We start from the raw sequence: 576,716 nt of genomic DNA on the forward strand, positions 1-576,716 counted from the left end.
CAACATCTTGTTCTGTCACTCCTTTTAAGTTAACTGCTAACATGAAATTGTTAATATGTTCTTCAGCTTGTGTTCCGTTATCTGGATTAAATTTAGGCAACCATTTTTCGGGAGCATCAGGTAGATCATGTAATGGTCCGGGCATATTGACTGCACCTGGCGTAGTCCATGGATCTGCCATTATGCTGGCGATAATAGTTGTTACTACTATTGGTATTCCAGATGACTGAGGAGAAGAAGTTGTTGGAGAGAGAGTAGCTTGAGATGCTGTAGTACTTATTCCCTGATGAACAACAATGTGTAACAGAGGAGTGGATAGTTGACTTCGCAGAGGAGGAGTTGAGATGGAAGATATGGAAGAAAGATCTTCACTATCAGATACTTCAGTAATCTTCTTAGCCTTTTTCCTTTTCGGTAAAGGGAACTCAGTAGGTTCAATACCGAGTTTTTCGCTCTGAAGTCTGGTAAGTGGATGGGATAAGTTTAACTGTGAGGTCACACTGCTTTGTGATACTTCAGATTTCTGAGGTGAAATCGAGAAGCTCTGAAGTTTATGGATAAGAGACTGAACTTCAGGGGATTCAAGACTTAAATGTTCTGAAATATGATGGGTATGAGCAGTGGTGGTTGATTCCTCTTTTTCTCGATTGTGTGCCGGAGAACCAGCATGTGATTGAGAAGGGGAAGAGGATTTGGAGGGAGAATTACTCTTAGAATGGTTTGCAGATTTGGACCTACTTGCCATTCACAGTCGAAGGCCCTCCTTCTAGCGCCAAAAATGTTGATGCCCCGAAATTCGTTGCAACAACATCGGGGAAACCACCCGGTCCGGAACTTAGTGCAGCTCCTTTTCCGTTTGGAATAGTGGCTCCGACTGGGGATAATGGGACCAGTTTCCCAAAGATTATAAGTAAACGGGATGGATGAATGATTTACGATATAAGGTGATAATAAATAAATAACTAAACTACAAAAGAAATATAATAACTATAAGCTAATCCCGGGACTTATCGATTCATTTGAATACAGCGTTTGATAATTTAGGCTTACTGGCAGGCATATAGATGACACTAACAATAAGCATAAATGTTTAAATCATTTAAGATTGCTCTGCATAAGTAGTTATGCAGAGCGATAATAGCGAATTACTGCACTCAGTCATTTATATCATTGTTACGCGCATGATTAAAAGAGATAACAAATCACAAAACATTCAATAGTGATATGAAATGCAGACTTGCTGTTATATTGCATACATGTAATCAACAATAGCAAAAGTAATAACACAGCAATTCATATAATAGAAAAGAGAACAGATACAGATAATAGTACCATGCAAGCTGTTTGATCAATCCAATATATTAATCGCTATGTCGCGGTTCTTCCTTCAGACCAGAAAGCATTCCAAGCAAACGACAATAGTGCACAATTTACTTAAAACAGCCTTCCAAGTAAAATTAAGAACCAGTGGTCGAGTTTCAAAAAGAATATAGACTGAAGCACAATAGTGCAAACTTCAGCCTTTAAGTCTTTTACAAAATTTTACGACCCTTTCCAAAACAATGAAAGGGTCTATAAATACTATGCTAATCTAAAATATCTAAATATCTAAAACTGAAAAACAACTAAATCGGCATTAACAAATATCATTTTGCATTTTGGTGATTCGGCAGTCGGCGGCGATGCTTCAGTCAGAGGTCTCTTTGCCTTTACTCCTTCGCTGACATATCGCCAGCATTGGCTCTACTTCTGGTGGAGTATTGAGGCGTGAAGTCAGCTGTGCATCATATGTGGCATCTCGAATATCGGCAATCAGGTATCGGAGAGCATCTGTTAGACAATTAAGAGCCGACCTTTGAGAATGTGGTTTAATCAGGAAAAGCCAGTATGCATCGGCGGTCAAGGTATTTACTCCAGTAATTAACCGCCCTTGTTTCTCCAGATCAGGGTAATTCCTGTGCTCCAGCATGTTTGCCGTTGTTATGTTTCCAGGTGTGCATTGTGAAATCATGTTTGCCAGATACAATGTATCATTGACTAGATTGATCATGTTACTGGCAATCATTTTGCATCTGGAGGCTGCTCTTTCTGCTTTCATCATCTGTGTGTTCCATTCCATGAAGAGTATGTCCTTGTATGTTACACAGATTCGGGAGAAATTTGCGGCTTGCCCTTCTGGAGTGTCTTGCCATTCAATATACTCTGTTATATCGTCTTTAGCCTAATCCAACTTACTTCTGGCTTTCTCGATTTGTTCACACACTGCTGTAGATGTTTCACACAGTGATTCAGCTTCAACAAGTTGTTGGCATAAGATCCTGATTTGAGATATCAGTGCGCTGTTTATTCGAGTTGCCTCTGCTCTGAAATCATTGATACTCTTGGCGCTCTTAATACCTTCAAGCTGAGCTGATAGCTGAATTATTTGCTCGTCTTTAGCTTGTATCATCAGCTCATTCGATGCCTTCAACTGGGATAATGCCTCTGACAATTCTTTTGCTTTCTGAATGTCACTTTGGTCTATCCTCAGTTGTTCAATTTGCTGGGTTAACAAATGATTCTCTTGTTGTTGGGCCAGCAATTGTTCCTCTGCCTGCGTTGCCTTATTCCTTGCCTCTATCGCTTCTGCTTGTAATGCGTATATCTCATGCTCTTTAGTCTTCAAAAGAAGACTTACTTCGGATGCTTTGTCAATAGTTGCCGCTGAATAAGCTCCCGCAAATTGCGATAGCTTTGTCAGATCTTCAGAGGGATCCAATTCTCCCTTCCAGACCACATTGCCCATGATTGTTTGCTCAGGCAAAATAGAAGGTTGATCAAGCCTTCGCCTTTTCCTCGAGCGCCTTACAACGGCTCTATGCTTTGGGCTGTAGAAAATGTCTAGAGGAGGAATTTCCTCCACCTGAAGATCAATTTGATCGGATGGATCTTGAGTGATTACCTCTACATTCTGTACCATGGGTGAGCCGCTGGTTCCTTCTAGAACCGGAGAAGAAGCAGTATTGGGAGTCTTAGAGGCGTCTGAGTCTTTGGAGGCTTCCTTACCACTTATAATGGAATCGAATTGGTTCCATTCTTTAATTAATTCAGGATCAGTAGAGATTTGCTCACTTTGTTCTGTGTGAGCTTTACTTTGTTCTTTCTCCCGTTCAATCCTCTGCTGTTCCTCCAATGCCTTCCGCTGTTGCTCCTCTTGTACTCTTTGTTGTTGTTCCTCCAATTCCCTTTTCTGCCTATCTTCCAGTTCTTTCTTTGCTTTCTCTTCTTCTTCTCTTTTCCTCTGTTCTTCTAACTCCTTTTGCTTTCTTTGCTCTTGTTCAATTTGTGCTTTTTGCTGCCTTTCTATCTGCTCTCTTCTTTGCTTCTCTGCTTGCAGCTTGTTTTGCCTTTCCTCCTGTTGTCTATCATATTCTTTAGTTGTAACAGGAGATAGGTGTATTTGCTGCTGACCAGACTCGCTTGAGGAAGATGTTGGGGTTGTGGATAATAAATCTAGAGGCAAAGTTTGCAACCTTTGCTTTCTAAGTTTATTAAATTTAGTTAACTCCACATCTTCATATCTCAGTGAAGCGAGTTGTCTGACTTGGCTTATTGAATCGGCACTCATGAACAGGTCGTCAAACTGGTCTTGTTGATGAACAACCTTTGACAGCTTGGCCTGTTCCAAGGCAATGAAAGCAGTCTTTTTTGGATCATAAAGTCTGTTTGGAATAGAAGCCAGGGATATCAATTGGAGTTTTGCTGCTTCCTTTTCTGCATGTTTGTAATTCAGCAGCGTATAAACTCCAATTCTTAAAGGAAAAGAGGGCCATCCTCTCTTCTTCTCCTCCTTGAGAGTTTGTGTGACACTCTCAGACATAATCTGGTAGGAGATTTCCCGGGCTAACAGTTTATCTGGGACGTACAGGGGGAGGACATGTGGCCTAGCCTTGCTTCCAAAAACTCTAATATAGGTAAAATGCTCTTCGCCGAACCAATGGGCTACGGCTGGGAGATCAAAAGAAGCTTCATAGGAAATTCTAGGGATAGGTCTGTCAAAAATAGAATAGTGAACGGGAACCATAAAACCATTGCAAATTTGATACAGATGGTCTTTGTGGGAGGGTTTCCACAATTTCCGATGGTACAAGTGAATGGGTGTTGGGTCATGGGTTGTCCATCTCCAACCAAGGACAGGAAACTCAGAATTAAAACAAAGGGTATCCATAATGTAAGCAGAGTAATAGAAGGGTGGGATTTTTCTCTCAGTGACTCTGGTTTTGGCCCTAAACTCACGAATAGCTATGACCAATTTATCAGACAAAATAGTGGCCCAATCCATGATTATACTATTGACGGCCGCTTCCATTAAAGGAACCATATCAATATGAATATTTGCAGAGTCATGAAATCCCCACAATCTACACATCATAATCCCGGCGTAGCAATAAGGTGAAGCCAAAGAAGCATTGGAGTACTTACCCGACATATCATGCTTGTGTTTAGCTGGATTCTGCCTCCAATCTCGGAGAGGTTCGGATGGCGATTCATTCTCCTTCGCGAATTTTTCCAAAAAGGCTCTATTATAGACTAGCTCGGGTTGAGGCAAATGATACATCCGTCTCAAGTCATCAGGCTTGAAGGAACCGAAAATCCTTCCATCCTTAGTATGGAAGGTTCTATCAGTGAGAGTAATTTCTTCAATTGCCCAACGTACCACATCAGTATAAGGCAAGACTTGTTCTCTGGCTGCTATTCTGTGCAGAAAGGAGTCAGCCAAATCTTTAAGAGTTGCCTCAGACTTTCTTAGTTCATCCACACTAGCCTCCGTTACTGTCTTTTCTGGTTGTTCTGCTTCTAGCAAATTGTATGTACCTTGCCATGTAGTACCAGGAAGACCAGTGCATGTAGTATCTGAGATTAAGCCTTTCTTTGAAACCATAGCAGCTTGGCCTGAGACAGGTGTCGGAGTAGAACCTGCCACCTTTTTGAACTTCTTTCCCATCATATTCAGACTTCTCTCGGTTGAATTCTACACAAATGCAAGAGAAATCATAATCAAAGAAATAACAATGACGATCCATAACGGGATAGATATATAACTTGAAGCGTGGTGAGATTAATTCTAAAAGTGGCTGCGGATCTAATGATTTGAGAGGGCACCGCAGATGCAATGATGGTGATTTTACAGCCTGCAGCTCCATAAATGACCATTACTTAAGTTATTAAACCGAATGACCCCTTAAAGCGTGCAATAGATTTCTTCAAAGGTCTAATCGTAATTGCTCGTTAATTCGAAGGGGCAAAGCTTTAAATACGCATGCATTACCTTATCCCTTTACTTAACGGCATTTTGAAATTTGTGCTTTTGTCAAATCGGATTTAAATATAACTTTAATGCTTTGAAATAATCACCTTTTTTTTTAGGAGTTCTGGTCATCATTAAGCGTCATCGCATCGCATCGGGAGTGTGAGTGACATTATCATTTGGGAGAGATCTTGGCGAATGCCGATTGCGACATTGTATCATATTAGCGTGCGAACATAATCCCTAAATGCATATCAATTGATTTACCGACTACCGATAGCGATATCACATCGCATCGGGAAAAAGATCTGAACGTCTTATGAAGATGTATAGGATTCTGCCGACTACCGATAGCGATATTGCATCGGGTCGAGGCTTAAAAGACTTTTCATAAGAGGCAGCGCCGATTTTTGATCACCGATATCGTGTCGCATCGGGGAAAAGATGTGTGCTTTTTCTGTGTGTGCATTGGCTATCGCCGATGGCCGATAGCGATATCGCATCGGAAAGAACCAAGGTAGCAAACGGTCTTGCGATTGCTTTTTCGGACTTAACCAAAAATTGCTTATTATTTGTTCAAAAAGGCTTTTGTTAACAAATTCATTTGATTATCATACCTTTTTCGAACAAATTCATTAATGCCAATTAAAATTTTTAAAAGGGACCCATTTCATATGTTAATTGTTTGTGATAAAAATGTTATGAAATGGGGGGTTGTTGTAGGGCACAACAGTACCAAGCAACCTTCAAATTATTGTTTTCCTCCCTTGGCCACCATTATATACCTCCATCCAGCATTTAATAGACTTCAACTCTCTTGCACATTAACCTACATCTTGCAACCTCCCTTTTTTCCCCTTGGCCTACCCTAACAGGCCTCTTTCTAGGTTGCACATGGCCTTTTCTAGGTCTGACTATCCTAAGTAGGCCTCATCCTACCTTCTATTCCACATGTGTTTCTACATCAGCCCCTCAAATTCCCTCTAGTGCTTGTGGTTAGCCCTAAACTTAGTCAGTAGCTCCACAAGCAGCCTCCTTCCTTATTGTGGCTTGTCTAAATGTTATGCTCTTGACCTGCGAGAAGATACTAGAATACCAAATATGCGAAGAAATATAACCCAGAACACAGAACAATGAGAAATAACATAATGTATTTTATTATTCATAAAGGAAATCAATATTCACTTGCCTCTTCGAGGGGGCAACCTCCAATAGAGCAGGGCTCGATTACAAAATAAGACATGATGCTCCTCAATGGGGAGTCTCTATCCTTTATATAGGATTCATACATGTAATACCATGGGTCAGTACCATGGTTCTTATTAATACCATCTATCTAATACCATGGCCCATTTGCAACTAACTGTGGTCCCTTCTTTAAATGCGGGTCAACCACTTACAATTATTAATATGGGCTTTATTGACTCTTTAACTAACTATAACTATGACTCGACCCTATCACATAAATAAGAGGGTTAGGGTTGGACCCTAACATGCCCTCCCCCATAAACACAGCCTTGTCCTCAAGGCTGAAGCTGTGGACACTGCTGAAGAACAGTAGCTGGTTCCTAGGTCACATCTTCTGGAGAGGTGTCTTTCCACTTGATGATGACTTCCTTGATCGTGCGGCCGCGCAGGTGCCGTTCTTGCGTGTCAAGAACCTGTTCAGGTTCGAGCCATATTGAACTTTCTTCATCCAGTTTCAGTAGACTGGTTTGAATTCTGCAATTATTCCCAACCACTTTCTTGAGGCATGAGACATGGAAGACGGGATGGATTTTTACAGTGGTTGGCAAGGCTAGCTTGTAGGCTACTTCTTCGATGTGCTAAAGTATTTGATACAGTCCGTAGAATTTTGGAGATAATTTCTGACAACCCTTGTCTTTGAGTGATGTTTGCTTATATAGTTGCAACCTCAAGAATACCTAATCCCCTTCTTGAAATGTGTGCTCTGAACGATGTTGGTCTTCCTGTTGCTTCATGCAATTTTGAGCTTGATGGAGATTATCTTTGAGGTGGGAAAGCATGGTTGCACGGTTCTGTAGGAGTTGATCCACTGCTTGTACCTTAGAGCATCCCGGGATATAAGAAGTAGGTGAAGGGGGGAGTTGACCATAAACTGCTTCATATGGAGTCATCTTGGTGGTGGCATGATAGTTAGTATTATACCACCATTCGGCTAGAGGTAACCACTGTACCCATAGATGTTGCTTTTCTGAGGTGAAACACTTGAGGTAGGTCTCCAGACATTTGTTGACTGCTTCAGTTTGACCATCAGTTTGGGGATGATAGGAAGTACTGAGTTGTAGTTGGGTACCTTGTAGCCTGAAGAGTTCCTGCCAAAAGTTACTGGTGAAGATCGAGTCACGATCAAACACAATGGAAGTGGGCATGCCATGCAATTTGAAGATATGGTCCATGAAATATTGAGCCACCAAAGTAGGTGTAAAAGGATGGGGTAGGGTGCAAAAATGAGCATACTTAGAAAGTTTGTTCACAACCACCATGATGACTGACTTGTTGCCTGACTTCGGAAGACCAGTAATGAAATCCATAGAAACCTCCGTCCAGATTGAGGCAGGGATGGGCCGTGGCTGTAAAGTGCTTGGAGATTTGACTGTTTCTCCTTTGTGGCACTGACACACATCACATTCAGCTACAAAAGTAAGAATGCCCTTTTTCAATCCTGTCCAAAAGAATGAACGTCGAGTGCAAGCATAAGTCTTCTAAAAGCCTGAATGTCCTGTAGTGGGAGATGAGTGAAACTATGCCAAAATGCGACTTTTGAGGGTGGATGTTGGTGATATCACTACTTTGTCCTTGTAGCGAAGAATCTCATCCTGCCAAGAGTATCCCGCTGGAGAATTTGGATCTACCAGCAATTTATTAATGAGTTGGGAGAGCGAAGGATGTGAAAACCATTCCTTGCGAGCCTCTTCAATCCACTCTGGAATGGGAAGAGAGATTGCTAGCAGGGTGTTTTCCTCCTCAAATTGGCGTGATAAAGCATTCACTACGACATTTTTGCACCCTTTCTTGTAAATGATCTCATAATCGTTGTTACACAGTAATTTGTCACTGTCTCCCTGTCAGTCACCCTACTGTGTCAAGAATTCACAATAATCAAGTTCATGCCTTCTGAACTGGCCAAAAACCCATTTTTCCAAAGTTTTCCTCATCAGCGCGTCTGTTTCTAAAATATCCGCGATGACTGGCGGCTCGTAGTGTATTCAGTGCGCTGCCAGCGCGGAAGAACATCACTTTTCCGCGCTGGTCGCATTTCATGAGCCAGCGCACCTCTCCTTTGTATTGGGTCGCGCTGACATGACTTTCCTAGTTATTGAGGCGCGGCGTCAGCGCGTCAGTTACCTTATAATCCGCGCTGATCCTGTTTGGGCGAATTTGTTCCAACAGCCAGCCTTCCAGATAACTCCAGGCTTGGTTGTTGGCTTTGTGAGTATCGACTCCCTTCTATGGCATGTCTGTTCGACCCTTTGCAACCACTTCCCTTGAGGATAAGCTCATCCTTCCACCCTTTTAGGAGGCTCCTTCTCCTATATAAACTTCCACCATTACCATGAGCAGCTAGTTTGGAATAGCTTGGATTGTATAGAGCTTATAGTGCTCAGATTGCTGCTACTATAGGTATTTGGTGTGCTAGGTGTGGAAGTGATTGATTGCTTAGGGAAGGTTGTTTTGTGTTGCTTGTGTGAGAGATAGAGAGTTGCTTGTCTTGGGAGAATCATTTCCAAAGGTGAATGCTTGAGACACTTGCTGACCGGCCCCTCCTGAGAAGGCTACCGACGTCAGAACATTTGGTTGTACTCTTCTCTGTTTGATTAATAATAGATGACTGCTATTATTGTTCCATTCTCATTTGTCTATGCAATGGTTAAATGTGAATTACATCTTTTCTGACTGATGTATGGTTGTTTTTATTAGATTTCACGCTTGTGTTTGTTTCCTCTTCGTGTGTGCAGGTGTCTATTCGCGGAGATCGCGAAGGATCGTGACCAGCCAAAGCGAAGGAGCGAAGGCGGCATCTCTTCGTCAAACGACAGTGCTGGAATCCAAGTAGGTGCTCTTTACCTCTTGTTTAATTGCAATTAGGAACATGCGTAGTAGCATTGACTGATTGTTGCTAGACCCTTGCTGGGCTAGTAGGGATCGCCTCTATCCATAGAGGGGATTTACCTCTCCAACAATCGTATCCCAACATTTTGGCTAGCCATTTATTTTGTTGTGGCGAGGATAGGCGTTGATCCAAAAAATATTTAAGGCTTTGATGGTCTGTGTGGATTTGGAAATGTCGCCCCAATAAGTATGGTCGCTAGGTATCCACTACATGTAAGATGGTCATCATCTCCTTCTCATAGGTAGATTGTCCCAAATTTGTCCCACTTAGTTGTTGGCTAGTGAAGGCCAAGGGTCAACCTTCCTGCATTAAGACAGCCCCAATACCCGTACCTGAAGCATCACATTCAATCACAAAATATTTGGTGAAGTTGGGTAGTGCCAATACAGGAGTGGAACACATGGCATGTTTGAGAGCTATAAATGCCTGTTGCGCTTCATCATTCCAAAGGAATGAATTTTTCTTGAGAAGGTGAGTGAGGGGTCTAGCAATGTGTCCATAATTGCGGACAAATTTGCGATAGTAGCCAGTGAGATCCAAAAATCCTCTCAAACTCTTCAAGGTCTTTGGTTGGGGCCAATCCTTCATTGCCTAGATCTTTTTGGGATCCACCCTGACACCTTCACGCCCCACAATGTGGCCCAAATACTCGACTTCTTTCATGCCAAAAGAGCACTTGGACAATTTGACAAATAATTTATGCTTCCAGAGCAGTTGCAAGAGCAGGTCTACATGCTGAAGATGTTTTTCCCAGGTGAGGTTGTAGATGAGGATGTCATCAAAGAAAACAAGGACAAATTTTATGAGATATGGTTTGAGGAGGTGATTCATGAGGCTGTGAAAAGTGGATGGGACATTATAGAGACCAAATCGCATGACCAGGAATTCATAATGGCCTTCATGAGTTCGGAAAGCAGTCTTTGGAATGTCTACTTCTTTCATGCGAATTTGGTGATAGCCCGAGCGAAGGTCTCACTTAGTGAAGAATTAAGCCCCATTTAGTTCATCCAACAAACCATCAACAACCGGGATGGGAAGTTTATTTTTGACCGTCAACTTGTTGAGGGCTCTGAAGTCTGGACACATACGCCATTCCCAATCTTTCTTGAGCACCATGACCACAGGTGATGAATAAGGACTAATGCTAGGGCGAATGACACCGGCTTCTAGAAGCTCCTTGATGATTTTTTCAATTTCATTCTTTTGGGCGAAAGGATATCTATATGAGCGCACATTTGGTGGTTGTGCCCCTGGGACCAAAGTAATGTTATGATCATGTTCCCCTCTTGAGGGTGGAAGCTCATGAGGCTTGTCAAAGACCTGCAGATGGTTGTTTAAGACCTGTTGCATCTCAGGATGAATATGAAGAGAAGTGGGCTCGAAGGCCTGGATGGCATTAAATTGGGCTATAACTCCATGGTGGCCCTTTTTTAACAACTTTTCCATCCTATGCGAGCTGATGATAGAAGGAGCACCTGCCTAGAGTCCGCAAAGGGTATGCATGTGGTCATTCTACTTAAAGCTCATATATAACTCCTGGAAATCCATTGTGATTGGGCCGAGTGTGCGGAGCCATTCAGCACCCAAGACAATGTCACACCCAACCATGTTGACGAAAAACATGTGAGTCTTTAGGTGATAATCCCCCATCTGAAGTTTGACATTTTCACAGTGGTCGTCACATTTCATTGTCCCCCCATCAGCAATCTGGACCTGGAAATTAGAGACTACTCTGACAAAACAATGCACTGCTTTGGCGACCCTTTGATGGATAAAGTTATGCGTACTGCCACTATCAATCAAGACTACTACAGGGCGATGTTTAATAAAACCTCTGATTTTTAGAGTTTGGGAAGGAGAAATGCCTGCCAAAGCATGGAGCGAGATAATTGGTTCTTCTGGTGTAGCTGGGAGCTCATTGTCCTGCTGGTTGTCCTCATCTTCCTCCTCTGGTCCCTCAAATGGTGGAGCTTCCTCAGATGAACTGTGATCAATAGCATCAATTTGAAAGAATTTGGGTTCCTTGCATTTATGCCCCAGGGAGTATTTTTCATCACAGTAGTAACACAATCCTTGCTTTCTTCTTTCTGCCATTTCCGCTGGTGACACCTTTTGAACCTTAAGTGTTTGGGTAGTGCTCGGAGCCTGGGTGGGGCGTCCCTTGGCTATGAAATTTGGATGAGTCGACTGGGCCGCTAACACGCATTCTACTTCACGAGCTATCGTGCAAGCTGCCAGCCATGTGATTGGGTGGTGCATCTGGACGTGGGCTTGTATGGCGTCTTTGAGACCATTGATAAAACATTCCAAGTAGAATTCATCTGCTAGACCTCCTATGTGGAAGGCTAATGCTTCAAAGGCTTTAATATATTCTTGCACTGTGCATGTCCGAAAGGAGTTTTACTCCTTGCTTAGGAATACTGCGGTAGCCGATTCCCGGAAATCTTAATTCTGCCCAATGTCCTGCGAGAATCACTCCAAGGTATAGGTGCCACAAGCCTCCCTACACAAATAGTCAGATCTGTCGATGAAACCCTCAACTGTAGAGTATGAGTAGGAATGTGGCAGTGATCGAACCCCTACAGCTAAATCTGAATGGCGGATCTGATTGTTGCGGCTGCGATAGAACCCAACCTGCTAGATCTGATCTGGCAAAGAAGATGATGTGCGATCTATAGAGAGACAAGGGAACTATGGTCTCAAGGAGTGTCAGGTGCTACAGATCGCAATATACATAAGGGTCTAATAGCAGTACTCGGCCCAATCTTTCAGGTCACTAACTAAGGAGGATCAACCGTACCCTTAGTCGTACTACCCGACTACCCTATCGTACACACGAGTAATCTCCCCGAGTGTTGTTCTCAGTGTACTGTAGCAGCAAGACAGCCAACGGTTTATCTATGGCGAGGTTTCAGGTGAGCCTAGGGGGTTTCCGATATACGCAAAGGGTACTGGGAAGACAGTCAATGCGCGGTTCTGTCTAATGCACTACTACTCGAAGGGGTACCCACAGGGGTTACAGGGGAGTCCAACAAGCGTCACCACCTCTTGTATTTCCTAGGTGCATGCCTCCCCAAATCCACAGGTTTATGCGCTCAATGACAGATCTCGTGGTTTAAAGACGTCGGAACATGTCTCTAGCCAAAAAAAAGCTGCTAAAAATGGAGATCCCACCGGCCCTGGAAAGTGCTATGATACCACTTTTTATGCTCTTGACCTACAAGAAGATACTAGAATACGAAATATGCGAAGAAATATAACCCAGAACATAGAACAAAGAGAAATAACATAATGTATTTTATTATTCAGAAAGGAAAGCAATTTTCACTTGCCTCTTCGAGGGGGCAACCTCCAATAGAGCAGGGCTCGATTACAAAATAAGACACGACGCTCCTCAATGGGGAGTCTCTATCCTTTATATAGGATTCATACATGCAATACCATGGGTCAGTACCATGGTTCTTATTAATACCATCTATCTAATACCATGGCCTAACTGTGGTCCCTTCTTTAAATGCGGGTCAACCACTTACAATTACTAATATGGGCTTTATTGACTCTTTAACTAACTATAACTATGACTCGACCCTATTACATAAATAAGGGGGTTAGGGTTGGACCCTAACACTAAACCATTTTCAGACTCCAGATCTAGGCCTAAGCAGACCTTGGATCACCCTTTTCTAGTTGTGGGTAGTCTCTTATTTCTGCGACCAACCTTCCTACCACAGACCAACCCTTAAATTCTTTGGTCTAGCTTATTGAACTTCAACAAACCATCAACCCTCTTCCTTTCAGCTTCGACTAGGGAAAACCAACCCTTCCTTTCCATAGATCAGACTTCCTAACTTGGCCTCCTAAAACTTCATCCTTCAAGCTATTACTCAACCTCCTTCTAGCTGACTATAGATTTCATTTTAAGGTCTCTCACTACACGAATGAAATCACATCTCACTTGTGATACTAAGCGTCTCCATGGTCTTATATTTATAATTTTCCGTAGGTCACTTAAGGAACCCCCTGGTCCATTAAGGTGTTGCCCACTCAACCTCTTAAAAATAAATTACAATATAAAATGCATTATCTTAGGTTCCAAACCCACTCCTTTGGGTCAAAACCCCAAACTTTGGGTATCTTTCCCACAAGCTCCCTTTTGGTCGGTTTTCTCCACTCATAAACAAAACTTCAAGCTACCCAAATTTCAACACTTCCTCTTAGTGAGGAAGCTATTTCCACCGCTATGTGGAAGTGGCCCTACCTTTGAATCTTATCTGCAACCATGTCCTTATGGAAGACTTGGACCTTTGAAGATACCATCATACTTGAAATCTCCAGCTCCATGACTTTTCCTTGTAGGACCATGACTGTGCTCGCATGTGCCATGTATTATTTTTACATGACCATGACTTTCCGTGCATGGTCCATGATTGTCCTCACATGTATCATGACTATCCTTATGTGCACCATGACTGTCCTCGCATGGTTTATGACTTTGCTTTCACCACCATGATTATTCTCGCATGGTCCATGATTTTCCTTGCATGTCCTCGAATACTCCACTCTCTATCTTGAACCCTAAATGTTAGAATTCCATGGGGTGATTGACTCTCCTTCGCAATCTCCCTTTGAAGCCAAACTCCCTTTGAGCCTACATAACCTCCCCTTGTTTCACCCTGCTTTCCCTCATGGAAAGTGTTGCAATTGAACTTGTTTCCTTTCAATGTGAGTCCTGAGATACAGTTGAACATTGGGCCTAGTCCACTCTAGACCACTACAACTCAACTCTGCAAGTGTCCTCATCCTCCTCGATCAAACACCTCATATACACATGGCTCCACTGTTCGATGTGCAACTCTGCAACTTAGTGAAGACACTATCTCACAACCAACCTTCCATCCACACGAAGCTACCTTGTCCATGCCAAAGAACTCCTTGCTAAGGCACCTGAGCTATCTCAACATACTTTGACAAGTCAAGAGAAGTCCATCAATGTTGTCAGGAACCTGCCACACAACATATTGTCATGCACCAAGTTCTCCACCGATCAACTAGAACTCCCATCCTACTCATCACCAAACCAGTCAAGACTACATCTCCATGTTCTCAACTGAACCTTCTGCTCCATGTCTAGTGAATTGTGAGTTTACAACACTGCTGCTTCCTACAACAATCTCACAATTCCCTCCTAGAGCTGACCCCTGTGAGCACTCTGATCTAGTTTCCCTTCAATTTAGCTCTAATACCATGTTGCAATTTCCATGCACCCTAGGTTTGGTTTATGACTTATCTAAGCACATAAACACACTAGTTATTCCCAGCTAAAAATAACTTTGCATAGAGGAATATAACAATAATCAGATCAATAACAATATACAATACTTTTATCCCAAAACACATTCCTTATTTTTCCATTTATAAGAAAACCATAGGACTCCCATACCAGTGATCGTGGCTATTTATAAACCCTAATACAATGAAAACATGGATAGTTAATTCTTTGACTGATACAACCAGGGATAAGCCTAGTCGATGAGGCTCTCATTTTCACAACAAATACAATCAACCACCTTTTGCTTGCAAAAATACAATTAGCAAGATACTCACTCACATGGGTTGGTTCCTTTAGCCCACAGACTTAAGTACCACTTGTTGTCCTTGTTGTATTCTCCTTCCTTTTCTATTACAAACTTCTTTGTCCACAAGGTTAGCACATTTAGAACATTGGCCACATACTCTCAACCCTAATCTTCTTTAACAACCCTCGGTCTACATATTCTACCCTCTAGTAGGCCCTACCAGCACTATGTAGGCCTCAGTCTACCCTCTTTGGCACCTAGCAGACTTCAACTTACCGTTGTCCTTCCTTGACCACCATTACAGACCTCTGTCAAAAATTTTACTAACTTCAACCCTCCTGGGCTTCAACGTATAGCCTATGTCACCCCTTTCGTCCCCTCGACCTATTGTAACATGCCACTTTCTAGGCTGCAGGTCGCCTTTTCTAGGCTCGGTTGTCCTGAGTAGGCCTCAACCCACATTTTTTTCCACATGTGCTACTACAACAACCACTCAGATGCCTTATAGTGCATTTGACCAACCCTAAACTCAATAACCAGCTCCAAGGGTAGCCTCCTTCCTTACTGCAACTTGTCTAAACTATTTTCAAACTCCAGATCTAGGCCTAACCAAACCATGGATCTATTTTTTCTAGATAAGAGTAGTCTCTTATTGCTACGACTAACCTTCCCACCACAGACCAACCCTTAAAGTCCTCGGTCTAGCTTCATGAATGTTAACAGACCAATGACCCTCTTCCTTGTAACTTTGACTAGGGCAAACTAACCCTTCCTTTCCTGTAGTGTCCTATTTTTCCTAGTATAGTTTTGTTACTTCTATCAAGGATGATTTTTGACAAGTTATGTTGTAACAACCCTAGTCAAAATTCCATGTAATAAAGGAAAATTAATAACCAAGGTCATGGGACATGTATTCCAAGTTGAGTGTTGGGCAAAACATCCTAGTGTGGGTGTTCATTTGGTTTATTATAGCTAAGGAAATTAGAAAAGGCAATGACAAAGGCTTTGGAAAGGCATGAGGCATTATTTAGAATTTTATTTATGAAAATAATGGAAATTAGGGGAAAAGGAAGGTGAAAGGTCACAAGTTTCATGTGAGGAGGAAAATGAAGAAAATAGAGGCCTCATTAATAAAAAGGCTTATGAGGATTGTTACACAGTAATTTGTCACCATCCCTGTTACTCCTCTTGTCGTACCTTGGAGGACCCATCCCGGGAGTTATAAGAAGTGACAAAGTCTAAAAACACTTGCATTATGTTCCCCTGAGTATATACTCCATGTTCCCTGAAGACATCTTCTGCAGATTATCCCTGAAAAGTGATCTTTTTCCATTGGCGCAAGTTCACAGTATTCTACCCGCGCCAATGGTGGAGATCCTCAAAAGAGGGCGCGACCATTGGCGCCCTATCTTAGAGCAATAGTCGCGCCAACCAAATTTAGTCGTGCTTTTTGCCTTAATGCACGTCCGACTGTTGTTTCCTTCATTACATGGAGCTTTTCTAAGGATAAAAAATCAGTCTTTTGTCGAGCTTTATCCATCTTTATGGCTTTTGCTAGTCCGCGAAAGGTGTCCCGGTTCATCGCATCCTCCTCCCTTCTTCATCTATATAAGCTTGTCATTATGCATTGGACAAGCTAGAGTGTTGGCTGGTGTGAGAGAGTGTTAGTAGTGATGATTATTGGTCATGAAGTGTTATATGTTGAGTTCTTGAGTTCCTGGAGTGATGCTAGTGAGTGCTAGAGAGGTTATGTTGCCGGAGAGGAGATGCATTGTAAGACACATATAGTTGCTTGCCCAGCCAGGAGAAGGGTCGACGTCAGAACAATGGTTGTAACTTTTCCTGTTTATTATTAATTGATGAGTGACTGCTATTATAGTTCCAATCTCATTGTCTATTATGGTGATGTGTTGATTTATTTCCTTTCTGACTGAAATATAGTTGTGCCTTGGTAGCTGTTATGTTGGTATTTGTCTCTTCCTTTGCATGTGCAGGTGTTCGTTTATGATCTGCGGGAGCGAGGGAGCGGGGATATCGACTCTGCTTCAATCATAGCGTTGGATTCCAGGTTGGTCTCCTTGATTCACCTTTGATGCATAACTAGGAACTTGCGTAGCAGCATGGTTTGATTGTGGCTAGTTCTGTCATAGGCTAGTGGGATCGCCTCTGTCCGCAGAGGGGATTTACCTCACCAACAAATTGGCGACTCCACTGGGGATGAACTATTTGATTTTTGTCTTGCATGTTAATTTTCTTCTGCTTGCTTGAGTGAATGAGCTTCCTGAGTCAGTTTTGAGTTTATTCTTTACTGTTTGACCCATCTGAGCACTGTCAACCCGACCTGAGGTCGTACCATTCATTTTTCTAGTTGGCAAGCTTAATTGGCGCGGTTATTTCTCTGACAGTCGCGCCAGTTGGCGCATGTTGCTCAAAAGCAACTCGCGCCAATCCTGTGGTAGCGCAAGTTGCAGGCTGACAGTCGCGCCAGCTCTGTAAATTTTGCCTGTGTGTGGGTGGAAAGCTCTTTCAGTCTCTTTATATATCTCTCTCAGCCTCTGGAACTGTGTTGAACCTCTGCTTGACTGGTCTTAGCCTGTATCTCTCAGCTGTTTGCTCATTTCTATTGATTTTCGTCTCAGTCCTAGGATATCTAGTGACTTTGCATGTCTAGCCTTCTGTGGGAAGTTTCGATCTCTTGATTATCCAGTCAGCTTGTTGGTTGTGTTCAGCACCTATCCAGTGCTTTGTTAAAGCTTGATCTTCTATACTCTGAATACTTCACTTCTAGCCTCTTTGAAGTTCACTAGTCTTTGTGTTTTTCCTTGCTTGCATGGTTCATTTTAGTGTTTCAGAATTGGTTCTATTTCATTAACTGAACTTGGATTGTGCATATCTCTTAGAATTTGTTTACATGCATCATGCCATCTTAAAGGAAAGAAAAACAAAAAATCTCTTGCATTATAGTAGTTAGCATTTATTGTTATTTGTTGCTATTAAAAAGAAAAAGACAAAATTTCTTTTCTTGTTATTAGCTGCATTAGGATCTTTGTTGAAGTGATCATTTCGTTTGTGAAAAAGATCTCAACCCTCCTGTAGATAGAATTCATTGAATCAAATGATTTAATTTTGGCATATAGTTTGCATGTAAGAAGTTTTTGAGATATCACATACGGTAGGACCAAAAAACTGAAACATAATCAAAGATAAACTTTAAAATGAACTCAATGAACATAACAACGCATTGGAACATAACGCAAACACTCTAGAGGTCTAGGTTAGAGACGTGTTCCGGCGTCTTTAAACCTGGTAGTTTATCGTCGAGTGGTTGGGTGATTCCTCCACGGTGAAACGATAGGTGCCAATACGGACTGTGCTCCCACGTACCGTCGAGTATATATTGGGAGACCCCTATAGGAATAAAGCCTTTATCCATAGGAAGTCGTGTTAGCCACCCTACGATTCGCAATGCAGTGAACACAACATTCACGAAGATCGACCACCCGTACCCTAAAAAGTATTCTGTGGTTTTGCGAAAAGTTTGGCACACCCTCTACCTAGCATTCCAGAGCAGTCACTTTTGATCCTTTTCGGACTCCCTAAACGAAAAGGTGCCTGTGAGCGTCTTGTCACTTCGTGCTCATTAAATATTCGAAGGAGACTAGAGTCATCTTTTATCCTTTTCTCGACTCTTAAAAAATGAAAAGGTTAAGTTCAGTGTCTTAAAATTTATTGACCACGATAACATCTACCCAATTAGCTTTCGTTTGTGTTAGTCCGAAGTAGGAGTTATCTCGGTAAACTTCTCAAGTTTCATCCTGGCAAAATTACCAGTTTCGTCTTTTACCGAAACACAGGTGGTAAGTCTTCCTGTGGTTCTAAGTATACAACCACTTAGTTCTCGCGCCCCGGGTGACGAGACTTATCAGTTTCATTGGAACCCTACGTGGGAACCTTTTGAGGGCGGTATCCCTTTTTGGGACCATCCTTCTCCTCGTGGGTCAGTCCCACCGGTTTCATCCGACATGGATGATTTGTCTCCTACAATGACCGATGAGTCCGTTGCAACGAGCGGTGACATTCCCACCTCAACGGACCCTATACATGTTAGTAGTACACCTACTACTACAAATTTACCACTGGGCTATAAAGCTTTGAGAGATGCTACGCCTTCTGGAACTCCGTTCACAGGTCCCATTTGGTCATCACACACTTTTCCTACTACGGAGCCTTTTACTCCACCAAGTCGCAGTCTATCTATTACCTCCGTCACAACCGCTCCAACGGTATGTGCAGCCCCCTTGACTTCTATTTCTAGTCGTCCCTCAGCTTCTTTGTTTGGAGTCTTTGACCCCATGACAAATGTCCCAATGCAAGAGCCATATGATCCATATTTGTCATCTCAACCGGTTGTTGAGGTATCGGTCCCATTGTCGATTAATTGGACCTCCACCTCTTTCCATGGTGGTCAAGTTTTATCTGCGCAATCTCCAATACAACCCCCTCAAGATCAACCAGGGCAATCCGTTCATGGAAACCCTTTCGTTACTGTTGCTCCTTTTTCCTCTTCTTATATGCAACCTTCTGGTAACTCAGGTCAGTCGTCTTTTCAACGAGTCCAACCTGGTATCCAGCAAGGCTATCCCGTTGGACAAAGTGGTCAACAAACTATTAACCCAAACCAATCCAATGTCTAGTATAGTCCAATGTCTGGACAAGTTACTCAACCACTCGGTCAACCTACTGTCCAGTATTCACAACCCTCTGGGCAGGTTGGTCAGCCTCAAACACAGTTAGGCCAACCAACTGCCCAGTCTCCTCAACCATCTAGTCTGCTAGGACAACCTTCAACTGCGCAACAACAGTTCCAGCAGGTAGGCCAACCTCAGTATCAGCAGGTACAACCTTCTGGACAGATCGGCCAACCTCACCATCAACAAGGTTTTCCTTCTGGCCAGATAGCCCACCCTATAGGACAGTCTATTGGCGCTGCTCAATCCGGTCCGTGGCCCCAAATGGGACCCCAATACCCATCTGGTCTTCAAATGCAGGCCGGGTCTCAATCACAAACTTTTTATCCAACCCAGCCCGGTCCTTCAACTCAATTCGGAGCCCCACCACTGTATGGCTACCAACAACCTCAAGGGCAATTTTCGTTTGCCCCGTACCAGAACTACCAGCAACCGCAAGCAAATCCCTCGCAACCTTATCAACAGCAATACGGCACACCTGCAGCATCATTTGGTAATCCTTATGCTGGGGGGCACTATACAAATCCCTATGGCCAATCCACTATAGGGGTAAATCCTTCCGGACAAACTCTATGGGGGCAACCACCACCTGGCTGGAATCCTGGTGCTCCACCCTACCAACAGCCCCAGATGCCTTTCAATCCTCAATTACCATTCTTAGCGACTTTGGAATTACCAGATGTATCCAAATTAACCAATGATCCTATTCTTCATAATCCTTATTGGCCTCCAGTTCCAACTAAAATACCTGGTGACTGTCCAAAATTCGATGGTAAAGCCAATGAAGACCCGCAAGCCCATGTTATGACCTATCATTTGTGGTGTTCATCTAATTCATGGCTTGACGATTCGATTCGGCTTCGCCTTTTTCAAAGGACTCTCACTGGCTCTGCCGCTAAGTGGTATATCGAACTTCATCGCGGATCTTTTCAAGATTTCAATTCCTTGGCTATGGCATTTCTCACTCACTTCCAGTTACCCGTTCGATACGAAACGGGTACTCACCTCCTCACTTCCTTAAGACAAACGACGGCTACGCATATCTCTGATCATATCCATGAATGGAGACGGCATAGACGTATGATCAAATTTTGGATTCCCGACCAGCTTCTTACCGATTGGTTTACGACTTCATTCGTGCCTCCGATAGCTCGGGATATCGCCATGGGGGCGTGTGTCACCGAAGAGCAAGCTATTGCTCGGGCTCAGTACCTTGACTTGGTTTATTCTCAGTCAGGTACATTATATGATTATCTGCCTGATGTCCCAAGACAAGGACCATCTAAAGCCCCGCCAACACCCACTGTTGACGGTATCATTGGTTCGGTTAATTCATCCTCAAAGAAAAGTTCGACGAACCCTGCGAAGCAAAAAACATCTGCTTCGAATGGACAACCTTCCCAGGCATCGCCAGGTTCGAATGTTACTTCTGAGGTTAATGTCGTCCAATCTAATACGGCAAGCAAGGCTTCGAAAGAGAAGAAAAGAGGGAAAGCGAAAAATAAGACGGAGCAACCTAAGCAGGAAACCCCGAAACCTCAACCTGAGGACGGCGCTAAACGCAAACCCAAATATCCTTGTCTTATTTGCGATGAAAATCACTTTACCAAGGATTGCCCGAGGCGGTCCGAAGTTAGTCGTTTATTAAAAGGCACCTCTGGGACTCCTGCGGTGCTCAAAGAGCCCTTTCCCACCCAACACACTCAAAAAACTCAAATGGTGGCTGACCCTACTCAGCCTCCCTCTTCCTTTGGTTCTCAAGTGTTTATGGCTGGTACAATTCCTATTAATATCAGTACTCGAACGAAAGATTATTCGTCATCTGCCGGGAAGGAGCCTGAGGTTCCCCCAAGTGCTCCCCCGTTCAGTTCAGGTCCGCTCCACATTGAGAGACCTACCACTGAAATGCCTCTTCGACCCCCTCCAAAAGGAGTACTCCGGAAATCCTCGTATAATCCGAATGCTCGTGCTGCACAGCACTACAACATCGTTGAGGACTTAGCACAGACTCCGTCGGCTATGTCTGCTTTAGAGGTTCTCCAGAGTTGCCCTTCGCAGAGGAAGTCCATGCTATCTACCATTGGGGGCATAGACCCGGTCGATTCGGATTTAATAACCTTTGACTTAGAACGCCACACTCTAAGACTACCTCCCCAAATCGCCTTCCTCATACAAGTAATTATTGATTCCAAGACGATTCATCGTACAGTTATTGATGAAGGTGCCTCAACTTGCATCATGTCCGTTGCCTGTTGGAAAGCGATTGGATCTCCGACGTTGAGCCAATCTCCCACCACCTTGGAAGCTTTTGATGGAAGAGCGTCCCGTCCTTACGGTATACTCCAATGTTTACCAATCTCTTTGGAAGGGAAGACGGTCGAGATGGAAGTTGAAGTTGCTGATGCTACTCTAACCTACAACCTCCTTCTCGGACGTAGCTGGATATACGCAATGCAAGCTGTTGCTTCATCTTTCTTCCGAATCATCCGTTTTCCTCATCAAGGGAAGATCGTTACCGTTGACCAGCTCTCCTTTTTTGCTTCTTCTTCCGAAGGCACCATCCCGTTCGTGGACCATACTTCCAAATTACCTAAGACTCTGGGAGCTGGACTTTTCAAAGATCCTGATCTTATGGGTGTTTTTCCACTCCCTCCTATAAATGTCGCCTCTGTCAATATGATCGCTACTGGCTCTGATCCGTGGCTCGTACCCCCTACAGACCAAGTAGATTCCTGGGGCGACCAGATGCCATTGAGTCCCGCCGAGTTTAATTATGTTGAAATCATTGCTGCCTCGGCTCCCTCCTCTACGCTTACTCCATCCTTAGGACTTCTAGATAAGGCTTCTTCGGATTCTCTAGGAGAAATATTCCTCTCCGACGAAGCTATTATTGAGACTATGTCTCTAGAGGAACCTCCCTGGTATAGTTCTCACCATCGTTCCTCATTTCTCCCTGCCTCGCAGCATTTCCTGACATGCCTCGAACGGTTTGCTCCTTGTCTACCATCACAAATCCTTCAAACGCCTATTCAAATTGATCAGGTTTTTTCTGAAGGAAATATGGCAAACATTACACGAACCCAACCCCTCGACATCTCTGTTAAACCCGGGATAGTCGAGCATCTTCATATCGGAGTCACTTGTACTCCAGAGGAGATTCAACTTTATTCCGAACTCTTTCGCGAATTTCGTGATGTTTTCGCATGGTCCTATGAAGAAATGCCTGGCATTGATTCTAGCATAGTGATGCATGAAATAATCACGTACCCAGATGCTAAGCCTGTTCGTCAACGTCTACGCCCTGTACATCCTAGGAAGGCTGCGGCGATTAAGGCCGAAGTAGAAAAGCTTCTTAACGCCGGTTTTATTTACCCTATTCCTCTTACAGATTGGGTTTCTAACATTGTCCCTGTAACTAAAAAACAAGGTACAATCCGGGTTTGTGTTGATTACCGTGATATAAACAAAGCCTGTCCTAAAGATAATTTTCCCACACCATTCATTGATCAGATCATTGACGAGTGTGCCGGCAGTGAAATGTATTCTTTTATGGACGGTTTCTCCGGTTATAACCAGATCAATATTGCTCCTGTTGATCAACACAAAACGGCCTTTATTTGCCCATGGGGGACTTTTGCCTATAAGAAGCTCCCTTTCGGTCTTAAAAATGCCGGTGCTACCTTCCAGCGCGCAATGTCTTATGCATTTCATGACATTCGGCATATTGTGCAACCTTATCTGGATGATCTTCCTGCTCATTCAGCTAAACGTGAGGACCACCCTAAACACCTTCACGAAATCTTTCTTCGCTGTCGGTACTACCGCATCCGGCTAAATCCCCACAAATGTGTCTTCTGCGTTGAATCTGGCAAACTTCTCGGTTTTATCGTTTCCAGAGAAGGCATCCGTTTGGATCCCCTTAAAGTCGAAGTTATCAGAAGTGGAACCACCTTCTGCTCCTCCGCGGAAGCTCCGGTCTCCTTGTCGATTATGCAAAGGGGACCATTTTCTTTCTGATTGTCCTGGCATTCCCAGGATCCTAGATATATGGTCCCGTGACCCGACTCGCCCCTTACTGTCGCAAATCGACGATACCTTACTAGCTGGTAACAGAAAAGGGAAGGTTCGTTTCCCTTGTCGACTTTGTGAAGGTAATCATCTCCTTCGCCTTTGTCCACTTATGGATGAAGCTTCCCGTCTTTTGGCAAGTCTGTCGGATCCCATACCCCAACTACCCGCTGGATATCAGCGTCTTTTTACACCTGCAGAGCATCTCTCCATTAACCAAGTAATCAAACATGATTCCTCTTTAGTCCAGCTTTCTCTTCCTGAACCTACCTGTGCTCCGCCTGCTCCAGACCAGTCCCTGGTCGGAACGAGTGATTTATATTCATCATCTACGCACCACTTGATCATCAAAGATGAACCCCCTGAGTCCAAACCAACCGAAAGTCCACAGTCCCAGCTTACAAGTGACCCGGTCTTTCAAAAGGTCCAGCTTACAAGTGACCCGGTTTTGCCTACAGAAGTTCCATCTTTAGCTGCTCTCACATCTGAATCCAAACCAGACAAAAGTCAAAAGGTCTGGCTTACAAGTGACCCGGTTTTGCTTTCAGAACTTCCACCCCTAGATGATCCTACATCTGAATCCAAACCAGACAACAGTCAAACGGTCCGGATTACAAGTGACCCGGTTTCGCCTTCAGAAGTTACCTCCTCAGATGATGTTATCACTGCCAAGAATGAAGAACCCACCGTCCAAATTCTATTCATTGACATAGACGTTAATGATCAAGTGAGCGTCCCTCTCATTTCTTCACACCAGGAAGAAAGTCCACTAGAATCATATCCGGCTGTCTATCCAATCCCACCTCCGAGCAACCTAGTTATTTCCTTTAATTGGGATCAACTAGTCAATCCTCGGTTACCAGCCTCCATACCATTTCGAATTATAGTTCAAGTCTATCGCATGGTTATGGCTGGTACAATTATTGATGAAGGATCTCCTGTGAGTATCCTTTCTTCAACAGCTTGGGAAGCACTTGGTTCCCCACTGCTTCTGCCTGAGATGAGAAACCTCATAGGTTTCCATCGAGAAATCACTCGACCTTTAGGAATTCTTCCCAATGTACCTATCACGTTAGAAGGGAAGACTATCCAAATGGGTCTCATGGTAGTCCAAGGTCCGTTAGATTACAATTTACTCCTTGGACGAGACTATATTTATCGCATACGTGCTATTGTGTCCTCACTCTTCAGAGTGATGTGTTTTCCGCATGAAGGAAGAACGATCAAAGTCGTAGACCAACTTTCATTCCCTGGTTCACACTTCACATATAGTCATCTGCCTTTCCTAAATGCTCTTATTTCCACAGGAAATGCCCCAGCACCCACTCCGTCATTCTGATGACGGCAGCTCACCCGGGCGCGTGACTGAAGCCCGGGGGGCATGCATCCTCCTCCAAAATCGAGTCTTTCCAAGTGAACCTTCATTCCATCCACTCCGTGAATGCCATGAAGCTTGGGGGGCATGTACCTCGATTTGTATGATCATGCTGGGGGCATCATGCTGGAGGCATGCAATTTGTATGATCATGCTGGGGGCATCATGCTGGAGGCATGCAACAAAAATTTTTTAACAAGCAAAGTTCTCCATGGTTCAAGCTTGTGTAAAAATGAACCCATTTACATCCCGTGATTGCCTTTTATCCGCTAAAATTCTGCTAGATGAGCCTTGGTTGTTTCATTCCATCGCCACCATCTTTTTGGCCGATCATATGCTTTCACTTGGTTGTTTCTCCTTTCCTGAGGAACCGCAGCGATGAGTGGTCTTATTAGCCAGCCTCTTAACCTTTATGTGTTTCAAGTGAGTTCCACCATTACCGGAACCAGTTGCTATCCCTTATACCACTCGTTCCTTCAGGACGAGTCGCCTTTACGCTCTTTTCTGACTCGTAAAATATGAAAAGATTGCCGAGTATTTTTCCCTTTTTGACTCGTTAAAGAAAATAAAAATGGAGGTCCGCTTTCAGCTCTTTTCTGACCATTTAAAGAGGAAAAGATTGCCGAGTCGCTCCTCTTGACTCATTAAATGGTGATAAGGGGCGGTCGTTTTAAGTTCTTTTTGTCGACCGTTAAAACATAAAAAGATTACCGGGTTTTTGTCGTTTCAAACTCGTTAGTGGTTACGAAACGACGTGGTTTTGACCGCTTTTTTACTTTTTCAGGTCGAAGTCACTAATCATGAAAAGTACTCCTCGATCGTAATGATCGGGCGGTTCTTTCGGGTATTATTTTATACTTTTTCGGGCCCGAGAGACACAACTTTACGAAAAAGGACATCCCTGGAGTTTCCTTTTCTGCTATCTTTTCAAACTCTCTAAACATGAAAAGACGTCGAGTTCTTCCTTTGTCAGACTCGTTAAAACTTAATGACATCGGATTTTATCACAATACAAGCATATGCTATCCCCATCAAGCTTGTTAAAAATAACTGGAGTACTCGCCAGAAATGGCGGGGGGAAAAGAAAATTTTGAACCATAATTATTTTGAATTATTGATCGGAGAGTCCACAGTTTTTGCATTTTTGTACCAACGTTTCGAATCCCAAATGGGATCCATCTTCAGGATAAGAGAATGATGATGACCGAAGAGCAGCTGAGAAATAATAATAAATAGTGATGAGGATGAAACATTAGGAATAACCAACTGTCGGCTGAAATAATAATTTTTATTATATTTAATTTTTATTTTTAATTAATTTAATATTAATTTTTAAAAATTAATTTGTTTTAATATATAATATTAATGTGCTTTTTAAATTTTATTTTGTTTTTGATATAATATAATTAATTCTAACATGAAATTAATATTAACCTAAAATGAAAATGATTATTACCTAAGGAAAATTAAAACTAAAATGGAATTAATTTTGAAACCGGGGAAAAATTAATTCTAAATAATTTAATTAAATTATTAATATTATTAAATTATTAATAATATTAATTATATTAATTACATTATTATTATATTAATTAATATGAAATTTGATATTAACCTAGGGAATATTTAAATTATTAATCTTAATTATTAATTAATTAATTAATTAATTACTAATTAATTAATTACATTAATTATATTATTAATATATTATTAATATTAATAGTATATATTATTAATATATAATTAATATTAATTAATTATTATTAATTATATTATTACTAATAAATTAATTAATATTAATAAAATTAATTATTATTAATAAAATTAATTATTAATTATATTATTATTAATATATTAATTAATATTAATAAAATTAATTATATTAATTATATTAATTATTATTATTAATTAATTATTTAATTATAATATTATTTCTCAATATATTAATTATATTATTATTAATTATATTATTAATATTAATTTGATTTAATATATAATATTAATTTTAATATGAGATTAATATTATTATAATTTTACCTAGGGAACTATTAACCCTAAAGAGAAATTGATATTAACCCAGGGAAATTTAAAACTAAAATGGAATTAATTTTGAAACAGGGAAAAATTAATTCTAAATAATTTAATTAAATTATTAATATTATTAAATTATTAATATTAATTATATTATTATTATATTAATTAATATGAAATTTGATATTAACCTAGGGAATATTTAAATTATTAATTAATTAATTAATTAATTACTAATTAATTAATTACATTAATTATATTATTAATATTAATAGTATATATTATTAATATATAATTAATATTAATTAATTCTTATTAATTATATTATTACTAATAAATTAATTAATATTAATAAAATTAATTATTATTAATAAAATTAATTATTAATTATATTATTATTAATATATTAATTAATATTAATAAAATTAATTATATTAATATATTAATTAATATTAATAAAATTAATTATATTAATTATATTAATTATTATTATTAATTAATTATTTAATTATATTATTATTTCTCAATATATTAATTATATTATTATTAATTATATTATTAATATTAATTTGATTTAATATATAATATTAATTTTAATATGAGATTAATATTATTATAATTTTACCTAGGGAAATAATAACCCTAAAGAGAAATTGATATTAACCTAGGGAAAATTAATACTAGAAGGAAATTAATTTAATAACTAGGGTTAATATATTCTAGAAATTAATTTAATAACTAGGGTTAATATATTCTAGAAATTAACCGAAATTCTATACCTAGATCTAAAAGAAAACAAAGACTGAAGACACAAGAAAGGAGGGGGATAACTTACCTGCTGAGGTCCTTACCAGGGGGTGCGCTTGCGATTTTTATTTCCTTGATCAAGGGAAGCCAGCTGCCGCTAATCTCCAAGCCATTATCTCTGTTTAGATTATGAGGATGTTTGATAATTTCAAGCGCTTCTCTGATCTTTCGTCTCTGATGTTGCTCCTCCCTAGCGATAATTGATGCGCTTTCCAGACAGATATGATGTTTAGTTTTTAAGGAGTGCTCAGCCAGGGCTGAAGTACGAGATCTTTCGTTCTTAATATCCGCGCCATGTTCCTTGAGTCTCGTCTGGAGGGAGCGACCTGTTTCACCAATGTAGCATTTTCCACAGGAACACTCTATTTTATAAACTCCTTTAAGCTGCTGCTTGTCGATATCATCTTTAACGGACTTCAAACTTTGTCTGATAGTACCTGGGGCTGAGAAATGAGTGATAATGTTTTTCTTTTTTAGAATTTTGGCGATTTTGTCCGTAATCCCATGGATATATGGTAGAAAAACAATACCACAATTAGGCTGGTCTTGAGCCTTAGGCTCATGAGACAACAACTTTCTTTCAGCTTTCTCTATGGCCTTTTTAATTTCCTGCTCCTTGTAGCCTATACTTTTAAAAGTTAAGATTAGATGCTTCTTCTCTTCTTCCAGGTGTTCTGAGTCGGAAATTCGAAGGGCTCTGATGGCCAGCGTGTTTAGAACACCAACCTTCTGCGCAGGGTGATGGTGGGAATCGGCATGGAACATGGCACTTGAACATGGCACTTTTTGTTTTCGTGTCCGGGGTGGGGATATTTCATCTCATATCTTTCACTTGCTTCCATGGATTTGGGTACCCTATTTGACCTCTCATTCACTCATTGCCTCGTCATAATGACCTTTGATACATTGATGTCAAATACTGCCAATTCCGTTAATGTGCCGCCGATATGTTCAAGAGAAGTTGACCTCTGAAAAAACAACCTCTTTCTGATAGTTCGCACAATCTTGATTCACAACTTCATCTCTCTGTCTCGTGTCGATGATGTGGGAAACATTATGGCCCACCTTCGATCAAGGTCACTCCCTGTCGACTTCAGCTCATTATCCAGGGAATTGATCTAGAGACTCCTTTCTGGTGCCCTGGAGCCTGCATGCCTCAATGGCAGGTTCTTCGTGTTCGACGTGAGGTTTTCATCATTGGCCTCCGATCGAATGATTCTATGGGTGTTCGACTTCAGATCATTGATTCACACGCCGTAGATTGTACCTATAGTACCTTGAGGGCCATTGCCATTATTGGTGGTACCTCTCGCGTCTGTTAACAGTTTCCATTATTGACTGGTAATCAGGCGATGTTCATGCATGTTCGACTTCAGCTCATATATTCACATGCTTGGACTTGTACTCTTGTTCGGGTCGAGATGGAGCGCAAGACCCTGGATTGTGTCTGTTGTAATCCAGGCGTGATTCTTGATACTTGACTCATTCTCTGGATGGCTGCGACCATACCTGAGTCAATTCATTGATCCTAACCAGATGGCTGCGTCCATGCTATGGATCTAGATTATTTATGTACTCTCTTATGGATGGCTACGACCATACCATGTACATCATGTAATTGAACTATCAGTCATGTCTCTTAATACAGCTCCTCGGCGGCAGTAACTATATGTGCTCTTGTGTGCTCTTATGTGTGTTCTTGTAAAGCATTTCACCCCTCTCCACCTCTCGGACTTCATGCTTTAGGGGGCATCTGTTACACAGTAATTTGTCACCATCCCTGTTACTCCTCTTGTCGTACCTTGGAGGACCCATCCCGGGAGTTATAAGAAGTGACAAAGTCTAAAAACACTTGCATTATGTTCCCCTGAGTATATACTCCATGTTCCCTGAAGACATCTTCTGCAGATTATCCCTGAAAAGTGATCTTTTTCCATTGGCGCAAGTTCACAGTATTCTACCCGCGCCAATGGTGGAGATCCTCAAAAGAGGGCGCGACCATTGGCGCCCTATCTTAGAGCAACAGTCGCGCCAACCAAATTTAGTCGTGCTTTTTGCCTTAATGCACGTCCGACTGTTGTTTCCTTCATTACATGGAGCTTTTCTAAGGATAAAAAATCAGTCTTTTGTCGAGCTTTATCCATCTTTATGGCTTTTGCTAATCCGCGAAAGGTGTCCCGGTTCATCGCATCCTCCTCCCTTCTTCATCTATATAAGCTTGTCATTATGCATTGGACAAGCTAGTGTTGGCTGGTGTGAGAGAGTGTTAGTAGTGATGATTATTGGTCATGGAGTGTTATATGTTGAGTTCTTGAGTTCCTGGAGTGATGCTAGTGAGTGCTAGAGAGGTTATGCTGCCGGAGAGGAGATGCATTGTAAGACACATATAGTTGCTTGCCCAGCCAGGAGAAGGGTCGACGTCAGAACAATGGTTGTAACTTTTCCTGTTTATTATTAATTGATGAGCGACTGCTATTATAGTTCCAATCTCATTGTCTATTATGGTGATGTGTTGATTTATTTCCTTTCTGACTGAAATATAGTTGTGCCTTGGTAGCTGTTATGTTGGTATTTGTCTCTTCCTTTGCATGTGCAGGTGTTCATTTATGATCTGCGGGAGCGAGGGAGCGGGGATATCGACTCTGCTTCAATCATAGCGTTGGATTCCAGGTTGGTCTCCTTGATTCACCTTTGATGCATAACTAGGAACTTGCGTAGCAGCGTGGTTTGATTGTGGCTAGTTCTGTCATAGGCTAGTGGGATCGCCTCTGTCCGCAGAGGGGATTTACCTCACCAACAAGGATTAATGGGTACCTTTTGTCATTTTAGTTTTGGAGCTCTCTCTCTCTCTCGCACTCTTGGACACAGAGTATTCTTGGAGCACTCTAGCATTAGATTAAGGAAAGCAAAGGAAGGACAAATAAGGAAACGGGAAGCAAAGATCAAGCAAGGAAGCACAACATCTAGTAGCTACAATGCGATTATTTGCAGATATTGATATTCATGTGTGATTTCCTTGCTAGTTTTGGCATGCATGGTACATGCATGTGTTTCTTTGGTTCTCTTGTTGTCATTGGCATGGGCTTTGCCATGTGTGATAGTGTTCTTCAACCTTGCCTTCCATTTCTAAATAACCATGGTGTGATGGGTTCTCTTGTATTTGGTTGAGTTAGATTGTCAGACGGTTTCGAAACTAAGTGAGGTGGTCTTTGAAAGAAAGAACACAAGGCCTAGGAATCCCTAGACTGGAGAAGGTGGGATTGTGGTAAAGTCATATTTTGTGTGCCTCGGTGGGCCTAGGAATCCTCGACCATTGAATGGCGGGATATACGGTAAAGCCTAGATGTGTGTGCCCTCGATCAGGCCTAGGAATCCTTGACCGATGAATGGCAGGATATATGGTAAAGCCTAGAGGGTGGAGTCTTGATTAGGCCTAGGAATCCTCGACTGTTGTATGGTGGGATATACCGTAAATCCTAAAGACTAGGAGACAAGCAAATTCTTCATAGTGTAGGTGATCCAGTGGGGATTGTTGGAAATCCTAAGGAAACATGGTTTGATTTGGTTTTGAGTCCCACATTCATGCTTGGAATATGGAATGGGGGTGATTTGCTGAAAGAAAGGTTTCGTTCAGCCAATTTATGATCGGGTGGTTCGTGGAAGTCCCAAACCTGGTTGCCTTTTGCATTCATTAATAATATCTCTTCTCCTTGGTATTTCATGTTTAAATGCATTGGCGTATATGTGATTCTTATGCATATTATGTCCTTGTTATTTATGTTGGTTATATGTTGGTTATGAGTATCTTTTATGACAAACTTGATGTATGGATCTCACCATGTTTTGATTTGCAAATGAATATACAATGAATATATGATCTAATATATGATAATGCAGCTATTGTGATATGGAAATAAGGCTTCTCTACGAATCTCAGATAAGTATGACACCCCTATGCTTAGATATGTTGTTATGACCTGTAGATAACATATTTGTGACATGTTTAATGAAATGTCTGTCATGGCTAGTAGGGGTTAGATCAAGTACATGTACCAATGATTGCATTTATTACCTTATTCCGTTGTTATTTATCATTTCTGAAAGTTTCATGAAGTTTATGGTAGTGGCCTGAGTCCTGGCCCAGAAAAAGTGGCACAAAATCTGGGGTCATTAGCTCAAAACTAGCTGAAAAAGTCCATAGTCACTGCCATTCCTTCTTGTGGGAGTGATTGGAAGGCCTCAGTCACATCCATGGCTTGTCATTGGACCGTATGGGGGTCTATATTAGTGAAATTTCAGGTTATCTCAGGGGTTGGTCACTTGGAAGGGCTAGTTGGCTCCTAAAGGTGTTATAGCATGTGTGGAAGGTCATAATGGTTTTATTTTGTCGGTTCCGCTTCCTTAACTATACATGGGGATTTGAATCACATCATAGTAGCCTCTCATCACATGTTTACCCCAGTGGACCAATTAACTTGGGTAAATGTGGGAGGAGGGTGTTACGGAGTGGTATCAAAGCACAGTTCACCCCTTGGACAGGATGGGTGGTGTGTGTTGGACACGCATAAATATCGGTTGCGTATGTGTTCTTCATGCTTGTGGCCTATGTACTTGTTGTGTATGCATGGTGGTGGTCATGGTTGCAGTGGTGTCTCCATGTGAAAATGGATGGTGTGTTGTTGGATGTGTTCAGCATGAGTGTATGTCGGTTATTCATTGGTTGTGCATGTCAGTGCTTATATGTTGTTATGCATACATTAACATGGTCATAGTTGTCATGCATGAAGTCATGGTATGTGGTTGGTATGATCAGGGATTGATAACTGGCTAATGGTTGAAATAATGTTTATATGTTGTTATGATTATGATTATACATGTATCGTGCTAATCCAGTTGATATTCCAGATGAGATATCCTCCCCTGAACTATACTGAGGTATGGTGATTATGTTATCAAAGCACAGTTCACCTCTTGGACAGGATGGGTGGTATATGTTGGACACACATAAATATCGGTTGTGTATGTGTTCTTCATGCTTGTGGCCTATGTACTTGTTGTGTATGCGTGGTGGTGGTCATGGTTGCAGTGGTGTCGCCATGTGAAAATGGATGGTGTGTTGTTGGATGTGTTCAGCGTGAGTGTATTTCAGTTATTCATTTGTTATGCATGTCAGTGCTTATATGTTGTTATGCATACATTGACATGGTTATAATTGTCATGCATGAAGTCATGGTTCAGGCATTGATAACTGGCTAATGGTTGAAATGATGTTTATATGTTGTTATGATTATGATTATACATGTATCGTGCTAATCCAATTGATATTCTAGATGAGATATCCTCCCCTGAACTATACTGAGATATGGTGATTATGTTATCAAAGCACAGTTCACCCCTTGGACAGGATGGGTGGTGTGCGTTGGACACGCATAAATATTGGTTGCGTATGTGTTCTTCATGCTTGTGGCCTATGTACTTGTTCTGTATGCATGGTGGTGCTCATGGTTGCAATGGTGCCGCCATGTGAAAATGGATGGTGTGTTGTTGGATGTGTTCAACATGAGTGTATGTCAGTTATTCATTAGTTATGCATGTCAATGCTTATATGTTGTTATGCATACATTAACATGGTTATAGTTGTCATGCATGAAGTCATGGTATGTGGTTGGTATGATCAGGCATTGATAACTGGCTAATGGTTGAAATGATGTTTATATGTTGTTATGATTATGATTATACATGTATTGTGCTAATCCAGTTGATATTCTAGATGAGATATCCTCCCCTGAACTATACTGAGGTATGGTGATTATGTTATGTTTTGGTTTTAGTTGACATGGTGCAATCGCAGGAAAGAGATTAAAGATGATTAGCAATATGGCATACTTTAGTTAACGAGACTCTCCCTATGGATTAGATGATCAGTGTGGTGTTGGGCACTCTTCTAACTTAGTAAACACATTGAGAAGCTTGAAGGTAGAGATAAGGAGTTGCAAGGCAGATAATGACAGGATCATTCAGGCATAGGAGAAACAAGCAGAATTCAATGCAGTAATCCTTCATAGTTTTTTTCAGAATTGTAGAGACAGGGATCACTTAAGATCGGCCATGGGAAGGAGGACATAACTAATGGGGCATATAATAGTAGGTCTAATGGTGCGCACAGGTTGAATAGGGATGACACAATAAGAGATGGCAGACTCTTGGATACTCGTGATAGGAGAGGTGATGGACACAGGTTTTATTCTAGTTTAGGTTCTGACATGCACTATAATTGTCATCATTATCATCCTTATAGGAGGAGTGTAGGGGATATTTTCTATATGAGTTCAATAAATCAAAGCCACCTACCTTTGATGGAGATTTGAAGAATCCAATGAATGCAAAAGCATGGATACTTGGATGAATAAATTCTTTGAGTTGCATGAGTACACAAAGAATATGAATGTCATAATAGTTATCTTCAGCCTCAAAGGGAAAGCAAACATCTCGTGGGAATATGTGAAGCGGGTTAGAGACATCAATACAAAAGACTTGAGTTGGCATGAATTCAATAAACTTTTTAGGAAGAAGTACTTGTCAGAGAGGTACTACAACAACAAAGCCAAGTAATTCTTTGAGCTAAAGATGGGGTCGATGAAAAATGAGGAGTACATGACTAAGTTCTTGGAGTTATTGATGTATGTACCATATCTTAAGGATGAGAAGGCAAAAGTTCAGAGATTTATTAATGGATTTCCATTAGCATTTAGAGATCAGATTGAGTATGATGAGCCTCGGTCGCTTGAGGAAGTTATTGGGAAATTGAAGCATTGTTATGAGCAGTCAAAGCGTAAGATAGAATTGCAGCAAGGTTGGAAAGGGAAAAACAAAGCTAAAGGTAAATGGTGGCTAAAAAGGAGAAGGCCTTAGGATGCAGGTGAAAAAGAAAATGTTGCACCTTACAAGAAGTTTAATGGGTCACAGCATGGAGAGCAGCAAAATAAAGGTGATGGTACATGATGGTTGCAACATTGGACATGTGGTAAGGAGCATTAGGGTGGTAGGCCTTAGATTTACAGTGCACAGGAAGTGAAGACAGTTGGGGATGTTGGGCAGAGCATTCCACATATTTATGCAGTGTTGGATAACAAGCAGGCATATCACTAGGCAATTGTTATCAGGATGGACAGTAATATTTGTGATCAAGTTGTTTCCATTTTGTTGACACTAGATCTAATTATAGTTATGTTAGTCCTGACCTGGTGGATAAGTGTGGTTTGAAACAAGATATGCATACAAAATCCCGGTTAGTGTAGTTGACTATAGGTACACAGAAGAGAGTGTATCACTAGGGAAGACCTTGTGCATTCAAGTTGAATGGTATGCCTACCTCAGCACATTTGAATGTATTATCGTTGGGATCATATAACATGCTTTTGGGTATGGACTGGTTGTATCTTCATAGGACCAAAGTGGATTTTTATGACAAGGCCATTGAGTGTTTGGATGACAATGGAGAAAAAAGAATCTTGCAAGGTAAGAAGAAGACAACATCAGCTAGAATGGTGATAGTTATGCAAGCAAAGCACAGTCGCAGAAATGGGTGTGTGTTATTTGTAGTGCATATTTCTAGTGATAAAAGTAAGGATGTTGAGGATGCATAAGTATTGAGTAGGTACCCAATCTTGCAGCAGTTTCAGGATGTTTTTCTAACAAAAGTTTTAGAATTTTCGCCTCGCAGAGAAGTGGACTTTTCCATTCAGTTGGTACCAGGGGCAGCACCAACATCGAAGGCACCACACAAGATGAGCACATCATAGTTAGTAGTTGAAGTTACAATTGAAAAAAATGCTTGGCAAGGGATAGGTTAAGCCAAGTGTATCACCTTGGGGTGCACCAATGTTGTTTGTGAAGAAAAAGGATGGTACTCTCAGGCTATGCATTGATTATAGGAAGTTGAACAAGGTGACCATCAAGAACATGCATTTGTTGCCGAGGATTGATGACTTGCTTGATCAGTTGAAGGGAGCAGCAATGTTCTCAAAGATCGATCTAAGATCTGTATATCATCAGGTACACATCAAGGAAGAGGACATTTACAAGACAACTTTCAGGACCAAGTACGGGCATTATGAGTTTGTTGTAGTTCCATTTAGTTTGATTGATGCTCCAGCTACCTTTATGTGCTTAATGAATAATGTATTGCATCCTTATCTGGACAATTTTGTTATTGTATTCATTGATTACATCTTGATATATTCTAAAAATGAGGAAGAGCATGTCGAACACTTAGCAGTAGTATTGAGATTACTAAGAGGGCATTAGTTGTATGCGAAGCTTAGAAAATGTAGTTTCTTTCAGACAAAGGTACATTACTTGGGACAGTTGTTTCCAAGGAAAGTATAAAAATGGATCCAGAGAAGATAAGGGCTATCATGGAATAGGAATCTCCTAGAAATGTGGATGAGGTAGGATCATTTATGGGGATAGCGGGTTATTATAGGAGGTTCATTAGGAACCTCTCTTGCATTACATATCCTATAACGTCACCGCAAAAGCAAGTTAAAAATTTGAATAGACAGAGGAATGTGCAACAAGGTTTGAGCAGTTGAAGCCATTGTTGACAAATGCTCTAGTCTTAAAGATTGTGGATCCAAACAAAGAGTTTGTGACATGTACAAATGCTTGCAATAGAGGACTTGGTGGAGTCCTTATGTAGGAAGGACAAGTAGTATGCTATGAGTCATGGAAACTGAATGAGCATGAACATAATTATCCGATGCATGATCTTGAGTTGGCAATGATCATCCATGCACTGAAGATGTGGAGGCACCATCTTCTTGGCAGGAGGTTTGTATTGATGAGCAATCACAATGGATTGAGATATTTGTTTGACCAACCGAATCTGAATTCCAGACAAGCTAGATGGTTGGTCGTGACCAGTGAGTTCGATTTCGAGATACAGTACATCAAGGGTAAGGAGAAGATGGTTGGAGATACTCTTAGCAGGAGGATATAGGTAAATCATGTAGCAGTTATGATTTCTTATGGGACAGACTTACAGGATCGGATCTTACAAGCAGGACAACATGATGACAGGTACATGGAGCTTATGCACAAGTTACAACAGGGTACATGTGGTCAAGATGTGGACTATCATCTTACCACATATGGTTTGGTCAGATTTAGGGACATGATATATGTGCTGAATGACAGTGAGCTCAAGAAGACTATCTTGCGAGAGTTTCATGCAAAATTGTATTCAGGTCACCCAAGATACCAAAAGACATTGACAACAATGAAGAAGTTTTATCATTGGCCGAATCTAAAGAAGGAAGTGGCAAAGTTTGTGGCTAGATGCTTAGACTGTCAGCAGGTGAAAGCAGAGTATAAGCACCCAGGTGGACTACTACAGCCGATTCTGATTCCAGAGTGGAAGTGGGAGGTCATTTCCATGGACTTCATCACAGGTTTGTTGAGGACATCTAGACAACATGATTCCATCATGGTTGTGGTGGACAGGTTGAATAAGGTAGCGCACTTCATTCCAGTGAAGTCTACTTATTCAGCTAGTGATGTGGCACAAGTATTCATCATAGATGTAGTGAGGTTGCATCGTGTTCAAAGGAATATTGTGTCAGACATGGATACTAAGTCCACTTCCAAGTTTTTGAAGGAGTTGTTTACAGGTTTGGGGACAACATTGGCCTTCAACACAACTTATCATCCTCAAACAAAGAGGGTCAACAGGATATTGGAGAACATGTTGAGGATGTATGTGATGCATCAATAGAGGAGATACGAGGATTACCATTCGTTGTTTGAGTTTTCTTATAATAATGGGTATCATGAGTCACTGAGGATGAGTCCCATTGAGGCACTATATGGGCAGAGTTGTAATACTCCCATCAGTTGGAGTGATCTAGCGAAAATGGTGTTGATTGGACCAGATATCTTGGCAGAGATGGAACAGGAAATGCAGGTAATCAAGAAGAATCTAAAGGCAATGTAGGTTTTAACCTTGTACAAAAATTACCTGCATACGAATTCTAAAAAACAGAAAATAAGCAATGGCGAGAGCATAAAACATAAAACAGATATACACAGAGATTTTCCCCTAGATCCCAAAACCGAGACTACCAGATTGATTTTTTTCATTATATTCCTTTCAATGTTACAATAAATATATATACATGTTGAAGCATCCATAAACCCTGATTTGTTAACCCTGGATTAGAACATAATCATAGTTCCCTTAAATGGATCTACAAAATACCATGGGCAGAAAAATCATCATGCCCAAAACCATGTGCGAAAACCACACACAAAACCATAGGTAGGTTTTCCCACCTAATATAGGGTCCAAAAAACATTTCCCCGGGGCGCTGCCCTGGACCCCGTAGAGGGAGGCTACCACCCCCCTCAAACCCCCCGATAGGGGGGTGCTGCCCCCACTTTGACCGCACCCCCCCCCTCATGGCAGCTAGTCGTGGAAATAATATAACACACACCCAACATTCTCCCACTTATTTTTTTCTTTCCATGAGGGGGCACATGAGAGCTTAGTCATTGGTCCAACCCTACAATTCCCATCGTTTCTCTACACCAAGAAAACTTCTTAGTGCTCACAAACTTTGTCAATGCATCCGAAACATTCTTCAAAAGCATCCACTTTTACCAACAACACCTTTTTGTCCTCAACCATATCCCTCACAAAGTGATAATGAATAATGTGCTTTGTCTTTGAATGATAAGCAGGGTTCTTTGCTAAGAAAATTGCACTTTGTCTATCACAATCTATCCTTATAACTCGTTGTACCAATCCCATACTTGAACATAATCTCGACAACCAAACTGCTTCCTTTCTTGCATGAGTGGTTGTCATGTATTATGCCTCTATAGTTGAAATTACCACTACAGACTGTCTCTTGCTCATCCAACTGACTACACCTCCAAACAAGTTAAATACATACCCACTTGTAGATCTTCTTGATCCAGATCTCCAGCCCAATCTGCATCAACAAATCCATGAATGTGCAAAACATTATACAATCCTGGTTGGTAGCAAAAACCATAATCACTAGTGCCACGCAAATACCTGTAAACCCACTTCACTGTTGTCCAATGCTCCTTCCCTGGTTTTGACATAAACCTGCTCAATACTCCCACTGCATGTGCAATGTCTGTTTAGTACAAACCATTGCATACATTAGGCTACCGATTGCACTTGCATATGGAACACGGGACATGTCCTCTTCCTCTTCTTGTATCTTGGGACACTGTTTAGCAGATAACTTTACACCGACAAGAATAGGAACCTTCACTGGTTTACTATCCTGCATAGTAAACCTCTGTAATATTGCCTTGACATACTTCCTCTGGTTTAACCAGAGCTTCCTTTTTGCCCGATCTCGTTTAATTTCCGTGCACAAAATATAGTTTGTAGAACCAAGATCTTTCATGTCGAATTTGGAGGAAAATTGGGTCTTCAATTCCTAGATAATTTCTTTGTTATTTCCAATCAACAACATATCATCCACATACAAGACCAAATAAATAACACGATCACCAATTAATTTAAAATACACACAGTGATTTGCTTTGCTTCTAGTGAAGTCAAGTCCCTGTATATATGTATCAAATTTCTAATACCACATCCTTGGTGACTGTTTTAACCCATACAAATACTTTTTTAGCCTGCATACCAATTCTTTCTTACCCTTCACCGCAAAGCCTTTGGGTTGCTTCATGTAGATCTCTTCTTCCAGATCCCCATGAAGTATTGTTGTCTTCACATCCATCTGTTCTACCTCAAAATCAAAAGTAACATCAACAAATAAAAGTAATCTAATAGAAGCTACCTTGGCAACAGGAGAAAAAATATCACCAAAATCAATTCATGACACCCGGGAATAAGTTTTTTCTACCAATCGAGCTTTGTCTTTCTCCATCTTGCCTTCTGCATTCATCTTCTTCTTAAACACCCATTTGCTTCCAATGGATTTCCTTCTAGCTAGCAACTCCACTAGATCCCAAGCGTCATTTTTGTCCAAAGATGTCATTTCATCAACCATAGCCTCTTTCTAGAGTTTTCCATCCTCTAAATCTACTGCCTCCCTAATAGTTTTGGGATCATCACCAGTAATAGATAAATCAAATTTTGAACAAAAAGCAAATGGATTATGCCTTTCTAGCTGCCTTCTTTTTCGAACTGATCTTCTCATAGCTAGAGTTTGTGTCTCTTCATCTTCTGGTTCCTCTTTTGTTGTAGAGTCTTATTCTTCATCCTTTAGCTCAAACTCTATCTTCTAAGGTTCCTTTGGTAGGACTTCATGTTTAATAGCATCTTTTACCTCTCTAAACACCACATTGCGAATGTACACTTGTTTCGGGATTCCAAAGCTTATAACCTTTTAAACCATCCTCTTATGGATTCTTATCCTCCAACGCTGATCAAGGTGATCTATTGACCAGGTAACATGAAGTCTCCATTGCCTTTGCCCAGAATTCCTGTCCAAACCCAACACCATTGAGCATGCTTATAGCCTTTTCCATCAATGTCCTGTTCATTCTTTATGCAACTCCATTTTGTTGAGGTGTTTTATGGAGTAGTCTTCTATCATGTTATACCACACTTCTTACAGAACTCTTCATATTCCTTCTTGCAAAATTGTCCATCGTTATTTGTCCTCGGCACCTTTTTCTTCTTCTATGTAAACCTGTCAAATACTTTAGATTTATGTTAAATAATGAATCCATACAGGTGAGGATAATTTTTAGATAGAGGAGGAATGACCTGTTATAGAGTTTTGTGAACCCAACGTTTCGGACTACCAAGTGAGTCCATCATCAGGGGATGCGTCAATAGATATTCTCCAGATCTTAATGATGTATCCAAGAGCTATATATAGGTTATATATATATATATATATATATCTGTAGGTTATTAAAGAAAAGATATAATATAATAGGTCGGCCATTATCTTACTAGTTTTTAATTTATTTAATTAATTTAATTTACTATTATTATTATTATTATTATTTTATTTATTTATTTATTCCTGAGGAAATATATCCATGTATTTCTTGAGGTGTCATCTATAAATGATACATAGTACACAGACTTACCTAGTGATGGAACTTACACAGGTCCAAACACATCATTGTGCACCAACTCTAATATCTGTTTCGCCCTCTTAGCACCAGAGGGGGAACTCACCCGATTATGCTTCCCATATCCACAATTTTCACAGAAATCAAAATCCAGAGAGAAATGAGACATATCTTCTACCATACCATTACCATGAAGTATTTGAAGGCCCTTCTCTCCAATATGTCCAAGCCTTTGATGTCATAAAATCGTCTTTTCTCCAGAGACCACTAGATTTTCTGCTCCACTTTCAAGAACCACAAAACGGTTGCACCCATCAATAACAGTGTTACCCTGAAGCCTGTACAGAGCTCCAATCCAAACTCCCTACATCAATACCAATGCTCCCTGAACCATCTTGCGGGTATCTTTCTCGAACATTGTCTTTACACCTTCATCATCCAGCTTGCTTACGGAAATCAAATTTCTGGCCAATGCAGGAATATGCAGAACACCTAGAAGTGTTCTAATCCTTCCACCTTGCAACTTCAACTTGACTTTTCCGCGACAGACGATTCTAGCCCTCCTATCATCTCCTAAGAAGACATCACCACCATCATACTTATCATACTCACAGAACCAATTCTTGTGGGGAGTGAAGTGAAAGGATGCACCTGAGTCAATCAACCATGCCTCATGATCTACATGTGTACTTGAAGAATAATCCAAGTATACATCCCCACCTTCATCTGAGGTGTGTTGGGTTGTGTTATATTCTTTCCGCGACTAGCCCACGTAGTTAACAGGGGGGTTAGAAGGGGGGCAGAGCCCCCCCTTCATTGCGATGATTGCATAGCGGGGGGAGTCACAGTGGGTTTGAGGGGTTTGATGCCTTGTCTGTACAAGGACGGCCCCAGAACAGAAACAAAAATAAGTCATCGAGTGGGAGATCTAATTCTCTAGGAAAACCTGTAAAGGTGGTGTGCTGGAAATGCGAAAAGGAAGGGCACTCCAAAAGGGACTGTAATCTAAAGCTCCTGATAAAGGAAAGGGATCTGATGATGCTCCTTCTGCAGAGGCGAAAACAACCTCAGATGAAGGTGGGGATGTGTACTTGGCTTCTTCAAGTACACATGTAGATCATGAGGCATGGTTGATTAACTCAGGTGCATCCTTTCACTTCACTCCCCATAGAGAGTGGTTTTGCGAGTATGAGAAATATGATGGTGGTGATGTCTTCTTAGGGGATGATAGGAAGGCTAGAATCGTTGGTCGCGGAAAAGTAAACTTGAAGTTGCAAGGTGGAAGGGTTAGAACACTTCCGAGTGTTCTGCATATTCTTGCATTGGCCAGAAATTTGATTTCTGTAAGCAAGTTGGATGATGCAGGTGTAAAAACAATGTTTGAGAAGGATACTTGTAAGATGGTTCAGGGAGCACTGGTATTGATGCGGGGAGTTTGGATTGGAACTCTGTACAAGTTGCAAGGTAGCACGGTTGTTGATGGGTGCAACAGTTCTGTGGTTCCTGAAAGTGGAGCAGAAAATCTAGTGGTCTCTGGAGAGAAGACCATGTTGTGGCATCAAAGGCTTGGACATATTGGAGAGAAGGGCCTTCGAATACTTCATGGTAAAGGTATGGTAGAAGGTATGAGTAATAGCTCTCTGGATTTTGATTTATGTGAAAATTGTGTATATGGGAAGCAGAATCAGGTGAGTTTCCCCTCTGGTGGTAAGAGGGCGAAACATATATTAGAGCTTATGCATAGTGATGTGTTTGGACCTGTGAAGGTTCCATCACTGGGTAAGTTTGTGTACTATGTATCATTTATAGATGACTTCTCAAGGAATACATGGATATATTTCCTTAAGAAGAAATATAAAGTCTTTGACAGGTTTAAAGAATTCAAGGCTCTGGTGGAAAACCAGGCAGAGAAGAAGATAAAGGTGCTGAGCACAGATAACAATGGAGAGTTTTGCAGTAAGGAATTTGAAGAATTCTATAAGAAGTGTGGTATAGCACGACATAAGACTACTCCATATACACCTCAGCAAAATCGAGTTATAGAAAGAATGAACAAGACATTGATGGAAAGGGCAAGAAGCATGCTCAGTGGTGCCAAGTTAGGACAAGAATTCTGGGCAGAGGCGGTGGAGACAACATGTTACCTAGTCAACAGATCACCTTCATCAGTGTTGGAGGATAAAACTCCACAAGAGGTATGGACTAGTATGAAACTCTCTCTTTCACATCTAAGGGTATTTGGATGTGATGCATATGCACATGGTCCATAGGAGAAATGAACCAAGTTGGATAGTAAATCTGAAAAGTGCATCTTTATTGGGTATAAGGATGGTTTAAAGGGTTATAAACTTTGGAACCCAGTAACAAAGAAGGTTGTGTACAGCCGAGATGTGGTGTTCAGAGAGGTGAAAGATGTTATTAAACATGAAGTCCAACCAAAGGAACCTGAGAAGATAGAGTTTGAGCTAAAGGAGGAAGAATCAGACTCTACAATAGAGGAGGAATCAGAAGATGAAGAGCCACAAACTCCAGGTGTGAGAAGATCAGTTCGAGAAAGAAGGAAGCCAGAAATGTATAGTCCATCTTCTTTATGTTCATATTTTGCTTTATCTGTTATTGATGATGATCCTAGAACTGTGAAGGAAGCAGTAAATTCAGATGATGAAAAACTCTGGAAAGAGTCCATGGTTGATGAAATGGCATCTTTGCACAAAATTGAGGCTTGGGATCTGGTGGAGTTGACGGCTGGAAGGAAACCCATTGGCAGCAAATGGGTGTTTAAGAAGAAGACAAATGCAAAAGGAAAGGTGGAGAAATACAAAGCTCGGTTGGTAGCAAAAGGTTATTCCCAAGTGCCGGGAATTGATTTTGGTGATATTTTTTCTCCTGTTGCCAAGGTAACTTCTATTAGATTACTTTTATCTGTTGTTGTTGCTTTTGATTTTGAGGTAAAACAGATGGATGTGAAGACAACATTTCTTCACAGGGATCTGGAAGAGGAAATCTACATGAAGCAACCTAAAGGCTTTGCGGTGAAGGGTAAGAAAGAACTAGTATGCAAGTTAAATAAGTCTCTGTATGGGTTAAAATAGTCACCAAGGATGTGGTATCAGAAATTTGATACATTTATACGGGGACTTGGCTTCACCAAAAGCAAAGTAGATCACTGTGTGTATTGTAAATTAATTGGTGACCATGTTATTTATTTGGTCTTGTATGTGGATGATATGTTGCTGGTTGGAAATGATAAAGAAATTATCCAGGATTTGAAGACCCAATTGTCCTCCAAATTCGACATAAAATATCTTGGTGCTGCAAACTATATTTTGGGAATGGAAATTAAAAGAGATCGGGCAAAGAGGAAGCTCTAGTTAAACCAGAGGAAGTATGTCAAGACAATATAGCAGAGATTTAATATGCAGGATAGTAAACCGGTGAAGGTTCCTATTCCTGTAGGTGTAAAGTTATCTACTGAACAGTGTCCCAAGACACAAGAAGAGGAAGAGGACATGTCCCGTGTTCCATATGCAAGTGCAGTCAGTAGCCTGATGTATGCAATGGTCTATACTAGACCAGACATTTCACATGCAGTGGGAGTATTAAGCAAGTTTATGTCAAAACCAGGAAAGGAGCATTGGATAGCAGTGAAGCGGGTTTTCAGGTATTTGTGTGGCACTAGTGATTATGGTTTGTGCTACCAAGGAAGACCAGGATTGGATAGAGTGTTTGATATTCGTGGCTTTGTTGATGCGGACTGGGCTAGAGATCTGGATCAGAGAAGATCTACAAGTGAGTATGTGTTTAACCTATTTGGAGGTGTAGTCAGTTGGATGAGTAAGAAACAATCTGTAGTGGCACTATCAACTACAGAGGCAGAATACATGGCAGCCACTCATGTAAGCAAGGAAGCATTTTGGTTGCAGAGATTGTGTTCAAGTATGGGGTTAGTACAGGGAGCTATAAGGATAGACTGTGACAGCCAAAGTGCAATTTTCTTGGAAAAGAATCCTGCATATCATTCAAAGACAAAGCACATTGATGTTCAGTATCACTTTGTGAGGGATATGATAGAAGACAGAAAGGTTTTGCTGGTAAAGGTGGACACTTTGAAGAATACTACAGATGCATTGACAAAATTTATGAGCTCTTAGAAGTTCTCTTGGTGTAGAGAAACAATGGGCATTGCAGGGCTGGATAAATGACTAAGCTATCTTGTGGCCCCCTATGGAAAGAAAACAACAAGTGGGAGAATGTTGGGTTGTGTTATATTCTTTCCACGACTAGCCCACGTAGTTAACCGGGGGGGGTCCACCCCACCTTTGTTGCGCCGATTGCGTAGCGGGGGGAGTCATAGGGGGTTTGAGGGGTGTAGGTAATCCCACTCTATGGGGTCTAGGGTAGTGCCCCGGAATATTTTGGTTTTGGACCCTATGTTAGGTTGGGCGGATCTACCTATGGTTTTGTGCATGATTTTCGCACATGTTTTTGGACGCGATGGTTTTCGTTCCATGGTTTTGGACGCGATGGTTTTCAGTCCATGGTATTGGATACTTTGGCATGTATAAATATGTATTGTAACATTGAAAGGAACATAATGAAAAATCAAGCTGGTAGTCCCAGTTTTTTGGATCCAGGGGAAAATCTCTGTGTATATGTGTTTTATGTGTTATGCTCTCGCATTGTTTATTTTATGTGTTTTAGAATTCGTATGCAAGTAATTTTTGTACGGGGTTAAAACCTACAAGAAGGACCATCATCAAATCTCTTTCCTTTCTCAGGAGCTTTAGATCTACAATCCTTTTTGAACTTCCCTTCCTTTCCACATTTCCAGCACACCTGTACAGGTTTTCCTGGAGATTTAGATCTCCCACTCGAGGATTTATCTTTGTTTTTGTTCTGGGACCTTCCTTGTACAGACAATGCATCACCATTTTGGCCCTCCGTATTTTTCTCTCTCATCTCCTCCGACAGCAAGGATGAGAATATTTCATCAAACTGCAAGGCAATCACATTGCTACCTATTGCAACAACTAGACTATCCCACGAATTTGGTAGAGAAAACAACAAATTGATGCACTTATCTTCATCTGAAACTTTTATATCAATAGATAACAACTGGCTTACCATAGTATTAGAGGCATTCAGATGCTCTGTCACCAAGTCTCTATCCTTCATCCTCAAGTTATACATTTTTTTTCTATAGGAACAATTTATTCACCAAAGATATAGATTGGTATAAAGCCCATAACTTGTCCCACAAAGACTTCACCTAAGATTCCCCTAATACATTCAACAATATTGAATCTGAGATACACAATCGTATTGTGCTCTTTGCCTTCCGATCCAACTTCGCCCAGTCTTCAGTTGACATTGTCGTTGGTTTAGTACATAGATCTATCACAATCCACTGATCTTTATCCACCAGCAGATCCTCCATCTTGAGTTTCCACAACTCAAAACTCTGACCATTAAATTTCTCAATCTCTATCTTTCCACTTCTCACCATCTTCTTTCACCACAAGAATTGATCCCACAGATCTCCAACTGAACAGGGTCTACCACAGACCTGAGAAAAAACCCATACCATCAAAGGCGTCCCCTTGAAGCCAAAACAACTCTGATACCAAATGTAGGTTTCAACCCCACACAAAAATTACCTGCACACGAATTCTAAAAAATAGAAAATAAACAATGGCGAGAGCGTAAAACATAAAACAGATATACACAAAGATTTTCCCCTGGATCCCAAAACCAGGACTACCAGATTGATTTTTCATTATATTCCTTTCAATGTTACAATACATATATATACATGTTGAAGCATTCATAAACCCTAATCCATTAACCCTGGATTAGAACATAATCGTAGTTCCCTTGATCAGATCTACAAAATAGCATAGGCAGAAAACCATCATGCCCAAAACCATGTGCAAAAACCACACACAAAACCATAGGTATGTCTGCCCATCTAATATAGGGTCCAAAATAAATTTCCTTGGGGAGATGTCGCCCCCTTAAACCCCCTGGTAGGGGGGGATTACACGCCCAACGCAACGAACAGGGGGGGCGGACCTACCTATGGTTTTGTGCATGATTTTCGCACATGCTTTTGGACGCGATGGTTTTCATTCCATGGTATTGGATACTTCGGCATGTATAAATATGCATTGTAACATTGAAAGGAACATAGTGAAAAATCAAGCTGGTAGTCCCAGTTTTGGGATCCGGGGGAAAATCTCTGTGTATATGTGTTTTATGTGTTGTGCTCTCGCATTGTTTATTTTATGTGTTTTAGAATTCGTATGCAGGTAATTTCTGTACGGGGTTAAAACCTACAAGAAGGACCATCATCAAATCCCTTTCCTTTCTCAGGAGCTTTAGATCTACAATCCTTTTTGAACTTCCCTTCCTTTCCACATTTCCAGCACACCTATACAGGTTTTCCTGGAGATTTAGATCTCCCACTCGAGGATTTATTTTTGTTTTTGTTCTGGGACCTTCCTTGTACAGACAATGCATCACCATTTTGGCCCTCCGTATTTTCTCTCTCATCTCCTCCGACAGCAAGGATGAGAATATTTCATCAAACTTCAAGGCAATCACATTGCTACCTAATGCAATAACTAGATTATCCCACGAATTTGGTAGAGAACACAACAAACCGATGCACTTATCTTCATTTGAAACTTTTATATCAACAGATAACAACTAGCTTACCAAAGTATTAGAGGCATTCAGATGCTCTATCACCAAGTCTCCATCCTTCATCCTCAAGTTATACATTTTTTTTTCTGTAGGAACAAGTTATTCACCAAAGATTTAGATTGGTATAAAGTCCCTAACTTGTCCCACAAAGACTTCACCTAAGATTCCCCTGATACATTCAACAATATTGAATCTGAGATACACAATCATATTGTGCTCTTTGCCTTCTGATCCAACTACGCCCAGTCTTCAGCTAACATTGTCGTTGGTTTAGTACCTAGATCTATCACAATCCACTGATCTTTATCCACCAGCAGATCCTCCATCTTGAGTTTCCACAACTCAAAACTTTGACCATTAAATTTCTCTATCTCTATCTTTCCACTTCTCACCATCTTCTTTCACCACAAGAATTGATCACGTAGATCTCCAACTGAACAGGGTCTACCACAAACCTGAGAAAAAACCCATAGCAGCAAAGGCGTCCCCTTGAAGCCAAAACAACTCTGATACCAAATGTAGAATTTAACCCCGTACAAAAATTACCTGCATATGAATTCTAAAAAATATAAAATAAACAATGGCGAGAGCGTAAAACATAAAATGGATATACACAAAGATTTTCCCCTGGATCCCAAAACCGGGACTACCAGATTGATTTTTTTCATTATATTCCTTTCAATGTTACAATACATATATATACATGTTGAAGCATTCATAAACCCCAATCCATTAACCCTAGATTAGAACATAGCCGTAGTTCCCTTGATCAGATCTACAAAATACCATAGGCAGAAAACCATCATGCCCAAAACAATGTGTGAAAACCACACACAAAACCATAGGTAGGTCTGCCCATCTAATATAGGGTCCAAAATAAATTTCCCTGGGGCGATGCCACCCCCTTAAACCCCTTGATAGGTGGGGATTACGTGCTCGATGCAATGAACAGGGGGGGCTTCCCCCCCCCCCCCACATGTGTGGCTAGTCATGGAAAGAATATAACACGCACCCAACAGGAAACACAGGATAGGAAGAAAAGTTATATATATCAGAACAAGTTGTTTAAAGAGTTTTAGGTTGGGGAACAATTGTATTTGTGCATCATGCCCAAGAAAAGATCCTTGAAGATTGGATCATGTGCCAAGCTGGCACCTTGATTTTGTGGACCTTTCAAGATTCTTAAAAGGATTGGACTAGTAGCCTATCGACTTACACTGCCTTTGACAGTCAAACTCCATGATGTTTTCCATGTGTCATTGCTAAAGAAATATGTTAAACATGTTGATCATGTGATTGGCTGGTTTGTATTACAGGTGGAGCTCGATGGAGAATTCCAGTTGGAACCTCAGTGTATATTGCAGAAAAAATATGCTCATGCTCCGGAACCAAGCAATCAAGAAGGTTAAAGTGCAGTGGGAGCACTTTGCGCTCGATGAAGCTACATGGGAGATGGCGAAGCATATGCAGGTTATGTATCCTTCTCTATTCACTGGTTGAGCGAATGTTTTTGGTATATGTACATATGTATATGGATGTAAATACCACCATGAGTTGTGTTATAAATATCCAATAAGCGGTATGGGTGTCATGTTTTTATGGTTGTGTTGTTGTTATGTTGTCATGTTGGTTTGCTTCTCAGCAAGTTGATTATTGTAAATACTACATCGAGCTAAGTTATAAAGCTCCATGGGTAGTATGTTTTTCTTCTCAGCAGTCTTGTTGGTTGTAGGTGTCATTAAACACTGAGGACGGTGTTCCCTCAAGCGGGGAGGGTTCTGTAACATCCATGGTCAAAATTCCATGTAATAAAGTTAATAAAGTCAAAATAATAACCAAGGTCATGGGACATGTATTCCAAGTTGAGCATTAGGAAAAACATCCTAGTGTGGTTGTTCATTTGGTTTATTACAGCTAAGAAAATTAGCAAAAGCAATGACAAAGGATTTGGAAAGGCATGAGGCATCAATTGGAATTTTCTCTATGAAAATAATGGAAAGTAGGGGAAAAGGAAAGTCAAAGGTCAAAGGTTGCATGTGAGGAGGAAAATGAAAGAAAATAATGGAAAATGAAGAAAATAGAGGCCTCATCAATAAAAAGGCTTATGAGGATTAGTTGGTATCTTTTATTAGTTCAATTTTGGAGCTCTCTCTTTATTCTCTCTCTCACACTCTTGGACACTTAGATCATTCTTGGAGCACTCTAGCATTAGATCAAGGAAAGTAAAGGAAGGATAAAGAAGGCAAAGGAAAGCAAAGATCTAGCAAGGAAGAGCTGCATCTAGCAGTAATAACACGATTATTTGCAGGTATCGATATTCATGTGTGGTTTCCTTACTAGTTTTGGCATGCATGGTACATGCATGTGTGTATTTGGTTCTCTTGCTATCATTAGCATGGGTTTTACCATGTGTGATAGTGTTCTTCAACCTTGCCTTGCCATTTCCGAATAGCCATGGTGCGATGGGTTCTCTTGTATATGGTTGAGCTGGATTATCAGACGGTTTCGAAACTGAGTGAGTGGTCTCTAAAAGAAAGAACACAAGGCCTAGGAATCCTTAGACGGGAGAAGGTGGGATTGCGGTAAAGCCGGATTTTATGTGCCTCGGTGGGCCTAGGAATCCTTGACCGATAAATGGTGAGATATACGATAAATCTAGAGGTGTGTGCCCTTGATCAAGACTAGGAATCCTTGACCGATGAATAGAGGGATATACGGTAAATCCTGGAGGGTAGAGTCTTGATTAGGACTATGAATCCTTAATTGTTGTATGACGGGATATATGATAAAGCCTAGAGACTAGGAGACAAACAAATTCCGCACGATGTAGGGGGAGAAATCCAGTGGCGTCCATGCTTGTTTAGGACCTAGTGACCTAGTGGGGATTGTGGTAAATCTCGAGGAAACCTGGTTTGATTTGGTTTTGAGACCCTCATTCATGCTTGGAATATGGCACAAGGGTGATTAGCCGAAATCAAGATTTGGTTTAGCCAATCTCTGGTCGGGTGGTTCGGGGAAGTCCCAAACCTGGTTGGATTTTGCATTCCTTACGAAGAGCTCTTCTCCTTGGTATTTCATGTGTAATTGTACTGGCGTATATGTGATCCTTATGCATGTTATATCCTTGTTATTTCTATTGGTTATATGTTGGTTATGAGTATGTTTTATGACAACATTGATGTATGGCTCTCATCATGTTTTGATTTTTAAATGAATGTACAATGAATATATGACCTAATAGATGATAATGCAACTATTGTGGTATGGAAACAATGCTTCTTTACGAATATTAGATAAGTATGACACCCAATGCTCGAATTTGTTGTTATGACCTGTAGATTACATATTTGTGACATGTTTAATGAAATGTATGTCATGACTAATAGGGGTCAGATAGAGTACTTGTACCAATGATTGCATTAGTAGCCTTATTCCATTGCTATTTATCATTTCCGAAAGTTTCATGAAGTTTTGGGCAGTGGCCTGAGTCTTGGCCCTGAAAAAGTGGCACACAATTTGAGGTCGCTAGCTTAGAACTATCTGAAAAAGTCCATAACTATTGGTATGCCTTGTTGTAGGAGCGACTAGAAGGCCTCACTCGCATGCATGGCTTTTCATGGGAGCGGTTGGGGGTCCAAATTAGTGAAATGTCAAGTTGTCTTAGGGGTTGGTGTTGAAGACCAAAATTGTTCCTTTTTGAAACCTTCCTTAAACTCCATTCTCTTCCTTTTTTACCATAATAATTCCAATTAAGTGTCATCTTGAAAGATTATTGGAAAAAAACAGGTATTCAATCATATTTTATGCATATTTTCATTGATTCCTTATTATTTGATTTAATATTTGCATAAGCCACCGAAATGCATCAATTCTGCAGCTTACTTGAAGAATCAGTAAAGTTTTGAAACATCAATTGAGGAACGAAATGTATAGACAAGTACCTGACAATCGGCATAACGATATCCACCTATCTCCATGATCCAGCAAGATTATAGGAATGACGTATGATCAGGTCAATGTGGAAGTCAACCCAGCAGAAAAGGAGCCAAAGACGAATCAAGTGAGACGGGAGATTGATGACAAGGATGAAGCTAATATTTTGCCTCATGATTTGCTTCTCCGATATCAAATCATGAAGAATTATTATTTCATGTTATCTTATGTTATTTTTAGAACTCCTGTCGAGTATGATAGGCTTAAAAATCTCCAAACAGTTTAATCAAGGAGGTTATAAAACCTACTTCTTGGCATGACTATGAGACAGATTGGTTATTGTTTGAAAAACTCTTTGAAATTATTAAAGTGAGCTTGTTATTCTAATGTGATGTGCCTTTGAATGCATGTTTAATCTTTGTTGACCATTGCATACCTACACTCATGGGAGGGCCCCTTGGGAGCTGTAAGGTTTCATTTCATTTCTAGTTAATATTTCAGTTTTGTAGCATTAAATTATCATACCCAATTTTTCATAGCATTAAGTTATCGTAATTAATCTTTCAGTTTTGATTTTCAGAGAATTCTTGTGACAGTGAGGATAGAGTTTGCTGAAGATTTATTTCTTACATCTAATTATTTCATTGTGTGAATGATCAGGTGATCAATTTCAAGCTCAAAAATGAAAGTGCTCAAAAAGTCTTGAAAGAAGTGCCAAATAGAAGAGCTCACCGACCTAAATCCAACACAACTTGAATCACTCAAAACCATAATTGTATGCTCCTAATATCTCATTCTGATCGTTTTCCCAAACAAGTAATTTTTTTGTAGGTTAGATGCAGGTACACTGACTAGGCAGGGTGACTAGGCAATTTAACTATGATTTTAGGGCCAATGGTAGGCTGCCAAGTGGCCTCACCACATTGGTCGAATTCTGTTGAGTTCTGGTTGGTTGTTGGTCCTATTTTCGTGGTCCAGTGGATGGAAGCCACGTGGGCCAATGGATGGCTACCATGTGGTCTCCCAACGGTGCATTAAAATTATGTTATGGGTCGAACTTCCATCACAGGAATCGAACACGAGACCGGTTGAGCAACAACAAAATTCCTTACCATCGTGCGAAGGGTGGTTCTTAATAAACTATGGTGCCACATTTTTATTTAACGTGTATCCTGTTTGTATTTGGGGGATAGGGTCGAGGCTAATCCCTAGCCGCCAATAACCCCACGCCCATAGGACCGCAATCAGGGGAGCAAACGATGCGGGCTTAGCCCCATCCCACGGTTCCTGCACCAACAATTGCAACCACCAGGCCATATGTTATACATCGGAGCAAACAGTTGAAGGCGCTAAGGTTTGGTACCAACCCATGGTCACCTTACCACCATATAACCAACAACACAGAGTTAGGAGGGCGCTAGGCAGAGGAGCTTGTGGTAGGGGACCCGCCCCGCATCATATCACTGCCATCGTGACCGTGTGTTAAGGTTTAAGGAGCTCGGTGGAGAATTGCGACAAGCACTAAGGTATGGCCCCAGCCCAGGCCATATGGCCCTTAACATGACCACATCACTAAAGTTTGAGGGCTCTGATTTTTAGGGTAGGTCATTGGCCCGACCCTCGTCCCCGTGGGGCATCACATGACCTCATTTCGAGAATAAAGAGGCTTAACCAGCGGGGGTGGGTGTTAAGGCCCAACCCTATGTGGCCTATGTGGCCGTCATTTTCGGATTAAGGGGTCCGATGCTAAATTAATCATCCAACAAAATGCACTAGTTGGTAGCTAAATTGTCGCTCCGTTAGTGAATTTCAGGGAAAATTTGTAGAACCGATAGACAAAAGGTCGAATTTGTAGGATGGTTAGCAGTGAAATTCATGGGAGAGCATGGAAACTCATATTTTTTTGAGTAATTATCCAAATTGAGCTAAAAAAGAGTGCACTTACAGGTTTTTGAATGTTCTGAATCCATTGGTAACCTCTAATTTCTTATTTGAGCACATCTACAGAGTCGTTTTGCAGGTTTGATACAAAAGGTGTATGGATCAGTCAGGGTTTGGAAGTAGTTCTAGGAGGTATTTGGGCATGGAGAAGACCTTGTAGGGGTATTCTCACTTCCAGAAGGCTACTGCAGCAGCTGTAACCAGCAGGGTTCAACTCAGGTTCAAATTCTCTTAACATGAAGTTTTGTTTATGTGCTTCAATGTGGAATTGAAGTGTTCACATACTCTTTTTAGCTCTTTTTAGTTGAAGTATGTCATCTTTGTAGGAGATGCTTTGAGTTGTTGTTGTTTGTGAGAGTTCTTTGTAGGAGAACATTACCTTGTAGGGGTAATAGCCACATATTTACCTGCAGCAAACTTTTATGTACTTCATTTGATACTAAATATATGAGTGGTCTAATCATGTTGACGGGCCTGGAGATGTAGCCAAGGAGGGGTGAACTCCATCAACAAACCTTTTGTCTTTCTCTTCATTATGCCTGTATGGATTACGTGTTGTTATGTTCATTATGTTAAGATACATGTGAAGGCTAATTCATGACTTGAAGAGATACTGGAAACTTGTTGTTTCAAGACCCATTTTTAATCTTGCAAAGCGTCAACACGGTCCTAATTTGTGTTTTATTTGATTTTGGAAAAGAGGAAGAAATCACCTAATCTAATTTTAGATAAGCTTAGTATCAAAGCACCAGTTGACCAAATTGCAAGAATGGGAAAAAAAAAGAGTCTTCAAGAGCTAGAGGAGCAAAATTTGGCTCTTTAGATGGAGAACATAGAGTTGACAAGGATGTTAGAGATAATTGAAGAGGAGAATAGACACATGCACTTTGTTTTGCAGCAAGTGCTTGATGAGAAAATTACAGAAAGCTCTACTCCTGTACCAGCAAGAGAAACCTACAGAATGAGGCCAGTATTTGGTCATGGTTCAAATAATGGTTTTGGACTATATGTGGAAGATGTTGCATGTGCATTTTGCAAACATATTCAAGAACACCACATGCCAGTGGATAAGAGTGGCTAGCTAGAGTCATCTAGAAGTTTGCCATCATCATAATCATCAAAAGATGAGAAGATGAATGACAAGTTTAAGGAGGTAATTAGCATCTCAATTTCCACTCCTTTTGTTTATATGAATAACAACTATTTTGCAGCATTCGAACAACATGCCAAAGGCATGGGTATGAAGTTTCTTTCCAAGATGGGATATTAAAGGTGGACGCCTCGACATAAACTGCCAAGGTATTACCAATCCAATTATGGTTGAGGAGAGACCGAAGTATATGGGATTGGGATATGGTCGAAGGGAGTTTGGGGAATGTTCCAAACAGCTTGAGGTACATCAACCATCTGAGAATGAGATGTCACCAACCTGTGTCAACCCTCGAAATTGTAGCTCTAGAGACAGATATAACTCTCAAGAGTAATTTCCAATGCATGGAAATTTTGAATACTTGTGGAATCAGAACCCTTGTACATTTTGTGATGCAACTAACCATGGTGTGGTTGTATGTGAGCAACGTATGATAATGGTTAAAAGAATGAATCAAATTTAGGCATCAAGCATAATGAGCTCGATGACTCTCTCTCGCATGAGAGAACTTCTATGTTAGCAAGAAAGAGGAAGTTCTTATGTTCTCATTGCAAGGTGCATGGCCATGACACTGAATGATGTTGGAAGTTGCATCCAAGGCTTCGTTCAAAGAAAGGTAAATAGATTATGCTACATAATGCAAGGGAAACAAGAGGTGGCAAAGAGGACCTGAAACACTCTTAAGTGACCTTCAAGACAAAGAAAATGCAATAAGAGAACCCATGATCCTAGGAGAGGAAAAGTTTGGGTAAACTTATTGTGAAGTTGTTTTGTAAAAAATTGTAATTATTTATTGTCATTACCTGTTTAGGTACTTTTGTAAAGTGAACATTCATTATCACTATGTTCAACAAGTAGATGTTTTTCATTTATGTATGTATTTCCTTGTTATAGTCCACATGTTTGAGGACTTTTGTGAATGTACAAGATTGTTGTTCAAAGTTGTCTACAAGTTGTCATATGTTCACTCATACAAGTATTCGATTTAAAACTTGTGTGAATTGAGTCTTTGTTTTCAAGATTGTATAAATTGACTATGTATTGTAGGTAAGGTTAATCATATCATGGAAAATTTTGCAGCAGTGTACTTTTTATATACAAACTCAGCTTGGAGACATTAAAGCAAATTTATTTTGCTTCTGAATTCCAAGATGGAGTCAAGTTTGTCTTCAACAGTTTAAACTTCAAGATGAAGTGTTTTTGGAGCTGTGCAAAGATGAGAGTAGAGAGAATGTTCAGATTCCACTCATCAATATTTTGTTCCTGCAACAGCGATAAGAATGATGGCTCAATTCTTAACAGGACAGGAGGTCTTCATGAAGATGATAAGTGAAGTGCCTTGATTGGGGATTGAATGGCAACAAATGAAAATTTTGCATTTTGGATTGAGTTTTTGGGTATTTTTGAGTTCCGAGCTCTTTATATTGACTAGGGAAGTAAATTTTTGGAGTCCAAATGTTCCTAGTGGGAAGGTGTGATCAGGTGATTAATTTTAAGCTCAAAAATGAAAATGCCTAGAAAGTATTAAAACCAACACCAAATCTAAGGGCTCGCCGATCTGAATCTAATGCAACTTGAATAACTCAAAAACGATATTTTATTCTCTCGATATGGTGTTCTGATATTTTTCTTAAACATGTAAAAATTTTGCATGTTGGATGCAGGTACGCTGACTGTGCAGACCATACACTGACTAGACAAGGTGACATGGAAGTTTGACTATGATTTTAGGGCCAATGGTCGGCTTCCAAGTGGCCTTACCACATTGGTAAAATTCTGTTGAGCTCTAATTGGTTATTGGTTGTGTTTTTTTGGTCCAATCGATAGAAGCCACGTGGGCCAATGGATGGTTTCCACATGGCCTCCCAACGGTGTGTTATAATTATGTTATGGTCTAAACTTCCCTCATAGGAATCGAACACAAGACCAGTCGAGCAACAACACAACGCCTTACCGTCGTGCCAAGGGTGGTTCTTAATAAACTATGGTGGCATGTTTTTATTTAATGTGTATCCCGTTTGTATTTTGGGGATAGGTTCAGGGCTAATCCCAGGCCCCTGGTTGCCCCACGCTCACAAGACAGCAGGTCGAGGAGCCAAGGGTACGAGCTTAGCCCCGACCCAGACCCATGGTTTCAGCACCAGCAATTGGAACCACCGAACCATATGTTATACCCCAGAGCTAACAATTGAAGGCGCTAAGGTTTGGGACCAACCCATGGTCACCTCACTACCATATAACCAACAGTTCGGAGTTTGGAGGGTGGTAGGCAGAGGATCTTGCGGCAGGGGACCATCCCCGAGTCATATCACCGCCATCGTGACTGCTGTGGAGTAGGAAAATTCTCTCTGCGGACAAAGATAATCCCTCTAGCCCAAGGGAGAGGGTCTAGCCACAAACAAGACAATCTGGCATAAGTTCCCTTAGATTGAGTCTCAGGATAAGATCCTACCTCTTGTATCGCTAATCCTTGTTTGATGAAGTCCTTGTGTCTTTGCTCCAGTGATTAGCTCCTTAATGTTCAATCAAGCACCTTAAACAAATAGACAAGTAACCAAAGCACACATGATAGCATACAATTATTCAACCTACTTAAGAGGCGAAGGAGTCTTAAGCTACTGAATACAATATGCAATTGATATAGGAAACAAAACATCAGTTGTTTTATTATTATGACAAAAAGGAAAGTACAACCTTCGCCTTAGCGTTGCAGGTCTCCTTCGACGTGTCCAAGTTCCATCACCACTGTTAGCATCTCATAATTCACCTCAAGCAACGGAAGTTCAAGGATTCTTCCTCTTTGTTCCAAACCAAACACACTACAAACTTATTCTCCCTTTCCAAAAACAAACTAGAAGGCTAAAGCTATCAATATTTTGCTGGTTATTCAAGCTCCTTCATAAGCCATTCATTAACTAGTTTAGGTTGGAAAAGGAGGAGTTTATATAGCTTTGAGAGAGGGGATATGGATCCTCTTATGATGGGAGATGTCTTATCTCTTTTGGTTTGTTCCATTTTAATAGGGGAAAGGAGCCCAAAAGTCTCTCTCGGTTCTATCTTGCCTAACCATTTACCAGACTTTTGTTCACGAAGCTTCCAGACTTGGAAGCTTCGACTCCATTTTTAAAAACTTTCCAAAAGAGGGTCGACGCGGGTGAAGAATGGATTACTAGTGTTGTTCGACACTAGGCCCAGTGTTAGACTTTGTAAATCGGCGTAGGGAAGAAACTGAGTGCTAGCGCCAATCTTGAAAAGTGAGTTTGAACGAATATTCTTGGGAAATGATGTAAGAGGGAAATATTCTACAGATGAAGAGGGATGTAAAGGCATGCTCTTCATGATGGGAAAGCATATGAGGTTCACTATAGAGGTCCTCCAAGATCGAGGAACGAGGAGTACAGGGACAGTGAAAAATGTTGTGTAACAAATGCCTCCTAAAGCATGAAGGCCAAACAAGAGTGAGGGGTGAAATGCTTTACAAGTAGATGCGTGGAACCATAAACTATCATCAGAAAACCTGTAAGCAATCATAGATACATATACATCACTAAAATCTCTGATAAAAGATACATGAATCATGGTATAGACACAACCATCCAGAAAAAAGATCATGTAAATGGATCCAAGGTATGGGCACAACCATCCAGTAAGAAGGATCATATCTAACCCAAGGTATGGTTGCGGCCACCAAATAATGAGAAGGATCACACAAACTCATGGTATGGTCGCAGCCATCCATCTGAAAGAGACATGTATATAAGCATGATCATGTCACATCACCTCGCAACCTAGACTTTTGTAATCTCAGCCCAGGGTTTTGCGCTCCAACACGACTCGATCAAAGTAAAAATTCTAACATGTGAATAGATGTGTTGAAGTTGAACATGCTAGGAAGTCTCTTGATTACCGGTCAATGGTATGAACCATTAACAAGTGTGAGAGAAACCACCAATAATGAAAATGGTTCTCAAGGTACCAACAACACAATTCACAAAGTGTGAATAAGGAACTGAAGTCAAACACACGTGAAGTCACTCGATCGAAAGCCAATGATGAGAACTTGTCATCGAGTGCGAATAACTTGCCATTAGGGCATGCAAGCTCTAAGGTATTGGAAGGGAGTCTCTCGGTCAACTTCCCGGATAATGAGATGAAGTCGACAGGAAGTGACCTTGTCGAAGGAGGGCCATGATGTATCCCACATCATTGACACGAGACAAGGGGATGCAATGATTATGAATGATACAAAGAATCAGGAATGAGTGTAAATTGCAGAAGGATTAACTCTTGAACATATCGATGACACGACTCCGGAGTTTGGCAGCTCTTTGGATCCATAGGATCGGAGGTCATGATGATGTGACAAAGATCAAATGGAAAGGAAAAAAGTGGATGAACCAAAACCCAGGAAGGTCAACGATGAAGTGAGGATATCCCAACCTGACATGAAGCAGAAAGTGTCATGTTGAAGGGTGACTAACTGCTGACACAACTGGTAAAAATTTTCCATTTTCCCCCACCATTTCTGGCAGGTACCCCAATTATTTTTTATCACAAACTCGAAGGGGATAGCATATGCTTGTAATATAAGTCCATCCATCGGATGAATCCGACCTAGTAAGATTAATGATCCCTAGGAAGGAGAAGCTCATGTCCGTCATGGTAACAAATCTGATGTCGTTTAATTTTTTAATGAGTCTGACAAAGGTGAAACTCGATATCTTTTTCATGTTTAGAGAGTTTGAAAAAGACACGAGAAAGAAAACTCCAAAAGGTTAATTTTTGTAAAGTTGTCTCTCCAGCTCGGAAAGGTAGAAAACAATACGCGAAAGAACCTCTTGGCTATGTCAACCAAGGAGTACCTTTTTTGTAAATAGTTTATCTGAGCCCGAAAAAGGGGTAAACATATATTGGGTAAACGACATTTTGAAACCGTTTTACGAGGTCAAAATTACAAGAGCTCGACAATCTTTTCATGTTTTAAGAGTCGAAAAAGAGCTTAAAGAAGAATCCCCATTTTTATTCTCTTTAACGAGTCAAAAAGGGAAAAACACTCGACAAGCTTTTCAGTTTAATTTTTTACGAGTCGGGAAAGGAGCTTAAACACAACTTCAGTTTTGCATCATCATAGGAAAACCATCACCTGTCGCTGCACAAGAAGCAAACGTATTATCCGTTTCTAAGGTAAAATGGCGAAAAAATTCTTTTAAAACCCTAAAACATAGTTAGAAGTTTATAAAAAGGGGAAAAAGTAAAACATGTTTACTATTTACCTCTTTTACCTCATTTGGAGCAATTTTTACCCACTTGTGCCCTAAATCTTCAGGAGCGAATTTTTGCGGATCCAGGAGGCCGATTGTCGAACCATCTGTTACAAGTAAAAGCCACAACCCTACTCTTTGCATTAATGTTTGTTTTTTTAGCATTTAACCGTCTTTTTAGGGTTTTTGAGGGATTTTTGGGAAAATAAAAATCGCCCTCAATCAGCGTGGGATCCAGGCATGGGACTGCATCGATTGTGGGTTTTTAGCACGGGGACTCGCGTTGTCAACGCACTTGTTTTAAAAATAGTCACGTCGGCGCAGAGAACGAGATTTTTTCAAATTTCGACCAATCCCTTACAAGAATTGATGTTAAGTTAAATGTGGGATGTTTGCAAGCAAATCAAAGAAATGGTGATTGAGTGGAAAGAACGTGAGCATGAAAGAATAGATCAACTGGCCTTGGATGATCCAAATTGTCTTGATGCATTGACGATCTGTGGGCTCCTCAAGTTCTTCCTGACACCGGGCCTACGGGCTCAACCCAAACTACTACAATACCTGATCAGTCTATGGGACATTGGACGGGAGGTATTTGTGATCCATGATCAAGAGCTGGAGTTGGAGACTTCAGACATTTACTTCATTACCGGACTATCCCGCAGAGGGGAACCAATCCAATTGTATGGAGGCAGGCCCATTGGGGCGAGTGTGAACATGCTCCTTGTCGAATATTGCCGAGGAGCTCTAAAATCTACAAGCAGCAAGATCGACATCATGACAAGAAACAATCTTGTATTGAAGGTGATGCTCTTGACCATTAACCGAGTAGCTGGGGCTCAAGCACTACATGAGTCCAACAAATCGCACTTTCAGTATGTTGTGGACTACATGCCGCCCACTGTCTTCAACTAGGCGGAAGCCATGAAAATGAACATGAAGAGACAGTTATCCAAATGCAAAGTAGGGAACCTGAGGAAATTTGGATATGGTTCCATTTTGGTAACTTTCTTTTTGGAATGGATCCCACTGTGGCACTACCATCTGGCGGAGGTGGATCCCCCAGTACCACGAGATCCACAGATGTTCGGTGAAGTGATCTGATGCCCAGATCTGGAGGGGGCCAGTATATAATCTCATTTTCTTTTCATGGCTGAGGCATCAGCTGATCTTTGTGGAGGATTATCCATACAGCGAGATTGACTTCCACGATGGTCCTGACATGCCACTCTAAGAGGGAGAAGACTTTGATGATGGAGGTGAGCAAAAAAAAATTTGTTTTTGTTTTTTGTTTTTATTATTATTGTTTTTTAATATATGTATTTGTGACACCTTGACTTTGTAATTGCAGATGTGGGACCAGAGCGACCAGCGGGATGTCTCTGATTGCTAAACGCATGGCTCGACAATTTCAGGCAGCTCCTTATCAGGAAGGAGTTGACAATGAAGAGGAGATTGCACGGAACCTAGACAACCTGACGAGAGGAATCCCAGAGTATCCTCGGATGGAGGACATTCCTCACCGTTATCAGCGGCATACAGTAGGAGTGTTGGATCGGATTCGTCGATTACTTACTCGTGTAGTATGAGCATAATGCCGAGTAGCCCATAGTTAGGATTTACAGTTTTGAGGCCTGCGAGCCACGGATGTACTTGGAACACATATATTATTTTTTGGATTTTGATGTATTACACTCTTGATACAATGTTTTTCACATATTGCGTAAATGTTTGTCTAACACATAATTAGCCAATGCATCTGTTAATGTATTCATATACCTAGGAATGTGATGATATGTGATATAATCAAAATTTCTTTCCAAGAGATGAATATGAAAATAAATTCTCAATATTTGAGGGTTTCTGACATAATATTTCCCATTGAACTGAAGAACAACAAGTTGCAAATCAAGGTTTACAACCATTTCTCGAATGTCAAGAGCAATAGCTTTTGACAAAAGTTCGAGAACTACGCTATATTCGGCAGTGTTCTTAGTCATTGGAGCCAAACAAATACCTTGAAGATCAATCATCTCACCATGAGGGTCATAGATATCCCATGCCACGGATGATAAATTTCGAGTACTACGGCAAGCACCATCAGCGAAACTGACATAAGGAGTCACAGACATTTGCAAAGCAGGTGAAGACATAATAAGCAGGAAAGCTACTTGAAAACAAACACACCAAACCACACTGCACAAAAATGAATAACACACTTATGTACAAAAGTAACCATGCGATATGACTCATGCATATTACTTTTTGAGGTACAACCCATTGTAGGGCTTGTCCAAGAGGTTACCCTCATAATCAATTAGCTCATAGGCCCCTTTTTGTAATACATGCTTGACAATATAGGGCCCATGCCACATGGGTTCAAATTTTCCTGCCCCCAACTTATCATTAGCTTGCTCATGTAGCAAGACCAAATCACCCTCAGAAAAGCATGAGGAGAGACCGACTGATCAAAATGGGATTTAACTCAATTTTCCTGTGCTTCATTGACTAAAGCAGTGAGACGACAAATTTCATCCAGTCGTTCCAAATATAGGAGATGCTCTTCTTGAGGCGAGGTATCAGGGAGTAATTCGAAAACCAATTTGAGTGAGTGAATTTCACATTCAATTAGTAGGGTAGCTTCCAGATCGTAGACTAGCTGGAAATGTGTGAATCCAGTTGTGTCTTTAGTCGAGGTTCGGTAGGCCCATAGAGCTAAAAAAAGCATGAGATGCCAATTGGATTTGTGCATCCCAATGGTGCGATGAAGCATAATAACTAACACTTTGTTTACCGCTTCAACTTGGCCATTGGTCTGAGGGTAATAAGGGGTTGAGTCGTCATGACACAAGCCCAATGTAGAAGTCAGCTCAGCCATCATATAATCGCGAAAATGGAAGCCATGGTCGGTGACAATGGCTTGAGGCACTCCAAACCTAGAAATAACATGATTGAAGAGAAATTGAGTAGCCATTTTACTGAAAGTTGAATATCTAGACACTGCTTCGGCCCATTTGGTGAAGTAATCCATGACAACGATGATATAACCATGCCCCCCGGCCGAACGGGGGTTACATGTCATAAAATCAATGCCCCATTTGGCAAAGGGACCAACGAGAATAACAGGGTGAAGGTGAGCAGGGGGGCATGCATTTTCCGCTGATAAATATGGCACTCGTGGCATTTACGAACAACCAGAATGCAATCCTTAAAGATAGAGGCCCAGAAATAGCTAGCACGGAGTATCTTTGAGCAGTGGCATAGCCAAAAATATGACCACCACATGCACCAAAATGGTAGTCATTTAAGACGCTTTCAGCCTCATCGAGAGTTAAACATCGGCGAAGAATTGAATCAACACCAACGCGATATAAAGTATCCCCAATGATGCGGTAGGGTTGGGATTGATTCCAAATGCGTCGGTAATCATCCTTGGACAACGCAGACCAGAATTAGAAGTTTGGAGATACACGATGATATCACCGTACTAAGGATCGAGAGTGTTAATCAGAAAGAGAGTCTCATCGGGGAGCTACTCATCAGCACCAGTAGGAAGAGAAGCAGAGGAAAGAGAGCAAATCAACTCAACAAAAATAAGCGATTTCTTGGATTGAGCAGTAGTGAACACCAAATTGAATTCCTGGAGGATGACAATCCACTTGGAATATTTTCCCCCAAGTAACAGACAAGTCAGAATATAAGTCATGGGGTTGCACTCGAAAATCACGGTTGTAGTACAGAGGAGAATATAATGCCGAAAGCATTGAAAAGCCTGAACAGCAACCAAAGCCAATTTCTCGACATGAGCATAACAGGTCTCAGTATCGAGGAGATTGTGGCTAAGGTAATAAATGACATGTTCATGACCTTCGTCGTTGTCTTGCACCAGCACCAAAGCAATAGTGCTAGAAGTTGCAGCTAGATAGAGGAAATAATCGCAATGATAGTTCGAAGGGTGCAATAAAGAAGCATTAACGAGGACAACTTTTAAGTCATCAAAAGATTTTTCGGCAGCCTCATCCCAAATGAATGGAGTTCCTTGCTTAAGCAATCGGGTGAACCCTCAAGCTAGCTCAACATAGTTAGGCACAAAGTGACGAAGGAAATTGACTTTCCCTTGCAGACTCTGTAATTGATGCAACGAAGAGGGAGGGGGTAGATTATAAATAGCCTCGAGTTTGAGAGGATCAAGATGAATTCCATATATCGAAATAATAAATCCGAGAAGTCATCCGAAATCAACGCAGAAGACACACTTATGAGGATTAAGCCGAATGTTGTAGTGTCTACAACGAAGAAAGATTTGTCGAAGATGACCGGGATGGTCATGGCGCTTACGTGAACGAATAGGAAGATCATCCAGATAGGGCTAAACGATTTTCTTAATGTCATGGAAAGCATAATACATCGCTCATTGGAAAGTAGCCCCAACATTCTTAAGGCCAAAAGGGAGCTTTTTATATGCAAAAGTCCCCCACGGACAGATAAAGGCAGTCTTATCTTGATCAATCGATGCAATGTTTATCTGGTTATAACCAGAAACACTGTCCATAAAGAAGAAAATCTCACTCCCAGCACATTCATCGATAATATGGTCTATAAAAGGAGTGGGATAATTGTCCTTCGAACAGGCATGATTAAGGTCACGGTAGTCAACACAGACGTCAATTATGCCTTGTTTCTTAGTCACCGGTACGATATTGGACACCCAATCTGTCAGAGGGATAGGATAAATAAAACCAGCTTTAAGAAGTTTTTCAACTTCCCCCTTAATGGCAACTGCTTTTCTAGGGTGCACAGGACAAAGTCGTTGACGAACGGGCTTCGCGTTAGGATAAGTCGGAATTTCATGCATGACTATACTTGGGTCAATGCCGGGCATTTCTTCATACGACCATGCAAAAACATCTCAAAACTCTTGAAAAAGGCGAGTATAAAGCTTGATCTCATCACGAGAACAAGTTACCCCAATATGAATGTTTTCAGCGATACTAAGTTTAACAGAAATGTCAATAGGCATTGTCTGGGTAATATTACCCATGTTCCCTTCCGACCAAACTTTTTTGGTCATGATAGACGTCTAAAGTGGTTGGGTCGAGAAACGAGAAGAGAACTTCTCAAGACAGGTAGACATGACTTCCTGGCTAGGTAAGAACAAGGAACGATGATGAGTATCATTCCAAGGTGCTTCCTCAAGAGACATAATTTCCATGATACTTTCATCAGTAGGAAACGTCTCGGTTAAGGGATCAGAAGAATCTGAAGAACCAAGCCAAGGGAATTGAGAATACACGTTAAGAGATGTACTTGAAGTAGTGTGATTAATAGATACTGAAGCTGAATCCGAAACAATTTCCACATAATTAATCTTGGGGGGGCTTAATGGCATAACATCACCCCATGAATCAACGAGATCAGGAGAGGGTATGAACCAAGCATCAGACTTAACCAAGATCATGTTGACTTAGGTAACATTCAGAGGTGAGAGAGGAAAAATATCCATTAAGGCCGGATCTTTGAAAAGTCCAGCCCCCACACTCTCATACGGAGTACTGGTATGCTTCACGTAAGGAACATTGCCATCCGAGGAGGAAGAGGCAAAGAAAGACAATTGGTCGACCATGACGATTTTCCCTTGATGAGGAAAATGGAGCACGTGGAAAAGAGAGGAGGCTACAACATGCATAGCATGGGTCCAACTCCGTCCGAGTAGAAGATTATAGTTAAGATTTTCATCAACAATTTCTACTTCGACATTAACTATCTTGCCTTCCAAAGTAATGGAAAGATTAGGAAGGACACCGAATGGTCAAGAATCGCATCCATCAAAGGCTTCCAACGTGTTAGGTGATTGGTTCAGGGTAGGAGAACCGATTGCCTTCCAACAAGAGATAGACATGATGCAGGTGGAAGCACCTTCATCAATGACGGCCCTATGAATTGTCTTCTCATTAATGATCACCTAAATGAGAAAGGTAATCTGATGGGGTAAGCGCGGAACATGGTTTTCCAGATCAAAGAAAATGAGATTGGAATCAGATGGATCAATACCTCCAATAGGTGACAACAATGCTTTTCGCTAAGAGGGACAACTTTTAAGGATCTTAAGAGCAGACATGGCTGATGGCGCTAGAGCCAAATCCTCAACAATGTTGTAATGTTGGGCGGCTCGACTGTTTGGATTATATGAGGACTTTCGCAGCACACCTCGAGAGGGTGGTCAAATAGCGAAATCAGGACTAGGTCGCTCTATGTGGAGAGGACCAGAGGTAGATGGGATAGAGGAAGAAGGGGTACTTTCTTTCTCTTTCCCTGCCGTCGGAGTAGGTGTTTGATAATCTTTAGATCTGGTAGCCACATTTATAGGCGTATTCATCATAAACACTTAGGAAACTGTGGAAGCAGAAGACTGAGGCTGGTCTACCATTTGGGTCTGCTGGGATGGAAAGGGTTCTTTGAGGACATCTGGGGTCCCTTTTAGCAAGCGACTAACCTCATATCGTCAAGGAAAATCTTTAGTGTAATGATCCTCCTCACAGATGAGGCAAGGATAATTGGGCTTTCTTTGAGAAGCATATCCAAAAGAAGATTTAGGAGGGTCCTATTTCGGGGCATCAGCTTTAGCCTTTCCTTTTCCCTTAGAAGTTTTGTTTGTTGCGGTAGACTGGAAAACATGAACTTCAGAGGTTTTACCAGGACCAGATGAATTTCGAGAGGGATCATTGGAACCAGTGTTCGAGACCGATTTCTACTTTGAAGAAGACTTTGCGGGAGTCTGAGACACGGAACCAATTACTCCATCAATAGGTGGTGTATCCAAAGACTTCGATGTTGTCAAATCGGATGATGGTCTTGGAGCATCGGGTAACATCTCATATAATGTGTCAGATTGCGAGTAGATGAGGTCTAAATATTGGGCACGATCGATGGCTTGCTCCTCAGTGGCACACCCACCCATAGCTATGTCCCTAGCAATTGGGCCAACGAATGATTTGATGAACCATTCTGTTAGCAACCGATCAACAATTTCAAACCTGATGAGGCGATGCCAACGTCTCCATTCGTGGATGTGATTGGAGGTATGGGTCACAGTGTTTTGCTTAAGTGACGTAAGCAGATAGGTGCCAGTTTCATAGCGAATGGACAGTTGGAAATGAGTGAGGAAAGCCATAGTGAGAGAGTTGAAGTCACTGTAGGTACTTCGAGGCAATTCGTTGTACCATTTTGTTGCAGCACCTATGAGAGTTCTTTGAAAAAGTCGAAGACAGATGGAATAATCGACATACAAGTTGGAGGAGCACCAGAGATGATATGTCATCACATGGGCTTGTGGATACTCCTTCACTTTTCTCTCAAATTTGGGGCAATCGCTCGGAATTTTGCACGGAACTAGAGGCCAGTATGGCGAATGAAGAATGGGATCATGCGTAAGCCTGGAAACATCTGACAGCTCTAATGTGGCCAAGAACGACAATTACATATTGAAAGGCATATAGGGCCTTTGAGGAGACCCAAATTGCGGAGTCAATCCTTGTTGGTAAGGATTTTTCCCCCATAGTGGCGAATTTTGTCCATATGGAATCTAATTCTGCCCCCACTAAGGGTTACCCTACCCATAAGGAGGATTTGGTCTTGGGTAGGTTTGATACTGCCCTCCCATAGGTTGTTGATAAGCAGCATACGGGTTATAAGGTTGCTGAACCTGCTGACCCTAGACGTAAGGATTTTGAACCTGCTGCTACAGGACTTGACCTTGACCTTGAAAAGGTTGACCTTACTGATATGAATACAACGGTTGATGTTGCCCAGGTTGACCTTGTTGCTGCAAAGGTTGGCTTTGCTGCTGTAAAGGTTGTCCCTACGGCTACAGAGGTTGGCCTTGTGAGGACATAGGTTGGGAGGACCGCTGAACAAACTGCGTCTGCTGCTACAAAGTTTGTTGCGACTATTTTAAAGGTTGCTCTTGCGGTTGTAGCAGTTTCCCTTACGGCTGCAATACTTGCCCCTGTTGCTGCAAAGATTACCCTTGCTGCTGTGAAGGTTGCCCTTACTGCTACGAAGGTTGCCCTTGCTACTGCAAAGGTTGCCCTTGCTGCTACAAAGGTTGCCCTTGCTACTGCAAAAGTTGTCCTTGTTGCTGCAAGGGTATCTGGACAGTTCCTGGGGTAGCACCCTAATGGTATTGATAGTTCCCGAATTGGATCTGGCCATATCCACCAGGCACAATGGATTGACCAAGCTGAACATAGGGCCCAGATTGAGGAATGTAAGGCGGATTTACCATATCTTGTGAACCATATGGAACATAAGCTAGTTGGAATGGGACCTAAGCCATGTATGGCTGCTGGTATTGGACGTTACCCGACCCAGATGGACCAACAGGGTTTGGGATAGCGCCGTAAGAGGGTTGATTCATTCCAAACATGTGAGTTTGTAATCCACTCATACTGGTTGCACCAGACATTATGGGGATATTCGGATCTTGTCCCCCAGGCGGTGGCACAGTCTGTCCACTCACTTGAGGGATAGAAGAATTTACCGAGACCTGACTTGAGACTGTCAGTTGAACCAGAAGAGTCACTTTAAATGATGAAACAACTTGAGATGGAATGGTAGGTTACACCGGAATTGAAGTGACTACAGTCTGTACAATCGATCGAGAAGTCGTGTTCTGAACGAACGGACCTGAGGTAGGCATAGTGCCAGAAGACAAGATGGGGTTCTAATATAACGGTGAGGCACTAAGAGTGCCCAAAACCAATTAAGCTAGAGACATATAACCATGTGGCAATAAGGGCTCACTATACTCTGGGTAGACATTGGATGGGATGCTTCCTGTATAACGAAAACCTTCTAGAGGGAACTCATATCCTTGTTCATCAACTATGAGTGGAGTGTGTGTAGCAGAAACTTCCGAGTGACCCGGAGAGGAGACTGGGATATCTCCTTCTGATTCCATGGGTGGAAACAACTGGTGACGAGCAACTGAAGATGTCCGAGGAGATAACTTCAAAGGAATACCAGGTCAATCGTACGGACTGTACGAATGCTGCGGAAATATCACAACAGGATTGAACAAAGGGTTCGAAGGGTAAACAACCAGTCTTTGCAGACTCTCGGGAGTCTATATAGGATTATCTGAGGATTCCAAGCCAGATTCATAAGGTGACCCAGTATCTGATGGAGGTGGACAAGATGACAAAGGTTGAATACTCAGACAATTCCAAGTTCAACACCTTGATCCTCAAGCAATTGCAAAATTTCAGGGAAAGCTTCTCAAGATGACCTTTCGGATGGAGGAGAGGAAGAGGAGCGAGACGAACCTGATGGTTCAGCCACGATGACTTTGTTTCAAACAAAAGAGAAGAGATATTGATTTCAGGGCTTCTTTAAAATATAATAAGGGTATACTCACAATGTGGTTCAAAATAAAACTATCAGGAATGTGATGTGATCATGGGCAAAAAAAAAATTAAGACGTTGAAACAAATTAATGCCTTTTCATGTTTTAAGAGTCGAGAAAAAGGAAAAGATGACTCTAGTCACTTTCGGTTTGAATGAGCTCGAAAGGACAAGTGCTCGATGATCTTTTAAATTTAAAGATTCAAAAAGACCAAAATGACTGCTCAAGATAATCTAGGCAAAAGAGATTACCAGGTAACCGTGAACTGCAGAATACCTCCCAGTGAACCGAGAAGTACGGGCAGGAAATATCCCCGAATGTTGTGTTCGGTGTATCACGTTTACAAGGCGGCAGACTCAGCTTCCTACGGGTAAAGGATTGTAAACCTAGTGGGGTCTCCCTTTATATACACGATGGTACGGGGAGCACAAGTTTGTACTAGCGCTGTCTAATGCCGACGCGAATGACAGTTCCTAGGTTTAAAGATGCCAAAACACCTCTCTATTCTAGACCTCTAAATGTGAGCATTTAGTTTCAAATGCACCTTAGGTTAATTGAATACATTTTAAAGGTTTATCTTGAAATTAAGTCTCAGCTTTTAGGCCTTATCGATGTCATTTGAAAAACCCCTATATGCAGCTATATGAGACAAAAACATTTCAATTCGATGAATGTTTACACTAATTGAGAGAAGAGAAAACAATCAATGCAACAAACAAGCAACTGAAAATAAGATGACTTTTCACTACTTCGCTTTTGAAAACAAAACAATGAAAAGTATTTCCACTTCATATTCTTCCTATCAGATGCACTTCAACTAGTCCTTTTGACAGTAAAAGAAGTTCATTTCATTGCAAATTCTCATGATGATGTAATTCTAGCTTTCAATGATGCTACTCAATGCAACATATCAATTAAACAAACTAGAATGATGTATTTTCTTCAATGGAATGCTAAAAATGAATCTTTCACATACACATTTCAATGAAAATTTTCAAACAACCAAACATCAATCATATGCAAAGAATGATAAGAAGAACTCATTTCAAACCAAACATGGAAAGATTCAATTGAAACAATACCGAGCAATGTAATCTATCCTCAGAAAAGAGATGTTCAACTAGAGAAGAGTAAATGAAACTTTTTTCACTTGTTCAATTGAAACCAAAGCAAGATAGATGCAAGGACTAAAAAACGAAATGTATGAAGCAACAAACCAACAACTTGATTTGATAAGCATACAAGCAGATGAACGGACAATGACCTAGATGCCCTAGGGACACAAACCATCCAAAAACTCAAAAATTCAAGTAATGCAATCTCAAACCAATCAAGCTAACAAAGCTTTCTAGCCAAGGAGAATAAGGGAAAACAAGCCAAGAAACAAAACTTATGAGGACAAGACACACTGGCAATGATTTAGGAGAAACCCTGATTTTAACCTATAGGAATCGGCGCAACTGTTTAACTGGCAACAAGTGCCATAAAGCGTTGTGGTGCGACTGCTCAAGGGGAACTCACGCTGGTCGGCGCTAATGTAAAAAAATTAACAGTGCCAATCGAGGGATTCAAAGAAAAATAAAATAAAAAATCACAAAGCAAAACCAGACCTGTCACTCTAAATTCAAGAATCAAAGAAGTAGATAAGGCAAAGTACAAAAAATCAAAGAGAAAGAGTGATACGACAAAAGTCAACACAAATCATGAAATGAAAACAATCCAAAGAGAGGGATGGATCCCCAGCGGAGTCACCAATTTGTGGAGTGAGAAAATCCTCTCTACGAATAGAGACAATCCCTCTAGCCCAGGGGAGAGGGTCTAGCCACAAACAAGACAACCTGACATAAGTTCCCTTATATTGATTCTTGGGATAAGATCCTACCTCTTGTATGGCTAATCCTTGTTTGATGAAGTCCTTGTGTCTTTGCTCCAGTGGTCAACACTTTAATGTTTAATCAAGCACCTTAGCCAAATAGATAAGTAACCAAAGCACACATGATAACATACAATATATTCAAACTACTTAAGAGGCTAAGGAGTCTTAAGCTACCAAATACAATATGCAATTGATATAGGAAACAAAATATCAGTTGTTTTATTATTATGACAAAAAGGAAAGTACAACCTTTGCCTTAGCGTTGCAGGTCTCCTTCAACGTGTCCGCATTCCAGCACCACTATTAGCATCGCATAGTTCACCTCAAGCAATGGAAGTTCAGGGCTTCTTCCTCTTTGTTCCCAAACAAACACACTACAAACTTATTCTCCCTTTACAAACACAAGCTAGAAGGCTAAAGCTATCAATATTTTGTTGGTTATTCAAACTCCTTCATTAGTTATTCATTAACTAGTTCTGGTTGGAAAAGGAGGAGTTTATATAGCTTTAAGAGAGGGGATATGGATCCTCTTATGATGGTAGAGGTCTCATCTCTTTTGGTTTGTTCCATTTTAATAGGGGAAAGGAGCTCAAACGGTCTCTCTAAGCTCTATCTTTCCTAACGATTTACCATACTTCCGTTCACGAAGCTTCTAGACCTGGAAGCTTGGACTCCATTTTTAAAAACTTTCCAAAAGAGGGTCGGCGCGGGTCAAGAATGGATTACTAGCACTTTTCGGTGCTAGGCCCAATGTTAGATGTTAGACTCTACAAATCGGCGTAGGGAAGAAACTGAGCTTTAAGGAATATTCTTGGGAAATGATGTAAGAGGGAAATATTCTGCAGATGAAGATGGATGTAAAGGCATGTTCTTCATGATGGGAAAGCATATGAGGTTCACTATAGAGGTCCTCTAGGATCAAGGAATGGGGAGTACAGGGACAGTGACAAAATGCTATGTAACAATGACGCGCTAAGGTTTAAGTAGCTCAATGAAGATTTAGGATGGGCGCTAAAGTATGGCCCCAACCCAAGCCATATGGCCCTTAACGTGACCACAACGCTAAAGTTTTAGGGCTCTGATGGTTAGGGCGAGTCATTGGCCTGGCCCTCGGCTCCGTGGGGCATCACATGACCTCATGCTGAGAATTAAGGGGCTTATCTGGTGGGGGCGGGCATTAAGGCCCAGCCCTCGGCCCTATGTGGCCGTGATTTTAGGATTAAGGGGTATGAGGCTAAATTAATCATCCAACAGAATGCACTAGTGGGTAGCTAAATTGTCGCTCCGTTAGCGAATTTCGGGGCAGATTTGTAGAACCGATAGACAGAATGTCGAATTTGTAGGATGGTTAACAATGAAATTCATGGGAGAGTTTGGAAGCTCATACCTTTTTTAGTTCTTGTCCAAATTGAGCTCAGAAAGAGTGCACTTAGGGTTTTTTGGATGTTATGAATCCATTGGTAACCTCTAATTTCCTATTTGAGCACATATATAGAATTTTTTTGCAGGTTTGAGACAAAAAGGTGTATGGATTAGTCAGGGCTTGGAAGCAGTTCTGGGAGGTATTTGGGAACAGAGAGGATTTTGTAGGTATTCTCACTTCCTAAAGGCTACTGCAGCAGCTATAACCAATAGGGTTCATCTCAGGTTCAACTTCTCTTAACATGAAGTTTTTTTTATGTGCTTCAATGTGGAATTGAAGTGTTCACATACTCTTTTTAGCTCTTTTCAGTTGAAATATGTCTGTTGGCATTATGAGACACGTGTTGTCCTTGATGGCAAACCACACTGATGACAAAACATAGTGCAGAAGGTCAGCAGCAAGGAATTGATGATCAGACTATAAGAAGAAGAGAAAATTCATATACGCAGGTTCATCAAGCCCAAGTCGCATGTACACGCAGGTTGGCTTCAGTAAAAGCGCGTGTATGTGGAAAACTCATTTTTGGTCCGTGGCGGTTATTCCTTGGAAGTTGTGCCTATGGTTTTGGACCTTGGTGTCTCGACGAACGTGTTGATCCCTAGTTTTGAGGATGATGGTATTGGATTTCTATGGTTTTGGCTCTTGGTATTGAACAAGGCCTAAGGCTATATAAGGAGAAGGAAATCATTAGGCAAGGGCATCTGAAAAAGTCTTGAATATCTGATGAAGTATTAGATCCAGTATGCAGGTTATTGGTTGATGAGGTATTGCTTGATCTAAGCTAAGGAGAGATCTCACCGGTTGATGGAGAACTAGATCTAAGGAGAGATCGGGATCAAATGGTTTGAAATGAACTATCTTTATATGGTTGATTATCTGTATTTCTAGATCTACATACTGACGCAATGTTATGTTCTGGGTATAACTGAAATCTGGTACAACTGCAAGTTATGAAAAATTATTTTTAGATCTGTACGTAGGTTGTCTTCGGTAAAACCGCGTGTATACGCGGGTTGCCTTCATTATAGTAGCGTATAACTTTTGGAGCTTGATTTTTGGGTTGCAGCTGGATCTGACTGCTATTGCAGAGTTCTGTAGTCTGCTCTGTGTTCTGGTGACTGGGTTGACAGGGTTTCAGTGGTTCAGTGATTCAAAGATTGATGATGCTAGTATTGGTTGTTTTTATGATTTGTGAATGAATCATGGTCTTCAGATTGTAATGTTGTGCTTCAGGAGTATCCAGTCTGAAAATTGATGAAAAGTGGTACCTGAAGGAAAGAAGATTGTAGGCCAGCACCTACGTACTAGTATCTTAGCTAGTACAAGAGCAAAGGGGGTTGGAGCTCCCTTCCAAGGAAGTTTGGAGAACGAGAGAAGGTTGAAGCCTTCTGCAGGTTGTAGCGTGCGTACTGGTATAACGCTGCACCAGTACAAAATATTGTAAACTGAAGTTCTTATTAAAGAAAGATAGAGACAACTTGCAGCAGGTGGTTTTTCACCCACATTGGGTTTCCACCTTATATCATGGTGTTCATGTGTGTGGCTTTTGTGTGATGATCTGTTCTGCTATACTGCATCTGTTTACTCTTAATATGATGAACAATGTCCTGATGCATTTAACTGAAGATAAACTAACTGAATTATAAGATTTATGGTTATACGCTGGTTTCTTTAGACACAGTAGCGTGTACACGCTGGTTCACTTAACTGAAGTAGCGTATATGTTTCTGAGCATTGAAAAAGTTTTATTGATCTGATAATACTGATTCACCCCCCCCTCTCAGTATTATTTCCAACAATTGGTATCAGAGCAGGTCCTTCAGAGAAACTTGATCACTTGAAGGTAGATCGTTCATCATGAGCAACTACGAGAGAGAAGCATCAATCAGGCCACCGGTTTTTGATGGGACAAACTTCAATTATTGGAAGGTAAGAGTTACTGCCTATCTTCAATCTCTTGGTACAGAAGTTTGGGACATCGTAGAAACAGGCTACGCTTTTCCTTCAGCTACTCCTACAGATGCAGCTGAGAAAAAGAAGTATGAAACAAATGCAAAAGCAGTCAGTACCCTATTAGGATGTATATCCCAAACGGAATTCATGAAGGTAATGCACTACAAATCCGCAAAAGAGATATGGGACAAAATTGTCACGAGTTATGAAGGAGATGAACAGGTAAAGCATGCTAAACTTCAAACTCTCAGGATTCAGTATGAGACTCTCAAGATGTATAATGATGAAAGTGTGGCTAACTATTTTCTTCGGGTAGATGAGATTGTTAATTGTATGAAAAATTTGGGTGAAGAAATAAAAGAGGCTATAGTGGTTGAAAAGGTTCTAAGATCATTGTCCCCCAAGTTTGAATCTAAAGTATCTGCAATAGAAGAAAAGGAAAATCTACGAATTCTTACTATGTCTCAGCTACATGGAATTCTAACTGCTTATGAAATGAGAAAGGGAGGTCCATCAGACAGAAGAGAAGCTGCTTTCAAGGCATAAGGCAAAGAAGATTATTATGAAGCAAGCCACGTCCCAGAAAAAGAGGAAGAAGAATCAAATTTTGTCAGAAATCTTCAAAGGGGTTCTGGAAGGTTCAGAGGTAAGTTACCTTTTAAATGCTTTGCTTGTGGAAGAGTAGGTCATTATGCTGCAAAATGTCCTTATAAGGATAAAGGAAAGGAACCTGCTAGATGGAACAAGAAACAAAGTGCAAATAAGAAAAGCTACTACACTCATGAAGATAGTGATGGTCTATCGAATAGTGATGAAGATGAACGAGGTAATGAATATAAGTTGTTAATGGCATTTGAAGATGATGATTATATGGATGCTATAGATGTGGATAACCTTTATGATGAAATTACTAGACTCAAGAGATGTATAGAAGAAAAGAATATGATCATTGATACTCTACAATTTCAAATTGATGAAAAGGAAAAACATCTTGAAAAACTAGAAGGTGAAATTGTTGGTCTTAGAAAAGAGATTGAGAAAACAAAAGCTATTAATCTTAAATTTGTTAAAGGATCTGAAACCTTGGATGAGATTATCAATGTGCAGCGATCTCCTCTGATCAAGACAGGTCTTGGATATAATGGAGAAACATCTCAAGCCTCTACCTCTAAAAGTTATCTTGATGCAGCAAGGAAAAGCGAGCAAAGCCCAAATAAAAGTAATCAGGTGAATCAGGGACAGTTTACCTCAAGAACAAATAAAGACCATCAAGAAATTTGGGGACAAACTGCCTTAAGGACAAACAGAAGCTACAATCAGCCACAGGTAAAATCTTCCCAATTTGCTCCAAGAATAAATAGAAGCTACAATCGGTTGGATGATAGATCTGATTATCGCAGAAGTTTCTTTAATGGCCAATGCTTTTCTTGCCATAACTTCGGTCACAAAGCAGCTCAATGTGTTGCATACAAGACAATCATGACTAGAGAAGCTCAAAAGCAAGGGAGAATGACTGAAACCATGAAAAGGACTTACAACAACTTTTCGGTTCTTGAAAATGAAGTTGAATGCTCTATTTGTAATAACTTTGGTCATGAAGACTCTGAATGCAGGAGCAGGTTCCGGAAGACAATTCAGAAGGAGCAAAACTCAAATGTCAGAACATGGAGAATAAAGGAACCACAACCAGAAAGATGTGGGATAGCCTTTTATGCAGAAGGTCAAGAAAGTCTATGGTACATTGACAGCAGATGTTCGAAGCATATGACAGGGGACAAAGAAAAGCTTGAGTCATATACCGCATTAGAAAAGGGGAAGAAAGTTTCTTTTGGAAATGATATCTCTGCAGCCATAAAAGGAAAAGGTGTGGCTCCATTGAAAGAGAAGGTCAAAGCTGGAAATGTTTTGTATGTTGATGGATTGAAGCATAATCTTCTGAGTGTCAGTCAGATGTGCGATCAAGGAACAAAGGTAATATTTAGATCAAATGGATGTTGTGTTCGTGATCTTGATACAGGTAAAACAGTGATCAAAGGAAGAAGGACTCCAAATAATCTATACATATTTGAAGAAGGACCACAACAATGCTATTTGAGCAAGGATGATGAACACTGGCTATGGCATCGAAGGTTGGGGCATCTAAGCTTTTCACAAATAAGGAAAGCATGCAAATATCAGGCAGTTCGTGGTCTTCCAGATATCAAAATTCCAGACAACACTATATGCAAATCTTGTCAGTTTGGAAAGCAAACCAGAACTAACTTTCCAGAGAAGGAAGGATCAGCTAGCATGCCTCTTGAGCTAGTACATACAGATACATGTGGTCCATTTAGAAAAAGAACACCTCGGGGAGAAGAATACTTGATATTATTCATTGACGATTTCTCCAGGTTTGTCTGGTTAGGACTTATGAAGCACAGAGATGAAGCATTCGAAAAATTCAAATCCTTCAAAGCCTTGGTTGAAAATGAATCAGGACACAAAATTAAGTGCCTCAGATCTAACAGAGGTGGGGAGTTTACCTCAAACGAATTTTTCGATTTCTGTGAAGAACATGGGATAAGAAGAGAATTCTCTACAGCTAGAACTCCTCAGCAAAATGGGGTGGTGGAAAGAATGAACAGAACAATCCAACAAATGGCTCGTGCTATGCTTGATGAATCAGGTACTCCCGCAACTTTCTGGGGTGAAGCTGCACATGCTGCGGTTATTATTCTTAACAAAACAAATGTCCGAGTAAACAGCACTCAAACACCTCATGAGCTCTGGAGTGGTGAGACTCCTTCGGTGAAGCACTTCAAAATATTTGGGAGCAAATGTTATATTAAGAATACTGATGAGCAACTTGGCAAACTTGAACCAAGAGCAGATGAAGGCATTCTTCTTGGTTATTCTCCATATAGCAAAGCATACAAGTGCTACAATAAAAGACTTGGCAGAATTGTTGACAGCATTGATGTAGTGGTTGATGAGAAGAGATATATTCCTAGGCAAGTTCATCATGAAGACATTGAAGAAGATGAAGGCTACACTCAAAGGCAAAATGATGAAGAAGAAGAACCTCAAGAAGAACCAGAGGAGCAGGCAAGAATAGAAGAGAAGACTCCATCAAGATATGTTCAAAAGAATCATCCAGAATCTCAGATTGTGGGGCAGAAAGAAGCAGGAATACAAACAAGAAGAAGAATTGCAGAAGCTTCAAGCTATTTGGCATTACTCTCTTCCACTGAACCACAAAATGTGAAAGAGGCATGCAAAGATGAATGTTGGGTCAAAGCAATGGATGAAGAACTTGAGCAGATAAAAAAGAACAACACTTGGGAACTGGTTCCTAGACCAAAAGATAAGAATGTCATAGGGACAAAATGGGTCTTCAAGAATAAATTGAATGAAAATGGAGAAGTAATTAGAAACAAGGCCAGACTTGTTTGTAAAGGGTATGCATAGCAAGAAGGGATAGATTTTGAAGAGACCTTTGCTCCTGTAGCAAGACTTGAGGCCATCCGATTGTTCCTTGCTCTCTCTAGCTTTCAAAACTTCAAGGTATTTCAAATGGACGTGAAATCAGCCTTTCTGAATGGAGACTTAGAAGAAGAAGTATATATTGAGCAGCCAGATGGTTTCATTCTTAGGAATGATCCAAACCTTGTATGCAAATTAAAAAAGGCTCTCTATGGTCTCAAACAAGCTCCAAGGGCTTGGTACTATCGATTGGACAAATATCTTCACCAACAAGGCTTTTCAAAAGGATCAGCAGATAGCAATCTCTATATAAAAATTGAAAGTAACAAATTGCTAATACTTGTTGTTTATGTAGATGATATTATCTTTGGCAGCAATGAAGAGACTATGAGTCAAAACTTTGCCTTGGTTATGCAGAAAGAATTCGAAATGTCACTACTTGGAGAATTGACATACTTTCTTGGATTGCAAATCGAACAAAATGAAGGAGGCATCTTCTTGTCTCAAACCAAGTACCTCAAGCAGATCTTGAAGAAGTATGGCATGGAAGATTCAAAGCCAGTATGTACACCCATGGTTACAGGATGCAGCCTCAGTGCAAATGATGAATCAGCAGCAGTTCATCAACCAACTTATAGATCCATGATTGGGAGTTTGCTTTATTTGACAGGTACCCGACCAGACATCATGCATGCAGTCGGAATAGTTGGGAGATTTCAGGCAAATCCAAAGGAGACTCATCTTCAGGCAGTGAAGAGAATCTTCAAATATCTTCAAGGGACACAAAATTATGGATTATGGTATCCTAGAGATACAAATCTCACACTTCATGCTTATACAGATGCAGATTGGGCCGGCAGCGTGGATGACAGGAAGAGCACAAGTGGTGGTGCATTCTTTATGGGCTCCAGATTAGTATCTTGGTTCAGCAAGAAACAGAGTTCAATTGCCTTATCTACAGCTGAAGCAGAATATGTGGCTGCGGCATCTTGTTGCACACAACTTCTTTGGATGATGCAGACCTTGCAGGATTTTCAAATCACTTGCACTTCACCAGTCTCTATCTTATGTGATAACACAAGTGCAATCAGCATTTCAAAGAATCCAGTCATGCACTCAAAGACCAAGCACATACCAATCAAGTACCATTTTCTTCGGGAACAAGTGCTTGAGCAGAAGGTCAAGTTGGAGTATGTTCCTTCTAAGGAACAAGTTGCTGATATTCTCACGAAACCACTGCCCAGGGAAACTTTTGAATATCTCAGACAAAAGCCGGGAGTAGTTGATGCTTCATACTGCTGTTGAAGCTTGTCTGTTCTACAGAAAATTTGGTATACGCAAGTTACGTAAGGGATATCCGCGTATATACGCCCATTTATGCTGGGAAAGTCGCGTGTATGGTATACGCATGTTGCAGAAAGCATATCCGCGTGCATACGCCGTTTTCTGCAGGAGAAGTCGCGTATATGGAGTTCTGAATAGTAAGGGCAGACTCTGGTCGGAGAAGGTCTGAGATGGGTATGCCAGAATTCTTCAGGCACAGGTTCAGGGGGAGCAGAAGGCACAGGTTCAGGGGGAGCAGATTAAAGTTTCATAAAGCATTGTTGGCATTTAGATGCTTTTGGTTCTAGTGTACAACTGTTGTTGGTTTCAGGAGAAGGAGCTCAGAAGGAAATCTTGGATGCTGATCTAAAAGAGGTGTATCAGATGCTGCTTGTGACTTTCATAAGTCTTGGTCTAGATTTGTTGTCTCTATGTCATGTATCTCTTCTGTGATATCTCTTTTATGATGTCAAGGTCATGTAACGGCCTATGTTGGTTTCCCCACTATGCCTGGGATGAATGATGTAATATATTTGGTTGTTTCTGATGTATCCCCTCTTGGTTGGGAGTATGGATGTATGTATTGAGTCTTTTGGTAATAGGAAGGTCCCTTATGGTGTATAAGTCTTGGTTCGTTTGAAGAACATCTTTTGCAGATCTTGCCTACAGTCAGGGGGAGCATGTTCAGCACAGCAAAGCAGAGAGATCAGCATGTACTCAGGGGGAGCACAGCCCTTTGCCCTTGATGACAAAGGGGGAGAATGATTCTAAGGATCTTGGGGTTGCCATCAAGTCCAAAGGGGGAGATTGTTGGCATTATGAGACACGTGTTGTCCTTGATGGCAAACCACACTGATGACAAAACATAGTGCAGAAGGTCAGCAGCAAGGAATTGATGATCAGACTATAAGAATAAGAGAAAATTCATATACGCAGGTTCATCAAGCCCAAGTCGCGTGTACACGCAGGTTGGCTTCAGTAAAAGCGCGTGTATGTGGAAAACTCATTTTTGGTCCGTGGCGGTTATTCCTTGGAAGTTGTGCCTATGGTTTTGGACCTTGGTGTCTCGACGAACGTGTTGATCCCTAGTTTTGAGGATGATGGTATTGGATTTCTATGGTTTTGGCTCTTGGTATTGAACAAGGCCTAAGGCTATATAAGGAGAAGGAAATCATTAGGCAAGGGCATCTGAAAAAGTCTTGAATATCTGATGAAGTATTAGATCCAGTATGCAGGTTATTGGTTGATAAGGTATTGCTTGATCTGAGCTAAGGAGAGATCTCACCGGTTGATGGAGAACTAGATCTAAGGAGAGATCGGGATCAAATGGTTTGAAATGAACTATCTTTATATGGTTGATTATCTGTATTTCTAGATCTACATACTGACGCAATGTTATGTTCTGGGTATAACTGAAATCTGGTACAGCTGCAAGTTATGAAAAATTATTTTTAGATCTGTACGTAGGTTGTCTTCGGTAAAACCGCGTGTATACGCGGGTTGCCTTCATTATAGTAGCGTATATCTTTTGGAGCTTGATTTTTGGGTTGCAGCTGGATCTGACTGCTATTGCAGAGTTTTGTAGTCTGCTCTGTGTTCTGGTGACTGGGTTGACAGGGTTTCAGTGGTTCAGTGATTCAAAGATTGATGATGCTAGTATTGGTTGTTTTTATGATTTGTGAATGAATCATGGTCTTCAGATTGTAATGTTGTGCTTCAGGAGTATCCAGTCTGAAAATTGATGAAAAGTGGTACCTGAAGGAAAGAAGATTGTAGGCCAGCACCTACGTACTAGTATCTTAGCTAGTACAAGAGCAAAGGGGGTTGGAGCTCCCTTCCAAGGAAGTTTGGAGAACGAGAGAAGGTTGAAGCCTTCTGCAGGTTGTAGCCTGCGTACTGGTATAAGGATGCACCAGTACAAAATATTGTAAACTGAAGTTCTTATTAAAGAAAGATAGAGACGACTTGCAGCAGGTGGTTTTTCACCCACATTGGGTTTCCACCTTATATCATGGTGTTCATGTGTGTGGCTTTTGTGTGATGATCTATTCTGCTATACTGCATCTGTTTACTCTTAATATGATGAACAATGTCCTGATGCATTTAACTGAAGATAAACTAACTGAATTATAAGATTTATGGTTATACGCTGGTTTCTTTAGACACAGTAGCGTGTACACGCTGGTTCACTTAACTGAAGTAGCGTATATGTTTCTAAGCATTGAAAAAGTTTTATTGATCTGATAATACTGATTCACCCCCCCCTCTCAGTATTATTTCCAACAATGTCATCTTTGTAGGAGATGCTTTGAGTTGTTGTTGTTTATGAGAGTTCTTTGTAGGAGAACATTACCTTGTAGGGGTAATAGCCACATATTTACCTGCAACAAACTTTTATGTACTTCATTCGATATTGAATATGTAAGTGGTCTAAACATGTTGAGAGGCCTTGAGATGTAGCCCAAGAGGGGTGAACTCCATCAACAAACCTTTTATCTTGATCTTCATTATGTTTGCATGGATTATGTTAAGTTATATATGAAGGATATTTCCTGACTTGAAGAGATATTGGAAACTTGTTGTTTCAAGACCCATTTTTAACATTACAAAGCTTCGACATTGTCCTAATTTTTGTTTTATTTGATTTTGGAAAAGAGGAATAAATCACCTAATCTAATTTCATATCAGTGAGGGATGAAGAAAATAATCAAAAGGGATCTATTGTGCACATGTAAATTTTGAAGAGTAGAATCATTTAATTTTGAATTGCAATTAGAAGTATAATTTCTTTCAAGGCTTTTTCAGTGCGATTTAGATTTGCGAGTATGATATTTTATTTCTGTACTTAGGATTAGTTTCATTGTTGTCGGTGTGAAGAAGATTTAGATTTGTTAATGTGATATTTATTTCCGCATTTAAGATTACTTTTATTTTTGTCGAGTGTGATACTTTTCTTTCATGCAAGAGTGATATATATATATATATATATTTATTTTTTTCAGTTATCCTTATATAAAACATGTGCATAAAAACATCCTAATTCAATTTAGAAATTGCTCACCTAATAAGGAATCCTAGCACAAATGGTGCACATACACTTCATCAGTTTACAAGCCTTGGTCGATAATTTATGAAGTAATCTAACGTCAATTAAATTACCAAACTTTTTGGCGCTATTGTCGGGGAAGTGTATATAGGATTTATTTTTTTAGGAGACTTTTTATTAAAACAAAAATTAAAAATGATAAAAATGTCTTTATGCATAAGGAGAGAGATTCTAGGGGTACGTTTATAAGTAGAGGTAAGAGTTCAATTCTAACATCGCCACTCACCCCACCAAGACCTCATAGTGCCACATCATCCACTGAAACTCATATTTCATCATTTGCACGTAGACTTATACTTCTTGAGGTACATACCTCTGAGATCCAACTGAAAGATTCACCAAATTCTACTACTGAATTCATAGTAGATGAACGTACATCCCCAATAGAAGGAGTAATATTTTTATCTTCAACTGGTGAACCAATTCTAGGACAAGAATTGGAAGTCCCTAGTGAAGAAGAAGAAGAAGAAACTTATTTTATTCCATTGATAGAAGAACCAGAAGAGGAGCTAGAAAATCCAATTGAAGAACCCTATATTAGCTTTGAGGAATCTATAATGGAAGGGGAAGGAGAAGTACATAATGTGAATGATGAACATAAAATTGAAGGTGGAAGAGGTAGAGGAGGAAATAGAGGAGGAGGTGGAGGAAGAGGTGGTAGAGGAGATCCAGAACCTTTTGGGTTTCCCATATTAGATGAAGATACCACAGTTATAGTGAACAATATATCTCCTTCCATCCTCCCTAATTTCCATGGAGTAAGACATGAGGATCCTTAAACATTTATTTCTGAGTTTGAAGTCTTGTGTAGATCTTATGACTACTTGCTTGATTCTCAAAAATTGAAATTGTTTCTAGCCACTCTTAAAGACGGAGCACTTAAATGGTTTATGGGATTAGGAACACATACCATAAGAACATGGGAAGAAATGAAAAATGTGTTCTTAGACAAATACAAATATTATTGTATGCCTCATAACCTTAAAGATGAAGTCTTTAAAATGATGCAAAAAGAGGATGAAAATATTGAAGACTTGGTTGAAAGATTTGCTTATAATGTTAAAAGGGCTAAGATGCATAATCTAGATGAAGAAACTTTGAAATCTCTTTTGCTAAAAGCCATTAGAGATGAGTGGATAGATCTTCTCAATTTAATGGGCAAAGGAGATGTTTCTCAGTTATCATTTAGAGAAATTTGTGAATTATGTACACACATTTCAAGAGCAAAGGATAGAACCGGGAAGAATCCAAGAGACCCTGCTATGTCTAAGATTAATAAATCTGCAACTAGGATAGTAAGTAGAGAAAAAATAGGCAATTTTCTTGACAACTTCAAAACATATATCTTAGGGAGTATTAGTGAACAAATAGATATCCTTAAGATTCAAAACAAGCAAAAAACTTAAAATGTTGCATTATCATTTTTTGTCCGAAATGAAAAAAGAACATGCTCTAAGATATTGTCCTCTTGATAGTGTAGAAATATGTGTTATCTGTGCAAAAAGTCATATCACAAAGGAATGCCCTTCAATCCCTAGACTTAAAGCAGTATTACAAAATGAATCTGAAACAAGTCAAGCAGAGTCACTTTGTTTTACTCGTAAAAGGCCATGGCCACCACAAAAGCCAAACATAGTACAATGTCTTAATCCTCAATACCAATCATTTTCACAACCTCAGAACAATTGGAATACTCCCATGCCTTGGCAAAATTGGCCACCTAAAAATCCATTATGGACACAAGGTTGGTAGTCTCCTTCTAGGAATTCTCAGTATAATCAATTTCAACAACGATTTATTCCATATCAACCTCCATATTATCCCCCTCAATCAAACTCCTTTCCACAATCTCAAATTCAAACTCAGCCTTCTAATCAACCACTTCCATTACCATCCACATCATACCCCCAAAAAACCAATCAACTACCTGCTCAACCACTTCCAAATCCAAATAATAAAAATTCACAACATGTTCACAATATAGAAGGTGAGAATTTCCAAGCTTGCCTGATACTCCATTAGATCTAAATAATGTCAAACTTAGATCTGGTAGAGTTTTGGTAAAGAAGTTACCATCTGTTGTTATTCAAGAATCTAGAGAGGATGAACCCCTTGAGAAAGAAATATCTCTTAATCAAGAAGAAATTCCTCAGAAAGAAAGCACCCTTATACATGATACTTCAATAAACTCGACTCCCATTGCAGAACAACCTTCTGTTTCTGTTCAAAAACCACCTTTTCTTGAAAGGCTACAAATTGACAAAGGAATAGAAAAAAAAATTGTGTTTCCTGAATATGATATGTTAGACGAACTGAAGAATGCTTGCATCAAAATTCCTTTGTTACAAGCTATAAGGGAAATACCAATATTTGCAAAGACAATCAGGGAGTTAAGCATTAAAAAACTAGGAAGAAAAAGAAAAGAAGTTAAAAAAATTCAGTTAGTTGGAAAAATTGCAGATATTATGATGGGAAAACCAACAATTCATAAATATCTAGATCAACGTAGTCCCATTGTAAAAACACACATTAATGGTGGCGAGATTCCAAACACATTGATCAATTTAGGAGCAGTTATCAATATCATGAGTAAGCAAACTATGGATCAATTAAAACTTTCTAATATTCAATACACATCAACATTACTACAGTTAGTAGATAGATCTGTTATCAAACTTGATGGTGTATTAGAAGATGTATATATCTCCTTAGATTCTTGGGAATATCATGTTGATTTTATGATTTTAACTCCCAATAATAATTTAGGAGGATACCCATTAATTCTAGGAAGACCATGTTTAGCTACAGTTGATGCTTTTATAAGTTGTAGATCTGGTGATATGTTTATTTCTAATGGAAGCTCTACTAAGAAATTCACACTATATCCTCCTGCAAAAGAACAATAGAAGTAGAAAGTGAAGTTTGGATAGATGATGATAATGAAGATTTTGATATACAACCAATATTTGCTACTTCGCAAATAGATGAAGAAGATCAAATTTTAAATCTGATGAATAATAATGATTCTTCTTCATATTGTGAACAAGAGCAAAGTTTTCAAGAGCAATTCAATGTTGAATATTTATCATCTCATCAAATGGCTGGGAATATTTTGCAATTATTTAATAGAAATATTTCCAGGAAAAACTTTGAACATTAATGATAATTTGGAAGAATCCCAAAAGAAAGAATTGATAAAGATGTTACAAGAACATTCCTCTGCTTATGCATGGGAATACACTGATATGAAAGGAATTGATCTTAATACTTGTACGCATCATATCTATATTGAAGAAAATTCTAGACCAGTTCAACAACCCCAAAGGAGTATGAATCCAAATCTAAGGGAAATTGTTAAAGAGTTACAAAAACTGTTGAATGTGAATTTCATTTACCCAATATTAGATAGTTAGTGGGTCTCACAATTAGTGATTGTTCCAAAGAAAAATGGAAAATGGAGAGTATGCATCGATTATATGGAATTGAATAAAGCTACCTTGAAAGATCATTTTCCGCTTCCCTTTATAGATCAAGTCCTTGATACATTGGCAAGGAAAAAGTATTTTTCATTCTTGGATGGTTTTAGTGGATATAACCAAATCCAAGTAGCTCCAAAGGATTAAGACAAAACAAATTTTACTTGTCCATGGGGAACTTATGCTTACCGAGTACTTCCTTTTGGATTATGTAATGCACCTGCAACATTCCAAAGGGCAGTTCTAGGTATTTTTTATGATCTAATTCATGATTGTGTGGAAGTTTACATGGATGATTTTACTGTCTACAATAATTCTTTTGAGGAAACTCTTAAAAATTTAGAAAAAGTTCTCATTAGATGTAAAGAAACAAATATCTCATTAAACCATGAAAAATGTTTTATGATGTTCATTGAGGGAATTGTTTTAGGCCACCACGTTTCAGGGGATGGAATTAAAGTGGATGCATCTAAAGTAGAAGTTATTTCCAAATTATCAGTTCCTGCTTGTCAATGAGATGTTATAAGTTTTCTTGGTTTTACTGGTTATGACGGAAGATTTATAAAAAACTTCACAAAGATAGCCTCTCCACTTTTCAAATTACTTACAAAAGACTGTGAGTTCATTTGGAATTTTGATTGCCAAAAAACTGTTGAAACATTGAAAGAAAAGATTTCTGAAGCACCTGTAGAGCCTCTAACTTGCACCTAATTATCTATCATTACCTACAGCTTTTCCTCACTTATCCCTCTCTTTTGCCCTATTTTCCTCATAAACCTATCCAGATCATTACATTTGATGTCTTTAAGCATGATTGGTTAACTTTGCTAATGTTTGACTGTTTGTCTAGATTTTTGACATATGCACAGAGATTCTGCAACTGTCTGGCAATTCCGCAGCCATTCAACAATTCCGCAGCTATCTAGTCATTCCGCAGCCTTTTCATTGATCTCTATGTTCCACGTGTCATTTTGAAAAACGAATCACATGGGCACGTGGGAATGAAGGTGTTAAAGGTTCCTATGCTATTGGTTCGGTCAGCAACGCCACGCACACCTCCGGTCAACGTGGATCAAACTTCGGTCAACAAAGCCAGCTCAAACGGTGCTGCGTGAGCTGATAGGTCACGTCACTCCAGATGGTGATTCCTCCACGCTATGCAGGTTATGGGAGACAGGATCCAACCTTGGATTCAACCTCCATGACGACTGTACCCTCCAGATAACACACGGACCTGTTTACGTGTTGCTGTACCATTTAATTAGCATGACTGTCAGTTAATTTCTAGTTTCATGTTTTACGCAGTAGGCAGTTGTTCATACGCCTATAAAATCCAGCGTCTGCGCACGCTTAAGGATTAGCTTTTAGTTGCTTTGTTTATGTAATTGCTACAATTTTAGTGTGTACAGAAACTCTGTTTTGAAGCTGCTGTTTCAGCACTTTTTACTGTAATTTCTGCATATGAGTTAATAGAAGACTGTGTTGTTTTGATTCCTTCAAGTAGCTGATCTTTCCTTGGGTTTTGTGGATGGAGGGCCCCCATTCATAACAGCCTTTGTACAGTAAATTTACCTTTATGTTCTTGCCATTTCCTTCTTTTGAATTCAGCAATTTTCCTTTTCTTTAATACATGTACAATTTTGATTTACTTCACTGTCATCTCATTTCCAGCATTTACTTTAACTGATCAGGATTGTTTTCTGCAGGTGTTAGCCCGGGATTGTGTGTCTTTGTTGTATTTGCTTTATCTCTAATGGTATTTTCAGTTGTCATATTCATAATTGCTGCCTTTATTCTGTTTTTCTAGCTTGATTTCTAGTTTAGTTTCTCGAGTTGTATGCTAACATATTGATGGTCTCCTTATCATAAGTTGTTCATCTTTAAGAGATCAGAATACTAATAAATCACAGCTTGCTTTGAGTAGTTTTTGACTTATATCACTAACTCTTTCTTCACTTGTTACACATTACAATGTATGTTGGAAGCAGAATGTTGGAGAGAGGCACAGTGGTGTTATAATTTGTCATCTTAGAGCTTGATTACTTTTTAGACTTATATCTAACTACTTCTTAATCGTGTTTCACATAGTACTATATGTTGGAAGCAGAGTGTTAGGAAGAGATGAACATTATAATTGGTCTTTAAAGTGGTTTTTCTTACCTTTTTATTGCAGCAGCATGAGTAGTGACTAGTGCCATTAGAAAGTGGTTTTTATGCTTTGCTTTCAGTTTCATTTCAAGTTATTTCTTTCAAGCTCTTTCTTTGCAAGTTTAGAAGGTAGTTAGAAACCACCAGTTACACACACTCACTCATTTAGAAACCACCAGTTACACACACTCACTCATTTAGAAACCACCATACACACACAAATCACTCATTTGTTTATAAAATCATCACTCCATCTTAGGAAGTTAAATTGACCACAACACCCCCAAACGACAAAAAGATCTAAGAGGTTACTTAAGTATATACTGTACACCTTCACTTCATCAGCTTACGAGCCCCAGGTTGACAATTTATGATAGCAATTTAGACAACACTAAATTGACTAAACAACACCCATCTTCAGAGGACCAAATTAGAGTCTCCTTTTCATATTTTAACCAATGTTTTAGATACAGCTTTAGGAACTATATCGGGACAGGAAGATTTGACTCCTTATGCCATTTATTACACGAGTAAAAATTTGACTCTAACAGCGTTGAATTATAGTGTAAGAGAAAAAGAGTTTTTAGTTGTTGTACATGCAATTAATAAGTTTCGACATTATATCATTGGTTATGAAACTTTTGGTCACACGGATCACTCTGCAATTGGATATTAATGAATAAATCAATTCCTAATGGAAGAGTTACAAGATGGTTTGTTATTACAAGAATTCAATATTACTATTTTGGATATGCCTGGGCAGGAAAATACAGTTGTTGATTTTCTATCTAGAATCCAAAATGATAATAAAGATGTTCCTGTAAAAGATAATTTTCCTGATGAATATCTTTTTGCAGTATCTATTAAATCTCCTTGGTTTGTAGATATTGCTAACTATTTAGCCACAGTAAAGTTACCTTCATATTTATCTCCTCGGGAGAAAATGAAAGTTATTCAAACGTGTGCATCTTATTCAGGGATAAATGGAGAATTGTACAAAACAGGGTCTGATTTAATTATTCGAAGATGTGTTAGAGAAGATGAAGTACCATAAATATTAAAGGCTTGTCACGACGAACCATGTGGAGAACACTTTGCTGATAAAAGGATTGCCTATAAAATCCTTCTGTTAGGATATTATTGGCCTTCTCTTTTTAAAGATGCCAAATAATATGTTAAGAGATGTGATAGTTGTCAGAGAATAGGAAATCCTATTCCTTAAGATGAAATGCCTCTATAACCAAAGGTACTTATTGAACCTTTTGAAAAATGGGCTATGGATTTTCTTAGTCCAATCAATACACCATGAAGGCAAAAAAGGTACATTCTTGTTTGTACAGATAATGTCACAAAATGGGTATAAGCTAAAACACTTCCTTTTGATACTGAAAACATTGTAGTTTCATTTCCTTTTTAGGATATTTTCACTCGTTTTAGTGTCCCAAGGGAAATTTTGACAAATCAAGGTACTCAATTTACATCCAAGTTGGTGCAAAAGATAATGGAGGAATACAAAATCAAACATCAAAAATCCACTCCATATCATCCACAAGCAAATGGACAAGTTGAAGCTACTAATAAAGTACTTGAAGCCATTCTTACCAAAATTGTACATCTGCATAGAAAGGATTGGGCAGAAAAGCTTCCAGAAGCTTTATGGGCATATTGTACAACATGGAGAAACACAATAGGGCATACTCCTTATGAACTTGTTTATGGGAAGCAAGTCATGTTTCCTATTGAGTTCCAAATAAAGACCTCCAAAACAACAGTCAAATTGGGTCTTGATCTATCAGAGGACCAAAAACAAAGAACGAAGCAATTGAATGAACATGATGAGATACAACAAGATGTTATTCACAAAACCAACATAGTTCAATAGCAAAGATCTAAATGGCACGATAATTTTATCAAATAAAGGAAGTTCCAGTCAGGTGATTGGGCATTACTTTTTTATTCTAAATTTAAAGATTTTCAAGGAAAATTTCAAACTCATTGCCTTGTCCTTATGAGATTGAAATTGTCTTTGATAACGGAGCAATCATAATTAAAATCATTGATGAATAAAAAATAACTTTCCTTGTAAATGGTCATAGAATTCGAATATATCATAAACCATTGACAAAGGAAGAGTTCATAAGAAATCTGCAAGATAATCTTGATTTGAAGTTAGTCAGGGAAGATTCTTCTTCCTCTCCAACTTAGCCTTCAACTTTCTTTTTCAAGAAATATATATAAAAAATAAAAATAATAATTGTTGCGCATGGCCCAACTTGGTTTGAGTTTTGGGTAAAAAACCCCGCAAAAGAAGGAGTGGACTGCGTGGAGCTCATGAAGATATATTCATCGCACGGTCTTTTAGGGCTTTGGGGATGGGACAAAACCCTTATTTTGTAACGAGTATCGGGTATTAGTCCTTGTTTTGTGGATCCATGTTATGTGGACCATGGTTTTGTAAAGATGAAATGTATTTAAGGATGTGAAATACCTTAGCGAAGGAAAAAGGTAGAACATAATAGAAGAGATCATTCGACTATTGTATTTTTCTATCTTTTGTAGTTTTGGGGAAGGCTCCGTAACTAAGTGCACGAAGGCCTGGAAGAGTCTGCCGTTGAGTGCGCATACCACCTGTAGTTGGGTGCGTAGGTTGAAGAAGTATATGCACTGAATATTTGTATTAATAGAGAAGAAATTTTTAGCGAAGTGTTGCATCTCTTTATGTGTTTATTGTTATGTATCTGGTTATGCATGATTTTCCCTGAATTATGTGAAGAACAATAAGATATACTGTTATTTGTTAGAGTTTATGGGTTTAATGTGAATATGTTAAAGTAATCATTTGTGTGAAGTTCTTATGCCTGTGAAGTTATAAGATCAATATAAAGTAGAATTAATTACATGGCGCCATTGTGCGGATATCCCTTCAGTTGCAGAAACCTGGTTCTGAAGCCTACCATAACTGCTTTGGGTGAGACTATGATTTTCTTGTAGGTTGGTGTAGAAAGGGCCGGTAGTTGAGGGCTTTGTTGGTGCACAACACACTCTGAAACAGGGTCAAGCCCCCTCAAACCAATGAATGGTTCTGTTACCGGGATGGGGATCTGCTTAAGGGATATGTTTTGGCGTCGATCAAAGAAAGAACTCTAGGAGTGGGTCGAATAGAAAGAAAGAGAATTTGTAGAAAAATAAAATAGAAACTCTAGATTATCAAATGAAGATTGGTTGCAGAAATACATTTACAAAGAGAAATATGAAGTATTCTTTGGTTCGTTCCACATTGAAATGTATGAGTGGGTATCTAAGTTGACTGAGCATAAGACTTGTTTCAAAGGTGACGAACTTAAGGAGTGGAACCTTGATTTGATACAACAGCTCAAGAGAATCGATAACACTATCTCAAGGGTTGTTTATTTCTGGATCGATAGCATTTTATGATTTATCACTAAGTTCGCAGTCAATGATATCGTGTCTTAAAGCGAAGCTGAAGGGAGATTCTTCAAAGGACCATGAGATAAGTTTTTAAATTCTCTGAGGCTCTGGATTAATATGTTATTGTGTGAAAAGTTGATTCTGTGAATGTAGTCAGATTAATGTTTGGGAAAATAAGAAATAAGCCAGAACCAGGAGCTACGCGAAGTGGGAAGCGAAATAGAACAGAGACAAAGAACTATATTGGGACTGCCTATAACCCTCTGTTAGGATCTGAGAACGAAGAAGAAAGAAGTAACCCTACAACCCCGTGTCATTATCCTCCCCATCTTGAAGGCATGTTGAAGTCAGGAGTTGAGAAGAATCAAAGCGTCGTTGGGATCCCCCATCCATCTACCCCCCTCACACCCCATCCCCCTCCCTTCCACCTCCACCTCCACCTAGCCCGTCGAGAAGAAGAAGAATGGATGATGACATTAAGCTACATGTATTTAAAGAACTGGGACCAGAGGACTCTAGCCAATTTTGATTCGTAGTTGATGTAGTATGGACAATGAGACAAATTAATAATGATAATGCAAATAAGGTGCAACTCATCACGTCGCTGCAAGAGAGAGTGCTGATATGGTATATGAAATACTCTGCGAGTAAGCAGAATGCTACGTTTATTGAAATTAAGCAAGCATTGGTGTCATAATATAAGAAGGCAATGTCCAAATGATGATCGCTGAGCCAAGAGAAGATCAACTGCACATCAACATTGTAACAAGAAGCGGAACTGCGACTGGGAATGATAAGGTCGATGGGAAAAAGGAAGCTGAAGCAACACGGGTAAGGTAAACTACTGAAAATTCTCCTACATTTGATATCCTGAAGGAAAATCAAGCATTCATGGACGCGAGGCAAATTTGTATGGATGATGGGGCCTTGACCTCTACCGCGCAACTGACTTAGAAGGATAACCGTGAGATAGTACAGGTTGCGACACAAGAGGTGGATATGAATATCTCAAAGTCTTTTCTACAAACCTGCATGAAGCAGTTGAGGAATCAGAAGGTTGTGGAGGGATTATAGGAACTGATAGACTCTTGTGCTTCTAATGAGCTAATGCAGAGAAAGATGCATGTAGTGAATAATCTGCATAGACACAAAAAGCGAACTGGGAAGGAAATGAGGCTTACAACATATATTTGAGAGTATGACATGGACCAGGTAATCTTGGATCTGAGATCTGATGCAAATATATTGCCAAGAAAAACTTGGGAATCGATGGGTAAGCCGAAGCTACAATGGTCTACTATTCATATGAAGATAGAAAATCAACAGAAGATCTTACCTTTAGGAAGATTGTCTAATGTCACAGTGGACATTGACATAGTGCGCACTACCACTGACTTCTAAGTGATTGAGATAGTGGATGATAGTAATCCTTACCCAGCATTGCTTGGATTGGATTGGGTATTTGCGAACATGGCTATAATTAATCTGAAGAAAAGGAAAATGATATCCGAAAGTAATAATATGAGGGTTATTGTTCCATTGGATCCATCAAAAGGAATGAGATATAATGAACCTGGAAAGGAAGAATATAACACAGATGACGTTGATAATATCTATCAGATCACAACAAAGGAAGAAGAGTCGATCAATCCTACTGCAGATGGAAATTTGACTTGGGAGCAAGATAGTTCCTGCACTTTAGATTCAGAAGAGGAATTGGAGAACTGGCATAACAGATTGCATGAAGTGTCGACAAGGCGATGTGCAAGAATCATAAAGGTAGTGCATTGTATGACAGCCAAGGTATGCGAATTACCTTTATATGATGGTTTGGGTGATGTAAATACTTTCTTTATAGATTATGAAAGACATGTACTAGAATGTCAGAGACTATTGGCTCTGGATCAAGCACTAAGGGCTATTCCTGCTAGATGGTGGGGTACTCATAAGAAGAATATAAGAGATTGGCAAAAATGTAGAAGATTGATGTGGGTAAGATTTGGACAAGTAGAAATAGAGCTCACAGACAAGTATGATGGCCAAAATGATCCTAGAGACCATATACAACTCTGTATGGTAGCTTGGGGAGAAATTTTGTGAGAAGAATGGGTCCATGGCTTCATCCATACCCTGGAAACGATTCCTCATAATTGGTATTTGGAAACTGAACTTCGACATGGAACTGCTAGCTGGGCGGAGATGGTGGATGGATTTGTGATGACATTTAGATTTGAAGATGATTGTCCACATATAGATGCAACCCTGAATATAGTTAAGAAGAAGATTTTTGAAAATGAAGTTCTAGTTATCTGGCAACCTGATTGGGCTACGCAGGTATGCAATGTAATAGAATGCTATAATCTCGCTACAGAAGAGGACGAAGATCCTCGCAACATTGATATCAAATACTCAGAGGGACATCACGAAGTTAATGGACCTGAGATAGAGATGTTAGATATAATGCAACCACTAAAATGAAGAAGGTAAATATAGGGACAAAAGCTGAACCGAAGTATGTGACCATAGGATATTACTGGGACAAAGACACTGTCAGCAAGATATCATATCTCTTACATGAATACTAGGATTTATTTCCCACTAAATTTTTAGACATGAAAGGCATCATAGGGGATTTAGGAGTTATGAGGATTCCTCTGAAGCCTGATGCGAAGCCTGTTAAGCAGAGGCCTTATAGATTGAATCTAAAGTATAAGGAGAAGGTAAAAGAATAATTGGACAAGATGTTAGCAGCGGGGATAATTGAACTTGTCGAAGAGTCTGAATGGGTAAGTCCCATGGTAGTTCAGGAGAAGAAGGCGAAAGGGGAAATCAGAATCTGTGTGGACTTAAGGAAATTGAATGATGCATACCTGCATGACCCTTTCCCTACACCATTTATAGACGAAGTGTTGGATAATGTAGGAGGACAAGAGGCTTACTCTTTTACAGATGGCTTCTCAGGGTATCATCAAATCAGAATTGCACCAGAAGACAGACATAAGACAACGTTTTCCACAAAATGGGACTCCTATCAGTGTAAATTGATGCTTTTTGGGTTTAAGAACGCGCCTGCTATTTTTTCTAGAATTATAATTGCAGATTTTAAGGAGAACATACACAAATTTTTGGAAGTTTACTTCGACAATTGGACAATATTTGGGTTATTAAAGAAGCACGTGGTGAGCTTAAGATTGATGTTGGATACATGTAAGCAGTATCAAATATCGTTGAACCTGAAGAATTGCATCTTTTGTGCACCATTTGGAATATTGTTGGGACATGTGGTTTGTAAATAGGGATTAATGGTGGATCTGGTGAAGATCGCAGTCATTGTGAACCTACCAACATCGAAAGCAGTAAGACAACTACATACTACACTAGGACACACTAGTTACTACAAGAGGTTTATAAAATGATATGCACAGATAATTGCGCTGATGGAGAAGTTGTTGAAGAAGGATGTGACCTTCAAGTGGGATGAAGAATGCTAGATGAGCTTGGATGTGCTAAAAGAAAAGATGATAACTGCATCGATTCTAGTTTTCTCGGATTATAAGAAAGAGTTTCATGCACATGTTGATGCATCTTGCATAGCTTTGGGAGTAGTACTAGTGCAACCGGGAGCAGGGGATATTGATCATCCCATAGCATTTGCAAGTAGGAAGTTGTCTAAGGCAAAAAAGAATTACAACATGACAGAAAGGGAGGGGTTAGCTATGGTGTATGCACTGCAAAAGTTCAGACATTACTTGTTGGGAGCACATTTTAAGATGTTCACAGATCATTCCAAGTTGAAGTACTTGGTGAATAAGAATGTTTTAGGAGGAAATATTTGTCGATGGTTGTTATTATTCCAAGAATATGACTTCGAAGTTATAGTGAAGCTGAGAAGATTGAATGTTGGGCCTAATCAACTATCTAGGATAGAGACAAGAGAAGAACCTACAAGTATTGAAGATAACTTGCCTGATGCATAGTTGTTTGCAATTAAAGTCACAGATGATCACTTCGCAGATATTATTCAATTTTTTCCCACATGAATGGCATCTGTGGAGTAAACTATAAAGCAAAGGAAGGAATTGGTGGTTCGAGTAGTTGATTCCTCGTTGATTGTTAGACACTTGTATAAAATGGGACTAGATGAAGTGTTGCGCAGATACATCCCTGAACATGAAAGACAGATCATTCTAACAGAAGCTCATGGAGGAGTCATAGGTGGGCATTATGTAGGAAAATCCATTGCGTAGAAGATTTTGAGAGCTGAGTTATAATGGCCTACAATGCATAAGGATGCAAAAGACTATTGTCAAGCATTTGATATATGTCAAAGGATAGGAAAGCCATCGAAAAGAGATGAAATGCCATTAGTACCATAGGTGACTTTTGTAGAAATTCCCACTGTAGATCGACAGATTATGCAATGTACTAAGGCAAAATACAAGATCTACTTCTACAACAAACTTTGTGGAAGCTTAATCAAATTGAGCACGCGAGAACACATATAATTGAGAATGAGAAATCAATCATAACACAGAAGAAATAACCCGGGGAAAGCCTCAGCCTAAAACCCCAATCTCTGTATTATCATACAAGTGGAAATCTTGTTCAAGTTACAAAAAGAATCAATTCTCAAGCTATCCTGCTCTCTCTACAATCAAAACAATACAGCTCACAGACTAAATAGACACTGTATATGTCCTCCTCAAGCCCTCCAAGCCTCCTATTTCCTTACGTAGTTTTTCTTGGGGTCCAGTGAAGCCACATGTGTGAATTGGCCTCATCACACTCACAAAGCCTGAAGAAGTAATTGCACAATCCTCAAGGAAAGAATTCCTTCTGCATGCAAGGGATATTCACAATGGAATATTCTAGCAACTGATAGTACATTATCCCTCCATCTGATCTCAACTGGGTCTCTGTCTGAACTGACATGCATGAGTTATTTATGAGAGAATATTCAGTTATCTGAAGTGCAGTAGTTACATGCATGCATGCATTAACTAACTGAACTCACAATTAATTCAACACGCTGTTTGAATTAATCTAACTGGACTTGACTCAGTTAACTCAGCCAACTAATTACAACTCATCCTTATCTCTTTAACTCATGGATAAATTCCTCAATTAATGGAGAAATTGTTGCATGTCCCCACATAGACTTCATGTTTGATTTTCTACAACTAATTAACTCATGGTGAATTAATTAATTATTTTACAAACAGTTGCTAAGATCAAATTCGAATTTTACTTCTCTATTTTAGTTCAGGGACTAGCTAAAATAGGAAGGTATCCCGAAATGTTATTTATAGCAGTACTAAATATAGCACTTCTATATTTAGCATTTCTTGTTGTTATTTTCAACACTCCCTCTCAACAAGAAAGGGATTATCAGTAACCCCAATACTATCTTTGTGGAACTCGAACTTGCATTTTGACAATGCCTTAGTCAAAATATATGCATCCTATTCCTCGGTCGAAACATACCACAACAACATGATCCTATTGACCACACAGTCTCGAAGATGGTGATACCGAATATCAATGTGCTTGGACCAGTCATGAAAACTGGATTCTCATAGAGTTTGATGCAACTCTAGATATCAATGTGCTTGGACCTATTAGCACATGCTTCGTTGCCTTCCAAAACAGCTTTGTAGGCTGAACCATAGCTTGACTCAACGGGTTCACCGCAAAGCATAAGTCGAGTCGTGTGTTCACCAAATACATAAGTGAACCCACCAGCTATCGATAAATAGTAGCAGCTACTACCTCACATGAAGTAGCATCCTCCGTCCTCTAGTTCCCAGCTAGAGGAGTCTGCATGGGCTTTCACTTCTCCATGTGAAAGCGCCTAAGTATCTCATTGTCATATTTTCCTTGAGACACAAAAACTTCACCATATTTCTGCCACACCTCCATGCCTAGAAAGTGGTGCATAAGACCCTTGTATTTCATTTTGAACTCTCTTGCAAGGTCCTCCTTGCAAGACTGTATCAGCTAATCATCACCTATCAAAATCAGATCATCGACATAAAGAACAATGATCAATGGTTTACCTTCTACCATGATGTGGTAAAGGTTCACATCTGCTTCACTCTTGGTGAAGCCCAACCTGGTGAAATAGTTGTTGATCCTGGTGTACCAAGCACAGGGTGCTTGCTTCAGCCCATACAAATCCCTCTTGAGTTGGCACACATGCGACTCACGATCGAAGGTCTCGAAACCCTCTGGCTGCTCAATGTACACCTCCTCCTCAATCTTCCCATTGAGGAATGTTGTCTTCACGTCCATCTGGTGGATCTTCCACCCCATCTGAGCTGATAGTGCCAACATCGATCTAATCAATGAGTACCTTGCTACAGGAGCAAAAGTCTCATCGTAGTTGATCCCCTCGACCTGTGAGAAACCCCGAGCAACAAACCTTGCCTTATGTTTCTCAACACTGCCATCAGCTGCCTGCTTTACCTTGTAAAGCCATCTGGAACTCACCACTGACTTGCCCTGAGGTCTTGGGACAACATCCCACACACTTTTCCAAATGATAGAGTCATACTCCTCTACCATTGCATCAACCCAGACTGGTTGCTGCACTACCTCCTCGAATCAAGAAGGTTCGGTATCTACACACTCTCCAACAAGGGCCATGTACCTAGTGTACCACTCGGGCGACCTCCTCTGTCTGCACTGAGAAGATGGTTGTCCCACATTCTCTCACGCATCCAGCATCAACCTGTCAGCTTCCCTTGAGCGTTTCCACCCATCTCTGGAAGTCTCAGCATGAGTGGATGTCTCCACTCCTGGATCCTCTGCATGCGGCTACTCCACATCAATTTGAGGCTCCTCCTCCTTAGGAACTAAAAGTTCCTCCTCTGCATGCAACTTGAGCTCCCTCTCAAGTGATAATCACATGGCTTTCTTCTCGTCGAACTTCAGATCCCTGCATACCACTGTCCTTTGAGTGGTAGGTAGGTACACTTGATAGTTGTGGGGTGTATCCGTGTACCCCACAAGTATTCCCAACTCAATTGTTGGGTCTAGCTTCTTCCTGGCATCTTTGGTCACATGACAGTAGACTGATGATCCAAAGATTCAGAAGTGACTTACATCAGGTCGCTTCCCAGAAAAGGCCTCCACAAGTGTCTTCATCCCCAGTATACGGTGCGGGCTTCTGTTCTACAAGTATACTGCTGTATTGCATGCCTCAACCCACAAATGCAGTGGTAGGCTTTGGTCATGCAACATCACTCAAGTTGCTCCCACAATCGATCTGTTCTTCCTTTCGGCCACCCCATTCTGTTGTGGGTTATGGGGTGCTGTCAACTCCTGTTTAACTCCTTCTATAGCGCGGAAGTCTTTAAACTGTTAGGAGACATACTCTCCACCATTGTCACTATGCAAGGCTTTTATTTTCTTTCCAGATTCTTTCTCTGCCAAGGCTTTAAACTCACAAAACCTCAAGAAGGTATGATCCTTCTTTTGCATAAAGTAGATCCAGCATCTACGAGAAAAATCATCAATAAAAATAACATAGTACCTTTGTTTAGTGGTGGAGGCTATAGAGAATGGTCCACAAACATCTGAGTAAACTCATTCTAGGATTGCTCTAGCTCTACTGTCTCGATCCGGAAAGGAAGATTTCACATACTTACCCAAGGTACAACCTTTGCATGTATTCGTCTGCTCAAGTTTTCCCTTGGGTAATCCGGTAGAAATCTGCTGCATGATCTTCAGGGCTCCATGGTGCAAGTGGCCCAGTTTTCTATGCCATAGCTCGCCAACATCTTGGCTCTGCACCATCTCAGCTTTGGAACTCAATGCAGCACAGTCGTCTACCTCTAGCTTGTAGAGATTCTTTACTCGAATCCCAATTCGCTTGGTCTGTCCAGTGCCGATATGCCTCAGGAATACCTTTCCTTTACTAAAGACTACATCATAGCCTTTATCTTCTAGCATAGCAACGGACACAAGATTCTTCTTCAAACCTGGTACATACTTTACATCAGTCAGGGGGAGGGGAGCTCCATGCTCCCCATGAAACACAACCGTACCTTCACCTAAAACACGGTACTTTCCATCATCGCCCATCTCGATCCGCATCTGGAGATCCTTCTCCTCTAGGGTATTGAAAAGATTCTTGTCACCTGACATGTGGAATGAAGCTCCACTGTCCACGTACCACACACATCCCACCATGGATGAAACCATGCATGCGATAAGCGAGAAATCCAGATCAAATTGTGAGGCCAGTGCCTCACCATCAGATCCCTTCGAGGAAGCCTTCTTAGATTTCTTCTGTGGACAATTTGTAGCATAATGGCCCACTTCATGACAATAAAACCATCGCACTTTCAATTTGTCAATCTTCTTCCCACCATGGGAAGAACCGGATTTTGGATGGGATGCCTTCCCTTTCCCTTTCCTCGCCTTACTCGCTAAGGCTAGATTTTCCTCATCATCTTGCTTCGATTAGGATCCATCTCTGGTGCTTCTTCTTATTTCCTCCTGCATCAGATCTGACCAAAGTCGTTCCCAATCTGGCAGTTTTTCTCTTCCATTAACCGAGTCTTGGTAGCTATGCTAGCTCTTAGGAAGACCGAGGAGTGCAAGACTCACCATGTCATCATCAGCGGTCGTGATCCCTACACTTCCAAGCTCATCCCTGCAGGTGGTGAGCTTGTTCAGATATGTAGAGATCATGTCGCGCTTTTCACACTTGATCTTACGAAGCTTTTCTTTCAGTGCCAGCTTCCTCTGATCGTTGTTGTTCTGATATAGATCTTTGAATGTTTTCCACATTGAAAACGGTGTCTCCTTCCCATGGAGGCTCAAGACAATGTGGTCTCGAACTCGTGCTCTAGCCACACATTTATTCCATTCCTCCAGTGGAGTAGCATCAGTGGGCTTGGGGACTTCTTGATCAATGAAGTCCTTTAGACCATTATCCTCTAATACTGCTTCCATGCGATCCTTCCAGGCTACATAATTCAAGCTTCCATCAAGGGCATACTCGAGTCTTAAACCACTGAACGCCATTGGTGAAATTGAGATGTGATAAGAACTCGATTTCTATATTCAAGAACTTCAACCTTCGAACTTCTCCTCCTTGTATATTGTTCTTTGCCTTGATCACCTTCGCTCTGATACCATGTAGAAATTCCCATTGTAGATCAACAGATTATGCAATGTACTAAGGCAAAATACAAGATCTACTTCTACAACAAACTTTGCGGAAGCTTAATCAAATTGAGAACGATCAATGAGAACACATATAACTGAGAATGAGAAATCAATCACACATAACACAGAAGAAATGACCCAGGGAAAGCCTTGGCCTAAAACCCCAATCTCTGTATTATCATACAAGTGGAAATCTTGTTCAAGTTACAAAAAGAATCAGCTCTCAAGCTATCCTGCTCTCTCTACAATCAAAACAATACAGCTCACAGACTGAATAGACAATGTATATGTCCTCGTCAAGCCCTCCAAGCCTCCTATTTCCTTGCACAGTTTTTCTTGGGGTCCAGTGAAGCCACATGTGTGAATTGGCCTCATCACACTCACAAAACCTGAAGAAGTAACTGCGCAATCCTCAAGGAAAGAATTCCTTCTGCATGCAAGGGATATTCACAATGGAATATTCTAGTAACTGATAGTACATTATCCCTCCATCTGATCTCAACTAGGTCTCTGTCTGAACTGACATGCATGAGTTATTTATGAGAGAATATTCATTTATCTGAAGTGCAGTAGTTACATGCATGCATGCATTAACTAACTTAACTCACAATTAATTCAACAAACTGTTTGAATTAATCTAACTGGACTTGACTTAGTTAACTGAGCCAACTAATTACAACTCAATATTACAACTCATCCTTATCTCTTTAACTGATGGATAAATTCCTCAATTAATGGAGAAACTGTTGCATGTCCCCACATAGACTTCATGTTTGATTTTCTACAACTAATTAACTCATGGTGAATTAATTAATTATTTTACAAACAGCTGCTAAGATCAAATTCGAATTTTACTTCTCTATTTTAGTTCAAGGACTAACTAAAATAGGAAGGTATCCCAAAATGCTATTTATAGTAGTACTAAATTTAGCATTTCTTGTTGTTATTTTCAACAACTTTGAAGGCTTTTGATAAATGGGCAATTGACTTTGTTGGTCCTATCAGTCCGCCAAGAAAAAGGACTAGTGCAGGGTATATCATTACTGCAACTGATTATTTGACAAGGTGGGCCGAGGGAAAAATCGGTGAATGATTGCAGCGCAGAAACCGCTGTGAAATTCATCTTTGAATATATATTGTCCAGTTTTGGCTGTCTGAAGATCTTGATGAGTGACCAAGGCACACATTTTTTTTAACAAGACCATTTAAGTATTGACTGAGGAATTTTAAGTTTACCATCATAAGAACACTCCCTATCATCCTCAGGCAAATGGGACAGTGGAAGCTTTCAATAAGATTATGGAGAATGCATTGACTAAGGTATGCAATGTGAACAGAGATGATTGGGACGTGAGGATGCTAGCAGTGTTATGGGCATATAGGACCACATGCAAGAAATTAACATGACAGACACGTTTCAGGTTGGTATATGGACAAGAAGTTGTTATGGCTATGGAATACATTATGCCAAGCTTGAGAATTGCAATTGTCACAGATATGGCAGACCCTGACACGATGAAGGAAAGAATGTCGCATATACTAGCTTTAGAAGAAGATAGATTCATAGCAGGATTCCATTAGCAAGTGCAGAAAGCAAGGGAGAAATCCTGGCATGACAGGCATATCAAGAAAAAGATATTTCGAGAAGGGGATCTTGTATTATTATATGAAATTAAGTTTGCGAAGTTCCCAGGAAAATTCAAAACACATTGGTTGGGGCCATATATCGTCAAGAACATTTCAGATGGTGGTGTTGTTCAACTCGCGAAGTTGAATGGTCAGATGATTCCAGGATGAGTGAATGGTAGTAGATTGAAGATATACAGGGACGACTATGTCCTTGGAGCTTCGCACTGAAAAATGAAGGGGAGGAAGTCTTAGTGCCACCTGTAGTTGAAAGTGGGCATGAGACTATAAACTACTCTATAGAAAGGGACTTCACCAAAGGAAGATTACTACGTAATACTCAGGAGTATGACGAAGTTCGAGGGAGTTGCGACGAAGAAGAGGTGACTGCGCAAAAGGGGAAATCTGACGAAGTTAGCTGGAAACATGACCATTGAAAGGAAAAAGGTCACCGCTAAAAGGAAATTATCGTTGAGAGGTGCGGGAGAAAAACATTTATGAAGCACAATTGGCTGTATCTAGTCCATACTTGCATTAAATGAGCAAAATCTAATCAATCACGAGCCTAAGTATTCAAAATTGATATAAAAACCGCATCCCGCGCCACATTTTACACTTTGCTGCCTAGAGAGATCAGAAATTGTGCCTAAGTGTAGAAGAGTTATTGCATGTCTGAGAGGAGTTGGGAAGAGTTGGTTAGGATATTTACAAATAAAGGGCTAGCTGGTATCATGGAGTCATAAGAAAGAAAGATTGCAGGGGAGAATGTACCCATGTCCCCGATGCGCTTAAGGTCACCAAGAAAGGTGCCTATACAACTGTAAGCATAACCACAAGCATGGGCACAACCAGAATCGCAGTCGCATAAGACGAAGGAGACGAGACTAGCTAAGGTCTCTGTAGCAGAATTGAGAACATCACCGTGAAATAAGATGTAGAAGGAAGTGCAGATGAAGAATGCGGAGAATAGAGGAAAAAAGCCCATGCAGAAAGGAAAGAACACGGTGTAGCAGGAGGGACCTCAACGGGTCCACAACAGTGAGGAAGAAGCCGAATTTCAGTAGAAGGAGATAGAGGATGTGGAGATTCCCTCTGTTCTCCTAGCGTACATGCCACCGAGAAAGCTAGGTGCAAATTTGGTTAGGGAACCAAAGGAAGGGAAATTTTCTACCTATACACCATTATTGCCAGAAGAGGTGCCTTTTGAAGAAGGTGTCGGGGAATATTTCCCAGCTCAAATTGGAAGACTGGGATTTCAATGACAGAAGGAAATACTCGTAGTTTGATCCCACTAGGTACCTGAAGAAATTCTACCACCCGAAGAGCGGAGTTACAAGATTGGAACCACAACAATGGGTTGTGGGAGTGCAAGGAGCAGGTTTTTTGAACATACTAAATGTGCCACACTTCGGTCGAAGCCCATTCAGTACAATCTATGTGCGGCAACTCCTCGCATTGGTACATGATGGTTTCATTTTGCTAGGGACGATGATCTTGATGCTCATCATGAGAATAACAGTGCTGCCATATCAAGGGAAGGACCTTGCAGATGAATTCGTGGGTAAAAACAAAGACAAGGAGATGGCCCAGATGATGAAGGAAAAGTTTGGATTAGTGAAGAAATCCCGCGGATATGAGATAAACTCTATCGAGGATCAGGGTGTGCGCTTCGCCGCACATATCTTAGCGGGGAAGATCATGAGGAAGTGCAAGGCCAATGAGGTGCCTACAACAATAGTGTCATTGATTGAGTAGTGTGAGAAAGGAGTCCAGTTCAACTGGGCTTCTTATCTATGTAAAGAGTTTTTTATGGATTGTAGGGAGGCACAGGAAGAAGGCAATACCTTCCACTATGCCTGGCTGCTAATTCTTATTGTGCTTGTTGCATGGAAGGAGCCGGAGGATTCTCAATTTCCAAATGTTGAGGTAGATGTATGTGAAGCAATGAGGTATGCCTCGCTCTAGTTTACAAAGGAGTCGACGCGCACAACAGAAAACAAGATCTTCTTTGTAGTGATGGAAATGGACCTGCATATGGTGGTGAATCAATATCCCAGACTGTCATCAATCTTGTATAAACAGTATTGTCATATCGCAAAGTTCAAGGCAAACTTTCACAGGGCGTATGTGAAAGCGATGAAGGACCCAATGGAGACATGGAATCCATTGCCATACCTGGTAACAGAAGATGATCTCCTCACAATAGTGCAGGAATGACTGGAAGAATGGATGACTCCACCCACTCGAGCGATTGGAATAGGAAAGGGTACCTCACAAGGTACGGGTACGAGAATAAAAGATGTTGATGAAGAAACAGAGGAAATAGGGCGAGGACAGGAAGACGAAGAACACCTCAGCGATGCGGGGTTTTAGAAGACTCGCTCTTTGTGGTGAAAATGCGGCCAAGAAAGAAGGAGAAGGTAGATAAGGGTAAGGGAGTGATGTCGCTTGTCCTCACTAATGGGGACATCGAAGAGATAACAAAGAAGATCTAGGGGATCAACACAGAAACCCGGGATAAGATTGATGATCATTGCAAAGCGATCTTAGCTAAGGTGCAATAGGGAATCATGGAGATGAAGGCGTTGCCATAGGCAGTAAGGCAACCATAGCAGGTAACCCAGCCATTGCAGCTAGAACAAAGACTAGAAACAACTTTCGGAGTTAGGATGTTACACGTTCTAGTTGGGGCACTGATGTTTGAAGCAGAAACAGACAAAGAGCGAGCCAAAACATGGCGTAGTGTTTAGATGAATGTCGCTACACTACCCCTCCAGATGATACATGAATTTCACCAAGGTATCACCACAAAATTGTAGGAACGAGAGCAGTGTATGTCATTGTTAAATCAAAGTCGGAGTCAGAAAAAGCATTGATGAAGAAGGAACTGGAGCAATTGGCCAAGGATAGAGAGGAAGCAAGGCAACAACAAGAACAATTGGAGAAGACCATTGTTGAGACTTGCAGCACAGTTCTGGACGTGCAGATCCATGAGAATGAACCACCAGCAGAAAAGGTCGCTAAGCTCATCCTCACGATCAAGGACTCAAAGGATACACTGGCTAAGTTGAAATTTGAATATGAAGTGCAGATATCAGAGCTGCGAATAAGGTTGCAGCCAGTTACACCACCAGAGGTTTAGGAACAGAGACAAAGGGACCTCAGTGCAGCATTGAAAGGCATATATGATACGGTGGCAGATTGTGGAAAATTGCTCGATGATACGATGGAGATTTGGACCTCACTGCAGGAGGATCCAAATGTCTTGAAGATTGAGGAGGAACTACAAGCCAAGTAGAAGCGGCGCGATGAGATCCTGGCAGTTGTGAAGACCTTACTAGTCTTGCAGAAGCTTGCCAGCATTACTGAAGGGAAGAACCTCCAGGTGCAAATAGATGATCTTCGGAGGAAAGCACAGATCTTGCAGGAGAGGACTCAGTCGTGGCAGGAGGAAGCCCTGCAACTTTCGCAGGCAGTGGATGAGAAGTTGAAGGAATTGAAGAGAAGGGAAGCAGAAATACTGCAAAAGACTGTTGGCCCTACTATAGAAGCTTTGTTGAAGGAGGTGCACCAGGAAGAAAAATTGATGCCAAAAACGGTCGAGTAGTACAATGCAGTGTACAATGGGATCATAGCAAAAATGAAGGGCGCCAAAGCTAAGTGACTGGGGACAAGTCATAGGTGAGTGTTGGGGGCTTGTTGGGCATGGCCAAACTTGGTCCAAGTTTTGGGTAAAAGACCCCGTAGAAGGAGCGGACCACGCGGAGCTGGAGAAGATTTATTCATCGCACAGTCTTTTAGGGCTTTAGTGATGGGACAAAGCCCTTATTTTGTAACAGGTATCAGGTATTATTCCTTGTTTTGTGGATCCATGGTATGTGGACCATGTTTTTTGTAAATATGAAATGTATTTAAGGATGTGTAATACCTTAGCAAAATAAAAAATAAAAATAGAACATAATAGAAGAGATCATTCGACTATTTTATTTTTCTATCTTCTATAGTTTTGGGGAAGGCTCCGCAACTGAGTGCGTGGAGGCCTGGAAGAGTCTGCATTACAGCAAAGCAAATGGAGATCACAGCTAAAGCAACGTGAGCAATCTACAAAAAGAGCAAATTAGTAAGGCAAAATGAAAGGTATGTAAATATTAGTTAAATAATAAAGGAAAAACATTGAGTTATGATATAAATAGATGATTATTTGTAAATGACCGTTGTTGCTGCCATTTCACATAATCATTATCCTTGTCATGACATGACATTGGTTCTTATGATCCAATCTACAATTTCTAATAATCATATCTTGTTATAAGATTTGAATGAGTCATTAAACATTCCCATCGTTCGAATTTACTCCACTTCCCGTATATCATCCCATTTCTCCCATACACTATCCCATTTCCTTCGCATTATATCTCACTTCCTTCGAATTTGTTTCATCCTTCCTTGCCCAAAATATCTCAACTGTTACCCAAATCTCGTCCTTACCAACTCCATAGTTTTGTCAAAAAGGGAAATTGAGGACTGAAACTTCTTCAACATGGGAGTTATTGTGCGTTCTGAGCCGAATGGAACCAATTTTCTTGAAGCCTATCCACAGGTGAAACAACAATTGTAGCAAGTATGATGGTTACATTTCTTTCAGAAGTTTGATGGGCATGAGAAGGAGGTCACAAATTCATTTGCTCGGACCTATGATGGGATAGAAGCAGAAATTGGAGATATCAGGTTGGTCTTGACAGAGTCGTTTATGGCAGAAGCTACAAGATTACCAAGAATCAGGGAAAGTTGGTTTAAAAACTAGAAAATCAAAGAAAAAGACTAGGAAATCTTCCTTAAAAACCCAGGTATGGACATCTCCATTTTTAAGAAAGGAATTCTAGTAACAACTTTAAAAATTAAATGGAGAAATTTATTGTTAATCATTCAAAAGTTTATAACCTGTGAGGGTAGGTTTGGGAATATGTTCTTCTATCATGCTCGGTTGATGATGCATTTTATTGATGGCAACGAAATCAATTTGCCATATTTCCTGCTCTGTAGTTTAAGAAAAATGGTCGCTAACATCCAAAGGAAAATACAGTCTATTGACAATGCTTTGTATCATCACGGGTTAGTAAAAATTTTAATTGAAGCTCATTTGAGGAGTAAAGGGGATAATTGGGAGGATTTTCTGGTTCAAAATCATTTTAAAGAAGCTGAGCAAGATGAACCTAGTTCCAAAATAAGAAGAAGTTGACGGAAATTTCCCTCAAACCCTAAGCTTCAAAACGAAGATTTACCTGCACAAGAATTACCACAAGATGAGCATACACAAAAAGATTCTGATGATGAAACCCCTCTTGCAAATGTTTTAAAGAGTCTTAGAAAGAAGAAATTCATCAGTACAGATGAAGGTCCATCAAAAGAAGGAACAGAGCAAGACAAAATTAGCAAGAAAAAGTGTGCTCTCACTGCTGAAAAACCATCAAGAAGAAGTGCATGACTTATGAAATCGACCATTAAATAGTCTCCAGGTTTTGTTGATTTAGAAGAAGAAGAAGTAGAGAGAATACCATCACCAATTGCAAGTCCAACAAGAAAGACCCCAGAAATCGACCCTGTTCAACAAGAAATCTATGATTATATAGAATCTCTTGAACAGAAAGCCCAAGGAAAAGTTGTTGATTTATCCTCAAATCAAGAAGAAATTCTAAGTGAAGAAGTTCATTTCAGCCCTCCAGAAGAATCTAGAATTGAAAATGCTCTTAAACAGGAAATTTATGAACTAGAAGTGTTAAACAAGTATCTGAAGTAGGAACATGAAGCAATGAAGGTACAAAATGACATTCAAAGGACTCAAAATGATAATATTATCCTACATATTTGCCATTGGTACAAGAAAAACAAGAAGTTAAAGGCTAAAAATAAACTTCTCAAGAGTAAAATCAGGAGTTTGTAGTGCAGGATTTTAATGAAGAAACCAAGGATGGCAACCAGAACCAGAAAAACAAAGAATACTAATTTAGATGTTCTTGCTCAAGCCTCAGAGGTAGCTCAGTGACAGAATGGGTCACAAAATTTTGAAATTTTGTGCATGAGGACATGCAATATCTTCTGTGTGGGGGAATGTTGAAGACCAAAATTGTTCCTTTTTTACACCTTCCTTAAACTCCATTCACTCCATTCTCTTCCTTTTTTACCATAATAATTCCAATTAAGTGTCATCTTGCAAGGTTATTGGAAAAAATAGGTATTTAATCATCTTTTATTCATAGTTTCATTGTTTCCTTATTATTTGATTTAATATTTGCATAAGCTACAAAATTGCATCAATTATGCAGTTAATGATTGATTCTACAACTTACTTGAATAATCTGTAGGTTTTGAAACACCAGTTGAGGAATGAAATGTATGGACAAGTAGTTGACAACCCACATAATGATATCCACCTATCTCCATGATCTAGCAAGATGATAGGAATGTCATATGAGAAGGTCAATGTGGAAGTCAACCCACTGGAAAAGGAGCCAAAGGTGAATCAAGCGAGCAAGGAGATCGATGATAAGGATGAAGCTGATATTTTGCCTCATGATTTGCTTCTCTGATATAAAATCATGAAGAAACACTATTTCATGTTATCTTATGTTATTTTTAGAGCTTCTGTTGAGTAGGATAGGCTTAGAAATCTCCAAACAGTTTAATGAAGGAGGTTATAAAACTTGCCTCTCGGCACGACGATGGGACAGACTGGTTATCGTTTGAAATACTCTTTGCAATTATTAAAGCGAGCTTGTTATTCCATTGTGTTGTAAAATGTGATTAAGTTAATTTCATTATGAAATTCATTTGATTCCTTTGATTTATGAGATTGTGATGTGTGCAGGTCTTGGAACAAGGCCTTACCAACAAACCATCAGATGGGTAAAAGCTCACAATTAGTACCATAAGGAGAAAAACAGAGTTTCAAAACACATTAGATGAGTAGGTATGGAAATTAGGGCTTGGAGTCCTAAAATCCAAGAAAGATAAATACGTGGAGTCTTGTATATTTAGGGCACAAAGTCCCGAATATTTAAAAGATCAAGGTGTGGAATCTTGGATCATCGGAGTAGATCAAGGCGTGGAGTCTTCAATCTACTAAGTCACATAGATGCATGAAATAGGGGTGCGAAATCTCTATTCTCTTGAAGAAAAATACCACTCATGGATGTTGAAAATCGACAGCTCATGAATGAATTTCCTTAAATAAAATCTCATTCTAACAATCCTGTAGTGACTTTATAAAAATAGAAATTCGTGTCTACCACCTCTAGCATGACTTTCAAAAAATAGGAAATCACCTTGCATAAATTGGTAATCAAGTGTAGTTGAAGGAAAATCACTTAACTTATCATTAATCAATCCTAATTGTCAATCTTGACTTAATCATCAATATTATTAGTATTATTAATATTATTATTATCTTTTATGAGACTATAGTATTATTATTAAAAGGGAATTACAAGTCACCTTCATCTCCTCACACCTCTCTCCTTCATGACTCTCATGGCTCTCTCTCTCTCTCTTAATAATACATTACACTCTTTTATGTACTCATCAAAGAATGGCATATTCCTCTTACACTCATTAAAGACATGTCATAAAAGATTCCTCTTATGCTCTCTTTAATGCATATGTTACACTCTCCTTAACTAAGGCATGCATACCTCTCCTTAATGGCATGAGTTACACTCCTCAAAATGGGATATGTTATTTTTCCACAAGGCATGCACATTATTCCTCCTTTATGATAAAAATTGGTTGCTCCTCCTATATATGTGTCTCATGTCTTCTCACTTGGGAGGGCGGTGCATTGTGATGCCAAGAGTGGAGAGACTTGAGGAAGATGGTGAGAGGGAGAGACCTAGAGAGTAGCCAAATGTTATCAAAATGAATATGAAATTCTTAAACTAAATCACTAAGTAGCTCTAGCTAGTGGAGTTGAACATGAGTGGTATTGAGAGGAAGTGAAAATGTTCTTCCTTAGTTTGCCTTGTATATCTCTCTACTGTTGTATTTTGGTACTGCTTGTGAGCTTTTACAACTCGGGGGTTTCAGGGGGATAATTTCTTCCTTGATATGGTTGGGAGGAAAACCAAATAGTTCATAATGATTTGGTAAGGATATTGGAGCTGGAGCATACTCTCATTGGTACTTGAGCATACTCCCATCTTTTTGGAGTTATATAAATACATTGTTAGGTATGTTGATAACATTATATTGTCTCTTTTTTCTAGTTGATTACATGGTTTTTGCTATTTGGTTGTTGGTTGAAACTTAGATGTATATAAAATGTTTCACACTAAATGTTGAAGAAATTCCGCAATAGTTGTAGTTCATTTTATGTAAGTTTTTTTTTGTACAATTTTGTTGCAAACTGATTGACAAAAGGTCTTAATGGTTGAAGCATTCAGGTTGCCATGAGTTTGATGAAAATATCATATTAGCATAAATATTGTTTTTCTTTCTCCTTGTACAGTTGTAAATGAATTTTGCACACTAAGTGTTTGACGAAAGTGATGAATGAGGTAGTAGGAATTTTTTTGTTGTTGTTTTAAAAAAATTGCATCCCTAGGCATTTCTGTTGCGATTCAGCTCAACATCAGGGGGTATTTGTACCATTTGACCATGTAAGCCCCACTTTGATTCCAAAAAACAGGTTTTGAGACTCCAATCCTCTGATCTGGTCGATTTTGCAGATATGTTGTTGCCTGTATGGACTATCGATTGTTTGATTTTGCTGAATTTTTTTTCATCTTGGATTTACCTAGTGATCTATATTGATGACACTAACCTAGTTCATGCACTTTGAAATTGTTGTTTTAAAGTCTCAATGGTTGATACCTTGATAGATTAAATAGCTTTATGGCAACTTATTTATGACCGCTAATTGTTTGTCAAAGTTCTCCAATGGTTGTAGTTTACATCGTTGCGAGCTATTTGCAAAATTTCCAATTGTCTGTAATCATTCGTGTTCCTGAAGCGTTGGTAGAGATGCATTAATGAATATGGTTGATAGTTATACTTGTGTGTTAAGTTCAATTCAAGAAATATTGGCATTAATAACAATGAAAAACGAAGTTATGTAATCTTAGATTCATGTTAGCTAATTGTTGTGAAATAGCCTTAATGGTTGTCAAGTGTTTGACAAAATGCCTCAATGGTTGTACATTGCATGCTTACTAATTGTTTGTCATAATGCTTCAATGGTTGTAGCTAATTACATTTATGAATTATCTGTTAAAATGCCTAAGTGAAATTAGGATTCGTAACCAAGGTGTTTTGGAAATGTCTCAATGAATATGCGTGATAATTCCATTGAGTTACAATTCATGTCGATAAAGTCAATTTTGGGTAAGTGAATTGTTATAGTGCTAGCTTACATATGAATTCTGTTATGAAACCAGCTCACAAAAAGATAGAAAAGATAGATCAACGCCTTAAAATTCAGCCTCTTCGAGGGGGCAACCTCCTTTACATTACACAAATGAATGATTCTTTGATGATTCAAATGACAAAACCTCCTTTCTATATATAGGAGCCTAAGGAGTCACAATATAACCCAGCCGACCTAACAATAATAATATAAAGGCACAAAAATAACAATAGAGGGATTCTATGGGGCATAGTAATAACAATATGGGGACAATAGGGGCACAACAATATTAATAAGGGATAAAACTACAATAGTAATGGGGTAATCACTAGTATTATAGGGACCTATCATGCCCCTCTCATTCAAAAAAGTGTTGTCCTGGATGTTTCTATATAAAATTCTCATCCTCCCATGTGGAATCTTCAGCGGATAAGTTCTTCCACTTGATGAGATACTATGAAATTGATCGATTTCGTAGTTGTCGAGTTCTTGTTTCTGTGACTGCTTCCGGTTCCAATATAAATTTTCCTTCCTCGTCAAGTTCTGGCAATATTGTTTTAACTGGGAGCTTGTCACCTATAACCTTATTTAAACTTGAAACATGGAAAACTGGGTGCACTCAAGAAGCTGCAGGAAGCTCTAATTTGTATGCCATAGTACCAAACTTTTGCAACACCTTGTATGGAGCATAATACTTTAGTGATAATTTATTATCCTTCTTAGCTTGCTTGAGGGACATTTGTTTATATGGTTGTAGCCGTAGGAATACCCAATCACCTACATCAAAACTTCTTTCGCTGCGATGTTGATCTGCCTGTTATTTCATTCTATTCTGCGCCAACACGATGTTATCCTTTAAGAGTTGGAGGACTTGTTGTTGATGCTCAATGTGATGTTCCACTGCTTGAACCTTAGAATTTTCTCTTAACTATGATGTGATGGATGGTGGCTGATATCCATAAAGTGCCATAAATGGGGTCATTTTTGTATCCTCATAATGTGCTGTCAATTCTTCCGTAAAAATTGCCCAAGTGATAATTTATTCTCATCACACTTATGACCTTTTTGGAGCAGCGAAACCGTAGAATCCAAAGCTCTGATACCAAATGTTATGAAACCAACTCACAAAAAGATAGAAAAGATAGATCAATGCCTTAGGATTCAGCCTCTTCGAGGGGGCAACCTCCTTTACATTACACAAATGAATGATTCTTTGATGATTCAAATGACAAAACCTCCTTTCTATATATAGGAGTCTAAGGAGTCACGATATAACCCAGCCGACCTAACCATAATAATATAAAGGCACAAAAATAACAATAGAGGGATTCTATGGGGCATAGTAATAACAATATGGGGACAATAGGGGCGCAACAATATTAATAAGGGATACAACTACAATAGTAATGGGGTAATCACTAGTATTATAGGGACCTAACAAATTCATAATTATTGGATGCCACTCCTATATAAGCTGAATTCTCCTTTCAAATAAAGAATTCATAGGCATGTTATTTAGAATAAAATCAAATTAGTCACTCTTGAACACATTTAATGGCAACAGAAGTAACAATTAGCTTATTGGAAATTGTGGTTTGTAAAGTTTGATATTTATTCATCCCACTAAAGACTCTTTCTTTTAAATGTGATTTTTGAGCTTGAGAAGAAAGTATTATGGTTGTAAGTTTTGGATCTTGATGAACCATGATCCTTGTAGTTTTGATGAGAAGATTAAAATTACCATGGGTTAGTTAGTAGAATTTAGTGTGTAGTGTAAATGATACCAATGAAAAAAAATATGGCCCTGCATTAACTTTTATGTCTTTAAAAAAAAAGCATTTTGGATCTTAGTGTTCAATATTTCTCTATAATATTGATGGTTGGTAAGGTGGGACCTTACATTTCCACAGATCAAACTTCCTAACTCAACCTCCTAGAACTTCGTCCTTCAAACTCTTACTCGACCTCCTTCTACTTGACTGTGGATCTCCTTCTGAGGGCTCTCACCTCACAAATGAAATCACATTTCACTTGTGATGCTAAGCCTATCCATGGGCTTATATTTATAGTTGTCCATAGGTCCCTTAGGGAACCCCTTGGCCCATTAAGGTGTTGCCCACTCAACCTCTTAACAACAAATTAGAATATAAGATTCATTGTCTTGGGTTCCAAGCTCACTCCTTTGGGTCAAAACCCTAAACTTTGGGTATCTTGCCCACAAGCTTCCTTTGTGTGGGTTTTTTTCAACTCGGAAATGCCTTCTGAGCTACCCAAATTTAAACAAATATTGTATCAATAAAAAATATGTGCCTAGATCATGACCTGTACAACATGTGTTTACATAGAGATTCCCTCAAGGCCAACTAGCATATTTTCCATCTTCATTTTCCTTAACTATCTGCCTGCTAACCAGCCTAAAAGACACAGGTCTTTAGAGGTGTACACTCTCCAAAAGACCAGTAAAAGCTTACAAAATTTACATTGCATAGCAAAATTTCGACATTTTCTCTTGACTAGACATCATGATTGTTCTCCTCTAAGAGAGGAATGTCCAAATCCAACATAGTGCTATTACCATTGCTTTCTTCGAACGAGCTAGTAGAAATATGTTAAGATAAGAATGGTCATAGATTCTCTAGTAATTGCCTAAGGGCACCCATCTCATCATCCATTATTTTTTGCTTGAACTGATCCTCCATGATCTTCTCTAAAGAATTCATTGCAACCTTTGAAACCCAATTTAGTTTTGCATAAAACAATGTTTGATTGACCTCTATTATATCTAAACACCGCTCCAAAATTTCCACATCCAACTAGTCACTTAAATCTCCTCGGTCCCAAGTATCCATAGCTAGAATAATATCACTAGGAAGCGTGCAAAGAAAGATAAAGGTTGGTCACAGGATGAGCCTTCTCTTAACACTAGAAAGAAAAAAAACATAGATATGCTCAACCTTAAAGAAGATGAAATCTCCACACAGGGTCAACCCCAGTGATAAACTTCCTTAGAATCCCAAGCATAGAATTTGGACTAGGCAGGCCGAAAAAGGCACCAAGAAGAAAAAAATTATAAAACTGAAGCTTCATTCCATGTCAACAAGATATAATCATCCTTAATTGAAGGCAACTCTAATATGAAAGCAAGGAGGAAATCACCCAAATCAACATAGTAGAATTGATTGTGTTGAGAGGCACTTTACAACCTAGTCTGTGGGAGATGTGTAGGTGTTAGGTGTAATGTAAGAAATATTGTATGTCAACATTTGAGTGTGGGATCTATTAAAACTAACTAAAATAAAAAACACAATTTAGTGTTGGCTTCAATATCAAATGTAAATGTGTAAATAAATATAAACCATACAATCAATCTCTCAATCACTCGATTACTGAATTTATTTTTGCTCGCTTTGTCAATTTATTTTGACTCACTTTAGATTAATTTAGGGTTAGATAATGTGAAATATTGGTGCTTCCTTGATTGATATGATGGTGTTGAGAAGGGTGCTCGAAGCACATGTGGCTTCTCCTCAATTGGGCATGGCAGATGGCAATACCTCCAATTTAATAAGTGTGTCACATTCAAGATTTAATGAGAAGGTTGTTAGCGATGAAAGGGTGAAGGTGCAAATGGTTTATGCGAGGAGGCAAGGACAATACCTTGACCTCCTATTTTAACTTCTCACTATGGTCATTTTATTATGGGAGGTGTTGTTATTGGCTTGTATTTCCTCTAGTTTGCTTTTGGATCACCTGAAGAAGCTTCATTTTATGTCTTCTTTGGTGATTCGTGTGTCACATGGATCTGCCTGCTTTGTACAATTTGGTGTCTAGGTCTTGGAAATTAAATTATTACATTGGTGGGGATATTTGGTATTTCGTTCCTCTTCTGGTATGTATTAAGTGTCACTTAGTATTGGCAAGTTTCAACTTCTTTGTCTTGACTTTGTGCCTTAATTTGTTGAATTTAGGGCATAAATTGAGTTTGTTAGTCCTACATAGCTTTGTGTCAGAGATCTTGGGGAGAAATCAATTTCTTTCTTTCAATGTGTCATTGGGGTTAAATTATTGATTGTTGGGGGTTATTGAAGGGATTTGGGTGAAGCGTAATTGGATCTTGGAGGTGGTTACACCAAAGGCATCTAGATCTTGTCACTTTTTTTCTTTGGTCCAACTGTGTTTGGTCAAGCATGTTCATAAATTATTGTGTTTTGATTTGAGGTTTGAGTCTTGGTATAAGTCCTTTCTATCCAGTTGGTGTTTTATTAAACCTTCGACACTCTCTCATTGTTGGGTAATGAGGTTGATTTGTGCCGAACTTGATAATTTATCGAGTTATGGTCTAATGAAGTGGTCTTTTGGAGATGATTTGGTTATATTCCGATCGGGTTTTCAAGGCCTTTCACATCGGTCTTCGTCTTATTTCGTAGGTAGAGGTCTTATTAGATGTTATCCTCAATGTTTATTTGCAACAACTATCATGCGTCGAAGACAAAGAATGGCTAGTCAGAGAGGTGGTGGTGGAAATATTGGGTTTAAAAGGGCTCACCCTTTTTCCTATGATACAATTGCCATGGTGTTTGATGTAGTCCCTTTGGAGATGCACAAGGAGATTCTGGTGCTGAAAAATGTTGAGGCAGGGGATTGTCCTTACTACTCTGATTCAAAATTAGCGAGGGCATATGCAAAATGGCTTCTTGCTTATGATAGATTCAGGAAGAGGAGACTTCATTTTATGGGTTCTTTGGCTTTGAATTAACAGTTGTTGACTTTGTTGCGTCTTATATTTAATGATAAACAAGTGGAAAACTACAATATTTTATCCTCATTAGAAGACATCAAGCACATGCTGCGTAATTTGAGATACTATTAGATCTTAGACTTTTGTGATTCATATTGATAATAAGATTGTTTTTTGGATTAATCACATTATAGAGATTTGGTTGACGTTTCGAACCAACTAATGTGGTTCATCCTCAAGACAAAGGTGAAAAAATCAATCTTCACAAATGTTTAAATAACAGAGAAGCATCCTTGCCTGAAATTAGCCGTTATGAATTAGCCATTATAAACTAGCCATTAGGGAAAGGTTGTTAACAATTAGTTAATGGGATATTTATTATTTATTACTATTATTTTTTTCATTTTCAATGTTATAATGTATTAAACTAAATTGAAAAAGAATATAATAAAATATGATTATATTTTATTATATTCTTTTTCAATTTAGTTTATTACATTATAACATTGTAAATGAAAAATAATACTAATAATAATAATTAATAAATATCCCATTAACTAATTCTTAACAACCTTTCCCTAACGGCTAGTTTATAACGACTAATTCATAATGGCTAATTCTGGGCAAGGATGCTTCTCTGTTATTTAAACATTTGTGAAGATTGATTTTTTCACCTTTGTCCTGAGGATGAGCCACATTAGTTGGTTCGAAACGTCAACCAAATGTCTATAATGTGATTAATCCGAAAGACAATCTTATAATCTAAGATTCTGTTTGGATAATGTAGATTCTCATTTGGTGAAGGTGGAGATTTTCTTGGTGATTAATTCTACTTATGGAGATCTCACTGACCCTCCAACTGATAATGTTCATACTCTTGCTATGATTTCTTTGGATGATGACCAGTTGGCTACCTTCAGGTATTCTACCTTACATATGTGTTCACTCTATGTTGAGCTTCTAAGGATATTTGGTCGCTCTGTTCTCTTGCAGGCCCAAAATGTTTTTTCCTGGGCATGTATGTTTGTAATCCTTTTTGGCAGGCTTGGTGGGCTATGGTATGTGGTTGCTTTCTTCCTCTGGGTATGTTTGGTCGTATTCCTTTTTGGCAAGCTTGATGGATTGTGGTATGGGGCCGCTTTCTTCCTTTGGGTATGTTTGGTCGCACTATCTGCTGGTAGGTTCGGCGACTGTGGAGATAAGATGTTAATGTATTGTCTCACTGCTGGCTATAAGTTGCTCCCTATATTTTGCCAATAATTGATATTGAAGGAGTTCTTGGTTTATGGTTGCATGATTTTATGATCCAAACTGTTGGTTGTCTACATAATCATCGACTGTAATTGGTCTACTCCATTGCTAAGGTTATTATGTGGAGCAAATTCTAAGTTTTCAACTAATTTTCCCCTGAATCTCACACGATGATTTATCCTCTGTTGTGTACCTTTGATATGGTTTATGATTTATGGTGTCTGGACATATGGTTTCTCTGGTCCAGTGGTAGATATTTATGTTTTTTTTATTGTTGGGTAGCCTTTCTGGAAACTGTTTGATATGGTTGATATAGTAGAACAATGAGGTCATGGGATTTGTAATTATCATTATGTAAATCTTAGTTTTGATGCAATATGAAGTACTTATTTTCACAACTATATATATATATATATATATATATATATATATATATATATATATATATATATATATATATATATATATATATATAATTGTTGATATGGTAGAACAATGTGGTCTTGGGATTTATAATTATCATTATGTAAATCCCAGTTTTGATGCAATAATAAGTACTTATATCTATATATATATATATATATATATATATATATATATATATATAGATATATGGCACTAAATCTGTAAGATCAACATCGATGAAAACAACCTTATAAAAGCTATTTTCTCAATAGAAAGAAGCCCTTTGCTACCACCACAACAGACTGATATACTCTACAAAACACTATATCTTAGTACATTTGATTCATTCATAAAGAGGAGCTAACCTGAATAATCAAAATGATATGTTTGCCCACCCTTCCACCATTTATTTTTGGCATATAATCAATCCATTCATGTCGAGTTTGTTTCTTAGTCTTATGTTGTAGAACATATTGTGAAGGTATATTTTTCTCAGCTTAGCAATCTTTGCGCTAAATTTGGTTCACTTGTATGTATCTTTTGCTGCAGTTTGAATTTTTTTAAAACCATATTGGCAATAAAAGTTATGCCATATGTTGGTCGCAGAGACATGAATGGTTGTGGGGAAGCATAGTATTTATTTCTATTGCAAATGCAAAACAAAAGCAAATAATTTTCAATGGATTTACATTTTGGGGAGGGGCTTAGGATTTGGGGTTTAAGGGGTTGCAGTGAATGGAGCCAACAATAAATTTAGTGAACAATGACATGAGATGGGATTCGTGAGATGCACCGTATACCATAAGACATAGATTGAAACAAAGACTGCTATGATCACTTATGGACATTTATATAATAATAAAATGTCGAAATTTGATAACTAGTTGCCTAAAGAGAAAAGGATTTATCATGTATATTTTCATGTTAAAAAAATAGACTTTCGATATTAATATGGAACTGTCATCTGAATAGTTTATGGTGTATTGATTAGAGCCAACGACAAAAGTAAACTAAGTTTTACATGTGTGTATCTACAATAATTGTAATTGAGCTGCGAGAAACAATGTTTAACTGGTAGAATTTGAAGGTGAAAAAATTATTTTCACTAACAATGTTTTATATATGTGTGTTTTAACGTTTTGAAATTGTTTTTAAAGATATAAATATTTTTACATACAGATCAACATGGTAAAGTAGGTTTTAGGTAGATGTTGTTAACATTGCATAGGGGGTTCAGAATTGATTATTATGACATGTAAGCTGTTTGTTAATTATTTTCCATTTTTATATTAATTAACCTTTTAATATTTTTCATTTTCTATGAATAAAATTTCATAAAATTAATTTGGCAAGCTAAAGTTTAAGCATAACTATTAATAATGATCTAAAAATCATATTAATACAAAATTAAACTAATAATATAAGAAAATATAAATATTTTTTGAATTTAGGCTTCTGTGATCCATATTGAATAATTAAGAAAATACTTTCAGTAGTAATCACATAGGCAAAACTTCTCCTATGTGATTATTACCGAAAATATTTTCTTAATTGATATAAATATTTCTTAAATTATCTTTATATTTTATAAATTTAATTTTAATATTAATACATATAAATTTAATGCTTAAATAAAAAATAAACTTTATGTTATAAAGAAATTGCCAGCCTAGATTCATCTTAATTCGAGATCTACCAAAAGGATCAAATCTCTTGAGATGTAAACATTTTTAGAGTTAAAAAGAGAGTTGATCCCTATCGACATTTGGTAGATCCATGGTTAAGGTATCTAGGTCGTTTACTACTACTAATCACATGTATTCACATAACCATTCATATTAATATTATTTATCCTTTAATAAATCACATCCCTTTCCGATATTTTTTTCAGTCAATGTTTCGAGCCAACAAATGTGGCTCAGGACTTAAATAAGGAATCTAATAAATAGGTAAGAGATGTAATGTCAAGCGACGTTGGGTAAACGTTAGATAGTTAAAAATAAAAATAACAAAAAGATTAATTAAATAATAACAAAAATTAAATAGTTGTATTAGTTAATATAAAATTAATTAATATAAAAACACACATATTATAATAAAATATATATGAATACATAGTATTAATAATTTTAAGGGAAAAAAAGTCAAGAAAGAAGTCAAATGATGTAAAATTGGTAATTGATACAAACAATTTAAAAATAAAATAAAAAATAATTTGAAATGGTGAAAATTATAATTATAATTATAATTATATATATATATATATATATAAGGATAAAATAATACCAATAATATAATAAAATATTTATCACGGTGAAAAAAAGAGTTATCTAGACATCATATTAATCAAGGTTAGAGAGCATTAAATTTATGACAAAAAAAAAGAAAAGGGATAAGAGAGGCCGGGAAATCCAAAAGAGAGAAAAAAGAAGAAAAGAAGATAAGAAACCAAGGAAAAGAAGAGGAAATGCTTCTAGAAGAGGTATAACTATAAGAGAGGGCATGAATCTAGTTCCTATTAATCTTCCAATCACCATCTCTATTGAGATTTCCTACCCGTGTTTCAATCTCAATGGCTTCCCTAGACTTCCTATGATGATAGTGCTCAATTTTGGCCAGGATCTTCTAGTGTTCAATGTAAATGTGGTGTTTGGTTTTCTCAGCTTGCTCCACCAGAGCTGAGGAATGAGACCAACTATGCTTAATGTCAACTATATGTTATTGAACTCCTTGTTTAACAGATTGAGCCATTTGTACAACATAGGGAGCCCCACATGAGCATGGGATTAAGTAGACCTGTTTCATGTCTGAAGGGTTCACTTGATCCTTGGCTAACTTCAGGATACGACAAATGGTGTTAAACGAATTGAAAGCGGTTGAAACCTAATGCTTTCTTAAAACGCGAGTGATCTTGCCTTTAGTTCCTTAGATAAAGGGAAGTTGTACCTTGGATATGGAGTCAACATTGTCCCTTTTTGATCTAGGACCTTGGCTAACTTTTTGGAAAGCCTTGATGCCTTGGTATTTCTTATAGCCATTTTTCACAAAAAAACATCTAAGAGGTGGGATTTTTCCTCATTAATATGGACTTCATCAAAGATCCTTGATACTCGGGTGGGAAAGGTGTTTAAAACACCAAACTTTTGGGTTAGATGATGATGGGATTCAACATGGGGGTATTGCTCGATGTGAGTCTTTTTACAGTAAACCCGGTGAGAAATGGAACTATCAACATTTTTGGAAATGAGAATATCTAGGAAAGGAAGACTCCTTTATCCTCAACTTCCATAGTGAACTTGATAAAGTCAAATTGATTATTTAGATGTTGCTTGAATACTTCCAACTTATCCCGACCATGGGGCCAAATAATAAAAGTATCATCTATAAACTTCTTCCAAAGCTTCAGACGGAATGATTCAGAGGTAAGGGCCTTGGTCTTGAAGTCTTCCATCAAAAGATTTGCTATGACAAGGGATAGGGGGGAGCCCATGGCAACACCACAGGTATGCTCATGTAATTCTTCCTGGAAATTGAAGAAGGTGGAATTCAAGCAAAGCTTGACTAACTTAGTCGTGTAGGAATCAGTAATGCGACTAATGATATTAATGGCTTCATTAATGGGAATCCTCATGAAAAGCAAGATGACATCAAAGCTAACCAAAACATTGGTAGTATCCAACTTAATGTCTTTAATCTCACTGCCAAAGAATAAGAATCTTTAACAAAGGAATTGGTAAGGCTAACCAGAGGCTTCAACTTTTGAGCCAAGTACTTGGCAACAGATAAGTGGGCCCACCTATAGTGTTAACAATGAGTCTAAGAGGCCCCCCATCTCAATGAATCTTTGGTGGGCCATAGATTTTAGGGGTGAGGGGATTACTCTCTATTAGTTTTTTGCTTAATTGATTGAGAGAATTATTGAATTTAATAGCGTGGCAAACCTTTTCATGGAAGACTTCGAGACCAAGGCCCTTGCCTCTGCGCCATTCTGTCTGAAACTTTGGAAGTGGTTTATGGATGATACTTTTATTATTTGGCCCCATGGTCGGGATAAGTTGGAAGTATTCAAGCAACATCTAAATAATCATTTTGACTTTATCAAGTTCATTATGCCAAGTTGAGGATAAAGGGAGTTTTCCTTTCCTAGATGTTCTCATCTCCAAAAATGTTGATGGTTCCATTTCTCACCAGGTTTACTATAAAAAGACTCACACAGAGTAATACCTCCACATTGAGTCCCATCATCATTCGACCCAAAAAGTTTGGTGTTTTAAACACCTCGCCCACTCGAGCATTAAGGATCTTTGATGAACATCTTAATGAGGAAAAATGTCACCTCTTAAATGTTTTTGTGAAAAATGGCTATAAGAAATACCGAGGCATCAAGGCTTTCCAAAAAGCTAGCCAAAGTCCAAGATAAAAAAAGGGATAGTGTTCACTCCATCTCCAAGGTATAATTTCCCTTTATCCAAGGAACTACAAATAAGATCGCTTGCATTTTAAGAAAGCATAAGGTTTCAGCCGCTTTTAAGCCATTTAACACCATAGGTCATATCCTAAAGTCAACCAGCGATCCAGTAGACACTTCAGACATGAAAGGGATCTACTTAATCCCGTGCTCATGTGGGGCTCCTTATGCTGGAGAGATGGGTCGATTTGTTAAACAAAGAGTTTAAGAACATATAGTTGACAGTAAGCATAGTTGGTCCCATTCCTCAGCTCTAGCGAAGCATGTTGAGAAAACCAAACACCACATTTGCATTGAAGACTACAAGATCCTAGCCAAAATTAGGCACTATCATCATAGGAAGTTTAGGGAAGTCGTTGAGATTGAAAAACGAGTGGGCAATCTGAACAAAGATGATGGTTGGAAGATTAGTAGGAACTAGATTCCTACCCTCTCTTATAGTTTTACCTCTTCTCTAAGCATTTCATCTTCTTTTCCTTAGTTTCTTGCCTCCTTTTTTTTTTGGCTTTCCCTATCTCTCTTGTCCCTCTCCTTTTTTTTTCATGGGTTTAATACTCTTTAACCTTAATTAATATGATGTTTGGATTGTTTTTTTGTTTTTATTCATGATAAATATTTTATTATATTATTTCATCCTTATATATATTTGATTTTTTTTCAAATTATTTATTTTTATTTTTTAAATTGTTTGTACCCATTACCAATTTTGGATCATTTGACTTCTTTTTTTGACTTATTTCCTTATTTTAAAGTTATCATTACTATTTATTCATATATATTTTATTATAATATAATAATTTTATATTAATTAATATAATCATTTAATTATGGTTATTATTTAATTAATCTTTTTATTATTTTTATTTTTAAGTATCCAACCTTTATCCAATGTTTCTTAACATTGAGTCTAGTATATATTTATTTTTCAATGTTTGATCAAATTTCTTATGTAAATTTCGATGAGCCGTATTTGTTCCCTCAAAACAAAAAAAAGATTAGAATGTGATGAAACCAAAAAAATACAAAATTAAATTTCTCTTCTCACAAAAGCCTTAATTTACCTAATATCTTCTCTGCCCATGACCATATTTATTATCATTCATATATATTTTAATATAATATAATATTTTAATATTTATTAATTTTATATTAACTAATATAACCATTTAACTGTGGTTATTATTTAATTAATCTTAGCTATCTAACAACTATCCAATGTCTCTTTACATTGCTTCTATTATATATTTATTTTTCAATGTTTGATCAAATTTCTTCTCATGATGAGTTACATTTATTGACTCGAAACAAAATATATTAAAATGTGATAAATCCATAAATACAAAATCAAAATTCTTTTCTCACAAAAATCTTAATTTTGAAAAATCATATCTTATGAAATTTACCTAATATCTTAACTACCCATGACCACATTTATTATCAATATTCACACAACTATTTGTATTAATATTATTTCTCCTTTAACAAATAAATAAAATTTACTAAACATTTTATATAATTGTATCCACATTAATCATTAATTATAAGTATATATAACTTTTTTATAAAGCAAAAAGAGTGATAAAATCTTGCCCATATTGTAGGTAATGTAATTTTATATAACTTGGATTAGGTTTAAAAATTAAAAATACATTCTTTTATACAAAAATATAATTTTAAATTTACAAAATAAAATATTTACAATTTCTTCGATTAACAAAGAAATCAATCCCTTACCTTATCAACTAACCTTTGATACACCAATTTAATATATAATTTTATCTTAATTTTAAAATTAAATTGATTATTATTATTATAAAGTTTGAAATCTATCTGCAATAGTCCCACCCTTGTATACATATCAATATCAAATTGACAAAAATGTTCTGTAGGGATCGTGACTGAACGGTAAATCCTGTCAATCCAAAGGATTCTATTCGCATTACTTCTACCTCTGGTTTCGTCGTCCCCTTTCGTCCCCTTTAAACTGTCTTCGGCTGAGCGTGCATTCCCATTTTCGTTTTCATTATCCTGGGTACCTAGCGGCAGAAGAGCAACTCACTGGTCAGTGCTTTGGTCCCTCATTCTTTCTTTACCTATTGAACGATGTGACAGGGCAAATAATATTAAGGTCCGTTCACTGAATCAGAGTCTGAAATCTTCGGTTAGTTTGTAGTAGGACTTTGCTTAAAGTATTGATCTCTTCTCGTAGAAAAAATATGCATTCTCAGCAATTTTAATGACATTTCATACGAAGCTCGATCGATTACATGGAACTGAATTCGTATCAACAACCTCCATTAACAATCTTAAATATGTAACCAATTTAAGTTGGTGAAGGCTTTTGCTTGCAATTTTAGGATTTACCAGTCCTGAACGATTTCATTTGGAACAATGCGTTTTGTTTGTTGGTTTCTTTGAAATATACTTCTATTAAACTTTACAAGGCATGATAAGAAGAACGAACAGAAATCGGGGCTAAAACAGAAACCCAGAAAGCCAAGAGCCCCACTGCTGAGAAATTTTCCTAGCAAACCAGGGAGACTCAAAACCGCTAGTATCAGACCATATTATTCTTCCTTTTACAAAACCTCAGATTCTTATGCAAGTAAGCAGCTCGAGGCTGAATGAAAAACCCGAACTGGAGCTAGCAATCAAGAGCATGTCACCAACAGATTGTCACTGAGGTGTGCCGGCGCAACACACCCCCATGGCTACATTTGTCAAATCAACAACAAACTGTAGGTATGACACAGGGTGTTACTGCAAAGTTTGGTTATGCGTATGCAAATGCCTAGTTAAATGGTATTTTGTTAATTTAGTTGTCTGTATCTCTAGTTAGATACACCTCCCAGGGCAGATGTCCCAGGCCCAGAGAGTTATGGGATATCACAACAATTGGCTGCATCAACATACATTTTTTCGGGATGATTAAACCTAAATAACTGTGAGCTGGAAATTTGTATTTAAGTTTACTAAAGACCAAAGGAGGTCAAAGAGATCAGTGGAATAATAGTCTGGCAAAAGAGGGGTGCAAAATGTACCTTCAGAATGAAATAAAAGAAAAGAGAGCATGACAGCGGTATGCAATGTAATGGCATAAACATAGGCATACGAGTACGAGTAGGTTATTGTTGCGTCTACAGGCGCCTACGGTCCAGTATGGGAAGGAAATGTCTAGATGTTAGATTTTAACTTGAAAAATAAATATAAACTATATAATCAATCTCAATGGCTGAATTTGTAGGTGGACACCAATAAGTGGGAGTAAAATACTAAAAAGAGATGAAAAGCAATTGCAAGGCCTCAATACTACAGTAAACAAACTTAAGCAAATGCAAAACTTTTAAAACCTTCCATGATTTCTTTTTACTATCAATTTATTTTTGATCATCAATTTAAAATTAGATATAAAATTTTGTCAACAAACCATGCAAACACTTACTGGAATCCATACAAACACTTACTGGAATCCATTGCCAAATTCTAGCTCCTAATTCCATTACCTAAAACATTTGAAACCCAGATTTAAAACATTCTAGATCCATACATGTCTGTAAAACCTTGCATGATTTATTTTTACTATCAATTTATTTTTGATCATCAATTTAAAATTAGTTAAAAAATTTTGTCAATAAACCATGCAAACACTTACTGGAATCCATACAAACACTTACTGGAATCCATTGCCAAATTCTAGCCCCTAATTCCATTACCTAAAACATCTAAACCTGGATTTAAAACATTCTAGATTCATACATGTCTGTTCTTGAATCCGACAATAAGATGGATCTAGGCTGGCAATTGTACAAAATTTGGCGCTTGAATTCCATTACCTAATTGCCATTGCCTTCTTTCTCACAACTTTTGTTCTGAACAAATCCATCGTTATAGAGTTTGAGGAGTAAGGGAGCATATATGCTCTTTCCAGGATAAATGTTTTAAGAAATGTCTTTACTGCAAAATCTATGCAGTCCATTTTGTTAAATTTACCAGCTCGAAGGTCTTGACGGAGTTCGCAGCCGCCGTGGTTTTTTTCTTGCACTCTTTGAGGTAAATTTCATAGTCTCTTTAAATTAATTTTATCGATATTGTTTTCTGTCGATGTCAGTCAGGCTGAAGCTATTGTGCCGGAAATGCAAAATACTGAAATTAGGCGTGTAAATTTCCATGAATTGATTTTCATTTAACCAGACCGGGAAGTTTTGCATTTTTAGAATGAATAATCGAGATTAAAAAACATATTTTAGGGCCACTGCAAAATGGTGGAGAACTTTATCAGTAATTTGAAATTTTGCACTGAATTTTACCAGTTTATTTGCAGTTAATATATTATAAATACCTATGTTGCACGCATAGTTGCGGGGGAGCGCCCCCCCCTCTCCCGAATTGCACTTTGGGCGGGAGCGGCTCGGGAGCGCACTTCCGAAATCGCTATTGGACAGGAGCGATTTTCGGGAGCGCGATCCGGGAAAAAAATTTGCGCTCCCTGCCATTTTCGGGAGCGCTGTAGGGAGCGATCGCTCCGTCACTCCTGGAGCGAAATTTTAAGCCCGGCTCCGGGAGCGTTTCGGGCGGCGTCGGGAGCGATCCGGCGGAAAAAAATTCCGCGGACCCGAAAAAAAAATTAAATTTTAATTTTTTTGTTTTGTTTTGTTTTAAAAGCCCAATGGGCCTAAAAAAATTCATTATCACTTCATTGAGTTGAGTTTCTTGGAGAGCAAGAGCAAAGGAGCAAGGAGAAGCGAGAAGCAAGCGCCGAGGAGCGAGGAGCAAGCCTGCAAAGAGGTAAGTAACTTAGTAATTTAGTTAGTTTAGTTAGTTTAATTTAGTTAGGTAGTAATTTAGTTAATTTAGTTTAAAAATCATGAATTTAAATTAAATTAATTAATCCCAATAAATTAAATTAATTTGCAGATTCAAAACCCTACAAACATCAAACACCATGGACCTGGCTATATTTTTTGGCATTTTCCTCTTCTTGGTCCCTTTTATGGTTATTATGGTGCTGGAGAGTAGGAAACAGAGGGGCCAAACTGAAGAGAGGGATGAAGAAGCTGGAGAAAGTCGAATTGATGAAAATCCCGGTGAGGAGGAGCTGGAGGAGGGTGAACATGACCCTCAAAAAACTAAACAAGACCAAACCCCATTGTGGAAATATGTTAACAGGGCTGAAACAGGGAGAGGGGGTGGAACCACTAAATTTCATTGCCCCCATTACAACAATGATTACACAGGTTCATACACCCGTGCTAGAAGACACCTCTGCGGGAAAAGGCCATGGGATGGAGACAAACAAATAGGAACCAAAACTTGTCCAACGGTGTCAGCAGCGGATAGAGCCAAATACATAAGGGAAGAGGAGGAAGCCTAATACAAATCAAAAAAATCAAGGGGTTTCTTTGAACCAAGCTCACAATCACAAAGAACTCCTTCAACATCCTCCCAAGGCAGTGGATATGGAGGCACAGGGTCATCAGCTTTAAGGCGTAGAACCATATCAGATTTCCTTGATGAGGGGTGTAGGAATGATGTGGATTCAAAGGTTTACAGGTTTCTCTATGCATGTGGGATACCATTCAATGTTCTTCGCTCACCTTATTGGCACGAAATGGTTTCTGCCATAAATGATGCCCCGAAAGGATACAAGAGCCCTGGGTATGACAAGGCAAGAACCGTTGGTCTTGATCATGAAAAAGCAAAAATATCACATTCTTTGAATAGAATGACAAGTTCTTGGACTGACCATGGGGTGTCCATTGTATCTGATGGATGGACAAATGTAAAAGGCAAGCCATTGATAAGTGTTCTTGCTGTGTCTGTTAGTGGTCCCATCTTTCTAACTGCACATGATTACTTAGACAAGTTCAAGACCGCCATAACATTGCAGAAGCATTACTTGAAACAATTGACCATATTGGGCCATACAATGTCATCCAAGTCATCACTGATAATGCTCCTAATTGTAAGGCAGCGGGAGCAATTATTGAGGATAAATACCCCAACATATTTTGGTCTGGATGTTTGGTTCACACATTGAACCCTCTGTTGCATGATGTTGTCAAGAACAAAAATGAACAATACCAATGGATTGGTGATTTGTACAAGAAAGGCAAACAAATGATAAAATTTATTACAAATCATAGCAATATCCATGGCCTTTTCCGCAGTCACTCGAGATTGGAGTTGTTGAAGATTGCGAAGACCAGATTTGCTAGCTATTACCTCACCTTCAGGCGCCTTTTGAAGGTAAGAGAGTCATTGGCTAGCATGGTATCAAATCCACATTGGCAGGTATTAAAGGGAAGGGCTACAAATGCAGCTGACAGGCGAGGTTTTGAACTGGTGGAGGAGGCTGCTCTTGATGGTCAGTTTTGGACAAGTGTGAGGCAAGTATTGGATTTCAACAAGCCCATTTATCACATGATTCGGTTTGCAGATACAGACAAACTAGTGATTGGCGAGGTGTATGAGCAGATGGATACCATGTTGGGGCAAATAAAAGATATTGTTCATAACAGAGATCCCGACTTGTACAAACTGATTCACGATTGTGTGTGTGAACGATGGAATAGACTTAATGTTCCACTACATTGCTTGGCGTATATCCTTACGCCAAAATACTACTCTACATCTTGGTTGGGCCAACCTGCAGCAGGGGGTGGGATTAGGACCAAACCCCATTTAGATGCAGAGGTAACTAGAGGATATTTGGAAGCATTAGAAAAGTTGGTACTTGACAGGGAGGAATGTGCAGCTGTGCGCCTTGAAATAGGCAAATACTTCAGTGGCACTAGTTTGTATGGTAACTTCCATGCAATGGACGACAGAGATAGATTTGATACTCTCACATGGTGGGAAACATATGGCGGCCAGGGACTTTTGCCAAAATTGGCAAAAAAAGTTCTTTCATAGGTTGTAAATACTTCTTCTGCAGAGAGGTGTTGGAGCACCTACAACTACATACATAATGTGAAAAGAAACAGACTCAATGAAAACCGAGCAGAAAGCTTGGTTTATGTGCACTACAACTTGAGGTTGTTGAGTCATTACTGTGATCGGGCTTATGAGGATCCCACATATAAAATTTGGGACAATCACCCAGAGGATGACAATTTGGAGGATGGCATTGTACATATTGAAGAACTGGAAGAGGAACTTGTAAGGGATGAAGATGAAGCAGCTGCAGCAGCCATTCCACCTCCACCTCCACCATCCAGTAGCAGTGCTCGAGGTCCGAGTCTTGTTCCTTTGCTGTCGCCACCTCCATCTACACCCTCACGTGGAGGTTTTAGTTCTGGTCGTCGGTCTGTGCGGGAGACTCCTAGAATACCACCACGACCTGCTTATACTCCTGGAGACTCTCGTGGCAAGGGCCACATGTAGATTTACAGTTTACTTGTCTTTTTTAGTTTCTATTAGACTTTAGTTTTCATAACTGTTGAGTTTTGAGTCCTTGACTCTTGACTCTTGACCCTTTCATATCATAATGATATTTTTTGTAAACAATATATCACTGTGACAATGAAAATTTGAAGTTTGAAGTTGGGCCTTGGCAATTATAACTCATTGGTAATGATTGTGAATTATGAATATGATGCTTCGTGAAAGACTAAAGTTGTTTCATTTCATTTCATTATTCATGTTTCATTTTATAAATATATAACATTTCATATCATGTTAACAGTTAGAAGTTAGGACTTAGAAATATCTAAGATATTACTTCTTGTAATGGGTAAACTTAGCTTACAAGTACAACTTTGGTGATCAATGATGATAAATGTTATTGAATTTTCAATTTTGAAAGCTTGAAGTTGAAACTTTAAGATTGAATTTGATGAATCATGATTCACGAGACTCAATATGTTGCAGTTGTAATATGTATTTTACTAACTTGTGGACATGGTTGATGACGATTATAATTTCTAGATGATTGATGTCATATGGTTCAATGATCAATCTATGATTTTTTATGTTTTTTATGTCTAATTCATCATTCTACATGTTTTTGTTGACATATATGTATCAAAAATTAAAAAATATAAAATATACATATATTTTTAAAAAATCGCTCCCGGATTCGCTCCCAAATCGGGAGCTTCTGAAAATGGTCGCTCCCGCTCCCGTTTTCACTCCCGCTCCCCGCTCCCGCTCCCACTCCCGCTCCCACTCCCAAGCAACATTGGTTGCACGGTTCTCGAACCCAGGGGTGGGGTTCTCCAACCCGTCCCATGTTCCGGGTACTGGAACGGGTACCTCTGAAAAGAACCCTAAAGAACCCGGTTCTTCATGTAAGAACCTGAGACTTCGCAAACACAAATCGGGTTTTTTTCATGCATTGGGTACGGCTAACCCCGAAAATGGGTGCAAGGGCTAACCAGCCTACTATCGGGCCTTTAATGCGCCCTATAGCGGCCATTCACCAACATGAGCATGTTATGGGGACATCAATGGATGTGACGAGCTGACGTGCAAGTATATATGGTTTTCCGTTTAATACACATTAGTACCATGCCCATACACAATAAGACCATGCCCATACATCGTGGTGGATTTGAAATTTCAAATTGAAAATTTGGGCACCGAATTTTTGTAAAACAGGATTTTGAACAGGTTATTTATTTCATTTTCATCCTGGGATTGATCCATGAACTCGGCCTCTCGCGCATCGGTGTCAGAAAGCAGCATGTTGCAAGCTCTTGATACCCTGCAGGGATCTTCTCAAGGGCGGTGACGTTCAGGTCAAGCGAACCTCCGGTCATCCTCAGGGTTTTCTAAACAGTTTGGTTCCTCCCACGGGCAGGTTCATTTTCCACAGGGCTTCCCTTTCTCTAAGAAAATACACAGACCTGCTGAATGGAATTACACGTTGATATAGACTACAATACCAATTCCACCCGTGTAATCCGCCATGATTCTGGGAATCTTGGGTTCTAGTTTATACGTGGGGACCAATTAGAGGAAGCCTTTGCGCTATCAAATGTGATGATAAAATCGCCACAAATATAAAAGGCCATGGTTTTGAAAGCATTGGAGAGGGTCATGTCTTGAAACAGAGATACGATAAATACCTGAAATTCCTCTAAATTTAGCTAGGTTGATTTCCCTTTGCTGAGCAACTTTAGCTTCCTTAATGTGCGGTCCATTTGGAGCGGGGTCAAGCGCTGAGGTAGCCATTTCTGCTTAATTTTGAAGCACTGGGTTTGGCGACCAGTTGCTTGTCTCCATCTTTGTGATAGCGAGTATTAAAGATGAACCATTTTAATGGTTATACTTTCTAGATAAAAATCATTTTTGTTCACTTACGGTTAGGTGAACTATTTTAATGGTTAAATTTTCCAAGGCCTTAACCGTCAACCCGTCCTACGACCCTCGCTGCCTGCGGCTTACCCGATATGCGATCAACCTTACCTCGGCTCCGTGCTTCGGCCCACAGCTCCGCCTGCACTTCACCCTCCGTTTCAGACCTTCCAAGTTAGTTCGCACCACTTGCTCACATAAACACTTGAAGATTGCATTCTGTTTTTCCTCCACCATCTGTCCGCCTGTTTATATGGCGTTCGACCCTTCGGTTGGGGCTTCGACTTACCAAGCCGACCCACCATTTGGTTGAACCGCCCATCTCCAACGTTGGCCCATGGTGTGGGACCGCCCTCCATATAAACTCGCCAACTCTCCACACTTAGCCATTTTCGCAATCAGCCTTCGTGCGGTTGCACCTTGGCTCGTTCGGTCAGCTCGTCGCACCGTGCGGGCGCGCCCTCGTCTCATCAGTTGAACCGCCCAGTTCGTCTCTTGCCCGTCGTGCGCCCATGCCAACTCCCGCTGACTCGTCGGTTAAACGTGCTCGGTTGGGGCGCTCAACTCTCCCCATCGCAACAATGACTCGTGGGCCTTACACTACCCATGCAGTCTAGGACTCATGGGAAGTACCTCTCATCTGGCCAATGAGCAGGGAAATGGGGTTAGGGACCATAGTAGTACTACCGATGGACGCATCGTTATATCTACCGTACTCCCTATGCTAGGATGACCTCCATTGATCTGGGATTAGTATGAGTGGTTTGAAACACTCTCTTTTGATATTGATCTAGGATCAATTAGAACTGGCTTCGGGTTAGTAAAAGTGATATGACTCACTCTCTTGGAACTGATTAGGGATCAGTAAGAGTGGTATGACACACTCTCTTCATATGAAACTGACTTTAGGTCAATAGAGAATGGTATGAGACATTCTCGATCAATTCTTCTTCTTCATGGTTCAGCAGAGCAGAACAAAGCAGTGCAGGGCACTGACGACAGAGATAGTACAGTCTGGCAGATGGATCAGCGGATGGAGTTCTCCCTAGTTGAGAGGGAGTGTTAAAATTGGCAACTAGGGCCAAACTCCATGTGGGTCATCTTATTTATGGCAGCTGATATTTTTCTTGGATCCCTCTCATCGAGAGGTGTAGGATTGATCTAAAGATCATCCGATTCCGATAAGTATTCATGGAGTTATGAATTTATTTGTGTTATAAGACAATTCGTCAAGTTCGGCCAGCAACTAAATAACACCTACATGTGCTCAACGTTTTAGTATAAAAGGAGATGACTTGAGAGTCATTTCACACACACTTCTATCTTGATTTCTCTCCTCTTGTCTTGGGTTTTAGTGGAAGAGAAATCTAGGAGTGGAAGCCCTTAACGTTGGAGGAAAAGACGCTGCCCTAGACGCAGATAGAAGGCAGCCCTAGTGGAAGGCAACCCTAGACGCAGATGGAAGGCAACCCTAACACTATCCTAAGGTAGCCCTAACCTACTCTATCTCAAGGGTAACCTAGCCGCAGTTAAGATAAGGATATACGCTGCCCTAGAAGGTTTGCGTGGAAGCCGCGGGCCTGTAAGTATTGTTTTAATGGTCAAAACAACCCTCTACATGGAGCTGTAGATGTCTCCTCAACCAACGAGGTCACCTACCTTGTAAAGAAAGGGAGGCCGCATAATTCAAGGTGAGTTATGGGCTGATCGTTGGACTACTGTAGGTTATAGGAGGGTGTCCTAACCAGTGATTGAATTTTGTCCATGAACAATAGTACAAAGATGTTGGACACTGCTACATAGGAGCTGCAATGTCACTAACAAATAGGACAATGGGACAACAACATGTTGGGATGACAACTTTGATGGGACAACCCAATGACATAGGACATCAATGACAATTGTGCAGCAGTGGCACAAGTGGGACAACTGCTAACTAGTGCAACAAAACATAGGACAACAAGGTACATAGTGCTGCATAAATGCATGGGATAGCAAGGTACATAGTGTTGTATAGATGCATGGGACAACAAGGTACATAGTGTTGTATAAATGCATGGGACAACAAGGTACATAGTGTTGTATAGATGCATGGGACAACAAGGTACATATTGCTGTATAGATGCATGGGACAACAAGGTGCATAGTGCTGTATAGATGCACAGGACAACAATGTACATAGTGCTGTATAGATACGTGGGACAACTGTGACATGGCAGCAAAGGTACATGGGACAACGGCAAGCATGGACAGCATGGCAAGCATGGTGCTGCAAGCACATGAGACATGCTGCATGACAACATGGTTATGACACATGGGACAATAGTGCAGCATAAGGTGCAACAGTATGATGTGTACAACATGGTCATGAGGTCCAACATTGTGATGATGGGTGCAACATGGTGCAGCACGGTGAGGTGCAACATGATGACGGGATGCAACAAAATGATATGTGAAGGAGTCACCTTGGAGAATCAGTTGAAGTAGCATGTCTTCAACTGATCTCATGTGTCATCTTCTTAGAGATGATCTATGCTCTTATCTAGATAAGTCAAAGTGTTGACTTCTGTTGTAAATGTACTATCTCTCTCTCTCTCTCTCTTTGCTGAACTATTGAAGAACATAAAAGAAGAATTGATCAAGGGTTTCCCCACATTGGGGTTTGTCCCTGGCTAGCGCCACATCTTGTGTCCTCTTGTCTTGGCTTGTCTTCTGCGATTTATGTTTATGTTGTATCTGCAGTTTACTTTAATGCTGATGTGATTGCTAATCTGGAAAAGATATTGAGCTAACTGTGAAAATTGAAATAAATTGCTCTAAGCATAGAACATACCTAAAATTAACACCTCTCCTATTTGCTCCTGCTCGTCCTCCTCAGGCTCGCCGTCAGAAAACACTTCAATATAATGGGCCTTGCCTTTGGAACACTTGTGCCCTTGTGCCCAAGGCTCCTGAGATGTAAAGCATACCTTCCGCCTTTGTAGGTCCCTCGTAGTCTCATCATCCATCTATCCACGCCCTGTCCACACCTTTTGAGGAGGTCTAGTGTCCTTACCTTTCTATGGAAAGGTAGGCTTGTGAGGTACCTTGGTCTGAAGGACTCCATCCAACATGTCTTTAGTCCGGGCAATAACATCATGCAAAGTCACAGGCTTATAAGCCCTCACCCACCCATTCAATGGGTCTGACAACCACTCCACAAATAGGATTGTTACTGCTCAAACTAGCAGGGGGTCCTAAAGGGGCACTTGCTAGGTCAAGAGCAACAATGAAGCTAAAGGCCACTGGCACCACAGCTAAAACTTCCTACTCTTTACGGACTTTCACCGATGGGAGGAGACCCGATATATGGAGAATCCCTTATGAAGGATAGATCAACTAAGATGGATGTGAAGTGATCTTGTTGACCCTTTCCTAGGAGAGACTCAAGAGTGGGACTTGCTTGCCTTTTAAACAAGGTACAAGGTTTTCTAGGATAGGGGAATAGGGATTTGAGGGCTTGGCTTAGGGAATGTGACTTGTAAAGGAGCTTCCTAAACCCTAAAATTGTTGTGGAACTTGGTTTCCCAAGTGGTTTTTGGAGAGTTGACTTTGATAAGATATAGGATCACATGGGACCAAGTGGACCCAAGTTAGGTCAAGAGGATAGGATTTAGCAACCAATGATTTTCTTGACCTAATTAGGGAGGGGGAAGGGATCAAGGAATGAATTTTCAATGGAAGGCAATGCAAAGATCCCAGTGAGGTCACTAGCCAAAGGAAACCTAGGGCAAGAAACGGTCATTGAGCTAGGGCTTGCAATATCTCAAGATCCCACCCTCAGATTCGCCTCAAATTTGGAGGGCCTCTAGAGCAAACTCCATCGCAGTTGTGGACCAAAAATTGAAGTATTTGGATGGCTAGATTGTGAGATGAGTGATGCCCTAGGTGACCTATGTAGGCTAGGCCTAGAAAGAAAGAGAGAAGGTGAAAAAAAATATTCTTTAAAGTGATCCCCAGTGGAAGATTAGTGCCTTGCTCTTCGGGAGAGATGGAGTCATGGATAAATTAGAGTTTGACTTGATTTCAATGTATCAAGGAGGCCTAGAAGACACTTTGCTAGGCTTAGGGCTAGTTTGAAGCAACTTCAAGGTCTTTATACTTCGTTTAGCATAATTTGATGACTTATCAGGAGAAATAGTTATCCCTAGGAACATTCATTCATTCATTGCATGACCCAATCATGATACAACACCATTTAGAAACTCAATTTCCACAACTTCACATAAATTGATTCAGTAAATAAGCCCTAGAATAACAAAATTCCCAGCATCATGATGCAACAAAATTTCATGACAAAAATAACATTTAAAAGGTACTTACATGCAAGAAGAATATACCCAATCATCAAATTTGCCAACAAGAGAAGCTCCAAGACAAGGAAGATTTAACCAAACATCAAAATTCATCCTTTCATCCAAAAAAATATCCTCCTCTCAAAGAATGCAAGATTCTCACAAGAGCTAATAATCAATCCAAGTGATGATACAAGTGAATTCATTTTTATGAGAAATTTTTCGGCGTAAATCACATGAAATTGCATTTGTCGACGCGTTTCGAAACAACAAGTGTGGTTCATCGTCAGGACAAATTGAAAAAAAAAAATTTTAAAATATTCTTTCTAACCCCTAAAATTTATATAATATTTGTAAATAACTAATAATTTAAAATAAATTTATATATTATGAATTATAAGTTAATAAAATATGTCCGTTTAACTTTTAATAAAAATATAACTAACTATATTTTAACATCCCTTAATAGTTAATTACACTATTATTTATATATTTAATAATATTTTAACTAACTATTAATTAATTTAATTTAAAAATTATTTATTTTAAGTTATAGTTATAATTATTCATAACTACTAATTTAAAATAAATTTATTTTATAACTAATTTATTTTAATATATATTTCGAATTATAAGTTAATAAAATATGTCCCTTTAACTTTTTAATAAATATATTTTAACATCTCTTAATAATTTATCACACTATTATTTATATATTTAATAATTTTTAACTAACTATTAATTAATTTAATTTAAATATTATTTATTTTAAGTTTTCGTAGCCCTTTAACCTTTATATAACTAACTATCAAATTTAATATTCATTGGAATTATAAAAATAGAGGTCATGCCCTTAATCCTGTTCAACTAACTGTTTCCTGGTCAAATTTAGCCGTTAGTCCATATAGCCGTTGCTTGGTCAACAAATTTAGCCGTTGGAGGTCCTGCTCAAACTATTTAATAGGCAAAGCTAGATTTGTTTCTTCAACTTGTCCTGACGATGAACCACACTTGTTGGTTCGAAACGCATCGACAAATGAAATTTCATGTGATTTACGCTGAAAAATTTCTCATAAAATTGATATGGATCACAGAAGCCTCAATTCAGCGAGTGAATTCATGTTGACTTTGATAAGATATGGGACCACATGGGACCAAGTGGACCAAGGCTAGGTCAAGAGGATAGGATTTAGCAACCAATGATATGCTTGACCTAATTAGGGAGGGGAAGGGGATCAAGGAATGAATTTTCAATGGAAGGCAATGCAAGGATCTTAGTGAGGTCACTAGCCAAAGGAAACCTAGGTCCTTGAGCTAGGGCTTGCAATATCTTGAGATCCCACTATCAGATTAGCCTCAAATTTGGAGGGCCTTTAGAGCAAACTCCATTGCAGTTGTGGACCAAAAATCAAAGTATTTGGATGGCTAGATTGTGAGGTGAATGATGCCCTAGGTGACCTATGTAGCCTAGGCCTAAAAAGAAAGAGAGAAGGTGAATAAAAATATTCTTTAAAGTGATCACCAGTGGAAGACCAGTGCCTTGCTCTTTGGGAGAGAGGGAGTCATGGATAAACTAGGGTTTGACTTGATTTCAACTTATCAAGGAGGCCTAGAAGACACTTCGCTAGGCTTAGGGCTAGTTTGAAGCAACTTCAAGGTCTTTATACTTCGTTTCGCATAATTTGATGACTTATAAGGAGAAATAGTTATCCCTAAGATCATTCATTCATTCATTGCATGGCCCAATCATGATACAACACCATTTAGAAACTTAATTTCCACAACTTCGCATAAATTGATTCAGTAAATAAGCCCTAGAATAGCGAAATTACCAACATCATGATGCAGCAAAATTTCATAACAAAAATAACATTTAAAAGGTACTTACATGCAAGAAGAATATATCCAATCATCAAATTTGCCAACAAGAGAAGCTCCAAGACAAAGAAGATTTAACCAAACATCAAAATTCATCCATTCATCCAAAAAAATCTCCTCCTCCAAAGAATGCGAGATTCTCACAAGAGCTAATGATCAATCCAAGTGATGATACAAGTGAATTCATGTCTCTCCTATTTATACACTCATTAGGAGTTCGAATTACCTAATTTGAGCCTACATTAGCCCATCAACTAAAATAATGTGTAAATAACTATCTAATGGTGACAACCCCACCATACTAGCTCACAAATAAAATAATAAGCCTGCCAAGAGGTGAAATGATCAATAATGCATGTTGTTGGGCTCTCTCAGAGACCTGATGAAGTCCATAAGTGCCAAAATGATGAGTTGGACTTCCAAAAGTAATGGACAAGGGGTTGGCCCTAATGGCTGTGGTGTTCCCAATGGTTGTGAGGGCACGCAAGTGACCTCATAGGTTTCTAAGTAAGTCGAAGATGCATGTAGGCCATCTGTAAGGGCTTAGATGATGGTGTAAGTGATGCCACATCATCCTACATGTCCTGGATCATCTGCTAAGGGTATGGTGCAAATTTGGGGCCAACTGGGCATGATGGATCAGGTGCATCTTCCTCGTCCAATAAGTGAACCACGAGCAATCTATGAATGGCTGTGGGGATCCATGGAGTGCTTTCTGCTGCTGTGGAGGCCCATGCCTCTCAACGCACACCCTACATGTGCCAATGTAGCCCTCTGGAGGATTAGGACCTCGTATAGCCAAACCCAAGATAGAGACTATTTGCAATCTGACATAAGATCCAATGCATTCCCTAGCCTTCTAGTACAACAAGTCATTAGAGAAATCGAGTAAATGAGCTTACCAATCATGGACCACAGGTGGGGACTTCATAATGGCCTACCTTTCCATAATGGGCTTCAGGATGTGCCAATGTCTCCTAAACTCCAAATGGGGTTAACCAAGAATCCATTTAGGTGGTTTCTACTTCTAAAGGGGATAATATATTCACGGTACATCCTTCAAAAGGCGGTGGCATGTGACAAATAGCTGAATGAAGTAAGGGATGAGAAGGGGTAGCCCTGGGTCACATGTTGGGGTACAAGGGTAGCTAATAAGAGGGAAGCCCACACTTGGGGTTTATAATGTATAAAAGGGAGCAGTTGTGGTACATGATGTGCCCCGACCTTGATTTTTCCACCCTTCTTTATATGCCTTTTGCCTTTTTATGATTTTCTTTGATTAACTACTCGGGGCTCAAGGGGTAAGAGCATGATGCATAAGATATAACAGTGAATAACCCCTTTTAAGGTAGGGCAGTTCATTGCCCACTAGGGGTTGGGACAATCATGGGTTCCTATATGATGAAGGAGGCTCATAGAATCTGTAGGAACCAGGGTGATGGGGTAGAGCTCATATATTGGCTTTTGCCCATGTGCTAAATGTGTTTGTCCCGACCATCTTTTGCAGTTGTGGTACATTTTCCTGTTGAATGTGGCCAAATATGCTTTTATCTTTCTTTTTAGTAGCATCAACCTCCGGGGCATCATTCCAGGCCTGACCCAAGGTCTAGGCAAGGGGAAGGGGTGAGGTATCCCTATGTGGACCCAGTGGAGGAATGTGGAGCCAGGTGAGAGAAAATGATGAATGGAGTAGTAATGAGTGGAAAGGGGGTAATATATGCGGATAAGGGAGCGGGACCACACAACCAAAATCAGGCTTTCCTGTGAAATACCATCCCTAAAGCCAAATGGTCAATAAAAGAGATCCCACGGGACTAGAATCCAAGGTTAATATCCAAAATGGGTCTAGGGGACAAGATTGCAGACCTAGCCTATTCTTTCCGCCGAATCCCTCCATTAATCCATGCCCAGAAGTGTCCATCATACGCAAACTACAATACTCAATTACCAAATGACAAGGCGTACCTTTAGGTTTGGGACAATGTTGCACGAAGCGGAAGCGAAGCGGAAGCGTTTTTTGGAAGCGGGGACGCCGAAGCGTCATTTTCCAAAAATTTAGGAAGCGAAGCGTCCGCAGAAGTGTCTGCTATATATATATATTTTTAATATTTTTTTGCATTTATACTCAAAACAAACATCCCAAATACCAAATTAATTGTAGAAGACATGAAAACATGCATATTTTTGCATAAATCAAGATAGATATAACATCCATTGTACATTAATGATCTAGAATCTAGATTCTTCTCCTCTTGTCTAGCCTTTGCCTCTACCTCGATTGTCTAGGGATATTAGTCAACATTGCCCAATTTTGATCAAACTACCTAATTCAAGACTTAAAATATGGTAGAAAAAGTTTAACATGTTTGATCGATGATTTTGACTTGATTGAAAGGTAATTTTTTGCTAAGGGCGTGCCGCGTGACAAAGGAGTTCAACAATTAACACCACCAACACCAGGGTACATATAGGGCTTGGTGCTCTTGATTAAATGCTAATCGCATAGCTTCATACTTGATATAATCTAATGAAATGCCACAATCCCATTGATCCTGAATACCAGAAAACCGTTAAGTCTGCTGAATTTTGAATAGGATATGAAATTCTATTTTCTCCATATGAAGTCCAATGAGGCTGGAACCACTCTCAAACATCCTGAGTCATTTCATGGTAATGTTAAAAATTTAAGTAAAAGGATGAAAATGAAAAATAAAGGAGAATGTCACTTTTACTTTAAGAATTTAACATTACCATGAGGGAGCATCTGCTATATTTATATTTTTTTTGCCTTCATTCGTCACCCTAACCCAAGGTGGACCCACCCCCAACAAGCAAACTCACCTAAAATTAAAAAAAAAAAATTGAAAAAAAAAAACGATTTTCTAAACGCTTTTCCGGAAGCTTTTCTGGAAGCGTACGGAAGCGTCTGGGAAGCGTACGCTTCCTCCTCCGAAGCGCCACGCTTCCGACGCCCGAAGCGCTGTACGAAGCGCGCTTCGGCGGCTTCCGTACAGCGCTTCCAAATTTCCAGGAAGCGGCTAAAAAAGCCGAAGCGACGCTTTCGAATTCGGAAGCGCCGCTTCCGGCCAAGCTTCCTAGGCGCTTCCGTACGGGACGCGCTTTGGGGCTTGGAACCGCGGGGGGGGGGGGGGGGGCGCTTCGTGCAACACTGGTTTGGGAGGCCCACCTTCAAACATATGATCATGGCAGATGGGCGAGGGACCATATGGCTGGCTTAGGTGGCAGAGAAATGGCACAATGAGCTAGCTGGTGGCTGTAAGGGGTTGTCGGCTGAGGACCATCTTGGAGAATTTTTTTTTCTCCTAGGGATATCACCCACAAAATGGTGGGTAACAAGCATAACTAATCTCGCCTTTGAGATATTTGATATCATCACTACCAACCTTTGAAACTCTGCAATATATACCCCTGCGTCGCCAGTCTGCCTCAACTGCACTAACTCCCTGAAGTGCAACTCTGGGTCCATCATGTCAAATCGCTCTATAAGCCTCCGAGTGAACTTCGTGTAGGACGTAATGGCAGCGTGACCCAGGGTGATCAATCCATGATACCACCATTCCTGTGCGTCTCCATCCAGGTGCAAGGTGGCAAACTTAATCACATCTGTCTTCCTCATGGGGTTTAGCTGGAAATAGGTGTCCAACTTCTGCACCCATGCTCTAGCAGAACTCTTGGTTGACCCATCAAAGCTGGGAAGAGTTATCTTTCCCTCTGTCCTCTCTATGTCCTGGTTCTACTAGTCTCCCCTATACGATGCCCCAACTTTTGTTCTATGCTTCTCCTTTAAGTGGCAAAACTCTTTGAAAGACATGGCCATCTTGATTCTCGGGTCCAACGCATCATTCTCCTCAATCCCCTCTAAGAATGACTTCATTAGAGTTGTGAATGAGTCTGGCTCTCCTTAGGGCCCATCTAAAAATTGGGGCATAGTGGGACGGCTAGATAGGTGGGTACCCTGATGGTTTGTGCGTGCATGTATTTGGCTCCCTTCACTAGTTGAGGATCCACCTTCCCCATGCTTTTCTTGTCTCCCTTGGTTCTGCAAATGCACGCTAGCCAACTGTGCCAACATGTCCATCATAGGCTTCTGCTGCCTGGCCAACTTTGCCAATGTCAACTCCTTCCTTCCCTGTTCAGGCTCTCCCTCATTCTGCATGGGCTCTTTGTCCCAGTTATCACGCCCTCTTGCGTGTTGTAACCTCAGTGTCTGAAAAAGGGTAAGGGACCTAACCTCTACCTTGTCCTCTTCTACCTTGGTCCTTGCCTTTGTGAAATATAACACCATTGAACCAAGGTGGCATCCCCTGTTCCTGCTCCCGTAGCGGGCCAAGAACATGCTCTGATATTACTGTAATATTCCTAAATGGAAAATTAACAATAATACCAAAACAATGTACAAGGAACAACAAGATAAATAAAAATCACAACCACAAATCAATACACGTTAAACACCAACGAAGTATTCTAATCCATTTTTTTAATAAACTGGGAATGGGTACATAGAGTGGGCTTAAATATAGAACCTGGACTTGCTATGCAAAACCCAGAAGAAATATCACTGACCAAGATGAGGAATGGTCCGGAACAAGAAATACGCATTGCCCAGAAATAATCTGTTGCTAACTGCTGGCTGGAACAGTGATTTTAGGGCTCCTCGGAATGCTCTGAAAATGTAACCTCGGACTCCTCTCCCAAAACCCAAAAAAGCCCCGGGAAGAGTTTGGCCCAACTCCAAGCAGTGTGAGAGCCCTCCAAATGGTGCACACATTGCCAAATTCAGATGAAATCGTCCCTCCAAATTGGCTCAATATTGGCTCTGCAAAATGCCACCAAAAATCACTGCACCAAAGGGGAAAATGCTCCTATAGTTTCCAGCTTCACCCAAATCCTGTAGCTGGCCCGAATTCTGCTAGCTTGAACTGCCTCTGTGCCCAGGTAGTGCGCACAACTGGAAAATCTGCTGCAATTGACTCTCTGTGGAAGCCCCATAATGGGCTCCCCAAATTCCCAGCTAGGGAGACACTCAAAGTTCTTCGAAACTGGTGTGGATTACGCCTGAAATCCTTGTGCTCAACAGCACTCCAACTCTTGTGCTAAACAGCTCCAAGAGAGGTGGGATTGAAATGTAATGGTCAAAAGATGGCTGAAAATGCCTCCCTTTTCGCCTTATATACTCCTGGCACATGCGTACCCCTTGGTGGTCCCCACTTTCCACTAATTCACACTTCCTTTCTCTAAGGGGTGCGTCTTGCCTCCTTTTTTGAGCGTGGGCCCCATTTACCCACATCTCCTAAGCTCCCAAAACGCCAAAATTGCCTCCAACACCAAAATTGCAAAAATGTGCTACACTTAGCAGCTTTATGGAATAGGGGATATTACATATGGACATTTATAAAAATAAATTTGTCGAAATTTGATAACTAGTTGCCTCAAGAGACAGGATTTATCATGGATATTTTCATGTTAAAAAAATTAGACTTTCGATATTAATACGGAACTGTCATCTAAACAGTTTATGGTGTATTGATTAGAGTTAGTGACAGTCAAGTAAACTAAGTTTTACAGGTGTGTATCTACAATAATGGTAACTGAGCTGTCAGAAACAATGTTTAACTGGTAGAATTTGACGGTAAAATATTTATTTTCAGTGACAGTGTTTTATATATGTGTCTGTGTTAATGTTCTGAAATTGTTTTTAAAGATATAAATATTTTTACGTACAGATCAACATGGAAAAATAGAGTTTTGGTAGATGCTGTTGACACTGCATAGCAAGGTTCAGAACTGTTTATTATGAGATGTAAGTTGTTTTTTTAATTATTTTCCATTTTTATATTAATTAACCATTTAATATTTTTCATTTTCTATGAATAAGATTAATTTGGATAGCTAAATTTTAAGCACAGAGAATGATATAACTACCGGTAATGATCTGGAAATCATATCAATAAAAATTAAATTGATAATATAAAAAAATATAAATATCTCTTTAATTATCTTTATATTTTATAAATTAATTTTTTATATAAATAAATATAAATTTAATGTTTAAATAAAAAATAAAACCTATGTTTTAAAGAAATTACCAGGCTAGATCCATCTTAATTCCGAATCTACCAAGCTTTGAGAGGGATAAAATCTCTTGAGATATAAATCTCTTGTAGAGTAAAAAGAGATTTGATCTCTCTCGGTGCTTGGTATATCTGGAGTTAATATGGATCTAGGCTGGTTTTACTCAACGGGTGATTTTCCAACTTTATGTTCAAATGAATATTTGAAACTTTTTCTAAATTAAACTTGTGGTTAAAGGAATATTTGAAAATTGCTTCATACTACAGTGTCAAAAAGGGAATTCGGCAATTTTTTCTATTTGACTGGGAAATTTTATCTATATTTCATTTGCAAGGTTTAATGGCCTTCGAAGGGCACAGCAGATTGCAAATTTGATCACAAAACATCTAGTAAGTATGATACAAAATTATCTAACAAAATCATTCTAAACAACAGATTTGTTTTAGAACGAGTAACAAACTCTATGACATGAGCAAAGGATAAATGAAAGTTTGTTTGGATAATAAACAGGAAATAGCGGCTACAGCAGAGGAAATACAACAGAAATATCCGCAGCAGAGGCTACTTTTTTCCAAGTTCTGCTCTTCCACGTCACTCTCCAATATGGCTGCAGTGAGTCACTTTTTTTCAGTTGCCATCACCTTTTTTTCTTATAATAAGTTGTTTCATCTTAAATGCTCCTACTTTGGATTGATTGGCAGCCAGAGGAAACACAGCAACTTAATGGAGCCAAGGAAGAAGATCAAGAGAAGAAGAAGAAGAAAGAGGAAAAGGTACAAAATTGAAAATACCATCTTAATTATCTTAGAATAAGTGCGTGCTTACAATATCACTTATCTTGGATATTGTGATTGATGCAAATTCAATGTTACACGGGGTTACACTCCCCAGTATTATGGGTGCATGCCTGGGATGGTGGGACACCCTACAAAATGTTTTTAGGCATCCCCAACATATGAAACTCAGCCAAACACACAGCAAATGTTTTGCAAGGAACGGGGCGTGTTTTGTACTTGTTCCGGGGGGTGGGGGTGATTGTCTAGATTCTCTTCCCCTGAAAAGAAGGATGCCTAGGTGCTTCCCCTCCCGAAAAATGGAACTTCGGTGCCCCGATATCTTGTTTGAGAAATTCAAAAATGACAACAAAATGAAAGTGTTTGTAACATTTACAAATTTGAAATTACAATGGTGATTGATTAACTCCAATTAGTGTTTAGATGGTATCATTTTGATTTATGCTCCACATCGTCAAATTTTTATTTATGATTTTGGAGATGGGTTCCCTACGCCAGGTGCCCCAATGTCCTTCCTGTGCCCCGCTCCTCCTTAAAATTTAGGGGATATCTCCACATGTCCCACGGGTGTGCTTCCTTGCTCCTGCATCCCCATGTCCTGTAAACTTGGTGGAACATTGTATAAATTTTGAACTTGCCCATAAGAGGGGAATCTGACCTCTGCTCATTGGCAAAGGATGGGACCTTTATTAGAAGACAATAAGCAAATGGAGGCATTCTCTAATGGAGCTTGGGGTCTATGATGACTCCACGAGAATGGAAGTTGTATCTGCTCCATCATAAATTTATTCTGTTTTCACTTTTCCCCTCGTGTCTGTGTCCTTCTGTGAACGTTGTGTGTAAAGATGAAAAGATTGTACTTTTGTACTTTCCAATTTTTGATTATAAGAATGATCACTTTGTTTTTGACTATTTATATGCCTTGTTCCTCAGATTTGCTCATGTCGAGAAATCAAGTTTAGCATAATAGTAGGTTGGTCGTATTTATTGAATGCAGCGTGCAGGTCAATCCTTAAGGGTTCATTTCGTGTGCAAACCCATTATAGGTCTTGTTGCAGACAAGGTACCCTGTTTGGATAAGTTGATCGGGATTTTAATCAAATCTGGAACTTTTTCCCATGGTTATAGATTGAATGAATGTTGGATTGTGCACTGGAAAATTTAAATTTTCTAAAATGAGATTGAACTACTGTTCATTGTTCGTGGTGTTTTTTGCTTCTGTCAGCTCAATTGGTGCAAGATTGTGTTAACATGTGCATTTGTCACAATCTTTGCACCATGTCATGGACCAAATATTGATTTGATACATTAGTACTCTGCTCATGTTTTTAGTTTCAACTTTATGCAGGCCAGGGAAAAGGAGCTAAAAAAACTCAAAGCAGCACAGAAAGCTGAAGCAGCAAAGGCACAGGTTGGGAGATTAATACTTTTATCATTTTTCTATCATGATGATGAACAGCAACGTCCCTTTGTTTTCCTGCAATTTAGGAACTGTACCATTTTTAAATTTTTGCTATTAAGAATTAAACTGTTTAGATATCCCTGGGGCTTATTCTCATATACAAAGATGTCGGTTTCTCTTTTTCACACTGCTGAAGCTTGTATACAGGCTGAAAAGGGATCACAGCCGTCGAAGAAATCTGAGCAAAAAGCAGCAAAGAAGGCTGCAGCAGATGAAAACCAAGAACAGTATCAAGATCCCCCAACTCCTCTTGGTGAGAAGAAAAGGCTTGCTCCAGAAATGGCCAAAGCATACAATCCAAGTGCTGTGGAAGCTGGGTAAGTGCAGATCAATTGTCCATGTGTGTTTGAGGCATGTAGTTAGTGTTTATTGTCTATTGATGCAAATGCTATATTATGCTATTGTTGTAACTTTTTGTTCTTATAGATGGTACGAGTGGTGGGAAAAGTCAGGTTTCTTTGTAGCTGATGCTAACAGCAAAAAGCCTCCATTTGTAATTGTGAGTATTCTTTCATTATCAGATTAAGAGATATACTATTGTTAAGATGACAATTATAAAGTCAATAAAATGACAAATGTGTGTTACTGTGTTAGCCTTATGATTGTGTATTTGCCAATGAGAAGGGTCTGGGCATTCCTTAATTTTTGTAATGTCATGCATGCTTATTCTCTCATATTGCATATAAATTTGAGAAAACATATTGTAAACACCATACCATCACACTTGTTCCTTTTCATCACTAAAAAATCTACTCTTGTAATTATACAACCAAAGCATCTCGAAGGCGACATTTATTCCATTGACAATTTTATAGCCTGATGCTTTTTTCTGAATCAACAACATATTCATATACAGGTATTGCCCCTACCTCCCAGAAGTCCCATTCCAAGCCAGAGTTCTATGAACATTTAGGTAATGAAGGGAATGAGAGTTTTTATATAGAGTATTACATGATAATGATGAAGCTAAAAACATGCTCAAGCTCTATATGTTTAATCCTAAGTCACCTGACACGGGGATTCGGGACACGTAGGATTCGAGATTCGTGGTGTTGGATTCGGACACGCTGACCCCCGGAACAGGACACGTTATATATTATTTGAAAAAATATATATATATATATATATTAAAAATTAGATATTATCATATTTCTTACACAAATTTTAATTAATGATACAAATTTATTGATTTCAAACATAGATCTTCATCTATAGCTATTAGCATGCATAGTACATACAAAATTCAAATACATGTCAATCTATTATCTATTTCTTATGCTTGGCCCTCTTGCCACCACGAGAAATGTCTAATTTTTTAGTCTTGTTGGAAAATCAGGATCTTTGTCATTAATATCAACCTCTAAGCATTAATATCCAGAGGTATCTTTGTCATTACTCATTACCTCTGTATCTGTATAGGGATCTTTGTCATTAATATCACCCTTTAAGCATTAACATAAGATAGAACAAGCATAACATGTCAAGTCAAGATTTTGTTTGAGTGATGCGTACATTTTTAGGAGGGTCATGATACAGGAGTTCGACAACCAATGTCACTAACATCAAGGTACATAGAGGGATTGGTGCTCTTGATTAAATACGAGTTCCATACCCTAATACATGACAAAATTCAATGGAAACATTGCAATCCCCCAATCCTAAAATCCTGAAAAACTGATAAGTCTGCTGGATTTTGAATGAAATCTAAAATTCTACTTTCTCCATATGAAATCCAATGAGGCCGGAACCACTCTCAAACATCCTGAGTCATTTCATGGTAATGTTAAAAATTTGAGTAAAATGATGAAAATGAAACGTTTCCCAAAATTGCGACACGCTTTTGAAAATCGTGACACGACCTCGGATTCGATGTGTCGGAAAAGGACACGACGTTTCATATGATTTGGACACGAATCCGGACCGAATCGTGTCGGATTCACTAGACTCGGGATTCGTAGGGGGTTTAGGACGAATCCGGTGACTTAGGTTTAAACCATTGTTTAAATTTTTTTAATGGCAGCATCTCAGAATGTTGTTTTCATACTCTGGCAAAAAGAATGTAGGAAATATTTGGACCACACTCATGGTGTTAAATTCAACCCTTAAACTAGATTGCAATATGTTAGTTTACATGGGGGACTAACTTAAGAAAGTTGCCTTCTTTATTTAACTTGAGTAGCCTTTTCAGGACCGAAGCTCAGCAGAAGCATAACTGTTCTAGCACATCTTAATAAAGGGTGTGCATTTCTATCTGTGCTAAGGATGGTATGTTCTAACACCTACCAAGCAAGGGATTTCCTGTTCCAGCTACTAGTAACATTAACTTATGTATCTATGGTTCTGAACCTCTGGCATTTGGATTGAGATTGTGAATGCTTATGCTATTACTTGTATGTGTTTGTATAGTTCTATTCAAGATCTAGTGTCTAGGTTTATTGGCAACAATTGCAGAAACGTAGTGGAGGATCTTCTACTGAAACTGTGGCATGAAACCTGCAGTCCAATTAAGAGTTCTATTAGGGGTTGCAAAACAACAAAGATTCAATCACGCTTATTTGTATCAGTTATAAATTTTAAAAATTCATAGAAACACAATAGTCATCTTTAAAACAAGTTAACAAAAATAAAGAAACATATTTATATCACTGTGGTACATATCAAGAATTACATACGATGATGTGCTATATTTGTGGGTTATTAATCTTGACAAACAAGAGGGAATACTCCATCATCTGGCCGGAAATTTTGGAAAAAACACGGGAAAGCCTGGAAAGCAAAAGCTGAAGCCAGTATTGTTGGCTGAAGTTGAAAATTGACCCTAGAAGTATAGATCAGTGTTGCAAACATTGCTGGGGTGGTGTTTCTTTTGTGATGTCCAAGCAGAAATGATACATTTTTTTCAAATAATGGGGGCATTGTGATGTTAAGAAAAAGTTGCTGAGGCTGTGAAAAAATGCCTCGATAAGCCTGAAAATCTATTTTTGGGTCATTTTCTCTAAAGCGGGGATTGAAAACAAAGGAGTCTATCATCGTCTACCATTACCCTTAGGAGGCCAAACAATTGTTTTCATCACCATCAAATAAATTTTTGTGGAGTAGGGATTGATTTCTACCAGCCATTTCATATTTTGAAGGGATTGACTCATTAAATTTATTATGACTCTCTTTCAGGTTAGAAGATTAGTGCTTGAATCTCCAGTTGTGGGTGATATAATTTGAGAGACCCACAGATGTGGATATTGTTTCCTTGGATAACATTGACACCATGTGTGAGTGGAGGGTGGGGAGCCTTGTTATGAAGTAGGCATTTGAGTGGGTTACAGGAGGAACAGCAGCAGGGGGTAGGGGTGAATGACATGGTTTATGTCTATGACAATCTATAGTTGTGGATGATGTAAATTAAGCAACTCACTTATGTGGATATTGTTTCTTTAGATAACATTGGCACCATGTATGAGTGGAGGGTGGGGAGCCTTGTTACATGAGGTGGAGGAGCAGGGGTAGGGTTGAATGACCGACAACCATTTGGGTGGAGGAAGAGATTGAGAGTGAGGAGGCTGATGTGCCACTCTCAGCACCACCTTCTACATAAAGTGAGACACTTACCAATGGTCATCTGTTTATGGCCACAAGACCTTCTAGAAGATGAGCCATTACTATAAATTATAAAAAGGGCAGAGGGAATGAATTATGAGGCACTTGGTGGTTACATGAGAAGGAGCAGGAGCATGGGGTAAGGGAGGAAGATCCACAACCTTTGAGGGATATGAGGAAATTGAGAGTGAGGAGACTAATTTGCCATCCTTAGCACCACTTTTTGCATGGAGTGAGACATCCAGCAGTGGTCATCTATCTGCGACCACAAGACCTCCTACTAGAGGATGAGCCATACTATTACTTGTTAGAAGGCCAAAGGGAATTGATAGCTAGCTGTTAGATTAATCATTGTAGATGACTCATGATGATGAGATATATTTATTATATATTTGATGTAAATTTGTGTTCAATTGAGTTCTGATTGGACGACTCTCAGGATTTAGTATTGACTGTGAATATTTGATGTATCATTTAGTGTCTCATACATCTCTTGGTACATGAGTGTTCTTTCATATTTATGTGGCAGTGCAATAATTTGATGTTAGTTTATATTTAAAAAAATGAAAAAATGAATTTATTTTGTATTTCTTAAATGCTTGTCATAGTTTGCCAATTTTTTTGATAATGTTTCTGATGTGGCGAGGTCAAGACCCTTGACAATTTTTTGTTGATATGGGTGTTTACAATACTGGTATAGAGTGCCTTGGGATTGCTGGATATTTGGCATTAATCTTTGATTTAGCATGAGAATTCACCACATATTCACTAAGAGTTAGTGAAATCACAAATGAACAATTGTTTACCATCTTGTCGTAGCCTAACCAAGAAGCTTTTTTTACTGGTTATTTGTCATCAGCTATAAGTCACATGGTATGCGTTCATGTTCAAATTTGACAATAATGAATTTGTCAAATTGGGTGTAGCTCGAGTGGCTGGGAGGAAAGTTGTTATCCTCTCAGCCCAGGTTCCATCCCTACTTTGTGACATGCTTGCGCTCTTTGTGAGCCAACTGTTGTCCTGGCATTGAGCCTTGAAGAACCAAGTTTTACGGTGGGTACCATCCTTGGAATTATGGGAAATACCTGGTGGGTTTCCTCTGGAAATGCATTATGCAGATATTATATAATTTTTTTATAAAATATAAAGTAGATAACATAAATAATATTCTAAAACCTACCCATATAAAATATTAAAAATATTGCATGTAAGATATCTTGAGTGAAAATTCATGTCACGGAGGGAAATGAAAGAAGATGTGGACCTTTGCTTTTTGTAATTTGATCACTGACCAAGATGGAATGCATTTCGATCTTGAGTGTTTATTCATTCAATCAACCAATGATAGGGGCCTGGATGCATTTCAGCATAGATTACAGAGAATGGAAACACCAAAAATTACAGACAATGCAGACAACTGGGAATATGAATGTAGAGAACAGTATTTTTAAACTTGCTGAATGCAGACAATATAGATTACAGGGATAAATTTAGGTAATAAATTTACTTATTAGAGTTTAGTCCTTCTAATATTTGATGAATATGAGATGCATTTATTGAGCAGATTAAAATTCAGAGAATTTTGAATTTCTTCCCAGAACTCTGTTGAACCATGTGATTAAGTTCTCAGCATGATCTTGTTACTGACTTAGACACTCTTCCATAAGATATAGGGCAATAGGTGCCCAACTCTAGAAACTAGGAATCTTTATGGTAAAAGCTATCCAAGTGAACTCTCTTCTGCAATTTTCCTATCCTTTACTTATAATTTGGTAGTTATTTTGAAATATTTGATAGTGGTTGCTGGAAAGCAAGAGTTATATATATATATATATGCAAGCAATAGTTCCCAATGAGAGGGAGGCAACTCCAAACATAGCATTCTAAGAAAAGAATGCCAAGGAAGTACTTGCTGATATCTTTGATTTGTAACTAGATCTGTAAGATGCACATTGATGAAGTAGAAATGTGTTTGAATAAATTAGAAAGTCCCATATATGTCAATGTGGTCAAGTGTGCAAAACGTTTCATTAATAAATAATGTGCTAGGAGAAATGTGGACAGCAGCGGTGGTTTTCTCCCACATTGGGTTTCCACCTAAAATCCTGGTGTTCATATGTGTTTGATGTGCTTTATGGTCTACATGTTTTATTCTTGATGCTGGTCATGGTTTATTGAATATGCTCACACATTAACTTGCTAATAAAGTAATGGTTCACGTTAACTGTAAATGAAAGCATCAATTAAGTAAAGTTTAATTGGGAACAAAATACTGATTCACCCCCCCCAGTATTTCTAACAAGACCTAATGCGTTTCCTCACCATCAGGTACAATAATTCATTAGTGCATCTAAGTGAACCAAGCTTGTTAGTCGAGGGCACAAATGAGACTTCATATTGGGCCCCCCATCCAAATTTGGGGCTTTTAGCATGTAATAGTGTTACCTCCCTAGTTAGGACTGGTTAATAAACACCCCTTTAGGTGTTCCAACCCCTAAAGGGAAAGGCATGCCCAAGGTTGTAATGATGATGAAGCGAACAAAGTTCCTTCTATAAATTAATTACTCCAAAAGACTTGGAATATCAAGATATCCATTAAGGATATAAATATTATATTAAATATGAATAAGAATGAGAATATGATTTACAAATGAAACCGAGAGGCTTGCTTATATACCAAGCAAGTGTCTCTTCATGAAGAGTCATGTCCTATTAGACATGCCTCTTCAACCTAATTACTAGCTTAACTAACTATTATTTATGATTATTATCTTTTACATTATATTTATATTATTTATATATATTTTATTCGTTACATTGCCTCCTTCCTCAAAAAGCTTTGTCCTCAAAGCTTGTCGATGAAAAAGGCTTGATCTCTTTTTCGGCTTCGAAAGTCTTTCTGTCTCGGAATAGTCATCCTCGTCGATACAAGTTGATATGATCTTCTTAGTGACAAACAAAATTGTCGCACTGAGAAGGGATCAGACCATCCTAGATTAATCTTCTGTATAGTACTCTGATCACTGGAATTTTGTAACGACTTGTTAGCATAAGACTGGATTGATTTTACGTCATTATTTTCTGAAACATCAATTTGTTGTTTCTGGTCTGAATGGTCCCGATACGTAGCATGGTTGAGTTGTCTACTCTCATGATTCGGATGTCAATATGGAACTTTTTTGGTTTGATTTCTCCTTATTGGGCATGTTGCAATTTTTATATTTTTTTTTTTTTCTGGCAAAGATGTTGTTGAGATGGTTATGGAACATTCACTTGGGATGTCCATTGTCTGAACTGCAACATCTATGTGTGTCGTTTCTTCAACTGACTTGTCTTCTTGAGTTGTCATATTCACGGCATCGGTATTCGTTTCCTTATTTTCAACTTGAACGGTTGCGACTAGAGATTCTGATACTTCTACTTGAGTGCCTTGTTCCAACTTATCTTTTAATGCTTTCTTATCCTCCTTAAGTTTCTTAGTTTGATTGAGCAGACTTTGATTATGGTTTCTCAGACGTAAAAGTTCTTTGGTTTTTGATTCATCAACCTTATTTTCAGTGTTTTGAATTTTAAGTTTTTCATCTTTTAGATCTCTGATTTGTTCTAATAAATTTTTATTAAGGTTCTTTAAACGTAAATTTTCCTCTTCTTGTTCTGATAAATGCTGCTTGAGTTCTTTCTTTGAGACTTTAGTCTTCTTCACTTGTGCCAGTAATTTTTCGACGTGGTCCTTGAGACGAGAAATTTCTTCGTCCTTTTCCATTATTTCTTTGTAATGTATATCCACAAGATTTTTATGTTCGCATTCTAACACTTCCTTGCTTTGTTGAATTTTGGCTATTTTGTCATTCTCTTGATCTTTTAGCTGCACTTTCTCGGTACACTGGATAACATCATTCTGTGGAAGTGATGATGGATGTAGAGAATCGAAGAAGGAATCCATTCTCTTTCTCTTCTCAATCTGTCGCTCAAATATTGTAATTAATTGTTCTATATCTCTTGTGATTGATTGTCTTTGTTCCTTACTCATGGATTCCATATTTTCTTATATCTTTTTTTTTCAACAATTTATTTATTTATTTATTTTTTTTCTATTTTTATATGATATATTCTCTCTCCTTTTTTTTTAACTCTCTTTTTATATAATTTCTCTCTTTTTTTTGTATATATTCTTTTAATCTATAAAATATATTTCCACTTCTCTCTTATAAAAATCTAATATATATATATATATATATATTTCAAATATTCTCTTCTTCTTCTTCTTTTTTTGTTCACTCTTTTAATAAATTTTTTATATAATAATAATTTTTTTTAATATATATAATTATAAATTATATATATTATATAATTTTAATTTATATATATTATAAAATTATAATTATATAAAATTTATATATACTTTTTTGAGACCCGCTTTTCCTTTTATATGTAACTATATAAGGCTTATATAGTATCCCTTTTTATAATTATAATAATATTTTTTTCTCAGAAAATTTGGATGAGACATGACTCTTGGTACGGTCACAATCTTTAGATTTGAACGATTAAAATTATTTAGATCACACCTTTTTTCTCCAATGTTATCAAAATATCTTTTACTTTTAAAATACCATGGGCAATTACCATGGGTTGTTTCTAAAACCTCGGTTAATGTTCTCCACGTAAAATGTAAAACTTACCACTGGTTTCTAAAACCACGGGCAATTACCATTGGTTTCTAAAATACCATGGGCAATTACCATGGGTTGTTTCTAAAACCTCGGTTAATGTTCTCCACGTAAAATGTAAAACTTACCACTGGTTTCTAAAACCACGGGCAATTACCATTGGTTTCTAAAACCATGGGCTTCTCCATGTAAAAAGTCTTAAATATACTTGAAAAGCACTTTTTATCAATAATGTAAAACCTTTTTTATATATATATATATATATTTTCACTTTTTATTTTTTATTATTTATTATTTTATTTTTTATTTATATACCCTTCTTTATTCTTTTTTTTTTTTTAAATAGTAGCAAATGGCCAAAGACCTAAAAAAATGGAGAATCTTCCAAGTGTGGCGAAACGCTTCAATTATGACAACAACAAGGTTGATGATAGGTTGATAGCCAAAGGCTTGGTGATCAGCCAAACGTGGCTTTGATACCAAATGAAGCGAACAAAGTTCCTTCAATAAATTAATTACTCCAAAAGACTTGGAATATCAAGATATCCATTAAGGATATAAATATTATATTAAATATGAATAAGAATGAGAATATGATTTACAAATGAAACCGAGAGGCTTGCTTATATACCAAGCAAGTGTCTCTTCTTGAAGAGTCATGTCCTATTAGACATGCCTCTTCAACCTAATTACTAGCTTAACTAACTATTATTTATGATGATTATCTTTTACATTATATTTATATTATTTATATATATTTTATTCGTTACAGATGAGGGATGTCCACATATTTGGGTGTATAGATGTAGGAGGGAGCAATTGTGGTACATGAGTTACCCCGACCTTTGTTTTTCCACCCTTCATTTTCCTTTTGCCTTTTCTTGATTTTTCTTTATTATATTGCTCAGGGGTCTAGGGGATGAGAGCATGCTTTGTATGGTATAAGTAGTGAGTACCCCCTTAAGGTAAGGCAGTTCATCGCCCACCAGGGGTTGGGACATGCATGGGTTCCTTAATGATGTTGGGGGTGCTCATAGGGTAGGGGGCATAGGAACCAGGGTGATGGCGATAATGATAGGCGGTAGAGCTTATGTTTGGCTTTTTCCCACGCGCTAATATATTGTCCCGACCATCTTTTGCATTTTGTGGTATTATTTTCTTTTGTATGTGGCCATGATATGCTTTAATCTTTTTTTAAATGCATCAACCTCCAGGGCAACATTCCAGTCCCAACCCAGACATGTGGACAATGGGAGGGGGAGTAGCAGAGCCTTGTGGACCCAATGGTTATGTGGACCCATAGGGGGAAGATGATGAAATAGGGAATGCAATGTGTGGACAAGAGAGAAAAATGTGAAACGGGAAAACGGGACCGCACTACCAAAATCAGGGCTTCCCAAGTAGTGCCCATCCTGAAGCTATAAGTCAACAGGGGAGATCCCATGGGACTAGGGTTGAGGATTAACCCCCCATTTAAGGTGTGGGAGCAAGACTACAGTCAAAACCGTTCATCCTTCCAAGTCACCCAATAATCCATACCCAATGGTGACAAAGGAAAAACAAGCATAAGCGCCCGATTGCACAATGAAAGACATAGCTTTAGGATTGGATGGACCACCGTCAAACATACGCTCCGAATCAGTGATGCGGGGGAGCGGCCCCCCCCCCTACGAACCCGCTCCCGAAGCGCGCTCCGGGCGGGAGCGGGTCGGGAGCGCGCTCCCGTAAAAAAATTTGCGCTCCCTGGTCTGTGAGGGAGCGCTTTTTAATGCCCGGGAGCGATCGGGGAGCGATCGCTCCCTGATCGCTCCCGGGCATTAAAAAACGCTCCGGGAGCGAATTTTAAATTTCCGGGAGCGATTCGGCGGAAAAAAAATCCGCGGACCCGAAAAAAACAAAAAATTAAACAAATTTTTTTGGATTTATAAGCCCAATGGGCCAAAACAAAATCATTCTAATGAGATTGAGGTTGAGTTTGAGAGCAAAGGAGCAAGGAGCAAGAGCTGAGGAGCAAGGAGCCAGAGCTGAGGAGCGAGGAGCAAGTGCCGAGGAGCGAGGAGCAAGCTTGCAGAGGTAAGTAACTTAATCATTTAGTTAGTTTAGCTGGTTAGGTAGTTAATTTGGTTAGTTTCATTTACCTGTTTGAGTTTAAAGATCATTAATTTAAATTAAATTAATAAATTAAATGAATTAATCCCAATAAACTAAATTAATTTGCAGATTCAAGACTCAAACCCTACAAACATCAAACACGATGGACCTGAGCATTTTTATTGGCATTTTCCTCTTCCTGGTCCCCTTTCTGGTTATTATGGTGGTGGAGAGTAGGAAACGGAGGGGGCCTGAAACTGAAGAGGTGGATGAAGAAGCCGGAGGAAGTCAAATAGGTGAAAACCCCAGTGAGGAGGATGTGGAGGGTGAACATGAGGGTCAAAAAACTAAACAAGACCAAACTCCATTGTGGAAATATGTTCAGAGGCCTGAAACAGGGAGAGGGGGTGGAACCACTAAATTTCATTGCCCCCATTGCAACACTGATTTCACAGGCTCATACACCCGTTTGAGAAGACACCTTTGCGGGAAAAGGGCACGGGATGGAGAGAAACAAATAGGAATCAGAACTTGCGACGCGGTGTCAACAGTTGATAGAGCCAAATACATAAAGGAAGAGGAGGACGCCCAATACAAAGCAAAAAGATCAAGGGGTTTCTTTGAACCAAGCTCACAAAGAACTCCTTCAGCATCCTCCCAAGGCAGTGGATATGGACATGGAGGCTCAGGGTCATCATCTTTACGCCGTAGAACCATATCAGATTTCCTTGATGAGGGGTGTAGGAATGATGTGGATTCAAAAATTTACAGGTTCCTCTATGCAAATGGGATACCATTCAATGTTCTACGCTCACCTTATTGGCACGAAATGGTTTCTGCCATAAATGATGCCCCTAAAGGATACAAGAGCCCTGGGTATGACAAGGCAAGAACAGTTGGCCTTGATCATGAAAAAGCAAAAATATCACATTCTTTGAATAAAATGACAAGTTCTTGGACTGACAATGGGGTGTCCATTGTATCTGATGGATGGACAAATGTAAAAGGCAAGCCATTGATAAGTGTTCTTGCTGTGTCCCGAAGTGGTCCCATTTTTCTAGCTGCACATGATTACTCAGACAAGTTCAAGACCGCTATCAACATTGCAGAAGCATTGCTTGAAACAATTGAGCGTATTGGCCCATACAATGTCATCCAAGTCATCACTGATAATGCTCCTAATTGTAAGGCAGCGGGAGCAATTATTGAGGATAGATACCCGAACATATTTTGGTCTGGATGTTTGGTTCACACATTGAACCTTCTGTTGCATGATATTGTCAAAAACAAAAATGAACAATACCAATGGATTGGGGATTTGTACAAGAGAGGAAAAAAAATGATAAAATTTATTACAAATCATAGCAATACCCATGGCCTTTTCCGCAGTCACTCGAGATTGGAGTTGCTGAAGATTGCGAGGACTAGATTTGGTAGCTATTACCTCACCTTCAGGCGCCTTTTGAAGGTAAGAGAGGGTTTAGCTAGCATGGTATCAAGTCCAAATTGGCAGGTGTTAAAGGAAAGGGCTACAAATGTAGCTGACATTGCAGGTTTTGAAACGGTGGAGGAGGCCGCTCTTGATGGGCAGTTTTGGACAGCTGTGAGACAGGTATTGGATTTCACCAAGCCAATTTATAACATGATTCGGTTTGCAGATACAGACAAACCAGTGATTGGCGAGGTGTATGAGCAAATGGATACCATGTTGGGGGAAATAAAAGACATTGTTAATAACAGAGATCCCGACTTGTACAATCTGATTCACGATTGTGTGTGTGAACGGTGGAAAAAGCTTAACCTTCCACTACATTGCTTGGCGTATATCCTTACGCCAAAATACTACTCAGATTCTTGGTTGGGCAAACCTGCAGCAGGGGGTGGTGTTAGGACCAAACCCCATTTAGATCGAGAGGTAACTAAAGGATATCTGGATGCATTAGAAAAGTTGGTGCCTGACAGGGAGGAATGTGCAGCTGTGCGCCTTGAAATAGGCAGATACTTCACTGGCAGTGGTTTGTATGGTAACTTCCATGCAATGGACGACAAAGATAAATTTGATTCTCTCACATGGTGGGAAACATATGGCGGCGACGGACTTTTGCGAAAATTGGCATTAAAAGTTCTTGCACAGGTTGTAAATTCTTCTTCTGCAGAGAGGTGTTGGAGCACCTACAGTTATATACATAATGTGAAAAGAAACAGGCTCAACGAAAACCGAGCAGAAAGCTTGGTTTATGTGCACTACAATTTGAGGTTGTTGAGCCATTACTGTGATCGGGCTAATGAAGATCCCACATATAAAATTTGGGACAGTCACCCTGAGGACGACAATTTAGAGGATGGCATTGTACATATGGAAGAACTAGAAGATGAGCTTGTACGGGATGAAGCTGAAGCAGCTGCAGCAGCCATGCCACCTCCACCTCCACCATCCAGTAGCAGTTCTCGGGGCCCGAGTCTTGTTCCATTGCTGTCGCCACCTCCATCGACACCCTCGCGTGGAGGCTCTAGTTCTGGTCGTCGGTCTGGGAGGGAGACTCCTAGAAGACCGCCAAGACCTACTTATACTCCTGGAGACTCTCGTGGCAAGGGCCACTTGTAGATTTACAGTTTACTTGTCTTTTTTAGTTTCTATTAGACTTGTCACTTTAGTTTTCATAACTGTTCAGTGTTGAGTTTTGAGTCCTTGACTCTTGACTCTTGACTCTTTCATATCATTATGACATTATGATATTTTTTGTAAACATTATATCACTGTGACAATGAAAATTTGAAGTTTGAAGTTGGGCCTTGGCAATTATAACTCATTGGTAATGATTGTGAATTATGAATATGATGCTTTGTGAAAGACTAAAGTTGTTTCATTTCATCTCATTATTCATGTTTCATTTTATAAATTTTTAACATTTCATATCATGTTAACAGTTAGAAGTTAGGACTTAGAAATATCTTCGATATTACTTCTTGTAATGGTTAAACTTGGCTTACAAGTACAACTTGTTACTTTGGTGATCAATGATGATAAATGTTATTGAATTGAATGTTATTTTAATTTATTATTTTACTAAGGTTGATGACGATTATAATTTCTAGATGATTGATGTGATATGGTTCAATGATCAATTTATGTTTTTTTATGTTTTTTATGTCTATTTCATCATTCTACATGTTTTTGTTGACATATATGTATCAAAAATTAAAAAATATAAAATATATATATATTTTTAAAAAATCGCTCCGGGATTCGCTCCCAAACCGGGAGCTTCTGAAAATGGTCGCTCCCGCTCCCGCTTCCGCTCCCGCTCCCCGCTCCCGCTCCCGCTCCCAAGTAACACTGCTCCGAATAGATGCGCGAGGGGACATATGACTGGCTTAGGGAACAAAGATCAATTGGCACAACATCGGCTACACTGGTGGCTGTTAGGGCATGCTGGCTGAAGACAAATCTAGGAGAAAAATTCTCCTATGGAATCACCCGTTGGTGGTGGGCAACATCTGGCTCTAACTGGGACATGAGCTCTCTGTAGAGTGCACGGACCATGTACTCGAATGGGGAGGTCATGAGTACACTAGCAATCCTTTGGGACCATAGCCCTGTATCCTACACATCACAAATAATTGTTGGAAGCATTTGTCTTGGGCATACTTTTATCGCCCATATTTTCACTAAATAATAAACCACACAGAAAATAAAATCTATTGTAAAGTGCATGTTTAATCTAAATGCTTCTATTCTAGCATGAGAACACGATATGGTGATGTTAGCTATGCAAAAATCAATATATAATGCATCCTACTCTAACATGCGTTTTACATTATGCAAATATAAATGTAATCTTAGATCCAATGCAACCAACATATCATCAAATCAATATAAGATTTCGTACTTCTATGATTTATTATGATATATACTTGAGGGAAACATGTGCTAGGTCACAAGGGTTGGAGGTGGGAAAATAAAGTGACCATGTATAAAAGATCATGGATGAGCAAGGAAAAAAGGGATGCAACTTGCACCATTGGATCCTTTCTTCCAACCAAAAGATGGAGATATCAACAATTAAGCTCATGAACCTCCGATGAATGGCCACCTCAGGCATATCATCCTCATCATGGACCTTTTTAGTTATGTCATGCTTCATGGTTTCCGCAAGGTCATGACAGGAAGGAAAAAGAGGCAGTTGGCACGAAGGATCACGACCAATGAGTTTTTTTTCCTCATGATCATATTCCAAAGGGGGAAAAGGTTCATCATCATTAGTGATTGCGTAAAATGGTGTGAGGAAAGGGTCCACAGATGACTCGAATATATCCCCAAGATCATATGGAAGGTAGGGACAGACAAGGCCCCTATTGATGTCATCATCGGTATCATAGATAGGGTCATGGTCAGAATAACAGTCAGTCAATGCATAAGTAATCTTTAATATCATCTTGTAGGGGAGTGTAATCACCCTCTCTTTCGAGGTTATTGACAGTTGTATCATCAGAAGCAATATCCTGGAAAAAGGGAAGACTAACCTTAACCTCATCTTCTTTATCAGTATCATAGATAGGTTCCTTATCAAAAGGATGACCATCAATCTCCCACTTCCCCTCTTCAATATGTAAGTAGTCAACAATATCATCATCCAAAGGGTTAATGGGAGCATCCTCCTCAATGTTAGGGATAACATTTTCGAAAGAGATTGGGTTATCTTGAACTCTACTCTCCAAGGAATTCTCTTTATCAAAATCCTTAACAAGATCACCCTTATTGTCTTCATTTATGACCGAATCTTGATGATCTAGAAAGAGATCTTCTTCTTCCTCACATTCCTCCCCACATTCGGGGAAAGCTTCCTCAAATGCCATATTCAACCTTTGACACGCTTCCACATTGGTTTCAAAGGTTGGTCCTTTATGCAAGAAGAAACATGAAATTACTGTAGAGGAGGAAATGCTTTTATCCTCACACGACCTAATCCAATCATAATCAAAATGAAGAGATAGGATAAACAAGTAAAACCAGTCATTGGGTTGAGTTATGTTGAGTTTTGAAATATATCTCATGAATGTCATGATATGATTGGCTATTGAAAGTGGATCCCCATCGAATATGGGCACATCCTTTATGTACTTCGATTTGGGGTATTGCGGGTTCATGTTATGTCCAAAGCAAGAAAATGCTCGATTAGCATGTTGTTGGTCTTTATATATTGATGACATGGGAGTCGCCAGGGTAAATAAACTTTGCCTTAAAGAATGCTTGCTTCACCCAACAAACACTAAAATTTTGAAGCTCAATGAAGAACAAGGGCTTTGTTCTTCCAATGGAGTCGCCATAAGAGGATCTATATTGTTGTTGAAATGATCACCCCATCAAATATTTGGCCAAGGAGGAAGACTTGCTTCCTCCCCAACAACAACACAAAAAATATTGTCACTTCACTTAATGTCCCCTGCTCTTTATAGACTTTCACCGATGGGAGGAGTCTTGATATGGAGGAAATCACTTGTAAAGATGGTGTCAATGACAAGGTATGAAGTGATTTCCAAGGCCCGTTCAAGGAGACTCAATTGGGGCATAATGCTACAAAGAAGCTAAAGGCTCTCCAAGAAATACCTAGGAGGGAAGGTATGGACTTGGGGTTTTTGATTTCAATGATGATGAGAATACCTAAGGAAAATACTTCTAAGATGATATAGGACCTCTTAATAAGCTTTGTAAGATGATTAGACACCTTAAATAGACTTTCGCTATCTTTGAGAGACCTAATTAGGGATTATGCTAGACTTAGGTTTTTTAGGACAAACGTGAGAAGAAATTCCTCCAAAGTACTCTCTAGGTCGAGGCAAGATAGAAGAAAAGGTCTAGCAAGATTTATTCCTTTGAATACTGTGTTCATATGACCCTCAAGAAGACCACCTTATCCAAGTAAGAGCCAACTAGGCTTCCTTCCAAGGGCACACCTAGGGCATAAGACGATTAGACGCCTTAACTAGACTTTCACTATCTTTGAGTGACCTAATTAGGGATTATGCTAGAGTTAGGGTTTTAGGAAAAACGTGGGAAGAAATTCCTCCAAAGTACTCTCTAGGTCGAGGCAAGATAGAAGAAAGGGTCTAGCAAGATTTATTCCTTTGAATACTATGTTCATATGACCCTCAAGAAGACCACCTTATCCAAGGAAGAGTCAACTAGGCTTCTTTCCAAGGGTACACCTAGGGCATAAGATTTCCAGAGATTTAACTGTGAGAATTCCACCAAACTTTGAGATCCTCTAGGGGATACACTGGCGTAGGTTTCTATCCAAGCGGATTTTAAAAATCTCTGCTCCAAAGAATTTTGTAGGGTACCCTAGCTAGGCCGTCTAGGAAAAGGGGCCGGAATTTGGAAGAGAAGGAAAAGAGAAGGAAAATGAGGTTGACCATCAATTTTGCTTGGACCAATGCCTAATTCTTGGGCTATGGAGTCTGATGATTAAAGATTTGCCAAATTTGTCTTCAATAAGGTCAAAGAATGGTGCCCTAGCAACTACTATTCAATAATTACATACTCAATATCTATGGTTTTTCATGGAAGAAGGACAAAATCCCATCCACTTAGAACATTCATCTATTGTCATTCAATGAGTAACATGTGTAATTTAGAACAAAACAATATTTGACATTGATTTGCAATAAATTAGAGCACAAGAAATTTAGCTAGTTGCTATAATTCCACATATTTGACATTATTCCAAGAAAATTCCACAACGAAATAGTACTTACAAGATGACAAGAGATATATCCAACCATAGAAAAACAAGTAGCTTCAAGTAAGATGGAAATTTCAGCCTCCAAAGATATCGAATGCATCAATAGAATCTCCAAGTTGCATCCAAGAAAAGTGCGAAATTCATACAAGAGAAGTTCCAAGTGATGATGACGATGATCTCTCACAATGAGGGTCATCTCTATTTATATGATCCTCTACTAATTGGATTTAGCCTAATTAGCCCCTAACAATTATAAAATAATGTGCAAAATAGAAATCTTGGTGACAAGCCCACCAAGTATCTAATAAAGTGATGAATAAGCCATCCATAAGTGAGTCGAAATTATGAAATCATGGTGTAGAAGGGTTGTTGGGGGGCCTCATTGAGTCCTCAAGGTGCCGTGATCAGGGTGAGGGCTCCATGAATGATAAATAAGGGGGTGGCCCCTTGATCTCTATGTAAATCATTACGTGGTGCTCCAAAGTGGCTCTGGGGCACAAGTAGTGGTCTCATAGGTAACCTGATGAAAGATAAGCCTGTAGACTGCTCCAAATGCTCTGAAGATGGCGCATGCCCTTCCATGTCTCAAAGGTGAAACAAACCTCCTCTGGGCCTCAGATCAACTGCCAAATCATGTGATCACTGCTAAGCTGGCTGGGGGCAATGCTGGTCCAAGTGCACCATCTCGTGGAAATTATGGGGCGATGAACAAGTTGTTGAAGGTGCCGAGGTTAACCATGGCATGAGATAATTCTCTGTCACATGATGGAATCCCATGACTCTTAACGCATCACGTACAAGTGTCAATATGATCCTCTGGTGGGCTTGGGCCCCAGTTAAGTTGCCCAACCCCTGATGGAACCACCTGCCAATTATGCATAAGATCCAATGCTTCTCCTCATCATTAGGTACAATAATTCATTAGTGCATCTAAGTGAACCAAGCTTGTTAGTTAAGGGCACAAATGAGACTTCATACTGGGCTTCCCCTCCAAATTTGTGGCTTTGAGCATGTAATAGTGTTACCTCCCTAGGTAGGAGTGGTTGATAAACAACCCTATTAGGTGTTCCCAGCCCCTAAAGGGAAAGGCATGCCCAAGGTACATCCTTCAAGTGATAGGGATCATGTGAATAATGATGAGATGGATCGGGACACAGGGGTCTCAAGGCCAAATGCCATGGGTTCAAGGGCGGTAATGATGAGGGATGTCCACATATTTGGGTGTATAGATGTAGGAGGGAGCAGTCATGGTACATGAGTTACAACGACCTTTGTTTTTCCACCCTTCATTTTCCTTTTGCCTTTTCTTGATTTTTCTTTATTATACTACTCGGGGCTCCAGGGGATGAGAGCATGTTGTGTATGGTATAAGCAATGAGTACGCCCTTAAGGTAAGGCAATTCATCGCCCACGAGGGTTTGGGACATGCATGGGTTCCTTTATGATGTTAGGGGGGCGCTCATAGGAGGGGGGCATAGGAACCAGGGTGATGGCCATAATGATAAGTGGTAGAGCTCATTTTTGTCTTTTGCCCACGCGCTAATATATTGTTTTGACTATCTTTTGCATTTTGTGGTATTATTTACTTTTGTATGTGACCATGATATGCTTTTATCTTTTTCTTTAGATGCATCAACCTCTGGGGCAATGTTCTAGGCCTGACCCAGACATGTGGACAATGGGAGGGGGAGTAGTAGAGCCTTGTGGACCCAGAGGGGAAGATGATGAAATAGGGCATGTGATGTGTGGAGGGGAGTGAAAAATGTGAAACGGGAAAATGGTATTGTGCTACCAAAATCAGGGCTTCCCAAGTAGTGCCCATTCTGACGTTATAAGCCAATAGGGGAGATCCCATGGGACTAGGGTTGAGGATTAACCTCCCATTTAAGGTGAGGGAACAAAACTACAGTCAAAACCCTTCATCCTTCCAAGTCACCCAATAATCCATACCCAATGATGCCCAAGGAAAAATAGGCATAAGCACTTGATTGCACAATGAAAACATACCTTTAGGATTGGATGGCCCACCTTCCAACATACGCTCTCAACAAAAGGGTGAGGGGACATATGACTGGCTTAAGGAGCGGAGTTCAATTGGCACAACATCGGCTACACTGGTGGCCGTTAGGGGCCACCGGTTGAAGATAGATCTAGGAGAAAAATTCTCCTATGGGGTCACCCATTGCTGGATGGTAAGAAACCCAATAATATTTTCTTGAGAAGTTGTCTTTTTAGCAAGGTTTACAAATCAAAAAATTGTTTAAAAATATGAGCCAACTTTACAAGTCAAATCACCAGTGAAACTTGGTCAAACCACTGTTGGTCAATGTTGGTCAAATCGGTCGAAACTCAACTCGGTCAACATTGGTCAAACTATGGCTTGCAGTCAAACTTGAACATAGGGACTATGGTCAACTCGGCCTGTGGTTAAACCCTCGCACATGCAGCTTGCAATCTAACTACCTATGGTCAAACTCTCGCATGTGCGGCATGGTCAAACTGTGACTGTACAGATTAGTCAACGTTGGTCAATTCCTTCACGTGTGCGACCTTCTCAAGAGATGAAGTGATGATGATGAAGAAAGATGAAAGATGAAAGACAAATTTTTCCTTTATCTGAAATTTCTCCACTAGAAAAGATGAATGAGCTTGCTATGTTGATTGGTTTCTCCTCACATGCACGTCTATTTATATAGACCTCTAATGTTGAGTGGAGACCCATTAAAAAGCCCCTCGTCACAAGGAACCCCTTCACTTATTGAGCCTACATTACAACCCAACATTAGGCTAGAATTTTTTATTCCATTAATGGGTGAAAAACCCCATTAAACAAACAAATCAAACCTGCTTTATAAAAAATAGATCCTCCATCTCACAGTAGGCAATCTGAGTATTGCGGGCCAATCTCCTCGATCTAGACACCAAGGTTAATTGGAGAAAGACTACCTCGGGCCATTCACCCCTAGCCAAATCAGCATGGCCCCATGTGTGAATGTATCATTCCCCCAGTCAAATCAACATGACCTCGTGGGAGAATGTTTGCCTAGTGCTGCAAACTGTAGAAACATAAATAAGAGGGAGATGAAATCTAGCCAAGCGAGAGCTGGGAAAATTGATACAAAGACCCTATCAGTTGACAAACAACCAGATAACCAAGAAAAGGAACCAGGGAGATCATTGGAGTGGAACCCTTGTGAAGACACCCCAAAGAGGAAATATGCAAGAGGACCCGATCGTGACCACTGACCTCTAAATTGTTGGGAGTCTTGAAAAGAGAGTTGGCTTCTTGAGTTCTTACCTGAGGATAGTTCAAATTGAGATAGAGAACAAGACCAAGAGTAGGAAAACTTGAAGCCCATAGAAAGCTAAGTGGAAAGGGTAGTGATGTACACTGGAGTCTATTGACACAGACAGAGAGAAAAAGAACCTCTAGGAAACTGTGGCCAGAAAGAGCAAAGAGTAGTAGACTGTATACATTTTGGAATTAGCAATGCCAGGTTATATAAAGGGAACCTACCTTTCTTTGAAAACTTCATGTACTTGACCTTTGCATCCTCTATAATAGACTAGTACCTCAAAGCCTTTCAGATTTGCCGATTCTCCAATGAGTAACCATACTTACACTCTCATTGTAAATGCCTTGGATGTACATGGTGATATGGCGAGGTGTGGCGACAACCCCTTTCAAATCAATTTCTCTGGTTGTGTGCCATGTGGAGGGCGCCATTCCCTCCCACCTTTTCCGTTGTTGACGAACCATTAACTCCATCATACTTGTTGGTCACCTGCCATGGGGGAAAGTCAACTTGAAGTTTGTTGAGGTAAGCAATTATTTCAAACATTTGGAAAGTTGAGCTCATGTAAGAGTTCTGATTTTTGTTAATTATTACAAAGAGGAAAAATTGTGATATGAAGTTTTGAAGAAAAATACATGAGAGAGAAGAATTAAAAAGCCTCCCACATGCCAGTCAAGCTATATTTGCCATATGTAGAGGAGAAGCTGGTTAGATGGGATATCAAAGCTACCATACATAGAAGAGATATTAATAGCAGATCAACACTGCTATATGCTCATATATTCATTGATATGACCCTAGAGGAGCATATATGGGGATAAATGTATATGATATGACCCTAAGGGGTTAATGTGTAAATGTATATGTAATAGGGTCAGCATAACAATGAAAAGGCTGCATGTGCAATGTGTGAATAAGTATATATAGAGATCATAGTCATTATTGAGGACACAGATTGGGAGGTATGAATGTTTTTAGGTATTTCGAGGAAGTTCTCATATTCTTTGAGGAGTTATTGTATAACTTATCTCTCTTATCTCTATTAGAGATGTGCTTCATGCTCACATTGTGTACATGGTGTTTAGTTTTGGTTTTTTTATGTATTTGGATCATAATAGTCATTGATCCCTAACTCGAATCAAAGAAGAGCTGAAATCATGAGATACCCGTTAAACCAAAACCTGAATCAACAAGGAGATGACTAGAACTGCACACGAACAAATGGAGAATAATGCGAAGAATGCATTTTTGAGTAGCAAGCATTCAAGCAATGTGATGATTTTTTTTATGCATTATTTATTAGTATCAAATTTGATTTTTATGTATAGTAGTCATGTATTTTGCCAATAATACAAAGGCATTAGAGCATGGTGCATATTCATGTGTTCACTCTACGAATCAAGTCATTCAAGAAACCAAAAATTGCCTTGTATTAGACTAAGAAAACTGCGTTCTCCTAACATAAGAGTTCCTCTATTGTGATTCAAAGGCAAGGCAAAGATTGCCATTGAAAAACATAGGTAGTATTTTTTTAATGTTTTTCAGTTTTTAATTTTTGGTAGAGATAAATTTGTGCGAAAAAATGTATTTATTTTCTGAAGGATGTTTTATTTTCTTTTATTTAGAATGAAAGCACGAGAAACCCCAGAGTACTTCCCCACATTTCGTGTATGGTAAACCGAGTAAACCATTGGCCTTGATTATGGGGCCTCTCCCCAAGGGAATCGAAGAGAGTCGAACCCGTGATCAACAACAACTAGCAACAATATCAAAGAACTTCATCAGGATCTAAATCACTTGAGCTAACCGTTGGGGATTTTTGAAGGATGCTTTTGTCTGAAGTCTTTTCAATTTAAAGCGGGGGCAAACATACATAAGAGTATGCTTCAAGTTTTATTTATTTATTTTGGCCTTTGTTGGTCACATTTATAAAAATCTAGATTGCATACTTGCCTAGTCTGTGAATTAAGAGAAGTCAGGCATAATTTTTAAATTTGAGACTTGAAAGAAAAAATATTCATCTTAATGAAACAAAGAAAGTTGTGGATGGCAAGAAAATTGACAGAAACCTTGAAATATATATACAAGTCGCCATGTATGTTGGTATGAAACAAGGATGGAAAGGATGATGCCAATGAACAACAAATATGGTTCTGAATGGTTTTCTCTATGAGCGAGGAGGATCAAAGAAGGGTTAGCTTTGCATGGGTTGTGTTGTCGCGTAAGATGTATGTTGATTTTTAATGTACCTTGGACAAGTGGTTTCCCATGGGTTAGTCTCTACCAAGGGAAAAGTGTCCAAAATAATTCTTTTCCTATGTGTGACTTTATAAAGTGAAAAGTGACTTTATACATAAACTACAATGTGGGTACTTTATTTAATGGGTGAGTTAAAAAATAGAAAGTGAGAATTAAATGCACATTTATTCTCATCCCTTGATCAAAATGAATCTGAGCCATTAGATCTTAGGGTTGCCCAAAAATCAATAAGGGAAACAAAAGGGGGAAAGAAAAGAGAGACTGTTTTCATTCTTCCTTAGCAGATTGGAGAGAGGAGGCTTAGAGTTGGAGAAAAGATCTGAAAGAGAAATTTGTTGCAACAAGCTGAAGGAGTGGTTTTTGGGCAAAGTTGGGCACGAAAATTGAGGCATAGAAGACAACAAAAGATATAGTACGAAAAATATTGAATGCTGTGAGCTGCACACTGTTCGAGACAAGTTTTTGAGATTTTTTTTTGAAAAAAATTCGTACTGTACAGTACATTTTGTACGGTTTGTATCTGTACAATACATATTTTCAGCTTCAAGTGGGCATGAAAATTGAGGCAAAGTGGACATGGTTTTCAAGGAGTTTTGGGCTGAAGAGATAAGTTGTATTTCGCTGTTTTGTTTTGTCTGCAAATGTATTTTTCCTGAACTTGAAAGATAAATAAATTTGAAGAGCTCTCTAATAGGCTTTCCCCGAAGAAGATTGAAGGGGTTTTGCCTAGGTCTAAGTTGACCAAAAATCTGTGTATTTTTATGTGTGTTGCTGGTCTGTTTATGTCCATATTTATTTTCAACATGTGTTGACAGTCCCATGTGTTTTAATCTGAAAATTTCATTTCCAGAATTCTATATGTTGAAGGTAAGTTTGTTGTGGGAAAGGGCATTTAACTGCGTGGGAGTGATAAGGTGAATTAACACTGGGTTGGGATTGCAGGAAACATTTTAGTCATCAAATTTCAACATGGTATCAGAGCTACAGTTTGAAAATTGTAGTTTGAACAATAGACAGTAGTTTAGGACAACAAACGGTGGCTTGGACAACAAACTGAATTTTTGGACAGCAAGGTGTGCTGGAAAGTTCATTTCTCCATTTTCTTGGTTTTGTAAATTTTGGACAGCAGTCATGGCCATGTTCTTAAGGATAGAGGACAAATTAGATGGGATATCCAACTATGCCGTTTGGAAGGACAAGATTTAGACAGTGTTTGAGGAGACAACAATTTGGGACTCATGCGACAAGTGGTTGTACCTCCTACTGCTGCAAATGAACTTGCTGAATTCACAAAAAATAGTGCAAAGGCAAAAATGATTTTGATGGATAGTCTGAAGGATCATGTGGTTCCTTAGGTGAGAGGAAACTCATATGCATATCAGATGTGGACAACTCTAACCACTCTCTATCAGAGTACCAATGAGAGCAGGAAGATGGTACTCAAAGAACAATTGAAGAACATTAGGATGACAAAGGCTGAAAGTGTAGTTCATTATCTTGGCAGGGTCAAATAGGTAAGCAATGATTTGACTGCAATTGGTGAGGCAGTTGCACCCACAGAGTTAGTCATGATAGCTGTAGCGGGACTTCCTAAGTCTTGGGAGGCCTTTGGAGATGCTGTTACCTCTAGGGAGAATCTTCCCAATTGGGACAAATTCTGGGATGATTGTGTGCAGCATGAGATACGAAAGACTGACAGTGGTGTGGTGAAGATAGTAGATGAGGAGGATGTATCCTTGACAGTCAGGGGGAAGAACAAAGTGAAGGCCAAGAAAGGGGCCTCATCAGATTGGGCTAAGGGAAAGGAGAAGAAGAAGAAGAAAGATATGGATATGTCTAGAGTCAAATGTTGGACATGTTAGAAGATGGGACAATATGCTGCTACATGTCCTGAGAGGAAGAACAAGGGGAAGAAGGGTACTGCAACTTCAGCAGAGGTGGAGCAGTTTGCTTCACAGTTTGACCAGGACTTTGCATTTATTACTTCTACATCTAGTAGGAGTACATCATCTGATGTGTGGTACATAGACAACGGGGCTTCCCGCCATATGACAAGTGCATGGGAGTTCTTTTCAGAGCTTGCAGAGAGGGCACTTGATATTGAGATTGTACTAGGAGATGACCACATAGTGAGAGCTGTTGGTGTGCAGAATGTGACCTTTGAGAGGGAGTCCTTGCCTCCTTTGAAGGTCATGGATGTTTTGTATGTTCTGGGGATGAAGAAGAACTTGATTTCAGTGTCTGCTATGGAGGAGAAGGGGTTTGATGTCACTTTCTCAGGAGGGCAGGTATTGATGCATCCTAGGGGAGCTTCCATCACTTCAACCAAAGTGATTGGAGTCCGCTCTGGGAAACTATATAGGTTCGGTTTTCAGTCGGCAAGAGCTTTGGTGAGTAGCACATTTGGTAGCACTCACACTAGTACCACCAACAATAGAGACTTGTGTGAGTTATGGCACCGAAGGATGGCGCATATGCATCATGGAACTTTGAGAGTACTGAGGGAGATCATCACTGGAGTTCTTGATTTCAGTGTCGAGCATTATGAGGTCTGCAAAGGGTGTGCTTTGGGAAAGTACACCAAGTTACCATTCCCAGCGAGCGACAACAGATCTACAGGTATACTAGACTTGATTCATACTGATGTTAGTGGTCGTATGTCTCATGTGCCTTTGGGTGGTTATGAGTATTATGTTATATTCATTGATGACTACTCTAGGAGGACTTGGATATATTTCCTGAAGACCAAGGGTGAGGTCTTCAGTCACTTTAAAGAGTTCAAAGCTCTTGTGGAAAAGCAGATAGGTAGGAAGATTCAGGTCTTGAGGTCAGACAATGGTGGTGAGTACACCGATGGTGGGTTTTCAGACCTCTGTGCATAGGAGGGCATTAGGAGAGAGTTCATGGTTCCTTACAACCCCAAACAGAATGGGGTGTTTGAAAGGAAGAACAAGAACTATTGTTGGGGTTGCTAGAGCGATGATTCATGATCAGGGGTTGCCTTTGTTTTTGTGGGATGAGGCTTGCAATAATGCTGTTTATCTTTAGAACAGGAGTCCTCATAGAGTATTAGGGAATATGACTCCAGAGGAGGCTTTCACTGGAGAGAAGCCTCATGTGGGACATCTTCGTATCTTTGGATGTCTCACATATTCTTATATCCCCAAGGAGCAGAGGATGAAGCTGGAACCCATGGCAGAGAAGGGTATCTTTATGGGTTACAACGAGACTTTGAAGGCCTATCGGATCTTCATTCCTTCTAAACGGAGAGTGATGATTAGGAGGGATGTGAAGTTCGAGGAAGAGAGGGCCTATTGGAGATCACGGGAGTATGATGAGAGAGAGTCACAGATTTCTCCTCAGCAGGGAGGTTAGGTACAGGGAGCAGGACCTCAGGGTTCTGGATTAACTGGTACAAGAGGTACTTCAGTGTTAGTGACATCTGGGGCACCAGTGGCGAGTTCACCGAGCACTTATTTAGGGAGCCCATTGGTACAGAGTTTACATGGCACTTCAACTGACACAGGCGCAAGTGCCAATACAGGTTCTTCGAGGACAGGTGTTGGTACAAGCACACCAGGGTTAGTTTGCAAACCTTCAGGTTCACCAAACTGGGGGGCAGAGGATGAGGTTCCCTATGGGGAAGCTTCTTCTGGGAAGAGGAGGCCCAAGTGGCTTCAAGACACCTTGAAGGAAGCGGAGTCCGTTGGTCCTCCGAAGAGGGTGTATAGGGAGAATGTGCCACCTGAGTGGTTTTGCAATTATGTAGCCAAGGCTACCAACATTGTTGACTCTGAGCCTACTAGCTATGAGGAGGCTGCCAACCAGGAGGTATGGAGAGAGGCTATGGTGGAGGCGTATGCCTCTATCATTAAGAACAATGTCTGGCAAGTGGTGCCTAGGCCCGAGGGCAAGTCAGTTGTGACTTCCAGGTGGCTCTACAAGATCAAGCATGCCGCGGATGGCAACATTGAGAAGTTCAAGGCGAGGTTTGTGGCTAGAGGGTTCTCACAAATAGAGGGAGTTGACTATGATAAGACCTTCGCTCCCGTAGCTCAGTACACTTTTGTCCAATCCCTTATTTCTATTTGTTAAAATTGGCAACTAGGGCCAAACTCCATGTGGGTCATCTTATTTATGGCAACTGATATTTTTCTTGCATTCCTCTCATCGAGAGGTGTATGATTGATCTAAATATCATCTGATTCTGACATGTATTCATGGAGATATGAATTTATTTGTGTTACTTGACAATTTGTCAAGGTCAGCCAGCAACCAATTTACCCCAACTCAACCTCAATGTTGCACTATAAATAGAGATGACCTTCAAGTCATTTCACACTCATCTCTTGTGATCTCTCTTTCCACTCGTTTGGGTTTTTGGTCGAAGGAGAGGTCTAGTAGAGAAGTCCTATACGCTGTCCTAGAGGAGGCTCTTCTACGTAGCAAGGAGAGGCTTCAATACGTTGTCAAAGGAAGCTCTAAAAGAGCCCTAACTGCAGACAAAAGGAAGGATTCTATACATCGCTAGCCGCAGTCCTAAAGGGTGGGAGATCTAGCCTTACCCTAGCCGCAGTAAGGAAGAGAAAATGCTGCAGATTTAAGGGTGCCCTAGCCGCAGTCTAAGGAGGCCTAACTAGCAGCAAGGAAGAGGCCCTAATAACAGCATTGAAGGCGCCCTAATCCGCAATCCTGAAGGAGACTAGGATGCAGTCAAGGGAGGACCTATATGCTGCCTACAGAAGCTCTAAACGCTGTCATAAAGAAGCCCTATTCACTGTTAAGAAAGCCCTAAATCCACAGTGATATAGAGGCCTGAAACCGCAGTCAAAAGAAGGGTTAGCTACAGCAAGAGCAAGCCCTTGCCGCAGCAAGGAAAGGCCTAATCTGCAAGGTCATTTGAGGACTGTTTCAAAGGTTTGAGTTGCTGATTGGAAGGCCGAGGCCCTGATCTTGGAGGCCGAGGTTAGGAGGACTTGCTGTCGGGTGGACAGTCCTTACGTTGGGCTTGAATCTGCTCTAAAGGAGCAGCATAGAGGGTGCATCTTATTGGAGGACAGCCATAGCAAGGGAAAGCAATTCTGGGCCAGTTTGATGAGCTGTTAGGGACTGTGATTGGTGCCCTAATCAGTTCCAGAACTGCAACAGTGCAACAAGAAGTCTACAACACTTTTAAGAGATGCTTTGAGCATTCGGTTGATGATGTTTTGAGGACATTTTCTTTAGGAGTTGCTATGTGCTAGGCCACAGGCCATAGCACCATAGCAAGGGCTTCTTAGGGCCTCCCTTTGTGCCTTATCAAAAATTGCAGGAGCTGGCAATCAGAGGAATGTTGCAGCAATGTTATATAGATTGATGATCTACCAAAAGGGATATGCTACAACACTCTTATTGAATATTGCCAGGGCTGCTTGGACTTATTGCTGCTGTCATAAAATCTCAGATTTGTATATTTGTATCTCTCTCTCTGCTGAACTATTGAAGATTATAAGAAGAATTGATCAAGGGTTTCCCCACATTGGGGTTTGTCCCTGGTTGGTGCCACATCTTGTGTCCTCTTGTCTTGGCTTGTCTTCTACTATTTATGTTTATGTTCTATTTGCACTTTACTATCATGTTGATGTGATTGCTAATCTGAATATTTTCATTGGGCTAATATGAAAAATTGAAGTAAATCGCTCTAAGCATAGAACATGCCAAAATTTAACACTATTGCTGCATAAATGGGTTGGCAGATCCATCAGATGGATGTGAAGACTGCATTTCTGAACGGAGTTATAGAGGAGGAGGTGTATGTTGGCAACCATAAGGCTTTGAGGTACTTGGGTGGGAGACCCATGTATGCTAGTTGAGGCAAGTACTCTACGGACTTAAGCAAGCTCCGAGAAGTTGGTATTCGAGGATAGATACTTGTTGCAGATGGGTTTCACGAAGAGTGATGCATATCCGAACCTATACTACATTGTTGTAGGGGATGATCCGCTCATTCTTGTGCTGTATGTTGATGACTTGTTCATTATTGGGGCAAACAGACTGATTAGTTGTTGCAAGGAGGATCTTTGCTATGGAGTTCGAGATTGAGGACATTGAGTTGATGCATTACTTTTTGGGGCTTGAGGTGTGGCAAGAGGAGGGGATATCTTTCTAGGACAGGGGCAATAAGCTGTGAATGTGTTGAGCAGATTTCACATGGCAGATTGTAGACCCATGTCTACACCTATGATCACCAATCGGAAGAAGCTTCATGCTTCAGATTCTAGTTTGGTGGATCCCACATTGTATAGGCAGCTTATTGGGTCCTTGATGTATTTGGTCAATGCTAGGCCATATATATGCTTTGCAGTGAACACACTTAGCCAATTCATGGTTGAGCCCAAGAGGGTGCACTGGGTAGTTGCAAAGCACATTCTTCGCTACGTGCAGGGGACTGTTGATTATGGTTTGGACTATAGGCGGGGAGATGGAGTGAGGTTGGCAGGTTACACAGATTCAAATTGGGCAGGTTGTGCTTTTGACAGGAAAAGCACTTTAGGGTGTTGCTTCAGATTGGGTTCGACAGTTGTGTCGTGGTTCAGTCGAAAGCAAAAGTCAGTTGCTTTGAGCTCTTCTGAGGCTGAGTATATGGTTGCTAGCCAGGCTAGTTGTGAGGCCATTTGGCTTCGCAAGTTGTTGTATGGCCTATTTGATCAAGAGTTGAGACCGACAGTTATTCACTGTGATAATCAAAGTTGCATTAAACTCACAGAGAATCTAGTGTTTCATGATAGGTCAAAACACATTGACATCAGATATCATTTCATCAGGGACTATGTTCAGAAGGGGGCAGTGAAGTTGGAGTATATATCAACAGATGAGCAGGTCGCCGATGTTCTCATGAAGTCCCTGCCAAGAGGCATGCATGTCCTTTTCAGGGACAAGATGGGTGTGGTGAGAAACACTTTCCTTGGTAAGAGGAAGTGTTGATTTTTAATGTACCTTGGACAAGTGGTTTCCCATGGGTTATTCTCTACCTAGGGAAAAGTGCCCAAAATAATTCTTTTCCCAAGTGTGATTTTATAAAGTGAAAGTGACTTTCTAAGTGGTAAAGTCAATGTTAAATTATAAAGTGAAAAGTGACTTTAGACATAAAGTACAATGTGGGTACTTTATTTAATGGGTGAGTTAAAAAATAGAAAGTGAGAATTAAATGCACATTTATTCTCATCCCTTGATCTAAATGAATCTGAGCTGAAGAGATAAGTTGTATTTTGCTGTTTTCAAGGAGTTTTGGGCTGAAGAGATAAGTTGTATTTTGCTGTTTTGTTTTGTCTACAAATGTATTTTTCCTGAACTTGAAAGATAAATAAATTTGAAGAGCTCTCTAACAGGTTTTCCCCGGAGAAGATTGAAGGGGTTTTGCCTAGGTCTAAGTTGACCAAAAATTTGTGTGTATTTTTATGTGTGTTGCTGGTCTGTTTATGTCCATATTTATTTTCAGCATGTGTTGACAGTCCCATGTGTTTTAATTTGAAAATTTCATTTCCAGAATTCTATATGTTGAATGTATGTTTATGGGAAAGGGCATTTAACTGAATGGGAGTGATAAGGTGAAATTAAAACCGGGTTGGGATTGTAGGAAACATTTTAGTCATCAAATTTCAACAATGTACACCTAACTGTGGGGAAAGTTTCCAACCCCATAAGGTATAAACTTTAAGGTGCAATGCTCAAAGCAAGGGTTGTCGCCTATTCCATACTCACTACGTTTAAGCTCTCTCAAAGGGAAGCTAAGGGGGGTAGTCCCTAAAGATGATTAGAAAGGAAAAAGTTGCTGAAAACAACAAGTTATAGGAGACTAAGGGCTAGGAAACTACTTATAAGTAACTTGAATTTAAGGATTATTTAGCATGTAAACTTATTAATGCCCGATGTATATGTTGACAAGATGAATTCTAATTAGATCAATATGGCAATAGCAAAATAAACATATAAAGACCAGTGCCTAAATAACAATGCTCAATAAAGATATAACACTTGCAAAAGATAATATTTCAAGTTACAAGACATGCAAAGCTGCAAGACAAGCGTTAGTATAAATAACCAAGAGTTTGTAAGCAACTAAAAACATGAGCAATAAGATTCGAGATAAAACTTGCGAGAAAATGTAAACTTGTGTTTCAAGTAAAAGATACTCAATAATGATATAACATGAAAATAACAAGTACAAGAATGTAAAGTAAAATTTGCAAGTGAATAAATTATCCCACAGTTCTAGCTACAATAACCAAATGAGAGATGAATGAAATGCAAGATCTATCTATGTGAAATGCAAGGATCTTGGTCAATTTTAATTAAAATGGCTAATCTAAGGTGAAGGCCTTCTCCTCAATTGTCAGAAACTAGTCTTAAACAAGATTGTAGAAATAAGTGTTTGAAAAGGACGCTAAGGCCTAATTAATGATACCTACCCAGGACTTCTAACGACCCAAGTGCCTTCGTTCCTACAAAGGACTCGACCACAAGAGAACAAGGTCACCTGTTTTAATCATTGAGTAAGGGTCGAGCTCTTGCATTGAAAATTGGAGAAGGCTGGCCTGTCTTTTTATTCAACCAAGCTTATGCTTCGAGGTATATTTAAGAATACAAATCTAACCCTAATATGCAATATGAGATATCAATGAAATGCTTCAATGAGATGCAATTATAACCATAGATGCTTCAAAGAAAGAGATACTAATCCACAAGATAATGGTAAACACTTAGAACAAGATTAGCTTAGCTTACACAAATAACCAATGAAGCATAATGATTACTCAATGAAACAAGAGATGACAAGATTAGGGAAAGAATTCAAATGCCTTGATTACAAAAGATAAACAACTTTAAGAGCACAAGATAATCGAAAGATGGCAAATGAGATTGCTAATGCAAATTATTACTTTAGTCTAGAATTCAAATGATTTTACACAAGAATACTCAAGTGCAACTAAATCGAGTAGCAATAGCTCACAATAACAAGATTAAGAGATGTAAGAGATTAGATGCAAGTTAGTAGTTAGATCTAATCTAGGTTAGTGAGTTAGAATGTCCTCCCTTTTAAATAAGAAGGGGGGATACCATGGGATGAATTCCCAACCTCCCTCAAGAAATAATTTCTTTATTATTGAAAGTTACAAAGAGAGACCATTTTGACAAAGAGAAGGGCTCTTTAAACTTTGAAGAGGGCTTACAATTGATGGATCTCTAGACAACAAAAAGGATCCTCTTCAAGTTACAACAAAGAAATAAGGAGCAACAAATAGATCATACAAGAAACTAGCTCCAAATCCTTAACCAAATATGATTTTCTCATGAAGGAAAAGAGCCTCGTTGCCCTCGGCTTAAGGGACAAAGGAACTCAAACAAAATCTTTGATTTTCAATTTCCAAATAGTATGAAATATCCCTGTAAAACAAAGTCCTGGAACTTGTTGATTGCCCTCTCGCAAAATCACATTGTTAACCTCAAGAAAGCTCACACTAGGTAAGAAAAATGCTCTAGGCCTTCAACAAGAATGAACAATAGTCCTAGAAAGCTCACAACCTTAGATGAAAAGAAGGCTTGAAAGCTCATGGCCAACCAAGAATTTAATAAAAAGGACAATTTAATTTTATTTAAATTTTCATTGGGAATTTCTTAAGGTTCGAGGTCCACAACTTCAAAATTTCACTGAAAAACCTCTTCCAAACCGACTTTCGCACTAGTGGAAGGAGGCTCCTTTGGAGCTCATGACCTTGAGGAAAAAGGCCTCCAAATAATTTTTGCGGCCCTGCCAAAATATGCAAGCTATCAAATAATGAAATTCCGTCCAGAATTTGGTGAGAAAGCCCCTTCCAAAATTGATTTTAATTCTCTGCAAAATAGTGAAGGGTTAGTATATTGAAATAATAAAAATAAGCCCTAGATGGCTTGCGGCTTCCTCCTGAAATTGACACCGAAAGCCTGCGGTTTCTCAAGGAAATTTTAAACAAAAAATTTAGCTACCGAATCAAATAAAAACCCCTTGTAAAATGTGAGAGGAAGCCCTCCAAGGCTAGTGGCTTATGGATTTTTTGAAAAAAATTGGGTTTCTAGCTCTCGGTCTTGAAGGAAGGGCTAGAAACCCTAGCGGTTAGTAATAGAGGCCGATTTACAGAGTGGTTTGTGAAGAAAATCTCAAACCCTTATCCTGCCTTCATCTTCAGATCTGCAAAAGAAAAACCATGAAGAAAAATTCCAAAATATGTATGCAAGATGAACAAGATTATATTAGAAGGGTTAGATCTATTCTCAAAATTTGCATATAAATTACAGATGTACAAGGAATAAGCTCATATTAGCCAGATCTATTTGATTAAGCACAATAGAATAAGAGAAATTTGAAAATAATAATTTTATGGGGTAAATGGCAAAGTAACTCCCTCAAATTTCTGAATGATAAGTCTTCAAAAAGTTCCACTATCGGTTCTTAGCTCTTATGCCTCGAGTAGTTGGGTAATTCAAACAACAATGTCCCCAAGTGCCCAAGTCTCAAGTAGTTGGATGATTCAAACAAGAATGTCTCCAAGTACCCAAGTCTGATCAAACAAGATAATTTCTACCCACTGAAATTTTTTGTTAGATCCATAGGGATTGGATGGTACTTGGAGAAGGAAGTCTAGTGGTTCAAACAAGAATCCACCAGGTCTGCCCAATCAAAAGTGTTTCCCCAATCCAAATAACGGTGCAAGATACCATAATAGATTGAAGAATAACACCATAGCTTTGCCCCAAAAACTTTATTTTATTGCTAAAAAAAATTACAAGATCTAGCGGAGCTTCTTAGCCAAGAGCTTGATCGCAATAATCATGTTTTACAATGAGGAGCCTTGAGCTCAATTTATAGACAAAAATGAGAGATCTAGATCTTTCTCCAAGTGAAAACGGCTAGGTGCAGAAAGTTGACTTGACCCCAGAGAAAAACAACTAGTTGAAAGGTTGATCCATGTCAAAATAATCTTGTCCCGTGATATGGAAGAAAAAATTCGAATTCCTTGATGATGGCCTTGATCCTGGTCCAATTTTTTTTTTTTTTTTTTTTTTGGGTTTAATTTGTGGTTCGAATTTTTCTCCTTGAAAAATTCCCATTCACTTAACCAACTTGGACCACAAATTCAATTTTTCTAAAAAAAATCGATTTTTCTAAAAAAAATCAAATTTTCTTGGGAATTAATTGCTGTTTTCTGGCCCAACAATTTTTCCTTGGATTTTTGCTTGCTTGATTTGTGGAGATTCCCTTATTGGAAAGTGCACATTCCTTTTTTTAATATTTTTTACTTGGAGAGAATTTTATTTTTCTTTCATTTGTATTTTCTGATCAATTTCTGGCTAATTATTTTGCCATTTTTTGCCGGAAAATGAAAATAATTATAGTTTGTGGGGATAGACATATTTTCAACCCTCAAAAAGTGTCTAAATAGAAAGTTGAGGTGTATAGGTCCAATTATGATTACTCATACCCCCATCAACTTCTATAAACATTAGATTTTACATTTTACATCAAGATAATTATTAAAATCCAGAGCAATGGGAAATTTTAATAATTAAAGTTAGAGACTTGGACTTAACCAATTTCTGCAAGACTTAAGACATGATCTGGTGTGACCTTTTACATCGACTCTACACACTAGGACTCACTTAAGATTTTACCATTAAGCCCCACTCTAGCTTTGGGGTATATTTGGGAGAAAAACTCAACTAATTATTTGTAGTTGAAAACACAAATAATTAGCCGAGGAAAAAAAAAAAAAAACTCCTTAGAGTGAAACTCTCTAGAAAAAATCATATGCTTAGCTAGATGTGTTACATGTCTTTATAAACATACTAGAATTATTTTTACATAATGGTTCACAGGGTTGCAGAATTTGGATTACAATTGAAGACCAAAAAGCTGAATGATGATGATGAATTCTGGATGTCTGACTGCTCTGACCACAAAAAATGTCTGAAAAACTATATTTTGCTATAGGGTAGCTGACACATGAGTGGTCAACAGGTTGTTTTCCAAGCAATTTGGAAATTTGAGAAGTTCGGCAACTCTAGAATTTCAAGAAATTGAAGAGTTCAAGAACTTAGAAATTTAGAGAATTTGGGATTTTGACCCCAATGAGGGTGATAATACAACTTGATGGAGTACCTATAGGATCTCAAATTTGAGGAGTGAATCTATTTAAGAAGTTCCTTTTTTCGGATATTAATGTTGTATTGTTAAGAGGGGTGTTGGAGTATAACAGCCCAATACTAGGAAGTGCAACGTAATAAAATTATGTTTGTTAAAATCTTATTAGACGTTGTTAACTTAATGCAGTTAGGTCATGGTTATTAATGTTGTATTGTTAAGAGGGGTGTTGGAGTATAACAGTCCAATACTAGGAAGTGCAACGTAATAAAATTATGTTTGTTAAAATCTTATTAGACGTTGTTAACTTAATGCAGTTAGGTCATGGTTATAGTCTAAAGTACCTGTGAACCAAATAAAAGGGAATCAACGTTATTGCATCAATTGATTCTGGTGTCCCCAAAATAAGAGATATATTCCTATATTTTGTCCTTTTGTGCTCAATATTTTAACAAATAGTATGACTCATAACTCAACAACCTTAGCAAATAGAGAAGTAGAAGAGCACACAATTTGACCCAAATATTTTCCCCATTATAGATGTATTGTCAATGTAAACTTGTTTTAAATAGATAATATCATGATAGCATGTATTGTGAAAGACCATGGATTATGGATCATGACATGTGCCAAAAATTTAGACACTAAAAATTGTTGAGTTAAGACTTAGGAATGGGAAGTCCATTATGTCTATTCCTGAATGTCGAGAAAATTGAAGTTCTCAGCCGTGAACTATGGCTTCTTATTCTCAACAATCCAATCTGATATTGGATCAACCTTGGTCAGGTCAATTGCAGCGTTATCATTGCTTCATGTAGTGTTTGTATTGAAAGCTTAACTCTTTAGATAATCAAAAAGGCTTTAAAGTAAATAAATAGAGAATAGGAAAAAAAGGAATTTTAAAACAATTAAGATTAAAATTCTCGTCTTCTCAAGTGATTCTTGCTGAGTTGGAGATTTTAGTTGATGCAGACTAAATCATTCAATTCTTTGGTCCTATCAGTTGCATTTCTTAGACCATGCATGGTCAAATATGTCCTCTTCAAACTTTCAATTGGATGCATCACATTTTTGACTCAAAATATAGATGGCTACTAGAGATTTTCCCTCTAGATTTCAATACAAAAATACGGCGAAAGGGCATCATTCCATCCATGCAAGGCCTCATTTATTATTGCAAGATAGCTGGGAAAAATGAACAAAAAGAGGTTTCTTTCTCGTGTATATTGATGCCAATGAGTTTTTGCCTTGTCGAGTTGGATTCAATGAGTTTAGAAGACACATTGTTAATTTTATGTATGTTCTATGCTTAGAGCAATTTATTTCAATTTTCATAGTTAGCTCAATATCTTTTCTAGATTAGCAATCACATCAGCATTAAAGTAAACTGCAGATAGAACATAAACATAAATCGCAGAAGACAAGCCAAGACAAGAGGACACAAGATGCGGCGCTAGCGATGGACAAACCCCAATGTGGGGAAACCCTTGATTAATTCTTCTTATATGTTCTTCAATAGTTCAGCAGAGAGAGAGAGAGATAGTACGTTTACAACAGAAGTCAACACTTTGACTTATCTAGATAAGGGCATAGATCATCTCTAAGAAGATGATAAATGAGATCAGTTGAAAACATGCTGCTTCAACTGATTCTCCAAGGTGACTCCTTCACTTATCGTTGTGCTGCATTTCTTCATCATGTTGCACCTCACCATGCTGCACCATGCTGCACCCATCATCACTATGCTGCATCTCATCATGCTTCATTAGTCATGATTGTACCCATCACTGTACTGCATTATGTGCCATTGCTGCACCATGTTGTCATACTGACCTATGTGCTGGCTGCATCTTGCTTGCTTGTTGTCCCTAGCATGCTTGTTGTCCTTTGCATGCTAGCTGTCCCTTGCATGCTAGCTGTAACATTACATGCTTGGTGTATTTGCTGCTAAGTACCATACAACTGTCCCAATGTTAGTTAGTTGTCCCTTGCATGCTGCTCTCCTTCGGAGACAGATGCTCTGGCTGTTCCGGCAGTTTCCGGCTTTTTCGGCAGTTCTGGTTGTTCCTGGCAATTTCGGCAGTTTCGGCAATTTCGGTTGTTCCTGGCAGTTCTGACAATTCCCGCTGTTCCCGGCAGTTTCGGCTTTTGCTCTCTGCGTCAGCTTTCCCGCCTGTTCCGGCAGTTCCCGGCAGTTCTGACAATTCCGGCTATTCCTGGCAGTTCCGACAGTTCCAGTAGTTTCGGCTATAGTTCCAGCAATTCCGGCAGTTCCAGCTAGTTCCGGCAGTTCCGGCTATTCCCGGCAGTTCCGGTAGTTTCCGGTAATTCCGACTATTCCTGACAATTCCGACAGTTCCGGCTTTTCCCGACAGTTCCAACTATTCTCGGCAGTTCCGACAATCCCGACAGTTCTGGCTTTTCCCGACAGTTCCGGCTATTCTCGGCAGTTTGTGCAGTTCCGGCTATTCCTGGCAGTTCCGACAGTTTCGGCTTCTGCCTTCTAGATTAGGGCAGCGTTATCCCGTAGGATCTCTCCTCTTGCTAAAACCCAAAGACAAGTAGAGAGGAAGAGATCCCAAGTGCGTTGAAATGACTTGAAGGCCACCTCTATTTATACTATAACATTGAGCACAAGTGGGGTTTATTTGGTTGTTGGCCGACCTTGACGAATTGTCTCATAACACAAATAAATTCATATCTCCATGAATACTTATCGGAATCGGATGATCTTTTGATCAATCTTACACCTCTCGATGAGAGGCATCCAAGAAAAATATCAGCTTCCATTAATAAGATGACCCACATGGAGTTTGGCCCTAGTTGCCAATTTTAACACTCCCCCTCAACTAGGGGAACTCCATCCACTGATCCATATGTCCGACTGTACTATCTCTGCCATCAGTGCCCTGCACTGCTCTGCTTTGCTTTGCTCTGCTCTGCTCTGTTGAACCATGAAGAAGAAGAATTGATCAAGAATGTCTCATACCATTCTCTACTGACTCGAAGTTAGTTTCATCTGAAGAGACTGTGTCACATCACTCTTACTGGCCCGAAGTCAGTTTTATTGATCCCAGATCAATATCACAAGAGAGTGTCTCAAACCACTCATACTGATCCCAGATCAGTTTCATTGATCCCAGATCAATGGAGGTCATCCTAGCATAGGGAGTACGATAGATACATCGATGCGTCCATCGATAGTACTACTATGGTCCCTAACCCCATTTCCCTACTCATTGATCAGATGAGAGGTACTTCCCATGAGTCCCAGACTGCATGGGTAGGATTCCTCGACAGGAGAACTAATCATCCTGTCCATAGGAGAACGAATTATCCTGCCCCACAGTAACCACGGGAGAGCTAATCATCCCTGCCCACAGGAGAACTAATCATCCTATTTCACAGTTGCCACGGGAGAACTAATCATCCCGGCCCACAAGAGAACTAATCATCCTATTCTACAGTTGCCACAGCAGAACTAATCATCCCGGCCCACAGGAGAACTAATCATCCTGTTCCACAGTCGCCACAGGGTATCACAGGGGAAGGTTGAACCTGTCATCTTGTACATAGCGCACCACCAGGGGAGGGTGAGTCGCCCATGTGGTCGTATGTTTCTCCAGTAAGTACCCCAAGCCCCCAGAGCTTCCAGAGCTCAATGCATGCAACATGCAGGACCCTTATAAGAAGGTATCTCAATGACTCCAAGTCATTCGGGAAAGTCACAGATTTGACCTTTCCCCGAGGCTTTGACAAAATCTCTGCGACCTGTACATCAGTCTCAATGCGATGGAGCCTCCTCGCTCATCGACTTACCATATCCTAGATAAGGCAGTATCTGATGTCTATCTGCTGGAGCCATTGAATACGGGATTCCTCAATAATCGAATCCCCCCTTTGGTTGTCACAGAGAATCACAGTGGTATTCATCATGTGTACAAATAGCTCACTTAAGAGCTTTTGCAACCATGCAGCTTCACACGAGATCATACTCGTAGCTATGTATTCGGTCTTGGCGGTGCCTATAGCAACCGAATTCTGCTTCCTTCTCATCCATGATATCGAAGTAGAATCCAAAGAGAACCAACACTAAGAAGTGCTCTAGTGATCCTCCACATTGCCTGCCCAGTTAGCATTTGAATAATCATGCAGTTTCATATTTCTGGCAGTGTATCTCCATCCATGAGAGATTGTGCCCTGAAGATATCTCAGAAGATTCTTGGCACCAATCCTGTGAGGATCAACCAAACATGATCTCACCATGCTAACTGCAAAACATATATCCGGACAGAAGTTCACCAAGAACATCAATGCGAATGAGTTTATGAAACTCAGAGGCATTTCCCAAATCTGGTCCGACATCACTACCATATAACTTTTGAAAGTTAAGATCCTCGAGGTAGTCATAGGCTTGCAGTTTATCATTCCACATCCGGAATCCAACTCCCTCTTACTTCTGCAAATGAGAGGGTCTGCACCTGTCAGAAATAGGTCGTCCTCATAAGGTGCTGGTATGAGAGGTCTATCATCCACAACCTTCAAACAATGGTTTGGATTGGCTTCACTCTTAGTGAATCTCAGCTTCATCTGACAGCTATCAATCCTCTCATACTACGCCCGGGGAGTTTTGCTTCAAGCCATAGAGGGCTTTATTCCACCTGCATACGTGAGATTCCTGATCATCAATCTCAAATCCCTCCGGTTGTTCAAAACTTGTGGACCTACTGCATGAGGGGAATGGTCCCCTTATAAAATTTTCCTTCGGTGCATCTCAGACATGTACCTTCATGTTCTTCTTGAATTCAGGCATCCCTATCACCATCTGACTCACATCGGGTAGGACCCCATAGGTAGACCTCCGGTGTTATAGATGCGATATGTCAATTGACATAATCCCCAATGGACCATCCCGCAACTTGATACAAATTGCCAACCCTGAACCCATGAGAAAAAGCATCTTTGAAAATTTTATTTTTTAACATGTACCTTTCCATCGATGAGTGCCACCCTGTAACCTTTGACTTCCATTGCTAAAATGGACACTAGGTTCTTCTTGCGATCAGGTACATAAAAGAGATTCTGTAAATGAATCGAGTTACCCTCATTCAATTGAGGGGTAACATTCCCTACACCCTTTTCGGGATAGGTGGCATGGACTCCAAGTATAATCCCACGATTGTTTCCGTCTCTACCAAATTCGAGAGAGCACCCTTCTATCCAATGAGGTGCCTTGAAGTACTACGATCAATAAGCCAGATTCCCGAAGAATCTGAAGGAGAGGGCCAATACAAGATAACGCTTCTTTATCTTATCAGAAACAACATTTGATTCTTCATACCTGGGGTTCCTTGCTTTCTCTGAAGAGTCGGCCGTTTCCTTGATGACCTGCATTACCTGTCATTCCTTTGATCATTAAAGATGTCCCTGGAATGATTGTTATCATCAAGTGATGTGTCCCTACCTCAGACACTCCTTCGCATAATGGCTGAACTTATTCCAACCAAGGCATCTGCCTTTCCTTCCACCATTAGATCCGGACTTCCCATTGAAGTGATCTTTAGGTAGGCCATTAGAAACTTCTGTTGCGCCATTCTGATAATATTCTCTGCTTCGACTTCACCCTTGGTGAATTTGAAGAGGGATGAGGAATCCATTGATCCTTTTTTCCTTTCCCAACTGTCTCCAGTGATTGCTATTTCACTCTTGCTTGGGCATTGCCTTCACCTTAGCTCTGATACCATGTTAATTTTAGGTACGTTCTATGCTTAGAGCAATTTATTTCAATTTTCACAGTTAGCTCAATATCTTTTCCAGATTAGCAATCACATCAACATTAAAGTAAATTGCAGATAGAACATAAACATAAATTGCAGAAGACAAGCCAAGACAAGAGGACACAAGATGTGGCGCTAGCCAGGGACAAACCCAATGTGGAGAAACCCTTGATCAATTCTTCTTATATGTTCTTCAATAGCTCAGCAAAGAGAGAGAGAGATAGTACGTTTACAACAGAAGTCAACACTTTGACTTATCTAGATAAGAGCATAGATCATCTCTAAGAAGATGATACATGAGATCAGTTGAAGACATGCTGCTTCAACTGATTCTCCAAGGTGACTCCTTCACCTATCGTTGTGCTGCATTTCGTCATCATGTTGCACCTCACCATGCTGCACCATGCTGCACCCATTATCACTATGCTGCATCTGATCATGCTTCATTAATCATGATTGTACCCATCATTGTACTGCATTATGTGCCATTGCTGTACCATGTTGTCATACTGACCTACGTGCTGGCTGCATCTTGTTTGCTTGTTGTCCCTAGCATGCTTGTTGTCCTTTGCATGCTTGTTGTTGCATGCTAGCTGTCCCTTGCATGTTAGCTGTAACATTTTTGCTGCTAAGTACCATATAGCTGTCCCAATGTTAGTTAGTTGTCCCTTGCATGCTGCTTTCCTTCGGAGACAGATGCTCTGGCTATTCCGGCAGTTTCCGACTGTTTCGGCAGTTTTCGGTAGTTTAGGGTGTTCTCGGCAATTTCGGCAGTTCCGGCAATTTCGGCTGTTCTTGGCAGTTCCGACAATTCTGGCAATTCCAGCTATTCCCCGCAGTTCCAGATTTTTCCCTTTGCGTCGGCTTTCCCGCCTGTTCCGACAGTTCCCAGCAGTTCTGATAGTTCTGGCAATTCCGGCTATTCCAGGCAGTTCCGACTGTTTCGGCAGTTTCGACTATTCTCGGCAGTATCGGCAGTTCCGACAATTCCGGCTATTCCCGGCAGTTCCAACAGTTCCCGGCAGTTCCGGCTATTTCCGGTAGTTCCGGCAGTTCCGGCTTTTCTCGACAGTTCCAGCTATTCCCGACAGTTCCGGCAGTTCCAACAATTTCGGCTATTCCCGGCAGTTCCGGCAATTTCGGCTATTCTCGGCAGTTCCGGCGGTTTTTGGAAATTCCTGCTATTCCGGACAGTTCTGGCAATTCCGGCTTTTCTCGACAGTTCCGGCTATTCCCGACAGTTCTGGCAATTCCGACAGTTACGGCTTTTCTCGACAGTTCCAGCTATTCCCGGCAGTTCCGACTATACCTGGCAGTTCCGGCAGTTCCGACTATTCTTGGCAGTTCCCATAGTTCAGACTATTCCTGGCAGTTCCGGCAGTTCCTGGCAGTTCCGGCTTCTGCCCTTTAGATTAGGGCAGTGCTATCCCTTAGGATCTCTCCTCCTGCTAAAACCCAAAGACAATTAGAGAGGAAGAGATCCCAAGTGTGTTGAAATGACTTGAAAGCCACCTTTATTTATACTAAAACGTTGAGCGCAAGTGGGGTTTATTTGGTTGCTGGCTGACCTTGACAAATTGTCCCATAACACAAATAAATTCATATCTCTATGAATACTTATCGGAATCGGATGATCTTTTGATCAATCCTACACCTCTCGATGAGAGGGATCCAAGAAAAATATCAGCTTCCATTAATAAGATGACCCACCTGGAGTTTGGCCCTAGTTGCCAATTTTAACACAACAAGTAACTTGTGGTACTCTTAATTGCACAGGGCCATTTATTGTTCTTAGATAGTTTGGAAAAATTGAACAAAAGCAATTCAAACATAGTTTTTCCTTATCCATATATATAGATGCTAACGAGTTTTTTTATTGGGGCTTGTCGAGTTAGGCTGACTGAGTTGGAAAGACACATGAGGTACTTGCAATATTTGTGGTTCCAACCCAGTTGTTGGCAATGGGGTTTTGCCAGGTCAAATTGATTTCACCTAGTTTTAGCACCGAGTCAGGTATAACCCACAAGTCTAGGTTATATGACACAAGTCCTGCTATTATGCTTTGGTCGTATGGATTTCTTTACAACAATATGTTAAGTGTGGATACATATATTTTTGAGCGCTGTGGTTGTATTGCATTCAAGTCCAATATTGTTTACATAGTGGATGTTCTTACTCTTGTAGCAAAAACTATATGTTCCTGCACACTGGGCACTGTCGGGACACTGGAAATTGTTAGGAGTACATCCCATGTGTTTTTGGAGGATGACATTCGGTTACTTGAAAAATGGGGATATCATGATGTTTCCAACCCACAATGGACACCCAGGCTTCCCTTTGGTTCCAAACTCCTCACTGCCTATCAAAATAAAATCCATGTAAAAAAATTGCAATATTGGATCTTTGCTGTGTTTATTTGTGATTGGTATTGCAGAATTGAATATATTACTATCCTAAGTGATGTTTTTCTTTATGATATTGTATCCATGGTTGTATACAATATTATGACGATAAAAGACAATATTTAGATGCATTTATGTTAATTTTGCACTGCTCTATGCTATTTCAATTACTTTAGCCCAATTCACTTCTTCGATTAGCAATCTTTTCAACAATAATTAATTCTTCCAATAAACAATAGTAACTGAAGATAGAACAGTAAATGCAATGACAATAGGAGACAACCAACACATCACCAAGAGATACTGATTTTGTCAAAGACTAGGGAAAAACCCTTTGAAATTCTTCTTCTATTAGATTGTTTTCAAATGTTCAGCAGAGAGTACAATGAGCCCAAATCCATAAATAAGGATGAAAGTCAAAGATTGACTTATCCAACAATACAACCAACCAAACTCCAAAACATGAGCCAATAGTCAAATCTGGTCAACTGTCATAATCTGCAATTCTGAAAAGTCAACAGCAGTCAACGTGCTCTAACCAGTCCACAAATCTGCAATCAAAGTCCTCCAATCAAACTCGGTCAAAGATCAAAGAGTGTGGCCTCAATTGCTGGTCAACCAGAGCCCAAAACAGTCCAAAAATATCCAGTCAAACTTGGTCAAAAGAGAGAAACTTCCGTGGTCAAGTCTGCAATTCTGCTGCTGTCAAAGTGCTCCAAATGCCTTGGTTGTTGTGCCCAAAAATGTGTCCAGCCCAAACATAAATCCTCTCAAAAGATCAAACCCAAAATCAGCCCAGAAAGTCAAAGTCAACGCTGGTCAAAGTTGCAGAACAGCTTCAGATTTCGGCCACCTGTAATTTGTCCTTCTTCTAGTCCACACATGTGAAGAGATCCTGTAATTTTGTATGAACCATTGAGGAGAGGAGAGAGATGTGTGGGTGTTGATGATTGTCCAAATGAGGTGGAGGTCACATGTATTTATAGGTGTCGGAGGAGGGCTTAATTAGCCTCTAGGCCGACTTGATCAAAAGTGACATTGTGGGCTTCACTTCAAAAATACACTTTCCCTTATCCGAATCCAGTGCTTCAAAGGTCAATTTTGGTCCTCTTGGAAAGAGGAGTCTAGTCCAATGATCGGAATTTGTCACTGAGCTGCCAAATTAACATTTTATACCAAAAAATTCACTGGGTTTGAAAGACATGTTAGTAACTTTGTGATACTTGTGATTCCAATTCATAGTTGTCGATTTACAGTTGTTGGCAATGAGTTTTGCCAGGTCAAACTGTTTTGACCTTGTTTTAGGACCAAGTTAGGTACAACCTACGGGACTTGGTATTACTAGCCTAGTTCTGCTATTATGCTTGGGTGTTATGAATTTCTTTCCTACAATACATTTAGTCTGGATTGATATATTCTTGATTTCTATGATTGTGTGGCAATCAAGTCCAATGTTGTTTATATAGTGGATATTCTTATGCTTGTAGCAAAAGCTATATGATGAGTTGATCCACAAGGATGCGACCCTTGCATTTCCTGCATATTGGGTACTGTTGAGATATCAGGACATGTTATGTACATCCCATGTGATTTCAGGGGATGAAATGGCAGAATTGCTTGCAAAATGGGAATGTAATGATGTCTCCCAACCCATGGTGCCTAGCCCTCCAACCCTCTCCTAAAATAGATCCATTTGAAAAACTGCAGCAGTGGAATTAGATAAGATCGCTAACCCAAGTCACTCACAGGGAATTGAACTTGGGTGGGGGAGATAACAACTATTTTGCCCACCACCCGTGATAATTCCAATTGACACACACACACATATAAAATTCAAATTCATATTCAATAATGAAAGAATAAATACATTGATCCATGCATAATTGAATTAAATAATGAAATAGTCTGATCCATATTCATCATTCATACTGGTACATACATCATTCATACTCATCATTCATCCATGCACTACGAGATTCAATAATGAAATGCATTGATCCATATTCATCATTCGTCATTCTAGAATCTGCTTTGATTTTAAAATTAAATTCATCTTTCATCATTCTAGATTCTAAATTGGTTTAAAATTTAAATTCATCATTGTAGAATCTAATTAATACTAAGCAAAATAGACTATAGTAGACACTGAAATCTGAACACTAGAATAGTAAATTGATATAACTGAAACTCAATAATATTAAAAAGTGACAAGTCAAAGAATCAGTCTGAGGTTATTGATATCTAGATTCAAGACTCAAAAGTTGGAATTGAAAATAAAAAATGGACAATGAGCGTTGAAGGAGCGTTTGCGGGGGAAGAGAGGCAACGATTAATTGGTAAGTTAGATAGTTCCGTGGGTTAAGCCGAGCAGAGGTAAGCTTGGTAAGTCAAATGAGCTAGGGATTGTGAATTAGTTTAGGTTTTGATATTTGTTATGTATTTTTCTTTTTAGTTTTAATTTTATTTTTTAATTTTTTTTGTTTTATTATTAATTTTTAAAATTTTAAGGGTTATTAGACACATGTCCTTCCTCAAAAGGGGTGCTTCTGGTGTCCCCCTTTTGAAGGGGGGTGCCTAGAAGCACCCCTTTTGGGGAAATGCGTCCCCCACACTGCGGAAATGTTTCCCTTGTGTCTCCTCATGTTTTCCCAAAAGGGGGGCATGGGAAAATATTTCCCCACGTGTCCCTCCGTCGTAGGTGCGTGGGAAGCATGAGTTGCGTGCACCCCACCTTGGGGACGCATCCCTGTTGAACACTGGAATAAAATGCTTCCTTTAAACTCTATTAAAAATGATTTTAGATGCATTCTAAACAAAATTATGGGCGGCATAAATTAGCTGCCATGAGCAAAACCCAACATTACATACACACAAAGGGTTATATCAGAAGTAGAAATGTTTCTCCTTTCTGGGGAAAGCCCATGAACTCTCCATGAAAAGGGAGTCACCAAGATGCTCCCTTTGGAAAATGGGGATGCCTGGCTGCTCCCCCTGAATTTTGAAATTATAAATGTCATTCTATTTCAGATATTTAAATTTAAATTTTATTAGGATTTTGGATGCGGCCCCCTATGTTGGGTACCTCAATCTACCCGGTGAAGTTGACGTAGCAGTCAAATCGCTGCGCAAAGGTGGGTCCCTTGTCCCACAAACAAGGGGGTCTCATACACCAATTTGTTGTCTGGCTTGGCCGTGACCTTAAAATTGGATAATAATAATAATAATAATATTCTAAATTTTTGGGGGTGTTTCCACACATCTCTCAGACATCTTTCCCTATTCCTGTGTGAAATTTGGTGGAACATTGAGAGTAGGTTCTGTTCAGAACCTCTCTGTTTTTATATTTTCACAAATGCTATATATGGTGCAATATTCGATGGCATATTTTGCCAGGGATAGAATTTAAGCTTTTCCCTGAATAAAAAGACAGACAGACAGATAGACACACACATTATGATGTTACACTTCGTTCAGTCTTGATCTATCTATAATTTCTTTCTTTTGATATACAGATGATGTATAGCAGTTTTGAGATGCCACTGTTTTACTTTTGCTTGTTATAAATTTGTTCGTATTAGCAGCATTGTATGTATATTTACATTTTTTGATATACAGGTGATATATAGTCATTTTGAGATGCCACTGATTTTCCTGTTATAAATTTGTTCGTATTAGCAGCGTTGTATATATATATATATATCTTTTGATATACAAGTAATATATAGTCATTTTGAGATGCCACTGATTTGCTTGTTATAAATTTGTTTGCATTAGCAGCATTATGGGCCACAGCATTTTTTTTGTATGTTGTCAACTTGCCATTGTCTTCAAATATGGACTCCTTGATTTCTTTATCAGTAATTACAGCATTACGAAATGATGCTGTAATTTTTGGAAGTCCTATTTCGACTGTTCAATATCTACTGAGCTGTTTCCTTTGGTTGCTTCTCCATGCAAAGTATGAGATTCCTTTGGTGATTAAATTCTTCTCACATGCTGTTTTTATGTTGATACTTTTTTGCCACTTATTTTTCTCATTATTAATCACTGTCCTATAACAATGTAGCTACTATTTCCACTAGCTAATGTCCCTGACCAGCATGGATTCCCCTCTAAGACATACTATGTCTATTTTACTGTACATGTAAAACGTTTGTGATCACCTTGCATAATTTCTAATGAATCAGGTTGAAAATAATATGCATGCGATAATCCAAGCCACAACATCTATGATCACCATAATCACAAGTACTTGAAAATATATAAAAAATAGCAATGCATTGACCATGCTCTAGATCACGGGTCAAAGTGATCATACCGGCCTGAAATTCAGGAAACAATAAAGTTAACATGCATAGAAATTTAGAAATGTACCCTTTGTTTTAAATAACCCCTCCATGATTGCAAACTGTAGCACAAAGTGCCAAATTTGAAGGTTGCAATCTATTCCTGTTATATTGTACCATGTTTTATAATGCAGAATTTTATCATTAATGATGTTTGTGGCAGCAAAAGAGGATGTTGTTACCTCCACATGGTCAAACACCATCATTAAATTCACTATAAATGCTAAGAATTAGTCTGAAAAAACATTTTTGTGGTCACAATCGATTCCCTTGCCTTCTTTAACTTCAAAATCCTAACCGTTCAGTAATAAATGGTCATATATGTACTATCTGATGATGGAAATAATGATGCAACGAGATAGATGATACTTTATTTATAGTAGTTACAAGTTACAACACCTTCCGTTGGCCTTCTGGTGGACATACAATTTAATTAACACTGCAATTGGATTGGTTGACATGTGACCATTTTTATTAGCACTCTCAGTTTGTTCTAGCTAACTTGCATCTAACCTTTCTCATATCCACCATCTAAATGTGGTTCCTTTGCCATATGATCATAATTATGACGAAAACCTTTTTATATTTTTAGATCATAGAATTATGTCAATGGCATAGGAAAGAGGAGAAATATTTTTTTGCTAATCAATTTTCCACATATTTAGTCTTAAAAATGACATTTAGGCTTTACCAGATTTAAAATATTAATAGTTCTTTGTTTCATCATTAAAATTTAGATTTTTGTTTATTTCAGGTTTTGCCTCCACCAAATGTTACAGGAGCGCTACACATTGGGCATGGTCTTACCTCTTCTATTGAGGTAGACCATAGTACTGTAATTCCTTTGTTTTTATATTGGCCTTCTCATAACAATTCCCTCTTTCCACTTTGAATACAATTGTCTTTTTCTTTGCAGTGTTTCGTTGTAACATTTTTCTTTTTGGATGTAGGATGCCATCATCAGGTGGCGTAGAATGAGTGGTTACAATGCTCTTTGGGTGCCTGGAATGGACCATGCTGGAATAGCAACGCAGGTTTGAGTATTTGTGAATTTTTCTAGTAGAACTTTATTTTCTTATGTGCCAATTTATATAAGCAACACAATATTGTTCAATGTTAAGTAGATGTAGTGCATGTTGATTGATGTTTTTGTTGAGATTTCTAGGGCACAAGCTAGAATAAATTTTCTTCAACATGATAACTACTACTAATGATTTAATTAGCATTGATTCCACATAGCATCATCAAGCGGTTATATAGAATAAAATTTCAACCAATAATATGAATGAGCAGTAGAAAGTTACCATGAGACAATGAAACAAAAGACACAGAAATTAGGCTTGAGGCCAGGGCAAAACCCACAAAGGGAAAACCCATAAATCTTTCCTTATAAGAGAGAGATTTCAGAATTCATTAATACATCAGAAATAGCAACATCAGGATAATAGCCAAACCAAGAACAAGATGAAGTGCCAAGCCCTCCATCTGAGTTTCAGTCCCCTCCTCCTGCTTCTAACTTCGCTGGATCAGAGATAGTCAAGACACAAGTTGATGTACAAATGAGGAGAGGAGGTCTCCTTTAAATAGTCTTTAAAGGGGGTCGAATGGGTGCCTCTTAGGGGCCCAACCAACTTGAACAAAAGGAGGCCGACTTGAGTAATTTAGGAGGCATAAATCAAAATTCAAAATTTTCAATTAATTCATGTTGAAAATACCGACCATGGCTACCATATTTCCAACACTCCCTCTTAGCTAGGGATGTACTTTTCATTCTCTCTCTCAAGATCAATCTCCCTAACCAATCCATAGGTCTCTCAGTCCATAGCGTAAGGGAGAGATCACAAGTACAAGTCTCTCTCTCTGTCAAGATCAATCTCCCCGACCAATCCATAGGTCTCTTGGCCCACATCCTAAGGGAGAGATCGTTATTCTCATAATAAGGAAAGATACATAACATCCAACATATCGCAAAAACCAAAACCCTATGGCTTCTAGGTCAGTGCCCTACTGACCGGTGGGATCAGTCAATGAGGCAAAACCAAGCATATGGATAGGTACATCACCTTGACCACAAGCAAGGTCTCTCGGTCCACGAGCTAAGGGAGGAATCCCTATCTCAATCCCCGACTATATAGTCTCAGGGTCCACAACCTAAGGGAGAGAACTCGAGATCAATCTTTTGGACCAATCCATAGGTCTCACAACAACTGCCTAAGGGAGAGATCACAAAATCAGTGGCCCCAACCAAATTGGTCTCAGTGATCATGACCTAAGGGATCATTTTATGCCTCAAAACCAAGCTCCCCGACCAGACTCATTGGCCTCACAGTGAATAGACCTAAGGGAGTGACAATCTTCCCGACCAATCCATAGGTCTCACAGTCGCAACCTAAGGAAGATTCAGGATGCTATATAATCAATGCTCCCTCTCCAAGAGGAATTCTCAACCATTCCAGGCTTCTTATAAAGGAAAAACATCAACAACTTGCTCAATAACATAAAAGAAGCCATGGTGGATTTCAACACTTGGTCAAACATTTCAGTAGACACAATAGGATGAACAACCAGGTATTCATTCAGCTTTAGCTGTGGCTTCTCACAGAAGCAAACATCAACAACCCTCTCATGAACAAACATGTATACCATGATTGATTCTAGCACAAGATCAAATAGATCAGCAAACAACTTTCGAAGCCTGCTTCATAAATCAACTACATTTCCAACATCAATCGTGCTAAATGCAATTGAAACATTCGTGTCATTTAGATCAACATAACACCCAAATAGAGTCAGGAATCAGGTGGTTCAACGAGCCAAACAGAAAGATCCATCAAGTTAGCAACATAGTCTTGCAACTTCTTCAAATTTTCATCATGGAGATGTCCAAGGACTCGTTGTCCGTTATGCCAAATCACAACAAGGATTTCACCAGATTCATGCCTTTACGAGAATAACTCCCTCTTACACTGGACACAAAAATCCTTAGTTCTTGTGAGGAACATATCATCAATACATAGCAAAAAAATTGCAAGCTTATCTTCATCATATTTTGATTGGAATTCTTCAAGACATCTAATCATCTTCATCTTGAAAGTCACAACTGACTTCTTTTCATCATATATCAAAACATGCTTCAATTAGGTTGGTCTTGTATGCTACTTCTGAGTCCAAAGCTCATCCAATCATGAGTATTCTCGTCACATTGTTCTTCCATCCATTTCCAACGATTTCCACACCTTAGCAGTCTTCATTATGTACCCACAATCCTCACTAGGAGGTGGTGGAAGAAAAAATACAACCATGCAAGATATACAAAGACAAGAAACTCATAATGAAACAATAAACAAAAAAGTACTTATCTCTTGAGAATGTGTCAGCTCATTCTTGATCTTAGCCTTCTCAAATTCAATCAACCTCATCCACATCATCAAGGAGTTGACCTCGTCCACATCATTATTAAGGAGTCCACATCATCAAGGAGTCCATATCATCATCATCAAAGGGATGTCCTCGTTCACATCATTATCAAGGAGTCCATATCATCAGTAACAATTTGAATATAAAAGAAATACAAGATAGTTTTCTTTTTGACAACATGTCAGCTCCCTCTTAATCTTTAGCCTCTTTGCATTCGACCTGCAAATCAACCTCATCATCAAGATGTCAAATCCTCTAGGAGCTAGGGTTTTGTTCTTCTTTTAAATGGAAGTGATCAATCCATAAGCCTAAGGCTTTATTCTCCAACCCTTTTTGTCTAGATAGTGTTAACAATTGTATAGCAAGGGTTGTGATTCTAAACCCTAAAATTTCTTCAAGCTTAGTCTAGGGTTTTACAAACTCATTCTTGCATTCTTTTCCCATCTTCATCATTCTCTCTATCAATCCTAGGGTTTGGTCTGCAAACCCTAGGGCTTTCTCAGACCAAACCCTAGGGCTTTCTTATTCAAACCTTCTTGCTAGATTTTCAAAAATTTGCAGTGATCCTTGATCACTTTAAACCCAATATTTTCCTCTTCATAGTGCAATAAACCTTATTATTCTTATCCATATAAGTCCTTCAAATCATAATATATTTAGCCATTTATGACTCTTTCTTTGATATTCAAGTACTCGAAGAGGAATTCAACCTTTCTTTAATTGACAACATGCAACATGAATCACGGATCGTAGCACAACTTAGACTTTCAACACATACAAATCTCTTGATACAAGTCTCATGACATAATAGCCTCTAGATAAAAGTCTTTTACTTCAATAGGAATGTTGCCAATACAGGATCTAAAAACACAATGGATAGATACATACCTTCCATTTGGAGACGGAGCTACTCATCACTGTTTGATTGCTCTAAAGGGGGTTTGAACAAAACTCAAAGGAAGATCATTAGTGAAACTTCAATAATCATTACAATAATCCTGATCATGAGACTTACAATGGAGTATGGCTTCTAAAATATATGATGGGCTTTCCAGGTGATATGGTGTTGGATCATTGGCTTCATTGCTTCCTCATTAATTAGGTTGGCCCTTTTTCAGAGTGATTTGTCCTTCTTTTATGTATAGAAGTCACTTGGTATCATAGACACACCAAGAATCTGAATCCTCCACGAACTTGACACCTTTCATAGGGATAAAGAAATCTCTTTCCATAGAAATATACAATCCTTGGACTTGATTTCTACTCCATGCAACTCACATTGTTTCTTCCACACTTAGGACTTATACTAGGCCTCAGTCATCTTCCAGATGTCATGGATGTAGCTCATCATCATCATGCTTAACAAAAACTTGGATCATCATACTGAATTCGGATCATCACAGAGTTCAGATCATAATCAACTCAGATCACAGAGCTTGGATCATGTTGTCATCATATCAATACAGATATTCTTACTAGCGTTTGTAAGATAGTATCACTGTAACTAGGATGCCACATAGGATTTGATGAGAATTTTGATTGCCTCGATTAGGCTCATATTTCCTTAGGTTCGCAAATTTCCACAGTGCAATGTACCTTAGAGAAGCTCACATACCATGCCATAGAGAGGCTTGCATACCATGCCACATAGAGGCTCGCATTACACCACAAAGATGCTCACATGACAAAGTATAAATGCCATAGAGAGTTGGTGCTTTAGGTTTGCAAACTTCCACAGAAGATAGATGTCATCACACACCAAAGAGGCTCGCATACCGTAGGAGAACTGTGCCACAAAGTCAATCACCTAACAAAAAATAGTGCCACATATAAGTCTCACATGAATTATAGAGATGATAATGCCACAAAACTCACAAAACTCGCATGTTTCCACAGAGAACCACAATTTCATAGCTCAGACTGTACACATCATAATAAACTTCAAACCTTAATTCGTTTTTGATCATTCCATGCATCATGCATAGTGATAAGGTGCCTTAGGATAACACGATTTCCACAACGAATTAATGTCTCAACAGAGGTATGATGCTATACGTAACTTGCATGAACTACCGCAGAACTGGTCCTAAGTTACAGATTTGGCTTTTAACCACAATAGGGTTACCTCATTTTAAATTTTGCAGATTTAAAATTTAATTTCTGAGATCATAAACCATAGAAGACAGTCAATGAACATCAAGACAGGATTTGGTACATGGAAAACATTGCGAACACGACTTTTATCAAGAAGACTTAAGTTGTATGCTACTTGGCTGATCCTTTTGTTAATATGGTACGGTACATAGAATTTTGGTGCCAATTTGTTTTTTCCCTTCTGTTTTAAGGATAACTGCTTGTAAGGCTGAAGTTTAACAAATATCCATTCTCCAACTTCAAATTCTCTCTCTGTTCTGTTTCGGTTAGCTTGCTACTTCATACGATTTCTTGCAATATGTAGATCATCTTTTAGTGCTTGGACGACCTTTGGGTTTCTTCTAACTGATCTTTAACTGCTGGAAGTCTTGTCTCAATAATACAAGATCCTTCCATTTAGGAGGTTTGTAACTGTATAGAGCTTGAAATGGAGTCATTTTTGCTGAAGTATGGTAAATGGAATTGTACCACCATTCGGCGAGATGTAACCATTGAACCCACTTATTTTGTTTGTATGTTGCATAAAAACGTAGGTAGGCTTCTAAGCATTTATTGACAACTTCTGTTTGGCCATCTAATTGAGGATGGTATGTTCAACTCATGTTGAGGTAGGTTCCTATATGTTTGAAAAATTCCTTCCAAACATTACCTTTGAGTTTGATGTCTCCATCGTTAACAATGACCTTGGGAAACCCATGTGATTTGTAGACATTCTTGCAAAATATTTCAACGATTTGTTTTTCTGAGTTTGATTTCCTCATTCCAATGAAGTGTCCATACTTGGTGAATCTATCGACTACTATGAGAATTTTGTTCTTGCCATCGGACACAAGTAACCCTTCGTTAAAGTCCATTGATATTTCCTCACACTTCTGATTTAGAATGTTTAAGGGATGGAGCAATCCGGGGGTCATAATGTTCTCATTTTTATTTATCTGGTATTTATCACATTTTGCTACATATTTTTGAATATCATTGTTTATTCCCTTTACGGAAAATGATTGAGATGCATTATAGTAGGTTTTAAAGAAATCTACATGTCCGAATGACAGTGAGTCATGGGACTCTTTGAGAACTTTGGCTTTAAATTTAGAATTTGGACTTAGATAAATTCTCCCTTTGTACCACATAATATTGTTTTTCCATTCAAATTTTGAATTATGAAGATGGTTATTGATTATAGCACTTGTTTTTGGATCTTTTGCACTTTCACTTTGAATTTCATTAAGCCATCTTGGGACAACAATCGAAATTGCAAGTAATGATGATTCTTCATCTTCCCTGGACAGAGCATCTGCTGCTACGTTGTCTTTCCCTTTCTTATGTAATATATCCATGTCGAAGGCGACAATTTTTTCAATCCACTTTTGTTGTTCTGTGGATAGTGTTTTTTTGCTGGAGGAGGTGCTTAAGACTATTATGGTTTGTTCGTATAAAGAACTTACTTCCCAAGAGATATTGCCAACACTTAGCTAATGCGTGCATAATGGCGAGCATTTCCTTATTGTATGTAGATTTGAGACATTCTCGCTTGTTGAGCTTCTTGCTTTCAAACGCTATTGGATGACCATCTTGCATCAATACTGCTCCTAAGCCAAACCCTGAAGCATCACATTCAATTACAAAAGGCTTTGAAAAATCTGGAGTTGCTGATACAAGTGCATTAGACATAATTTCCTTAAGTCGTCAAAACACTTTTCTGCTTCATCATCCCATCAAACTGAGTTTTTCTTTAGAAGGTTTGTTAGGGGTGCAGTTATATGGACACAATTTTTAATAAACCTTCGATAGTACCCAGTCAAACCCTAAGAATCCTCTTAATTTGGAAATGTTAACTGGTTTGGGCCATTCTTTTATAGCCTTGACCTAATTAGGATCTACTTTTACTCCTTCCTTGGATATTATGTGTCCGAGGTACTCTACCTTTTCTTTTCCAAAGGTGCACTTGGACATCTTTGCATAGAATTGACGTTCTTGTAATGTAGTGAGAACTTGCTCTAGATGTTGTAGATGCTCTTTCCATGTTTTACTATAGATTAGAATGTCATCAAAGAACACCAACACAAACATCCTTAGATACTGATGAAATACCTCATTCATGGTGGTTTAGAAGGTTGTTGGAGCATTAGTTAATTCGAATGGCGTTACTTTAAATTCATAATGACCTTCAAGTGTTCAAAAAATAGTCTTCGCTATGCCCTTTAGCCTTATTATGATCTGGTAGTATCTCGATCTCAAGTCCAATTTTGAAAAATATTGGGCTCCATGAAGTTCATCTAGCATGTCATCTATAATGGGGATCAAAAACTTGTTCTTAATCGTTACCTTGTTCAGTCCTTGATAATCTACAAACAATCTAAAGGATCCATCATTCTTTCAGGGTAGAACCACAGGAGCAGCATAATGGCTTCTACTCTTTTAGATGATTCCACACTTCAAAAGATCTTGGACTAATCTTTCGATTTCAGTTTTTTGATGACGTGGATATCTATACGGCTTGATATTGACAGGGTTTGACTCTATTTTGACTTCGATTATGTGCTCGATTTCTTTTTCAAGTGGCATCTTCATAAGAAGATATTGGAACACCTTTTTGTGTTTTTGAATTTCAGGTGGTAGTTCTTGAACTTTAGGTGTTTCTTGACTAACTAATCTTGAAGCCAACATCTCCATCTGATGACACTGCACTACATACGCGGGTGCTTCCTTCTGGATCAACTTCATCATTTGGTATGATGATACAATTTGATTCGGAGGGGGTTGGAACCCAAATAACTTGTACTTCTCCCCTCCCATCTAAACTTTATAAATTGCTTTTGATGGTTAGTAGAGTAAGTGCCTAGGGTTTGTAGCCATTGAATACCGAGGACCACATCCACTCCTCCTAATGGTACAATGTAGAACGAAGATTCTAGATTATAGTTCTGAATATGTAATTTGACTTTATGGCATTTCCCTACTTTTTCAATTTTCTTTCCGTCAACTACCATCACTTTCATGTTGGGCATGGGATATGCGAAAATGTTGAGCCTTTTTGCCATATTTGAGTCCAAAAAGTTGTGGGTGCTGTTGGTATCAATTAGAACCATTACATTGATCTTTTTGATGTCCTTTTAACTTTAATGTCTAGGGTTGAGATATACCTGTCATGGCTGATAATGACACTTGCGGAATATTCTCATTATCTAATTCTAGAGAAAATTGTGGAGAATCTTCAACTTCTTCTACTTCTGATTCTTCACTATCTGAATCATTGGTTGCTTTACATGTATACAAGTTCTTGGTCTCTTTTCCCTTAGCGCATTTATGTTTAGAACCCCATTTTTCGCCACAACGTTTGCACTTATCTTCTTTCATTCTTTGCATTTCCAAATTAGTTTTTTCTCCGAAACGTAGATGTGGTGGAACACATTTCGTATTATCTGTGTTAGCAATTTGGGAAAATGTTCATCTTGATTATACTCTTTCAACTTTTGGCCATTGTATCTTTTCGAGCTTCTTTTTTGCAGCTTTTGCTTTTTGTCTTGCTTTTTTTTATAGAAGTTATGTCATGAAGCTTAAGCTCAGCTGGAGATGTGGTTTAAGCCCCGTGATGTATGATTGAATGAGACGAGTCTCTGATAATCCAGGTACTCGTGTAGCTAGAGTTTCCCATTCTCTAGTGTATTCGTCCACATCTCCTTTTTGTTGCAGTCTGGTGAATGCTGAGAAGAACTCTTCTTCCTTGACACCTTGGAACCTCTTAAAGAATGCATTGTTGAATTTCTTCCAACTGATAGCAAGTGTCATTTTCTTCCACCACATATACCAGTTTTATGCTTCGCCTTACATTTGCATGGATGCATACCTGATCTTTTCATCATCATTGTCAATACCATAAATCTCGAAATATTCTTCTACTTTATTGAACCATGCAACACTGTATTTCTCATTACTATCAAATTTGGAGAGCTCAAATTTTTCTCCTCACGGATATGTAGCAATTGGTGGGGTGACGAAGGGGTAATTATTCGAGAACTGCATATTTGAGTATTGATTCCAGAGCTGCATATTTTGAAAATTCGTGTTACTATTTTGTTGATTGATCATGGACGATGCTTTTGGAGACTCAGGGACCTGATCTGAGACTGATGAGTTTGATGTATCCGAAGAATTTGGATGTTGAATAGCTTCGTTACTCTGGGGTATTTGATCTAGTGTAATTTTCAACTTGCCACAAATATAGGTCAACGTTGCCATTGCTTGATCATGAGCTATTGATGCTGCATTATGATTTCGATCCACCTTATTTGAAAGGATTGCATGATCATTTTTAAATTCGTTATGATTCTACTCGAGCTGGTTCTCTATTCTCTTCGTTGTATCTTGGATCTCCTTGATTACATTAGAATTTCCGGTAATCTTATTCTCAAGATCTATCAAATTTTTACTAAAATCAACCATCGTCATAAATGCATAAATTGATCGAGTATGTGGTGGTGTATATTTATCCAACTTAACCTTCTTCCTTAGCTTGACCCTATTTTTTTAATAAAACTTTTTTTTTGGGTTAAATAATAAAATTATATAACTATATTATATAACTTTATAATTATATAATACAATTATATAGTTATAACTATATATAACAATGTAACTGTTTGTCTTAAAAAAAGCACGGGAGAAATGTGAGTGTTGCGACGGTTCAGGGGTCAACAAAAAGAAATGGCGAATGATGGAGTTAATAAAAACGATGGATGGTGGACCTGAGCATGGAGTGTCGACTGTCGAGATTGACAGGCAGTCGGAATAACGACTGTTGGATGGTGGTTGAACAAAACGGGAAGCAAATAGAGCGGATAGTGAAACAGTCAACGAGATTGGGGCATGGTGCGAGGTTGTGGGTGTATGACAGTCGTGAAGGGCAGAGTGGTGGAACTGGCCAACGTAGGAGAGACAGACGACATACATAATTGATCAACGAACATACTTATGATGGCTTGTGCAGGGACAAAATCACTGAGGATCTTGGCTCTGATACCAGATGGAGCGAACAACTAATACATTGACATAAATACTTATATATTTTATTAATGATTTGAATGATGTTTTACAAATTTGTGAGGCCCTGGCTTAAATACAACCTAGGAGCCATTACATGAGGGGGCATGATCTTTGATCGTGCCCCTTAATCTAAAAATGAAATTAATTAAGTTAGTACAATAATTTACAATAATTTATACATAACAAAGAATGACAAATTGATGCTTTACCTAAACCATATTACTCATAATAACCACACTTTGAGAGATACACTACTATCCATAGTTGAGTTTTAGAAGTGAGAGAAAATGGATGTTTTGTTTCCTTGATAATTTCTTGGCCTGTCATGACATCCTCTTGAGTTATTGCAAATCATGGTGGTGTTGAGATTGGTAGCTTGGGAGGTACTCCAAGCCTTAGGGTTTGGGGTTTTGGAGGAATTGGCACCACAAATGGACTTGTGGGCTAAGAACTCAAGCATGTGGGTTTTGCACCCAAGCTTGTGGGTGCGAAACCATAAGGAGTTTTGATGATGACCTAACCCTTGGAGATTGTAGAGGACCCTTAATGGAGTCAGGGCCCAGAAAGGACACCAAGAAAAGTTTGGTAATTTGTAAGATATAAAATTATTTGTGTTAGTTTGAGTTGCAGAAAGAAAAGTCAGGTCGGCTGGAGTAAAAATAAGCCCTCAAGGACAGTGGTTGAGCCCAAGAGAAAACATATAAATAGAACACATGTTGAGGATCATTTCCACATCCAACAAGTGCAAATATTCTCTCAAGAAAGACTTCACATACCTTAGATAGTCGAGCAGATCAAGAGTTGAAGAAAGGACGAGTTTTCTGTCTATGTATTGGTTTGGTTTGGCACAGGTAAAGAGGAGGAGCCGAGTATTGGAAGAGGAGTCTGAGCATATTTGTGTGCAAATTCTCTTTGAATTAGTGAGCTGTAGAGGTTTGATCTATTGCAGGTAGCTGCGCCTTGCTGTAGCATTTGAAGAGGGGCTGAGGTCCCTATTTTGGAGGGCCGAAGGCTTAGATTGACAGCTGAGTGAAGGCCGCATTGGTTGAATTGCCAACACAATGATTTGGACGGAGTTTAGGGAGAATATCAGCCTGAGTTAGGGTAGTCTAGAAGCCCTAACCAGAAGGCAAATCACCTCTGTATTTGTGCTCAGATCCAAGGTTGCAAGGGTGCAAAGCTTGTGGCGGAAGTTTGCTAGGATGGAGGGCTGTCCTAGAGGAGATGGAACAACAAGTTCTTGTGTTTTATTGTTGGGAATCTCAAGGTTGTTGGAGGGCAACAAAGAGGTGCCCAAGGAGGCCCTAATTGCAGTACAGGGAAGGACACTTGGACTGTTAGGAGAGGCAAATATGAAGGATGCTTAGGGCTGATCTTTGAAGGACAAAAGGACGTCAAAGGGAGGAGTTTGACTAGCCCAAGTTCATTGTTGAAGAAGGATGTTTGACAGTGATTGGGGGAAACCCTCCTGCCCTAAATTTGTGTTCATTGGAGCAACACAGGAAGACAATAGTGGGAAGAAGTCCCTAAGGAGCTGAGGAGCAACTAGTGGGCAAGAAGTCCTGAAGGGTTGTGACATTGAAGGACTAAGGAGCAACTAGTGAGCAAGAAGGTCCTATGAGTTGGATTCATTGATGGACTAATGAGCAGCTAGAGGGCAGATTGGTGAGCTGTGTTCAATGACCTAAAGGACCAAGATCATTGATAGAGACAATGCTGCAGGTTGGGAGTAGAAGGACCAACATGTGTATTCAGGGTACGACCAAGGCAGCTATGAGGAGCTCTACATTAGCTAGACGGATAGTGTATCTTGTTCAAGGCAGGCTGGTTGTCATAGTTGTTGACAAGAAGCCCTAGTTTGTATTCTTGTATCAGTGGATGTATAAGGGCCATTATCGCTAGTACAAGAGCCCTAGACAGTTGTATTACAATTTGTTAATATAACAAAGTTGGGTTGTTGAAAATTGTAAAAAGTTGTCTATTTTGTGCAATAGTTGATTTATTGCTGTTTATATTCCATTGTGCAAAGTAGTTTGTTGTGGCATTTGAGTTGGTAGTGATAGTGATTATAAGACCCCAACCTAACTTCTCTAGTGTTGTGGAATTTTTTTTTTGGTATCAAAGGTACTTTGAAGGGCTAGTGAATCAGAGAGTGCACAACAAAGTACAACTTAAGAGGGAGTTGGTCACATTGTTGTTGAAGGAATCACAACAATGTCGAAGATGTCAGTGGTTTGTGATTTGAGGACAAGTTGGAAGGGTTGTCCAACTATAGTCCTTGGAAGGAAAGGATCAAGTTGGTTTTGATGGTGAACATGATCTGGGACTTTGCCGAGAAAGAGATCAAGAAGCCGACCGACCCTAAGGAGCTGGAAGTGTATGAAGAGATGGATAAGAGATGGATATGAGGGCCAAGTTAATCATCCTGGATGGTGTCAAAGATCCTTTGATACCTCATTTGTCTGGGAAGAACACTGCCATGAGATGTGGAAAGCTCTTCAGGATTTGTTCTAGAATAAGAATGAGAATTGATAGTTTGTATTAGAGGATAAGTTGAAGGCCACCAAGATGATAGAGGGTAAAGGGGTGACTTTGTATTTGAGAAGATTGTCTCAGGTTTGTGATGAGCTTGCCGCCATCGGGGTAACTATTACAGATTCTGAGATGGTGAGGATTGCTTTGAAAGGGTTTACTCCAGAATGGAAGCCGTTCATCAAAGGGATTGTTGCTAGAGAGAAGCTGCTGGACTGGAATAGGATGTGGGATGACTTTATTCAAGAAGAGTTGTGAGTTGGGATCTTCATATGAAGAAGAAGCCCTCTGATGATGATGTAGCACATGCATCAAGAATGAGGGGCAAGCAGAAGGACTTGAGTAAGATAAAGTGTTTTCACTGTGGCGAGTATGGTCATTTTCCGATGAAGTGTCTGAGGAAGAAGTAGGGAGATGGAGAGAAGAAGAAGGAGAAGGAGGTTGCAGGAAAGTGAGGATTTTGCTTTGATCTCTCATTTGTCTGAGGGGGCCATCGATGAGATTGCATGGTACGTGGACAATGGTGCGTTGAAGCATATGACAGGGTCACAGTATGTATTTGAGACTCTAGCTGAGTGGGACTCGAAGTTACACATGACGGTGGGTGACAAGAGTAAGGAGCAGATTAGAGGTTTTGGTGTTGTGCCTTTCAGGATGGAGTCAGGACAACTAATGCGAGTTCAGGATGTACTGTGGGTACCCAGAGCTTAGGGTCAACATTTTGTCTGTCTCAGTGATCGAGCAAAAGGGGTTTGAGGTTATTTTCCAAGATGGGAAGGTGAGACTCAGGCCCAAAGGCTCTAGCTCTGCAGGTGTTGTGATTGGAGTTAGAGAGCATGGTCTATATAAGCTGACGGGAAAGCCTATAGACCATGAGAAGAAGAAGCAGGACCAGGTGTAGGTTCCGGAGGAGCAGGTGTGGGTTCCAGAGAAGAAGGTCCAGGTTCCAGAGGTTAAGAGGGAGCCGAGTTCTAGAGGGAGTTTGCAGGTTCAGAGGGAGAATGTGCAGCCCAAGAAGAGTGTGTGGTCATTGGGAAACAGGGGTACTTCTACAACTAACAAGAAGGAATTGTGGAATGGCTTGAAAGCATTTCAGGAGAAGAAGAAGCAAGAAGCTTTCAGTGGTAGTGACACTTCCAAGGAGGGTGCAGTTCATGCTTCAGGGTTTGTTAGAGTGGTGAGTGCTAGGAGTTGGGCTAGTGTCACCAATAGTGACAGTGATGACACGTTACTTCCTAGTCTTGGAAGTACCTCCCTCTCTAAGAGGAAGTGTTGAGATTGGTAGCTTGGGAGGTACTCCAAGCCCTAGGGTTTAGGTTTTTGGAGGATTTGACTTCACAAATGGACTTGGCATGTGGGATCAAAACCCAAGAAAGGGTTGGTAATTTGCGAGATACAAAATTATTTGTGTTAGTTTGGGTTGCAACAAGAAAAGTCAGGTCAACTGGAGTAAAAATAAGCCCTCAAGGACATTTGTTGAGCCCAAGGGAAAACATATAAAGAGAAGACATACTGAGGTTCATTTCCTAATCCAACAAGTGCAAATCTTCTCTCAAGAGGGACTTCACATACCTCAGATATGTTGGCATTATGACACAGGACTGGCACAGGCTCGATGACATCAGTGTTGTCCTTGATGGCAACTCTCGCAAATAGCAGATCACAGGTTCAAAATTGAAGAAAATGAGATATCCGCAGTTTCCTGTTCATAAAGATGCGGACTTCGGCAGGGTCCGCAGGTTCGCCGTTCACAAGGTGCGGACATGGTCGCAGGTGTTCCGAACAAAAAGTGCGGACCTAAAGTACACACACTTTCATGCAGAGAAAAACGCGCGCACGTGGGAAATCTTATGGTTGGTCCATGGTATTTAGTCCGACAGTTTTTGAACCTATGGTTTTGGTCCTTGGTTTTTCATCTAAAGTGTTGATCCCTGGTATTGGGTCCCTAGTATTGGATCTCTATGGTTTTGGTCCATGGTTTGAGTAAGGCCTAGATTATAAAAAGGAAAGGAGATCATTTGGCTGGCGTAACAAGTGTGTGTGAATATCTGGAGATGAGCAAGATCTGAAACATTTGTGATCGGTTGGTGAGCTAGACCTGAATCAAGAAGAAACCTGAGCATTACAAGACAGATCTACTGTTGGGTCGAGATCTCTTTGGCGCACGATCAGATCTGTAAATCTGATAATCTGGGGTATAACTGAAGTCAGATAAATTATCTATACCCGCAGGACCGCAGGGGCGACACAGCGCAGGTGCGGAGAACCGCAGGCCAGAGAGGGCGCAGGTGCGGAGATTCGCAGGCCAGAGAGGGCGCAGGTGCGGAGATCCGCATGCTGGGCACGGAGAAGGTGCGGAGATCCGCAGGTTTCACACAGCAGAGTTGCGGATATCCGCAGGTTTCACACAGCAGAGTTGCGGATATCCGCAGGTTTCTTTTGGTGAAGTTGCAGACTTTTCTCTTGAAATATGTTTTAGCTGCTTTTGTCTATTACTGCTGTGTTCAGGGTTCTGAATTGGTGTCTGATTACTGGTACTGTGTTCTGAGAAGTTATTGATTCAGTTTTGTACAAGGGAGTTGATTTCAGATCTATTTGATGTTTGATTGATATTCATGGATCCAGTCTGAAAATTTATGAAACGTGGTCCCTGGAAGAAAAGAGAAGGTTGTAGCCTTCTGTAGGTCAGCACCTACGTACTAGTACCTGAACTAGTACAAGAGCTAAGGGGGTTGTAGCTCCCTTCCAGGAGAGGCTGGAGAACGAGAGAAGGTTGTAGCCTTCTGCAGGTAGAAGCCTGCGTACTGGTATAAGTCTGCACCAGTACAGAAACATTGTAAAAAGAAGTTTCTAATTAAAAGAAGATAGAGACGAATTGCAACAGGTGGTTTTCACCCACATTGGGTTTCCACCTTATATCTTGTGTTCTTGTGTGTGATTGTCTTCTGCTCTGTTTTACTGTTCCTGGTCACTATTTATATGCACAGATTAATGATCATTAAATTATAAGTCTGTATGGTTTTAACGTATATGATCTAGGTGTGAAAGAAAAACAATTGACTTGATAATACTGATTCAGCCCCCCTCTCAGTATTATTTCCAACAAGATAGACGAGCAGATCAGGAGCTGAAGAAAGGACGAGTTTTCAGCCTTTGTATTGGCACATTTAAAGAGGAGAAGTAACCGAGTATTGAAGGAGGATTCTCGGCGTATTTGTGTGCATATTCTCTCTGAATTAGTGAGCCGCAGAGGTATGATCTATTGTAGGTAGTTGAGCTTTGTCGTAGCATTTGAAGAGGGGTCGAGGGCCCTAATTTGGAGGGCCAAAGGCTCAGATTGATAGTTTAGCGAAGGCCGCATTGGATGAAGTGCCAACACAATGATTTGGAGGGAGTTTAGGGAGAATATCAGTGCGGGTTAGGGCATTCCAAAAGCCCTAACCAGAGGGAAGGTTACTTCTGTATTTGTGCTCAGATCCAAGTTTGCAAGGGTGAGTAGTTTGTGGAGGAAGTTTGCTAGGTTGGAGGGTTGTTTTAGAGGAGTTGGAACAACAATTTCTTGTGTTTTATGGTTGGGAATCACAAGGTTGTTGGAGGGCAACAAGGAGGTGCCCAAGGGGGCCCTAAGTGGAGTATAGGGAAGGACACTTGGTCTGTTAGGAGAGGCAGATTTGAAGGATGCTCAGGATTATCTTTGAAGGACAAAAGGAGGTCAAAGGGAGTAGTTTGACTAACCCAAGTTCATTGTTGAAGAAGGGCGTTTGACAGTGATAGGGGGAAACCCTCCTGCTCTAAGTTTGTGTTCATTGGAGCAGGAAGACAATAGCGGGAAGATGTCCCTAAGGAGCTGATGATCAACTAGTGGGTAAGATGTCCCAAAGGGTTGTGACCTTGAAGGACTAAGGAGTAGCTAGTGGGCAAGAAGGCCCTATGAGTTGGATTAATTGATGGACTAATGAGCCGTTAGAGGGCAGATTGGTGAGCCGTGTTCAGTGACCTAAAGGACCAAGGCCATTGATAGAGGCAGTGCTGCATATTGGAGCAGAAGAACCAACACGTGTGTTTACGGTACGACTAGGGCACCTGTGAGGAGCTCTACATCAGTTAAACGATCAGTGTATCTTGTATAGTGCAGGCTGGTTGTCAGAGTTGTTGACAATAAGCCCTAGTTTGTATTCTTGTATCAGTGGATGTATGAGGGCCATCATCCCAAGTACGGGAGCCCTAGATAATGGTATTACAGTTTGCTAATATAACAAAGTTGGGTTGTTGAAATTTGTAAAAAGTTAGTATATTTTGTGCACTAGTTGATTTACTGTTGTTTATATTCTGCTATGCAAAGTAGTTTGTTGTGGCATTTGAGTTGGTAGTGTTAGTGATTCTTAGACCCTAACCTAGATTCTCTAGTGCCGTGAAAAAATAACATGGTATCAGAGGTAATTTGAAGGGTCAGTGAATCAAGTCGTGCACAACAGAGTACAACTTAAGAGGGAGTTGGTCACATTGTTGTTGAAGGACTCAGAACAATGTCCAAGATGGAAGGGTTGTCCAACTATAGTCCTTGGAAGGAAAGGATCAAGTTGGTTCTGATGGTGACCAAGATCTGGGATTTTGCCGAGAAAGAGATCAAGAAGCCGACCAACCCTAAGGAGATGGGTGTGTATGAAGAGATGGATACAAGGGCCAAGTTAATCATCCTAGATGGTGTTAGAGATCCTTTGATACCTCATCTGTCTGGGGAGAACACTACCCATGAGATGTGGAAAGCTCTTTAGGATTTGTTCTAGAATAAGAACAAGAATCGACAGTTGGTATTACAGGATAAGTTGAAGGCCACCAAGATTACAGAGGGTCGTAACTGACAAGATTGTCTTAGGTTCGTGATGAGCTTGCTGCCATAAGGGTAACTATTACAAATTTTAAGATGGTGAGGATTGCTTTGAAGGGGTTTACTCTTGAATGGAAGTCGTCCATCAAAGGGATCGTTGCCAGATGAGAATAGAATGTGGGATGACTTTATTCAGGAAGAGTTGCGAGACATGGATCTTCATCTGAAGAAGGTCTTTGATGATGACGTGGCACTTGCAGCAAGAATGAAGGGCAAGCAGAAGAAGGACTTGAGTAAGATGAAGTGTTTTCACTGTGGCAAGTATGGTCAGCTTTCGACAAAGTGTCTGAGGAAGAAGCAGGGAGATGGAGAGAAGAAGGGGAAGGAGGTTGCATATATCACCATTTATATCGAGATGGATGACCTCACCAGGAGATTGGAGAGGGAGGATTTTGCTTTGATTTCTCATTTCTCTGAGGGTGCCATCAATGAGACTGCATGGTACGTGGATAGTGGCGCGTCGAAGCATATGACAGTGCCACATGATGTATTTGAGACTCTAACTGAGTGGGACTCGAAGTTACACATGACAGTGGTGATAAGAGTTAGAAGGAGATCAGAGGTTTTGGTGTCGTGCCATGCAGGATGGAGTTAGGTGACCTATTGCGAGTTCAGGATGTACTGTGGGTACCAGAGCATAGGTTCAACATTTTATCTGAATCTGTGATCAAGCAGAAGGGGTATGAAGTGATTTTCCAAGATGTGAAGGCGAGACTCAAGCCCAGAGACTCTAGCTTTGCAGGTGTTGTGATTGGAGTTAGAGAGCATGGTCTATATAGGCTGATGGGCAAGCCTATAGATCATGAGAAGAAGAAGCAAGACTAGGTGCAAGTTCCAGAGGAGCAGGTGTGGATTCCAAAGAAGAAGGTCCATGTTCCGGAGGTTAAGAGGGAGCCGAGTTCTAGAGGGAGTTTGCAGGTTCATAGGGAGAATGTATAGCCCGAGAAGAGTGCGTGGTAAGTGGGAAGTAGGGGTACTTCTACGACAAGCAAGAAGGAATTGTTGAATGGCTTGAAAGCATTTAAGAAGAAGTAGCAGTAGGAATTTTAAGTGGCAGTGACACTTTTGAGAAGGGTGCAGTTCATGATTCAGGGTTTGCTAGAGTGGTGAGCGCTAGGAGTTGGCCTAGTGCCGCCAATAGTGACAGTGATGATGAGTTACTTCCTAGTCTTGGAAGTGTTGATTTGGGGTAGCATCAGATGTGCTCTAGCCACAAAATTTGGTGGAGAGGTTGGGGCACATGAGATCTCCAATACCCAGAAAGGGTTTGGGCAGATTCTAAACAGATCAGGAGATATTAAAATAATTAATATTTTTAATGGAGTCCCTAAGTCTAAACTTAGGGAAAATAAAATATTAATGTGTATTAATATGAATCTGTGTTAGAATGGTCCAAAAGACATGGATCAAGCCAGATCTAATCTTAGCCGTTGATTAGGGACTTAATCTCGGCCGTTGAGATGTCAACAAGAAAAGTATAAGAGGAGGCTTGAGGGTCACTTGGAGAATACACTAGAGTGATCAGTCATTCTATTCTCTAGAGCAGGGTTTGCTAAGAGAGATAGAATCAGTGATCGGGAGAGCAGTTGAGGGGCATTGAGTACAGAGAGACAGAGAGGCAGAGATAGTGCCGAGATAGCAGCAGAGCAGCTAGAGAGAGAGACGCAGGAGCAACTAGTGCTCACGCAGGGCCACGCAGAGGCAGCTAAGTGCTGCGCAGAGCACCAGAGGGGCCAGCGTAGTTGACGCAGAGGCTCAGAGAGCTGACGCAGGGCCTCCTGGGGCTGACGTAGGCCAAGATAGGTTGACGCAGTGCCAGCGCTGGGCTAGGAGAGGCTGACGCAGTCCAAATTGGGCAGACGTTGGGGTTTCTGGGGCAGATTGGTGCTAAGTAGCTGCCAGAAGGATTATTCGGGGTTTCAACTAGTAGATTTGTCAGAAATTGAGAGGTATTACTGCTAAGGAAATTCTCTATTGGGTAGGCCAGTTTCGGCACCCAAATTGTACTATGATATTGCTAAATAAGAAAACCCTCAGATAGCTGCATTGGTTTTCCCACCTTGGGTTTTTCCGGGGACATTAGTCCAAAAAATAATGGTGTCGTGTGGTGTGTTTGTTCTTGTTTCTTTTAGTTGCTGATCTGTAATATGTTGAGCATGCACTAGTGTTTATTTTCATTATTTACATTGTAAATAACTTGTCAAGGAAGATAACAAGTAGATAGGAATAAATTAGATAAAGTGCATGGAGGGTTTCTAACTAAGTAAACTTAGAAACTTCAACAGGAAGTACCTCCTTCACTAAGAGGAAGTGTTGAGATTGGTAGCTTGGGAGGTACTGGAAGCCATGGGTTCTAGTTTTTGGAGGAATTGGTACCACAAATGGACTTGTGGGCTAAGAACCCAAGCATGTTGGCTTTGCACCCAAGCTTGTGGGTGTGAAACCACGAGGATTTTTGATGACCTAACCCTTGGAGATTGTAGAGGACCCTTAATGGAGTTAGGGCCCACAAAGAACACCAAGAAAGGGTTGGTAATTTGTGAGATACAAAATTATTTGTGTTAGTTTGGGTCGCAACAAGAAAAGTCAGGTCAACTGGAGTAAAAATAAGCCCTCAAGGACAGTCGTTGAGCTTAAGAGAAAACATATAAATAGAAGACATGTTGAGGATCATTTAGCCATCCAACAAGTGCAAATATTCTCTCTAGAAAGACTTCGCATACCTTAGATAGCTGAGCAGATCAAGAGCTGAAGAAAGGGGTTTTTCACAGGTAAAGAGAAGAAGCAACCAAGTATTGAAGGAGTATGGGCGTATTTGTGTGCAAATTCTCTCTAAATTAGTGAGCTGCAGAGGTATGATCTATTATAGGTAGCTGAGCTCTGCTGTAGCATTTGAAGAGGGGTTGAGGTCCCTATTTTGGAGGGCCGAAGGCTCAGATTGATAGCTGAGTGAAGGCCGCATTGGATGATGTGCCAACACAGTGATTTGGAGGGAGTTTAGAGAGAATAGTAGTGTAAGTTAGGGTAGTCTAAAAGCCCTAACCAGAGGGTAGAAAACCTTTGTATTTGTGCTCAGATCCAAGGTTGCAAGGGTGCAAAGTTTGCTAGGTTGGAGGGTTGTTCTGAAGGACCTAGAACAATAGTTTCTTGGGTTTTATTGTTGGGAATCTCAAGTTTGTTGGAGGGCAGCAAGGAGGTGCCCAAGGATGCCCTAAGTGCAGTACAGGGAAGGACACTTGGACTATTAGGAGAGGCAGATTTGAAGGAGGCTTAGGGCTGATCTTTCAAAGACAAAAGGAGGAGGTCAAAGGGAGCAATTTGACTAGCCCAAGTTCATTGTTGATGAAGGACGTTTGACAATGATAAATGGCAACCCTCCTGCCCTAAGTTTGTGTTAATTGTAGTAGCGCAGGAAGATAATATTGGGAAGAAGTCCCAAAGTGTTGTGACCTTGAAGGACTAAGGAGCTGCTAGTGGGCAAGAAGACCCTATGAGTTGGATTCATTGATGGACTAATGAGCAGCTAGAGGGCAGATTGGTGAGCCGTGTTCAATGACCTAAAGGGCAGGACCATTGATAGAGGTAGTGTTGCAGATTGGGAGCAGAAGGACCAGTAGGTGTCTTCAGGGTATGACCAAGGCAACTATGAGGAGCTCTACATCAACTAGACGATCAATGTATCTTGTTCAGGGAAGTTTGGTTGCCATAGTTCTTGAGAAAAAGCCCTAGTTTGTATTCTTGTATCAGTGGATGTATGAGGGCCATTATCCCTGGTACGGGAGCCCTAGATAGTTGTATTACAGTTTTTTAATATAACAAAGTTGGGTGTTGAAAATTGTAAAAGGTTGTCTATTTTGTGCACTAGTTGATTTATTGCTGTTTTAATTCATTTGTGCAAAGTAGTTTGTTGTGGCATTTGAGTTGGTAGTGTTAGTAATTCTAAGACCCTAACCTAGAATCTCCAACGCCGTGGAAAAACAACAGGGTGTCCATGATATATTAACCAAAACTAGATGGCATTAAAGAAATTTCAATCTTTATTTGATAGTCCCACAACCTTGAACCTAAGAGTTCTTGGGGAAAGTCGACATAGGACTCCAAGAAACACCACCAATACTCATAGAAATAGTGCTTAGGGTAACAACACCAACAATTAAACAACCAGAACATAAATGAAGCAGAGTTCTAAAGAGTAAGATTCACGAATTTAGCATCCAATAAACATTTTCCCTGATTAACAAAAGCAATTTCACACCAACTAAAGCAAAAAATATCTACTGATACAACAATTGATTCCTGGAGACCAACTGAACTTAAGATACAGAAAACAAGCAGAGTGATAAAAACACCAACCATTGATATAAAAACTATAGCGAATTTTGGGCGGGGGTTGACCAAATAGAGCTTCCCACAATCCTTCCACGACGCACAGGGCTGACGCTTCTTTATCCCACCATAATTGGAATGATTAAATTTTTGCATTCAAATTCGTACATCCTCGATAGCTTAAGCATGCGTGAATGAAGCTTATGATGCATTGTGTATATTGTCTTTCCTTGGAAATTGGATTGGCATGTGATAGACATGAGGCATAGTAAATCCATGGTACTTGTCATTGATTAAGCTCGATTAAGGTATGGCTTGAGTGATTAGTTGACCATTAACTTGAAGGTACTCTAGTCTTAATTCGATTGCCTCATTGCCTAACAAATCAGCTAGACGATTAAAACCTTGTAATACTTAATAAAAGGATGTTTTTTGGATTTTTGTAACCTCATGTTGAGCTTGTAATTGTATAAAAACAAGTTTGTCGTCAGTTGGAAGAACTTTATTGTGCATCGACTTGATAATTATGCTAGAGTCCAACCACTGTTAGTGATTGAATTTGTGCTTCCATTGTGTTAGCACATATCTCCGCTCCCCAGAAAAGTGAGAAACTTGATGAACTTGTGGTGGAAATTTTAGTGTAACATTTATAAGAATTTGCCAAATAGTGACACTGCTAATTTTAGATAACAATGGTATGTTCCATGCTTAGCACAATTTACTTCAATGTTCTTTAGCAGCCCAATAACAATATCCAATTATTTCCAATAGCAATCACATAAACCATTAATCACATTGACAGTAAATGTAGATAGAACATAAAAACATATGCAGAAGACAAGCCAAGACAAGAGGACACCAGATACAGCGGATGCCAGGGAAAAGCCCCAATGTGGGGAAAACCCTTTGATCAAGTCTTCTTATTATTTTTCAATAGTTCAGTAGAAAGAGAGAGTACAAAAGTCAAGTAGACTAGCCCAATACAAAGTCAAATTAGCCCTGTCAAATTCTGCAGTCAAACTTCAGCCCTAACCAGAAAGTCAACCTTGGTCAAATCAATAGCAAAACACCTCCTTTGAAGCTCAGTGAATGGCAGTTCAATTCGGTCTCCAGCAAAGGTCAAAGTCAACCCAAAATAATCCTGCAAACTTTGGTCAAACTCGGTCAAACAACAGTTAGCCCAGTGGTCAGACAATCCTGCAGTCAACGCAGGTCAAATAGTCCCAAACTTCTCGATTTTCGTACCAATCAATGCGTCCTCAAGAAAGCGAATTTTTGTCTCCAAAAACGCAATCAAATTCGGCCAAAACGCTGGTCAACAGTGTGAAATTTTCGGTTTTGTTTTGGCCCAGAAAATCAGTTCTCCTAGCCGCACGTGTGAGAGAGAGAGAGCGAGAGAGAGAAGATGCCCAAGCTGTACGAACCAATCTAATGAAGAGAGAGAAGAATGTGTGAGTGAATGATGTCCAAATGAGGTGTGAGGTCTCTTATATTTATACACTTTGTTGTGGGTGAGGAGACACATCTATTGGGCTTCTTGAGCCTACATTAATCTGAGGCCAACCTGAACAATTTGTACATTTGAGAGAAGAAATTCAAAATCACACTTCTACTTGTCCGAATGAGATGATCTTTATATCAATCTTGGACCTCTCGAAAAGAGGAATCCAATGCAATAATCATCTCCATAATATGAGTTTTCCCAAGGTGGAATTTGGTCCTAGTTGCCAATTTTAACAGACACTCACAAATTCTTCTCATCGAGAGATCCATTCAAAGTTTTCTTCGGTTGACCTTGGATGCTAGGCGTAACCCTTGCTCGTACATTCTCAACAGGATTGTATAGTCGAACCCCCTGTTGGTTCTAGAGGACTTTGATAGCAAACTAATGCACTGTTTGTCCCCCTCGCCCTCAGCGATCAAACTTAGGAATCCTTGACATCATTGGCCTCATCTTTCGATTTCTCTCTCCCACTCTCTCTCTTGATAGGTTCTTGAGTTGTCCAAACTCAGTCAGTTTTTTGTACCATCGTACTGTTGATTTGGGGTAGCATTGGATGTGCTCTAGCCACGAAAATTGGTGGAGAGGCTAAGGCACATGAGATCTCAAATACCCAGAAAGGGTTTGGGCAGATTCTAAACAGTTTGGGAGATATTAAAATAATTAATATTTTTAATGGAGCCCTAAGTCTAAACTTAGGGAAAATAAAATATTAATGTGAATTAATATAAAACTGTGTTAGAATGGTCGAAAAGTCACGGATCAAGCTAGATCTAATGTTAGCCGTTGATTAGGGACTTAATCTCGGTCGTTGATTTGTCAACGAGAAAAGTATAAGAGGAGGCTTGAGGGTCACTTGGACAACACACCAAGAGATCAAGATTTCGACTTTCTGGGGCTGAGTTTGATGAGAAAGTTGAGAGAGTGATCAAAGTTGCAATTGAGGGGTAGTGAATATAGAAGCAGAGAGGCAAAGATAGCATCGGGAGGATCAGCGCAGTAGTTGGAGAGAGGGACGCAGAAGCAGCCAAGGGTTCACATAGAGCTAGCCAGGGCTCACGCAAAGGCAGCCAGGAGCTGCGCAGTGCCTCAGAGGGCCAGCGTGGGTGACGCAGAGGGCCAGAGGGCTGATGCAGTGCCTCCAGAGGTTGACGCAGGCCAAGCCAGAGTGACGTTGGGCTAACGCTGGGCTAAAGAGAGGTTGACGCAGTCCCCAGAGGCTGACGTTGGTGTTTCGTGGGGCAGATTGGAGCTGTGGAGCTGCTGGAGTGTTTATCCGGGGTTTCAGCCGGAATATCTGCTTCCGAGTCGAGAGATACTGCTTCCGAGATTTTGCTTTGTTGGGTGAGCTGGATTTGGCACCCAGATTGTATTTGAAACTGCTTAATAAATCAAACCCTTAGATAGTTGCACCGATTTCTCCGGCATTGGGTTTTTCCGGGGACATTAGTCCAAAAACAACAATGTCACTTGTGTGCTTGTTTCTATTTCCTTCAGTTGATGATCTGTAATGTGTTGAGCATGTACTTGTATTTATTTCCAGTATTTACATGGTAAATAACTTGTTAATTAATAAAACAAGTAGGTAGGAATAAATCAGTAAAGTGCATGAAGGGTTTCTAACGTGTCAAACTTAGAAATTCCAACATGGTATCAGAGGGTGGTTGCAGATCATAAGAGAACTGAGGACATCAACCGACCAGAGCAGCAGCAGCAGAAAACATTTGTCCCGAGTGACAGACGCTGTTCCTTGCAGAGTAGCAGCAAGGAAGGGGTGATGCAGTGCCTGCATCATCAAGATTGAGCCAGGAAAAGGCAGCGCAGAGGCTGAGGGAGGCAAAGACTGTCTCACGCAGAGCCACACAGAGGCCAGGAGGGCTGACACAATTGGTTGAGGAAGCTGAATTGTCGGTGCCAGGATTGCGCAGAGCCTAGGAGCTCTAACCTTTAGTTTGCTGGGGTTTAGGAGGTTGTGGCTAAGTTGCAGAGTGGAGCTGGTGGGGTATTGTAGTTAGAACAATACCTAACAGGGCAAGACTAAGGAGGAGGGAGTTGCTGCCGAGGGTTTCTAGCCAAGAAATTCGTTCAGTGGTGCAGCGACACTAAGGATCGGAGTGGGGGCATCTCGACATTGGCAGAAGGGTTTCCAAGAGGGAAATCGAGGCTCAGAGGGAGTCACACCGAGAACTTCCAGGAAGGAAGTAGAGGAGCAGGGAGATGGCGTTGAACGGGGTAAGAGACCAGGACAGATTGGACGGAGTCTCAAACTTTGTAGTCTGGAAGGCCAGAATCCTATCCATTCTAGACAGGAATCGTGTCAAGCACTTCGTCTTGAGGACGATAGCTATCCCAGTTGACCCAACTGATAACGACAAGTATAAGGAGGCAATGGCGAGGGCCAAGAGCATCATCCTCGACGGGGTCAAGGACCATGTAGTACCACATATTGCCGAAAAGGAAACGACAAACGAGATGTGGGAGTCCCTAAAGAAATTGTACCAGCATACTTCTGTGCAGAGAAGGATGTTACTAGAAAATCAGCTGCAATCATACCAGATGCAGAAGGGAGAACAAATTGACCCCTTCCTCGGTCGATTGAAGGAGAGAAGGGATTAGCGTACTTCCATATGGGCAACGCCAGATCCAGAATTGATGGTGAGAACAGCCCTGAACGCAGTCTCAGAAGACTGGGAGGTGTTTGTCCAGAGCATACTGGGCAGGGCGACCCTTCCAGATTGGGAGGAAATGTGGGCTGCTCTTCGCCAAGAAGAGATCAGAAGGCTAAGCAAGGCAGGAAGCAGCGACAAGGGATCAGAATCAAGAAGGAGGAGGAGGATGCTGCCCTAGCATCTGAGGGAAAGCAGGAGAAACAGAAGAAGAAGGACCTCTCCAAGGTCAAATGCTTCCATTGTGGGGAGCTGGGTCATTATGCGACCCAGTGCCTAAGGAAGAAGAGTAAGGGAGAGGCCTCCGAGACCAAGGCAACGCTAGCAAGGGCAAAGAAGGAAGTGGAGACAAACGATGACTGTGCCATGAGTGCACACACACCACTTGAGTGGAAGTGGGGAGACATTGAGCTGTAGTCAGGCGGACTACAGGCGATGAGGGGCAGGGTCCTCGAGGTACCCAACCTTTTGGATTAGCCCTTGCTACGGGAGCCCTAAAGAGGAGTAGCAGTATTGACAATGTCAGTGGAGACGGATGCGGATGCAGTGACAGAGGGAGCTACAATGTAGGATTCCCAAGACAACGCAAGGCTAGCAGGTTGCAACAGTGCGAGAGGCACGAGAGTGTTGCACTAGTGCAGGATGGCACAGAGAGGTGTGCAACAGTGCGAGATGCACAGAGTTGTTGCAGCAGCGCAGAGGTTAGAGAGAGAGCACTTGTTAGTGACAGAGGGGGCTTCAACATCAGGAGTGTTTCTAGCCTGCCGAAGATGTTAGAGTTTGGAGATCAGTTAGTTACTTCTCAGTAATCGGGTTGTAGTGCAACAATTAGTAGTGGTAGTACTATGGGCAACACGATGCAGCATGATGAGAGGGGTTGTAGTGCAGATGCAGTAATGGCAGTGGCAGAGCCATGGGAAGTAGCACAGATGCGGAGGGAGTTGCAGTACAGATGCAATAGTGGTAGTGGCAAGGCCATGGGTAGCAGTACAGGATGCAGTAGTACAAATCATGGGCAGTAGGCCTAGCATCAGCACAGGGACTGATGTCGGATGATCAGGGTGATACTCAATGAGGAGTATTGCTAGAGCACAGTCCTCGCTAAGACGAAGTGTTGATTTGGGATAGCATCGTATGTGCTTTGGCCATGAAAATTGGTGGAGAGGCTAAGGCACATGAGATCTCCAATACCTAGAAAGGGTTTGGGCAGATTCTAAAAAGTTTGGGAGATATTAAAATAATTAATATTTTTAATTGTGTCCCTAAGTCTAAACTTAGGGAAAATAAGATATTAATGTGAATTAATATAAAGTTGTGTTAGAATGGTCCAAAAGTCACAGATCAAGCTAGATCTAATCTTAGCCATTAACTAGGGACTTAAGCTCGGCTGTTGATTTGTCAACGAGAAAAGTATAAGAGGAGGCTTGAGGGTCACTTGGAGAACACACCAAGAGATCAAGATTTCGAGTTTCTGGGGTTGGGTTTGCTGAGAAAGTTGAGAGAGTGATCAGAGTTGCAGCTGAGGGGCAATGAATACAGAAGCAGAGAAGCAGAGATAGCACCGGGAGGATCAGAGTAGTAGCCGGAGAGAGGGACGCAAAAGCAGCGAAGGGTTCACACAAAGGCTGCCAGGATCTGCGCAGTGCCTCAGAGGGCCAGCGTGGTGACGTAGAGGGCCAAAGGGCTGACACAATGCCTCTAGAGGTTGACGCAGGCCAAGCTAGAGTGACGCTGGGCTAATGCTAGGCCAGAGAGAGGCTGACGCTGGGGTTTCGTGGGGCAGATTGGAGCTGTGGAGCTGCCAGAGTGTTTATCCGGGGTTTCAGCCGGAGTATCTGCTTCCAAGTAGAGAGGTACTATTGCTGAGATTTTTCTCAGTTGGGCGAGTCGGATTTGGCACCCAGATTGTATTCTGAAACTGGTTAATAAATCAAACCCTTAGATAGCTGCACCGGTTTTCCCGCATTGGGTTTTTCCGGGGACATTAGTCTAAAAACAACGATGTCACTTGTGTGCTTGTTTCTGTTTCCTTCAGTTGATGATCTGTAATGTGTTGAGCATGTACTTGTATTTATTTCCAGTATTTACATGGTAAATAACTTGTTAATTAACAGAACAAGTAGGTAGGAATAAATCAGTAAAGTGCATGAAGGGTTTCTAACGTGCCGGACTTAGAAATTCCAACACGTACCTTTGTAATAATGTTATACTTATGTAGGTTTTTTTCTTTATATTATTTTCAACATTTCTAGGAGTTGCGTTTGCACTCCCACATTGTATTCACACCGTTTTGTACCCTTCAATCCCAGTGATCTACTTTTATGGTCATTTGTTGGACATCATTATAATTATCTTATCTGATCTTATCTCCATTTGGGTTTGTGCTTGCTAACCTCAGAGGGGTGTTCCAAGACATTCGTGCGTTGCTTTCCTTGTAGATCTGCAAAATAAGCACAAAAATAACACACAAAAAGCTTATTTGGCATGCTACCAAGTTGCCAATGGGGTTATAAAAAATGTTTTGTAAATAGTGGTGAAATTCCCTTCAACATTAGCTTTAAATGGTGAAATAAAATTAAGAACTAGAAGAAAAGAACTTTACATGGCAGATTTGTTACCAAGATAAAGGTTAAGGCCCAAAAACTTTAAATCACTGCAATAGAAAGCATCAAAGCACCAAGAAGCTTTGAAAGCCAATTAAAGGCACAACAATTCTTTATTTCGCATATACCAAGAGGTTGATTGCGCCAAATAGACATACACAACCAATACAATGATGTTTCTTGCACAAGAATGTAGAAATGAGAGAGAGAGAGGTAGAGAGAGAGAGAGAGAGCTGCTACTGAAGAAGATCCTGCTTGAGGCAACAGCGAACCATTCCTTTTATTGACTTCCTCCCATGCAAATTAGTGAGAAAGGGAGGTTGAATTAGCCATGTAAACCATCCATATGCACATCGCCATCCAACTTCAATCAAGTGAAGGTACTCCTTAGTCCAAGTGAATGTGAACTATCTTGATCTGAGAAAGAGTAGAGTGAAGTAGCTAAGCACTTGATTTTGATTGGAGAAGCTCTATGTTTCATGAGATGAAGTATCCTTGAGTGTAGTTTGTGGAGTCAAGCTAAAGGAGAAAGCTAAAGGAGTTTGTTAATGCGCTCTAGTCAAAATGGGAATCTCTCTTGGTTAAGTGGCAAGAAACTAAAGTGAGGATGAGGTGGAATGAACTAAAGATGAAGTGGATAGAGGGAAACCCTGCGCATGGGTGAGTGGGGATAATCCAAGTTAAACAGATGTGAAGTAACGAGAGAGTGCATGCTCTTAGTTAACTAAAAGAAAATGCCTCATTAATTCCTCCATGCATGCATGCGACCCAATTAATTCTTAGAGGGTACTAACTCACTCATACATATATGCATGCGTCCCTAGTGGACTCCAGTTGACTGATGAATGTGCTCTGATGAATCAGGATTTCCCCTAGTTGACTCATGCACTTGCCACATCACTACTAGTATTGACGCATCTGTGTGTCTAGATTCTGCCACTTGTCACAACCAAAAGTTGGTGCATGTCATAAGAGGAGACTACCACATGTTACCATGCTATAAGTAGACTGCTATGAAGAAAGATGCTAAAAATAGTAGTCCCCTTCAAAAATAGGAAAAGAGGAAAATGTTTGGAACAACTAGGGGTACCCTACCAAATATAGCATGCCTAAAATTAGGCAATGCTAAAAAAAGAAAGTTCTTGCATGTCCATGAAACTATACTCATTGGACTTGATTTTCAGCAAGGAGTTGAATATGTGATCAAATTTAACATCCAACCCGCACTAAAAATAGCACTGTCTCGCACTTTGCTTGAAAGTAGCGCATTGGAATAGGCAGCTTGCAAGGATCTCAAATATACCATCTTCTTTGACATGCGAGTCTTTGAACCAGACTTGCTAAAAATAGAAAGTGTCATGCATGTCATCTGGGAGAAACCCATTGGGTTTAGGAGCTCATAAAGACTTCAAACAGACCATCCTCAATTGGCTTGCCAGGCCTTTGAACTATGTCTCCTAAACATAGGAGTGCTGCCAAAAATAGTAACTCTCTTTAGGCTGATGAAAACCTGTGCAATATCTGTGTCTGAGTTAGGATTGCATCGCTGAACCAATCCTACACTTTACCTCCATGGGTACCACCCTTGGCTCAAGTAATGCCATCTTTGAAAATGCCTCCAAATGCTAGGCTGATGAAATGTGCTAGCCCTTGACCCTCCAAATTTGCAAGGGGGCAAACTTGGAGATCAACACACCGCTAACCGGTAGTGAATCTTAGTCATTGAACAATTGATGCTAGATGGTGGCTTAGAAGGTGGGACACTACAAGGTGGACTTCTTGTGAAGGAGGGTATGACGAAAAGTATTAGGATCCATGGGAGGGCTGAAAGTAACTCACATTTTTTCATAGGAATAAAGCTACATTTTTTAACGACGAAGGCGTCTATAGTCTCTTCTAAGCAAGGGGATGGAGGGACAATCATCAGTAAAGGAAAAATTGACATGCTTATACATATGTTTGAACTGTTCATCATATCAATGGTTCATGATATAGAGAATAGGGGGTGGGGAATGAGTGGGTTGGCGAGTGGCGTGAGGATAAAAATTAAGAGTGACCTTTCAAAGAACCTGAGATAGCAGGTCATATTTGGCTTTGATCATACTAAGGGGAGAGAATTGGGAAATGTCTAGGACTAATTGTGAAAGGCATAGTCATCAACAAACTTGATGTCGAAGGGTATGTGCTAGGGTGTGGATTGAGGAGGGTAAAAACAATGTACACATGGTCAACAATAGTGATGAGGGGAGATTAACAATGAGATCTCAAATATGCATAAGAAGACCCTGGTGGGCTGAGACAAAAAAAGTGTACTTGCTGGAATTTGAAAAGCATGAGAAACCGTTGAGAAGCAAGAGGCTGTCGGCTTCTCCAAGCTGCAGTAGAGATGTCTCCTGTAAGCTGTGATGGGACATCCACAGAAGAAGAATTTAACTAAATGTAAGAATTTAACTGTTGTCCTTAAATTATAATGTTTCCCAGGCTTTCACCTGATATTTTACAGTGTCCATTTCAACCAGGATGAATCTAGATACAGAGGCAGGAGGCTGAAATGGCTATTAAGTTATAACTTATAATTCCCATTTTTCAAAGAAGGTTTAGGGAAAACTGGATAAAGTGGAAAAAATGTCTTTTCCAACTGTGTACTAAACTATTGACAACATTGCAGTTTTTCAACCATTTATTCACATTCACTAACAACACTTACCACCATAGTTCTTCCAAAGGGAGCCTCCTACTTGTAGTGCTTGGAAGAGACATGATCCCCAACTGATCCTTTATATGCTTCTTTAAAAATACAATCAACTCAATTAGTGCCATGTACTTCTGCAAAAAGCATTCAAACTTTATCTTGCATGTCACCAACATGCCCCTGAAATCAATTGATAAGGAGCAACTTTTTATAACAAGTTTTTGCCTTAATGCTTTGTTCATCATGATAGGGCCTAGGCACAAGGGCAGCGGTCAATTCATTGGAACTCTGCTGGTTCAGAATGCCTGGACAAGGTAGTGAATATTCCTATCTTTTTAGGGTTTGAAGAGGGGAAAGAGACCAATTGTATCCATGAATATTGTGGCTGAGGAATCATATCAGGGAATAGAAGGATGGGATGGGAAGCTCACGTAGGAGGTTCTAGATAAGTCGATGGAAGAACTTTGGCATGAAAAATTGTATTGAGCCTCCTCCGGTCAAGTTGTCCATCATGATGTGAGTCCAGCTGCTAATTGGCTCGGTAGCTTACCAACCTTGAGTCCCAACCCACCAGCCTAACATCAGGATTAAATTGATTATATTGTCAGTGAACTTTTGTATCAGAAAATTTATACTTTTGAATATAAGTACTAAGAATAAGATGGTATTTAGTAACCAACCGTAGTTGGTTAGCAGCTAAGAATATTAGTTAGATTGTTAGAAAAAAAGTACTAAGAATAAGATGGTAGTTGGTAACAAATCACAGTTGGTTAACAGCTGGGAATAATAGTTAGATTGGTATAAACTAGTTATGAATATTGTATAAAGGTTTAAACCCAATGATGGGGTGCGGAGTTAAAGCCAAGCATCTGGAATTCCACTGTTTGATATCCTGTCAGGTAGACCACTCCTAAAGAAAGGAGATGATTCATCCCATACAGTGTTGATGTTGATAGTTCGGACAGGTGCTTCTGCATAGGCTAGGTGTTAATCATGCAGAAGATGTCCAAAAGCCTCTTTAGGTACTTGCTTATATTGAGCAAGTGACTTTTATGATTTCTTTCGTAAGTTTAACTCAGGAAAAACACATTAATTAATTGATCAATCTTTAATTAATGTTGGCTATTCAACCAAGGTTTTATTGAAAAATTAATTTAATTCATTTTAGTGAATTAGATTTAATCTCTATCGCTTGATCTAAGTGGGTTAGCATTTCATCCTATCCATCCATCATTTTGGACATTGAGGGTTAGGGATTTGGCTTAATTAAAATTATAAGAGAAGCCTAAGGGAGATGTGAAGACATATGGAATGTGTGGGAGAGAGATTTTCTCTAGAGATTGAAGAGAAGAAGTGTGCAGTGAGGTGATTTCAGGAGAAGAAAGAGGAGGCCGAGTTTGTGGAGAGGAGGTCGAGACTTGGAGAGGGCAAAATCTGTGAGGGGTTGAGTTTTTCCAGCCAGGTTTGTGCAAGGAAAGGAGGATGAATGTCTCTAGTGCGCATGGGGCCGTATAGGCTGAGGAGAAGGCGCAAGGGGCCGTATAGGCTGAGGAGAAGGAGGTCGAATTTGCAGGTGGAGGCTGAGTTATTTCCAGGGCCAAAATTTCCAGTGGGCCAAATTCTTCAGGTGGTCGAAAATTTCGGTTCCATTGTGCTGTATTTTCTTTGTATTCTTTGATCGTCATTTTCTTTGTTAAGGAAGCCCTAGTTTTCCTCAGTAATAAAAAATGAAAGATAATTTGTTGTTCTGCTGTGTTTTCTGACTGATTTTCTAGCAGTTTTCAGAAAATTTAAATTGCTGAATTTTATTTCTGGGTATAAAATAAATTGCTGAGAATAATAAAACAGATCTGGCATTGGAAAATTAACATGTAGCATATGTGTTCTCTTTGGCTGTAATGTGCTTGTGGTGTTCTTTGCTGCCATGTGCTGAGCTTTCAATGCTGTTCTTAATTTGGCTAGAAGTTTGAAAAATATTGAATACTAAAATTTGAATGGGAAGGGTGAAATTAATTGGGGTATGAAACGTGACATCAGGGAATAACTGTGTAGGTAAATTGTTCACAGTGGCAGAGAATGGTTGTAAAGTTGATGGTGATTCAACCAAAATCTGATCATTTTTGTGAAATATTTTAGAAACCTCTAATCAAACAATATTTAATTTATGCCATTCTTATTTCTGGCTTTATCATTGTTTTTCCATTTCATTTATGACCACAGGCTTTCTATAACACCTTGTGGTATTTTGTATTCCCATTTCTCCCTCCACCATATGAGCATAGTTCATATGGTGCCCCCTCTTAAGTCTCGGACTTTGCGAAATTGGAGTAAACAATTGAGAAAACCTACAGGACATCCACCTTTCTGTCAAGAAGTGATGAATGATTTCATTGTTGATATGGAGTTCTTTATGAGCATTGTTATGTTTAAATCCATCTTTTACAGCGATTTCAGAGGAAGGGACATGGCTTGTCACATATTCAAGCAGAACATTTAAATCTTTGGGAATTTAATGGGTCACAAGATTGACCTAATGCTGCTCTCTTTTGCTGTCCTATGATAGGTCTTATTTTGTTTGACCAATTGTTGCAACTATTCTGTTGCTGTCCAATTTGCAGGTGGTGGTTGAAAAGAAACTAATGCGTGAAAGAGGATTAACAAGGCATGATCTTGGACGTGAGCAATTTACGGCTGAGGTAAGTAGTGTAACACCAAGAATTTTCCTTGACATCCAGTTGAATGGTGATGATATGTCAAAGATGGTTGAACAGAATAATTCTCATCTGGAAAGAACTAATATGATGTCAATGATCTGGCCATTTGGTACATCCATATCTAACTGACTTTGAATCTTTAATCCTAGGCTGTTTGAGGTGTTTTCAGCTGATTGTTTATTCTGTTTGTAGGTGTGGAAGTGGAAAGATGAATATGGAGGAAAAATTTTGAACCAGGAACGTCGTCTGGGTGCATCACTTGATTGGTCTCGAGAGGTTAGGAATTTCTATTGTATTAGTAATTGTAATGTTGCATGTTGGAAATGAGCATAACAATAGAATGATACATCAGAGATTTTGTATAAAAAGTACACTATATATGCATGTAGATATTCTAAATGAGGCATGAATGCAGTGCTTCACAATGGATGATAAAAGATCAAAAGCAGTAACTGAGGCATTTGTTCGACTGTATAAAGAAGGCCTTATTTACAGGTATGCCCTTAGTCGTCTACTTATTCATTTACGTCTGTGAGAGAGTAGAACATTACATTTACATTGTGGTTGTTGAGTCAAAGATTCATTTCTATCTTTACAACTTTGCTGACTCCAGAAAAGTTACTGTTACGAAGAAATCTCGTATACTCAAAAGTTAAATACTCCAGAAAACTTGGAATATGAAGATCTCCATTGAAGATACAAGAATATATTTTAAAATATATGAATGAGAATGATGTTAGAAATGAGAGTGAGGGCCTGCTTATATACGCTAGGCAGGTGTCCCTTTATGAATGATCGTGTCCTTAGGGACATACCTCTTCATTAACTAATTTATCATTATTTATGATGTGTTGTTATCAACGTTACACAAGGCAGGGACATGGAGTGTCATTTCCCAAAAATCTAGGAAGCAAAGCGTCTCGGAAGCATCTACTATATATATATATATTATATTTTTTTGTATTTATATTCAAAAAAATGTTATATAAAAATTATCCCTGTAATTATTAGTTAAATTAAGGCAAGGAGATTATGCCCATTCACCAAGAGGCACCCGAGGCAATATTCAAGCCATGGGCCTCCCATAATTGTATCATCATCTTATTCATTAATAATATATACATCATTTTCTGTTAAATGCTGGGTTTCTTTGCTGCATGTGCTATCAAAGTGGTCGATTCTCTTTGGAATTCTCCATTCGCCCCTTTTTCATTCCGCCTCCTTCACTCATTCGACCCCCCCTCCCCCGTCTCCAACACAAACGGTCACATCGTGTCACTTAATCCGCTGTGCTCCCCGCACTCGACTTCCACAGTCGTGCTCCACAGCCCTCAACATCCGCTGCCCATCTCCGCGTTTGTGTCCCACACCGCCTAGCCCCCGCACTCAACTTACACTGTCGTGCTCCACCGCCCTCGACATCCGTCGTCCATCTTCGCGTCTGTCTCCCACGCCGCTTTCTCTATCGCTCCTCATCATCTCTACCCACTTCCACCATTGACCTTCTGTGCTTGCCGTTCGTTTTCCGTTTGTCCAACTGTCGTACATAGTCTTGTCTAGCGTAAGCTTTCCGTCAAGCTCACGCATCATTGAACAACGTTTTAACCTCGACAATCACGTCCCTTCAGAGGGCATCAAACCTATTCTAACGCCTATATATTGCCTCGTGGGTATACTTATACATAGAATTATATTTATATAGCTTGTAATATTAATTGTTATGTATATAACTAATTAATATTTAATAACTATATAATATAATTAATATTTGATTATATATATATATATAATCAACTTATTATTATTGTTATTAAATAAAATAAAATAAATAAATATTATTATTAAAAAAAGTTTAGGGCCAAATTAAGAAAAAGAGTTAAGTTGGATAAATATACTCTACATCAGACCTACGCGAAAGCGCCATCAATGTCGATGGCCGATTTCAATAAAAGATTGCTAGACCTTGAGACTAAGGTGACCGGACAGGGCGAAAAAATCGAAGCGCTCTAAGACACAACAAAGATAATAGAGAGTCAGCTCGAGCAGAACAAGAATGAATTTAAAAAGGATCAGGCAGACCTTTCAGTTAAGGTGGATCAAGCGATGGTGATGTTGACTTGTATTTGTGACAATATGAAGATTACGCCTAATCAAATACCCCTAAATAATGAGGCTACTCAATATCTCAATTCTCTAGATTTGTCAAAATCGTTAGATTCACATGAGAAACCTGAGTTTCCAAAGACATCTTCCACTCTTAATCAAGAAAATAGTAATACGAATGTTCAAAATAGGCAGCTCTGGAATCCATACACCAATATGCCGTTTTCAAATCAACACCCTTTCTTCGCTCTGTTGATAGCTAGATATCAACGAACAAAACTTGACCTATCCAAATTTGACGGTAACGAAAAATGCAGCGTTGCTTGTTTCAGTAAAGCAGAAGAATATATCGAGATTTATGGTATTGACAATGATGACGAAAAGGTCAAGCATGCTTCCATGCAAATGGAAGGTGAAGCATATAATTGGTATATGTGGTGGAGAAAGGCGACACTTACTATCAGTGGGAGGAAATTAAAAAATGCGTTCTTTAAAAGGTTCCAAGGTGTCAAGGAAGAAGAGTTTTTCTCACCACTCACCAGATTGCAACAAAAAGGAGATGTGGACGAATACGCTCGAGAATGGGAAACTTTGGCCACATGAGTACCTGGATTATCAGAAACTCGTTTGATTCAATCATACATCACGAGACTTAAACCTTTTATCCAAGCTGAGCTTGAGCTTCATGACAACACTTCTATAGAGGTAGCCAGGCAGAAGGCAAAAGCTGCTGAAAATAAGCACGAAAAAATGCAGTGGCCAAGGTTGAAAGAGTATATTCGAGACAAAGATTTTCCCTAGCCATGTACGCAGATGACACAAAATATGTTCCACAACATCTTCGTGAAGGAGACAAAAATAACTTGGAAATGCAAAGAATGAAAGGGGGCAAGTGCAAATGTTGTGGCGAAATATGGGGCCCTAAACATAGGTGTGCTGAAGTAAATGTTAAGTTTAGGTATGTTCTATGCTTAGAGAAATTTATTTCAATTTTCACAGTTAGCTCAATATCTTTTCCAGATTAGCAATCACATCAGCATTAAAGTAAACTGCAGATACAACATAAACATAAATCGCAGAAGACAAGCCAAGACAAGAGGACACAAGCTGTGGTGCTAGCCAGGGACAAACCCCAATGTGGGGAAACCCTTAATCAATTCTTCTTTTATGTTCTTCAATAGTTTAGTGGAGAGAGAGAGAGAGATTGTACATTTACAACAGAAGTCAACACTTTGACTTATCTAGATAAGAGCATAGATCATCTCTAAGAAGATGATACATGAGATCAGTTGAAGACATGCTGCTTCAATTGATTCTCCAAGGTGACTCCTTCACCTAGCATTGTGCTGCATCCCGTCATCATGCTGTAGCTCATCGTGTTGCACCATGTTGCACCCATCGTCACAATGCTGGACCTCATGACCATGTTGTACACATCATACTGCTGCACCTTATGCTGCACTTTTGTCCCATGTGTCATAACCATGTTGTCATAGAACATGTCTCATGTGCTTGTAGCACCATGCTTGCCACTGCTATCCATGATGTCCATGCTTGCCATGTTGTCCATGCTTCACCATGCTTGCTATTGTCCATGCTTGCCATGCTATCCATGCTTGTTGCTGTCCCATGTATCTATACAACACTATGTACCTTGCTGTCCCATGCATCTATACAACACTATGTACCTTGTTGTCCCATGCATCTATACAACACTATGTACCTTGCTCTCCTATTTACTTTGCTGCACTAGTTAGCAGCTGTCCCACTGTTGCACAATTGTCATAGCTGTCCTATGTCATTGGGCTATCCCATCTAAGTTGCCGTCCCAACATGCTGCTGTCCCACTGTCCTATTTGTTAGTGACATTGCAGCTCCTATGTGGCAGTATCCAACACCTCTGTACTACTGTTCATGGACAGAACTCGATCACTGGTTAGGGCACCCTCCTGTAACCTACAACAGTCGAACGATCAACCCATAACTCACCTTGAACTATGTGGCCTCCCTTTCTTTACAAGGTAGGTGACCTAGTTGTTTGAGGAGACACCTACAACTCCATGTAGAGGGTTGTTTTGACCATCAAAACAATACTTACAGGCCTGTGGCTTTCACACGGACCTTGCTGCCTCTTCAAGTGGTCACAAGGGTGACCTTAACGTCCCTTCTCCTTTGCTGAAGTAGGCCTTGGATTGCTGCCTTCTAGCCCAGCTCCTAGGCCCTCCTAACAGCAACTCAATCCTCCAAAAGACCCATATCTTTGTTGCGGTTAGGACCTATTAGGGTAGCGTATATCCTTATCTTGACTGTGGCTAGGTTACCCTTGAGATAGCGTAGGTTAGGGCTGCCTTAGGATAGTGTTAGGGCTGCCTTCCATCTGTGTTTAGGGCTGCCTTCTATCTGCGTCTAGGGATGCCTCTTTTCCTCCAATGTCTAGGGCTTCCACTCCTAGATTTCTCTTCCACTAAAACCCAAGACAAGTGGAGAGAAATCAAGATAGAAGTGTGTGTGAGAAATGACTCTCAAGTCATCTCCTTTTATACTAAAACGTTGAGCACTTGTGGGGTTTATTTGGTTGCTGGCCAACCTTGACGAATTGTCTTATAACACAAATAAACTCATAACTCCATGAATACTTATTGGAATGGGATGATCTTTAGATCAATCCTACACCTCTTGATGAGAGGGATCCAAGAAAAATATTAGTTGTCATAAATATTAGCCCTCATTGCCAATCTTAACAGTAAAGGAGACCAAGAACCTGTATAAATGTGAAGCAACTAATGATTCAGACAGTGATGAATTAGACGTAGAAGAAATCGAAGATTCCCCACAATTTTATCCAGAACCAGATTATGAGAGCATTTCGCAAGTATCATTATTGGCTATGACAGATATATCACTGTGCCAAACATTAAAATTAAAAGGACATATCAAGAAGAACAATGTAATGGTTTTGATCGATACCGGTAGCACCCACAATTTTTTGGACTCAACCATGGTGAAAAGACTCAACATTTTCACATTTCCCATGCCCAACATAAAAGTTATGGTAGTTGACGATATGAAAATTGAAAAGGTAGGGAAATGCCATAAAGTCAAATTGCAGATTCAAGACTGTAATCTAGAATTTCTGTTCTACACGATAACATTAGGAGGAGTGGATGTGGTCTTAGGTATCCTATTGTCCTCTGAGATGACTCTAGGTCAGTTAGTCATGCCAGAGCATCTAAAATATTTTGTTGGTTTTAAATTTTATGGATGACCAATGATATGAATTATTTAAAACAAGTGCTTAAGCCTTAACAATTACTAAACTAGATGAAAGGGCTGCTATTTGTCTAGCTATAGTTAATTGATTTTAAAATGAATGAATAACAGAATATGTGATGGTATAACTTGCTAAATATTCAAAGAGAATATTTGATTGGCTATAAGCAAAGAATACAGACAAACAACATTTCCTGTAGAACAAAATATATTCAAACGAATGCAGATTTGTGTGACACTTAATTGATATAGGGAAGTTTATAATAACAAATAGTCTTATAAGCTAGTCCCTAGTTACCGCTGATAACTTCACAATGGATTTAAGATTGACTGATACTCAGTATGATCTTACCCAGTTCTCTGCATAAAGAATTGAATATATGAAGCAATACATAATGAAATAAGCACATATGAAAAATTACAAGAAGACAGAACTATAGTAGGCAAATTCATAATCCTTTCATTAGCTTGGCAAATCTCCAGCTCGGTTACAATTCTGTTCTCAATGCTCATACAAGGGTTCAACCCTTAATAACTCGAAGGAGGAGTTATTTATACAAAAAGTTCTACTAGATATTTTCAAAACAAAATTACAAAAATAATACAAAATTGTAGGAATTTGAAAACTGCTAAGTGCTGGCACTATCCTTTAGGAATCTGTTGATGATGTGGTCCCTAAAAAGTGTTGCCCAGCTGTCCTTCAGTTGTTGATGAAAGTTACTCAATAAATTCACACAAGTGATCCCATTGGTCTTCACTTAGTATGGCAAGATTTCCCTGTAATATGCCCCTTTATACCTGCAAAGTTTGATTTATCAGTGGCTATGGTATAAATCTTTTGGCAGTATTCTTCTAGACTGATCATCCTGTCATTTGGGGCCACTAATCCTGGCCGTCCTCTCTTATTCAATAAATTAAATTTAAAATGAAATCTCTGGACTGAAGTCTTTAAGGTTTGACACTTGGTCTCTAATTGTGTCATCAAATTTTTCTTCTGCAACACCACCTTGATTTCCAAGATGGTTTTTGTTCTATCCTGAATTTGAATTTGCTCCAATTCGGCCCTAGTTTTTGAGTTAAGAACTCTGATCATGTCTGCAACTTCACTTGGTTTATCTTTGAGTAGCTGCTTCACTTGATCAATGGCTACCTGACATCTATTTATGAGTTCCTCCTGCTAAAAAATGATCTGAATGGAAGGCCATACTTCAGTCATGGCTTGACTGATATCTGCCCATATGCTTTCCTTGGCTTGGGCCAAGGTCTGAGCCATCAATGATTGACTCTGCAATTCTTCAATTCTTCTGTTCAACCTATGTGTTTTCTGCATTTCCTCAACATACAAACTATCATTCTTTATTTTTTGAGCTTCCAGATTCTGAAATTTCTTATGAAGCCTTTCATTCTCTTGCTTCTGGTGAGTGAGCTCCTATGAGAGTTTGTTCAAATCCTTTGCTGTCGATGAAGATTCCCCTGTGGCTAATGTAGATTCCCCTGCTGTTCTGGACACTGTAATAGGAATAGCAGTGATGGGAGCTATAGCTAACTAAGTAAATTGTTCTTTTTCCTTAAGCAATTTCTCAATCTGCTCCTCCATGGTTTTAATCTGTACATTTTGCTCAATTATCAGTTTGAGCATTTCTTCCTTGTGCTGCTCATTCTTTGCTATCTCCTTGGTCTGGGGGTCCTCTGTAGAAGGCAATTTTAATTGTTTTCTCAATAATGCAATGTCTGTGTTCTTTTTCCTGATAATATCTTCAACAACTTTGACATCACTAGGGTCATATCCAATTTTAATTACTAAGTCCTCCATTGACTTAACCGTGTTGTCTTTAGCTAAAGAAGATATTTTCTCAATCTTCAATTGTGACGACACATTTGATAGAGCAGTTTTAAGCTTTGACAATGCCATAGCAGTGTTGGTCATGGTTGAGAACAACATCTCACCAGACTGCCTATCCATGTCAATTTGATCAATTGGATGTATTTGATTTGCATCAAATGTAAATACAGTCTTCTTATAATTAGAAGAACCTTTAGGAAAAGGGACTTGAGCTTGCAGAAAGACCATTTGCATTCCTCCCTTCTCACTGTCAAATGCTGTCAACAACTTGTGCTGTGATGTGGAAGTCTGCTTCCAAAACTGTGCATAAACATTAGCTTTCAAAGCTTCATTCTTTTGCTGGATTTCAAGAAAGTCAGTGAAAACATTTGACTCCTCTGTTTCACTTGTTCCTGCTGATTGAGTATTTCTAGTAAATTCTATGAAGTAGAAGAAGGAGGAGTAGTAATTACAGGTTTTTCTGTCCCTATAGAAACCTGTGAATCATCCAAATTGATGATGATAGGCTCCTTTTGACCCTGAGTTGTAGTAGTAGTTGTAGTGCCCTTTGATTCAATCCTTGATTTCTTCTGGTAATGGATGAATTCCTTCTCTCCAATTGCTGATGATGATGATCCTTCCCTAGGCCTCTTGTCATGTTTAGTTTGAGAAATAGGAGTCTGAAGAGTAGAAGGAGGTAAAACCTGTTCTTCTGCTTCTTGAAGAGTATTCTCTTCCCATTGTTCCTGATTTCTAAACTTCTCAATCTTTAGCCTAGGTGTATGATTATAAGGAGTGGTTTTGAGTTCCACCCTTAAGTCTGAAATAATGTTAAATGGATCATAGGACTAGGTAAAGCTGGGTTGGAAACCCATCTGTTTCAAAATAGCATCTGCCTCTAAACCAACTGATCTGGTATTACAGATGAATGATCCAACCTGTGCCTTGATCTTAAACTGTGATCTTCTCTTCCCTGAGATGAAATGGAGCTCATCCATGTTCATCATCTGCCTAATATATTCTAGAGAAAAGATTCTCATTGGAACATATTTTGGCAACTTATATGGAGCCAATTCACAACCATATACTCTGATCTCTGTGTAGTTTTGGTAGAGGTACCAGTCTCCTATTCTGACTTGATCACTGAGGTGCAGGATCCTTTTAATTTCTGAGCTGATCCTAGGTTCACTCTGACTGCTGAGGAGCTATGCAATTGGGTGGATGAAATAGTCTATGAAATCAGAGAATCTGAACTCAGTTGAGTTCTTCCTAATCAATGATGTGTAGTGAATAACTGATTGATTCTCTTGCTGATCATCCTGCTCCATGTTCCTTGAGAGCGGGAGCGGGAGCGGGGAGTGGGAGCGAAAACAGGAGCGGGAGCGACCATTTTCAGAAGCTCCTGGTTTGGGAGCGAATCCGGGAGTGATTTTTTAAAAATATATATATTTTTTATATTTTTTTAATTTTTGATACATATATGTCAACAAAAACATGTAGAATGATGAATTAGACATAAAAAACATAAAAAAACATAGATTGATCATTGAACCATATCACATCAATCATCTAGAAATTATAATCGTCATCAACCATGTCCACAAGTTAGTAAAATACATATTACAACTGCAACATATTGAGTCTTATAAGTCATGATTCATCAAATTCACTATTAAAGTTTCAACTTCAAGCTTTCAGAATTGAAAATTCAATAACATTTATCATCATTGATCACCAAAGTTGTACTTGTAAGCTAAGTTTAACCATTACAAGAAGTAATATCGAAGATATTTCTAAGTCCTAACTTCTAACTGTTAACATGATATGAAATGTTAAAAATTTATAAAATGAAACATGAATAATGAGATGAAATGAAACAACTTTAGTCTTTCACAAAGCATCATATTCATGATTCACAATCATTACCAATGAGTTATAATTGCCAAGGCCCAACTTCAAACTTCAAATTTTCATTGTCACAGTGATATAATGTTTACAAAAAATATCATTATGATATGAAAGAGTTAAGAGTCAAGAGTCAAGGACTCAAAACTCAACAGTTATGAAAACTAAAGTCTAATAGAAACTAAAAAAGACAAGTAAACTGTAAATCTACATGTGGCCCTTGCCACGAGAGTCTCCAGGAGTATAAGCAGGTCGTGGTGGTCTTCTAGGAGTCTCCCGCATAGACCGACGACTAGAACTAGAACCTCCACGCGAGGGTGTAGATGGAGGTAGCAACAGCAAAGGAACAAGACTCGAACCTCGAGCACTGCTACTGGATGGTGGAGGTGGAGGTGGAGGTGGCATGGCTGCTGCTTCATTTTCATCCCTTACAAGTTCCTCTTCTAGTTCTTCAATATGTACAATGTCATCCTCCAAATTGTCATCCTCTGGGTGATTGTCCCAAATTTTATATGTGGGATCCTCATTAGCCCGATCACAGTAATGACTCAACAACCTCAAGTTGTAGTGCACATAAACCAAGCTTTCTGCTCGGTTTTCATTGAGTCTGTTTCTTTTCACATTATGTATATAACTGTAGGTGCTCCAACACCTCTCTGCAGAAGAAGAATTTACAACTGGTGAAAGAACTTTTTTTGCCAATTTTGGCAAAAGTCCGTGGCCGCCATATGTTTCCCACCATGTGAGAGAATCAAATTTATCTTTGTCGTCCATTGCATGGAAGTTACCATACAAACCAGTGCCACTGAAGTATCTGCCTATTTCAAGGCGCACAGCTGCACATTCCTCCCTGTCAGGTACCAACTTTTCTAATGCTTCCAAATATCCTTTAGTTACCTCTTGATCTAAATGGGGTTTGGTCCTAACCCCACCCCTTGCTGCAGGTTGGCCCAACCAAGATGTAGAGTAGTATTTTGGCGTAAGGATATACGCCAAGCAATGTAGTGGAAGGTTAAGCCTATTCCACCGTTCACACACACAATCATGAATCAGTTTGTACAAGTTGGGATCTCTATTATGAACAATGTCTTTTATTTCCCCCAACATGGTATCCATTTGCTCGTACACCTCGCCAATCACTGGTTTGTCTGTATCTGCAAACTGAATCATGTGATAAATTGGCTTGGTGAAATCCAATACCTGCCTCACACTTGCCCAAAACTGCCCATCAAGAGCGGCTTCCTCCACCATTTCAAAACCTGCCATGTCAGCTACATTTGTAGCCCTTTCCTTTAACACCTGCCAATGTGGACTTGATACCATGCTAGCTAATGCCTCTCTTACCTTCAAAAGGCGCCTGAAGGTGAGGTAATAACTACCAAATCTAGTCCTCGCAATCTTCAGCAACTCCAATCTCGAGTGACTGCGGAAAAGGCCATGGGTATTGCTATGATTTGTAATAAATTTTATCATTTGTTTTCCTTTCTTGTACAAATTACCAATCCATTGGTATTGTTGTTTTTGACAATATCATGCAACAGAAGGTTCAATGTGTGAACCAAACATCCAGACCAAAATATGTTGGGGCATTTATCCTCAATAATTGCTCCTGCTGCCTTACAATTAGGAGCATTATCAGTGATGACTTGGATGACATTGTATGGGCCAATACGCTCAATTGTTTCAAGTAATGCTTCTGCAATGTTGATGGCGGTCTTGAACTTGTCTGAGTAATCATGTGTAGCTAGAAAGATGGGACCACTAACAGACACAGCAAGAACACTTATCAATGGCTTGCCTTTTACATTTGTCCATCCATCAGATACAATGGACACCCCATGGTCAGTCCAAGAACTTGTCATTTTATTCAAAGAATGTGATATTTTTGCTTTTTCATGATCAAGGCCAACGGTTCTTGCCTTGTCATACCCAGGGCTCTTGTATCCTTTAGGGGCATCATTTATGGCAGAAACCATTTCGTGCCAATAAGGTGAGCGTAGAACATTGAATGGTATCCCACATGCATAGAGAAACCTGTAAACTTTTGAATCCACATCATTCCTACACCCCTCATCAAGGAAATCTGATATGGTTCTACGCCTTAAAGATGATGACCCTGTGCCTCCATGTCCATATCCACTGCCTTGGGAGGATGCTGAAGGAGTTCTTTGTGATTGTGAGCTTGGTTCAAAGAAACCCCTTGATTTTTTTGTTCTGTATTGGGCTTCCTCCTCTTCCCTTATGTATTTGGCTCTATCTGCTGTTGACACCGCTGTACAAGTTTTGATTCCTATTTGTTTCTCTCCATCCCATGGCCTTTTCCCGCAGAGGTGTCTTCTAGCACGGGTGTATGAACCTGTGTAATCAGTGTTGCAATGAAATTTAGTGGTTCCACCCCCTCTCCCTGTTTCAGCCCTGTGAACATATTTCCACAATGGAGTTTGGTCTTGTTTAGTTTTTTGAGGGTCATGTTCACCCTCCTCCAGCTCCTCCTCACTGGGGTTTTCACCCATTTGACTTTCTCCGGCTTCTTCATCCCCCTCTTCAGTTTGGGGCCCCCTCCGTTTCCTACTCTCCAGCACCATAATAACCATAAAAGGGACCAGGAAGAGGAAAATGCCAATAAATATAGCCAGGTCCATGGTGTTTGATGTTTGTAGGGTTTTGATTCTTGAATCTGCAAATTAATTTAATTTATTGGGATTAATTAATTTAATTTAAATACATGATCTTTAAACTCAAACAACTAAATTAAATTAACTAAAATAACTACCTAACCAGCTAAACTAATTAAATTACTAAGTTACTTACCTCTGCAGGCTTGCTCCTCGCTCCTTGGCGTTTGCTCCTCGCTCCTTGGCACTTGCTCCTCGCTCCTCAGCACTTGCTCTTCGCTCCTTTGCTCTTGCTCCAGCTCCAAACTCAAGCTCAATGAAGTTATAATGAATTTTTTTTGGCCCATTGGGCTTATAAAACTAAAAAAATTTTCTAAATTTTTTTATTTTATTTTCGGGTCCGGCGGATTTTTTTTCCGCCGAACCGCTCCCAGCCCGGCTCGAATCGATCTCGGAGCGATTATTAATGTCCGGGAGCGATCAGGGAGCGATTGCTCCCTGATCGCTCCTGGGCATTAAAAATCGCTCCGGGAGCGCCGGAGCGATCGCTCCCTGTGTCGCTCCCTAACAGACCAGGGACCGCAAATTTTTTTAAGGGAGCGCGCTCCCGAAAATCGCTCCCGTCCGGGAGCGATTTTGGGAGTGCACTCCCGAGCCGCTCACGCCCGGAGCGCGATTCGAGAGCGGGTTCGAGGGGGGGGCGCTCCCCCGCAACACCGATCCTGCTTGTGCAAAACAATAGGCAACCTGTCTCCCTGGTGAAAAATAAACATATGAAATAAAATTGAGGAGTATTTAAATACTCCTTCAGTAGTGAGGTTCATCAATTGCTCATGTATAGCTTCAGCCAAAAATTGACTGTAGTTTTTTTTTTCCAAGGAAAAGATCGGTAACTTTTTATTTAAAAAATGAAAAGTTACACAAGCAGATGCATTGAAGCATTTCCGTAAGATGCCCATTGGGCTCAAGTGCTTTCGCACCCCATGCAACATTAACAGATAACTTGCATAAGAAGAAGAAAAAGAGAAAGAGAGAAGAAGGGAGAAAGAGGCAGAAAAACTAGAACCCGGAAGTGAGTAAAGGACTCACCCTTCAAGTTTGTCTCCCCTTTTTCTTTTCGACCTTGCGCCACTCTCCTTGAGTGGGCTCAATCGAAGCTATGACTAACTGTGTTTTTGCTTTCTGTGAGGCTGTTTCCTTGTCTGAGTCTGAAGTGTCTGAGTGGTGATGCCTTTTGATCCCTCCCATATTCAGATCCTCGCTTGTCTTCTCTGCCTGATTTGAGTGAAGCTGTGAAGCCTTGTTGTCTGATGTGGTTCCCTTCTGAGTCTCCATTTCTTGAGAAGCCTCGGCATTCTCTGCGGGGGTCTCTTCCTCCTCTGCTTCTGATTCTTCGTCCTCTGAGTCTGGGGGGGGGGAAATTGCCATCCTTTCCTCTGCTTCTTCTTACTATTTACTTTCTTGGCTTCTGGACATGTGCTTTGCAAGTGTCCTGTCTGCCTACAGAGCCTGCATCTGAAAGCGGTGTTTTCATAGTCTAGTGCTTGCAGCCAATTTTGTTGTTTGTAGATCAGCCTTATGTTGTCCGGCAGCCCTTTACTTAGATCTACTTCCACACAAATACGTGCGAAAGTGTAGACCCTTTCATCAATCCTTTCCAGATCTGTTTTGATATATTTCCCTATGCTGTTCCCAATGCCTTCCAGAACTCGTTCCCTCCAAAAGTGAAGGGGAATGTTGTATAGGCGGACCCAGACCGGCACTTTGGATACGGTCATTTTGTTTGGATCGAAATCTGGGAACCATGGGGTCATGAACAACCCCGATGTTCCCCAAAAGCAAGGCCCAGCACTGATGACTGTATCTCTGACTTCCTTAGAAGCAAATCTTACTATAAAAAATCCCTTGGAGCATAGATGTATATCGCATTCCATGGTTCAACTGGTGAAGGTCCAGTGAAATAGATCCATTGGTTTTGGCCAAAAGCTGTTGAAACGACAGATTAGGGCCTGCGTTTCATAGGACTTAACAAAATCATCAATCCCTGTAGAATCAAAGTTAAGGGCTGGGGTTTGCCCTAGCTGATCTACTATGTATGGCCTGGGTGTATATCCGCCTAGATCTGGAGAGGACCCTGAATCTCTGTTACCCTGAAGAATGTTTTTGTAGGAGGAACCTCCCTTGGGTTGATGCTGAGGTGCTGTCTTTTTCCCCTTGTCTCCTCCTGAGGAGCTTGGCTGTCCCTGAGGCCGAGCCCCTCCTCTCAGCCTAAGGTTTAAAACTATGGTTGTTTCTGGACTAATCTCATAGCTTTCCAAAGTTCTACTGTCCTGGAGGGACCGCCTACCACTGACCAAATGTTGGATCTGAACAGGGTATCCGGTCAATACCCAAATTTGCTGTTTCAGCTGCATGATGGTGCTTTCTGCATGTACCCACATTAAACAGGATTTCCCCTCAGGGGTTTTAATAAAAATCTGAAAACGAGTTGCTTTTACCTGAAGCCTGGGTTTTGGCAGAGTTCCTGATCTGCCTAATCCGGTGTCGCTGCTGATTTCCGTGTGCTCTGGCTGTAAATAATCGTCCAGATCTGACCTCTTGATGGGTCGTTCTTCCATTTGCATGTCGAGGTCTGCATACCTTCTGCTCGATCTATGCACCTTGACACCGATCTGCTGCCTGGGTTCTGTCTGTTCTCGAATATTGTTCAGATCGGATAGATCCGGCCCGGATCTGCAGTGTTTGGCCCAATCCATTGTGAGTGGGGGCAGATCTGCATCATGCAGTCCCCCTTCTTTGGATGCACCGACCAAAACAGTATGAAAAACTACAGATCCCAAACCTGCCGCAACCCAGGTTTCTTCTCTTCTTCCCTTTGTGCCATTGCTCCTTGTGTTCTGGGTCTTTTCATTTTCTTTTGTTTGCCAGAGATCGTATGTTTCAACAGGGTCTTCGTCAGGGAGGCCTTGAGGATCAACGAGAAGATGGCTGTTATTGCAGGAGAAATCATGCGACACGGTGATGTTTGCATGCCAATCGAGAACCTCCGTGGCCTGAGAACAAAGCGTCAATTGCTGTCTCTGCTTTTTTTCCGGCTCTCCCTTGCGGATGCGAGTGAACGGCGAGGGATCGAAACCTTTGCTGGCCATCGGTAGAGGTCCTCCTGTCGACTCGAAGGTGCCAAAATTTCTCCAGAGCAATCTGATTTATTACTCCCTCCAATTGTTTTGCTCAAAAATTGACTGTAGTTATACATGAATGCAGGCTTATTTTCCTTGGAAAAGATAGACAAATAGCCTAGGATAGCTTCATCTACCCATTGGTCTGATTGATAGCCTAATAATTAATAAATGAAGGAAATAATATGTTTGGCTCTTTCAGGGAACATAGATGCTGGGTAAGGAGGATTCTTCTTGGGGAGCTCAGCATCTTCAAGGAGAAAGATATCAAAGATTAGAGCTCTCTGAGGGAAAGTTAGCTTGTGATACAGGTCAATTAGGGCTGCAGTGGAAAAAAAACTAAGGGAGTCACTGTCAGGTATCAGAAGCATTTGGTTTATGGTTTCTGCAGAAATAGTTATCAGAATGTCTCTATTCTGAGTTACAACTGTTCTTTGTAAGGGATTATATTTGGATTGGCACGAGATAACCAGGTCAAGAAAGGAATAAGTCGGGGAAACATGTACAAAGGTAAATTGGATTCCTAGAGGTTTATTTCATCCTCAAAATCAAAGTAGGTTTGCTTCAGCCAATTGTGTAATTCGAACATGTCGAATTCACTTTCAGTGTCTGCAACTTTGAAGTATTGATCGGCTAATGGGATATGATCCAGGTCCAAGGCATCAGAGGCCTTTGGGGTTTTAGGAGTTGCAGAGGAGCTGGCAGAGGATTTATCCTTTTTCTTTGGAGCCATGGGTATAATAGAGCTGTAATGGTGCAGGGCAGAAAAATGCAGAGGTAGCTAAAGGATACTTCTAGTTACAGGCTTGGCTAAACAAAGAATTTGCAGACAAAACAGTGAATAGAAACAATGAAAGAACTGTAGAAGAAGGCAAATGTAATGGGGGATATGAATATTTAACAGGGATTTAGGACGACCATTACATTAGAGGCCGTTGTTGATTGGCTAATCAGAAAATTAATGCATTAACGGGAAGGAAGAGAAGCAACGGGAAGGGCATTTATGGCGGCAACGGATACGCAGGAATGGTTAAGAAATATCGAGCGAGGGCATGTGGCATGGAGTGATTGGAGGAGGATGGCGCGATATTGGGAAGTGCAGGAATGTGGATGGCGAATTTCAAACGGGGGGTAGTGGTAAGTGGTTTGGAGCAAGGGGGTGCGAAGTATTGAGGGAGTGACATGTAGGTGAGGGGACCCGCCGGGTAAAACCGTTTTTCTCACCCCCCTTGTTATCTCTTTTCGTAGCGAGGGGGTGCGAAGAGCTTCCCTGCCGTTGATCTGGGCGGGGAGGCTAATAACCGTTGATCTCTGCCTGAAACTTAACACTTGCCGACAAAAGAGTTTTGTCGTTTACGGGACGGGGTGGTACTTGCGATATCTCGGCCTGGGATGCTTTTTATTTAGCAGTTTTCTGGATGTTGAATACTATTGGATGGGTTACTTTCTATTGGCATTGGAAGCATATAACATTATGGCAGGGTAATGTAGCACAATTTAATGAGTCTTCCACTTATTTAATGGGATGGTCAAGAGATTATCTATGGTTAAATTCTTCACAACCTTTGGCTTAAAACATAAAAAACATATTTATTTACAATAATTAATCACCCTTTTAGGAAGGTAATTAAACAATAATCAAATTTAATCTAACTAAGGGCGCGTTTAAACTAGCTGCCCTTTTAAATTATTTAACTAATGTAAACCTAATCTATATGACTTTAGGCCAATTTTTAAGCATATTAGGCCTTTTATTTGTCCCTATCTAACCTAATTTCTAATTTTCAACCAAGATTAAACTGTTTGGTTGAATTTATTCTGTAGTCTAGAACAAAAATTCAAATTATCTGATCAAGTTTAAACAGTTTGATTCAGATAAGAAGAAAAGGTTGTGGCATAAAAGCAAACTGAACACAGGCCTTTATTATTACAAATGGAATTTATTCACGAAGTGACACTTGAACATGCACACTTATTCAATTTTTTTTGACTTTCTTTTGATGGGGTTCTATTTCATCTCTTTTTATTTTTCTATTTTTTCGTATTTTCATATGTTTCTTTATTTTTTCATTCCCTCTTTTATAAAATAACAACCAACTTATCAAAAATAAACTATGTTACAACATATCCAATGACTACAAACCCTAGGCACTTGCTTTGCCAACCATATAAAGCAATTTATAAAATTTAAATGGAAGGGTAGAAATACAAGTTATATGGGTTCCAACCACCTGAGAACCAAATTGTATCACCATCCCAGATGATGAGAATGATTTAGAAGGGAGCACCAACTTATGTAGTACAGTGTCATCAATTAGAAATGTTAACTTCGAATCTGTCAACGAAGAAGCACCGAAAGTCCAAGAGCTAATTCAAAAGCACGAAAAAGTATTCCAAGACCTTCTGATGAAGATGCCTCCTAAAAGAGAAATCGAGCATACAATAAAAGTCAAAGGAAGATCAAATCCCATCAACATCAAACCGTATTGATATCTACATCATCAAAAAACTGAAATTGAGAGATTAGTCCAAGATCTTTTAAAGTGTGGCATCATCACAAAAAGTAAAAGTCCGTATGCTGCTCCAATTGTATCAGTTCGAAAGAATGATGGATCATTCAGATTATTTGTCGATTATCGAGGACTAAACAAAATAACAATTAAAAACAAGTTTCCAATTCCTTTTATTGATGAAATGTTGGATGAACTACATGGCGCTAAATACTTCTCAAAATTGGACTTAAGGTCTTATGAGTTTAAAGTAATGCCTTTTGGTTTAACCGATGCACCGACAACATTCCAAGCTACTGTGAACGAGCTATTCCGTTCATATCTAAGGAAGTTTGTGTTAATATTCTTTGATGACATTCTAATTTATAGTAAAACGTGGAAGGAGCACCTACAACATTTGGAACAAGTTCTCACTGTATTAGAAAAACATCAGTTCTATGTCAAAAGGTCCAAATGCACTTTTGGGAAGGAAGAAGTAGAATATCTCGGACATATAATATCCAAGGAAGGAGTAAAAGTAGATCCTAATAAGATCAAGGCTATAAGGGAATAGCCCAAACTAGTTAATATCTCCAAGCTAAGAGGATTCTTATGGTTGACAGGGTATTATCGAAGATTTATTAAAAACTATGCCCATATAACTGCACCTCTATCGAACCTTCTTAAGAAGAACTCATTTCGATGGAATGATGAAGTAGACAAGTGTTTTGAACACTTGAAGGAAGTTATGTCTAATGCCCCTGTATTGGCAACTCCAAACTTCTCAAAACCATTTGTAATTGAATGTGATGCTTCAGGTTTTGGCATAGGAGCAGTACTAATGCAGGATGGTCACCCAATTGCGTTTGAAAGCAGGAAGCTAAATAAGCAAGAACATCTCAAGTCTACACACAACAAGGAAATGCTTGCTATTATGCATGCATTAGCCAAATGGAGACAATATCTCTTACGAAGTAAGTTCTTAATACGAACAGATCACAATAGTATTCAACATCTCCTCCAGTAGAAACGCTATCTACGGAAAAACAAAAATGGATAGAAAAAATCGCTACCTTTGACATCGATATATTACACAAGAAAGGGAAAGATAACGAAGTAGCTAATGCTTTGTTGAAGAAAGACGAAGAACCATCGTTATTTGTAGTTTCAGAGGTTGTTCTCAAATGGCTTAATGAGATTGAAAGTGAATATGCAAAAGATCGGGAAACAAGTGCTATAATCAATAGCTTGCCTTAGAATTCAAAATTTAAATGGAAGAACGATATTCTTTGGTACAAAGGAAGAATTTATCTGAATGCAGATTCCAAATTTAAAGCCAAGGTTCTCAAAGAGTCATATGATTCACTGCCAGCCATACGCGTAGGATTCTTTAAAACCTACTATAACGCACGCTAGTCATTCTTTTGGAAGGGAATGAGTAGCCGAAATGCGATAAATGCATTAAATGCCAGAGAAATAAAAATGAAAATATTATGATACCGGACTACTTCATCCCTTAAACTTCCCGAATAAAAAATGGGAGGAAATAACAATGGACTTTATTGAAGGTTTACCTGTGTCTGATGGTAAGGATAAAATTCTTGTAGTATTCGGCAGACTCACCAAGTATGCTTACTTTATTGCAATGAGGAAATCAGACTCGACAAAACAAATCGCTGAGATATTTTGCAAAAATGTTTACAAATTACATGGATTTTCCAAGGTCATTGTTAGTGTTTTTGCACAGAGTGTCTAGGCACCGCGACAACGGCTTAGATTGGGGGTTATCACACTGATCCCCTATCACTCTGTTTGATTTGTCTCCCAATAGCAGACTAAAGGGGGTAGACCCTATGGAAATGGAATGAGGAAAGATTGGTTGAGAACCAACCAATCTGGGAGACACAACTAAGCAACCAATACTTGTTTGGATTACGGTTCAAGTAAACGATGGGAAATTGTTGCTGAATGGCTTGACTGTCCCATATGCAAATGCAAAACTTAAAGCTATATGAAATCTAGGGACTTGGTTAATTTTAGTTAAATGAGGGCCTAAAATTATTTCTAAAATATGTCTTAAATGCTATTTAACTTAAGGCTTGGAAAAATGGTGATCTTAATGTGAAAACAAATACTTATACCAACAATGTGAAATGTAAAATCTGCGCAAAGTAATTATTGAAATGTACAATAGGACTGAAATGTAAAACGTTGAAAATAAAACACTTTAAATTCAGAAATCCATTTCCATGAAGTACTCAATCAAAGATCATTGGATGCATAAGTAAAACTAGATTAGTTCTACTTGCATGAGCATGTAAAAATAAATGAATTTTAGAAATTAAACTAAGTGTTTTAAACTCAGATTACATTAATGAAATATCAGTCTAGTAAACAACTCTTAAATCAAATGTTAATGCTGACAATATATTCTAAAACAGTAGTCTTGTAACCATGCAATATTAAGATTTTTCTATGTATAAAAACATAAACTTTTAAATGACGAACTGGTAACTACAATTCAGAAAATTTCTAAGTTTAATTATTTATGATCTACTAAAGATAGTTTCTATCTCTTCAATGTACAACAGTAAAAAATATAAATTTAATTTGCTGATAAACTCTAGCTAATTGCAAATCTATGCCAGTATTAACCTTGCTTTCAAAATAAAAATAGGAAATGTTAGAGGGTGTGCACCAGTCAGCCCTTGGGGGCTTGAAGCCACTTGGAGGTATGCTGCCCGAATCAATGAAAATCCTCAACTCAAGTTTTTTTTTTTGTGAATTTTTTTTTTTTTGGTTAAAAATTTATTAAATTTTTAAGGAAAATTTATGGAGAAAATTTAGTGATGGAGGAGGGTGAAAAATGGGCTTGAAGGAGAAGAGAAGCAGACCGAGAAGGGATAGGGAGGAGAGGGGACAGAGGTATAAGGAAAGAGGATGCTGTTGTGAGGGAAAGGGAGGTTGTAAGGGGAGGGAGGTTGAGAAGCAAGGGAGCCGAGAAGAGGGAGGTCGAAAATGGAGGGATAAGGGAGGCTGAGAAGCAAGGTTGAGATAGAGAAGAAAGGAGGCCAAGAAGGAACTTGAGATGGCCAACACAAGGCCTCCAGGCCCTAAAAAAATTTTTCCCACGGTCCTGAAATTTCTCTTGAACCTGCAAACAAAATGAAGATGCCCTCCGGGGCTTAGATCTCCAGAATCCTCAAAAATCACTTGCAATCTTCAGAAGCTATTCTTGCACAAACAAAAGATAAAAACCCAAAGCATGTATATAAAAAAATATGAAATACCCAAAACCCCAATGAATTAGAAATTTAATATTTACAAATCTACAATAATATTCTATAGATCTAGCAGATCTGCAGATCAAAGCCCTCTATTAGCCAAATTTAAACAAATTTTGCACAAATTTAGAAATAAATTTGAAATTTTAAAGAGGCACAAGCCTAAGAACAACCTTGCAAATAAAATATTTTATAAGATAACTTCAGAAAAAAAAAACAATGGGCTCTTTAGATTATGTAAACTGAGAGTCAGTTGGTCCAGCTGAGGACTTCCCTAAATGCTCAAATCCTGAATGATAACTTCTGCACACTTAGATCTGCTTGTTAGATTAATAGAGATTCAAAAAATGATCATAAAATTATCAAGAAATAGATATACTTTCTACTTCTATCAAATCAAAATGATATTTAAAAAACCCAGAAATCTGTGCAAGATACTTGTACACAGATTAATTCTCAAAGGTTATTAACCAACAAATGTAAATAAAAACAACAGAGTATTAAGAACAATATTACCACATAAATTTGAACGAAGAACACCACGGTTTGAAATCTCAAATTCTTTGTGTTTTATTAACAAGAAAATGTTACAAGAGCTTTCATAGAGCAAGTACACGATTCAGAAATCAGATCCAAATAATGGAGAGAGGCCTCTAATTTATAGAAAAATTCTCCGACGGTTAGTTGGCTTGATCCCCATCAAAACAATCTCAACCGTTGATGAATATCAAATGATCTTTTAATCATTACCATTGAAATAAAGTTACGTTTTGAGGAAATTCGAATTTCACTTTTAATTAACTCAAAAATGATTATTTTGAGTTAATTGCCGCAAAAAGTTGACTTTGACTTAACTACTATGGCACAAGGGTTCAAAATATCTTGAAATTTTCAATATTCCCTTGGTCGGGGCCTCCAAAAATTAAAAACTTTAAAACTCACGAATTTTAAATGTTGGAGAATTTAAATTTTCCTAGGACCTAAATTAATTAAATTTCTAGCTTTAGCATTTTAATTTATTTTACCCATAAATTTTAATTAATTGACTCATGAGGGCATTATTATTTTTTCTAACTCTCTAGTATTTAGCCATGGTGTCTAACTAAGAGGAACCATGCACTAAATAATTATTACATGAAATATTACATTTCTAACCCATGAAAGGGGAACACCCGTTCGTTATAGACTCTCAACATTTACCTATTTCTACGACACAAAATATGATTTAGTAGACTAAGTGACTTGTAATAAAATAATCTAACCAAATAGTTAGAATTATTCCCAAGTCACTTTTACAGAGACTCGATAAATAACACTAAGACTCATTTAAAATCTTGACGACAAAATCTATCCTAGCTTTTGCGTGAGGTTGGAGGGAAAAACTTTGCTGATCATCCGTGTTTAGAAACACACATGAATCAGTGAGACTAAAAACCTCCTAGGATAGAAATCATCGTCAAAAAAATAAATTTACCTATGTTGTTACATACATTTGTCTTACTAGGATCATTTACATTACAAAATGGGTTTACAAAACTTTGGTGTACATATAGCTGATAATGCTGATTCTGTGGATCATCTGAGACTGTGCTCAAACATGATGGAAATCCATGCGCGAAAACATGTATAGCTATGGGGTAGTTGACATGGAGTGGTCAACAGTGAGCGATAGAGGTGCCAAATTTAAGGGTAATTTTTGGAAGGAATTTTTCAAACATATAGGAACTTACCGCAACATGAGTTCAACTTACCATCCTCAAACAGATGGCCAAATAGAGGCTGTCAATAAACGTTTATAAGCCTACTTACGTTGTTACGCCATAGACAAACAAAATAAGTGGGTTCAGTGGTTACATCTCGTTGGATGGTGGTACAATTCAACTTACAACATACATGTCAACAAAAATGACTCTATTTTAAGCTTTGTACGGTTACGAACCTCCGAAATGGAAAGACTTTGCTCTCATCAAGACGAAAAGCTTCCAGCTGTTAAAAACCAGTTAGAGGAAACCCAAAAACTCGTCCAAACTCTAAAATAAAATCTAAATAATGCAAGGAATCGTATGAAGCAATAAGCTGATCGAAACAGAACCGAGAGAGAATTTGAAGTTGGAGAATGGGTCTTTGTTAAACTCTAGCCTTATAAGCGGTTGTCCTTGAAAAAAGAAAGGAAAAAACAAATTGGCACCAAAGTTTTATGGACTGTACTAGATCAACAAAAAGATCAGCCAAGTAGCATGCATTTTAAGTCTTCTCGATAAAAGTCGTGTTCACAAAGTTTGCCATATATCCTGCCTTAAAAAAACACTTGGTCAACATCAATCAGCGCAAACGATACTTCCGACTTTAGATGATGAAGGAAGGGTTATTCTAGAACTAGAAGGTATCATCTCCATTAGGGAAAAGAAACCGCGATCACGATTAATCAAAGAATATCTGATCAAGTGGAAGGACTTACCAGAAGAAGAAGTTTCTGGGAAGACATAAGTGTTTCGTCAACAACACCCGTCGTTACGTATGCTTTGAGGACAAAGCATCTTTTCACTAAGCATTATTAGTTAAATTAAGGAAAAGGGCATGATTAAAGATCATGCCCATTGACCAAGAAGCACCTGAGGTAGTATTTAAGCCAGGGACCTCCCACAATTGTATCATCATCTTATTCATTAATAATATATACATATCATTTTCTGTTAAATGTTGGGTTCTCTGCTGCAAAAAACATCCCAAATACCAAATTAGTTGTAGAAGACATGAAAACATGCATATTTTTACATAAATCAAGATAGATATGACATCCATGATTCCATTGTACCTCAATGATTAATTATTCGAGCATCAACCGTCTAGATTCTAGCAATTACAAACGGTACATCAAGTTTTTAAGCATATTATAAAATATAAAACATTTATAAGATAAAATCATCAAATATTCAAGTAACTTATCTAGCGAGTGAGCAACTGTCAACATTAGTCATGTCCAAAATTCAAATAATAATGTTTACAAAATAGGCCACTTGGCCACCACCAAGACTCAAGTACACACTGAACTAGGAAGAGTACGACAAAAAAATTCAAATTCACAACAAGCCTACAAGTCTAATCTATGACAAAAATAGTAAATTGTGAATATTTCGTCTAATCTCTCCTCCTTCCTCCATGAACAGTACGTGGCGATGGGCCTCCACGTGGTGGCAATGAAGAAGATGGTGGCTGTGGAAGTTGTGGCACTGAAACTGATGAAGACGAAGCCCTTGCTGTTGGTGTTAAAGCATGAAACCTAGGAACTAAGGAACTAGATGGGGATGGCATCTCAACTCGATCATCATCATCCTGGACAAGAGCGTCCTCTAATTGCTCTAATCGCAACACTCCATCCTCCAAATTGGGTTCCTCTGGATTTCTGTCCCAAACCTTAAGGTCTTTATTAGTCTTTGCATCATCACAATAATGGGACAACAATCACAAGTTGTAGTGAACATAAGCCATGCTCTTTGCGTAGTCTAAATTTAACCTATTCCTGTTAACACCGTGGATGAAAGAATAAAAGCTCCAACACCTCTTTGTAGAAGAAGTGTTTACCACCTGTGATAGCACCCACAATGCCAAACTCTGTATAAGTGGAGTAGTACCTCCATGCATGTTCCACCACTCGAGAAGAAAAGGTCTCTTGATATCTAATTGCATACATGCTTTGAAATGGACTAGTGCTAAGCGTATAGTTGCTCAATTGTTTCCGTACCATGGCAGCCTCCTTCTCATCAGGGACTAATTTATTCAATGCTCTCATATACGCCTCTAGAACCTCTGGATCTAGGTGTGATTTTCTCTTGCTCCCCCCCCATGTGTTGGTGTTGGAGGCCATGATGGATGATAGTATTTAGGGGTCAGAACATATGCTAAGGCATGCAATGGAATGCTTAGCATATCCCATCATTTTTCCACCTCTGAACAAATATAATTGTACAAGGTGATATCTCTAGGCTCAACAATGTCTTTAATCTAACCTAACATTCTATCCATTTGCTCATACACCTCCCCAATTATTGGCTGATCTGTATTTGCAAACTTGATCATGTAATAAATTGGTATGGTGAATTGCAAAACATATTTAATCTGTGACCAAAAGAACATGTCAAGAATAGTGTCCTTGGCTACATTAGCAACATGTCTATCAGTGTTAATTTCCTACCATGATTCAGAGGTCACCATATTAGGTAAAGCTTGCTTCACCTTCCCTAGACGCCTAAAGGTGATGCAATAACTTGCAAATCTTGTTTTTGCAAGTTTAAGCAACTGCAACTTGGAGTAAGTGCCATAAAAGTAGTTTACCCTTGTATGCCCTGTGATAAATTTAACGAGTTGCTTCCCTCTCTTGTAAAGCTCATTAGTCCATCCACATTCTTTATGCTTCACAATATCATGCATCAAAAGGTTCAATGTGTGCACCAAGCACTCAGACCCAAAGATGTGTGGATGGGTATGCTCAATAAGTTTACTTGTTGCCTTACAATTGGCTGCATTATCAATGATCACTTGAACCACATTATTAGGACCAACTTCTTTAATTGATTGCAATAGATCTGCAATGTTTTGGGAAGTTGCACTGACGGAGGAGGAGTCATGACATGTAATAAATACTGGATCACTAGCAGAAACACCAAGAACATTTATCAAATGTTGGTTTCTAATATTTGTCCACCCAACTGATACAATGGATACCCCACAATCCACCCACTTATTTGTAAAACGTGTCAAAGCTCTTTGAACCTTTGCTTTTTCTCTTTCTGGTAACACTATTCTAGCTTTCTCATAGTTGGGGCTCTTGTATCCTTTTGGGGCCTCAATTGCTGTCCTTAACCATATCATGCCAATAGGGAGAGGGAAGAACATTGAATGGTACACCGCAAACACAAAGAAATCGGACTATTTTTCCATCCACATCATCCCTCCCAGCAACATTAAGGAAATCCTGTATTCTTCTACCTCCAGAGGTTGCAGAACTACTATGAGGAGATGAGCTACCAAATCTAGAGGTTGCACTTGATTCAGATTGAGTTTCTTGTTTCTTGTTTTTTTGTTGTGCAACCTCCTTTATTTGGATGTATTTTCTTCTTTATTCAGTTGAAACGTTTGGGCAAATTTGTATCCCCACGACACCCTTTCTCTCATCACTTTCCAACATCCCACAAAGATGCCTCCTCATATGGGTGTATGAACCACTATATGGTTTTCCTCCATGACAACCATGAGGGCACAAAAAGTTGTAGCTTCCACCACCTTTTCCCCCTTCAAGTTTGGTCACATAGTTCCACAAGGGTGTCAATGCAACTTTCTCTTCAGGTTCATCCCCTTCCTCTTCAAACCCTTCCTCCGCATCATACATTGGGTCACTCATATGGGGACCACTATCTTCTTGTTCTTCTTCCCTTCTATTCCTACTTCCCCTTGCCATCATGAAAACCAAAAGTGCAATGATACATAGAAGCCAAAAGAACACCATCTTGGAATATGAATATAGGTGGTGGACAACTTGCAATTTGTTAAAATTAGCAACTAGGGCCAAACTCCATGTGGGTCATCTTATTAGTGGCAGCTGATATTTTTCTTGGATCCCTCTCATCGAGAGGTGTTTGATTGATCTAAAGATCATCCGATTCCAATAAGTATTCATGGAGATATGAATTTATTTGTGTTATGGGACAATTCGTCACGGCCGGCCAGCAACCAAATAAACCCCTCTTGTGCTCAACGTTTTAGTATAAATAGAGGTGCCTTGGAAGTCATTTGGACACATCCTCTTGGAGATCTCTTCCTCTCCACTTGTCTTTGGGTTTTGGTGGGAGGAGAAATCTAAAGAAGATACGCTGCCCTAGAGGATGCCCTAGATCCTAACACTATCATGGAGAAGATTTTAACGTAGTGAAGAAAGGGTTCTACGCAGCTAGTCAAGATGCCTTCTATGTAGCCCTAAAGGAGGAATCGTGGAGGAGCCCTAGCTGCAGGCATACATGCCCTAGCGGTAGTCAAGGAAGGAAGTAAAATATAAGCCCTCAACGCTGTCAAGAAAAGGCTCTCTAGTCTAAGGAGCTTCAACGCAGATCTAAGGAGTACTAGAGGGAGCCCTAGTTGCAGTGAAAAGAAGCCTACACACAGCTGAAGGATAAGCCCTCATACACTGTCCTAAATACCCTAGCCGCAGGTCATGATTTGTTGTCACAAGTAACCCTCAAAACACAGCAAAAGAGAACCTTGATCTGATGTCTGAGTAGCTCCTAAACTACTGTCCATAAAGATCCTAATTCGCTGTCATAATGGAGACTCTAGCCACTGTATTGAGAAGAGTTCTATATGCTGTCTAGTGGAAGGTCATGAAGAGGGAGCAACAGTGAGGAGATCTGAAAGGAAGATGTGTTATGTTGTCAATCTAGAGACCTAATTGGTAGCCCTGATCTAGCTCCTATTTTCCATCATGAAAAAGGTCTTAGACGCAACTCTATTAGACGCAATAGAAGAGGCCCTAATCAATGGCATACAAAGACCTAAGACGCAGCAAAAAGAAGTGGTCTTATGCCGCAACTAAAGGAAGTATTTCATCAGCGTTAAAGTCACATTGCTATAGGTAACAGCGTGACACATTTGAGATCTGTTCTGGGCATACTGTGCAACAATAAGGCTGATTAGTAGACATTGTTCTTCAAGGGTAATAGCTGGGAACTGTATGGTAACCTTGCTTGCTGCTGGGCTAGGCCGCAGGCCATAGCCAACAACATATTGTGTTAAGGGTTGCACAAGGATAAGGACTGAAGGTTGATGTGACTGCTTGTGTGGTCAGCATGTTAGACAACTTGGTTAGATGCAACATGGTATTAGAGAAAGCAGTGAAGTGCAACATAGTAGTCATTGAGTGCAGATCAATGATGAATGCAGCATTGAGTGCAGATCCGTGATGAGAGCAACTCAGTGATTGGAGCGGCACAGTGACAGGAGCAGCAACATGAAGTGCCTAACATGGTCATTAGGTCCAGCACTGTGATGATAAGTGCAACATGGTGCCACACGGTGAGGTGCATCATATGGACAAGATGCAACACAATGATAGGTGAAGGAGTCACCTTGGAGAATCAATTGAAGCAGCATGTCTTCAACTGATCTCATGTAGAGATGATCTATTCTCTTATCTTGAAAGTCGAAGTGTTGACTTCTGTTGTAAATGTACTATATCTCTCTCACTCTCTCTGTTGAACTATTGAAGAACATATAAAAAGAATTGATCAAGGGTTTCCCCACATTGGGGTTTGTTCTTGGCTAGCGCCACATCTTGTGTTCTCTTGTCTTGGCTTGTCTTCTGTGATTTATATTTATGTTCTATCTGCAGTTTACTTTAATGCTGATGTGATTGCTAATCTGGAAAGGATATTGAGCTAACTGTGAAAATTGAAATAAATTGCTATAACATAGAACATGCCTTAAATTAACACAATTAAATGAGCAAGCAAAAAGAATGGGAAAGAACAAGAGAGGGAGGAGAAAAAATACAAAAAACGATGACAGAAAAATGCGGGAGTTTGGGGTTTGCATTTACCTCTTTAGCTCTTGTAGATGGAAGCCCTTCTTTACTCTTCCAAGCTCCTCCTCCTTCACTACTCCCAACTCCTCCTCCTTCACTCCTTGAAGCTCTCCTCAAATCTCTCTTCTCCTCTCATCTCCAAGCTCTCTTATCCTCTTTTCTTCAAGCTCTCCAAAAATAGAAGAGTGAGGAAATGAGAGGAGGAATAGAGTTTTATTCCCTTCATTATTTTCCCTAACCCAAGTTAAAACCAACACTAACCACAATTAAAAAAGAAGAAGAGTTTTGTGGGTTCGTAAGGCGGTCCACAGAAGTGATCGGGATTTGCTCGGAGTCTGCCCCGATCCGCTGCGAATCCATCGAGTGATCCGGTCCCGGAACCATGTCTCAGGCATACGGAAATGCAGATTGGGCTGGATAGTTCCCACAGACCAGGAATCGTTTTTTCTGGCCCGATCCGCGTTTTCGAATTTTTGAGATGCAGTTCCCGGGTGGGATCACCCACGGATTTGTACGGGTCGCGAATCTAGGTTTTGATCGGGGGGGGTTGCGTTTCGTCCAACACTAGTTGTTATTATTTATATTTATATTTTATTCATAACATTTCCTTCCCCCTCAAAAAGCTTTGTCCTCAAAGCTCACTGATGAAAAGACTTGATCTCTTTTTTTGTTTTGAATGTCTTTTCGTCTCGAAACTGTCATCTTCGTTGATGCAAGACGATATGATCCTTTGAGTGATAAATAAAATTGCCGCACTGAGAAGGGATTTGACCATCCTAAATTAATCTTCTGTGAAACATGGCAATTACTTGACAGCTGGGACAATTTGTTATTGCTAGTCTGGATTGTGCCGACATCATTATTCTTCATATCAGGAGTTTGTTGTTTCTGTTTTGAGTGATACAAATACGTAGACTAATTGGGATGTCTACTCTTGTGGTTCTGATGTCGATAAAGAGTACTGATGATTTGATTTTCTCTTATCACGTGTTTGACAATTTCCTGATTTACTCTAGGTGTCAATGTTGAGTTGGTTACAGAAACGTCACTTGGAATTTCTATCATTTGAACTACAACATCTGAATATGTTTTTCCTTCAACTGGTTTATCCTCTTTTTGAGTTGTGGTATTGACTGGATTGGTATTCGTTCCCTTATCTTCAGTTTGGACAGTTACATCTGACGACTTTGATACATCTTTCGTTTTTTCAATGATTGCTTATCATTTGTTAGTTTCTTAATTTGAGTGAGTAATTTCTCGCTACGGTCCTTAAGGCGAGTAATTTCTTCGTTTTTGTCAGTGGTGATTTTGTCAACTTCCCTTTGCATATTTTCAATTTTGTATTGCATTTTTACTTTCTTGAAGAATTACTTTTGAGATTTCTTGCATCTCTTTTGGCATCACTGAATCTGGCTTCAAAGTAACATCCTGTAGCGTTTTTTTCTTTTTCTTTTTGCGGGAGAATGTCAAAAACTTCTTTTTCGTATTTAGGATAAAGGACCCTAGAGTTTCCATCCAGGGTTAGTCCAAAACAATGTCACTATCGCCAAAAAATAAAGTTTTCACGGTGAATTGTGAGATAAAGGTATAATCTCAAATCCTTAGTTGTAGATTGCTTATGTCGTATGATGTGTTGTTATTATTTATATTTACATTATTTATATGTATATTTTATTGATAACAATTACTTATTAAACATAGTCCATGGTGAAGAGCATAAATGCCACCCATTCTTCGTTGCTGTCATTATCAATGACCATGTGTTCCCGTGGTTAAGCTCTTCTTGTCATTCTTCCTTTTCAGTTTGATTCAAATATGTTCAGTTTCTGTTTGATATAGGTCTCATAATCAGCTGTTTCCTTTGTCCCTATCTGGGATATCATGTATGTCTTAACTTGTCAATCCACAAAATGACAAGTTGTGAATACATAATGGTTTTTGCAACATTTACTAACGTGTAGATGAGTGTAATAATCCTACATTAGCAACAATTTGAGACAAGGGCAGTTTTCATATACACACCAAAAGCTTTGCCAATCCATAAGCTGGCTTTGGGGTGGAAGTATTTTGGTTGTTGTGATAGCACCTTCGCTTTCTTTGGTATTAACATCACTTGGAGATGCTTGTGTTCTTTGTTGGTCCTCTTCCTTGTAGTGGTCCTCAGCACTATGCCAGTTAAACCTCACATAACAGCCAAGTAGGAATTTATTATAATATATTTATATAAATATAGATAATAATGATGATAATAAATATTAATTAAATAATGATTAGTATAGAAGAGGACCGTCTTGAAGGACATGACCATTCATGAAAGAGTACCTGCCTAAGTATATAATCTGGAAGAGACAATAATTTTTTTACTTCTTATCTTTTTATACAAAAGTAATCTGTATACAAGCCACATACGAATTCAAATCAACAACCATCGCTCATAAGTTATTACTCATAAACTATTTCCTAAATTTTATTCCATAAACCATTAGATGGACCCTTCCCAATACCCACAAGAAGTGCCGGAGAGCTTTTGGCTCATCTCCAAAACTATACATTCAAGTGATCCCAATGCTCTTTGATATCATGGCAAACCATTTCATTGTCTATTTATATTCATTCATTAATATGTAGTTCCAATTACTAAAACTTAACTTTTGAGGTTATTGAAACCAATTACTTGTCATTAATAAATAAGCAACAGAACTCAAGCATTCCCATGAAAGCAGCAACTTCACAAATCTAGAAGAGGAATCTAACATTCTGGAAGTGTCAAGAAAACAATCCATCTGCTACTATGATGTATCACGATCTTAATGCAACATCAAGTTCACCAAGAGATTCCATATCTTAACCATCTTACACATTCAGTATTTCAAACTGATTTCATTACATAAACACATTCAAGTAATTCAAAACAATGCCATGAGAACACTCAGATAAGAAGTATACAAATCCTTCTTTTATTCATACAATCCTTTGTCTATATCAAGAAGCATTTCCAGCTTGGGATTGAACTTCAGCTCTACCTTTTATTTCAAAACATAGCCAAACAAGATGAATTTAGGATCTTTACCTAAAACCATATCTGTTTGTAACAAGAAACATGCTCTTTATTTTCATGCCAACAAGGCTAAAATATAAAGGAAAGTCCACATTGAGTATGGTAGTGAAGAGCATATATAATGGTTATACAAAGGGGAATCAACAATGGAAGCTTATAAATATATGTCTATTAATTCTAGTTCATAGCAGGCAGTGGAAATTGGATAAATGTTGGCTAAGAGCAGGCTTGTGAGGCAGAGAGTTGATATACTTGTGTGGAATTGTTCTTGTGAGAACAAGCTTTGTATCTTCCCTCATATTTCTGATATATGCAATAGAGATAGCGGGGTTTTGAGCAGTGACTTTCCCCAGATACATCTTGTATTATGTGCCATTGATTTATCTTCTTCTTGTTCATATTGTTTTTCACCGATCTATTGGCTTGTGCTGGTTGAAAGTAGTAGTAGAGTCTTGTCCTGTTCTTTAGTACATTGCATGAGCTTGTGAATCTACAGGAAAATCTACAGTTGCAGAAGGACCTCTGTGAACAATTCCTTTTCCACACCACTTGTCCCTCCTTCAAACAAAGATACCAGTTTGTCAAGCTTAAGGCTCAAGGAATCATATGCCACTTGAAGTCTTTCTATCTTATTCTGCAACATACCTATTTTCTGATGCAAGAGAACAAATTGGGCTTTTTATTCAACATTTCCTATTTCCCTTTGTCTGGTTAATAGGGTTATGATGTACTCCATCGAAGCCATCAGATAATCCAACTGCTGATTAATTTCATCCTTATTTGCACTGACTGAACACTCCATTTGGTTATTCACACCGTAAACTACCCTCTTTGCAGAACTTTTGGGCAAACAAACACGGATTCCTGATGAAACAAAAATGCACTAGCCCTCCTTATAATCTTGCAGGCCTGCCACCACCAGGCCGTCACTTCTTGCAACTTCTTTAATGCAGCCATCATACTCACACATTCTCCGACTCCAACGCTCAACCATAAAATTAATGCCTTTGCAACTTAAATCCTTTGCCATTAAAACCGAGATCCGTGAGTGTGTTTGTTGCACCTCAAAAATGAGGATACTAATTCCTTGGTTCCACCTGGATTTGTTAAATGGGAAATTTGTGCTGATGCAAACATTGATGTCTTGCCCTTGCGTCTCTTCTTGTTTGGGCACTTTGTACATAATGATCATACTTATGGCATGTAAAGTACTTAACTTTTCTCATGTCTTTCTTTTTCTGTCCCTGTGAAGATGCTCCTCTACCCTACTTCTGCTTGGCTTGTCCCTTACCCTTCTTTGCTTGCTCAACAATAGAAAAATTCTCCTCACCTCCACCTCTAAATTTTACACTAGATATTTTATTCTCCCAAATCTCCTTTTGGGTGAAGTTGTCCAACAACTTGGTCCAATCAGGAAGCTTGTCTCTAGTAATGATACTTGTTACAAAGCTAACCCATTACTTGGTACAACCACTTAGGGCTATCTTAATGTTATGAATTAAAAATTCATAAACTAAAAAAAATCTATATATATATTATTTAAATAATAACATAAATAATTAATTAATAAATTATTAAGTAAATTAAGCTAATAACACTTAATATTGAAGAGACATCGGTTCCAAAGGACATGTCTTTTTATTTTGGCATGGCCAGTGAACTCTTATATAAGGAGAACCGACATAGCCATGTATTCATCCAATTCATTCAATTAATAAAATATTATAACTGATTATGTTTAATAGCAATGTCTATGAGCACTGATAGCGTGAGCGACTAGGTTCCTGTAACAGTGGTATCAGAGCCAACCACGCTCCCAGTTCGCTGAAGACTCCACCATCCCTGCACCGCTTCATTACCTCATCACCGTTTTCATCATTAGTTCGTGTTTGAGGTTCACCACCTTCCGTTGACCGTTCCACTACCGAGCCACCTGCATTCCCCCAACCACTGAGACTTCCGTTGACCCCTGTGTCCAACCACGTCCACTTTTTGTTAACCGTCCGCCCTCGTGTTCAACGTTCTGCCCAGTATCGTGGTATCGTGGTATACGGTGCAGACTCCAGAGTATCGTGGTATCCCAACCCTTCTCCGACCGTCTCACCCTCGAATAATTCCATCTCGGCCGCTGACTAGTTCCATCCCTTCCTTGTTGGTCGACTGTCACCTGCCCGTTGCCCCTCGAGACGTAAAGCCGTGCTGTCAGGACAATCCATTTATAAGTCGTCTTACGATTTTGTCAATTGGGTCATACGATTTCATATATATATATATATATATATAATTATATTATATAATTATATATATATAAATCTAAATATATTAATTTAAATAAATAAATTTATATAATTATTTAAAAATAAAATAAAATTAAAAATTGGGTCTACTAGGAAGAAAAAAACAAAATGGGGAGTAACAGTGACGATGTAAAAAAAATCCAAGAAGAACTCAATAAGATAAATAAGCGCCTTGATAATGTCGAGAAGACAATTAGTAAACAAGACAAAATGGTCGAGGATATCACAAAATTAAAAAGCATGATGAGTCAGTTTATGGGAAAGGACAATCCACCCTCAGCCACACAAAGTCCCAAAACTCCGGAAGACGGAAATTCTCCAAATCATGATTTCCTGATACATGAGAAGTCGCGAATACCGCAACTACACTTTGAAGGAAGTCAGTACTATATGAAGTTCCCCGAAAGAGACCACCTTAAAATTAAAAGAGAATTACCAAAATATGATGGTAAGGACCATAAAGGCACCATTGTATGGGTAAACAAGATGGACTGCCATTTTTCGAGCAAATCCACCAATAGGTGAAAAAGAGAAGGTCATGACCACATCCAACTACCTAGAAGCAGAAGCGTATGATTGGTTCCTGTGGTGGTCTACTAAATGTGCAGCTCGCTCGTTCAATTGGCAAAATTTAAAAAATGCCCTGCTAAAAAGGTTTCATGATGAAGAAGAGGATGATGTATACAAGAGATTCATTCACCTCAAACAAAAAGGATCGGTAAGTGAATACAACCACGAATGGGAAGTATTAGCGGTAAGGCAAAGGGGATTCTCAGATGAAGAGCTATTAAAAATGTATCGTGGTGGCCTTAAGGATTACATTTGTGAAGAATTAAAATTATATAAGCCCCAAACCATTGAAGAGGCCAGACATGCAGTCATAATTATTGAACGGAAATATAAACTCCATAAAGCACCATATGCCAGTAATGAAAAATCAAACAGCTACTCCAAGGGGAAGTCAAGTAAACCGTCTTTAGAGAGCATTGGTAAGTACGTTCCACCACCAATGCGCAATGGAGGAAAACAACAATCTAATGTTGAAAGGAAAAGGGATGGCAAGTGCTGCAAATGTAGAGATAAGTATTCACTAGGGCACAAATGCACGACGCAAAAACTTTACAATTGTGAAGCCGAACAAGAAGAATAATCTTCAGAAGATAGCTTTGACGAAGAAAACAATGAAGAAAATGACAACCCTAATCCAGATTCAGAAGAAGATATGCCGCGAATTTCTCTGGCAGCCATCACAAGGATAGCTCAACCACAAACACTAAAGCCTAAAGGCCATATCAAGAAACAAAATGTTATCGTTCTAATAGACTCAGGAAGTACACACAACTTTGTAGATGTCAATGTTGCAAAAAGACTGAACATTTTTGCTTACCCTGTAGCAGATTTAAAAGTTATGGTGGCGAATGGAAAACGAATAGATGGAGTAGGAAAGTGCCATAAAGTCAAAATGCAACTGAGCAAATACGAAATGTAGTCCAACTTTTATACAGTCTCCCTAGGAGGAGTAGGTGTCGTTTTAGGAATACAATGGTTGCAAACACTAGGCACGTATTCGACAAATCACCAGAAGCAGTTCATTAAATTCAAAACAGATGGAAGGAAGTATAAGTTGTTTGGGTTCCAAACTCCACCTACTCAAGTCATCTCTGCTCAACAAATGAAAAAACTTATTCGCAAAGGAGCCCCCGCATTTGTTGCACAATGTTAGCGGTTGGAGTTATTATTGATAGAAGGGATTCACCAACCATCAGAAATTTCATCCCTAATCTAGAAGTATGAGAAGGTTTTTCAAGATCTGCCAATGAAATTACCCCCTGAAAGGAAAATTGAACACATCATTGAAGTCAAACCAGACTCGACACTAGTAAATGTAAAACCATATTGTTACCCCCATCATCATAAAACATAAATAGAACGATTGATACAAGACCTGTTAAAACATGGAATCATTACGAAAAGTAGAAGTCCATACGCTGCACCTGTAGTATTGGTTAGAAAGAAAGATGGACCCTTTTGATTGTGTATAGATTATGGAGGACTAAACCAAATTACTATTAAATATAAGTTTCCGATCCCATTCATTGATGAGATGCTAGATGAGCTCCATGGTGCAGAATATTTTTCAAAATTAGAGTTGAGATCAGGGTACTACCAAATTCAGGGAAGATTAGAGGATGTCGAAAAGACAACATTCAGAACTCACAAGGGGCACTATGAGTTTAAAGTTATGCCATTTGGATTAACAAATGCGCCAATCACCTTCCAAGCCACCATGAATGAACTTTTCCACCCATACTTGCGGAAATTTGTATTAGTTTTTTTTGATGATGTTCTCGTTTACAGTAAGACATGGAAGGAGCACCTCAAGCATCTAGAGGAAGTACTATCTGTGTTAGAAAAGAATCAATTCTACGCTAAGTTATCAAAATGTATGTTTGGGCAAAAGGAAGTTGAATACCTAGGACATGTTATATCCAGGGAGGGAGTCAAAGTGGACCCCAACAAAATCAAAGCAATCAAAGAATGGCCAAAACCCAAGAACGTATCCAAGCTAAGAGGATTTCTAGGTCTAACCAGGTATTACAGAAGATTTATGAAAAACTATGCACACTTGACAATACCCCGACTAACTTGTTAAAAAAGAATGCTTTTCAGTGGATTAACCAAGTAGGTGAATGCTTCGAGAATCTAAAAGAAGTAATGTCAACCACACTGGTACTAGCAACGCCAAACTTCTCCAAACCGTTTGTAGTAGAATGTGATGCTTCAGGATTCAGAATTGGGGCCGTATTAATGCAAGACAACCACCCTATAACATTCGAAAGCAAGAAACTTAACAAACGAGAGAGTTTGAAATCAACTTACCAAAAGGAAATGCTTGCCATCATACATGCCTTAACGAAATGGCGACAATACTTGCTTGGAAGTAAATTCTCAATCCAAACCGACCACAATAGTCTCCAATTCCTACTTCAACAAAAGACATTGTCAATAGAACAACAAAAGTGGATGGAGAAGTTGTCAGCTTTCGACCTAGAAATATTGCACAAGAAAGGGAAGGAAAATGTTGTAGTTGATGCACTCTCACGTAAGGATGATGACAACACAACATGCACTGCCATGGTAGTCGTTCCTGAATGGTTAGACAAAATACGAGCTGAATATGCCAAGGATGAGGATTGTGATTCTATGATTGAAAATATCAATCAATATACCAATTTTGAATGAAAGAATGACATAATATGGTACAAAGGTAGAATTTACCTAACACCAACATCCAAATTTAAGATGAATATTCTAAAAGAATCTCACTGTTCTCCTGCAGCCGGACATGTAGGATTTTTCAAAACTTACTACAATATTCGACAATCATTTTATTGGAAGGGTATGAGCAAGGAAATCCAAAAATATGTTGCGGAATGTGATGTTTGTCAAAGGAATAAGAGTGAAAATATCCCAACCCCTGGTTTACTACACCCACTACACATTCCAAATCAGAAATGGGAGGAGATTTCGATGGACTTCATTGAAGGACTACCTGTATCTGACGGTAAGGACAAGATATTTATCGTAGTCGACAGACTCACTAAATATGCCCATTTTATGGCTATCAAAAAAACTAACACAACTAAGCAAATTGCCGATATGTTTTGTAAAAATGTATACAAACTACATGGGTTTTCCGAGGTCATAGTAAGTGATAGAGACGCAAAGTTTAAAGGCAATTTTTGGAAGGATTTCTGCCACCAAGCAGGAATATCGCTCAACATGAGTTCGACCTATCACCCCTAGACAGATGGTCAAACTGAAGTCGTAAATAAATGCTTGGAAACATATCTTCGTTGCTTCGTCATCGACAAACAAAACAGATGGACCTAGTGACTACACCTGGTGGAATGGTGGTATAATACCAGCTACCATACTTCAACTAAAATGAAGCCTTTAGAGGCCTTATATGGTTATGAGCCTCCCAGGTGGAAGGACTTTGCACTATTCGATTGTAAGGTTCCAACAATTAAAGACCCCACTTAGAAGAAAGCCAAAAAGTCATTAACTTATTAAAAGAAAATCTAACTGTTGCACGTAATAGAATGAAACAGCAAGCCGACCAACGTCGCACTAAAAGAGAGTTCGAGGAGGAGATTAGGTCTTTGTTAGGCTCCAACCTTATAAGAAAAAAAAAACCAAGGGAAAAATAAGCTATCACCTATATATTATGGCCCATATCAAATAATCCAAAAAATAAGTAGCGTGGCTTATGGACTGAAGTTACCAGACAATTGTCGAAACCATAACACCTTCCATGTGTCAAGTCTAAAAAAAGGTCTAGGGCAAAATCAAATAGCTCAAACAGAGATACCAGAGACCGATGAAGAACGAAGAATCGTACTAGAACTTGAAGGTATACTCGCTACCAGAGAGAAGGTATTGCAGTCCAAAACAATTAAGGAATATCTCATCAAATGGAAGAAACTACTGGAGGAAGACTCATCTTGGGAGTCAGAACGTTTTCTTCAACAACACCCAACCTTACCTATGCTTTGAGGACAAAGCATGTTTAAGGGAGAGGCAATGTTATGAATTAAAAATTCATAAACTAAAAAAAATCTATATATATATATATATATATTTAAATAATAACATAAATAAAACATAGATAAATAATTAATAAATTATTAAGTAAATTAAGTTAATAACACTTAATTAATATTGAAGAGACATCGGTTCCAAAGGACATGTCTTTTTATTTTGGCATGGCCAGTCAACTCCTATATAAGGAGAACCGCCATAGCCATGTACTCATCCAATTCATTCAATTAATAAGATATTATAACTGATTAATAGCAATGTCTATGAGCACTGATAGTGTGAGTAACCAGGTTGTTGAAATTTGATGACTAAAAAAAGTTTCCAACAATCCCAACCCAGTTTTAATTTCACTTTATCACTCCCATTTAGTGAAATGCCATTTCCATAAACATACATTCAACATATAGAATTTTGGAAATGAAATTTTCAGATTAAAACACATGGGACTATCCACACATGTTGAAAATAAATATGGACATAACCAAACCAGCAACAAACATAAAAATACACAGATTTTTAGCCAACTTAGATCCAGGAAAAACCCCTTCAATCTTCTCTGGGTAAAACCTGTTAGAGAGATCTTCAAATTTACTTATCTTTCAAGTTCAGGAAAAATACATTTGCAAACAAAACAAAACAACAAAATACAACTTATCTTTTCAGCCCAAAACAACTTGAAAATTGTGCCCACTTTGCTTCGATTTCCGTGCCCACTTGATGCTGAAAATATGTATTGTACGGATACGACTGTACGAACTGTACCGTATGGACTGTACAGACTTTTTATTTTATTTTATTTTTCAAAAACTTCTCTTGAACGGCGTGCAACTCACAACATTCAATGTTGTTCGTTTTGTACCTTCTGTTGCCTTCTAAACCTTTATTTCTATGTCTAGCTTTGCCCATATATTACTCCTTCAGTTTGTTGCAACAAATTTCTCCTTCAGAACTTTTCTCCAACTCTATGCCTCCTTTCTCCAATCTGTTCATGAAGAATGAATGTAGTCTCTCTTCCTCGAACTTCACATCCCTCCTAATCACCACTCTCCGTTTAGAAGGAATGAAGATCCGATAAGCCTTCAAAGTCTCACTGTAACCCATAAAGATACCCTTCTCTGCCATGGGTTCGAGCTTCGTCCTCTGCTCCTTGGGGATATAAGAATATGTGAGACATCCAAAGATACGAAGATGTGCCACATGAAGCTTCTCTCCAGTGAAAGCCTCCTCCGGAGTCATATTCCCCAATACTCAGTGTTGACTCCTGTTTTGAAGATAAACAATAGTATTGCAGGCCTCAGCCCACAAAAACAAAGGCAACCCTTGATCATGAATCATCGCCTAGCAGCCCCAACAATAGCTCTGTTCTTCCTTTCAGACACCTCATTCTCCTGGGGGTTGTAAGGAACCGTGAACTCTCTCCTAATGCCCTCTTGTGCATAGAAGTCAGAAAACCCACCATCGGTGTACTCATCACCATTGTCTGACCTCAAGACCTGAATCTTCCTACCTGCATGCTTTTCCACAAGAGCTTTGAACTCTTTAAAGCGACTGAAGACCTCACCCTTGGTCTTCAGGAAATATATCCAAGTTCTCCTAGAGTAGTCATCAATGAGTATAACATAACACTGATAACCAACCAAAGACACATGAGACATACGACCACTAACATTAGCATGAATCAAGTCTAGTATATCTGTAGATCTTTTGTCGCTTGCTAGGAATGGTAACTTGGTGTACTTGCCCAAAGCACACCCTTTATAGACCTCATAATGCTCGACACTGAAATCAGGAACTCTAGTAGTGATCTCCCTCAGTACTCTCAAAGCTCCATGATGCATATGCGCCATCCTCTGGTGACATAACTCGCACAAGTCTCTACTGCTGGTGGTACTAGTGTGAGTGCTACCCACCAATGCTCCTGCCGACTGAAAACTGAGCCTGTATAGTTTCCTAGACCGGACTCCAATCACTTTGGCCGAAGTGATGGAAGCTCCCCTGGGATGCATCAATACTTGCCCTCCTGAGAAAGTGACGTCAAACCCCTTCTCCTCCATAGCAGACACTGAAATCAAGTTCTTCTTTATCCTTGGAACATACAAAACATCCATGACTTTCAAAGGAGGCAAATACTCCCTCTCAAAGGTCATAGGCCCCACAACAACAACTCTCACAATGCGGTCATCTCCTAGTACAATCTCAATATCAAGTGCCCTCTCTGCAAGCTCTAAAAATAATTCCCATGCACCCATCATATGGCGGGAAAACCCGCTGTCTATGTACCACACATCGGATGATGTACTCCTACTAGATGTAGAAGTAATAAATGCAAAGTCCTGGTCAAACTGTGAAGCAAACTGCTCCACCTCTGTTGAAGCTGCAGTACCCTTCTTCCCCTTGTTCTTCCTCTCAGGACACGTAGCAACATAGTGTCCCATCTTCTGACATGCCCAACATTTGACTTTGGACATATCCGTATCTTTCTTCTTCTTCTTCTCCTTTCCCTTTGTTTTCCTCCCCTGGCTGTCAAGGCTACATCCTCCTCATCTGCTATCTTCACCCCACCACTGCCAGTCTTCCATATCTCATGTTGCACACAATCATCCCAGAATCTGTCCCAATTGGGAAGATTCTCCCTAGAGGTAACAACATCTCCAAAGACCTCCCAAGACTTAGGAAGTCCCATTACAACTATCCTGACTAACTCTGTGGGTGCAACTGTCTCACCAGTAGAAGTCAAATCATCACGTACCTGTTTGACCCTGCCAAGATAATGAACTACACCTTCAGCCTTTGTTATCTTGATGTTATTCGATTGTTCTTTGAGTACCATCTTCCTGCTCTCATTGGTACTTTGATAGAGAGTGGTTAGAGCTGTCCACATCTGATATGCATATGTGTTTCCTCTCACCTGAGGAACCACATGATCCTTCAGATTGTCCATCAAAATCCTTTTTGACTTTGCATTTTTTTATTTTTTTTGTGAATTCAGCGAGTTCATCTGCAGCAGTAGGAGGTACAACCACTTGCCGCACTGTGAAAATTCTATCACTGCAGCAACTGATTTATTTTTCCTACTTATTCCACAATAAGTTATTTATGAAATTATTTCAATAAACACTAAAATAAATACTGTTGCAGATATCACACCGTAATATAGAAACAAACATATGCACAAGCATTAACACATTGACACAGATATGTTGGACAACAGTCCCCGGAAAAACCCAATGTGGGAAAACCGGTGCAGCAAGGGAGGATTTTATTATTCAACAATTTTTCTGTACAACAGGGTGCCAAACTGGCTTACCCACAAAGAAATAATTCTCCAGCGCTTCTCCCAATCCCAGTGTCAGCCCGGCTGACCTTTGCGTGGCTCTCAAACCCTCTGCGTCAACCCCTGCTTGACTGTGTCAGCCCTGGGCCTCTCTGCATCACTCACGTAGGCCCAGCAAGTGACTGCGCAGTCTTCTGCTGCCTCTGCGTCTGCCTGAAAAGCCCTGCGTCTGCCTCTCCTGCCTCAGCACTGATCTCCAGTGGTTGATCCCGCTTCTCTGCTCTGTACTTGCTGCCTCCTGACTGCTCACCATACCACTGGTTTAATTTCTCAGCTAACCCCGCTTCAGAAATTGAACTGATTGGTCTACCTCAGTGTGTTCTCCAAGTGACCCTCAAGCCTCCTCTTATACTTTTCTCGTTGACAAATCAACGGCCGAGATTAAGTTCCTAATCAACAGCTAAGATTAGATTTGGCTTGATCCATGACTTTTGGACCATTCTAACACAATTTTATATTAATACACATTAAAAATATTAATTATTTTAATAATTCCCAAATTGTTTAGAATCTGCCCAAACCCTTTTTGGGTATTGGAGATCTCATGTGCCTTAGCTTCTCCACCAGTTTTTGTGGCTAGAGCACATCCGATGCTACCCTAAATCAACACGCACTATGTCCCAAATCGCTGCCTCCTCAAATACTGTCTGGATTTTGTCCTTCCAAACAACATAGTTGGATATCCCATCCTGTTTGTCCTCTATCCTTAAGAACATGGCCACGACTGCTGTCCAAAATTTACAAAACTAAGAAAATGGAGAAATGAACTTTCCAACACACCGTGCTGTACCAAAAGTTCAGTCTGTGTGAAATTTCACCTTGCTGTGCCAAAATATCAGTTTGCTGTCCAAAAATTCAGTTTGTTGTCCAAACCATTGTTTGCTGTCCCAAACTACTGTCTGCTGTTCACACTGCAATTTTCAACCTGTACCTCTGATACCATGTTGAAATTTGATGACTAAAAAAAGTTTCCAACAATCCCAACCCGGTTTTAATTTCACCTTATCACTCCCATTCAGTTAAATGCCCTTTCCCATAAACATACATTCAACGTATAGAATTCTGGAAATGAAATTTTCAGATTAAAACACATGGGACTATCAACACATGCTGAAAATAAATATGAACATAACCAAACCAACAACACACATAAAAATACACACAAATTTTTGGTCAACTTAGACCCATGCAAAACCCCTTCAATTTTCTCCGGGGAAAACTTGTTAGAGAGCTTTTCAAATTTATTTATCTTTCAAGTTCAAGAAAAAAACATTTGCAGACAATACAAAACAACAAAATACAACTTATCTCTTCAGCCCAAAACTTCTTGAAAACCGTGCCCACTTTGCCTTGATTTCCGTGTCCACTTGAAGATGAAAATATGTACTGTACAGATTTCCATACCATTGTACGGACTGTACAGATTTTTTTCAAAAACTTCTCTTGAACAACATGCAGCTCACAACATTCAATGCTGTTCGTACTGTACGGATTTTTTTTCAAAAACTTCTCTCGAACGACATGCAGCTCACAACATTCAATGCTATTCGTACTGTATCTTCTGCTGTCTTCTAAACCTTGATTTCCATGCCCAACTTTGCTTAGAAATCACTCTTTCAACTTGCTGCAACAAATTTCTCTTTCAAAACTTTTCTTTAGCCTTGAACCTCCTTTCTCCAATCTGCTCATGAAGAATGAATGCAGTCTTTCTTTTCTTTTCCCCCTTTTGTTTCCCTAAATGCCTTTTGGGCAATCCTAAGATCTAATGGCTCAGATTCATTTAGATCAAGGGATGAGAATAAATGTGCATTTAAGTTTCACTTTCTAACTCACCCATTAAATAAAGTACCCACATTGTTCTTTATGTCTAAAGTCACTTTTCACTTTACAATTTAACATTGACTTTACCACTTATAAAGTCATTTTCACTTTATAAAGTCACACTTAGGAAAATAATTATTTTGGACACTTTCCCTAGGTAGAGACTAACCCATGGGAAAGCACTTGTCCAAGGTACATTAAAAATCAACACAGGTTCCTGTAACACTTAACAAGTTGCATCTCATCCACAACTTCCCCAACAACTGATAGTTCATTACAAACCTGCTGAATTCCTGTGCAGGATGAGGCTATAGTTTAGCACCATCTTTTTGTTTTGGTTGTCACTTTGGTGTAACTTTATTAAGGCTGTCAACATTTGATGAGTTGCTTGGTTCCTTGTGATGTGAGAGATTATGTGATCTTTCACAGCATCCAATATGATCTCTCTAGTCTTCACATCTTTCAGATTTTGTTCAGTTGCTTGTTTAGGAGCCGAAGGGACTTGGATCTCTTTATTAACAAATTCCCACAGGCTATTGCCCATCAAAACTAGTGTGATCCTCTACTTCCATGGACTGAAGTTTGCAACTCCTTCCAACTTGTCTTCAAATCTCAGACTTGATGATGCCATCTTTACCATATCGATTTCAGCCACAAAACCTTTGATAAAAAAATCTGCTTTAAAAAAGGCGTCAATGTTTGAAACCTTTGTCTACAGTCCAATGACAAGAGAAGGAATTTATTTCATACCTTAGATCAATTGAAGGAAGTCTGGTCTTGGACAGGTTGTCACTGTACTCAATTTCAAGGTCTGCTTAAAGTATCTTTTACAAGTATCAAAATGCCCACCAATCTGGGCTTTAACCTTTTACAGAACTGATATTGAGGTATGCTACATAGACAACTTCGAGGTCTATTTCAAAGTGATGTCTTAGACTTGCCTTAACAAGTAAATTAATTTGCCACAAAGTGTTCTTCAGACAAGCTTGAAACAACTCAAGGAATGATCTCAAGATTATCTTCAAAATGTAGCTTTAGATTTGCCTCAAAAGAAGGACTGAGTTGGCTTCAGAATTGTCCTAGGTACAGTCCCTTAATAACTCGGTTTGATGCCTTAAACTGTCCTCCAATAAGCTTTCAAGATAGCCTTAAGAATAACCAAAACTATGCCTCAGGAAGTGCGAGAAAGTCACGGAACATAGGCCTTCAGGATTCGGGTCTGTCTTAGGTTTGGTTCAACCTTAGAGATATTCGGACCTACGACAAAAGGGCTGCCTCAGAAAGATTCGGACCAGTGGAACAGAGCGTCATAAAGATTCAGACCAGAGCCTCATAAAGATGTGGACCAGGCAATAAAGCCTCAGAAAGATTTGGACCAAAGCCTCAGAAAGATTCGAACCAGTGCAACAGAGCCTCAGAGAGATACAGAACTCATATTGAGGTATGCTACATAGACAACTTCGAGGTCTATTTCAAAGTGATGTCTTTGACTTGCCTTAACAAGTAAATTAATTTGCCACAAAGTGTTCTTCAGACAAACTTGAAACAACTCAAGGATTGATCTCAAGATTATCTTCAAAATGTAGCTTTAAATTTGCTTCAGAATTGTCCTAGGTACAGTCCCTTAATAACTCGGTTTGATGCCTTAACTGTCCTCCAATAAGCTTTCAAGATAGCCTTAAGCATAACCAAAACTATGCCTTAGGAAGTGCGAGAAAGTCACGGAACATAAGCCTTCAGGATTCGGGTCTGTCTTAGGTTTGGTTCAACCTCAGAGATATTCAGACCTACGACAAAAGGGCTGCCTCAGAAAGATTCGGACCAGTGCAACAGAGCGTCTGAAAGATTCGGACCAGAGCCTCATAAAGATGTGGACCAGAGCCTCATAAAGATGCGGACCAGGCAATAAAGCCTCAGAAAGATTTGGTCCAAAGCCTCAGAAAGATTCGAACCAGTGCAACAGAGCCTCAGAGAGATTCGGACTAGGGCAACAGAGCCTTAGACCAGGCTGAATTTATGCCTTAGTCAAGTATCAAAACAGATCCTTGTTTACTCCTTAAACAGTCTTCAAATGGAAGCACAAAATTCTGCCAGCGGTGCCTCAAACAAGGAATAGAACAGGCTGAAGAAATCTTACCAAATGTAAAGTTGAATCTACTTCAAAATATAACCGATACTCCAAGCTAAAGATATCTCGACCTACTTCAGATATGCTTTTTAGAGTTCAGCCTCAGAAAAGAAGATCTTATGACTAATTCAATGTCTGTTTAGATGCCATGACCATCATATTTGTACATGTTTGGAGGGGGCCCAATATTGGCACCAACCTGTACCAGAAATACAAATTTTCATCAAAAGGCACGACCTTTTGTAGGAGCCGACTTCAGAAACTTTGCGGTTAGGCAGACATGAAAGAGGAGGCTTAGAACGTTCTAAAAATTCAGATTTTTGACTTTCGTAGATTCTCCTTTCAAGGCTTGACTTTGATAATGGATATAGGACAATTTGAATTTCAATTTGACCTCCTTCCAGGGGCAGAAATAAAATATTAAAGACATGAATATAATGGGGCATGATCTGGTGCAAAACACATCCGTTTGGGGCATCAAATTTCAACTTTAAATATCTCTTCAACCAGGAGGATGATCAAGGCGTGCCACCTATTAAACTAAATGGTTTGACAAGGGCTAATAATCTAAAAGGTCCTTCACACAAATCACCAAACAAACGCTGGCCCATTCACCCTTTGACGTCAATGACAAATTCTTCCAACAACTCTTACTCTGGTACCATGTTATTTTTCAAGTTCCAATTTCAGATTTGATGTCTCATGCAGTTATTTTACCCAATGTTGCACGAAGCGGGAGCGAAGCGGAAGCGCGAAGCGCGGAAGCGTCATTTTCCAAAAATCTAGGGAGCGAAGCGTCCGCGGAAGCGTCTGCTATATATATATATATTTTTATATATTTTTTTGCATTTATACTCAAAACAAACATCCCAAATACCAAATTAATTGTAGAAGACATGAAAACATGCATATTTTTGCATAAATCAAGATAGATATGGCATCCATGATTCCATTGTAGTTACTAGTATGTACAACAATCATCTATATTCTAGCTATTACAAACATACATCAAATTTTTAAGCATATTATAAAACATAAAACATTTAAGCATATTATAAAACATAAAACATAGAGCATATTATGATTTATCTAGCAAGTGAGCAACTGTCAACATTTGTCATGTCCAAAATTCAAATAATAATGTTTACAAAATATGTCACTTGGTCACCGCCAAGCCAAAAAGGTTCAAAATTCAAATTCACAAGTCTACAAGTCTAATGAGTAATCTATAGACTATGACAAAAAGAAGTAGATTGTGAATATATCTACTAATCTCTCCTCCTTCCACCACGAATAGAACGTGATGGCGTGCCTCCACGTGGTGGCAATGAAGAAAATGGTCCCTGTGTAAGTCGTGGCACTGGAACTGATGAAGAAGAACCCCCTGCTGTTGGTGTTGAACCATGGAACCTAGGACCAGATGGGGGTGGGGGTGGTGGCATATCAACACGGTCATCATCATCCTAGAATCGCTCAAAAAATTCATGCAAAAAAAAAAAAACACTAGTTAACAAAAAAATTAAAAACATGAATTAGAGAAATGCTTTATAAGGGAAAATTGGAAAATTCATACCACAATGGACATACCTGGATAAGAGCATCCTCTAATTGCTCTAGTTGCAACACTCCATCCTCCAAATTGGGCTCCTCTGGATGCTTGTCCCAAGTCAACAAGTCTTTATTAGACTTTGCATCTTCACAGTAATGGGACAACAATCGCAAGTTGTAATGAACATAAACCAAGCTCTCTGCCCGGTCTAAACTCAACCTGTTCCTTTTAACACTGTGGATGAAAGAATAAGAGCTCCAACACCTCTCTGCAGAAGAAGTGTTTACCACCTGTGATAGCACCCGCAATGCCAAACTCTGTAGAAGTGGAGTAGGCCCTCCATGCATGTTCCACCACTCAAGAGCAGAAAAATGCTCTCGATCTTCAATTGAATGCATGCTCCCAAATGGACCAGTGTTGAGCGTATAGTTGCTCACCTGTCTCCGTACCAATGCAGCCTCCTCATTATCAGGGATTAATCTACTCAATGCAGCCATATATTTTTCGTGAACCTCTTTATCTTGGTGTGGTTTTTTCCTGCTTCCCCCCCCAGGTGCTGGTTTTGAAAGCCATGATGGATGATAGTACCTAGGTGTCAAAACATATGCTAATGCATGCAATGGAACATTTAGCATATCCCATCGCTTTTCCACTTCTTCACGAATATAATTGTACAAGGTGGTATCTCTAGGCTCAACAATGTCTTTAATCTGCCCCAACATGCTATCCATTTGCTCATACACCTCCCCAATTACTGGTCGATCTGAATCTGCAAACTTGATCATGTAATAAATTGGTTTGGTGAATTGCAAAACATATTTAACCTGTGACCAAAAGTAAGTGTCAAGAACAGTGTCCTTGACTACATTAGCAGTAGCACCATCTGTACACTGGTTAATTTCATCCCATGTTTCAGCACACACCAGATTAGTTAAAGCTTGTCTCACCTTCACTAGCCGCCTAAAGGTGAGGTAATAACTAGCAAATCTTGTCTTTGCAATTTTAAGCAATTGCAACTTGGAGTAAGTGCCATAGAAGTAGTTTACCCTTGTATGCCCTGTGATGAATTTAATGAGCTGCTTCCCTTTCCTGTAAACCTCAGCAATCCACCGACATTCTTTGTGTTTCACAATATCATGCATCAAAAGGTTCAATGTGTGAACCAGGCACCCAGACCAAAAGATGTGTGGATGAGTACGCTCAATAATTTTTCCTGCTGCCTTACAATTTGCTGCATTATCTGTGATCACTTGAACCACATTATTCGGACCAACATCTTTGATTGATTTCAATAGGAGATCTGCAATGTTTTGTGCAGTTGCACTGATGGAGGAGGAGTCATGACATGCAATAAATACTGCACCCTTAGAAGAAACACCAAGAACATTTATCAAATGTTGGTTTCTAATATTTGTCCACCCATCTGATACAATGGATACCCCATAATCCACCCACTCATGTGTAAAACGTGTCAAAGCTCTTTGAACCTTAGCTTTTTCTCTTTCTAATAACACTGTTCTAGCTTTCTCATAGTTGGGGGCCTTGTATCCTTTTGGGGCTTCATTGATGGCCTTTACCATGTCATGCCAATAGGGAGAGCGAAGCACATTGAATGGTACACCGCAAGCACAAAGAAAACGGACTACCTTTCCATCCACATCATCCCTCCCAGAAACATTAAGGAAATCCCCTATTGTTTTTCTACCTCCAGAGGTTGCAGAAGTACCATGAGGAGATGGGCAACTACCAAATTTAGAGTTTGCACTTGATTCTGAATGAGTTTTTTGTTTCTTGTTTTTTTGTTGTGCAGCCATCTCTATTTTGATGTATTTTTGTCTTTGTTCACTTGAAATTTTTGGGCAAATGGCTACCCCCACAGAACCCTTTTTTTCATCACTCTCTAGCACCCCACAAAGATGCCTCCTCAGACGGGTATATGAACCCGTATATGGTTTTCCTCCATGACAATCATGAGGGCACATCCATTTGTAAGATCCACCACCCTTTCCCCCTTCAAGTTTGGTCACATAGTTCCACAAGGGATTTGATGTACCTTTCCCATCTTGTGCTTCAGTGTCCTCTTCAAGTTCATCCCCTTCCTCTTCAAACCCTTCCTCCTCATCATACATTGGGTCACTACTATTAGGACCAAGTTCATCCCCTTCCTCTTCCCCTCTATTCCTCACCCTTGCCATCATTAAAACCAAGAGTGGAATGATACATAGAAGCCAAAAGAACACCATCTTGGAATATGGATATAGGTGGTGGACAACCTGTAAATAAAGGAGCAAGTAGAAACAATGGGAAAGAGTAGGAGAGGGAGGAGAAAAATACAATTTTTTTTTCAAAAAAACAAGGGAGTTTGGGGTTTGAACTTACCTCTTTAGCTCTTGTAGATGAAGTCCTCCAAGCTCTTGCTCCAAGCTCCTCCTCCTTCTCCTAGCTCCTCCTTCTTCACTCCTCCAAGCTCTCCTCTCTTCTCCTCTCCTTTCCTCTCTTCTCTTCTCCTCTCCTCTCTTCTCTTCTCCAACTCTCATAAACTCAAAGTGAGAAAATGAGAAGAGAATGGGGGCTTTATTCTTTTCTAAAGTCACCCTAGACTCACCCTAAACTAACCTAACCCACCCCCTCATGCTAGTTAAGTCACATGTTAAAACAAATTTAAAAAAAATAAATTAAAAATCCGCTGGCCGCGGGGTTGCTTCCGGAAGCGCCTGGGTGGCGTGCGGTTCCGGGCCGGAAGCGTGGCGCCACCCCGTGCCCGAACCGCCCTCCGATCCGCGGTTCCGGGCGGCCGCAACCCAAAAAGGCAGGAATCGTTTTTTTTTAACGGATCCGCGCAACCGCCAAATCCGATCCGCGCTTCCAGGGTGGATTCCGGGACGGTTCGCTCCGATCCGCGGTTCCGGGTTTGGATCCGGCGGGGGGGGGGGGGGGGCGATTCCTGCAACCCTGATTTTACCCAATAAATGATTTTTTTTGCAGTACATAAAATCTGAAAACTACAAACAAAAAATTCTTTGGCACTTTAACTTAACAATTTGCAGCGGAATGTAAAAAAGAAAATTACTCAGTAAAATTAGACGAGAACAACAATTATTTAAACCCTCCAATCTCTCTTCATTAAATTTTCTCAGAGAAATTATGGGCTCTCTTACCAAGGAAAATGGCCCTTTGAAAATACACGTAAAATATAGGTAATGGAATCTGGCAAAATTGGCCCCGAGAAATTTGTCCTGCACTTTGCTGACTGTCTTTGACAAGTTTGGCCCTCCGAAGTTGCTTGGCCCCTCCACTAGTGTGGTCAAAACCCTCTCGGCCTCCCCACACTTACAGGACCACTCCACAAACTCAGCCTCTCAAAGCTCGCGGCACACCTCGGCCTCATCCTCAAGTGAATCTCGGCCCTCCTCTTGTGTGCTCCACCTACAAAATTGTGCTCTCTCGAAATCCTAGCTGCACACTTTTCTGATTTTTTAAGTCTGTGAATCTCTCACTCATCAAATCTGCTGCACTATGACTCATGCAAATTCTTCAAAAAATCTATCTTTGAATTTCTCTTGTTGTGTCTGCATCCTTCCCCTTAGGCTGCATTTGTAATTCTCCATAGGCAAAATCCCTAATCTCCAAAGTGATTGAGGGCTAGAATTAAATCCTAGCTTTCTTTGATCAACAATGGAGATTAGATATAAGTCACTTAAATAATTAATTATTTATCCTTAGAAAAAACATTAGCCCGATGCCTACATTAATCAAATAATTAATCAATGCACTAGTCATAACTTCTAATTTATAACTTAGGAAGGAAACCATATTAGTTGCTCTTGTCGAGCAACCACCGAAAGGGGACTTCTTCTCCTGCATGCAAAGACACGAGCCTATGCGGAAGACCTTTTGAAGCTATAAAAATCAACATGTTGTGGGTAAGGCTTGAATCATGGTGGAGGCATCATTAACACCTCACTGTCACCAATTGAGAGCAACCCATCATTGATTAAAAAGGTAGCATCATTCATATGAACATTATTGAGTTCTCTAGAGCTATCCTGCTTTTTATGCTGTTGGGATATATCAATGGTTGTAAATATTGCCCTGTTAGTTCATCCTTGTGCTCAAGTCAGAGTTCTACTGTCCGAAGATCAGCTGATCCAATCAAAAAATTAAAATAAAATATGGCAGTAAAATGAACATGATCTGTATGAGTTTTAAAGTTGGACTCAGTATGGGTACAGTTTCAGGCACCTTGAAGGAAAATGTGGAAATCAAATATTATGGTTACAGTTTCAGGTCCAATCTTAGCTTCTAAACGGAAAAATTTATGGTGTATTCGATGATGATTGTGTAAAAACTTAAAGAGTGCATACTTTATTGTTGATATGATCTCAACCCTCGAAAGATAATGTGAAGCTCTTGAACAGCTTAAACTCTAACAAGAGAGCTTGAACAATACGTTTGTTTTGGTGCATTTCACAAGATAGAAGTGCCCTTCCACTTTTGAAGAAATACATAGCCTGCCAGCCCAGTTCTCGAAAGTAATTTAAATAATTTGCATTAGAGGACACTGTTGCTTGATATTTTGTGGGAACCAAGTATCACTTGTAGCCAATTGGACAGTATTTTTACGAGTTCTTAGTATATACTTGATAATGTTGTGAGGAGTTTGCTATAGTAATATCTAGTAAATGAACTATATAAAAAAGTAAATGATAGAAGTTATAAAATTGGGTAGTTTACTAAATTGAATGACAAACAGTATTTAAGGTTTGTTGAGAACATATTGTTCATCTAGAAAATTGTAACGTGTTGATCTCACTGAAGGGCATGACAGGCCTTTGGTGGATTTGGTTGCACCCGTTAGCAGGTTTAGCCGTTTTTGCTAAGAATTGTACCCATGGAATGCGTTGCTCATGGTACAGAATACATTGATTGTCTACTTTGATGACAGGGTCTGCTACATCAATTACTCATCTTATTTGTTATTCTGCATGTTATCTAGAACATGTTAGTATCTTTTAAATTCCTGATTTTCATGCAAATTTTTTATGATGCCCTCAGGATTCAAGCTGCAATTTTTTTGGCCGTATGGTACATTGTTTGCTGTATATTCCAGATTTGATGGTTAACTTAATGTTCATCTTGAATAACTCACAAACAATATTCAATACATACTGAGGGAATTAGTTCTTATCAATGTTTCCTTTTGTGCTCAAGCTTGTTGATTGTTTTTCTTTATTGCACATCTTCCTTATAGAGGTGGCTTTAGAAATTATGATGTGTTTTGTTAGGTATTCCCTCGTTGATGCACCAATAGCTCAGTCACTAGCTGTTATTTTGGTTCTTCTTTTGTCAGTTGTGATAACTTATACGGTCTGATAGAATTTTCATTTTTCAGGGATCATCGACTTGTGAATTGGGATTGTATTCTAAGAACGGCTATTTCAGATATTGAAGTATGGCGACTTAAAAAGACCTTTTTGTGCTATTGTAATTTTTTCTTTTCGTTTCTCATGTAGTTTCTAGGAATATTTCAAACCATCATGCGAGTTATCTTTACACCATTTTAGCTACTTGACATTCTTTTTTCATGTTGTGCAGGTAGACTATATTGATATCAAAGGGCGAACACTACTAAAAGTGCCTGGGCATAAATCCCCGGTGGAATTTGGTGTTCTAACATCTTTTGCTTATCCTTTAGAGGAGGATTTGGGGGAGATTGTTGTGGCAACAACAAGGCCTGAAACAATGCTAGGGGACACTGCAATTGCAGTTCACCCTGCAGATCAGAGGTATATGCATTTGCACAACAAATTTGCCATTCACCCTTTCAACAGAAGAAAACTTCCTATCATCTGTGATGCAGAGCTTGTTGATCCAAACTTTGGAACTGGTGCTGTTAAGGTAATGAACTATGATTGATTTTCTTACTACTTTGGATGGTCACACCTCGAGGGAAAATTCCTGTCTGTCTTCCTGTGGGATTTTATTTTTATTTTTTTAAGTTTGCCCCGATAGTTGCTTGAGGCATAATTTTGATTTCTCCAATGAAAATTTCTGTGTTAGTTTTTGTTCCGTTTAGATGGGCCAGGGCACGCAATTGAAAGGCCCAATTATAACTTTATATTGCCTTCGATATCTTTTGCAGATTACTCCAGCTCATGATCCAAATGATTTTCTTGTGGGGAGGCGCCACAATTTAGAATTCATTAATATATTTAGCGATGACGGTATGATCAATAGCAATGGGGGGAAGGAATTTGAAGGATTGAAGCGCTTTGATGCTCGTGTTACTGTGATTGAAGCTTTGAAAAGCAAGGTCAGTTTCATAATTCCTTGTCAGAATAAATGTACAGATTGCAAAGTATAAAGCCGCTGTAGCCCTCTCATTTGCAATTTCACTATCGTATGTTAATAATTGACTGCAAACATTGAAAATGATATACAAGTATTACTGCTCTAATTTCTTTAGCATATCAGAAAAATGAGATAAACTAGATACTAGAGGCATCTGTGAAATTATTTATGGACTGCAGGATTTATTTTATTTTATTTTACTTTTATCTGGGTTAATCTTCTTATCTTAGACAGTCACTTTGCATGAAGCTGGCTGTATGGTTTCCCGAGTTCGACTCTTTTCATTCACTCTAAATTCATGCACCATATAACTTTCATGAACCTCACTAATTTTTTTCTCATTTGTTGAGTATGAATGGTTTTTTGTTGATAGGCACTACTGTCCTAATGACTTGGACATTGGAAATGGATTTGCAGATGTTCTTTTGATGAGGATGTTCAGGAATGTGCTTAAAAGTAGAAAATGCATATCTAAAAAAGAAAACCCCTGTTTTGTGTTGTGTATATATACTTCAGGAAATATCCACAATTACTGCCAATGATGGTCAAAGTTCAGAAGGTCTTCCTGAACTTCTTTGTTTCTTGTGTGCTTATGTTCCAATCATGACCTCTAGTTGTTTCAACTCTATCATACTTAGCACTCCAATTGAACTATTTGTTGGACATCAAGGAAATGGATTTGCAGATGTTGTTTTGATGAAGATGTTTAAGAATGTGCTTGAAAATAGAAAATACACGTCTAAAAAAGAAAACACCTGTTTTTACGTGGTGTGTATATACTTCAGGAAAGACCCACATTATTTCCGCCAATGATGGTCAAATTTTAGAATGTCTTATCTTCTTTGTTTCTTGTGTGCTTATGTTCCAATCATGACCTTTAGTTGTTTCAGCTTTTATCCTACTTAGCACTCCAGTTCATTGGACATTAATAAAATCATATTATCTTATCTTTATGCAAAAGGTTTTATAATGAAAGGTGATCTTGTTAATGATTGATTCGTTTTTAAAATAATTTTGTTCCTACATATTTCAAAAGAAAATGTTAGCGGCACTGATACTGTAACGAACAAAGTTCGTATACGCAGCGGAATAATTCAGAAGAACTGAAATATGTAAGTATCCATCGTAGGACAAGTAGTAATTGTATATAAGAATTGTTGAATGTATAAAAGATGTGTGAAATGATTACAATGAGGGCTCGCTTATATACCTAGGTAGGTGCCCTTTCATAAATGGTCATGTCTCTAAGACATGCCTCTTCATTACTAACTAACTAACTATTAGTTAATTAATTATTATTTATTATTATTATATTTATATTTACATTTATTATTTTTATATGAATTATATTGATAACATTGTCATTTTCTTCAAAAAGCTTTGTCCTCAAAGCTTACAAATGAAAAGCCTTGATCTCTTTTTTCAGGTCGTCGCGGAACTGTGATCTTCGTTGTTGCAAGATGATACGATCCTTGTAGCGATAAATAAAATTGTTGAATCGAAAATGGACCTGACCATCCTAGATTAATCCTTAGTGAAATCTTCGAGTCACTGGAAATTTGCAATGAATTGTTACCATCGGACTGGATTTTGCAAACTAAAGTATTCTTTGGAACATAAATATGTTGTTTTCGTTCTGCGTGATACTGGTATGTAGATTGATTGGAAAGTCTGCTCTTGTGATTCAGATGTCAATAAGGAGTTCTTCTGGTTGGACTTTCCCTTTTCATGTTAGTGGTAGTTCCCTGATTTCCTTCAGGTGTTGTTGTTGTTGAGTTGGCAGCATCATTTGGAATGTCCATCATTTGCATTGCAACTTTTGAATATGTTTTAACTTATTTTGGTTTCTCATCCTCTTGAATTGTGATATTAACTGGATCGGTATTTATTCCTTTATCTTCAACTTGGACCGAAATGACTGGAGACTTCAATGCTTCTTCTTGAAGTTGTTCAAACTTGTCATTTAGTGACTTTTTGTCACTTTTTAGTTTCTTTATTTGCGTAAGAAGGGATTGGTTATGATTCTTTAAGTGTAGAAGCTCTTTGTTTTCTGAATCATTGACTTTATCTTTGGTATCCTTCTCTTTATCTTTTATACTTCTGTTTTGTTCTAATAATTTTTAATCAAGGTTCTTTAAGTGTAAATTTTCCTCTTCTTTCCTTGATGTTCGTTGAGTTTCTTTTTAGGAATTTTCTTTTCTTGTTCTAACTAGTGTTTCTTAGCTTTACATTTTCTTACTTGTGTAAGTAGATTCTGATTATGCTCCTTCAAACATGAATTCTCTTTATTTTTGTTGGATATGACTTCTTCAAGCTCTTTCTGCGTCTTTGTTACTATTTTTGGATTCTCTTGAAACATTAGTTTCGAAATATCCTTAAGATATTTTACTGAAGGCATTATCAGTTTTGATTTCGTTGTCATGTCTTGGAACGTGACCATCTTCTTCTTGTAAGGGAATATCAATATTTTTTTGTTTGTTTGCTTGTTTAGAATGAACGTATCTAATTCCTTGAACCAAGGTCGACTGAGAATTATGTCAACCTTTTTGTCAGGCATAGTTACGACATGGAATTGAGATATGTACTCATAATGATCAATTGTCACTTGTAAATCATTAATGTCATATTCTTTTCCGCCAAAAAGACCACCTCGTTCGCCTAACCGCGTGCCCTAACCAGAACTATCACAACAACGAAGTCAAACATCATTACATCAGTGTTTTTGGAGGGATGTTGGGTCAAAAATGTTGACCAGACTTGGATTAGTTTGATGGGCAGCTTGAGGAGGCCTTAGGAGTTGTTTGGAGGAGCCCACGTGGATTGTTGGGAGGCCTACCAAGCAGCCAAGGTGACAACATGCACATCAGATTGGAAGGCAAGAGGACAATAGCAAGAAGTGTTGTAGATGTTCCCTTGGTTGATGAGTTGATGGTGTCCTAGGAAAGGACAAGTTGTTGATGGCAGATGTCCAGATTTGTGCAATAGCTCCTCTATTGCAAAACAAAGGGAAGTTTGGTGGAGTCTGTGGGTAGACATGTGTAAGGGTCTCCTAAGTGTGGGGATGCCCTAACTAGGTGTAGATGCTACAACGTGGACTTGGTCTCTCGTGGACTATTGGAGGGCAGCGTGAGAGAAGACCAAGTGTGGACGAGATTGGGCACTTATGGTTTGTTGGAGGACATCGTGATACTATCTAAGTTGGAGCCCCATGAGCAACACCTTGATGGACAACGTGATAGTGTCCAAGTTGGATCCCTGTGAGCAACACCTTGATGGACAAAGTTAGTTGCGAGAGAGGCAGTTGTTGAACTCAAGGTTTGACGAACTAGAGGAGTTGTGGAGTCCGAGATTTGTGTGTGGAGAAGGACATCTACAGTAGAAGATGGGCAATCCTCCTAGCCCGTGTTCATTGTGTGAGATGGACATCTTGCAGTGATAGGTGGCAGTCGTCCGTGCCCTATGTTGGTCTTCATAGGTGCAATGCAGGAAGACCATATTGGGCGGAAGTCCTTGAGTAACTGAGGAGCAACAGTGGTAGATTTAGAGTTGTTCACAAGTGGAGTTGTGAACAACTCGATAGGAGTCTCGATGTGTTGTGGCCTTGATGGATGAAGGCACAACTAGAGAGCAGAGTAGACAACCGAGATTCAGTGGCCAGATGGACTTGGAGCATTGATAGAGGCAGGAGTTTCAGATCGGGAGCTGCAGGACATGCAGGTATAGGGTACGACCGAGAGGAGCTGAGAGAGCATGCGACAACCAAATGGTCAGAGTATCTTGTTGAGGGCAGATTGGTCGTCGATGGACTGGCACCAAGCCCCCGTTTTGTATTTTGTACTAGTGGATGTATGAGGGCCGTTATCCTTGGTACGAGAGCCCTAGACTGTTGCATTATATGTTGTTTAATATAACGAAGTTGGGTTGAAAACTATAAAAAAAAGTTGTCTATATTCTGTGCATATGTGATTTACTGCTGTTTATATTCTGCTGTGCAAAGTAGTATCGTTGAGATTCTTGATTTAGTAGCGTTAGAGATTTTAAGATTCTATCCTAGACCCAAGGTCGTGGAAATTTAACAGTACATCCATCAAATGGTAGGTGGTATGTGAAATAATGATGGAAAGGAGTGGGGCATTAGGAGAAAGCTCCAAGCCACATGCCATAGTACAAGGGTATCTCAAATAAGAGAATCCCACACTTGGGTATATGAATGTAGGAGGGAGCAATCGTGGTTCATGAATTACACTGACCATTGTTTTTCCACCCTTCTTCATATGCCTTTTTCCTTTTATAGATTTTTCTTTTGTAACTGCTTGGGGCTCCAGGGGATGAGAGCATGATATGTAAGATATAACAGTGAATACCCCCTTAAGGTGGGGCAATTCATTGCCCACCAGGGGTTGGGACAATCATGGGTTCCTTAATGATGTAAGGGGTCCATATGAGGGGCCCTAGGAACCAGGGTGATGATCATGAAGCTAGGGGTAGAGCTCATGTTTGGCTTTTGCCCACGTGCTAAATTTGTATGTCCTGACCATCTTTTGCATGTTATGGTACATTTCTTATTAAATACACAATTGATAAAAATATATGTACATTTCCAAGTGGACACTTCATAGTGGCATGCCCTTTCATAATGGGCTCCAGAACGTACTAATGTCTCCAAGTTCAAGAAGAAGGTTAACCAAGGACCCTATTGGGTGGTTTCAGCCTCTAAGGGGGTGACATGCCCATGGTACATCCATCAAATGGCAGGTGGTATGTGAAATAACGATGGAATGGAGTGGGGCATTAGGAGAAGGCTTCAAGCCACATGCCACGGTACAAGGGTATCTCAAATAAGAGAAGCCCACACTTGGGTATATGAATGTAGGAGGGAGCAATCGTGGTACATGAGTTACTTCGGCCATTGTTTTTCCACCTTTTTTCATATACCTTTTGCTTTTTATAGATTTTTCTTTTGTAACTACTCGAGGCTTCAGGAGATGAGAGCATGATATGTAAGATATAACAATGAATACCCCCCTTAAGGTGGGGCAGTTCATTGCCCACTAGAGGTTGGGACAATCATGGGTTCCTTAATGATGTAAGGAGTCCATATGAGGGGCCCTAGGATCCAGGGTGATGATCATGATGCTAGGGGTAGAGCTCATGTTTACCTCTTAAGCTTTCTTGTCTTGGGAGTTGGCTGGTCCAACCGAAGACTCCCCTTCATGCCAAGATCTGAATCCTTGAAGTTTCTACACACTTAAGATCAAGTTATTAGATCAATAGGGGCTAGATAAACACCATAACCCTCAAGATCTAGAGATACCTGCTAGATCAATCAAGTTAGAATGCTTTTCTAAACCCAATAAGTAATGCAAGATACCTGTGCAAATAGTTATTCCAATCAAATGGATAAAAGAAATAATAACTTATAAAATATTATTCAATAAAGCATTACGAACATGATCTAAAATATTACCACAAGAAGCAGAAGAGGAACACCACCATGTATAAACCCCAAAGTCTTTTGCTTCACTGACCAAAGAAAAATATTACAACTAGTAGAGCTTGACTCAGGTATTTTTTACAGGATTTTTCTTGTATTGAGAAGCAAATGGCTTCTAATTTATAGATAAATCCTCCAAATGGAAAATAACGACTAGTTGGCCTGATCCTCGTCAAAATAATCTTGACCATTGATAAATGTTTGGTCATATTTTAATCTCCACTATTGAAACAACAATCTCTAAACTAACTAGACTTTTAGCGGAAACTGTCGCACCACTCTTCAGACTTTGTATTTTACTGATGCGTACTGAGGGATCAAGACTGACATACCTCTGCTCAAAATTTTATTTCTGAACTACTGCCTCAGTTTCTGTGGCTCAACAACAGAATTTATTCAACCTATGCTGCTTGGGAAGTTGTTAAATTATGGCATGTTCTATGCTTAGAGCAATTTACTTATTTTTCTTCTTATTAGCCACAGATTAGCAATCACATATACATTAAGTAAAGTGGAGATAGAACATTAAATGATCAACAGAAAACAAGCCAAGACAAGAGACAAGATGTGGCGGCTAGCCAGGGACAAACCCCAATGCGGGGAAACCCTTTGATCAAATCTTCTTTTATCTTCAATAGTTCAGCAGAGAGAAATAGTACAAAATTTGAATTCTGTAATTTTATATCAGCAGCAACAAACCCTAGATCAGCAAAGTCAAACTTGGTCAAACTAGTTGAAATTGACCTCAAAATTACTTGGTCAATTTCTAGTCAACTTGTCCTCGAACAACCTGAAGAAACAGCCCTTGAACAGCCCCAAAAGTTCAGTCAATTTGCAGATTTCTGAAGTCAACTACAGCCCTAAACTAGGGCAGTCAACACCGGTCCAACCAGAGGTCATATCACCTCGATTTTCGTGCCAAAAATTGTGGCTTGCCTAGGAGAGGCAACCACACCCAATCCGCACTTCTGGAAGGTCAACGCTTGGTCAACGTTGGTCAAAGAGATAACCTGCTACCCTAGCGTCATTCTTTCTGCGTCTTCCTTGCCCTAGGATGTCTTCCTTTCAGCCACAGGTGTGAGAGAGAGAGAGAGGTTCCTTTTATGCGTAGGGGAGAGAGAGAGAAGTTGAGTGAATTGAATTGTCCAAATGAGGAGAATGATCCTTGTATTTATATGCAAATGTTGAGGATGAATAGACGCGACTGTTGGGCTTTCTGAACCTACATAAGTTTGCTGGCCGACCTTGACAATTTGTTCATAGTCAAAATAAATTCATATCTCCATAAATACTTATCGGAATCGGATGATCTTTAGACCAATTCTACACCTCTTGATGAGGGGAATCTAGGAAAAATATCAGAAGCCATAAATAAGGTGATCCACATGGAGTTTGGCCCTAGTTGCCAAGTTTAACACTCCCTCTCAACTAGGGAGAACTTCATCTTCAATTCGTCAGACCATCGCTGCAATCCATCCATCAAATGCACTGTCCTGTACAGCTTGACCCCACTCTGCTTTGCTCTGCTTTGCTTTGCGCGAACTATGAAGAAGAAGAAATGATCGAGGATGTATCGTACTATCCTCCACTGACCCTAAGTCAGTCTCAGAGTGTGAACCACTCTCACTGATCCCAGATCAGTATCATTGATCCCAGATCAATGGAGGTCATCCTATCATAGGGAGTACGGTAGATACAACGATGCATCCATCGATAGTACTACTATGGTCCCTATCCTCATTTCCCTGCTCATTGATCAGATGAGAGGTACATCCCATGAGTCCCAGACTGCATGGGTAGGATGCCTCGATAGGAGAACTAATCATCCTGTCCACAGGAGAACGAATCATCCTATCGAGTGGATGCCATGGAGAACTAATCATCCTGACCTACAAGAGAACTAATCATCCTGTTCCACAGTCGCCACGGAGAATGAATCATCCTGGCCCACAGGAGAACTAATCATCCTGTTCCACAGTCGCCACGGGGTGTCACAGTGGAAGGTTGAACCTTTACCCTATACATAGTGCACCACTAGGGGATGGTGAGTCACCCTGTGGTCACATGTCGCTCCAAGAAGTACCCCGCACCCCCTTGGAGCTCCCAGAGCTCAATACATCATAATCGACCCTCAGAAGAGGGTCTCTGAACGACACCAAGTCATTCTTGGAAAGTCAGGAATTTGACCTTTCCTAGGGGCTTTGTCAAAATGTTGGCGACCTGTTCATCTGTACCGATATGTTGGAGCCTTATTGCTCCTCGTTGCACCATATCTCGAATATAGTGGTACCTGATATCGATATGCTTGGAGCGATCGTGAAATACGAGATTCTCTGATAAACAGATCTCACTCTGGTTGTCACACAGAATCACAGTGATATCCAATGTAAATCCAATCAGCTCACTGAAGAGCTTTCACAACCAAACTGCCTCACAAGAGGCCATGCTAACAGTAATGTACTCTGCCTCGGTTGTGCTCAAAGCCACCGACTTCTGCTTCCTGCTCATCCAAGATATCGAGGCAGATCCCAAAGAGAAACAACACTTGGAAGTGCTCTTCCTGTCCACCACACTGCTTGCCCAATCAGCATCAGTATACCCAAGTAGTCTCACATCTTCGACAATGTATCTCAACCCATGAGTGATTATGCCACGAAGATATCTCAATAGATTCTTGGCACCAATCCAGTGTGAGTGGTGAGGCTCAACCATATGTTGACTCAATGTGTTGACTGCAAAGCATATATCCGGACGGGAGTTCACCAAGAACATTAATGCTCCGACGAGTTGACGATACTCGGTAGCATTTCGTAAAACAGGTCCGACAGCACTACTGCTTAACTTCTTGAAGTCAAGCTCCATCGGGGTAGTTACGGGCTTGCATTCCACCATGCCGAATCTCTCCAATATCTTCACCACATATTTTCCTTGAGATAGGAAAATCTCCCCTGGTTTTTGCTAGACTTCCACTCCTAGGAAATAGTGCATAAGTCCTAGGTCTTTCATCTCGAACTCAGAAGCCAGCTCCCTCTTACATTCGTGAATGAGAGGGTCTGCACCTGTTAGAAAGAGGTCGTCAACATATAGCACCAGTATGAGAGGCTTGTCATCTATAACCTTAAAGTAAAGGTTAGGGTCGGCTTCACTCCTAGTGAATCCCAGCTTCATCAAGTAGCTATCTATCCTCTCATACCATGCTCGGGGTGCTTGCTTTAGCCCATAGAGGGCCTTCTTCAACCTGCACACATGAGATTCTCGATCATAAATCTCAAATCCTTCGGGTTGCTCCACATAGACTTCCTCTTTGATTTAAACATGTAAGAACGCAGCCTTGACATCCATCTGATGTAGGTTCCATCCTTGCGAAGCAGCGAGGGCTATGATCGAGCGGATGGTGGTATATCGGGCAACAGGTGCAAATATCTCGTCATAGTCTATACCTTCCTTCTGGGAGAAGCCACGAGCGACAAAACAAGCCTTATACTTTTCCGCACTTCCATCAACTGCATGCTTTATCTTGTAAAGCCAGTTTGAAGTGACCACTGCTTTGTCCTGGGGTCTAGGGACCACATTCTAAACATCGTTTTTCATTATGGACTCATATTCCTCGGTAATAGCATCCTTCCATACTTGATGCTTAACGGCATCTGTGAATGACGAAGGCTCGTTTTGGATGATCGTGCTCATGATGGTCAGGTATCCCTACCTGTTCGGCTTCTTACTTTCACGGAAGGTTCCTCGGGGTGCAATGTGTCCTTCAGCATCATCAATTGTCCCCCTAAGCCATGAAAGCCTCTTCCTAGAAGAGGAAGGCTCTTGCGGAGGAGGATGAATAGGATCCATAGGTTCTTCCACATCAGGCATCGTCTCATCTTCCTTTTCCTTCGGTTCCCTGGTGTTAGCTTCTTTAGATCCCCTTAAAGTAGGAAGATTGTCTACCTTGCTAAGAGCCATATCTTCGTCAAAGGTGACATCATGACTAATCTCGACTTCCCTTTGACCAACTACATAGATTCTATAGCCCTTAGTATTTTCGCTATAGCCCACGAAGATTCCTTTCTTTCCAGATGCACCCAATTTATTCCTTTTTTCTTTAGGCACATGAAAATATATAGGGCTTCCAAAAATTCTAAAATGAGATACGTCAGGTTTCTTACCAGTGAACATTTCTTCGGGAGTCTTGGAACCCAATGCTTGATGAGGGCACCAATTTTGTACATATACGGCGGTATTTGCAGCTTCGGCCCATAGAAACTTCGGAAGTCTTTGATCATGGAGCATAGCACGGACAACTTCCACAATTGTATGATTCTTCCTTTCCGCCACACCATTCTGCTCAGGAGTATATGGTGTAGTAGTCTCCCTCTTAATGCCAGCCTCTTTGCAAAAGTCATGAAACTCATTGGATTCATATTCAGTTCCATTATCAGTCCTTAAGATCTTGATCTTCTTTTCGGTTTGATTCTCGATCAAGGCTTTGAAATGCCGAAACCAGGAGAACACTTCATCCTTCTTTTTCAAGAAGTATATCCAAGTCTTGAGAGAACAATCATTTGTAAAAGTGAGGTAATATAAATATCCTCCCAAGGAGTTCACAGGCATCATACCGGATATGTTTGAGTGAACCAACTGCAATATATCGGAGGTCTTGCTTTGGCTTGAGGGGACTGGTCCCCTTTTTAGCTTTCCTTTGGCACATCCTGGACATACACCTTCTTGCTCTAATTTGAACTCGAGCATCCCGGTCACCATTTTGCTTACATTGGGTAGAGCTTTATAATGAAGGTGAGCAAACCTTCGATGCCATAGTTCGGACTGAAGAGATGTGTCACAAGACATGACACCCAATGGACTTCCTCCGACCTGATATAATGAATCAACTCGAAACCCAAGAGTAAAAGCATCTTTAAAGTTCTTTTTCCATACACGTACCTTGCCATCGCTAAAGGCCACTTTGTAGCCTTTGTCTTCCATTGCGGAAATGGACACCAGGTCCTTTTTGATATCAGGCACATATAATACATCTTGTAAGTGGATGGTATTACCCTGATTCAATTGAAGAGTGACATTTCCTACGCCTTTCACGGGATATTTTGAATTATCTCCAAGAACAATTTCCAGGTTGGTTTCCTTCTCTATCAGATTATAGAGCTTCTTTGTAACTAGTGACGTGCCTTGAGGCACCATTATCAATAAGCCAATTTCCCAGCGAGTTCGGGGGAGCAGTAGTAGATAGAGCTGCTGGTAGATAATGTTCATCCTGCTTATTGTTAATAGTGTTAGATTCATACCTGGAATTTCTTGCCTTCTTGAATGGTTGTCCTCTTCCTTGATTTCCGACACTTCTTTTACCCCTGCCATTTGACCTGCCATTCCTTTGATTGCCTTGAGAGGGATTTTGATCATCGTCCCAGTGTGAGTCCCTTTTATTAGGGCACTTCCTTGCATAGTGACCCGTTTTATTGCAATTATAACATCGTCCTTTTCTTCCACCCTTTGGTCGAGCCTTTCCTTTGAATTTAGCCCCGGAATTGTTTCTTCTTTTAATATGAGAAGAAAAGGCAGAGGGATGACCTTTAAGTATGGGCATTTCTTGCTCTTCCATCCTCGTTTCTTCTTGAATGCATCTGGCCATTAATCCCTCAAATCCAGGAACGTTATTGTTGAGAAGAGTAGTCCTGAATATATACCATTCAGAGGGCAGTCCTCTAAGAGTTGTGAGTGTCATTTCCGTGTCAGGAATTACTTCCCCAATAGATAGGAGATCGTTCTTGATCTCAGTGATCCTTAAGAAATATGCTTGCATACTCTCATCTTTGCCCTTCTTAATTTCCTTCAGCTTATTTCTAAGAAACAAGACTTGATTTGCATCATTAACTTCAAATAAACTCACCAGTCTATCGTAGATTTCTTTGGAGGTGTTCAGCTTGGAAACATAGGCCACCAAGCACTTGTCGATAGAGTCCCGGATGATCTTCCTTGCTTTGACTTCTCCCTTGGTCCATTTGTTCCTAGCAGCAACGGATGCATTTGATGGAGGCTCAACAATCCTGCCTCTCACATGTTTCAACACTTCCTGCTCTCTAATGTTAGATCGAGAGACATTTTCCATCCGTGATAGTCAGATTTCTCACAGAGTTTGTCTTCAGCAGGGAAGTGTGTTGAGGACCCCATGATTTCTTGAAGATAGCCTTGCCAACCTTCTCTTCGGTGATTGCTCTAGCTCTTGCTTGGGCTTTGTCTTCACCTCAGCTTCGATACCATGTTAAATTATGGTATGTTCTATGCTTAGAGAACTTTAGTTACTTTTCTTCTTATTAGCCACAGATTAGCAATCACATATACATTAAGTAAAGTGTAGATAGAACATTAGATGATCAATAGAAAACAAGCCAAGACAAGACACAAGATGTGGTGGCTAGCCAGGGACAAACCCCAATGCGGGGAAACCCTTTGATCTAATCTTCTTTTATCTTCAATAGTTCAACGGAGAGAAATAGTAAAAAATCTGAATTCTGTAATTTTATATCAGCAGCAACAAACTCTAGATCAACAAAGTCAAACTTGGTCAAACTAGTTGAAATTGACCTCAAAATTACTTGGTCAATTTCCGGTCAACTTGTCCTTGAACAGCCTGAAGAAACAGCCCTTGAACAGCCCCAAAAGTTCAGTCAATTTGCAGATTTCTGAAGTCAACTGCAGCCCTAAACTAGGGCAGTCAACACCGGTCAAACTAGAGGTCAGATCACCTCGATTTTCGTGCCAAAAATTGCGGCCTGCCTAGGAGAGGCAACCACACCCAATCCGCACTTCTGGAAGGTCAACGCTGGTCAAAGAGATGACCTGCTGCCCTAGCGTCCTTCTTTCTGTGTCTTCCTTGCCCTAGGACGTCTTCCTTTCAGCCACACGTGTGAGAGAGAGAGGCTCCTTTTATGCGTAGGAGAGAGAGAGAGAAGATGAGTGAATTGAATTGTCCAAATGAGGAGAATGCTCCTTGTATTTATATGCAAACGTTGAGGATGAATAGACGTGACTATTGGGCTTTTGAGCCTACATACATTTGCTGGCCGACCTTGACAATTTGTTCATAGTCAAAATAAATTCATATCTCCATAAATACTTATCGGAATCAGATGATCTTTAGACCAATCCTACACCTCTTGATGAGAGGAATCTAGGAAAAATATCAGAAGCCATAAATAAGGTGATCGACATGGAGTTTGGCCCTAGTTGCCAATTTTAACAGAAATGCCACCACTGGACTGCTTGTGAATTTCTTCCTCACATGTGTAGTCTAGCCTCCCTATATAAAATGCTGCGATATGATAATCTGCAGGGGGAGCCACCACTCAGATCCACACCTACAATTTTCTATTAGCTGTTTTTATGTCCCAAACTGTCAACTGCAACTGCAGGTATTTTTCTGCTGTTCTTATTTATCTGCAAAATGTTGACTGCAGATAAATGACATAACATGCATTTCTGTATATTGATCTGCTGTATCATCTATATCGTAGAAATTTTGTTGAATTAGCATTGTTTCACCATGGCACATGCTAATTTCTTTAAAAATTGCTGAGACTCTGAAAGACGATGAGTGCGCCTCATTATCTAAGTGCTGCTGTCTGACAAATCATAAATGACATAACATGCATTTCCGTATATTCATGTTCTTCTTGCTGTCAGATTTGAGTTTTCTGCCAGTTGGAACCAATGTCTACCTGTCCGCACAGCTACACGTTCATTGATTTGAAGAACACTGTCCAATAAATATATCTGTTTGGAGGCCCTATGTCCGTTTGTTACTCAGAGTACCTGTCTGTCTGCGGCATTCTGATTACCAGCCACCTAGCTACCTTCCTGCTCAGATTTATAGCCTCTGCCATCTACACTTGTTTCTCCTGGTGCCACCCAAGGCCACAGTTGGGCTGTCAACCATCCAAAACTTTTATTAATTTCCGTTCTGATTTACTTCTGTGAGTTCCAATGCAGGGTCTTGAAATTGCCATATATATATATATATATATATATATAGACTCCATAATACTGGATTTAAATGCAGTGGATGCCTCCTTTGTCTTTGTGCCTTTGCTCTTTTGCCGTTGCCTTTGATTTCCCATAGATGTATTCAATCAAAGCATTTCCCATCAACCTTAGAACAAGGCTTCAATATCATACAAGATTTTAGAACTGCATATGCACATGAAAATAAACAGAAGATATGGGGAGGAAGCTATAAATTCTATATATTATTAATGATGCTATGGCAATACGCTGCAGGGTTAACCTGAGGTAGGCTAGTCATGTACCTGAATACATAAACGGCTATGTCACCTATCTCTTCATACATTACATCATATATTAAGACCTAATTGAGTCCTAACATTAATTATCTTTAATGTCATTCCATAGTGTTTACATGTTATTAAGAACATGGTCATCTTAAATACATAAGATATTATCGTTGGAGCTGGCTGTTTGCTCCAATAATAACAAAGTGCATGGGAGATTTTCAAATAGACTTCACATTTCAAAATGATGTCAGTGGCCCATAACAGAGAAAAACATCAGTTTTTGCAATTTGGAACCCTATAAAACATGCCGCAATTCCTTCCATCTTGAGTAATCCCATTATCATCCTCAATCTTTTTTGTAGTATCACAATCCATGTGTCAAATGATTAGCATACAAATTTTGAACTCTAGGACTTTGTCCAGTCTCCCTAGCATAAGACAATACGGTGAGAATCCTTGACCTTGAAGTATCATCTATATCGTAGAAATTTTGTTGAATTAGCATGGTTTCACCATGGCACATGCTAATTTCTTTAAAAATTGCTGAGACTCTGAAAGACAATGAGTGCGCCTCATTATCTAAAGTGCTAAGATGTGATAGTGAGAATGAAATTATGGTTATGTTTGATGATCACAGTCAACGTGACTAAAAATCATGTCATGTAAAATGAAAAACTAATACTTTAATAGTTTAGTAGATGACAATTGATGAGTTTCTAGCTATAAACAACTGTGTAGGACCGAGAACTGATGCAGGGGCTTATGACAATCAATATAGAGTATTTTGGAATAATATCTTCTTTTATATTGTCCTAGATCCTACTCTAATGTTTATGGATGTTGAAATATAATAAGATATTTAGCAGTGTTGTGGTAATTAAAAAATGTGTATGTGGCACTTGAAGTTGTCATAGTAATATTAATAATGAGATTCACTTATGAGAGTACCAAATGAGACGAGGATGGATAAAAGTGTCACGCTCATAGTGTAATGTTTATTTTATGTCATAGATATAATAAGATATTTAGCAGTGTTTATGTGGTAATTAAAAAGTGTGTATGTGCCACTTGAAGTTGTCATAGTAATAATAATAATGAGATTCACTTATGAGAGTACCAAATGAGATGAGGATGGATAAAAGTGTCATGCTCATAGTGTAATGTTTATTTTATGTCATAGATATGTTTGGGAAATGAAGTTGGGTAGTGTTTGCATTATGTAAATGTCATGGAATATTTCTTACATGAAATAAGAGGGAGATGTTTCACACATGCCAAAGATGTGTCTAGATTGCCACAATGTTGTCCACGAATATCAAGAGCTGTCACTTATATAGGACAAAGTTGTTAAAATATCATAGGAAGTTACATGAGTGGTCATGAATATCGGTGAGCATTGTTACAGAGTGGCAGTTAGCTTCCAAGATATTTTAAAATATTATAGGTTTCAGACTATCCCACCATTGTTGACCCATTGGAAGTAAATCCCTCCTTTAACTGTTTCCTTGATCAGTAATTTATCAGAATTTTCTGTTAATAATATTGAAATCTTGCCATTTCTCAATTGCGAAGATTAAAGTAACATAGTTGAGTGTTACAAATTTCTTGTACTCTTTTATGCCTTCAGAAAATCTTTTGTTTTCACAACACAGTAATGCATGCATTTCATGTGTGAAATATTCCCTGTTAAGACGGGCTTGGAAATATTGATCTTACATAGTAGCAGAAAAATTGATTTCTTGAATCCCGACTAATTTTTTTTTGAAACTGCTGGCAGTGATGTTTTATTTGTTGTATGTACAGGGCCTTTACAGAGGTGCTGAAAACAATGAGATGCGCCTGGGCACATGTTCTCGAAGTGATGATATTGTAGAACCAATGGTAAAGCCACAATGGTTCGTCAACTGCTCTGATATGGGAAGAGAAGCCTGTGAAGCTGTGGAAGATGGTAGACTTGAGATCATTCCAAAGCAGTTTGAAGCTGATTGGTTCAGGTGTTCTTCCTGATTTTTCTTACTTGAACTGTCTGTTTAAAAATTAAATGTCATCATGAACATGTGCCATTTAGTAGTTGGATGGATGCATTCGGTTCCTTTTTGAATGGTCTATATTTTGCAGATGGATGAGGAACATTCGAGATTGGTGTATATCAAGGCAACTATGGTGGGGTCATCGTGTTCCAGCATGGTATGTCACATTGGAGGATGATGACCTTAAAGAGTTTGGGGTATATGTTGATCACTGGGTAGTTGGAAGAAATGAGGTAGAAGCTCTTAGTGAAGCAGGCACCAAATTTCCTGGCAAGAAATATCACATTGAACAAGATCCAGATGTGCTAGACACATGGTTCTCTTCTGGTCTCTTTCCTTTTTCAGTAATGTGTTGGCCTGAAGATACCATCGATATGAAGACCTTTTATCCAACATCCCTGCTTGAAACAGGACATGATATTATTTTCTTCTGGGTAGCACGCATGGTAATGCTAGGAATGAAACTTACAGGAGAAGTTCCTTTTAAGCAGGTAAGCTAAAGAAATAAAATGTGGTTTTATTTAATTGAATTCATGAAATGCACTAGGAATCATTAGAAGCTCTTTTGTTGAAGCCAATGGGAAAAATTCTATGTATTAAAGACCTCAGGATTTGCTTATACTCCTTAGGAATCAGTACTGTGCACCACATTCGGCAGAGGAGTAAGATAGAGCTAAGTCTAACAGGTTCTATATGGTGGGTTAATTTTTGTTTTTCCATTGACCAGATATTGTCCATAGGTTTCAAAGTAAGCTGCTCAATTCCTTTTCCTTCTAATCCTCTTTCCTCTGCATCTTACACTAGTTTTTTTTGGTTTTAGTTATGTCATTTGACTGATTGTGTCTATCCTCCTCCTCACAAACATGGAACAGTGGCTGCACTGTTGCATTGCCCCAGTTTATGCTTGGAAAGAGATGAAGCATGAATAGTGTTTATCGAGCAGAGTTTCTAAGAGACAATTGTAGGATGGATATTTACACATCAGGGCTTCTCTGACCTCATCAATAGCATCATTGTGGTCAAACAGGGATGCCCATCTCTCTTAGATTGTTTGGGATATAGATGGATGAGCTCGAGAAGTTTCCTAGGGAGAATGCTTAAAACATGTCTTGATTGCCATATGTTGTAGACGACATATCTCTTTTTTTTTCCTTCCTTGAGGGCCTTTAGAGGCAATTGGACACTCTGGCCACAAAATCTCCTAGAAATGTCTAGAGGGATTTCATTTTTCCATCCACAGAAGCAATGGAGGTTGTTGCAAGCTATGTGTATTTTAGACACAGTCTAATTGTTCTACATTTAGGCCTTTTTAGTTGGAATTTGGCGATACAATTTTTGGTGATATTGCAATTTTTCGTTGTTTAAATTGTGCTTTTGAATGCATATATGGATTCAGCGCCCTGAAAAACCCTGAGACACTTGGATTGACACAGCTCAAATCTGTAATTCAAACAAATCCCTCCCGGATTTGGGGAAAAATTGACCGGAAAATATCCCTGGAAAAACACCAAAACATAAAACAATTAGACTACGACATATGTTAGGGTCATGTTCACGTGGCCTCATTTCACCATGAAACCCTTTTTCCAAACCTGTCTTTGTAAAGGGAATGCTTCCTTGGCCTTGCCTGAGTGCTAGTGTTTCCACTTGCATTTTTAGGACATCCTTAGAAAGATGTACCTTTTTGATACTATCATCAAACTCACTATTCTATATGGAGCTGATGTTTGGGGACTGATTTTGTGTTGAAGTTTCTAACTTTACTTAGTTTAGAAACCCTTCATGCACTTTTCCTGATTTATTCCTACTTACTTGTTAATTTTTATTTAACAAGTTATTTACAAAGTAAATACTGAAAATAAACACCAGTGCATGCTCAACATATTATAGATCAGCGACTAAAAGAAACAAGAATAAACGCACCACATGACACCATTATTTTTGGACCAATGTCCCCGGAAAAACCCAATGCGGGAAAACCGGTGCAGCTATCTGAGGGTTTTCTTATTAAGCAATATTAGAGTACAATCTGGGTGCCGAAATTGGCCTACCCAACAGAGAATTTCCTTAGCAGCTATACCTCATAGTTTGAGAGAAATCTCATCGCTGAAACCCCGGAAAATCCTTCTGGCAGCTCCTCAGCACAAAACTGCTCATGCAACCCTAGCGTCTGCCCAATCTGGACTGTCAGCCCTTCTGTCTCACGCTAGCCCTGCATCAACCATTCTAGGCCTACGTCAGCCCCAGGAGGCACTGCGTCAGCTCTGGGAGCCTCTGCGTCAGCTGCGCTGGCCCCTCTGGTGCTCTGCGCAGCATTTGGATGCCTTTCTGTGGCCCTTCGTGAGCCCTTGCTGGCTTTGCGTCACTCTCCTTGGCTGCTGCGCTGCTCTCCCGACACACTCTCTGCCTTCTCTATTTCTCTGTACTCAATGCCCCCCAGCTGCTCTCCCGATCACTGATTCTATCTCTCTTATCAAACCTTGCTCTAGAGAATAGAATGACTGATCATCTGGTGTACTCTCCAAGTGACCCTCAAGCCTTCTTTTATACTTTTCTTGTTGACATCTCAACGGCCGAGATTAAGCCTCTAATCAACGGCTAAGATTAGATCTGGCTTGATCCATGTCTTTGGACCATTCTAACACAGATTCATATTAATACACATTAATATTTTATTTTCCCTAAGTTTAGACTTAGGGACTCCATTAAAAATATTAATTATTTTAATATCTCCTGATCTGTTTAGAATCTGCCCAAACCCTTTCTGGGTATTGGAGATCTCAAGTGCCCCAACCTCTCCCCCAAATTTCGTGGCTAGAGCACATCCGATGTTACCCCAAATCAACACTCCCTCTTAGTGAGGACTGTGCTCTAGCAATACTCCTCACTGAGTATTACTCTGATCATCTGGCATCGGTACCTGTGTTGATGCTAGGCCTTCCTGCCCAACATCCTTTGCACTGCTGCCTCCTGTATTGTTGCCCATGGTTCTGCCACTGCCATTGCTGCATCTGTACGACAACTCCCTCTGCATCCGTGCTGTTGCTGGTCCTTTCTCCCAGCACTGCATCCGCATTGCATCTCCTCTCATCATGTTGCATCGTGCTGCCCACTGCTGCACTGCAACTCAGTTACTGAGAAGTAAGTAACTGATCTCCCAACTAACCTCCCTGTTGGGCTAGAAACACCCACTGATGCTGAAGCTCCCTCTGTCGCTGACAAGTGCTCCCTCTCTCTGACCTCTGCGTTGCTGCAACAACTCCTTGCATTTCGCACCGTTGCACACCTCTCTGTGCCTTCCTGCACTAGTGCAACACTCCTGTGTCTCTCGCACTGCTGCAACCTGCTAGCTCTGCGCTGTCTCGGGAATCTTGCACTGTAGCTCTCTTTGATGCTCCATCCGCATCCGTCTCTACCCACTCAGCCAATCCTGCTACTCCTCGCTGGGGCTCCCATAGCAAGGTCTAATCCAAGAGGCTGGGTACCTCGAGGATCCTGCCCCTCATCGCTTGTAGTCCATCTAACTACAGCTCGATGTCTCCCCACTTCTGCTCAAGTGGTGCGTGTGCACTCATGGCACAATCATCGTCTGTCAAAACTTCCTTCTCTGCCCGTGCTGGCGCTGCCTTAGTCTCGGAAGACTCTCCCTTACTCTTCTTCCTTGGGCACTGGGTCACATAATGACCCATCTCCCCACAGTGGAAGCACTTGATCTTGGAGAGATCTTTCTTCTTCCACTTCTCCTGCTTTCCCTCAGATGCTAGGGCCACATCCTCCTCCTCCTGCTGAACTTTGATCCCTTTGTTGCTGCTACCTGTCTTCGACTGCCGTCTGATCTCTTCTTGGCGAAGAGCTGCCCACATCTCGTCCCAAGGTAGGAGAGTCCCTCTGCCTAGGATACTCTAGACAAACACTTTCCAATCTTCTGAGACAACATTCAGGGCTGCCCTCACCATAAGCTCCTGATCCGGTGTTGCTCCTGTAACAATCAACTGGTCTCGAATCTCATTCAGTCCTCCAAGGAAGGTGTCAATCGATTGACCCTTCTTCATCTGATACAACCTCATCTGGGTCTTGAGCAGCATTCTTCTCTACACAGAAGTATGCTGGTACAGGTTCTTGAGAGCCTTCCACATCTCAACTGTTGTTTCCTTCTCGGCTATATGTGGTAGCACATGATCGTTGACCCCATCAAGGATAATGCACTTGGCCCTCGCCATCGCCTCTTCGTACTTGTCGTTATCATGGGGGTCGACTGGGATAGCTATAACCTTCAAGGCGAAGTTCTTGACACAATTCTTGCCAAGCACTGATAAGATTTGGCCTTCTAGACTGCGAAGTTTGATGCTTCGTCTAGTCTATCGTGGTCTCTTACCCCGTGTAGTGCCATGACGCTCCTCTACTTCCCTCCTGGAAGTTCTCTTTTCAACTCCTCTGAGTCTCTACTTCCCATCTAGAAGTTCTCTTCTAGACTCCCTCTGAGTCCTGATTTCCCTCCTAGAAATCCTTCTGCCGTTTGTCGAGATGCCCCCTACTCTGATCGTCTTGTGCAATTGCATTGCTGATCCAGGTTCCTCGGCTAGAAACCCTCGGTAACAACTCCTTTGGCCTTGCTCTGTCAGGTATTGTTCTGACTACAGTACCTCACTAACTCTACTTTGCAATATTTCTGCAGCCTTCTAGACTCCAACAACTGCCTTTTTGTGAACTGCGTCAGCCCCTCTCTGCCTTACACTGGCTTTGCGTCACCCCAGCTGGGTCTGCGTCACCCCTGGGATGCCCTGCGTCAGCCCTCTGGTCCTCTGCATTAGCAACGCTGGCCTCTCTGAGGCTCTGCGCAGCTCCCGGCTTCTTCTGTGTGGCTCTCGCTGGGTCTGCGTCACACTTCTTGGCCTCTGCGCTACTAGAAATAGCTTCTGTCACCTCGGGACAATTGTTTTCTGCTGCTATTGCTCCGCTCGGCTGATGTCTCTTAGTCCACTTGTGATCTGCAATAACCCTCTAATACCATGTTGAAGTTTCTAAATTTACTTAGTTTAGAAACCCTTCATGCACTTTTCCTGATTTATTCCTACCTACTTGTTAATTTTTCTTTATCAAGTTATTTACAAAGTAGATACTGAAAATAAACACTAGTGCATGCTCAACATATTACAGATCAGCGACTAAAAGAAACAAGAACAAACACACCACATGACACCATTATTTTTGGACCAATGTCCTTGGAAAAACCCAATGCGGGAAAACCGGTGCAACTATCTAAGGGTTTTCTTATTAAGCAATATCAGAGTACAATCTGAGTGCCGAAACTGGCATACCCAACGGAGAATTTCCTTAGTAGCTATACCTCACAGTTTGAGAGAAATCTCCTGGCTGAAACCTAGGAAAATCCTTCCGGCAGCTCCTCAGCACAAAATTGCTCTTGCAATCCCAGCGTCTGCACAATTTGGACTGTGTCAGCCCCTCTCTGTCTCACGCTGGCCCTGCGTCAGCCTTTCTAGGCTTGCGTCAGCCCCAGGAGGCACTGCGTCAGCTCTGGGAGCCTCTGCGTCAGCTGCGTTGGCCCCTCTGGTGCTCTGCGCAACACTTGGTTGCCTCTGCGTGGCCCTACGTGAGCCCTTGCTAGCTTTGCGTCACTCTCCTTGGCTGCTGCGTTGCTCTCTCGACACACTCTTTGCCTTCTCTGTTTCTCTGTACTCAATGCCCCTCAGTTGCTTTCCCGATCACTGATTCTATCTCTCTTAGCAAACCCCGCTCTAGAGAATAGAATGACTAATCATCTGGTGTACTATCCAAGTGACCCTCAAGCCTCCTCTTATACTTTTCCTGTTGACATCTCAACGGCCGAGATTAAGTCTCTAATCAACGACTAAGATTAGATCTGGCTTGATCCATGTCTTTTGGACCATTCTAACACAGATTCATATTAATACACATTAATATTTTATTTTCGCTAAGTTTAGACTTAGGGATTCCATTAAAAATATTAATTATTTTAATATCTTCTGATTTGTTTAGAATCTGCCGAAACCCTTTCTAGGTATTGGAGATCTCATGTGCCCCAACCTCTCCACCAAATTTCGTGGCTAGAGCACATCCGATGCTACCCCAAATCAAAATTTTGTGCTCTATAGATTGGGCATTGTTGAGATGGTGTAGTTTTTGATTATCCAACACACAATCTATTGCAAACAGATGGTCTCCTATGCCATTGTTCAAGGTGGGTTTGGGGTCCATGCTCTAGGCCTGGAGAACATTTTAAGACTTGTTTTCTTCCTTCACAAGGTTATTACTTCATGGGACTCGACTTCTAGCCTGTACAACTATCTTATCTTGCTTTTTTCTCTAAGGAGATAGACTTTTTTTGGGTGTAGACAGAGCTCGTTCTTAGAGGCCACTGCATTTCTCTAGTTCATTGTCATTTCCCACATTAGTTACTCTTTGGATGCTGCAGTCATCTCCTCCCCACCTAAGGAGAGATCAACAATGTAGTTAGGGATGAAATCTAACGAGCATACATTCAGAGCACCTGGGTCCTTTCCACTTTTGGCCCCAAGATGGTATATTACTATTAGCACTTCATGTAAATAAAGGATGGTCTCATTGTTTTTTCATGGCCCGTGTATCCCCCTTGACTAGTTGCAGGTTTGCTCTCACCATCTCTGGATCAAGGTAGACCATCGCATCCCATGGTTCAAGTTTATTTGTCAACTTTTCCATATCTAGGAGATCAAGTTCAAGGAGCACCTTGTTTTTATGTGTCCCGTACACTAAAATTTGGAGGAGGATAAACTGCTTCTTTCAGGCAGTTCCCTTGTGATTTTCTTTTTCTACCCTAACTAGAGATGCCTTACCTTATACATCCAAGAGGCAATGGTTCACACCTGAGAGATTTTGTATGACCACTGCACACTGAATAGTGTTAGGCTTCTCACTTCTCTTTTATCCTACCTCCACTGCCAGAGGCAGATATAGATGGACTCTTCACTCAATCCTATTGGTAGCATAAAATTGAGACAATGAACTTCCATCCACTGGATTGATGTACATCCTACCTATTATTTTGTATCATGCCATGGTCTTTTAAATGTGTGTCACAGCAGCACATTAGCAGCACTACTGCTTGTTTTTCTCTTTTTTTATATTATTCTCAACATTTTTTAGGAGCTGCGCTTGCACTCCCTTATTGATACTGAGTGTACTCTTCATCAGTCCCATTGGCCTACATTTTTGGTCATTTGTTGGACATTAATAAAAATATCTTATATTATTATATCAAAGCTAGACCAGCACCATACAGAGTACTACTGATGAGGTCCTCTCAGGTAGGAATTTTTTTATTAGTTCTTTCCGTACTTTTGGGAGGATGTCATGATGCTTTGCATCGGTCCCTCACAAGGATAGATGGAGACATGGATACTTTTTGTTCCTCTTCGTCCTCTACCTCTATTTCTACTTATGATATTGATATCAGCTAGGGCATAATGCTTCTTAGTGTTCTCTTCCTCTCTGGTACCTAGATCCTCCTGTTCTCCTTTTTATTATTAGCTGCACCTTTCCTTTTGTGTCAGCCTTTTTAGCTTCTACGAGTTTTCTATACGGTCCATAGTCTATGGACGGTTGGTTGTACTCTAGTCCCTTTGACCTTTTCCTTGGTCATTAATAAAATTATCTTCTCCTCTCTGAAACAAGATAATAGATTACATTGGAAGGTACCTCCTTTTTACCCAGTTTGATATTTAGAGGTGCAGATTCTTTTATCTATGAGATGTAGAGGTTGGAGGTGACTTCCTTGCATTGGATGCTAAAAATGCATAGTTGGGAAACTTTTTTGTTGCATAACTTATTGCTTCAATGCATTATGTTGAGTTGAAACTTTCAATTAGCTAATCTCTAAGATATTACGCTTAATATCAGAAGCATGAGTCTTAAATGAATCCATATTTTTTATAGACTATTTATTTATTTTGATTGAAGTCTTTCACAACTTACAATATATTGTTCTAAATTACATTGATGTTTTCAAAGACTCATAACAATCTTTAATGCCCTTTTACATATGTGTTCCCTTGTCTGTTAAAATGATTTTATGATGTTTTACATAAATTTGAAAGCTTCTTGCATTGCCTCTGTAACCTTAAATTGGAACTTCAATTTCAATATCTTCAATCTCTTCTATCAATATTATAATTTCTCTGCTGTTAAATTACACTCCATGTTGTAGCTTTACAACTATGATGACTTTTTGAAGATACCATATGTAGAAACATATATTCTTTGAGGTTCTTTGAAAATATCATATTGTGGATTTATAGATTCACATTTGGCTTTCTTCCTGAAATTAAACTCATAAAGTTATTTGATACAGGTTTATTTGCATCCAATGGTACGTGATGCACATGGTCGTAAAATGTCCAAGTCATTAGGCAATGTAATTGATCCTTTGGAAGTCATAAATGGTATTACATTGGAGGATCTGCATAAAAGGCTGGAGCAGGGTAATTTAGATAGAAATGAACTTGACATTGCAAAAGCAGGACAAAAGCAAGACTTTCCAAATGGCATAGCAGAGTGTGGGACAGATGCCCTCCGTTTTTCTCTTGTGGCCTACACTGCTCAGGTATTTTGGTGCCAGTCTTGAATTGTAATAGGTTATATTATAGTATTATTAGTTGGAGCTTAGCTGTGTATGTTTTGAAATTATTGTGCAGTCAGATAAAATAAATTTGGATATCCAGCGGGTAGTTGGTTATCGACATTGGTGTAATAAACTATGGAATGCTATCCGCTTTGCGATGCTCAACTTGGGAACAGATTTTATTCCTTCGGAGAATTTGGATGTGGAATCTCTGCCATGTGGTTGCAAGTGGATACTTTCTGTTTTAAATAAAGCTATCTCAAAGACTGTCACAAGCATGGAAGTATATGATTTCTCCAGTGCAACCAATGCAGTTTACTCGTGGTGGCAATATCAATTATGTGATGTTTTTATTGAGATAATTAAGCCAGTCATGTCGGCAGATGATAATAATTCAACGTCAGCATCAGTAAAATGCGTTACAAGGGATACATTATGGATATGCCTGGATAATGGATTGCGGTTATTGCATCCGTTCATGCCCTTTGTTACTGAAGAGTTATGGCAACGCTTACCCCAAAGACTAGGGGAAACCTCAAGGAAGGAATCAATTATGATTTCTGATTATCCTACAGTTGTCGAGGTTTGCAATGCAAATCTTTTAATGTTTGTATTAGTTTGAAGGAATCTCTTATATTTCAATATTTTTTTTAGCAACTTTGTTTAAGTTTGCCTTTTTAACATATTTGTAGAAATGTTATAGACATTAAATAGTTGTAGATCTTCTTGATGTTTCTTGTGTATTGCAGGAGTGGACAGATGATGAAATTGAGTCGCAGATGGTTCTTATTGAATCATCAGTAAGGTCAATAAGATCTCTTCGAATGGCTTATTTATTACTTCCAAAGCAAAGGTATGCAGAGGAATTTTACAATCATGTCCACATTATAATATTCTTTTTTTATATTTGCCATTAAGATGAGCTTTATTTTGGTCTAAGAGGACATTCTCATGCCAGGCCAGAGGCTTTTCTTCTATGCAAAACAGATGAAGTGGCCACAGTAGTCGAAAAGGGTGCTACAGAGATTTGCACGCTTGCTTCCTTAGCATCACTGAAGGTACAGCTACACTGAAACTTGTATTTTTTATTCAATGTCCTGTTGAGCTTGTCAAATTCCATAATTATTATTTGTTAGGTCGGGGTTAATGGTTAACTTACTAATAAAACATTTATGTGAGTAATTGACATTGTTTTTGCTTTTCACTTAGTGGTTATTGATTATTATAAAGCTTGTTAAAATTTATGCATGCGTCTACTCAGAAAAAAATTATGCATTTTGATTGATATTCATTTCAATGGGTTAATCCATTTATATTTTAATTCCTTCATGTTTAACTTCAGTCAGGGAAAATTTGTGTAAGAAAGCTGAGGTTTTCTGAAGCCAGAAACTTAGCCTGATTTTATGATTTTTATCCCTAACATTGTCCTGAATTTCCAAAATAAAACCCCAACAATGATTTCAGGGAAGGAAGATGGAAGGAGGTGGGAAATGGGTATGATGGAAATAGGAGAAGAAATGCGGAGAAGGAATATGAATTGACAGAAATATAGGAGGGGATGGAAAATACTGCAGAATGTAAAGGTAATGAAATAGAAGCTCATGTCTACAGCAGTTGAATGAAGATAATGATGTTCATTGGAAAAGAACCAGATTCCAATACAAGTGGAGAAGGAAGCATAAATTCTATAATGTCAATAATACTTGTTAATATTTATGATTGAGAGAAAGAAGAGGATATCTATGAAAATGGAGATGATAAGTGTGGGTAGGTTATGTTGCTCTTCCTCAACTTGGGTCTAAGTAACCAACCTAGGGTGTATGGATGTGTTAACCTTCTACTGTAAATGCTACGCATTATTTACAGCATTGTTATACAAAGGGCTCATGATAGAAAATATAGCAGAGGAAATCCAGGGAAGAAATATGAATTGACAGAAATATAGGAGGGGATGGAAAATACTGCAGAATGTAAAGGAAATAAAATAGAAGCTCATACCTACAGCAGTCGAAGGAAGATAATAATGTTTAATGGAAAAGAACCGGATCCCAATACAAATGGCGGAGAAACATAAATTCTATATTGTCAGTAATAATTGTTAATATTTATGATTGAGAGAAAGAAGAGGATATATATGAAAATGGATGGTAAGTCTGGGTAGGTTATTTTGCTTCACCCCAAAATGGGGCTAAGTCACCAACTTAGGGTGTATGGGTGTGTTAACTTTCCACTGTTGATTTATATTTTTGGGAGCCATTTGTAATGTGAATAATAATGCTGTAAATAAGGCTTAACATTCACATTGCAGAGGGATGCATCCCTGATTTTTGGGAAAGGAATCATTACAGTTATGGCATTTATCCTAGGTTGGCATGGGGATGCTTGTGGGATGTTGCTTGTTAAATGGTGATATCCTTGAAAATGTCAAGGTCTTCCCTGGTCCCCATAATATGATTTTTTATTAATTTCTTGTACGGACTAAAATCTAAGCCTCATGGTATAAATATGATATTTGTTACCGATATGACAATTTATTAGAAAAGTTGTATAGACACAGATACATGATTGACAATATATATATATATATATATATATATATATATATATTCATATTCACAGGTTCAATGCTATATATTCCATACGAGGAATATACATATACTGTGGGTGGGGAGGATTCCATTCATTCCTCCCAACCACCCGGGATAACCCCTATATATATATATATATATATTTTTTTTTTTTTTTTTAAATTTTTTTAGAAGAAAAACTCATTATATTTTATTAAGAAATATACATGTTGCTGTCCATGAGGAATTTAAAGGAGAACCTCAGATTGATACAAACTTGAGACATGGAATCATTGTTGATTTTATAGCATGCAAGAGGAGAAGTCCTTTTTAGGTGGTTGTTCGAGAGGAGCAAATTAATATGATTTCTTTCCTAAGTTTAACTTAGGAAACACACATTAATTAATTTAATCAATTAATGTTGGGTAATTGAGCAAATTCCTAAGGATAAATAAGTTAGTTATTTAAGTCACTTAGATCTATTCTCAACCATTAATCTATGTGGGTTAGGATTTAATCTTTAGCTTTTTATTACTTTGGAGATTGAGGGTTAGGGATTATGCTCAATTTGAAATTATAAAAGAAGCCTAAAGGAGAGGATGAAGACACAATTGTTTTGGAGGGATTCCAGTAGATTTGAATGAGCCTATTGCAAGTTTGTGATAGGCTGAAGAAATCAGAAAATGAGCAGCAAGGGACAACAAGGGTTGTCTGGAAGGGAAATTGATGGAGGTCGAATTTTTAGGGGAGCGAGGCCAAGATCTTTGAGAAGAAGGCCAGGTTTTCTGTGCAGGCCAAATTTGTGGAGCAAGGCTGAGTTTCCAGCCATGGGCATGTGGAGCAAGGGTGGCCATTTTTCCCAGCGCATAGGCCGTACAGGTGGGGGCCATAATTCACAAGTGGAAGCTGGGATTTGCCATGGCTGTGTTTATTCCAGGAGGGCCGAATTTCTCTTGGGCTGAAAATGCAGTGGGATTTTTCTAGGTTCTATTATTGTTTTTTCTTTTTGTGTATTTTTAGGGCCATTTTCCTTGTGAGGGGAGCCCTAAATTTTCTAGAGAAAATTTAATTAAGGATAATTTTTTTGGGGCAAATTAACTGTGTTTTCAGTGGTTGTTTTATGATTGATTTTCTAAATATTTCTGCTGCAACATTATTAAGTTAAAAGTACTAGAGTATTTTTGTTTTGGAGTTTTCAGAATCTATTCACAACATAAATTTAATTTGGTTTTTTTTGTTGGCTCATCCCACAAGGATTTGAACTTTAAATCTCATTTTTTACAGATTACTTCATATCATGATGATCGCCAATTGAGATGCACCCCATGGGCAACAAAAAATTAATTCTTTGAGTTGAATATTTTCTGGGCATAAAATAGCTGTAGGAAACAAAAATTTGAAATTGGTACTTGGAAATTACATGGTATCAGAGTACTTGAAACTCTAAAAAAGGGAAGATTAGTAGCACAAGGGTTATAATAGCAGATTTTTAGTCTCAGCAGAAGGGTTTTGTGGCTAAATGTTTGATTTGAGAAAAAATAAAAAATGACCTCTATCGGGTTGAGATTTGAAGACCAGATGGAAGGGGCATCTAATTTCAGTCCATGGAAGGAGAGAATTTCACTAATTCTCATGGAAAATTGCCTATGAGAATTTGCTGATACTGATATACAACCTCCTTCGAATCCTACAACACATGCCACTCACAATTTCAAGGATGTGAAAGTTAGATGCATCATTTTGGACACTGTGAAGGATCATGTGATCCCTCAAATATCAAGAAAGAACAATGCTTGTGAGATGTGGATGACTTTGGCAAAGCTGTAACAGAGTGATAACCGGAATCGAAAGATGGTGTTGAGAGAGAAATTGAAAAACACCAAGATAAATAGATCGGACATAGTGGCATCATACCTCTCCGAGATTTAGCAAGTTCTGGATGAGCTTGCAATTGTTGAGGAAGCTGTGTCAAAGGATGAACTTGTTAAGATAGCCTTGAGTGGGTTTTCCAAACAATTGGCTACCTTTGTGATAGGGATTCTAGCACGAGATAAGCTTTTGGATTGGAATAGACTATGGGAAAATTTCACTCAAAAGGAGATATGTGAGGAGTCATTGTCTAGTGGCTACCTTTGTGACAAGGATCCTAGCATGAGATAAGCTTTTGGATTGGAATAGACTATGGGAAAATTTCTCTCAAAAGGAGATTTGTGAGAAGTCATTGTCTAGTGGCTACCTTTGTGACAGGGATCCTGTTAGAAAATCAGAAAGGCAGAAATATTTTCTTATACTTGTTAATTACTTGTGATGTTCTTGACTTCTTATTAGGTTTTCTTTATATCTTTTTTCTTTTAGTTCATCAAGCAATTACCAAAGCAAAGGCACATAAAACAATGGACACTAGATATAGGCACTATGGCAAGGCAAAACCCCCCTCAAGGGGAAAACCCAGTCAAAATTCTCTTCCTTTCAATAATATTCTTTGAGACTCTTCACCCTAGACAAAGACCAAACCTCCCCTCCACACCAAGTTAGCCTTCCAGATCTTCAACCTCTCTTCTAGCAACTTTGTTAAAATTGGCAACTAGGGCCAAACTCCATGTGGGTCATCTTATTTATGGCAGCTGATATTTTTCTTGGATTCCTCTCATCGAGAGGTGTTGGATTGATCTAAAGATCATCTGATTCCGATAAGTATTCATGAAGATATGAATTTATTTCTGTTATGGGACAATTCGTCAAGGTCGGCCAGCAACCAAATAACCCCCACTTGTGCTCAACGTTTTAATATAAAAGGAGGTTGCTTGATAGTCATTTAGTCACACACTTCACTCTTGATTTCTCTCCACTTGTTTTGGGATTTTAGTGGAAGAGAAATATAAGAGGATGAAGCTCTAAACGCAGGTCTAAAAGGAGACCCTAAGAAGAGGTCTAATACTGCCCTAGCTGCAGTCCCAAAGAAGGTGGTCTAGCCGCAGTCCAAGCAGGGAGATCTAGCACGGTGAATGAGGTCTAACAACTGACCCTAATGCAGTCCGATCATGCCCTAGCCGCAGGTCTTATCATGCCCTAACTGAAAGCAGTCATGCCCTAATCCTATACGTTGTTTTGAAAGGGTTTGAGATAGCCCTTGGACGCAACAAAAAGGGATGCCCTAACTGCAGTCAAAAGGGGCTCCTAGCCGCAGCAAAAGCAAGATCATTGAAGGGAGATGTATCCACGTTTAGGGGAGCTTCTATACGCAGCCTAAAGAGGCTCCTATACGCTGCCCAAACCTGCCCTCATACGCTGCCTAAAGAAAGCCCTATTCCCAGTCTAGAGAGTGCTAATCTAAGGTCATCCACCCACAGTTTAAAGACCCTAATTCGCTGTCCAAAAGGAAGCCCTAGCTGCAACAAGGAGAGGACATTTGAGGGCTATTTCAGGGGTCTGTTTAGAGGATAGTATGACTGATTGGACGAGGCGGAGACAAGGAAGGTTTGCTAGAGGGTGCAACTACTGTTTGAGGGTGACAAGTCTATACATTAAGCTTGAATTTGCCCTAAAGGAACATCGTGACAATAACAGCCAGAAGGAGTATTCAGCGTGGAGAAATAAGGCTGCTCTGGAGCTATTTCAGGAAGACAGTGAGGCTGTTTAGGAGGGCAAAATTACGGGAGCTTAGGATCAGATCCATTGAGGTATCATTGGAGGATCAAGGATCATATTTGTGCTTCCTGGAAGCTACAGGAAGACTGTGTGTTAGGCTGCAGGCCATAACACCACAGTCAAGGATTTGATGACTGTTAGATAGGACTGTCTTGACATAATGAAGGCTGCCCTATCTGCTGTTAGAAGATGTGACAACAAGGTGCAACATGATGTTGAATACTGCTACATAATGATGGGCATCATGATGAAGTGTAGTGTAGCATTGATAAATAAATGCTACAATGAGATGCAGCATGATGGGCACAATGAGGTTCAGTATGAGGAAACACTGGTGGGTGCAGTATGATGATAAGGTACAACTTGATGATTCAACCGTATGATGTGTGCAACATGGTACCGAGGTCTAGCATGATGATTGAGTGCAGCACAATAAGGAGCAACATGGTGATGGAGTCACTTTGGATCAGTGGAAGTAGTATGCCTTCTACTAAGCTCAGATCAGCTACCTCATATGCTATCTTCTTAGAGAAGATCTCTGCTCTTATTTAGATAAGTCAATATGTTGACTTCTGATGTATGTGTACTGTCTATCTCTCTACTGAACTGTTGAAGAACATATAAGAAGAATTGATCAAGGGTTTCCCCACATTGGGGTTTGTCCCTAGCTAGTGCCACATTTTGTGTTCTCTTGTCTTGGCTTGTCCTCTGCGATTTATGTTTATGTTCTATCTGCATTTTATTATCATGCTAAATGTGATTGCTAATCTGGAATTGATATTGAGCTAATATGGAAATTGAAGTAAATTTGCTATCAGCATAGAACATACCTAAAATTAACAAACTTCGATTATGTAGCAGCTTTCGACATTAGCAAAACTTGGAAGACTTCGATCTCCCAAACTAGGGCACAAAACAAAGAGAGAGAGGCACCAAAATTTTGTTTTTCTTCTTCTCCTTAGACTCCACCCAACTCACACTTCCTTTGGCTTCCTTAGACACACTTCGCACTTCTCTGGCTTCCTTAGAGATATCAAACTTGCTTGAGATGAGATCCTCCAAATGAATTCGACTTGCTTCTATTTATAGGCTTCAAGGGAGGTTGAATTGATGTCCTTAGGCTGACTTGATCTCTTCTAGGCCGACTTGATGTGGAGGATACATAAATTATATTTGACTCAATACTAAACCTTTTTACATGATTCAAAAGCCCAAGAAGGGTCTCTTTAAAAGTACAATGACTCTATTGACTCAGAATAAATCCTAGAAGTCCTCAATGGGGACTTTGACCTAAAACATGGTGACCCAAGCATGAAACCCATGCTTTAATAAGTCACAATAATAATAATAAAAATTCTTTTCTTTATTCTTTTGACAAGTACATTACAAGATGACTCAAATACATTTAATGAAGACCGAACCTAGTTACATTTTCCAATAGATCCTAGCACGAGATAAGCTTCTTGATTGGAATAGACTATGGGAAAATTTCACTCAAAAGGAGATTTGTGAGGAGTCATTGTCTAGTGGACAACGTAAGGGTGGGGATGAGGAGAACCTTGTTCTTATTGGGCAACCAAATAAGGGCAAGGCAAAGGCCAAGAAGAACTCAAGTGGAGGAGCTACTTCACAGGATGATAAGAAAAAGGACATGAACAAAGTTAAGTGCTTTACCTGTCTCATATATGGAGGCTGTGTAGGTCAATGTCTGAACAAGAAGAAGGGAAAGGGAATGAGTTAGCTGATGGAATATAAAACTGGTACGCAGTAGTGTAATTAAATGTAGTCTTGTGTAAGTAGTAAATGTATTATTGATAAATATGAATTGGTGGTTACAATTCTTTGTGGCCTTGTGCCTATATAGGCATTGACTGACCATGAAGATAGGTCACATCTTTTGACCAATGTCCCTTCATAATTAATGGGACATGAATTAATTTAATTAATTAATTATTATTATTAATATTTGTTATTTAATGTTTATTTATTAATTGATGTTTATGAATATTTTATTCATAACATTGCCACCCCCTTTAGAGATGCTTTGTCCTCAAAGCACAACCAAAAGGGTTTCCTCTAGTTGAACATTGTTGCTATGGAATGGCATCCTTTCGTTGACTGGTGCAATCTTCACAAGTAATTGTACCTTCCTTGGAGCTGGGAGTGTTAAAACCATTTAATTTATAATGTCGTTCTTGCTAGTTAAACTCCATGAATTGTTCTTCAAGGTTTGTAGTATAGCTCCCTAGTTGTATTAACCATTATCCCCCTAGAACTACATCCATTTCTTTGAGTGGTAGGGCAAATAGTTCTGTTTGTAGCTCCAATTCTTGTATTTGGATTGACACTTTATGACATTCTCCTATTTCCTTGAACTTTTTCCTAGTAGCGACAAACATGGTCAGGTCCTTGATTGGGCATATACAAAGATCAAGTTGTTTAGCAAGATTGATGTTTATACAATTGTGAGTACTACCAGAATCTATAAGTATATTGACATTTCTATCTTTTATGAGCCCCTTGAGCTTTAGGGTTTTATGACATAGTCTCCTCCTCATGTTTGTTGATGGCGTAGCAAGCTTAATGTTCCTTCTTGGAGATTGGCTCTTTTTTCGAAGATGTGGTGGAACACATTTTGTGTTGAAGGAAATGTAACTAGGCTAGGTCTTCATAAATGTAATTTTGATCTTTGTACTTATTTAAGAAAAGAGAAATTATTTTGATATTATTTCTCAATGAGTTTCTTGCTCATTGAAAATAGGTCAAGCACATTTTGAAGTGCTTCTAGAGAGTCAAAGTCAAAATTTAATTATGATGAGACCCTTTGAGGGCATGTTACATCATGTATGTCAATGTACAAGGTCATGGGAACATCTCCAAGCAAAGTCAAATCCTCGCCTAGCATCAACGAAGTCTCCCAGCTGCAAAATGATGAATAAAAGTTGACTTATGGTGCCAACTGTAAGTCGACCTAATGGACAGTCATGTCGGCTTGAAGAGGAGGGACAAACCTCTATTTATAGAGGCTATCCACTCCTCAAAAGCACAACGAACTATCTCTGAAATCCGCAAGAAAAAGAAGACTAAGAAGGACGAAGAAAAGACAAGATAAAAGGTCTAACACGACAGCGAAGAGAAGAGGAAGAACAATGAAGATTGAGAGGCTGTGTCTAGGGTTTATACAGTCACACATGCGAAGGAATAAGGGACAGTTTGCGGCTACATCAACAGTAATATTACAGTGATATATTTTCTATTGTTTGGGCTAGTAACTAGGCCTACAAAGGCCTCCTACTCCAGCGTGGAAGGAAGACTCTCAAGTGAAGGAAAGAAGGGCATGTGAACCTAGTGATCCTCCCCCACGTGCGAAGACTAGGGCTGTAGTGCTGTCACACTCAACCTACTACCATACATCAAGGAGAACTCAGATGACCTAGAGGAGTGAATATCCTTAGGTGAAGGATATCACTAAGTAGAAGTATCTCTCCTAGAAGACCTACTTACTATAGAAGGAAGAACGAAGTGCCAGAAGAAGGAGCAGAGTGTCGGAAGACAAAGTTCCATGTGCCGAAATTTATAGCGCAGAAAGAGGAAGGATTTGACTTGTGCTTGGAGGATCCTATAGTCAAGGGTTTAGGGTTTGGCAGTTGTTCAAATAAGAAGCTTCAATAAGAGAAAACTTACAAAGGATTTTCCTCTCAAGAGTGGAGAGGTTTTGTCCCTGGCAGAGTGCCAAACTTTTTGTTCTTGTTATTTTTTTTTGGTAGTAGTTTGATGAAGTACGCACATATGCACTAATAAGAAGAAGAAGAAGCATAAGCTAACAAGAAAAGTAAAAAGACTCCACAAATTGTTATCAAGTAACGAAGAATCATCACAACACTACTTTGCCCTAGATTCTTCAACATGGTATCAGAGCGTAGGTGACACATCAAGGAAAGGGCAACTCAAGAACACTCATCAAAAGAAGCATCTACAAAGTTGAAGCATCAAGCATAGAAGTCTCAACCACTTCAAGGACAAGAAGGGTCTACAATCCATCATTCACCAAGGAGGTCTACAAAGCTAGAAGAAGAACCTTACATAAAGGCACCTACAAAGAAGAGTAGATTGGAGTAGGACCTACATCAAGCTACAAGTCATCAAGCAAATCTCATCATCAAGCAAGTCCATTTGAAGAAGGCAACTTGAAGAGTATCAAGATCCAGGGAAGACAAGCCACCAAGCCTTCAAGGAGGAAGCAATTCCATTACATCTCAAAATCTATCAAGTAAGTACATGTCCCCTTCTGAATATACATCAATGTCTTTTTGCAAGGAAAGCAATAAATTGGTAGGTACCAATAACATTATTGCATGGAAGAAGAGGACTGATCTACTTCTCAAGGAAAATGAACTCCTAGAGCATGTCAAAGAAAATATCACTATCCCTGCTAAGGAGCAGACTCAAGCCTTAGCCAAGTACAATAAGGATGAGACAAGAGCTCAAAGGATTCTGATAGAATCAATCAAAGACTCTCTCATTCCCTATGTCTCCAAGTTTGAGACATCGAAAGAAATTTATGATAAGCTAGTAGAGCTATTCTCGGTATCCAGCACCGGAGAAGTAATATCTTTGAGGAATGAATTATACAAGACAAAGGAAGGAATAACTCCCTACTTCATGAAAATCTCTGAAATGAGAGATCAACTTCAAGAGCTCGAGCAAGTCATGTCTGACAGAGAGATGACAACTGTTGTACTCAATGCTCTACTCGAGGAGTGGGGAAACTTTACATCTAGCATTTATGCCAAGAAGGAAGCAACCAATCTCAATGAAATGTGGTCTCTATGTAGAACAAAGGAAACCAAACTTAAGGAAAAAGAAGATGTGGGATCAAAGGAGCAAGCATTTGTTACCATGGCCAAAAGAAAGGGTAAATTTGGCAAGTTTGGTCCATGAAGAACAAACAACAAAGACATGTCCAAAATCCAATGTTTTGGATGCCAAGAATATGGACACTACAAAATGAATTGTCCTAAGCTTAAGAAGGACAACAATAACAAAAGGAAGAGGGAAGAAGCTCACATAACTCAAGAGACGAAAGAAGAAGGAAAGAAGCAAACGAAGGAAGATCCTTCGGATCTCTACTATGACTAGGTCAAACTCTTTACTTCTAGACTTCTTTCAAAATTTTGAGTAGTATAGGAGCATTTAGGAATAAATTAAAATTGCATGGCTAGAAACATCCCCTAGAATCTAGCAACATGATGTACATAGAGTTCTAGATACTCATGTAGATGTAGCATTTATGATAAGAACAAAAATGCATAAGTAGAAATGTCTTTTGGAATATAGGAGCATGCCAGATTTAGTTCAAGATATTCGTGTAGAAGAAGCATACCTAGTTCAGGGCCTCATCCATGATGAAAGGAAAATTGATCATGATTAAGAATCTTAGAAGACCTCCATCATCAAAGGAAAAGAAACATTTGCAAGGCAAGGATCTTTAAGATCCTCTGATGGAATCTTCAAAAGAAGGTTCATAAACCAAGGCAGATGTCTCATTGGGAATCCCATTCATGGGATTCAAGAAAAGGGATGATATGCAAGGAAGCTAAGATGAAGCAAGAGGGGCCACACCAAGGTCAATCAAATGAAGCAAGGATGATCAAAGGAGAATCATGATCAAAGGAGAATCAAGATGAGGTATGTATGCATCAAAGTTTAAGTCATGTTATCATTTGTATATTATTGAGTCATGAGCATAGTTCTATAACATAATCAAGCATGAAAGAATCTCTTGCACCAAGGACATGCTCGAAGGCATGCACTACAATGCGATAAAGGTCAACAAAAGAATATGCTCACATAAGGAGCATAAGATTGCTAACTAAGAAGCAAGAAGAAATGCTGACAAGTCCAGAAAGCAAGCAATGAAGGAATGCTCTCACAAGAAGCATTAGATGGTTGACCTATCTATCTGAGGAGAAGCAAATGAAGAAAAGAGATCAAGCATGTGAAGAACACCATGATCACCGAGAATCACTATTTGACAAAGGCCTTGAAGATATCTCCCGAAAGAAGGTAGGACAACTCTGATAAAGAAAGGACCCTTGACACCTATGAAGGCCTTGGAGATACAAAAGGTGCAGATAACTGATTCTACTCTACAAAGATGTCGTGATGAAGAAGCCATCCAACAAAAGAAAAAGCAATGTTGAAGCAATATCAGGATGAAGTCATGATGGGCTACTAGGTCAAAGCATGTAACCTAGCAAGTACTATGAAGCATCCATGAGAAGAGTATTCCGAAGCATGGACAAGATGACAAAGGAGTAGCCAAGATGACAAGAAAACCTGATAGTCACTTTCCACGAAGCAATGACATGACAAACCAAGAAGGAAAGTGATCGATGGATGGTGCCCTACCTAGAAGAAGTTTGAACAAAGACTTCATGACATCAAGAAAGAAAGAAGATCAAGCAGCTCAAGGACTCACGAAGAAGTTTTTGATGAAGGAAAGAGTCTCCAGTTAAGAGGGAGCTTTGACAAGCCCCTGATCAAGAGGGAGTTTTTTTTTGGATCACCCCTGAGTACAAAGGAGTGACAATTGTGTTTTCCATTTCATGGGTCATGCACTAGACCAGGGCTAACAACCGTAAGTCTAGATGAAGGCCATGAATGGAAATGTAGACACAAGATAGACACAACATTCTTATCTTCACTTGGGAAGAAAGAATGAGAGGATTAGGTAATCATCTGCGGTCAGATACTCTTTGAGGATGTGTAGGGCATCCAAGACAAGAGTAGGCAAGAGGACCGATATTCTTTGAGGGCTGGGAACCCAAGATAAGAATAGTGCTAGAAGGTCATACTTGGAGAACACCCGAGTGGGTATGTACCTTGAGAGACAATGATGAAGGTGTCTATAAATCATTGGTCTCGCCAACATTGTAGCTCATGGTCTCGTAAAAGAGATGGAGTTGTTAGTCAAGGCCTTGCACTATGACAATGCTGATGGATATGATGCTATAACAAATGGGTTGCAAATCCAGTTTCTCTTATGTGAATTCTTCAAGATTGAAAATTGCCAAAACACCTTGTAATGTTGTATAAATACCTCCCTAGTTAAGAGGGAGTGTTGAAGGAAATGTAACTAGGCTAGGTTTTCATAAATGTAATTTCAATATTTGTACTTATTCAAGAAAAGAGAAATTATTTTGAAATTATTTGTCAATGAGTTTCTTGCTCATTGAAAATAGGTTAAGCACATTTTGAAGTGCTTCTAGAGAGTCAAAGTCAAAATGTAATTATGATGAGACCCTTTGAGGGCATGTTACATCATGTATGTCAATGTACAAGGTCATGGGAACATCTCTAAGCAAAGTCAAATCCTCTCCTAGCATCAACGAAGTCTCCAAGTTGCAAAACGATGAATAAAAGTTGAATTATAGTGCAAATTGTAAGTCGGCCTAATGGATAGTCATGTCGGCTTGAAGAGGAGGGACATACCTCTATCTATAGAGGCTGTCCACTCCTGAAAAGCACAACGAACTATCTCTAAAATCCACAAGAAAAAGAAGACTAAGAAGGACGAAGAAAAGACAAGATAAAAGGTCTAACAAGGCAGCGAAGAGAAGAGGAAGAACAACGAAGATTGAGAGGTTGTTTCTAGGGTTTATACAGTCACACATGCGAAGGAATAAGGGACAGTCTGCAGCTATATCAGCAGTAATATTACAGTGATATATTTTCTATTGTTTGGGCTAGTCACTAGGCCTACAAAGCCCTCCTACTCCAGCCTGGAAGGAAGACTCTCAAGCAAAGGAAAAAAGGGCATGTGAACCTAGTGATCCTCCCCCGCGTGTGAAGACTAGGGTTGCAGTGCTGTCACACTTAGCCTACTACCATACATCAAGGAGAACTCAGATGACCTAGAGGAGTGAATATCCTTAGGTGAAGGATATCACTAAGTACAAGTATCTCTCCTAGAAGACCTACTTACTATAGAAGGGAGAATGAAGTGCCAGAAGAAGGAGTAGAGTGTCGGAAGACAAAGTTCCATGTGTTGATTTGGGGTAGCATCAGATGTGCTCTAGCCACGAAACTTGGTGGAGAGGCTAAGGCACATGAGATCTCCAATGCCCAGAAAGGGTTTGGGCAGATTCTAAACAGTTTGGGAGATATTAAAATAAATAAAATCTTTAATGTAATCCCTAGGTCTAAACTTAGGGAAAATAAAATATTAATGTGAACTAATATGAAACTGTGTTAGAATGGTCCAAAAGTCATGGATCAAGCCAAATCTAATCTTAGCCGTTGATTAGGGACTTAATCTCGATCGTTGATTTGTCAACAAGAAAAGTATAAGAGGAGGCTTGAGGGTCACTTGGATAACACACTGAGGGAGACCAGTCAGTTCAATTTCTGGATCGGGGTTAGCTGAGAAATTGAACCAGTGGTCTAGTGAGCAATCAGGAGGCAGCAAGTACGGAATAGAGAGACGGGAGATCAGTGCAGAGGCAGAAAAGGCAGACGCAGGCCTAGAGGGAGCCACGTAGAGGTAACAGACACTGCGCAGAGCCAACAGGGCATGTGTCATCCACGCAGAGGCTGCAGGAGTGACGCAGAAGGCTAGAGAGGTTGCGCAGATTCTCAACAGGTTGACGCAAAGGGTTTCAAGCCACACAAAGGTCAGTAGGATTGACGCTGGGTTTAGAAGAAGTGCTGAAGAATTTGTCTATTTGTGGATAAGCTAGTTTGGCACCTTGTTGTACTAGAAAATTGCTGAATAATAAAATCCTCCCTTGCTGCACCGATTTTCCCACATTGGGTTTTTGCGGGGACATTAGTCCAAAATATCTGTGTCAATGTGTTGATTCTTGTGCATATGTTTGTTTTTGTATTACGGTGTGATATTTGTAGCAGTATTTATTTTAATGTTTATTGAAGTGATTTCATGAATAACTTATGGTGGAATAAGTAGGAAAAATAAATCAGTTACTGCAGTGATAGAATTTTCACATGGTATCAGAGCAAAGAATCAGAGACAAAAAGGAAAAATCAGTTATGGGTCGAGACCACGATGTAGAGGCATCCACCTCAGGGGACTCACGCAGATTTTTAGAAGATTTCACAAGAGAGATAGATTTCGATTTCTCTATGTTGGCTTCCAGGGTGGAAGAAGAAGTGGCGTGCATGACTAGTGCTGCATCATCAGAAGTATGGTATATAGACAGTGGAGCCTCGTGGCATATGACGGGAATCAGGGAGTGTCTCTTAGAATATTGAGAAGAGAAGATGAACCTTCAGATCACCTTGGGGAACAAGGCAAAGTGTACTCCAGTAGGGAAGGGTACCATAGTTTTTCAGACATAATCAAGAGAGCGGTTCCGTGCCACAAATGTGTTGCATGTACTAGGATTGGGTGAACTTACTTTCCGTGTCACAACTACAAGGCAAGGGCTATGACGTCTACTTCATCAAGGAAAACGTATATGTCAAACACCCGAGCTGGAAAAAGAAAGTGCAGGTCAGGATCAAAAGTAATCAGTTGTATAGATTACAACTAGAATCACCAATGGAACTAATAGGCAGTCATGGGGACAAGGACTTGAACGAACTATGGCACAGAAGGATGGGTCACGTGCACCAAGGAGCTCTGAGAATTCTCAGGAGCACTATAACAGGTGTTCCAGATCTGAGTATAGAACGAGATGATGTATGCAGGGGATGCGCTCTAGGAAAGTATGCGAAGGTGACATTTCCTAGGAGAAAACACAGGGCCAAGAGTGTACTAGGATTGATACACTCAGATATCTGCGGACCTATGTCCATCAAAGCTCTCAGTGGTGTCGAGTATTTCCTTACCTTCATTGATGACCTCTCGAGGAAAGCTTAGATTTATTTTCTGAAAACCAAGGATGAGGTTTTCTGTTGATTCAAGGAGTTCAAGGCTTTGGTGGAGAATCTGACTGGGAAGAAAATAAAAGTTTTGCGCTCAGATAATGGTGGAGAGTATGTCGATAAGGACTTCACTGATTATTGCGCTAAGGAGGGCATCAAAAGAGAGTGGACAACTCCCTACAATCTGGAGCAGAATGGGGTAGTAGAAAGAAAGAACAGGACTATTGTAGAAGCAGCTAGGGCCATGCTGTACGATCAGGATATGCCAAAATTCCTTTGGGCGGAAGCATGCAACACATCTGTCTATGTTCAGGGTAGGACTCCTCATTGGGCATTGGGCAAAATTACTCCAGAGAAAGTCTTCATTGGGAAGACGCCTGAATTCGGTCATTTCAGGATATTTGGGAGTTTGGCATATTGCTGCATACCCGAAGAAAAGAGGAAGAAGCTAGATCAGACTGCGGAAAAGGGATATCTGGTGGGATATAGCGAGAACGCTAAAGCATACAGAATCTATCTTCTAGGGAGCAGGAAGGTAGTAGTACAACGAGATGTAAAGTTCATGGAGGACAGAACTTTCAGAAGATCTCGCGAAATGCCTTTCGAGGAGCAGTGGAAAGAGGATCTGTTGGTCATGCCTCTTCAACCGACAGAAGTGAAGAATTCTTCCTCAGGTCAGGAAGATTCTCAGGATTAGGAGGAGGAGCGAACAGGAGCGAACAAAAGCACCTGCTGGCAGAGAAAGAACTAGCAGGAAACTTCGTCAGATTCTGCATGATGCAGAGAACTTCATCGGTGAGCCAAGGAACAGTAAGAGGGAGCAGAAACAGCCAGACAAATATCAGGCGTTAGTAGCTCAGGATGGAGAGCCTTCCAGCTTCAAGGAGGCAGCTCAGCATCAGGTCTGGCTAGATGCGATGGTAGAGGAGTATAACTCCATAATGGTGAACGATGTTTGGGAGGTGGTGTCAAGACCTCAAGATAGATCTGTGGTAGGTTCAAGATGGATCTACAAGATCAAATATGCTGCGGACAACAGTGTTGAGAAATACAAGGCTAGGTTTGTGGCTAAGGGGTATGCTCAAAAGGAAGGGATTGACTATGAGGAAACATTCGCCCTGGTAGCCAAGTATACATCTATTAGGACCGTGATATCTCTTGCAGCCCAGATGGGATGGGAGATGCATCAGATGGATGTCAATACCACATTTCTGAACGGGGTAATAGAAGAAGAGGTATACATTGAACAATCAGAGGGCTTTGAAACTCATGAGAAGAAGTCTCATGTATGCAGACTGAAGAAAGCCTTGTATGGGATGAAGCAGGCGTCGAGAGCATGGTATGGTCGAATAGATGGCTACTTGCAGAAGATGGGGTTTGTCAAGAGTGGCGCGGATCTGAATCTCTACTATCTGGTCATAGAGAACGAGCCGCTTATCTTAGTATTATATGTGGATGGTCTCTTTCTGACAGGATCATCCAGACTCATTGAGGACTGCAAGAAGTATCTAGCCACAGAGTTCGATATGAAGGATCTGGGAAGAATGCTCTACTTCCTAGGGTTGGAAATTTGGCAACAGAAAGGAGAAATCTTCCTCGGGCAAGGGAGAGATGCTACAAAAATCTTGAAAAGATTCGGGATGGGAGACTGTAGACCTATGGCTACGCCAATGATTAGCAACTGGAAGAAGATTGATGCATCAGAAGACAAGGATGTCGATCCCCCCTATATCGGCAACTCATAGGGTCCCTGATGTATCTGGTCAATACCAGGCCAGATATTTGCTACGCTGTCAACACCCTCAGTCGGTTCATGGTGGAACCAAAGAGGGCACACTGGGCAACAACCAAACACGTTCTCAAGTATTACAGGGAACAGTTGATTATGGGCTCTTATACACCAAGGGGAAGGATATCAGGTTGAGTGGATTTATTAATGCAGATTGGGCAGGAAGTTCAGTGGATCAGAAAAGTACCTCTGGGTATTGTTTCAACATTGGATCAGGAATGACCTCCTGGTGCAGTAGGAAACATAAGTTTGTGGCTCTGAGTTCATCTAAGGCAGAATATATGGCTGCAAGCACAACTTCGTGTGAGGCCATATGGCTTAGAAAACTGCTGGTGAACCTATTCAGAAGAAATATGGAGGCGACCAGGATCATGTGCAATAATCAAAGTTGCATCAAACTCTCTGAGAATCCAGTGTTTCATGATAGGTCGAAGCATATTGATATCTGATGTCACTTTGTTAGAGACCGTGTCCAACGAGGAGTTGTACAATTGAGCTACACTCCTACAGGAGAACAGGTGGCAGATATTCTCACCAAGGCCCTTGGAAAGTCAAAATTTGACTACTTCAGGGAAAAGATGGGGATGGTAAAAAACCCCTTTCAGAAGTAGAAATGAGTGTGTTAGCAGCACGAATGACGAGGGAGTTGTAGTGTTGGGAGAAAGGACCAGCAATAACATAGATGCAGAGGGAGTTGTCGTACAGATGCAGCAGTGGCAGAGCCATGGGCAGCAGTACAGGATACAACAGTGCAGAGGATGTTGGGCAGGAAGGCTTAGCAACAACATAGGAACCAATGCCGGATAATCAGGGTGATGCTCAGTGAGGAGTATTGTCAGAGCGCAGTCCTTGTTAAGAGGGAGTGTTGATTTGGGGTAGCATCAGATGTGCTCTAGCCACGAAACTTGGTGGAAGGTTAAGGTACATGAGATCTCCAATACCCAGAAAGGGTTTGGGCAGATTCTAAACAGTTTGGGAGATATTAAAATAATTAATATTTTTAATATAATCCCTAAGTCTAAACTTAAGGAAAATAAAATATTAATGTGAATTAATATTAAACTGTGTTAGAATGGTCCAAAAGTCATGGATCAAGCCAGATCTAATCTTAGCCGTTGATTAGGGACTTAATCTCGGCCGTTGATTTGTCAACAAGAAAAGTATAAGAGGAGGCTTGAGGGTCACTTGGAGAACACACTGAGGGAGACTAGTCAGTTCAATTTCTGGAGCGGGGTTAGCTGAGAAATTGAACTAGTGGTCTGGTGAGCAGTCAGGAGGCAGCAAGTACGGAACAAAGAGACGGGAGATCAGTGCAGAGGTAGAAAAGGCAGACGCAGGGCCAGAGGGAGCCACGTAGAGGCAGAAGAACTGCGCAGAGCCAGTAGGGCTTGCGTCATCCACGCAGAGGCTGCAGAAGTCACGCAGAAGGCTCGAGAGGCTGCGCAGAGTCTCAACAGGCTGATGCAGAGGGTTTCAGGCCACACAGAGGTCAGCATGACTGACGTTGGGTTCAGAAGAAGTGCTGAAGAATTTGTCTATCTGTGGGTAAGCCAGTTTGGCACCCTGTTGTACTAGAAAATCGCTGAATAATAAAATCCTCCCTTGTTGCACCGGTTTTCCCACATTGGGTTTTTCCGGGGACATTACTCCAAAATATTTGTGTCAATGTGTTGATTCTTGTGCATATGTTTGTTTCTGTATTACGGTGTGATATCTGTAGCAGTGTTTATTTTAATGTTTATTGAAGTGATTTCATGAATAACTTATGGTGGAATAAGTAGGAAAAAAAGTAAATCAGTTACTGCAGTGATAGAATTTTCACACCATGTGCCGGAATTTATAGTGCAGAAAGAGGAAGTATTTGACTTGTGCTTGGAGGATCCTTTAGTCAAGGGTCTAGGGTTTGGTAGTTGTTCAAATAAGAAGCTTCAATAAGAGAAAACTTACAAAGGGTTTTCCTCTCAAGAGTGTAGAGGTTTTGTCCCTGGCAGAGAGCCAAACTTTGTGTTCTTGTTATTTTGTTTTGGTAGCAGTTTGATGAAGTACACACATATGCACTAATAAAAAGAAGAAGAAGCATAAACTAACAAGAAAAGTAAAAAGACTCCACAAATCGTTATCAAGTAACGAAGAATTATCATAACACTACTTTGCCCTAGATTCTTCAACATTTTGCAGTTGCTTGTTGTTCTTGACATGAGATTGTAGCGAATGACGGTTCCTCAGAATTTGAATCTTCACTATGTGTGACAACAATTCCTTCATCATGTTCTTGTACTTCAATTTGCTTATAGTAGCGCCGAGATGTGTCTTCACATTTATGTCTTGACGTTTAGTTTTCTCCACATTTGCGACAATTTTTTTTATTTTTTATTATAATTATTATTTCTAGCTCATTACTTGAAGCGTCTGATTCCTTCTCGACTTCATAAGTATATAATTTCTTGTTAAGGCATCTGTGTCCTGATGTTTATTTGTCTCCACAATACTTACATTTGTTAATTTTTTTTTGTTTTTTTATTATCTTTTATTTTTTCCGAGTGTTGTTGTTGGTCTTCATCTTCCTTGAATGATGACATTTTGAGCTTATGTTTTCTCTCAATAATTATTGCTGCATGTCTAACTTCTTCAATGATTTTGGGTTTATATAGTTTTAATTCTTCTCGAATATACTTTTTAAGGCCACATCTATACATTTTCAGCAGCTCTTTGTCGGAAAACCCTCTTTGTCTTATAGCTAATACTTCCCATTTGTGGGTGTATTCGCTTACAGTTCCTTTTTGTTTGAGGTGAACGAATCTTTCGTAAACATCGTCTTTTTCTTCGTCATGGAACCTTTTGAGCAGAGCTTCCACAAATTTTTTCCAATTAAACGCACGAGCTTCACATCTGTTGGACCACCACAGGAACCAATCATATGCTTCAACTTCCAGGTTGTTGGATGCGGTCATGACCTTCTCTTGTTCACCTATTGGCGGGTTTGCTCCGAAGATGGCGTCCATTTTATTTACCCACACAATGGTGCCCTTATGGTCCTTACCATCGTACTTAGGTAATTCCCTTTTAATTCTGTGGAAGTTTCTTTTGGGAAATTTTGTATAGTACTGACTTCCTTGGAATTGTATATGCAGTATTCATGGGACTTCGTGCATTGACGAGAACTCATGACTTGGAAAAACTTCGCCTTCTGGTGTCTTGGGGCTTTGTGGTGACTCTTGTGTGCTTAAGGGATTAAAGGGTGGATTAACTCCTCCCATAAATTGGCTCATCATGCTTTGTATTTTTTTGATATCAATCGCCATTTGGTCTTGATTGCTAATTAGCTTCTCTTGGCCTTTCCCAAATTCATCCCGCTTCCTTTCGACATTGCCTAAGCGCTTGTGCATTTTGTCGAGTTCTTCTTGAAATTTCCTTGAATTGTCGTCATTATTACTCCCCTTCTTGGCTTTATTTTTTTTCCTAGCAGACCCAATTTTTTATTTTTATTTTTATTAATTAAATTATATATATATAAAATAAATAATTAAATTATATAATTAAATTAATAAAATTATATAAATAAATTAATTAAATTGTAACTATATAATATACATAAATTTATGATATATAAATCATATAGTTATATAATTATAAATCTAACGAATCGAGTTGTGGAAGGTCACACTGTTTGATTGTGTCGGGTGACTCGACAACACAAAAGGCAGACGAGATTTGTTGGCTGTCGGAAGGGTGATAGAGCGTAGGGATTATGGATGCGGTAGTGGTGCGGGCCAGGAGGGACGTGGGCAAAGATCGTTGAAGTGGCAGTGCACGCAGGAGATATACGCGGGAAGTGGTCGTTGCAGTGGTAGCGGAATACACAGGAAGAACGACGGTAGCAGGGTAGTGGCCGAGGAATTATCAGTACACAACAACGCAATGGAAATCACAGGTTCAACGATGTGGTTACAACGAAAGGTAGACACTGAATAATGAGCACAGTTGCTTGTGGACTGTTTAGCTTGAAGCAAAACATAGGGTGGATTGCAGATTTTGGACTAGCGGAAATGGCGAGTAGTGGCGACGGAAAACATGGATGAATAACAATGAAATAGTGTGATTACAAGCGGAGAATCGACTGCTCTGATACCACTGGAACAAAGAACTGGTATGTAGTAGTGTAATTAAATGTAGTCTTGTGTAAGTAGTAAATGTATTATTGATAAATATGAATTAGTGGTTATAATTCTTTGTGGCGGTGACTGGTCACGAAGATAGAAGGTCACAGCTTTTGACCAATGTCCCTTCATAATTAATCAAACATTAATTAATTATTATTATTATTATTTGTTATTTAATGTTTATTTATTAATTGATGTTTATGAATATTTTATTCATAACAACCAATAAGTTTGATTGTGGCATCATTACAGGAGGAGTGGTTCGTGGACTGTGGAGCATCTTGTCATATGACGCGATCTCTTGACCTCTTCACCGGTATGGCTATAAGGGACACAAAGACGTATATGTGGAACTTGGTGACAATGCCATATATGTAATAGAAAGAGTGGGAAACATATAATTCTAGTTGATTTAGGGAGTCCTATGGAGATGAATGAAGTATTGTATGTACCAAGGCTTGAGAATAACTTACTCTCAGTCTCCACTATGGAGGACAAGGGTTTTGAGGTCAGCTTTACAGGTGCATAGGTACTTGTTAGTCTGAGGGGATCTGATCCTATCGTAAGGCGAGTAATTTGGGCTTGAGAGGGTAACTTGTACTTGTTGAGAGGACAACCTATAATGCATGATAGTGACAACCTGTGTGAGTTGTGGCACAAGAGGATGGGTCACTTGCACTATAGAGCTTTACCATTGTTGTGGGAGATGGTCACTGGTCTTCCAAAGTTCAATGTAGAGTAGGATGGAGTGTGCAAGGAATGTGCACTTGGAAGCTATGCCAAAGCTGCATTTCCAAGTAGTGAGAGCAAGTCTAAGGGTGTGTTGGAATTGATTCATTTCAATGTGTGGTGCAATGTAAGTGGAGTATGTGACAGGATAGTGCTATTATGTGACATTTATAGATGATTTCTCAAGGAGGACATGTATATACTTCTTGAAGGCCAAGGATGAGGTCTGCAATTGGTTTAAATAATTTAAAGCTCTTGTGGAAAAATATATAGGGAAGAAGATCCATAGTTTTAAAAACTGGAACAAGCTTTTGAACCGACCACCTATTTAATTAGGTTTCGAACCAAAACTGGATTGAACTGGATTCAATGAACCAGTTTGAAAAAAATACGTAAAATAATTGTTTTTTAATGAAAAAAATTATTCTTAAGATTTTAAACCATGATTCGAGACCATTAGAGACAAAATATGTAAAGTTTGCTCATCTATATACCATGTAAGGGTGAATATATCAAAATGGCACATAGTGCAATACATATCAACAAAAAAATACATAATCAATGAGGCTCTAAGCGGCCTCTATAGTCTAAAAACAAATGCTAAAAGTTATTGGGCCATTGGCTTACTCCAAATCTTGATCAAAGTCTTCAGACTTGGACTCTTCAACTTTATAATATGGTAGAAATTGAAAAAACTTGACATTCCTAACCAATGATCTGGGTTTAAGTGAAGGGTTAAGCTCCTCAACTTATAATATGGTAGAAAAAACTTAGCATGCCTAACCAATTACTTTTTTTTGAGTGAAGGGTACATTCTTGTTAAGGTCGTTGTAGAGGCGTTCAACAATTAATATCACCAACATCAACGAAGTTCAACATTCAATACCACCAACACCAAGGTACATAAAGGGTTTCATGCTCTTGACCAAATGCTAATCCCATACCCTTACACATGACACAATCAAATGGAAATGTTGCAGCCACCCTAATCCTGAAATCCTAAAAATTGTTGTTTGCTAAATTTTAAGCGAGATCTAAAATTCTACTTTCTCCATATGAAATCCAATGAGGTTGGAACAACTAATGCTAATGTTAAAAATTTACTTTTACTTTAAGAATTTAACATTACTCTCGACTTCCATTAGTGCTAGGGTTGTGTTGCGCTCAAATTGTCAGAGTTCCAAGGAAGCGAAAGTACTAATTTTTTTTCAACTGGATCAGATCACTTATCTGTAGTCCATGTGTCATGGTCACCCCATTCTGCAAGTTATATCATGCAAATGATCCTAGTAAGACCTTGAGTATATGTAACAACCTAGGTAAGCCTATGATATTGGCGACGATTTTTATCTTAGGAGGTTTTTTAACCTCGCTGATTATTTGTGTTTCTAAACACAACTAATCAGAAGAGTTTTTTCCAGTCCAGTTTAAACCCCCAAAGCTAGGGTGAAATTTATTGTCAAAATCTTAAGTGAGTCCTAGTGTTCTTAGTCGAGTCTAATGTAAAAGTGATATGGGAATAATTTAAGCTAGTTGGCTTAATTACATTATTACAAATCACTTGGTTTACTAGATCATATTGTGTCGCAGATGAGTTATGTGTCTTAAGGGTCTAAGTCAAATGTGTATTCCCCCTTTGATGGTTGTAAATGTAAAATCTTATGTATTAGAGGGTGGAAAAATAATTAAATCCCCTCGTGTAAATTAATTAGTTTTTCTAGCAAAATAAAATTAAATCCTAAGCCAAAAAATTAATTAATTGGGTCAAAATTAAATTGTCTTAGTAAAAATAATTCTCCAAGTGGAAAAATTCGTGGGTCTTAAAGAAATCCTTTTTTAAAGGTCCTCCACAAAAGTGAATATTGTATATTTAAAGAAAATTTGGACCCTTGGACCTTGGTGGTTAAGTCAAGTCAAATTTTTGAGGGAATTAACTCAAAATAATTAATTTTGAGTTAATAAAAATGGAATTAAATGATAAATTCGAAAATTTCTCAAAAATAAAAAATCAAGGGTCAATATTAAAAGATCTTGAAGTGTTTATCAACGACCAAGATTATTTTGACAAGGATGAAAGAAACTAGCCGTTATTTTTCCACTTGGAGGATAAATATATAAATTAGAGAGTCATTTCAGTGTCTAGCATCTTGATCTCTAGCTAGAAAATTGCTGTTGAAGCATCTTTGTAATGCTATTGTCCCGCTGGGAACTATTTCTTCTATCATAATAAAGACTTTAGGGTGCAATTCAAGGTGTTCTTGCTTATTCATTTGTGGTATGTGCTAACTACGAACATCTCTATGTTGTGTTGAATGCTGGTAAGATCTGTTTTTTTCATTGGATGGAGATAAAATTATACTGGTGATAACTTTGGGCTAATCTTAGGTGGTTTGATACTCCATGTGATTTAACATATTATTTTTGAGATAAATACATAGTGTTTGCAGGTACTTTAGTCCTTGGCCTCGAAGCTCACAAACTTGTGTAAGAATCACTGTTGTTTGGATTCCAAATATTTATATGGTGGATTAAATATTTGCTAAGGCTATAGTATACATTAGGGTTTCTAAAGTATTTTTAGCCATTCTTCAAAGGAAAAAACTCTATAAAAATATTTCTTTCAAAAATTTAAATTTTTTTAAAACCCTTGTATATATGTAGATCTTATGAATAATTTTGTAGATCTAAACTGTAAATTATTTTTTCTAACTTGGGTTTTGGGGATTTTTAGTATTTTTGTATATATTTGGGGTTTTGAAATTAAATTTTTTTATATTGGTTATTTGGGTTTCTATTCTAAATTTGTTTCAGGATTGAGGAAGAAATTGACATTGGAGACCTCAGAAACCCTAGACGTCTAGGGTTTTCAGGCTATTTTTGCAGGTTGCTTATTTTCAAATCGGGGAAAAAACCCATTTTTTGAAGGCCCTAGCCCTTACCCAACCTAAAAGGCTAGTGTTTGAGATCTATTTTGCAAGCATTAAGAAGGCCATAAGCCCTACAAGGGCTAGATCTCATTGCAAACAAGGGTTTCTTCAAAGGATTGACATTTTATCTCTAACAATTTGTTTTGCAACAATTTTGGCTCAAATCTTGTGTTTTCAGGTGCCAAGTACATTGGAGAAATTTTGGCAAATTTGGGCAAGTAATCTACAAGGCCTTGGGCCTAGGGTTTTCTCTCTAAACCCTAGTTTTCTCACTGTTTTGCTACTGCTGTAATTTTTGTTTCATAACAGTGATACATAAGCCCTAAAATCACATTTAGTTGGTCAAAATACTCTAAAATTGCAAAATTTAAATTTTCTAGAAATTTGGCCACTTGGGCATCAAAGATCTAGCTTAGATCTAAAATTTTGCTTGCTGGAATTTTTTGCATAAATCACTGAATCAGATCTGTAATTTTCTGAATAATTTACCTTAAAAGGCTCAAAAAACTAAAATTTTCAGTTTTGGCAATTTTTTTTTCTAGTTTTGGGCATTTTGGGCACTTGTTGCAGTGTCAATTACTGATTTACTGATTTATTTGTTGCTGTAATAAGCTTTATCAGATCTGATTTATTTTGAATATTGCATCTAAAAGTGGTTTAAAACTCATATTTTACTTTGGCAAGTTGTTTGGCATCTCATTGATCATATCTAGTCATCATTAGCTTATTGTCTCTTGGATCTAAGGTGTTTTCCTTACTGCTGTCATAACAGTCATTTGTTACATCTTAAGATGTCCGAAAATCATAAATTTACATTGGCTAATCATTGGGAAATTTTCTGTTTTATATGCTTGACAAATTTAATGATTTAAAGAGATTTTCCTACTGCTGAGATAAGACTAATAAGTGCTGAATTTCTGAACGATTATCGCTGATCTAACATTGACTTGTCTTGAGTTGAATTTGAGAATTTGTTAACTTGGCACTTAGTCACTCAAGCCCCAAATCTTCTAATCTTGTCTAGAGTTGTTTTGACATTTAAGATATTGTTGTTATAAGCATTGATTGAATCCAATTGAGCATCTCTTGATAGTTAGCATTGGATAATAAGATCACAAAATATCTTGTTGAGAATCATCTTTGGTAATTGCGGTTGACATCTTGTAACCATTGGTTAATTGATAATTGGATAAATTGCTTTAAGTTCTTATCACAAACTGGTTAAGCATCTTGTTGATTAACCTATAGTTGAAACCTTGCACTTGTATCCTTAAGCATTTATCTTGTTTAAGATTGTCATATCATTATTGTTAAGTACTCTTGCTATTAGATAATTTACATTAAGTACTTAAAGAACCCAAACAAATCTTAACTAAAGATAATTTCACTCAACATCATTGCGCAAACATTCTAGGAACTAGTTTCAGTAAAACTTACCTCCAAGCATAAGCTTGGTTGATAGAAACATAGGGCCACACTTCTCACCTAGCTTGATAGGCTTAGTAACCCTTCGGTGGTTAACACGGTGACCTTGCTGTCGTCAGAGCCACAGTCTCTGCAGGCGCCGGAGGCATCGGGTGATAGGAGCCTAACAGAAGGTATCATTAATCAGGTCTTTGCCTGTTTCTTGTTGGCCTCCTTTCCACAACCTACCTTGGAGCCTAGCTTCAAAACAGTTAAGGGAATGTTACATCTAGACTAGGCATATAATTAAAATTAACCAAGATCTTTGCATCACACCTAGATCTTAGGATTTGCATAAGCATATAGGTTAGCTAATCATACAAGCAGCGGTTGTCCATCCGATTACTTGGTCATAATTTATAATAAGCAAGAACTCTTGACTCCATAAGGCATTGGTCTCAAACTCTAAATCTAATCAAATCATTAATCTTGCTAAATTTTTACCAAGTGGTTAGGCTACTCATGCATGTCTCCCAAACAAGTCGGTTTCCAACTTGTTTTCCTTCACCTCATTCCATAAGGATTAACCCCCATAGCCTGCTGTTGGCAGACAGTTAGAACATAGTGGGTGGGGATTAGAGTGACAGTCCCCGTCTTGAGCATTGTCGAGGTGCCTATACAATCCGGGTGACAATAGGTTGAATTAGGTTTTTTGTTTTGGTTTATGGTTTAGGAGGGGAGGGTTAGTTTTATGGCCAAGAGGGGCTGTTCTGGGAGGAAAACAACCCTTGGTTTCCTTCAAAGCCACCTGAAAATCTACCACCGGGGGTCCCAAACTCCCCCACACACATGAGATCTAATCGGGCCAGTTAGGGTTGGAATCGATCGATTTGTACTGATTATAGTTACCAAACATGATGGTTTGGTATGTAATCAGTGCAAACTAGCTGTTTGGTACCTAATCGGTACAAACCAGCACAAATCGGGTTTTTCTACCAATTCATGACTTGGCCTTGTCTGACCAACTTATTTTTAAACTATGAGAAGATCAAAGTTCTGAGACCAAATAATGGGGGTGAGTACAACTCCAACTAGTTCAAGAATTTCTACAAGGAGGTAGGAATAATGAAGGAGCTGACAATGCCGTCCATAGCATAACGTAGTTGCAGGGAGGAAAGATAGGGCCATCATTGGGGAAACCAAGGCTGAGATACGTGACCAAGATCTGCTTATGTTGTGGGCAGAGGCATGCACCACAATTGTGTATTTGCAACACAAGAGTCCTCGTAGAGTTTTGGAGGACAAGACTCTTGAGGAGGTTTTCATAGGAGTGAAACTAGAGGTGCACCATCTTCACATCTTCAGTAGTCCAGTTTACCTCCACATACCTTTAGAAAAGAGGACTAAATTATATCCCTCAACATAGAAGGGCATATTTGATGGATGTAAAAAGACTTCAAAGGCCTACAAGGTCTACATTTCAACACAGAGGAAGACAATGGTTAGTAGAGATGTTATATTCGAGGAGGGTAGGACCTTTAGGAGGTCACATGGATTAGATCCAGTAGTGGCAGAGGATCACGAGCAAGAGGCTCCAAATAGAGGGATCAACAACACGAACAACAGGGACACAAATCAGGGGGAGGATCGAGATATTCCTTTGAGCTCATTTAGGAGGTTGGGATGGACTGAGCTGACTTTGACAAATGCTGAGGAGCATGTGGAGGCTCCTAGCAACACTTTCGGGGAGAGTAGACTGCTAAGGAAATTTTCTAATCACATGGCCTTGATGAGCAACAATAGTGAGTCTGAGCCTTCTACTTTTGAGGAGGCAATAGACACTCAATGGCACTTTGAGTACATGGCTGCAATTTTGGCAAGTTGTGAGGCCATATTGGTTCTAAAAATGCTCTCAAGTTTATTTGGTCTGTGATGGTGCCTACGATGATTCAATGCGATAATCAAAGCTGCATCAAGCTTTCGTAAAATCTAGTGTTTGATGATAGTTCGAAACACAGAGAAATCAGGCACCACTTCTTTAGAGACAAGGTCTAGAGAGGTGTTTTGAGATTGCAATACATATCCACAAATTAACAGGTAACATATATTCTCATCAAGCCTCCAGTGAAGGGGAAGTTCGTGTTCTATAGGGACAAGTTGGGGTGGTGGAGAATCCCTTCCTTGGAAGGTATTCTGCATAGGCTTGTGTCTATAATCCCTGAGAAGTCCTCTTTATGTGGTTGTTCGATAGGGGCAACTAATATGATTTATTTCCTAAGTTTAATTTAGGAAAAACACATTAATTGATTTAGTTAATTAATGTTGGCTAAGTGAGCAAATTTCTAAGTATAAATTGTAACAAACCTGAAATTAAAATATGCAACTAATTAGATCAATTATGTGATTTACAATCAACACACCTCTATTCAACTAATTAGCATAGAATTTTTGAGAAATAGGAGCAAAGGCAACTTACCTGCAGTGATGATATTTTTTACTTGTAATTTCGGAGTTGAATGCTATTTGAATCCCGTTAACCGTAGGCTCAACTGCACATAATCTTTCTACAGCTGGCCACCCTCGAGCCCTCAATCAATGTACTATTGCCAGGGAATCCTTTGTCTCACAACACTTTCTCCCCAGAGAATGGGGGAAGGAATGATGGACCTCATCTTCCTCATCATCTATTAAATAGACCAAACAATGGAAAGGGTCTGCATGCACACATTCCATGTGTCAACATGCAACTTTTATTTCTTTATTTTAAGTTTTACTTAATTTGATATTTCTCTTAATTTAATTCTTTTTTTTTTTGTTAACTTTACTCATTTTAACTATTTTTATAGTTCTCTTAGTTTAACTCTTTCTTATTTTATTTTACTTTTTGTTAACTTATTTTTATTATTTTTATAGTTTACTTTTATATATATTTATTTAGAACTTTAGTATTATTATTTACTATTTTATTTATTTATTATTATCATATTCTCTTCATTATTTATTATCTATTTACTATTATTATCTTTTCTCTAATTTATTTTTTTTACCATTATTATCTTTTCTTTAATGTTTATAATTTATTTGCTTATATTTTAATATTATATTATTTTATTTTTTATTTGTTATTTTTATTATTATTAGGGGACATTACATAAATAATTTAACTATTTAAGTGACTTCGATCTAATCTCAGCGATTGATCTAAGCTGGTTAGGATTTAATCTTGGTTGTTTATCACTTTGCAGATTGAGGGTTAGGGATTTTTCTCCATTTGAAATTATAAAAAGAACCTAAGGGAAAGGATGAAGACATAATTGTTTTGGAGAGAGTCCAATAGATATGCTTGAGCTTATTGCAGGTTTGTGATAGGCTGAAGAAATCAGAAAGTGAGTGGCACGGGACAACAAGGGCTATCCAGAAGGGAAATTGGTGGAGCCTGATTTCTGGGGAATAGATCTTGGTGGAGAGGGTTGAGTTTTCTTTGTAGTCCAAATTTGTGGAGCAAGGCCACGTTTCCAGCCAAGGGCTGCGCTGAGTAAGGGAGATCGTTTTTTCCCAGTGCATAGGCCGTACAAGTGGGGGCTGAAATTCACAAGTGGAAGTTGAGATTTGCTAGGGCCGAGTTTATTCTATGATGGCTGAATTTCTCTTGGGTTGGGAATCTAGTGGGCTTTTTACAGTTTATTGTTGTTTTTTTGTGTATTTCAGAGGGCCATTTTCCCTGAGGGGAGCCCTAAATTTTGTAGGGAAATTTTAATGGAGAGTTTGCTTGGGGCAAATTTACAGTGTTTTTAGAGGTTGTTTTGTGACTGATTTTCTCAATATTTCTGCTACAAAATTAGTGAGCCAAAGCATCAGAGTATCCCTGTTTTGGAGATTTTAGAATTTATTTACAACATCAAATTAATTTTTTGAGTTAAATATTTTATGGACATAAAATAGATGCAATGAATGAAAATCTGAAACTGGTATTTAAAAATTGACATTCATTCCATTCTCTAAACCATACTAATAAATTTAGGTTTTAACCATCATTCCATTATCTGAACCATATTAACAAATGTAGGTTTTAACCGTGTATAGTTAGTTGCAGATATCAGATTCTCACTAAAACAAAAAAGATGCAATGTCACAAACATACGTTACCACAAAGATTTACACTTGAAACCAAAAACCAAGAAAAAGAGATTTATTTATTTATATATATATATATATATTTTTTTTTTTTTTTTATATGTATATACATATATATATATATATATATATATATATATATTTAAATAATCAAATATTAATTAGGTTAAATAGTCGTTAAGTTAAGTGAAAAGGCATGTCTAAAAGACATGCCCATTCACGAAAGGACACTTGCTTAGGTATATAAATGCGGGTCCTCATTGTAACATTCATCAATTATACATTTTTATATATAATAAATTATTATTATTAAACACCTCTTGTGTATTTTTACATTCAAGTCTACAAACTATCAATTTTTACGCTTTAGTGGTATCAGAGCCATGGCGCACAATATAATGATGCGGGTCTTTGAACGTTGTTCGCAGCACAATGTGCCATTACGTTCACGCCCTGAATGCGTTGAGCAGTTTAGTGAAATTCAAGAAGCATTTCAGCGATTAAAAAAATCATGTGCAGAAGTTAAAACATGTCGAAAGGAAATCGATAGTAAGAAAGATGATAGGGACAACAAAGAAACAAAACAAGGTGAAGCAGGAGAAGAAGATTTTGACCAAGATAATGATAATGAAAATGAAGTTTCTTTGGAGAAGGAAATCGAGGCTCGAGCGGGGATGGAAGGCCAAATCGAAACAGAAATCTCTGCGATGAGAATACTGAGGCATCCCAACATAGTGCATCTTTACGAAGTGACGCGGGAGGAAAACATAATATATATTGTGATGGAGTATGTGAAAGGTGGAGACCTAGTTGCCAAGATGTTAGACGAAACAAACAAGCTGGACGAATGCACCAAGAAAAATTATTTCTAGCAGCTGATCAACACCATGGATTTTTGTCACAGCAGAGGTGTGTGTCACAGAGACCTGGAGCCTGACAATGTGTTAATAAATGATAATGGGGACGTGAAGTTAGCAGATTTCGGGCTGAGCATAATGGAGGAGAATTCAGGAGAGGGCCTCTTAACTACCACAGGGTATGGAACGCTAGGGTTTATTGCACTAGAGGCTCTGAATGGGGAACCCTACGATGGTGTCAAAGCAGACATATGGTTGTGCGGGGTGATTCTCTACTATCTCAAATCGGGCGGCTATCTTCCGTTCGGGGAAGAAAATTGGGTGCCCTTGTACAAGAAATGTGCAATAGAGAATTCACATTCCCGTTGGAATCTTTCGAGGACGAAGTGGGTTCACTTTTGTTCCAAATGTTGGACCCTAACCCTAATACGCGGATAACCATTCCAGAGATCATGGAAATTCCATGGTTCAACAGGGATGACGATGATAGCTACGCAGACTTAGAGTTCATGTGTAGCCTGAACCCTAACGACTCGCCTTTGTTCTCTTCTTCTTCGAGCGAATCAAATCTAAATCTTAGCTTGGTGGAACACGAAAGCAAACGGGAACTGTGTTTCATGTCTGAGCAGCTTGCTTCGGCCATTGCATCGAAGTTGGAGGAGATTGGTAAGAGTAAGGGATTTACTGTGAGAAAAACAGAAGGCAAAGTGGATTTGGAAGGGACGACGGTTGGCGGGGTAGGGCAGTTGAGTTTATGGGAGAGATTATCGAACTGTCGCCATCTCTCTGTTTGGTTGATGTGAGAAAAACTGGTGGGGATACTCCCGAAGATGAAAGATTTCGCAACGAAGACCTGAAACTTGGCCTCCAAGACCTGACATATGGATGGATTTTACGAGTGTGATTCTGAGAGAGATGAGGCGCTCAACATACAAGAAATTTCTTCATTCGTATTGTTCACATTAAAGATCCATATCATGCATAGTTTCCTATCTTAATGAAGCTAAAGAGGGAGAAAAAGGTCGAAGCTCACATTCATTCTTCAATGTACTTTTTGGAGAAGTGAAAGGAAAGTGCAAAAGGAAGGGGAGGAGTACCTTGGCTTAGCAAGAGGAAACACACAACATGAGAGTCCATAAATCCGATTTATCAACTGAGTTCTAGGCACGCAGATCTAGGAATCAAGCAGTGTGGCAAGCCGAGACTCCAAGCTAGTCCAGCATGGATTAATTGTGGAGAGCTGAGGGATTCTCAGCGAAATTCCTGGAATATTTCAGAGTTGTTTCTAGCTTGTTTTCTTTGGCATATACACAGTTTTCAGACCCGTGTTGTAAGGCCTCAGTCAGCATAAATTTTGGGTCAGATTTCTAGACTTTAGACCCTCAATCTTCAGTGAATCCAACACGGAGACCGAGGCAAATTTGAGAAGATTGTTTGCATCACATTCAAGCTAGATTTGAGAGGACATTTCTTTAGGACAAAGTTCGATTTCTGAGCAAGAGAAGTTTCCGTTGGACACATCTCGATGTTAAGGTATTTTTAATCTACTTATTTAAATTATAATCTAATTTTTTTTATTTAAGTTATTAAAAAAAATAAAATTAGAGTTATAAAAATAAAAATAAAAAAATTAGAGTTATATATATATATATATATATATATATATAGAATTTAAAAAAAATATTTCTTAAATAAAAAAAAGGGAAGACAACCTTGGACTCAAAATAGAGTTACTAGCGAGCCACCAGTGACGAAGACCTTCCACCTTCCATATGCCGAGACGACAACAACAAAGACAATTGCCAACAATATAGCTTTGAGGACAAAGCTTCTGAAGGAAGGGGCTATGTTATGAATATAATTCATAACAAGTAAATAAATAAAATAAATATAAATATTAAATAATCAAATATTAATTAGTTTAAATAGTCATTAATTTAAGTGAAAAGGCCTGTCTAAAAGACATGCCCATTCACGAAAGGACACCTGCTTAGGTATATAAATGCGGGTCCTCATTGTAACATTCATCACTTATACATTTTTATATATAATAAATTATTATTATTAAATACCTCTTGTATATTTATACATTCAAGTCTACAAGCTATCAATTTTTATGCTTCATTCATGTTTACAATATTACAATACAATATGTATATCCCACAATCGCCAAAAGCAGCCAATCCATTTTCCTAGTATTAGAATCAATGTGGGAAAGGTCGAAGTCAAGATTAAATTGGCAAGGGTCTAGAAATTGAAAAATTCGGCAAAATACAAAAATATTCATTTTTATTTTTATTTTTTTAGCATCTAAAGTATCCACAACATCAAATAAATGCATTTCCACATAAACATGTAAAGAAAGCTAATATATAATATGCATATGAAGTCTAGTGCTACATCACATATCAAAATAGTGAATCAAGTTTTGAATCTTGAGTCTTGTCTCAGTCTCAACTCTCAAGAGTCAAAATATCAACAAAAAATATAATAAACGTATATCATGAGTCATCTACATGTCATAAAGTAATCAGTCACTGAGATCCTCTGCCCCTTTTATGAGAATAGGGAATGTCTTTGCCTTTTCCTCTAGAGGAAGAAGGCCCTGCCCCTAGGGATACAAATGGACTTAGTCGTCCTCTAGAAGCCAATAAAAGAGGTGGCCTTTGTCCTCTGTTGCTGCCCATACTAGATGGTGTCACCTCCTCCTCATCATCCTCGTCCTGCTCTGCCTCCTGACCCTACTCCTCCTCCTCTACCTCTGGCTCTCCCTCCCTTGCAACTGCTACCTCTGTCGCTAGTGCCTTTGGATCCACATCTAACCAATCAAGGATTGAGTCCATGGTCGGCCTCTCAATCTCGACCCTTCGTGCATTGGTGGTATCAATATTGTCCAATGAGATGACTTCCACATAAGGAGTTTTCTGAAGTTGTCTCACCCACAATTGAAGGTTGTAGTAGACGTAGACCATGTCATTGAGGCGTTGGGACTTGAATCTGTGTAGGGTCATAGATTGTAAATTAGTACTTAGAAAATTTAAATATTAAAAATAATCAAATGAATTCAAAAATTTAATTTGAATTTTTTTTACCTGTTGCGCTTTTTGTTGTGTATTTTGTCAAATACACTCCAGTTGCGCTCACACCCAAAGGAACTACATGTTTGACTGAGCACTCAAATGACAAGCTTTTGGAGATGGGGTACTTTGCCACCATAGCTTGTCCACTAAGCATCTACAAGTTAAAAGAAAAATGAGAAACATAAAAAAAAGTTAAAACATTGAAATTCTAAACTTGAAGCAAATTATGAAGAGACAATGAATTATGAAATTTGAAAGTTGAAAGTTGAAACAAACTGAAGCTTACCTGGCATTTTGGTCGTCCTATTCTTAATAGCCATGGTAAAACCAAATGTGCCACCTGCCATCCTATATATCTCCATTTCTTTAGAAATATCTTCATGTTCTTGCTTAGATGACACCATCTTCTCAACACAGGTGAAGAATCCATCCATCACCTCGGCATGAAATCTGAAACCACAGGAGTAAGAAAATGCGGGGTTGAGGTAGATACTTGCAGCATGAATGGGGTGATGGAGAGTATTGTTCCATTGCTCAACAATCGCTCTCCATATGACCAGTTGTTTCTCTAACCCCTCGTCTCCCTTATCTTCATAATAAGCACAAATGGCTTCTTTGGCCATATCCATGGCCTCGTACAAGTAGTCCATTGCGGGCTTGTCTCCATCAACCAACCAAAGAACCCTTACCAAAGGTTCTGAAATGGCACACACCTCCTCTACTCCTGCGCAAAAGCTCTGATCATATCAAACTAGTCTGCATATGCCCTCTCCCTCTGATTTGCAGCTAATAGATAAAGCAGACCAATCTTGTGAAAGAAACATGCTCTTCAAATCCCACATAGAATTCAACAGAGACCGAAGTGATATGAAAGTAGTCGCAAATCGTGTAATGGCATGGGACACCAACTCTTTGTTGTTGGTGAATCTTCTCATCAAGCTGAGCACAAATGCATGATTATATATAAATTTTGTTATGCTCTTCGATGATTCAACAATATCCCTCACAAGAGGAATCTTACCTGTATCCTCCAACATGAAGTCAATACAATGAGCAGCACAAGGTGTCCAAAATAAGTTAGGATACCTTTCCATAAGCAACTTGCTAGCTGCAACATAATTTGCAGCATTGTCCGTTATGACTTGGACAACATTTTTTGGGCCAACTTCCTAAATGAAGATGTCCAACAACTCACATAATAAATGTGCATCTTTAATGTGTGCAAATGCATCAACATATTTCATAAACATTGTCCCAATTAACCAAGAAGCTAAGAAGGGTCCTACCCTTCTGGTCAGTCCAACCATCTGACATGGCTGTGCATCCAGTGTGTTCCCATGATGCCCTAAACTCCTCCAATCTAGTAGTGCAATCAGTCTTTTCATCTTGAAGAAGAGGCCCTCTCAACTCTGCAAAGGTAGGGGCTTTGTAACCCTAGCCAACGACAACAACAACATCAAACATAGGTTGGTAGAATGGGTTTGTCTTGAAATGTTGAAAGGAACATCACTCCATAGAAGGCACTTGTTGACCAACCTGTCAGCTTCTTCCTTTTCCTTGTTTTTATAAGTGCCGATTTGATGCTAGGTTGTGCACCAGGTGTGGTTCTAGGAACAAAAAAAGATGAGAAAGCTGAGGGGTTGGGACATGTGGGTGTGGAAGGTGATGTTGAAGAATCACTCTCAGTCCCCCCTACTCTTGAGGCCCCTACAAGTTGGCTTTTTAGTGTTGACCTGGTGTCTTTGCCCTCATCTTTATTCATCAATGGTTTAATGGTGTGCCAGATGATTTCTAGAGTTGGATTTGGGCAAAGTTCTATGTTTTGCCCCAAAATTTGCCCCAAATGGAATTTTAATCTGTTGAAACCCTTGACGTATGCTTGCCACACAACTGCTAGTCAAATACATTCTATTGACCCCCCCAAATTCAGGTATAGTATCAGGTTCGCCATATTCCCACATAGGGTCCAAAAGCCTTGGCATTTTGTTTGAAACTTTGAACTTGAATTTGAACATGGGCACAAAAAAAATTTGGAAAAAATTAAAAATTGCCCATCACATAAGAAGCAAGCATAAATGTAATTGTTGATTTTAAATTTTAAATGCCTCTTCTCACTCACTTGAACACACTAAGATTCACTAAACAAGGGTTTGAATTTTTGTCATTTGATTATTGAAAGTTGAAGTTTTGATTCAATCTAGATTCTAAACAATGTTTTGATTCAAATTTTAGGCAAAAATAAGATAAAAACAAGCTAATAGAATTATAGAAATATTTAAGAAACCATTTGTGTAACAAAGACTAAGAGAGAAATTAAAATTCATACCTGGAAACAGCGAATCGGCACGTTGAATCTCTCACGTTGAGCAGTGGACAAATCTCCTCCTCTTCAACCTTGGCAAACACCTCCTCTCTCCATAGGGACGAATGATAGTAAAAAGAGTGACAAATGACTGTTCTTTTCCCTTTTCCGCCACATATTCACAGACTGGGCAGGCTAGACGACTTTTTGGGTTGACCCCTGATAAAGTCGTGACTTTTACGATTAAATAGCGACTTTTTCAGCAGTGAAAAAGTCGGCCGAGTAAACTGGCCAGCCCAAAAACTTGGATTTTGGCAATTTAATCGGGCCTTTTTGCCGACTTTTTCCACACTGCTCTAGTATATCTGCTACTGTGCTGTCACTGCTCGGGAAAGGTGTTTTGAAATTTCCTAAAGCACACCCCTTGGGCACATCATGATGCTCAGTGCTGAACTCAGGTAAACTGGTAACCATCTCTCTCTGCGTCGAGAATGCACCATGGTGCGAGTGGGCCATCCTCCTGTCCATATCTCACACAACTCACTACTGTTGGTCTGCGCCACTAAGGCCCTAGTAGGCTGAAACATAAATCTGTAAAGTCTCCCACTGCGGACTCCAATCACTCTAATAGACTTGATACTGGATCCCCTGGGATATATAAGCACCTGGCCTCCTCGGAACACCACTACATAGTACATACCCCTTGTCCTCAATATTGGAGATTGAAATCAAGCTCTTCTTTAGCTCTGGAACATAAAGAACATCCGTCACTTTCAAAGTTGGTGATGTCTCCCTCTGAAATGATATTATCCCCACTCCTATTGCTCTGACCTTGGAGTTATCTCCAAACACAACCTCCAAGTCAATATTATCCTTTGTGAGACTCGTGAAGTGGTCTCTTACTCCAGTGATATGGCAAGAAGCTCCATTGTCTACAAACCACACACTGGAAGATGTGACACTAGTGGAAAGACTCACCACTAAGGCAAACTCCGTGTCAAATTTAGAGGCGAAATCATCCACCTTTGCCGAAACTGCAACACCCTTCTTGCTCTTCTTGCTGGGACACTAAAGAACATAGTGACCCAACTTCCCACAAGCAAAGCATTCCACTTTACTCATGTCCTTGTCCTTGGCCTTTTGCTTCCCTTTCTGCTGCTTGGCCCCACTGGAAGACCCCTTCTTGGCCTTCTTCTTTCCCTTAGCTGTGAGGGCAACACTCTCCTCCTCATCAACCCCACCACGCTGACTGCTACTCTTGGCACTCCTCCTGGATGACATCATCCCACATCCTCCTCTTGTTTGGAAAATGCTCTCTGGCCACAATGCCATATATGAATCCATTCCACTGTTTGGTAAAACCATATAGTGCCATCCTGACCAACTGGTCCTCAGGGATAACCTCTCCCACTACAACCAACTCATCTCTCACCTGTGTGATCTTGGTGAGGTATGAGGTCATCGTGTGAGCCTTGGTCATCTTGGTGTTTCTTAACTTTTGATGCAACACCATCTTCCTATTCTCATTGGAGCTTTGGTGTAGTGTGACTACAAAATCCCTCATCTCATAGGAAAACTTCATCCCTGTCACATGAGGGAATAAATGGTCTTTAATAGCATCGAGAATGATTCTCCTTGCCTTCACATTCTGCTTGTTGAAGTCAACCAACTGAATTGGATCAGTGGGAGGTTGCATTGGATTTTCCACAATGTCCCCACAACTTCCTCAAACTGTGGCATCATTCTCTCCTTCTAGGGGCCAAAATTATCAGCGCCACTCAATCTATCCTCCACTCTCAAACCAATCACTATGACCCTCACAACCAACACAAAAGCTCAGATCTATATATCAGCAAATCTGCCTCCCTCTCAACAACCAGATTCTGGGTATCTGAAGGCAATTTTGATTCACTATTTATAGCAGAAGTTTTACTTTCTGGTGTCTCTTGTCAGCGAAAGGTTCCTTCACTGTAGGTTCATAGGCTCTGAAACCATGTATTTTTTTTTTTCAAATCTGTAGCCGTTCCATTTTCAAGGTTTTTGCATAGTGGTTAATGCCCACAACCCCAAAATATTAGCTGATATAAAACTTCTTTGCAAATTATTTTTGAAACATTTTGGACTCCTCTACTTTAGTTTTCCAGCTGATAAGAAAATAATAACACAAGCATACTCAGATTCCAAACAGTGATTTTTGGTCTGACTTGAGCCCCGGAAAAACTCCACAATGGGGAAAACTAGTACCAAGGAGAGGATTATATTAGCTTGGTTTAGGGAAAATAATTTACATAGCAAGAACACATCAAATTACTTATCTCCCTTGAATATGAAGATTTCTGTCTTGGAATATGTGTCATAGCTCCAGCTCTAGTTCTGGAAACTTGACTCACTGTTCCAGACCTCTGGCTATTTTTTGGAGTTAGAACCACAATCAACTTCTCTTGCTCAGAAATCGAACTCTGTCCTGAAGAAATGTCCTCTCAAATCTGGCTTGAATGTGATGCAAACAATCCTCTCAAATTTGCCTCGGTCTCTGTGTTGGATTCACTGAAGATTGAGGGTCTAAAGTCTAGAAATCTGACCCAAAATTTATGCTGACTGAGGCCTTGCAACACGGGCCTGAAAACTGTGTATATGCCAAAGAAAACGAGCTGGAAACAACTCTGAAATATTCCAGGAATTTCGCTGAGAATCCCTCAGCTCTCCACAATTAATCCATGCTGTACTAGCTTGGAGTCTCGGCTTGCCACACTACTCAATTCCTAGATCTGCGTGCCTGGAACTCAGTTGATAAATTGGATTTATGGACTCTCATGTTGTGCGTTTCCTCCTGCTAAGCCAAGGTACTCCTCCTCTTCCTTTTGCTCTTTCCTTTCACTTCTCCAAAAAGTACATTGAAGAATGAATGTGAGCTTCGACCTTTTTCTCCCTCTTTAGCTTCCTCTGTCTCTTCAAGTTCACCAATACAGCAGGGAGGCCCCACATGCCACGTCACAATCGCAATCGTTCAGTCCCACCGAACTAACGAAAGCGTTTATTTATGCATTTGGCCTTAAGAACCCCGGCCAATACATTTATTGGAATACATGGAAAACCCTGACTGAATGCTTAAGGCCGGACTTCAAATGCATTATGCCCGCATCTATAACTTCATCGGGTCTGCTCCTCCACAACGTTATCGCAATTGGCAGATTGTAGCGCCATCCCTTTAAGACTTGCAATGGATAACTTCCGACATGGCAGACGCGATATAGCATTAGGGTGTGTTACAATAGGACCATCGGGTCCACAACATATATCGCAATCGGCACTTTCAATGCGGCAAGGCCTTAAGCACTTGCGGTATGGCGGATGCGACATAATATTAAGTCATATTGCAATGTTGCAGCGGGTCCGCATACTTTATCGCAATCGGCGCTTTCAGGGGTGACAACCCTTTGTATATTGCAATTACTGCAGATGCGATATATCAATAGGGCATTTCATAATGTTGCAGCAGGTCCGCAATCGCATTTTTAATGTGGCAAGGCTTAGAGCCGGAATACAACGATACATATGAAATACATTGAAAACCCACTTCGAAACACTTAGTCGAACTTCAACTGTTTATACACTCGGACATATATTTTGTTGGGTCTGCACATGTATATCGCAGTCGGGGGTTTCAGGTAGTGGCACATAATAGAACCCCCCGATATGATTTCTCCAATATATATATATATATATATATATATATATACTCCGCCTTCGATAGTATATATTGCTCCGCTCCTTTAACTCTGTTTATATTATATACTGCTCCGCTGTTTCTCTATGTCCTTCGCTCTTTGTACTCTTCCGCATATATATGTATTCCACTCTTCCTCTTTGCTCCTCTGATCGGTCTTCCTTTGGATTCCGATAGTTCTTCTTTGGCATATATTACTCCCGATATGGCTCCTCCTGTAGCTCCGATAGCTCTGTTTATGCTCCTCCGATAGCTCTGCTTTGATATTCTGCAATACTCCTCTGATGTGTTGACTCCTCTTTTGATAAATTCCTCTGCCTCTGATAGTCTTTCCAATGGCTTGACTGTCTTGGCTTTCCTCTGGTTTCTCCTCATGGCTTTTTGCTTCCTAGAATATTGCCATATTGACATCAATGACAATCTATATCAACAATCTCCCCCTTTGTTATTGATGGCAATATTCTTCTTCTCTTCCCCTTTGACGTCAATGGCAAAGGAATGCATAAGGACTCCCCCTGTAGAACTGCTCCCCCTGTCCTACAACATCTTTATGAATCAACTTAAGTGATGCTAAAGAGATAACCCCCATCTTTTGACGAAGATGTTCAAATGCTTCTCGAGGAAGAGGTTTTGTGAAAATATCAAGAGGTTTGTGAAAATATCAGCTATCTGCTCCTTAGTATTGATATATTCCAAGATGATGTTTTGTTCAGCTACTTGTTCACGAAGAAAATGATACTTTATTGGTATATGTTTGGTGTTTGAGTGCATCACTGGATTTTTGCTGAGACTGATAGCACTTGTGTTATTACAATAGATGGTAATTGGTTGATTGTACCTATGTTGACATCTTTTAGAGCTTCCTTCATCCATTGTATTTGAGTACAACCATTTGCGACAAGTATATACTCAGCTTCGGCTATGGATAATGATATGGATGTTTGTTTTTTGCTGAGCCAAGATACTAAACAGTCTCCTAGGAAGAATGCATTTCCACTAGTACTTTTTCGATCATCTACACTTTTGGCCCAATTAGCATCGGTGTATGCAGTTATAGTAAGAGTTGAGCTCTTAGGGTACCAAAGAACGAAATCCGGAGTTCCTTTCAGGTATCTGAGAATTCTTTTTACAGCTAACAAATGGGAGTGTTTAGCATCTGATTGAAATCTTCCCACCATTCCTACTGCCTGCATAATATCGGGTCTCGTCGCAGTTAAGTACAGAAGGGCTCCAATTATTGACCTGTAATGAGTTGCATCTACCGGAGGGGAGTCATCATTTTTGCTCAATTTGCAATTTGTGGTCATAGGTGTGCTCATGGGTGCACTGTCTTCCATTCCATATCTTTTAAGCATGTCTTTAAGATATTTGGCTTGAGATATAAACAATCTTGCTATGGTTTGAGATACTTGTAGTCCAAGGAAGTGAGATAACTCTCCTATCATCGACATCTCGAACTCTTTTGACATGTTTTGAGAAAATTCATGGTTCATCTCATCATTATTGCTAGCAAAAATCAGATCATCAACATAAACAAGTGTGACTAGTAACTTACCCTCATCTGTCTTTATGTAGAGATTACTTCCTGCCACTCCCTTCTTGAAGCCTTGTTGTTGTAGATAGTGATCCAATCTTGCGTACCAAGCTCTAGGAGCTTGTTTAAGCCCATATAATGCCTTTTCAACTTACAAACTAAGTCTTTTCCTTCTGTTAGAACAAACCCTTCTGGTTGCTCCATGTAGACTTCTTCCTTGAGTTCCCCATTCAGAAATGCTGATTTTATGTCCATTTGATAGATTATGAATCCTTTTGAGCAAGCAAATGCCAAGAACATCTTGATAGCTTCCACACGAGCTATTGGTGCAAATGTTTCTTCAAAGTCAATTCCTTCAATTTGTGAATAGCCTTTACAAACAAGCCTTGCCTTGTTTATGATGATTTGTCCATCTTCATTCATTTTGTTTTTGAATACCCACTTGTTTCCTATTATGTTTTTGTCCTTTAGACAAGGTACCAGCTCCCATGTCTCATTCTTCTCAATTTGGGACATTTCTTCTTCCATGGCTTTTACCCAATGAGGATCCTTGCTTGAGTAAATGTTTTTGGTTCTATCATGGATAGAAGAGAAATATCGTTTTTCTTTGATGTACTTATCATCCTTCTTCGGGTTTGCATCCCTTCATCTCTATTGCCAATAATCTGCTCTTCTGGGTGATATTTTTGGAGAAACTTCATCTTTGAAGGGGTTTGAGGTGGTTCTTTTTCCTCAGATTCTTCTTGATCTATTTCTTCTTGTTCATGTTCTTCTTCTTCAATGAGAGGATCAACTTCGTGTTCTTCAATTTCTTTTTTGGAAGGTCTTCATCAATCTTTACATCAATGCTTTCCACTATTTTCCTTAGTTGATTATCGTAGCACTTGTAGGCTTTGCTCCGTGTAGAGTATCCAAGGAAGATCCCTTCGTCAACCCGAGAATCAAACTTTCCTGGTGAGCCATCATTGATTTTTATGAAGCACTTGCTTCCAAAAGTCTTGAAGTACTTTGATGAAGCAGGTCTTCCTTTCCATAATTCATAAGGAGTTTTTTTCATAATTTGGTCTTAATTGAGTTCGATTCAAGGTATAGACAGCTGTCCCGACTGCTTCTCTCCAGAATTTTGGCTGCAAATCAGCTGCTAATAACATTTTTCTTGCCATTTCTTGAACTGTTCGGTTTCTTCTTTCAACTACCCCATTTTGCTGGGGTGTTCTGGCAGCAGAGAATTCTCTTTTAATTCCATGTATTTTACAGAATTCATTAAATTCTTTTGATGTGAATTCTCCCCCTCTATTTGTTCTGAGGCACTTAATCTTTGAGTCCTTTTCATTTTCTACAAGAGCTTTAAGATTCTTAAAACACTCAAATGCTTCAGATTTATATTTTATAAAATATATCCACATCATTCTAGTATAGTCATCAACAAATAAAACAAAATACCTTTCTCCTTGGAGTGCCGGATTTCTAGTTGGTCCACATAAATCAGCATGGATGATCTCCAAAGGCTTTGATGTAGAAAACTCCTTGGTCTTGTGGCTGGTTCTGGTTTGCTTTCCATGTTGACATGGACCACATATTCCTTGATTTGGTTTGAATAACTTTGGGATGTCTCGTACAACTTTAATCTTGCTGATATTGATCAAGTTCTCGAAGCTTGTATGTCCAAGTCGCTTGTGCCACAACCAACTTTCATCTGTTTGACTTAAGTAGCATTTATCTTCTTGGATCATGTTCAGAATGTAGATGTTGTTTGGTGTTCTAACCCCTTTCGCCACAAGTTCCCCTGAGGAAGAGTTCCTTATTTCACAGTCTTTGGTGCTAAAGACAACATTATGTCCTTGATCATAGATTTGGCTAACACTCAGGAGGTTGTGTTTGAGCCCGTTTACTAGCAGAGCATTTTGAGCTTTTCCTTTTCCATTGATAAGAGTAACAATTCCTTTTCCAGCAATTCTGGCAGATCCACTTCCAAAGGATACATTTCCTTCCTTTTTGTTCAATGAGACAAACTTCCTTTTGTCCCTTGTCATGTGTCTGGAGCACCCACTATCCACAAACCAATGATTTTCATTATTTTGAGCATATAGAGCCAGGCCACATTTATCCGTGTTGGGATTCTCACTTCTTGCTTTTCCTCTTTTGAGTGGGCAATTTTGTTCATAGTGTCCATTATTGTTACATAATGAGCAAATCAGATCAAATTTGGTCAAGGGATCAAATGAATTGTAGGTCTTGATTTGTCCCTGCCTTTTGGGGCCATATGGTTTGTTTATTTGATCCTTTAGTTTTGGTGTTTCATTCTTGCGAGCCATGCAATGTCTAGCTTGATGACCAAAATTTTTACAATAGAAACAATGTCCAAAAAAGATAGTTTTGTACCTGTTGTAATAACCATGATTTGAATCAACATTCTTCCTTGGAATTACTCCTGCTTCATTCTTTGCATTTGAGATGGGCCTTTGATGGAATACTGGTTTGTATCTGTTGTAATATCCATGATTTGAATCCACATTCTTCTTTGGAGTTATTCTCTTTTCATTCTTTGGATCTGGGATGAGCCTTTGATGAAATAATCTTTCTTCTTTTGGGTTACTGGAAAGTGCATCGGCATAGCTTTTCGCACTATTCTTAGTGCTTGATGATTCTCCTTTAAAACCTATTCTAGATTTGTCATGTTGAGGTTTTTGATTATTTAGGATAGTCTCAAGTATTTGAGAGCTTTTCCAACCCTTTTTAACTTGCTCCAATTCCTTCCTCAAAAATACTATTTCGGCTTCACGTTCTTCGCAAGTTTCTTCTTTTTCTTTTAGCTTTGTTTCCAAGAGATCTTCCCTTCTTTTTGTTTCCTCGTTTTCTACCTTGAGAGAAATGATTTTATTACGTAATTTCTCATTTTCTTCAATGGCACTTATTAACAATTCATCTACATTTCCTTCTAGCCCTGAGTCATCATCATTTGTGAATGCCATGAATAATGTTTCTTGGCTTTCAGCATGGTCACTTTCTTCATCTGATTTCTTTATGATGACTACAAACTCATCTTCATGAGACTCATCTTGCTTAGAGAAGAGGTTCTTCTTATTGATCCCTTTCTTTTTGTATACCATTCTTTTAGAATTTTCTTCATCATCACTATCATGCTTATGAGGGCATTTTGCAGCATAATGACCTATTTTCCACATTTGAAACAGATAAGAGGGTACTTACCTTTTAGCTTAAATCCTTTCTTCAGCTTTCATACAAATTGCGCCAATTCGGATTCCACATCGGAGTCATCACTACTGACATTCCTTTCTTTCCCCTTTTTTGATTTTGAAGCCTTGAATGCTGCATCTTTGGAGCTTGGGCCACCTTTTCTCATCTCATAGGCAGTGAGGATTCCATGGAGTTCATCCATCTTGAGAGTATCTAGATCCTTTATTTCTTCTATGGCGCTTATTTTGGAGTCAAATCTGTTTGGGAGAGATCTTAAGACCTTTTGAACAATGGTACTTTCTTCAATGTTTTTGTCCAATCCTTTAAGAGAGTTGACCACTTCAGCTACTCGGAGAAAGTATGATGCAATATCTTCTTCATCATCCATTTTCAGACTTTCAAATTGCCTTCTATGAGTTTGAAGCTTTGCCTTCTTGACTTTTGAGTCCCCATTGTATAAGCCAATTAGCTTATCCCACATTTCTTTGGCAGAGTTACAATTCATGACTTTTGTAAATTCGGAATCAGTGATTCCACTAGTGATGGAGTTTAAGGCTTTTGCATTTGCAACGTAGGCTTTCCTCTCGTCTTGATCTGTTGGAAGAGTGGAAGGAATTGGGTACTCATTTAGAACCGAATGCCAGACTTCAGGTCCAAGGGACATTAAGTAGTAGGTCATTCTCTTTTTCTAGAAACCAAAATTGGTGCCGTCGAACAGAGGAGGTCTTCCTGATGCTTCGTGATTTCTCATCATGACTACGAATCCTTCTTCAAGCTGTTAGGCTAATATGAAGAAGCCTGCTCTGATACCAATTGTTGGAAATACTGAGAGGGGGGGGGGGGGGGGGCGGGGGGAATCAGTGTTTCTTTTTCAACTATTATTTTACCAGTTAAAACATTTATATATGGAACACAAAAATAGATAGCTGGAATAAATGATTTTATTAATATAATCTGTGCAATAAAATAGATACAATATATAAATGGTTGCAATTAGTTGCCAAGCACCAACTTGGACTTTTGTGAGGCTCCAACCTCCAGAGCACCAACTCTGTTTTTCCAAGGCAACAATCCTGGACTTAGGAGCACCAACTCCCAAGGACTCCAATCCTTTCAGTTCTGAGGCTCCAACCCTTTATTGTAAACTGTCAGAATCTGTTTTGTTGTAGTTCTCTGCTCCCAAACCTGCTGAGCTTATGATTCACTTCTGTTCTCCTTCTTCTTTCGCCTCTGCCTGAACTTCGGCTTCCTCTAACTCTGATTATTCACACACACACCCACCTTTCCTTGTTTTTTCTGTTTTATATATTCTAGATGCCTCTGACCGTCAGTTTCCTCTTTCCGCTGGCTCTTCGGCTTCCTCAACGCTCGCTTGATCCTTCGGCTTCCCTCCTTCGGTCGCTTTAGCTTCCTCTGCGTTTGCTTGCTTCTTTGACTTCCCGATCCTTCGGTTGCTTTGGCTTCCTTTGCGCTCGCTTGTTCTTCAGCTTCCTAGCTTTCGACTTCCTCTGTGAGTTCACCAATAGAGCAAGGAGGCCCCACATGCCATGTCACAATCGTAGTCGTTCAGGCCCACTGAACTATCATAAGCATTTATTTATGCATTTGGCCTTACGAAGTCCGACGAATACATTTATTGGAATACATAGGAATACATGGAAAAACCCGACCGAATGCTTAAGGCCGGACTTCAAATGCATTACGCCCGCATCTATAACTTCATCGGGTCCACTCTTCCACAACGTTATCGCAATCGGCAGAGTGTAGCGCCATCCCTTTAAGACTTGCAATGGATAACTTCTGACATGGCAGACATGATATAGCATTAGGGTGTGTTAGAATAGGACCATCGGGTCCGCAACATATATTGCAATCGGCGCTTTCAATGTCGCAAGGCCTTAAGCAATTGCGGTATGGCGGATGCGACATAGTATTAAGTCATATTGCAATGTTGCAGTGGGTCCGCATACTTTATCGCAATCAGCGCTTTCAGGGGTGACAACCCTTTGTATATTGCGATTAACGCGGATGCGATATATCAATAGGGCATTTCATAATGTTGCAGCGGGTCCGCAATTGCATATTTTAATGTGGCAAGGCTTAGAGCCAAAATACAGTGATACATATGAAATACACTGAAAACCTGCTTCAGACTTCAACTGTTTATACACCTGGACATATATATCGTCGGGTCCGCACATGTATATCGCAGTCGGGGGTTTTGGATAGTGGCACATAATAGAACCCCCCGATATGATTTCTCCGATATATATATATATATACTCCGCCTCCGATAGTATATATTGCTCCGCTCCTTTAACTCTGTTTATATTATATGTTGCTTCGTTGTTTCTCTATGTCCGCTCTTTGTACTCTTTCGCATATATATGTATTCTGCCTTCCTCTTTGCTCCTCCGATCGGTCTTCCTTTGGATTCCAATAGTTCTTCTTTGGCATATATTACTCCCGATATGGCTCCTCCTGTAGCTCCGATAGCTCTGTTTATGCTCCTCCAATAGCTCTGCTTTGATATTCTTCAATACTCCTCTGATGCGTTGACTCCTCTTTTGATGAATTCCTCTGCCTCTGATAGTCTTTCCAATGGCTTGATTGTCTTGGCTTTCCTCTAGCTTCTCCTCATGGCTTCTTGCTTCCTAGAATATTGCCATATTGACATCAACGAAAATCTATATCAACAACTTAAAAAATAGAAGGTAACTTTAATATGAAAAGGTACTTCTGTACTTTTTCTCATAAAGTCACTTGAAGACATAAAGTGACATTAATGTAAAGTACTTAGTACATGTATCACATAAAGTGACTTTTTCTCCATGACTTTAATATGACTGATAAAGTCACATGTCAAAAAGGTAATTAAAGTATCTTCCTAGGCAAAAAAGCTATTGCACTTGGAAACACCTCCTTGGTAACCTTATTGTTTTTAACAATGGCATCCAAAAGCCACCAATCCATTTTCTGTGGATTAGAATGCAACTATAGTTCCTTCACTGGAATAACAAAATGATGGGTTGAATCACCATGCACCACAAAATGCTAAAAGCAAAAGCCGTGTTGAAGACTGCTAAAAATGGATTCAAAATACTGGCCAAAAAATCTTCTTCAAGGGTGCCTCACTTGAACCTTTGGGTAGGGGGCTCTCACTTCCCTGCAAATCCCCAAAGTAGGGGGGCTTTACCCACCAAGCAACCCCTTTGAACAGGGGGGGGGCAGTTGCTGCCCCTCTGTGAGCCCCCTGCAAAGAATATAACACATGCCCTACAACAAAAACATACATGTGATAAGCTCAGTGACATTTCAAAAAGTGTGAACTCTACATGCCATTGAGCTAAGGGTCATTGCGGGAGCCTACAAAATTGTCCAATAATTAAATGACAAGAAAGATGAAAGTTGTTGAAATTTGGGTAGCTTTGGGACGAATTTCCTCAAAGAGAAATCCTAAGACGCCAAGAGGAGCCCATCTTGCCCCAAAGAAGATTTCAAATTACATAAAGAAAACTATTAATACATGGACAAGCATTTATTAAAGAGGAATATATCTAATATTATTTTGAGTGAAATTCAAATTTAAAATTTGGGTTTCCCTCCAAGAATTCAAGTCGGTCTGCGCCAAAGGACGTGACCATTCATAGATGGAAACAGTATATATACCCATCAATCCTCCATTCGATAGATGCCATTCGGTCTTCTGTAGCTCGCAACTCATCTCCTGTGGAAGGCTCACATGTGTTTATATGTGGCTCTCTTTTTATATAGATCATGCCTGTCGCGTTTGTGGCTCATGCATATTTGTACTTTTGTGACTCATTGTATCTCTATTTTGGCAACACATCTTTGACTTGGCTTCGCTCAATGTGCCATTGTTCATGTGACATTTTGCATATCTATTATTGGCATCACATCTCTGAATGGTTATGACATCGCATGACATTGCATCGCTGCATGGTTCATTTGGCTGTCATCAGATCTCATATGATTCGTATGGCGTGGCAACGCGTTACTATGAGGCTCAACATGACTAACATTCTTGTAGCTCACATTCATTTTCTCCCGTGGTTCGATTCTATGGTTCTCACATACTTCCTAGCATTGCTCTTATATACTGTGGCTCGATTATGCATAGTGGCTCGCTTCCTCTATTCACATTATCTACGGCTTGGGTGCTTCTATTATAGAGGCACGGTTCCAACATCCTATCATTCTTATAGCTCGCATCCGTGGAGGCGTGCATAACTGATTTTTGAAGCTCACTATCTAAATAGTGGATTGCTTCGCTTTGCCTTCTCTGTTGCATTCATCATCTGTGGCTTGATGTTATGGTCCTGTTGTGGCCACAACCACCACCATATTAAAACCTGCTCTGGTGGCAAATTTGAATGGGTCCCCTAGAAGTTTGATCTTTCATTTCTCCGAATGATAACTCTCCGAATGATCTGTTTTTATCCCTGGGATTTCAACTCTGTGCCAAATCAAATCTTCAATTCTTAATGGTTAAGACCCCCTTGAATAAATCTCTGTGGCATGATTCATTTATAACCCAGTCTAGCCCTTCATTCATGTTCTGTCATCGGGACCTTTCTCAATCCTCATAAACATTCATGGTACTCTATGCTCGCACATATAATCACCCCTCTTTACTATGGGTTTTATGGACTCAACCCTCAAAAACCTTCTATTGCATCCTTATCTCCATATCAATGCTTTGATAATAGAAATACTCTGTGAGCATCCTTAACTTACCTTTTCTGTGATTTTTCGGTCTTTATACATTTCCCTATGCTTGCCTTTATCGCTATCACAATATCGCAATTTCTGCTGTCACACTACGCATTCCCCTCTTGCATTCGATATGCGATGACCTTTCGGACCTCGAATGCAATTAATTGCATCTATATCCTATCGGGTCCGCCGTTACATCGCATATCGCAATCGCTTGCTCGCCCCCCATCACATATCGCAATCGGTAGAACCTGAGGCTCATACATAAGGCATTCCGCGATATGGGATCATTAACCGAAGCACATATTTTCGGGTCTGCTTCCCCAATCGCAAGTCGCAATCAGTAGAGTTCAACGTTTATATATAAAGCGCGATACGATATTGCGGGCCCGCCGGACTATTAAGCACAACACATATATTTTCAGGTCTGGCCTATCGCATATCGTGATCGGCAGTCGGCGAAAGTAAAGCGACATGCGATATGAGAAGGGGCGATTAGCGGATCCGACGATAACTATAGACCTGGGTGCATAGTATTTGAAGTCCGGCCTTATGGTTCGGCTGGGGCTTTTCCCGTGTATTCCAATGTGTCCCGATATAATTTTGTGGTCCTGGTTTTTAAAGGAAAATCTGATAAAATGAATGGTCCAGTTCAGCAGCTTAATAATTACGATTGCTTTGCATTGTGAGATTAAATAGAAACTGTGATTGAAGACGAGGTTTGTTTGTGGGCATGTTTGTCATATTTTCTCATAATCATAGCTAATATGAACTGTTTTATAGGTGAGCACCAAGAGAAGAAAGGCGAGTTCGAGTGGACCCGATAACGGATAAATGCAATTTATATCAAGATGACACCTCTGCGCCGCTGATGTCAATATTGCAAAGACATACTCTGCAAGAAAGGGATATGAACCACCATAGTGCATAATGGAGGCACACTCTATGTTCAGTGGAAGCACTCATGACAGCGTTGATCCATCAAGATGTCATTACCTCCAGATACACCTTAAAGCATGGCAGATGTGTGATGATGAGCGCAGTGTCTTCAGTTTCCTTCAAGAAATGATAGGGAATAGCGTATGCTCCATACAGGTGCAGAGAGATGACACGCAATCACAATTTCTTAATCGACATCCTTTCATTTCCCCTAGAAAATAAAAACGCCCTAGCAAATGTAGCCTCAAGGTGTCAGCAGTTTGACGGACCATTCTACATCCGTATATTTAATTTGTATATTGAATAAGCGGGAAGATGGAGGGTCAGGGGGATACAGAGAGTCAATTTCTTCCTGCATAAGTATTACCTTCGGAGAGGGAGTGAGGACTTTTTTTTTGGGCAAAACAACTTTTGACTTATTGTGCTAATAAAGAACACTGTTTGGGTCAAGAAAGAGCCTTTTCCAGATTTATTTTCCTCTTCTTTCATGTGTTTTGAATCAGGGTGTTGTTGCTGGCACAAAGATATATATGTTTTGTTTTTGTGCACACTGATAATAGACAGTTCGCGACTAGTCTTGGTTGTTCAAATATAATTTGTTACCATGGTTAATTCATGAGTGGTCGCTGATTCGAAACCTTGTTAAACATCAGTTGCAAGTTTTGTTTATGTGGAAAGAAATGTGTATTCCCGTATGAGTAATTAGATTGCAATTAAGATTTAATACAACCTTGTTCATCTGTGAACCAGTAATTGATTCATTTGGACTTGGAATCTATATATGATGTTTAACCTCTTTTGTTATGCTCTTGCAGGATTGATTAGAATAGTTAAGATTAGTATAAGTAGGTAGAATTAGTATAGATAGGACTTAATATATATAGGTTAGCTGTTTCTTTTGTTGATTTAATTGAAGTCTTCCTCCAGGGAGCAATCTTTCAACACCTATAACAGTTTACGGGATCCTTTATTACTCGTTGGAACTAGCCACTCCAAATGAAAGTAGATCTAATTGGGGCCTGTGATCAGGGTTAGTTCCCCTTGTTGGCATAGCGAAAATTCGCCGCGTCAACAAATTGGCGCTAGAAGGAGGGCCTGAACCGCCGTCCACAGCTTTTCATGATTTCATCTATAAATGTCGCGCATGGATTCAAAAAGATTAATGCATGGATCGTAAAGGTCGAAAAGATCCTTCCTCCCATTTGGAAAAGCCTCATTTCGAAGAAACAGAGATCCCTCTAAGTCCCGTGTTTGGGTCACCCAAGGAAGAGAGACTGTGGGAGTACCCTGTCACTCAGGAACAACCAGTCAGAGTACTTACTCGTGCTTACACTCGTTCCCTATCACAGCTCCCCATCTTTTAGTCTTTACCTCCGACAACTAAAAGAAGGCCAAGGATCTATCACATAAATGAAGAGACATCTGTAGCCCCTTCTCTTGAAGATATTGTGCTAGAGTCTTTGCAAAGAATAGTTTTAAAAACCGTTTTTAAAAACTAGTTACCGGTCTAACCGGCTGGTTAGCAAGCCCGCCAGTCTAAACTGGCCAAAAAACCCGGTTTGAATGCCCATTTCTCCATTTTTTTGCCCTAACGGGTGAAAACCGGCCAGTTTTAGGCACACCCACCGTAAAGTGAAAAAAGCAGACTTCTGACTGTGGTTTAGGGGTTTTGGGGGGAAACTAAGGGTGTTTTCCCTCCAAAAACACCCTCTCCAAGCCTTTAAGAGGCCCCTCTCACTCTCATTTGTCTCACACAACTGATTTGGAGTGTTTGTGAGCTTGGAGAGTGTTGAGTTTTTGCTGAAGTAGTCATCTTGGAGTTGGAGTTGGAGCTATTTTGGAGATAGTGTGTAGCTGTTAGTGGAGTTGCCATCTTCAAGAGGAGGCTAAGGAAGCTAGTTTGCATTTCTAGGTAAGGATTTGCACTTGAAAATTCCTCATTTGACTGCTGTCCATGAATTAATTTTTTTATGTGTTATAAACTTCTCACTTCTATGATCTATCATCTATGCCATGAAGTCTCTAGCTCTTTGCTATCAAATTTTGTAGCTTGCATGTGCATTTGTTTTCCTACATTTATCTTTGGTTTTCCATGTTGCTTAGCTACAATTTTTTTTTTTTTAAATGGCAGATTTCTTTGCAAATTGTTATTATTTCAAGCAAACATGGCTCCAAAAGGAAAGGACAGTGCATGGGCTCATTGTGATGTAATTGATGGAAAAATGATATGCAAATTATGCCATAAATCTATTGGAGGTGGGGGTATTCTTAGGTTGAAACAACACTTGGCTGGGATAAGAGGCCAAGTAAAGCCATGTGATGCACCAAATGCACTGTTAGGTCCTATTAGGGCAGAATACATTTCCAAGCTTGAAAAATTTTATGAGGATAAGGCTAGGCCCTAGGGAGAAGGCCATCCAAGATGACATTGCAAGGAAGAGGGAGTTATTAGAAGCCATGAAAGAGAGTGGGTATGATGATTATGAGATTCAAGACTCCTCTTCTATCCCTTCCACCAATGACCCCTTTCACTATGTTCATCTTTCTTTTGGCCAACCATCAAAAGGAACAAAGAGAACAAACATCCAAATTTATTTCTCATCTTCTACCAACATTGCCTCTTCTAATCCCACTTCCTTCCAGCCAAGTTCTCAACCCACTTTGGATCAACATTGGAAAAGACAATGCAAAGAAACTTCTCATCAATACATTGCTAGATGGTGGTATGATTCAAATATCCCATTTAATGCTGCTCGCTCACCTTATTACCAAGCTATGTGGGACTCTGTTATAGCTGCAGGAAAGGGCTTCAAAGGCCTAGTATGCATGACTTGAGGGGAGCTCTTTTGCAAAAAGAGATATCTTCCATTGATGAGTATTTGGTTGAGTTTAAAGATACATGGCTCAAAACAGGTTGTTCCATCATGTCAGATGGATGGACCAATGGAAAGAACCGCACTATCATTAATTTCCTTGTTTCTTGCCCTCAAGGAACCATGTTTTTGAAATCAGTTGATGCATCTGATAAGGTAAAGGATGCAACCCTTCTATTTGAGCTTTTGGATAGCATTATTCAGGAAGTTGGGGAGCAGCATGTTGTGCAGGTCATCACTGATAATGCCTCAAACTATGTTCTTGTTGGAAAGATGCTTGAGACCAAATATAAGACCATATTTTGGACTCCATGTGCTGCACATTGCATAGACCTCATGCTTGAGGATATAGGCAAAGTGGAGTGGTTAAAAAACACTGTAGAGCATGCCAAGTGCATTACAAAATACATTTACAACCACTCATGGGTATTGAGCCTAATGAGGAAACACACTGGGGGCAAAGAGCTTGTTAGGCCTGCAATTACGAGATTTGCAACTCACTTCCTCACGTTGCAATGTCTCAATGGTCAACATAAAAACTTGCAGAAAATGTTTTCCTCTGAAGAATGGTCTGAATCTCGGTGGGCTCATAGACTAGATGGAAAAGACACCAAAAAGAAAGTGTTAGACACTTATTTTTGGAAAAGGTCTCTAGAGCTTGTGAAAATTACCGAGCCCCTTGTTAAGGTGCTAAGGTTGGTGGATGGGGAAAGATTGGCCATGGGCTACATTTATGAGGCTATGGATCAGGCAAAGGAGCAGATACAAGAAGCTTACAAGGACAGGTTAGCTAAATATGGCCGTATATGGGAGATCATTGATAATAGATGGAACAATCAACTCCATCGTCCTATACATGCAACTGTATATTTTTTGAACCCAAAGTATCACTATAAAAATCAGTTAGGAGATCTGCATGATGGGGAGGTCAGAGCTGGATTGATTGATTGCTTGGAGCGCATGGTCCTTAGCCATGTAGACCAGTTGGAAATACATAGACAGCTTACTGTTTTCAATATGGCAGGTGGTACCTTTGGCAAAAACTTGGCAAAGATGGCAAGAGGTGTGGACCAACTAGGGAAGCAATTCCAATTTCCAATTTGTTTTTCTTTTCAAGTTAAAATTGTTTACGTTCTTTACAATTCAAATTATAAACTAAGTTACTAATTAATGTATTTTTCTTTGCAGCACATTGGTGGGAGTCATTTGGTGGCCAGTGTCCTCAATTGCAAAGGTTTGCAATTAGAGTCCCCAGTGAAACTTGCAGTGCTTCAGGTTGTGAGCGCAATTGGTCTGTTCTTGAGCGCATACACACGAAGAAGAGAAACCATTTGGAACAAAAACGGTTAAATAATCTTGTTTTCGTGCAATACAACCTTCGACTGAGGAGGAACCAAATGATGAGCAAAACCCCTGATCTAGATCCCATTGTGTTGGACGATATTGATCCAACATCAGAATGGGTGGAGGAGACTGAAGATCCTGTGTTTGAGGCAGATTTTGATATCGACATGGCTTTAGCGGGTGATGAAGCAGATTATGTGGCGGCATCAGAACCAGGATCAGTAGCGGCATCAAGGAAAGGCAAAGAACCAATGGAAGGCACTAGTCGTGCAGGTCGACAAACTCGTGCTTCCATTAGGTCCACTTCTATTGTCATTGGTGGCATTGATACTGAGGTTGCAGATCAGGCTGAGGCATCCTCAGACTCTGAACCAGATGATGTCTATGTAGCTCCTGAGGATGATCCTGTGTCTAGTAGTGGTGATGAACTTGATGATTGATCATGTGTACACTGTAGACTTGTAGTAGGCCAATGGCCTCATAGCTTGCAACATTGTTTTTGGACTTTATAGGCCATTTAGAGCCTCATTTCTTATGTCTTTTTCTATTTTGTCGATGATATGTATTGCACTTGGTGCCATTTTGATATATTCACCTTTACATGGTATATAAATGAGCAAACTTTGCATATTTTGTCTCTATTGGCTTGGAATCATTGTTTTACATCTTAAAAATAGTTTTGTTTCATTAAAAATTAATTATTTAATGTATTTTTTTAAAACCAGTTCGTTTAGACCAAACCAGTGCCGGTTAGACTGGTTCCGGTCAGTAAACCGGTTCATTAGGTGGACCGGTCCGATCACCGGTTCCGGTTTTAAAAACATTGTTGCAAAGTATCGACACTCCTTGGGAAGAAATTCCTGAGGATCCCCCTTCTAAAGGTAATCCCTAGCCTGATTTGGAAAATCCTAACAAAGAACACCTGGGGGAAACCTTCAACCAGAACCTCCCTATCCATAATATGGCTAACGTTCCCCCTCGAGGTGGGAATCTGCCTCTACCGCCTCCTCCGGGTGGGAATCAACCCCCACCTCCTCCGAGAGTACTCCGTCCCTGGCTTGCACAGGATGCCGTAGTGGTACCTGGGCAGCAACATGCCTTACCCAAGAATGCAGAAAGAGTATTGCCTAAATTCAACCCTGAGCGGGGAGACACTGCTGATAACCATATTCACTCTTTCTTCCTAGCTGTGCGCATGTTGGGGGTAGCCGATGAGGACGTGGTATGTCGCTTATTCTCTTTTACTCTGATTGGTACGGCGTCCACATGGTACTTTAGCTTGAGAATAGGATCGATCACCTCATAGGGTGCCTTTCAGCAGGTCTTCTTAGACAAGTTTGGCGATGACAAAACACCTGTTGCCTTAGTTTTAGAACTATCCTGTTTAAAAATGGAAGCCAAAGAAAAGGTCAAAGATTTTAACATCCGGTTCAACACTTTGTTCAATAGAATCCTGGCTAACGCTAGACCTACTGATGAGGTGCTCATGGAATTCTACATCACTTCTCTCCCTGTCCCTACTGCGATGTGGGTCAAGAGAAGTAACGCACAAACCTTACAAGGTGCTATCGATGAAGCAATAAAAGTTGAGAATGAAATGATCAGTCTCACAACATGTCATCATACGACTGAAGGAAAGAAAGCCTCTCAGTCATCCAAGAAGAATAATGGGAGTGATAACAAAGTGGCTGAGGTCAAAGAAAGGGACACCACAGATGTGGAAGGTTTGCATCGGATCATTAAGAAATTGACAAACACAGTGATCGATATGAAAAGGAATTCTGGAGAGAGTATAAATGGGAATGGAGGAGATTATAACAACAGAAAATCCTTCAAACCTTTTTATCGTAAGAAGACAGAAGGTGGTCATGGTCAACTTGCGTTGCCTGCTCCATCCAATGAAGGGAATTTAAATATGGAAGAGTTGGCTCTTATCGGATCGCTCCTTAACAAAGAAGAACCTATAGTGGAGCTGGAGCCAGAACAAGAAAATGAGGAAGAATACCAAGTAGAAGAGCCCTTGGACGAAGAATCTCAAATCAATGTACTGTGGGATTTCTATACAAATGAGAACGATGACAACGAAGGAGATAGTACGGCAGAAATCCACACTAATGAAATCCACACACGAAGTAAAGGGCCACTTGCGGGCGTGATGAAACCTGTAGACCAGACAAAGAAAGATGTTCGCCCTTTGAAGGCATCTGCTCCTAAAGCTCCTATTGAGAAGGGTAGACCTAGTGGTGATTCCAAGAGTACTCCAGTTGTGAACTATCCATAGAAAGATAATACATCTCCGACTGCAACGAAGGTGACTCAAAGTTGTAAACTCCCACCTAAGAATGGCAAACAAGTATGTTTACTCTGCCCTACCTTGTTTATAACATTGATTACAACATTGTGGATGATCTTTGTTAAAGTTAACATAGCAAAGAGATCTGCTTTTGAAAGCTATGAATGAATGAAATTGCAAATCTCCCACCAATCCAAGTAGTCAAACCAAAACTTTGGTGTCCAGACCCGTTAGTACCTCCAGTACATCCCAAACGCCACCAGCCATGGAAGCCACTCTATCAAAAATAAATCGAACGCCCCAAGATGTCAGTGTAGCCATGATAGGAAGGAAATCAAAATCCATGACTCCACCTTTCCTCATCACATTTGAAATCTTCAACATGAACGTATACAATTGCCTGGTAGATTCCGGTGCCTCGTCCACTGTTATGCCTTACGCTGTTGCTAAAAGACTTCATGCAATGCCCGAGAAAACTGGAACTCGAATTATGCAACTAGACAGAAATTAAAAGTAATTGGAGAATTGAAAGATGTGCTGATTCGGATGGCTGCTAAACCACAGTAAACACAAGTCATTGACATAGTGGTAGTCGACATACCGAAGGTTTATGCAATGCTGCTTAGTAGGGACTGGTCAGCAAAACTGAATGGATATTTCTCAACTGATTGGTCCCATCTCTTGCTGCCTCAGAAGGGAAAAGGTGATATGCTGAGAGTTGATCGAGAAAGATACATGAAGTATGTGGTGACGGAACTAAACGACCCCAATGAACCTGTAATGTTTACCAACTCTATCCTTGGGAATTATAGTTTTGATGTTTGTGCCACGAAAACCTGTTTTGGAGAATTCCATGCAGAGACAATTGAAGAAACTGCAATAAACACACAGTTGGAAGCTCTCCCCTGCAATCCAACTGATGAATTATCCTGTATTATAGTAGATGATAGGACTAATTTCGTAGAAAGCAGTTCAATTGATGTAACATTAGATTCTATATTTTGGACACTCTATTTTGATGGCTCTAACTGCCTTGAAGGTGCAGGTGCTTGGAGCATTCTCATTGACTTGCAAGGGAACTAACATCTGATGGCCAGCCAGTTGGAGTTCGCGTGCACCAACAACACGGCAGAATACGAAGGCTTGCTGCAGGGCCTGAAGAAAGCCATTGATATGAAGGTAAAAAATCTCAAAGTTTTTGGTGACTCACAGATAATTGTGGACCAGGTAAGGAAAATGATACACTGCAATTCGCCACACCTGGTAAGATACCAACATGAGGTATGGAGCTTAATTGACAATTTTGATTCTTTTAATATCACATACATACCTTGAGGGCAAAACCGAGATGCCAATCTGATGGCTAGTATGGCTTCAAAACTTTTGCCTGACCTTAGATTAAACAAGAATAAATATTATGTTGAATTAATTTTCAAACCATCCGTACTTGATAACATCTCAAATTGGCAGGTATTCGAAGGTGACGAGCAAATCCTTGAGTTCCTGCATTGCGAGAAGACATTCAAAAATGCACTCATTGATGAAAAAGAGCATGACAGGCTTATGAATGAGAGTGAAGATGAGGAAAAAGATCAGTCCAATATAATTCCCAAGTCAGTTGTCAAGATGCAGCACTTGTATGACTTGCATGATAAATTTTAGAAGCCGACTAATTGCAAAACGCATAGCTCATCCATGAAGTATGAATCGGTCAACCTTGGAACCAAAGAAGACCCAAAAATTGTTAATTTGGGCTTGGGATGCTCTCCACAAGAAAAGGCTGCATTTGTTAAGCTATTTAAAGAGTACAAGGACGTCTTTGCATGGACATATGGCGACTTTAAAACCTTTGATACTAGCGTTATGCAACATGTGATTCCGTTGGAGAAGGATGTTAGGCCATACCAACAAAAGCTTCGCAAGATGCATCCAAGCCTGGAACCGTTGGTGAAGAAAGAATTAAACAAAATGTTGGACGCCAAAATCATTTTTCCTATTAGGCACACTCACTGGGTAGACAATCTCGTGCCAGTAAGAAAGAAAAATGGAGACATCAGATTATGTATCGATTTCAGAAACCTAAACAAAGCATCGCAGAAAGATAACTATCCAGTCCCTTCTATGGAACACATTCTTCAATGCGTTTCTAGGTCTGAAACGTTGTCCCTATTGAATGGTTTTTCGAGATATAATCAAGTGTTTGTATTGAATGAAGATCAACTTAAGACAACCTTCAACACTAAATGGGGCACTTACGCATACCGTAAAATGCCGTTTGCACTTATTAATGCGGGCGCTACATTTCAGAGAGCTATGGACATAGCTTTTTGAGGATTGATTGACAGATCAGTAGTAGTGTACATGGATGACATTACTGTGTATTCATATCACAAAAGGGATAATATTTATCACCTGCAACAAATTTTTGAAAGATGCCGAAGATACAGAATATCGTTGAATCCCAAGAAGAGCGTCTTCGCAGTTACAGAAGGGAAACTACTGGGTCATATCCTCTCTAAAGAAGGGATTGTTATTGATCCTGAAAGAATAGAGACCATCATGAGAATACAACCCCCTGCAAATAAAAGGGCAATGCAATCTTTCTTCGGGAAAATTAATTTCGTTAGGAAATTCGTTTCAGGTTTCGTAGAAATAGTGCGTCCCATGCAGCTAATGATGAAGAAAGATGTTGTGTATAGGTGGAGCGATGAAGCTAAGAAATCGTTTCAGCGAATTAAGGAGGCCATCGCAGAAGCTCCTGTGTTGGTCAGCCCCGATTTCGACAAGGAATTCCTCTTGTACACTTTCGCTTCTGATGTTTCATATGCCGCAATCCTCACCCAAAAAAATGATGATGGCAACGAAGTCCCTATTTCTTATATGAGCTCTAATCTCCAAGGAGCAGAACTGAACTACCCAGACGTGGAGAAACAAGGTTTTGCGGTTTTTAAAGTTGTAAAACATTTCTGCCCTTATTTATTAAAGGCTAGGACTAAAGTAATCGTTCCCCACCCTGCTGTAAGAGCCCTCTTCGTGCAGAAAGAAATGGGTGAACGAAGAGGGAATTGGATAACCACCCTTCAAGAATACGACCTCGAGATTAAGCCGACGAAGATAGTTCGAGGGCAGGGATTGTGTGAGCTCGCGACAGAAGCCTTGGCGGATAAGGGAGGGGCGTCCGAAGAGCCAGAAGTGCAAAGCATACAGAATGCACAAGTAGAATTCAGGGGGGAGTCCCTATGGATTAATGAGACGCTGATGTGTGAGCGTGAAACGTTGGAAGTCCCTTTGGACCCTGAGTCATGGTATTACGACATACACTTTCATTTAACACAGGGATCATGTCTTGAGCACATGGATGCATCACGAAGGAGAGCGCTAAGATTGAAATCTAATCAGTATCACCTGGCCAATGACACATTATACAGAAAAAATTATGATGGATTTTGGCTGAGGTGTTTGGAAAAGGATGGTGCCGATCATGTCTTGAAAAAAATGCACGACGACCCAGCAGGTGGTCATTATGGAGGAGAGACCACTGCTCACAAAATATTAAGAGCTGGATATTATTGGCCCACAGTGTTCAGAGACTCGCATGCCTACGCTCGGAAATGCAAGGTATGTCAAACTGCCGCAGGATGAGAAAGAAAGCCAGCCGTTCCCCTCAGGCCCGTTATGATTTATCGCCCATTCCAGCAATGGGGCCTCGATGTCATAGGTGAGATCACTCCGAACTCTTCACAACAACATAAGTATATACTCACGGCAATCAACTACTTCACCAGATGGATCGAAACCATCCTGCTTCGGAAGGTTAACGAAGACGAGGTAATATCTTTTATTGAGAAATTTATTATCAACAGGTTTGGCATCCATGACGCTCTCATATTTGATAATGCTTCTTACTTTTCATCACTAAAATTGACTGAATTTGCTATCGATAAATCAATTCGCATAAGGTATGCATCAAACTATTACCCCCAGGGAAATGGAGTTGCAGAGTCCTCAAATAAAAACCTCATCCGCATAATCTATAAATCTGCCGCCGACAATTAGAGGAACTGGCACAATGCTCTAACAAATGCCCTTTGGGCCGATAAGGTCACCCCAAAAGTAGCATTAGGAAACTCCCCATACTTCTTCGTCTACGGACAGGAAGCCATCTTGCCCCCTAACGTTACCCTTCCCTCTTTACAGCTTTCCCAAGCTTCGAGAGGGACTCCTTTAGCCTTCAAAAAAGGATCAACCAACTAGTGAGGTTGGAGGAATTGAGAGATAAAGCCAGAAATAAATTTAGAAATCACCAAATGATTGTGAAGAGATGGTTTGATCGTCATCTGGCAGGAGATAAAGATTACCAAGTAGGAGAGCTAGTCTTGAAATGGGACAAGCTGAGTGAGCCAAAAGGTAAGCACATGAAATTCCAACACTTATGGCTGGGCCTGTTCCAAGTTGAGAAAAAAATTTGGTCAGGGAACTTATAGATTAAGAACTTTACAGGGAGAAACTGAGAAACTCCCTACTAATTGCCAACATCTTAAGAGATACTTCCAGTAGGCACCACATGGTGGTTACCTCCTGAGTAGGTTAGGATTCATTTATTTTTGTTGTTAGCTTAAGTTATATTTTTGTCCCGTCCGTCTTTGTTTTTTCCACAAAGTTTATTTTCCTTCTGTTTTGAATTTCACTCCTTTTCAGCCAATTGATTTCGGTCCTTCAGTCTTGTTTTCACCTTTATAACTCTCTTCAGAGTGCTCTTATTCCCCACCTTCAGCTTTTTGCCTCCCTTAGTAACCTGCTGATGAGTCTGCCAATCCTAAATTCATCGTTACCTTGCAAATCAAGCAGACTTTCAACAAGCCTATGAGAACTGGAAAATCAGCGGTGAAATTCAAATTAGAGCCACTCATTAGCATATGTTGGGAACTAGGTAGGATCTGTTGATAACCTGGATACCCAGAGCATGTAGGGGCATCTTTATAAAACGAAAAATGTGTAACCACAGATGGACTGGCATGGTGGAACGCTGCATTTTTAAAATCCCATCCAGACCTAGCCTATACTTGTCTATAAGGTTTACAGTCATTCTCCATTGGTTCCATCCACCATAGTAAAATTTCCAATATCTGTCATCTACAAGTAAACCTCCTCTCAAGGGCTAAGCTTGCTGTCGTATATCCTGTGGCAAATTTAATTGTGCTCTAGTCCTTGTGCCTGAAACTGGAAGGACTTATGTAAAAGAAAATGAAATGTTTAGTCCTTGTGCCAATCTGGAAGGACAGGTTGTTTGGGAAGTCGGTTGGAGTAGGGACTGTTGCTGGGCTCAGAGTACCAGTTGACACAACAAGCCCAACCTTGCTTAAGTGGTTTAAAAATATGGCATGATCCATGACTGCGCCCCATTCGATCATACGAAAGTAAAGCACTATTTTTTTTTTCTTACATAAAGTGCAGATAAACATATCTACATCAAGTTTGATGAGCGATAAAGCGCTGAGGTACACACCTAAACAGGTATTAATAGACCGGTGATGGCCTCGAAAGGATTTTGAAAGTAGAAAACAGGGAAAGGAAGGTCAATAAATCCCATAATACTACCATTGGAGAATGCCTGTCAAAACCCTATCAGTAAGTAGAAGCTATTTGTCTTTAGTCCGCCTAAAGCTATTAATGCTAAAGTGGAACCCATGCCTGTCCATCTATACAGTTCGCATTTCAAGTTTATCTTAACACCCTAATGCTCTACAGATCAAAGTTTATTTGGTAACAGAGATAACTGGTTCGCCCAACAGTTCGCCATTTGTTGTGGCCACAACCACCACCCTATTAAAACCTGCTCTGGTGGCAAATTTGAATAGGTCCCCTAGAAGTTTGATCTTTCATTTCTCCGAATGATAACTCTCCGAATGATCTATTTTTATCCCAGGGATTTCAACTCTGTGCTGAATCAAATCTTCAATTCTTAATGGTTAAGACCCCCTGAATAAATCTCTACGGCATGATTCATTTATAACCCAGTCTAGCCCTTCATTCATGTTCTGTCATCGAGACTTTTCTCAATCCTCATAAACATTCATGGTACTCTATGCCTGCACATATAATCACCCCACTCTTTACTATGGGTGTTATGGACTCAACCCTCAAAAACCTTCTATCGCGTCCTTATCTCCATATCAATGCTTTGATAATAGAAATACTCTGCGAGCATCCTTAACTTACCTTTTCCATGCTTTTTCGGTCTTTATACATTTCCCTATGCCTGCCTTTATCGCTATCGCAATATCGCAATTTCCACGGTCATGCTACGCATTCCCCTCTTGCATCCGATATGCGATGACCTTCCGGACCCCGAATGCAATTAATCGCATCTATATCCTATCGAGTCTGCCGTTACATCACTTATCGCAATCGCTTGCCCGCCCCCCATCGCATATCGTAATCGGCAGAACTCGAGGATCATACATAAGGCATTTCGCGATATAGCGGACCCGCCAGGATCATTAACCGCAACACATATATTTTCGGGTCCACTTCCCCAATCACAAATCGCAATCAACAGAGTTCAACGTTTATATATAAAGCGCAATGTGATATGGCAGACCCGCTGGACTATTAAGCACAACACATATTTTCGGGTCCGGCTTGTTGCATATTGTAATCGGCGGTCGGCGAAAGTAAAGCGACATGCGATATTCGAAGGGGCGATGAGTGGACCCGACGATAACTATAGACCTGGGTGCATAGTATTTGAAGTTCGGCCTTATGGTTCGGCTGGGGGTTTTCCCGTGTATTCCCATGTGTCTCGATATAGTGTTGCAGTACGGGTTTTTAAAGGAAAATCTGATAAAATGAATGGTCCAGGTTCAACGGCTTAATAATTACGATTGCTCTGCATTGTGAGATTAAATAGAAACTGTGACTGAAGACGAGGTTTGTTTGTGGGCATGTCTATCATATTTTCTCATAATCATAGCTAATATGAACTGTTTTTGTAGGTGAGCACCAAGAGAAGAAAGGCGAGTTCGAGTGGACCCGATAACGGATAAATGCAATTTATATCAAGATGACACCTTTGCACCACCGATGTCAATATTGCAAAGACATACTCTGCAAGAAAGGGATATGAACCGCCATAGTGCATAATGGAGGCACGCTCTATGTTCAGTGGAAGCACTCATGACAGCGCTAATCCATCAAGATGTCATTACCTCCAGATACACCTTAAAGCATGCCAGATGTGGGATGATGAGCGCAGTGTCTTTAGTTTCCTTCAGGAAATGATAGGGAATAATGTCCGTTCCATACAGGTGCAGAGAGATGACACGTAGTCACGTTCTCTTAATCGGCATCCTTTCATTTCCCCCAGAAAATAAAAACGCCCCAGCAAATGTAGCCCCAAGGTGTCGGCAGTTTGATGGACCATTCTGCATCCGTATATTGAATAAGCCGGGAAGATGGAGGGTCAGGGGGATACAAAGAGTCAATTTCTTCTTGCATAAGTATTACCTCCGGAGAGGGAGTGAGGACTTTTTTTTTGGGCAGAACAACTTTTGACTTATTGTGCTAATAAAGAAAACTGTTTGGGTCAAGAAAGAGCCTTTTCCAGATTTATTTTCCTATTCTTTCATGTGTTTTCAATCAGGGTGTTGTTGCTGGCACAAAGATATATATGTTTTGTTTTTGTGCACACTAATAACAGACAGTTCGCGACTAGTCTTGGTTGTTCAAATATAATTTGTTACCATGGTTAATTCATGAGTGGTTGCTGATTCGAAACCTTGTTAAACATCAGTTGCAAGTTTTATTTATATGGAAAGGAATGTGTATTCCCGTATGAGTAATTAGATTGCAATTAAGATTTAATACAACCTTGTTCATCTATGAACCAGTAATTGATTCATTTGGACTTGGAATCTATATATGATGTTTAATCTCTTTTGTTATGCTTCTGCAGAATAGATTAGAATAGTTAAGATTAGTATAAGTAGGTAGAATTAGTATAGATAGGACTTAATGTATATAGGTTAGCTGTTTCTTTTGTTTATTTAATTGAAGTCTTCCTCCAGGGAGCAATCTTTCAACACCTATAACAGTTTAAGGGATCCTTTGAAACCTGTTGGAACTAGCCACTCCAAACGGAAGCAGGTCTAGTTGGGGCCTGCGATCGGGTTAGTTCCCCTTGTTGGCATAGCAAAAATTCGCCGCATCAACAAGTTCATATACTTGTTATGGCTCATATGGCTCTTTGGACTGTTATATTATGTATGGTGGACAACAATATGACACTACACTATATATGGAAGACAACAGAGTATCGATGGCAGACAACAATATGACATTATATGTATGGCAAACAACAATATGAAATTATATATGACGTTATATACGGAAAACAACAGTATGACATTAACTTATGATTCATAACTATGTCCTTATGTTTAGTAATGTATAACAATGACCTTATGAGAACGAGATATATGGCAGTGAAAGCTACAGTGTATTTAAGACAACATATATATGGTTTGGAAGACAGTTTTGTATGGCAAAGATGCATGGTTATATGACAGATTTTTAATGTGATTTTTGTAACATGAACAGTGACCTTGTGATAACATTCTCTTGTTGTTAGTGACCTTGAAGACAATGAAAACAACCTTGTATGATAGTGAATGGCAGTAACCTTCTATTACAATGACTTTGCTATTAAGATATATGAAGACAATGAGATATATGATGACAATGATCTAGACCTTATGATACTTGACAATATTGATTACACTTGAGAGTCGAGACAATTCACAAACGTAGTTGTGAACTAACTGGTGTTGGCCCTAGAAGGCCTGATATGATTGATGTATCTCATTCTCATTGTACTTTGTATCTCTACTAAACAATTGATGAATATCTAATGAAGAAGACTCTGGTTGAGTTTTCCCCATTGTGAGGTTTTTCCCTGGTCTCTGACCTAAATCCTGGTGCATGCTTTTCCTCTGTTGTTCTTTATTGTTCCTCGGTATTATTGATGCTATTGTTATCTATACTTAATTGCTAATGATGATATGATATGGGGTGAATGTTATATGGAAATATGTAATGTGAAATTGATGGAAAGATCATAAATGCAATTATCTATAACAAAGAACAATCTAGCCCTAAAAATTAACAAGAGCAACATTGGACTAGAAATGAGAAGAATTAAGAAGGCCAAGTTGTTCCTCAGTGTACTATTAACAATCTCATGAGAAATGAGCGACCCCTCCATGAGGGTCAATGCATCCTTTAAAAGTTGCTTTTAGGCCATTGGATGTAAGCTAATTCCCTGATGCTCCACATCTCTTACCTGAGAAATATTATGAGTGGTAGCCTAATTTCAATGGCACTGATGCCATCCCACCACTACAGAAAGCATATACATGAGTTTTACTAGGCAGTGGGTGCTAAGTTAATAATGGAAAGATGTAGTTATGATGCTCTTTGCCTTAACTTTTGAATGGAGTGCTAGGCATTGGTATCTTGGTTTTCCCCAAGGTAGCATCATTGATTGGGATACCTTTCACCAAGCATTCAACAAAAGATGGGCTACAACCAAGGAAGGAGTTATCCTTCTTGAGAAATTCCTTCAAGCTACTAAAACTGAGAAAGAATCTGTGAAGGAATTTACTCAAAGATTTGAAAACCTACTCAAGGAGATCCTTGAGCGATATAAGCCAACTGATGATACCATCCTTGATAGGTATGTGAGATATCTCCATGGACATTTGACATATGCCTTCCGAGACAAATGGCCTAAAAACATCGTTGAAGCAAAAGTCATGGTTGCTGAAGTAGAGCAAAATATAAATGATGCCATAATTGATTTGTTCAATTACCCTAGGGCTATAATTGAATCTAAGGTTAAGCCTAGCTACCAGATGGACCCTGATTTGTAGGCATTTGCCCAAAAATTTGACAAAGTTACGAATGGGCTAATGCAAGGGAAAATGACATTGATAAAAAAAATTGACCACGATGGATAGAAAAATGGGGTCTCATTCAAACTTCCCTCCTAAATCACAATTTAATAAAGACAAACCTTTCAAGAAGAAGGTTCCTGAGGGAGACCATGCTAATTAGCGAAGTGTTCCAAACACTTTTGCCTCAACCAATTTAGTAGGACTAGAGGAGTCTTCTTGGTGCCACCCTTGTCTGTTATTATCAAGAAAGTGGTGTGCCTTAATAGGTGGCCAATAACAAATGGATTTGTCATACGCCACTATCCCTTCTACTGATGGGACACCATTTTTCTTATATAGGGAACCACAAATGCCTGATCACATTGAAGATACTGAACCTTTCCTGTTCCATTGACCCATAAGAAGACCATAGTTAGCAAGAATCAAAAGAATGTGAGTCAAATCCATTCTAGATAGCCCCCGAAGCCAAGCAAGCCTTCCATTTCTCAAGATATCTATCACATCAAAGGTTCCAACAAAAGGCAAACAATCACCAAGAAGCAATGGGTCCAAAGATCGAAAGGAGAGTACCAAGTTGGTGACCTCGTTTTAATTGACAAAGACCCCATCCCTATTAGGATCCATGGAAAATTGGGTAGGGGCTATTTCTATATTGCTAAACTTGATGGTGAACTTTTACCCTCACTGGTAAAAGGGAGATGCCTAACTTTGTTTGATGGAAAGTGACTTTAAAAATGCATGGTAGTTAGTTGCATTGCATATTGTGTTTGCATCCTAACATCTTGCATTCTCATACTGTGTTTCATAGTAGAGTACATTTAGAATAGATTTTATTTTTTTTGTATGAATTTTTTATCATCATATAAAAAATGGGTGATAGCTTACACCTAGTGCACATGCTCCCAAAGAAGTTGACTTGGATGTGTAGGTTACAAGTCTGTGAGCCTAGAGATTGCTAGAGTTCTCATGAACTCCATATTTGAGCATATGGATCATGCACTCTACGGTGAGCTCATGTCCTCGAGCTGGAGCAAGATGTTAACCACCAAAATGGAAATTTTTCTCCTACATTTGACTGCCAACCAGTCTCAACTAGACAATCAGCAACCCTTGCCAGCCACCGTTAGATGATGATATGCCATGAGCCTCTGCCATTTGCGTTGGCCATGTGCCTCTCACCATTCAACATTGACACTTGGATGAAGATGGGTACTTTGATCATTTTGCAATTGGGTGCTTATACTTGTTTTTTTTGGGCATTTAGTATGGATGATGGGGTGATTTGGAAGATTGACGGATATTGACTGTAATTTTGTTCTCTCAGTGTACTAGGGGTGGGGGGTAACTTTTGACCCTAGTCTTGTGGGACCTCTCTTAAGGCCCTTTGGGTTATAGGAGGGGCACTACTTGTAAAGCCATGATTGAGATAGCGTGTTCCATTCTCACTATACATATGACATTACAATCCCCATATCTCACTTCCATTGTTTAGGTACAACTTGTCATTGGTTCTTTAGAATTTGACAGCCATATGTTCACATACCTTGAGTAGGGCCTAGGGACTTTTCCTTGGGAGCTTGATGCAACTAAAAAAAAAGACAAAGCATATCATGGTTGCAATGAAACAAAATAAAGAAAATCAAAATGCAAAAGATGGTCGAGAAATAAAGATTAACGGATGGGAAAAATCCTAGCATGAGCTGTACCTCCCTCATATGACCATCACCCTGTTCCTGAGCACATGATGCTCCATTGCAACAAGAAGGAACACTTGCATGTCACAACCTCAATAAGTGATAAACTGACTCATCTTAAAGGTGTAATAAAGTTGCTACATCATAAAAGGAAAGCTCTAACTCTTGAGCTATAAGTAGAAATACAAGGAATAGTTAAGAAGTAAAAGGCACACAAGAAGGGTGGAAAAATCAGGGCCAACTGGTATCTCATGCATCAATGAATGCTTATGCCTCACATCTAAACACTCAGGATGTGGACACCCCCCATTGGTTGGGACCTTTGACTGTGGCATTTGACCATGAAGTCTTCCCCCCCCATTACCACTTTATTATACACTAACACCTATCAATTGAAGGGTGGACCAGGAAAATGTCACTTCCCCTTAGGGGCTAGAAGCACCTAATAGGGTTGAGTAAGCCCCTACCAAGGGAGACAACACCTTTGCGAGGTCTTGGTCCTAAATTTGGAAGGGGATCTTTATTTGAAGTATTAATATGCCCTTGACATTCAAGTTTGGTTCACTTAGATACATTATTGGTCTTAGTCTCTAGTGGATGATTGTTAAGTGGGTTACTGCAGCCCAAGCCTTGGGCACACAGTCCACAGGTACCTAGGCCTTTTTAGAGAAGCACATGGCCAAAGCAGGTGCAGTGTTGAGAGACTAGAGCGTCGTGACAACATTAGGAGATGACCCCTGTCCCAAAGTACCTCCAGGACCTAGGACATTAGTCAACTTTGACCGTTTTTTGAAGATTCTTCATGATGACGCCATTGGACCCAGTATGCCCCCAGGTTGGCCTTGACTCAACTTGATGAGCAGAAGCTGATTTAGAGCCCAAATGAGGATGGTCTCCCATTGAGAGACTAGGGAGGGCTTGTTGCACCAAAGGAAGCCCTAACGTTGGAGAGGAACCTTATTTGACAGTTGGAGACCCATGGAGACCACTTGATGGCACCCCAACTGCACTTGGGACCCCAGAGGAGATATTGAGGTGGATTTGAGGGCCATCCCTCAAATTTTGGATCATCTAGGCACCTACACACATTTTAACACCTCAACACACTTTGGCATGGCATTTTGACCTCTAATTGGGTGTTAGCAATTTAATAGTTTGCGGTTTACATGTGTGGGCTAATTTGGCTTGTTTTGTTGTTAGCTAATGGGTTGGCTTGTAACCCAAGGTCATTTATTGTCAAACTTGATTTTAAGGGGTTCATTGGGCTAAAATAGGTGAGCTAAAACTCATATAAGTAAAGGTTAGCCTCAAATTATTTTGATCATCACTTGTGATCTAGTTCGACCCTCGTAGAGAATTCAGCCTAGCTGAATTGCATCTTGTATCTTGTGGAGATGTGATTTATTGATGATTTATGTAGCTATTCTTTGGTATTGGAGATGTCATTTTGGAGAAATACAGGATTGATTCACACATTATATCTTGTATGTGTACCTTGTATTTGATAAATCTTTACATTATGTGGCTATTGTATGGAATGGTTAATTATCTAGGTTTTTTATGTGTTATTATTGTTGCAAATTATTCTATGGAATCTTTCTAATGGTACTACATGCATTATTGTTAATTTTAGGTATAATCTGTGCTGAGAGAAATTTACTTCAATTTTTCATATTAGCTCAATATCAAATCCAGATTAGCAATCACATCAGCATGATAGTAAAGTGCAGATAGAACATAAACATAAACATCAGAAAACAAGCGAAGACAGGAGGACACAAGATGTGGCACTAGCCAGTGACAAACCCCAATGTGGGGAAAGCCTTGATCAATTCTTCTTATATTCTTCAATAGTTCAGCAGAGAGAGATAGTACAAATACATAGATCTGATATTTATGATAGCAATAGAAAACCCTTGACCAAAGAAGACAATGTTGGTCAAACTAGACAAAATCTTCCATCCAAGTGACATCAATAAGATGCTCATCAAACTAAGCCAAACATAGTCAAATCTTGACATAAATCATCTCCCATAATTCTAATGTCTTCTTGCTACTCTAGCTGTTACTACTTCACGAGGTATGGCTTCGACATTCAGTCCTCTTCCTTCCTACAGTCAACAATGCAGGTCTTCGAGGTGAGGCTCTACCACTTGTGCAATCCTTAAATCAAAGAGTGTTGCTGGCTATGGTCTACGATGTAGCCCATCAACAAGTTAAGCCAATCTGAATACACTGATCTTGGACAAGGACGTATTTCTTCACAACAATGACAAAGGTTTTTCAACCTTATAAACTGTCCTTATGAACAACCTCATCACTGCACTGTTACCACACTTATAGGACACAGTCACTGAGAGACTTGATGCTATCAATATGATGACTAGTTAGGGTACTTCTTCATTGAAGCTTAGGGATCCAACAACCCTCAAACAGTAGACCTTATCTCCTCCTTTTGCGGATTCTGCTGGCCCTCAAGAACAACATCAACATGCCCAAACAATCCTCAAATAGGCCACTCTGTCACCTACAACAATGTGGCATTAGGACAGATCCTCCACGCTGTAATATAATTACTTTTGCTGCGGTTAGGTTCACTTGCCTTACAACGTCTAAGGGTCCCTTTCATACTGTGATATGGGCTCCTTTAACTATGGCTTTCCTCCTTCATTTGTGGCTGATTAGGTCCTCTCCAACTGTGGCCAAGATGACTTCCTTTAGGACTGAGACTAGGGCAACATTAGCCCTACTTTGACAGCGGATTAGGGCACACCTGAACTGCAGCTTAAACTCCTTGCTTGGACTGCGGTTAGGGCATTTTATTACAACGACTAGATCTCCATTAAGACAACGTATAGACAACCTCTCCTTGCTGCATAGAAGAGCCTCCTTGACTGCGGCTAGGCGTCTTCTTCCTCTATGGCTATATGACTCCTTCAGGATAGTGTTTAGGGCACTTTAGGACAACAGCTTAGGGTCTCTTCTAGACTTGCATTTAGGGCACATCGACAGTGTTAGAACTTCTCCTTGCTGCGTTACAGAAGCCTCCTTGACTGCGTTAAAGTCTTTCTTCCATGACTACATTAAAGTCTCTCCTCCATGACTGCGTTAAGATCTCATTAGGGCGGTGTATCTCCTCTAGATCTCTCCTTCCACCAAAACCCAAACAAGTGGAGAGAGATCACAAGAGAGATGTGTGTCTAAAATGACTTGAAGACCTCTCCTATTTATGGTGAAACGTTGAGGATAGGTGGGGGTAATTTGGTTGCTGGCCGACCTTGACGAATTGTCACATAACACAAATAAATTCATATCTCCGTGAATACATGTTGGAATCGGATGATTTTTAGATCAATCCTACAGCTCTCGACGAGAGGAATCCAAGAAAAATATCAACTACCATGAATAAGAAGACCCACATGGGGTTTTTCCCTAGTTGCCAATTTTAACAATTACCCACTTATAAAATTTGTATAACAATCCCATGTGTGAATCTTTCAACTAGCTCTCATTGAGTTTGCTCCCTCACAAAAATTATAGCTAGGGTTTGAAACCTAGGGTTTCATATTTCCCTTACTCCTTGCTAGGGTTTAGTTGTTCTCCCCTAAGTTAATTATCCCATATACTCCATCACCTAAGGTCAAGTCATTGGCCTTGGTCATTTTGTTGATCACACTCAAATTTAACTTCAGAGCACATTTTTCTTCACTCAAACTTTATTTCAGATTCTGAAGGAAAAGTCGCTAGTTAGGGTTAGGGCATGAATTTAACCTAAGGTAGAGAGCAGTACCTTGTGGAGGGATTCAAAACTTGGTTGCAAGGTATTTGTCTCAAAATTAACCTTTTCTTGTGCCTAATTTCCCCATTTTAGGGTTGATGCGATCTGTCTTAGGTAAATTGGGCCCTAGAAAAGCCTTATTTTTACCTAGGCTTCAACTTGAGGCTTATTGAAGGCTCATTGTGCCATAAATTTAATGTATAAATCTATTGTATGCCTTTTCTTGGCCTTGTGATATCCTAGATAAGCCTGCTAGCCTTACTTAATCTCTACCCTAGGTCACGTTGTGTCCTAACTGGGCCTTTGGATGATCCGTAAACTGCCGTGGATATTCCATTGGACAATCCGTCACAACAAATCTGATAATACTATATTAAAAATATGAAATTCTACACTATTACACTTTTATTAAATTTCTAGATCTGTAGATTTTTACTGTAATTTTTATGACACAAGATATGCTCTGGGAAACCCTTTCAACTTTCAAGAGAAAAACCCAGCTAGAAGGTAAGGCCGCTCCGCTCTCTTTCTTTGTTTGGAAATATGGCTGCAAGTACAAAGAAGTATGGCCTGTGGCCTATGGGCTGCTACAGTGCACAAATCCTCTCTGTGTGCTCTACCTCCTATCCATCTTGGCTATTTTTGCTCAGTTATGGAACAAATGCACTCGAAAGAAATGGGATGCCTCTTCCTCCTAGTGGCCCCGTTATAACACAACGCGATAGCCTACTAATGGTTAAGTTTGACTACCTCAACTCTTAAACGAAGTTACAATCTAGACTCTTCTAGAGTCTTTTACATCACAATCATGTGGCTAGCCCCTTTTCCATGAATAATAGGCGCTGACGCGACATCCTATCAAACCATTGTGGTGAAAACCGAAGGTTAACTTTTGAGTCACATAACTTTCACATACAGACTCTGATTGATGTGCTTCTTGCGTCATTGGAAAGATCTCTATTTGTAGAATAACAAGAAAAGGTGCAACACTAAAGTGACAATTTTACCCTTTAAAAACTTCGTTTGATCAAAATGCTCCTCAAAGGTTTCAGACCCTGTTTTGCCAAACTGGGTCCCGTTGGTAAAAACGGTCCCGTGAGCTGATTCCTCCACTTTTCGCACTCTGAATGCATCGAGATGGATGAAAAACAATATAATGATCGAATCCGAATGATTGGATGATGCACATTGCCCTAATTATGATAGATGAGCTTCCTTACCCTATTTTTTCACCTTTCCCCTTGGACTAGATATATCCTTGAAGGTGACCTAGTATAGGGAAGCCTTCCTTGCGGAGAAAGTCCACTAAAGAGTAGGAGGTATTGGTTATGGTGACAACGAGCCACACCTCATATTGTTATCCCTTGGTCTAGTTCTTGTCTTGTAAGCTATCTTGACAAGACTTGCTAGATTTTGATGAAAGATGGGCCTAGGGTTGAATATTAGGCTTCGACACTATAAACTAATGTTTTCATGCAAAATTAAGGGGGTATGCCCACAAGCAACCCTTATGGGGAAACACATCCCACACATTGGGGAAACGTTACCCCCTATGTCTCCCCTAGTTTCCCCAAAAGGGGGACATGGGGAAACATTTCCCTAGGTGTCCTCCAATCCCGGGTGCGTGGAAAATGTGGGGTGCATGCACCCTACCTTGGAGGATGTGCCCTTGTGGAACATTGTTTACAAGATGCACAGGGGAAGATTGAGTTTCTATCGCTGAAATCTCAGCTCCAGTGAGATGAACTACAATAGAAGAGTCATCATTCTGAACTAGTTCTTATTTAGAAAAATTCTCTTTTTGAGTTAGAGAAAGACTCCCACCAACAACGTGCACTTGATCTGTTTGTTGATGCCACGTTAAGAGCATCAACGAGCCACACCTCATATTGTTATCCCTTGGTCTAGTTCTTGTCTTGTAAGCTACCTTGACAAGACTTGCTAGATTTTGATGAAACAGGGGCCTAGGGTTGAATATTAGGCTTCGACACTCGTAAACTAATGTTTTCATGCAAAATTAAGGGGGTATGCCAACAAGCAACCCTTATGGGGAAACACATCCCACACATTGGGGAAACGTTACCCCCTACATTTCCCCTAGTTTCCCCAAAAGGGGGACATGAGGAAATGTTTCCCTAGGTGTCCTCCAATCCCGGGTGCGTGGAAAATGTGGGGTGCGTGCACCCTACCTTGGAGGATGTGCTATTGTGGAACATTGTTTACAAGATGCACAGGGGAAGATTGAGTTTCTATAACTAAAATCTTAGTTCCAGTGAGATGAACTACAACAGAAGAGTCATCATTCTGAACTAGTTCTTGTTTAGAAAATTTTTATTTTTGAGTTAGATAAAGACTCCCACCAACAACCTCCACTTCATCTGTTTGTTGATGCCACGTTAAGAGCAAATTCAATTGAAGATGCAGAGGTCTTCCCAAACCCATCATCAGACTTTGGGAAGAAGTCATCAACAACAAGCACATAAGTGGTCATGAATATGAAAAAGAAGTGTCCTTTTACATTTCAAACTACTATAAACCTCAGAGTGCTGGGTATCTTCAAGAAAGCTCATCTTTGCTCGCTACTCTTCCACAATATGTTAATGTTTCTAGGTTTACTTAGTTTAGAAACCCTTCATGCACTTTTTCTGATTTATTCTTATCTACATGTTATTTTTTTTAACAAGTTATTTACAAAGTAAATACTGAAAATAAACACTAGTGCATGCTCAACATATTACAGATCATCAACTAAAAGAAACAAGAACAAACACACCACATGACACCATTATTTTTGGACCAATGTCCCCGGAAAAACCCAATGCGGGAAAACTGGTGCAGCTATCTGAGGGTTTTCTTATTAAGCAATATAGAGTACAATCTGGGTGCTGAAACTAGCCTACCCAACAGAGAATTTCCTTAGCAACTATACCTCACAGTTTGAGAGAAATCTCCTGGTTGAAACCTCGGAAAATCCTTCCGGCAGCTACTTAGCACAAAATTGCTCTGCAACTCCAGCGTCTGTCGAATCTGGATTGCGTCAACCCCTCTCTGTCTCACGCTGGCCCTGTGTCAACCTTTCTTGGCCCGCGTCAGCCTTTCTTGGCCTGCGTTAGCCCCAGGAGGTCTCTACGTCAGACACGTTGGCCTCACTGGTGCTCTGCGCAACACTTGGCTGCCTCTGCGTGGCCCTGCGTGAGCCCTTGCTGGCTCTGCATCACTCTCCTTGGCTGCTGCACTACTCTCCTGACACAATCTCTGCCTTCTTTGTTTCTCTGTACTCAATGCCCCTCAGCTGCTCCCAATCACTGATTCTATCTCTCTTAGTAAACCCCACTCTAGAGAATAGAATGACTGATCATCTGGTGTGCTCTCCAAGTGACCCTCAAACCTCGTATACTTTTCTTGTTGACATCTCAACAGCCGAGATTAAGTCCCTAATCAACGACTAAGATTAGATCTGGCTTGATCCTTGTCTTTTGGACCAATGTTGCACGAAGCGGGAGCGAAGCGGAAGCGCGGAGCGCGGAAGCGTCATTTTCCAAAAATCTAGGGAGCGAAGCGTCCGCGGAAGCGTCTGCTATATATATATATTTTTATATATTTTTTTGCATTTATACTCAAAACAAACATCCCAAATACCAAATTAATTGTAGAAGACATGAAAACATGCATATTTTTGCATAAATCAAGATAGATATGGCATCCATGATTCCATTGTAGTTACTAGTATGTACAACAATCATCTATATTCTAGCTATTACAAACATACATCAAATTTTTAAGCATATTATAAAACATAAAACATTTAAGCATATTATAAAACATAAAACATAGAGCATATTATGATTTATCTAGCAAGTGAGCAACTGTCAACATTTGTCATGTCCAAAATTCAAATAATAATGTTTACAAAATATGTCACTTGGTCACCGCCAAGCCAAAAAGGTTCAAAATTCAAATTCACAAGTCTACAAGTCTAATGAGTAATCTATGACAAAAAGAAGTAGATTGTGAATATATCTACTAATCTCTCCTCCTTCCACCACGAATAGAACGTGATGGCGGGCCTCCACGTGGTGGCAATGAAGAAGATGGTCCCTGTGTAAGTCGTGGCACTGGAACTGATGAAGAAGAACCCCCTGCCGTTGGTGTTGAACCATGGAACCTAGAAACCAAGGGACCAGATGGGGGTGGGGGTGGTGGCATATCAACACCCGTGTCATCATCCTAGAATCGCTCAAAAAATTCATGCAAAAAAAAAAACACTAGTTAACAAAAAAATTAAAAACATGAATTAGAGAAATGCTTTATAAGGGAAAATTGGAAAATTCATACCACAATGGACATACCTGGATAAGAGAATCCTCTAATTGCTCTAGTCGCAACACTCCATCCTCCAAATTGGGCTCCTCTGGATTCTTGTCCCAAGTCAACAAGTCTTTATTAGACTTTGCATCTTCACAGTAATGGGACAACAATCGCAAGTTGTAATGAACATAAACCAAGCTCTCTGCCCGGTCTAAATTCAACCTGTTCCTTTTAACACTGTGGATGAAAGAATAAGAGCTCCAACACCTCTCTGCAGAAGAAGTGTTTACCACCTGTGATAGCACCCGCAATGCCAAACTCTGTAGAAGTGGAGTAGGCCCTCCATGCATGTTCCACCACTCAAGAGCAGAAAAATGCTCTCGATCTTGAATTGCATGCATGCTCGAAAATGGACCAGTGTTGCTCGTATAGTTGCTCACCTGTCTCCGTACCAATGCAGCCTCCTCCTCATCAGGGATTAATCTACTCAATGCAGCCATATATTTTTCGTGAACCTCTTTATCTTGGTGTGGTTTTCTCCTGACTCCCCCCCCAGGTGCTGGTTTTGAAAGCCATGATGGATGATAGTATTTAGGTGTCAAAACATATGCTAATGCATGCAATGGAACATTTAGCATATCCCATCGTTTTTCCACCTCTTCACGAATATAATTGTACAAGGTGGTATCTCTAGGCTCAACAATGTCTTTAATCTGCCCCAACATGCTATCCATTTGCTCATACACCTCCCCAATTACTGGTCGATCTGAATCTGCAAACTTGATCATGTAATAAATTGGTTTGGTGAATTGCAAAACATATTTAACCTGTGACCAAAAGTAACTGTCAAGAACAGTGTCCTTGACTTCATTAGCACCATCTGTACTGACGTTAATTTCATCCCATGTTTCAGCACACACCAGATTAGTTAAAGCTTGTCTCACCCTCACTAGCCGCCTAAAGGTGAGGTAATAACTAGCAAATCTTGTCTTTGCAATTTTAAGCAATTGCAACTTGGAGTAAGTGCCATAGAAGTAGTTTACCCTTGTATGCCCTGTGATGAATTTAATGAGCTGCTTCCCTTTCCTGTAAACCTCAGCAATCCACCCACAATCTTTGTGTTTCACAATATCATGCATCAAAAGGTTCAATGTGTGAACCAGGCACCCAGACCAAAAGATGTGTGGATGAGTACGCTCAATAATTTTTCCTGCTAACTTACAATTTGCTGCATTATCTGTGATCACTTGAACCACATTATTCGGACCAACATCTTTGATTGATTTCAATAGGAGATCTGCAATGTTTGGTGCAGTTGCACTGATGGAGGAGGAGTCATGAGATGCAATAAATACTACACCACTAGAAGAAACACCAAGAACATTTATCAAATGTTGGTTTCTAATATTTGTCCACCCATCTGATACAATGGATACCCCAAAATCCACCCACTCATGTGTAAAACGTGTCAAAGCTCTTTGAACCTTAGCTTTTTCTCTTTCTAATAACACTGTTCTAGCTTTCTCATAGTTGGGGGCCTTGTATCCTTTTGGGGCTTCATTGATGGCCTTTACCATTTCATGCCAATAGGGAGAGCGAAGCACATTGAATGGTACACCGCAAGCACAAAGAAAACGGACTATCTTTCCATCCACATCATCCCTCCCAGCAACATTAAGGAAATCCCCTATTGTTTTTCTACCTCCAGAGGTTGCAAAAGTACCATGAGGAGATGGGCAACTACCAAATTTAGAGGTTGCACTTGATTCAGAATGAGTTTTTTGTTTCTTGTTTTTTCGTTGTGCAGCCATCTCTATTTTGATGTATTTTTGTCTTTGTTCACTTGAAATGTTTGGGCAAATGGTTATCCCCACAGAACCCTTTTTTTCATCACTGTCTAGCACCCCACAAAGATGCCTCTTCAGACGGGTATATGAACCCGTATATGGTTTTCCTCCATGACAACCATGAGGGCACATCCATTTGTAAGATCCACCACCCTTTCCCCCTTCAAGTTTGGTCACATAGTTCCACAAGGGATTTGATGTACCTTTCCCATCTTGTGCTTCAGTGTCCTCTTCAAGTTCATCCCCTTCCTCTTCAAACCCTTCCTCCTCATCATACATTGGGTCACTACTATTAGGACCAAGTTCATCCCCTTCCTCTTCCCCTCTATTCCTCACCCTTGCCATCATTAAAACCAAGAGTGGAATGATACATAGAAGCCAAAAGAACACCATCTTGGAATATGGATATAGGTGGTGGACAACCTGTAAATAAAGGAGCAAGTAGAAACAATGGGAAAGAGTAGGAGAGGGAGGAGAAAAATACAATTTTTTTTTCAAAAAAACAAGGGAGTTTGGGGTTTGAACTTACCTCTTTAGCTCTTGTAGATGAAGTCCTCCAAGCTCTTGCTCCAAGCTCCTCCTCCTTCTCCTAGCTCCTCCTTCTTCACTCCTCCAAGCTCTCCTCTCTTCTCCTCTCCTTTCCTCTCTTCTCTTCTCCTCTCCTCTCTTCTCTTCTCCAACTCTCATAAACTCAAAGTGAGAAAATGAGAAGAGAATGGGGGCTTTATTCTTTTCTAAAGTCACCCTAAAGTCACCCTAAACTCACCTAACCCACCCCCTCATGCTAGTTAAGTTAAATTTTAAAACAAATTAAAAAAAAAATAAGTAAAAATTCGCTGCTCGCGGGGTTGCGTGCGGGTTGCGCCTGGGTGGCGTGCGGGTGGCGTGCACTTCCGGGCAGGTTGCGTGGCGCCACCCCGTGCCCGAACCGCCTCCAGAACCGCGATTCCGGGGGGCCGCAACCTTAAATGGCAGGAATCGCTTTTTTTAACCGGAATCGCGCCACCTAAAAAACGGAATCGCGCTTCCTGTGGGGATTCCGGATCGATTCCGTACAATCCGCGATTCTGCCTTTGGATCCGGGGGGGGGGGGGGGGGGGGGCGATTCCTGCAACACTGTTTTGGACCACTCTAACACATTCATATTAATACACATTAATATTTTATTTTCCCTAAGTTTAGACTTAGGGACTCCATTAAAAATATTAATTATTTTAATATCTCCTGATCTGTTTAGAATCTGCCCTAACCCTTTCTGGGCATTGAAGATCTCATGTGCCCCAACCTCTCCACCAAATTTTGTGGCTAGAGCACATCCGATGCTACCCCAAATCAACACTCCATCTTAGCGAGGACTGTGCTCTAGCAATACTCTTCACTCAGTATTACTCTGATCATCTAGCATCAGTACTTGTGCAGATGCTAGGCCTTCCTGCCCACCATCCTCTACACTGCTGCCTCCTGTACTGTTGTCCATGGTTCTGCCACTGCCACTACTGCATCTGTACGACAGCTCCCTCTGCATCCGTGCTGCTGCTGGTCCTTTCTCCCAGCATTGCATCTGCACTGCACCTCCTCTCATCATGTTGCATCGTGCTGCCCACTGCTGCACTGCAACTCAGTTACTGAGAAGTAAGTAAATGATCTCCCAACTGACCTCCCTGTTGGGCTAGAAACACCCACTGATGCTAAAGCTCCCTTTGCCGTTGACAAGTGCCCCCTCTCTCTGACCTTTGCCCTGCTGCAACACCTCCTTGCATCTTGCACCATTGCACACCTTTTTGTGCCTTCCTACACTGGTGCAACACTCCTGTGCCTCTCACACTGCTGCAGCCTGCTAGCTCTGTGTTGTCTTGGGACTCCTGCATTGTAGCTCTCTCTGCCGCTCCATCTGCATCCGTCTCTACCCACTCAGCCAGTCCTGCTACTCCTCGTCTGGGCTCCCGTAGCAAGGTTTAATCCAAGAGGCTGGGTACCTCGAGGATCCTGCCCCTCATCGCTTGTAGTCCATCTGACTACAGCTCAATGTCTCCCCACTTCCGCTCAAGTGGCGCGTGTGCACTCATGGCACAATCATCATTTGTCAAAACTTCCTTCTCTGCCCGTGCTGGCGCTGCCTTAGTCTCGGAAGACTCTCCCTTACTCTTCTTCCTTGGGCACTGGGTCGCATAATGACCCATCTCCCCACAGTGGAAGCACTTGATCTTGGAGAGATCTTTCTTCTTCCGCTTCTCCTGCTTTCCCTCAGATGCTAGGGCCGCATCCTCCTCCTCCTGCTTGACCTTGATCCCTTTGTTGCTGCTACCTGTCTTCAGCTGCCGTCCGATCTCTTCCTGGCGAAGAGCTGTCCACATCTTGTCCCAAGGTAGGAGAGTCCCTTTGCCCAGGATACTCTGGACAAACACTTCCCAATCTTCTGAGACAGTATTTAGGGCTATCCTCACCATAAGCTCCTAATCCAGTGTCGCTCCTATAGCAGTCAACTGGTCTCGGAACTCATTCAGTCCTCCGAGAAGGTGTCAATCGATTGACCCTTCTTCATCTGATACGACCTCATCTGGTTCTCGAGCAACATTCTTCTCTGCACAGAAGTATGCTAGTACAGGTTCTTGGGAGCCTCCCACATCTTAACTGCCATTTCCTTCTCGGCTATATGTGGTACCACATGATCCTTGACCTCGTCAAGGATAATGCACTTGGCCCTCGCCATCATCTCTTCGTACTTGTCATTATCATTGGGGTCAACTAGGATAGCTATAACCTTCAAGGCGAAGTTCTTGACACGATTTCTATCAAGCACTGATAAGATTCTAGTCTTCTAGACTGCGAAGTTTGATGCTCCGTCTAGTCTATCCTGGTCTCTTATCCCGTGTAGTGCCATGACGCTCCTCTACTTCCCTCCTGGAAGTTCACTGTTCGACTCCTTTGAGTCTCTACTTCCCGTCTGGAAGTTCTCTTCTGGACTCCCTCTGAGTCTTGATTTCCCTCTTGGAAATCCTTCTGCCGCTTGTCGAGATGCCCCCTACTCTGATCATCTTGTGCAACTACATTGCTGATCCAGGTTCCTCGGCTAGAAACCCTTGGTAACAACTCCTCTGGCCTTGGTCTGTCGGGTACTGTTCTGACTACAGTACCTCACCAACTCCACTCTACAATATTTCTACAGCCTTCTAGACTCCAGCAGCTGCCTCTTTGTGAACTGCGTCAGTCCTCTCTGCCTCACGCTGGCTCTGCATCACCCCAAATGGGTATGCGTCAGCCTTCTAGCCCTCTGCATCAGCAATGATGGCCTCTCTAACGCTCTGTGCAGCTCCCGGCTTCTTCTATGTGGCTCTGGCTGGCTCTGCGTCACACTTCTTGGCTTCTGCACTGCTAGAAACAGCTTCTGTCACCTTGGGACAACTGTTTTCTGCTTCTATTGCTCCGCTTGGGTGACGTCTTTTAGTCCTCTTGTGATCTGCAATCACCCTCTAATACCATGTTGAAGTTTATAAGTTTACTTAGTTTAGAAATCGTTCATGCACTTCTTTTGATTTATTCCTACCTACTTGTTATTTTTCTTTAACAAGTTATTTACAAAATAAATACTGAAAATAAACACTAGTGCATGCTCAACATATTACAGATCAACAACTAAAAGAAAAAAGAACAAACACACCATATGACACCATTATTTTTGGACCAATGTCCCTGGAAAAACCCAATGTAGGAAAACCGGTGCAACTATCTGAGGGTTTTCTTGTTAAGCAATATAAAAGTACAATCTGGGTGCCGAAACTGGCCTACCCAATAGAGAATTTCCTTAGCAGCTATACCTCACAGTTTGAGAGAAATCTCCTGGCTGAAACCTCGGAAAATCCTTTCGGCAGCTCCTCAACACAAAACTGCTCTGCAACCCCAGCATTTGCCCAATCTGGACTATGTCAGCCCCTCTCTGTCTCATGCTGGCCTTGCGTCAGCCTTTCTTCGCTTGCGTCATCCCTAGGAGGCCCTGCGTCAGCTCTCTGGGCCTCTGCGTCAGACACGCTGGCCTCACTGGTGCTCTGCGTAACACTTGGTTGCCTCTGCGTGGCCCTGCGTGAGCCCTTGCTGGCTTTGCATCACTCTCCTTGGCTGCTGCGCTGCTCTCTCGGCACAATCTCTGCCTTCCCTGTTTCTCTGTACGCAATGCCTCTTGATCACTGATTCTATCTCTTTTAGCAAACCCCGCTCTAGAGAATAGAATGACTGATCGTCTGTTGTGCTCTCTAAGTGACCCTCAAGCCTCCTCTTATACTTTTCCTGTTGACATCTCAACGACAGAGATGAAGTCCCTAATCAACGGCTAAGATTAGATCTTGCTTGATCCATGTCTTTTGGACTATTCTAACACAGATTCATATTAATACACATTTATATTTTATTTTCCCTAAGTTTAGACTTAGGGACTCCATTAAAAATATTAATTATTTTAATATTTCCTGATCTGTTTAGAATCTGCCCAAACCCTTTTTGGGTATTGGAGATCTCATGAGCCCCAACCTTTACACCAAATTTTGTGGCTAGAGCACATCTGATGCTACCCCAAATCAACACAATATCTTCAGATTGTTAGATGCCAACATTGTAATCGGGTTGGCCATGTGAAAGATCAATGTTTTGATCTTTACCCTTGTGAGGATTTTGGAGAACATACTCATTATTTAGACATATGTTCCATTGTACCTTAAGAAACCAATTTCTTGACTGTAGAGAAATTGTGCTTAAGACATTAATAAATATTATTTACTGTTACTTAGATATATGTTGTGTTCTCAAATGAAGGACCTGGAGACTTGGTTTTTTACTCTCAATACTTAGGTGACAAGGAAATATCAGAATGCCATTTGATAGCTGAATATGAATGATAAATGAAGAAAGCTTGAAGAAGTTAAAAATAGTATGCTGCCTTACGCAGAAACTACTATCTGTAACTTAGAAGAATTATGAAGCTAAGAACTAAATCATGGACAATATTCTGTTTAACACAGAACCTACTATCTATGACTCTTGGGGAAGTTAAAGATAATATGTTGCCTTGCACAGAAACTACTATTTGTAACTTAGAAAGCAAGGTGAAAATTTCAAGTACAGGAGCGCTCTTTTAAGGAATTTTAACTTTATTTACCTAAGCAAATAAAGACCTGCAACTTCATTACCATACTTGAAGGAAGAAAAGATAAGATGGCACATAACAGAGAAGTCACAAAATCATACCTAACAAATGCATGGAAACTTTTGATTCTTCATTAATCAACAATTATATCATGAATACAGTGGCCTTGTCTCCGGGTTCTCCAAAATTCCCCCCAACCTCTCCTTTGTAAATTTTCATCTTTTTATACATTGTGGAACAGTTGTTGATTTTTGAAACTGCCCAAATTATTTAACTGCTTCTCTAACTATATGAAGTAAAAACTATTACAGAATTTTACAGAGGGTAAAAGACACCTCCAAGAACATCAAATAACGAGAAATAACTGAACTAGAAGATGAGGATAACTGTTGGCTTGCTCTGTTAATCGGCCACTGAGTTCTTCTGTATATGCTTAAATAATGATTAATCCATTTAGTTGTGATAAACTGTGTTAGCCGTGCGTAAATATGGGCTTACGTATGTATCGGATGTGTTTTGATTGGCCAAAACACCAGAAAATACACCCAATTGCCTTCCTCTTCAAATTCGGTTTTAACATTAATTTTTCCGTTTACACAGTGAAATCGACGCAAAATACGCAAAGCGGAACTGAAAGGAATTAACTCTATTTAATAAATCTATCGGATTTGCCTGTTCAGCGCTCCGTTGACTTCCCATCGCAAATTGCAATCGGCGCTTTCCATTGTTATATCAACCCAATCCTTAATAAACTGCGACAAGACGGATGCACCGGAGTTATAAAACATAGCATATAAACTATCGGGTCCGCAACCCATCGCAATCGCAATTAGCGCTTTCAATTGGTGCTTGAACTCAAACCTTGCAATATTGCAGACCCGCTGGTTTTATAAAGCACATCATATATAAACTATTGGGTCCGGCCATCGCATATCGCAATCGGCGTAAATCATATACATATATAAACGTTATGCGATGATCGCGGATCCACTGGGGCTTATAAAACACACACACACACACACACATATATATGCTTGTTTTGGGTCCAGCCTGTTCAACGCTTTATTAACTATTTATCGCAATCGGCAATCGGTGATTTCCGTGGTAACTTCATACAAATGCCCGCTGCGTTTCGCGATTGCGATCTAATCGCAATCATCACACGTATATATATATATTGATTATGGCTTCATATAATTATTTATATTGCGATTTAACTTAATCGCACGAGCAAATTTTTTTATACTTGTTTCTTTTGTGTTTTGATTTCGATATGTAATTTATTACATTTCCCTCTTGCCTTATTTTTTTTTTTTAAAGATATTTTTAAGTGATTCTTGAATGAAACATGAATATTAAAGGTAACAAAAAATGCATGTTACAACATGTTCCATAGGCAAAGATTCACCTTGGATGGATCGCTTCTTGCCAATGGTCTTCAACAACCATGAAGATATATAGGTCATCCCGTTCCACTTGATTTCACCAACCCTCCTACACTATAAATCTCCAATAAACAGACTACAAAATTACAATGATTATTTACTAGTGTTGGGCTGCCAATTTGTTGCTGGGAAGTCATTTTGGTAGTGAAAACTCATAACCACAATGGATTTGTAGCGTGTTTTCATTTCATTCGACTGTGAACTATATGTAGAAAATCCTGTAGATTCACAAGCTAATGCAATTTGCTAAAGCAAGAGACAAGAATCTACTTCTACTCTTTACAACGGAAGCCCATAAACATCGAGCAAACAATAATCAATAGGGGAAGAGAATCAAAGGCACATAACACAATAAATATCTGGGGAAAGCCACAACTTAAAACCCAATTATTTGTTTTGTATTAATCCGGAAAATCAAGATGAAATTACAATGCTTGTTCTTTCTAGAACAATCCCAACGCTCAACAAATTCAATCTCCAACTCATAAGCAAGCACAAGGGCAAAGCTTAGCCTCTTCACAAGCTCTCCAAGTCTCTATTCCAATGTGTAATTCCTATGGAGAATAGCTTGTATTTAAAGGGTAATAAAGCCTCTAAAAAATGCGCAATCCCTTAAGGACCATTTCCTAATTGCATGCACTATCAGTGCAACTCAGAAAAATCTAAAACAAATAGTACATTGTCCCTGCACTCTAGTCTCAATTGGGTCTTTCTCATAATCGACATGCATGAGTTTCTGATGAGTAAATATTCAGTTAAGTAGAGTAGCACTAATGGATTTCATTAGTGTCACCACTGACTGTTAACTCACTATTAACTCACACTGGACTCTTACAAAGTAGGGAGAACATACACATGACTTCCAAAAGACTTCCAACTTGAATTTCATAAGTTAAGTAAGTTTGATAAACTTAATTTAACTCTTTTAAGTTGCTATGAGAATAGAATTCGAATTTGATTCACAGTTTAATTCAAGGACAAATTAAACTGGAATTTCTTGTTGCCATTTCTCAACAAGAAAGGAATTATCAACTACCTCGATCCTGTCTCTGTGAAACTTGAATTTATATCTTGACAATGCCTTTGTCAAGATGTCAACATCTTGCTTTCCCGTGGGAATGTAATCTAACAACATGATCTGCCTCAATACACAATCTCTGAGATGATGATACCGGATATCAATATGCTTGGACCGACCATGAAAGACTGGATTTGCAGAGAGTTTGATACAACTATGATTATCACAATAAATCACTGTCAGATCCATCTACTGACCAAACAAACTGACCGGGATCTTCCTCATCCAGATAGCCTCACATGCTGCCTGAGTTGCAGCCATGTACTCTGCCTCTGCCGAACTGAGTGCAACTGATCTCTGTTTACTCATGTACCAAGAAACTGTTGCTAACCCATACTAAAGATCTCTCCTGATGTGCTCTTCCTGTCGGATGGACTCCCTGCCAAATCTGCATCGGTGAAGCCTTGAAGCTTCACTCCCTCTGTCTATTTGTACCATAACTCAAACTAAGTAGTGCCTGTGAGGTATCTCAATACATGCATTGCCACCTTCCAATACAGCTTAGTAGGCCTAACCATCTCTTGACTAAGCTGGTTAATTGCATAGCACATATCTGGTCGTGTGATCACCAAGTACATGAGTGAACCCACAAGCTCCCTTTAAACAATAGCTTCCACTACTTCACCTGAAGTAGCATCCTCCTTCCTCGAATTACCAGCTAGAGGAGTCTCCATGGGTTTACTGCTCTCCATGTAGAATCTCCTGAGTATCTCGTTGGCATACTTGCCTGAGATACAAACAACTCCCCATCTCCCTGCCATACCTCCATGCCAAGAAAGTAATGCATGAGCCCCATGTCCTTCATCTCAAACTCTCTTGTAAGGTCCTCCTTGCAAGATTTGATGAGCTTCTCATCACTTGTCAGTATGAGATCATCTACATTAAATACAATGATCAACAACTTACCTTCCACCACTGTGATACCGGTTCGCATCTGCTTCACTCTTCGTGAAGCCTAACCCAGTGAAAGAGCTATCTATCCTAATGCACCAAGCACGGGATGCTTGCTTCAATGCATACAACGCTCTCTTGAGTCGACACACATGCGACTCATGGTCCAAGGTTTCAAAACCTTCAGGCTGCTCTATGTACACCTCTTCCTCAATCATGCCATTGAGCAAGGTAGTCTTCACATCCATCTGATGGATCTTCCAACCCATTTGTGCTGATAGTGCCAAAATAGATCTGATTGACGAGTACATTGCAACGGGAGCAAAGGTATCATCATAGTCAATCCCCTCTACCTGTAAAAAGCCACGAGCCACAAATCTGGCCTTATGTTTCTCCACACTACCATCTACAACTTTTTTTACCTTGTAAAGCCAACGGGAGCTCACAACTAACTTGTCCTCCGGTCTTGGGATCACATCCCAAACACTGTTTTGAACTATGGAGTCATACTCCTCCACCACCGCATCAACCCAAACCGGTTGCTGCAGTGCTTCTTGAAAGGAAGATGGCTCTGTCACAACACATGCACCCATAAGTGCCATGTATCCAATGTACCTCTCTGGTGACCTCGTCTGTTTGTGCTGAGAAGAGGGTGCTCCAACATTCTCCTGTGCATCATCCAACAATATGGCAGCCTCTAGTGCGCTTTCTTCCCTCTCTGGAAGACTCTGCCTGAGTGGATGTCTCCACTCTCTGAACCTCTGCATGTGGCTGCTCCACATCAATCTGAGGCCCCTCAACCTTAGGAGCTAAAAGCTCCTCATCCGCATGTAGCTCAAGCTCCTTCTCAAGGGATACTTGCATGGTCTTCTCCTCATCGAACTTGATATCCCTGCAAACCACTGTCATCCAACTGGTCGGCATGTACACCTGATAGTTGTGGGGTGTATCAATGTACCCCACAAAGATCCCCAACTCTGTTGTTGGCTCAAGCTTCTTCCATGCATCTTTGGTCACATGGCAATAAACCGATGGCCCAAAAATCTTGAAGTGACCAACATCTGGCCTTTGACTGGAATAAGCTTCCTTTGGTGTCTCCATCTCAAGTATCCGATGTGGGCTACGGTTCTGAACATAAACCGCTGTGTTGCATGCCTTAGCCCACAAGTGTAGTGGTAGGCCCTGATCATGCAACATCGCCCTTTCTGCCCCTACTATGCTCTTGTTCTTCCTCTTGGAAACCCCATTCTGTTGAGGGTTATGGGGTGTTGTCAACTCTCGTTTAATCCCTTCTGCTGCACAGAAGTTCTTAAACTCATTGGAGACATACTCACCACTGTTATCACTCCGTAGAGCTTTAACCTTCTTGCCAGACTCTTTCTCTACCAATGCTTTGAACTCACAAAACTTTGTGAAAGTTTGATCCTTTTTCTGCATAAAAAATACCCAACATTTACAAGAATAATCATCAACAAATATAACATAATACCTGTGTTTGGCCGTGGATGCTGTCGAGAATGGTTCGTACACATCTGAATGGACTCTCTCTAGAATAGACTCTGCTTGACTGTCTCCGTCTCCAAAGGAAGACTTGGTTTATTTTCCCAAAGTACAACCCTTGCATGCATCAACTTGCTCAAGCATACCTTTGGGAAGTCCGGTAGAGATTTGCTGCAATATTTATGCTGGTGTACCAAGCACGGGGTGCTTGCTTCAACCCATACAACGCTCTCTTGAGTCGACACACATGCGACTCACGGTCCAAGGTTTCAAAACCTTTAGGTTGCTCTATGTACACCTCCATCTCAATCATGCCATTGAGGAAGGCCGTCTTCACATCCATCTGATGGATCTTCCAACCCATTTGTGCTGATAGTGCCAAAATAGATCGGATTGACGAGTACCTTGCAAAGAGAGCAAAGGTATCATCATAGTCAATCCCCTCTACCTGTGAAAATCCACGGGCCACAAATCTGGCCTTATGCTTCTCTACACTACCATCTGCAGCTTGCTTTACCTTGTAAAGCCAACAAGAGCTCACAACTGACTTGTCCTCCGGTCTCGGGACCACATCCCAACACTGTTTCGAACTATGGAGTCATACTCCTCCACCATCGCATCAACCCAAACCGGTTGTTGCACTACTTCCTGAAAGGAAGATGGCTCTGTCACAACACATGCACCCATAAGTGCCATGTATCCAATGTACCTGTTTGGTGACCTCCTTTGTTTGTGCTGAGAAGATGGTGCTCCAACATTCTCCTTTGCATCATCCAACAATATGTCAGCCTCTCTAGTGTGCTTTCTTCCCTCTCTGGGAGACTCTACCTGAGTGGATGTCTCCACTCTTTGAACCTCTGCATGTCGCTGCTCCAAATCAATCTAAGGCCCCTCAACCTTGGGAGCTAAAAGCTTCTTATCTGCATGTAGCTGGGATACTCGCATGGCCTTCTCTTCATCGAACCTAATATCCCTGTGAACCACTGTCATCTGACTGGTCGGCATGTACACCTGATAGTTGTGGCGTGTATCAGTGTAGCCCACAAAGATCCCCAACTCTGTTGTTGGCCCAAGCTTCTTCCGTGCATTTTTGGTCACATGGCAATAAACTGATGGCCCAAAAATCCTGAAGTGACCAACATCTTGCCTCTTACCGGAATAAGCCTCCTCTGGTGTCTTCATCTCAAGTATTCGATGTGGGCTACGGTTCTGAACATAAATCGCTGTGTTGCATGCCTTAGCCCACAAGTGTAGTGGTAGGCCCTAATCATGCAACATCGCCCTTGCTGCCCCTACTATTCTCATGTTCTTCTTCCTGGCAACCCCATTCTGTTGAGGGTTATGGGGTGCCGTCAACTCTCGTTTAATTCCTTCCGCTGCACAAAAGTTCTTAAACTCATTGGAGACATACTCACCACTCTTATCACTCCGTAGACCTTTAACCTTCTTGCCAGACTCTTTCTCTACCAATGCTTTGAACTCACAAAACTTTGTGAAAATTTGATCATCTTTCTGCATAAAAAGTACCCAACATTTACAAGAATAGTCATCAACAAATATAACATAATACCTATGTTTGGCCATGGATGCTGTTGAGAATGGTCCACACACATCTGAATGGACTCTCTTCAGAATAGACTCTGCTCAACTGTCTCTGTCTCCAAAGGAAGACTTGGTGTATTTTCCCAAAGTAAAACCCTTGCATGCATCAACTTGCTCAAGCATACCTTTGGGAAGTCCGATAGAGATTTGCTGCAATATCTTCAAAGCCCCATGATGCAAGTGGCCCAATCGCCTGTGCCAAAAATCGTTGACGTCTCGGCTCAACATTTTTTTTGCCTTTTAACTCAAAGAAACACAATCCTCTACCTTTATCTTATAGAGATTCTGAACTCGAATCCCTATCTTCTTTACTTGACCCGTGGCTATGTGTCAAAGGAACGCCTTTCCTTTCGAAAAGATTACATCATAGCCTCTATCCTCAAGCATGGCAATGGATACCAAGTTCTTCGTCAGTCTGGGTACATGCATAACATTCTTCAAGGTGAGTGGAGCTGCATGCTCCCTCTAAAAAGTAATAGTGCCCACACCAGTAACACTATACTTACCGTCATCACCCATCTCGATATGCATCTTGAGATCTTTTTCCTCCAATTCACTAAATAACTCTGTCATTAGTCATGTAGAAAGAAGCTCCACTATCTAAGTACCAGAGACTTCCCATCACTGAAGACACCATGCATGCAATGAGGGAAAAGTCCAATTCGAATTGGGAGGCCAAAGCCTCACCCGTTGCTCCTCTTGAGGACTTCTCCTTGGACTTCTTCAATGGACAATTTGTAGCAAAGTGACCCATCTTGTGACAATGAACTTTCGTCATGTCCTTCTTACCTCCATGACAAGAATCTAATTTGGAATGGGAAATTTTACCTTTCCCCTTCCTCGCCTTAATCGCTAAGGCACAATTCTCTTCATCACCAGTGTTTGATGAAAAGCCATCCCTGGTGTTCCTCCTGATCTCATTCTGCATCAAATCCAACCATAGTCATTCCCAATCTGACAGCTTCTCCCGATCATTGACAGAGTCCTAATAATTATGCCAACTCTTTGGGAGTCCGAGAAGAGCAAGACTTACCATATCCTCCTCAGCAACCGTGATTCCAACACTTCCAAGTTCATCCCGACATTGAGTGAACTTGGTCAAGTATTTTAGAATCGTCTCACTTTTCTCCATCTTGATTTTATGAAGTTTATCCTTTAGTGCCAACTTCCTTTGATCACTGCTATTCTGATACAAGTCCGTCAATGTTTTCCACATAGCATGCGGGGTTTCCTTTCCATGGAGACTCGAGACAATATGATCTCGAACTCCCTCAAGGATTATTCGCCTTGCCTTCACCACACACTTCTTCCACTCAGCCAAGTTTTGTGTATCAATAGTTGCTGGCTTAGGAATTGCTTGTTCAACAAATTCCTTCAAGCCATTGTCCTCTAGCACAGCCTCCATCCTGTCCCTCCAGGCTATGAAATTTGAGCTGCCTTCCAAGGCATACTCAAGCCTCAACCCATGGAATGCCATCTGCCGATCCTAAAGTATGTATGCAAATTCGACTTTCACCTGTAACCCAGAAACTCAAAACTTCGAAATCTCCTCTAGAGAGCTGATTTTAAATCAGCGATATCTCCCTCATCCGAACTCTGATTCGGCCAATTTTTTTTTGAATTTGGGTATCTTTTCCCAAGGAATCCAGATCTGTAATTTGTTTTTGAAAATTTTGCACAGAAATTCTCAGATATGCTCTGCAAACTCTCGGCCCAAAAAACAATCTTGCTCCGATACCATGTAGAAAATCCTGTAGATTCACAAGCTAATGCAATTTGCTAAAGCAAGAGACAAGAATCTACTTCTACTCTTTACAGCGAGAGCCCATAAACATCAAGCAAACAATAATCAATAGAGGAAGAGAATCAAAGACACATAACGCAATAAATATCTAGGGAAAAGCACAGCTCAAAACCCCACTATCTGTTTTGTATTAATCCGAAAAATCAAGATGAAATTACAATGCTTGTTTTCTCTAGAACAATCTGAACACTCAGCAAATTCAATCTCCAAGTCATAAGCAAGCACAAGGACAAAGCTTCGCTTCTTAACAAGCTCTCCAAGTCTCTATTCCAATGTGTAATTCCTATGGAGAATAGCTTATATTTAAAGGGAAATAAAGCCTTTAAAAACTGCACAATCCCTTAAGGGATCAGTGCCTGATTGCATGCACTATCAGTGCGACTCAGAAAAATCTAAAACAAATAGTACACTGTCGCTGCACTCTAGTCTCAACCGGGTCTTTCTCAGAATCGACATATATGAGTTTCTGATGAGTAAATATTCAGTTAACTAGAGTAGCACTGGTGGAGTTCATTAGTGTCACAACTGACTTTTAACTCACTATTAACTCACACTGGACTCCTACAAAGTAGGGAGAACATATACATGACTTCCAAAAGAGTTCCAACTCGAATTTCCTAAGTTAAATAAGTTTAATAAACTTAATTTAACTATTTTAAGTTGCTATGAGAATAGAATTCGAATTTAATTTACAATTTAATTCAATGAAAAATTAAAACTGGAATTCCTTGTTGCCATTTCTCAACACTATCATTGATATGTAGCATTAGTCATGTATGTATTATAAATGTTTATAAATGGTTATTATACACATTAAAAATGGTTATTATCCCTTGCTGTCCCCTGACTCTTTGTTTTGAGGTGGTTGTGGTGGGTAGACATACTGGGTACACATCCCCACTTACCCACACTGATGTACCGGAAACTTGGTGTAGCATAGCTAGAAAGTGAAGGGATCAAATAAAGAAACATGGCCTAAGCTGAGATGATGCTGTCACAAGGGGAAGGGGGATTTAGCAATGCTTATCATCTGAAACAAGTGTGGAGAGGTCAATGCAATGTACTTGATGAATGGTATCCTTGGGAGAGGCCTGGATTAATATGGCCTTGGGGAGAGATCTAGTTTGACATCAATACGCTCCTGGTGGTGGTTGGAGTGGAGGATGAAGATATAGTCGTCCAACCATCCAGTGCTGGCATGCTTTGGAGCTTGGGTGGTGTGGGCTTAGGAGCAATGCTGGATGGTTCTAGTGCTGTCCGAGTATATGTGGTGCACTTTACTCCCTTACTGTCAAGGACCAGATGAAAGGAAGTGGCAATCTGGTTATCTGTTGCAGAAGAGCTGTTGAGTAGATGGAATCTGAGAGAAAATGTCTCCATGTACAAGCAAGTCACTGTTGATAAAGATCTGCTTGAGGCCCTGAAGGATGCAATGATAGCGTCCTCTAATATCATAATAGTCAGGACATCTACAAAGGGTTTGAGAGGATCTACCAAATAAAAGAAGATGCTATTGTTGAGGCAGTGAAGGTATTCATCTTAGGATTTCCGTCTTTGGCCCATGCTTCAAATTAGAAAACTCCTGTAGCAGAGCTGCTGTGAAGTAGAGGCCATCTGAGAGGAAATGCCTCTCTAATATACAAGGCAAGTCACTGTTGATTAAGGCATTTGAAGAATGTCGATAAAGATCTGCCCCTGCAGAGGCACTGGAGACTCCCTCTAATATCATAATAGATAGTACATCTAGATAAGACATATTCACCCCCTTGCCTCACGACCATCACTACCTTTCTTCGTTCCACTTAATGTGTAAGGCGTCGAGAGGATCTATCAAATAAATTAAGAGGCTATTGATGAGGTGGCAGAGTTGTGGATCTAGGAATTTTTGTTGCACTTCAACTTTTATTTAGGGCTTCTATGAATTTTAAAATTTTGTTTTTCAATTATTGAAGATGCCAATCTTTACTGTCTCCTCAGACCAATTAGGTCTATCTGACAAATAAAGGGAATCTGACTAAATAGGGTATTCCATGGTTTTTTATTGCCACATAATGTTACACTGCTGTCTATGAGCAACTTATTTATGCATTTGAAATCTATATTTTTGTAGGTACTCCGGGAGAGTGATGTGCCTCCTGTTGGCTGTGCAGTAAATATTGTGAATGAGCATCTATCTGTATACTTATTACTCCGAGGCATTGTAGATGCACAGCTTGAACTTTCAAAACTGGAAAAAAAGAAAGAAGAACTTATCCGGTAGGCTATGATTTTTATAATTTTACATAGTAAGTCTTTGCTGTCTGTCTTCATCTGATGGAGTTTTTTGTGGAACCAGGCAACAGGAAGCAGTGACAAAGAAAATGAACATTCCCGGATATAGAGACAAAGTACCGGCCAATATACAAGAAGAAAATCTTTCTAAGTTGAATAAACTTATGGCTGAATTGAGCATCGTCGAAGAGGCAAATGAGAATTTTGAAAACCTTTTGGCAGATAGCAGCTAAAACAATGAGTTGAATTGCAGTATCTTGTCACTATTGATTTTCAAGTATTGATAGATCATAATTTGTGCCCATTAAATTCCATTCTTGGTATGGCACTCAATATATTTATTATTTCTGCTTTCAAGCACCGTCCTCAAGTAGAAATTTAAATGAAATCTATATCGGCCTTACCGACAATTCTCAATATTTGTCGTAAGGCGAATGATCCTTGGTCACTCTAGCTCCTAAATCACATTTTTCTAAAAGTAGAGAAATTTTTGATGCAAATATAACATTTTTCTAAAAATAGAGAATTTTTTGAAGCAAATATAAAAAACTATATGTTGCATTATGTAAACAAATTTTCGCAAAAAAATGAAATTTCACATGTTGTAATGGTTTCTCTAGTTTCATAACAGTTTTATATGATTGTATTGGGTTTATATGCTGGCGTGCTTAAAGTAAGTCTACTGCCAAGGCATCAGCATATTTCCGTGATAGCTTTCCGATATTGTAGACAGATAGTCTACTGTGCAACATTTAAATTCAGTGAGACGCGTACTATGTAATTTAATTCTGAGAATTTTCTCCAAGGGCTCTGTTTTTGGAACATCTGTTTTCGGAACATCATTTGAAACATTAGAATTACCCTTTTTCTCTGTTTGTTCAGAGTCCTGCAGAGAATTTTGAAGGGCCGGCTCAACCCTTGCTAAATTGGCCCAAAGCCAAATACTCTTCGCTGCTCCAATAAGAGGAGCAGATACATGTTGGGCAGTACGTGCCAACAGTACATTGTACCTCCTAAGTCGGAGCTGATGAAGTGCATTAGAAAAATCACGGTCTCCAGAGACAAGCATATAGTTTGCTGGTGCAGGATTGTCCACTTCCCAGAACAACATGTCAAGTAGATTTTTTTTTATCATTTGCATCCTTAACACCTGAGGGTACATGATGGAGGGCTATTCCGGTGCTGGAGAGGGCTTCCTGCACAATGGGAGATAAGAGCTTGTTGTCTCCGTATGCAGTAATAGAAACAGGGCCTCTGTACTCCAGCTTTGAAAGAGCAGATCTGATGTTCTGGGCAATTACATGAGCATCCAGCCCCTTTGGGACATGACAATTCTCAATATCCCACCATACAGATGTCTTTGCATTTACGTAAACCTCCTCTGCCATTATATACCCTGATTGTAAAATTTGGACAAAGCTCTATAACAACAAAAATACCATACCATGTTAATCAGATAGTATTTACAATGAAGATGACAAACCCTAAACCCTTAGGCGGCCTGGAGCTACCAGATTTCATTTACATAGCAGGAAATGATGGCCTGCCCATACAGCAATGGATCAATATTTATATCTGAACGAAATATACAGATTGAATCTTATTTTTTCCTTATTTTGGGATAACGTTCCCCGCAAAAACCTATATTATGCAAGTGGCTTTTAGTGGCTCCGCTACATTAAACGCATTCCGACCATTTTGCTATGACCAGTACGGCCTTTCACTCGCCATTGGCGCCTCTCACTGTATCTGGAAAAGCAGCCCGAGTCTTGCCCAGCTGTGATGTTTTTGTATACCAGATTGATTGGTCTGACTTGCACATTCGTACACTACAACGGAACAAGTAGTCTTGTAAACACCAGAACAAGTGCAATGCTTGTCTCAATGAACTTCACAATGGTTATGCACTTTAGTAATGAATGGGTTATACGGATGTAAGTGAGGGTAACCTTTTGGATCAGTTGTATAGCAGCTATGTAATCAAATGTGGTCTTTATGGTAATATAAATAGAAAATGAACAATTGTAACAACAAATAAGCAAAAAAAAATAAAAATAAAAAAATCAGACACTTGCATATTTATGGAATCAGGCACTTGCACATTCAGGGGTGGATTGTTCCTGCGAATCTAAGTAATGGAAGATGATTTCTGAAATAACATTAGGCACTGGTTGATTTGTATTTGAAAACATGATAAAAATATGTAAGAGGCAAAAACCCTTATTTATATCAATGGAGGGAAAAATAACTAATAAAGTCTTAATTAAAGATTTAAGTTATTAAATACGTCATTAGAACCTTCTTATACTTAAAAGGGTATTTCTAACAAATACAACGTTATTGCAAAATCATGAACTTGTAAGGAGAACCTTTGATTTATATAAACTTTAATACATAAAAAGATATTAGATATATAGCATCTCTAGCTCCATGATAAAATCCTTTGCCCAAATTCGAGGGCTTTGCCAAAATTTATATGGACTCTCACATTGCTTCCTCCTCATCTAGACCCTTCCACTTTATCTTATACTGCAATTTTCCATTTGTTAAGGTTTCACACCTGTTCCTTCAACATATCTTTAGAGTCCATTATTAGCATTCCTTCCTCCTCTGGTATGGAATCTCTCTGTGTGTTAGTATGGTTTCATAAACCTTCTTTGAGTAAGAGACATGGAAGATGTCATGAAATTTTAATTTGTTCAAGTCGTCAAATGTTTATGCCATTTGTTTTTCTATTGCACATAATAGATATGGCCCATAGAATTTCCGGTGGAGTCTTTGCTGCTTGTTGTAATCAATAAAAATTAATGTGCTGAAAATATAAAAAAAAAACTGATAAATAATGGAAATCCATGTAGAAATTCTCACTGTAGATCACCTGATAATGCAATGTAACTAAAGCAAAATACTTGATCTACTTCTACTATCAAACTTGTGGAAGCTTAATTGATTTTGAACAAGATCAAACATAACACATATAACAGGAATCAATCACACATGAAACACAGAAGAATACTCTGGGGAAAGTCTCAGCAAAAAACCTCACTATCTGTATTATCATACAAGTAGAAATATCTCAGGATTACACAAAGCTTTAGCTCTCATAGCTATCCAGCTCTCAGTACAATCCCTCTCATTGCTCATAGACAAACTAGACAACACATATGCCTTTCCCTCTGTCCTCCAAGCCTCTTATTTCCTTGCGCTGTTTTCCTGGGTGCTTCTGTTGTAACCTTGTGTGACACTGGTCTCACACACTACTCCAACACACTGTAAAACTGCGCAATCCTCAAGGAATGAATTCCTTTTGCATGCAAAAGATTTTCTTATAGGAGAATTCTTGCAACTGATAATACACTGTCCCTGCCTTTAATCTCAACTGGGTCTTTGTTTGAATTGACATGCATGAGTAATTTATGAGAGAATATTAAGTTATCTGGAGTACACTAGTTTCATGCATGCATGCATTAACTGACTGAACTCACAATCAGTTCCACAAACTGTTTGGAACTAATCTAATTGGACTTAACTCAGTTAACTGAGTTAACTAATTACAACTCAAATACAACTCATCTTTATCTCCTTAATTAAGGGATAACTTCCTCAATCAAAGGGATCACTGTTGCATGACTTCACAAAGACTTCATGTTTGATTTTCTCCAACTAATTAACTCGGGATGAATTAATTAATTATTTTTTTCAAACAGCTAGTGAGACTAAATTCGAATTTTAATTCAAGGACAAATTAAAATTGGAATATATCCTGAAATGCTATTTATAACAATGTTAATTTTAGCATTATTTGTTGTTATTTTCAATACTCCCTCTTAACAAGAAAGGTATTATCTGCCACCCTGATCCTGTCTCTATGGAACTTGAATTTACACTTTGACAATGCCTTAGTCAAAATGTCAACATCTTGTGTCTCGGTTGAAATATACTGCAACAACATGATCCTTCTCGCCACACAATCTCTGAGATGATGATACCGAATGTCGATATGCTTGGACCTGTGATGAAATACTGGATTCTCAAAGAGTTTGATACAACTCTGATTATCACAATAGATCACAGCTGGATCCATCCTCTGATCAAACAAACCAACTAGAATTTTCCGCATCCAAATGGCCTCACATGTTGCCTGACTTACAACCATGTATTCAGCCTCTGCTGAGCTGAGTGTAACTGACCTCTGTTTCCTACTGTACCAAGAAATTACAGCTGAACCAAGGTTGAAAATTCCTCCTGATGTGCTCTTCCAATCTGATGGACTCCTTGCCCAATTCGCATCTGTGAAGCCCGGTAGCTTCACTCCCTCTGACCGTCTGTACCATAATCCATATTGAGATGTGCCTCTGAGGTATCTCAAAACATGCTTCGTTGCCTTCCAAAACAGCTTGGTAGGCTGAACCATAGCTTGACTCAGCTGGTTCACCGCATAGCACAAATTTGGTCATGTGTTCACTAAGTACATCAGTGAACCCACAAGCTGCCGATACATAGTAGCTTCTACTACTTCTCCTGAAGTAGCATCCTCCTTCCTCCAGTTACCTGCTAGAGGACTCTGCATGGGCTTGCACTTCTCCATGTGGAATCTCCTGAGTATCTCATTGGCATACTTGCCTTGAGACACAAACAACTCCCCATCCTTCTGCCACACTTCCATGCTTAGAAAGTAGTGCATGAGACCCATGCCTTTCATCTCCAACTCACTTACAAGGTCCTCCTTGCAAGACATGATCAACTGATCATCACCTGTCAATATCAGATCATCAACATAAAGAACAATGATCAACTTCTTACCTTCCACCATGATGTGGTACAAGTTTGCATCCGCTTCACTCTTTGTGAAGCCCAACCCAGTGAAGTAGTTGTCGATCCTGGTGTACCAAGCACGAGGTGCTTGCTTCAGCCCGTACAAAGCTCTCTTGAGTCAGCACACATGCGACTCACAATCGAAGGTATCAAAACCTTCCGGCTGCTCTATGTACACCTCTTTCTCAATCTTGCCATTGAAGAATGCAATCTTCACATCCATCTGATGGATCTTCCAACCCATCTGTGCTGATAGTGCCAACATCGATCTGATAGATGAGTACCTTGCTACAGGAGCAAAAGTCTCATCATAGTTGATCCCCTCGACCTGTGAGAAACCACGGGTAACAAACCTTGCCTTATGTTTCTCCACACTACCATGAGCGGCTTGCTTTACCTTGTAAAGCCAATGGGAACTCACAACTGACTTGTTCTTTAGTCTTGGAACAACATCCCAAACACTGTTCCGAACTATGGAGTCATATTCCTCCACCATCAACCCAAATCGGTTGTTGCACTGCTTCCTCAAAGGAAGATGGCTCGGTCTCAACACATTCCCCAACAAGGGCTATGTATCCAGTGTACCTATCAGGTGATATCCTCTGTCTGCGCTGAGAAAATGGTTCTCCCACATTCTCTCTTGCATCCGACAACATTCTGTCAGCTTCTCTCGTGCGCTTCCGCCCATCTCTGGAAGACTCTGCTTGAGTGGATGTCTCCACTCTCGAAACCTCTACATGCGGCTGCTCCGCATTAGTCTAAGGCTCCTCCTCCTTAGGAACAAAAAGTTCCTCCACAGCCTGTAGTTGGAGCTCCCTCTCAAGGGAAACTCGCATGGCCTTCTGCTCATCAAACTTAAGATCTTTGCGAACCACTGTCCTCTGACTAGTAGGCAAATACACCCGATAGTTGTGGGGTGTATCAGTGTACCCCACAAGTATCCCCAACTCAGCTGTCGACTCAAGTTTCTTCCGGGCATCCTTGGTCACATGGCAATAAACTGATGAGCCAAAGATCCTAAAGTGACTCACATCTAGTCTCTTCCCGGAGAAAGCTTCCTCTGGTGTCTTCATCCCAAGTATGCGATGCGGGCTTCTATTATGCAAATAGACCGCTGTGTTGCATGCCTCAGCCCACAAATGAAGTGGTAGGCCTTGGTCATGCAGCATCGCCCGAGCTGCCCCCACAATCGTTCTGTTCTTCCTCTCGGCCACCCCATTCTGTTGTGGGTTATGAGGTGCCGTCAACTCCTGTTTAATTCCTTCCGCTACACAGAAGTCCTTAAACTCTTGAGAGACATACTCTCCACCATTGTCGCTTCTTAAGGCCCTGATCTTCTTTCCTGATTCTTTCTCAACCAAAGCTTTGAACTCACAAAACTTTGAGAAGGTTTGATCCTTCTTCTGCATGAAATAGATCCAGCATCTACAAGAAAAATCATCAATGAAAATCACATAATACCTTTGTTTAGCAATGGAAGCTGTCGAGAATGGTCCACACACATCTGTATGAACTCGCTCCAAGATTGCTTTAGCTCGACTGTCTCGATCATGAAAGGAAGATTTTTCATACTTACCCAAGGTACAACCTTTGCATGTGTCCACTTGCTCAAGTTTACCTTTGGGAAGTCTAGTAGAAATCTGTTGCATTATCTTCAAGGCCCCATGATGCAAGTGGCCCAACCTTCTATGCCATAACTCGCCAATATCTTGGCTTTGCACCAATTCTGCTTTTGAACTTAATGCAGTACAATCATCTACCTCCAGCTTGTAGAGATTCTTCACTCGAATCCCAATCCTCTTGGTCTGACTCGTGGCTATGTGTCTTAGGAACGCCTTTCCTTTACTGAAGACTACATCATAACTTATGTCTTCCAACATCGCGACTGATACCAAGTTTTTCTTCAGTCTAGGCACATACTTTACATCAGTTAGGGTGAGAGGAGCTCCATGCTTCCTCTAAAACACAACCATACCTTCACTTGAAACATGATACTTTCCATCATCGCCCATCTCTATGCGCATCTTGAGGTCTTTCTCCTCCAAGGTACTAAATAAACTCTTATCGCCGGTCATGTGGAATGAGGCTACACTGTCCAGGTACCAAACACAACCCACCATCGATGAAACCATACATGCGATGAAGATAAAATCCAATTCGAACTGAGAGGCCAGTGCCTCACCTTCCGATCTTTTGGAGGATCCCTTCTTGGATTTCTTCAATGGACAATTAGTTGCATAATGGCCCACCTCATGACAATTAAAACATCTCACTTTAGATTTTTCAATCTTCTTCCCGCCATGGGAAGAACTCGATTTGGAATGGGAAGTCTTCCCTTTCCCTTTCCTTGCCTTACTGGCTAAGGCTAGATTTTGTTCATCATCATGCTTAGATGAAGAACCATCTCTAGTGCTCCTCTTGATCTCCTCCCGCATTAGATCCAACCACAGTCGTTCCTGTTAGAGTCGGTCTAGAAGCCCTCCATCAGCGATCAAAGTTCTTTGCATTTGCATAAGTAGGTGTCTCATCAGTGTCATCTCATTTGCATTCCATTAGGCATGCCACAACCCTGATGGAGGAGCTGGTGTCTTTATTCCCCTCTTGGCACTGCTGGATCAAGTTGTTTCAGTCAATAAACTCTTTTAAGGTTGCTTGTCTTGTCTTGAGGTCAAAAGTCCTAGGTCTAGGGTTTGGGTCCAATTTGTCTTTAAGGTCAGGTCTTTAAAAGTCAATAAATGCCCAGCAGGCCAGAGGGATGACTCTCAAAGTGTTTCTTCAAAAGATTTCATCTTGTACAGCTAATTTTTACCTTGGATTTAAAAACCCTGTTTTTTAAAGCCCAAGGTCATTTTCTCAAATTTTTGTAAAAATTGCAAAAATTCAAAATTCTTTGAAAGTCAGCATGCAGCCCTGGTCCCCTTTGCCAAGATTCCTCAGAAGCTATCCCTGCAAAAATTTTCAAGAAAAACATCAGTTCAACCAATTTCAGGACAAAAGGAAACCATAAAATCAGCAGTTTTCAAATTTTGAAAAAGTGTCATGATAAAAACATTTGAAAGAGGGTTTGAAAGGAAATTAATTTAAATCAAAACCTATAAATCTCCTCTCTCCCTCCCTTTAGTCTTCATTGTGCCTCAAAGTAATAGTGAAGAGGGATCGAAGAGGAATTGGGCGAAATTTCAGAGAATACCCGCGCGCGACCCGTTGAACCTTGCGCGCGACCTGTTGGGTGAGCGCGACCCGTCAGGGTGCCCATCACAGTTCACAAACAACACAGGCACGACCCGTTGGGCGCGCGCGACCCATCCAGCCTTGCGCACGACCTGTTGGGAATTCTTCCACTAAATTTCGCCTGCAAGCTGCAAAACAACTCCAAATTGCTTCAAGATTGCAGCATTTCAACAATCAAGCTAGCAGATTTTTGAGTAGAAGCAGCAGTACATTCCAGCAACTTTGCTCTCAAAACCACGTCAGAAACCGAGAGTGACTATGAGCAAAGTGATGACCGTGAGTCAACTCCGGAGGTTGAGGTACAAAGGAGGCCTCACAGGGGTGGTAAGAGTGGTCACCATAAGAGAGAGGAGCCCACCTCTTTGACCGATTTGCAGGCTTGTCCAATTGCAGTCACATGTTTCCGCTATCTGTCATGTTATGAATTTTGTGAGAGGATCTCTCAAATCCAGCATCACAGGGAATTGGCCCGCTTGTTTGTTTTGCATTTGCATGATGGGCATGTGAACCTTGCAGGGGTGGATTTTACATTGACACCTGAGATGATTGCCCAAGCAACAGGGATACCTAATGCTGGAGAAGTGTGGAACAAGCGCAAACTGTTGGATAGATTTCAGTATGAGCCCTACATTAAGCCTGCCTTTATGAGACACATGACTGGTGTAGTCCCTTTCAGATTTTTGAGGGATGAGTATGTTCCCTTGATGAGGCTTATCATGCGTTATTTCACCTGTGAGGGCAGATTTGCATCTTTGTATTCGTACCATATTCACTTGTTGATGCATTTCACATGGGTACGGATGATGAACATACCAGTTTTCATATGCCGGAATATTGAGAGGATGGTGCCCTTGGTGCAGAGAAGGAGTCCAGCACAGCAGCACAAGAGCATCTATCATTATGGTTTGATCCAGCTTGTGGTCATACATCAGTTGGCTCAGCAGGGTATCCCATGGGAGTATTTTATCTCTCGGGATTTTTTCACAGCATCAACATCATCACCCCCTGAGGTTGTTCATGAGGAGGGAGGGCCTTCACAACAGCATGATATTCCTGAGACCAGACATGTCAGCTCTCCTCCATTGGTCACATATCAGAGAGGCCACAGGGCCTTATTTGCAGCAGCTCGGCGAGTATTTTCTCCACATTAGGTGGAAGGGGTCTCGCCGTTTTCATCAGCTCAGCGAGTGTTATCTCCACATCAGGTGGAAGGGGCCTCGCCTTCTTCAGCAGCAGAGATACCAGAGAGAGGCAAACAGCCCAAGATTGATGAGGGGCCATCAGGTGTTCCAGGCATAGAGGTGGTTGATATTGATATCATTTCTCCTAGCCTAGAGTCAAAGGAGATCATTCAGCACCTAAGAGCTGAAAATGACTCATTACAGCAAAGATTGGACATGGCAAATTGGACAATCACCTACTTAGAGCAGCGCAACAAGCAACTTGAGGAGGAGCACACTCTTGATGAGTTGCGGAGGATCCATGAGGACCGCAACTTGGCGCGCAAGAGACCCGGTGACTTGGTACCCGTTGAGCATGAGGCTATGCTTCTACGGGTCAATGCTCATTTGGAGATGCTGCTGGCCAAGGCCAATAAAGATAAGGACCTGCTTCGGAACATGAAAAACCACTATTGGGCCCGAATGCATGTATGCAAGGCAAGAATGAAGGTGCTCCAAAGACGGCTGGCCAAGGCACAAAAACGAAGGAAAACGCCCGATCCCCTCCACATCTTGGCTGAGACTTCTTTGAAGGAGCATGATGCTAAATAACTCAACTCCAGCACAAATTTCAAAAATTTTTGAGCATTTTGGGTCATTTGTGATTTTTTGGGCAAAAAACAGGTTTTCTCCACCAATGGGTCGCGCGCCGCGCGCGACCCTTTCATTGGGAAACTCCTTTTTGGGAAAACTCAGAATTTCTGGATTTGTCATGGAAAGTTACACTTGCTCAGCCATTGCCAAGAAATTTCACCAAGTTTTGGGCCTCCAGAAAGTCAAAAAACAAGCAAAAAATGACTTTCTGCCACATTTTTGACACACAGGAAGCAGTCTTGGGAGATTGCAATTTTGGAGGGGCAAATGACCACCAAATTCAGAAATTCCACTTGGGTTGGAAAGTAGACATCCAGGCCTTTCCAACAAGCCCACTTTTGCCTCATTTGGACACCTGGAAGTACCTCAAAATCAGCTCCAAAGTAGCGCGACCCGTTCAGGAAGAGGGCGCGACCCGTTGGGCAGTTTTCACAGGAATTCATCTACAGCTCAGGAATTCGCCCAGCTTTGACCAGTTTTGACTTGTGATGGGATTTTTCACCCTCTTTGATGTAATTTATGTATTTTCATGTTGACATGACACTTATTTACCTATTCTAGAAGATTCATTCATGAAATAGCAAACATTTAATGAATGAATTGGTTTCCTAGCTTATAGAGGCAAGTTGTTTTGACTGCCTAGATTTTAGTGCTCAGTTTAGAATTGGTTGAAACAGCTCCTAGGATGATGAGCTTGACCCCTAAAGGCAAGGAAAGATGTTAGATTGCTTATATTATGTACTTTCTTGGTCATTTTCATGGTGGGACTCTTGAGGGAGAAAGCTCTATTGTATTATTCATTGTATCTCTGCAATTTTGGCAAAGGAAGAAAGACCAGGGTTTTGCAGTCCTTTTTGGGATTCCTGTGGTTACATGTATTGATGGTGTGTTTCTCTTTGTACTTGTAAGTTTGTTATGTGATTCATCTTCTCACTTTTCCTTCTGCAAATTAGGCAAATGAAGTGTTAAAGTAGAATTCATGATTGCCATGCTATGCTTTTAAGTTTGCTTAATATTTATGTTTTCATCTGTCTAAAGAGAACTCTTGAAGGTTTCTTGCTCTCTTTAGCCCCTCACCGGTCATTCCTATCCATTCACTTAATTCAAAGGCATCAATACAGTCTCCTACCTTGCCCCAAAGAACCCCCTGCAAAAACTGTGTCCAATCCCCGCACCCAAAATTGCCTTTCCCCGATTTTCCACCAAAATCTTAAAACTTCCCAATTCAAACCTTTTATCAGTTTACTAGCCTAAAATCAGTGTTTCCTTATTGGTTATCTCGCCCTTTGAAGATCTTTATCGAGATAGACCGGAGAGAGCCCTCTCCTGCCCCGTAGGGCTAGCTACGAGGCTAAGTGGTTTGATGTTGCCTTGAAGTTTACCTTTCTCAGCCTGAGGTGAAATTTCGAGTGCTAACAGTTCCCAATCCAGAAGTTTCTCTCTTCCATTCATAGAGTCCTGGTAGCTATGCCGGCTCTTAGGAAGACCGAGGAGAGCAAGACTCACCATATCATCATCGACTGTCATGATTCCTACATTTCAAAGCTCATCTCTGTAGGTGGTGAGCTTGTTCAAATATATAGAAATCATGTTGCCCTTTTCACACTTGATTTTCTGAAGCTTGTCCTTCAGCGCTAGTTTCCTCTGGTCAATTTGTTTTGATATAGGTCCTTCAATGTCTTCCACATTGAAAACAGAGTCTCCTTCCCATGAAGACTCGAGACAATATGGTTTTGAACTCCCTTCAGAAGAATCCTCCTCGCTCTCGCCACACATTTCTTCCATTCCGCCAATTCTTGGGCATTCGCTGTTGCTGTCTTGGGGACTTTTTGATCAATGAAGTCCTTCAAACCATTGTCCTCTAATACGACTTCCATGCGATCCTTCCATGCTATGTAATTCGAGCTGCCATCCAGGGCATACTCTAGTCTCAAGCCATTGAACGCCATTGGTGAACTTTGAGATGTGATAAGAAATTGATTTTGTACATGCAATCAAGAACTTCAAACTTCAAACTTCTCCTTTTTTTGTATATTGTTCTCCGCTTTGATCACCTTTGCTCTGATACTATGTAGAAATTCTCACTGTAGATCACCTGATAATGCAATGTAACTAAAGTAAAATACTTCATCTACTTTTACTCTCAAACTTGCAGAAGCTTAATCGATTTTGAGCAAGATCAAACAGAATACATATAACAAATAAGATGAATCAACCACACATGAAAACAGAAGAATACTCTGGGGAAAGCCTCAGCTAAAAGCCTCACTATCTGTATTATCATACAAGTGGAAATATCTCAGGATTACACAAAGTTTTAGCTCTCACAACTATCCAGCTCTCAATAAAATCCCTCTCACTGCTCATAGACAGACTAGACAACACATATGCCTTTCCCTCTGTCTTCCAAGCCTCCTATTTCTTTGCGCTGTTTTCCCTGGGTGCTCATTCTGTAACCTTGTGTGACACTGGTCTCACACACTACTCCAACACATTGTAAAACTGCACAATTCTCAAGGAATGAATTCCTTTTGCATGCAAGAGATTTTCTTATAAGAAAATTCTTGCAACTGAGAGTACATTGTCCCTATCTTTAATCTCAACTGCGCCTTTGTCTGAACTGACATGCATGAGTTATTTATGAAAGAATATTCAGTTATCTAGAGTACACTAGTTTCATGCATGCATGCATTAACTGACTGAACTCACAATCAGTTCCACAAACTATTTGGAATTAATCTAATTGGACTTAACTCAGTTAACTGAGCTAACTAATTAAAACTCAAATACAACTCATCCTTATCTCCTTAATTAAGGGATAACTTCCTCAATCAAAGGGATCACTGTTGCATGACTTCACAAAGACTTCATGTTTGATTTTCTCCAACTAATTAACTCAGGATGAATTAATTAATTGTTTTTTTCAAACAGCTGGTGGGACTAAATTCGGATTTTAATTCTCAATTTTAATTCAAGGACAAATTAAAATTGGAATATATCTTGAAATTCTATCGATAACAATTCTAAATTTAGCATTTCTATTTTTATCATTTTTTGTTGCTATTTTCAACAATCCATATAAGATACAAATATAAATTGTATGGGATGTACGAGTTGATACAATGACTTTTTTGTGATGATATAATTTATTTGCAGTGACTAGTCACAAAGGTGAAATATTTTATCCCTTAGGTTGTGTGTGTTAATTTATTTAATTAGCATATATAATAATAGTGATAATCTATTTTTTAAGTCAAAGGAACTTAGCTCAAGTGGTGTGGTTCATGATTTGTGTCCCAAGTAGCGTCAATTCATGTCTCCAGAGACATATTAGCCTTTGTGGCATTTATGAAATATTGGTTCGACCAGGTGGAATAGTGGAAGTGGTTTCTATGAAGTTATTGATTATGCCTAGTGGAATGTACTCACTACTGTTAAAAGATAATGATAATCTATTTTTAAGGTCATGGCCAAGCTAGACACCAAATTGGTGTATGAGATCCCCTTGTTTGTGGGTCAAAGGACCTACCTTTGCACAACAATTTGATTGCTAGAGTCTATGGAGGTGTACATACTCTACTCCCTCTAGATTTAAATACATGATTTCAACCGTTATATTCATTACATTGTCTTTCCCTTCAGGAATGCTTTCTCTTCAAAGTGTTTTATACAAAGAAAAACAATGTCTTCATTCTACCTAGCAATGTGTTTTTCACAATTCTCTATTCTTGAAGTTATGATGGTTACAAACTCTTGAAAATTGTTTTATTGTGTCAAGATACCTAATTTAATTATCTATTGTGATTGCTAGTAATTTTTTTGTTGATATTGTTGTTAGTAAGTGCATTGATAATACATTGACTATTATAATTACAATAAAGATAAGACATCCTTGTATTTTGTGTTTTGTTTTTTGAACACTTGTCTTTTGATACTTTTTGTGTTTTGCTGATTGATAACATTTCAATATCATTTTTTTTTTGCTGATTGATAACATTTCAATATCATTTTTTTTTTATGTCAATTGGACTTGTATTATTTCATTTTTGGTTTTTTTGTTCAGTTTTCGATTTTTATATCTTTCGACTTTTAATTCATTTGGATCAACCTTTGTCTCTTTATCTATTAATGCTTCCTCACTGGTAAGTTGCACTATCTTTGTTGCAGCTAATCATTTTTGACTTCCTAATTTGTGAGATCAAGTAACTTATTTTATTTTATTTTAAAGGATACTATATTCATTATCTTTAGTTTTCATGATTTTATTAGCTACAACCTTGTCATGGTCTTTTATTTTTGTTTTGAAGATTCTTTTTTATTTATTTTTCAATAAAATACACATTCTGGGAAAACCCTCTAGGCACCTTCTTTCTTATCAAGGATGGTACTTGGGGTGAATCAGTATGTTGTAGTTTTAGCAACCTAACTTAATAGGGATATTGAGTGAGGCCCAATAATATCCACAAAGGAAACTAGCCCAAGGAATTGACCCTGTGATCTCCTACTTGATCCAAATTATATTGTTTTTCATCTATTTTGATGCTTTCAAAATGGAGAATTGGGGGTATGAAACCTTTTGGAGCTATTTTGAGGCATTAAACACTGTTTTTTGGGGGTAAAAAAACTATTTTTGTGCTAAACCTTCTAGTGTTGTTCTACATTTAGATACCTTTACAAGGGTGCAATAATCATGTCATATGGAGTTCCTATGCAAAACTTATGCTTCTAGCTAGTTGACCTACTGTGTTGACCACAATGGTTTGAGAGGATGCTACGCCAACCCTCGTCACTCATGCATATCGGGCTAGCCATTTGCGAACTTTCAAGAAAAGTGTAGATGGTCCAAAATTGCAATTCTAGTTGAGGGTGTTACGGAACCAACTCACAAAATGATAGAAAAGAAAGATAAACGCCTTAGAAATAAGCCTCTTCGAGGGGGCAACCTCCTTTAAATTACACAAATGAACAATTCTTGGATGATACAAATGACAAGACCTCCTTTCTATATATAGGAGTCTAGGGGGTCATAATATAATTAGAGTCGACATAACAATAATAATGTAAGGGCACAATAATAACAATAGTGGGCTTCTATGGGGCACAATAATAAAAATATGGGGACTACATGGGAACAACAATATTATAAGGGTGTTGTACTAATAACAATAAGGGGTTACACTAGTAGTATAGGGACCTAACATGCCCCTCTCCTTCAAAAAGTGTTGTCATGGAAAGGGATCTCAAAGCTCAAAAGATTCTTAAGGAATCTACAAAAGATCCTCCTCCCATATGGAATCTTCAGTGAGTAAGTTCTTCCACTTGATGAGATACTCTGAAATTGATCGATTTTGTAGCTGTCGGTTTCTTGCTTCTGTGACTGCTCTAGGTTCCAATATGATTTTTCATTCCTCGTCAAGTTCTAGCAATGTTGTTTGAACTGAGATCTTCTCCAACTTTTGAATGACTGGCCACACTTCTTCGTCCTTCTTCACTTCATCCCTTGCTTCGTTTATCCAATTTGGTTGGATAATAGAAATAGCACAAAACAATGCTTCCATACCCTCATCCTTTCTTGAGAGTGCATCTGCAACAACATTTTTCTTCCCTTTTTTGTAGATGATTTCAAAGTCATAACCCAACTTATTTGTGACCCATTTTTTCTGTTCTTCTAAAGATAATATTTGTTCTAAAAATTATTTAAAACTATAATGATCCATTTTTACCTTGAAGTGTCTTCCCATTAGGTAAGGTCGCCATTTCTTAAGTGCATGTAGTATTGCCAACATTTCCTTCTCATAAATATCTTTGTGTAAATACTTTCCTATGATTGGACGAATTTCAAAAGAAATGGGTCTTTCATCTTGCATTAAAACAAGACCAATTCCATTTCCTGAAGCATCACATTCCACAATAAAGGTTTTTGTGAAGTCTGATGTAGCTAAGACCGGTGCTTGGCACATTGCCTCTTTAAGATGTTGGAAGGCCTTTGTTGCTTTTGGAGTCCATGAAAATGCATCTTTCTTCAATAATGTTGTTAGAGGTGCTGCTATTCTCCCATAATTCTTAACAAACTTGTGATAATACCCTATCAACCTGAGAAATCCTCACAGATGCTTTATGGATGTGGGGATTTTCCATTCCTTAATGGTTTTAATTTTGCGAGGATCTACCTTAACACCTTCATGAGATACAACATGACCTAGATATTCCACCTCTTGTACTCCAAAGAAACATTTGGAGCTTTTTTCATATAATTGTTTATCCTCCAATAGTTTGAGCACCCTGTCAACATGTTGAACATGATCCTTCCAAGACTTGCTGTAGATTAGTATATCATCAAAAAATACTAACACAAATTTTCTAAGGAAGGGTTTGAAAATAGAATTCATCAAACCTTGAAATGTAGAAGGTGCATTGGTAAGGCCAAAAGGCATGACCAAAAATTCATAATGAATTTCATGAGTTCTAAATGCTGTTTTCGGAATGTCTTCAGTCTTCATTATGATTTGATGATATCCTGAACGAAGATCCAACTTGGTGAAGTAAATTGATCCATGCAATTCATCCAATAATTCATCAATGAGAGGAATGGGAAATTTATCTTTAATAGTGAGCTTGTTGAGCTCCCTATAATTAGAACACATGTGCCATGATCCATCCTTCTTGTGCACCAATACTACTGGAGAAGAGAAATAACTTTGACTAGGTTGACTTATACCAACCTTTAACATTTTTACAACCATACATTCAATTTCACTCTTTTGGGCATAGGGATATCTTTACAGCCTGATGTCTGGAGGAACACTTCCTGGAATCAAATGAATAACATGATCATGATCACGAATAGGTGGGAGGCCTTTGGGAGTTTCAAATACCTTGGAATGATTGTCCAATACTTTTTGGAGATCGGGAGAAATAGATGATATTTGTAAGTTTTAACCCTGTACAGAAATTACCTGCATACAAATTCTAAAACACAAAAAATAAACAATGCGAGAGCACAACACATAAAACACATATACACAGAGATTTTCCCCTGGATCCCAAAACCGGGACTACCAGCTTGATTTTTCATTATTTTCCTTTCAATGTTACAATACATATTTGTATATGTCGAAGCATCCAATACCATGGACCGAAAACCATCGCGTCCAAAACCATGGACTGAAAACTATCGCGTCCAAAACCATGTGCGAAAATCATGCACAAAACCATAGGTAGGTTCGCCCAAACTAACATAGGGTCCAAAACCAAGATTTTCCGGGGCGCTACCCCAGACCCCATAGAGTGGGGTTACCTGCACCCCTCAAACCCCCTGTGACTCCCCCTGCTACGGAATCGGCACAACGAAGGGGTGGCTCTGTCCCCTTCCTAACCCCTCGGTTAACTATGTGGGCTTGTCGTGGAAAGAATATAACACAACCCAACAATTTTGATGTGGGAACCTCTAGTGAACATAATTGTGCAATTACGCCTCATTGTTCCTTCTTTAGAAGCTTTGTCATACCGTTAGAGCTGATTATGTTTCCCGGTTTCCCTGCAATATCCCTTAATTCAACTTCCTTTCCTTCCGCACAAAATTTCATGAAAAGTTCTTGAAAATTAAAAGCTATTGTACCCAAGGATTGTAGCCATTAGACTCTTAGTACAACATCAATACCCATTGGAATGGAAAGCATTGGGTTATTTAATACATATTTTCCCATGGATAGCTTGATATTATGGCACTTTCTAGAGCAATTTATGGTTCCTCTACTTGCAACCATCACTTTCACTCTGGTGCTGGATATAGGAAGCAATTCAATTCCTTGGCTATCTTACAATGAATAAAATTATGGGTACTTCCCAAATCAATCAACACTATTACCTTTTTCTTCTTGATATGTCCTTTTATCTTGATAGTTTGAGGAGTGGTAATTCCAGCCAATGCATTACAAGATATGGTCAGATTCATTTCTTCTTTATCTAGGGTTTGTTCCTGGAGTATATCCTCTTCTGTTGACATTTCTTTTTCCTTTTCTTCCTCCTCTTCACAATCTATGTAGAATAATTTCTTCTTAGCACACTTATGACCTTTAGTGTATTTGCTATCACAATTGTAACAAATCCCTTTTGCTCTTTTTTCTTTCAATTGTTGTGGTGTCAACCTTGTAGGTTGTGGAAGGCTAGGGGCAACAACACTTCCATCTTTATAGTTGTGAGTGGTAGGCTTCCTGGTTGCCATAATTTTGCTTTCCATTTTTCTTGCTAACCTGAATGCCTTCTCCAAAGAATTAGGTTCCCAAAGGTGAACCTCATGTTGGATATTATCCTTTAAAGTCCCTATGAACACATCAATCCTATGCTCCTCTGGAATATCTTTTACCCTTATGTTCAAATTTTGGAAGTCCTCAATGTGTAGGTTTTAACCCCGTACAGAAATTACCTGCATACGAATTCTAAATCACAGAAAAATAAACAATGCGAGAGCATAACACATAAAACACATATACACAGAGATTTTCCCCTGGATCCCAAAACCGGGACTACCAGCTTGATTTTTCATTATATTTCTTTCAATGTTAAAATACATATTTATACATGCCGAAGCATCTAATACCATGGACCGAAAAACCATTGCATCCAAAACCATGGACCAAAAACCATAGGTAGGTTCGCCCAACCTAATATAGGGTCCAAAAAACTTTTTCTTGGGGCGCTGCCCCGGACCCCGTAGAGGGGGCTACCCGCCCCCCTCAAACCCCCCGGACAGGGGGGCTGCCGCCCCCCTATTGCCCCCCCGCTGCACAATCGGCGCAATGAAGGGGGGGCTCCGCCCCCCCTCTAACCCCCCGGTTCACTACGTAGGTTAGTCGTGGAAAGAATATAACACAACCCAACAATCTCCCACTTGTTGTTTTCTTTCCACAGGGGGCCACAGGAGAGCTTAGTCATTTTTCCACCCTGAAAATGCCCATTGTTTCTCTACATCAAGAGAACTTCTTAGAGCTCACATATTTTGTCAATGCATCTGCAGTATTCTTCAAAGTGTCCACCTTTACCAGCAACACCTTTTTGTCTTCTATCATATCCCTCACAAAGTGATACTGAACATCAATGTGCTTTGTCTTTGAATGATAAGCAGGGTTCTTTGCCAAGAAAATTGCGCTTTGGCTGTCACAGTCTATTCTTATAGCTCCCTGTACCAAACCCATACTTGAACACAATCTCTGCAACCAAACTGCTTCCTTGCTTGCATGAGTGGCTGCCATGTATTCTGCCTCTGTAGTTGATAGTGCCACTACAGATTGTTTCTTACTCATCCAACTAACTGCACCTCCAAATAGGTTAAACACATACCCACTTGTAGATCTTCTCTGATCCAGATCTCCAGCCCAGTCTGCATCAACAAAGCCACGAATATCCAACACTCTGTCCAATCCTGGTCTTCCTTGGTAGCACAAACCATAATCACTAGTGCCACACAAATACTTGAAAACCCGCTTCACTGCTGTCCAGTGCTCCTTCCCTGGTTTTGACATAAACCTACTTAATACTCCCACTGCATGTGTAATGTCTGGTCTAGTACAGACCATTGCATACATCAGGCTACCGACTACACTCGCATATGGAACACGGGACATGTCCTCTTCCTCTTCTTGTGTCTTGGGACACTGTTCAGCAGATAACCTCACACCTACAGGAATAGAAACCTTCACCGGTTTACTATCCTGCATATTAAACCTCTGTAGTATTGTCTCGACATACTTCCTTTGGTTTAACCAGAGCTTCTTCTTTGCCCAATCTCTTTTAATTTCCATGCCCAAAATATAGTTTGCAGCACCAAGATCTTTCATGTCGAATTTGGAGGACAATTGGGTCTTCAAATCCTGGATAATTTCTTTGTCATTTCCAACCAGCAACATATCATCCACATACAAGACCAGATAAATAACACGGTCACCAATTAATTTAAAATACACACAATGATCTGCTTTGCTTCTGGTGAAGCCAAGTCCCCGTATAAATGTATCAAATTTCTGATACCACATCCTTGGTGACTGTTTTAACCCATACAAAGACTTCTTTAACTTGCATACCAGTTCTTTCTTACCCTTCACCGCAAAGCCTTCAGGTTGCTTCATGTAGATTTCCTCTTCCAAATCCCCGTGAAGAAATGCTGTCTTCACATCCATTTGTTTTACCTCAAAATCAAAAGCAGCAACAACAGATAAAAGTAATCTAATAGAAGTTACCTTGCCAACAGGAGAAAAAATATCACCAAAATCAATTCCCGGCACTTGGGAATATCCTTTTGCTACCAACCGAGCTTTGTATTTCTCCACCTTCCCTTCTGCATTTGTCTTCTTTTTGAACACCCATTTGCTGCCAATGGGTTCCTTCCAGCTGGCAACTCCACCAGATCCCATGCCTCATTTTTGTGCAAAGATGCCATTTCATCAACCATGGCCTCTTTCTAGAGTTTTCCATCCTCTGAATCTACTGCTTCCTTCACAGTTCTAGGATTATCATCAATAACTGACAAAGCAAAATTTGAATAGAACGCAGAAGGACGATACCCTTTTGGCTGCCTTCTTTCTCGAACTGATCTTATCACAGCCGAAGTTTGTGGCTCTTCATCTTCTGATTCCTCCTATGTTGTAGAGTCTGATTCTTCCTCCTTTAGCTCAAACTCTATCTTCTCAGTTTCCTTTGGTTGGACTTCATGTTTAATAACATCTTTTACCTCTCTGAACACCACATCTCGGCTGTACACAACCTTCTGTGTGACTGGGTTCCAAAGCTTATAACCCTTTAAACCATCCTTATACCCAATAAAGATTCACTTCTCAGATTTACTATCCAACTTGGTTCGTTTCTCCTTTGGAACATGTACATATGCATCACATCCAAATACCCTCAGATGTGAAAGAGAGGGTTTCTTACCAGTCCATACTTCTTGTGGAGTCTTATCCTCCAACGCTGATGAAGGTGACCTGTTGACCAAGTAACATGCAGTATCCACCGCCTCTGCCCAGAATTCCTGTCCTAACCCGGCACCACTGAACATGCTTCTTACCCTTTCCATCAATGTCTTGTTCATTCTTTCTACGACTCCATTTTACTGAGGTGTATATGGAGTAGTATTTTGCCGTGCTATACCACACTTCTTACAGAATTCTTCAAATTCCTTGCTGCAAAACTCTCCACCATTATCTGTCCTCAGCGCCTTTATCTTCTTCTCTGTCTGATTTTCCACTAGAGCCTTAAATTCTTTAAACTTGTCAAAGACTTCAGATTTCTTCTTAAGGAAATATATCCATGTATTCCTTGAGAAGTCATCTATAAATGATACATAATACACAGACTTACCTAGTGATGGAACTTTCACAGGTCCAAACACATCACTGTGCACAAGCTCTAATATCTGTTTTGCCCTCTTAGCACCAGAGGGGAAACTCACCCGATTCTGCTTCCCATATACACAATTTTCACAGAAATCAAAATCCAGAGAGCTATTATTCATACCTTTACCATGAAGTATTCGAAGGCCCTTCTCTCCAATATGTCCAAGCCTTTGATGCCACAGCATGGTCTTCTCTCCAAAGACCACTATATTTTCAGCTCCACTTTTAGGAACCACAGAATTGTTGCACCCATTAACAATAGTGCTACCTTGCAGCTTGTACAGAGTTCCAGTCCGAGCTCCCCACATCAATACCAGTGCTCCCCGAACCATCTTGCAGGTATCCTTCTCGAACACTATTTTTACACCTGCATCATCCAACTTGCTTACAGAAATCAGATTTCTGGCCAATGCAGGAATATGCAGAACACCTGGAAGTGTTCTAACCCTTCTACTTTGCAACTTCAACTTTACTTTTCAACGAACAATGATTCTAGCCTTCCTATCATCTCCTAAGAAGACATCACCACCATCGTATTTCTCATACTCGCAGAACCACTCTCTATAGGGAGTGAAGTGAAAGGATGCACCTGAGTCAATCAACCATGCCTCATGATCTACATGTGTACTTGAAGAAGCCAAGTACACATCCCCACCTTCATCTGAGGTGGTTTTCACCTCTGCAGAAGGAGCATCATCAGATCCCTTTCCTTTATCAGGAGCTTTAGATTTACAGTCCCTTTTGAAGTGCCCTTCCTTTCCGCATTTCCAACACACCACCTTTACAGGTTTTCCTGGAGATTTAGATCTCCCTCTCGATGACTTATTTTTGTTTCTATTCTAGGACCATCCTCGTACAGACAAGGCATCACCATTCTGGCTCTCCATATTTTTCCGTCTCATCTCCTCCGTCAGCAAGGCTGAGACTATTTCATCAAACTGCAAAGCAGTTGCATTGCTACCTATTGCAATAACCAGACTATCCCACGAATCTGGTAGAGAACACAACAAACAGATGCACTTATCTTCATCTGAAATTTTAATATCAACAGACGCTAACTGACTTACCACAGTATTAAATGCGTTCAGATGCTGTGTCACCGAGTCTCCATCTTTCATCCTCAGGTTATACAGCTTTTTTCGCAGAACAGTTTATTCACCAGAGACTTATATTGGTACAAAGTCCCTAACTTGTCCCACAAAGTCTTTGCCGTAGCTTCCCCTGATACATTCAGCAATACTGAATCTGAGACACACAATCGTATTGTGCTCTTTGCTTTCCGATCCAACTTCTTCCATTCTTCATCGGTCACTCCCGTTGGTTTAGTACCTGGATCTACCGCGATCCACTGATCTTTATCCACCAACAGATCCTCCATCTTGAGTTTCCACAACTCAAAACTCTGACCATTGAACTTCTCGATCTCTATCTTTCCGCTTCTCGCCATCTTCTTTCACCACCAGAATCGATCTCACAGATCTCCCACTGAACAAGGTCTACCATAGGCCCGAGCGAAACCCCTCAGCAACAAAGGCATCCCCTTGAAGCCAAAACAACTCTGATACCAAATGTAGGTTTTAACCCCGTACAGAAATTACCTGCATACGAATTCCAAATCACAAAAAAATAAACAATGCGAGAGTATAACACATAAAACACATATACACAGAGATTTTCCCCTGGATCCCAAAACCGGGACTACCAGCTTGATTTTTCATTATATTCCTTTGAATGTTACAATACATATCTATACATGCTGAAGCATCCAATACCATGGACCGAAAAACCATTGCGTCCAAAACCATGGACCGAAAACCATAGGTAGGTTCGCAATGTGTTGAAACCCAACACAATGTGCTCCATCATTGAAACCTTTTGTTTGAGATTTATCAATTGACTAAAAAAAGTGTTGCTTTTTGTATCCTCATAATGGGCTATCATTTCTTTTGTAAAAATTTCCCAAGTGACAATTTGTTTACGAGAGCAAAGCCATCGATACCATACAAACTGATTTGGTTCCAAAGATAAAGTTGCAATATGTACCTTTTGTGTGTTTTGTACATTATGGAGATCGAAAAATTCCTCCATCTATAGTATCCATGTTCTGAGATCCTTGCCATCAAACATTCTCGTATCGATTTTTGGAATATGGTGGGTTTTCAATCCAACATTAGAGTATATGAAATCATGATTAACATTTATTTTGTTCTCATCATGAGTTTCCTTTACTACGCTTTCACCATTAGTAACCATTTCTTGTAGCAACTTATTTAAATTTATCTTCAATTCTTCCATCTTAGCGTCCATGCCATTCATCTTAGCTTCCATGCCATCCATCTTGGCTTCCACGCCCTCCATCTTAACTTGCATGCCATTCATATTAGCTTCCACACTATTCATCTTGGCTTCAGTTTCCCTTTGTGAGAGTGAAATTTGTTGTACTTGGTCTTGTAATTTTGATATATCATGTTGCACTTATTCCTTTTCTTCATGAGTCATGCTAGAGCTTTCAGGTTGCTTACTAGGTGTTTCCATTTTCTTTCTTCAGAACATCAATTAATGCTAATAATTCTTCACTATTCCCGTTGAATTCCTTCAAACTAATTTTTCAAACCAATCTTATGCAAAATAAAAAAAACTACTACACACTTTTTTTTTTTCACTTTGTAAGAGCTCAATATTGAATTTGTTGTATCTCTGTAAATGTGGATCTCTAATATCTGAAATCACGTCCTACAGTAGCCCTTTGAGTACTCTTTCTAACCCCATAAGTTTGATCAAGATTGGATTCTCCAAGGAAGAGTTATGTCAAATCTCCCATGGTGAGCGGATTATAGACTAGTTCAGTAGAGCGAACTTGTACGAAGTGCCAGGTGTCACTGTTTCGACCTTAGTATCTGAAATTGATATACATAAAGCTATAGACCATCCTATTTCTGAAACTTCTTATGAAATTTCAATCTGATGCTCAGAACAAAAGTTATGATGATTTTCCCCAGGTCACCTGTTTTGAATATAATTCGGGAGTCTACAAAAACCCTAATTTCCTCAGATGATATCTCTGAAAATATAGCGAGACAAGATCTGAAATTCGGACCTGAAGTTCAGAACGATTTTAGCGCAAATGAGTTTTTTTTTTTAGCTTCTGAAACGTTGCAATTTTTTATACAGCGAAAATCCTTTGATGACCTGTTTGGAGCAGCGAAACCCTAGAATTCAAAGCTCTGATACCAAATGTTATGAAACCAGCTCACAAAAAGATAGAAAAGAAAGATAAACGCCTTAGAAATAAGCCTCTTCGAGGGGGAAACCTCCTTTACATTACATAAATGAACAATTATTAGATGATAAAAATGACAATACCTCCTTTCTATATATAGGAGTTTAAGGGGTCATAATATAATCAAAGCTGACATAACAATAATAATGTAAGGGCATAATAATAACAATAGTGGGCTTCTATGGGGCACAATAATAACAATATGGGGACTACATGGGCACAACAATATAATAAGGGGGTTGTACTAATAACAATAAGGGGTTACACTAGTAGTATAGAGACCTAATAGAGGGTTAAGGGAGTAAAATCTTTACCATTAATTGGCTATTAGGCTATGTTAAACATTGCACCACTAGGAGGAGCAGGGGTTGCCTGTTAAGTTATTGTATTTTGTTCCATAGTTGAGCAAAACAATTAGGAGTTGGAAATTATGTTGCACATAATGTTGTCATCGATGACAATTAGTGTCATTGATGACAACTAGTGTTATTGATGTCAAAGGGGATGTCCATAACAATAGCCATGTCGTTCATGAGTCAAATAAAGTAGTATGACAATTATATATCTTGCATGCCCTCATCAAGTGAAGTTAAAAGAGGTGTGAAGTTTATTGAGTTTTTCACAAGGTTATGATGCCCTAATGATTCTATAAGCAACATGGTTGGGTAGTCCTCATTGAGACATTTCCAATTGTATATCCCGTTCTGAAAAAATCTTCCTCGATGAGAAGTTATGGTCATTTGAAAATCATCATTAGTTGAAGGCCCAAAACTATAGCGAAAACCCCCCCAAACACCAATATATTAAACAATGCGGATTTTTCAAGAAATGGTTTAGTGGTTAAGTCAACGACATATATAGACAAAACATGCAAGATGTTTAACAATGTTAAATATTGAGCATCTTTCATTGGATCTAATGGAGATCAAGAGCATGAATGATGGATGAAAAGAAAAGATGCACAACACTTAACAGACTATTAAGGAGATGACACATGGGAGAGGTTGATAGGAAAAAGGAGATGATGTCAGCCTGGTGGCATGGTGCCACTAGGTGCTGTAGCGTGGCAGGGATATTTGGCATATTTTGATTGGCCAAAAGTTCAAATATGGGTGACACATGGCACCCCTCATGGGCCGCTATTGGGTCCTTCGTTTTTGGGGGACAAAATTTTGACACATTTTGACTGAGTCTGATCAAAAGACAGTTGCGTAGAAAGCCATCGAGGAAAAGAAAATAAATTAGCCAAGATCCATTAGACACTGAAGTTGACAAGAGGAAAGTGCAGAAAAGTGCAAGCAAAGCGGAGTTCACAGAGATTGTTGAGGAGAGGAGTAGTTGAAGCTGAGTTACAGAAGGCACTAAAGAGGAAAGAACGTGATATCCAAAGGGATGATTGGTAGTTCAGGCGAGCAAGATTTCAAATGAAGTCTATAAAATCTAAGGGAAAAGATAATGGAACAAAGGCTAGGAGCATATGCTAAGATGCTGTTGCTATGTCAAATGAAGTATTGTTTGTTCCACACTCGTCTCTCCCTGAGCTAAATTTTGTAGTGAGAATTATGAGCTTGCCTTAAGGGCTATAGTATCAAAATGTAATGATGCAATATATGTTAATGGAGTGGGAGTTGTAGGATTGTTCTATATATATGAATACGTTGAATTGTATGGGCCCCTTTTAATTTTTCTTTTGCATGAATCCGAATGCTTTCTGTCTCTCTCGCTGTATCGTAAATCTCTACTTTCCACATGTTTCATGTTTGCGGATACTATTTTCTAGTGTAGATGCGGATATTGAATTGTCTATTATGCTACTGTTTGATGCATGTTCCTAGACTATTTCCTATCTAAGTCTCGACACGCCTCGAGTGAGATTCCTTACTTAACAAGTAAGGTGAAAATGCCAACGTTTTGCTAAACTACAACAGATCCTTTTATTGGCCCCTGAGTTTGAGCTGGGGCCTCTATCTATTACAATTTTTAGCCAACAAATGGTTCCTTTGTAGTGACATGAAATTTCTCGAAGGGACCTAGAATATGGTGTCAAGGATTTTTTAGGGATATCTTCAGAATTGATGGCACAAGCAGGTGGATCGTTTTATTTCCTAGCAAGCTCAGCTCCGTGAGAAGGGTGTGAAATAAGTGAAGGAAGAATTTTTGTATGCGAAGACTAGAAGTGATTAGTATGAGATATTCTAGTGTAAGTTCCCAGAAGATCTCTATAACTGGTTGCGAAGGTTGCAGACAAAAGTGGGGACCAACAATCGGTGTAGATCCTCTCTTTCCTGGACTTCTACTAATCTAGTCGAGGTACTCTGACTTGATACGAACCTGACTTGGGTTGTTGATTTCTAGGTACAAGCTACGTTAGAAAGATACACCATCTATTTTGCCGCAACCAACTGTATGTCTTTTTCCAAGGCTAAGGCTATGTTTGGATTGGGGTTGCAAGGAAGGTTGCTGAAGGACATTCTCCTGTGGGTTAAGGTCATCATTAAAGAAATTTTGAGTTCAAAAATGGGTCTCAAAACAAAAATGTACAACCAAAATCAACTTTATAAGAACAAATAGGATTGGGGATGATTCACCATTTTTGGAGTAAAAAAGTAAAATGATAAAAAAATAAAAACATAAAAAATGTATTTTTTCAACTCGTATTTTCAACTTCTCTCCCTACGGGTTTACCCATATTTCGAGTGGGAGCACTCATTCGATGCATAATTTAATTCCTCATCCAAGGAGTACCCATGTTACATACTTTTGATAGACCCTGCCACACAAAACATGATAAATACATGAAAAACGTGATTGCAGTCACATTTTTTCATGTTTTTTCTCATTTTTTGTGTAGAAGGGTCCATCGAAAGTATGCAACAAGGGTACTCCTTGGATGAGGAATTAAATTCCGCATTCCAGGAGTGCTCCCGCTCGAAATTTGAGTAAAACCATAGGCAGATAAGTTGAAAATACGAGTTGAAAAAATAGTTTTTCTGTTTTTGCTCTAAATTGGATGATGTAATATAATATTATTTTATTATTTCCACTATTACTTTATAATATTCCTTAGAAGACCCATTTTAAACCTCAAAATTTCTCTAGTGGGATGGTGGAAAAAACCCTAATCCTGTTTCAAGGCTAGACAATTGCTACTTAAAGCTCTAGTACTGGGGGTGGGGTATAGGGGTGAAATATTACTTGGTTACGAGTGATGAAAATGTCGATGAGATGGACACTGGTGACTCACAGAATGCTAGATACCTACAGGTGCAGATAGCTGTGGAATGGAAGGAGAATTTTTACATGAGATTCATAGGTGGCAAAGGGAGCTACACCAAATAGGAGCGGTGTTGAGTAGTTCAAAAGCGTAAGGAGGTCCAAGCTAGATGGGGTTGTGACATGAGGAGGACAATGATAGTGTGAGTCTTGACCCAATAGAAGGGGCCAGGCCCATTGCTGCGAGACAGATAGGAAGAAGTACTTGAGATCTCCACCCACTAGGAGAGATGGAGATGCTGGATGGATCAGGGCCAACGAACTGAGGGGTGGGGCTAGACGAAGATATGTATTTTGTGATGAGGAAATTGTTTTCTGAAGATAATGCATCCCCCGAGAGTAGCAACTCAATGCCTAGAAGTACAGGGAACACTTACCCCAATCTCCCTCTACTACTTTATCAAAACCCTGTTCAATTTCTTTCAAAGTGAGTTAAAGTCATAAAGTGTCAAAAACTATATAGTACCTATAACGATGGTACTTGCGGTGGTAGAGCTACTAGTTGTTACTTAGGTTCTCTAGGATATTTGCAACCCGGTTCTTAGGGGTTCATACTTGTATCACTTGTTCAACCACAAATGGATGACAACATGGCTGGTTCTTTCACTTAGTATCCTGAATTCTCTAGATGAGGGAACGAGGATGTCGAGCAACATTGGTACTTGTGTTAAGCTATCTAGAGCTTGTTAGACTCCCTATGACACCAAAATCATTGAGTTTGAGACCACTCTTTGGGAGATATCCCTTAGGTGGTTCATCAAGTGGTCTAGTCTGCATCAGTATCCTACAATAGATGAAGTTTAGCGGCAATTTGTTCAAGAATTCAAATTTCCATAGACTAATCAATAGGGGTTGTCTGAGTTGTGGGATATTAAGAAAAAAGAAGGGAAAACTATGTGGGAGATGATGTAACAATTTAAAGACACCATTGGCAAGCTAAGTTACCCCATCGATCCAAATCACCACTAGGATTGGTTCATCAAAGTATTGTTACCGCTCACACGGACGCCACTGACCCTTCAGAAGATCGACGCTCCACAAGATGCGCTTAAACAAGCAACTAGGATTGAGGTTATGATAGGGCATCCTCACGAACATCAAGGGGGATTTGTTTTCAATGATCCTTCTCTTATTGGGTTGTAGCACTAGATCATTGAATTGACTGAGAAGCTGAAAGATATGCACCTAGTGTGACCTGTAGGACCTCCAGTGTGGTGTACCAATTTCCATGTTGAAGGAAATCATGCCACAAAGTGTGTGAGACTGAGGGGGCCAAGTACAACCTCCATGCTAGTGGGTCCTTGTACATCCTTACACGCCGCCAGAGTTGTGCAAATTGGTACGCATGGCTTATATCAAGGTCACACTTAGTTTCATGCTTTTCCCAACCAGTGGGGTGCATCTTGAACCGAATACTGTGAAATCTGTCGAACATACGGGAATCTTCCTCGCCTCTTCCCGATGTTACAAAAATATTTGAATTTCCTGAACAATGTCTTATGTGGATTTTGCGGCTCACCAACTCACCACACTGATTAATGTAGAGCCCTATACACTCTAGCTGACTAACTAGATCATTTTGCTATTAGAATCAATGAAACTCTTCGAGGGCGAGGAGGTGGAGTGAGGGGGGGAAATTGGGGGAAGAGGTATGACACACTGCTATACTTATGACCAGGAGGGGCATGTTTCCCGAGATTTCCCGCTACCCAGAAGACCTTGGTGTTCCCAATGCATAGTCAACACGCACACAACAACAAACTGCTCTGAATTAATCGCTAGGTGGGAGGAGCACAATCTGCAAAGGGGAGCAAACTTGATTAATGCATAGCCGCAGGAACCTAAAATATCTCCGATGCCAAATATTAACATAGTTACTCGAGCAGGAAAGAACACTAGAGTTGACTCTGAGGCCATCGAGCAACTAGTGGTAGTTAAGCTTGTTTCACGAAAGCACTCTTATGAATCTAATAAGCAGAAGCAATATTACATATATGCTACAAATATTGTCATATAGCTGATACATATCAGTAACCAATAGGTGGAGCAACCAGAACTATTAAAGCCCAAAAGTCCAAGGCTCCCCCAGGACATCTCCCAACCCGTGGTGGAATGGTTCAAACTATTCTTGCAAATCATGAATGATGAGCATATGTCAGGGAAATTGTGGAAGAAGCTTAGGGATGCTGTTAAAGAAGGGGAGATATTGGAAGGGCTCATATATGCTAATCTGCTTAAGAGGAACTCTAGACGAGTTTGGTGGAACAAGAAAAGGACAGGGAGGGAATTCCATGTCAATGCTCAGATTGCGGGGTTCCAGATCAAGGATTCTATGTTAGATTTGGGTTCGGATGTAAACATTCTAACAAGTAATAACTGGGAAGACCTAAACTAGCATTCTCCCCAAATCAGTTGCGTATGGCTAGTCAATATTGCATCCTCCTAGTCAGATGCCTAAAGTATGTGGAAGTGGATATAGCGGGAGTGAAGATGTATGGAGACTTTGAAGTCATAGACATCATGAGAGACAAAGACCCCTATCCTGCATTTTTGGGGATATATTTGGATTTCGAAAATTATGTGGTGAATGATATAAAAAGGGAAACAATGACTTTTGAGGTGGAAGATGTCAGGGTGATTCAACCCCTAGATCCCTACCAAGGTCCCATATTTACTGGTCTAGTGTATGACATAGAAGATCCTAACTTATTGGATCAATTATATCGGCTCACAACATGGAAGTGAGAAGACTATATCAATCCTAAAACGAATGAGCCTATTAACTAGAGGAGCATTCATAGTTCAGAGGTCGGTTCAAATGTTGTGTGGGATGATTGGCAGTAACGAGGTCATGAGATACAATCCAGACGATGTGCAACTATTCTCTGTGTCCATTGGATTAGTACAGAGGTATGATACTTCCCTACTTTTAATGGTATGAGCTATGTCGTTGATTTGTCGATGAAGTTGATTTGAAGATTGCAGAGACACACAAGATAACCTTACTGGATGTCACCCTTCAAGCGACGCCGAAAAGGTGGTGGGGAGATCATCATGACCATCTTTGAGGGTGGGAAACAATCAAGTCCACGTTGATATGCCGATTCGAGTAATCAAAGTGTTTCTCGACCAATCCTCCTAAATATGAGGGGTACACTGACCCTCAAAAACATATTAAAAAATGGAGGGATATGTGGACCAGAGAGGGACTTTCCGAGAATATGTGGGTGCATGAGTTCATTCACACTATAGGAGCATTCCCTCAGGCTTGGTATCTTAAGGAAGAGATGAAAAGGTAGTCTAATGGGTGGGAGCACATGACAACCCAATTTTCTCAAGATTTCTCCTTTGTATACGAAGATGAGAGGATGGAAGTTGCCTTGAAATCAACCAAGAGGGTCTTGTTCCTATCAGGAGAGCCTATTTAGGACCACCATGACCAAGATGTCTTCAACCAAATTTATGACTCAAAATTTCATGAAGCTATGGCTTGCAAGAAGGTAAATCTCAAACCCGATGACGACGACTTGGAAGGATTGAGGCACTTAACTTTCAAGGAGTCTGAAGGGGAACGAAACATAAAGGATGGTCCTGTTACAATCAGTCTGCATATACAACTTTTGAAACTGCGGAAGCAAAAGATCCGGACCGAAGAGAAACCTAAAATGGCTTCCATCGATGACTATTGGGATGAGCAGGCCACTAAGGAGATGTTTGATCTTTTAAAGGAATATGAGGATTTTTTTCCTACGTCTATTGCATAGTTCAAAGGAATCAAAGGAGATTTGGGAGAAATGAAGATTGTGCTGAAGCTAGACACAAGATCAATAAAACTCAACCATATCGACTAAACTCAAGAGTCAAAGAGAAGGTAAAGAGGGAAGTTGACAAGATGCTAGTAGCTGGCCTCATCTTTCTAATTGATGATGCTGAGTGGCTTAGTCCTATTTTCCTACATAATAAGAAGGATTCTGAAGAGATCTGGCTATGTGTAGAATATAAGAGCTTGAAGAATGCCTACATCCATGACCCCTTTCCTACTCCTTTCAGTGATGAGGTCTTGGATAACGTTGTAGGTAATGAGGCTTATTCCTTCATTAATGGTTTTTATAGCTATCACCAAGTTCACATTGAGAAGAATATAAGACAAAAACTACCCTTACAACTAAATGGGGCTCTTATGCTTATCATGTCATACCATTTGGGTTGAATAATGCACCTGCAATGCTTTCAAGGATTGTGATTCTTGCATTCTGCGACTATATTCATAAGTTCCTTGAGGTATACATGGATGATTGGATAATATACAACATATTGAAGAGGAACTCCAGCTTACTCAGAGTAATATTTGATTGCTGCAAGCAATTACACATCTCTTTGAACCTAAAGAAGTGTATTTTCATTGTCCCCTTTGGAACGTTGTTGGGGCATATAGTTTGGAAGGAGGGATTGTAGAAATTTTGAATAATATGACACTTATTCACAGAGATTATCTTGATTATACACTATTTTGGAATACATGCATAATACATAATCTCCTCTACGTTGATCATCAATTTAGTAGCATTAAAAACAATGAAACATTAATTGCATGCACACATTAACACAGTATGTAACCCGGGGAAAGCATGCAGTTGAAAACCCCACACTATTTGTATATTATAATGATTGAGAACATGTAACAATACATAGTACAATACTCCTCACAAGTACTCAGTACTATCTCCACCTGTTACACACAAAACTAGCTTAGATCCGAACAAGTCACAGGTTCAAATCTCCTCCGCTGCTTTGCCTGCCTCCACTGCGCAATCCTGCAAGAGAATTGATCACTCACACATTGGAAATCATGTGAGAACAAGCTATATTTCACTTGGTATTGGCCCACACTGCGCAATTCTCATTGGCATAACTCAATCCCATTGATTGTGCAAGATCTCATGCACAACTATAGTCACAACTGATAGCAATCTCAACCTCTAACACCTGTCTCCACTGAACTGTACATGCACTGACATGCAACTGAGTTAACTGATGTATTATTTAGTTGCTTTATGAGTTAATAATTAATTCACATCACTCATCACTAGTCTATTTGCAGTTAGACTAAATACAACTAGTTCAACCAAGTCAAACTGAACACAACTCCATCAACTCCACATCCAACTCCACCAAACTCAACTGCTTGAGTTCTAACTGAAGTCCTGCATGCAATAGCTCAACTGACTCATAAGAAAAGTGTATTTCCTTCTGACAGCTGCATGTGCCACATCTGTAGCTCAAACTGAAGTGCTCCAAGAGGATAAGATAATGTTTATAGTATAAATATTATTATGAGACAATAATATTCGACTGTTCTAGTTTTAGCTTGGCAGTCTAAAAATAGAAACCTGCCCATATGTCTAAAAATAGAAGTCCATCTATTTTTACCAACATGACCAATCATCCACAAATAACATACTGCAACTCATAGACCATGATCCATATGTCTAAAAATAGACATAGTCTAAAAATAGACTTTGCACCATAATTTTGCCCGCGGGCCCACTTAGTGAAGGCGACTCCTTTCCACTAAGCTCCATCATCTTGTTGCATTTTCAACACTCCCTCTCAACAAGATATGGATTATCAGCAACCCCTATCTTGCCTTGGTGGTATTCGAATTTGCTCCTGGTGAGCGCCTTCGTCAAGATATCAACATCCTGATCCTCCGTTGGAATGTACGAAAGTAACATGATCTTCCGCTGCACACAATCTCTGATATGATGGTACCTGATGTCAATGTGCTTAGATCTATCATGAAATACTGTATTAGCCGAGAGTTTAATGCAACTCTGGTTATCACAATAAATCACAGTAGGCTCCAAGTGAGAACCGAACAACTCGACCAGAATCTTCCTCATCCATATAGCCTCGCATGCAGCCAAACTTGCTGCCATATACTCACCTTCTGCTGAACTGAGTGCCATGGATCTCTGCTTCCTACTGTACCAAGAAACTGTTGTCGACCCGATACTGAAGACCCCTCCTGATGTGCTCTTTCTATCCGTTGGGCTCCCTGCCCAATCTGCATCCGTGAAGCCACATAGCTTCACCTCATCCTCCTGTCTGTACCACAATCCATATCCCGATGTGCCTCTCAAATAATGCAATACATGCTTGCCTGCCTTCCAGAAGAGCTTGGTTGGCTTAACCATAGCTTGTGAAAGCTGGTTAACAGCATAGCATATATCGGGTCGTGTATTGACTAGATACATATCGACCCCACCAACTGTCGATAAACAGTGGCATCCACTTCTTCTGCTGAAGTGACATCCTCCTTCCTCCAACCTCCGGGAAGAGGAGCATCAATAGGCTTGCAGCCATGCATGTTGAACTTCTCCAGTATCTCCCGAGCATACTTACCCTAAGAAACAAACAGTCCACCACTGCGCTGCCAAATTTCCAATCCCAGGAAATAATGAAGGAGGCCCAAGTCCTTCATTTCAAACTCCTTAGCAAGATCATCCTTTCATGAAAGTATCAACAGCTCATCTCTCGTTAAAATCAAATCATCTACATAAAGTACAATGATAAGCAACTTACCCTCCACCACAATCTGATATAGGTTAGGATCCGCCTCACTCTTGGAGAATCCAAGTCCGGTGAAATAGCTGTCTATCCGTGTGTACCAAGCACATGGTGCTTGTTTCAACCCATACAACGCTCTCTTGAGCCTGCACACATGTGACTCGCTGCTGAAGATCTCGAAACCTTCAGGCTGCTCTATGTACACCTCCTCCTCAATGACTCCATTGAGGAATGCAGTCTTCACATCCATCTGATGAATGTGCCATCCCATCTGCACTGAGAGAGCAAGAATCGTCCGTATGGAAGAATACCTTGCGATAGGTGCAAAGGTCTCCTCATAATCGATCCCCTCTATCTGTGAAAAGCCTTGGGCAATAAATCTTGCCTTGTACTTCTCCACACTCCCATCAGCTGCCTGCTTAACTTTGTAGATCCATCTTGAACCCACCACTTTGTAAATGGCCCTGCTGGTGAATCTTTTGTTTGTTATATCATACACTCTTTGCATCTTCTCCACAATGGTCCATTTGGCTTTGATCCTTCTTCCAATTTGTTGAGTGCCATTCCGAACACTGTGATCCTACTATAAGTAGGTTTGTCTGTAAACAAAGTCTTTACCATACACATAAGTTTAAAATCCTTATTAAGATAATTCACAATAGTTGCTCCTTTCAGTACTGTTGTCTTCTCATGGGTGCTGTCAATCTTACTTTTTGCTTCCACTAACAAAGTATCATATTATTTCCATGGCAACAAATTTCCTTGTAAATCCCAACAAGAGTGGAGTCCAGCTCTAACTCTTTTATCAAACAGGATATTGAACTTGGAAACTGCTTCTTTTGTTTCATTCATCTTCTTCTTAGCAATTTTTTTGTAGAAATTTTTGATAAACATCTTATTGAAATCCATTGCACACAATGTTTTGTCCATAAGGTCATGCTCCTTTAGCTCTACATCAGACTTAGAGTTAATAAAATCTATCATTCTTTTTGCAAACTTGGATCTCTCTAACAATTTCTGCTTATCTTGCATAACCAAACTTTCCATGTCCCTGACAATTGTCTTCTCAACAGACACAATGACAAGGAATTCCCAGATGTTCCACATAACTTCTATAATTCATCCCAGAGAATTTCCCTAGCCTGGATGAAAGACATATTACCTTTCATTCTCTCCTTCAGTCATTTAATCTCCTCTTCAGCCCTTTGAAAGTATTCTCTGTATTTCTTTGCATTTTCTTTCTCCATTCTAGCTTCTTGTTCACTCAAGTTCAAGAGTTCAGAAACTGTCTCTATATTTGATCCAAAATGGATCTTGGATAAACCTCTAAGTCTAAAAGACTTCATATAAGAGGTAAAAGGTGCCAAATGGGACAAATCCCTTGTAAATCAAAGGAAAAATGAAAGTCAAAAAATGCTCTGGGGAATAGTCTCATTGCATATATCTCTTCATTCTGAATCTAACGCAATTTGAATAGGACTAAAACAGACTTCGGATGAAGAAGTTATTGTATAAAGAAGTTTTCCCATTGTCCTTTGAAAAGGAGGAAATTTCTTATCTAAATGGGACTTAAGAGAAATAAAGGCTTTCGATGGAAAGATCGCATTGGAAGGTTCAAAGGGAGGACTTAGACCAAAGGCCTTAAGGACCCCTGATTAGCGATCTCTGATATATCGGATTGGAGGTAGGCTGCCATGTGATATCGGGACCCTGGGCGAGCCGATTGCGATATGTGATGGTCGGAGATCGGTGATCGGCACAGTCAAAGGGAAGACCTCGGGGCTATTGCGATTGCGATATGTGACATGTGATTGGGGCCGACAGTGATGCGCCGATATCGGCGATCGGAGATTGGCGAATCCCCAATGCAAGGAGCCAATGCCAATGTGACATGCGATTGCGACTTGCGACAAAGCACTGACCCGATGAGGTTTATGAACATGGTTGAATAATATTTGAAATCCGAAATTTCAGATTTTCTGTGTATTCCCATGTATTTGGGTTTTGGCCTTATGCAATGTGATTTGCGATGAGTGATGAGAACATGGACCCGATAGGTTTATAGGGGCGATTTTATATTATTTGAAGTTCGGTTAAATGCTTAATGATGTGTTTTCATCAGTTTTCTTGTGTATTGCGTTACGTGTTCGAATGCAATATTTCTACAGGAGGAAGGCCAAACGACTGGGTTTCCTGCATGCCAGTTCCTTTCCAATTGCAAACTAATTCTTGTGATGAAACAGTCGGGTTCTTCATGATGAAGGAATGTAACCGATGTGTTACAAAAACACATAGAGTTCAATTGTCAGCACGACTGAAGGTTGCTGAGATTCACTTGGAGGTCAAGCAAACCTTTGATAACATAGAAAGGCAGAGTTATGCTTAGGAGAAGTGCAGAGAAGCCCAAGAGGCTCAGAGATGCTTGAATGCTGAGTGTCAGCCCAGAGGAGGTAGTTTGCGGAGTTGGGGTGACCCAAAAGCAGAGGGTTGCTTGGAGGTCAAGCAAAACCAGAAGCTCGTAAGAGCCAAGAGCTAGAGCAAGAGCGAGAGCCGAGAGCCAGAGCCAGAGCCAAAGCCAGAGCTGAGAGCTAGAGCGAGAGCCAGAGCCGACAGCTAGAGTGAGAAACAGAGCTGAGAGCCAAAGCCAGGGCCGAGAGCCAGAGCTAGAGCCGAGAGCTAGAGCCAGAGCAAGAGCTAGAGCCAGAGCTGAGAGCTAGAGCGCGAGCCAAGAGCTAGATCTAGGGTCAGATCTAGGGCTAGAGCGGAGAGCGAGGGCCAAAGTGAGAGCCAGAGCCAAGAGCCAAGAGCTAGAGATCCAAACGGCCAGGGGTAAAAATGGTATTCTAAACCCATAGGTTCAGTTGTAAACCAATGGAGTTGAGTGTGGAACTTGTAAAACAAAGATTACCATAATCCCAAAGAGCCTAGTTGAGTTGACTAGAGCTCATGGAGACGTAGCCCAAGAGGTTTGGGTGAACTCCTAATTATATTGTTGTCTTATGTGTTTGCTTAATTGCTGCATTATTTACTATTGCATGTATTTAAATATCAGCATAAGAAAATGAACATAAGCACTTAATAGTTAAAGGAAAACAAAAGCATACACCTATTTCAAGTTGTTAATTCTGCAAATCATCAATCATAGGCATAGATCTGGGGTAAATATATAAGCTTTGAAGTGGGAGAGGTTCTTGTAAGCTGACAAGAAGCCTTTAGTGCCCCATTTCAGATTAGGTGGTATCATAGTATCAGGTTGATTAACCCCACCTTCAAAGAAGGTTACATCAGAGCATAAGTTATACCAGAGAAAGTGGCATCATGATGCAGGTGATATCAGATCAAAATGATTGTTTGACTTGAAAGGTGTTTAAATAGAAGCAAGGATTTTGCTGTTTGATTGTTTGTGAACTGACTGTTGTTTGAGTTTGCAAAGGTTCAGGAAAAGCTGTTGTTAGCTAATTCCAGGAGAGGACAAGAAGGAAGAAGGGCTGAAGGCATTCTTCTTATCCCAAAGGACCTCAAAGCAATCCTTGAAGCACAAGAGGTTTGTTGCAAAATGTTGCTTGAATAAGCTCTTTGTTAATCTTGTTTGAAGTTCTTTTGTTCATTTTGATAATGACTACTTCTACAAGTGAGTTCTCAAATTCTTCTTTCTTCACAAGATTCTTTGATGAAGACAAGAAGCAAGAATTGTTTTTATGATGGATATGGTGAGAGAAATGTATGAGGATGGAACGAAGAGAATCATACTTAGAGAGTAGTTGAATTCCATGAAGGAAGAGAATCAATTGCTTTCTGACAAATTGCAAGAAATGGAGAGGCAATTTCATATTGAAAATATGAACCTGAAAAGGATGCATGAGTTGGAGACGCAACTCCTTGTTGCCAAAGAAGCCTTGGTCAAGCATCAACTTGAATAAGAGGTAAACAATTCCATTTTGTCTTCAAATTCCTCTAAGAACGTTTATATTCGTTCTTTTGAAAAACATACCAGAGGCATAGGTTCGAAGTTAATGTCCAAGGTGGGCTATGAAGGAAAAGGCTTGGGCAAACATGCACAAGGTATTGTTGAGCCAATAATGGTTGAGGAAAGGGCTAAGTATTTGGGTCTTGGCTATGGACAAGCTTATGGAGAAAGTTCCAAAGTTACCATGAAGATAATTGAAATAGTTCCAAGAGGGAGTTTCATTTCAGGTCTTGTACCGCAAGAGTGTAAGGATAGTATTCATGGGGAATGCAATAGCTTGAAACATCATTTTCAAGAAGAAGGTGTTCATAAGTATACACTTGAACCAGAGAGTTGTGGAAACTCTGAAACCATTGGAGAGGTTGATGCTGTTCCAAAGGGAGCTACTTCTTCATTCAATTCACCTCCTCATGAAGGCAATAAAGGTGAAAGAGAAAGGTATAAATTTGGTTCTAACCATATTCCTTTTGATTATGTTTAGCATGGTAAATTTCCATATAAGTATGGGAAAAGAATTGCATGTTCCTTTTGTCGTTTGAATAACCATAATGTTTCTAGATGTTGGAAGAGATTGGCCACTTACAGGAAACTTTTGAAGGAAAAGAAGCAAGAAGCCAAAGGTCCATTGGACAAGGAAAATCATGCTGTCAAGAGGATGCACATGTGTTGCACTTACTGCCATAAGCAAGGACACATTGCTGAAAAGTGTTGGACTTTGAATCCAACAATGCTTCCACGAAACTTGAAGAAGGTGGAAAGAGAAAATGGCAGGAATGGAAATAAAGATTCCATGGTTGATGTGTTTGAGGATGATTCACATGTTGATGCAGATGTGCAGACAAAGGTAACACCTTTGAAATGGATTGGTAAGAAATGGTTAGAGTTGTTATCCAATTAAGGTTGCATGTCTTTTGATAATGCATGTATTTGCATTTCTTTATTAATGAGATACAAGTTGCAAGATTTTACCAAGAAGGTGAATGGAAAAGTTGAGTAGGAGACTCACTTTATTGCTGCAACATTATATTCATTTCAGCTTCGAAAGTACAGTGTGCTTAAGCAAAAGTTGAAGGATGAAATGCATGCATAAGCATGATATGCATGAACACAGGGATGCTGATGATTTCCTTGTATTTGAACATGTATGTGTAATTAATATGAAGGGTTGATTTCTTTGTTTTTAAAGATGCATGTAATGCAATATTGACTTGAGAAAAGTTGATTTGGTCTCCAAGATGGAGATAATGATGAAGTGTTTCATCTTTGAAAAAGAACTTTAGGGTCAATTGTTTCTTTTCTACATGCTTGACTTGAAGGGTCAATTGTTTTAAAGGCATGTTTTGTTGGCTTGTTATCTAGTCAATCATTTGTATGCAGATGTAAAGACATGGAGGTGTTCACAAGATGTGAAATCTGTTTCTTTTGTTGAAGCAGGATTTTAGGCCATCCAGTTGTTGTCTGTAATCCTGTTGTTGTTAACAGTTGTTGTTGATAGTATTTCAAACAGGTACAAATGAAAATTTTGTGAAGTAGATTTAACTTCACATTTGTTTGAGCCACCTTGGATCAATAATCAAGGAAGAGAAGTTCAAACTACCTTCTGTGACCTTCTCAGCAGGAGTTCTGTAGCAAGTCAAGGAGGAAGACAGTTCTTCTCATGAGGACAAGCACATCCAGGAAGGAAGTGTTCAAAGGCTTTGGTTCAGAGGCACTATGCAAGGAAAGTGTATGGAGGCTGAAAGAAGAGGGTGAGGTACTCTCATTTACTATTTAGATTAGTATATCAGTCTTTTGGAGTCCAAAATATTTTTAGTGGGAAGGCGTGATCCAAAATGGATCTCGAATAAACCTCTAAGTCTAAAAGACTTCATATAAGAGGTAAAATGTGCCAAATGGCACAAATCCCTTGTAAATCAGAGGACAAATGAAAGTCAAAGGATGCTCTTGGGAATAGTCTCATTGCATATATCTCTTCATTCTGAATCTAATGCAATTTGAATAGGGCTAAAACGGACTTCGGATGAAGAAGTTATTGTAGAAAGAAGTTTGCCCATTGTCCTTTGAAAAGGAGGCAATCTCTTAAGTAAATGGGACTTTAGAGAAATAAAGGCTTTCTATGGAAAGATCACATCAGAAGGTTCAAAGGGAGGACTTAGACCAAAGGCCTTAAGGACCCTCGATTAGTGATCTCCGATATATCAGATCAGAGGTAGGCTGCCATGCGATATCGGGACCCTGGGCGAGTCGATTGCGATATCCAATGGTCTGAGATCGGTGATCGGCATAGTAAAAGGGAAGACCCTGGGGCCGTTTTAATTGTGATATGCGACATGTGATTGGGGCTGATAGTGATGCACCGATATTGGCGATCGGCGAATCCCCAATACAAGGAGCCAATGCCAATGCGACTTGCGATTGTGACTTGTGACAAAGCACGGACTCGATGAGGTTTATGAACATGATTGAATAATATTTGAAATCCAAAATTTCAGATTTTCTGTGTATTCCTGTGTATTTGGGCTTTGGCCTTATGCAATGCGATTTGCGATGAGTGATGAAGAACGCGGACCTGACAGGTTTATAGGAGCGGTTCTATATTATTTAAAGTCCGGTTAAACGCTCAATGATGTGTTTTCATCAGTTTTCCTGTGTATTGCGTTATGTGTTCGAACACAGGATTTTTGTAGGAGGAAGGCCAAACGACCGGGTTTCCTGCTTGCCGGTTCCTTTCCAATTGCAAATTGATTCTTGTGATGAAATAGTCGGGTTCTTCAATGATGAAGGACTGTAACCGATGTGTTACAAAAACACAGAGAGCTCAATTGACAGGGCGGCTGAAGATTGTTGAGATTCGCTTGGAGGTCGAGTGAACCTTTGATAACACAGAGAGGCAGAGTTATGCTTAGGAGAAGCTCAGAAAAGCCCAAGAGGCTCAAAGATGCTTGAATGCTGAGTGTAAGCCTAGAGGAGGTAGTCTGCGGAGTCGGGATGACTCAGAAGCAGATGGTCACTTGGAGGTCAAGCGAAACCAGAAGCTCGTAAGAGCCAAGAGCCAGAGCAAGAGCCAGAGCCAGAGCCGAGAGCTCGAGCCAGAGCCAAAGTCGAGAGCTAGAGCGAGAGCCAGAGCCAGGGCCGAGAGCCAGAGCCAGAGCCGAGAACCAGAACCAGAGTGAGAGCGAGAGCGAGAGCCAAGAGCCAGAGCTGAGAGCCAGAGCGAGAGCTAGAGCCAGAGCCAAGAGCCAGAGCCAGGGCCCGAGCTAGAGCTAGAGCCAAGAGCAGAGAGCCAGAGAGCCAAATGGCCAAGGGTAAAAATGGTATTCTAAACCCATAGGTTTAGTTGTAAACACATGGAGTTGAGTGTGGAACTTGTAAAATAAAGATTACCATAATCCTAGAGAGCCTAGTTGAGTTGACTAGAGCTCATGGAGACGTAGTCCAAGAGGTTTGGGTGAACTCCTAATTATATTGTTGTCTTATGTGTTTGCTTAATCGCTACATTATTTACTATCGCATGTATTTAAATATTAGCATAAGAAAATGAACATAAGCACTTAACAGTTAAAGGAAAACAAAAGCATACACCTATTTCAAGTTGTTAATTCCACACATCATTAATCATAAGCATAGATCTGGGGTAAATATATAAGCCTTGAAGTGGGAGAGGTTCTTGTAAGCTGACAAGAAGCCTTTAGTGCCCCATTTCAGATCAATATCCCTCTATGCTTTTTTCAAATCATGCTCATCCATCTTTAAATCTGTACCCAACTGCAATACTTGTGCCACTAGATCCTCTGTATTGGCTGGCATCACTACTATGCAGACATGAGTATGTACTTGTTTCTGTAGCTTGGCCAATGATTCCTTAAGCAAAGAAATCTCTTCAGTTTTCTACAATACATCCTTTAAAAGATTCTCCTTTTCATTTTCAACTTCAACTATCCCTGCAGCAATAGGGTGCTCACCTGTAGGAAGATTCAACTTCTTTCTCAGGATTCCAATCTTAGACTTAACATATTGCAATAATTCTTGTATTGTAGGTTGATCATCAAGATTGAATCCTATCTTTACAATAATCTTTTTTAATTCATCCACCTGAGCATTAAGAGCTCTGGAATTGGCTTTCTCCAACTTTAATTTCTTGATCACTTTGTGTAACATTTTCTCTGCTTTAATAGCAACTGCATTTGTCTTATGTAAATCATTGACAATCAATTGCCCAGTCTGCATGTGCAAATTGATTTTGTCAAGCATGGGATGTTTTTGAGTATCAACTGTCAAATTGATAGTTTTAAAGTTACTAGAGGATCCAACTGACATCTCTATGGGATGAGAGAATGCAATTTTAAGCTGGTCCTTTTCTAAATCCATAGCATACAATAACCTGGTTTGCTCAGAAATGATTTGAGACTCAGCCTGAGCCTCCATGTTTAACTTTATTTTCTATTTTTTCTCAGCTATCTGGGCAAACATGCTTTGAATAAGAGGAACTTGCTCATGAACAGGCTCACTAGAGGATGGAGAAGTTGGTGCACCCTTTGTTTCTCCTAAATGGATTACTAAACCAAGTTGTGCTGAAGACATTGCATCTAATAGTTTAGTTCTCTTTGCTATTTATAACTCTTCTTCATCAAGATCAATAATTTCCTCTCTGGCTTGTTTTGAACCCTTTTTTGAAATACTCGAGGTTTCAATCTCTACTCCTTTGGTGTTCTTTAGACCTCCATTTTCCATTTTCTCAATCTATGGTCTGTTTTCATGTACAAATGCCGAATATCCATTCTCTATCCTTCTTTTGGAAATGACCTGATGAGGATCATAAGCCCACTCAACAACCTACAAAAGACACATATCACCCAATAATTTCTCAACTCTTGGGCAACTTGTCTAGTGTTCATAATAAAGGGTCCCACTTTTCTCGACAACTTAAAGAGATAACCCTTTTTCATGGGGACAAAATGAACCTAATCCACATTTAGGCTTTGTCTAATAAACTCAAGAGCAAAGAGTCGCATAGGCACAAATTTTGGTAACCTATATGGTTTGACTGAGGCTCCATAAAGCCTAATTTCTGCATGCTCTTCAAATACAAACTAGTCTCCACATCTTACATCTTTGCTCAATTCAAGAAATTCTTGAGCTTTGGGAAGAAATGTTGGTGGCAAGGTTCCATTCAAAATCTTGTAAGCCACTAGAAGAAATAAAGAAGTAAATTCAAACAGGCCGCCATCTTCTGGATCCCCCCTCACCAGGTCTGTCCAAAACACCATTGACTGTTTCTTTTTAATTATGTCTACAATATTTAACCCCAAATTTGCAAAATGCTTAGCATTCTGGTACAAGAACAAATAAGTGACAATTGAAGGAAATTTAAATGAACTAGTAAGTGATCAAGTCATGAATTGAGTATTAATGGTGTCCACCCAAAATGCTGGAATATCTAATATCACTTCTGGCTTCATCATCATAGTGAAAAATCCCAAAACTACTTTATCAACATGTCTGGAGTCTTCCCTTCCCAGAATTTTAGAAATCACCTGCAAAATTGGTCTTATATCTGCTACAAATATATCTAAAGAAAACAATTTTTCATCTCGGAAGAATTGTCTAGGTTTGGGAGCTAAGAAGGATAAAACATACGAGGACTCCTGGGACGATAGGTTGTCATAATATGAAATCAAAGACTCTTCAGTAAAAGTGACATAAGTTCCAGAGACAGGGTAATTGAAAGCTTGGTGAATTAACTGAGAGGTTACCTGGAAGACACTTTCTCCTAACTGATTCATCAAAAAACACTACTTAGGGTACATAGACGAGGCTAACCACTGAATGAATTCTGGAAACAAGTGGGTTTTTGGGACAAATGCTACTAAGACACCTGACCTAACCATTGCCATAAATATAGGGGACTTCTTGTGATTCAAAACAACTTCTTGATATAGAGGGAGATGCTTAATTGTGCAGATGGTATCAGAAATATCATGCTCGACATCCATTAGCGGGGTATGGATGACAGAAGAGGAACTTACTTGTTTGGCCATGGCGTCTGAAAATGATAGTTGCTGACTTGGAATGCTGAACTGGAGGTTCTCAGTTTATGCGCTGGAGCTGCTTGTACCAAGAACAGGTGACTAATACAACAAGGTTTATTTCCTTTTTTTATTTATAAATGAAAGCAAAATGGGGGGAAATGTAACGAATTAATGAAGTGACAGGGATGAGGTGACGGGGTACAGTGGGTGAGCTGGATAGAAATGAATGAGGGCAGAGGATGAAGTGGCAGACGTGAGGTGGAGCGGGACGATGAGGGGTGGTCCACTGCGGGGGTAGGGCATGTATGAGATGCTGATCAAGGGAAAACCCCCATAGTGATCATAGGCCGTCGATTTCCATTAATCGTGCTGACGTCAGGGTCAACTGTGGGGGTTGAGCCATGAATTATAATCCACGTTTGTTGTTCCCCCGTAGAGTGCTTAATCTATCTTCTTTGTTGACATTTGATTTCACTTTGTGGAAATGCCTGGGGTTTAGTAGATGGGTTGGGCCCACCTTCTTAATGCCTTCAATGCCACCATTAGTGTCATTTAAAATAATATTTCAAAATTTCAAAATTTCTTTTGTTTTTTCAAAACTTAGAAATGATATTTCATTTTTTGGATTTTGAATAATATTGAAAACTAAAACAACATAGTAAGCTACAACATCTGGCTCCACCTAGGGATAATGCTTTTACCACAGAAGCACTAAGTTCCATAGATCAATGCCTTCACCTCGGAAATGGAGTCATGTATTACTTCACCAAATTCAATTTTATCGAAAATGTATAATCAATTGACTCCGGTATTTACAACGACAAGGTGTACGTGACTCAGAACTGGAAATAATGTTTGAGGTACTGCCCATTGATAGGCAATTGTAAAGTTTCACCATCAAGGTTCTCCAAGTGAAATGTATTGTTTGCCCTTACCTCTGTAATCCTGAATGGCCCATACCAGAGAGGGTCAAACTTCCCGTGTTTTCCCTTGCCTTCTCTCTTGGTATCCCACCTTAGCATTAGGTCTCCATCTTTAAAATCAATTTCTTTAGATTTTCTATAAAAAATACTCCTCATTTTTGATTGACACATAATCAAATTATCTCTTACCTTATCTCTACTTTCATTCAACTCCATTACCTTATGCATCCTTCTCACTAAAGCATTGGGTTCTTCCTTTGCTTCCTAAATCATTACAATCACAGGCTTCACAAGCTGACTAGGAAACAAAGCGTGCGTTCCATACACTAGCTTGAAAGGTGATTTGCCTGTAGATATTTTTGTAGCCACTCAGACGGCCCAAAGGGAAAACTTCAATTTTCAATCCCAGTCCTTTTGATTCTCTGCAATGGTTTTTTTTAGAATTTTCACCAACGTTTTGTTGGTGGATTCCTCCAATCCATTCCCTTGAGGGTGATAAGCTATTGAATGAGATAGAATAACATTATATTTTTGAAAAAAAGCAACAAACCTGACTGAATTAAACCTTGAGCATTATCAGTTATGATTTTAACAGGGCACCCAAATCTGCTGAAAATGTTTTCTTCTAAAAATTTCATCACCACTTGGTCATTTGCATTTCTAGTAGGTATAGCTTCTACCCACTTGGTGAAACAATCAGTTGCTATAAGAATCCATTTATACTATTCACTCGAAGGGGGATTAATCTCTCCAACGAAGTCTAGCCCCCATTGTCTGAATAGTTCTTCTATGAAGACTGGAATCAATGGCAAAGGGGCCAACGTATTCTTCTATGGGAAAAACTGACACTTTTGACAGCCTCTGACAAACCTATATATATCACTAAATAAGGTAGGCCAATAAAAGCTTGCCTAGAGAATTTTATGTTCAGTGACATTCCAATTGTAATGGTCCCCACACAATATTTCATGATAATCCTTAATTATCTATGTAGACTCATCTTCTGTCAAACATAATAGCAAAATTCCAGGAGGATCTTTCCAATACAATCTACCCTCTACAATCACATATGGTTGTGCCTTGATTTTTAATGCTCTATACCTTTCTCTATCTAATGACTGAGGGCAAGAAAGAAAACATAAATAGTGAACTATGTACTTATACTAATTTGAGCATAAAAATTTGTATCGAATCCTCATACCTAGCTTTGGTTTATCTTCATTGTCTTAGTAAATTGATTCCCAAAGCCTGAAAGTTTCACTCAGCCAACATCTTCACCGTCCTTTCACTAGTTTGGTTGGCTTTATGTCTAAGTCATATTCTTGGATCTTAGCTATCCATTTTCCTCTTTTACCCTCCACATCACTGTGGACTAGGACATCCTTTACTGCTGCATTTGGCACATAAGCAATAATTTGTGACTGTAACACATAAGTCCTGAAAGCTTTTAGGGCCTTCACCAAGGCATACACCTGCTTTTCAAGAATATTTTATTTGAGTTCGCCATCCCTGAGTACCTTACTAAAGAAAGAAATTGGCTACTCTTTACCTTCATCATTTTTTCTGTAGAAAAACAACAACTATTGAACCAGGTGATACAAATGAGAATATTTGAAAGGGCTTTTGATAATCATGACTAATCAAAATTGGAGCTGCTTGTAGTGCTTCTTTGATTCTTGAAAATGACTCTTTAGCTTCTTTAGTCCAATGCACTTCATTCTCCTTTTTCAACATATTAGTAATATCTTTCACAATTTCAGCATAGTTTGACACGAATCTCCTTAGAAAATTTATTTTCCCCACTTTTTTTTGAATATCTTTCTTACTTCTAGGCAGAGGTATCTTTTTTACAACCTATACCCTTGCTGGATCTATTTTTAATCCATCTCTTGAAACAATGTGTCCCAACAGCTTGCCTTCTTCTAGAGCAAAAACAAACTTCTTAGGATTCAAAGATAGGCCATATTTCCTGCACTTCTCAAAGGTATTTTTTAGATGTTCCAAATGCTCCTCATCTGACTTAGAGAAAATAGTGATATCATCCAAGTATATCACCACAAACTTATCACCCACAAATGAAATATCCATAGCTCTCTGGAATGTTGCACCTTCATTCATCATCCCAAAGGGCATCCGAGCATACATGAAGGTTCCCCAAGGGGTTGTAAACATAGTCTTCTTTTGATCCTTCTTATCAACAACCACCTGATTATACCCAAAGAAACCATCAAACAATCACATTCTGAATGATCTAGTTACCTTTTGCAACACATGATCCATTTTAGGTAATGGATAGTTACCCTTTAAGGAGGCTTTGTTCAAATTCCTAAAATCCACACATAACCTTATTTCGCCACTTTTCTTCCTTACTGGTACTAAATTGGCCACCCAATCAGAGTATCGGAGTGGAAATATTATCTTGGCATCCATAATCTTCTTAACTTCTTTTTCAATTAATAGCATAAGCAAAGGATTGATCTGCCTGAGTTTTTGCTTAAAGGGCTTAATCCCTTCTTTCAGAGGAATCTTGTGTTGAATTATGTTGGCATCATATGTCTTGAGACCATCATATGACCAAGAAAAGACATCAATGTACTTCTTAAAAATCTCAATATACCTTTCTTTATAATTAAATGGAACTCCCTTAAACAATTTGACTAGCTTGGGCTCCTTCTGGGTCCCAATGTTGCAATCTTGGACCTGTTCATCCTGAGAAACTTTTTCTGAACCAACTGCTACATCATTAGAACTAAAGAGTATTTCAAGAGGGACAAGTCCTCTTGGAAAAACATTATCCTTCAATTGAATGATCTTCTGATTAGCTATGGAATTTTTATAATCACTTACTTCTGCATTTTTTGTTACTTCATCCCCATCTTGATCAATTTCAGTGCCTTGAAAGTCTTCAATCATCGTTAAGAACTCCTTAATTTGCTAGTCATCCTCGAAAACCTGCCAGTGCTTTATATTATCTGGAACAGACAGTCTATTGGGCATGGAATCCCCCCATAGCATGTTTTGGGGCTCAAGGCTCAAGTTTTGGTCAAAGGTTTTGTAAGACTCCGCGAATTGCTGGCGCAAAGCGTGAAGTAGAGGTCAAGTCATAGGGCTGTTTGCCCTAAAGTAATGTAATGTAATTTAAAGTCATGTCGGCCTACCCATGGTCCGCGGACCATGGGATTGTATAAATAGAGTGAGGCTCTAAGTTGTAAGGAGGGCAGAGGAATAAGAAATAATAATGTGAATGGTTCGAGCTTAGAGGAGGATTCTAAGTGTATTGAGTCGTAGTAGTAGGAAGAGGCTCTGCAGCTGAGGGCGCAGAGGCCTGGTAGAGTCCGCAGTTGAGTGTGCAGACCCCTACAGCTGAGTGCGTAGGGCAGTGTCGAGTCTATAATCAGGATTGAAGATTAATAAAGAAAAGTTGATTCTTATTTCTGTGTATTTGTTGTACCTTGCCTTCTTTACGTTTATATTGGTTTATTTGTCACGTGTACTGATATGATTTATATATATGTAGTAATAATCATTATGCTTACATGAACAAGTTAAGTAATCAGATAATCATAGATTAAATAGCAAGGAACTTAGGTATTATATGGGTTGCGCCCCGACTAGGGCTTCGCAGAAGCAGCACCATAGGTTGTGAAGGGATCGCAAGTGCGCGTAGCAATGAGTCAGACCGTGGACCTCCAGAAGCCCATCAGACATCCCAAGGGTGCGGAAACATGGTTCTAGTACTCTCCCATACTACTTCGAGTGAGACCTCAGTCCACGCTCAGTGGATTGTTGTTGAAAGGGCCAGTAGTACCAGGATTTGCTTGGCTAAATCACCTCTGAACCTAGGTCAGGCCCATACAAGCCAACAAATGGTTCTGTTGCCGGGACCGGGATCTGCATAAAGGATATCTGATGTTGTGTCACTGGAATCCAACAAAGAAAGAAATTGAAGAGTGGTTGGACAATAAGATTCACGAGTTCACGGCGCAGGAGAATAGAAATCCGCGAGTATATAAGGAACAGTGGTTGGAGCACTACTTGTATATTGAAATCCAAAAAGTTTTCTTTATATCTTTTCCTTCTGCGCTGTATGAGTGGATCACGAAGTTAGTAGATAGTCAGGGAAGGTGTAGGCTCGACAAACCAATAGTGTGGACTCTGGAATTAGTGTGCAGACTAAAAGCATCAGAAGATAAGATCGCATGAGCTGTGGACCATTGGCTCGACCAAATAATAGGAGGATTTATCACAGAGTTCGCGGTGGACACAACTGTCAACTACAGTGAGGCGGAGCAACGTTTTTTCAAAGGACTACGAGGTAAGTATATTTAATCTTTGAACAATTGGATTTAGATGCTATTGTGTGAAAAGCGGGTTCTTCGAATAAATTAATGTTTGGGACTACACGAAGTGGGAATATCTATAGGAGCGAAAGTAGCGAAGAGCTAGAAACCAGTCCCTTAATTTCACCTTCGCGGGAGAGTGAGGAAGAGCTCAAGAAGGTTTCTTTGAGAAGCACAGTCAATTTGATAAGAGAATGAATTCTGCGTTTACCACCTCCACCCACACTGCCACCCGTTTCACCCTCCTCACCTCCATCTCCACCCACCCCACCTCCGCCACCGCCATAGTTCAGTATGGTGAGTGCGATCAAACTACCAGTGTTCAGGGGAGTAGAGAACGAAGATCCGGACCAATTCTGGTTTGTGGTAAGAGAAGTATGGGAAGCATAAGGCGTCGTGGATGATAATATTAAAAAGGCTATGCTAGTGAGCATGCTACAGGATTGCGCATTAACGTGGTATATCAAGCATTCCAATGACCACCCGAACACAGGAATTGTAGAGATCTAGGCCACGCTGAACATGGAATTTAGCAGGCCAAAATCAGAAACAAAATCAATCATCAAGTTTAAGGAGATCGCGATGCTCCCGGGTGAGACCCCCTGGGATCTAGACCAAATGCTAAAGAGTACAATCGACGAAGCCAATATGACGTTAACAGATGCAAAACATCGCTCATGGTTTGTGGCCTCACTTATGCCACACTTAAGGACGACACTGTCATAGTAAAAAATTTCCACCCAGGTCGAAGCGTTGGAGATGGAAAAGAGATTGCATGAGACCCCTATACAAGACCCTGGTTTGGGAGTCCAACAAATCCACGCGCAACTGTAGACTCTGTGTATGGAAATGCAAAGTTTGAAGCAGGACAGGACACCTTGGCCGGAGGTGCACGAGGAAGTATGGTGCATAAAATGCAAAGGCCAAGGGCATGACAAGGACCACTGCCCAATATTCATGAACTACTTGGCAGGAGGAGGGCCAATGCTGTTAAGAACGGAGGCATAGGCAGGGCCAAGTGCGACATCTACATTATGGTGTGTGATCTGCTAGATAGGAGGAAAACACACCATGGATAAGTGTCATCTGTTACAGAAGTATACGCAGACGTCTCAATAATTGTTTTGTAATTTTTGTAGGTTGGTGGGCCATGACGAATGCACCTGCTGAAGCTATGAACTAATGATGAATTGGACTCCTACCTATAGGGTGTAGATAGAAACGTGAGCCCTCGACCCAAATGCAGGGATGGCACGAGCTAGGTTTCAGGGGCACGGTTGGGGTCGAGGTGGAATGGGACCAGGAAGGGGTCGCGGACAAATAATTTGTTATAATTGCGAAGGGCCAGGGCATTATAGCCACAATTGTAAAAACCCGACAAGAATATCATGTTGGTACTGTACTCAAATTGATCATGAGGCAGAAGACTGCCCTTCGCTGATAGAGAGGATGCATGAAAAGGGGGTACTGTAGCCCCCTCCGAGTTAGAATTTACAAATGATGAGGTCTGAACTGCGCGAAGAAGACCCAAATGTAAACATGATGCTCAAGAGCGGTATGACCACAGGAGATGATAAAGGAAAGAAGCTAGAATAAAGCGCGTGGGTTTGCAAGGCTCCTACAAAGGAACCCGAGTTTGATTTAGAATGCGCAAAAGAGACATTCATGGAAGCTAAGAAGAGCTTCACAAAGGCCTCCACTTCAGGTAGTAAGGATCAACTAGAACTAGGGATGGATCCTTCAATGCTCACTACCTTTTTGGAGACATGCATGAAACTACTGTGTGACAGCAAGGCAATCAAAGGACTACAAGAACTTATCACTAGGTGCGCGGGGTCAGGAGAACCGCGTGTGGTCCAGAAACTTGGGAAGCATGCATTGCACACAGGGAGGGAAATGAGGTTTACTGCGCAAATAGGTGAGTATGAAATGGATCAGGTAATCCTGGATTTGGGCTCGGATGCGAATGTGATACCAAAGCAAACATGGGAATGCATGGGTACACCCGCACTGCAATGGTCCCCTATTCAGTTATGAATGGCGAACCAACAGAAGATTCTGCCCATGGGAAGATTGCAAGGGGTAACAATCGACATTGAAGGTGCGAGTGCACAGGTGGATTTTGAAGTGATAGAGATTTTCGATGACAGCAATCCCTATCCCGCACTACTAGGAATAGACTGGCCACCAATATGAATAGAGTCATAAATCTGAAGAAGTGCAAAATTATCTTTGAGAAAAAGTCACTACGCGTGGTAGTATCGCTAGATCCAGCGGAAGGTGTGCGATACACTGAACTAGTGTGCGACGACGATAGTGATGACAATCTCGATTGTATTTACAAATAACTGCGCAAGAAGAAGATTGGGTGAATCCGATTGCAGATGGAAGGATTTTGTGGGAGCGCGAAAACTCTTGTACTTCGGATTTAGATGAAGGGATAGAGCGATGGAAGAATCTCTTGCACGAAGTAACAATGCTAAATTGCAACATGATGGTTCGATCACTGCGTTGCATGACAACAGAGGCAAGGGAGTTCCCGACATATGATGAATTTTCAGCGGTGGATGAATTTCTAAGCAAATTTGAAAGCGCAGTACTATAACAACAACGGTTTGATGCATTGAAGTGGGCATTGCGCGCAACACCCACACAATGGTGGGATACACATCAAGGAAATTTTTAGGACTGGCACGGATGCAGAAGGATGATGCGCCTACGTTTTGGAAAACCCCAGCTTCGAATGCAAGTAAGTCAATAGGGGCGGAACAACTTGTGCACCCATCTTTCTCGATGGGTACAGACATATGCTGTAAAGCCCGCACATGCGCACACTAGCCCCAGGATAGAGAATTGGAACAAATCGCAGCAGCAGGAAAGGTGACGCGCGCTACCAAGTATCCACGTTGAAGCATTTGATAGGGTGTGCAAAGTACTGAACAAGGTTTACTAGGCAAAACTGATTGATTGGGACTTGCGCATGCCAGCGGTTTGATGGGCCTACCAGGCCATGTGCAAAACCCTGAACGCGGAGACGATTCCAAAGGTGAGGAACGGAATGGAGACCATAATTATTGAAGAAAATACAAAAGGGAATCTGCACATACTGGACCCTGTAGTGGTGGCAGTGCGCAATGGCAAGGAGGAAGAAATCACACATATACATGAGGACGAACATATAGGGATTCAGGAAGCCATCTGGTGAGGGAACCTTAAACTTCGCAAACTCGAAAAGGACCGGGTACAATTGAGGAAGACAAGACTTTTGATGAATGCTGAGATCAAGAGGCTGGAAAACGAGATCACACAGGCATGTCCCAAACCAAGGACGATAGGGCAAGATACAGATGATCGTACCACTACATTAGAAGAGTTTTTCTAAGAATTCATGACTCTGCTGCCATGGCTACAACCGCACCTCACCAAACACAGTAACCAGGGGAGCGCACTACATACAACGGAATGTGTGGCGGCAATGGTCGCATAGACAATTGAGGAGTTTTCGCGGACTATGCTAGCAAGTGAGTTGAAGTCTCGCACAGGTGGTGCAACCACCTGACTAGTCGTAGGGAGCACAGTCTCAGTGCTCCAGACAGTTGAAAGAGAGCGCAGGACTCTAAAAGAGTCTGTTTGGGGGCTACGTGATGAGGGATGTGCGTGCAGAATCAACAAGACACAAGGTTTGTGCCTGCACATAGGGGGCTGCGCTGCCGCGCGTGTAGCCTAGGAAGTAACCGTTGATGTCACTACTCATATGACGAGATGTCCAACTTAAGGCAAAAAGCAGCGGGCAGCAGGCATTTAAGACATGAATTAAGAGCTAGATTTAGGGCAATCTGCTGCCAAGAAAGCATTGATGGCTTAGAATTGGGGGGAACGGTCGGATTTGAATTCAAAAGGCACTATAAAACTCCAAGGGCTAACCACGAGACAACACTTGTTCATTTGAGATTTGAGAACTTACGTAGAGAACAGAGTGTTAAGCTCCAAGCGATATTTGAGCCTCAAAGCTCGCAAATGACCATAGACAGCTTAAATAGGATGACGACTACCAGGAGAGGTTTGGGCTATGTAGAAGAAACCACCGACGAGGCCGCGCAAAACCCCACAGTACATGATGTTCCCGGAGACACTGGGGTTGCGCCAAAAATCATGAAATCACCTCGGATGCCGAGGCCCAAGAAAGATAAGCAGGCGGCAGGACCAGTCTGCATGTCCCCGTGGAATCTGCGGTTTGGTAAAATATCCATGAAAGAAAAGGGCAAGGCTGTCACCATTGAGACAGATGATGAGGAGGTGGACCTGCAGGCTCTCGTAGATGAGATAGAAGCAATAGAAAACATGGAAGAGGACATCCAGCCGGTGCACGTTGCAGCGAAATTGCCCAAGTACATTCCTTCGTTGAAAGGGAAAGCTAAGATACCCAAGGATTTGGATGCCACTAAGAGCGCACTCCAAACCCTGCTCCTCCCCAATGGAATTGTGTTTGAGGGCTCGGCCCTGGGCCGCGTGCCCACAATGAAGTTTGAATATTGGGACCTCGCAGATAGTGAGAAGTTCCCACATTTAGAGACTAAGAACCTCATGAAACAGAGCACGGAGGGGTCAATTACGACACTAGAGCCGCAGAAATGGCTGCGCAGTGTGGAGAAGGCCGGACTACTTTAGCTACTATGGATTCCACACTTTCACCGTGCGCCTATCACAATTTTTGTCATCAGGCAGCTACTGTGCCTGGTGCACGATGGGTACTTATGGCTGGAGGAGCCTATTCCCATCACGACAGATCTTATCCATAGGATTTCCCAGCTCCCCTGTAAGGGAAAGGACCCCGCAGAGATAGCCAGAAAAAGCAGAGATTTGGCGCTCGTAGAGGCCATGAAGAAGAAATACAAACTGGAAAAGAAGAAGAGGGGTTACACAATCAACAACATTAAAGATAAAGGGGTGCACGTAGCCACCCAACTCCTGGTCGGGAAGGTAATGTGAAAATGTCGCGGAGATGAGATACTAGCGCTGGTAGTTTCGTTGGAAGAACAATGTGCGGAGGGGGTTCAATTCAACTGGGCTAAGTTCCTTTGCGAGGAGTTCTTAACTAATTGCAAAGAAGCCTAGGAGCAACACAAGACCTTCCACTATGTGTGGTTGCTCTTGTCGATTTTGCTGGTAATAGGGGAACTGCTTGAGGACAATTAGTTCCCTAATATTGAACAGGACTTACCAGAGGCCGCAAGATACACGTCGCTCTGGGTTACGAAGGATGCCACGCAGATCCACGAAACAAAGATCTTCTGGGTTCTCATGGAGGCGAGCATCTGGATGTGGATCAATAGGAGGCTGTGCCTATCCCCCATAGTGTACAACATTCTGTGGAGCTTTGTAGAATTCAAGGAGGATATGCATAATGTGTATGTGAAGGTGTGTAAAGATCCGGTGCAGAACTAGACCAATATCCCCTTCATCGCCATTGATGACGTGATCTTCTCCGTGCTGGAATCATGGCCTCCTGAGTGGCACGCCCCGGATTTGGTGGTGAAGGATAGAACAACAACACAAAAGCAGAAGGGTGCAACCAAGTTGCGTATCACCCAGTTGGCCCAGCAAAAGTGCAACAAACAAGCGACCGTAGAGGTAAGGGCTGCTCGCGAGGTAGCGAAGGCAGTCGCAGAATAGGCAAAGGTTGCTGAAAAAGTAGCAGTAGCATAGGCAACAGGGGCCACCACAACACAGGAGGAAGGGGGCTAGAGCGTGTCTACAAGACAGGGACTAGATACAACAGAAGGCGTGGACCCGAGCACAACGTCCACCGAGCTGAAACGGCCGCGTGTCACGTAGATATCAGGTCCAAAAAAAAGGTCAAGACATCCAAACTAGACATCAAACCGATTACACTAACAGAAGTTGACCTCTACAACATCGGCGACACTATTCGCGAGGTCACCAGGGAAGCGCTCCAGGAAGCCATGACAGAACAACAGATTGTGTTGGGTGCCCTAAGGGTGCAATTGCAGCAACTTTAGGTATGACCTCCACAAGAAGGAGCAGTAGCCGCCTACGGCACCGCAGGTACATCAGTAGCGGAGCAACCGCTACGCGTAAAGTTTTCCAACACCATAGTGTTACTGGAAGGAGCGCTAACAGCAGAGAATGAGGATGACAGAGCCACGGTGAGCAAGATCAAGGGACCTGGTCTAAATTTGGCTGCCCTTCCGCAGGACACACATTGTACTAGTTGCAGGATAGCATAACAGCAGAGCTATGTGCCTGGGAAGGCCGCACGATCTAGGTATTGAGTGAGTAGAAGATCAACATTGAACAAATTAGCATGTAGCGTGACGAGCTAGTGTCACACAATCGACAGATTGCACAAATAGTGGATGAAGCGTGGTGACGCGTTCCAGAATTATCCATCGCCACAGACCTACCAACAGAGATGCGGATCCACTTTCTAGCAAGTGGAGTCTGAAGCGCGTGCGAGGAGACAACACGAGTGTAGCTGGAGCTGAACCTCTAGATTGCTGAGCTGCGGATGAAGGCACAGCCTTCCACTCCTCCGGAAGTTAGAGAGTAGTGAGTTAGCACGATTCAAATAGGATTGGAAGAAATCAGACGGGTAGTACAAGACTGTACCGGTATGTTGGATCAAGCTTTTGACGTCGTTACATCCTTGCAGGAGGACCCCAACATATAGCGCCTGGAAACAGAGGCGCGCGAACTGCATGAGTAGTATGACAGTATAAGGGGAACTACGTAGATAGTCTTCCTCACCCAACAATTGGCAAAGATGCAACAAGCAAGGGCACTGAAGGAATAGGTGGATGCTGCAAGACAGAAAGAGGCACTTCTCAAAGCGCGCGTCCAGCCTTGGATTGATGAGGCCTTCACCATTATGGTCGAGATTGAGGGAAAGCTCGCACAAATGCAGGAGATATATGCTCTAAGGCAAATAGCAGATCCTCACAAAGAAGAATCAGAGGAATGCATGCAGCAGGTCCAACAAACTGCAGAACAGTGTGCCACGGACCTCTAGGCAGTACGAGACCAGTTGTAGGGGCTTCATGCCAAGATCGCCGCACCAGCAGAGTGACTCGAGACGAGTCTTGATGATTGCGTTGGGGGCCTGTTGGGTATGGAATCCCCCTCACATCGTGTTTTGGGGATCAAATCCCAAGTTTTGGTCAAAGGTTTTGTAAGACTCCGAGAATTGCGGGCGTAGAGCGCGAAGTAGAGTTCAAGTCATAAGGTTGTCTGCCCTAAAGTAATGTAATGTAATGTAACGTAAAGTCATGTTGGCCTACCCGTGGTTTTCGGACCATGGGTTTGTATAAATAGAGTGAGGCTCTAAGTTGTAAGGAGGGCAGAGGAATAAGAAAGAAGAATGCGAATGGTTCGAGATTAGAGGAGGATTCTAAGTGTATTGGGTCGTAGTAGTAGAAAGAGGCTCTACATCTAAGTGCGTAGAGGCCTGATAGAGTCCGTAGCTGAGTGTGTGGACTCCTGCAGTTGAGTGCACAGGGCGGTGTCGAGTCTGTAATTGGGATTGAAGATTAATAAAGAAAAGTTGATTCTTATTTCTGTGTATTCGCTGTACCTTGTCTTCTTTATGTTTATATTGGTTTATTTGTCGCACGCACTAATATGATTGATGAATATGTAGTAATAATCATTAGTCTTACATGAACAAGTTAAGTAATAAGATAATCACAGATTAAATAACAAGGAACTTGGGTATTATTGTTGGCATTATGATACAAGTGTTGTCCTTGATGGCAACTCACTCAGAGACAGGTACAAGTGATGGCAACTTGATCAGAGGACAGATCTCAGTACAACAGGACAAGAAAGAGATATACGCAGGTTCATTAAGGAAAATCAGCGTGTACACGCAGCTTGGCTTCAGGAAAAGCGCGTACATGTGAAAACGTACCTTTGGTCCGTGGCGGTTAGTCCTTGGAAGTTGTGCCTATGGTTTTGGACCATGGTGTCTCGACGGACGTGTTGATCCCTAGTTTTGAAGTTGATGGTATTGTGTTACTATGGTTTTGGACCGTGGTATTGTAAAGGGCCTAAGGCTATATAAGGAGAATATCATTAGGCAAATGAAAGTAAGCAAGGTGTGAGAGTGTGTGAGTGATGAAGATCTGAGGAAGTGTGAGATCCAAGTGCTGGTTATGGGTTGGTGATCTGAACCAACGTTTCACTCATGTGGAGGATGATGAATGATAGAACGAGATCTCAAGGCTTGGAATGATTATCTTCATATGGTATGACTGTGGATAGACTAGATCTATTGACGCATGTTTATTGTTATGATCTGGGTATGTTTTGATGTCTGATATAGTTGCGGAGTTATAAGTTAGACTTTGCAGATCTGTACGCGGGTTGGTTTTGGTAAAAGAGCGTATACACGCAGGTTGGGTTAATTGAAGTAGCGTATACAATGTGAAGTAAGATATTTGAAGATGGAGTTGGATCTGGTTGTTGTTATGTTGTCTGGTTGTTGTTGACAGGGTTTCAGTGATTCAGTATTGGGTGATTCAGAGATTGATGATGCAGGTTGTACTTCAATGGTGATTGTTTTATGGATCCAGTATGAAAATGTATGAAACGTGGTCCCGGGAAGATCGTAGGCCGGCACCTATGTACTGGTAAACATATCAGCCAGTACAAGAGCCAGGGGGTTGTAGCTCCCTTCCAGGAGCAGCTGGAAAACGAGTGAAGGTTGTAGCCTTCTGTAGGGTTGGCACCTACGTACTAGTAAATGGATCGGCTAGTACAAGAGCTAAGAGGGTTGTAGCCCTCTGCAGGTTGTAGCCTGCGTGCTGGTAAAGGACTGCACCAGTACATTGTAAAAGAAGTTTCTTATTAAAGGAAGATAGAAACAAATTGCAGCAGGTGGTTTTCACCCACATTGGGTTTCCACCTTATATCATGGTGTTCATGTGTGTGGCTTTTGTGTGATGATCTGTTCTGTTATACTGCACCTGTTTACTGTTAAAATGGTTAATAATGTTCTGATGCATTTACTGAAGATAAGCTAACTAAATCATAAGATCTCTGGATATACGCTAGTTGCTTTAGACACAGTAGCGTGTACACGCGGGTTCACTTAACTGAAGTAGCGTATATGTTTCTGAGTATGAAATTGGAAAGGTTTTACTGATCTGATAATACTGATTCACCCCCCCCCCCCCCCCCCTCTCAGTATTATTTCCAACAATTGGTATCAGAGCAGGTCCTTCAGAGAAGCTTGATCGCTTGAAGGAGATTCGTAGAACAATGGGGAAGGAAGCACGTCAAAAGAAGAAGATAGCTCAAAGGAACAATGACAACCTGCCGTTGAGTGGAAGCAAGAATTCAGATCCTGAATCACCTCAGAATGAAGATGGACAAACAAATGAAGCATCAGATCAAACCATAGATCAGCAAGATCTACCTAGCAAAAAGGAGAATGCCCTCAAAGAAGAAATCATCAGATTAGAAGATCTGTTGGAATGTGCCTCCAGAATTCGACAAATGCTGCTAGCACTGAATAAAGAGCAAGAAAACGAGATCCTCAAACTAAGGCATCAACTGGATGAAGGAAGGAAAGCTGAAGAGACCTTGAAGAAGCAATGTATGGAAAAAGAAGAACAACATCAAGTTGAGGTAAAAATCTTGAAAAGTAAATTAGAAGAAAAAGATAAACTTTTACGATCTCAAGACAGTACTAAGATCTTGGATGATATTCTTAGTAGTCAAAGGTCCCCTGCTATCAAAACTGGTCTTGGTTTTCATGAGTCTATTGAAGGTGAATCTGGTTCACAAAGTAAGACAAGAATCTCTAATGCAAAATCTGAAAGGCTCTACAAGGAGATGAAAGGACAACCCCATCAACAATCAAGGAAAGAGACTCCTCAAAGAAAATCTTTTACTCCCCCCATGAATAATGTTGAATGTTATGTATGTCATAATCTTGGACATGTTGCAGCCATATGTAGAAGAAGAAGGTTTCAAGACCATCATGCAGAAAGATCATCACATTCAAGGTACTTTAATGGATATTGCTTTTCTTGCAATATGTTTGGCCACAAAGCTGCTGATTGCTATAGGAGGAATATGAAACATGTAAGATGCTATGCATGTAACAAGTTTGGACATAGAGCAAAAGATTGCAGGAACAAAGACCATGATAAAAGGAAATCATCAACATGCTTGAAGATATGGAAGAAGAAGGAAGTTCAGTCAGAAAGATGTGGCACAGCACAGGGTACTCAGCACAGCTCAGACAGAACAGACTCAGGGGGAGATGAAGGTGTAAAACTTCAGTGTTCTAATTCTCATACGCAAGTTTCATGAAGGAAATCCGCGTATATACGCGAGTTTCACACTGCAAAATCGCGTATATGTCAGTTTGTGAAAAAGCAGTGGGGAAAGACTCAGAAAAGGGGTCTGATATGATCCAGTCCAGTATATGCTCTATTGGTTAACAGTTACAGTCTGCTGAGGATGTCCGGAAATGTCTTGATACTTATATACTTCAAATAATGCATTGTTGGCATTATGGTTAGAAGTTGTTGATAAAGTCTATGAAGCTAAATGATACATCTTGCTGTTTGATCAAAGGAATGGTATTGCAGGCTGATGCTTATGGTACAGATCATGATGCTGCTGGTGGCTTTCATAAGTCTTGGTCTAGATATTTCATCACTATGTCATGTATCTTTTTTGTGATATCTCTTTTATGATGTCAAGGTCATGTAACGACCTATGTTGGTTTCCCCACTATGCCTGGGATGAATGATGTAATGTTCATGTCTTATCATGAGTAAACTCTTAATGTATCTCCACATGGTTAGGTGGATGAGTCAATATTGGTATATCCCCACTAGGTTGGGTGATGAATGTATGTATTGAGTCTTTTTGTGATAGGAAGGTCTTCTATGATGTATAAGTCTTTGTTCTTCTTGAAGAACATCTTTTGCAGATCTTGCCTACAGTCAAGGGGAGCATGAACAACACAATTCAACAAGAGCAAGATGGATAGATTGGTACACTTTGGCATACACAAAGGGGGAGCACATTTGGAGATTTCAGCAGGTACTCAGGGGGAGTATGGACAGCAGAAGGTATACCAAAGAAGAGAATATCTTGGTCCGCCCTTTGCCCTTGATGTCAAAGGGGGAGAGTGACTTGGTGTGGTGGTTGCCATCAAGTCCAAAGGGGGAGATTGTTGGCATTATGATACAAGTGTTGTCCTTGATGGCAACTCACTCAGAGACAGGTACAAGTGATGGAAACTTGATCAGAGGACAGATCTCAGTACAACAGGACAAGAAAGAGATATACGCAGGTTCATTAAGGAAAATCAGCGTGTACACACAGGTTGGCTTCAGGAAAAGCGCGTACATGTGAAAACGTACCTTTGGTCCGTGGCGGTTAGTCCTTGGAAGTTGTGCCTATGGTTTTGGACCATGGTGTCTCGACGGACGTGTTGATCCCTAGTTTTGAAGTTGATGGTATTGTGTTACTATGGTTTTGGACCGTGGTATTGTAAAGGGCCTAAGGCTATATAAGGAGAAGATCATTAGGCAAATGAAAGTAAGCAAGGTGTGAGAGTGTGTGAGTGATGAAGATCTGAGGAAGTGTGAGATCCAAGTGCTGGTTATGGGTTGGTGATTTGAACCAACGTTTCACTCATGTGGAGGATGATGAATGATGGAACGAGATCTCAAGGCTTGGAATGATTATCTTCATATGGTATGACTGTGGATAGACTAGATCTATTGACGCATGTTTATTGTTATGATCTGGGTATGTTTTGATGTCTGATATAGTTGCGGAGTTATAAGTTAGAATTTGCAGATCTGTACGCGGGTTGGTTTTGGTAAAAGAGCGTATACACGCAGGTTGGGTTCATCGAAGTAGCGTATACAATGTGAAGTAAGATATTTGAAGATGGAGTTGGATCTGGTTGTTGTTATGTTGTCTGGTTGTTGTTGACAGGGTTTCAGTGATTCAGTATTGGGTGATTCAGAGATTGATGATGCAGGTTGTACTTCAATGGTGATTGTTTTATGGATCCAGTATGAAAATGTATGAAACGTGGTCCCGGGAAGATCGTAGGCCGGCACCTACGTACTGGTAAACATATCAGCCAGTACAAGAGCCAGGGGGTTGTAGCTCCCTTCCAGGAGCAGCTGGAAAACGAGTGAAGGTTGTAGCCTTCTGTAGGGTTGGCACCTACGTACTAGTAAATGGATCAGCTAGTACAAGAGCTAAGAGGGTTGTAGCCCTCTGCAGGTTGTAGCCTGCGTGCTGGTAAAGGACTGCACCAATACATTGTAAAAGAAGTTTCTTATTAAAGGAAGATAGAAACAGATTGTAGCAGGTGGTTTTCACCCACATTGGGTTTCCACCTTATATCATGGTGTTCATGTGTGTCGCTTTTGTGTGATGATCTGTTCTGTTATACTGCACCTGTTTACTGTTAAAATGGTTAATAATGTTCTGATGCATTTACTGAAGATAAGCTAACTAAATCATAAGATCTCTGGATATACGCTAGTTGCTTTAGACACAGTAGCATGTACACGCGGGTTCACTTAACTGAAGTAGCGTATATGTTTCTGAGTATGAAATTGGAAAGGTTTTACTGATCTGATAATACTGATTCACCCCCCCTCTCAGTATTCTTTCCAACAATTATACGGGTTACGCCCCGACTAGGGCTGCGTGGAAGAAGCACTGCAGGTTGCGAAGGGATCGCAAGCGCGTGTAGCAACGGGTCAGGCCACGGACCTCCAGAAGCCCATAAGACATCCCAAGGGTGCGGAAACTGGGTTTTAGCACCCTCCCATACTACTTCAGGTAAGACCTCTGTCCGCGCTCTGCGGATTGTTGCCGAAAGGGCCAGTAGTACCGAGATTTGCTTGGCTAAATCACCTCTGAACCTGGGTCAGGCCCATACAAACCAGCATGGTATGTACTTCGTTTCGACCTCATACCTCAGTTTTGGATTTATAGGAGGTCTAAAAGTGCTGGTTGCAACAACCAATGAGTCTGCTAGCTTGTTCCCATCTCTTGGAACAAACTATATATTGAAAGCCTCAAAGAAATTCTAGACTAAATCCAAAAATTCATTTCTATATGCCCTGAGTCTAGGGTGTTTTGCTTCACAATGATTTTTGATCTGCTTTATAATCAATTCTGAATCTCCAAAAACAGAGATGGACTAAACCCCCATTTGTTTTGCTGTCTGAAGAGAAATGATTAAGGATTCATACTCTTCCACGTTGTTAGTTGCTTCTCATTATAATTTAAAAGAAAATGGCATCATGTTACCTCTAGGGGTAATCAACAAGAAACTAGCACCTATGCCCTCCTTAGAGTAGGCACCACCAAAGAAGCACTTCTATACACCTTTTGTTTGCAACTCTGTATTTACACATGCTGAAGTGAGCTGCCACTTATTATCTTCAGCAAGCTCTGCATTATCATGCACCATAAAACAAGAGAAATCATCTTTTTCTTGACTGTACACAGGTGAATTACTTGCTCCATTCTTTGTAATTATATTAACAAACCTTGTTTCTCTATAAAACCTTCTCTCTTCCCCACCAAAGACCGGTATAATAGCATAAGTAAAATCCAACTTCAAAACTCCTCCCAATTTAGCTCCCCATGATTTGGATAGCATCATTCCAAACCTAGCCGGGATATCTACTACTACTACATCCATTACTAAGGTTCTGGCTAGGATATGGGCTAATGACACAACCATATCCTTGATGACACCAAGACACTTGACCTTACTTGAATCAAAGGAATATAGGTATTTGTAGGGCTTAGTGACTTGTAAATTCAGCTGTTTCATTACTGATAATGGCATGAGGTTATGTGAAGCTCCAGAGTCGAGCATACAGTTATGCAAGATTAAGTCATGAATCAATAAACAAATGTAAAAAGGGGGGTTGAAGAATCTACCTCCTCGAAATGTGGGCCAAAAACAACTACATGTTTATCTTCTTGTAGATTCACAGTATCATTCACATTTATATTTTGAGACAAGTTGATAAACTCAACAATTTCCTTTTTGTAAGCTAGTGCCTTGACCAACTTTGTGAGAGGTACCTGAATTTTTATTTTCTCCAATTATTTAGTGAGACTAAATGCATGGAGCTGTCTTGTATTCCTTTCTGTTTCTTCTTCACTTCTCCTCATAATTGGAATTTCTTCAGGAATAGAAACAATTCTTTCTAAAGGAATTTCATCAGTTTTATCTTGAGAAGACTCACCTTGATGCATCTGAATCTTGCTATTTACACTCTGTTGCTTCTTTCCTTTATTCAACTGTTTCGCAGGTTGTACCTCTTGTGGAGTCAGCTTTTGTAAGGGAGCATAAACCTGCTGCTCGCCTTCATTTTCCTGAGCTCTAAATCTTTTTCTTGATCTCAAGTCATACTTCTTGTTCAATTCTGCCTGCATAAAATCAGTAAACTGCTTCCAATACTCATCAATTTCATTTTCATCAAAAGTGACATTTGTTTCGGTATATTCTTCTTCAACACCTATTTCATCTTCAACCCCTACATACAATGTGGAAATGTGATCATCATGATCTTTAGAATGTTCTTCTGATGCTTCACCAGGATCTGCCTCCAAGTAGAGTCGCGCTTAGACTTGATCTTGGTCCTTTGTTTCCTTCTGCAAAATCTGCGAAGGTTGTCATTTGTATTGGGGATTAAAACCTCTGTTCTGTTGTACTTGCCTTTGAGAATTTCTATTCTCCAATTCCAATTTAATCAATTTGCTAGACAATTTTTTTATCACCTTGTTCATATCCTCGAATGTCTTATTTTGAGATGATTCCTCTTTGGCCTCTCCCTTATCTTGTGCAGGCCATGTCTCTAGTGCTTTGCCTGCAACCACTAGTTTTGCTTCTATTTCTAGAGCATCAATTTGAATCTGGTCAAGGGTTGAGAATATTCTCTCCCTTAATGTGAATCCAAAGTCTAATTCAAATGCCCTTGCAAAAGTCACTTTTTCACCAGTAGGAGGGGGCTTGATCTCCACTCGAAGACTGTTGTAAAGCTTATTAAACCTTCAGATGAAATCATCAATGCTTTCATTAGATTTCCTTTTGATAGAATTAAACTCTGTAAGTGAATATCCATGATCTCACTTCTATCCCCATCTCTGGGTGAACTGGCACTCCATCTCCTCCCATGTAGGGATAGAGTTATTAGTGAGTCCTTTAAACCACATTCTTACTTCACTGTCTAAAGATTGCACAATTTTTTTTAAAACAACATGCAGGTGTTCAACATTGAAATTTTCTGCAAAGTTACAGAAAACCACTATATGTTTCTCTGCTGTTTTTTCATCTTCCCCCGTGAAACGAGGACGAATGTTTAAGTATTCTTGAGGCATCAGATTTAGTTGTTGAGGAAACTGAATAGGTGCATACCTATTAAGCAAGAATGCAGGTGCTGCCATGTTTGCACCAGAACTCACTGAACCTTGGTTACCAATAGATGTAGAACATCCCTGAATGGTAAATGAAGTATGAAAAGGAGGTAGTGTTGATATAGGTTCAAGTTGAGCAACTATAACATATATAAGAAAAAGATAGACTCTAAAGACTGTTCTTGAAATTTAGGCTCTTGAAATGAGGTGGGTGTGAAAGGTGATTCTTGATCAAGAAAAGATAATCTTTTTGCTAAGTTTTTGGGAAAAATATGTGCAGAACTACTACCAAGTGTAGACGGTGTGGGACTTGGTTTAGATGGAGTTTTTGGTTTCCAAACCCTCTTAGAAGCTAATCTCTCAGGATTTGAAAGTACTTCAACTTTTTGTTGCGAGGTATCTGACCTCATATGAGGCCTTTTTGAAGCCATAGTTGCAATTCTTGTTCAATATAGCCAAATATTTCCTCCTCACTGAACAATCAGAGGAAAGTATTAAAAACCAGGGAAAAATTTTCTCATCTTCGTCCCCGGCAACGACGCCAATTAGTGTTATCCCGTAGGAAACCAATTTCTTGGTTGTGGAGAAATTGTGCCGAAGACATTAAAGTTTGATTATGCATGTCACTCATTTGTATAAAGTGTTTTTATCTTGAGGAGTATGAAGAGCATTATTTTTTAAAACCCTTTATATATCGGTGATACAAAAATTTCAAGATGCCATGTGGTGCTAAATACAAATGTTGTGTGAAGAATGCTTAGGAATATTAAAGACAATATGTTGTATTTAACAGAAACTATTATCTTTAATTTAGAGGAAATACAGAGAAAGGAGCTTTAAACATGGGAGCGCTATTTTAAGGAAATTGAACTTTATTCATAGAAGAAAACAAAGACCCGCAACTTCATTAACATATTCAAAGAGAGAAAGAGACAAAATGACACATAATAGAGAGATTACAAATCATACTCAGCACCGTATGGAAAACTCCTGATTCTTTCATTAATCATCAATTCATCAAGTACAAAATTGTGTAGTCTTTAGATTCCCAAAACTCAGACCCTTTTTTTCTTTCATTTTCCTCCTTTTTATACATCTAGGGACAGTTGATAACTACCAAGAAACTGTTAAAATACTTAACTACTTTCTAATTACCTTAAGTAAAAGTCATTTTAAAATATTACATTGGAGGGTACTGTTAGCCTTGTTGGCATTTGGCCCAAAAAATAGATCCAAAACACTCTTGAAGTCTTCAAAATTTTCTTATAATCATCCAAGATAGAAACAATCACATGCCAAGATCCCTTGGAAGGGCGGAAAAACACTATCGGGAGGCTAAAACACATGAAAACCAGTGAAAAACCATGTATTGAAGGCATACACAGTCTAGTGCACAGCAACCGTTAGATTTGGCTGATCAACGACCCAGATCTAAGTGGAAAATCGCAATCGGCCAAACACAGAGGAGGAATTAAGGTTGGGTGGAGGACACCCCCAATTAGCGATCTCTGATGATCAGATCGGCAGCTCGCAATCGACGGAGGCAAGCCAGCGGATTAAGCGTGCAATGAGTGGAACTTGTGATTGCGATCAACGATGCAATGTGGACCGTCGATCAAGCGTGCAGATCAATGTCCCACATCGTGTCGTAGGATCCCTATCGGAGATAACTAAGGGGCGGGGCCTATGCACAGGTATATGCGTGACCCAATGAACTGGACCCGACGACAATATAAGTATTATTGCATAATATTTCAAGTCCGCAAAAAGGCCTTTTTTAATACATTTTTGTGTATTTCGTTATTTAACAAAATACAAAGGGAACCAAGGAGCGGCGCAGATGTGATAAGGCCCAGACTCAAAAGGGTTCGGGAATGAAAATTTATAATATTTTCAGGTCCGCCAAAGGCATTTTTCATGTATTTGCAGTGTTTTTTACGTGTTTCAGAATACAAAGAAAATACACAAGGACAGGCCATCAGCGACTTGTGATAGCAACCCATAGGGCAGACCCGATGGGAGAATAGACTAGTTTTAAAGACTTTTGAAGTCCGGAAGAACAAAGATGGGCAGATTTTGCTATGTGCAGTGTTTTCTGTGTAAAAATAGGAAAACAATCATTATAAACATTTAAAAGGAAAACAGAGGCTCGAAGACCCATTCCACCACATAGCAAAGTTTGGGAGATAGTTTGCCGGGAAACAAAGCCCGAAACGGAAGCGGTCATGGAGCAGCAAAGCGCAACACAACCGAATCAACCCGAAATGATCATGGAGCATCGCTTGCACAAGTGAGCTCCCAGATAGTGCAACAAACTACCTGAATGCGGTTACTCTTCTGTTAGAAGAAGAAACCTTCGAGCCCATGCTTGCCTAGTCAGGGCATCAAACAGTTAACAAGACAGAGCGATAGATTAAGACCTCTCGAGCCTCAGAAGGCTCGAGAGCATTGTAAACAGGCCTATAAATATTTTTAAAATCAGAGTAACAAAGGTTCAACTTCTGGAGACTGTGGAGACTTTGCTATTCAAGCTTCTCATCTTCATTCTAGCAATATAAGATTCTTTTGGTGTTATATGTTCAATTTCCATTTTCTCTTCCGTTCTAAGCTTGCACTTGAACAGGTTGTTCATGTTTTTGTTTGTGTTTAATGCCAGATAACTATCATCTTATCTATACGTTGATAAATTAGATTCACAAGTTTCATTTGCTGCCTGTAGCTAGCCATTCATATGTGCTTATATATGCATCTGTCGGTACAATCAGTGTTCTCCATCTATCCATTGAATCTACAAACTATTGAGCATTAGTGGTCTAAAGCCTTGTAAAGTTGAGGGTGTTCATGCATGTCTTGAGTAAAAACAGAGTTGAAATGGTTATCTGGCTTGATCCAACCTTCATCCATTCCAATAGTTCCGAGAACAATATTGAAGATTATATGTTACCAGGCATCTCCAAGCTGCAACCTAGGAGAGCTTCTTGGAGTGATAACATTAATTGGCACCGTTGCCAGGGAGAGGAGACTGAAGCTCAGCTTCCCTGGGAGATGACACAGATCCAACTTTTATGATAGACAAAGTTTGGGCACTTTTTTGGTTGTAATCATCTATCTGGTGACTCTACTGAAGGATGAACCTCTTGGCGACTCCACTTCATAGTTCTGGCTCAATTTGTGAGGCATACTAGGAGAAATCCTTAGAAGCCACAAGCTGACCCAATATCTGATCCTGAAAAAATGATCAAAGAAAGAAAACCATTGCAGAAAGGAGCATCAGGTTCAGGTAAACCTAAACAATATCCCATATCTCTTCAAGAAAATCCTGCAATAGAACAAATACATGTTGAGAGTATAGCGTCTAATACTAGTAGTGAAGAAAAACTCTAAGAGATTCATAAAGCTCCTTATTCTATAGGTTCTCCTTTTGTTGTAAGCCCAAAGGAAACCTCACCTCTTATCCATCATACTCCTTTAGTCTTAGCAGTCACTCCTCAGCCCTCTATTATTCAGACTTCCAGTACCCTTATAGCCACTACAGCTATGGCAGGACCACAAGCACCCACCAAAATGGAAAGAATCATAGCTGCTAGGTATGGACCGCTAGTACTACCCACTCCTTTGAATGCCATGCCTACTGGAGAATATCAGAAATATAGGCCTAAGTTCACTGGGACTGAAGGTGTTACAACTGAAGAACATCTTGAGTCATTCTATAGCTATGTTGATAACCTGGACATTAGTGAAGATGATGTGTGGATGAGAGTCTTTGTCCAAAGCCTAGATGGAGAGGCTAGAAAATGGTTCAGAGAATTGACCCCAAGATCTATAGCAGATATTGAGGCTTTAGATGATGCATTCCTAAAGCATTGGGGGGATAAGAAGGATCTCCTCTACTACCACACTGAGTTTGGGAACTTAAAGATAGAAAATGGTGAGTTGTTGTCTGATTTTAATAAGAGATTTAACTGCATGTACGGCAAAATACCAGCTAAAGTAAAACCCACAACTACCTATGCTAAACTCACCTATGCCAATGCTTTTGATTCTAACTTCTGCCTACTGTTGAGAGAGAGGCGATGTGCTACTTTGGCTGATATGCAGGATGCAGCCTTGGAAGTAGAATCAAACATCATGGCTGTAGAGAAGCTCAAGGGAAATGTTGATAGAAGGAGATAGAGAGGCGAGTCTTCATCATCTTCAGATCCTAAGATGATAGAGTCATTAGCCTTTGAAATCTCCAAATTAAAAGTTGAGCAGCACTCTGGGAAAGGAAGAGTTCCTAATACCTTTGCTCCTAGAAATCCAAATCCATATAGAAGAGAAAATGAGCAGTTGTAGATTCTGCAAAGAAGCAAAGATGCCAATGAAGACCAAAGGGTAAAGACCCCTTTTCAGAACGCAGTCATGGAGGAAGAGCAGTTTGAAGAAGATGATGAGATCCATTGTCTTGAAGACAAAGGCAATGCCTCCTTTTTGACCTCAGCTGCCTATGAAAAGTCATTATTCAATGACTAGATTAACCAAGAATGGGATGGTGAAGCTGTTCTGCAAACTGAAGATCAACACAGATATAATCTGAGGTCGAAGATGAATAATGCCAAGGAAACTCCTGTTCAAAGAGCTGCTGTCCCTGCAGTATAGCAAGTTAATAAGTAGAGGCGACCGACATTGATCCCATCATCCTCAAAGCTCCAGCTCACGAGGTAAGAGGCCTTGACAAGTCTCCTTCTCCTTTCAGTTTTCAATCAGAAATTCAGAAGCTAAGAATACCTATACCTCTGATTGAACTAGTGAAGAATGAGTCCTTCAAGAAATCTATCCTTGAGGCCCTTGAGCCTAATTCCATCCAAGCCTCCACCGACTATGTAAATCTGCAAGATGACAAACCAGCGGTTGTTCTCAGCCCAATGATTGAAAATTATGAGGATAGCTCCCCATCATTCTATGTCTCTCTGACTATTCATGATAAAATCCTTCACAACTACCTTCTGGACACTGGAGCTAGCCATAATCTAATGCCCAAGGCTATCATGGATGAGTTGGGTCTTGACATTACCAAGCCTTATCATGACCTGTTTTCTTTTGAATCTAGAAAAGTGAAATGCCTGGGATTAATCAAGGACCTAGCCATCACTTTGTCTTTGCTGCTTCTGACTCTTCTTCATTAAGATCAATAATTTCCTCTCTGGCCTGTTTTGAACCATTTTCTGAAATACTCGGGGTTTCAATCTCTACTCCTTTGGTGTTTTGTGGACCTCCATTTGACATTTTCTCAATCTCTGGCCTGTTTTCATGTACAAATTCCAAATATCCATTCTCTATCCCTCTTTTGGAAATTATCTGATGAGGATCATAAGCCCACTCAACAACCTGCAAAAGACACATATCACCCAATAATTTCTCAACCTCTTGGGCAGCCTGCCTAGTGTTCACAATAAAGGGTCCCACTGTTCTGGGCAACTTAAAGAGATAACCCTTTTTCATGGGGACAAAATGAACCTGATCCACATATAGGCTTTTTCTAATAAACTCAAGAGCAAAGAGTCGCATAGGCACAAATTTTGGTAACTTATATGGTTTGACTGAGGCTCCATAAAGCCTAATTTCTGCATGTTCTTCAAATACGAACTAGTCTCCACATCTTACATTTTTCTCAATTGAAGAAATTCTTGAGCTTTTGGAAGAAATGTTGGTGGTAAGGTTCCATTCAAAATCTTGTAAGCCACCCAAATAAATAAAGAAGTAAATTCAAACAGGCTGCCATCTTCTGGATCAGCCCTCACCAGGTCTATCCAGAACACTAATGGCTGTTTCTTTTTATTTATGTCTACAATATTTAACCCCAAATTTGCAAAATGCTCAGCATTCTGGTACAAGAACAAATGAGTGACAACTGAAGGAAATTTAAATGAACCAGTAAGTGATGGAGTCATGAATTCAGTATTAATGGTGTCCACCCAAAATGCTGGAATATCTAATATCACTTCTAGCTTCATCATCATAGTGAAAAATCCAAAAACTGCTTTATCAACTTGTCTGGAGTCTTCCCTTCCCAAAATTTTAGAAATCACCTGCAAAATTGGTCTTATATCTGCTGCAAAGATATCTAAAGAAAACATTTTTTCATTTGGGGAGAACTGTCTAGGTTTGGGAGCTAAGAGGGATAAAACATAAGAGGACTCCTGGGAAGATAGGCTTTCATAAAATGAGATCAAAGACTCTTCAGTAAAAGTGACATAGGTTCCAGAGACAAGGTAATTGAAATCTTGGTGAATTAACTGAGAGGTTACCTGGAAGCCACTTTCTCCTAACTGATTCATCACAAAACACTGCTTAGGGTACATAGACGAGGCTAACCATTGAATGAATTCTAGAAACAAGTGGGTTTTTGGGACAAATGCTGCTAAGACACCTAACCTAACCATTGCCATAAATACAGGGGACTTCTTCTGATTCAAAACAACTTCTTGATTTAGAGGGAGATGCTTAATTGTGCAGATGGTACCAGAAATATCATTCTCGACGTCCATTAGCGGGGTATGGATGACAAAAGAGGAACTTACTTATTTGGACATGGTGTCTAAAAATGATAGTTGTTGACTTGGAATGTTGAACTGGAGGTTCTCAGTTTATGCGCTGGAGCTGCTTGTACCGAGAACAGGTGAGTAATACAACATGGTTTATTTCCTTTTTTAATTTATAAATGAAAGCAAAATGGGGGCAAATAAAAAGAATTAATGAAGTGATAGGGATGAGGTGACGGGGTATGGTGGGTGAGCTGGACATAAATGAATGAGGGCGGAGGATGAAGTGGCAGACGTGAGGTGGAGCGGGACGATGAGGGGTGGCCCAATGCGGGGGTAGGGGTGTATGAGATGCTGATCAAGGTTGAACCCCCGCAGTGATCATGGGCCGTCGATCTCCGTCAACTGTGCAAACGTCAGGGTCATCTGCCATGAATTATAATTTGCATTTGTTGTTCCCTTGTAGAGTGCTTAATCTATCTTCTATGCTGACATTTGATCACACTTTATGGAAATGATCATGCTTTAGTAGATGGGTCGGGCGCACCTTCTTAATTCCTTTAATGCCGCCGTTAGTGTCATTTAAAATAATATTTCAATATTTCATTTTTTTTTGTTTTTTCAAAACATAGAAATGATATTTCATTTTTTGGATTTTTAATAATATTGAAAACTATAATGACAGAGTAAGCTACAACACCTAGCTCCACCTGGGGATAGTGCTTTAGAAGCACTAAGAATCGTAGATCATTGCCTTCACCTTGGGCATGGAGTCATGTATTACTTCGCCAAATTCAATTTTATGGAAAATGTACAATGAATTCACTCTGATATTTTCAATGACAAGGTGTATGTGACTGAGAACTGGAAATAATGTTTGAGGTACTGCCCATTCACAGGCAGTTGTAAAGTTTCACCATCAAGGTTCTCCAAGAGAAATGTATTGTTTGCCCTTACCTATGTAATCCTGAATGTCCCATACCAAAGAGGGGCAAACTTCCCATGTTTGCCCTTGTCTTCTCTCTTGGTACTCAACGTTAGCACTAGGTCTCCAGCTTTAAAATCTATTTCTTTAGCTTTTCTGTCAAAAATACCCTTCATTTTTGATTGATACACAATAAAATTATCTCTTACCTTATCTCTGCTTTCATTCAAATCCATTAACTTATGAATCCTTCTCAATAAAGCATTGGGTTTTTCCTTTGCTTCCTGAATCATTACAATCACAGGCTTCACAAGCTGACTAGGAAACAAATTCCATACACTAGCTCGAAAGGTGATTTTCCTGTAGATATTTTTGTAGCCACTCAGACGGCGCAAAGGGAAAACTTCAATTTTGAATCCCAGTCCTTCTAATTCTCTGCAATGGTTTTTTTAGAATTTTCACCAATGTTTTGTTGGTGGATTTAGCCAATCCATTCCCTTGAGGGTGATAAGATGTTGAATGAGATAGAATAACATTATATTTATGAGAAAAAGAAACAAACCTGATTGAAATGAATACTTGAGCATTATCAGTTATGATTTTAGCAGGGCACCCAAATATACTGAAAATGTTTTCTTCCAAAAACTTCATCACCACTTGGTCATTTGCCTTTCTAGTACGTATAGCTTCTACCCACTTGGTGAAATAATCAATTGCTGTAAGAATTCATTTATACTGTTCACTTGAAGGAAGGTTAATCTCTCCAACGAAGTCTAGCCCCCATTGTCTGAATGGTTCTTCTATGAAGACTGGAATCAATGGCAAAGGGGTCAAATTCTTCTTCTGAACGAAAAACTGACACTTTTGACAGCCTTTAACAAACCTATATATATCACTAAATAAGGTAGGCCAATAAATTCCTGCCTGGAAAATTTTATGTGCAGTGACATTCCAACCGTAATGGCCCCAACACAACGTTTCATGATAATCCTTAATTATCTTTGTAGACTCATCTTCTATCAAACATAACAGCAAAATTCCAGCAGGATCTTTCCAATACAATCTACCCTCTACAATCACATATGGTTGTGCCTTGATTTTTAATGCTCTACACCTTTCTCTATCCAATGATTGAGGGCAAGAAAGAAAACATAAATAGTGAACTATGTACTTGTACTAATTTGAGCATAAGAATTTGTATAAGATCCTCGTACCTAGCTTTGGTTTATCTTCATTCTCTTCGTAAATTGATTCCCAAAGCATGAAAGTTTGACTCAACCAACATCTTTGCCAACCCCTGTCCTTTCACTAGTTTGGTTGGGTTTATGTCTAGGTATATTCTTGGATCTTAGCTATCCATTTTCCTCTTTTTCCCTCCACATCACTTTGGACTAGGACATCCTTCATTACAACATTTGGCACATAAGCAATAATTTGTGACTGAAAGATTTTAGGGCCTTCACTAAGGCATACGCCTAATTTTCAAGAATATTGTATTTGAGATCAGCATCCCTGAGTACCTTACTAAAGAAATCAACTGGATTCTCTTTACCTTCATCATTTTTCTATAGCAAAACAAAAACTATTGAACTAGGTGATGCAAATGAGAATATTTGAAAGGGCTTTTGATAATTAGGTCTAATCAAAACTGGAGCTGCTTGTAGTGCTTATTTGATTCTTGAAAATGACTCTTTAGCTTCTTTAGTCTAATGCACTTCATTCTCCTTTTTCAACATATTAGTAATATCTTTCATAATTTCAACATAGTTTGACACGAATCTCCTTAGAAAATTTATTTTCCCCAACAAATTTTGAATATATTTCTTACTTCTGGGCAAAAGTATATTTTGTATAGCCTATACCCTTGCTAGATCTATTTTTACTCCATCTCTTGAAACAATGAGTCCCAACAACTTACCTTCTTCTAGAGCAAAAGCAAACTTCTTAGGAGTCAAAGATAGGCCATATTCCTTGCACTTCTCAAAGGTATTTTTCAGATGTTCCAAATGCTCCTCATCTGACTTAGAGAAACCAATGATATCATCCAAGTATATCACCACAAACTTATCACCCACAAATTCAATATGCATAGCTCTCTGGAACGTTGCACCTGCATTCATCATCCCAAAGGGCATCCGAACATACATGAAGGTTCCCCAAGGGGTTGTAAACACAATCTTCTTTTGATCCTCCTTATCAACAACCACCTCATTATACCCAAAGAAACCATCAACTATTGACATTCTGAATGATATAGTTACCTTTTGCAACACATGATCCATTTTAGGTAATGGATAGTTATCCTTTAAGGAGGCTTTGTTCAAATTCCTAAAATCCACACATAACCTTATTTCGAAATTTTTCTTCCTTACTGGTACTAAATTGGCCACCCAATCAGAGTATTGGAGTGGAACTATTGTCTTGGCATCTAGAAGCTTCTTAACTTCTTTTCCAATTAATAGCATAAGCAAAGGATTGATCTGCTTGAGTTTTTTCTTAAAGGGTTTAATCCCTTCTTTTAGGGGAATCTTGTGTTGAATTATGTTCACATCATATGTCTTGCGGTCATCATATGACCAAGAAAAAACATCAGTGTACTTCTTAAAAACCTCAATATAACTTTCTTTATAATTAAATGGAACTCCCTCAAACCATTTGACTAGCTTGGGCTCCTTCTGGGTCCCAATGTTGCAATCTTGGACCTGTTCATCTTGAGAAACTTTTTCTGAACCAACTGCTATGTCATTAGAACTAAAGAGTCTTTCAAGAGGGACAAGTCCTCTTGGCAAAACATTATCCTTCAATTGAATGATCTTCTGATTAGCTATGGACTTTTTATAATCACTTACTTTTGCATTTTTTGTTACTTCATCCCCATCTTGATCAATTTCAGTGCCTTGAAAGTCTTCAATCATCGTTAAGAACTCCTTTATTTGTTGGTCATCCTCAAAAACCTGCCAGTGCTTTATGTTATCTGGAATAGATGGTCTGTACTTCATTTTGACCTCATACCTCAGTTTTGGATTTATAGGAGGTCTAAAAGTGCTGGCTGCAACAGCCAATGAGTTTGCTAACCTATTCCCATCTCTTGGAACGAACTGTATATTGAAAGCCTCAAAGAAATTCTCAACTAAATCCCAAACTTCATTTCTATATGCCCCGAGTCTACGGTGTTTTGATTGACAATGTTTTTTGATCTGCTTATAATCAATTCTAAATCTCCAAAAATAGAGATGGATTGAACCCCCATTTGTTTTACTGTCCGAAGAGAAATGATAAAGGATTCATACTCTGCCACATTGTTAGTTGCTTCAAATTCTAATTTAAAAGAAAATGGCATCATGTTACCTCTAGGGGTAATCAACAAGAGACCAGCACCTATGCCCTCCTTAGAGTAGGCACCATCAAAGATGCACTTCCATACACCTTCTATTGCAGCTCTATATTTACACATGTTGAAGTGAGCTGCCTCTTATTATCTTCAGTGAGCTCTGCATTATCATGCAGCATAAAACAAGAGAAATCGTCTTTTTCTTGATTGTACACAGGTGAATTACTTGTTCCATTCTTTGTAATTGTCTTAACAAACCTTGTTTCTCTATACAACCTTCTCTCGTCCCCTCCAAAGATCGGTATAATAGTATAAGTAAAATCCAACTTCAGAACTCCTCCCAATTTAGCTCCCCATGATCTAGATAACAACCTTCCAAACCTAGCCGGGACATCTACTACTACTACATCCATTACTAAGCTTCTGGCTGGGATCTGGGCTAATGACACCACCATATCTTTGATGACACCAACACACTTGACCTTATTTGAATCAAAGGAATATAGGTCTCTGTAGGGCTTAGTGACTTGTAAATTCAGCTGTTTCATTACTGATAATGGCATGAGGTTATGTGAAGCTCTAGAGTCGAGCATACAGTTATGCAAGATTAAGTCATGAATCAATAAACAAATGTAAAAAGGGGGACTGAAGAATCTACCTCCTCGAAATGTGGGCCAAAAACAACTACAGGTTTATCTTCTTGTAGATTCACAGTATCATTGACATTTATATTTTGAGACAAGTTGATAAACTCAACAATTTCCTTTTTGTAAGCTCATGTCTTGACCAACTTTGTGAGAGGTACCTGAATTTTTATTTTCTCCAATTATTTAGTGAGACTAAATGCATGAAGCTGTCTTGTATTCCTTTCTGTTTCTTCTTCACTTCTCCTCATAATTGGAATTTCTTCAGGAATAGAAACAATTCTTTCTAAAGGAATTTCATCAGTTTTATCTTGAGAAGACTCACCTTGATGCATCTGAATCTTGCTATTTACACTCTGCTGCTTCTTTCCTTTATTCAACTATTTCGTAGGCTGTACCTCTTGTGGAGTCAGCTTTTGTAAGGGAGCAGAAACCTACTGCTTGCCTTCATTTTCCTGAACTCTAGATCTTTTTCTTGATCTCAAGTCATACTTCTTGTGCAATTCTGCCTGCATAAAATCAATAAACTGCTTCCAATACTCATCAATTTCATTTTCATCAAAAGTGTCATTTGTTTCGGTATATTCTTCTTCAAAACCTATTTCATCTTCACCCCCTACATACAATGTGGAAATGTGATCAACATGATCTTTAGAATGTTCTTCTGATGCTTCACCATGATCTGCCTCCAAGTAGGGTGGCGCTTGGACTTGACCTTGGTCCTTTCTCTCCTTCTGAAAAATATGCAAAGGTTGCCTTCTGTATTGGGGATTAAAACCTCTGTTATTTTGTAGTTGCCTTTGAGAATTTTTATTCTCCAATTCCAATTTAATCAATTTACTAGACAAATTTTTTATCGCCTTGTTCATATCCTCCAATGTCTGATTTTGAGATGATTCCTCTTTGGCCTTTCCCTTATCTTGTGCAGGCTGTGTCTCTGGTTCTTTCCCTTCAACCACCTGATTTGCTTCTATTTCTAGAGCATCAGTTTGAATCTGGTCAAGAGTTGAGGGTCTTCTCTCCCTTAACGTGAATCCAAAGTTTGATTCAAATGCCCCTGAAAAAGTCACTTTTTCACCAGTAGGAGGGGGCTTGATCTCGATGGAAGATTGTTGTAAAGCTTATTAAACCTCTAGATGAAATCAACAATGCTTTCATAAGATTTCCTTTTGATAGAATTAAGCTCCGTAAGTGAATATCCATGATCTCGCTTCTCTCCCCATCTCTGGGGGAACTAGCACTCCATCTCCTCCCATCTAGGGATAAAGTTATTAGTGAGCCCTTTAAACCACTTTCTTGCTTCACCATCTAAATATTGCACACAAAGTATTAAAACAACATGCAGGTGTTCAACTTTGAGATTTTCTACAAAGTTACAGAACACCACTATATGTTTCTCTGCTATTCGTTCGTCTTCCCTCATGAAACGAGGAAGAATCTTTAAGTATTCTTGAGGCATCAGATTTAGTTTTTGAGGCAACTGAATAGGTGCATAACTATTTAGTAAGAATGCAAGTGCTGCCATGTTTGCACCAGAACTCACTGAACCTTGAGCACCAACAGATGTAGAACTTGCCTAAAAGGTAAATGAAGTATGAAAAGGAGGTAGTGTTGTTATAGGTTCAGGTTGAGCAACTATAGCAGATATATTTTCAGGCACTGAAAAGAAAAAGACAGACTCTAGAGACTGTTCTTGAAATTTAGGCTCTTGAAATGAGGTGGGTGTGAAAGGTGATTCTTGATCAAGAAAAGATAATCTTTTTGCTAAGTTTTTGGGAATATGAAGACTACACACAGTGTGGGACTTAGTGTAGATGGAATTTTTGGTTTCCAAACCCTCTTAGAAACTAATCTCTTAGGATCTAAAAGGACTTGAGCTTTTTGCTATGAGGTATCTGACCTCGTATGATGCCTTTTTGACGCCAGAGTTGGAATTCTTGTTCAATACAGCCAAATATTTCCTCCTCACTGAAAAACCAAATGAAAGTATTAAAACCCAGGGAAAAACGTTCTCATCTTCGTCCTCGGCAAGACACCAATTAATGTTGTCCCTCAGTAAACCAATTTCTTGGCTGTGGAGAAATTGTGCCTAAGACATTAAAGTTTGATTATGTGTGTCACTCATTTGTATAAAGTGTCTTTATCTTGAGGAGTATGAAAAGCATTATTTTTTATAACACTTGACATATCGGTGATATGAAAATTTCGAGATGCCATGTGGTGCTGAATAAAAATGTTGTGTGAAGAATACTTAGGAAGATTAAAGATAATATGCTGTATTTAACAGAAAATATTATCTTTAATTTAGAGGAAATACAGAGAAAGGAGATTTAAACATGTGAGTGCTATTTTAATGAAATTTAACTTTATTCACAGAAGTAAACAAAGACCCACAACTTCATTACCATATTGAAAGAGAGAAAGAGACCAAATGACACATAACAGAGAGATTACAAATCATACTCAGCACCGTATGAAAAACTCCTGATTCTTTCATTAATCATCAATTCATCAAGTATAAAATTGTGTAGTCTTCAGATTCACAAAACTCGGACCCTTCAGATGACAGAAGAGGAACTTACTTATTTGGCCATGGCGTCTGAAAATGATAGTTGCTGACTTGGAATGCTAAACTAGAGGTTCTCAGTTGATGCGTTGGAGCTGCTTGCACTGAGAATAGGTGACTAATAAAACATGGTTTGTTTCCTTTTCTTATTTATAAATGAAAGTAAAATGGGGGGAAATGTAATGAATTAATGAAGTGATAGGGATGAGGTGACGGGGTATGGTGGGTGAGCTGGATAAAAATGAATGAGGGCAGAGGATGAAGTGGTGGACGTGAGGTGGAGCGGGACGATGAGGGGTAGCCCACTGCGGGGGTAGGAGGTGTACGAGATGCTGATCAAGGTCGAACCCCTGCAGTGATCACGTGCCATCGATCTTCGTCAACCATACTGACGTTAGGGTTAACTACGGGGGTTGAGCCATGAATTATAATCTACATTTGTTATTCCCCTGCAAAGTGCTTAATCTATCTTCTTTGCCAACATTTGGTTGCACTTTGTGGAAATGCTCGGGATTTAGTAGATGGGTCAGGCCCACCTTCTTAATGCCTTCAATGCCACCGTTAGTGTCATTTAAAATAATATTTCAATATTTCAAAATTTCTTTTGTTTTTTCAAAACTTAGACATGATATTTCATTTTTTGGATTTTGAATAATATTGAAAACTAAAACGATAGAGTAAGCTACAACACCTAGCTCCACCTGGGGATAGTGAATTTTCCGCAGAATCACTAAGAACCGTAGATCAATGCCTTCACCTCGGGCATGGAGTCATGTATTGCTTTGCCAAATTAAATTTTATGGAAAATGTACAATGAATTCACTTCGGTATTTACAATGACAAAGTGTACGTGACTCAGAACTGGAAATAATGTTTGAGGTACTGACCATTGATAGGCAGTTGTAAATTTTCACCATCAAGGTTCTCCAAGTGAAATGTATTGTTTTACCTTACCTCTGTAATCCTGAATGGCCCATACTAGAGAGGGTCAAACTTCCCATGTTTGCCCTTGTCTTCTCTCCTGGTATCCCACCTAAGCACCTGGTCTCCAGCTTTAAAATCAATTTATTTATCTTTTATGTCAAAAATACCCTTCATTTTTGATTGATACATAATCAAATTATCTCTTACATTATCTCTACTTTCATTCAACTCCATTACCTTATGCATCCTTCTCACTAAAGCATTGGGTTCTTCCTTTGCTTCCTGAATCATTGCAATCACATGCTTCACAAGTTGACTAGGAAACAAAGCCTGCGTTCCATACACTAGCTTGAAAGGTGATTTGCCTGTAGATCTTTTTGTAGCCACTCAGATAGCCCAAAGGGTAAACTTCAATTTTGAATCCTAGTCCTTCTAATTCCTCGCAATGTTTTTTTTTTAGAATTTTTACCAATGTTTTGTTGGTGGATTCAGCCAATCCATTCCGTTGACGGTGATAAGCTGTTGAATGAGATAGAATAACATTATATTTATGACAAAAAACAATAAACATGACTGAACTGAACACTTGAGAATTATCAATTATTATTTTAATAGGGCACCTAAATCTGCTGAAAATGTTTTTTTCTAAAAACTTCATCACCACTTGGTCATTTTCGTTTCTAGTAGATATAGCTTCTACACACTTGGTGAAATAATCAGTTGCTGTAAGAATCCATTTATACTATTCACTCGAAGGGGGATTGATATCTCCAATGAATTATAGCCCCCATTGTCTGGATGGTTCTTCTATGAAGACTGGAATCAATGGCAAAGGGGCCAAATTCATCTTCTCAGTGAAAAACTGACACTTTTGATAGCCTCTGACAAGCCTATATATATCTCTAAATAAGGTAGGCCAATAAAAGTTTGCCTGAAGAATTTTATGTGCAGTGACCTTCCAATTGTAATGGCCCCCACACAACCTTTCATGATAATACTTAATTATCTCTGTAGACTCATCTTTTGTCAAACATAACAACAAAATTCCAGCAGGATCTTTCCAATGTTGGGTGTGGAACATGATTATTTAGAGGTCCTTATTTCAACCGGATGTATACCCCAGGAATTTTGTACACCCCTCCACGCGGGGGGGTGTGGGGGGGGGGGGACTTGTTCCCCCCACGGGGGTCTGGGGGGGGGGGCTAATCCCCCCTGTCTGGGGGGTCCGGGGGCCAGTGGTCCCCCGGCGAGGGTTTGGGGGGCAGTGCCCCCGAAGCTAAAACCAGATGTAAAATTGCCTTGTAAAAGTATAGTAATTTCTAGTCAATCTAGGCCGTTCATTAGGCGGATGATCTGACGATAGAACTTATGTTTAGTTTAGGGTTTTTTGCCCTAGAAGGAAACCCCTCTCTATGTATGAGGGCATTGTATTGAGGTTGTGTAATAGATGTGTATTCTCTAAGCGAGAAATAGAGAGGTGAGACTGTGAGAGAAAATAGAGGATATTACAGCGGATCTGCTGTAGGTTGTGTCTCTTCATTTTGCTGGATAATAGAAAGGAAGGACTGGCTATTCGGGGTGGACGTAGCCCAAACTGGGTGAACCACGTATATCTGTGTCTCTCTGGTTTTATGCGTTTTCTGTGTTTATATTTATGCAATATTCTATGTGTTCCATTTCTCTGTAATATATAATTTTCTAACAACTGATATTAGAGCCAGATATTGGCTTCAAAGGGATTCTTTGATGCCAGGGGTTTATAGGGCCTGATGAGATCAATGTAGCGTTTTACAGATCTGGGTCTAGAAAATAATGGTACAAGATTTGTGTATGAAAGTATTGTATAAATATATATATCTGAAGAAGGCAGATTTGGTCAGATGTGATCCACAAAAGGGTTGCTGGTGCCATGGCTATGTTTTTGGTTTTTCTTGCATCTACACGTCTCCTCACGCACTTGAGATGTGGGTAAATTACTCCAGTTGTTGGATGTCATTGCAGCCGCTGTCGATGGTGGATGTCTCGGAGGAGGAGATGAAGGTGAGGAAGCCTTCTGTGGGGCTCATTGGGGAAGCTAGGGTTGTTGTGTAGTAGATTCTCAAGGAGGCTAAGAGATCAAACCCTTCGTGCCTGTTTGGTCTCGCCCCGGTTCGATTTCGAAGCTCTGCACTGTGGAGTCGGATGTCCGGACTGCAGTTTCGTTGCTTCGGGAGGCGCAGAGGCCATTGATTATTGTGGGGAAGGGGCTTTGTCGGACCTAGTTCATCTTAGCAGGAGTGAAATTCTTTGGGAGGAGCAGTCCCGGTCTAGAGGTTGTGGGTTCAGATTCTTTTCCCTTTCATAACAATGGCAGATTCCTCGGTGCGGAGCGAGAGTGTGTACATGTCAAAGCTAGTGGAACAGGCTGAGCGGTATGACAAGATGGTGGAGTACATGGGGAAGGTGGTGAAGGCCACGGATGTCAAATAACTAGCGGTTGAGGAGAGAAAGCTGCTATCTGTGGCGTATAAGAATGCCATTGGGTCACGTAGGGCCTCTGGACGATAATCTCTTCCATTGAATAGAAGGAGGAGAGCTGAGGGAATGAGGACCGCCTGCCCCTCATCAGGCAATACAGGCTCAAGGTGGAGGCCGAGCTGAGCGGCATTTGTGACAGCATCCTGGGGTTATTGGATGGCTATCTCATTCCCTCTGCTTCTTGCGGGAAGGCCAAGGTCTTTTATCTCAAGATGAAGGGAGATTACAATCGTTATCTCACGGAGTTTAAGACCGGGGATGAAGGGAAAGAGGCAGCAGATGGCACACTGGAGGCCTATAAGAATGCACAGGGTATTGCTCTGGTTGAGCTGGCCTCAACACATCCTATAAGGTTGGGACTTGCACTCAACTTTTCTGTGTTCTACTATGAGATCATGAATATGCCAGAGAAAGCATGTGCCCTTGCTAAACAAAAAATCGGCATGTTGCAAACAAAGGTAGAAATGCTACAAGTGGCTTACGATACCCTGAGTTTGAAGATGGGCAGAGTTATATCTTCGCTCGAAGGAGGAATTAGCGGTTTGATAGAAGTTTTTGAGCAAATCAAATTGAGAGAGGATGGGTTAGAATAGCAGTAGCAATAAACAATTTTTTTTTTTAATGAAGTCAAAATTATTGCATGTAAATGGGCATACTACTGTAAGACCTGGTAAGGCATGTGTACCCCTGGGTAATCACTAGTAAAGTTTGGGCTAGAACTAGGTGATAGGGGGATGTCAGGTTAATAATACCCCAGGTAAAAACTTTGAGGGGGGTAAGGGCTAGAGTGAGAGGGGTTGTCTCACATAGCAAGTTTTCCTGGAGTTAGTCGAGGAACCCCAAGTCAAGTTTAAGGGGGGAATTGTTAGGTAAACTTGACTCAGGATAGAGTCAAAGTTGACCAGGTTAAACAGTGATGGTTTTGGGGCACATGGTATTGTGCACCCATAGTATTCTGCCCATGGTATTATATGTAATGGAGCTTATAAAAGGCTAGAAGGACTTCATTGTAATGTAGGTCTGGAGGTGAGCGGTGAAGGCTCACTTGGTCGGATTGGCCAGGGTTTTGGCCAATACTAATGAGATATCATTAGGTTGGGTTTTTCCCAAATAAACATGTGCGTTTATTGTGTTTATGGTTGTTGCTGGTTATTTTTATATTTATTCCTTTCGATAATTATTTATGTTATACAGTCAATTTCTTAACATCCAATACAATCTACCCTCTACAATCACATATGGTTGTGCCTTGATTTTTAATGCTTTATACCTTGCTCTATCTAATGACTGAGGGCAAGAAAGAAAACATAAATAGTGAACTATGTACTTATACCGATTTGAGCATAAATTTTTTTATCGGATCCTCATACCTAGCTTTCGTTTATCTTCATTGTCTTAGTAAATTGATTCCCAAAGCCTGAAAGTTTGACTCAACCAACATCTTCGCCAACCCCTGTCCTTTCACTAGTTTGGTTGGATTTATGTCTAGGTCATATTCTTAGATATTAGCTTTCCATTTTCCTCTTTTACCTTCCACATCACTTTGGACTAGGACATCCTTCACTACAACATTTGGCACATAAGCAATAATTTGTGACTATAACACATAAGTCCTGAAAGCTTTTATGGCCTTCACCAAGGCATACACTTGCTTTTCAAGAATATTGTTTTTGAGTTCAGGATCCCAGAGTACCTTACTAAAGAAAGAAACTAGCTGCTCTTTACCTTCATCATTTTTTTGTAGCAAAACAACAACTATTGGACTAGGTGATGCAAATGAGAATATTTGAAAGGGCTTTCGATAATCAGGACTAATAAAAAATGGAGCTTCTTGTAGTGCTTCTTTGATTCTTGAAAATGACTCTATAGCTTCTTTAGTCCAATGTACTTCATTCTCCTTTTTCAACATATTAGTAATATCTTTCACAATTTCAGCATAATTTGACACGAATCTCCTTAGAAAATTTATTTTCCCCAAAAGATTTTGAATATCTTTCTTACTTTTGGGAAGAGGTATATTTTGTATAGCCTGTACCCTTGCTAGATCTATTTTTACTCCATCTCTTGAAACAATGTGTCCCAACAACTTGCCTTCTTCTAGAGACAAAACAAACTTCTTAGGATTCAAAGATAGGTCATATTTCCTGCACTTCTCAAAGGTCTTTTTCAGATGTTCCAAATGCTCCTCATCTCACTTAGAGAAAACAATGATATCATCCACGTATATCACCACAAACTTATCACCCACAAATACAATATCCATATCTCTCTAGAACGTTGCACCTGCATTCATTAGCCCAAAGGGCATCCGAGCATACATGAAGGTTCCCAAAGGGGTTGTAAACAAAGTCTTCTTTTGATCCTCCTTATCAATAGCCACTTGATTATACCCAAAGAAACCATCAACCATTGACATTCTGAATGATCCATTTACCTTTTGCAACACATGATCCATTTTAGGTAATGGATAGTTATCCTTTAAGGAGGCTTTGTTCAAATTCCTAAAATCCACACATAACCTTATTTCGCCATTTTTCTTCCTTATTGGTACTAAATTGGCCACCCAATCAGAGTATTGGAGTGGAACTATTATCTTGGTATCCAAAAGCTTCTTAACTTCTTTTTCAATTAATGAAAAAACCAAAGGATTGATCTGCATGAGTTTTTGCTTAAAGGGTTTAATCCCTTCTTTTAGGGTAATCTTGTGTTGAATTATGTTCACATCATATGTCTTGAGATCATCATATGACCAAGCAAAAACATCAATGTACTTCTTAAAAAGATCAATATACCTTTCTTTATAATTAAATGGAACTCCCTTGAACAATTTGACTAGGTTGGGCTCCTTCTAGGTCCCATTGTTGCAATCTTGGACTTGTTCATCCCGAGAATTTTTTTCTGAACTAACTGCTACGTCATTAAAACTAAAGAGTCTTTCAAGAGGGACAAGTCCTCCTGGAAAAACATTATCCTTCAATTGAATGATCTTCTAATTAGCTATGGACTTTTTATAATCACTTGGAATGAACTGTATATTGAAAGCCTCAAATAAATTCTCAACTAAATACCAAACTTCATTTCTATATGCCTTGAGTCTAGGGTGTTTTGCTTGACAGTGATTTTTTATCTACTTTATAATCAATTCCGAATCTCCAAAAACAGAGATGGTTTGAACCCCCATTTGTTTTTCTTTCTGAAGAGAAATGATTAAGGATTCATACTCTACCACATTGTTAGTTGCTTCAAATTCTAATTTAAAAGAAAAATGGCATCATGTTACCTCTAGGGATAATAAACAAGAGACCAGCACCTATCCCCTCCATAGCATAGGCACCATCAAAGAAGCACTTCCATACACCTTCTGTTTGTAGCTCTGTATTTACACATGCTGAAGTGAGCTGCCTCTTATTATCTTCAGCAAGCTCTGCATTATCATGTAGCATAAAACAAGAGAAATCATCTTTTTCTTGACTATACATAGGTGAATTACTTGCTCCATTCTTTGTAATTGTCTTGACAAACCTTGTTTCTCTATACAACCTTCTCTCTTCCCCACCAAAGACTGGTATAATAGCATAAGTAAAATCCAACTATAGAACTCCTCCCAATTTAGATCCCCATGATCTAGATAACAACATTCAAAACCTAGCTAGGAAATCTGCTACTACTACATCCATTACTAAGCTTTTGGCTGGGATTTGGGCTAATGACACAATCATATCTTTGATGACACCAAGACACTTGATCTTATTTGAATCAAAGGAATATAGGTCTCTGTACGGCTTAGTGACTTGTAAATTCAGTTGTTTCATTACTAACAGTGGCATGAGGTTATGTGAAGCTCCAAAGTCGAGAATACAGTTATGCAAGATGAAGTCATGAATCAATAAAGAAATGTAAAAAGGGTGGGGGGGGGGGGGGGGGGGGGGGTTGAAGAATCTACCTCCTCGACATGTGGGCGAAAAACAACTACAGGTTTATCTTCTTGTAGATTCACAGTATCATTCACATTTACATTTTGAGACAAGTTGATAAACTCAAAAAATTCCTTTTTGTAATTTGGTGTCTTGACCAACTTTGTGAGAGGTACATAAATTTTTATTTTCTCCAATTCTTTAGTGCGACTAAATGCATGGAGTTGTCTTGAATTCCTTTCTGTTTCTTCTTCACTTCTCCTCATAATTTGTTAAATTGGCAACTAGGGCCAAACTCCATGTGGGTCGGCTTATTTATGGCAGCTGATATTTTTATTGGATCCCTCTCGTCGAGAGGTGTAGGATTGATCCAAAGATCATCCGATTCTGATAAATATTTATGTAGATATGAATTTATTTTGTTTATGTAATTATTATCAAGTCGACCAACTCTTATGTAGGCTCTAGAAGCCCAAACGTCATGTCTATTCATCATCTACACATTAGTATAAATATAAGAGGATTTGATGTCATTGAGATACACTCTTCATGTGATCTCCTCTCCACGTCTGGGTTTTTGGAAAAGGAGAAACGTTGAGAGTATATGCTAGTGTATAATGCCCTAGCTACAGTACAAACATGCCCTAGCCGCAGGTCATAAAGACAGGACATACGCTGGTCTTTGAGACACTAATAATCACAACAATGAATTCGGTCTCCATATCTACGCGAAGAAGACTGTTTTAGAAGTGCGAGTTAAGGGTGAAGGAGCCGCAGAAATAAGAGCCACAGAAAGGATAGCCGCAGAGATACTCTCTCATGTACGAATCTAGGTCATCTATCTATCTGCTCCGTTTGACAAGAAAATTACTCGGTCTTGAGTATATCTGAATAGCCGAATTATTCGAGGAACAGTGACAAGATAAGCGAGGCTGTGGGAGAGCTAGGAGAGCCCTAAACCCTCTGAACATGCAAGGGTTCTGGTTATAGTTAATGCTGCACGACAGACCTGTGCATTCCTCATGAAAACAGATAGATGCATCGAATGAAAAAGAGCAGTCTCGGCATCTGATCTCGGATGACAAGGAGCAGTCTCGGCATAGATATAATTCCCATGATGACAATCTCGACAATACAGATAGATGCATCGCATGACAAAGAGCAGTGTCGGCATCTGATCTCGCATGACAAGGTGCAGTCTCGGCATAGATCTAATTCCCATGATGACAATCTTGACAATACAGATAGATGCATCGCATGACAAAGAGCAGTCTCGGCATCTGATCTCGCATGACAAGGAGCAGTCTCGGCATAGATCTAATTCCCATGATGGCAATCTCGACAATACAGATAGATGCATCGCATGACAAAGAGCAGTCTCGGCATCTGATCTCGCATGACAAGGAGCAGTCTCGGCATAGATCTAATTCCCATGATGACAATCTCGACAATACAGATAGATGCATCGCATGACAAAGAGTAGTCTCGGCATCTGATCTCGCATGACAAGGATCAGTCTCAGCATAGATCTAATTCCCATGATGACAATCTCGACAATACAGATAGATGCATCGCATGACAAAGAGCAGTCTCGGCATCTGATCTCGCATGACAAGGATCAGTCTCGGCATATAGATCTCGGTGGTTTTCCTGTGGCAGTTTAGATGCGATGAACAACAGTAACTCAGATTACCTAAAGCAGATCTACTCTTTTTCACATTGTCTCGGCTTAATGAGGATTAATGAGGATTACGTATATGTTATTGTCTTGGCATAACCACAATGATGAAGCAGGTTTCAGTATTGATCAAGAGCTTCTCGGCATACCTGTAAAAGGAGACATACAGTGTCAATAATCATCACAGTATTCAGATCTAGTATTCTTGATATGAATAAGTATCTCAAAGGCAGTCAAGATGATAAGGATCATAAGTAGTATGATCATTACAGTCTCAGCATGATGAAAGAAGCAATAATCATCAACTCAAGGAGAGTCAGCTTTGGCTAGGAGTAGTGTATAGGATCATGATCTCACAATGATCTCATCCTACAATAATGTACAGCCGTGATCTTCATAGGTGCAGAGATCATCTCAGTAATAATCTCAAGGAGAAGTCATGGTGCAGCAATGATGCTCTCAAGAACCTTGCGTAATGAAGTTCTTGATGCAGTAGTGATGATCTCTGAGGTGCTGCAAGGATGATGATTGGTGGGCTCCAGTATTGTAGCAATAATGCTACAACTCCTGGAGCTCCCTATCTCTAATTTTATCAACCCGGTAGTTCGTAACAAACTTGGAAGCGACGGTGCTGTATGCACAAGTACTAGCTCTTGCCACAGCTGTCACTTGGTCAGCTGGCACAAGTCCACTAGGAGCTTAAGCCAACTTCTATGAGCTCTTAGAAGAAGCCTTTTAATTGATGGATGAAAGCTAACTCGAAGGAAACTAATCTAGTTGCAAAAAGAAACTGAAAGCCAAAAAGAAACACAAACCCTAGCAAACCCTAATTCTACCAACTAGTCCTACTGATGCAAAAATGAGGATGAAAACTATGAGAAGAGATGCCATTACTTCTAGGAAGGTAAAATGCATGTGTCTAAGTTATCACTATCTGAAGAAAACATCTTTTTGTATTTTTGATTAAGTTGTTGGAATTATCATGCTTGTGCTTCTAACTAGTTTTCCACTGTGGAGGGATGGATCAAGGGATGGAATGCATTGGGAAAGGTTGGGATGGTACAGAGAGGGTCTAAGGGATACCTGACATTCTCTCTGAGAGTTTCACAAAGTTTGGATGACATGCAACCGTGTTTATGAACTTCTACAGGAAGTCTGTAGGGGTTTCTACAGGAAGTTCTGTAAGTCTTCTACAGGATGTTCTGTAATTCTTCTACAGGATGTTTACGAATTGGATTTTTGAGGATGGATGGTTGATGGAAGATGCATGGCTGGTTCTAGAGGTAGGATGGGGGTCTGAAGTGACCCAGGAACTGATGGATGGAGTGATGAGATGATATGTGGAAGGCTGATTTGGCTTTAAGGTAGTTGAGACAACAATGGAGAAGAAGGTAGGGTAACGTGGCAAAAGAGCAGATGGGAGATAAGGAAACAGACTTGGTGATGGAGGAGCTGATCTGGACGAGGCTCAGATGAACGAGGAGGTGATGAAGGTGATAGAGATGCCCTGCACAATGCTCATTCAAACGAATCAATGAATTCTTGCAAACAAACCAAGTCCTAGCTAACTCAATCCAACTGTCAATGAAATGAATAAACAGCAGCTTTGTTTGGAAAGAGAACCATATACATCACGTGAGCAAGAACATGCCAAAAGATCTAAATGCATAACAAACTCCTACCAATCTATTATAAACATGAAAAGCTACTTGAACCATCAAAAGAAACCTAAGTAACAAAGCACGAATTAAATCTAAAGAGCAGATTTCAATTGAAGAACGCAGCAAACACATATAAAGATAAACAAGGGAGGTACTGGGCGCTTGAGATGGGCCCAAACCCAAGAGCTACAGCCTCCCAAGAGAGATTTAGAGCTGGTGTAAAGCTGGATTCATCTTTATTAAACAAGAATGAAGAGTTACATCAAAACTGTCCACAAGGAGAACTTGAACATGAGCTGAAAGCAAAGCTAATCTATTGCATAAAAATCGAACTACAAACTAGCTAACTAATGGCTAAAACAAAATGACTAACTGGCTACAACATGACTAACCACTAGCTAACCCAAATGAGGCCCTAAGCCTTCTTATTTATACAATTTGAGGACCCAACAGTCCTCCTAAAGTTTAGGGACTTGGCTGCCCAAGACTTGTAGTTAACAGCAGTCCAACTTGACTTGCTTGGCTGCCCTTGAGCTGATTGATTCGGTGGCCCTTGAACTCCGAGCTGATGGTGGAGAATTCGAGGTAAGGGCCCATAAATGAGGGGTACACCTTCCTACAAATCCTCTAGCTTGTTCTCCCACGAATTTGGCTGCCAAGTGCTCCTTAGGGCCTTCATTTTTGTCTCCAAGTTGACCAAAAAGGCTACACAAAGCACCCATTAGACTTGTTGGCATAATGACTAACCAAATTCACTCTATTAACATAAATATAATCAAAAACATGCAATAAACTAATGAGAATGGTGGATTAAGTCAAATTAGGAGGTTGAATGAGCCCAAATAATTATCCATTTTTGGGGCTCATCATCACCCCCCTACTGAAAGTGTTGCTCATCCTCTGAGCAACCAATCTATCTCCTCATCTTTGATGGCCCTGGTGGCCTCCATGTCATGCCAAGCTTCTGAAGTGATGTCCTCTTCTCTGTCATGAAACCATGCTTTTCTCTTTGTTTCTTCTCACTACTTGCTCCTTTTTCTAGAGAATTCTCAGCTTTGGTATGATTGTGCAAATATACTCAATCTGATGGTGGCAATGGTGGTGAAAGGAGATGAAATCAGTGGAGGATGGAAGAAAAGAGTGGTTGCATGCCTCCTCAACAAACTTCAAGCTTCAAATCCCTCTCCATAATTGATTCTGGCCTGCCCAAAGGCTTCTACAGGATGTTTCTCGTAAAAATATAGAACTTCCTGTAGAAAGTCCTGTAGCTTCCGGTAGAAGGTTGAACCATGACTAAATTGTGCTCGAACCCTGAAAAAAATGAGTGTTCATGGAGGGGATGGATGTGAGGATGCCTGGGAACTTGGTAGGGACCCTTTTGCTTGTGCTGGGAGGCCATTTTCTGGCTTCCTGTAGAAGTAGTCAGTTGGCTTCCTGTAGAAACAGTTTTCCTTGATTTGGCTTGCTTAGCTGGGGGCGCCTTCTCTTTGACTTGTGTTTTGGTTGCCTTGGGTGTGCCCTTATTTGTTTGGACATTCTCAGTCCTCTCCGCCCAGGTTTGCAACCGCTTCTCCCTTGGCGCCTATGTTTTTACTCCACCCACAGCTTTGGCCTCAGCAGCTTGTCGTTTTTCTTGCTTTTCCTCTAGCTTTTCCTGTTGCTTTACCTGTGGCTTTTCCTGTGGTGGTCTGTCTTGGGTTTCCTTACCCTTGGCTTTCTCTTCTGCCTCAATGTGCTCCCTTTCCTCACTACTGGATGAAGTGAGTTCCTTGGCCATAATTCAGATATAATTCTCTGTTTTGGCTTGTGCTCTGATCATAAGGGGAATTCTGTGTATGGTTTCCTCCTTTGATTCTCAAGACAGGGTTTCTCAGATGTTTGTATCTCCCTTTTCACCAATTCCCTGGTTATATTGCTGCTGCTGCCCCAAAACTTGACTGTCAAAATGAAATTAGGCTCTCACAGACAGAGTGCAGAGCTTAATTTTCACACCCACCAGCATACATATAACCATGTAAAATTCACATTTTTCACACAGGTCAGCCCTGACAGTGATTTATCTTTTCTACAAGAGAAAAAATGTTTTAACAGGAACTATGGAGGAGAATATTGATGCAGAACCAACGAAGAAATTTCATGAAACCACAAGTAAACTGCTATTTTGACCCACAGGAAGACTTGTTTTAACTCTCCCTACTCCAAACAATTGAATTTACCACCTTTTGAAATTTCATGCACAGGTATGGCGTTTTTCAAGCCTACCTCTCTTCGAAACTCCAATTTGTCGAAGAAAAAATCCATTTTCTCTGCTTTTGAAGGCTGTGTCATACTTCCTGTAGAAGACCCACCCGTTTTCTGTAGAACGCTCTTGCATAGGTGGGTTTAAAAAATATGGCCGAGAAAGCTTGGTGGAGGATGACAAGTTAATAGATTGTGCAGACTTCAGTTGACGATGTGGCAAGTGCAGATGAACAACAGTTCGTGAACTTCAGCCAAGCCTTCTTGAGTTGCTGCGTGATTTGTGGTGAGCTGGCAAGAACATGTGTTGGCCATGCAGACAGAAGTGCTGTCACGAATCATCACGTTCCCTACCTATGATTACTCCATCAATCACGTTGAAGGTCAAACAGTCACCATTACTGGTTTCCCAATTTCCTCCTGAGATGGCTGAGCGCACGTGTCTTACTCACCCACCGAGCGCTGTTGAACTAGATGCTAACTGGCCACCAAATTTTTTTTAATCCTGACCATCTCATTGCTCATGCAGTTTCTAAATTACATTCATGCAATCAGAGGAATTAGTTTAGCCACGTACCTGAAGTCAAACGGCTGCTTGTGAAGCTTTTTGCTGCTGCATGCTCTGATTCTGCTGCTGCATGCTTGGATCCTTTGATTGCATGAGGCTTGGCTGATGATTTTTGATTGCTTTCCCTTGTGCAGGTGTCCTCTGGCCGGATCTGAGCTGCATGCAATTGTTTCCACGTTCAACTCTGCCCATTCAAGCTGCTGCTGCTACATGGTCACAAAACCAGAACTTCTTTTTGCCATTTCTCCCAAACGGTAGATCGGTTTGATCTGAAACTCGGTGAACGTGTTCCTACCATCATTATGCATCTCCCATATCAAATTCGTGATCAATGGATGCATGGATTTCGAGAAAAATGGAAAATGGCTGAAGATTTCAGAGCTCGATTTCTCGGAAACCGTGCATCAGAATCGGCTGAAACTGCTTGGGTAGGTTACCATCACTCACATGCGTATCCCCATGAAACAGGTTTTGAAACGGATGCACGGTTATGGAGAAAATGCAAAAATGGCTGATGGTGATGGAGGCTGATTTCTTGGAATCCGTGCACCAGAATTGCATGAAACTGCTCAGGCATGTTGTCATCAACCTTGTACAATTCCCCATAAAACGGTTTGTCAAATGGATGCATGGTTTTCAAGTTATGGCATAAACAAATTCTGCTCTATGGATTTTTGCTTCAAGGCCTTTGCATTTTGGTTGCATGGTATGACAAAATGAATTTTGGCTGTGATGCAGGTATGGAGATGATGGAGGAGGAGTTGGAAGATTGTAGGAGGACTTCTGAACCTTTGAGGAAGCTATCATGCTTGCCAAACCACTTTTTGAAATGCATGCCTAGTTTCCCACAATTTCTACAGGAAGTTCCTGTAGAAGCACAACGGGAAGCACAAGGAGGTGAAAAAATGATGGAGAAAGGCAAGGGATGGACACACAAGTGCTTGTAGGCCTAATCAACAGATTCCCACCATCAGATTCACTTTTGAAATTGGATTTGGCTCGTCCAAAGGTTCTACAGGATGTTTCCTGTAGAAATACAGAGCTTCCCGTAGAAGACACAGTTTTGAGGGAAGAAGCATAATGACATGGAAAAAAAATGATGGAAAAGGGGTGAGGAATGGAAACATGGATGTGGGTAGGCCTCATGGACATATTCCGAGCCTTCAGGTCCTCCTCGGAGATCAATTTGGCTTTTTTGTAAGCTTCCTGTAGAAGATACGAAACTTCCTGTAGAAGGCACAAAAACTCCTTTGTCTTTGTTTTGAGTGATCCACCTGACCTACAATGTCCTTCTTGCAACCTGCAATTAGCCAATGGAAATTAGTTTTATTTGTTCTTTTTTCTTTTTCTCTTTTTTTTGAAAAACAACTAGGGCGCCTCATGGAGGTTTTCACCCTAATTGCCTGCCCTGGGCGCCTCCAAGGAAGGTTTTCACCCAGGGATCTTATTCCCTTTTATTTTCTTTTCTTTCCAACCCATTGATCGCCTCATGGAGGTTTTCAATCAATGAGCCAATCTAAGGTGCCTCCGAGGGGGTTTTCACCTTAGATTTTTATTTTTCTTTCTTATTTTCATTTTTTCTCTTTTTTTTCTTTTTTTTTCTACCCTACCCTACTTGAAAAACAGAATCATTTTCAAGTATAAGAATACTTCCAATGGAGCCATGTGCACATCGAGATTAGAGAAAAAATGATGTGAAGGCTCGAAATGCATGCTTTGACAACTATCCAACTGTCAGAGACAAAATGATCTGACTTTGAAAGTACAAAACATAGCTGAGGAGGAGAGTACTGCTGCAACTTAGTGACCTTCTGAAACCATATCTCAATATAGCTTTGATATCCTTGGTCGTCTTGCTGATTTGGATCATTCTTCATGTCACCTTCTATCATGACCTTCTGATCTTCCTCTTTTTGTTGATCTTTCTCTTGAGTACATGGAGGATTTGATGATAACCATGAGGGAACTCTCTCGATCTTTGATTTAGATCTCTTCTCTTCATCAAGTGCAGCCCATGGTTCTTTGATCTCCTCTTTTGAATCTTCTTTTGCTGGATGCGGTCTTTCAATGCTTGCAATATAGTCTCTGCTTTACAACACTCTTCCTGAGCGATGGTGAAGATCATTGAGCTCAAGAGGAGTTGTGTGCATATGTTGTGCCTCAGATTTGCAATGGGGTTGAGCTGCTCCATTGTATGGCTTTGGAAATGGTACGGGTAGTTGAGTGGAGGCGTGAAATTGAGATGGAGATGGATGGCATTGTGGTTGGGTAGGCATTTGGGGTTGCCTTGGTGGAGGAGGAGGCGATGGTTGTGGATGAGCAGGTGGTGGAGGAAAATGAGCGGGATGAGAGTTGTATTGGGGCCTCCACTCCTGATAAGGTGCATTCCACTGAGGCTGTGGCTGAGCATAAGAGTGAAATGAATGAGCAACTGGTTGGGCATAATATGGATCTGTGAAGGAACAAGGAGGAGGTGTGAACCAGGAAGGATGAGCAGGGGGACCCCAAGAAGGCATGAAGGTGGCTTGGTAAGGATCATAATAGGTCTCAGGTGTCCCTTGCAGCTCCTGTTGATAAGATCTAGGTTCATGCGGCCAACTTTGGTTCATATAATGGAGTGGTTCAGTGGCTCCTTTGGCTCTCTGATATGTAGCTTTGATTCTGGGTAAGGAAGGGCACTGATCTGTAGGATGGTATTCTTCACAGATGAAACACACTTCTAGGGAGTGCATTGGACATTCGTTCCTAGGATGCTTTCTAGTGCACCTAGGACAAAAGATGACCAAAACCCTCTTGGCTTCCTCTTGCTTCTTTTGGATCCGCAAGGTATCCAGTTGCATGGCAAGAAACTGCCTCATATCACTCTTGAAATCTTTGATCTGATTTTCAAATTCATCTTTGGACAAGATGTTGCTCCCAACATCTCTACTTGTAGCCATTTGCTCCAGAGGAATGGTTTCTTCTTCTTCTCCCCTAGAGGTTCTTTAAATATGCCTTGATGTCCACCCAGGGGTTCTTCTTAGTCACAGCCATCGAAGAAGAGCGAAGGCTGTGTGAAGCAGTGGGGGGTTGTGCAATCATTTTTCTAACTTATCTCTACTCCTACAAGACATGAAATGAAATCTCTTTGGTTGATTTTTGTTTTTTTTTTCTACTTCTACATGCAAAACTGAAAAAATTGAACTGCAACTAACTATCTTGCTAAAATGAAAATGCGAAATTGAAATGAAAGCAGGAAAGGACTAATCTATTTTGCTCAAATGAAATTGCAGGAATGAAATGCTAGGCTACGCTTGCAAAATTGAAATGCTAATCTACGCTTGCAGAAAGGAAATTGCGGAATTGAAATGCTAATCTATGCTTGCAGAAATGAAATTGCGGAATTGAAATGCTAATTTACGCTTGCAGAAATGAAATTGCGGAATTGAAATGCTAATCTATGAAAGCAAGAAATGCTAATCTACTTTTGCATAAATGAAATTGCATAATGGAAATGAAATAAACTACTTAGCAGAAGGTTGTAGTAGAAAATAGAAGAATAGCAACAATCACCAATACTCTGCCGCTTCCCCGGCAACGGCGCCAAAAAGATGGTGGGCTCCAGTATTGTAGCAATAATGCTACAACTCCTGGAGCTCCCTATCTCTAATTTTATCAACCCGGTAGTTCGTAACAAACTTGGAAGCGACGGTGCTGTATGCACAAGTACTAGCTCTTGCCGCAGCTGTCACTTGGTCAGCTGGCACAAGTCCACTAGGAGCTTAAGCCAACTTCTATGAGCTCTTAGAAGAAGCCTTTTAATTGATGGATGAAAGCTAACTCGAAGGAAACTAATCTAGTTGCAAAAAGAAACTGAAAGCCAAAAAGAAACGCAAACCCTAGCAAACCCTAATTCTACCAACTAGTCCTACTGATGCAAAAATGAGGATGCAAACTATGAGAAGAGATGCCATTACTTCTAGGAAGGTAAAATGCATGTGTCTAAGTTATCACTATCTGAAGAAAACATCTTTTTGTATTTTTGATTAAGTTGTTGGAATTATCATGCATGTGCTTCTAACTAGTTTTCCACTGTGCAGGGATGGATCAAGGGATGGAATGCGTTGGGAAAGGTTGGGATGGTACAGAGAGGGTCTAAGGGATACCTGACATTCTCTCTGAGAGTTTCACAAAGTTTGGATGACATGCAACCGTGTTTATGAACTTCTACAGGAAGTCTGCAGGGGTTTCTACAGGAAGTTCTGTAAGTCTTCTACAGGATGTTCTGTAATTCTTCTACAGGATGTTTACGAATTGGATTTTTGAGGATGGATGGTTGATGGAAGATGCATGGCTGGTTCTAGAGGTAGGATGGGGGTCTGAAGTGACCCAGGAACTGATGGATGGAGTGATGAGATGATATGTGGAAGGCTGATTTGGCTTTAAGGTAGTTGAGACAACAATGGAGAAGAAGGTAGGGTAACGTGGCAAAAGAGCAGATGGGAGATAAGGAAACAGACTTGGTGATGGAGGAGCTGATCTGGACGAGGCTCATATGAACGAGGAGGTGATGAAGGTGATAGAGATGCCCTGCACAATGCTCATTCAAACGAATCAATGAATTCTTGCAAACAAACCAAGTCCTAGCTAACTCAATCCAACTGTCAATGAAATGAATAAACAACAGCTTTGTTTGGAAAAAGAACCATATACATCACATGAGCAAGAACATGCCAAAAGATCTAAATGCATAACAAATTCCTACCAATCTATTATAAACATGAAAAGCTACTTGAACCATCAAAAGAAACCTAAGTAACAAAGCACGAATTAAATCTAAAGAGCAGATTTCAATTGAAGAACGCAACAAACACATATAAAGATAAACAAGGGAGGTACTGGGCGCTTGAGATGGGCCAAACCCAAGAGCTACAGCCTCCCAAGAGAGATTTAGAGCTGGTGTAAAGCTGGATTCATCTTTATTAAACAAGAATGAAGAGTTACATCAAAACTGTCCACAAGGAGAACTTGAACATGAGCTGAAAGCAAAGCTAATCTATTGCATAAAAATCGAACTACAAACTAGCTAACTAATGGCTAAAACAAAATGACTAACTGGCTACAACATGACTAACCACTAGCTAACCCAAATGAGGCCCTAAGCCTTCTTATTTATACAATTTGAGGACCCAACAGTCCTCCTAAAGTTTAGGGACTTGGCTGCCCAAGACTTGTAGTTAACAGCAGTCCAACTTGACTTGCTTGGCTGCCCTTGAGCTGATTGATTCGGTGGCCCTTGAACTCCGAGCTGATGGTGGAGAATTCGAGGTAAGGGCCCATAAATGAGGGGGACACCTTCCTACAAATCCTCTAGCTTGTTCTCCCACGAATTTGGCTGCCAAGTGCTCCTTAAGACCTTCATTTTTGTCTCCAAGTTGACCAAAAAGGCTACACAAAGCACCCATTAGACTTGTTGGCATAATGACTAACCAAATTCACTCTATTAACATAAATATAATCAAAAACATGCAATAAACTAATGAGAATGGTGGATTAAGTCAAATTAGGAGGTTGAATGAGCCCAAATAATTATCCATTTTTGGGGCTCATCAATGATCCCAACAGCATGATGATGAATGAGACAACATGATGATGAATGATGATGGGCATGTTAGTAAGGAACAACATAGTGTTTGATGGGAGCAGCTCAGTGACCAAGTGTAGCACAATGACGGGTGCACCACGAGTACGAGCTGCAACACTATGAAAGGTGAAGCAGTCACCTTGAAGAATCAGTTGATGCAATATGTCTTCAACTGATCTCATGCAGATATCAAAAGTCAAAGTGTTGACTTCTATTGTAAATGTACTCTCTCTCTCTCTCTCTTTCTCTGCTGAACTTTGAAGAACATAAAAGAAGAATTGATCAAGGGTTTCCCCACATTGGGGTTTGTCCCTGGCTTGCGCCACATCCTGTGTCCTCTTGTCTTGGCTTGTCTTCTGCGTTTTATATTTATGTTCTATCTGCAGTTTATCGTAATGCTGATGTGATTGCTAACTATGAAAATTTAAATAAACCGCTCTAGCATAGAACATACCAAATCTTAACATGGTATCGGAGCTGAGGTGAAGACAATGCCCAAGCAAGAGTGAAAGAGCAATCACCAAAGACAGTTGGGACAAGACAGAAGGATCAATGGGTCCCTTATAATTCACCTAGGGTGAAGTCAAAGCAGAGAATGTTATCAGAATGGCGCAGCGGAAGATTCTGATGGTCCATCTTAAGATCACTCCATTGGGAAGTTCGGATCTAAGGGTGGAAGGAAAGGCAGATGCCTTGTTGAAATAAGTTCGGTCGTTATGCAAAGGAGTGTCCGAATGGCAGAGACACATCTCTTGATGAAGATAACAATCATTCCTGGGACATCTTCAATGATCAAAAGAATGACTGGTAATGCAGGTCATCAAGGAAATGGTCGACTCTTCCTCGAAGGCAAGGAACCCCAAAATCTCTTTTACGTACCTGATCGAACCTGATGTCCATCTCGGAAATGGGAGTTAGAGGTTACAGGGTGGCACTTATCGATGAAAGGTATGTGTTTGAATATAGATATTTTAAAGATGTTTTTGAGTTCAGGGTTGTATCAAGTTGCAGGAAGTCCACTGGGGACCATGTCCATTGACTCAGCACCGGAGATCTATGAGTCAGATAGGATGCCTGAATTAAAAAAGAAGCATGAAGGTACAGAAGGAAAATATTATAAGGGGACCATTCCCCTCAAGCAGCAGGTTCACAAGTTTGGAACAACCCGAGGAGTTTGAGAATCATGATCAAGGTATCTCATGTACACAGGTGGAAGAAAGCCCTCTATGGCTTGAAGAAAAAACACCTTGGGCATAGTATGAGAGGATTGATAGCTGTCTAATGTAGCTGAGATTCACTAGGAGTGAAATCGATCCAAACCATTACTCGAAGGTTGTGGATGATGAACCTCTCGTACTGACACCTATGTCTGACAGGTGCAGACCCTCTCATTTATAAGAGACAGAGGGAGTTGGAATGTGGGAAGATAAGCTGCAAGCTTGTGACTGCCTCGAGGATCATAACTTTCAGAAGTTATATGGTAATTATGTCGGACTAGATTTGGGAAATGCCTCTGAGTTTCATAAACTCATTCGCGTTGATGTTCTTGGAGAACCCCCGTCTAGACATCTGTGTTGCAGTTAGCATGGTGAGCTCATATTTGGTTGAGCCTCACTAGATTAGTGCCAAGAATCTTCTAAGATATCTTCAGGGCACAATCTCTCAGGAATTGAGATACACTGTCGGAAATATGAAACCACATGATTATTCGAATGATGAGTGGGCAGGCAGTGTGGAGGATCACTAGAGCACTTTTCAGTGTTGGTTCTCTTTGGATTCTCCTTCGATATAGGAAGCAAAAGTCGGTCACTATAAGCTCTGCCAAGACCGAATACATGGCTACGAGTATGATCTCGTATGAAGCTGCATGGTTGTGGAATTTCTTATGTTAGCTGTTTTTTCTCTGTGACAACTAGAGGTGTGATTCAATAATTGAGGAATCCTGTATTCGACAATTGCTCCAGCAGACAGACATCAGATACTGCCTTATCTGGGATATGGAAATTCGATGAGCAAGGAGGTTCCATCGCACTGAGATGATGTACAGGACAGAGCCTTGAGGAAAGATCAAATTTGTGATTTTCCTGAACGACTTGGAGTCGTCGAGAGACCTTTGTAAAAGGGTCCTACATGTTGCATAGATTGAGCTCTGGGAGCTTTGGACGGCTTGCAGTTCTATTGGAGCAACATACGACCACAGGGTGACTCACCCTCCCGTGGTGGTGCGTACTGGAACAAGTTGATTCGCTCTCTTGTGGGACAAGATGATACGCTCTCTTGTGTAGCAGGATGATTAGTTCTCCTGTAAGGCCTGGATTGATGTGTTCTCCATGGCGATTGTAGCAGGATTGATGTGTTCTCCTGTGAGGCCTGGATTGATGTGTTCTCCATGGCGATTGTAGCAAGATTGATGTGTTCTCCTGTGAGGCCTGGATTGATGTGTTCTCCATGGCGATTGTAGCAGGATTGATGTGTTCTCCTGTGAGGCCTGGATTGATGTGTTCTCCATGGCGATTGTAGCAGGATTGATGTGTTCTCCTGTGAGGACAGGATTGATTAAGTTCTCCTGTCGAGGCATCCTACCCATGCAGTCTGGGACTCATGGGAAGTACCTCTCATCTGATCAATGAGCAGGGAAATGAAGTTAGGGACCATAGTAGTACCGATGGACACATCGTTGTATCTACTGTACTCCCTATGCTAGGATGTCCTCCATTGATCTGGGATCAATGATACTGGTCTGGGACCAGTGGTAGGAGTTGTACATACTATGATGCTGACTTCGGGTCGGCTGAGACTGGTCTGGGACCAGTGGTACATACTCCGAGACTGACTTCGTGTCAGTGCAGTACTGGTCTGGGATCAGTAAGAGTTGTACATACTATGATGCTGACTTTGGGTCGGTTGAGACTGGTCTAGGACCAGTGGTACGCACTCTGAGACTAACTTCGGGTTAGTGGAGAATGATATGACTCATTCTCGATCAATTCTTCTTCTTCATAGTTCAGCAGAGCTGAGCAGAGCAGAGCTACCAAAGCCAGAAGAGCTGAGCAGAGCAGAGCTAGCAGAGCCAGCAGAGCTGAGCAGAGTAGAGCTACCAGAACCAGTAGAGCTGAGCATAGCAGAGCTACCAGAGCCAGCAGAGCTAAGCAGAGCAGAGCTACCAGAGCCAGCAGAGCAGAGCTACCAGAGCCAGCAGAGTAGAGCAGAGGCAGCAGAGCTGAGCAGAGTTGGGCAGAACAGTGCAGGGCACTGATGGCAGAGATAGTACAGTCGGACTTATGGATCACCGGATGGAGTTCTCCCTAGTTGAGAGGGAGTGTTAAATTGGCAACTAGGGCCAAACTCCATGTGGGTCGGCTTATTTATGGCAGCTGATATTTTTATTGGATCCCTCTCGTCGAGAGGTGTAGGATTGATCCAAAGATCATTCGATTCTGATAAGTATTTATGTAGATATGAATTTATTTTGTTTATGTAATTATTATCAAGCCGACCAGCTCTTATGTAGGCTCTAGAAGCCCAAATGTCATGTCTATTCATCATCTACACATTAGTATAAATATAAGAGGATTTGATGTCATTGAGATACACTCTTCATGTGATCTCCTCTCCACGTCTGGGTTTTTGGAAAAGGAGAAACGTTGAGAGTATATGCTAGTGTATAATACCCTAGCTACAGTACAAACATGCCCTAGTCGCAGGTCATAAAGACAGGACATACGCTGGTCTTTGAGACACTAATAATCACAACAATGAATTCGGTCTCCATATCTACGTGAAGAAGACTGTTTTAGAAGTGCGAGTTAAGGGTGAAGGAGCCGCAGAAATAAGAGCCACAGAAAGGATAGCCGCAGAGATACTCTCTCACGTACGAATCTAGGTCATCTATCTATCTGCTCCGTTTGACAAGAAAATTACTCGGTCTTGATTATATCTGAATAGCCGAATTATTTGAGGAACAGTGACAAGATAAGTGAGGCTGTGGGAGAGCTAGGAGAGCCCTATATCCTCTGAACAAGCAAGGGTTCTAGTTATAGTTAATGCTGCACAACAGACCTGTGCATTCCTCATGAAAACAGATAGATGCATCGCATGACAAAGAGCAGTCTCGGCATCTGATCTCGCATGACAAGGAGTAGTCTCGGCATAGATCTAATTCCCATGATGAAAATCTCGACAATACAGATAGATGCATCGCATGACAAAGAGCAGTCTCAGCATCTGATTTCGCATGACAAGGAGCAGTCTCGGCATAGATCTAATTCCCATGATGACAATCTCGACAATACAGATAGATGCATCGCATGACAAAGAGCAGTGTCGGCATCTGATCTCGCATGACAAGGAGCAGTCTCGGCATAGATCTAATTCCCATGATGATAATCTCGACAATACAGATAGATGCATTGCATGACAAAGAGCAGTTTCGGCATCTGATCTCGCATGACAAGGATCAGTCTCGGCATATAGATCTCGGTGGTTTTCCTGTGGAAGTTTAGATGCGATGAACAACAGTAACTCAGATTACCTAAAGCAGATCTACTCTTTTGCACATTGTCTCGGCTTAATGAGGATTAATGAGGATTACGTATATGTTATTGTCTTGGCATAACCACAATGATGAAGTAGGTTTCAGTATTGATCAAGAGCTTCTCGACATACCTGTAAAAGGAGACATACAGTGTCAATAATCATCACAATATTCAGATCTAGTATTCTTGATATGAATAAGTATCTCAAAGGCAGTCAAGATGATAAGGATCATAAGTAGTATGATCATTACAGTCTCAGCATGATGAAAGAAGCAATAATCATCAAGTCAAGGAGAGTCAGCTTTGGCTAGGAGCAGTGTATAGGATCATGATCTCACAATGATCTCATCCTACAATAATGTACAGTCGTGATCTTCATACGTGTAGAGATCATCTCAGTAATAATCTCAAGGAGAAGTCATGGTGTAGCAATGATGCTCTCAAGAACCTTGGGTAATGAAGTTCTTGATGCAGTAGTGATGATCTCTGAGGTGTTGCAAGGATGATGATCCCAACAGCATGATGATGAATGAGACAACACGATGATGAATGATGATGGGCATGTTAGTAAGGAACAACATAGTGTTTGATGGGAGCAGCTCAGTGACCAAGTGTAGCACAATGACGGGTGCAACATGAGTACGAGCTGCAACACTATGAAAGGTGAAGCAGTCACCTTGAAGAATCAGTTGAAGCAATATGTCTTCAACTGATCTCATGCAGATATCAAAAGTCAAAGTGTTGACTTCTATTGTAAATGTACTCTCTCTCTCTCTCTCTTTCTCTGCTGAACTTTGAAGAACATAAAAGAAGAATTGATCAAGGGTTTCCCCACATTGGGGTTTGTCCCTGGCTTGCACCACATCCTGTGTCCTCTTGTCTTGGCTTGTCTTCTGCGTTTTATATTTATGTTCTATCTGCAGTTTATCGTAATGCTGATGTGATTGCTAACTGTGAAAATTTAAATAAACCGCTCTAGCATAGAACATACCAAATCTTAACATAATTGGAATTTCTTCAGGAATAGAAACAATTATTTCTAAAGGAATTTCATCAATTTTATCTTGAGAAGACTCACCTTGATGCATCTGAATCTTGCTATTTACACTCTACTGCTGCTTTTCTTTATTCAACTGTTTCACAGGTTGTACCTCTTGTGGAGTCATCTTTTGTAAGGGAGCAGAAACCTACTGCTCGCCTTCATTTGCCTGAACTCTAGATATTTTTCTTGATCTCAAGTCATACTTGTGTAATTCTTCCTGCATAAAAGCAGTAAACTTCTTCCAATACTCATCAATTTCATTTTCATCAAAAGTGACATCTGTTTCAGTATATTCTTCTTCAAAACCTATTTCATCTTCACCCCCTGCATACGATATGGAAATGTGATCGTCATGATCTTTAGAATGTTCTTCTGATGCTTCACCATGATCTGCCTCTAAGTAGAGTGGCGCTTGGACTTGATCTTGGTCCTTTCTTTCCTTCTACAAAATATGCAAAGGTTTCCTTCTGTATTAGGGATTAAAAGATTTGTTTTGTTGTACTTTCCTTTGAGAATTTTTATTCTCCAATTCCAATTTAATCAATTTGCTAGACAAATTTTTTATCACCTTGTTCATATCCTCCAATGTCTGATTTTGATATGATTCCTCTTTGGCCTTTCCCTTATCTTGTGCAGGCTGTGTCTTTGGTGCTTTTCCTACAACCACCAGATTTGCTTCTATTTCTAGAGCATCAGTTTCAATCTGGTCAAGGGTTGAGGATCTTCTCTCCCTTAACATGAATCCAAAATCTGATTCAAATGCCCCTGCAAAAGTCACTTTTTCACCAGTATGAGGGGGCTTGATCTCCACTGGAAGACTGTTGTAAAGCATATTAAACCTCCAGATGAAATCAACAATGCTTTCATCAGATTTCCTTTTGATATAATTAAACTCCGTAAGTGAATATACATGATCTCGCTTCTCTCCCCATCTCTGGGTGAACTGGCGCTCCATCTCCTCCCATGTATGGATAATGTTATTAGAGATCCCTTTAAACCACTTTCTTGCTTCACCGTCTAAAGATTGCACAAAAAGTCTTAAAACAACATGCAGGTGGATACTTATTCAACAATAATGCATGTGCTTCCATGTTTGCACCAAAACTCACTGAACCTTGAGTACAGCAGATGTAGAACTTGCCTAAAAGGTAAATGAAGTATGAAAAGGAGGTAGTTTTGAGATAAGTTCAGGTTGAGCAACTATAACAGATATATTTTCAGGTACTAAAAAGAAAAAGATAGACTCTAAAGTCTGTTCTTGAAATTTAGGCTCTTGAAATGAGGTGGGTGTGAAAGGTGATTCTTGATCAAGAAAAGATAATCTTTTTGCTAAGTTTTTGGGAAAAAGATGTGCAGAAATGCTACTAGGTGCAAATGGTGTGGGACTTGGTGTAGATGGAGTTTTTGGTTTCCAAACCCTCTTAGAAACTAATCTCTCAGGATCTAAAAGGACTTGAGCTTTCTGTTGTGAGGTATCTGACCTCGTATGAGGCCTTTTTGAAGCCAGAGTTGAATTTCTTGTTTAGTACAACCAAATATTTCCTCCTCACCGATCAACCAGAGGAAAGTATTAAAACTCATGGAAAAACATTCTCATCTTCGTCCTCGGCAAGGTGCCAATTAATGCTGTCCCTCACGAAACCAATTTCTTGGTTTTGAAGAAATTGTGCCTAAGACATTAAAGTTTGATTATGCATGTCACTCATTTGTATAAAGTGTCTTTATCTTGAGGAGTATGAAGAGTATAATTTTTTAAAACCCTTGACATATCGGTGATATGAAAATTTCAAGATGCCATGTGGTTCTGAATACAAATGATATGTGAAGAATACTTAGGAAGATTAAAGACAATATGCGTATTTAACAGAAAATATTATCTTTAATTTAGAGGAAATACAGAGAAAGGAGCTTTAAACATGGGAGCGCTATTTTAAGGGAATTTAACTTTATTCATAGAAGCAAACAAAGACCCACAACTTCATTATTATATTCAAAGAGAGAAAGAGACAAAATGACTTATAACAAAGAGATTACAAATCATACTCAACACCGTATGGAAAACTCCTGATTATTTCATTAATCATCAATTCATCAAGTAAAAAATTGTGTAGTCTTCAGATTCCCAAAACCCGGACCTTTTTTTCTTTCATTTTCCTCCTTTTTATACATCAAGGGACAATTGATAACTACCAAGAAACTGTTAAAATACTTAACTACTTTCTAACTGCCTTAAGTAAAAGTCATTTTAAAATATTACATTGGAGGGTACAAGACACCTCACTTTTCATAGAAAATAAAATAACATAAAATGAAATCAAATCAAATTATGATTGATTGTTGCTGGTCACTATTCGGATTGGTGGTTTGAGTAGATGGCCCTGCTGGTGAATCTTTTGTCTGTTCTATCATCCTCTCTTTGCATCTTCTCCACAATGGTACATTTGGCTTTGTTGCTTCTTCGAATTTGTTGAGTGCCATTCTTAACTCTATGATCCTACTATAAGTAGGCTTGTCTGTAAACAAATTCTTTACCATCCACACAAGTTTAAAATCCTTATTAAGATAAGTCACAATAGTTGCTCCTTTCAGTACTGTTGTCTTCTCATGGGTGTTGTCAATCTTACTTTTTGCTTCCACTAATAATGTCTCATATGATTTCCATGGCAGAAAATTTCCTTGTAAATCCCAGCAAGAGGGGAGTCCAGCTCCAACTCTTTTATCAAATAGGATATTGAACCTGGAAACTGCTTCTTTTATTTCAGTCATCTTCTTCTCAATAGTTTTTCTGTAGACATTTTTGATAAACATATTATTGAAATCCATTGCACACATTGTTCTGTCCATAAGGTCATGCTCCTTTAGCTCTGCATTAGACTTATTGTTAATAAAATCTATTATTATTTTTGCAAATTTGGATCTCTCTAAAAATTTCTGCTATTCTTGCATGACCACACTTTCCATGTCCCTGACAATTGTCTTCTCAATAGACACAATGAAAAGGAATTCCCAAATGTTCCTGATAACTTCGATAATTTCATCCTGTTATCACTTTGATAATTCCTTTGAAGTAATAAGAAAGAAAAACCAAAGGTAACCACAATCCGCTTTTGGAGATCAGGACCTAGCCTTCTTGATGCTTAGAGAAGGCTCTCTCTTTAAAATTTAACTTTGTTTTAGTTAAAATGTTTTCAGGCTAGCGATGATTGTTCAAAGGGTGTTTGATTTCTGTTTGAGTTTGGGTGGTGGGATCTGCTTAAACAGATGGATAAATTGATGTCTTTTAGACCATTGGGCTATGGAGTCAACTAATAAGGGAAAAAAATTGGATTAACTCACTAAAAGGGATGTTCCAAGGGCAAGATAGCAGTGTATTTTAGATGTTTGAGACAGAGGGGTGAAAGGGTTTCACTCAGGGTGAGAGAGGAGTTAAGGGTTCTTAGACCCAGATAATGAATGAGGAAGGAAGGGGTAATCGAAATCAAAGGGTAGTTAAGAATTCTTTAACATGGATTATTAATGAAATCAATCTAAACCAAAGAGGAATTAAGAATTCCTTAATTTAAATATCAGAAGAAAACATTCAAATGCTTAACTGTTAAGATAGTGTATGATTTAAACAAGTTTTGAAATATTTTTCTAATTATAAAATTTAGATTGAAACACATATAAGATTATGAATAACTTTGAGAAAAATGACAATAACACATGATAATACTTGTCTGAAATTCACTCAACACATGAATCCTTGGAATAGTCTGATCTTTATTAATCAATCCATCTTGTTGGCTCATCAATTGATACAATAACCTTTTGGGTCTTCTTGATCAAAAAGTATATAGAAATGTCTAATAGAATCCACACTAATACTTTGAATTGTGAAGTATTTATACAAAAGTTTATTACAAAATATCTCAAACTGATTTGAGATTTAATCTAGGAAAGAAAAATATCTTCTTGCAAGAAGATAGAGACAATTGTTGAACTGCTTCATGTTGTCCCTTTTATTTTGGTACTGTTGGCTTTTATGCTTTGATTTTTAGCCCTTTCTGCTAATTTTTTGTTTGATCTTTCACGCTAGAAGGTTCATTTACTTTAGGCTTTCATCTGATACACTTTGACCCTGCTGATCTGTCTTCATCCTTTTACCATGTTGTTTTACTTTTACTGTACATTAACCTTTTTACTGCATATTTCTACAGTAAATCGGTAAATTTCTCCCACATTTCAGCATCAAGTAATTGGATTTTTAGCATCCTCCTATATATTTCATTTGCCTCTATGTATTTGGCAAAAGTAGGCTTATTGATAAACAAGTGTTTTACCTCATTCTGGAGGTAAAACAAATTTTCAAATGTCTGGTAGAGTACTTTGCCTGTTGGCAATGACTTGATTGATGATGTATTCACCTGATCCTTAGCTTCCTCTCTGATTTTCATGTTATAATCCTCCCATGTCATGAGTCTGTCATTTATCGCTAAGGGACTGGGTAATCCCTTTTCTCTCAAAATTTGGAACTTAGCCATAAATTTGTCGGTGGCTATCTGCATATTCTGACACTTGTCCTCCAAGTATTGCATTAAGTTTCTCTTGGAGAGGACCTTTTTGACCTCCAAAATTGTCTCTATTCTGTATTATATTTCCAATTCCTGAAGCTCATACTAATTATTACTGTTAAGGAATTGGATAATTCTGGTAGCCTCTTCTGGCATCTGTCCTAATTCTTCCTTTACTTTCTGGATGGCCTCTGTAGCCAACTTTATCAACTCTACTTGCTCAAAAATCACCTGAATAGATGGCCAAATATCATTGATAGAGTCAATGATATTGGCCCATAGTTGTTCCTTAGCCTGCCCAAGGGGTTCTTTCAGTGTTAAGTCCTTTTCCAGGGTTTTCAATCTTTCACTCATCCTGGCAGCTTTCTGCACTTCTTCTTTATGCATGATTTTGGCAAGCTTGTAATCAGTTTCCAAGCTTGCCACTTTTTCTTTGAGCTTATTCATCTCTGTTGTCTATATGGACATTTCTTCCATAGCTTTAACTAACTTTGTTGCTTCTTCACCTGATGGACCTGTTGCTGATGTAGATTCTGTGGAAACTAGTTGTGCTGTGGCCATTGGAGCTGTGGGAGCCAATGAGGCTGCTAATGTGGAAGGAACAGCCGTGGTAACTGCTGGGATGACATTCACTGAGCTAGTACCAATATCAATTTGCTTTAATTGGATTAGGCTATCCAATTCCTTTTCTGTCTCCCTCAACTGATAATTTAATTTAAGGACTAATTCCATCAACTCTTCATGTCTTGTTTGGCTTTCCAATACTTCTTGTGTCTGGGGATGCTGCAGTTGAGGTATCTTCAACTACTTTTTGAGTGCTACAATGTCATCATTCTTCCTTTTGATTAATTGTTCAATGGCCTTGATGTCTTTGGGATCATGTCCCAACTCAATTACCAAGTCTTCCAAAGACTTGATTCTAGTGTCTTTGGCCTGTGAGGAGGCCTTTTCCAACTAATACTGGGCTGAGATATTATTCAATGAATTCTACAACTGATGGGCAACTATGGCTTTTCCTGTAAGGGTGGAGTAAATCATTTCTCCAGCCTGTTTGTGAAATTAAATTTGGTCAATGGGATGAATATCCCTTTCTAATACCTCAAAATCAATTTTCTTGAAATCTTCTGATGTTATTGGTTGTTGTATAGTTGGCTTTATGAAGGACATTTGCATCTTTCCTTCCTTGACGTCAAAATATGACATCAACCTAGTTTTATTGGTGGGTGTAAGTTTGAGATACTATGCATAAGATTGTGCCTTCAATTTCTCATTTCTCATTTTGATTTCCTTGAACCTGTCCTTAATGTCCCTATCTCTATCAATAGGTTTGTTAAATGAGGAGACTTCTACACTGAGATGCCTTTCTAATATTTGAGTTTGTGATGCAGATGGCTCCTGTGTTTCTCCAGATGGAGTTGTGCCTTTGCTCATGTATAACTCAGTATTAGTTATTTCTACTGAGCCTTCTATGTCTTCTTTTTCTGAAACAGGATTGAGCCTTGGCCTTTTGCTCTGGCTGGCTTCATACTACACATTTGAAGTGTCCATACTTGAACTGGAAGCTCCCTCTCTGTTCCTTTTGGGATTCTTTTCCTCATTCTGAGGAGTTTTCAAAACAACAGGGATACTCATGGTTCCTTCTTGCTCTGGTACCTGCAGGAATGAGCCTTCATTAAGCTGTCTCTCTAGATCAAACAAGGTATTTTCAACATCTACCTTTGTACTATCCCTGTCTATGAGAGTGTTTTCCAACCACTCAGACTGATTGGCATATCTCTCTATTTCTAGTATGGGGTGATGAATGTAAGGTCCCAATTTGACCTTTTGTCTTAGTTTGGTCATAAACCCTTAAGGGTCATACCTCCATATGAAACTGTTCTAAAACTTCATTTGTTGCAGAATTTGATCTGCTTCCTCTCCTGCTTCTCTAGAATTGCAAATGAAAGGGCCTAACTGATTTTTGACCTTGAACTGAGTCCTTTTCTTGGATGAGACAAAGTTGACATTAACAGAGTTCATTATCTACCTATAATACTCTATAGCAAATAACCTAATGGGGAGGCATTTGGGAAGTTTGTACAGGGCAAGCTGGAAACCATAGATTCTTATTTTAGTGTGATTTTGGTAAAGATACCAATCTCCCAACTTACTTTGCTTGGACAATTGGAAAACTCTTTTGATTTCTTGGCTTATCCTGGGTGGAGGGCTTCTTGTCAGCATGGTCATGACTGGATGGACAAAAGAATCAATGAAGTATGTGTAGGTGTATGGTGATGAATACTTGTGGAATAATGGTGTCCAAAATATGACAAACCTTGGTTGGCCTCTAGTATCAAACTTCTAGATGGAGAAGGGAAATCTATCTGACTGATAATATAAAAACATGTGATAAAGTACAGATGAGTACTTGAATAATCTCTCATTGTGCATTCTGGTAAATTGCTCATGCATCCTTTCAGCTATGAACTGGGCATAATTGTACAAAGTAGCCGGAGGCTTTCCTGGGGTGAAAATGGACATGAGGGCCAGGACGATCTCATCAAAAAATTCATCTGTGGTATAGCCCATAATACATGATAGCATGGTTACAATTTGCTTGCCTCTTTTATAGAAAATGGCAGAAACATATGGAGGGGCATCTTTAGGAATGTGCTGCTCTTCTACAATGAAAGTTTGGAATATTTGGGCCAGTCTAGATGGACTCAATTTGGTGTACTGGTCTAACAAATCCCCAATGGAGAGTGGGGTTAGGTTTGGACCTGGTTGGACTTTTAACATTTCATTGATTGATTTAGCTGTGATAGTAAACAACACTTTTTGGTTAGGGGACATTATAGCTCTCTGGCTGGGAATGTAATAGGCATGGCACATATGGACAATCTCAGGAAAGATATGTACTTGTGGAAATTGGTATTTGGGCAAATTTGAGTCCCAAAGGCCAATGTCATCAGTGTGGTTTAGATATATGTCCTTAAACAATGAATTTTGAGCAGGACTTCATAGGCACTTGTGGCTTTGATTTGAAAATCCCTGTTGGCCAGGGGAAGGTGGTCAAGGTCCGAATGGGGGGTCATGACAGGTCTGACATCCATGGTGACGGGGGCAGCCATAATTCAGTTTTTGTGGATTTGAATTTGGCAATACTGGCTTATTCAGAGGTTTTGAAGGAAACTTGGAAGTTTTCAAAAGGGTTTGGGTATGTGCTTTAAATTTAAAGTAATTTCAATTAATTTTACTTAATTAAAACACTTTAAAGACTGAACATTTTCAAATTTGAAAGGGTGTCTGGTAATTTGTTTTCAAATACCTGGAATTTGGGTGAATTAACTTCAAATTCAGTGTTCTCGGCAACTGCAGAAGTTTGAATGGCTCTGGTACGGACTGAGAGGTTGATTGGGGTCTCTGCAACTTCTTCAGGAGTGAAATTTGAGGTCAATTGGTGATTTCAGCGTTTGTAGGTGTCGCAATGGTTTGTAGAGGTTCACAAAGAAAATGAGTGAAAAAGGCGAAATAGGGCTTCTCAGCCTTTTTATTGAACAACGATCACTTTTTGGCAGGTAAATTACAAATGAACAATGGGTGGTTTTTCGGGTTGGGCGGGGAGGTGGTTTCCCAAGCCATCGCACCACTTTTATGGAGGAGGCAGTATTTTGGAGGGGTCACCCAATCTATGTTAGTGCTTGACACATAGCAGATGGGGGACCGGGAAAAACCACTTTATCGGGCGGGTAAAGGTTGGACATCGAGTGAACCCGATATGGCTGTGGATTGTTGGATTTGGGTGCTGATGATCGGACGACAATCGGGTGACAGATGTGCACGGATGAAATGGGAAAAGGTTTCGGGGGGGGGGGGGGGGCTTTAATCCTTGGCAGTTTGGGATTATTTAGGATTTAATCATAGGATTAAATGATCGGGCAGTGTTTAATGACGAGATTATCTTAACGTTACCAAAAATTGGTGAGTTAAGAGGGTTTTGTTTGGGATATATGATAAAAGTATAGTTTGTAGCTAAACTAAGGGTTGGGATATTACATAAGGGATTTATTTATATATGGGAAAAGGTATAAGGGAGCTATTTTATTATGTTAAAAGAAAATATGAAATGAAATAAGAGAAGTGAACATACCACTAAGAATAATGTAATATTTGTGCATTTTATTCACATACACTTTATACTTCAGATAAAATCTTTTTTGGGTATTTTGAATGAAATGGAATTTTAACTTGGGGTTGTTTACTTTTCATAGGCAAGTGGAGTTTAACCTTAGGAAAAGGGTTTTATTAGGGTAATGAATTTTATGAAGGGACTTATAACACTTGATGTCCATAAGTCATTAAGTCGAGGGTTCGGTCCCACCAAAAGTTGGAGAAATGCTTTGAGCCTTTATGACTTGAAGGATTTCTAGTACTAGAACTTACTTGTGGATGGGGAAATTAGTAAGTAAAAGGATGAAATGAATGAGGGGGAGTTAATTAAATCAAGTTGTAAACCATTTTTTTTGCTTTCTTAACTGCTCATGCACATTGAAAGATATGATTAAGCATGATAAATGTGCTTTTATCCAATCAACTTTATACTTCAACAACTTTTCTTCTACTTACCCATTACTTACCCTAACATTTTTTTTTTCATTTATTTGGGTTCATTTAGGCTAGTAGACCCTTATCATTCAATTTTCTTTTGAAAAGTAAACTATCTACTTCTAACCTTATATCTTCCAAGGGCTCATATTAAACTGATGAGCTCCTTTTATTTTCTCTACCTATCTAATGATCTGCCAAGATTAAGCTGTTTGGTCAGATTTTATTCTCTAACTATAAACATAAAATTCAAAGCATGAAATAGTCAAGATTAAGCAATTTGACTACCATGGGTTGTGGCATGTATGACAAGCTGCACAAAACCATTAATTAAGACAGTAAAGCAGTAAAATAGTAGTGGCATTTAGAATTGCACACTTTCATGTTCTGTTTTTGTTTTTGGGGTTCATATATTTTCATTTTTTGATCTTTTCTTATTATTTTTGTCCTTTGATATTTCTTTTAGGACATACCCTCTTTACATTTTTTAAAATTTTAATATGGAAAACATTTGCAGAAAGCAAAGATATGTACAATATTACAAGGCTTAACCTTCACTAATTCAAAATTATGAATCCTATCACTATAGGACTCTAACACATCCCAGAGAATTTCCCTAGCTTGGATTAAAGATGTATTACCTTTCATCCTCTCCTTCAATATTTTAATCTCCTCTTTAGCCCTTTGAAAGTCTTCTCTGTATTTCTTTGCTTTTTTCCTTCTCCATTCTAGCTTCCTCTTCACTCAAGTTCAAGATTTTACAAACTGTCTTCATATCCCTCTGTGCTTTTTTCAAATCATGCTCAGTCATCTTTAACTCTGTACCCAACTATGATACTTGTGCCACTGGATCCTTTGTATTGGCTGGCATCACTATTGTGCAGACATGAGTATCTACTTGTTTCTGTAGCTTGGCCAATGATTCCTTAAGCAAAGAAATCTCTTCATTTTTCTGCAATACATCCTGTAAAAGCTTCTCCTTTTCATTTTCAACTTCATCTATCCCTACAGCAATAGGGTGCTCACCTGTAGGAAGATTCAAATTCTTTCTTAGGATTCCAATCTCAGACTTAGCAAATTGAAACAATTCTTGTATTGCAAGTTGATCATTAGGATTGACTCCTATCTTTACAATAATCTTTTTTAATTCATCCACCTGAGCATTTAGAGCTATGGAATTGGCTTTCTCCAACTTTAATTTCTTGATCACTTTGTGTAACATTTTCTCTGCTTTAATAGCAGTTGCATTTATCTTATGTAAATCATTGACAATCAATTGCCTAGTCTGCATGTGCAAATTGATTTTGTCAAGCATGGGAAATTTTTGAGTATTACTAGAGGATCCAACTCACATCTCCGTGGGATGAGAGAATGCAATTTTAAGATGGCCCTTTTCTAAATCCATAGCAGACAATAATCAAGTTTGCTCGGAAATGATTTGAGACTCAGCCTGAGCCTCCATGTTTAACTTTTTTTCTATTTTTTCTCATCTATCTAGGCAAACATGCTTTGAATAAGAGTAACTTGCTCATGAACAGGCTCATTCGAGGATGGAGAAGTTGGTGCACCCTCTGTTTCTCCTAATTGGATAACTAAACCAGGTTGTGCTGAAGACATTGCATCCAATAGTTTAGTTCTCTTTGCTGTTTCTGACTCTTCTTCATCAAGATCAATCATTTTCTCTCTGGCCCATTTTGAACCCTTTTCTGTAATACTCAGGGTTTCAATCTCTGCTCCTTTAGTGTTCTGTGGACCTCCATTTGCCATTTTTTCAATCTCTAGCCCGCTTTCATGTACAAATGCCAAATATCCATTCCCTATCCTTCTTTTGGAAATGATCTGATGAGGATCATAAGCCCACTCAACAACCTGCAAAAGACACATATCATCCAATAATTTCTCAAACTCTTGGGCATCCTGTCTAGTGTTCACAATAAAGGGTCCCACTATTTTGGGCAACTTAAAGAGATAACGCTTTTTCATGGGGACAAAATGAACCTGATCCACATTTAGGCTTTGTCTAATAAACCCAAGAGCAAAGAGTCGCTTATGCACAAATTTTGGTAACCTATATGGTTTATTGAGGCTCCATAAAGCCTAATTTCTGCATGCTCTTCAAATACAAACCAATCTCCACATCTTAAAAATTTGCTCAATTGAAGAAATTCTTGAGCTTTGGAAAGAAATGTTGGTGGTAAGGTTCCATTCAAAATCTTGTAAGCCACCGAAAGAAATAAAGAAGTAAATTCAAACAGGCCACCATCTTCTGGATCACCCCTCACCAGGTCTATCCAGAACACCACTGGCTGTTTCTTTTTATTTATGTCTACAATATTTAACCCCAAATTTGCAAAATGCTTAGTATTCTGGTACAAGAACAAAAAAGTGACAATTGAAGGAAATTTAAATGAACCAGTAAGTGACAGAGTCATGAATTGAGTATTAAAGGTGTCACCCAAAATGCTGGAATATCTAATATCACTTCTGGCTTCATCATCATAGTGAAAAATCCAAAAACTGCTTTATCAACTTGTCCGGAGTCTTCCCTTCCCAGAATTTTAGAAATCACCTACAAAATTGGTCTTATATCTACTACAAAGATATCTAATTAAAACAATTTTTCACTTGGGGAGAACTTTCCAGGTTTGGGAGCTACGAAGGATAAAGCATAAGAGGGCTCCTGGGATGATAGGTTGTCATAATATGAGATCAAAGCCTCTTCAATAAAAGTGACATACGTTCCAGAGATAGGGTAATTGAAAGCTTGGTGAATTAACTAAGAGGTTACCTGGAAGACACTTTCTCCTAACCGATTCATCACAAAACACTGCTTAGGGTACATAGACGAGGCTAACCATTGAATGAATTCTGGAAACAAGTGGTTTTTTGGGACAAATGCTACTAAGACACCTAACCTAACCATTGCCATAAATACAGGGGACTTCTTGTGATTCAAAAAAGCTTCTTAATATAGAGGGAGATGCTTAATTGTGCAGATGGTATCAGAAATATCATGCACGATGCCCATTAGTAGGGTATGGATGACAAAAGAGGAACTTACTTGTTTGGCCATGGCATCTGAAAATGATAGTTGCTGACTTGGAATGCTGAACTAGAGGTTCTCAGTTTATGTGTTGGAGCTGCTTGCACCGAGAACATGTGACTAATACAACATGGTTTATTTCCCTTTTTTTTATTTATAAATGAAAGAAAAATGGGGGGAAATGTAATGAATTAATGAAGTGACATGGATGAGGTGACGGGGTATGGTAGGTGAGCTGGACAGAAATGAATGAGGGCGGAGGATGAAGTGGTGGACGTGAGGTGGAGCGGGACGATGAGGGGTGGCCCACTGCAGGGGTAGGGGGTGTACGAGATGCTGATCAAGGTTGAACCCCCGCAGTGATCACGGGCTGTCGATCTCCGTCAACCGTGTTGACGTCAAGGTCAACTGTGGGGGTTGAGCCATGAATTATAATCCGCATTTGTTGTTCCCCCACATAGTGCTTAATCTATCTTCTTTGCTAACATCTGATCTCACTTTGTGGAAATTCTCGAGCTTTAGTAGATGGGTCGGGCCCGCCTTCTTAATGCCTTCAATGCCGCCGTCAGTGTCATTTAAAATAATGTTTAAAAATTTATTTTGTTTTTTCAAAACTTAGACATGATATTTCATTTTTTGGATTTTTAATAATATTGAAAACTAAAACGACAGAGTAAGCTACAAAACTTGGGTCCACCCGGGGATAGTGCTTTTGCCACAGAAGCACTAAGAACTGTAGATCTATTAGGCCCCTATAATACTAGTGATTCTCCCATTACTATTGTCATTGTATCCCTTATTGTTATTATTGTGCCCCTATTGTCCCCATATTGTTATTAGTGTGCCCCATAGAAACCCACTATTGTTATTTTTGTGCCCTTATGTTATTACTGTTATGTCGGCTTGATTATATTGTGACCCCTTAGACTCCTATATATAGAAGGGAGGTTTAGTCATTTGTATCATCCAAGAATTGTTCACTTGTGTAATGTAAAGGAGGTTTCCCCCTCGAAGAGGCTGAATTGTAAGGCGTTGATCTATCTTTTCTATCTTTTTGTGAGCTGGTTTCCTAACATTTGGTATTAGAGCTTTGGATTCTAGGGTTTCACTGCTCCAAACAGGTCATCGTGGCATTTTCGCTATAACATTTTTTTTGTGACGTTTCAGAAGCTACAAAAACAAACCCATTTGAGCTGAAATTATTATGAACTTCAGGTCCGCATTTCAAAGCTTATCTCACTACATTTGCGGAGATATGATCTGAGGAAGTTAGGGTTTTTGCAGACTCCTGAATTATATTCCAAACAGGTGACCTAGGGAAAATCATCATAACCTTTGTTTTGAGCATCAAATTGAAATTTCATAAGAAGTTTTAGAAAGAGGATGGCCTATAGTTTGTTGTGTATCAGTTTCAGGTACTAAGGTTGAAATAACGACACGTGGCACATCATACAAGTTCGCTCTACTGAACTAGTCTATAATCAGGTCACCGTGAGAGATTTGGCATAACTATTCCTTGGAGAATCCAATCTTGATCAGACTTGCAGGGTTAGAAAGAGGACTCAAAGGGCCACGGTAGGATGAGATTTCAGATATTTGAGGTCCTCAGTTACAGAGATACATTAGATTCAATATCGAGATCTTACAAAGTGAAAAAAAGGTGTGTAGTTATTTTTAAATTTTGCATAAGATTGTTTTCAAAAATTAGTTTGAAGGAATTCAAAGGGAATAGTGAAGAATTATTAGCATTAATTAATGCCTGAAGAAAGAAAATGGAAACACCTAGTAAGCAACCTGAAAGCTCTAGCATGAATCGTGAAGAAGAGGAAGAAATGCAACATGATATATCAAAATTACAAGACCAAGTACAACAAATTTCACTCTCACTAAAGGTAAATGAAGCCAAGATGAATGGCGTGGAAGCTAATATGAATGGCATGCAAGTTAAGATGGATGGTGTGGAAGCTAAGATGGATGGCATGGAAGCTAAGATGGATGGCATGAAAGCTAAGATGAATGGCATGGACACTAAGATGAATGGCATGGACGATAAGATGGAAGAATTGAATATAAATTTGAATAAGTTTCTACAAGAAATGGTCACTAATGGTGAAAGGGTAGTAAAGGAAACTCATGATGAGAACAAAAGAAATGTTAATCATGATTTCATAGACTCTAATGTTGGATTGAAGACCCAACATTTTCCAAAAGTCGATATGAGGAAGTTTGATGGCAAGGATCTCGGAACATGGATACTATAGATGGAGCAAGTTTTCGATCTCCATAATGTGCAAAACACACAAAAGGTACGTATTGAAACTTTATATTTGGAACCAAATCAGTTTGTATGGTATCGATGACTTTGCTCTCGTAAACAAATTGTCACTTGGGCAATTTTTACGAAAGAAATTATAGCACATTATGAGGATACAAAAAGCAACACCTTTTTAAGTTAATTGATAAATCTCAAACAAAAGGGTTCAATGATGGAGCACATTGAGGACTTCCAAAAATTGAACATAAGGGTAAAAGATATTATAGAGGAGCATAGGATTGATGTGTTCATAGGGATTTGAAAAGATAATATCCAACATGAGGTTCGTATTTGGGAACATGATTCATTAGAGAAGGCATTCAGGTAAGCAAGAAAAATTATGGCAACTAGGAAGCCTACCACTCACAACTATAAACATGGAAGTGTTGTTGCCCTTAGCCTTCCACAACCTACAAGGTTGACACCACAACAATTGGAAGAAAAAAGAGAAAAGGGGCTTTGTTACAGTTGTGATAGAAAATACACTAAAGGTGATAAGTGTTCTGAGAAGAAATTATTCTACATAGATTGTGAAGAGGAGGAAGAAAAGGAACAAGAAATGTCAAAAGAAGAGGATACACTCCAGGAACAAACCCTAGATAAATAAGAAATGAATCTGACCATATATTGTAATGCATTGGATGGAATTACCACTCCTCAAACTATCAAGATAGAAGGACATATCAAGAAGAAAAATGTAATAGTGTTGATTGATTTGGGAAGTACCCATAATTTATTCATTGTAAGATAGCAAAGGAATTGAATTTCTTCCTATATCCAGCACTAGAGTGTCAAGTGATGGTTGCAAGTGGAGGAACCATAAATTTCTCTGCAGAGTGCCATAATATCAAGCTATCCATGGGAGAATATGTATTGAATAGCCCAATGCTTTCCATTCCAATGGGTGGTGTTGATGTTGTACTAGGAGTCTAATGGCTACAATCCTCGGGTATAATAGCTTTTAATTTTCAAGAACTTTTCATGAAATTTTGTGCAGAAGGAAAGGAAGTTGAATTAAGGGGTATTGCAGGGAAACCGGGAAATATAATCAACTCTAATGGTATGACAAAGCTTCTAAAGAAGGAAAAACAAGGTGTAATTGCACAATTATGTTCACTAGAGGTTCCCACATCGAAATCATCTATTTCTCAAGATCTCCAAAAAGTCTTGGACAATCATTCCAAGGTATTTGAGACTCCCAAAGGTCTCCCACCTATTTGTGATCATGATCATGCTATTCATTTGATTCCAGGAAGTGTTCCTCCAAACATCAGGCCGTACAGATATCCCTATGCCCAAAAGAGTGAAATTGAACGTATGGTTGCAGAAATGCTAGAGGCTGGTATAATTCAACCTAGTCAAAGTTCTTTCTCTCCTCCAGTAGTATTGATGCACAAGAAGGATGGATCATGGTGCATGTGTCTGGATTATAGGGAGCTCAACAAGATCACTATTAAAGATAAATTTCTCATTCCTATCATTGATGAATTATTGGATGAATTGCATGGATCAATTTACTTCACCAAGTTGGATCTTCGTTCAAGATATCATCAAATCAGAATGAAGACTGAAGACATTCTGAAAACAACATTTAGAACTCATGAGGGTCACTATGAATTTTTGGTCATGCCTTTTTGCCTTACCAATGCACCTTCTACATTTCAAGATTTGATGAATTCCATTTGCAAACCCTTCGTTAGACAATTTGTGTTAGTATTTTTTTATGATATACTAATCTACAGCAAGTCTTGGAAGGATCATGTTGAACATGTTGACAGGGTGCTCAAACTATTGGAGGAGAAACAATTATATGCAAAAAGCTCCAAATGTTTCTTTGGAATACAAGAGGTGGAATATCTGGATCATATTGTATCTCATGAAGGTGTTAAGATAGACCTTAGAAAAATTAAATCCATTAAGGAATGAAAAATCCCCACAGCCATAATGCATCTATGAGGATTTCTCGGGTTGACAGGATATTATCGCAAGTTTGTTAAGAATTATGGGAGAATAATAGCACCTCTAACAACATTATTGAAGAAATATACATTTTTATGGACTCTAGAAGCAACAAAGGCCTTCGAACATCTTAAAGAGGCAATGTGCCAAGCACTGGTCTTAGCTACGCCGGACTTCACAAAAACCTTTATTGTGGAATGTGATGCTTCAGGAAATGGAATTGGTGTTGTTTTAATGCAAGTTGAAATATCCATTGCTTTCAAAAGTAGTCCAATCAAGGGAAAGTATTTACACAAAGCTATTTATGAGAAGGAAATGTTGGCAATACTACATGCACTTAAGAAATGGCAACCCTACCTAATGGGAAGGCACTTCAAGGTAAAAACGTATCATGATAGTCTTAAATACTTTTTTGAAGAAAGATTATCCTTTGAAGAGCAACAAAAATGGGTCACAAGGATGTTGGGTTATGAATTTGAAATCATCTACAAAAAAGGGAAGCAAAATGTTGTGGCAGACGCACTATCAAGAAAGGATGAGGATGTGGAAGAATTGTTGTGCGCCATTTCTATTATCCAACCAGATTGGATAAACAAAGCAAGGGAGGAATGGAAGAATGAAGAAGAAGTGTGGGCACTCATTCAAAAGATACAACAATATCCCAGTACATCTGATACATTTAGCTGGAAAAATGATTCATTATGGTACAAAGATCGCTTATACCTATGTAAGAATTCCCAACTCAAACAAAATATTCTTATGGAATTGCACACTTCTCCCTTAGGAGGGCACTCAAGATTTTTAAAAACTTACCACAGGGTTAAGAAGGAATTTTTTTGGGATGGCCTTAAATCGGATATTCAAAAGTTTGTGGTGGAATGTTTGGCTTTCCAACAAAATAAAGTTGAAACAATTAAGACCCCAGGTCTATTACAACCTTTATCCATTCCAAGCCAACGTTGGGAGGAGGTTTCAATGGATTTTATCACAGGTTTACCCAAGTCCAAAGGAAAGAGTGTCATCATGGTGGTAGTTGACAGACTTACCAAATATGTACACTTTTGTGAATTATCACATCCATTTAAAGCCAGTATAGTTTCTACTACATTTATGGAAACAATTCAGAAGCTACATGGAAACCCAAAGATTATTGTAAGCGACAGAGATCCCATTTTCACTGGAAATTTTTGGACAAAATTATTTTGTTGTCTCGGTACTCAGTTAGCTCATAGCTCATCTTATCATCCTCAATCTGATGGGCAAAATGATATAGTAAACAAATGTTTGGAAGGATATCTTCATTGCTTTGTATCTGATAAACAAACACAATGGGTCAAATGGTTTCCTCTAGCTGAATGGTGGTATAACACTTCCTTCCATACTACAACAAAAATGACCCCATTTATGGAACTTTATGGATATCATCCACCATCCATCACATCATATTTAAGAGAAAATTCAAAAGTTCAAGCAGTGGAACATCACATCGAGCATCAACAACAATTTCTCCAACTCTTAAAGGATAACCTCACATTGGTGCAGAATAGAATGAAACAACAGGCAGATCAACATCGCAGTGAAAGAAGTTTTGATGTAGGTGACTGGGTATTCCTACGGCTACAACCATATAAACAAATGTACCTCAAGCAAGCTAATAAGGATAATAAATTATCACCAAAGTATTATGGTCTGTACAAGGTGTTGCAAAAGATTGGTAGTATGGCATACAAATTGGAGTTTCCTGCAGCTTCCCGAGTGCACCTAGTTTTCCATGTTTCATGTTTAAAGAAGGTTATAGATGACAAGCTCTCAATTCAAACAATACTTCCAGAACTTAACGAGGAAGGAAAAATCATATTGGAACCAGAACCAGTCACAGAAATAAGAACTTGACAACTACGAAATCGATCAATTTCAGAGTATCTCATCAAGTGGAAGAACTTATCCGCTAAAGATTCCACATGGGAGGATGAGAATTTTATACAGAATCATCCAAAATTACTCAAGCATTGAGGTCAACACTTTTCAGAAGGAGAGGGGCATGTTAGGCCCTTATAATACTAGTGATTCCCCCATTACTATTGTCATTGTATCCCTTATTGTTATTATTGTGCCCCTATTGTCCCCATATTGTTATTAGTATGCCCCATAGAAACCCACTATTGTTATTTTTGTTCCCTTATGTTATTACTGTTATGTCAGCTTGATTATATTGTGACCCCTTAGAATCCTATATATAGAAGGGCGGTTTAATCATTTGTATCATCCAAGAATTGTTCATTTGTGTAATGTAAAGGAGGTTTCTCCCTCGAAGAGGCTGAATTGTAAGGTGTTGATCTATCTTTTCTATCTTTTTGTGAGTTGGTTTCCTAACAATATCAATGCCTTCATCTCGGGCATGGAGTCATGTATTGCTTGTCCAAATTAAATTTTATGGAAAATGTACAATGAATTCACTCTGGTATTTACAATGACAAGGTGTACGTGACTTAGAACTGGAAATAATGTTTGAGGTATTGCCCATTGACAGACAATTGTAAAGTTTCACCATCAAGGTTCTCCAAGTGAAATGTATTGTTTTCCCTTACCTCTGTAATCTTGAATGGCCCATACCAGAGAGGGTCAAACTTCCCATGTTTTCCCTTGTCTTCTCTCTTGGTATCCCACCTTAGCACCAAGTCTCCAGCTTTAAAATCAATTTCTTTAGCTTTTCTGTCAAAAATACCCTTCATTTTTTATTGATACATAATCAAATTATCTCTTACCTTATCTCTGCTTTCATTCAACTCCATTACCTTATGCATCCTTCTCACTAAAGCATTGGGTTCTTCCTTTGCTTCCCGAATCATTGCAATCACAGGATTCACAAGCTGACTAGGAAACAAATCTTGCGTTCCATACACTAGCTCGAAAGGTAATTTGCATGTAGATCTTTTTGTAGCCACTCGAACGGCCCAAAGGGAAAGCTTCAATTTTGAATCCCAGTCCTTCTGATTCTCTACAATGGTTTTTTTAGATTTTTCACCAATGTTTTGTTGGTGGATTTAGCCAATCCATTCCATTGAGGGTGATAAGTTGTTGAATGAGATAGAATAACATTATATTTCTGACAAAAAGAAACAAACCTGATTGAACTAAACACTTGAGCATTATCAGTTATGATTTTAACAGGGCACCCAAATCTGCTGAAAATGTTTTCTTCTAAAAACTTCATCACCACTTGGTCATTTGCCTTTCTAGTAGGTATAGCTTCTACCCAGTTGGTAAAATCATCATTTGTTGTAAGAATCCATTTATACTATTCACTCGAAGGGGGATTAATCTCTCCAACGAAGTCTAGCCCCCATTTTTTGAATGGTTCTTCTATGAAGACTAGAATCAATGGCAAAGGGGCCAAATTCTTCTTCTCAACGAAAAACTGATACTTTTGACAGCCTCTGACAAACCTATATATCACTAAATAAGGTAGGCCAATAAAATCCTGCTGGAGAATTTTATGTGCAGTGACCTTCCAACTTTAATGGCCCCCACACAACCTTTCATGATAATCCTTAATTATCTCTGTAGACTCATCTTCTATCAAACATAACAACAAAATTCCAGCAGGATCTTTCCAATACAATCTACCCTCTACAATCACATATGGTTGTGCCTTGATTTTTAATGCTCTATACCTTGCTCTATCTAATGACTGAGGGCAAGAAATAAAACATAAATAGTGAACTATGTACTTATACCAATTTGAGCATAAAAATTTGTATCGGATCCTCATACCTAGCTTTGGTTTATCTTCATTGTCTTAGTAAATTGATTCCCAAAGCCTGAAATTTTGACTCAACCAACATCTTCAACAACCCCTGTCCTTTCACTAGTTTGGTTGGATTTATGTCTAGGTCATATTCTTGGATCTTAGCTATCCATTTTCCTCTTTTACCCTCCACATCACTCTGGACTAGGACATCCTTCACTACAGCATTTGGCACATAAGAAATAATTTGTGACTGTAACACATAAGTCCTGAAAGCTTTTAGGGCTTTCACCAAGGTGTACACCTGCATTTCAAGAATATTGTATTTGATTTCAGTATCCCAGAGTACCTTACTAAAGAAAGCAATTGGCCGCTCTTTACCTTCATCATTTTTCTGTAGCAAAACAACAACTATTGAACTAGGTGATGCAAATGATTATATTTGAAAGGGCTTTTGATAATCAAGACTAATCAAAACTGGAGCTTCTTGTAGTGCTTTGATTCTTGAAATTGACTCTTTAGCTTCTTTAGTCTAATGCACTTCATTCCCCTTTTTCAGCATATTAGTAATATCTTTCACAATTTCAGCATAGTTTGAATATCATTCTTAATTCTGGGCAGAGGTATCTTTTGTACAGCCTGTACCCTTGCTAGATCTATTTTTACTCCATCTCTTGAAACAATGTGTCCCAGCAACTTGCCTTCTTCTAGAGCAAAAACGAATTTCTTAGGATTAAAAGATAGGCCATATTTCCTGCACTTCTCAAAGGTCTTTTTCAGATGTTCCAAATGCTCTTCATCTGACTTAGCGAAAATAGTGATATCATCCAAGTATATCACCACAAACTTATCACCCACAAATGAAATATCCATAGCTCTCTGGAACGTTGCACCTGCATTCATCAGCCCAAAGGGCATCCGAGCATACATGAAGGTTCCCCAAGGGGTTGTAAACACAGTCTTCTTTTGATCCTCCTTATCAATAACTACCTGATTATACCCAAAGAAACCATCAACCATTGACATTTTTAACGATCCAGTTACCTTTTGCAACACATGGTCCATTTTAGGTAATGGATAGTTATCCTTTAAGGAGGCTTTGTTCAAATTCCTAAAATCCACACATAACCTTATTTCGCCATTTTTCTTCCTTATTGGCACTAAATTGGCCACCCAATCAGAGTATTGGGGTGGAACTATTATCTTGGCATCCAGAAGCTTCTTAACTTCTTTTTCAATTAATGGCAAAAGCAAAGGATTGATTTGCTTGAGTTTTTTCTTAAAGGGTTTAATCCCTTCTTTCAGGGGAATCTTGTGTTGAATTATGTTCACAGCATAAGTCTTGAAATCGTCATATGACCAAGCAAAAACATCAATGTACTTCTTGAAAATATCAATATACCTTTCTTTATAATTAAAAAACAATTTGACTAGCTTGGGCTCCTTCTGGGTCCCAATGTTGCAATCTTGGACCTGTTCATCCTAAGAAATTTTTTCTGAAACAACTGATACTTCATTAGAATTAAAGAGTCTTTGAAGAGGGACAAGTCCTCTTGGAAAAACATTATCCCTCAATTGAATGATCTTCTGATTAGCTATAGACTTTTTATAATCACTGACTTCTGCATTTTTTGTTACTTCATCCCCATCTCGATCAATTTCAGTGCCTTGAAAGTCTTCAATCATCTTTAAGAACTCCTTGATTTGTTGGACATCCTCGAAAACATGCCAGTGCTTTATATTATCTAGAACAGAGGGTCTGTACTCCATTTCGACCTCATACCTCAGTTTTGGATTTATAGGAGGTCTAAAAGTGCTGACTGCAATAGCCAATGAGTCTGCTAACCTGTTCCCATCTCTTGGAACGAACTGTATATTGAAAGCCTCAAAGAAATTCTCAACTAAATCCCAAACTTCATTTCTATATGCTCTGAGTCTAGGGTGTTTTTCTTTACAGTGATTTTTGATCTACTTTATAATTAATTTTGAATCTCCAAAAACAGAGATGGACTAAACCCCCATTTGTTTTGCTATCTAAAGAGCAATGATTAAGGATTCATACTTTGCCACATTGTTAGTTGCTTCAAATTCTAATTTAAAAGAAAATGGCATCATGTTACCTCTAGGGATAATCAACAAGAGACCAACACCTGTGCCCTCCTTAAAGTAGGCACCATCAAAGAAGCACTTCCATACACCTTCTGTTTGCAGCTCTGTATTTACACATGCTGAAGTGAACTGCCTCTTATTATCTTCAGCGAGCTCTACATTATCATGCAGCATAAAACAAGAGAAATCATCTTTTTCTTAACTGCACACAGGTGAATTACTTGTTCCATTCTTTGTAATTGTCTTAACTAACCTTGTTTCTCTATACAACCTTCTCTCTTCCCCACCAAAGACTGGTATAATAGCATAAGTAAAATCCAACTTCAGAACTCCTCCCAAATTAGTTCCCCATGATCTAGATAGCAGCATTCCAAACCTAGTTGGGATATTTGCTACTACTACATCCATTACTAAGCTTCTGGCTGGGATCTAGGCTAGTGACACCACCATATCTTTGATGACACCAAGACACTTGACCTTATCTGAATCAAAAGGAATATAGGTTTTTGTAGGGCTTAATGAATTGTAAATTTAGTTGTTTCATTATTGACAGTGGCATGAGGTTATGTGAAGCTCTAGAGTTGAGCATACAGTTATGCAAGATGAAGTCATGAATCAATAAAGAAATGTAAAAAGGGGGGGTTGAATAATATACCTCCTTGACATGTGGGCGAAAAACAACTACATGTTTATCTTCTTGTAGATTCACAGTATCATTCACATTTACATTTTGAGACAAGTTGATAAACTCAACAATTTCCTTTTTGTAAGCTGGTGTCTTGACCAACTTTGTGAGAGGTACCTGAATTTTTATTTTCTCCAATTCTTTAGTGAGACTAAATGCATGGAGTTGTCTTGTATTCCTTTCTATTTTTGCTTCACTTCTCCTCATAATTGGAATTTCTTCAGGAATAGAAACATTTCTTTCTAAAGGAATTTCATCAATTTTATCTTGAGAAGACTCACCTTGATGCATATGAATCTTGCTATTTACACTCTGCTGCCACTTTCCTTTATTCAATTGTTTCACAGGTTGTACCTCTTGTGGAGTCGCCTTTTGTAAGGGAGCAGAAACCTGCTGCTCGCCTTCATTTTCCTGAACTCTAGATCTTTTTCTTGATCTCAAGTCATACTTCTTGTGTAATTATTCCTGCATAAAATCAATAAACTGCTTCCAATACTCATCAATTTCATTTTCATCAAAAGTGACATCTGTTTCGGTATATTCTTCTTCAACACCTATTTCATCTTCACCCCCTACATATAATGTGGAAATGTGATCATCATGATCTTTAGAATGTTCCTCTGATGCTTCACCATGATTTTCCTTCAAGTAGAGTGGCACTTGGACTTGAGCTTGGTCCTTTCTCTCCTTCTGCAAAATATGCAAAGGTTGCCTTCTGTATTGGGGATTAAAACCTTTGTTCTGTTGTACTTTCCTTTGAGAATTTTTATTCTCCAATTCCAATTTAATCAATTTTCTAGACAATTTTTTTATCACCTTGTTCATATCCTCCAATGTCTGATTTTGAGATGATTCCTCTTTGGCCTTTCCCTTATCTTGTGCAAGCTATGTCTCTAGTGCTTTGCTTGCAACCACCAGATTTGCTTATATTTCTATAGCATCAGTTTCAATCTGGTCAAGGGTTGAGGATCTTCTCTCCCTTAACTTGAATCCAAAGTCTGATTCAAATGCCCCTGCAAAAGTCACTTTTTCACCAGTAGGAGGGGGCTTGATGTCCACTCGAAGACTGTTGTAAAGCTTATTAAACCTCTAGATGAAATAAAAAATTATTTGATCAGATTTCCTTTTGATAGAATTAATCTATGTAAGCAAATATCGATGATCTCGCTTCTCTCCCCATCTATGGGTGAATTGGTGCTCCATCTCCTCTCATGTAGGGATAAAGTTATTAGCGAGCCCTTTAAACCACTTTCTTGCTTCATCATCTAAAGATTGCACAAAAAGTCTTGAAACAACATGCATGTGTTCAATATTGAGATTTTATGCAAAGTTGTAAAACACCACTATATGTTTCTTTGTTGTTTGTTCGTCTTCCCTGTGAAACGAGGAAGAATCTTTAAGTATTATTGAGGCATCAGATTTAGTTGTTGAGGCAACTGAGTAGGTGCATACCTATTCAACAAGAATGCAGGTGCTACCATGTTTGTACCAGAACTCACTGAACCTTGAGTACCAGCAGACGCAAAACTTGCCTAAAAGGTAAATGAAGTATGAAAAGGAGGTAGTGTTGATATAGGTTTAGGTTGAGCAACTATAGAAGATATATTTTCTGGTACTGAAATAAAGAGACAGACTCTAAAGACTTTTCTTGAAATTTAGGCTCTTGAAATGAGGTGGGTGTGAAAGGTGATTCTTGATCAAGAAAATATAATCTTTTTGCTAAGTTTTTGGGAAAAATATGTGCAGAACTGCTACCAGGTGCAGACGGTGTGGGACTTGGTGTAGATGGATTTTTTGGTTTCCAAACCCTCTTAGAAACTAATCTCTCAAGATCTAAAAGGACTTGAGCTTTCTGCTGTGAGGTATCTGACCTCGTATGAGGCCTTTTTGAAGCCAGAGTTGCAATTCTTGTTCAATACAGCCAAATATTTCCTCCTCACTCAATAATGAGAGGAAAGTATTAAAACCCAGGGAAAAACATTCTCATCTTCATCCCTGGCAACGGCGCCAATTAATGTTGTCCCTTAGGAAACCAATTTCTTGGCTGTGGAGAAATTGTGCCTAAGACATTAAAGTTTGATTATGCATGTCACTCATTTGTATAAAGTGTCTTTATCTTGAGGAGTATGAAGAGAATTATCTTTTAAAACGCTTGATATATCGGTGATATGAGAATTTCAAGATGCCATGTGGTGCTGAAAACAAATGCTGTGTGAAGAATACTTAGGAAGATTAAATACAATATGCTGTATTTAACACAAAATATTATCTTTAATTTAGAGGAAATATAGAGAATGGAGATTTAAACATGGGAGCGCTATTTTAAGGAAATTTAACTTTATTCACAGAAGCAAACAAATACCCACAACTTCATTACCATATTCAAAGAGAAAAAGAGACAAAATGACACATAACATAGAGATTACAAATCATACTCAAGACCATATGGAAAACTCCTGATTCTTTCATTAATCAACAATTCATCAAGTACAAAATTGTGTAGTCTTTAGATTCCCAAAACTTGGACCCCTTTTTCTTTCATTTTCCTCCTTTTTATACATCATGGGACAATTGATAACTAGCAAGAATCTGTCAAAATACTTAACTACTTTCTAACTGCCTTAAGTAAAAGTCATTTTAAAATATTACATTGGAGGGTACAAGACACCTCACTTTTCTTAGAAAATAAAATAACATAAAATGAAATTAAATTAAATTATGATTGATTGTTGCTGGTCACTGTTCATATTGGTGGTTTGAGTAGATGGCCCTGCTGGTGAATCTTTTGTCTGCTCTATCATCCACTATTTGCATCTTCTCCACAATAGTACATTTCGATTTGCTGCTTCTTCCAATTTGTTGAGTGCCATTCTTAACACTGTGATCCTACTATAAGTAGGATTGTCTGTAAACAAAGTCTTTACCATCCACAGAAGTTTAAAATCCTTATTAAGATAATTCATAATAGTTTCTCCTTTCAGTACTACTGTGTTCTCATGGGTGCTGTCAATCTTACTTTTTTCTTCCTCTAACAAAGTCTCATATGATTTCCATGGCAACAAATTTCCTTGTAAATCCCAGCAAGAGGGGAGTCCAACTCCAACTCTTTTATCAAACATGATATTGAACCTGGAAACTGCTTCTTTTATTTCATTCATCTTCTTCTCAGTAGTTTTCTGTAGACATTTTTGATAAACATCTTATTGAAATCCATTGCACACATTGTTTTTTCCATAAGGTCATGCTCCTTTAGCTCTGCATCAGACTTAGAGTTAATAAAATCTATCATTATTTTTGCAAACTTGGACCTCTCTAGCAATTTCTGCTTATCTTACATAACCAAACTTTCCTTGTCCTTGACAATTGTCTTCTCAACAGACACAATGACAAGGAATTCCCAGATGTTCCTGATAACTTCGATAATTTCATCCCAGAGAATTTCCCTAGCCTGGATTAAAGACATATTACCTTTCATCCTCTCCTTCAATCTTTTAATCTCGTCTTCAGCCCTTTGATAGTCTTCTCTATATTTCTTTGTGTTTTCCTTCTCCATTATAGCTTCCTCTTCACTCAAGTTATGTAGAAGTTCTCTAAATTCTCTACAAATCTCACTCTGAGACGTATGTAGAAAATATGACTGTAGATTAACCCGATAATGCAATATAAATCAAAGCAGAATACTATAACCTACTTCTACTATCAAATTTTTCTTTGCGGAAGCTTAAAGATCGAGCTGAACATGTATATAACCAGAAGAAGAAGAATCAATGCACAATACACATGAAAATACTTTGGGGAAAGCCTCAGCTAAAAACCCCACTATTTGTATTATCATACAAGTTGGAAATACATAGGAATTATACAAAGCTTTAGCTCTCATTACTATCCAGCTCTCAGTACAATCCTCACAGATGCTCACAGGCAATCCTGGCTTCTCACAAGCCTTCCTCTCTACCCTCCAAGCTCCTATTTCCTTGCACTGTTCCTCTGGGATGATTAACCTTCAACCAAGTGGAACACTGATCTCACACACTATCAGAACTGTGCAATCCTCAAGGAATTTATTCCTTCTACATGCATGAGTTTTCTTTATAGGAAAACACATGCAACTGATAGTACAATGTCCTTGTCTTTAATCTCAACTAGGTATTTGTCAAAATAGGCATGCATGAGTTTTTGATGAGGGAATCTTCAGTTAACTAGAGTACAATGGTTGAGTTCATGCATGCATCAACTGACTGTTATCTCTCTATTAGTTCCTCAAACATTTTGGAACTAATTTAACTGGACTTAACTCAGTAAACTGAGTTAACTAATTACAACTCAAATATAACTCAATCTTATCTCCTTAATTTAAGGCTTATCTCCTTAATTTAAGGGATAACTCTTACATGACTTCAAAAAGACTTCTAACTTGAATTTCTCTAACTAATTAAGTCAAAATAACTTAATTAATTATTTCCAAGTAGCTGTTAAGAATAAATTCGATTTTAATTCACAATTTAATTCAAGGACAAATTAAATTGGAATATTCTTGTTGCCACATTTCAACACTCCCTCTCAACAAGAAAGGGATTATCTTCCACCCCGATCCTATCTCTATGGAACTCAAATTTACACTTCGAGAATTCCTTTGTCAAAATGTCAGTATATTGCTCTCTATCGAAATATACTGCAGCAACATGATCTCCCATCATCAACAGCTTGCTTTACCTTGTAAAGCCAATGGGAACTCACAACTGACTTGTTCTCCGGTCTCGGAACCATGTCCAAAACACTGTTATGAACTATGGAGTCATACTCCACCATAGCATCAACCCAAATCGACTGCTGCACTGCTTCCTCAAAGGAAGATGACTCGGTCTCAACACATTCCCCAACAAGGGCCATGTATCCAGTGTACCTCTCAGGTGACCTCCTCTGTCTGTGCTGAGAAGATGGTACTCCCACATTCTCTCTCGCATCCTCCAACAATCTGTCAGCTTCTCTTATGCGCTTCTGTCCATCTTTGGAAGATTCTACTTGAGTGGATGTCTCCACTCTTGGAACCTCTTCATGCGGCTGCTCCGCATTAGTTTGAGGCTCCTCCTCCTTAGGAACCAATAGTTCCTCCATAGCCTGTAGTTGGAGCTCCCTCTCAAGGGAAACTCGCATGGCCTTCTACTCATCAAACTTGTGATCTCTGCAAACCACTGTCCTCCGATTGGTAGGAAAGTACCTGATAGTTGTGAGGTGTATTAGTGTACCCCACAAATATCCCCAAATCAGTTGTCGGCTCAATCTTCTTCCATGCATCCTTTGTCCCATGGAAATATGCCAATGAGCCAAAGATCCTAATGTGACCCACATCTGGTCTCTTATCGGAGAAAGCTTCCTCTGGTGTCTTCATCCCAAGTATGCAATCTGGGCTTTTATTCTGCAAATAGACCGCTGTGTTGCATGCCTCAGCCCACAAGTGAAGTGGTAGGCCTTGGTCATGCAACATTGCTCGTGCTGCCCCTACAATAGTTCTGTTCTTCCTCTCGGCCACCCCATTTTGCTGTGGGTTATGAGTGCTGTCAAATCTCATTTAATTCCTTCCGCTGCATAGAAGTCCTTAAACAATCGAGAGACATATTCTCCATTGTTGTCACTTCTCAAGGCCTCGATCTTCTTCCCTGACTCTTTCTCAACCAAAGCTTTGAACTCACAAAACTTTGAGAAGGCTTGGTCCTTTTGCATGAAATAAATCCAACATTTATGAGAATAACCATCAAGGAAAATCAAATAATACTTTTGCTTCATAGTGGATGCTGTCGAGAATGGTCCACACACATCAGTATGAACTCGCCCTAAGATAGCCTTTGCTCGACTGTCTTGATCATGAAAGGAAGACTTGGTGTACTTTCCCAAGGTACAACCTTTGAATGTGTCAACTTTCTCAAGTTTACCTTTGGGAAGTCCTGTAGATATTTGCTGCATTATCTTCAAAGCCCCATGATGAAAATGGACCAACCGCCGATGCCACAACTCGCCAATGTCTTGGCTTTGCACTAATTCTACTTTCGTACTCAATGCTGCACAATCATTTACCTCTAGTTTATAGAGATTCTTCACCCGAATCCCTATCCTCTTGGTCTGACCCATGGCTATGTGTCTTAGGAACGCCTTTCCTTTACTGAAGACAACATCATAGCCTTTGTCCTCCAACATCGCGACTGATACCAAGTTCTTCTTCAGTCCAAGCACATACTTCACATCTGTCAAGGTGATAGGAGCTCCATGCTCCCTCTAAAAAGCAATTGTGCCAACTCCTGAAACACTATAACTTCTGTCGTCACCCATCTCTATGCGCATCTTGAGGTCTTTCTCCTCCAAGGTATTGAATAAACTTTTATCGCCAGTCATGTGGAATGAGGCTCCACTATCAAGATACCAGACACAACCCATCATCGATGACACCATGCATGCGATGATGGTAAAGTCCATTTCGAACTGAGAGGCTAATGCCTCCCCTTTCGATCCTTCCGAGGATCCCTTCTTGGACTTCTTCGATGGGAAATTAGTCGCATAATGTCCCATATCATGATAATTAAAGCATCTCACTTTAGACTTGTCACTCTTCTTCCCTCCATGAGAAGAATTCAATTTGGAATGGGAAGCCTTCCCCTTCCCTTTCCTTGCCTTACTTGCTAAGGCCAGATTTTCTTCATCATCATCCTTGGATGAAGAACCATCTCATGTGCTCCTCTTGATCTCCTCCTGCATCAGATCCGACCACAGTCATTCCCAATCCGACAGTTTCTCCCTTCCATTCACAGAGTCCTGGTAGCTATTCCAACTCTTTGAGGCCAAAGAGAGTGAGGCTCACCATATCTTCATCGACAATAGTTATTCCCACACTGCCAAGCTCATCTCTGCAGGTGGTGAGCTTGTTCAGATATGTGGAAATAGTAATGCCCTTCTCAATATTGATTCTTTGAAGCTTATCCTTAAGTGCCAATTTCCTCTGGTCGCTACTGTTCTGGTAGAGGTCCTTCAATGTCTTCCACATGGATGATCTGTCTCACCTTCGCCACAAACTTCTTCCATTCAGCCAACTCTTGTGCATTAGTTAAAGCTAGCTTTTGGATTTCTTGATCAATGAATTCCTTCAAGCCATCGTCTTCTAATATAGCCTCCATTCTATCTTTCCATGCTATGTAATTCGAGCTACCTTCCAAGGCATACTCGAGTCTCAAGCCATAGAATTCCATTGGCTAACCTTGAAGTATGATATGAATTAGATTTTCACCTGCAACCCCGAACTTCAAACTTCGAATTCTCTTCTCTGTATACTATTCACAGCTCCAATAAACTTGGCTCTGATACCATGTAGAAATTCTCTAAATTCTCTACAAATCTCACTTTGAAACCTATGTAGAAAATCTAACTGTAGATTAACCCGATAATGCAATATAAATCAAAGAAGAATACTATAACCTACTTCTACTATCAAAGTTTTCTTTTCGGAAGCTTAAATATCAAGCTAAACACACATATAACTAGAAGAACAAGAATCAATGCACAATACACATGAAAATACTTTCGGGAAAGCCTTAGCTAAAAACCCCACTATCTGTATTATCATACAATGTGGAAATACATAGGAATTATACAAAGCCTTAGCTCTCACAGCTATCCAGCTCTCAGTACAATCCTCACAGATTCTTACAAGCAATCTTGGCTTCTCACAAGCCTTCCTCTCTTCCCTCCAAGCTCCTATTTCCTTGCACTATTCCTCTAGGATGATTCACCTTCAACCAAGTGGAATGATGATCTCACAAACTGTCAGAATTGCGCAATCCTCAAGGAATTTATTCCTTTTGCATGCATGAGTTTTATTTATGGGAAAACACATGCAACTGCTAGTACACTGTCCTTATATTTAATCTCAACTGGGTCTTTCTTAGAATAGACATGCATGAGTTTTTGATGAGGAAATCTTCAGTTAACTAGAGTACACTGGTTGAGTGCATGCATGCATCAACTGACCGTTATCTCTCTATTAGTTCCCCAAACAGTTTGGAACTAACTTGACTAGACTTAACTCAGTAAACTAAGTTAACTAATTACAACTCAAATATAACTCAACCTTATCTCCTTAATTAAGGGATAACTCTTGCATGACTTGAGAAAGCTTCTAACTTGAATTTCTCCAACTAATTAAGTCAAAATAACTTAATTAATTATTTCCAAGTAGCTGTTAAGACTAAATTCAATTTTAATTCACAATTTAATTCAAGGAAAAATTAAATTGGAATATTCTTGTTGCCACATTTCAACAAGTTCAAGAGTTTACAAACTGTCTCCATATCCCTCTGTGATTTTTTCAAATCATGCTCAGCCATCCTTAACTCTGTACCCAACTGCAATACTTGTGCCACTAGATCCTCTGTATTGGCTGGCATAACTACTATGCAGACATGAGTATCTACTTGTTTCTATAGCTCGACCAATGATTCCTTAATCAAAAAAATATCTTTAGTTTTCTGCAATACATCCTGCAAAGCTTCTCCTTTTCATTTTCAACTTCAGCCATCCCTGCAGCAATAGGGTGCTCACTTGTAGGAAGATTCAACTTCTTTCTCAGGATTCCAATCTCAGACTTAGCAGATTGCAATAATTCTTGTATTGCAGGTTGATCATCAGGATTGACTCCTATCTTTACAATAATGTTTTTTAATTCATCCACCTGAGCATTTAGAGCTTTGGAATTGGCTTTCTCCAAGTTTAATTGCTTGATCACTTTGTGTAACATTTTCTTTACTTTAATAGCAGCTGCATTGGTCTTATGTAAATCATTGACAATCAATTGCCCATTCTGCATGTGCAAATTGATTTTGTCAAGCATGGGGAGTTTTTGAGTATCAACTGTCAAATTGATAACTTTAAAGTTACTAGAGGATCCAACTGACATCTCTGTGGGATGAGAGAATTCAATTTTAAGCTGGTCGTTTTCTAAATCCATAGCAGACAATAACCTAGTTTGCTCGGAAATGATTTGAGACTCAGCTTGAGCCTCCATGTTTTACTTTATTTTATGGTTTTTCTTAGCTATCTGGGCAAACATGATTTAAATAAGAGGAACTTGCTCATGAATAGGCTCACTGGAAGATGGAGAAGCTAGTGCACCCTTTGTTTCTCCTAATTGGATTACTAAACCAAGTTCTGCTGAAGACATTGCAACAAATAGTTTAGTTCTCTTTGTTGTTTCTAACTCTTCTTCATCAAGATCAATAATTTCCTCCCTGGCCCATTTTTAACCCTTTTATGAAATACTCGGGGTTTCAATCTTTGCTCCTTTGGTGTTCTGTGGACCTCCATTTTCCATTTTCTCAATATTTGGCCTGTTTTCATGTACAAATGCCAAATATCCATTCTCTATCCTTCTTTTGGAAATGATCTGATGAGGATCATAAGCCCACTCAACAGCCTACAAAAGACACATAGCACCCAATAATTTCTCAACCTCTTGGGCAACCTGTCTAGTGTTCGCAATAAAGGGTCCCACTATTCTGGGCAACTTAAAGAGATAACCCTTTTTCATGGGGAAAAATGAACCTGATCCACATTTAGGCTTTATCTAATAAACTCAAGAGCAAAGAGTCGCATAGGCACAAATTTTGGTAACCTATATGGTTTGACTGAGGCTCCATAAAGCCTAATTTTTGCATTCTCTTCAAATACGAACTAGTCTCCCCATCTTACATCTTTGCTCAAATGAAGAAATTCTTGAGCTTTGGGAAGAAATGTTGGTGGCAAGGTTCCATTCAAAACCTTGTAAGCCACCGGAAGAAATAAAGAAGTAAATTCAAACAGGCGACCATCTTCTGGATCAACCCTCACCAGGTCTGTCCAAAACACCACTGACTTTTTCTTTTTATTTATGTCTACAATATTTAACCCCAAATTTGCAAAATGCTCAACATTCTGGTACAAGAACAAATAAGTGACAACTAAAGGAAATTTAAATGAACCAGTAAGTGATAGAGTCATGAATTGAGTATTAATGGTGTCCACCCAAAATGCTGGAATATCTAATATCACTTCTGGCTTCATCATCATAGTGAAAAATCCCAAAACTGCTTTATCAACCTGTCTGGAGTCTTCCCTTCCTATAATTTTAGAAATCACCTGCAAAATTGGTCTTATATCTGCTACAAAGATATCTAAAGAAAACACTTTTTCATCTAGGGAGAACTGTCCAGGTTTGGGAGCTAAGAAGGATAAAGCATAAGAGGACTCCTGGGATGATAGGTTGTCATAATATGAGATCAAAGACTCTTCAGTAAAAGTGACATAAGTTCCAGAGACAGGGTAATTGAAAGCTTGGTGAATTAACTGAGAGGTTACCTGGAAGACACTTTCTCCTAACAAATTAATCACAAAACACTGCTTAGGGTACATAGATGAGGCTAACCATTGAATGAATTCTGGAAATAAGTGGGTTTTTGGGACAAATGATGCTAAGACACCTTACCTAACCATTTCCATAAATACAAGGGACTTTTTGCGATTCAAAACAACTTCTTGATATAGAGGGAGACGCTTAACTGTGCAGATGGTATCAGAAATATCATGCTCGACGTCCATTAGCGGGGTATGGATGACAAAAGAGGAACTTACTTGTTTGGCCATGGCATCTGAAAATGATAGTTGTTGACTTGGAATGCTGAATTGGAGGTTCTCAATTTATGCGCTGGAGCTGCTTGTACCGAGAACAAGTGACTAATACAACAGGGTTTATTTCCCTTTTTTTATTTATAAATGAAAGAAAAATGGGGGGAAATGTAACAAATTAATGAAGTGACAACGATGAGGTGACGGGGTATGGTGGGTGACCTGGACAAAAATGAATGAGGGTGAAGGATGAAGTGGCAGATATGAGGTGGAGCAGGAAGATGAGGGGTGGTCCACTACAGGGGTAGGAGGTGTACGAGATGCTGGTCAAGGTCAAACCCCCGCAGTGATCACGGGCCGTCAATCTCCACCAACTGTGCTGACGTCAGGGTTAACTGTGGGGTTTGAGCCATGAATAATAATCCAGGTTTGTTGTTCCCCTATAGAGTGCTTAACCTATCTTCTTTGACAACATTTGATCGCGCTTTGTGGAATTGCTCAAGCTTTAGTAGATGGGTTGGGCCCACCTTCTTAATGCCTTCAATTCCACTGTTAGTGTTATTTAAAATAATATTTCAAAATTTCAAAATTTCTTTTGTTTTTTCAAAACTTAGACATGATATTTCATTTTTTGGATTTTGAATAATATTGAAAACTAAAATGACAGAGTAAGCTACAACACGAGCCATAGATTACCAGCTAATCGCCGAGTAATTGTAAAAAATGGGGTTTGATTAGATACTACGACGATATGTCCTCAACCATGAAAAGGAGGATGTGCTATGGGAGTGTTGTTCTGGAGTTGCGAGAGGGGAATCTACCACAAGAAAATTATTTCAGATAGGGCTCTGGTGGCCCACACTCTTCAGGGATGCAAAAGAGTATGTCAAGAAATGTGATGTTTACCAATAGGTGGGGTGGCCATCACGCAAGGATGAGCTTCCCCTGCATCATGTATGTGTGCTCAAATATTTCAAGAAGTGGGTTGTTGACTTCGTGGGGCCTATTAATCCTCCAACGTGCCACTCTCATGCTCGATACATTATTATTGCTATAGACTACCTGACCCATTGGGCTGAGGCTACATCCGTTAAATATTGTACTGTTGATACTGTTGTGCGGTTCATTTTGAAAATAACATCACTTGATTTGGGTGTCCTTGAAGCTTCACTGGCGACTAGGGGACTCATTTCATCAAACAAAAAGTTGTTGCATTGTTGCAGAACTTCATGATTCAACATCATAAGAGCAACCCCTATCATTTGCAGGCGACTGATACCATCAAAGATTTCAACAAGATCTTGGAAATGGGTCTCGCCAAGGTTTGTTCTACCAACATAGATGACTGGGACGAGAGGGTACCAACTACCTTATGGGCTTATCTTACCACCATCAAAATATTGCATAAATATACTCCATTCTAGCTCGTTTATGGTAGAGAATTTGTGGTACCTGCCAAATTTATTGTTCCCAATCTCTTCATGGCACATACTACTCAAACAACAAAGGAAGAGTGACTTGCCGAGCGACTAAATGAACTATGGGGGTCAGATGAAGCCAAGTTTCTAACTGATTCTCACCAAATTGTTGAGAAGGAACAACAAAAAACATGGCATGGCTGACACATCAAGAGGAATTCATTCACAGTTGGGGATCAGGTTCTATTATATGATAATAAGTTTCAGAAGCATCCTGGGAAGATCCAATTCTATTGGATGGGTCCATTCCTTGTTGCGGAAGTATGAGACTCTGGAGATATTAAGATTGCACAAATGGATAAGATTATGTTGCTGGGATGGGTGAATGACACACAATTGAAGCCTTCCATGGTCCAAAAAATTCTTAATCACTTGTTTGATATCTGAAAGGGGATCATAGTTAGGTTTAGGGTTGTTTTAATTAATTAAATTTAAGGTTGAGTAAGTTATGTTAGTTGGTTAGTTGTGAATAAAGTTACTTGTGTCTGGTTTTCCAATGTAGTTAAGTGCATCCCTCTGCTACTGATTGTGGTTTGGGGAATTCACGTGGCAATGGTCTTGTCCGTCATAAGCTAAAATGATTTCCAACTTATTTTTAAATTTGATTTAAATCTTTCCCGTAATATCCTTGACACATTCATGTAAATATTTCCCTTAATATTTCCCGTAAGCATCCTAGACTAGACCTCTAACCTTACTCCCCTCTCATCATCACCAACTATTCCAGAAGTCCACACCAACATCCACACCGAGATGGACTTGCATCAAGAAAATTCCCCATAGGGGCAGCCTGAAACGTCAGTCGTTAGTGGACAACCTCTGCAGGCTCGATTTCCTCTCCTTGGTGCCATGTCGTCTGATGATCTCTAGAATTAGTCGTTGTCTCAACTGTTTAACTTCATCCAACTGCATGTTGAAAAGTTGAAGCATTTCACAATACCTTGGTCGTCGATAATGAGTAACAACAACAACATATTATTTCCCTAACAACTGAGTGAGATCAACTCCTACATGAAAATCAAATGTTGCAACAACAGGTCAAGGATATCACTGCCAAATTTTAGATGCTTTGGCCCATATTGCTGAGGTGGTATCGAATGCACCAAAAGATTTCTCATTATGCACCCTTTCTAATTACTGCCACCACTTTGGATCCACATGTACCGAACTTGTTTCTTTGAACTAGGAGATTACACACTCTATCACAACCACCCAAATAACACCCCCTAACCCAACGACTCAATATGTCATTGAAACTGAGTAGAAAATTGTCGACGCTGCTTCCCTTAAAGCCTCCCTTCACCATATTATTGGGTAAGCACAAGAAATCTTCAAGTAGGTTCATGATTACTTTGGTTTTCTTGCTAGGAAAAATCTGTTAGGTTCCTATACCAATAGGTGTCATTTTTCATGATTGACTGGGAAGTGCCAAATATGTTCATCTTTTCATGTTGCAAAGGTTCCATAAAACATGCAGTACAATTTTATTAACAAATGGTTTACATTTATAGCACATGTAGTGACTGTTGGGTTTCACATCCCAAGGTCTCTTGGACTCCTTTTGTCCATTCGGCTTCCACACTAACCCATTCAGGATTAGGTGTCCAACATTCCCCCCTTAATCCGAAGGGTTATGTATGAGTCCAAGAAGAGAGCTGTAATACAAAATGTGCAAAAATGCATGGCAGCACTAGGCTGAATGTGCTCTCTGAAATGTTGGTATAAAGGGTGGTGGTTTAAGGATGACCACCAACACTGGAACGCTTAGTGCAGTTCCCGGAACTCTTCCAAAACTGGCAAAAAACTGAAGTCTTCTGCTAGAGGAAGTTCTCCTATTGTTTTGAAGAGGGAAACCTTCAACCATGAAAGGGAGGTCTCACCCCGCATAAAAGAGAGAACTTCAACCTGAAAAGGGAAGTCTCAACCTGTGATGGTTTAAGGATGACCAACAACTCTGGAATGCTTAATGCAATTCCTGGAACTCTTCCAAAACTGGCAAGAAGCCAGAGTCTTCTGCTAAAGGAAGTGTTCTCAATTTTGCTCCTGGAATTCTTCTGAAATTGGCAAGAAGCTGAAGTCTTCTGCTGGAGGAAGTGTCCCAGATTGCCAACTGAAGGCATGTTTAGGGGCATCTTTGTTTCTGGCTACAACTCTGAAACTGGTGTGGTAGGTTGTGGCTCAGACTCGCTTGATGTGGCTTTGAAGCTTGTAGATGACCATCATTCCCCCCCCTATCAGATACAAGGTGAGAAGATGGAGAAAACTCAACTGCAAGACTGTTCAATATTCTGGAACAAGTTCTGACATGTGTTTGGAATATCTTCTTGGCTGTTGATGCCCATTGCCAAGAAGCGATCCATCCAAGATGAATCTTTGTTCTTGCAGGGTGTTTGTTTCTGAAGCTTCTGTGTGAAGAATGGTTGGTTTTATGACAGTGCTTACATGGATGAAGATCAAAACAATGATCTTTCAAATGGCCAACTCGGTCACAGTGTTGGCATTTCACGATCTGTTGTTGTTGTTGTTGTTGTGGAAGAGGGGCAGAGTCTGGAATAGCTGAAGCTGAACTGTCATAAGGAGCAGGTGAACTGTCATGAATGAATCCAGCACTCTGAAACTGAATGGGCTTGGCATAGTTTGGAATATGAAAGGACAAGTCCTTGTCATATCCAAGACCAGTTATGTGCTTGTTGTGGACAAGTTGTTCCCAAGGTCTGATGATGGGCTTGGGAAGTGTAGACTGAGTTTCTACATCTGCATGTACAATTGCTGCTTTATTTGAATGAACTGTAACATTATTGACTTGCTGCTGATGGGTGGTTGTCTCAATGTTCTGAACAAAAACAGGTTCAGAATGATGACTCCTCTGTTTTAATTCTTCTTGCTGTAGTTTTGTCTCAAGCTACAAAAACTCAATATTCTCCTGTGCATTTTGTAGACATATTTTAATATTGAATAGAGAGGTTTTGTTGATCTTAACCATCTCATCAACAGTGGAATGTATCAGAGTATTTAACAACTCTAATGCATTATCAAGTCTGGTCATTTTCTTCATTATCTTATACGTTAAAGAAACAGATCACAACTATCAACCAGTGAAGAAGAAGCAACAATCATTCATAATTCAATGTCACTGCAATATCCTTTATAAATGTCAGCAAATGATCAGAGTGCAACATAAAAGATTACAATCATCTCACCAAACTCTTTATGCAGCAGTGTAATCAAGGAAACAATGCACTATAATGAGTTTTAAATACAATTCCACAATTGGGGCAGCAACAACTGCAAACTTGCTTGGATCCTTCAAGTACTCCTTCACTTTCAAATCAACATCAGCAACAAGTTCCCAGAATCCAGGTTCTTTAAAATGGACTAGTAACATGCATCTCAGCTTTTTACCCAAATCAAAAACCTCAATAGCTGGCAATTTCACAACTGTACCATTTGCATGCGGAAGCTTATCTTTCATGTGGTTCAAAATCATTCACCATTGATTTCATACTTTCATTAAAAGCCATCATATATGGAATTATCTCAATTCCAATATCTACTCATCAACAGGCAAATTCATAACTTCTTAAACCCAATGACTCAAATCATTCAAATGCTCATCAACCCAATAAACATCATTCATATATGACCAAAATTCAATGAAACAATGTGCCCATGTTTTAATATTCAATTTAACATTATTTTAATCAATGAAAGGCTTGGACTTGTCCTTACTCAATGCGCCCTTGATCTTTTAGCAGTGGTACAAATGATCCCCAATGAATCTCAGCCTCCTAAAATGATGAAGAATTCGGTCTTCCAGGCATCTGGAACTCCTACATAATATATGCCCTTGGATTCAAATAAGGAAATGCTTTCGGCCTGCAAGAATGAATGGCTCTTGCCCTATCAAGAATGAATGGTTCTCGACCTATCAAGATCTGATGTCAAATAATATACCTGAGCCCCTGAATCATAGAGATAAATTTGGTCCTGAGAATGAGCAATAAACTCGGTCTCGTTGAGTCCTCCTGAAGTTACCCTCTTGTTGATACTTTTTTTTTTTTTTTTTTTTTTTTTTCTGGCTTCTATTCAATGTGACAATTAATCCAGCGAGCACGGCTTCAACGTGCAGGGGTTTTCCAAAACAACGGTTTCAATTTTTTCTGCAGCAGCAGCTTCTTGTTTGACTGGCGGCTTTAAACAAAACGATTTCCTTCTTTTTTTTTCCAGCGGCAGGCAGCTAGACCCTTTCACTTCAGGGTTCTCTGCAGCGGCAGCAGTCAAGACCATCAACGCATTTTCATTCTGACTGACAGCTTAATTTTGACTTCATGCGTAAAACGACTGTGTCTTTTCTCATAACGAGCGGATCCTTCATAGCAACTTGGCGGCTGTTGTTTTCTCAACGTCGCCCTTCAACAATCCGTAACCTTGTAACCTGCAATCACGCATAGCGCATTTTCATTCCGGCTTTGTTCAAATGACTGTTGCGTCCTTCAATGTACAACGATTTCCTTTCTTACTGCAATGACCAAATTAAGCGATGAAACACCCAAAGAGCTCAACTTCCACGAAAACCGGGAGCCTGAGCCAAGGACTCGAACCGTCAGCTTCCAGGAAAACGTGCGCTTTTCAATCTAGTTACTTTTCAAATCAAGTGGGTATGTCCCATAACAGCAAGTGGAGGACTGCTAGTTTCTCCCTCATTAGTTACGGTAATGTGGTAAATGAAAGAGTCGAGACAAAAACAGCAAAACTGGAAGGAAAAGAGAGAGATCTGGAGCTGTCAAGGGTGCAGGAGAAGACCAGACAATGGACGAGAACATCCATCAAAGGTTGGATACTCTGATTAATACAAAAAGAAGGAAATTGGTCTCCAAAAGGGCTGAACTTGTAGTGCAAGTGTTAAACCGATGCGGTGCCGCTGGGAACCCAGCTTTCAGATTCTTTATATGGGCTGGTAAGAAGCAGTAAAGACATACGACCCTCAATAGGGAAATACAATGCACAGAAAAGGAGATATGACTCACGGTGAAGAGATGCGACTCACTGGGAAAAATGTGATGCCAACATCACCATAGATATATGCGATTGGAACAATAGAAATATGTCATTGTAACCAAAGAGACACATCAGTATAATCGCAGAGATATACATGGAATAAACCACTGGCCGCAGTATAGATCAGAGTCAACCACCATCTCGATTACTCACTTCCCATGATGCGAATGGTCTGTACATTTCAATCGCCTTATCAGCTCTTTTCTTTTTCTTACAAGCATAAAAAACCTATTCCTACAATCCCAAGAGTCAATACAGCTATTGTGATTGTTATGCTGGCGATGGTAACCCTGCTCAGACCCGATTTTGGATTCTGTGGAGCATAGGGCCTGAATACGTGAGGAGCCTGATAGACAAGATTACTGAGGTTGGAAATCGTATTCACAATCTGTGAGGTGAGACCTGAAAATAGATGGACCAAAGCTACAGCAGGAAGAAGATTGCAAGGCGATGGAGAAACAAAATCGCAGGCCTTTCAAAAACAATTTTAAAGCACAACACTCAGACAGGACACGTGGAGCAGGTTAGCGGTGTTCAGGCTACGTGGAGCAGGCCAGCCTTCAGAAATAAAAGGCATATGATGGACAGGGCCAGCGAATAAAAATGACAGACAGGACAACACTAAAATTACCATGAAACGCTTATGGACAGAGAGCGCAGGTAAAAAATATGGCAGACAGACATGTCAGAACAGCTTGGACAGCGCTGGCAGTGTCAGGCAGAGGAACGTTTCATCGTTCAAGTGAATATGGCAGACAGGGGTCAGAGATGTCAGTCAGCAACGGATTTTAGGAAGAAAATTCTCAGGAGGTAGCGCATGCAGTGTCAGGAGCAGCTAAAATTTAGCTGGAGAAATATTCATGAAGTTTATGACAGAAATAAACTGCACAGAAAGGCCATAAAACAAATGGCTCAAATTAATTATGCAGGGCAGGAATACGCCTGCTCTGATACCATGTTAAACACACATGGGTAGCAAGAGAAAATATGAAAGACAAAACATGTAGTACAATTTTATTAACAAATGGTTTACATTTACAGTACATGTAGTGACCATTGGGTTTCACATCCCAAGGTATCTTGGACTCCTTTTGTCCATTCGGCTTCCACACTAACCCATTTAGGATTAGGTGTCGAACAAAAGGCATTAGTGGAAAGTTAAAAAATGTGAAGAGGGTATGCCCTAAAAGAAAAATCAAAGGGAAAAAAGAGTAAACTGGTCAGAAAAAAAAAAAAAAAAAAAAAAAATGAACCCCAAAGAAAGACCAGGAAAGTGGCTAGCCAAAATGCCACTGCTAGCTTGATGGATGGCCCAACAGTTCAATTTGGACCATGCCATGTTTAATTTGCTGTTGTAGAATAGAGAAAAAGTGCCTGTCCAAACAGCTTAAGCTTGGCAGATGAGTAGCTAGGTGGAGAAATGAAGGAGCCCAACTGCTTAATCTGGGCCCTTGGAAGAAATAAGGGTACATTTAGATAGGAGGAAAGTCAAAAGAAAAAAGGATAACCAGGGTCTGCAAGTCTAAGTGCACCCAATCAAATGGAAGAAAAAATGCTAGGTGAATTAGGCTAGGTAAGTAGCTTGAGGTTGTATAAGCAAGGTTTGGATCTCTTTTGTATGGTCAAAACAAAACTCATCTCATCAATCACAGAAATGTTAAGGCAGTTGTTTGGTGGCAGAACTATGGAAGCATGTATAACTCCCTTTCACCCCCCCCCCAAAGTTTCTTACTAACACCCCTTGAGGACCTTGGGATCTGCCCAACCAGTCCTATTATCACTTCATTTTTGTAAAATACTAAGTTAATCTTTGACTTTCTTCAATGAAAAGAAGCCACATTTCTGGTGTAAAAATCATTTCTCCGCATTACATTCACTTCTTATGTCTAAGTTTCAGTCCATAAAATTAACCTCTACCCTACTCTTTCACCTCGCAAACTCATATTAACTTCTAATTCTATTTATATAGCTCCATAACCTATGTTCCTATCCCTATTGCTACAAAAACTATATAAAATTCCAAAAAATAATAAATATTCCCACCCCATGGCACTATAGCCTTATAATGCAGTCTTGGGAAATAATAGTCCATCTGGGACTATTATGAACCCTTTCGCGTCTTAATCTGGAGTTAGCTTAACCTCTGGTTAAACTAACAACCACTGCCCACCTCTCCGCTCATTAAAATTCGTTACTACACCCTTCACGTTCATATTTTAAAGTTTGGTGTTTAAATGTTTATTAAACATTAGACTCCTCTCCAGCGCATATAACACATATAACCCGCTTTCGAAAGGTTTGAACCCCCCGCCACATAAATAAATCAATATAATATATAGCGGGCCCCCGTACATTAACCTACCGCCAGCTTCGCGCTCCGTCGGCTCTCCGATCCACCCTCCCAGATCCAATGGCCCAGGTGGATTTCAGGGCGCCCCCAACACACGAGAGTTAGCGTCCGATAGCACGGCGGTTTTGCCGTCGTACAAAGGACGCGTGTCCGCCTTTTATTGCATCGGGAGGGCTTTGACACATACCGCCCCCGTACAGAAGGCGGTCCGATAAAACTGCAAACCGCCTTCTGTCCTGTGCCACGTCGTCTCACTGATGTCACTGCCACGTCACCCTGCCATACTGCCATGTCATCCGCCACTTGTCCTCCGCTGACGTCACTACCACATCACCCTACCGTACCCGAGACCCGCCGATGATGTCATGCTGACGTCATCACAGAAAAGGCGCAAAGGGTGAGAATCCTGTCAAAGAATGTCTGAAATGAGAAACAGAGGCAGTTTCACGCTAACGCTAAGAAAAATTACTCAAAAAGGAGAGATTCCTATTGCTCAGCTACCAACAAAACCCAAAAATTCACAAGAGGCAATGCTGGAAACAGAGAACTAAAGAAAAGACAGCAGGCAGAGGGAGTCAAGATATGACTACGACAATTTTATAAAAAGGCCAAGTATGCATACCGAAAGCAGGATAACAAAGCCGTGACTCAGCAAAGCACCAGGGCAGCAGGCCCAAAAAACGCAAATTAAAAGCACAGCCTCAGCCGACTCAGTTGATCCCAAAAGTCTAAATTCTCTGACTGAACAGATAGCTAATACCCTAAATATCTACTGCATCATTTACTCTTTCATCTACTATTCCTCAAGAGTTGGTAAAGAAGTTATGAGTTATTAACTCATCAACTAAATATTTTGTAACTCAATTTTTGTATATATACTTCCCCACAGAGCATATTTGGGGTTGGTCATTGGTGATTTTCTCTATAAGGCATTGCACTGTAAATTCTCAGACTTTATAATAAAATGGCCGGTGAAGTTCATGGTCTCTGCATTGTCTGGATGTGAAAGTAATCAACTGTGTTATGCTACAGAATTCCTGTGTCGTTTAACGAAACAATAAGTTTTCCTAAACCATGTTTTGTCTTTTCTTTGTTTACAAAATTCACATATATGTTTCATAATCTTAGAAATAGAGAAGAAGAATAACTCAGGACTTGCTTAAATACACCCTCTGCTCAATCCTTGTTTCTAATTATATTTTCTTCGAAATTGGTCATAAATATGAATTCTCAATTGCTCATGTTTGCACTAATTCTCTCATTATGAATGCTGTTTAGGAATTCTTAATTGCTCCTAGATAATATTCTCACACTTTCCCTCTATCAGCATAGTGAAAGATCCTTGACTGCTTTTCTGTTATAGACATTTTTGTGCCTTACAGCTCTAAGCATGAAATGTCCATAAACCAAGGGCTCCTAAGTCCCTAAAAGTGTTGTTCTAACTCCTAAAGGAACAAGGTCAACAAATTACAGCTTCTCCCAGAAGTTCTCCACCAGAAACTGCTCAGAATCAGTCAAATCAGGATCATTTCAGCTGCTCCACTATCCAAGTGCGTTGCATAGCACCCAAGTCCACTAGCTAGGTGCATTGCAACGCACCTAAATGCACTACCAGGGTGCGTTGAGTGGGAAATGACAAGTGGCAGAGTCATTCCACGAGGTGGAGAGACAATGGAAGCTTCCAGAATCTTCTCCAATGACACTTGCCTCACTGAATTCGACCAAGGATGAGTAAGAGGCTCTCAGTCTCCAAGTGGAAGCAAGAACTGACAGAGAGAAGCCACTAATCAATTCATGAGCTGACTCATCCTCCTTGCATACATCTATATATGGATCCCTCATCCCAGAGATCCAGAGGCTGGAATTTTGTACATTGCAAAGAATTGCTGTTGGTTTTGAGATAGATATCAGAGTATTGGGTGATTTATGCTTTGTTGGAGGTGAAGAGGGGCTTCTTTGCTGGGAGGTTGATGTTGGATCAGGAATCATCGGTTGTAACTCCTCCTGGATCTTCTTGTTATATCAATAAAACTATTTGAGTTTCTCCTACATGCTTGTGTATCATTGATGCTTGTTACATTTGAATGTTTAGCTTAAATCTGATCCTAAGCTATTTATGAATATAAATCCATGTCTTTGTGTAGTTTTCTTCTTCTGTGATCTTACAGGAACTTGGTGAAGCTGGGCAAGTAAGGAAGTAGGTAGCTGGAAGCTGTCAAAGAAGAGAGAGATTGGATCAAAGGACTAGCGCAAGACACAGGTTGGTTCATCCTATTCCTCTTTGTTTATAGTTCATAAAGAAGAATACAAAAGTAGTTTTCTCTGTTTGTTTCTAAGGTAACTGTCACACCTTAGTGGGATAGAGTCGTTCTGAATAGACACTTATCCCGATAGCAAAATGGCGACTCTGCTAGGGACGATTGTCTAGTTAGTTTGTTTGTGTTTCTCTTGTTGTTTGTTTCATAAACTTAGAAGTAGCAAATCGAACTGCATTTGCCATTAACAAATGCAAAGTAGACATTTGCTGCTTCAATCCATTCACTGGATCTGTTTATGATTTGAACAGCTGATTCACAAATGATCTGATTTCCCTTTGTGATAGCTCTTAGACCTTTAAATCTACCCTCTGATTGTGCATTACTGATTGCTTTTACTCGGCCAAAAACCATAGATTAAACTGCAAACCGTGACCCAGAACCCGGATAGAATTCTCGTTTCTGCCCCAGCGCAGGTACTGTGAAGAGTTCCTGCATTTCAGCGTAGTTCCCGAGAGGGCAACCTGCGTTGCAATCCAGTTTCTCTGTGTAACAGGTGCGCTGATCAGCCTAGCCTTGTGCAGCTGAGGTTCTTTGCTTCATGTTTTTCAGTTTTGTCTCTGATTTTTTGTAGCCTGTGATCAGTGTATGTGTCTGTTTAAAAACCCCTTTTCCTTGCTGTAATTCCGCCTCCTTTGTACAAAAAGACTGTAAATGTTTTTGTGTGTTTGTTACGTCATTTACAGTTTTCCATTGCAAAAGTAGAGTAGTCATACTGTCGTCCTTTGATTCAGATCTGTCGCAAGTGTCGATTTTGATCATAGGAGAAAGTTTATTTGCTGTTGATAGTCGATTATGCTTTTACTTTTTCCTTTGGTCTGAATTTGTGACTTTCTAGTGTCGAAACGAGTATTTATTTCAAAATCATAAAGTGTCGTAATCATCTCTACCTTTTGATTTCGAAAAGAAGCTTGTTTGTGTTTGTCACTTGAAAACAAATTCAGATTTGTACATCAACTTTCTTTTTAGGCATCAATATTAAGAAAGTGAAAAACAAAACACATGCATGTGCATTTGCATATTGATAGTCTGTTTGGCTTGATTTAGGAAAAGTGCATTTACAGTGTGCTCTTTGCTCTTTGCGAAAAGATTGTGTCTTTCTTTTCCCCTAGTAGCTAGGATTTTCATTGCTGAAAAGAGATAAAAGTTTGTTTATCATCTTTAGATTGCATTTTAGGAATTACATCTACATCTCGTGGTGATCCCAAAAGGCAAACTTCATAAGAAAGATCAACTTAAAATAAACTCAATGAACTTAACAACGCTTTGGAACTTAACGCACAACATTTAGAGGTATAGGCTAGAGCCGTATTCCAGCGTCGTAAAGCCTGGTAACTGTTGTCCTCACTGATGGTTGGGTGATTCCTCCACTTTGAGACGATAAGTGCCAGTACGGACTTGTGCTCCCACGTACCGTCGAGTATATATTGGGAGACCCCTATAGGCTTAAAACCTTTATCCATAGGAAGCCGTGTCGGCCGCCCTACTGATCGCAATGCACCGAACACAGCATTTGGGAAGATTGACTGCCGTACCGTAAAAAGTATTCTGCAGTTTTGCGATTGGTTTGGTACTCCCTCTACCTAGACCTCCAGAGCAGTCCCTTTCGTTCCTTTTCAGACTCCTTAACGGAAAAGGTCCATCTGAGCACTTATCACTTCAGGCTCATTAAAAATCGAAGGAGACTAGAGTCATCTTTTGTTTTTTCTCGACTCTTAAAAACTGAAAAAACAAGTTGTGTCAAAGCGTGTTAAAATTTATTTTAAACGGAATATTCATACCCTTTTCCTACGTTGATCTTGGGTTAAGAAAATGGAGCCTACCAACCAAGGAATTCCCCTTGGTGGAAATCCTAGTCCCTTCTCCTCTTGGGGAGATGTTGGTGCGCCCCATATGGCCACATTGTCGCTTCCAGGACTGACAATTGGCTTGCCAGTATGGCTCTTCTCAACCAATGTCGTTCAGAACACCACCATTCCTGAACAATTGAATCAGCAATTAGACGAGTCCAGAGTTGCCCACCAGCCTTCTACTTCCTCTAATTATTCCTCTCCTCCTTCCTCTTCGCTTGATGGAACTGGTAAAGCTAAAAGCCAAGTTCCTAAGGAGAAGAAGGAAAAGAAGAAGAAAGAGAAAAAGAGGAAGGAGCCAAAGGCGAATGGGGGAAAACGAGTGTCGTCTAACGAAAATCCACACACTGCACCGACCAGGCCTAAATCGCCATGTGTCATTTGCAAAGGAGACCACTTTCATAGAGATTGTCCTTGCATCCCCCGGATACTGAGGGACTGGTCTCCTCGTTTGCACAATCCGGTGTCATCAACCTCTGGTGATCATGTTGAAAGCACACCGTCAACTAGTGAAAGTGAAGCCCCAGGATAGAAAAGGAAAGCTAAATTTCCTTGTAAACTGTGCGAAGGCAATCATGCCCTCCACCGCTGTCCCTTCTTAGACGAAGCTAAAAGAGTTTTGGATGATCGCCCGGTTTCATCGTTACGACTTCCTCCTGGATATAAAAAACTCTTGCCGAGTCCGTCACTAGTTGAGAATCCAGCTGGCCCGCTCAGGTGGTCAGCTGAAGCGCCTATCATTGAAGATAAACCAACTGAATCCATACCAGACGAAAGTCAAAAGGTCGAGGCGGCAGTTGACTCGGTCTTGCCTTCAGAGGTTTTATCTTTGGATGATATAGTCACTGAAGAGAACAAGGATGACACCGTCCAAATTATCTTCATCAACACAGACTCCGACGAACATGGGGGCAATCTACCCATTCCTTTACTGCAGGAAGGAAGTTCGTCAGAGCCATACCCGGCCGTCTACTCGGTCCCACCTCCAAGCAACTTAGTTGTCTCCTTCGACTAGAATCAACTAGGCAGACCCCGTTTTCCAGCAAGCATACCATTCCGAATTATCGTTCAAATATATAGAATGGTCATGGCTGGTACCATCATAGATGAGGGGGCTTCTGTGAGTATCCTTTCCTTTATTGCTTGGAAAGCGCTTGGTTCGCCATTGCTTTCGCCTGAGATGAGAAATCTGACAGGCTTTGATAAAGGAACCAGTCGACCTTTAGGGATCCTTCCTGATGTGCCCATAACATTGAGAGGGAAGACAGTTCGCATGAACGTAATGGTAGTTCAAGGACCCTTGGATTATAACCTACTCCTTGGACGAGACTATATTTATTGCATGGGAGCCATCGTCTACTCACTCTTTAGAGTAATGTGTTTTCCGCACGAAGGAAGAGTGGTCAAGCTCGTGGACCAGCTTTCATTTCCCGGATCACGCATAGCAAATAGTCATATACCGTCCCTAAATGGTCTCTTCACGCAAGAAATGTCTCAATTCCCAGTCCGTCCTCCCGATGAGCGCGAGTAATTCGGAGGGATATGACTGAAACCCAGGGGGCATGCATCCTGGTCTGCTTCGGCAGGAAAACTTTGGGTGTAGGGTAGGTTTCCGCGGGAGAATATGACTAGTCTGTACCCCGTCCGTCAGTGGAAGAGGGGTTATTCTAGAATAAGATTCTCTTGTCAAAGTTATGTGAGTTGGCGGACGTCGTCGCTCACCTTTGTTTATCTCGGTAGACATCACCGAAGAAGTGTTTTGTTTGCGCCGTGAATAGAACAATCTTTGGGTAACCTGTAAGAGGTAGGCCTCTCCTGATAGAACAAATGTTTTGTCTGCAAATTGAGGGGTAACTTTGAAACCATATTTTATACCTGGGGGCATGCAAACCTTTTGGAGTGCAAGCAAGGGGCGGCTATTTATTTTTTAAATTTTTAGGACCTCTAACCCTTTAAACTCGTAGGATTAGTCGTCACCTAACTTGCATAAAGAAAGGATGTGGGTCAAAAATCTAAAAATTGCCATTTTTGTATGAGACATTCTTATCATATGACTGGATTAATCGAGCATTTTTAGCACATAGTTCAAGCTCGTTAAAAGATAAACATAAGACACGAGAAAATGTTTCCACCCGCGTTTAAGCTTGTTAAAAAATGAACTATTCCCCGGTAAATATTCATCGTGAATGTAACATTTCAGCCATTAAAGCCTTGGTTGGGTTTGGACCATCACCTCCACTTTTCCATTGGCCGATCATTCACCTCCATTTGATTGTTTACCCATTTTGAGGAACAGCTGCGAAGAGTGATTTCACTAGCCATCCTTGTGACACTGCTGTGATTGGAAAATTCCAAACCTTACTTGGAATCAGATGCTACCCATTTTATCACTCATTCCTCAAAAGACAAGTCTTCTTTAAGCTCTTTTCAACTGACTCGTAAAATATGAAAAGATTGCCGAGTTTTGGCCTTCCAGCTCGTTAAAGCGACAGGAAGTGCTATCCCTCCTCTAGATTTTAATCTTTTTGGACCTGAGGGATTATTGCACAAAAAGATCGAGCGCTTGTTTTGTTCGGCTCGTTAAAGCTAATCGAAAATTCATCCCTTCTGTATTGTTTTATACTTTTTCGGACTTAAGGGATTAGATGACAAAAAAGGAATTTTGGAGTTACCTTTACATGCCTTTTCAGACTCTCTAAAAATGAAAAGGACCGAGTTATCTTTGTTGTTAGACTCGTTAAAAAGATTAATAGCGACAAACTTGTCTTTAGACGAGAACGAGTTTCACTATCGCTGGGCTCGTTAAAACATAGCGATGGGTTTGCCCGAAGGGCAAATTATAGAACAAGCATATGTTATCCTCCTCAAGCTTGACAAAAATAAAGAGGTACTGGTCAGCAATGACTGGGGAAAAATTGGGAAGAAAACTCAAAGAATCTTTATTGGTAGCAAGTCGCTCTTGAACATGACACTTACACTCCGTGCCCGAGTCGGGTTGGGTTGTTTCATTCACCAGTCACATCACCATGGTCACGTCATACCATCCACATTTGGGGTAAATGCTACCAATCCATCACATAAGTGTCGCCGACATGTTCAAGAGAAGTCATCCAGAGAAGTCACCTGTGTCCCATCCACTACCATACATTATACTTCATTCTTTCATGACCGCCATCCTGAACCATATATCATCAGATCGTTTTCACCTCCATCAAAATCATTTGCTCCGTTCCGTGTCATTGATGTGGGATTCATCAAGGCCCTCCTTTGACGGATCGCTTCTTGTCGACATCAGCTCATTATCTAAGAAGTTGATCTAGGAACACCCCATTCAGTACTTTGAAGCTTGCATGCCTCAATGGCAAGTTTCTCACTTTCGGTGACAGGTATACATCAATGACCTTCGACCGAAAGATTTTGCATGGTGTTCGACGCCAAGTCCTTTATTCACACCACGTGAATTGTACTGCAGTACCTTGAGGGTCATTATCATTATCGGTGATTCCTCTCGCGCTTGTTAACAGTTTACATCATTGACTGGTAATCAAGCGATGTCTTTCCATGTTCGACTTCAAGACATTTCTCGCATGGATCGACTTGTACTTCGAGTGAAGATCGGACGAGATTGAAGACCCCGGATCTAGTTTCATCCATCTGGGCTGCGATATATATTCAGGAAAATAAAGACATCGAAATGTACAGCATTGCAGCACAGATAATCATCCTACCAAAAGGATGATGACTCTATCAGAATCATCAGTCTACCATCAGACGATTGTCTGTCCTATGTACATGAAAATGAATTTATAAAGCTGAGCATGGGAATGCTCGCCTTAGCTAGATCATGAAAACAGTATGAAGATAATGTATTGTATTGTATCTTATTACAGGTCTCCTCCCAGCATTGAAAGAACTTCGGATCCTCTTAATAAAGCATTTCACCCGATAAACGGCCTCATACTTTAGGGGGCAACTGTTATAGACATTTTTGTGCCTTACAGCTCTAAGCATGAAATGTCCATAAACCAAGGGATCCTAAGTCCCTAAAAGTGTTGTTCTAACTCCTAAAGGAACAAGGTCAACAAATTACAGCTTCTCCCAGAAGTTCTCCACCAGAAACTGCTCAGAATCAGTCAAATCAGGATCATTTCAGCTGCTCCATTAGCCAAGTGCGTTGCATAGCACCCAAGTCCACTATCTAGGTGCGTTGCAACGCACCTAAATGCACTACCAGGGTGCGTTGAGCGGGAAATGACAAGTGGCAGAGTCATTCCACGAGGTGGAGAGACAATGGAAGCTTCCAGAATCTTCTCCAATGACACTTGCCTCACTGAATTCGACCAAGGATGAGTAAGAGGCTCTCAGTCTCCAAGTGGAAGCAAGAACTGACAGAGAGAAGCCACTAATCAATTAATGAGCTGACTCATCCTCCTTGCATACATCTATATATGGATCCCTCATCCCAGAGATCCAGAGGCTGGAATTTTGTACATTGCAAAGAATTGCTGTTGGTTTTGAGATAGATATCATAGTATTGGGTGATTTATGCTTTGTTGGAGGTGAAGAGGGGCTTCTTTGCTGGGAGGTTGATGCTGGATCAGGAATCATCGGTTGTAACTCCTCCTGGATCTTCTTGTTATATCAATAAAACTATTTGAGTTTCTCCTACATGCTTGTGTATCATTGATGCTTGTTACATTTGAATGTTTAGCTTAAATCTGATCCTAAGCTATTTATGAATATAAATCCATGTCTTTGTGTAGTTTTCTTCTTCTGTGATCTTACAGGAACTTGGTGAAGCTGGGCAAGTAAGGAAGCAGGTAGCTGGAAGCTGTCAAAGAAGAGAGAGATTGGATCAAAGGACTAGCGCAAGACACAGGTTGGGTCATCCTATTCCTCTTTGTTTATAGTTCATAAAGAAGAATACAAAAGTAGTTTTCTCTGTTTGTTTCTAAGGTAACTGTCACACCTTAGTGGGATAGAGTCGTTCTGAATAGACACTTATCCCGATAACACTTTCATTCCCTGATTTCATGCCATCATATCTCAGATTTCAAGGATTGTTCCATAGATGCCTGTCTGGCTCTGTAGCATTACATTTTTCCATGAAACACTTTCAGCAGTACACCACCATTGACTCCATTGCCCAATAGTTTAGAATGTTACGAGACTGCATCCCAGATCTGCCTGAAATCATCATCCAACCAAATTTAGAACAAAACCCCGCACTTCATATCTAGCCTAACATAACAAAAACAAAGTTAAATCATAAAGAGAGAGCCCTCTCTAGTTGCAGGTAGGCTAGGACCTGCAGCTAAAAGATTGGTTAGTGGTTACCTCGGTCGTATTCCCTTTGAGGAGCTTAGGGAACAACCTGAGTGATAACATCATTGGCGACTCCGCTGGGGAACTTTGATTAAATGTTTGGTACTGCTGTCTATTTTCTAAAACTACAGATGGAGCCTGAAGTTAGCCAGATAGCCTTTGAAACTGTTTTTGCTTTGCATTTACAAGAGTAAATAAAAGCTGCTTCAGTCAATCTCCAGCCTAGTTTTAGTCTTTAAACAACTGTCCCAAAGGCTTAATCAATTTCCCCGTTTCAAACTCATCTGAAGGAAATTCAAGCTCCTATTTTTTATTAACTTCCTCTTTCTTCAAAATGTTTTACAAGTTTAGATCTGATCTCTGATGGTGGACAGGGATCAGACATACCAAGGTTAAAATCATCCACCTGGCAACTCCACATCACTTTCACAATCAAGACTCCACTAGGGAAATGGACCTGAAAGAACTCTATAGAAAGATCAGTCTTTTGGTTTGGATTGTTATCCAAGACATTGTGCTCTTTCTCATTGACAAAGTTTTTCAATGTATATTATATTATAAAAATGATTTTAGATTAAATTTTTATTATCTTCTTTCCAAAAATGTAGACAAAAACTCTCCTTTTACATTCGAACAACAGTCTTCTAAACCTGAAGATCATTTTTCAATTAAGGAGAACCCAAAAATTCAGATAAATCATCCAATCCCTGAACATATTCCACTGCCTCATAAAGTTCCTGATAGATACAAACCCCTCATTTTGTCTCCTGCACTCAATAATCTACCTAGCAATCATCCTGAGTATCTCCCTAGATTTGATGGAGAGAGTGGTGTCACTGCCCAAAAGCATGTCCAAGTTTTTGAATATTATCTTAACTTATTTGAAGTGGATGTTGAGGATGTTAGTATTAGGCTTTTCGCTCTTTCTTTGCAAGCCAAAGTCAGGAGTTGGTTCAAAACTCTGCCTCACGCAAGCATCTCAAATCTTGAGCAATTTCTCAAACTCTTCCTTGATAGATGGATAATCAAAGTCAATCTCCTCATGATCATAGAAGAATATAATCAGTTAAAAAGACATCCAGATGAGACAGTACAACAATTTTCAAACAGATTCAATCAAATCTATCATTCAATACCATTGAATATAAAACCTCCCCCTGATTTGGCTCTACTGCATTATCCAAGAGCATTTGATTCAAAGATAGAATTTCATCTGAGAGAGAGAAACCCCTCCACTATGCAACAGATGCAAAACATGGCAGTAGATGTAGAGGTTAATCTGAAAGTTAGGGAGAGGAAGCTGAAAGCAGAAAAAGAGGAAGAACTTGATATCTTGATAAAGAAAGCAGAGGAATTAAAGCAGAAGGTCACAATGAAAGTTGAATGTTTAGATCACCATGACACTTTTGCTCCACAAGAAGAAAGGGTTGACATTTCTGAACAGATTTTTACCAATTCAACCAACCATAGATCAGAAAACAGATTCACAGAACAATGTGTGGAGGAGCAATCCCCTAGTTTACTATGTGCATTCGATAATATGGCTTCTTTTAATAATGTGCCCAAATATGATCAATATGATGATGATTATGTTTTTCAGATCCAAATTAACCTTGCAGACGAATCAGAAGATAATTTGGGCAAAAACAAAGAGATTCAGGTTCAACAGCTTCAAAGTACTAATCAGCTTGTTCACTTCAGCAATAAGAATGAGGAGGAAAGTGCAGAAAACTTTGAAATAAGTGAAGGAACTTTGCCATTTTGTTTTGAGTCTTTTCAGTTTATCAGAGATAACTATCATGCTACTAAAAATCAAATATCAACAAGCCTTGGTATTGGCCATCTGGAAAGCAATCAAATCTTTGTTCAAAATTTTTCATATCTAAATTTGCAGTCCCAGAATCCCATTGAACATCAGATTGCAGAAAAAGGCTTGGAAGTAGCAACAGATGATCAAAAAATCCAAGTTGGTTCCTTGCCCTTTCGTTTTAAATCATCTCAATTATTCAAAGAAAAAGCAGAACAACTGGTAGGAATCTGTCAAGTTCCATTTGAACCTGTATGTAATAAATTACAACAGTCCTTCCAAACTCCCTATGATCTAACAGCCGATAGGTTGAATGAGGAAAGAACTCAGAATTCTTCTCCATTAACATACCATGAAGGTCCAAATCAAGATGATAATGGTTGCAGTAGACAGGCCCTACAGTTAGTTAAAATATCATCGCAAACAGCAGTTGAAAGCATGAAGGGTGGTGAAGACAAGGATGATATTTCAGTTTCATGGCATGAAAGCTATCCAGAACAGTTGCACAGTTGTTTGATTCAACTTAGGAGTAGTGTATATATTTTGCAAGATCCTTTTGTACAGTTTCTAGATTCAGCAAAGGAGATCAGGAGTTTCCTTATCTTCTCAAAGTTTAACAAAGCCAGATTTGATTGTAAGATCTCAGTTTTAAACACCATCAAATACAGGCAACAAAGGTCACTGATGTATATAATGCTTAAGTGGTTGCACTGGCTGTTTCATTTTACCTAACCAGCAGTCAGAAAGCTGATTAGGATAAGTAGGTAGGATTTCAGTTTAGTTTGGATAGTAACTTGCTACAGTTGAAGCCCGAAGAGAAGGCCCTAAGCTCCACAAGTGTGCTGTCATATATGCAAATAAAGCAACCCGCAACAGGAAAGTTTTAGAGAAGAGAGAAAGTTATGCAGAAGGCCATCTAACCTGCTGTTCTTGAATTTCCAAAAGGGAAAACCATCCCCAAGTGGAGCCACTGTTAGGTTCCTATACCAATAGGTGTCATTTTTCATGATTGACTGGGAAGTGCCAAATATGTTCATCTTTTCATGCTGCAAAGGTTCCATATTTTGTAAAAAGGCATTAGTGGAAAGTTAAAAAATATGAAGAGGGTATGCCCTAAAAGAAAAATCAAAGGGCAAAAAGAGTAAATTGGTCAGAAAAATAAAATAAAAATGAACCCCAAAGAAATACCAAGAAAGTGGCTAGCCAAAATGCCACTGCTAGCTTGATGGATGGCCCAACAGTTCAATCTAGACCATGCCATGTTTAATTTGCTGTTGTAGAATAGAGAAAAAGTGCCTGTCCAAACAGCTTAAGCTTGGCAGATGAGTAGCTAGGTAGAGAAATGAAGGAGCCCAACTGCTTAATCTGGGCCCTTGGAAGAAATAAGGGTACATGTAGATAGGAGGACAGTCAAAAGAAAAAAGGATAATCAGGGTCTGCAAGTCTAAGTGCACCCATTCAAATGGAAGAAAAAATGCTAGGTGAATTAGGTTGGGTAAGTAGCTTGAGGTTGCAGAAGCAAGGTTTGGATCTCTTTTGTATGGTCAAAACAAAACTCATCTCATCAATCACAGAAATGTTAAGGCAGTTGTTTGGTGGCAGAACTATGGAAGCATGTCTAACTCCCTTTCACCCCCCCCTCAAAGTTTCTTACTAACACCCCTTGAGGACCTTGGGATCTGCCCAACCAGTCCTGTTATCACTTCATTTTTGTAAAATAATAAGTCAAGCTTTGACTTTCTTTAATGAAAAGAAGCCACATTTCTGGTGTAAAAATCATTTCTCTGCATTCCATTCACTTCTTATGTCTAAGTTTTAGTCCATAAACTTAACCTCTGCCCTACTCTTTCACCTCGCAAACTCATATTAACTTCTAATTCTATTTATATAGCTCCCTAACCTATGTTCCTATCCCTATTGCTACAAAAAACTATATAAAATTCCAAAAAATAATAAATATTCCCACCCCATGGCACTATAGCCTTATAATGCAGTCTTGGGAAATAATAGTCCATCTGGGACTATTATGAACCCTTCCGCGTCTTAACCTAGAGTTAGCTTAACCTCTGGTTAAATTAACAACCACTGCCCACCTCTCCGCTCATTAAAATTCGTTACTACACCCTTCACGTTCATATTTTAAAGTTTGGTGTTTAAATGTTTATTAAACATTAGACTCCTCTCCAGCGCATATAACACATATAACCCGCTTTCCAAAGGTTTGAACCCCCCGCCACATAAATAAATCAATATAATATATAGCGGGCCCCCGTACATTAACCTGCTGCCAGCTCTGCGCTCCGTCGGCCCTCCGATCCGCCCTCCCAGATCCAACGGCCCAGGTGGATTTCGGGGCGCCCCCGACACACAGGAGTTAGCATCCGATAGCACGGCGGTTTTGCTGTCGTACAAAGGACGCGTGTCCACCTTTTATTGCATTTGGAGGGCTCTGACACATACCGCCCCCGTACAGAAGGTGGTCCGATAAAACTGCAAACCGCCTTCTGTCCTGTGCCACGTCATCTCACTGACGTCACTGCCACGTCACCCTACCGTACTGCCATGTCATCTGCCACCTGTCCTCCACTGACGTCACTTCCACGTCACCCTACCGTACCCGGGACCCGTCGATGATGTCATGGTGACGTCATCACAGAAAAGGCGCAAAGGGCGAGAATCATGTCAAAGAATGCCTGAAACGAGAAACAGAGGCAGTTTCGCGCTAACGCTAAGAAAAATTACTAAAAAAGGAGAGCTTCCTATTGCTCAGCTACCTGCAAAACCCAAAAATTCGCAAGAGGCAACGCTAGAAACAGAGAACTAAAGAAAAGACAGCAGGCAGAGGGAGCCAAGATATGACTACGCCAATTTTATAAAAAGGCCAAGTATGCGTACCAAAAGCAGGATAACAAAGCCGTGACTCAGCAAAGCACCAGGGCAGCAGGCCCAAAAAACGAAAATTAAAAGCACAGCCTCAGCCAACTGAGTTGATCCTAAAAGTCTAAATTCTCTGACTGAACGGATAGCTAATACCCTAAATATCTACTGCATCATTTACTCTTTCATCTACTATTCCTCAAGAGTTGGTAAAGAAGTTATGAGTTATTAACTCATCAACTAGATATTTTGTAACTCATTTTTTGTATATATACTTCCCCACAGAGCATATTTGGGGTTGGTCATTGGTGATTTTCTCTATAAGACACTGCACTGTAAATTCTCAAACTTTATAATAAAATGGCCGGTAAAGTTCATGGTCTCTGCACTGTCTGGATGTGAAAGTAATCAACTGTGTTATGCTACAGAATTCTTGTGTCGTTTAACGAAACAATAAGTTTTCCTAAAACATGTTTTGTCTTTTCTTTGTTTACAAAATTCACATATATGTTTCATAATCTTAGAAACAGAGAAGAAGAATAGTTCAGGACTTGCTTAAATACACCCTCTACTCAATCCCTGTTTCTAATTATATTTTCTTCGGAATTGGTCATAAATATGAATTCTTAATTGCTCATGTTTGCACTAATTCTCTCATTATGAATGCTGTTTAGGAATTCTTAATTGCTCCTAGATAATATTCTCACACTTTCCCTCTATCAACATAGTGAAAGATCCTTGACTGCCTTACATTCCCTGATTTCATGCCATCATATCTCAGATTTCAAGGATTGTTCCATAGATGCCTGTCTGGCTCTGTAGCATTACATTTTTCCATGAAACACTTTCAGCAGTACACCACCGTTGACTCCATTGCCCAATAGTTTAGATTGTTCTGAGACTGCATCCCAGATCTGCCTGAAATCATCATCCAACCGAATTTAGAACAAAACCCCGCACTTCATATCTAGTCTAACATAACAAAAACAAAGTTAAATCATAAAAAGAGAGCCCTCTCTGGTTGCAAGTAGGCTAGGACCTGCAGCTAAAAGATTGGTTAGTGGTTACCTCGGCCGTATTCCCTTTGAGGAGCTTAGGGAACAACCAGAGTGATAATAGAATCAACTAGTCTATGCACTGTTAATAGGCTCAAAAATTGTTCACCCAAGCTCTACTCACGAGTAACCTTGACCAACAAAAGGATTTGTTCACACAGAATGACTCACTAGAGAAGAAAATCCCATAGATTGAAGATGACTCATGCCACCAAGGCTCTATTGAGCAACCTCAAACCACTTGCACAAAATCATTTTCAAAATTTTCGTTAGCTCAACACTGAAGCTAAGAACCAATGGCATGCCCTCATGACTACCCTACCTAACCACCCCACCACTGAATTACCATGCTGCTTCTTGAACAAGTTGTTGTTTTGTTGGCTTCTTGACAGTTGATGATCACTGAATACACTCAGTTCAAAATTGAATCCCTCCAGTCCATCCATGAGCTGGGTCCTTCGTTCGAAGGTGAACCTGTGACATGATAAGAAACAACTCAGGAAGACGCAACATAGGCAGGAGCACAATAACAAGGGGAACCAAAAGCATTAGCCAAGGATTGATTTGGGGGTGAATCGATTGTGGTAAGGGCTTGTTGGGTCCTTCATTTTTGTGGGATGAAATTTTGACACATTTTGACCGAGTCTAACCGAAAGGCGGTTGCACAAAAATCCATTGAGGAAAAGAAAATAAATCATTCAGGATTCATCACACACTGAAATTGACAAGAGGAAAGTGTAGAAAAGTGAAAATGAAGTGAAGTTCACAGAGATCACCGAGGAAAGAAGGGGCAGTTGAAGCTGAGTTACAAAATCCGCTGAAAAGGAAAGAGCGTGATATCCAAAGGGATGAATAGAATTTCAGGTGAGAAGGGTTGCAGATGAAGTCTATAAAGGCTAAGGGAAAAGATGATGGAACCGAGGCTAGGATCCTATGCTGAGATGTTGTTGTTGTGTCAAATGAAGTATTGTTTGTTCTGCGCACTCTTTGAGCTGAATTATGTACTGAGAATTCTGAGCTTTGCTTGAGGGTTTTAGTACTAGAATGTAATGATGCAATATATGTTAATGGAATGGTTGTTGCAGGATTGTGCTATATCTCTGAATGCATTGAATTGTATGGGCCCCTTTTAAATTTTCTTTTGCATGAATTTGAATGCTATTTGTCTCTCTAGTTGTATCGTAAATCTCTACTTTCCACATGTTTCATGTATGCGGATAAGATTTTCTAGTGTAGATGCAAATATTGAATTGTTTGTTATGCTACTCCTTGATACCTGTTCCTGGACCCTTTCTTATCTAAGTCTCAACATGCCTCAGGTGAGATTCCTTACTTCTTAATGAGTAAGGTGAAAATGCCAACATTATTCTAGACTACAACATATCCTTTTGTTGGCACATGAGTTTGATCCCAGGGTCTTTATCTATTACAATTTTGAGCCAACAACTACCATGTGGTATGATGATGTTGTGTTGATGTCATCACGCAAATAACCATGGATCCCTTGGGGACCCAGTCACATGGAATGGTCATATGGGGTAAGAGACCAAGCACTAAAGGTCAGCTATATTAGATATTGATTAAGATGCAGGTTTTATGGTTGGCTCTCCAAGCCCCATGTCCACATAGTTGTATATATCTACATATGACCGAGCTCCATAACACAAATTCAATAATCAATGAACTGACAACTAGTTCTTTGATGAATAAGATATGTGTTTAATTGGTTCTGAGTGCGACTGGTTGAAAACATTGGCGAATGGTTCGTTGATAATGGTTTTAATTTGAGACCATAGGGAATTGTTTTGTGCCGAGCTCGGAAGGGCATCATTCTTTGCTGTAACAATTTTTTATGTTAAGCACAAGGGCATTTTCATTCTGGTTACATTGCTATTTGGTTGAGAATGAGGGACAATATCATTCTAGTTGCAGTGTTGTTTGGTCGAGCCCGAGGGGCATTGTCGTTCTTGTTGCAATGTTTCTTGGTCAAACTCGAGGGGCATCATTTTTCTTGTTGTAGTGTGGTTTATCTAGGGCTCGAGGAGCATTGTCATTTTGTCACAATGTTGTTTGGTAAGAGCCAAAGGGGCATCATCACTCTTATTGCAGTGTGGTTTGGCTAGAGCTCGAGGGGGTTTGTCGTTATTATTGTAGTGTTGTTTTGCCAGAGCCCAAGGGGTGTCATTCTTGTTGCAATATTGTCTCTATCCCACGCCCAGAGGGCCTTACTCTATTTGTATTGTTTATGGCTCGAGCCTAGAGGGAATCAATTTGAAATTCAATGGCACAACATGGTTGACGTATGATTACAAGCTAATATACATTGGAAGTGATATCTCTCTCTCTCTCTCTCTCTCTCTCTCTCTCTATATATATATATATATATATATATATATATATATATATATATCTATATATATATCTATATATATATATATATATATATATATATATATATATATATATATATATATATATATATATATATATATATATATATATATATATATATATATATATAGATATATATATAGATATATATATATATATATATATATATATATATATATATATATATATAGTTGAATTTTTTTTATGGATCGACCATAGGTTGAATCTTGATGCTCTCCCCTTGGAAGGTTGATCATCAAAATAAAACATAGTATGTGGGATGATATGTCAGGTAAAATAATGCATGTCAATTGGTTTTGGAGTTGTATTGCGTTGGACAAGAAATAGGTTTGATCCCCGATGATTTTTAGGTAAGAAACTCATTTTTTATTCTTTCCACCAATGCACATTTTGCCGAATTAGTGGTGCACCAGAAATAGACATTTTGTAGATCCATTTGCTAGAAAACTCCTATTCTGTAGAACACACTTTGAAAGGCGGATTTTGTAAAGTATTTAATTTGATTTTTTAATTTTATAAGGTTTTTGGAGGTTTATGTTCTCATTTCTAGTCCAAATTGAATTCCACAAGAAGCATGATGATCAGAGTTTAATGATGAACAGTTTTGAAGGCGTGAAAAGCCTTAATGATGTTTTCTTAATGTTCAAAATCAATGGTATGTGTTTTGGAATATGATGAGCAAGTTGTAGTTGATGTTGAGTAGAAGGCAAGAAGTGGTTCTGAGATGATTTTTATGTGACCATATTGATGAGTAGGTTGGAATAGAGTTTGGGTAGGGTGTGATAAGATGTTGGTAGCAATATGAAAGAAACACATTATTCAACTTGAAGATTTATATTATTTGAAGAGTAGATAGATCCCATTTGAAATATTCTGAAAAGAGGTTCACAAGAAGTTGAAAAAGGTAGATGCCTCCACTAAGGTTGATGCCTTGATCTAGTTGGAGTCTACAACAAGTTGAAACTTGCATATCATAAAGGTTGGTGCCTCAATTAGGTTGGAGCTTACGATATTGCATATCGTCAATGTTGGTACCTCAATCAGGTTGGAGCCTACAACAAGTCAAAGCTTGCATATCACATAGGTTGGTGCCTATACTAATTCGAATCTTGCATATCACAAAGGTTGGTGCCTTAATAAGGTTGGAGCCTAGAGCAAGTCGAAGCTTCCTCATCACCGAGGTTGGCATGCCAGTCAGGTTGTAGCCTATAGTGAGTTGTTGCTTGCACATTTTCGAGGTGGTGGCTCAATTAGGTTGTTTCCTATCACAAGTAGCAACTTGCAGATATTGGGAGTGGGTTCCTCCAGCAGGTTAGTGCCTACAAATCTATGTATTGAATTGACGAAGAAGAAGAAGAATAATTTGTAGTTTTCACCCGTATAGGTTTCCATGTAAAATCTTGTGTCTCCTTATGTTGATGTGATGTATTATTCATGTTTTTTTTGATGTGATGATAGCTTCATGATGCATTCTTTTGTTTATTGATATGCTGCAAATGGTTATGAATCATTGCTATATAATTGTGTATTGATGAAAAGTTGTGAAATGGTAAAATGGCTACCACACTGATTCATGCGACCCTCTCAGTGTGTTCTTTGGCCCAATAAGTTAGAGAGTAAAACTGAGGGGGGTTAAGATTATATACTAGCTTTATAGGCCATAGGTCTTCGGTAACTCCATAGAGTACCTCTTTCTTTGTACTTCATATTTCCATATTAGAAAAATGAGTATAGAGTAGCCTCACCTTTACCTCAATTTTCTCCCATAAGGGTTTCCCAAGAAAAAATTTATGTCTATTGCGAATGATGTGTGAATTTATTTTTGTTCTATATTTCTCGCATTTTAGTTAGTTTATTTATTATGCATAAAAACAATAAATAGAGAATCTGAAATCTAAAGGGATTTGACATTTATAGTAAAGTTTTTGCTAATTTTATCAGTGTTTTTGTGATTAATTGTTCCAGTGGAATATCCAGATGATTGTTTTGAAGGATTACATTCAATACATCTTCCAGGTCTTATGATAGGGTCCTTGTTAAGAATGCTTTGCTATAAAACCCTATAATGCTATTTTTTTCACTTTTTATAGGAGAGAGTAAAACAATTGCTCTTCATATTTACAATGGTACCCAATATTTACATGTAAAATAAACCAAGAACTATGTCAAAATTTATTTATTTATTTGCAAGGTAAGAAATTCTATTAGCAGCAAAAAGTTACATATGTCTTCAACAACTATATATCAGTGGTCTTCCACATGGGAAACCATACCAATGAAAAAAAGAAGCTTATTAATTTGCAGAGAGAATCTATTTGTAAGTTTAACAATGTCGTACATAATAGACTGTAAATTCCTATAGGATTCATAAGACCCATACAAAAAACTAGATTTTAATTGTCTATTAGAGTTATCAACATGAATCCTACGAGCCTTATCAGGCTTATAACTAAACACCAAAATAGACATCAAATATGGATCGAAAGAAAACTAGGTCGATTTGCAAGCATAAAACACAATGGGCACCAAAGCTTCGAGGTTAGGGAAACATGGTCCATGGCCTAGAGCCACCACCTCCTCAATATGCTACAACCTACCATTCATTTCCTTCAATTGAAACACTACATCAACTAGAACTAGGATAATTTTATCTTTGGCATTGTTCCTGTCAAGCATGACATGGCCAAGGAGATCCTTTATACATCAATAGAGGTTGATGGTGTACATGTATTTATTTTTTTGATCGTGGGAGTGCCTTGCATCTAGCACCTAACAACCACAAAATCCACAAATTTAGAGTCATATAGGAAATTGCACTCACCCATCAAGTATGATTCCACCTCACCTAGATGCTCCTGAACACTCTAAGGAATTTTCTCTCTGTAGATGCATGCCAAGGTCTTTGATCACGTGTGTGGTTAATAACCTCCTTATAAGCCACGACCACAACCTCCTTGTCAACAATGAGCTCTTTGGTGAACCATGTCTACTGTTCTAGTAAAGTGCAATGAGACCAGACAACCAAATAAAGCAGTGGAGTGGATAGAAAAGGACACAAAATATAAGCACAAGAGAATGGGGGTAAACCAAAATCGAGCCTAGAATGAAAATGCTAAGGAAGTGGAGGGAAAATGACAAGAAAATATTGCATACCACTGAGAGACACATGCATAGATGACAAGAAGAAATAACTGGAATGGAAAGTGCTCACCAGGATGACCACCTTTAAATATCAACCAACAGTAAAGATAATGAAGTTGCACAATGTTGTACTCGAGGGGCCAAATGCCATGCTGACAAGGAGCTTGATTGTAGGTAGGAACAATGTGGTTTGTGTGCAGATCATCTCAGACATTTGACCCATCCCTTTAATGATAAGAATCCACTTGATGCTATAAATTCTCATGCTTCCATTTAAAACTACGCCTTGACTCATGTTGTGGGAAGGTGGCACGCTAGTCTGTCTATGGAAGAGGTTGTGGTGTCCATACCCTCCCCATTATTGCACACATCCCTTGTCACCCGATATAGGAATGTTAATGTCTTTTTTAAGTATCATTATCATTATAATATGAAATTAAGACATAAAAATATAATTATTAAATTATTTATTTCGTTTTTTTAAATTCAAAAGATATATTTTTGAAAATATTTTTGATTTTAAAATTAATAATTACTTACCCATGTCAACATTAATATAATTGCTCCTATCATTTAAATATATACAATAGTAATATTTTTTATTTAATAATTCCTTTTGGAAATTTTAATATGTATAAAACACTTGTTCAAAAGTATAATAAGTTTCCTTTATTTTCATAATATTTTTCTTTTGAATATCCTCTTCAAAAAAATTTACTATGGCAATTTTTCCAAAATTACAATAATATTCCTTTATTTTCACTATTGAACTATTTCACTATTAAACAATTTTGTACTATGTGCTCTGTTGGTACTTAGGATAAATATTTCTGTTGAATTTGGTTGCATTCCAAGTGGAGGCTTTAGAATATTGGATTTGAACATTTATAGAGACATTTGGTGAGAGGAGAATGCATCAGAAATGCATTCAAGCATGACAACGAGACAAAAAATTTCAGGATCTATGGAAACAAATGATCTATGACAAGTGAAAATTGTCTCATCAGCAAAAGCAGGGAAGTGGGTTGGGTCAATTCCAAAGAGTATTAGGGAATTTTGAAGCGAAGACTAGTTCGTCTAAAATGGGAGAAGACAAAGAAAAATGGTCTCAAAGGGAAAAATACTCGGGCGCTTTGCAATAAGCAATATTCAAAAAAATACCTTTACAAGCATGTGGCAATAACAAGCTTAAAGGAAAAGTCATTGATTCTTGTTCCTTCTATAGTCCCACATGCACACATCTCACATGGTCATCTGATGTTTATGTGAAAGAATTGTTAAGTGTAAAGAAGATGCTGGAGATTTTAGAAGCTAAAGAGAAAAAGAAGGTCATAAAATTCATGTAATAACAATTGAAAAATCAAGCTTTAGTAGAAAGAAATAAAGTTTTGAAGGATATAGTGACATTTCTTGATTAGGTGCTCAATATTTAGCTCAAAAATAAAAGTTCTCAGATTGGCTTGAAACCTAAACTACCGCGCCCGTCTCGGAAAAATGATCCTAACGCAACTCGTTTCGTCAAAAACCGAGTTCGTATGAGGAAGTTAGTGTGTTCTGATCACTTTCCTAAACATGGAGATTTAAAAAAGAATTGCCCAGGCACTACACAATCAACGGTGCATACTACTATTGTGGAAGGTGACTAGGCATGGTCAATGATTGGTCAGCAGCAAAACAGGGATGTACAAGTGTTAGCAATTAGTTGGGTTGTACAGTGGATGTACAAGTGTTAGCAATTAGTTGGGTTGTACAGTGGTGATTTGGAGTATTTTTATTGGTGTATTTCTAGACCAAGCAGCAAAACAGGGATGTACAAGTGTTAGCAATTAGTTGGGTTGTACAGTGGATGTACAAGTGTTAGCAATTAGTTGGGTTGTACAGTGGTGATTTGGAGTATTTTTATTGGTGTATTTCTAGACCAAAGGAAGCATACCACGTGGAAAGCCCAGAGAACGCCATGTGGAACCTCCCAAGGGGTGGAGTGGATGTACAAGTGTTAGCAATTAGTTGGGTTGTACAGTGGTGATTTGGAGTATTTTTATTGGTGTATTTCTAGACCAAAGGAAGCATACCACGTGGAAAGCCCAGAGAACGCCATGTGGAACCTCCCAAGGGGTGGACTGGTGTTTACATTGGAGCATAATTTATTGGCGGTGGTCGGGGTCGAATCCATGACCTATCGCATACCAACCTCAAGCCTTAACCGTCTACTCTACACAATGTTTATTACCCAATTTATCTGTGTGTTTATTTAAAGTGTATTGGAATTGGGTTTGGTGATTAGGGGAGGTCCAACTCATAGGCCAACCCTCCCCCCATGTGAACACCACTCCATAAGCCGCAAACGGTTGTAGTCAAGCTTCGATGGTTATCCACCAAGCATCAAACAATTGATATGTGAACATTGCATAACACAAACTCCGACGGTCAGTTAACCCGACTGTTCTGCTCCAACATTCAATGCGACGATTTCATGTGAATGACGGTGGGGTAATGCCTAACGGTTGCAGTCTAGCTCTAACAGTCAGTTAACCCGACGGTTCTGCTCTAACATTTAATACAACTAACCACCACATGTGAACAAGTTTGCCATTGTCGTTGAATGTAACGGGTTATGCTTAGCGCTAATCCTGTATTTAATTTAATTAAGTGTAGTTTGGTGTTAATTAATTGCAGTTTAAAACTAGTAGTGTTTTTAGTGGTGCCCCTAAATTCGGGACTGCCACCGAATTTAGTGGGACTAATTGGAGATTTTCCAGATTTATAGGAGAAAATGTAGGAAAAGACTGACTGAGCTCTAGAGAAGTCAATTTTCGACCAAATTGAGCTCAGAAAGAGGTGTTCTTGGCTAATTTGGACATTCTAAACACATTGGTACAGGTATCAGGAGCCATAGAGCTTTGTAAACAATTTTTTTTCCACATTGAGCTAATAGAGAGGCCCAAGCCATGGAAGCTAGACCAAGGAGATGTAGCCCAAGATGGGTGAACTCCTTCATCAAAACACTATGTTAATGTGTCTCTTTGATGGTTTTTTGCACTATACATGCTTGTTGTTCAGTATTTGTTTCTTAAGCTATTTTTCTTATGAATGTCTTTTTAAACTTAAGGAAATTTACTTGATTTTATGCACAAACATCGAATGAAACCTCAGCACAGGAAGTAATAAGCATGTACATATTTATAAATCTATAATTGTTATTAGCCCAACAAAACTAATCATACAAAAATAGATCAAGTTGGTATCAGAGAAAAGGTTGAATTGCTTGATTTCTTGAGTTTGTGAAATTAGGGTTTTAATGGTTGCAAAATTGTGATGCTTACAAGGTTAAAGTTGCAGAGAGGAGAAGGGAAGCTATTGGTCGAAACTCCTGAGGTAATTCCAAGAAGAAGGAGAGACACAAGACCATAATCTCCACCACCCAAAGTTCCAATTCCAACTACACTTGAAACTCCTCAAGTTTTGCCTTCAACTGAGATTGAAGAGGTACAAGCAGTACCAATTTCTGAGCCTGAATCCATAGCCATTATGTCTAGAGAAAGAGAGCCTGAAGGTCCCTCTTCATAAGAGGAAGAATTCAAGAAATATTTCTATACTTTGACTGAGATGGTTAAAGTCCTCTATGAAGAGAGGAGTACTAGAATGGTTGGAGAGGTCTCAAGACCTCCACATGGAGAAGGAAGCTCAGAGGACAAAAAAGATGAGAAGAAGGATTCCAAAGGGAATGGTGGAAAGCCACCTCCATCTCCACCATCCTCATCATCTTCACCATCTCACACAACATCATCTTCCACTACCACCACTAAAACTGCCCATACTCATTCAAAAACTCCAAAAGGAAAGACTCCATTACTGAAATTGGACATAAAATTCAAACTTCTCATGTCCAATGGAGAGGTGTTGGACAACTGGATTCGACAGTTGGAGGTGAACTGCAGAATTCAGAACCTTCTAGAAGATAACATAAAGATCCAGTTGGCTTCATTGAGGCTAGAAGGAGCTGCACTAGTTTGGTGGGAAGCAAAGACTCAAGAGGAAATGAGAATCCATGGTAAGATATCCATCACTTAGGTTGAATTTGTTTCTGCAATTAAAAGATAGCTTTATCCTTTAGCCTATATGAAAAAATCCATTATGAGTTGGCAGAATTTTAAGCAACTTAAAGGCCCAATAGCCAAGATTATACAAAGGAGTTTAGGAAAAGGGCTTTGTTATTAGGAGTGAATTTGAATTTCAAAGATACTCTGCTGAAATATATTGGGGGTTTACATTCCTATCTGAAACATACTATCCTTATGTTTAATCCAAATAACTTAAATGAGGTATGTGTGCAAGCCACACACCTTGAATCTAGAGGAAAGAACATTCACGAAGAGGGTAGTAAGAGGAAGCCATTCAAGGTTAAGGAGAAATAAAAGGGTGGAAAATGGAAGGGAAAGAAAAATGCAAGTGTTAAGAAGGAAGGGGAGAAAATCACATGCAAACATTGTTCCAAAGAGGGGAATGATGAAGCCCATTGCTGCAAATCGCATCCTGAATTAAGGCCTAAGAAACAAATCAAATAGGGAAAACAAAAGACAACCGCTACCACACAACATGACCTTGGTTTAGATTCTGGTGATGAGACCAAGATTTCAGCCATGGTTACAAAAGGAAAAGAAACTGTTGCAAGCACTAGTTCACCACATAGTCAAAACAACACTCCAAATGAAGAGTCAAGAATAGAGTTGTTTCATGTTAGAGTGATTTCAAATCATATAAAGATTGATGCATTATTTGATAGTGGGTCACAATCAAACTTGATTTTAGAAGACTTGGTTAAAAAAATAAAACTTGAAACTGTACCTCATCATAAGACATATCCATTGGCTTGGATAGTAAAGACTGCAAACTTACAGGTTACAAGGAAGTGTTTATTCAAGTTCGCCATTACTGAAAAGTTCATTGATGAAGTTGAGTTATATGTAGTTGCACTTGACATCTCAGGAATCATTTTGGGTATTACTTATTTGTATGATATAAAATCAGTGTTTTATCGCCATGACAACAAATACATATTTCTCAAGAATGGGGTGGAGTACATAGTGAGAGCCCATCACAAAAATATGAACATTTCTTTGGTTAATGCAAGGCAAATGAAGAGAATAGTAAATGCAAGTAAAAATTTTGTGCTTCTCATGATCAAGAAAAAAATGATATTGATTATGAATCTTTTGAAGGTTGTGATGATAAATTGAAATCTGATTTGTTTGATGTGGCAAGCAAGCATGGTGAGATGTTTCAGGAACCAAAGGGGTTACCTCCCAAGAGGGGAATTCATCATGAGATTTAGTTGCAACAGGATGTTCCACTTCTGAACATTGGCATGTATCACATGTATATTATGGAGAGCTTGGAAATCAAAAAGAAAATTCAATAATTTTTTAGCAAAGGTATCATACGCCCATCTACTTCGCCATGTGGTTTGCCCATTGTCTTGGTGCCAAAGAAGGATGTAACTTGGCGCATGTGTGTGGATTTACGTGCACTGAATAAAATCACGGTAAAGAATCATTATCCACTCCCAAGAATTGATGATTTGCTTGATCAATTGAGGTATGCAAAGTATTTCACTAAGTTAGACTTACGAAGTGGTTATCATCAAATTAGGATAGCTAAAGAAGACATTTGGAAAACCACATTTAAAACTAAACAAGGATTGTTTGAGTGGCTTGTTATGGCTTTTGGTCTTACAAATGCTCCAACTACTTACATGAGGATAATGAATGATGTGTTGAGACCATTTCTAGATGATTTTGTCATTGTCTACTTCGATGATATCCTCATATTCATCAAGTCAAGAGATGTACATGTCATGCATGTAAACAAAGTACTTGATGTCTTGAGAAAAGAACATTTGTTTTTAAAGATGTTGAAGTGTGAATTTGGCAAGACTTCTTTGGTGTATTTGGGACACATTGTTGGAGGAGGTGAACTAAAGATACACCCCTCTAAGTTTGAGGTCATTTTGAATTGGCCCAAGCCCAATACAGTTACATAGGTAAGAAGATTTTTAGGGGCAACACAATATTGGAGAAAGTTTATTGCTAAATTTTCTTCCATTGCAGCTCCATTACATGCATTGCCAAGTGTCAAGAAAGTCTTCCACTGGGGAGATGTACAGCAAAAAGAATTTGATGCTTTGAAGCAAAAGATAATTTCAACACCGGTTTTGGCACTTCTGGATCTTAGACAACCATTCGAGAATAGATGCAAGCGATTATGCCATGGGAGCAGTTCTATTGCAACATGGTAAGCCCATTTCATTTCATTCTGAAATCTTTAATGGAGTTGTAACTATCCCACATATGACAAAGAACTTTATGCATTGGTACAAATTATTAAGAAATGGAAGCACTATTTGATGGGGAAGGAGACCATCATCCATACCGACCATCAACCATTGCAGTATTTATAGTCATAGTCAAAGTTGCAACAGTCACGACATTTCAGATGGATGGGTTTTCTTCAACAATTTCATTTGGTTATCAGGTATAAAAAGGGAATCTATAATAAGGTAGCTGATATGCTTTTAAGGCCTATTTTAAATTCATCTGTTATACTCAAGCATAATTATGTTTTGCATGAAAGTTACATAGAACAATATGCAAATGATAGTGACTTTCAAGAAGTATATGCAAGCTTGAGTCAACGAAATCAAATTGAAGAGTTGGATTATCATGTACATAATAGTTTGTTGTATCACTTGGGCAAGTTGTGTATTCCACAGGGACAAAGAAATAGTATCATAAGGGAGGCACACACTTGATTGATTGCTGGACACTTTAGTGTAGGCAAGACAATAACAAATCTTCAAAGGTATTGTTATTGGCTATGCATGTTGGATAATTTTTCTCATTTCATAAGAGGATGTTCTTTATGTGCTACAAGTAAGCTTAGAAATAGGAAACTTGGTTTATACACTCCACTTTTGGTACCTTCACGTCCATGGGAGAGTATCTCAATGGATTTTGGAGGAGGTATTCCATTGTCAAGGAAAGGTCATGATTACTTATATGTAGTTGTAGACAGGTTCAACAAAATGTGCATACTAACACCATGTAAAAAGAAAATTACAACTGAAAAAACATCTCATCGTTTCTTCCAAAACATTTGGGTTCATTTTGGTCTTCCTACTTCTATTGTAAGTGATCGAGATTCTTGATTTGTTGGGAATTTTTGGTCAAATTTGTGGAACATGATGGATATAAAGTTGAAGAAGAGTATAACCATTCATCCACTAACAGATGGAAAAACCGAGGTGGTCAGTAGGACAATTATTCATCTTCTTAGATGATATTGCAACAAACATCCCAAGTTGTGGGATGAACAATTGCATTACATACAACATGCATACAACAGGGAAAACCATTCTTCCACAAACACATCGCCATTTGAGGCATGTTATGGGTACTTGCCAAGATCACCATTGGACTTCATCTTTGAGAAAGATGTCGCCATCGATGGTCACAGTGACATTGATAAGGCAAGGAAGTTCATCGAGAAAATTTAGTTGATACATCATACTGTGCAGGAACAACTTGAGAAAAGTCAAAGAAGCTTAGTACAAGGTAAGGCATAACAAACACCGAGTTGATCACAAATTTTAAGTTGGCGATGAAGTTTGGTTATACATTAGCAAAGAGAGACTTCAAGGGGAAGGTAAAAAGTTTAAACCAATCCATTATGGTCCTTTTAAAATTTTGGAAAAGATTGGTAACAATGCATCTAAGCTTGATTTGCTTCCTTATATGAAAATATACTCTATTGTTAATGTTGACAATTTGAGATTGTTTGAGCCTCCTTTGATTGATGATCAAGGAGAGCATGTTCAACTGTC

At 39.7% G+C, this 576,716-nt stretch overlaps 2 protein-coding genes and 1 pseudogene across 6 annotated transcripts; 2 read left to right on the plus strand and 1 right to left on the minus strand.

The window, feature by feature from the left end:
* The first annotated feature begins 124,623 nt into the window (after positions 1-124,623).
* Positions 124,624-402,374, plus strand: LOC149149211 (valine--tRNA ligase, mitochondrial 1-like). Of its 5 annotated transcripts, none has more exons than XM_089439538.1 (24): positions 124,624-124,901; positions 144,027-144,103; positions 144,710-144,764; positions 144,886-144,987; positions 145,077-145,148; positions 146,518-146,580; positions 146,779-146,948; positions 147,058-147,130; positions 194,718-194,783; positions 194,914-194,997; positions 228,404-228,481; positions 228,692-228,775; positions 228,915-228,994; positions 280,921-280,978; positions 281,124-281,426; positions 281,671-281,841; positions 297,471-297,661; positions 297,786-298,188; positions 306,066-306,317; positions 306,409-306,918; positions 307,085-307,188; positions 307,294-307,393; positions 401,610-401,755; positions 401,835-402,374. In XM_089439538.1, coding segments are annotated over exons 2-24 (3,336 nt in total). In that variant the 5' UTR covers positions 124,624-124,901; positions 144,027-144,101; the 3' UTR covers positions 402,004-402,374. The 5 variants fall into 5 exon arrangements, with proteins under 5 accessions (XP_089295664.1, XP_089295663.1, XP_089295667.1 ...); XM_089439537.1 differs by having other exon boundaries at positions 124,624-124,834; XM_089439541.1 differs by lacking the exon at positions 144,710-144,764.
* Positions 275,140-276,173, minus strand: LOC149149212 (uncharacterized). Its single transcript, XM_089439542.1, has 2 exons — positions 275,567-276,173; positions 275,140-275,442 (listed from the first exon to the last, which is right to left on the minus strand). Exons 1-2 carry the CDS (start codon positions 276,161-276,163, stop codon positions 275,248-275,250), a joined length of 792 nt encoding a protein of 263 aa, XP_089295668.1. The 5' UTR covers positions 276,164-276,173; the 3' UTR covers positions 275,140-275,247.
* Positions 402,375-484,103: 81,729 nt separating the features above from the next.
* Positions 484,104-484,867, plus strand: LOC149149213 (14-3-3-like protein pseudogene; annotated as a pseudogene).
* The last annotated feature ends 91,849 nt before the right edge of the window (positions 484,868-576,716 follow it).

Source organism: Pinus tabuliformis, chromosome 9 (assembly GCF_031772625.1).
Source record: "Pinus tabuliformis cultivar Carrire ecotype Pingquan chromosome 9, CPIR1, whole genome shotgun sequence".
Lineage (NCBI taxonomy): Eukaryota > Viridiplantae > Streptophyta > Pinopsida > Pinales > Pinaceae > Pinus > Pinus tabuliformis.

What these genes read in the sequence shown, in the direction of transcription:
- LOC149149211 (XM_089439538.1), top strand. An exon ending in ATTTGATCACAAAACATCTA is followed by an intron (nt 144,765 to 144,885) that starts GTAAGTATGATA and finishes GATAATAAACAG; the next exon opens with GAAATAGCGGCTACAGCAGA. An exon ending in AAAAGCCTCCATTTGTAATT is followed by an intron (nt 147,131 to 194,717) that starts GTGAGTATTCTT and finishes TGTTTATTTCAG; the next exon opens with GTTTTGCCTCCACCAAATGT.
- LOC149149212 (XM_089439542.1), bottom strand. Translation starts at nt 276,163, where the DNA reads ATGCTAAATGTTCCATTGCATGCATTAGCATATGTTTTGACACCTAGG. An exon ending in TAGAGGATGCTCTTATCCAG is followed by an intron (nt 275,443 to 275,566) that starts GTATGTCCATTG and finishes GAGCGATTCTAG; the next exon opens with GATGATGATGACCGTGTTGA.